Source organism: Ambystoma mexicanum, chromosome 3p (assembly GCF_040938575.1).
Source record: "Ambystoma mexicanum isolate Mex_15411 chromosome 3p, UKY_AmexF1_1, whole genome shotgun sequence".
NCBI classification, from domain to species: Eukaryota; Metazoa; Chordata; class Amphibia; order Caudata; family Ambystomatidae; genus Ambystoma; species Ambystoma mexicanum.
The window spans coordinates 664577374-665154089 of record NC_090925.1 but is presented as its reverse complement, the minus strand read 5'-3'; the positions used below and the strand labels follow the sequence as shown (position 1 = coordinate 665154089).

At 41.5% G+C, this 576716-nt stretch overlaps 1 protein-coding gene across 1 annotated transcript; it reads left to right on the top strand.

The window, feature by feature from the left end:
- The first annotated feature begins 218942 nt into the window (after positions 1-218942).
- LOC138579940 (uncharacterized) lies at positions 218943-475052 on the top strand. Its single transcript, XM_069650158.1, has 45 exons — positions 218943-219035; positions 241593-241633; positions 243043-243108; positions 244061-244126; positions 247880-247933; positions 255145-255186; positions 256409-256483; positions 262637-262702; positions 271312-271344; positions 281095-281127; positions 283783-283803; positions 287412-287444; positions 291981-292031; positions 292324-292356; positions 304697-304747; positions 324025-324054; positions 327057-327089; positions 330052-330102; positions 334430-334480; positions 336907-336957; positions 344098-344130; positions 351100-351129; positions 354132-354164; positions 357123-357173; positions 361767-361817; positions 366676-366726; positions 374353-374385; positions 379423-379452; positions 382344-382376; positions 385355-385405; positions 389733-389783; positions 392210-392260; positions 399416-399448; positions 406436-406465; positions 409352-409384; positions 412399-412449; positions 416918-416968; positions 429407-429439; positions 440915-440938; positions 447022-447054; positions 448806-448838; positions 469178-469198; positions 473073-473102; positions 474912-474944; positions 475038-475052. Exons 1-45 carry the CDS (start codon positions 218987-218989, stop codon positions 475050-475052), a joined length of 1848 nt encoding a protein of 615 aa, XP_069506259.1. The 5' UTR covers positions 218943-218986.
- Positions 475053-576716: the final 101664 nt, after the last annotated feature.

Genomic DNA, 576716 nt, shown 5'->3' with positions numbered 1-576716 from the left:
TGGAAATAGTTCCTCTTAGAAATGCGGCCCCAACGTCCTCTGAGACACTGACAAGCTATGCCTATCACCAAGTAACAGGTGGTCAATGGCAAAAACACCACAGTACCAGTGACTGTATTTCCACCACCGCTATACTTACCCGCAGACGGGCAGAAGACCACACCATCCCACACCTAAAGACAGGAGCCCGCACATGCTACGAGGGCTACCCCAGAAGAAATGGCAACTGAGGCCATACATTGAATGGTATCAAAATAACAAATAGTCTCTACACCAAATAGTGGACCCCATGAAGTGGTTTTGTGTGTGAAAACTGTGTTCTAATTACCACTTCAGGCTGAACTACAAACTATAATATAATTCTCCCTGACTGTGATTCGGCTGTCCGACACACCTGCAGGGGGGTAGACCCCTCACGGGATCAGTCAGTGTTGGTACATCCGTCTGTGGTGCTTACTGATGCAGGGTCATGCTACACACTATTTGCTCCTGTTCCTGGGGCAGATCAGCAACGGAGGAATGCAGACCTGCAGCCACAGGCAGCGCCAGCACAGCAAGGGCCAGGTATCCTTGGGCCCGACAGGTGTGGTGTCTGCCAACGCAGTGGCCGTGTGCCACCCGAGAATACTGTGTCAGAGAATTCCATGTATGCCATTGCACAGCAACATTGGGCATCATGTGAGATGATGGCTCAGGGTGTGGAAAGGGTGGCCAATTCCATTCTCCCCCCCCGAAAGGCAGATGGAGCTCCAGCAGCACGCAGTGTGGTCCACATGCCGCTCGCACAGGCTGGACTTGTTGGACGGCAACAGGGACCGACGGGCTGAACTGGGGGCTCGGCGCACAGCCAGATCTGCACAGGCAGAGGCCCATAGGGATGCCCTGAGGGAAGAGAACAACTCCCTCAGATCTACTCTGGCTGCACTTGAGATGGCCTGCAGTAGACGGGCAGAATAGCAGAAGGAGCAGCTGATGCACAACATCTCAGCTGAACATTGAGCAACCCGGGTGCTCTTGCAGGCAGAACTCCATGCAACACGCGAGGTGCTGCACCTGGACCTCCGTACCATCATTATGCATAATCAGACCTTTCAGGCCTGTATGCTTGCTGCCATTGAGGAGTATACAAGGTCTATGCGTGGTCAGCCTCCCTTACCACGCACACCTTCTAATGTTACACCAGAGGGTGCCGACAGCGGCGAGAGCTCTCCCACTATAGGCTAGCCATGGAGTTTTTTTTAATTCTCAACATCCATGCACCCTGCTCCTGCTCCCTCCTGGGTGCAAACCCTACCATGGGCATTTTTTTAATTATTTAAATGTTTTGTCTATTGTGCATTCATGTTACAGTGTTTTGCTTTGTGTGGCATCCAAAGGCATCCACTGTGTGTTCCAGCTGGGCCTATACATGCTTGTCTAATGTTTGTGTTTGTGGCTTGGGCTCCAGACACATATGCCACTCCTGCTTCCCCTTTCCATGGCTTGCAAGGAGGGCAGCATGTGGCAGTGACTTACACAGAGGCATTGGGCTTCCGTCATTTATGTGGCCAGTCTGAAGTCCAACCTGTGTATACACCCCTAGTGGGGATTCATGATTGTTTGTCCAGTGCATGGTTAGCATGCATTTTGTTTTGTATATTGGTAAATGGGCATTTTTTAATGTTACCCCTTCATGCATTATCTTGCCTGTCTCCATTATTGATACCCTTCATGCTGTATGCGTTGCCATGCCCCCTTTAGCTATCAGAGTCACAATCAAGATGGAAGGGGTCCATGTGGGTGCTTTGTCACATTGAGGCAATTGTGCTATTGTGATTGATCACTGTCTGACACTGTTGGGTCCTGTGTTTATGATTTGTTATGCTGGTAAATGGATGTTCCTGTGTACGGTTTCATTTTGATGTGTCGGAGGAAACTGTTTCTGACCTATTTCCATTTGTCAAAGTGCACTTTGTGACAGTTATGTCACGTGTTGTACATATACTTTTTACATTGCATGCCATGTCGTGGTGTGTCGGCCAGGTGACATGGGTTTTGGGAGGGTTTAGGTGACATACCAGTATTTGGATTGCTGTTTTGAATTGGGTTAGTGGCATACTGCATCTTGAATGTGTGCCTTTTGATCACACAGGATTGTGTTGCTTTAAGTAGCTATGGATGCACACAATGTAGCACTTCCAAGGACACATTCTCAGGGTGGTAAGGTTGTGACAGTTGTTTGTCCCTTTGTCATCATCGATTGTCAACTGGAATGTGCCAGGCCTGCGTGCACTCCGCAGGGGTGGTATTTTAGGTGAAACATTGTGTCACAAGCTGGGTACAGGCAGCCTCGCCAAGTGCCCTTTCCCCTCCCATGTGCAGCAGGCGTGCATGTGGTTAAGGATGTGGGGGCACCATGATGTCCACCGGTACGCCCCGCCATTTTGCAACATTTTGTAGGACACATGCTGCCACTACTGGTGGTGCATATAGTAGCTGTTCACCGGAGTCGTCAAGGGAGCGGAAGCGTGCCTTTAGCACTCCAAATGTGTGCTCCACTATGGCCCTGGTTGCAATATGGGCCGTGTTGTATCTTACCTGGGGTGGTGTGGTGGGGTTCCGTATTAGCATCATCATGTAGGTGCTCAGAGGGTAGGTACTGTCACCTGGGATGGTGATAATGGTTGTCATTAGTTGGATTTGTCTGTCTGTGTGTGACATGCATACATGTGCACAGGCATTTGTACTCACCAATGAGCCATGTGTTGTCATGCCTCCCAGCTTCCAGGTCCCGGTTTAGGGGTGACATTCTGAATATGAAACTATCATGGGTGGACCCTGGATAGTTGGCATAGACAGAAGTAATGATTCCCTTGGCATCACATACAACCTGCATGTTGATGGAATGCCAGTGCTTGTGATAGATGTGCTCAGAGTGCAATCAATGGCACCAATCACTTTGGGAAAGTGTGCCACCCTGTTAAATTCCTGGACCACGGCCAGACTTTCTGCAGGTGTTCTGGGCATGTATATGTGCCTGTGGACTGAAGGGCTTGCAGTCATGATTGCCAACACCTGTTGTAGGCAGAATGACTGGGTGGGCTGTGAGACAACCCAGACTATGGCAGCTGTTCGCTGAAATGACCCAGTGGCCAAAATATGCAGTGCATTGAGCACCTTTTCCAAGGGGCTCAGTGCTGGGAGCAAAGGGTGGCTGATGTGAGGTCATCCTCCCACTCAGTGACCAGGTCTAGGATGATATGAGGTGGAAACCTCTACCTGCCATACACCTGGTCATCAGGCATCCCAAAAAGGCTGGACTTAGGTTAAAAAAATGTGGGGTCTGGCTATCCTCCTCCTCCATCTGCGGTGTCCCACGATCACTGCTGCAAGGATTGGTACATTCATCGTAGCTGTATACGTGCGTTTGTTGTTTGCGCACATTTTATGCATTGGTATTGGTGCGCAGGGGCGCTGACGCCAGCTTTCCCGTGCCGTACGTGTTTTTGGATTGGCACGTCTTTTGCCATGCCCCGGTGAGCCCTGTTCGATTCCATGAATACATGTTCTTAGCACGCATCTGGGCGTTGCGAGGATTTTACTGCGGTGCTTCCCTTGTAACGCCCACATTTTTGTGTGTTGTTCCCCATTCCACGTATTCTGCCTCCTTTATAGGGTGTGTGCTGGACGGTGTGCGCCATCGCTGGGAGTATCGCACAAGGCATTCATGGTGTTGCAGTGACGGGTAGGAACCGCGCAGATTCAATGCAGGTCTCAGGTAAACTACGCACAATGTGTTCCATGAATATATAAACAGGCTCTTGCGCGTGTTTTGCATGCGTGCGTCTCGTTTTTGGCGCATATTTATTCCATGAATCACCATGACAGTCTGAATCTGCGGGCTTCAGAATACATTTGTAAAGAGACGTATTCTGATGCTGTAATTTGTGTGTATCTTTCATCATATCTTTCCCCTTTTCCTTTAACCCTTTAACTGCCATGGGTTTTCCCTCCAGTGCCAAGGCCTTTTTTGGTGATTCCGGTATGTCGCTATTCAATGCCTTGTAACTTTTTTGTTACATGAGATATCTCGGCCAAATTTGGCCCCTTATTATCCCACATGTAGGTGGTTGTAACGCCACCCAGGAATCCTAGGTTGCTGTGGGGGGGTGAGAGAAAATAAGCAAAAAGGGCGAAAATGTTGTGTTTTTTCAAAAAATGGCAATAAAATGATGTACAATGAAGCCTGTGGTTTTTTCCTTGTGAGAGCTAGGAACAAATGGTTTGTTGTGCTGAATTCCCCGATTCCCTGGCTTTCAAGAACAGGTTGAGTGGAAAAATATTTTGATGTGGTTATCAACCGTTTTGTGAGAGGTAGGCGATTTTGGCCATTTTTGCCAATTGGACATGCATGGATGGAATGGGAGAAAAGGGTAGGAAAGCCGAATTGGAGGACAGAAAGGCATACATTTCTGAAAAGTAGATAAAATTCCAAGTTTAAGAAGGGGTGATTTGCGTATGTCGGACAACAACTAGGTAGGGGAAAATGCCATAGATTGGGGGAAAAGCGGTAAAAAGACTGGACCAAAGAGGCACCCTATTCCCCCTAATTCAAACCTTTAAGGGTGTAAAACAGGGATGCCCCTTAGCCGCTATTGTCTTCAACGTTTTTATCTCTGGCATCGGATCATCACTAAATGAGATAGTAGCCTTTCCCCCGAAAATCCATGGGTCACAATGGGCTGGCTCCTATATGCCGACGATTTAATACTCTTGGACGTTACACCTGTCGGATTGCAAAGAAAACTTGATGCCTTGGAAAGATACGTAAATAAAAGTGAGCTTCGTATTAATAAGAAAAAATGTGAAATCTTGATACTACGCAACCTGGCAGCTCGTAAAAGAGGACCTTCCCAATTTGTCTGGCACTTGGAAAAACCAACCTCTCCGCATTTCCCACCATATAAAGTACCTGGGATCCTTGATAAGTGCCAACATAAACAACAATCCCTGGGTTGAGGCAACCAAGAGAAAGTGTCTGCAACTAGCTTGCCAAGCAGCTATTCTAAACAAAAGATTTGGAAAATTTTCCATAAAACCCATGATTGACTTCTACAGACAAAAGGCTATACCAGCCCTCATCTATGGTGCAGAAAACATGTTTGGCTGTCCATCCGAGTTGTGGAGTACACTCGAAAACATTTTTTGGACCAGGGCATTACATCTTCCTAAAGGTTGTCCTACATGTAATATAAGATTCAAACTGGGCTTGTCATCCATCCAAGCGAGGGTGTGTTGGAATGCGCTATTACTACATAGAAAGACCCAGATCTTAAACCCGGTCCCCCAATTAAAAATCTTACACAAGCCAGACAACGACCCGGAATACACAATTCTCTCGAAATGGGATCAAACATGTACAGAAATCCTTGAGGCAAACAACATAAAGATTGTAACTTTACTTGAAAATCCCGATAAGGCAAAATCAAAATGATGTAGCTCGGACTGGCATCAAACCTGCGTCGACAGAACATGTTCTCGACTCATAAAAGATGCACCACCCGAAGCAAAAGAGCTGGACAAATTACAACCATATTTGACACAATCTCCAGACCAGATCTCGAGACTTTTATATTTGCATTTTCGTTTAAACCTCTTTTTGACTAAAGATCGAACAAGCACTTGGGCATCCAAAGAAAGCTCTGATCTTATTTGTCGTTTCTGTGAACATTCAACATTCTATAGAGAACTTAAAACACTTGATCTTGTTTTGCCCAAAGTTCCGCTCACTATGAACAAAATTGTTCGGACCTCTCTTTGAGGCCCGTCAAACTTATTCAGCCAATGATTGGTGGAAAGCTATGTTTGATGGTTCCGATTACAAAGTCTTGTTTGGTCTAGTTCTGTTTTTGAAAGACCTAAAACTCAACTTGGCTGAACCGAATCCCACACCAGTAAGGAACTGTCGAGTTGAACACCAACGATAAGTGGTGTGGGTTCGTATGGAACAATGTAACTGCGATGGTGTAATAATTCTTTTTTCTTGTTTTTCTTTTAAAGGTTTTCTTTTGTAAACCGAATAAAAAAAAATAAAACAAATAAAAAAAGGCATGTGATAGACATGGTTAGCTTGGTACGGCAATGGCTTCTATGAATTTTGAAAAAAGAAATGCTCCGCTACATTCCCCCGACTCTTGCAGTTAGGAAAGCACACATTGTTTGTAGTGTTTTACAAACCAAGCAATACCACAAGCCAAACACTGAGCCATAGTACACAGGAGTTTTATGCTTATGGCCTGAACAGACGCACTTAGCATGTGTAAATCAGGAAAACCAATGTTTGAGGAACGGCAAGCATACATTTTTTGAAAGAGCACAGGCAGACATTTTCAAGGGTAGGTGACTTGTGCTTTCAAGGGTAGGTCACTCTAAGTTACCTGGGGGCAACCAGACGTGGACTCCCTGCTCACTGTGCTTAGAGAGGCACAGCTTCACCTCACTGATGATGCCCAACAAGGCTGAAACACCTGTATGGGGTTGCTGGTGGTACTCTTGTTCAGAGAGGAATTGCCATAGCATTTCGGTGCTGGACTGCCCATGTGGGTGGGACAAAGACTGATATGCAAATGGATATTTCCCATCTGTGAAAGGTACAGTGAGAAAAAAGCGTGTGCAGCAAACTCTCACCTCAGAACAGGTTATCATGCCTTGTTCTTTCTGGAGAGGAGCGCCTGCTACCTTTTTTTGAAATACAAAAGTGTATGGTGCCTAAAGCAGTGATTAAATGTAGGACACATTTGGGAAATTTAAGGGTTGTGTGACAAAGGGCACCAGCAAATGGGTCAAAACGTTATGAAAACCTCACAAACACAACAAATGTTATACCTTTCCGCGTTCCCACACGTGTACCAATGAAAACAGTACCTCACATGTGTGGGTGCATCTACCTAGGTGCCAAGGGGAAAGCTGAACACACCCCTAACCCCAAGTCTTTTTAGACATCTGAATTTCACGATTTTTCCAGACGGGCACACCATACAGATATGGGCCTCGGGTGTCCAAGCCACCAAGGAAAACAGGGAACACTATGAATTTCCAAAAAGAGGACACCCGTGGGAATCTGCAGAGGTATGATTTGCGCAAATCTGACCAGAATTTTCTCACCCAGAAACCCCCACAAAGTCCAAAATGTGAGATAAAAATGCATTTTCCAAACATTTCACTCAGCTCACCCATACAAACACGCCGACAACAACACATGGCCTACCGTCCCGGGTTCCCACAGCTGTCCCGATGAAAACGGTACCTCACATGTGTGGATGCACCTACCTGGGCGCCAAGGGGAAAGCGTAAAACACAGGTAACACCAAGTCTGTTATGACAGCTGAATGTCACACTTTGTCCAGACAGGCACACCATACAGATATGGGCCTCGGGTGTCCAAGCCACCAAGGAAAACAGGGAAGCCCGTGCATTTCCGAAATGGTGATACCCATGGGAATCCACAGAGGTATGATTTGCGCAAATCGGACCACAATGTATTACCCAGACACTCCCGCAAAGTCCGAAATGTGGGAAAGAAAATGGATTTTCTGCACATTTCACTCTGTTCACCCATCGAAACACGCCACCAACAACACATGGCCTACTGTCCTGTGTTTCCACAGGTGTCCCGATGAAAACGGTACCTCACATGTGTGGGTGCACCTACCTGGGCGCCAAGGAGAAAGCCGAAAACACAGGTAACCCCAAGTCTGCTATGAAAGCTGAATTTCACACTTTGTCCAGACGGTCACACCATACAGATATGGGCCTCTAGTGCCAAAGCCACCAAGGAAAACAGGGAACCCCATGCATTTCCTAAAAGCAGACACCCGTTGGAATCCGCAGAGGTATGATTTGCCAAATCGGACCAGAATTTATTACCCATACACCCCCGCAAATTAAGAAATGTGGGAAAAAAGCATCTTCTGCACATTTCACTAGGCTCACCCATTGAAACACGGCGCCAACAAAGCATGGCCTACCGTCTTCCGTTCCCACAGGTGTCCAATGAAAACGGTACCTCACACGTCTGGGTGCACCTACCTGGGCGCCAAGGGGAAGCCTAAAACACGGGTAACCCCAAGTTTGTTATGACAGCTGAATTTCACACTTTGTCTTGATGTGCACACCATAGAGATATGGACCTCGGGTATCCAAGCCACCAAGCAAAACAGGGAACCCCATGCATTTCTAAAAAGAGGACAGACGTGGGAATCCGCGTAGGTATTATTTGCCCAAATCGGCCACAAATGTATTACCCAGACAACCCCGCAAAGTCTGAAATGTGGGAAAAAACACATTTTCTGCACATTTCATTCAGCTCACCCATCGAAACACGCCGCCAACAACACATGGCCTACCGTCCCGTGTTCCCACAGGTGTCCCAATGAAAACGGTACCTCATGTGTGTGGGTGCACCTACCTGGGCGCCACGGGGAAGCCTAAAACATAGGTAACCCCAAGTCTGTTATGACAGCTGAATTTCACACTTTGTCCAGATGGGCACACCATACAGATATGGGCCTCGGGTGTCCAAGTCACCAAGGAAAACAGGGAACCCCATGCATTTACGAAAAAAGGGTACCCGTGGGAATCCTCAGAGGTATGATTTGCACAAATCGGACTAGCATTTATTACCCAGACATTTCACTCGGCTCACCCATCGAAAAACGCCGCCAACAACACATGGCCTACCGTTCCATGTTAAAACAGGTGTCCCAATGAAAACAGTACCTCACATGTGTGGGTCCACCTACCTGGGCGCCAAGGGGAAGCCTAAAACACAGGTAACCCCAAGTTTGTTATGACAGCTTAATTTCACACTTTGTCCAGACGTGCACACCATACAGATATGGGCCTCGGGTGTCCAAGCCACCAAGCAAAACAGGGAACCCCATGCATTTCTGAAAAGAGGACAGCCGTGGGAATCCGCTTAGGTATGATTTGCCCAAATCGGCCAAGAATGTATTACCCAGACACCCCCGCAATGTCCGAAATGTGGGAGAAAACGCATTTTACGCACATTTCATTCAGCTCACCCATCGAAACACGCCACCAACAACACATGGCCTACTGTGCCGTGTTCCCACAGGTGTCCTGATGAAAATGGTAACTCAGGTGTGTGGGTGCACCTACCTGTTCACCACGGGGAAGCCTAAAACACAGGTAACCCCATGTCTGTTATGACAGCTGAATTTCACACTTTGTCCAGATGGGCACACCATACAGATAGGGGCCTCGGGTGTCCAAGCCACAAAGGAAAACAGGGAATTCCATGCATTTCTGAAAAGAGGACACCCGTGGGAATCCGCAGAGGTTTGATTTGCACAAATCGGACCAGAATTTATTACCCAGACACCCCCGCAAAATCAAAAATGTGAGAAAAAAACGCATTTTCCGCACATTTCATTCGGCACACCCATTGAAACACGTCGCCAACAACACATGGCCTACCGTTCTGTGTTCCCACAGGTGTCCCGATGAAAACGGTACCTCACTTGCGTGGGTGGACCTACCTGGGCGCCAAGGGGAAGCCTAAAACACACGTAGCCCCATGTCTGTTATGACAGCTGAATTTCACACTTTTTTCTAGACTTGCACACCATACAGATATGGGCCTCGGTTGTCCAAGCTACCAAGGAAAACAGGGAACCCCATGCATTTCCGAAAAGAGGACACCCGTGGGAATCCGCAGAGGTATGATTTGCGCAAATCGGCCCAGAATTTATTACCCAGACACTTCCGCAAATTCGGAAATGTGTGGGAAAAAAGCATTTTCCGCACATTTCACTCGGCTCACCCATCGAAACACACTACCAACAATACACAGCCTACCGTTCCATGTTTACACAGGTGTCCCGATTAAAACGGTACCTCACATGTGTGGGTGGACCTACCTGGGCGCCAAGGGGAAGCCTAAAACACAGGTAACCCTAAGTCTGTTATGACAGCTGAATTTCACACTTTGTCAAGACGGGCACACCATGAAGATATGGGTGTCGGGTGTCCAAGCCACCAAGGAAAACAGGGAACCCCATGCATTTCCGAAAGGAGGACACCCGTGGGAATCCGTAGAGGTATGATTTGCGCAAATCGGCCCAGAATTTATTTCCCAGACACCCCCGCAAATTGGAAATGTGGGAAAAAAAGCATTTTCTGCATATTTCACTCGGCTAACACATCGATACACACCACCAACAACACATGGCCTAGTGTCCCGCATTCCCACAGGTATCCCAATTAAAACGGTACCTCACATGTGTGGGTGAACCTCCTTGGGCGCCAAGGGGAAAGCCTAAAACACAGGTAACCCCAAGTCTGTTATGAAAGTTGAATTTCACACTTTGTCCAGACGTGCACACCATACAGTTATGGGCCTCGGGTGTCTAAGCCACCAAGGAAAACAGGGAATCCCATGCATTTCCGGAAAGAGGAAACCCCTGGGAATCAGCAGAGGTATGATTGGCGCAAATCGGCCCAGAATTTATTACCCAGACACCCCCGCCAAGTCCGAAATGTGAAGAAAAAAAACGCATTTTAAGCACATTTCACTTGGCTCACCCATCGAAACACGCTGCCAACAACACATGGCCTATCGTCCTGCATTTCCACAGGTGTCCCGATGACAACAGTACCTCACATGTGTGGGTGCACCTACCTGGCCACCAAGGGGAAAGCCTAAAACACAAGTAACCCCAAGTCTGTTATGACAGCTGAATTTGACACTTTGTCCAGGTGGGCGTCCAAGCCACCAAGGAAAACACAGAACCCCATGCATTTCCAAAAAGAGAACACCCGTGGGAATCTGCAGAGGTATGATATGCGCTAATCGGCCCAGAATTTATTACCCAGACACCCATGCGATATCCAAAATGTGGGGAAAAACCGCATTTTCCGCACATTTCACTCAGCTCACCCATCAAAACACGCTGACAACAACACATGGCCTACTATCCCGTGTTCCCACAGGTATCCTGATAAAAATGGTACCTCACATGTGTGGGTGCACCTACCTGGACACCAAGGGGAAAACCAAAAACACAGGTAACCCCAAGTCTGTTCTGACAGCTGAATTTCACACTTCGTCCAGATGGGCACACGATACAGATATGGGCCTCGGGTGTCCAAGCCACCAAGGAAAACAGGGAACCCCATGAATTTCCGAAATGAGAACACTCGTGGGAATCCGTAGAGGTATGATTTGCGCAAATCGCCCAAGAATGTATTAACCAGACACCCCCGCAAAGTCCAAAATGTGGGACAAAACACATTTTCTGCACATTTCACTTGGCTCACCCATCGAAACATGCCGCCAACAACACATGGCCTACCGTCCCGTGTTCCCACAGGTGTCCCGATGAAAACGGTACCTTACTTGTGTGGGTGGACCTACCTGGGCGCCAAGGGGAAGCCTAAAACACAGGTAACCCCAAGTCTGTTATGACTGCTGAATTTCACACTTTGTCCAGACGGGCACACCATACAGATATGGGCCTCGGGTGTCCAAGAAACCAAGGAAAACAGGGAACCCCATCCATTTCGAAAAGAGGACAGCCGCGGGAATCCGCAGAGGTATGATTTGCACAAATCGGCAGAGAATGTGTTACCCAGACACCCCTGCAAATTCGGAAATGTGGGGAAAAAAAGCATTTTCCGCACATTTCACTCGGCTCACACATCGATACACACCACCAACAACACATGGCCTAGCGTCCCGCTTTCCCACAGGTATCCCAATGAAAACGGGACCTCACATGTGTGAGTGCACCTACTTGAGCGCCAAGTGGAAAGCCTAACACACAGGTAACCCCAAGTCTGTCATGACAGCTGAATTTCACACTTTGTCCAGACGGACACACATACAGATATGGGCCTCGGGGGTCCAAGCAACCAAGGAAAACAGGGAACCCCATGCATTTCGAAAAGAGGACAGCCGCGGGAATCCGCAGAGGTATGATTTGCACAAATCGGCGGAGAATGTATTACCCAGACACCCCTGCAAATTCGGAAATGTGGGGAAAAAAAGCATTTTCCGCACATTTCACACGGCTCACCCATCGATACACACCACCAACAACACATGGCCTAGCGTCCCGCTTTCCCACAGGTATCCCAATGAAAACGGGACCTCACATGTGTGAGTGCACCTACTTGAGCGCCAAGGGGAAAGCCTAACACACAGGTAACCCCAAGTCTGCTGTGACAGCTGAATTTCACACTTTGTCCAGACGGGCACACCATACAGATATGGGCCTCGGGTGTCTAAGCCACCAAGGAAAACAGTGAATCCCATGCATTTCCGGAAAGAGGATACCCGCGGCAATCCGCAGAGGTATGATTTTTGTAATTCGGCGAGAATTTATTAACCAGACACCCCTGCAAAGTCTGAAATGTGGGAAATGCATTTTCCGCAAATTTCACTCGGCTCACCCATCAAAATATGCCGCCAACAACACATGGCCTAGTGCCCCACATTCCAACAGGTGTCCCGATGAAATGGGTACCTCACATGTGTGGGTGCACCTACCTGGGCGCCAAGGGAAAAGCCTAAAACACAGGTATCCCCAGGTCTGTTATGACAGCTGAATTTCACACTTTGTTCAGACGGGCACACCATATAGATATGGGCCTCGGGTGTCCAAGCCACCAAGGAAAACAGGGAACCCCAGGCATTTCCGAAAAGAGGACACCCGTGGGAATCTGCAGAGGTATGATTTGCACAAATCGGCCCAGAATGTATTACCCAGACACCCCCGCAAAGTCCAAAATGTGGGATAAAAATGCATTTTTTGCACATTTCACTCAGCTCACCCATCGAAATACGCTGCCAACCACACATGGCCTAACGTCCTTTGTTTCCACAGGTGTCCCGATGAAAACAGTACCTCACATGTGTGGGTGCACCTACCTGGGCGCCCAAGGGGAAAGCCTAACACACAGGTAACCCCAATTCTGTATGACAGCTGAATTTCACACTTTGTCCAGACTGGCACACCATACAAATATGGGCCTCGGGTGTCCAAGACACCAAGGAAAACAGGGAACCCCATGCATTTCCCAAAAGAGGACACCCGTGGGAATCCTCAGAGGTATGATTCGCGCAAATCGGCCGAGAATTTAGTACCTAAACACATCTGCAAAGTCCGAAATGTGGGAAAAAAACACATTTTAAGCACATTTCACTCGGCTCACCCATCGAAACACGCTGCCAACAACACATGGCCTACCGTCTCGCATTTCCACAGGTGTCTGGATGGAAACGGTACCTCACATGTGTGGGTGCACCTATCTGGGCGCCAAGGGGAAACCCTAAAACACAGGGAACCCCAAGTCTGTTATGACAGCTGAATTTGACACTTTGTCCAGATGGGCGTCCAAGCCACCAAGGAAAACACAGAACCCCATGCATTTCTGAAAAGAGGACACCGGTGGGAATCTGCAGAGGTATGATATGCACAAATTGGCCAAGAATATATTACCCAGACACCTACGCACATTTCGAAATGTGGTGAAAAAAACGCATTTTCTGCACATTTCACTCGGCTCACTCATCGAAACACGCAGCCAACAACACATGGCCTTCCGTCTCAAGTTCCCACAGGTGTCCCAATGAAAACGGTACCTCACATGTATGATTGCACCTACCTGGTCACCAGAGGGAAAGCCTAAAACACAGGTAACCCGAAGTCTGTTCTGACAGCTTAATTTCACGCTTTGTCCAGACGGGCACACCATACAGATATGGGACTAGGTTGTCCAAGCCACCAAGGAAACCTCGGAACACCATGCATTTCTGAAAAAAGGACACTCGTGGGAATGCACTGAGGTCTGACTTGTGCGAAGCAGCCCAGAATTTATTAGCCCCAATCCCAGACAAAGTGTGATATTTGGTGTGGAAAAAACACAATTTTCATTTTGTCGGGGATTCTGGGTAATAGATTATGGCCCACTTTGTGCATGTCAGACCTCTGTGTATTCCCACCAGTGTCCTCTTTTCAGAAATGCATGGGGTTCCGAGTTTTCCTTGGTGGCTTGGACACCCTAGGCCCAAATCTGTATGGTGTGCACATTACTCAAAATCCTGCAATCCTGCTGTGCGAAAAGAGTTGGGGTTACCAGTGTTTTAGGCTTTCCCCTTGGCGCCCAGGTAGGTGCACCCACACATGTGAGGTACCGTTTTCATCGGGACACCTGTGGGAACGCCCACATATTGCCCATGTGAACAAAATGTGCTGTGTTTCGAAAGGCTTGGGGTTACCAGTGGGTTACACTTTTCCTTTTGCGCCCCGGTATGCACCCACACATGTGAGGTACCGTTTTCATTGGGACATGCGCGGGGAAGTGGGAAGGTAGGCCATGTCTTGTTGGTGGTGTGTTTCGGTGGGTGACCAGAGTGAAATGTCTGAGAATTGTCTTCATTTCCAGCCAGTTTTAGGGACATTTCCCTGTGTCCACTCACCGAAACACATCGCCAACAACAGATGTCATACCTTCTCGCGTTCCCACAGGTGTCCCGATGAAAACGGTTCCTCACATGTGTGGGTGTACCTACACGAGGAAAGGCCCAAGCTTTTACACTTTTTTCCCATATGCTGATTGGAGATCCTTTGGCTTGACGCATTTGATATGTTTCTAGTGCATCGTCTATGGTGTCTTTGGAGTGCAGTGGGTGAATTGTATACTGGTCTAAAATATTGGATGCCGTAATAGGATCTACAAGTTCAAATTGGCCAGTTGGTGAGGAATCCTGAATTATTTTGGTGGTTTCCCTTAAGTTTTGTTTAATGTTTATATCTTTGTAGCAGTCATTGTTTTCTTTAAGATACTGTAGGGCTTTTCTAACTTTGTTTAATTCTACTAATTATTGCCAAATTCTTTTGTCTTCTGTTGGTACACCATTAACTAGGATAATCAAAGATTGATCTATTGGCTGTTGCACTCCTAGAGTTTCTACATGTTTGTCTTTTAGTCATTCAGAAGGAGGCAGTTTGGCTGTTTTGGGTTGAAGGTGTATTATAGCTTGAAATGGGTGCACTTTTTTGATTATGATGCTCTCATATAAATTAAGCAGTTGGAGAAGTTTTGGATGTAGGAATATTAGTTATTGGTTATAGCCCGTGAAGGCATTTGGTTATTATCAAGCTTTGTATTGCAGTACGTGCAAAGTATTGAGGGGTCAGATATTCTGTATTTATTTTCTATTATAATATATAGAGCTACTTGGAACCATTGGGATTCCATATTGTCTTCTATTTGTAAGTTATATCTACATTTTTGGTGAGCTTTTTATAAAAAGTTGTGTGACAACACTCACATACTTGGTTTGGTACTTCAGCAGATGTGCTTTAAACCGGAGCTATTTCTTTTTTATACATGTTTATTACAAGATTGGCATTTGTAAGGTTTTTGCTACTCCACTATAAAGTTACTGAATTTTCTAAGTGATCTTCACTTCCAAAATAGTTACTTTAGATGTGGTCTATCTGCTGAAGGTGGTTTTTGGCTGTGCCATGTAGGAGAATGTTATTAAAATGTTGCAGTTCTAAAGCAGGACTTTTTGCATAGTACAGTCTCTGGAGAAGATTGCGTATAGTGCAATGGTGTGTTGCTAACATTTTGATGTGGTGGAAGGTGCTTTTGCAAGCAGTTCCTGAAATGAAGGCTAATGAACATTCTCGCAGTCCAGTGTAATTGCACAATGGACAGGGGTCCATGGTTTGCAAAGTTGTTATTCTAATTTTGTTTTTTACTTTCACATAGTGATTGAGGAATTGGCGTAAACATTTGAAGGATTGTTTCTGTATGTTACACATTGCGGTGCAGGGCCATTTGTAGACTGGCCGGATTTGCTCAGTGGAATGAAGAGTGGAATGCAAGTTTGTTGAGGATGTTTTTCAAGGAGGGTTTCTTGTGCCACAATGGTGTTGTCTACCATTTCATAACCGCGGCCAGCGTCTGTGTGTGCCAAAGAATAGTTGTGTGCGAGGTGTTTTTTCAGTCATGTGCGCAACTGGGTGATGCGCTGCCGGACCGGTGGTGGTCGGCGCTGGTGCCCGTGCTGCCATGAGTGAGCAAGTGCTTAGTGATCCAATTCCACAGTGTGCAAGCGACGAATGTGAATTTGCGATACAACAAGCTCTACTTCAAGGGACATTTTGGTGCTCTATTCTCCTCCTAAGACTTTAGCTCATCTCAAATTGTGTTCTTTCACATCTCTAAACATTAGCAAGATCTTTCATTTTATGATGGATTGGTAAAAGAAAAGAATCTGGTTCTTCTAGTGGAACACAGATTCTGCCTCACAAATTAATATCAGTAGCACAACAGTAGCTCCTGCATTCTCAGTTCACTAAATGTATGGAATAGAAAGGAAATGCTTACCATTGGTTTAATGAAATAAGCAATACATGAACATGATTAATGACAAAGACTACTTAAGAGAAGGGGAGTGTAGATGGATACTGGACAGTTAAATACAAAGCACTGGATAATGTAATGTCAGATTGTCCTGGAAGTTAACCCGACAGTCTCAGAAAGTCTGCCAAAAAAAGGGTGACTAGACTACTAGTACAATATCATAAGAGGACTCTCAGTGTTGCTTTGTTTGTTTGTTTATTATTTATAGGGCGCCCTAAACCCTTAAGTAGCTGGGCGCACATCATAACAAGATTACTTATAGCTTGGTTACATTTGCATAGATAGGTATATACAGGTGCATATAAAGTTACAGTTTATATTGTTACAGGTATATACATGTGCATGGGTAGTTACAGTAATAATTACAGTTTGCATAGTTACAGGTATATACATGTGCATGGGTAATAATCGTTACTACATGATTACTGACTGAGAAGAAAAGAGGAGAGAGTGAGCATATGTGGCTATGGTTTATTGGTCTTTGCGACATAGCCAGTTGCGGGTGTTGCGCCTGAAGATGTTATAGGATTGGTCTCTTCTTAACTCGACTGGTAAAGCATTCCATTGCTGAGCTGCTTTTACTGGGAAGCTATTTCCACCTGTTTTTTGTAAGCGGAATCTGGGAATTTGGAGACAGTACGAGTTGACTGTTCTAGTTGGGTGTGTAGAGGGTTTTCTGGTTATTCTTTCATTCGGGTATGGGGGTGTTGCATTCTTTAGGCATTTGAAGGTTAAAGTGACCATTTTCAGGAGAATTTGATCAGTAATTTTTAGCCAATTGTGATTTCTTCTGGCGTTGAAGATATGCTCTCTAGTAGGGAGGTTCAGGGACGTTCTGAGTGCATTGTTTTGCAATGTTGTAGTTTGTTTGTAATATATTTATTAGCGCCTGCATAAAGTTCATTGCAGTAGTCCAACTTAGAGAGGATGAGGGCATTGGCTAGAATGATACAGCTAGCTGGTGAGAAGAAAGGTCTACATGCCTTGATGAGTTTGCCGGTGTAGGCAGTGGATGAGTCCAAGGAGTTTACTTGTTTTTTTAAGCAGAGTGTGGAATCCAGGTAAAAGCCTAAAGTCTTCACTTCTTTGGCAACTGTAATTATATTGCGGCCGATATTGAAGACATTGTAGTTGTCATTAAGTTTTTTTTTAAAATTGTTGGCTGAGCCAAGGATTAGGATCTCCATTTTATCGTCATTCAGGCAGAGGCTGTGGGTTGCCATCCATGCCTGAATGAGGATGTATATTTCATTCAAAATGCCCTTAAGGGGGATCAGGATCTGGGTATCATCTGCATAATTTGTGTAGGTGATACCCAGCCTGACCAATTTATCAAATAAAGGCTTAGTGAAGATATCATACATGGTGGACGAGACACATGAGCGTTGGGGGGCACCACATGTTGTTATGACTGGGTCTGCAGAGGCTGCTGTGGAGAAGACTCTCATGCTTCCATTATCAAGAAATGATTGGACCCAGGCTATAGCTTCACTTGAAAAGTTGGCTGCCGATGCTAGATGTTTGCATAAAACTGTATGGTCCACCAAGTCAAAGGCCACTGACAGATCAAGGAGGAGTACCATAGCTGTGTTTCCTTTATCATTAAGTTCATCAATTTGGGCTTTAAGATCTATTAGGGCTGTCTCCATGCCATGTTGGGGCCTGAACCCCGATTGGCGAGAGCCTATTAGTTGGTTTGTTTCAAGGTATTTTTGAATTTGTAAGTAGGCCACTCTGCCAATTATCTTCATGGGAAAAGGCACAGTGGTGATAGGTATGTAATTTGTTGGAATGGATGGCTCTAAGGTTTGTTCTTTAAGAAGGGGTAAGACCCAGGATTCTTTTAAGCTACTTGGGATGGTGCCTGAGATAAAGGAAGTGTTAATGAGTTTGTTGATAAAGGGAGCCAAATCTCTGGCAGCATCCTTGATTATTTGTGCAGGGCAACTGTCGCCTTTGCAATCTGAAGGCTTTAATGAGGCAATCATTTGTTATGTTTCCTGAATAGATATTTTGGAGAATTTGAATGGTGGTAAATCAGGTTTGTTACTAGGAGGGGGGACAGTAGGGGTTTCCGTGAATGCGGCGTGAGGTTCTTTATAACACAATTTTGGTTTGCAGTGTTTTTATTTTATTTGCTATGGCATTTTGAATGTTGGTACACCATTGTTTATCTTTAGGTAGATTATCCAGTGGAGGTACAGGGGATTCTAGGTCACGTAGAATCGTGAAAAGTTCCTTGGTGTTGGAAGATGCTTTAGAAATCCTTTTGTTATAGACTTCTTTTTTAGTTTGGATGATTTCATTTTTGTATTTAGTGGCAAAGAGTTATTTTAGGTGAGGGGTGAACCAGGTGTTCAGGTGATCTTGTTGTTTACTCTTGCAGTTCTTAAGTGGGGTGATGGAGTCCAAGATCTTAGTCTTAGCTTCATTAAAATGGTCAACCAGCGTGTCTGGGTTAGAGTTTCTTTTTGGGGCATTAATCACTGGAAGGAGACAGTGTAGGATATTATTAGTTGTGATGATTTTTCTTGATCTGATAGGGGGAAGGGGTGCCATTATTGTTTCTTTGTTTACTTCTTTATTGAGTGTTAGGCTAAATTTAATCAAGAAGTGGTCGGTCCAGGTTTGGGGTGTCATTTTCATAATTCTGGTTGGGCAGTTTGAGGTAGCAATCTAGTCAAGGGTCCTCCCTTTGTCATGGGTAGGGGTGAGGACTTTTTGGGAGAGCCCGTGTTCATTGAGCATGGTGGATATAGCTTGTGCTTGTTTGTCGCCTGGGTCATTAAGACCTAGGTTGAGGTCACCAAGGATCATTATCTGAGATGATTCTTTAGTATTGCTAGCTATCAGGCTGGATATATCCTCTTCAAATAAACCTAAGGGCCCTGGTGGCCTGTAAATAAGGTAGATAGTCAGGGTGTAGCATGGGGATATGGGCAACATATTGTTTGTGCAACCAAATCAGAGGTTTAGCAAGAGCCAACACTCTAACAAGGAAGGGTTTAGTTATATTTACTATTTTATTCAACATGAACACTAAATATAAAGATGAAGGAACTTGGAGGGGAGTATGGGATTGGTATAGTAGCAGCTATGTAGCACATTACAAAATAAATTGTTTTACAGGCAATTAAGAAAAGCGCAAATGCAGTCCACCGACCCCCACTAAATAAATAAGGCAGTTGGGTTACAGTATCCCACATTTGAGGACATTGCAGACAGGGGTCAAATCTGATGTGCAATGGATGAGCCTCATGGAGCTCTGCCTTTCTGATTACAGACTCTCCCCTGCCACGTAAGTATGCTTTGCAACTTCGAGCATTAGTGCAGGGGTTGGCCTGTGCTGCTGGAAGCCCCACTAAGCGAGGGAGAGAAGGGATTCACTGATCCAGCCCTTCCCAAATACCATAGCCTCTCTGCATAATACATTCAGGCCTGGCTAGCAGGCAAGCAGCTGCCAGTCGGAAGCACGAGGGCTCGAGCAGGCCTACTGCAGTCTGCACATTCCCACTGACTTCACCCAGTTGGCCCAAATAGGGTCCATAGCTGGTGATTTCAAGAACAACAATGGCACCTGATATCATGGTGGGGAGCACAGGGCCTGCTGTGCAAGTCTGATGATAGGACTAGGAGCCTGAGCACTTGACCGCTCCATGTCCAGTGAATACTATGCACCTGAGCAGCTCAGCATTGGTCCTTTTGTCTACGACAAAAGAAATTCTGCTACAAGGCCAGGGGCTCTGTGTGCAACCAACTTACTTGCTTTCTCTCTCCTTCTCACTCTCACATCACACACACACTTTACTTTTTCTTTCTTTCACCAATAAGTCAGTGAAAAGTGCAAATCCAGTTCCCTGATCCCCACTAACAGAAATAAGGCAGTTGCGTTTAGTTACAGTATCCCACGTCTGAGGCAGGGGTCATATCCAATGTGCAATGGATGAGCCTCATTGAGCACTGCCTTTCTGATTACAGACTCTCTCCCGCCAGGTAAGTGTGCGTTGCAACTGCAAGCGTAAGGGCAGAGGTTGGGCCTATTCTGCTGCAAGCCCCTCTAAGCAAAGGCGAGAAGGGAGGCGCTGACCCAGCCCTTACAGAAGCCGAGGGCCTCTGCATTGTAAATTGGAGCCTGGCTGGCTGGTGGGCTAGCGGCTGCCAGTCGGAAACAGGAGGGCTTGAGCAGGCCTGTTACAGTCTGCCAGGGGCCCATGTGGCCCTGAGCTGTCAGGTTGCCCCACTTAGGAAGAGCTACTCAGGCAGGGTGCCTCCCAGCCGGACATGGTAAATAGCCATTGGCAATACATGCAAGCAGCCTCTGTTTTACCTACCAGTGCCACCAGTACACCCCTGTTGTCCAAGGTAATAGTGCCACTGCCCAGCGTATAGGCCGCAAATGCTGGAAGTGGAACACAAGTCACTCCTCGACTGCACCGAGTGCCTCCAAGCAAGGTGTCTGCTACCACACCTCACGCACGAGGTGAATGTCGGAGTGAGTGGGAGGCGGGTTCCATGTGAGCAACTGTGTTTGACTGACTGTAGCAGTGCAGCATGTGCATCCCAAGCTCTGCTACAGCCAATCGAATTAACAGCATGTGACTGCATCAGTTGTGAGTGGCTGCAGAGATCCATGCAGGCCGTCAACATTGGATGAATAATGTTCAACAACAAAAAAGAAATGATGAAGGGAGGACACATGCAAGGTGCAAACCGTCAACATTGGATGAATAATGTTCAACAAAACAAACACAAAAAATCAATGATGAAGGGAGGGCACATGCGCGGTGCAGCCCTTCAACATTGGATGAATATTGTTCAACAAAAAAATCAATGAAGGGAGGGAGGGTATGTGCGCTGTGTGATAAAATAAACAATATGCACAGCTTCCTAATCAAAGGTGCTCAGCCACACAGGTGTACACCTTAAAGGGAACATTGGATTACTATCTATGGCAATTGGGTTTTGTTTTTCTGCTCTTGTTTATACACCTCTTCATTGAAATATGGTTCTGTGCTGCATGTGTGAATCCATTCACCTGCACAGTAGGTTGCAAAAGTATCTATGTTGACATTGTGCATGTTTAGAAGTACTTTTTCTAGTTTACTGATTCAATTTGTTAGAGGTTTCATTCGGGTTAAAATTGATATAACCAATTTTCTTTTGAGGAGCATTGCGCTGTCAATGAGAGATTCCAGGATTAGTCTTCTACAGTAATTTTTAAGGGTTGAGCATTACTTTTCTGCTATTTGTTTATACGATTTTGAAGTACTCTATTAATTTTTTGGAATGCTTAACTGTGGCTATGTTAACATTGATAGATATAGTGGTAGCGCTATTAGCAATTTTATTTTTCTTTATACATTTGTTTTTCTTTTTAATTTTTGGAAGAGGGACCCATGTTTTTTTACTGCTAGCTGGTTCCGTTTTGTTTACTGGCTGTATTAACAGACTTGTTTGAACATTTGCTGTACATTCTGCTAGAGGTGGGTGAATTTTTTGCATGCTTTTAGTTTTATCTGCTCTATTTTTTGTTGTTTTCTACAGAGTTGCTTTTAGTAGGCATTCTGTTCTGTCTGTTGGAGAAAAAAGGAAAGTAAGGGTTTAAAAGTTGGGGAATGTATTTGATACATTGTGAATGAGCATGTGAATATGAGGGCAGACATAAATAGAGGGCTGTGTGATTGTGCAATGGGCTGTTAGTTCTGGTTCGGAAGGTTGTAAGAGTAGCTGTGTGTGTATATTTCTGAATAGCTTTTGAGGGAGATTGTCGGAAGCGGCCGGCGAAGGAGTGAGAGCAGTAGAGAGACTGTTAGTTAGTTTCTCCTGGTCCATTCCTCTAACTTAGCTGAAGCAGTCCGCGGCAGTAGCAGTGCAGTGCGTGTGTGAGAGCAAGCTGGTCACTGTTAGCTACAGCCCTGTGGTTTTTACTGGGGTGGTGTCGGAGCACTGTTGGAGTGCCTCAGGAAAGAAATTGAGAATAGGTCGCCCAGACCCAGCTGCAGCCGAGGGCTCCATATCAGCATATTGGGACATACTGAGGATGTACTGAGGCCCGATACGGGGAGCTTGTGAAGGGCACATCAAAGTAAAGAGCTAAAACATAGGGCTGTCCCAGCGTGTGGGCGTGTCGTTTGTAAATGCCAGCAGGGACCACACTGCCACTTCGCCGCGGCATTGTGTGCATGTGTCCCTATTATTAATTTTTTTTTTTAAATAAAAATTAAAAATTCTTTTTTGAATTGCTTCGCCGTTACAAGACCGTTACAAGACCTATAAGTGTCATGGTCAAGTAGCAGAGGTAAAGCATGTAAAGCATGTAAGCAAGTCAAACATTACAAGGTAATCAATTGAGCCTGCAAGCCTAAAGTAACGCGCTTGTTTTGCACAAGGTAGCAGCCATACTGTTCTGTTCTAGTTTGCTGCTACAGTAGACAGTAGACAACACAAGCAGCATTTGGAATCGGGAGACTGTTGGGGCTCGGCCCCTTTGATCCTGCCCACTACCGCACAACAAACAAAGTTACTAAGCTAAAAAGAGATTAAAAGAGACAACAGGGTGTGTCGCTTTTAACTTGGAGCCAGGACCAAAAACCAAAAGAAAAAGTATGACTGGCAAGCATCAGGAACAGACTTCCCCACAGTCGACAAGGGGAGCAAAAATTCTGACTGCAAGTCAAGGGGACTCCCTAGAGATAACTGAGCTGAACGAGACAGTCCAACTGCCACATCCCGATGAACCTGCCCAAACTACAAGTCATGATGCGGAGAACAAGTATGAGGGAGCCCTTTGTCCATTTACGATTGACGTAAAGATTGGTAAACGAACGGAGCTGCCCACCACATTAGAAGAGGTATTCCTGCATCCCCTAGAGGAAGAGAGGAACACCAGTATGGCTAACTCCTTAACAGACCCCACTGGCAATAAGCCTTTAAGTGAGCAACCATTAGACCTATAAGTTAGCAATGCTAACATTAAGGGGAAAAAAGGAGTTCCTTTAACAAAGTCAACTGAAGTAGGAGAATGGGATAACACCCTTCACCCAATCTCATCCAGACCATGGCCTAGGGGATCACGACCCAGACATCCCTCACAAGAGGAGTTCATTTACCTACCAGATGACAAAATACCCTGGTTCAGAGACCTAAACATAAGAGGAGTGTGTCCACCACTGCGACAGGCTCAAGCCGACGCCTGCAACATGGACCAGCTGGACTAGAACAACAGCCATAAGTATTCACATCATTAGAGATGTCATGACGACATAGCCAACAGACGAGAACATGCGTGCCACCATGCACACTGGTCACTCACACACCAACCTACACGAAGAACATATTCAGTGCTATGACGTAGGGGACTGACACACCCACTGACGTGCAACATTGTTATTTTTACATAGGCCTTCTACAGCTCTTCAGAAACGCAAGACGCATGAAGAGCTTGCGTACATGCTTGCTGACACTTTCCCCGCCACCCATCCCTATGACGACACCACCATGTATATCTAGTTCTGCTTGTGACACTCTGCCGCCCCGTGACCTCCATACTATGGATCATGTACCACTACCCATAAACTAGGCCCGAGTAGGCCGCAAGCAAGAGTCCCAGACAGGAGCCTCGCCATGAAAATCCTCTCAGCGACAAGAGTACAAGTGCTAACCATGCAGAACGAGCCTCCAACGAGAGCTCACAGGCAAGGCCACAATGTTGCAACTCGCGTGCCGCGAGCCCTGCACCAAGGTTACACCTGCAAGTGCCAAGCCTTCAGAGGCGAAATACAAAAACTAAGGGCCATAATTCTGCTCCAGCTACAGTCTCTCCACACGTGACCAGGCCAAACTGACAAGGTGCCAAGCTCACGAGACAGATAGTCGCTAGGGTCCCACGTTTGGGACACAGGTTGCAACAACGAAGCGGCAAGATGGACACCTACAGCAATGGGAACGACCCGCTTGCAAGCCCATAAGCAGACCTGTCCGTTGTCTGCACAAACACATAGTTGCACATTGTTGCTAACGACAGGTACACCGTGAGCTGGGAACGATGATGGTCCCAGGCTTGGGGGCTCACGGGAGAACCAATCAGAATAGAGGGGGGCCTACTACTGACGCCAGTACTCTTAGCCAATTATCAAGGGTCCTCCTGCAACAATTCTAAAGTAACAACTGTTAGGGACAGCCCAAGTGTACCACCTGATCCGTCCTTACCCACTAACATTTCTTCCCATAGGGACATATACTAACCCTACCATTCGGGGACCCAATCCAGAGTGCCGGTTTTGTGATGATTTTTTCCAGGTGACTCGAGTAATGCGTCATACTGCTGTAAAAAGGGCCTGCGAGCCCCACTAACAATTAGAGTCTCATCGGATGCATACGAGCCGAGACCCATCCCTGCCGTTATTATAATAAACAGCAGTACTCACCTTGCTTCTTGTGTGTGTCTCATACTCCTTTTGGGGACACGGGAGCTGTTGGAGCCTCCCCAGCCAGGAGGTCCGCGGACGGCTCTGCCGGTCCCGGGAGAACCACCCCGACATGTTGGAGGCACTGCTGAGATCGTTTAATGTCCATTGGCCTCGTAGCACAATCCCAAGGCCCCTTGCAGTGAGGCGACCCGGCAGCATGGCCCCCTCTGCCGTTGTCCCCTTTGAGGGCTAGAGGACAATCGTGGAACCGCGAGAAGACCGGACAGCGCAATCCGGATATTGGCCCTCGGGAGCCGATTGAGAAGTATCTCGCCCGCGGTTGGCGAGTGTCCAGACGTGGTCCAGACGGGGGGAGGTGGCGAGCTGCTTTGGAGGGGTGCACGCAGTCAAGCGCCCCCGCCTCAAGAGGACTTGGTGAGTTTGGCATACCCAACAAGCAATGTAATGTTGTGCGGGTGTGGTGTGGAATTGTAGTAAGGTTGGCGGGAGGTGTTTTACAGTGTGTTGTAAAAGATTTGGTTAATAAGTGTTGATAGACGAGTGAGCGGTAGCCGGAGAGGCATGAGGGCCACCTTCTACCACGTCAAGAGCAAGATGGGCAGAGCCAAAAAGGTACCACATGTGGTTGTTCGAAGGCACTGATTTGTCCAGGTCGCAGGCACCTGTAAAGGGGGTGTGTGGCTTTCCTATGAATTGACGTTTTTGATCAATGAATAGACGAGGATCCCTACCGATTGTGTGTTGAAGCTCGTTAGGTAGATGACGTTTTCCCGCAGGAGATAGCTACTTTTGGTCCCAAGTGCGGAAGGCAATTGGCTGGTTAAGTTCCTCTGGAGAAGGGGCGTATCACACACGAGGTGACGCAGCGTGTGCAGTCCGATTGTAATGCGTTAGTTGATTGTTGCATTCTCCACTATTGGTATTGTGGGAAAACAGCTGTGGGGTTAAAGAAGACAAGAGGGGGTTAAGCATATTGCGCGCATTCTGACCTTATGAAAATTCTCTTACTGGTATTAGTCTGCAGCAGTTGGTGACGTCACCCGTAGGGCTTGTATAGGACACTGCGACCATCTCGGGTTGATCAAGGAGTTTCCGGGGATAGGACAAGGGAAGTGTGGGATAGAAGAGGTGAGAGGGCCGCACACAGAGAACGCCGGTCACGCTCAGCAAGGGGTTTGGAAAAAGGGAGGGAGAGGTTTGAAGAAGAAGAAATGGTGGGGCGGCTGTAAAAGCACGCAACACAGGGCACGCAGCCACAGGGGGCTCCGTGCGCCACGGCCGTAGGGGGCCATACTGGTTACATCAAGGGGGACAAACAATAAAGGAAGAGAACTGTATATTTCGCGATTGTATTACCTTTCAGCGGACGGTCGTAAGTCCCCAGTTTTACGGGGCCAGGTAAAGAAGGGTGATATTGTGAAAACAAAGCTGTAACATGGCCTCGTATTACTGGGATGAAGGGGGAACACTCTAACTACACCCCTCCAACACATTTGTATGTCACTATCACCATACAAGGAGAAAATTATAAAGTACAGTATCGACTGGACACAAGGAACAGAAAACAAAATACTGACACCATGGCCGCCTAACGGTAGTTTTTACTCATACACAAAAAACTCGCTCTTAACATATATACACAACACGTACAAGGCAAAGACATAAGCTCACCATATAGAAGTGTTCAAGTTATGGAAGATGTTCCAAGGAGCTAGGCCAGGGGCAATGGGAATGTTTACTATGGAAGGGGCAACAGATGAGAAAAGGTGCCAGGAAATGAAGGTTGTGAAGGAAGAGAAAGACAACGAAGAGAGCATGGGCATGGCGAGCAGCAATGCACTATGCGCAGACGAGGGGAAGAAGGAGAAGGAAGTATTGGGTAAGGTATGAAAAGAGAAGGTGAAGAAGGAAGGGACAGACGATATGCCTCTAGCAAAGGTAGTGAAGAAGGAAGAAGGGGGGTTGTACCCAGTAACGGAATTAAGAGAAGCCGATAGACCACAACTGACGGCTGCCGAGGGGTACTCCAACCCCGCATACACCCGCCACCATATGCCCCTACGGATAGCTACCAGAGGGGGGGAGGAGGTGACCAGCACGACAAACTTAAATTACATACAGACAGAAACGAAGAAGGGGAAAGAAAGTGGAGAACACATCGCAAACATAGGACCAGACAAATGGGTAGCAGCACAGGTGCTCCTGAAACTCCGAGGGACACCTACAGGGGAAGAAGAGGACATAGTGAGAAGAACGGCAAAGGATGAGATGGGTGACACAAAGACAGGGACAGAGGTGAGTAAGACAAGAGAAGGTCAACTGTAACAGGTTGAGTAAAAAATGTTGGAGGAGAGGTTGGCTGAATTAAGAGACGCACAAAGTGCACTGATTAGACAGTTCGACCAAGAAACGCGAGGAAGGAAGAGGGAGAGAAAGGAGAGCAGGGATGAGCAGGAGAGGATGAAGGCAAAAATGGAAGAAAGGAAGAAGGAAGCAGAGCAGATGAAAGCAATAGCAGAAAGGGTGTCACAAGGGGAGCAACGAGACATGAAAAGGAGGGAGGAAGAGAAAGAAAGAGAAATGGAACTGTGGAAAAAGAAAATACTATCTGAAAGTGCCAGGAAATATGAAGAAGGTAAAGTAATAGAGAGCATATTAAAAAGGGAATGGGCAAAGTGAGAAAGGAGGGAAGAGAAAGAGAGGATATTAGCGAAGGTAAGTGCGGAGGTGTTGGAAGAACTAAAGAGGAAAAGAGAGGAGATAGGTGGTGAAATAATAGGGAAAAAGGGTGAGGAGAATTGGGATAAAAGGGTGGAGCATGGGGTAAAAACCTACAAATGCCAGGACTTGGAGATGGCCACAACGTCAACACAAGGGGCAGCTGTTAAAGGAGAAGAGCACAAGTAAACAGACTTAATAGATCTAAAAATGGTGACAATGAGTGGAAAACGCACAAACTGGGGATTATCTTTTCCTGATGGATTTTGTAGCGAGGAGGAAGAATGTTCAGGGAAAAGCAGAGGAGATGGCAACAGAGAAAGTTTAGAGAAACTGTACATCATATGCACCAACGACGAGTCACCATGGTCATGCGAAAGAAGGGAGGAAGATACGAAAGGTAAAGAGAAGGTAAAGGAGATAGCAAGTAGAGCATCACAACTAGTACCACCGACACTGGTAGAAATGCCACGCACTGAAACAGCACGAACTCTAGCACCACACCTACTGACACCCACACCTGCAAACACCCATTATGTTGATAGACTTAGAGACCTCCCAGGACGCTGGCAGGAAGAACGGGAGAGCACGCCCATGGTAAGAGAAGAGGGTAACAGGAAAGGGTGGAAGGATGGAGGGGATGAAAAAACAGTCCACTGTACTATTGATATGATTGAAGAATTACCTGACACACAGGAGGAGGATGAATACACCAACATTACCCCACGGGCACAGAGGGAAATGAGGGGGTACAATTTAATGCCACTCCTAGAAAGGGAAGGGGCCAGACCACAATATGTACCCTGGAAGCATGCCGATAAAGAGAATATCAAATGCAGATTCCCATCGCCAAGTGGAGGGGCAGGGAAGTGGATATATGAGATGGAAAAACACACGGCGGGACAGAAACTAGCAGTGGGAGCATGAAGGGGCTCCTAATATCGATACTGGGGGATGCTGCAATAACATCTGGAAAAGGGCAGGCTTCCCAGGGTTCACAGTAACAGACACGTCACATGATGGAGCGCCATTTGCAAATTGCAGACATGCGCTGTGGCAGACTTTAACGGTTCAGTAACTAGACACGTTTGACATAGAGCAATAACGTCACTCAAGATGCGTGAGAATGAGGATCCTGTTGATTTTATCCAGGAGATTCAGGAGAAGTGGCACTTGGAAACGCGGGAACTGTGTGATAAAACACTAGCAATTTTCTACCATATACTAATACAAGGGCTCCCGGAGCAAGTACAAAGGCATCTGAAGAAAATAGTGGGTATGGAAGTTAAAGCCTGGCTAGAAATACAACTGACTATAGTGCACCACTGCAGGCTGTGGCAGGAAAAGATGAAACAAAAGGAGGAAGATAGGAAGGCCGAAGAGGCAAAACAGGTACAAAAGAAGTTATCCAAATATGCCATGGAAGGAGCACTAATAACAGCACCCGCCCCCACACAGGTCACGGGTACACAAGACACAACACAACAACAGGTAGCACAAGTACAACAGCCAGCACAAGTAATAACACAGCAGATGCCCCCACCCCACCATACACAGCATACACAGGAGGGGGATACATGCAAATGGGAAATGGATACTCTAACAACTACTGGGGGAGGGGTGGTATGATGAGAGGGAGGGGCTATGGTCAAAAGGCACAACAACAAGGAAGGTTCAGAGGCTACTACCAAAACGGACAACAAGGATACCAAGACAACGCAGTGGGTTTCCCATGGCAAGCCAAAGAACCACCACTATGTTGGATCTGTGGGATGGTAGGGCACATGTCACGCATGTGCAGGATGAGGCCTACCCAACCAGGCTGTGGCGAACAAGACCACACTGAAGAAAAACAGGTTTGACAACAACAGGGTATACAACAATGCCCACCACAACAACAAGCGCCACTACAACACCCACCTCCACAGCAACAGGTACAAACATACACACCTCCACAGCGACAGGTACAAACAAACACACCACAACAGTCTCAGACGATAGCAACACTACATCATCAAGTGCAACCAGTACAACAGTTTACACAAGTACAAGACAATGCAGTATCAACAACTAATGAACAACTACAGCATACACGGCTGGGGAAGGTGACGATAATGGGCCACAACCCTTACACAGGGAGCGGTCAATCACTATACCCACAATAGGACAGCCCACAGACGTCCTTGATGTGTCCCATCCTATCGGTAACACTTAACACTGCGGAGGAACCATGCATAGAGGTGGCGATAGGTGACAAAAATGTTTCCTTTCTAGTTGACACCGGGGCCACTAGGTCTTGCATAAGGGAAGGGAAGTTTAAATTGTCAGGTGAAGCCATGTACACTCAAGGATTCTCTGGGGCTCGAGGGTTGGTTTCCTTTGCTGATAACATCTTCTTATCTATAGGAGATCATGACATATCTCTTCCACTTCTGTACACGAAAGCAGTCACCAGTAAACATACTTGGGAGGCACATAATGAGCAGATTAAATATGACAATCTCCTTCATGGAGAACGGCATAATTTGTTCCACACCAGGAATAAACATGCTCACAGCACGACAAATACTGCAAGCTTACTGTGGCCAAACTGTGGCTCGGGCTGAGCCTGTAGATGGAGAGATGTTCCAATATGGAACAGACATGGCATTTGCATGGATGCCTGGAATTGGGGGCAAGATTTGGAGAAGGCCAGCAGCATACTTGTTCAGACCAGAGACCAGCAAGTGAACCAGAGGGGAAGATAATGTCAGTGAGCATAGAGAGCATTGTGGCAACTGCAGATTACATCACAGTACATGCCCAAGACAGGGAGGGGAGGGCCTGGTGAGCAGTAATAGCACTGTCTGATGGGTGCAGGCTCACACAGGTATCTGATGAGGAACTCTTTTCAGACAATAAAGAAGAAGGAGAGATGGTGTTTATGATGAGTGTTGACATCTGGTTGAGAGTGACATACAAGCAAGTGGCACTAAAAATGTCAATGGCACTAGAGGCACCTGCCTCTACACAAGTACCATTTTATGAGGAAAACCTACCTGGCAGCAGTACCAGCATCACTGTGGACCACAAGTCCATATGACGTTGGCTGCATAAAGAGCATTGGAGGAGTGAAAATAAAACTAAAGAAGGGAGCAATATTACCCAGGGTTAAACAGCACCCACTATCAAAAGAGGCAGATGAGGGCATATATGAAACAATAACAGCCCTGATAAACAATGGCATATTAGTACCATCAGAATTACCATGCAACATGGCTGTATAGCCATTGCTCAAAGCGAAAGGAGGGTCTTGGCGTTTCATCCAGGACCTTAGGCCCTTGAATTACACTGTAGAGGGAGAGTACCCCATAGCAGCAAACCCAGCCACCATTCTATGTGGAATACCATTAGAGGCATCACAGTTTACTGTGACTGACCTCAAAAATGCATTTTTCTTGATACCTCTGCACCCAGATTCACAAGGCTTGACAAGCTTCACATACAGGAACACAAAATGGAAACATACCAGGTTGCCTCAAAGGTACTTTGAGTCACCATCCATCTTCAACAGAGTAATACAGATGGATTTGGGAAACATTGAGATGGGGAGCACGGTGCTGCAATATGTTGATGACATCATCATTTGCAGCACCACTGAAGAGAGGTGTAGAAAGGCTCAGTAAAGATACTCACAGTATTAGCTGAGAAGGGGTATAAGGTGGACAAAGAAAAGTTACAATACTGTTAGGAACAGGTACTGTACATTGGCCAACTTATCTCTCAGCATGGAAGGAACATTGTGCCACAAAGAGCACAAGCCATAACCAACACACCACAACCACAGACAGTGAGAGAACTACAGCAATTTCTGGGCCTATGCAACTACTGCAGGGCATGGGTTTTTGACTACAGTTCGTATATAAGAGCCCTACTCGAAGCACTCAGAGAAGCACAAAGAGGGTACAAAAAGTTGGGGTGGGCAAGAGAAATGAAAGAGGCATTTGATGAATCGAAACATGCCATATCTGCAGCACCTGTGCTAGCCACTCCAAACTATGAACACCAATTTTTTCACATTGCGACTAAGCAGTAATGAAGGCAGTACTGATGCAGAAAACAAGCATGGGGCACAAGCCCGTGGCATTCTACAGCGGACAATTGGACCCTGTAATGTTAGGTCACTTACCTTGCGAACAAAGCCTGGCCGCTGCATCTTTTGCGGTGGAAAAATCATCATCGATAACAATGGGGTGCCCTACCACACTATCCGTAGAACATGCCCTCTTTGCCATCTTGAACAAGCCTAAATCCACACTGACCACCCAGAGAGCATCAGGTTATGAAATTATTATCTCCAGGCCAGAGTTGACGATTGTAAGGTGCAGCAATGTAAACCCAGCAAGATTCATAGCTGTGATAATTGAGGAGTGTGACTATGCTCATGACTGCACACAAGCCATTGAACTTTACTCCAGCACAAGAAAAGTTGAGGAAAATGCGCTAGCAGGAGGAGAAATAATGTACCATGATGATCGACCAAAGCTATGGTGATGGGAGGACAGGAGCAGAAGTGGTTAAGTTGACCAAAGACTGGATGTATGTGCCAGTAAAGTGTGTTCAACTACCACTACATTACTCCGCCCAAGCCGCAGAGCTGGTGGCCCTAATTTTGGCATTAAAAGAGAGCTTTGATAAAAGAGTGACAATTAATTCCGACAGTGCATACGTCACGTTAACAGTCCACTCAGGATTAATAAAATGGCAAAGGAGAGGGTTCAGAAGAGCAGATGATACACCAGTACAATATGCCCTACTACTTGCAGAACTAATTGAACTAATTGATGGCCCGAAAGAGATAGCCCTGGTAAAGTGTCATGCCCACACCAACGGGGATGACCCCATCGCAAAAGGTAACAAAACAGCAGACGCACATGCTAAGCATGCTGCGTATTTTGGAGAAATTTGGACCCCCCCAGAAAAAGGAAAAGATGGGGGGAGGGTGGGAGCGAGACAAATGTTGATGAAGGATGGGTACACACACATCCCTGAAATGCAGATACTGGAAATACAGGCAGCAGCACCTATAGCTCAATAGGAGTTATGGGTAAAAAGAGGATGCACAATGTCTCCCACTGATGCATTGTGGCGTCAGAGTAATACAGGAAAGATAGTCATGCCCCTAGCACTGTTGAAAAAAGCCCTAGCTCAGCTACACCATCCAGCATACACAGGGAAGGAAGTGATTGCAGCACGAATTAAGGAGGCCTAGTTCTATCCCGAGCTAAATTGACATGTTGCAACATTTATCAGTAATTGCCTAACATGCCAACAGTTTACAGCAGGTCACACGCTGAAAGTGATAAAAGGTACTATACCCCGGCCAGAAGGACCCTTCCTGCACTTACACATTGACTACGTTGACATGATCAACATATGTCAGGACAAAGATATATGATTGTAGTAGTGTGCCCATTTTCAAGGTGGATTGAGGCTGGACCCTGCTCTCATGCGGACACATTCAGAGCAGCTAAATTCTTGGTGAGGGAAGTTTTCCCAAGGTGGGGAGTGTGAGAAGTGTTGCGGTCAGACAATGACCCACACTTTGCTAATGAAATGTTGGAGCACATAACTGCAATGCTTGGCATTAAACATAAGTGTGCATGCGCATACCACCCGCAGGCCAACGGTACCTGCGATCGCCTTAACGGCCTGCTAAAAGAAGCGATTGCAAAAATACAGCAGACAACTAAGAAAAGCTGGTTGTACTGCCTCCCCTTAAATCTGTTTGAACTGAAGAATAGGCCAGGATCTGACCACCACCTCACTCCCCACAAGGTGGTGACTGAACGTCAGATGTGCCTTCCATTAACACCAGCGTCAAGGGCCTTCACCGACTATGACAGCTCTGCAAATGTTTTTGGTAGTGAAATGTATGACTATGTGTCTTCCTTGATTACTAGTATTGCCTTTATCTCTCAACAGCGCGAGCGCACGCGGGGCGGGTCGAAGATCACCCAACCCGAAGAAACGAACGAGGAACAAGAGCAGCAGAAACAGTGGACTATTGCGGAAGGAGACAACGTTCTTCTCTGCAATTTCAACAGAAAGTGGAACAGCCCCAGGATCACGGGACCCACGTGGTGGAAGCAGTGGCTCCCAGAGCCATTCAACTATCCGACAAGAGAGTTTGGAACCACCTCCATGACGTCAAGCCCTACAAAGGCCAGACCCGCCCTCGTGTTGATGACAGGGCCACCACAACATCAACAGCATCAGCAACACCAACGACAGACAAAGACACAGCAACAACAATAAAGGACAATTGTGACACTGCCCCTGACCTCTCCCCAGCCACAGATACAGCTGACTTGGACAATCATGCATTGCCACCCCATGGTCACGAGATTTCAAAGCAAACAAACCTCTGCCCCGCCCAGCCCTGTCTGTGCCATCACCGAATAAAGGACATTGTCTAACTTGAATGATGCACACACATATAAACACATGTATGCTCTCTTTTTGTCTCGCACATGCAGGTACTGCATATTACTGTGTTGTATAAAAAGTGAAGTAACTAAAGTTGTGTTGTGCCCAGGAGTAAATGCTACCCACAGATGATAACACCCCTGAGGCCCTGTCACACCAATTTGTATACCATATAAAGAGACCAAAGTATCTAAAAAAGAGAAGGGTATGTGCGTACTACAACACGTTCATTTTGGCCATAGAACAATCATTCCCACATCTCCACGAATGCTTACCAGCTCTGAGAGACAGGTCACTTGGATTAGCGTGGGAGCATCTTTTCGCCTGGGCACTGAATGACTATCTGATAAGCAGAGCTTGACTAACAGACGACTAACCAAATAACGCATATTTTCAGAATTTTCAGACAAGCATCTTTAACATCACAAGAATAAGCTGCAGGACAGCAGCAAAGGTAAGAGCAACAATGCCAGTAAGATTAGCTATTGTAATAAAGTTCATAGGTGTGTTGGTTATCACTGGTCTATTGGCTGCCTCTGTCTGGCAGAAGCACTATGCTTTCAACAAGATGGCTGTACCCAAAACTAACTCACCCCTTCCCACGGCTGCAACAGGTACGGTGTCAGGTGGTACAAAAAAAAACAAAAGTAAAGAACATAGGGTTAAACGCAGCACCTATGGAGATTGTAAGGGAATTGACACATACCTCACAGATTCAGCACACGTCTCGAACAACATGTGGTACCAGCACATGACCAAAATTGGTAAGCAGAAAACTGAGGACAACTGCTATGTGTGCTCGTTGATCCCATACGCTATGAGCGCATCAAGAACATTTGTAGCTACTGAAGTACCAGTAAAACAGTGGAATGTCTGATATATTTGGCACTATTCCAAACAAAAGGACGATTTCAAGGGACAGTGGTAACACTTCAATGGAAAACGAGGGACACCTATCCATATGAAAATAATGTCCTCAACACATATCTGATGTACCATAAAAGGAGCCTACATACTGAAGGTTTCAGATACATGAAGGATGGTCCTGAAAAAGGAGAAACTAAGAAAGTAACGTTACACTACCTGCCGTGGGATTGGTATGCCAGCGAAATTGCTGGTGAACAAGGGTGTTGGGAAAGACCTCTAATAACAATAACTGGGAAAATATATACGAATGACAGATGGGTAACAGGAGTGGCTGGGAGCAATATGATAACACGAGAAAAAATTCCTCTATAAAAGAGCACAATGACAGATGTTGGATGATGTGGGCCAAATATGTACCGATGCTGACGTGGCTGGAGAAGGACGAAGATCCAATTAGTATACTAACGCTAACTGCACCCACACTGTGCTATCAACACAACGACAATGTGGATGTGGGATAAAACACCAACTGTGAGAGAACGATAGAGATACCAGAGGGGGGTGCCGGCACAGTAGTTCTAATGGATCACTATTGGGCCTGCGGCGATAAGGCCTACCACACCTTGCCTCCATTATGGAATGGATTATGCACTATGGTACACATCAATGTGCCATCCCTGATTGTGCCTCAGAAACATGTCAACATGGCCAACTTCCCCCAGATGGACGAAGGGAACAAAAGAAGGAAAAGATCTGTACAATCAGAAGAAGGAGACGAGAACAACAACAATAACTTTTTGCCAAGAGTGAAAAGACAAGGTGAACCACTGACGGGAAACTACCTGTGCGGAAGATCGGAAACAGCTCTCACCTCCATTCCACCAGAACACAGGCTATTTAGCAGAGCAGCAATGTTCTTTTCATCAATAATACACCCAGGACTGCAGGCATACGCAAATGCAAAATGGTTACAGATCACCAGATGGGAGCTGATGATGACAATAAATTTGACTGTTAATGGATTCAACGCGATAAAAGAAGAACTGAGAGCAGTTAGAATGGTAGCACTACAAACAGGTATGTGCTAGACCTTCTCACAGCGATGGAAGGAGCAGTTTGTGCAGAAATAGGACAATCATGTTGCACGTTTATCCCTGCTAATGACGCACACAATGGAACACTTACTGAAGCAGTATCACAACTCGGCCTGATGCACTCCAAAATGGTGGAAGAAAGCAAAGGAGTAGAGAAAGATGGCAGCTGGTTTTCATTTCTATGGTCATGGATGCCTTCATGGCTGTCAGATGGCCTGAAGCTAATAGTAGGATGCATAATACTGGTGACAGCTGTGTTGATCGTAATAAAGTTCTGGAAAGCTAGAAAAGCACGTACCTGGGAGAACCAGCCTGACACAACTGAAGAACCTGATAATAATATTCAAGACCTGGAACCATCAAATAGGGGTAATCAGTTGATGGAAGGTGACCCGGATACTCCTTTTATCCCACCAGACTTAAGGTCAACCACATCTACAGAAAGTTTGACCAAGGAAAGTGAACTGAACCAAACTCCTACAGAAAGACCAGTGCCTGAATTAACCGATCTCGGTAAACGGCCTGACAAACTATTACAGGGAAATGCTCCGGCGACAACTGGAAGAACTACGACTCCCAAATCAATCAGAATGGATTTTATTAGATACACGGACTAGGAAAAAAAATATGGAAACCTCGAACATTTTTGGCAGGTGAAGATCAAGACAGAAGTAACTATTTTCTCGGGAAACAGTCCCTCCTCAACTGGGGTAAAGGAGTCAGCAATCCTACGCTGAAAAAGAAGCCTGTCAACAATCCAAAATTAAGTGAAATCCCAGATGCAGTAATGCTGGAAAATTCAACTTTAATAGAAAAAGAAAGAATTACTGCAGAGAAAGCGACACAAACAACTTACGAGAGCACCAAAAACCAATTAACTCAAACTAACCACTGGCAAGAGTTAAACCTGCCAGACTCTTTACCTACAACATAACCTCCCCATATGACTGGGGAGCCTCGTCTTAATCAAGGGACAATAGATAAAAGACCTGAAATAGACCAATTCTTGATGGTCTCTTAAATGGCAGCAATACTGGCCCCTTACATGAAATTACATGAAGATGCTACGGACACCTTAAAGGACCATACCACATTGCTAGCTATGATATGATATGATATGATATGGCATTTGTAACACACCTATACACAAGTGTTTGTGTATAGTTCATTCAAAGACAATCTTCATTGAAGGATTCATAACGTCCATACAAAAAAAAAAACATGCAAAATGTCGAACAAAGAATCGCTACATACCATTTTAGAACCAATAACAAAAGACAAGGAAATGCAGTGGAAAAACTCCAGAAGAGAATCATTAGGAGGTTTTGATAACCTGCCTACAAAATCATTGGAATTAACGAATAAACAAGCAGACATGGAGACAAAATGTCTGGGAGAGACATTAGAAGGTCAATCCCAAAAAATACCTGAATGAACGAACCTAGAAGGGCTAAAAGATTTGATTAAGTCACCTCAAACAATTCTCAAGGAAGTCTCGACCATCGACGCCATTGTCACAAAAGTGTACGGCACTGATAAAAAATGCAAAGAAAATGATCTGACGACAACCCCGCCAAAGGTTTCTCTAGCCCAAGAGCACCAGGAACAAGAGTCTGCATCCAGTAGTCTTACAAAAAGTCCAAGTGTTCGGCTGGACAAAATACCCCAAGAAGAAGAAAAACAAAACAGTAAAATGGAGACACCAGGACAATCAGTAAATTCGGCCCTCCAGCAGGCTGAAAAGGACACTGCTCCACCTAAGGCCGCAAACCCAAAACCTAACATTTGCGAAATCTTTAAAAAACAACAAGGAAACCTGGCGTCGGAGAGCACCTTGGAGCAACCAAAAGCAAAAACTAGCTCCCTGGAACAGAAATCGAGACCATCTAAATTATTACAAGTAGAAAAAAAATAATCTAAAAATCAAACACACCAGAGGCCACGAAAATCGAACAATAGCAAAGCTTTTTTTAAATGCTTCACTATGCTGAAAGACATCACGACATCTAAAGCGAGCCATCGTATTGTCACCCTGAAAAAGGCGAACACGACGGAGGAAATAAATCAAGAGGATGAGGAGCTAATAGTTAGCGACAATTCGGAGCTAGACATGATGAACTTGTCAACATATTCAATTTCGGATGAAGAAGATCTTACTTCTAGTGAGTCGGAAGAAGAAGAAATAGAACAAATGTACAGGGAGGAAATAGAGTCTGAACATACAAACAACCCTGGACTAAAAATAGTGCATGAAAAACAGAAAATACAGGATGAAACGCCCCATCAGCCAGAAATGGCAAAAAAGAATAGCCACCCACAAGATCCCAGAATTGAATACAAACTAGTGGGTACAAATATGGAAGGTAGACAAAAGAAAAAAATCAAAAACAAACAGGGAAGTTGCTCCAGGTCTACCGACGATGACACCACCAGAGGAGGTGGGAGCCCGAAACCAAAATAACTCCCCTCCACTATTGAAGATCAAAGAGTATAATGTAGAGGAGGGGGACCACAATTCCAAAGATGAAAAATTCTCGATAACTCCATTGAGACTGCCGACGAGAAGGTTAAACCCTGAAAAGAAAGGCAGAGGACTCATAATGGAAAGACTAGTACACACAAATGATGGCCTAATTTTAAATCGGGCCAATGTATTGAGATTGTTTCATCACTTCCCAACGTTGAGATTAATGAGCTCAAGTGACATATCCCTAATCGAATTCCCTGACAAAACGCATATGGACAGAAGTGGAACTGGACGGAATAGAACAGGGAATATTATCAAAAAAAGCACAATTTCAAGAGGCTTACGACTTGCACAAAAAAGCAATGAAGCAATCACAAGCGACTCAACTTCAGGATGGAGAACAGGCCAGATGGGAACGGCTAGTGAAGCTAGCAGCGGGTAAAATAAAACCCCAATAATGCTGAAAGGAACATAGGAAGGAAACATGGACCCTCGTAACATGGAACACAGGGGTTTCAACCACTTACTTACTAAAAATGAATTTGCAAAAAATATGCCAGATGTGTTAAGCCCACAAGAAACTTGGTTGAGAGAAACTCCCATAATTGAAGTCTATTTTGTAAGCATAAATCCGGCCAAGAAAGGGCAAAAAAGAAGACCAATGGCTGGCTTACTGATAGCAATAAAAGCGGAATTGAATTGGAACGTGATTGATTCCCTGAACCCGTCACCATACACCCATATCCTAGTTGCGGAAGTAACCAGGAACCAAGGAGACCAACATCAGCATTATGTATTTCTCATTAACATATACTGGATGCCGGGGGCAAAAGCAAGCAAATCACTCCGGAAAGAAGTTGGTAATACAATTGACGATTTAAAAGGCAAATGGCACGACGCCTGGATAATAACGGTAGGCGACCTCAATTGTACCTGTTTGGATTAAAACAATAAAGTAATTCAAGAAGAACCAATAATGGCCACGACTAAACAAAAAAGAGGAATAACTTGGAGGCTCACTCTTCAAGCCCGGGACTGTATAATTCTAAACGGAATAACGCTGGGGGACATTTCTGGGAGACCGACATGGAGAGGTTTGAAATCGGAAGCAATACTCAGCTATGTTACAGTCCCAACTAACCTCTCAACCTTTATTCGTAAATTGGAGGTAGGCTCTACACAGTCAAGTGACCATAACCCGGTCAGATTGACATGTGCATACCTGTCAGTGAAGACAGAGATGCCAATATACCCATTCGACCTGTCAGTCAACGCCGGCAGAAACAGACTCAGAATGAATCCGGCAAAATTGCCGACTTCGAACTGTAACCTGTCAATGATGATGAACGAGCTTCAGTCTCAGGCAACTCTGCAGGTCATTGATTACGTCCCGCTACCTGAAATCTTTAGTCGTACAAGTAAGCCAGGAAGCTCTAAGCCAACAATAACACAGCGATACGTATTTGACCGAATTGTGGTTGAGAAGAAAAGAACTTTAAGGAGACACCTAAAGCAATGGGAGCAATCCAACGAGATGAACAAATCTGCAGAAATACGGAAAATAAAACAAAATTACCACAATTGGTTAAAAATGCACAAGAAATCAATGTTAAATAAGGACTCCCAGGAAATGATATCTATGATTTGCAGAAGAAACACTGCAGAGACCTGGGCCCTGATAATCAGTAAGGAGACACTACAAGACTCTACAAGATGCTTTAACCGCCAATCCAGTTTCAGGGAAACAATGGCTGGCATACTATAAACAAAGACAACGTCCATATGATCCTTTGAATATTAAAGAGATACCAGCTAAAATGGATGAAAGCCTTTTTGACATTGACATTTTGACCATAGAAGAGCGTATTACAAAACTGAAGAATTCAAGAGCACCTGGACCTGACGGCTTGACCAATGAAGCACTAAAAAAGGACCCAGTGGAATGGGCAAAAATCTTACACCAACTATACAAATATATCCTCATATCAGGAAAAATACCGATTTCATGGAAGTCGAGCGTAGTAGTGCCAATATTCAAAAAGGGTTTGAGAATAGACCCGGAAAATTACAGGCCCATCGCCTTGCTAGATGTGACAGGGAAAATCTTCGCAACTATCCTGTTAGGGGCTTTGAACAAATGGGCAACACTAACGGGCCACACAGATGAATGGCAATCAGGTTTCGTAAAGGGACAAGGTACATTGTTAAATATATTCCTTCTAAACCTGTTAAAAGCATGCACCCTCAGAAATAAAGAGGCAACATTTTTTGTGGCTTTTATAGACCTATCTAAGGCCTTTGACTCAGTGGACAGGGTAGAGATGTGGAGAAAACTAAAAAAATGGAACTGTCCGGAAATTCTGTGCCACAATATACAAGAGTTACATACCAACACTTCAATCAAGGGGAGGTTAAATCAAGCTGGCCTCCTGTCTGAGACTATTCCCATGACCATCGGGTTAAAGCAAGGTTCCCCCTTGGCACCAGAACTTTACAATCTCTATTCATCAGACATGGGGGACGCTTTTGCCGACTCAAGAATCTTCCCGGTAAAAATCGCGAATGTAGCGATAGGGAGATTAATTTATGCGGATGATATACAGGGTAATTCATAGAATTTCTCACAAAAGTGGCACACGCAGCTTGCGCACAGTGTGCGTGTGCGAATGTCTGCGCCAGCCGTGTGCGCTAAAATCGATTTCCGCGCACATCGTATTCATGGATTATAGCCTCCAAAACCAGCCATGACGCAGAGTGGCGCAACGACCCTGCAGCAGTTTCAGTTACACCCCCTAGAACGCCCTGGTGCAAGGAAAAGCCATCAAAATTCCCAATTCAGGGCAAAGGGCTGCGCTAACCCTGGACCCGTTCACAGGGCTGCCAAACAGCAAACGCCAAGCAGGGAATGTGTATTACTGGGATGCGCGTGAAGTTTCACAAGCGAAAGGTCCTGTGCGAGTGGGGTACGTGCATTACTGGGGTTCGTGGGAATTTTCACACGCGATTTCAGCAGGGTACGTGTATTACGGGGTTCGCGGGAGGTTTCACACGCAAAAGGGTCTGTGCGAGTGGGGTATGTGTATTACGGGGGTGCGCGGGAAGTTTCACACGCGATTGGGCTGGGTACGTGTATCTCAGGGGTGCGCAGGAAGTTTCACATGCGATTGGGCTTGGTACGTGTATTTCAGGGGTGCGCGGGAAGTTTCACACGCGATTGGGCCTGGGTACGTGTATTTCAGGGGTGCACGGAAGTTTCACAGGCGATTGGGCTTGGTACGTGTATTTCAGGGGTGCGCGGGAAGTTTCACACGCGATTGGCCTGGGTACATGTATTTCAGGGGTGCGCGGAAAGTTTCACACGTGATTGGAGTAGGGTATATGTATTACCGGGCTGCGCATGAAGTTTCACACGCGATTTTGCTGTCAGAGCGGGGAACGCGCATTTCGGGGGTGCGCAGGGATTCCTACACATGAATTGGCAGTGTGGGTCCTCCCAGGTGTCCCCTCAACCCCCTCCATGGCCTCTGCAGGCAGCCCACACCACAGGGGACTATCCCGCACCCCTGGTCAAGTCCCGCAGGCAGCACATCCACCATGGGCATGCCACCCAGCCAAGCCACATGTCACGTTGCAATATGATCACCAACTCATGTCTCTCAGCACCCCCACCCCCCAGCAGTGCAGGGCAACTGCCAGCAGGCCCCCACAAATGTCCCACTCATGTCCCCTTGCACCCCCACCCCCCAGCAATGCAGGGCACCTGCCAGCAGGCCCCCACTCATGTCCCCTTGCACCCCCACCCACCTGCAGTGCAGGGCACCTGCCAGCAGGCCCCCACTCATGTCCCACTCATGTACACTTGCACCCCCAGCAGTGCAGGGCACCTGCCAGCAGGCCCCCACTCATGTCCCACTCATGTCCCCTTGCACACCCTCCCCCTAGCAGTGCAGGGCACCTGCCAGCATGCCCCCACTCATGTCCCCTTGCATACCCACCCCCCAGCAATGCAGGGCACCTGCAAGCAGGCCCCCCACATGTCCACCAGCATGCCCACCTCCCAGCAGTGCAGGGCACCTGCCAGCACGCCCCCACTCGTGTCGCACTCATGTCCCCTTGCACCCCCACCCCCCAGTAGTGCAGGGCACCTGCCAGCAGGCCCCCACTCATGTCCCACTCATTGCCCCTTGCGCACCCTCCCCCCAGCAGTGCATGGCACCTGCCAGCAGGCCCCCACTCATGTCCCACTCATGTCCCCTTGCATACCCACCCCCCAGCAGTGCAGGGCACCTGCCAGCAGGCCCCCACTCATGTCCCACTCATGTCCCCGAGCACCCCCACCCCCCAGCAGTGCAGGGCACCTGCCAGCAGGCCCCCACTCATGTCCCACTAATGTCCCCTTGCACCCCCGCCCCCCAGCAGTGCAGGGCACCTGCCAGCAGGCCCCCACTCATGTCCCACTCATGTCCCCTTGCACACCCTCCCCCCAGCAGTGCAGGGCACCTGCCAGCAGGCCCCCACTCATGTTCCCACTCATGTCCCCTTGCATACCCACCCCCCAGCAGTGCAGGGCACCTGCCAGCAGGCCCCCACACATGTCCACCAGCACCCCCACCCCTCAGCAGTGCAGGGCACCTGCCAGCAGGCCCCCACTCATGTCCCACTCATGTCACCTTGCACACCCTCCCCCCAGCAGTGCAGGGCACCTGCCAGCAGGCCCCCACTCATGTCCCACTCATGTCCCCTTGCATACCCACCCCCCAGCAGTGCAGGGCACCTGCCAGCAGGCTCCCACACATGTCCACCAGGACCCCCACCCCCCAGCAGTGCAGGGCACCTGCCAGCAGCCCCCCACACATGTCCCACTCATGTCCCCTTACACCCACACCCCCCTGCAGTGCAGAGCACCTGCCAGCAGGCCCCCACTCATGTCCCCTTGTATCCCCACCCCCCAGAAGTGCAGGGCACCTGCCAGCAGGCCCCCACACATGCCTCACTCATGTCCCCTTGCACCCCAGCAGTGCAGGGCACCTGCCAGCAGGCCCCCACTCATGTCCCAGTCATGTCCCCTTGCACCCCCACACCCCAGCCGTGCAGGGAACCTGCCACCAGGCCCCCACACATGTTCCACTCATGTCCCCTTGCACACCCACCCCCCTGCAGTGCAGGGCACCTGCCAACAGGCCCCCACTCATGTCCCCTTGCACCCCCACCTCCCAGCAGTGCAGGGGACCTGCCAGCAGGCCCCCACTCATGTCCCACTCATGTCCCCTTGCACCCCCACCCCCCAGCAGTACAGGGCACCTGCCAGCAGGCCCCCACAAATGTCCCCCAGTGCCCCCACCCCCCAGCAGTGCAGGGCACCTGCCAGCAGGCCCCCGCACATGTCCCACTCATGTCCCCTTGCACCCTCACCCCCCAGCAGTACAGGGTACCTGCCAGCAGGCCCCCACTCATGTCCCACTCATGTCCCCTTGCACCCCCACCCCCCAGCAGTACAGGGCACCTGCCAGCAGGCCCCCACTCATGTCCCACTCATGTCCCCTTGCACACCCTCCCCCCAGCAGTGCAGGGCACCTGCCAGCAGGCCCCCACTCATGTCCCACTCATGTTCCCTTGCATACCCACCCCCCAGCAGTGCAGGGCACCTGCCAGCAGGCTCCCACACATGTCCACCAGGACCCCCACCCCCCAGCAGTGCAGGGCACCTGCCAGCAGGCCCCCACACATGTCCCACTCATGTCCCCTTGCACCCCCACCCCCCCAGCAGTGCAGAGCACCTGCCAGCAGGCCCCCACTCATGTCCCCTTGTATCCCCACCCCCCAGCAGTGCAGGGCACCTGCCAGCAGGCCCCCACACATGCCCCACTCATGTCCCCTTGCACTCCCACCCCCCAGCAGTGCAGGGCACCTGCCAGCAGGCCCCCACTCATGTCCCACTCATGTCCCCTTGCACCCCCACACCCCAGCAGTGCATGGAACCTGCCAGAAGGCCCCCACTCATGTTCCACTCATTTCCCCTTGCACACCCACCCCCCAGCAGTGCAGGGCACCTGCCAGCAGGCCCCCACTCATGTCCCCTTGCACCCCCACCTCCCAGCAGTGCAGGGGACCTGCCAGCAGGCCCCCACTCATGTCCCACTCATGTCCCCTTGCACCCCCACCCCCCAGCAGTACAGGGCACCTGCCAGCAGGCCCCCACACATGTCCCCCAGTGCCCCCACCCCCCAGCAGTGCAGGGCACCTGCCAGCAGGCCCCCGCACATGTCCCACTCATGTCCCCTTGCACCCTCACCCCCCAGCAGTACAGGGTACCTGCCAGCAGGCCCCCACTCATGTCCCACTCATGTCCCCTTGCACCCCCACCCTCAGCAGTGCAGGGCACCTGCCAGCGGGCCCCCACACATGTTCCCCAGCACCCCCACCCCCCAGCAGTGCAGGGCACCTGCCAGCAGGCACCCACTCATGTCCCACTCATGTCCCTGAGCACCCCCAGCCCCCAGCAGTCAGGGGCACATGCCAGCAGGCCTCCACACATGTCCCCCAACTCCCCCACTCCCCAGCAGTCAGGGGCACCTGCCAGCAGGCACCCACACATATCCCACACATGTCCCCCTTCACCCCCACCCTCCCATCATTGACAGGCACCTGCCAGCAGGCCTTGACACATGTCCCCCAGCCAACACGTCATCACAATCCAGATCCCTGGCTCTTATGGCCACACAAATCCCACACCACAGCACCTCAGTCCAAACAACCAACCAAGCTTTACATCCACTCCAAATAGAAATCCGCATTACATGATAGATCACAAATAAGCAGTATGCGCATGAGTACAAGTCTTTCCGACCCACACAATGGCAGCACATGACTGAGAAAACCCACATTGTGACATGCATGAAACCAATGAGAGAAGACCACACATTGAAGTAAGAAACAAAAATGAAGTCAAAATGAAGGGAATGAAATAAAAACACACATTAATGCCAATAATAATGAAAATGCAGCATGTCCCAAAAAATGATGAATAAAAAAAAAGAGAATCCAAATTGATCCAAATGAAAATGTGACCAAAGTCACCGTCCAACAAAGCAAATCCAAAGGGAAAGAAAAGCGTAATATCCATTGCTCCATGGTGAAGAAAAATAAAGATGAAGGAGAAAAATCCACTGTAAAACTATGTACAATTAGTAAATCCAGGGTCCATGAGCCCAACGATATAAATGAAACCTACAACAAAACCTACCAAATTACTAACTATATACAAAAATGTGGGACATAGTCCATGCACCCCAAATGCAATAAAAAAGAAATGAAACTTAACACTAATGAACTATATACAATGGCAGCGGGCAAGTCCAACGGCACACTTGTTGATGTCATGGGCCAGGGTATCATCGAACTCCTGTTCAATGTCTTGGAGGCCGGTCTGTTCTCTCTCCCCGAGGTCTTTCAGGGATAATGCCATGTCCACCTCCAACTCCCTGCGAATTCCCTCGAGGCACTCAGCCCGCCTCAGCGCCCTGCGCATGGAGTTCTCCGCCCTGACCATCGTGAGCCATGCCTCCTCCGCCCGCCGCCGCTCCACACCTATCTGCTGGCCCAACCGCTGCCACATGGAAGACTCTCCCATTCCAGGGTCCTCCTGCCCTCCGGCCGATGCCTGTCCCTCTGATGTAGATTGCCCCGAGCCATGATGCCTCCCATGCTGAGCCTGCAGCTGCCTCCGACACAACTGCCTCTGCCAGTACAACGGCATCCAGGCTGATGGAATCCACCGACGCCGTCGTGCACGTGCCCTGCTCGATGATGCCGGCACATCCTCCATCTGCTGGGGTCCAGTTGCTGTGGTGTCCACCCCTGCTGGACCTCCGACTCACGACTGTGGCAGGGATGGGATCCCCACCGAGCTGGCTGCGTTGGTCAGGGCAGGTCCACAGGGAGCACTGGTGGCATCTGGGCCGGAAGACGACATGGAGAACGACTGGCGCATAGTCTCCACAGAGGAGGAGAGGGTTGCCAGAGTGGCCGACACATGTACAAAACTCCAGACCATGGACACTCCCAACTTGGCCACGTTGGCACACTGCTTTTCGTGATGACGTGCGTTCTCCCCCCGGGAAGCACGCACGTCATCACGAATGTCACGCGTGCGCAATGCGACACCAATCAGGACCTTCTCCATATGGCCAGGGGTCCCCTCGTCCGCAGGTAGAGGAGTGTCAGATGACATGGACATCCCCCCTACCTGCGGACGGGCCTGGGATGGGGCATCCATGCTGGTGCATGGTGGTGCAGTCACAGGGTCAGGGACAGCGACATGCACAGGCCCCTCTGCGGTGACCTGTGCTGCCTCCTGCCCCTGGCCCTGGACTGCACCACTTGCACCAGTGGTACCACCCCCACTAGGCCCCATGTGCGGCTCAGTAGCGGCCTCCTCCTCCTCTGTGGAAACCACCAACCTGGATGGCTCCACACCGTCTTCTGTCGTTGCAAGCCCCTGTGGGGGCTCACCCACCCCTTCCGCTGCAGCTGTAGAGGCAGACGCAGCACAAGTCCCCTCAGTCCCGGACAATGGTAAATTCTGAGAGGGTGACTGGGCCTTGCGTCGCCGGTCGGTGGTGGCATCCTGGCCGCTTTGCTCCACAGCGCCGTCTCCGCCCTCTTCATCACTTGCCACTGTGTAGACGGAGACTGTTAGGCAGAAACCTGTGCAGTTCCCTCTGGGACCACTGCAAAAAGTTTGTCTACAGGAGTTAGGAGTAAACCCAATTGGTAGCAGTCTGCACCACCCAGATTTACCTGGTAGCTGTGGCTGAGCAGTCAGACTTCTCTCAAGACGGGTTAGGCCGTATTTGGAGTATACAAGATAGGACAATTTACACAGTAGAACAAGCAGACACTGATCAGAGCTTGGGTGTAAAGATATATAATTATTTATTTAAAAACACATCTATGAAAAACACACTGGCACTAGTATGGCAAACAACTTCAATCACAGTTACTATAAGTATATATCCATCTCATAACAATATTTCGACAAGTCTGGGTTCAACGGCACCACTTATTTGCAGACAGAGGTGAATGCTTTAACCTAGATGGCACTCTAGTATTCGTTAGAAAGGGAGAGAAAAAGGATACAGTACCTTGAGAGTGAAGAGACAGCTCCGGCGGGGGCAGTTGTTCATGGTCGTGGAAGCAAGTCAGGGCTTTGCCAGAAGATGAGATGATCTCGTCGTCAAGGAAAGTTGAGGATCGTTGCACCACAAGGGAAGAGACCAGCCGCAGAGTGCTCAGTCACAAGGCACCACGTTTTGGTCGCAGTACAGTGGTTAGTGGCTATCCGGTTGCCGGGGTGCTCAGCGCGGGCTATTCGACCACTGGACGTCCTGGAAGCGAAGAAAAAGCAAGGGACTGGTTGTTCCCACCAGTCAGGGGAAGAAGACTCTCCAGCAGGGAGATCTCCTCTGTCGTTGGGAAGTGGTGAGTCGGTTCAGCAGGACTCCACCGCAGGTGTCGTCGTTGCAGGTCGGCTCAGCTTTACCCTCGTCAGATTCTTAGGTCCTGTGGCGACTTCTGAAGTTCCAGTCCCAAAAGCCCTGCTTTTATGCAGAAAACCCCCATTCATTCAGCCTAGCTGTCAATCAAACATGCTAAGTGGTGAGCGGGGCGGCTCACCACTAGGGCCAATCACACTAGAGTGCGACTTGAGTTGGCAAGGCAACTCAGTCCAGGGTGCCTAAACCCCCTCCCACACACCCTGTGGTACCCAGACAGAATGGCACCACTCTGGAGGGCTTCTGTGCAGAAGCCCGCCAAAAGTGGAGCAAAAGGCTCAACCTTTGGTTCGGAGTTACAGAGGCGAACACATACGCCATTTTAAAAACCGAGTTCTGGCAGAAAATACCAAACGGTGGATTTATTTAAGACAAATAAACCAACGGTATGTTAGAGACTAATGTGAAAAAGTATAAGCCTCGAACAATGGGAAGAATCGAATAGGAATATATTCACGGTCGAATATAAGAAGTAGTATCCACTGCCACCAGCCAAAACTTGACGAGGGGGGACGGGACAGTGCCCTCCTCGAACAACAGACCCAGGGGTAATCGAATTACCCCTACCAGTACGTCCACAATAGGATGGTTTGTTCTAGTTCTGTTAGTAAATTTAGGTCCATTAAAGCCAATGTTGACTTTACATGCCCTGAGAGACAGTAGTCAGTCCCAGGGTATGGAGTCTATGGTGGGGATCCTCTAGGACACCCCATTGTTACGGCACGGAGGGTGCGGTGTAACACACATAGCAAAACACATGAGGCCCTATGGAGTAAAAGGCCCCATAGCCCATAGAACACATAGACATTCAAAGACATCAACCACAATCATGTCCAAGAGTGCGAGGAAAAGAGTCTCACTTTTGGCAGGATGAAAAAAACAAACTCCAGAAATCCAGCAAAGCTGCTGGGGGACTCACTAGGTTAGGAAATTCAGCCTAAACAGAGAATTCTCCCTAACAGAGACATAGAACACAAGCATCAGGGTACTGTACAATGGTCCCCTAGACAGGAAGCAATAGCAGATGAGTGGCACTGTCAAACATCACTTTCATCATGTCCCTCCACAACACATGGGTCAGTGCAGGCAAAACACATGCAGTAACAGGCATGGCGCATGCTATGAACATTAGCATACATGTCCAAGGGACTCTTCAAACATACAATGCTAGTTTGAAACTCACATGCATCATGGGTCATGCCCTTCACCCTAGTTTCATCCATCTGCCTCGTACTCCCCAGAAACAGTGTATACAAGGATGAGTAGGCTGCATCAGTGAATCTGAACATTGTCACAGACATGTGTCATGCATCCATGGCATTTCCAAGTCACAGACACGCAAGTCAGACACACAGACATGGACACCATACATGTCCATGACAGCAGCACCCATCTCTCACATCCCATCCATGTCCAATAACAGAGACAGCCATGCATTAATGTGTGCATTCCCCATGCTGCTCCGCATGTTGCATTGTAACACATGCATCAACCATGTGGTTCACACATTACTGGTCTCACATGCATGACCATGATGTCCCTGCACACACACATACGTACATGGCCTATGTCACACGTACAGGCAAGTATCAGACAACCAGCACCCTGCAACATGCTCTGTCGCACACAGCAATGCTTGGCCACTTACCGCTCAGCTCCGGATGGGTCTGCCTCCGAAGGATCTGGGCGTGGTGCGCTGGGACTACGCGTTCCAGGACCCTCATCTAGATGGTACTCATGCTGCCCCGGCCCCCCTCCACGAGGCACCGGGCCTTGTTGAGGGTCCTGGACCTGAAGTCCTCCCAGCACTTCTTGACATGATGGAATTCGCGGACTGCCACCCCCTCCGCGTTGATGGCAGTCACGATGTCCCTCCAGATCCTGGTCCATCCTTCCTTATCGGCGCGCGACCTTCCGAAGAGGGCATCATAATGCCCCAGAACATGCTCCACCAGGACATCAACTTCGGTGGCAGTGAAGCTGGTGGCCCTCTGCCTCTCTGGCTGGGAGTTGCCAGTGGTGCCAGATGGAGATGTGCCCGACATGACAACCCCAGAGGCAGGAATGGGTGGGCAACTGGGTCCTGGGGCTGGGCTGTGGAGCGATGGAATCCCAGTCGGGAGTCTTCTGTTCCAGCAGGGGTGGACACAGCAACTGCACCCCTGCAGATGGCTGATGTGCAGGCACCAAATAGCAGGGCACATGGGCGGCAGGCAGGCAGGCAGCAGCAGATGGCTGGTGGGAGCCTGCTCAGGGCTCTTGGGGGCAGGATAATGGCCTTCAGGGCAGGAGCGTAGTCTTCCGTGTGTATGTACGCGTGACCAGCTTGATACGGAGTGATTTGGCAACTGAAAATCTTGCACGTCAGCGTGTAATTCGAGGAAAGGCCCTTAGCGCGTAAGTGCATCAGCACACGTACGCAATATCATTGGACCAAAGGCCCTTCGCGCAGTAGGCGCGTCTGTGACATATTGTGCACGTGCGTTGCCCTTTCGCATGTAAAACTTGCAGCGCACCCCTGAAATACACGTACTCCGCTTGAACAGGGAACTTTCGCGAGTGAAACTTCACGCAAAACCCGTAATACACATACCCTGCTGAAATCGCGGGTGAAACTTCCCGCGAACCCCAGGAATACACGTACCCTGCTGAAATCGCGGGTGAAACTTCCCGCGACCCCCAGGAATACACATACTCCGCTCAAAAGGGGCCCTTTTGCGTGTAAAACTTCACGCTGTACCCCAGAACTACACGTACCCCGCTCGCTCGCACAGGGCCAATATTTCTGGGCTTTGCGGAAAGTTTCACATGCGATTCCAGCAGGGTACGTGTATTTCTGGGGTTTGTGGGAAGTTTCACACGCGATAGGCCCTGTGCGAGTGGGGTACGTGTATTTCTGGGGTGCGTGGGAAGTTTCACACACGATTCCAGCACGGTACGTGTATTTCTGGGGTTCGCGGAAAGTTTCACACGCAATAGGCCCTGTGCGAGTGGGGTATGTGTATTTCGGGGATGCAAGGGTGTCCTACACGTGAATTGGCAATGTGGGTCCTCCCAGGTGTTCCCTCTACACACTCCATGGCCCCTGCAGGCAGCCCACACCACAGAGGACTACCCTGCACCCCTGGTCATGTCCCACAGGCTCCCATCCACCATGGGCATGCCCCCCAGCCAAGCCACATGTCACCTTGCACTAGTGATCACCAACGCGTTACCCCCTTGTACTCCCACCCCCCAGCAGTACAGGGCACCTGCCAGCAGGCCCCCACTCATGTCCCACTCATGTCCCCTTGCACACCCACCCCCCAGCAGTGCAGGGCACCTGCCAGCAGGCCCCCAAACATGTCCCCTTGCACCCCCACCCCCCAGCAGTGCAGGGCACCTGCCAGCAGGCCCCCACTCATGTCCCCTTGCATACCCACCCCCCAGCAGTGCAGGGCACCTGCCAGCAGGCCCCCACTCATGTTCCCTTGCACCCTTACCCCCAGCAGTGCAGGGTACCTGCCAGCAGGCCCCCACTCATGTCCCCTTGCACACCCACCCCCCAGCAGTGCAGGGCACCTGCCAGCAGGCCCCCACTCATGTCCCACTCATGTCCTCTTGCACCCCCAACCCCCAGCAGTGCAGGGCACCTGCCAGCAGGCCCCCACCCATGTCCCCATACACCCCCACCCCCCAGCAGTGGAGGGCACCTGCCAGCAGGCCCCCACTCATGTCCCCTTGCAGCCCCACCCCCCAGCAGTGCAGGGCACCTGCCAGCAGACCCCCACTCATGTCCCCTTGCACACCCACCCCCCAGAAGTGAAGGGCACCTGCCAGCAGGCCCCCACTCATGTCCCACTCATGTCCCCTTGCACCCCCACCCCCAGCAGTGCAGGGCACCTTCCAGCAGGCCCCCACTCATGTCCCCTTGCACACCCATCCCCTAGCAGTGCAGGGAACCTGCCAGCAGGCCCCCACTCATGTCCCCTTGCACACCCACCCACCAGCAATGCAGGGCACCTGCCAGCAGGCCCCCACTCATGCCCCCCTGCCCCCAGGTCATGACGATCCTCAATCATGGCCCTTATAGCCAGCCTCCCCAGCCCAAAGACCCAACCAAGTATTGCATCCACCCACATAGAAAAGGCAATTACATGATACAACCACAATGGCAAGTATGTAAATGAACACATGTCCGTCACACACACACAATGGTTGCAAGTGAATGTGTAAACCCATATCATGACATGCATGAAACCAATGAGATAATACCACACATCGAAGTATGAAGAAAAAAATGTATTAAAAGCAACATGAATGGAATTTAAATCAAACAAACAACAATGAGAATAAAAAAAAGAAAAGCTCCATGTCCATAAAATAATGAAAAACAAGAAATCATAATCCAAAGGAAAGGTGTCCATAGTCACAGTCCAACAAAGCAAATCAAAGGGAAAACCATTGCTCCATGGGGAAATCCAAAAAAAAGAGATGAATCCAATAGTGAACTATATACAGATGAACAATCCAGGGTCCATGATCCCAACTGAAGAAATGAAACCTATCAAAAATACTACCTAATGAAAAACTATATACAGAAACGTGGTGCATTGTCCAAGCGCAATCAAAATAAAGAAAAAACCAAAGGAAACCTAACACTATCTAACTATTTACAAGGGCAGCAGGCTAGTCCGACGGCTCACTTTTGGATGTGCCGGGCCAGGGCATCATCGAACTCCTGCTCAATGTCCCAGAGGCGGTCCTCTTCCATGGCCCCGAGGGTTCGCAGGGACGACAACATGTGCTCCTCCAACTCCCTGCGAATTGCCTCGAGGCACTTGGCCCGCCTCAGGGCCCTCCACATGGAGTTCTCTGCCCTGACCATCGTGAGCCGTGCCTCTTCTGCCCACTGCCGCTCCGCATCTATGGCATGGCCTAACCGCTGCCACACGGAAGACACTTCCTGTCCGGGGTCCTCCTGCCCTCTGGCCGATGCCTGCCCCTCCGATGACGAAGGCCCTGAGACATCATGGCTCCCACCTTGTTGCTGCTGCTGCTGTGCCTCTGCCCGTTCCCTGGCTCTTGCTGCCTGCACATCCTCCTCCGGCTGGGGTGCAATTGTTGAGGTGGCCACCCCTGCTGGAATTCCGACTCCCGACTGTGGCAGGGATGTGTCCTCCACCAGCCTGGCCGCAGGGTCAGAGGCACCTCCACAGGGCACCCAGGTGACACATGGGTGGGAAGATGGCACGGAGTACAACTGGCGCATAGGGGGTTCAGTTGAGGAGGGGGTTGGAACAAGGCCCAGCAAATGGAGGAATCCGGCCCTGGTGACCTGTCCCAGTAAGTCGACGTGGTCAACGAGCCATTCGAGACGACATGCAGTCTCCCCATGAAAAGACTGCATTTCGCCTTGCATGGCCCGTTGACGCAACACCACACCACCCAGGACAGGCTCAACCCGGTCCTGGATAGCCACGTCTGCAGGCAGAGGAAGAACAGTTGTCGTAAGCTCATCCCCTGCCTTAAAACGGGTCTGGACGTAGGTATCCCTGCTGCTGCAAGATGATGCAGTCACAGGATCGGGGACATGATTTCACATAGGCACCTCTGTGGCGGCCTGTGCTGCCTCCTGTCCCTGCCCCTGCACTGCACCACTAGCACCAGTGGAATCCCCACCTCCAGACCCCCTCTCTGTCCCTTGCACGGCCTCCTCCTCCATCAAACCCCCCACCAACCTGGATGACTCCGTGCCATCTTCCTCCGTCGGGCCCTGTAGGGTCTCAGCTGCCCCTTCGGTTGCCGAGGAGTCCAACTCCGACCTCTGCCTCTTGGACCTCCCCTCGGCAGCTGCGACCTGGGACGTGGCACCGGACTCCTCACTCCCCAACGAGATCACAACCTGGGAGGGGAGCCAGGCCTTGCGTCTCCGGCTGGCGGTGCAATCCCTGCCGCTGTGTTCCACAGCACTTTCTCCGCCCTCTTCATCAGTTGACACTGCAGACAGGGAGAGATAGGACACAGGCATCAGGGCACTGTACAATGGACTCATACACACATGACAGTTGCACACGAGTGTCATTGTCAAACTTCAGACATGGCATCACAATCCCCAACACACATGTCATTTCAAATCACACACATGAGCGATTCCACAGCCATATCACAACAGCCAGCACCATCCATACACATACAACAGCATGAGCAGGCAAAGGTGATCGAGACATCACAAGAGACACAGGGAGTGCACTAGACATGCACACACGCCACCACACTTACAAGCATGTGTACACCTCCACCAAGTGTCGCAGTGATGAGATCGGCATCCATGTCACATCTGGCAGTCAGTCCTCTACATATCAGTCTCACATGCATCCATGTTGCATGACAGTTGCACACTTGTCAGATACACATACATGCACATGTACACAGTGCAGATACATGCAGCTGGAACCAACATCCATGTGTGACTCCACAACCTTGACAACTGACATACACAGTCATTCAAACATGTGTGCTCACACATCTGCATTTGGCCTGCATGCTTACCCACAAATACACCATCCATGTGTCTCACACAAGAAAGGACTCGCATGTGTCAGCCTCACGGCCCTGTACATACACATCCATACATGGCCCTACAAAACCACATGTGCAACCTGCACACTACTGGCACACCACCACATGCACAGCTTCCAATCAGTATGCTTGTACACTTACCGCTCGACTCCAGACGGGTCTACCTCTCAAGGACCTGGACGTGGAGCGCTGGGCATACGCATTCCAGGACCCTCATTTGGTCTTCCGACAGGTGGCCCTGGCGCCCCTAAGCATCCGCTGCCTTCAAGAGGCGCTGGGCCTTGTTGAGGGTCCTGGACCTGAAGTCCTCCCAGCGCTTCTTGATATGATGGAATTTGCGGACTGCCACCCCCACTGCGTTGATGGCAGTCACGATGTCCGTCCAGATCCTGGTCCGTCCTTCCTTGTTGGCGAGCAACCTTCCGAATAGGGCATCATACTGCCCCAGGACTTGCTCCACCAGGACACCAACTTCGGTGGCAGTGAAGTTGGTGGCCCTCTGCCTCTCTGGCTGGGGGTTGCCAGTGCCGTCAGATGGTGTAGAGCTGGACATGGCAACCCCAGAGGCAGGAGTGGGTGGGCAACTGAGTCCTGGGTCTGGGCTGTGGAGCGATGGAATCCCAGTCGGGAGTCTTCGGTTCCAGTAGGGGTGGTCACAGCAACAGCACTCCTGGCTGACGTGCAGGCAGCAAATTGCAGGGCACGTAGGCAGCCGGCAATCAGGCAGCAGCAGATGGAAGGTGGGAGCATGCTCGGGGCTCTGGGGAGCAGTAATTCGGCCTTCTGGTCAGGAGCGTGGTCTTCCGTGTGTGAACGCGTGGCCAGCTTCATACAGAGTGATTTGGCATGTGAAAATCTTGCACGTCTGCGTGTAATTCGAGGAAAGGCCCTTAGCGTGTAAGTGCGTCAGCGCACGTACGAGATTTCATTGGACCAAAGGCCATTAGCGTGTAAGCGCGTCTGTGACGTGATGCACGCGGGTGTTTCCCTCATAGCACGTGAATGCAGAGCACACGTGGAAAAGCTGCACGTCCGAGTGTCAGCGCGTGTAATTGGAGGAAAGGGCGCATACACGCGTAAGTTACGTATACGTGCGGGCCGGTTTAAAAGGTACGTGTAGGATGCCATTTCCTTGTACATGCTTTTTGTGGAGAGCGAGTGGGTGGATTCTGTACTTCTTGTCGGTTCACACGCGATTACTTCACAGCGTTTCAAGTTTGTACTCCCTGTTACCTCGGACACCTTTTATTTTTCTACTTTTTTTGGGCCTGTTTCCTCAAACAGTGTTCACTTCTCCTTTTGTCCTGTCTCCTCAGACAGCGTACAATTCTTCTTTTGGTGGGGGTGTTGCCAACGCGCACACGCGTGTTTTTTTCACGTTCTTTTTCCAGGCAGACGGTGAGTTCCAAACGTACTTAGCAACTGTGCTTGCCCCGTGTGTCGCGTACCCCTTCAGAGGTCATTGTAGGCTGCGTGTATCAGGTGTACGCTTATTTTTGTGTTTCTGGGTGCCACAGCGTAGTGCGGGTTCATTTTTCCACTGATTTTTCCTCGTGGTCTACGAGGGTTTGCGTGCACGTTTATTTTTGTTTTTGGGCTGCCTATGCGTTGCGTGACCCATCATCTTCCCCCAGGGGTCACAGACAGCCTTGTTAGAGCACTAGGGTATGATTTCCATCTAGTACCCTACCCCTTTGACCCCCAATTGCCTAGGACAATAGTTTACTGCTCCTCCCATATGCACAACAACATCAGTGCCATGGTTGGGAGACGACCAAGCGGTAAGGGAGGCAATGGTGGCCGACCTTCAAAAGGTGGACGTGGTGGGTGTGGTAGGGGACATGGCCAGGATTTGTAGTGTGCCCCTATACCCCCATGTGTGGAGGGCCAATCAGGGACACCCATGCCCCCCCCATGGTTGAGGGAAACGTGGCTAAGACCATCCCAGCTCAGCCCCTGTTGGACCAGCCCATTGTGGCACCTGACCTGGCACAGGATGACTCCCTGGCTGACTTCCAGGTCAGCAAGTCTAAGCCATGTGTGGCGGTGCAAGTTGTCACCAAGGCACGTGGATCTGGGGCAGCTATGTCATCTGCTGCCCCAAGTATGCAGGGTGGGGAGGCTGCAGGGGCAGCTGCAGCTCCATCCGCCCTAGCTCTGACTCTCCCAGCCAGGACAGTGTCGGTCCTGGTCCATCATACTGATGTTCCCCCTGCCAACATCACACTTCAGACAATGCCTGCACCAAGTCCTATGGTCAATGTGCATTTGCACACTCCAACACCCCAGTCCACTGGTGATTCTGCCCCTACTGACCAGAGCAGCGTTATCCACTCTGGCTCCGCTCCATCTTCTAAAAAGAGGAAGAAGGGTGCTCTGGCATGACAGGCTGAGACCCCAGGCACAGCTACACACTTCGGTACCTCATGGAAGCCTTGCTTCAATGATTCGGAACTTAATGCACTTGTGAGCTATGTGTTGCAAAATAGCCACAAAATGGTGGTGACTGCAGGGTCCAAGACCACACCTGGTCAACGTAAGGCACACTGGCAGACCATCGCCAACCACATAAGTGCCCTTGGATTTGTGAGGCGCTTAGCTGATGATTGCTACAAGCGGTGGAACAACCTGAAACGCAGAGCGAAGGACAAGCTGGCCTCAAGTCATGCCGCTACTCTGGTGACTGGCGGTGGGTCTCCACAAGAGCACAACAAACTCACTGAACATGAGTCTGTTTCTGGGACCTTCGTCAAAGAGGAACAGATCTGAGGTGTGGGAGAACTACCCGATTATGACACATTGTCCGGTGAGTGCCCATGTGTGTGTGTGTAATGCATGTGTATGTTGTTTGGGTGACAGGTTCTGATTGAGTGCCAGGTGAGGGTGTGTGTGACTGAGCAGTATGGGTCACCCATGTGCTTCATACAAAACATTCTGCGGCCTTGAATTTGGGTGTGACACTATCCCTTCTGCCCACAGTATTAATTTAGCGCAACTTTACGGCAGTTGCCCTTGAGGTGGCATCATGTAACAACATTGATTGTATTTTTCATTGTTCTTTCAGGCTGATTGTTTCAATTCTCCCACTTTTGCAACACATGCCTCAGCATTATTGTGACATATGTGACATGCTTCTGTCATTGAAGAACCCCACCTTGGACCACATGTGTCACCTTGGTAGTTGAATGATTTGACCATTCCGGCTGAATGAGTATTGTCCTGATCACATGATGTTTTTGGGCCTGTTTGAATGTGGAACATGCTAGTTGTTTCCTGTCATGTTGAAGTGCACAACCATTGATGTGTACATAGCCCTGCAATCACTCTATTTTTGGACACTGGATGTGTTGCAGTGTGTGGCACATGGCGTATCTTTTCACACTATATGGCATTTTTCATCTCTTCATGTCCATCTCACATGGATGGGTGACAGTACTCATTCACTGACATATGGATGTACTTGTGGAATGTACCATGGCTATGGTACATGCCATCTGTGTGATGGCATGTGTCATTTATGTGTATAGGACATGCCACTCACAGGCAAACGTGTGATGGCAGTGCTACCCAGCATGCAGCAAATGTGTTGCTCTTCCATCTTGGTGTCATCAGTGTCAGACTTTTCCCTCCCCTTCCAACTCTGTGACAGTGCATGCATGGGAGGGTTATAGTCATGTGGGACATGTGTAAATCATGTACTGGTTCTGTAGCTTGTTAGGCCTATTTGTGTGCTATGGTGCTAATGCCTGTTTCCATTTTTTGTCTTTTATGTTTTTGCAGGGGATGACACACTTGATGCTGTTGAGGTTGAGGAGATGGTGCAGAACCAGGAAGAACCTGAGGTACAACCGGCCAAAAGTGGGGGACGTGGTGTGGTGGTGGGTGAGAACCCACTGTTGCTGCAGACGATTCTGTATAGGGGTGTCTCTGGGTGCACCTCCCCAGACCTCTATTCAGGTGTTGATTCGGATGATGAGACCTATGTGGAGTCACAGGTAAGTGTTTCTGGAAGGAGTTCTGTTCTGAGCAACCCACCTGCACCAGGGGTAGAACCCTCTATGGCGATGTCAGTGTTGGTTAGTCAGACTTTGGCGGTTATGGGTGAAAGGTCACACTCCACAACATCTGATCCTGTTCCTGGGCCAGCAGATCAGAGGGGGAATGCAGTCCTGCAGCCTCAGGCAGTGCCGGCACAGCAAGGCGCAGATCGCCTTGCCCCAAACAGGTGTGGTGCCCGCTGACGGGGTGGCCGTACGCCACCAGGCAATACCGCATGGGAACAATCCATGTACGGTATGGCAACCCAACAGGCAGCATCAGTTGAGATGATGGCTCAAGCAATGGAGAGGGTGGGCACTTCCATTGTCCCCCCTGGAAGGAAGATGGAGCTACTACAGCAGGCAACAGACTCCATTTGCCAATCACACAGGGAGGACATGTTGGCGTCCAACAGGGACAGACGGGCGGCACTGGAGACTCTACGCCAATCGATATCAATAGAGTCCCAGGGCCAGAGGGAAGCCCTGAGGGTAGAACTCCATCACCTCAGGGAGACTCTTGTTGACCTTGAGACTTCCACTAACTTGAGGACAGAACAGCAGCTGGAGCGGCTCAGACGTTCACTCTCAGCTGTGATGGAGGCAACTCGGGAGGAGATCTGGGTGTCACGTCAGGTGCTGCATGGGGAAATCCGCACTATAATCCTCCAGAACGAGACCTTCAACACCCGCATGCTTGCTGCCATGGAGGACCATACCAGGGCTTTGTGTGGGCTGCCTCCCATAGCACCACCACCTCCTGTGGCAGCAGCAGAGGTTAATGAGAGCGACAGCAGCAGTTCTCCCGCAGGCCATGAGCCCATGGAGGTGTTTTTTTTTCCCAACATCCACACAGGCGGCTGTTGGTGCGCACCCTGTCCTCGGACCTCCTGGGTGGCCTCTCCCCTCCCCCGGCCCCCACATGGCCATTTTCTATTTTTTATTTTTGCTTTTTTTATTTTTTATTTTTTATTTTTAATTATTTTTTAACAGTGTGTTGCTTGTGTGGCTCCCGTGGGCATCCACTGTATTCCGGCTAGGCACATGCAGGCTTGTCCTGAGTTTGGGTTTGATGCTTGGGTTCGTGAGACACACACCCCTCCTGCTTCCCGTTTCCATGGGCTTGCAAAGGGTGTGACCAAGTGACAGTGATGTACACAGTGATGTTGGGCTCCCATGAGCTGTGTAGGCAGTCTATAGTCAATACTGTGTAGACATTCCTTGTGTATATTGTTGTTGTATTGTACACTGCATTATGGAATTATTTATGCTTCTGCTTCCATGTCTCCCTCTGAATTTGCAGGTTCATTCCTCATGTCTTCACAAGGCCGTCTACTTTGGAGATGGAGTTCATGTTGTATGCAGTACACAGACAAGTTTTGAAGCCTACAGTTGGAAGGGGGCAATGTGGTGGCATATTCAGGTTGTAAGACTACGGCTACTTTAACTTAGTACTGTCATGTTTTAGTTATGTTTGAGCTTGTGTAGCTGAATTGTATTGTTGGTAAGTATTTGGTCATGTGTGTTGTTACTTCAACATTACTGGGAGCATATTGTGTGTGAGCAGTTTCCATTAGGGACATTGTACTTTGTGACACTTGTGTCAGGTTTTCGGGATTGCTTTGTTTGCTCTCACATAGCATGACATGCCATGGTGGTGGTGCTGGGGAGGTGTTTGGTGACATAGCACTGTTCACATGTTGTATTTTGCAAGGGGGTAATGCATTTAGCAGCATATGTGTCTTTTGATGACACAGCATTGGTGGTGTTTCTGTAGGTAGGGATGCACACATTGTGACACTTCCAGGTGACCAATCTCAGGCTGGTATGGTTGTGACAGTTCACTGTCCCTTGTGTCATCATCGATTGTCAGCTGGTATGTGGCAGGGCTGTGTGCACCCCACAGGGGTGTGATTCTAAGTGAAGTAATTAGCCACCAGCTGCGTTCGGGCTGCCTCACCCCATGCCCTTTCCCCTGCCATGCGCAGCGCGCGTGCATGTGGCTGGGGATGTGGGAGCACCACCATGTCCACCGGTAGGCCCCGGCGTGTTGCAACGTTGTGCAGGACACATACTGCCACTATGATCCTGCACACTACTGGGGGAGCGTATAACAGCTGCCCGCCAGAACGGTCAAGGGAGCGAAAGCGTGACTTGAGCACTCCGAATGTGCACTCCACTATGCCCCGGGTTGCAATATGGGCTGTGTTGTATCTTACCTCGGGTGGCGTGGTGGGGTTCCAAATTGGCGTCATCATGTGGGTGCTCAGAGGGTAGGCACTGTCCCCTCGGGAGGTGGTGATGGGTATCATTAGTAGGGTTGTGACATTACTCAGTATCTGGCAAGCATGCATGTGCTGTGGCATTTATCCTCACTGAGCAGACATGTATCGCCATGCCGCCCAGCTTCTAGGTCCCAGTTTAGGGTTGACATTCTGTAAATGAAACTGTCATGGGTGGACCCTGGATAGTTTGCATATACTGAGGTGATGATTCCCTTGGCATCACATACTACCTGGACGTTGATGGAATGCCAGTGCTTGCGGTTTCTATAGATGTGCTCTGATGCCCTGGGGGGACGCAGAGCCACAATGGTGCAATCAATGGCACCTAGGACTTTGGGGAATTGTGCCACCCCGTAGAAATCCAGGACAGCAGCCTACCTTTCTGCAGGTGTTCTGGGCAGGTATATGTGCCTGCGGACTGATGGGCGTGCAGTCATGATGACCAAGACCTGGTGTAGGCAGCGTGACTGCGTGGCCTGTGACACCCCACCCACTATGGCACTTGTCCGCTGTAATGATCCGGTGGCCAAAAAGTGCAGTACATTGAGGACCTTCTCCTGGGGGCTGAGTGCTTGGGAGCAGAGGGTGGGTGATGTGAAGTCATCCTCCCACTCACTGACCAGGTCGAGTATTATGTGAGGTGGAAACCTGTACCTCCCATACACCTGGTCATCAGGCATGCCAAAAAGGCTGGTTCTGGGTGTGAAAATTCTGGGCCTGACTATCCTCCTCCTCCTCCTGCGGTATCCCACGACCACTGCTGCTAGGAACGGTATGTTCATCCCGGCGTCTGAGCTTGCTTGTTGTTTGCGCGCACTTTTATGCTGCGCGGGCCCACATATGCCTGCTTCCTGCTGGCGTACGTGTTTCCGGATTAGCGCGTCTGTTTTGGCGCATGCGTGTGGGCGGTCCGCGCATTTGCCTCCTGTACTTCCCCGCCCACCCCAGTAATACACGTACCCCGCTCGCCCTTGCCCAATCGCATGTAAAACTTTCCGCGAGCCCCTGAAGTACACGTACCCCGTTTGCCCAGGCACAATCGCATGTAAAACTTTCCACGAGCCCCTGAAGTACACATACCCCGCTCGCCCAGGCACAATCGCGTGTGAAACTTCCTGCGCACCCCCGAAATACATGCTATTTTTGACACAGCGGGTGTCTGTGTTTGTCGCGTACCCCTTTGCACGTCATTTGTCCTAGAGGGCCACAGTATGGGACATTGATCAGAGCTGTATATACAGGCTTTTTGTTAGCGCACATTTTTTAATGCGCAGGGACGCTACCGCCTGCCTTCGTGTGGCGGACATGTGTTGATGTACATAGTTGACTTTTGGTTTGTGTCATGAGATCGCCATTTCACTGCTGGGGGGTGGGTGTGCAAGGGGACATGAGTGGGGGCCTGCAGGCAGGTGCCCTGCACTGCTGGGGGGCGGGGGTGCAAGGGGACATGAGTGGGACATGAGTGGGGGCCTGGTGGCAGGTGCCCTGCACTGCTGCACTGCTGGGGGATGGGGTGCAAGGGTTCATGAGTGGGACATGAGTGGGGGCCTGCTGGCAGGTGCCCTGCACTGCTGGGGGGTTGGGGGTTGAGGGGGTCATCCGTTGGTGATCAGTAGTGCAAGGTGACATGTGGCTTGGCTGGGGGGCATGCCCATGGTGTATGGGCTACCTGCAGGACATGACCAGGGGTGCAGGGTAGTCCCCTGTGGTGTGGGCCGTGGAGGGTGTATAGGGAACACCTGGGAGGACCCACACTGCCAATTCACGTGTAGGACTCCCCTGCACCTCAGATATACACGTACCCCACTTGCACAGGGCCTGTTGCGTGTGAAACTTCCCGCGCTCCCCCGAAATACACGTACCCCGCTCGGCCAAGGCCAATCGCATGTGAAACTTCCCACACACCCCAGATTTATACGTACCCAAGCCAATCGCGTGTGAAACTTCACTCGAACCCCAGGAATCCACGCACCCCACTCGCACAGGGCCTATCTCGTGTGAAACTTCCCGCGAACCCCAGATTTACACGCACCCCGCTCGCCCAAGGCCAATCGCATGTGAAACTTCCCGCGCACCCCCGAAATACACGCACATGCTATTTTTGACACAGCGGGTGTTCTTGTTTGTCGCGTACCCCTTTGCACGTCATTTGTCCTAGAGGGCCACAGTATGGGACAATCATCAGAGCTGTATATACGTGCTTTTTGTTAGCGCACATTTTGGTGCACATTTTTTTCATGCGCAGGGACGCTACCGCCTGCTTTCGCGTGGCGGACGTGTTTAGGCCTGTGCGCGTCTTCGCCCATGCGCTGGTTTGCCCTATTCGATTCCATGAATACGTGTTGTAGGCGAGCGTGTGGGCGTTCCGCGCACTTGCCTCCTGTACTTCCCCCATGACGCCCACATTTTCACGCGTTGCTCCCCATTCCACGTGTCACGCCCCGTGTTATGCCTACTTTTGTTATGTGCACCGCGCTATGTGCGCTTTCGCTGTGGCCGTAGCACACGCCATTAGATGATCTGTGCGCCGGCATGCGCCACGCAGATTTTCAGCGCGCATCCCAGATTTTACTCACACACGGGCTTCCATGAATCGATGTGCGCGGGTTTTGCTGCGATTTTCGCACTTGCACTGCGATTCGCACGGTTTCGCACGCTTGCGCAGGAATTTTCAGCGCACATTAATTCCAGGAATCGGCCAGTTTGTCTTAATCGACCAAACCCCGCTTGGCCTCCAAAACCAGCTTAGAGCTCTTGAGTCTTATGTGGCCAAAAACAAAATGACAATTAACCCTGAAAAATCAAGGATTTTGACTTTCGCCAATACAAAAACGGGGAAAAAATCTAAAAAGGTGCAATGGTTCTTAAATAACAAAAAGATTATGGAAGTATCTAGTTTTACGTACCTTGGAGTGTGTGTCAACACTGACAGAAACAATGTTCCTAGGTGTGAGGACCTAAAAAACAAACTAAGAAACCTGATGGGTCAAGCAAATATCTTATTGGCACACTTTTTCGATTCTCATTGAAACCCATGATAGATTTTTATCGAGCAAAAGTGGTGGCAATTCTAACATATGGATCACAAACCTCTCTCCTTTTGGATGGCAACATATGGGCATGGCTAGAAGGTACATTTTGGCGAACAACCCTTGGACTGCCAAAATGTTTTCCAATCCAAATAATCAGAAGAGAACTAGCACTATCATCATTGAAAGTCATCTCAGAGTGGAATATAATGTCTTTCTTCAGGAAATTCCTGGAAGTACAAACAACGGGAGGGTTTGCAGTCCTAAAAAAAGCAATGGACAACAACTCAGAGCCAATATTATCACAATGGTCCAAGACATGTCAGGCAATCCTCAGTAACCTGAAAGAATCAGAAGAGTCATTTCTAGCCAACCCGGACAGGGTGAAAAAAAATGTACACTAGAGATTGGATTGAAACCTTAGACGATCTCTATAAATATCAAGGTTATGAAGATTTTTGGGGAATCCCTCGAAAGTTGAATAGGTTACCGAAATACTTAACCAACTGGTTTTTGAGAACTGGCTTTCTACGTCTCCGCCTCAACCTCTGGCCAAGCAGAACTAACAACTACAGAAACAGAGACAAAAAGGAAGCGAAGGACTGCAGACTATGCCAAAATCCAAAGGCGGTGGAATCCTTGAAACATCTGCTGCTGGAATGCCCGACTGTAAGTGAGGAAAGACAGACCTATCTGGGTCACATCTGGCAGGACTACCGATTCAAAGAAATAGACCTCTGGTGGTCGCACTTGTTGGAAGGGGAAAAGATCTCAAACAATTTGGTGGTAGTAAAGTTTAGGCTGTGTATTTTTGAGAAAATAGAGGGAAAAGCATCAAACATAGGTGTAGGAGAAGTAGATGTGCTAAGGCGGATTCTTCCAGCCACTACTGTAATTTAAAAGACTGGTCCTGGTTGCTGTATTTCTTTAGAGTTTTAAATTCTAACAGTTGTTCTTATTTTTCTCTCTCTTCCTTTCCTTTTCCTTTTTTTTTTAATTTTCTGGATCTAAAATCTTTTTTCCTTTTTTATTTCTTTTTTCTTCTAATGATTGAAGTAGAGCTATTTTAACTGCCAGTTTTTTTGATCTTATTGATTTTCGCTGCATAACAACTAAAGTAGGATTATCTTTGTTTTCTTCTTTTCTATATTTCTTTTTTTTTTATAAGTCAGAATAGCCAAAGGTTTTCCTTTTGTGTAAACCAAAGTGCTAATAAAAAAATAAAAAATAAATAAAAAATGTGGTTAGTGCAAAAGATAGTGTAGTGTGCATGAATAAGTAAAAACATTGCAATGTTTTCACGATAATAGTGGGTGTTATGATAATGGTATTCAGATGAGAATACAAAGAGTGTGCCTAGTGAACTTAGTTTGTGGGATATGAAGAGTAGTTTTCTTCAGGTTGTCGTCTTCTAGGAGGTAGGTTCTTGTCTTTCAGAAAGTTGTTTTTTACTGCAAATGGGAAAAAAGAAAATTAGTGGGTATGTATGTTAATGGCAAAGTAATTTTAGTACAATCAAAAAATAGTCCATAGGCGCCCCTCTGTGAGAACAAACACAGCTAAATGACCTGTTCCTTGGGAAGGTACCCAGTCAAGAGTCCACAGCCACACTTTAGCTCACTTTACCGTTCACAGAAGGGAAATATTCATTTGCATATCAGTCTTTGTCCCGCCCACATGGGCAGTCCAGCACTGAAATGCTATGGCAATTCTCATCTGAACAAGAGTGCCAACAGCAACCCCATACATGTGTTTCAGCCTTGTTGGGCCTCATCAATGAGGTTTTCTTTCCTTTCACAAAAGACATAAACAGTGCTGCTGAAATTGGAAATATGTGTTTTGAAACTGTTATGAAAATGCTCATAAAAAGAAAACTTTCCAAGCACACAGCATTTTAAGTAACTGCCACTTATTGTTAGGAGGTGGAACAAACAAGAAAATAATTATTGAGTTGGTTATGGAGTGCAAGTGGCAGGAACCCTGTTTAAATGCATTTGTAAAAGAGTTGGACATTTACTTTTCAAAATATATGCACACCTGTACTTTGTGTTGATGGATGCCGATGTAGTTGAATCTGCAAATAGAATTCCCTCAGATTTCTATAGTAGTTTTTGATGCAGCTGCTTGGGAGTAACAGGAGACATGTATTCTGAGTGTTTAACAGTACATCTGAAGGATGGCACATGTCACATACAAGTCTTTTGAGGATGCCAGGCATGAAAATGGGACTGTGCAGCCTCGGGGATTGGCGAATAAGGTTCCCTGGGGGTGGTTTGCAAGGGGAAAGTTTGGAAGAAGGTGTGTTTGCTGAGAGGAGTGCAGAAAGCTATGGCTATGGCTATGTCTTTCAGGAGGCAAAGTGTGTGGATTCTGTGGGAGTCGTGGATCAATTGGTTGAAGATGTATACAGAGCAGTGTGGAGTGGACAACAATCTTGGATTTCATGATGTTCATGTGGAATGGTATGGAGTGTGTGTCATGAAGTGGGTGAACCTGCTCCAATTATGTGTCAATTTGGTCATGCTGCAACATCCGGACATTATCATTGTTCATTGTGGAGGGAACAGTTTAGGTTACGTAACTGGAATTTCAAGGAGACATTTGGCAAAATGAAGGAAATGTTCCCGAACTCTCGACTAATTCTTTCTCGCATTGCCCAGACAGATGTAGATGCGCTCCAATTCATTTGGTCCGCAAATGGTGAAAGCAAGGTGCAATGTCAACAGTCTGTGGGTGCATTTTTGGGAGATGTATGAATGATGTCTTTCCATAAATAAAATATTACATTTGACACTACCAATATTTTCCGGATAGATGGAGTACATCTTACTGATGCTAGTAATCAGCTTTTTTTGCAAAATATTCAAAAGGTTTTGATGCACTTTTTGTAAATATAGAAAGCATTTTGCAGTAGGTGAACAGAAATTGTATGCAAGCATGGTGACAACAGAATGCATACTGAAGTCGAAAGAACAAGTTTAGTTCAGTAGAATGTTGCTTAGTTTACTTTAAAACTTGAAAAAAATCTTTAAAAACAAAATTTACAAAAAAGTCTCTTTTCAGAGCCACCACTTTTGCACGCAAAACAGTGCAATGTTTTTGATGCCACCACTGCCCATATTGTTTTAGAAGTCCACAGATATTACAGGCTGCCTAAGGGCCTGCAACTATACTTGCTACTTCTATTTTTGAACTGTGAAAGCTGGCTCTGAAAAGAACATTTTTTTGTTGTTGATTTTTTGTGTTTTATTTTTTGTGGCTTTTTTTCACAGGAGATGCAAGGAGACACAAGTGAGGGTAGGGAAGACGGAGGAGGGAAGGGGCACCAACCACAGGGACAAAGGGGCAGGTGGAGAGAGGAAGATGTTGGGTGGCCTTTAATTAAGTAGGGGACAGTGTTTCTCATGCTCTCAGACTGCAGCCTTGAAAGCACTTTGAACCTGCTCCCCCCTACAGGGCGGTGTGTCACAGTACATACAGAGAACTGTCACCCTTGATAGGTAAGGGTCGACTGCGTAATGTATGGCCTGCAAGGCTTCCGCAGGGATCTTCTGCCCCACAGGAGTCTCTCTTGTTGTGGGGTGGATAATGAGGGTGTGATAGTGGATGTCAACCTACTCGCCCCTTCGAAAGGTACAACCTTTCACACTGCTTCCTTGTAATTCAAACTTAGTTGGTGCTGAATAGAGGTGGTGCCGTAGCTATACAAAACCGGTTTTCCTTGATTGAGTACAATCTTGCACTTGGTTCATCTAACCTTGTCCGCTTGAGCTTTGGGTACCCCCCAATGGTGGTATTGGAAGCTGGTGAGAGGGATGTCCACTATTTCACCCTCTTCCTCCTCTTGATCCACCTGTGTATAACCATATAGGGCTCCAAAAGTTCTAAAAGGTTGCCAGAAAAACTAAAACTTGATATAGGACGTTTGCAAGGGTGACGTTTCAGCTTAAAACACAGTGGGCCTGATTCCAACCCTGCCGGTCCAGTAAAAACAACAGTGCCGGTAGGCTTACTGGCACCGTTGTCACCGGGCCAGACCTGGAGGGCAGAAAGGCACCCACTCACAGACTTTGACAGTAGCACCGGCACCATTGTGAATGGTGCCGGTGCTACCGTCTTCCCCTTTCCCATTGAGTCCTATGTGACTCAAATGGGAATGGGGAGTAACGTTTCCCGATGCCTGGCTTCACAGACTACTGCGGCTGTAATGCCCTGTTGATTCCCCAAAGCCAGGTGCCGGAAAAAATACACAACTCCGGCGGCAGCCTGCCGTTTTTACTGACATGGCTACTGCCGGGGTTGTAATGAGGCCCAGTGTATTGAATCCAGTTTGAAACTGTCCAGGGGTACGGACAGTGTCAACGGATCCTCCCCACACGCAGTGCAGGTGCAGTCACATGATGACATCCCCAGATGACAGCAGACACGACGGCTGTCCTGCCGACACCTAATTCGCATGCGCGATGATGTCAGTATACATATTAATTTTTGGATGTGGTACACATATCTCTTATTGTTTCATGTACATGTTTTTACTTGTGCAGGCTACAAAACTGAAAAGGTAACCCCTGTGCTTTTGGGCAGTGAGAATGCTGCCCACAGTCCGCAGACAGTCGCATAGTCCGTGGACTCTGTGGCTATCATGTTGGAGGCAGCGAGTATAAGTATGACAGTATGATGTAAAAGACATGTATAAAATTAAGGGTATCCTCATAAAATCCCATGAAATTAAGCGAAAAAAACTTTATTAAAGGGATGGGACATTATGATTAAGTTACAATAATAAAACTATAACTAACTATAACTAGAGGATAAACTTTTCTAAAGGGTTATTATGGTTATTATGATTACAAGTAAAATCGAAAAACCCCAGAAATTCACCATGGTAAAGTATGCAACCATATAACTCATGCCACCACTGTACACTGCTAAGACCAACACCCATGACATCAAAGATGACATGATAATTATCACGTACTTACAAAGGGTTCTGTTTATAATGTTGGTAACAAGGTGTTACAGGTGAGTGTGAGATCTTTGCAAAACTACTTATGATATTCATGAATTTACTTATGCAAAGAAAACATATTGAGTGTTCTTCTAAATACACAAAGCTACACATATGTACACATAAGAAACGGGTGCAGCATACACTGTAGAAGTAGAATTTGCCCGGGACATCACAGAGTGAGCCGTAGGACTTGCCCACCGCCATTGTATTTAGTTAGTGTTAGGTTTCCGTTCTGTTTTTTTTTCAGTTGGGGCGCTTGGACAATGCCCCACCTTTTTGTATATAGTTCTTCATTAGGTAGTGTTTTTTGTAGGTTTCATTTCAATGGTTGGGCTCATGGACCATGGATTTGTACTTTGTAAATAGTTCTTCACTGGATTTCACTTCTTATTTTTGAATTTTCCACGGAGCAGTGGTTTTATCTTCTATTTTCATTTTGGATTTGTTTTTCGGACTGACACTGTGGGCACGTGATTTTGGATTGATTTGGATTCTGCTTTCCCACATTTGTTTAAAAATATTTTTGACATGCATCTTTTTAATCATTATTTGTGTTCTTGTATGTTTCATTTAATTCCCTTGCTTTTGTGTTTAATACATTTTTATATCCTACTTCAATGTGTGCTGTTCTCTCTTTGGTTTCATGCATGTCACAATGTGTTTTTTCTCAATCACATGCACCCATTGTGTGGGTGTGACGGAAATATGTCGATGTGCATACTTGCCATTTGGAATGTATCATGTGATGGGGATTTCATTGTGGGATGGATGTAATACCTGGTTGTGTGTTTGGACTGGGGTGGCGTGGGGTGTGATTTTGGTGGCCATAAGGCCCATGATTGTGGATCACCATGAGGTTTTGGGGGGACATGAGTCGGGGCCTGCTGGCAGATGCCTGTCACTGCTGGGTGGGTGAGTCGGTGGGGGGACATGAGTCAGGGCCTGTTGGCAGGTGCCTGTCACTACTGGGTGGGTGAGTGGGTGGGGGGACATGAGTCGGGGCCTGCTGGCAGGTGCCCATCACTGCTGGGTGGGTGAGTGAGTGGGGGGCATGAGTCGGAGCCTGCTGGCAGGTGCCTGTCACTGCTGGGTGGGTGGGGGATCAGGGGGACATCTGTCGGTGCTCACTTGTGCATGGTGACATGTGGGCTGGCTGGGGGGCATGGCCAGGGTGGATGGACTGCCTGTGGGGCATGGCCAGTGGTGCAGGGTAGTTCTCTGTGTTGTGGGCTGCCTGCAGGGCCTGGTGAGGGGGGACAGGGCAAACCTGGGAGGACACACACTGCCAATTCGCATTGAGCACACGAGGAATGCACGTACCCCTCCTCTGGCAGCAAAAACACATGTAAAACTCCCCACCCACCCCCTGAAATACACATACCCCATTCACACAAGGGCTATTGTGTGTGATTCTCCCTGTGCACCCCCGAAATACACATACCCTGCTCGCAAAAGGCCTATTGCGTGTGATTCTCCCTGCGTACCCCGAAATACACATACCCCACTCGCTCAAGGCCTAATGCGTGTGATTCTCCAGCGCACCCCCGAAATACATGTACCCCACTCGCACAAGGTCTATTGCGTGTGATTCTCCACTTGCACCCCCGAAATACACGTACCCCACTCGCACAAGGCCTATCGCATGTGATTCTCAATGCGCACCCCCGAAATACACATACCCCGCTTGCACAAGGCCTATCGTGTGTGATACTTCACGCACACCCCTGAAATACACATACCCCGCTCGCACAAGGCCTATCGCATGTGATTCTCCCTGCACAGCCCCCGGAAATACACGTACCCCGCTCGCACATGGCCTATAGCATGAGATACTTCACGCGTACCCCCAAAATACACATACCCCGCTCGCACAAGGCCTATCGCGTGTGATACTAAATGCGCAACACCGAAATACACATACCCTGCTCACACAAGGCCTATCGTGTGTGATTCTCCCTGCGCATCCCTCGGAATACACGTACCTTTCTCGCACAACGCCTATCGCATGTGAAACTTCCCGCGCACCCCCCAAATGCACTGTCCCGCCCCTGTGAACTGGTTCAGGGTTAGCGCGGCCCTTTGCGCTGCATTGGGGATTTCAATGCCTTATGCTTGCGCAAGGGGTGTTCTTGGGGCCGTAACTGGCGCTGCGGGATGTTCTCTACGCCAGCACTCAAAATGGCTTTGATAGTCCATGAATACACGGTGCACCAGAATGCTGTTTAGCGCACACGGCTGGCGCATGCTGGTGCACGCTAGCTCTCTGCGCTGCTCACGTGCGCTGCCTCTGCGCTGAAATCTATGAATTACCCCGATATTACTTTGCATAATAGACATGTCTGCATTATTTCGACCCTCATATTTAGTAGTTTACAAACCAGTGTAATGTGCAATTTGCTCAGTTTTCGTGTTTGTTGCTTAAATCATTGGGTCTGTGGGAGAAAAAAAATCCATTTTGGATTAAAAATAACCTTTTTTGTTATGGTAGAGTACATTTCTTTCTTTCTTTTCAGTGTTTACTTGTTGTTTATGGCTAATGTTCTATCTGTTGGTTTGTTGCAGATTGTTGGATAACTGTTGTTGAATTGTAACTTGTTATCGTTTTTTATTTATATTCTCAAGTTGTAATCTATCTGTTGGGTTGTTGCAGATTCTTGGGGCAGTTAGATACATGTTGGCATATTCTAACTGTTTATTTCTTGTTATATTTTAGTGGTATTGATTTATCTGTTTGGTTGTTGCAGAATTTTGGGGCAGTTAGATACCTGTTGGCGTATACTAACTGTTTATTTTTCTTATCATTTATTGGTATTGATTTATCTGTTTGGTTGTTGCAGAATTTTGCGGCCGTTAGATACCTGTTGGTGCATTGTAACTGTTTATAGTTTTCTAATTGACGTTGTATTAATGTTTGTGCACAAATTTGTTATTAATGGTATTGATTTATTTGTTCGGTTGTTGCAAAATCTTGGGGCAGTTAGATACCTGTTGGTGTATGCTAACTGTTTACTTGTTGTCATAATTTTGTGGTATTGATTTATTTGGTTGGTTGTTGCAGATTCTTGGGGCAGTTAGATACCTGTTGGCGTATTCTAACTTTTTATAGTTTGAAGTTTTGTTAATGTTTATGTACAGATTACTTATTAAATTTTGCTTTTAAGAAGATTAAATAAGTGTTTATAAGATTTGCTGGTAATCTCTGCTTTAGAGTAATGGTACTATCATTACATTCGATCCATCCACAATTCTTTTTTATATATGCAGTGTAGTGACCTGCATTGGTTGTGGCTCCTGCGTGGTAGATTATACCAATTGTTGTGAAGGTTTTCTTACCAAGTGATACTTGACCATGTGTGAATCCAATCAGTTTGCAGTTGTTTTTTGTACCATCTACATTGTAACACAGAAGCATTTATATTTTGTATTTAATATGTGTTTGAATTTGTAAGGTGGAGCGATTATCTGAATTGCAGGTAATACATAATCTGCCATGGTTTGCATTTTGTACAAGTTGCTGAAATGGAACGGATTCACAGTTAGGTATGGATACATACACAAAGCGTTCTTTAGAGATTTGTGTCTCTGCCATATTGTTGCACAGAGTTCATTGTATGAAATCTGGAAGATTTTATTTATAGGTATGTTTTTGTTTTTCAGTACTTGTAGCAAGTACATTAGAAATTCTTGTGGATCTTCTTGTGAGTTTATAATGAATTTGACCCTTCCAGCACAGTAGTCCAATTCTTGTCTTATTCAATGAACACTGTATGTGTTGTCAGGATTATTGCTTGTATTTTTATGAAGGACTAACATTTGCAAACACAATTGGTCTGTATTGTGTAATTAAATGTTGTCAACAATTGGTGGCAACTGAAATAGAATATCTATTGCTACATTTGAGTAGCAATTTACACCAATTATATTTGAAAATTTGAATGGCTCAGATAGTTCAGTGTCCAAGTCATTTCTTCGGAGTGTGTGTTGCTTCTTTCAAGAAGTACCTGAATTACTTTGAGTAGTAGATTCTTCTTTGGTTGTAGTAATTGATGAAGTATTACCGTCTTTTACTCTCTTTGGAGGATTTGCAGTGAGATCCTATTGCATTTCTTTTTGAAGTCGTTTTCTTTTACAACATTTTGCTTTTTGTGGAACAGGAGAGGTTTTTAGATGGGGGGTCTATATTGAACATAGTCTATTGTATTCGAAAATGCAGGGAATATCAGCATTTACTTTACTTGCATCAAAGTTCATTAGAAATAGACCGTGAAGTGTACATAAGCGTGATAGTGCTACATAGCTCATGCCTTCTTTAAAGACTGTGTTCCCAGTATCTATCAATGTTTTATCTAGGGTAAGAAATTGTGATTTTTGAATGGTGACTGCATATGCTAGAGATAGAGAAAATTGTTCTCTGTGTACATACATGTCTTTGAAAAGAAGGAAACGGGATGTTGAGCGTCCAATTCTTTTTACTTCTGATAGTTTGTCAATATTGACAAACTGGAAGTTGTTGTCATGTGGGTAAAATACCGGTACCGGTAAATCCTTACCCCCTTACTACGAGGTCCCTTTGCGGGTTGGGGGATTTAACGCCTGCTTTTTGCAGGTGTTAAAATTCAACCCGCTAAGGGACCTCGGAGCTAATTACGGCAGCGCAAAATTGCGGTGCCGTAATTAGCGCCTTCCCCATTCCCATAGAGCCCTATGGGGCAGAAATGGGAATGGGGAAGGGCAATGGTGGAAGAGGGATTTACCGCCCCTCCAACCTTGGAATGGGGCGGTAAATCCCCTTTCCGCCAAGGCGGTACCGGTATTTTACCGGCATGAGCCATGGCGCTAATAGCGCCATGGCTCACCGCCTAACGTGTAATGAGGCCCTTCGTCTTGTTGTGGCTTGTTGACACATGGGTAGTGTCATACCATGTACATCCAGTTTGTCTGTGGAGCAAATTTCAATTATTGGTTACATTTCTTTTTTCAACATTGTTTCATTGAATTTGGAACAGCTTGCCTGAGTTGGCATCAAGGACATACAATTGACATTTTTGTGTGCTAATTTTTCCATGACATCAGTAGCACATGAGTTATGGCCATAAAGCGCATGGATGTGCCGGGTTTTAATAATGCTTGTGCTTCTTGAGATAGTACACCAACTCTAATACTTTTTAAAATGTTGGCGTAGGTGAGGTCTGCAGACTGGCGCATGTTTTCTGTTAATTCTCTGTATTGGAAATGTTGCCATAGGTTAACATTTCCTATGCTGCCAACAGTTTTACGGCAGACTTTGTGCCCTAAAGTTTTAAAAATAGGTTCACCTTTCACTGGTGTCAATTGAAGGAGATCTCCGAAAACAATAATGTGTTTTCCTCCAAAGAGGTCTTCGTAGTTTGTTTTGAGTACTTCTTGTAATCTGAGGTGAATCAAAGCTAACATTAGGTTGGAGACCATGCTCACTTCATCTATTAGTATCATTTTCATTTGTATCAAAAACTCTGCATAGTTCCATTGCAGCTTCTGTAGAAAGTTTGTAATATTCTATTTTGTTTTGGTGTTCTACTGGAAGGAGTAGTAATCGGTGTAAAGTGACACCAGCTATGTTGTAGGCAGCTAAACCTGTGGGGGCAGTTACAACAGCTGACAGTTTGTTGTTTGTCAATTGTTGAAGGAACTTGCTGATGATTTTGATTAAGAATGTTTTGCCTGAACCAGCTTGACCACTGACGTATAGTAGTATAGGTTTGTAATTGTGGCAGGTACATTCTTTATTTTCATGTTGTACATCATGTGCAATTTCTTTTGTTAATTCTAGAAAAATGCTACGCTGCTCATTGTTCAGTTTTGATTGCAGTAGAGTTAAGTCTTCTGTATCTTCTTCCTAGTGAGACATGGTGTTTTCTACTTCTGTCTTAGCTAATTCTGCCTCATTTGCTATTATTGGCTGTCCCAGTGGTTCTTGGCTTCCTGTTAAAGAAGGTTGACTACTGTCGGGAGTGTCCTTATCTAGTTGGGTCTGGAGTTCTTCTTCATGTTGCTCTTCATTGTGTTTTGTACTGTGTATTGGTTATAGTGCTTTCATTTGCTTTGAAAGTGTCTTCATAGGAGTCATAGATATCTAGTAACTCTTCTTCTTTTCTCCATGTTTTAAAAAGTTGAGGCAGGGACATGTAATCTAGTTCTTTATGTTGAGGAGTGTTTAATGACAATTTGATATGATTAATTAAGTTTCGTTTGGTAAGTTTCACTAAGCTGCCTTCACAATTTGTCACCATGTATCTACCTTTATTTTCATCAGGTTTTATATTATTTTTTATGTGAAGTTTTGGGCTATGTGGTAGAGACACATGGTTTCCAAAGTGGTACTTCTGTTTGGGTAGTATGTGTCTAGTAAATTGTTTTTCAAACTGTCTTGGCTGTTAGTATCATTTTTGGCTATTGTTTCTATGTTGTTGTATGATTTGAAAACTCTTTTTCTAGATTTAGCAGGACCAAGACATAGCCCTAATATATTTTCAGATTTTCCATACAAAGCAGTGCCGGTTAAACGATCTGCAGCTTCATAGCAGCCACATTCTCTATGAGAGAGCATTTTTATGCCTAAGCTATACAATTTCTGAGACTGTGTTTTGTCAGAGGATAGGTCCTCCCAGAGAGCTTGAAGCTCTGTTTTTTCAGAGTTGGTTAAGTAGGCTGTAACATATCGTACAACTGCAGTGGAATTGTCTGCAATGTACTGCACATCTATGTTTGCATTCCATAAGAGGGCAATGATTGCATTGTGATCATTGATATATTTTGCTTCTTCTGTTCTTTTTATGTAATATGTGTTCTTAGGTGATTTACCTTTAACACTATGTCTAACTGATGACATGAAGTTGTTTACTTGACCTGTTGCTGTAACTGGTCTAGGGAAACCAAAGTGGCATTTGGTGTAGTATTTCCCTTTGTTTTTTGTATTTGCGACAACAATATTTCCCACATTTGTGTCTTTAAAATTGTAAAATTTGTGCTTGAAGATCACTATTTGTTGCTTCTGATGGAATTTCATAAGTGACATATTTTGTGATAAATTGTAAAACAGTGGCATCACTGTCATGACCAAATTTAGGAGCATCTTTAATCCATAAAAGCATGTGTATATGTGGTGCTCCTCTGGCTTGGTGTTCCTTTCTCCAAAATAAGTGTTGCACTTCTCCGAGGGAAGGAACAGTTTTATTACAAATAAAGTGTAGCACAGCAATGACGCGATGATGGAAATATCTTGAAACATTAACTGGATCTAGAGAGCAAAGTTCTCCAGGTGTTGGTACATCTATGTTTATTTTGTTTTTGTTTGCTATGCGTAGGAAATCATGTAAATCTTCCTATGAATATTCTGCATTTAATGTAACAAACCAAGTGTGCGGGCCAAGGTTTCTTAGCATACAACGTACATCTCCGTGAAGTTGGAACCAGTACTCCTTAGTACCACGCATGTTGGAAAACAGATTTGTAATGCTTGATTGTAGAACCTCATCTTTTTCTTGCACTTTTTGTAGTAATTGCGTAGCTAACATATTTTGAAAGTGGGTACCTGATTTCAATGTGTGTGCAACTTCGTAGCATAGAGGTGCTAGTTCACTTTCGAAGAGTAGGTGTCTAAATTTTTGTCTAAATCTGGGATCTTCAAAATACATTCGTAATGAACGGTATTCTGATGCTGTTATTTGAATGGGTCTACCATCGTGCCTTCCTCCTTTCCCAGTAGGAAAGAGTAGAGGAAATGCACATGCTTCTATACTTTTTCCCATATGCTGATTGGTGATCCTTTTGTTTGTCGAATTTGGTATGTTTTTAGTGCATCATCTATGGTGTTATTAGAGTGTAATGGATGAATTGCATAATAGTCAATAATATTGGATACTGTAGCAGGATCTAAAAGCTCAAATTCACCAGTTTCTGCTGATTTATTTCAGTGGTTTCCCTCAAGTTTTCCTCAATATTAATTTCTTTGTAGTATTCATTATTGTCTTTTAGATATTGCAAAGCTGGTCTAACTTTATGTAAGTCTATGAGTTGTTGCCAAATGTTTTTGTCTTTTGTAGGTACACCATTTACTAAGACAATTAAAGATTGCTCTATTGCACGTTGCACTCCCAGAGTGTGCACATTATATTTTAGATCTAATGGTAAATAAACTACTTTGCCACAAATGACTTTCAATAATTCAGATGGAGGTAATTTTGCTGCTTTTGATTGAAGGTGTATTATTGCTTAAAATGGGTGCACTGTTTGAATTATGATGCTCGTATATAAGTTGAGTTGTTGCAGGGGATTAGTTAGTGGTAATAATTCCAGGTTATTTGTTGATAGCACGTGAAGGAGTTTGGTTGTTGTCTAGTTTTGTAGTGCATTAAGTGCAAAGTATTAAGGGGTCAGTTTTTTTTTTTCAGCTGTAGGGTAGTGAGCTAATTCAAACCATTTGGAATCATCTTTGTCTTCTATTTTGTATGTTACGTCTACAGTTTTTGTGTTACTTTTATAAAAAGTTATGTCGCAACACACACACATGGTTTGGTACTTCAGCAGATGTACTTTTTTATGTGTGTAGTAGAAGGTTGCCATCTGTACAACTGTTGCTAGTCTGCTGTAAAGCTATTGGATTTTGTAAGTGGCTTTCATTTCCAAAGTATTTTCTCTGGATATGCTCTATTTCTTCAAGTAGGTCTTTGGCTGTACCATGTAGAATATTGTTATGTAAATTGGCTAGTGCTAAAGCAGGACTTTTTGCATAGTACAGTTTATAGACTAGATTTCTTATAGTTGAATGATGTGTTGAAATTTTTTTTTTTTTTTATTGCTTTGTTACAAACCTTTAAAAAAATTAGCAAAGAATACAGAGGAGAAGGCTAAGAAAGCCACCAAACTAGAAAAATACATAAAAAGGCAGAACCAGACAGTAAGTCCCTCATGTGACATAGAATTGTTGGCACAATGTTCTGGGTTGGTTTTACATTCACCTAAACTTTAAAGCTTCAAAGCTAGGTGTTTACAGGAAAAGGACGGTTCTTCCGCTAATGCTGATTGAACACCCGCCTCTGATAACTTCGACTGTTGTAATTCAAGGTTAGGATCTGCCTTTAGTAGCTTCTCCATCATTGATTCTAAAAAGAAGGTTAGTTCAAATGTTAGGCTGCGATCTGAGCCTTGAAAAAGTGGTGTCCACCATTCTTCAGCGGACAATGAAGGCTTTGCCATTATAAACCTTCCAAGGTGCTTTGTGCGTTCCTGTGTCAGATGACTGCATGCCAGCATCAGATGTTTCAACATTTCAGTATCGTTGTGGAGGTTTGATCCATGCTGTTCTGTATGTTTAGATTTTCTTTGGTTGGAAATTGGTTGAGAAGATATTTCATAAACAATGCTCTACGTTTTTTGTCTGGAAATTTGCGTAAATATGATTGAGTTTTGTTCAAATTTCTCTCTTCATTTGGCATTAGCTTCATTATTCTGTGTTTTTTGCATGTGTCACCCGTATCAATCCAGTCTTGGATCCACAGCAAGGATTTAACCTTATTCGGATTTTCTTGCAGTAGATATTTGTTTGCTCCTATGTCGCTGAGGATTTTTTCACAACGTTGGTGCCACATTGAGAGCACTGAATTATCATGTTCTATAGCTGAGGTTTTTAGGATGTTATATTGGATGATTGGCTTTTCAGCAGATACTTTGCGGAATTCGTTTAGGGTGTTCCACGTTATCCTTCCATTAATAGATCGGAGGCTCAGCTCATATTTTATACAGGCGGTTGGTACGCCTGGGGGTAGACACAAGACTTTCGACCAAAACGAGTGTTCCAAAGAAGCCCATACTTCTGCTGGACAGCCAAAGGCACATTCAGCTCCATGGATCAAGGCCGGGATGACTTTTGTTTTATAGAAAGTTAGAACAGGTGTTAATGAGTGTTTCCCGAATTTTGAGTTTACAATGCAAGCCTGTGCTGTCAATTGTTTACATTTTGACTTGACTTTTCCTACCCATGGGGCATCATTTATATTTGAGCTGAGTAACATACCCAGGTACATCAATTGTTTTTTAGCTCAATTTTGCCATCATCCAGTTTCCACGTGAACTTTTTTTTCCCAATATGATCTTTGTTCTTTTGCAGATCTTGCAGGATTAAAATTTCAGATTTTTGTGTGTTCACATTTAGACCGTTTATCTGGATATATTGCGCTAAAATCTCGAGTTTTCGCTGCAAACCTATTGGCGTCAGGTCCAAGAGAACAAGATCATCTGCATACAGAAGCCAATGAAGATCTTTTCCATTAACTTTTGGAGGAAAAGTGTTAGCACCTTTGTAAGCATCACCCAAGTCTGAGATAAACAGATTAAAGATAACAGAAGCCAGAGGGCACCCTTGTTTTACTCCTCGATATGTTTTTATTGGAGCCGATAGGGTGCCACTTTTGTCTAGCTTTATTTTTATCTCCGTGTTGGTGTGTAATGCTTTTATTACTGAAAGTAGGCTAATTGGGCATTGCCAGTCAAACATTTTTTTCCAAAGTAGCTCTCTATCTATGCTGTCAAAGGCTTGTGATAAGTCCACAAATGCCAAATAGATTTTTTTATTTCTTTTTATTGCATCCATCTTAAGTAGGTTTAGCAGAAAGAGGTTTAGGCCACAGCCTACACATTTAACAAAACCCGCTTGACGGGTGTCCAGATGACTTGTCTCTTGGATCCACTCTTGGAGTTGTTTCTGTATTTGAGTCGCAAATATTTTTCCCACAACGTCCAGCAAGGCAATGGGTCTGTAATTATTAGGTTCAGCTCTATTGCCTTTTTTAAAGATTGGAATGACAATTGCGGTTTTCCAACTGGTTGGGACTTTTGCTTCATTAGCAATTGTGGCAAACAGTTTTGATAGGAAGTTTGCCCACTCTTCAGGATTTTGTTTGAGAATAAAGTTCGTCAGGCCATCTGGTCCCGGTGCCCTGGAGGAGGAGCATCTTTGAATACTCTGTAGTATGTCCTCTTTATCAAAGTGCAAGTCCCATTTTGAGAGCTCAGGGAGCGTCGGGTCGATGGTGGTACTTTTTTTCTCGTATACTGAGTTATAGTGGTTGATCCAATCTTTTTCGTTCACCATATTTGATTGAATTGCATCTTGCGTGCAGTTAATGTTGTTTATTAGTTTCAAAAACTCTGATGAATTTTTGTTGTTGAGGCTGGCAAGCATTGTTTCGCTGTTGTTTTGGTACATGATTGCTTTATGCGAGATTTGCCAGTTTTTGTATTTCAGTTTGCTGATTTTAACCGCCTTCTTTTGTTGTTCAACATTCAGGTTTCTATGTTGTCTCAATTCCTTTCGCAGTTGTTGTTTTCTTTCGCGAACTTCATTATCAAAACGATGTATTGGTTGGAGGGAAGGTCTTCTCAACCCCAAGTCTACCGTCATAAATTGTTGTAGAAGGCAATTATATTCAGCTCTCGATTCTGTTGCACTCAGTACATACTTATCATAGGATTGTGTTAATATCTTAACTTCTTGAGGTTTTATTCTCAGCCGTGATCTGTTAGGTTCAACAGGAATCTTACTGTGCCATTGTTGGGGCTTCTTAATGTTTGACATATTGATTGCCAATTCTGTTGACTGTGATCACTGTTTGAGTTTGCTGTGATGTTGAGAGCAATGACTCGTTGTTGCAGACTATCAGATATAAAAAAAATATTCTATGGTGGAGGACTGCTTCAGGAATCTCCAAGTTTTTTTTGGCGGAATATCTCCCGTGATGTTCCCATTTAAGATGGTGACATTTCTTTCCTCGAGAACATCACACCATTTTTTTGCCAGATTTTGTAACAGGGTTTTAGGTCCAGGCGTCTTTGCCTCATTCACGTAGTCCAGATTAAGGTCACCACAACAGATAATGTTTGGATTATGCTGAGCACTATTTATTCCATCAATTAGATCACACACCATTGTTATGAATTTATATTTTCCTGCATTCTTGTGATGCCAATAGATGTTGATGATGTGAATTTGGGTTCTGTTATTGTTCATCTCATTTTTCGCGGCAATCACAGAGTACTGTATGAAAGGTGATACGTTTATTGCTTTCTCTAAGTTCCAACCAGAGTTCTTCTTTATCATTGTTAAGAGACCAGCGGATGGACGTCCCTTAGCTCTTGTAATAGCCGGGTTTATAGCTAGCTCGTATACATCAGACACAGGACAGCATGTCATCCATGTTTCTTGCAAGCAAATAACGGAATGATCATTGCTCCAGTTTTTTGAATTGTTAAATAGATGTATGAAGCCTCTCGTATTCCAAGAAAGAATGTTTATGGTCGAGCCGACCGGCCCATGTTGGCGTTAGCTCGATTTACTGCCTAGGGCACCTGCTAACCAGTTCCAGTTTGAACTCTTGTTTGGCTTTTCTACATCTTGTGTTACATTGTTTTCATTTGTTGCTGTACTTATGTTTCCTTTTATTGTGATTTTTATTTGTTTGCCGGGTGTAAAGCGTACATGATTTTTATCACTAAACACCTTTTCAATCTGGAGTATTACTGGTCGCTCTGCTGCCTGTTCACTTGTAGATCCTATTTGGGCCATACCAGGTTTTTCAGCATGTCTATCCTGACTTTTGACATCTTCCGGACTTCCACTTTGGGTATCGATGGAGAATGCATCTTCCCGGGACGTGTTTCTTTCTTCATGAATATCGAATCATAGGGACAGCACAAACTGGATTGCGTTCATGAGCAAGTCGCATATTAATCTGGAGTCAATGTGAAGCCGGACTTTGTCATTTCGATGATCACTTACAAATTCGACTGTTTGAATGTCATTTGACTCTATGGAGCGAAGGCCGGGCACATGATGTAATAGGCGTAGTACGTTGTTTCTATTTAACATTAGGCCATCTTTTCTATCTAATATCCGTTCCAAGATCAATACATGCCTCCCAGGCTTTTTGTGTTTTCCATTTTGCAGGCTATTTTTTTGGTTGGCTTGCCTCCCGGTTCCGTCATTCTTGTTGGCGATTGATTCTGTTGTGAGATCCTTTGAGCATGTTTTCAGCAAGGATTTACCTGGTGGAGTATGGCGTCTCGGTGTTCTATCGGCATCCTTCACCTTTATGCTGTCTGTTAAAGTCCAAGTATCATTTCTGTTGTGTGATATTTCAATCAGACAGTTAACAGCTCTTAGCCGTTTTCTTTTCTCATCCATTGTCTCGAACTTGATCTTTTGTTGTACTAGATCTGGAGCTTTTGAGTCTTCAATGGGCAATATTAGTTGACAGATTTTTCCACAGTTTGCCATATTTTGTGTGTGTTTTACCACCTGCTTGTTCTTAGGTTGTGGAACACTTAGGTTCACAAAGTCCTCAACAGTTTGCTCTTCAGTTTCCTCATAGCATGAACCATCCTCATAGGTAGAAAAGTCAAGAAGTTCACTCTGTGCAATTTCTACGCTTTCATCTACGGCAATTGTTTCTTCAACAATAGTTTTTTCGTTTGTTTTAGAATTAGGCAGAGCTTTTTTGAGACTTCCACTCGGCTGTTCTGTGTTTACGAAGACATTCACTGCCTTCAGATTCCTAAGAAATTTTCTTGAGCCGAGATTTTTTTGTTTTCTCTTACATTTTTGATTTTTTGATTTCTTTTCCAATTCTGGATTTGAAATAGATAAGTTCGGTTTCTTAAATATGTCGTAAGTTTTATCCTTACTTAAATATTGACCAGAGATGTTTTCTCCACTTGAACTAGAGTCCTCCACTTCATTTGTCGAACATGCGGATGAAATGTCAGTTTCATTTGGTGTATTGAAAACGCTTACGATCTTTTTCTTTTCACCTGTAGGCTGAGGATTTTGATTAGCATGTAGGACTTGCGAATTAATGTCACCGGACCCTATGATGCCATCGGCATTGGCAGAAGTTGTTGGGCACACTTCTGTTTGGGGGGTAGTGTCCTGGACAGCTGCAATCTTTTCTTTTTCTAATTTATTGCGAATGCTTGGTTGGCACGTTACAGGGTGAAGATTATGAGTAACATTCTCCACATTTGACGATGGGCAGGAAACCTGTGTAGTTTGCATCAACGTGGGACATGTGGTTCCCACGATAAACGGTTCCATACCTTCCATTTCTCCAAGGCGGACTTGTGTTGTTTCTTTGTCTGGATGTTCAGACAGACATGGTAGTGCCGTACTGGTCTGGCTCACCGGTTGATGATTCAGCCCCTCAAAACCTTTCTTTTGGGTAACCACAGACCTCGATGAAGATTGCAGAGATGTCATCGTGTTTAGGTCTACTTCATCCCTTTTCAGTTTTTGACTTTGTTTTAATAACCCCAGTGCCTCTCTGGTCACCTCAGCTAAAACTCTCTTGTCTTCAGTATTATTTCTCTTTTGGTCTGCTAGGTCCTTGATGGACTGATCTATTTTTTGGATGTTTCCCCATATTTTGGCAGTTGTCATAGCTCCTTGGGTATCTGCGAAAGGCAGTTTCGAGTTCATCAATGCAGACAGAGTTGAGAGATCTTTTATGTTCTCGTTAATTTGCTCATACATCTTAAGCATAGGGGCTATCGCTATTGTCAGCGAAGACATGACAAAAGGTCTTAATTCATTTAAAGCCTCCTAGATTAATTTTTGAACGTTTGCATCGTTCTTACTCCGATTTGATGGAGCTCTATTGATCAGACGTTTTGGTTTCGAGTTATGCCTTTGTTCTTCTGGAGGGTATGAAAGAGATTCATCATTGCTGGATGAGGCTAGTTGTTCTTCTGCTGAGAATGATCTTAGGGGAGGAGCATCTCTCTTGATGATTGCCGTTTATGTTTGTAGAAGAAGTATTATCGATTTGCCTGGGTCTATTCTGTGAGCATTCGAACGGAGGTGACAGACTTTCAGCTACCCGTCTTCTTTTTCTTGCACCACCTAACCAATGATTCCGCGGGGTAGATACTTTAACTGGTATCGGTGGTATTTTCTGTTTTCGACATGGTTTACTGTGTATTTCTTCCAGATTGCTTTTTGATTCATTAGCTACAGCTGGTTTTGAGGTTAAAGAGCCATTCAGTTCAGTCAAATCTAACAGCAATTTATTTACAATGGCTAGTGAATTTTGTTTTTTTGCAGGGGATTGCAAACTTTTTTTCTTAATATTGCTCTTTGAACAAACAGGATCAGTATTTTCTTGTAGCGAGGCATTCCCCGCCTCGTCTTAGCAAGAGGCGTCATTGCATCTTTCCGGTTTTTCAAAGGATGGATTATTGATTTTGCAAATTACATCTGTCTCTTCCAACAAGTGGGAGACTTCCATACACTCCTTATCGCAATCTGTATATTTTTCTCGATTCTCCATGGTGCAGTCTGTGTCATTTTTACCTAGCTCAGGTATGAGCGTGGGGTGAGTGATGGGTATATGAAACTTTTGGGCACTCATGAGGACTCCTGGACGGGTTAGCGCGCATTTTAACCAGTCACTTGTGCATTCTGAAGTTAGGCGCCTTTCTCTTGGCATTATGACCACAGACACGGGGTCTGCATCCAGTCCAGCTACTTGCACGGCTTGCAAAGCCAACACTCGCAGCCGCGGCGGCTCAGATAAGAGATTTCCTCCCTCCATGGCCACCAGGGGATCAGGGTCACCTCTCCCTTTCCCCCGGACACACTGCACGCCTTGATCTCTTGGATCACGGCTGATTGACACATTACTCACCGCCGCCTCCTTTTCGGCACACCAGAAGTCGACCGCAGCAGCTGTGCATAAACCGGCAACTGTGCACACTCCGACAGCGCCCAGCATACCTGCCCTCAAAGGAGTTAGCTGATTATGAGGTAAGGTCTCATGATTTTTAGACATGGGGTGAGTCTGGAGTGGGCCATCAAATGTGTGTTCCATATATGTTGCCTCAGTTACAATGTTATTAGCTCTCGTGTTTGTGAATGATTTTCACGCGGCTTAGGTGTTAAGGGGTTTGGGAGAGAGATAATACGAGGGGCCGGGGAAAAAAATCCACATATTTTTCTTACTTGCGCAGTCGCAGAATCCTCCTTATTTAGGCTTGTGGTTTCGGTTGACTTCGAAGGTATTCCTCGCTCAGTTCTGCGCAGCTGTAGACGCGTTAGAAGGTGGTGGATGATTCGCGGTAGCTGTTTTTCGCGGTTCATGTTGGCCACACACTAGATGATAGAAGGTGCCTCGTAAGCCTCGTGAGCCTCCAGAGACTCACGAGACTCTGCACCGACTCCGCGCCGCTCTGCGGTAAGAGGAGGTTTTTAAGTCCACACCCCTCTGGTTAGTAGTAACAATAGAAGAAGGACAGCACTTCTCCAGCAGGAAACTCCAGGTAAGCAGTGGGTCAGAGACTCACGAGACTCTGCACCGACTCTGCGCCGCTCCGCGGTAAGAGGAGGTTTTTAAGTCCACACCCCTCTGGTTAGTAGTAACAATAGAAGAAGGACAGCACTTCTCCAGCAGGAAACTCCAGGTAAGCAGTGGGTCAGAGACTCACGAGACTCTGCACCGACTCCGCGCCGCTCCGCGGTAAGAGGAGGTTTTTAAGTCCACACCCCTCTGGTTAGTAGTAACAATAGAAGAAGGACAGCACTTCTCCAGCAGGAAACTCCAGGTAAGCAGTGGGTCAGAGACTCACAAGACTCTGCACCGACTCCGCCGATATCATTTTGATATGATGCAAGGTGCTTTTCCAAATAGATCCTGAAATGCAGGCTAATGAATGTCCTTGTTGTCCTGGGTGTTTGCGCACTGGACAGGTATCCATATTTTGTAGTAGTTTCATTTTGATTTTGTCTTTGCCTTTCACATACTTATTGAGGAACTGGCGTAAACATTTGAAAGATTTTTTGGCAATGTTACACATTGACATGCACAGCCATTTGTATACTGGATGTTCTTGTTCATTCGAATGGAGAGGTGATACTGACTTTTCTAGGGACATTTTTGTAAGCAGCATTTCTTGTTGCATTATGGTATTATTAAGTTGTTCATACCCTCGTCCACTGCTATGTATGGCAATTGTGTTTGTTTGCTTTTGTTTGTATGCTTCTTCATTGAAATATGGTTCTGTGCTTATGGTGTGACTCCATTCACTTCCACAGATATTTAAGAAGTTATTTTTGTTGACATTACGTTTGTTGAGAAGTCTTTTTTGTAATTTAGTAGTTAGTTTTGTTAGTGGTTTCATTCTGTTTAACACTAAATTAAATAACTTACTTTTGAGAAGCGTTGCACTGTCTATCAAAGCTTGTAAGATTCATTTTCTACGGTAGTTTTTAAGGGTTGTGCATGATTTGTCTTCTGTTTTTATAAGATTCTGAAAGACTCTGTGGCGGAACATTTTTTCTAAAATACTTTTTTTGGTATGTTTACTTGCCACTACATCAATATTTATAGGAGCAGTGTTAGCAGTAGTGGTAGCTGAATTCTTGTTAATCACTTTCTGTTTTGTTTTACATGTTGAAAGAGGAGGGAACATTTTTGTATTGGAAACTTGTTTTATTTCGCTTAATGACTCTATTAGATCTTTTGTTTGAACTTGTTGTACAAATACTGCTAAAGATGTGTGCTTATTTTGGACACTTTTATTTTCATTTGCTCTACTTCTGCGTTGCTTTCTATGGACTTGCTTTTTGGAAGGCATTATTTGGGGTCTGTTGAAAAAAAAGAAGGTATGGGTTCGGCTATTCTGCAATGTATGTGTGCTGTGCTCATGAGTGTCTGAGTATGATGGTAAGGATGTATGTGGTGGTGTGTGATTGTGCATTGGGCAGCTACAAGTAGTTGGGAATGCTATTCTTGTATTTGTGTGTTACTATACTGGGATTCAGATGACAGTACAAAGTAAGCTAGAGGTGAGGAGGAACACTAATACTAAATCTAATGGTATAGAATTAAAACAGTTCTTTGTTCTGCAATACTAACATTCTAGTGGCTGAGTTATGTCATTTGTGCGCCGAAAAACAGGGATTTGTGCACCATTCTGCCTGCAAATCCTTCTTTAACAAATGGGGATTTGTGGGCAGAATGGTGCACAAATCTCTGTTTTTTGGTGCACAAATACCATGAATCAACCCCACAGTGTGTTTGAGTAACATTAACAATGTTATGTTAGTATTGTACTTACTTTTTTTGTTTGGATTGAGCAGGTATCTTCTGAGTTGTTGTTTGTACTTCAGATGCTGCTGCATTTCAGGAGAGTAGTCTTCATTGCAATTGTAAAAGAAATAAGTTAGTGATTTTGTGTGTTTATAGCATTGATGTTAATTTAGATGTTGATTTTCATGTTTTTGTAGTAGTATTCTTGTTTGATAACTGAACATTGTATGTGAATGAAGTTGTTTTTGACTGGGTAATAATGATATACTTATTTTGTATTAAATAAATGGCAGAAAGTGTATAGAAAAGCATGGAATATATGCATTTGTGAAGGTATGGGTAATAAAGCATAAGGATGTGATTTACAGGCAGTGGTGTTATTTCAGCTGGGAGTTTTTCAATGATAGTGTCTATCTGTGTGAGTGTATGAAGATGCATGACCTTATCCTGGCTGTGTATAATTTTATAATAAACTACTAAGTGTTTTTCTCCAATTATACTGTTATTTCTCCCATCTTTTAATATTATTATTTTTTATACAGCTGTGTGTGTAAAAAATGTAACTAGCAGTGAGGTTTGGAAGTGACAGTTGATTATAGCAGATGGGAAAAGTAACAGTAAGTTCATTGTATAGGTTATACAGGTTAAGTGGTAGTTACTCTGTTTATATGCATTCATAAGAGTTGTACATGTCCTGTGCAGAAAATATGCATGCCTGTCATGTGTATTCATGCATGTGGATATGCATGCAGCTGTAACTAGAAATCTTGGAGACTTGTACAACAGTTTTTGTAGTAGGCGCTTTCTAATGATGTGAAACTTGTACTCAGAGTGATCAACAGTACATTTGAAGTGTTGAACACTGATGATGGAGTTAGATGTAGAGGTCTTCGATGTGATTGGTGGATAGTTGTGTGACTTCTTAGCTGTATCCAATGAGGGAATGGCAGAGAGAGTGAAGTGGAAAGGGTAGAAGGGCTGTGCAGGTGTTATGAGGTCCGCAGACACCACGGCTGTCCATGGACAGGGCATGCCACATCCAGGGCTTTCCAGTAAATCCAGCATGGAAAGGGGACTGTAGGGATCAGCCAATCAGGTGTTGAGGTTGTGGATTTGTGTTGAAAGAGACTTTGTGCAGTGAAGATGGCAGAGGTGGAGAAAGCCAGGGTGTTGGTGCCTGGAGATATGTTTGTGCATGGCTTACAGCAGTATACTAAATGTAGACATGTGACAAACAGTTTTGATGTTAAAGGAGTGGAGGTCTTGTGGAACACTGCACCTGATTACAATGTCCAGGGAATTGTACAAGTTTGTGAAGAAATGGGCAGGATGAACAGTCCCCATGTGGTAGATTTGCACTATGATGCTTTCCATTTGGGCTACGTCAGTGCCCCTACTTTGTTGGCAGATTTGGAACACTTGGTTCAAGCAGTAATGAACATCCTTCCAAATGCCAAAATATTTTTTTCTGGATTAATACCTAGGACAATATGGGACAATAGTTCTGTTTTTTGTCCTCAGCAAAACATTGGTAGCTGTGCAATCAACCGAGGCATGTGTGATTTCATGCTTAGAGCTGGTATGTTCTTCTGTAATAATGAGAATATTGATTCCAGTAATGTTGTTTATTTTAGTGAAAATGGTATTTCTTTATCTTTTAATGGAAATCCTATGCTGTTCTGGAATGTAAGGGTTGCTTTGGAGAAGGTAAAGTGAAGATTTTTGGAGTAAAGTAAGAAGAAAGAAAAATAGAAATTAACAGGTGTCTGTCAAGCATCTGCAAACCCCCCCCCCCCCAAAAATGGCTCTTTTCAGGGCCAACCTCAAAGGGGAAATGGGTCACACTTTTTAAATTTAGATACCCCACGCTTAGATTTTCAATATGTCTGCGGACATGGCGGTAGTCCATGGGCATCGCATATTACATACAGAGATTTTGGAGTTGAGAGGCATGCACATGAGGATGAGCAAAGCAATGGATTGGTCAGTAAAGTTTACTGGGTGTGATGTCTAAGGAGAGAGTTAATCAGAAAGTATTTTTCCTCAGAGAAGAACAGATAGCTATGGCTGTGTGTTTCAGAAAGAAGATTATATGGATTTTGGGAGACTTAAGAAACGCTGCTCACAAAAATATCCCCAGAAAACTCAGTATCACCTCTCCATCAGACTGAACCAAAACATCCAGTGTACAAAGGGCCGTGCACGTCAATGAGTAACATTGACAAAAATCTTTCAAATCTTTACGCCAGTGCCTCAATCAATATGTAAAAGGCAAATACAAATTCTACAAAATATGGATACCTGTTCAGTGCGCAAACACACAGGACTACAAGGACATTCATTAGCCTGCATTTCAGGACCTAATTGCAAAAGCACTTCCCATCAGATCAAAATGATATCAACACATCATTCAACTATAAGAAATCTAGTCAAACTGTACTATGCTAAAAGTCCAGCTTTAGCATTAGACAATTTAAATAACTATCTTCTACATGGTACAGCCAAAGACCTACTCGAAGAAATTGAGTTTATCCAGAGAAAATATTTTGGAAGTGAAAGCCACTTACAAAATGCAATAACTTTACAATAGACTAGGAACATTTCTACAAAAGGCAACCTTCTACTACACACATACAAAAAAGAAATACTAAAATTTAAAAGTACATCTGCTGAAGTACCAAACCATGTGTGTGTGTGTTGCCGCCAAACATTTTATAAAAGTAGCACAAAAACTGTAGACATAACATACAAAATAGAAGACGAAGAAGTTTCTAAATGGTTTGAATTAGCTCTCTACCTTATTGTTATGTTTCAGCCTTGGAAGGTCTGGCAGAAATGGACCCTTTCTCGGTGCAGGAGATCGTCCTATGGCTAGATCCGTCTTGAACGGTCTAGTCTTCCTCCAAGATGGCTGCCCATGCGGCGTTTCTATAACAATGCACTGTTGCCTACGCTCAGTGCGTTGTATCGCTCCCATTTCCTGTTAGATGTTCGGATTCTCTGTTCGTTCAGCCTTCTTTTCTCGCCTGTCAACTCCGTCTCGCGGAGGCTCTAACGGCCTCTGCCCCTCCTCTCTTTGAACCTCCTCGTCCGTGCTCCTCCTCTTGCCTTTGTTCCGCTTTCTCTTACTCTCTTTTCCGGGTACGGGTAAGGGTTCCCTCGCTTCTCGCCTCCGGCCCCCTGAACCCTCCATAAGGGCTGCAGGTTTCCTCCCTTTCTCTGTGCCTCTGCACGTTCTAGAGCCCCGCTCGACGTTTCTACCTATTTCTACTTCCGCTACTCTTCCCTAGCTCCTTATTTCCCTACTTTCTTCTCATTGCTACTCCATCTCTGCACCAGAAGTATCCTTCGCACTTGCTGATTCCTCTGCTTACTAGCACTATCCAGTTTTACGGATTCTAGTCTGATCAAGCCCACGTACAGCCGAATTCTTCCAGGGTTTTTTGGTGCCGCAGACGCTTTTTCCCTGAATTTAAGGCGGGCTTACTGGGGGTCTCACTTGGCTGGGAGTTACCCAGTTGCCAAGGTGGCCTCCAGCGGAGCCCGTCCTTACCTCCACGACAAGAAGACAAGGATCAGAAGAACGAAGACCCAGAAGTCAACTCCTAGAGGAAGTAGAGAGACCTCACGGACACAGTGCACGTCATCAGAAACCTCAGGTGAGGAGGGGTCAGGGGAGGCCTCCGTAGCCGGTACCAGTCAGGACACTTATAGAAGAAAAAAATATGAAATAAATGACCCCTTAATACATTGTAGTTACTGCACTGCAAAACTTGACAACAAACAAACTCCTTCATGTGCTATCACAAATAACGTAGAATTATTCCCACTACCAAAACCGTTGCAACAACTCAATTTATATGGCAGCATCATAATTCAAACAATGCATCCATTTCAAGCAATAATACGCCTTCAACCAAAGCAGCAAAATTACCTCCCTCAGAATTAGTGAAAGGCATTCGTGGCAAAGTAGTTTATTTACCATTAGATCTGAAAGAAAATGTACACACTCTAGAAGTGCAACGTCCAATAGAGCAATCTTTAATTGTCTTAGTAAATGGTTTACCTACAAAAGACAAAACAATTGGCGACAACTCGTTGACTTACATAAAGTTAGACAAGGCTTGCAATATCTAAAAGACAAGAATTAATAGTACAAAGAAATGAATATTGAAGAAAACCTAAGGGAATTGACTTAAATAATTGAAGAGTCACCAGAAATTGGTCAATTTGAACTTCTAGATCCTGCTACAGTATCCAATATTTTAGACCATTATACATTTCATCCAATACACTCTAAAGACACCATAGATGATGCACTAGAAACATACCAAATGCGACAAACAAAAGGATCACCAATCAGCATATGGAAAAAAAGAATGGAAGCACATGCTTTTCCTCTACTCTTTCCTACTGGGAAAGGAAGAAGGTACGTTGATAGACCCACTCAGATAACAGCATCACCATACCGCTCGTTATGAATGTATTCTGAAGATCCCAGATTTAGACAAAATGTGGAATACATATTCCACCTACTCTTTGAAAGTGAACTAGCAACTCTATGCTACAGAGTTGCACAAACATTGAAATCAGGTAGCTATTTTCAAAATATGTCAGCTACGCAATTACTACAAAAAATGCAAGAAAAAGATGACGTTTTACAATCAAGCATTACAGATCTGTTAGCAAACATGCGTGGTACTAAAGAGTACTGGTTCCGATGTCACAGAGATGTACGTTGTATGATATGAAACCTTGGCCCACCCACTTGGTTTGTTACATTAAGCTGTGCATAATATGCATGGGAAGATTCACATGATTTCCTACGCATAACAAACAAAAACAAAACAAACATAGATATATTAACACCTGGAGAACTTTGCTCTTTAGATCCTGTTAATGTTTCAAGATATTTCTATCATCGCTTCATTGCTATGCTACACTTTATTTGTAATAAAACTGTTCCTCCCCTCAGAGAAGTGCAACACTTCTTTTGGAGAAACTAATACCAAGCCAGAGGAGCACCACATAGCCACATGCTTCTATGGGTTAAAGATGCTCCTAAATTTGGTCAAGACAGTGATGCCACTGTTTTACAGTTTATCGAAAAATATGTCACTTGTGAAATTCCATCAGAAGCAACAAATAGTGATCTTCATGCACACATTTTACAATTTCAGAGACACAAATGTGGGAAATATTTTTGTCGCAATTACAAAAACAAAGGGAAATACTACACCAAATGCCGCTTTGGTTTCCCTAGACCAGTTACAGCAACAGGTGAAGTAAACAACTTCATGTCTTCAGATAGACATAGGGGCTGATTCATGGAATTGTTGCGCCGAAAAACAGGGATTTGTGTGGCATTCTGCCCGCAAATCCCCATTTTTTAAACAGGGATTTGCGGGCAGAGTGGCCCACAAATCTCTGTTTTTGGCGAAAACAATTCCATGAATCAGCCCCATAGTGTTAAAGGTAAATCACCTAAGAACACATATTACATAAAAAGTACAGAAGAAGCAAAATATTTCAATGATTACAATGCAATCATTGCCCTCTTTTGGAATGCATAGATGTGCAGTACATGGCAGACAATTCCACTGCAGTTGCATGATATGTTACAGCCTAATTAACCAAAGCAGATAAAACAGAGCTTCAAGACCTCTGGGATGACCTATCAATGGACAAAACACTGTCTCAGAAATTGTACAGCTTAGGCACAAAAATGCTCTCTCATAGAGAATGTGGCTGCTATGAAGCTGCAGATCATTTAACTGGTACTGTTTTGTATGGAAAATCTGAAAATATATTATGGCTAAGTCTTGGTCCTACTAAATCTAGAAAAAGAGTTCTCAAATCATACTATGACATAGAAACAATAGCCAAAAATGATCCCAACAACCAAGACATTTTGAAAAACAATTTACTAGACACATACTACCCAAACAGGGGTAGCACTTTGGAAAACATGTGTCTATACCTCATAGCCCAAAACTTCACATCCAAAAATAATATAAAACCAGATGAAAATAAAAGTAAATACAGAGTGACAAATTGTGAAGGCAGCTTAGCGAAACATACCAATTGAAGCTTAATTAATCATATCAAATTGTCATTAAAAACTCCCCTACATAAAGAACTATATTACATGCCCCTGCTACAACTTTTTAAACCTTGGAGAAAAGAAAAAGATTTACTAGATATCTATGACTCCTATGAAGACACTTTCAAAGCAAATGAAAGCACTATAACTGATGTAAACTTTACACAGTACAAAACAATGTTGCACAATGAACAGCAACATGAAGAAGAACTCCAGGCCAAACTAGATAAAGACACTCCGACAATACTCAACCTCTATAACAAGAAGCCAAGAACCACTGGGACAGACACTAATAGCAAATGAGGCAGAATTAGCTATGACAGAAGTAGAAAACATAATATGTCACTATGAAGAAGATACAGAAAAGTTAACTGTACTGCAATCAAATCTGAACAATGAGCAGCATAGCATTTTTCAAGAAGTAACAAAAGAAATTGCACATGGTGTACAACATGAAAATAAAGAATGTACTTGCCAAAATTACAAACCTATGCTACTATACGTCAGGGGGATCAGGCAAAACATTCTTAATCAAAATCATCAGCAAGTTCCTTCAACAGTTAAAGAACAACAAACTGTCAGCTTTTGTAACTGCCCCCACAGGTTTAGCTGCCTACAACATAGGCAGTGTCACTTTACACTGATTACTACTCCTTCCAGTAGAACACCAAAACAAATTAGAATATGACAAACTTTCTACAGAAGCTGCAATGGAACTATGCATAGTGTTACATCAAATGGAAATGCTACTAATAGATGAAGTTAGCATGGTCTCCAACCTAATGTTGGCTTTGATTCACCTCAGATTACAAGAAATACTCAAAACAAACTACCAAGAGCTCTTTGGAGGAAAACACATTATTGTTTTCAGAGATCTTCTTCAAATGACACTGGTGAAAGGTGAACCTATTTTTAAAACCTTAGGACACAATCTCTGCCGTAAAACTGTTGGCAGCATAGGAAATGTCAACCTTTAGCAACATTTTCAATACAGAGAATGAACAGAAAACATGTGCCAGTCTACAGACCTCACATACGCCATCATTTAAAAAAGTATTGAGAGTTGGTGTTCTACCTCAAGAAGCACAATCAATATTAAAAACCTGCACATCCATGCATCGTATGGCTTTAACTCATGTGCTACTGATGTCATGGAAAAATTAGCACACTAAAATGTCAATTGTATGTCCTTGAAGCCAACTCTTACAAGCTGTTCAATATTCAATGAAACAATGTTGAAAAAATAAATGCAACCAATAATTGAAATTTGTTCCACAGACAAACTGGACGTACATGCTATGACACTACCCATGTGTCAACAAGCCACAACAAGACTAAATACCTCAGAAAACGCTATCTCCAACACAGCTGGTTTGGAGAAAATATTCAAATTATCTTTAAACTGTAGAGTGATGCTTAAACATAACTTTGACATGGAGCAAGGACTAATTAATGGAGCACTTGGTACAGTTGTTGGCTTTCAAACATACCCACGCGACAAAAACATTCAGTTTGTCAATATTCTCTTTGACAAACTATCAGAAGTAAAAAGGATAGGACGCTCAACAGCTCAATTCCTTCTTTTCAAAGACATGTATGTACGCAGAGAGCAATTTCCTCTAAAACTAGCATACGCAGTCACCATTCACAAATCACAAGGTCTTGCCCTAGATAAACCATTGATAGATATGTCTTAAGAGAAGGCATAAGCTACATAGCAATATCACACTTACGTACACTTGATGGTCTATTTCTAATCAACTTTGATGCAAGTAAAGTAAACGCTGATATTCCTTGCATTTTAGAATACAATAGACTACGTTCACTGCACACCCCCATCTAAAAACCTATCCTGTTCCACAAAAGCAAAATGTTGTAAAAGAAAACTACTTCAAACAGAAATTCCAGAGAATCTCACTCCAAATCCTCCAAAGAGAGTAAAAGAAGCTAATACTTCATCAATTACTACAACTTATACTACTCAAAGTAACTCAGGTACTTCTTCAAAGAAGCAACACACACTCCGAAGAAATGACTTGGACACAGAACTATCTGGTCCATTCACATTTTCAAATATAACTGGTGTAAATTGCTTCGCAAATGTAGCAATAAATATTCTATTCCAATTGCCACAAATTGTTGACAACATTTACCTACACAATACAGACCAATTGTGTTTGCAAATGTTAGTCATTCATAGAAATGCAAACAACAATACTGACAACACATACAGTGTTCATGGAATAAGACAAGAATTGGACTACTGTGCTGAAATTGTGAAATTCACTATAAACTCACAAGAAGATCCACAAGAAATGCTATTGTACTTACTACAAGTACTGGAAAACAAAAACATACCTATAAATGAAATCTTCCAGATTTCATACATGTGGAAACATACATGCACTCTCTGCAACAATGTGGCACAGGAACAAATCCTTAATGAACTCTTCATGTATGTATCAATACCTAACTGTGAATCCATTCCATTTCAGCCACTTGTACAAAATGCAAACCATGGCAGATTATGTACTACCTGCAATTCAGATACTCGCTCCACCTTACAAATACAAACACATAATAAACATGTAATACTAATGCTTTTATGTTACAATGCAGATGGTACCAAAAACAACTGCAAGTTGACTGGATTCACACATGGTCAAGTATTACTTGGTAAGATAACCTTCACAACAATAGGTATAATCTACCACGCAGAAGCCATAACCAATGCAGGTCACTACACTGCATATATAAAAACACATTGTGGATGGTTCGAATGTAATGATAGTACCATTACTCTAAAGCAGAGATTACCAGCAAATCTTATAAACACTTATGTAATATTCTTAAAACCAAAATTCAATAACTAATCTGTGCATAAACATTAATAAAACTTCAATTAGAAAACTATAAACAATTATAATATGCCAACAGGTATCTAACTGCCCCAAGATTCTGCAACAACCAAACAGATAAATCAATACCACTGAATTACAAGAAGAAATAAACAGTCAGAATACACCAACAGGTATCTAAAAGCCCCAAGATTTTGCAACAACCAAACAGATAAATCAATACAACTAAAATATAACAAGAAATAAACAGTTAGAATACACCAACAGGTATCTAACTACCCCAGAAATCTGCAACAACCCAACAAATAGATGAGTAACTTGAAAATATAAATAAAAAACTATAATCAGTTAGAATACACCAACAGATATCTAACTGCCCCAATATTCTGCAACAACCAAACAGATAAATCAATACCACTAAAATATAAGAAATAAACAGTTAGAATACACCAACAGGTAGCTAACAATCTGCAACAAGCCAACAGATAGATGAGCAACTTGAAAATATAAATAAAAAACTATAACCAGTTAGAATTTGCCAACAGGTATCTAACAATCTGCAGCAAGCCAACAGATAGAACATTAGCCAGAAACAACAAATAAACACCGAAAGCAAAGAAAGAAATATACTGTACCATAACAAAAATAGTTTTTTTTAATCCAACATGGACTCTTTTTTCCCAAAGACCGAATGATTTAAGAAACAAACACAGAAACTGAGGAAATTGCACAGTACACTGGTAAACTACTAAATATGAGGGTCGAAATACTGCAGAAATGTCCATTATGCAATGCAATAACTCTTTACAAACTACCTACACTAACATGATCTTTTCTTTCATCACAGAAATTGTAAAAGAATATCTGCTCCAGTTACCCAAGTCATGAATAAATTATACTGAATCACAAAAAATGAAACCGTAAATATGTCATAATTCATCTCACAAATACTGCTCCATAACACAACCATTGAAGCAAACATCTAACCATACACCACAATCCAAAATGTTTACTTCCATGGATATGTTATACTGCAGTGCCTGTTACCAAACTCTACAATCTTAATGACATGACATAGCCAAAACTTCACATACAAACTATACAAATCAAATGGTACACAAACTGTAGATTTGCAGATATTTGATAGATGTTTGATTCTATGGGTGTGTTATGCTTTGGTGGTTGTGGCCAGGGCCTAGAGTCTTGGGTGCATGACCTATGGCCTAGGGCCTTCGGCCATGCACCCAAGACTCTACCCCCTGGCCACAACCACCGCAGAATATCACACCCATAGAATCAAACATGTTAACTGTGCTATATGGGCTACTGCATTTTTTATGTCCGCAGATGGCTGCAGTGATCGTGGACATGACAAACGCATCAGGGGCGCCTGCCACCTAAACAAATACAGCATTTGACGCATGTCTTACTCCCCCACACTCCCCAAGCACTCTTACACACCAACACACTCCTCAAAGTTTTATTTTTCCCCGTTCGTCGCCGCGCTGTCTGCAGATGTCCACGGATCCAAGATGGTGGGCGCATCAAAACAATACGTCGCACCTCATGCTTCATTCCAGCCAATCAGCAAACACATCATATGTCCGTGTACATGACGCAGGCCGATTAGTCAATCGGTGTCCTGTCCATTGAGCAAACAGGGAAATGTGTCCGCGGACATAGATATCACACATTTTTTGGCACCTACTTTTTGGTTGTTTTAAAAAAAAAACTACTGGACAGATTTCCATCAAATTTACAAAAGCACGCTTTCGGGACCAAGCTGCTGCTCCTGCCACAAATTTGGTGCAAATCCGTCCAGCGGGTTGAGCTGTACATGTGAGCAAAGTTTTTTCCCCGATTCACTCTATGGGGAAAAAAAATAGTTGGGACCCCCTTTATAGCTTTGCCCCCGTGCATCAAACCTCACCAAAAATTCAGAGTGGGCCGTATACTTTTTTGCAAAGTTTGGTGAGAATTCATCCAGGGAGAGCAAAGTTATAAGCCACCCAAAAAGTACTCTTCCTATGGGATTAGCAACTTAACCATAACTAAACGGCACTATTCTCTCAACATAAACAAATTGGCTTTTGATATTACTAGAAAAGGAGTTAAAACGCTTTTTGTTATAAGAAGATTTGCTGACTATAAATGTGCCATTTCTATGGAGGGTAAGGTTCAAAAATATAACAGCTGTCCCATACCAAGTGACCTCTATAGAACAGAGGTGTTCTGTAACGACGAGATTAGAGGTGTAGTTTGTTCAAAAATGTTATTGGTCCAATATATTTGCATTTATTTCTGAGCATACATTGATCGTTGTTTAAAAAATGTCCAATGCAACTTACTCGATTTCTTTTCACTTTAACACATGTGAAAACGTCAGGTCGGGTCTCAAGCTAATCTTATCCGTTGATCTATCACCCTAACTTCAAGTGCCCTTGCAGCACATATCAGATCGCACACCCCTAACTCTGACATCACTAGATGCTCACGCCCCATTTCACAATGCCAATGGACATCTCAGGTCAATGTCCTCTGTGTGCAATTGATTGAAGTGTCTCCAAGGAAATGCCAAGATGCCTCGTTCCTCGACAAATATAAACAAACCCTTTCTGATCACACAACTGTGGAGTTTATTTTTCCTTCATGTCAGTATATTTCATTTTGAGCTTCCCTGACTTGTTTCTGCTCTGATCAGCTATCCTTCAAATACGACATACTGAGAACCGGTCCTTATACTGCTTTAAACAAATTAATTCAGCAGTCATTTTTCCTTACTTATATTATGTATTAAAGTCTCTACTAAACAATATGTAAACATGTGTCCTTGCAAACTTTAAAAATGTGAGCATATTAATCTTGTCTTTTCACAATGTCTTTTTGTAACATGGCTGTCTCTTTGCTTGTCTTTCTTTAACATTCAGTATTAATGGGAAACCTCTTTTCTTTACTGCATACAAACACGTTTTTATTTACTTCACTGTTGATTCTGTGCTTCTTCACTAATCAGGAACTGGCAACCATTCTGCCCTACCTGCACAAGTCTGAATATTCAAATGAGGAAATCCATGAAAGAGAAAAAAGTTGAGACGATGTGGAATGAGAAAAATGTCAACAGGACCAATCGCTGGAGCCTGAACTGGACCACGTTTCCACCCGGTTACAAGCCATCATTGTGAGCTCATGCCTATTCGATGGAGAACAGACAAAACTCTGGCTGCTTGGCCTACATTGCCAAAGAAGACACACCACTGCTATGCCTTAACGAGCTGCATGACTTCAGGGCCGCCTGCCTTACAAGATCTGTGTTGCGAATGATGATGGTCCTTATGCACGAACTTCACCCTACAGTCCACTCTCATAACCCAAGTAACAAGTAAGGTCACTCTATATATGTTGTTTTTTTGCAAACCGAGACAACCAACATATTGGGCCTCATTAGGACCCTGGTGGTGATGGCATGAACGATGCTGGTAAGGCACCGGCACCGTTCATAACGTCCCGCCGCATTACAAGTTCTGCTCGTGGGTTCCTGACAGCCGCCAGGTCTTACCTGGTGGGCTGTGTGGCACCCACGAGCATTGCCATAGAACAAACACGTCAGATAGTCACATACACACCCACTTCTCTAATCCTTTATAAACACTGTTGAAGTTAACAAGAAAGAGATCTACAACAAATATCACCAGCTCTGAACCTTTTACCTTGCTTGCTGAGTCAGCTCATGTGTTCTTCTAAGTAACGGTTAGTCAAATGTTACTATTGTAGTGTCAATGTTCTCTGATAGGCCACTTTGTATTGCTTTATACTCACTATTCAAAATGTCTACACCATTATCAACCATTCCTACGCATTTTTATCTTTGTAAATATTACATAAAATTACAGCGAATTGATTCTAAATATAATCTTTCATAGTGCATGATTTTAATATGTTTTATGTGTCATTTATTTTATAAAGTAATTCTGTTTTATTATGAAATTTATTATCAAAGGAATATGATGTTTGGTTTACTCTCTGTGATACTTTTTAAAAAGTAATATTTATCTATATTTCTAAGCAGGTCGGATAATCCAACAATGCCTTCTTGCATCAATTTGGGTTGCACTAATAACAACCATGCTAATGGTCCGAGTACAGTCCTGCATGTATTTCAAAAGGATTTAAATTTAATTAAAAAATGGCTCTTGAGCTGTAGATGTCCAGTGGCCGAAATTGAAAGCAGAGCCAAGCAGGTCTTGGGTGACGTTAGGGGCAATCGATTCCGCACCTGCAGCATGCACTTCTCAGAAGATATGCATGAACAAACATAGTACACTAAAAAAAGCATCACCCCAGATTTGTTTGCAAATTACTTCCCAATACAATTCCAACTGAATTTCAGCATACACTGACCCAGGTGAATAGTGGACACTGAATTTTTCAATTTATTTTACCATTTTCTAAATTTGCCTGTATAATATATCTTATAAATGATCACTAAATATATTGAAATAGTCTGTCAATATAAAACATAATGAATGGTATTGAATTTTTTGGGGATTATTTCCACTGATATTTTACTACACAAGTTTACTTTGTATCTTTTTTACATTTAAGAAAACCTATTGTGTTGATAATTTGCAATACTCTCAGCGAATTGCAAACACATTAAATCAAAAACCTTGATTTATTTATCGTAGAAACACATGCAATAATTAAAGTAAACCTCAGAAAAATATACTTTGTCACTGAATAACATAGACCCTTTCACCGTATGAATGGTGTATGTTTTTGTTTATAAACTTTTGCTAATTAGTGATAAAAATGATTTTTTTGTAAGAAATTAACATTACAATGCATTAAAGGGGTCACATTTTAATCAAAATGTTTTTCAGGATGATCTCAAAACAAATCCCTGGGACATCTCTGAACGTTATCAGGTACAGTTTTCAAATATGTGTTTTTAAAATGTTAGATGTACACAATGTTCAAGTTTATGCAAATACTAATTTTAATCAGATGATTAACTATATCTTTTTACATAGTTTTACTTATATTGTAAGGTCCTAAATCATTAAATCAAATTTCTCAGGATGTACTTTGTGAGATCAAATATGTTAACATTAAAATGTTTAACACATGTAATCAATGTTTTTTTAATTTGTTATGTACAAGGAATGTACTACAGAAGTGGTTCAAATTAAAGAGACACATGGGCAAGAGATATACATAAGATATTGTAAAATATCAGTTATCAGCCAATTTAACTGTCATGCAATATTTAATATGTATTAATGGCTTCCATCGTTATATTTTGTTATATGTATATATGAATATATAATTAATTAAGTGGAAGAGCAAATGTAAAGATTTATGCAATTCAATAATGCTGTTTGTCAGGTTGGTCTGGTGGTCAGAAAATCCAATATGTCTGTTTCAAGGGAAATTCAGAAAAAAAAGGGTACATAACAGAAAGTTTTTTTTTTTTTTAAATAAGTTGCTGATCAGTTATTTCAACTCAGGTTGTAATTCATATATTCTCTGTGTGCTATAAATTAGGCATGTTGTTTAGAGCCCTAGGAAGAAGAGGAGCATAAAGAGTCAGACAACTGTTATGTTAATGTTAATGTTAAAGGACATTTGTACCATGCACTACTACCACTGTAGTGGTCCCCTGGCACTCTGGCAAATCTGAAAAGGAAATGAGTTGGGGTGGGCATGAGTTAGTACAAATGAGCGGGAAAAGTGCAAGAGAGCACTGTTCACTGAGATTGGGTGTACTTTTTGGTTGGTAGCCAATGTTCTGTTGTGCGAGGCTATGGGCCTCATTACGACCCAGGCGGTAAGTTACCGCCTGGGTCGTACCTTTACCACCATGGCGTAAACTATGTTTACGCCATGGTGGTTGGCGGACTTACCGCCCCATTCCGAGGTTGGCGGGCGGTAAGTCCCCAATCCCCATTTACCCTTCCCCATTCCCATTTTTGCCCCATAGGGCATAATGGGAGTGGGGAAGGCGTTAATTACGCCACCGTAAATTACGGTGGCGTAATTAACATCAAGGTCCCTTAGCGCCATGGATTTTAACACCAGCAGGTGTTAAAACCTCCATGGCGCTAAGGGACCTCGGAATCAGGCGGTATGGGTCGGCGCTGTTTACGCCGCCGTAAACCCCTTACCTCCTGAGTCGTAATGAGGCCCTATGTGTGATTTGTTTTGTTGTTGTGGTTTAATGCAGTTTTTGCAGTTTTCTGTGGTTTAGAGGTGTGGTTGTGTTTGGTTAGAGTTTGAGAGGTGTATGCAGGAAGGTGATATGTTTAATGGGTTGGTTAGTGGCATCGATATCTAGATGTGATGCATGCTAATTTCCAAATTCTTACTAGATGGTATGTGAAATAACTCCAGATTTCTATCTAAATGTGGCACAGGCCAACACTCATGATCCTTTCAGGATGCGATGCAAGGTAACCTTAAAAAATGAATGATGTTGCTTGCCAAACCGTTGTCACTTGGGAACGGCTACATTTTGGGGTTCAGCATGTTCCTCACAAGATTCAGTGTTGTGATGCAGATGTCTAGTGACCGGAATTTGAATTGAATGTCAGCAGTGACCCATGGAAAGTAACCCTGGATCATTGTTACAGCACACAATGTCACCCAGAAAAAATAGACAACACAGAGGATGTTTCATAATTGCTTGCAGAACCGCTCATACAATCCACACCCTCTAAATAAAAGCTATCTAAGAAACAATGTTCCCTGCTTCCCCAATACCTGTGGACAAAATGGAAATATCACACACAGAAATAACCAAATCATATTCGCTACTGATGGACGATTGTGCGCCTGATGTGGACTTCACTTTTTCTAGTATTGAAGACTTATCCAAACCACTATTATTCTGAACAATTGGCCAATAAAGGAACCCGAATACATTGTATTTGACTGCTGCCTGATCAAGATTATGAAAATTATTAAATGTGGTCATAAATTGCATAGGAGGATTTGTGGGAAACCATTGGTGAAGTATGGTCGAAGGCACCAACCTGAAGATCAAGGGTAGCTGTGTACACCACCATAACTCATTTTCATGGTCTGCTCAACCTATACTTGGAAAAGTGCCTGCAGGAAATGTACTTTGTTCATCTGCTTTGTTGTTTAGAGGATCAAAGTACAGTACAATTTTAAGTTTTCCCAATGTTTTGGGACTGGAGTTCCTTTCAAAGACCCAGTGCTACAAATATCAGAAGGATTTTGTGTTCCCTGCTATTAGTCAGGCATGGACACTCGAACAGGTGTCAATGGACAATGCTCTCACTGGCAAAAGGCTCTGGCCTGCTTTTGATGGACACAGTGACAGTCTGGGTTTTTGCGCTAAATACTGCACTTTCAAATTCCAAGACATGGAAACCCAAAAAATAGTGAGTTCAGTATTCTGTTGCCATGGAAAATATGGTTTCATTAAATCTATTCAACTTTTGCAATCTAGAGGAATGCAAATATATCTGATAGCCACTGACAGGCATGTTTCAATAGCCAAGGTCATGCAAGATTAGTTCCAAGATATAAAGCATCAATATGATGTATAGCACATTGCAAACAAAAAAAAATCAATTTCAAACAAAATTCTAGCTGCTGGAAATTAAAGGCTACAGAAAACATTTTAAATTGGTCACAGTCTATCTTTTGAAGGATTTGTAGATATTCTGCCTGAGAAATGGCATTAATTGATGCACCATTGTTGTAACATTCACTCTTGGAAAGAAAACAAACATTTCCATGAATGTGCACATGGACCATTGAGCAAGGAGCAGGAGCGTAAGAAAAGGTGGTTGGTTCCAGGCTTCTCTCCTCACACAGTACTTGAGAAGACTGTATGCAGCAAAATGCTTTCAAGAGACACGAGGGAGCTCTCTGTGTTAATGTTAATGTTAAAGGATATGTACCACGCACTATCACCACTGTAGTGGTCCCCTGGCGCTCTGGCAGTTCTGAAAAAGGGAAGGGGGTGAGTTAGTGGGAATAAGCTGGAAAAGCTCAAGATAGCAGTGATGTGCTGTTGGCAGCCTCAGCCCGGTGGGTCCATTGGCTAGGCTTGGGGTGTTTTACGGTCGGTAGTCGTTGTATGCTGCTGTGCGAGTCTATATGTGGTTTTTTTTGTTGTTGCAGTATAGTGAAGTTTGTGCGGATTGTTGTGTTGTATGCTTGTGGTTGTGTTTGGTTAGAGTTTGAGAGGTGTATGCAGAGGAGTGAAATTGTTAGTGGATTTGTTAATTGGCATTGCTGTCCTTTCAATTATGTCTAGGTGTGATGCTTGCTTTCATTCACTATTCCATCTGAGTTCAGGACTTTCTAATCTTCAATATCCTATCTAGATGTGAGGCAGGCTGGCAATCACAATTCCATCTAAGTGTGGCACTTGGTGACATTCACAGTTTCATTTAAGTGTGGTGCATGCTAACATTCACATTTCTATCTAGATGCAATGCAGGCTAAAGTTAAGAATTCCATCTAAGTGTGGCACATGCTAACATTCATAATTCTATCTAGATGTGATGCACGCTAAAGTTAAAAATTCCATCTAAATGTGGTGTGTGCTACAATTCATAATCCTATCTGTATGTGACACAGGCTAAAGTTAAGAATTCCATCCCAGTGTGGCACATCCTAACATTCACATTTCTATCAAGAAGAGATGCAAGCTAAAGTTAAGATTTCCATCTAAGTGTGTGGCACATGCTAACATTCAGATTTCTATCTGGATGTGACACAGACTAAAGTTAAGAATTCCATCTAAGTGTAGCGTGTGCTAACATTCATAATCCTATCTGGATGTGATGCAGGCTAAAGTTAAGAATTCTATCCAGTGTGGCACATGCTAACATTCACATTTCTATCAAGAAGTGATGCAAGCTAAAGTTAAGATTTTCATCTAAGTTTGTGGCACATGCTAATATTCAGATTTCTATCTAGATGCAACGCAAGCTAAAGTTAAGAATTCCATCTGAGTGTGTGGCACATGCTAACATTCACATTTCTATCTAGATGCAACACAAGCTAAAGTTAAGAATTCCATCTAAGTGTGACGAGCGCTAACATTCATAATCCTATCCAGATGTGACGCAGGCTAAAGTTAAGAATTCCATCCCAATGTGGCACATGCTAACATTCACAATTCTATCTAGATGCGATGCAGGCTAACGTTAAGAATTCCATCTAAGTGTGTGGCAGATGCTAACATTCACAATTCTATCTAGATGTGATGCAGGCTAACGTTAAGAATTCCATCTAAGTGTGTGGCACATGCTAATATTCAGATTTCTATCTAGATGCGACTCAAGCTAAAGTTAAGAATTCCATCTAAGTGTGGCACATGCTAACATTCATAATTCTATCTAGATGTGACGCAGGCTAAAGTTAAGATTTCCATCTAAGTGTGACGAGTGCTAACATTCATAATCCTATCTAGATGTGACGCAGGCTAAAGTTAAGAATTCCACCCCAATGTGGCACATGCTAACATTCACAATTCCATCTAAGATGTGACGCACGCTAAAGTTAAAAATTCCATCTAAATGTGGTGTGTGCTACAATTCATAATCCTATCTGTATGTGACACAGGCTAAAGTTAAGAATTCCATCTAAGTGTGGCACATGCTAACATTCATAATTCTATCTAGATGTGACACAGGCTAAAGTTAAGATTTGCATCTAAGTGTGACGAGTGCTAACATTCATAATCCTATCTAGATGTGACACAGGCTAAAGTTAAGAATTCTATCTAAGTGTGACGAGTGCTAACATTCATAATCCTATCTAGATGTGACACAGGCTAAAGTTAAGAATTCCATCCCAATGTGGCACATGCTAACATTCACAATTCTATCTAGATGTGACACAGGCTAAAGTTAAGAATTCCATCTAAGTGGGGCGAGTGCTAACATTCATAATCCTATCTAGATGTGACGCAGGCTAAAGTTAAGAATTCCATCTAAGTGTGGCACATGCTAACATTCATAATTCTATCTAGATGTGACGCAGGCTAAAGTTAAGATTTCCATCTAAGTGTGACAAGTGCTAACATTCATAATCCTATCTAGATGTGACGCAGGCTAAAGTTAAGAATTCCATCCCAATGTGGCACATGCTAATAATCACAATTCTTTCTAGATGTGATGCAGGCTAAAGTTAAGAATTCCATCTAAGTGTGGTGAGTGCTAACATTCATAATCATATCTAGATGTGACACAGGCTAAAGTTAAGAATTCCATCCCAGTGTGGCACATGCTAACATTCACAATTTTATCTAGATGCGATGCAGGCTAAAGTTAAGAATTCCATCTGAGTGTGTTGCACTTGCTAACATTCACATTTCTATCTAGATGTGACGCAGGCTAAAGTTAAGAGTTCCATCTAAGTGTGGCACATGCTAACATTCACATTTCTATCTAGATGTGACACAGGCTAAAGTTAAGAATTCCATCTAAGTGTGTTGCGCCTGCTAACACCCACAATCCTATCTAGAAGTGACACAGGCCAATCTTCACAGCTCTCTCTAGGTGTGGCACTAATTAACATTGGTAATTATGTTAGTATCTAATGCACGGCAACATTTACAGTCCAGACATAAAAAGATTTAGGCTAGTGGTTACAAATCTCTCTAAGTATGCATGTTGTAAGTCTATGGCAGTCTGCGTTCTGGAAAGGTAAGGTACAGTGGTGGGGGATTTCTGGAGTAGAGTAATTGCTCTACACCCCTCCCATGCCACACTTACAGTTTTTGTTGGTGTCTGTTGTCTGCTGGCTTCATTGGCTTCCCCTGCTGACACTTTCTGTAGCCGCCTCTGTTGGGGCCACCCTTTGCCATGGGGTCCTTAGCCCCAGGGGCTGCCTGCAGAGGGCTGCCCTGGTGAGTTTTGGGATAAGGGGGGAGGAGCCAATCAGGACCTGGAGAGGCCTAGGGAGGCGGGACTACGGAAGGGGAGCTAGGAGAGGGTGTCGGGAAACGCTGTGCCTAGTGAAAAGGCAAGAACAAGTGGCTATGGGGCACAAGAAGGCAAAAAAAAGCTGCTGGGGCCCACCAAAATGGAAGAAGTGCTCACCTGCTGCCTACGATATTAAAAGTGTCACAGGAGCGTTTGAGCAAGGGGTCAGGCCTTTGCTGTTTACACCGGCAGAGAATCCACCAATCAGGGCCTGGGGAGGGCTAGGAAGGTGGGACTGGGGAAGGGGAGCGAGGAGAGGGTGTCAGAAATGCTCCACCAGATGAAAAGGCAAGAACAAGTAGTTATGGGGCACAAGAAGACAAAATAAAGCTGCTGGGGCCCACCAAAATGGAAGAAATGCTCAACTGCTGCCTACGATCTTAAAAGTGGAACAGGAGCATTTCAGCAAGGGGTAAGGCCTTTGATGTTTACACAGGCAGACAATCCACCAATCAGGGCTTGGGGAGCGCCACGGAGGTGGGACTGGGGAAGGGGAGCGAGGAGAGGGTGTTGGGAAATGCAGCGCCGGGTGAAAAGGCAAGAAAAAGTGGCTATGGGTCACTCAGAGGCAAAATAAAGCTGTTGGGGCCCACCAAAATGGAAGAAGTGCTCACCTGCTGCCTGTGATCTTGAAAGTGGCACAGGAGCGTTTCAGCAAGTAGTAAGGCCTTTACTGTTTACACCAGCAGAGAATCCACCAATCAGGGCCTGGGGAGGGGTAGGGAGGCGGGACTGGGGAAGGGGAGCAAGGAGAGGGTGTCGGGAAACTCTGCACCAGTTGAAAAGGCATGAACAAGTGGCTATGGGGAACAAGAAGGCAAAATAAAGCTGCTGGGGCCCACCAAAATGGAAGAAGCGCTCACCTGCTGCCTACGATCTTAAAAATGGCACAGGAGCATTTCAGCAAGGGGTAAGGCCTTTGCTGTTTACACCGGCAGAGAATCCACCAATCAGGGCCTTTTGACATAGACGGTATGGAGGCCATAACAGGATGGGCTGTACTTACACACAATGAGAACGTTGGGAGGGAAAAAGCAAAAACTTCAGGAATTTTCAGGGTGCCTTGTTACAACAAGGGGTTTACCAAACAAAGCTTTGATTCTACTCTCTGTATACCTAAGGCCACACCAGAACTCCAGCCCTGCAATTAGACCATTACGTGCCACCCTTCATATCCTTCTTCTTGTACACACGCACTTACAGGCAAGTACGGGCTTGCCTAGGTGGTATGTGTACACAACCTTGGATAAAAGTCAACCCCTGCACAACGTCAAGATTCAGATCCATAATCTCGTTAGGGTGTGAATTCAGGATTCAAATGATGTGTGGCTTTCTTCACAATGTTTACCAAAATCAGTTTCAAGTTTTTGAACAGTGTTTGGAAACTGTTTTCATTATACAATAAATGGGAGGAATAGTATGTCACTTGACATGTAATTGTTAAATCCTTTATTTTTAATTAATTACTGTTTGTGAAGTGATGTCACTAGATAGGCCTTACACTTTCTATTGTTCTTAGAGGTTTTTATATATTACTGTCAATACAATTGATTTATATTACAACAATACATGTCAGTCTGATTATTTCAAGAATGTGACTCAAATCAAATGTAGAATAGACATTTGAGCTTTAAATGAACAGTTATCAGGAGCTACTTTTTTCTCCCCAGGCAAACTAATGTAACACTATAACCTAGCTCCTTGTTCCTTTGTGGTAGCTCCTGGTGACCTGTTACTGTTGAATAGCCAGGCACTGCTTGTAATTCCTTCTTCTGCAGTCCTAACTTTGAGCCCTGTTTGTAGTGAACTCACACTAGTAGAATCTAAGCAGAACATTGGAGCAGCAGACATACAGAAACTCAATTTCCCCAGAATTCCATTCCTCTCCAGGCTGAACTGCTGCAACAGCCTCTTCCTCAATCTGCCTAAATCCTCCTTTCAACCCCTTCAACTAATCCAGAATTAGACAGCAAGACTCATCCTTGGCCTCAAGCCCATGGCCCACATTGCTCAAGCCACAAAAGATCTCCACTGGCTCCCAGTGGCTGCATTGATCAAGTTCAATACATTCTGCATCATGTAGAGTGTGTTCTGGGGCCAGGGACCCCACAACACCCGACTCTTTCCCTTAATACATCCTTCTTACAGACCTTTGACCATCCAGTTGCAATTTGCTGCAGATCTAATGCTATTCCAAGCAGAGAGTGTGGAGTATATCTAGTTGCTGGGTCACAGCCTCCATCTGCTAATGCCCCCCATTGTTCTCATTTACTGGCTGCCTGGTCCCTTCTGAGCTCCACAGGGCACCAGACATTCCTCGCCCAGTATACTCCAGCACACTGTCTTCCTGTTCCTCCCTCCCCCCACAACCTGGACTTGTCACTCGAGGCCACTTTACACTGACAAGCCTGGTGGGGTGTGAATCCCTACCAAACCTGGTCCACCCCAGGCCTGGCACTTAGCAGGTGGTCCTCACTCCCTGCTACCACTGGCACTTCCCCACCTGGCCTCCCATTAGCACTTGCCTAGCCCCATTGATCCTCTTCTCCCCCCCACACTAGTATACCTCCTCTTGTCCTGTACCTCCCTCCCACCTTGGCATTTTCCCTTCCATCCAACCTACAACTCCGTCCTCCCCACTCCATCCTCTCTCCACTTCTTCCTACTGCACTTACACAATCGGAATGACAAGGACTAGTAGGACTGCTATTGGTTTTTATTCCTTGCCTTCCTTTTTTTTCTTGTGGTACCTTAAAACATCAGTTGTTGTATAGGCACTTTACAAATAACCAATGAATAAATAAAATAAACAATGTCTAACCTCGTTGGAAAGTAGGGATACTAATAAGTGGCTGCAGATTGCAATAGTCCAAAGGTGTATGTGGCACAGTATTAGCCAACATTGAATTAATGGGCAAAGGAATATGTCTTGCCAATATACACTGTGAACATGTGCCTGTGGCCTTTGCACATTTACATCTTAGTGTGGAGAACCACATGTGGAGGACAACTGGGCATGCCTGCAGCAATGCAGAAATCAATATCATTGCTGGAAAAGATGTACCCCAAAGCTAGTAGGCCTTTCCAAAATTCACTCTTTCAAGGCATGCTGGAATTTTAGCAATGCGATTTTTTAAAATTATTTGTGCTCATTGCACGTGTTGTCCTGAGTCCAGCAGTCCACCAAGTCTGGTGTGAAATCGCACCTCAGCCCCCAATACTCTATTCCCGGTACAAGTGTGCTGTCTCTACATATTACCCAACCTCTTTTCATTCATCTATATCAATGAATCTGTATTTCATGATTTAAACCTCTCTATATGTGAAGTAAGATTGATGAAATGAGTGTGTACGATTTTAATCAGCACTGATGATTGGTAGCGAGTATCCCCCTAGCTAACAGCAATACATACTTATCAGGTTTTGGGTACTAGGTGCATGCAGTACTGTTGAAATAGTTTGCATAGTCCTAACAGTGAAATAATTTAATCAATTGACACATTTGCCAAAGTCGTCGTGTTGTGCTCAAGATGCAAAAGCCTGTTTTCTTGATATCTATTTGCATTCTTTATTTCAGAAAAGAAGTGGCCCACTTTGGCCAAAAAAACAGTTCACACTATTAATTTGTTTTTTCCGGGCATTACTCTATTGACATAAAGGGAAATCCAAACCTGTCTGCACCTCGCATTGGGTCAACATTGAAAGAATAAGTAAATGCTGTGTGTACATATTTTCATATGTGGGATACTTGAAATATTTCGTTGTTTTGCACTGCACAGCTTGCCTTTGATATTGTTAATTTTTGTGGCATTTCTTCCCAAAAACAAAACTCACTCTGGCACGCTGTGAATGCTGGATGGAGGGTCTCATTGTTATTTGTCCTTTAATCCAACGCACTAAGAATTTGAAGAACAAAATGTGTCTAATATCCACAAACAATTGATAAGGTTCACTATAGTGAAAGTTTACTTTGGAAAGTTAAGTTCTTATTACTGAGATCTGTCTTTCCAAGCGGTTGGTATTGAATCACTTAGGGAGAATGGAAACTCAAGACACAATATAAGCAAAGTTGTAAATAATATTTATACTATAGAGAATGGAAAGGGTGCTGTATGCCATACGATTAATGTTTTGATGGATGAATGTTCAATTTGACGCCAAGTATAGGCATTGCATGTGTTACTTGGAACTTAAATTGATAGTTAACATGAATATTTACTGTATATATTCAAATGTAAAGTGGTACTGAAATATGTTTTTGCATTCTTGATTTTACATAGTTACCTTACACCGATATGGACCTGTCATGGGTACAGTCTACAGGTTGACAGCTTCTTCAACCATATTTGGATAATAATCATCAACAACAAACACATCTGTGATAATTATCTGGGACTATTGCCAGACGCCAATATGTCCTTTTGTGGTTGTAGCAATAAGGAGCAACATGGCAGTCTACAGGTTGTAAAAAAAAGTTGCATTGGAATTTAGTTTAAGAATGATCGATGTATGCTCAGAAAGACATGCCCGATCGCTTGTGCCAGTACAATTTCTGAATAAACTACCCCTTTAAACCACTCATTTCTTCTCCTCTGTGATGGAACACCAAGTGCAACAATAAAAAATCAGCAATGGTAGATACAACTTTCATTGAAGAATACAAAGACTGGGACCAATCGATCGATGAACTCAATCGGCATTATATAATCAATTGGAAAAAGTTGCCCATGTTTTTGTGGACTTAATTACCTCTTTTCAGTGTTATGTCAAAAATTAAAGTACTTGTTACACTCCTGAGTATGTTGTGGATATGGGTGTTTGTTCCAGGTTCTGCGTTAGATAACATAATGACGTTGGTGATGACAGGGTACGTTTGGCTATGCTACCCACTAATGTCATTGGAATAGGTGGAGCTCAACGTGAGCATTTAGGGATGTCAGCTTTAGGGGCGGGTAATCTGAATTAGTGCTGCAAGGGCACTTGAACTTAGGGCGGTGGATCAACGGATACCATTAGCACAAGATGGCGGTACCCGACAAGTCATTTTTGCATGTGTTAAAGTAAGTTGCATTGGAAACATTTTTAAGAACGATCAATGTATGCTCAGAGGTACATGCCCGATCGATTGGGCCAATAACATTTCTGACCGAACTATTAAGTGGCTTTTGAAATTTGAAAGTAGAATTTGGTGTGCTACCTTGGGCCTTGCCTCCTCGACTCCCATTGAAGCTATTCAATTTGAGCTAGGGTTTATATCTCTTGTCACTTTGAAAAAGGATAGCCTCAAGTATCCTTTTCTAAAGATGGTGGAAGAGAGTACTCAACATACTTTGAAATATCTGTCTACTGTCTTAAACTCAGCACTTGCCACTTTCTGGCGGCACCACCACTTTTGTTGCTGTTTTATTATTTATTTTATTTATTATTAATTATTATGTTCTCCTTTTGCTCTGCACTTGCCATCTCTCCCCCTCCTGGCACTTTTCCCCTCTCCTTCCCCATTGCACTTGCACATTCTCAATGTCACTGGGCCTAGTAAGGTTGTTGTTTTATTCTCCCCTGTTCCTCCCCCTAGCCTTGTCGCGCTCTGAAACGCTTGTGTATGAGCGCAATATAAATAAAATATCAATTCAGTTCAATTCAATATATAACCCTTTTGACAAGTGACTTTATTTAACTATGCAGCACAAGATGTAAAGAAGTGGCTAGAGGACATTACGTTTGTTTTTATATGATTGACTTTGAAACTGAACATCTGATAAATATTGGGGTGGCAGCCAAAGAAAAAAAAAAGACGGCTGGAATTTGGGAAAGAGATTTTATCTTGCGAGATCTGGGAAACAAAATCGACTTTTGTGGATTATGTAAAACAATGTTTTATCACTGATGGACCAGCCAAGTATATTGTTAATATAAGGGATCTAAAGGAGAGAGGATTTATCCTACAGTTGTGAGTAGACGGCTTGGTGCTTGGTTTGCCAGCCTTAGACAAGAAAGACATTGTCAATGATGCCAACTTGAGATAGAGAATTCTAGAAATGTATTAACAGGTTTTTCAAAATTTACGGATATGTTTTGTAAGGTTTATGAAGGTTTCAAGAGTAATAATAACATAAGGGACAATCAAACATGGGCATGTATTTATTCACGCCAAACTATATACTTTAGTAATAATCTTATTATATGTGGCAGCTCATGATTAGGAGAATTGAAAATGTGGATAGCTGATTTTAATCATTTTAAGTTTTTTATATTAGATTACATAAGGTTTTTAGGTATCAGTATAATGAAGTATTAAGAATTAAAGTGCATTGTATTATGTGATGATGCGAATAGCTTGATATTTGTCTGTACTGTCTGATATTATGTAGTGTTTAAGGTTTTTGTCTATTTAACACAAAAACCTTAATAAAACATAGAATAATATACAAGGTGGACACACACAGGGTTTCAATTGGAATGCAGAGGCAACAGAGGATCAGGGATGGGTAGGAGGAGCAGTGGATGGAGGGATCTCTAGAGTGGGAGAAAGTGTTGAGTGTGGCATTGAGTATTTGTTTGAATGTTCTTTGAAGAATAGAGTCTTCATGTCCTCCCTCAAGTGTGGAATGGAGGGTGGTGATCTTACCTACATTGGTAACTTTTTCGTGAGGTAGTATGCATAGCAGAAAATTCCATATTTCCTGTGTCCTGCCTTTTCCCTCTTGCAGTACTTTGTTTTCAGCCTGGCAGTGTTGTGGCTTCTAGTGGAGTGTTGGCCTCTGCAGTGAGATGTTCAGCCAAGTAGAGTGGTGTTTCTGTAGTGACTGCTTTGCCTGTGATGAAGATCTTGGAAATGATGCATACTTGAAGCAGAAGTCAGTGTACCCCTTTTGCGGAAGAGGATCAACAGGTTCAATTCTTGTGATGAGGCATGCAGCAACATGCTGGACAGCTTTCAGAGGGGCCAAGGTGGCACCTGTGTTTCCTGTGCACAGGGTGCAGCCACCGTCCAGGTAGGAGATGGCCAGGGCTTGGACAGCTATTCTTAAACTTGTGGAGGAGTGTAAGCAGTTACCATGCAGCCTTCTTGGTGATTTGTGTTTTGAATAAAAGGTGACAGTAAATAGTAAATTGGAGAGACTTTGCACTACTGAAGAGTTGGGGTGTGAATTCACTGAGTTTCATTTCAGTCAGACAATTCTCGACTTGGGAAATCTTGGTGGGGCTTCCCAGGAGAATTAATTTGCTCTTTGCAGGGTTGCGCTTTAGGTAGTGTCAATAACACCTCTCCCCTGTGTTGCTGAGTGCTTGGATCTGGAGAAGTGTGTGTGAGCATCTGACAAAGGCACCCTGTCTTAATAGACAAACCAGAGAGGTGACTCCCAAAGACAGTAACCCAAGTTCGGGGAAAAACCCTGGATGTTGAATTCTGGTGAGGTCCCAAACAATGGCATTTCAATGGTGGAATATGTCTGTGGAGCTCCAAGTCAGTAAGGTATTAAGAGGCAAACAAAAGAACAACAGAGGGAGAACAAGCATGACAGAGCCCAGAGGGGCATCAGGAGAAATAAAGGAAAAGAACAGAATATGAGGTAAATAGCAGTATGATCACAGTGAAACAAAGCATTAAGGTGCACCGCTGGAACCCCTCACCACAATGATAAAGCTCTGCCCATGCTGTATCAGCTTCAGCAACCCGGAAATGTATCGAGGCTCCATGCAAGTCCGAGTCCCGTCTTGGAAGGGTCATCCCGGCAATTCTCTGCTCCATCAAGAAAAGGGGAGAGGCACATTCCGGTGGTTTGCCCTCAGTGCCAATGTCAGAAAAAGGCTCTCTCAATCCATGACAGGTAGGTGCTTTACATCAATGGTTTGGATGAGGCGCACATAGTGCTTGAATCAATGGAATACTGTTGATGCAGTTTATCTTTAGTTAAAGCTGTGTGTCATCTGCATATTTGTGTATCTTTATGAAGGGGCTGGGGAGGAGTTCACCCAGATGTTCCATGCACAGATTTAGGACTGCAGGGGAACAGATTGAGCTTTTTGAAACTATACAGGTTAATGGGTAATGCTGGGATCTGTTTAGCCTATCTGTTGGAGAGGTATGTGGAGATATATTGCAATACTGTTAGATGAAAGCCCACACATGTGGATAGATGAGAAGGTGTTAATTGTCAATGGTATCAAAGGCTGCAGAGAGATGAAGGAGGATGTGTAAGTAGAAATCAAGTTTGGAGATGGGGAGAATGTCATCTTTGTAGTTAATTGCTTTAAGGGTTGAAATAGTGTTGGTCAGGTATCCTTGAGTAATTGTGCTGAATTTGGTCCATCTCCATTTGTTGCTGGGTGGTATGAGTGGAATATCTGTGATATGTTTGGAATTGTAAACGTATTGCCTGATCTGGGAGTGCGTTGATGCAGTGCTTCATGGCTTGGAAAAAATTCTGCTCTTGTTGAAGCTTTTGCTGAAAGTTGTTGTCTCGTAGTTTACTTTGGCTGAGGAGAAGAGTGTTTAGCATTCTTATTAGAGGCTTCTCAGGGATATGAAGTTTTCTAATTGGTGAGCTCTTCCCCAAAGCTTTTCTTTTCTGCATATTGTGTGCTTTCTGTTGATGACATCCTATGTGTACCAGGTTTGGAGGGATTGTGTTGGTTAAGTTGAAGCTTCTGTGGTGCATGGGTGTTGGTGATTCCAGTTAGTGTGTGGTTGAGTGTGCTGAGCTGGGAGTCCCACAGCACTGGTGTTGAGCTGTGCAATGCTCCTGCTGGGCTCATAGGACTTAACCACAGGCTCTGCCTAGGCCAAAAAGAACACTGGCATTGATTGGAACTGAAACAAAGAAAGCCCCCTGTGTTGGGCTCGCAACTACCAGCACATTATTTTTTTTTAAAAAAACATGTTTTTATTGCTTTTTTAAAGTAACACATTAGAATCAACTGTGGGACTTAACATTGTCACATTTCCCTCCAAACATCCCCCTTAACTCCCCTCCCCCCCACTGGTCATCAAAGGAGAAGCAAGTTTGTCTAGTTCTTAGTGTCCATCGCGTTTGCACCTTCATGTAAACATCCAGGATTCCGATTCTACGGGGGCACCATTGCAGCATAAAATCACTTTGCAGGTATTCTAGCACTGGCCCCATATCTGTGTGAAAGTTTTGTCAGGCCCCTTGCAGGTTATACGTAATGTGCTCCAATGCTATGAAATGCCAGACTCGCTGTAGCCATTCTAACTTATCTGGCAGTGATTTCTGTTTCCATCTTTGGGCTATTGTTAGCCAAGCGGCGATCAGGAGACCCATAAAATTCCTCTTCTGGATCATCGGCAACGTTCTGTCTCAGGGGTCCCAAAATCCTCCAAGCCACACCTCTTCTATTATTAATTCTGCCCCTTTAAACATCTCTTGCATTTGGGTTTTAACTCCGACCAGAAGCTTTTCAGATTCGGGCAGTCTCACCAAATATGTCTCCAGGTGCCCTCCTCATTGCAACCTCGCCAGCATACATTTTGTTTCGAGTTGTACATTCACTGCAGTCTTTCTGGGGTGTAATGTCATTGGATCATTATTTTTGCCCAAGTTTCTCTTTGCTGGATCACTCGAGTCTATTTGGGGATGATTTGCCAGATGTATTCCCATTGGCCTCTCGTGATCTCCCTCCCCAGCGTTTTTTCCCATCTATTCATATATTGCCATTTTGTGTCTTCTGATAGGACATTTATGTGTTTGTATAGAGTTGACACACATTTTTTGTCTCCCGTGTGAGACATTATGTATGATTCAAATGGGGTTAGGTCTCTCGTTGCTGCCTGCCATATCCTTGGTTTAGAGAGCCATTGATGGAGTTGATCATATTGGACTCTTTCTTTTTCTGTGAGGCCGAGTAGTGAGCGGCATTCCATGAAGGATCTTATCTGCTGGTCTTCATACATATCCCCAACTTTAGTGCAGTTTGTGTCAACCCATTTTTTCAACTTTCCTTTTTCTATGCCGGGTTTGATTTCCGGGTTATCAAAAAACGGCATAAAGGGGGCAGGATTAATTGACAGTGTTTCTTTTTTTACCGCTCTATCCCAGTTGTCAAGGGCCACGCTTATGATCTCACTGATCCTGAGGTTTGGGTGTCTGTGTTCAGGGTTGTTCCAAAGTAGTTGGAGGTTTTTCCTTGCCACTTCCCTGTCCTGTACCGCACATATCTTCTGAGATGTGTTGGGAATCCATTCTTTCAAGACCCAACTGTGCCTAGAATACTAAACTACACCACACTAATTACACCTAATGGGGCAGAGGCATGTTGTAAATTATCCCTATTGTTCGCCTTGATCAACCGATAACCTAGAACTGACTATTTTGACACATTTATTCAGGGGAGATTGTCATGTACTTTCAATTCTGCTATGTGTAGATTGGTGAGAGTAAATATGGAGATAAATGCATCCCTTAATGGTCTAGCGATTGTTTCCTGCATCAGGTCCTAAACAGGTCCACTGGGGTGGTTTCTTTGATGACTGGTTAGATAGAATTTCAGTGTAGGGGGGCTGCAAGATATATTTTGGGGTTATATCTAGTACTTTATGGTATTTTTATTGTGGTATTTTGATATGGTAGTATTTGTGGTATGTTTGCTTTACTTTGCTATGGTGATACTTTTGTGGTATTTTTATAGTGGTGAGATTCATTTCAGAATACTGCCTAATAATTATTTTACCACGGTCACTAACAATAAAGACATACTGAACCTAATACACTTTGAATAAATGGCTCATGCTTTCCTGTGATGTTTTATTTTCAACATCACGATGATGCCCTTTTGGCTGTGTTCCAACCAATGTAAATCATGCAATTGAAATACAATGCACTCAGTCAGCCTCTCCAAGCAAAACAATTCACTGCAACTACACACACAGATATAGCATCTCTGAAAGGTTCAACTACCACGAGTAATTTACCTTATGCTTTGCAACATGTCGTAAAATGTGAATTAACGCCTGCGGTAAAATAGGCTTGCCATCTGTTGGACCTCAGTCTATGTGTTAACAATAGTTTGGACACATAATAAAATGCCAGTCGAATTAGATTATCTCTTTTATGGCTTTATAAAATGACCAAACAGTTGTATTCAGCAGTACCCCTTTACAGAGACTTATATTTAAACATGGATAAGATGCATTTCATTAAAGAGCTTGCACACATTAAATAGCTTTTCTAATAATAAGCTTCAGTTACACATTTGTTTTGCTGGTCTGATGTAACCTTGAATGTTTCTCTCATACAATTCTTGGCAGCTGTAATGTTCTTGTCTTAACAAAACTTGCTTCAAAATGGGAATCCATGTAAAATATAGATTGTGAATTACTTTAAGACAACAAACATATTTCTAATATAACCTGGATGCATTTTTCACGTACAATACATGCTCTTCAATTACTGTTACTGTTATATTTACCTATGTTAAGCTGGCAATATCCACAACTCCACTTGGCAGTAACCCAGGATCATTCACAGCTAAGATGACTGGAGACTTTGCAGCTCTGCTAAAGATTGACAACCCAGGAGAGAAACAGCTTCAGACTTCGTCAGCTTGCAATCAGCCCAGCACCAGCCCTCTGCCTCCTTCATCAGACAGTGCCAGAAGAGGAATGCCACTTTACTCTGCCTCAAAACCCTTTTTATGAAACCCTCTATCACTGCAGAAAAACACCTCCCCTTGACCAGGTCATTTCACTGAAATAGCCCATGATTTACTCTGTGCCTTTCTCATTTTGCAAACTGCATTGCTGAAGAGCAAAGTGATACATATTTCTTGCGCTTCCTGCTCTAAGACAAAGTCATGTCTTTAGAAACAGATCTTCACATTTTTCAGCCTGCACGTTTAAAGTAAATGTTTCTTTCCCTTGTTCAGATCATTATGCATTGGCTCAATCTGCATTCAGTTTATTTTATGTACTAATTTGCACTAAATGTTAGTATGGTAATCTGTTACATGTTAAATGGGTTTGTTAAATTAGTAAGTTAGATTCATGTTACTGTTATATTTAGTGAGGCTCAGTTCATTAAAATAGCACCAGGGGGCAAAGTAATAATTTTCTAGCATGTGCTCTGTGCATTGGCATCTATTTAAATCCAGCGTGAGACTCATACTATTGACTCATTAATGAGTCTCTCACCCTTGGCCCTAGTTAAAGTTCCAACCCTCGCTAAAATGTAAATGCTGAAATGGAGAGACTAGGGGCCTCATTACGACCCAGTCGTTAACCATGGCACTATTAGCGCCATGGTTGACCGGTACCTTACCGCTTCCGCCATGGTGAATGGTGGAATTACCACCCCATTCCAAGGTTGGCGGGGCGGTAATTCCCCATTCACCATTGGCCCGTCCCCATTCCCATCTTTGCCCCCATAGGGCTCAATGGAAATGGGGACGGCGGTAATTACTGTACCGCAAATTGCAGTACAGTAACTGCCTCCAATGTCCCTTTGCGGATCCCGTCCTTAACGGCTGGTAAAACCAGCCGTTAACGGAGGACCCACAAAGAGACCTGTAAGGATATTTGGCGTGTTACAGCACAGAGTACAGCACTACTGCACAGGTAGCATTTTTATGCAGCACCACTACATGGGTGTGGTGCATTGCTATATGTGTTGCCAGAGTAACATGGACATGTAAGTAAAGACAGGCTATTCAGTCAAAAACGATTTTTACATATAAGATGCAAATCCATATTTACAGTTAAAAGCACACATCTGAACATTCAAAATGCACACTATTTTTCACCTGAAATGCCTTTGTTGCAAGAGACACATTTGAAAATTAATAATTAACCTTATTAACAACTAACCTGACTAATAAAACTTCATTTAACATAACCCACTAATAAAAATGTGTCTCCACTGCAGAATTAGGCCTACTCTGAAAGTGAACTTTTAAACGCACATTCATTTTTTTCTCTGCTGCTCTGTCCACATAACTACAGGAAGCAAAGAGCTTGAAGGAGCAGGAAATCAGTTTGTTACAATTGCCACTGTAGAAGTGAGCCATTGTGTAGCGAGGGAGGAGATGACATGATTGATTCTGATTGGAGCAGCGTCATAGCAAGTATCATGCTAGAGGCTGTGATTAGAACTTTGCTGGAGAAGCTTGAGAAGAGGGGGAAGAGGGTCGACATCTTGCAGAGCTGGGAGAAGGATCTCTTTCCTGGCTGGGGCATTCCTGCTGCAAAAGCTGAGAGCTCCAGGCAATAACCCCGGTTTGAGAACGGCAGATGCTTGTTTTCACTGGGGTTGATCTTCAAGGGAGCCAAATTCAGAAAGAGAATAGCCGGAGAAAACTCATGCTGAACAGATAAGGTAATTACAGAAGCGAGTGGGAGCTGTACGAAAGTGTGCGAAGCTGTTCAGTCAGTGTATTAGAGGGAGTCTCAGTCACTTATCAGCACATTTAATGTTACCAATTGAATATATTCTCGCAGCTCTCTGTTCATTTTATCACAAATAATGTTGTACCATTTTATTTATTTCTGTAAAAAAAGTTAAACTGTGTTTAAATGAAATTTCTATATTACAAAAATATTTGAAAACAGATAGTTAGCGTGTATCATTTTTCTCTTTCATTTTGCATGAGGAAAGGTTTAAACGTGGGTAGATTTTTAAACAGTGCAATTGTCATTTTAAAGTAGATGTGTGCATGATTCGATTCAGTATGGATAGTTGTGAATGACTGTTTGTAACATAGCCTGTTGGAGGTACATGAGTCAACGGGAAGAGAGACTCTCTGGACATAGTTCCCTACCGTATATGAGGTAGTGGAAATTACCACAAAAATACCACAATTGCCCATGGTGGCACACAACACTAACACTGAAAATGTGGTATCCCTAAAATGTAGGCCTGAGGTCTCTCTAGTGATCAAGAACAATCTAGATAAAAAACAAGGGATGTTGGATATTGGGGCCACAAATAAACCAACCACTATACCAACCAACCACGCAAACTACCGCGCATACCATCTAAATAGGTCTGAATTCTGAAATAATGCAATGTATTATTGTCATGTGTGACCCAATATGAATACAGAGAGTGATTATTGCTAAAGGTATTTTGGTGGTAAGAAAATACTGCAAAGCCCCAAATATCCACAAAATACCCTACAGACCTCGGAATTGGGCAGTAAGGGATTACCGGCACCAGTGCCCTTACCAGTACCAGCAATCCCTTACTGCCCGGGTCGTAATGAGGCCCTAGATGTTGAAATGCGGAGTCTTGATATTGAAATGCGGAGCCTAGATTCCTACTCCTACAAGACTAGCAAAGGAACAGTAGCAAGAGGAGACAAAGGTGGTGTGTGACAGAAAGGTTGTGCAGATTGAAGGATAAGAGAGACTGAGAAATACAGTAAAGAGTTATGCAGTCAGTAAGGTAATGAGGCAAAGACCATGGATAGTTTTGAAGATGAGGAATAGGAAACCGGAAAATAGAGTAATTTTGCATGAGTTGCCACCCGGCATGGTGACAGTATGTAGAGGAAGAAGATGTAGGTAGGCTGTATAAGGCTGTGCATAGCAAAGTTGTGAATTGTGTTTAGGAGAGAGAAGAAGTAACAGCAAATAAAAGCATGTGGGCTCATGCAGAAGTCCAATGTGTTGAATATTAGGATAGAGATTGGATTTTTAGGTAACTGGTTGGTTAGACGAGAATGGATCTTACTTACTCTGAAAAGATTAGTCCTAGCTGCATTGGCATGGCTGTTAGGAAGTAAGCCACGTTAGGTCACTGTAAAGAGACTGTTAAGATGATGAGACTTGTGTGAAAGAGTGAGGAGGCCAAGAGGCATGGAGATGGGAGGTCGGAGACTGGGTTTTTCCCTGGAGGTAGGGAGAACAATTATTTCTGTCTTGATGGAGTACAACTTTATGCAGGAAAGAACCAATTGTTGTGAGGTAGCTGATGGAGTATTAGGATAGCAAGGGTGACGGAGCAAATGGATAAAAAGGATCTGGGTATCATAATCAAAGAGGTTGAAGTGAAAGTCATAGGATGAGATTAATTTGCCAACTAAGGCACTGAAGAGAGTGAAGAGGCCTGGACATTCATGTTTGTGGGACACCTACTGTCAAAGGTAAGGAGGAAGAAGTGTTAGAGTTGCATGAGATGGAGCAGTAGCGTATTTGGACATACATAGCCAAACAATCAATAATGTGTATTTCAAGTCAAGTCAAAGCAAGCAAGGGTTTGTAGGAGAGAGATGATCCACAGTGTTGTAAACTGCAGTAAGATCAACTAAAATAAGGAATGAGGAGAAGTTAGAGTGATGAGCAGCGCTTAGAAAGTTTGGGATGTGGTTGAGAGTGGTGCTAGTGGACTGTTTGCTCCAGAAACCTCAATTAAGGGGTATGCATAGTGTGTAAATCTAAAACTAGTTATGAAATTGTTCATGGTCACAAAAGGGGCTTGTTTTGAATGGTGATTTTGACACTTGTTTGCCTGAAAAGGATACAATAGGGATGACACTGCTAAATATTAAGAATGATGTACAGGATTTTGCATTACAGGAATTTCCAGGATGCACTCATATAACAGGGATCATAAATCTAGAAAATGTATAATTTTCTATCAGACATTTTACAATAGGTAGGAACTGATATCACATGTGTCTGTTTACAGATCATTATTTATTAACTACTCAGATTGTTGTACAGAATATCAGTCTGTCAGGGAAATGCATCTTGAAATGAAAATAAATACAACATTTCTACAAAATGAAAAAGTTGAAATCATTTTAAACAAGCGTATGAGAATATGTGAATTGGATAACTATGCAATGGAAATTGGAAATTATATGTTTTTGTTTAGAATAAAAAAAATGTTTGTTTGGGAGCTGGGAATTGTGAACAAGAACAACATACATGGGCTCATTGTAACATTTTTTCTCAATTTCCGATCAATGCTCTGAGTTTACTCTGTTTATGCGTTTTTTCCAATATGAAGAAAAGGAGGTTTGGAATGAGGCTTGGCTCCAGGGTGTACTGCATGCACATCATGACCTGAATTGTCTTGCAATGAGTGACATCATTCCTGTGAGACACATCACATCCTGCTGATCACTAGCTGGAAGTTCAATTGAAACCGGCATAAAAGAAGAATAGGCAACTAACCTCATTGAGGATTGCCATTTTGCACTTAGTGTCTGAAAGGATGCCACAAAAAGAAAATGATGGAAGATCTGGTTATCTTTGGACGAAGTGTGATACACAAACGATTAACGAATCATGGCATGGTGTCTTCTATTCTTTATTAAAGAGCCTTTGGAAAGGGTGACATGCATTTTTTACCCTATCAAATGTGAACTTTACTAGTAAAGCAGTCTGGAGTATGGGGAAAAAAGAGTGAGAGGAAATATTTTCAGAGATATATCAGGAAAAATAATCTAAATTGGGCTATAACAGCCGAGAAGGGAGATCTCACCTTAAGAAGAAGCGATTAGCTAATGGAGATGAAAGATTAGATTCAACTAGCAAAAATACATCTAGTGAAAATATGTCTAGTGAAAATACATCTTACAAATGAGAATGACAGCAATTGTCCGTCTGATGGTACTGATAATTGTTGCATTGCAATCAAATCTTTGTTGAAGTCCTTTTAGAATGACATTTATTGGCCTAGTGTAAAACTTGCAAAACAACAAAGTTCAGTAATGAAGAAGGATGCAAAGGAGGACTGAGGTATATAAAGAAGGAGAGATGGGGTTTGTACCCTTCTGATGAATGCTCTGAAATCCATTCATCAGTTGAGTTTTGTTGCCATGAGGAAGCATGGGATTTTTATTTTATTTTATTGTATATATTAGGAACAAAGAACAGAGGTTTCTTTGGTCAGTTCTTTCCATAAAGTCTTTGGCCTGAGGATGGGGATGTTATACACTTCGCATTTTACAATGGTAGGAAATTATTATTTCATGATTTATTTCATGGGGTTGAACATGTTTTATGTATGGTTTGGTTTGAACACGGGGTGTTGTCTTTTGTTTGTTATTTAGATTTCTTACGTCTTCTGGTTATAAATAATCGTTTGTTTTTTTAATGTCAGAGCGTACTGACTGTCTTTTGCTAGTAATGGCAACATTATGTTGGGATCTATCTATCTATCTATCTATCTATCTATCTATCTATCTATCTATCGATCTATCTATCTGTCTATCCATCTATCTATTTGAATTGATAAAGTGCTTTTCCAAAAGTGCTGCCCGCACAATTAAACAAAATGTTTAAAAATAAAGTAAATGCAAATGGTACAACAAGCTTCAGAAATCAAAGTAGGAAAGATAAAGTACATTGGTTTGTTGGTCTCAAGAAAGAAGAGGAAAGTGACAAGAGTGAGAGATGAGCATGTCGTTGAACAACATTATTTTATTTTATTTTATTGTGTATTTGGTTTATAGCATTAAACCTGCAACACATACAATAGAAAAGAAATGTAATATGCAATAAAGTTTTTAATTATATACAATTAATCAAAACTTGCTGACAATAAATAATTCAATATGGTAAAAGTTGTACATTCATAAAAACCCACACCAATTACAATAACAAATCATTTTCTCAAACTCTTTCCAGATAAAATGTGCTACGGATGTTACTACCAATGATTCCCTTGAATAGATACAACTCCAGATCTGATCATGTGTAATTTGTTCCAATGTGCTAACAAAGGTTGTATATCCCTTGTAATAAAATGTGTGCAGGGATGAACAAGTCGTTAAAACGTATCTCGAGGTCTCAATAACACTACTGCAAAACCCGCATTTCCGCTAGTCATGGGGAATTTTCGACCACAAGTCAATGTTTTCATAAATACATAACAAATAAAATCTAAGGTGCATAATACAATCTCTTAACGTTCTGTTTTGTGACTTAAGAATGTAACTAAATGGTTTAGGAAAAGGGGAAACTCTGTTTAGAATATACACAGTATTTTACCTTATGTGGCTATTTGTTAATCCCAGGCTCTAACCCATTAATTGCCTTTCTTTTCATAATTTTAATCGGAATTCCAGGGTTTAAAGGAATCTCAACATTAAAAAATTTATGAAAATTAGTGAAGATGTCCCTAAGAGGAGATGGAACAAAAATATATTTGATTCTAGATCTATGGCTGCTATTATGTCAAGTAAAAACAGTCCATATTATCAGAATCAATAGGACTTGAACATTTCATACCTTATCCCCCAGAGAAGGTTGCCCAACAAGAATCAATCTCATGAGAGGGATTAGAATTAATTTTCTCTGTCTCATTTATAGGACAGCATTGGGTGTTTAAGTAGCCAGCGACAATAAATTCATACCTGGGGTAATCATGAAGCCATTTTGTCAGTATTCTATCAACACATTTCTTTTAAGCATATAGCATAAATAAATACAAGCTTTTGCGTTAAGAAAAATAAAAAAAATCATTTTTTTTAATGTCTCAATTACAAGGCCAAACCAACTCCATAAATTTTCCTTTTGTTTCTGGATCAGTTTGTTCCAAGGACTTCTAGTGTTTATTTATTTGTCTGGTCTTCTTCTTCTTTGGTTTGGCCTGAACTTTGACCTAATCCATGAATTATATTTGTTCCATCGTCATGACGTCCTTTTTCATTTATTGGCAGGACGCCTATCTGTCTTCCAATTTAGTCAGCATTGTTTGTAGGAATGTGCCAAGTGCTCTAATAGTTTTCTGGTTCGGATTGTCATACAGAGTTGCCACCACAAATCAGAGTCTAACCCACACATCAGAGTTAGTACTGGATGTAAAAGTGAGTCTCTTGCTGTTCTTAGCTCTGGACAATACATCACTAAATGTTGTAAAGATTTGTCTTCCTGCTCATAAAGCTGGCAATTGATGTCACATACTATGCCATATTTTTTCAGATTTATCTTTGTTCTTAAAATGTTCAATCTAAATCGTAAAATTAGATCACGGTGAGTAGGATTCGCGGCCTTTTTCAGAGAGCCTGGAAGATTTTTAGACGCTATGCTGAGACTTTTTGAGAGGTTGTGAGATTTAGAGGAAGCATGGGCGCTTTCCGTTTGGGCCCAGTCAGCGCACAAAAGCGCAATATTCACCCTCTTAGGATTGATACGTAAAGTTTCTTCAGATATATACAAGTTCTGTAGGAGCTCCCTATATTTATCCTTCCAGACGATCAAAGGCCAGAATACTGCTTTTTCATTTTCTTCCTTTAAAATTGCATATTGTGGTGGGCAATCTTTGGTTAGAATCTTTCTGAATGTTGACAGAGCTTTCCATATGATTGAAACCTGTATAGAATAGAGACCCAGTTCATGTCAAATTATACGCATTGGAACACATTGCGGCAACCTTAGTAGTTTTCTCCAAAAACTGGCTTCTACCTTTTCCCAGGTTTCCCATGGTATTCTAAGGGTGGTGTCTCCAGCATAAGCTATTGATGGAATTACTTTTGCGTTGTAGAAGTCTACTGTTGGTTGGAGCGAGAACTTGCCAAATCTTTGTTTGAGGATAAGTGCTTGTGCCATTAATTGGCTCATTTTGTGTTGTAAATGATCTATCCACGGCTTATCGTTCCAGTCAGCACTTATCATAGCTCCCAAATATTTTACGCTTGATGTTCTCAGAATTGATTTATTACCAACGCACCGTTTGAAAGACTTTTTCTCTCTTGCTCTTGATGTTTTGATTGTTAACATTTCTGATTTGTCAGGATTTATTTCTTGTTTATTTTCTTTAACATAGATTTCAAGGGCTTCAAGTTTTTTCAGCAGACCAATTGGTGTCTTATCCAGGATGATCAAGTCATCTTCGTACAATAAGAGACCTGTTGCGATGGTGCCTATTTTTGGAGAACATCCTCTAGATGTAACAAGCCGATCCTTTATTTTCGAGATGTAAAAGTTGTACAAAATGGCAGCCAAAGGGCACCCTTGCTTTAGGCCTCTTTTGGTTGGAATTGCTCTGGTTAGATTACCCTTTGGATCTAACCGTACTTGTATAGAGGTGTCAGTATGCAAGGCTTTGATTGCAACTACTAGGTCTTTCGGGCATCCTTTTTGCTCCAGCTTTTGCCACAAAATTTGTCTGTCAACTTTATCAAAGGCGGCAGCCATGTCTATGCATGCCAGATAGAGCTTCTGCTTTTCACAGATGGTTTTGGCCTTTAATAGGTTAAATATAAGCAGATTTAAGCCGCAATAAACTTTCTCGACAAACCCTGCTTGCCGGGGATCATAATTTCCTGAGTGTTTGATCCATTCTTTTAATCTCTTCAGGAGGATTCCAGCAAAGATTTTACCTATAACGTCCAACAAAGATATTGGTCGATAGTTCTCAGGGTTGGCTCTGTCTCCCTTTTTATAAATGGGGATGATTATGGCTCTTGTCCATGTTTCCGGTAATTGTTTGATATGGGTAATTTGTGTGAACAAAGCATAGCACATATCAGCCCACACTTCTGGGGCTTGTTTCAATATGGTGTTCGATAGGCCATCGGGCCCCGGTGCCCGAGAGTTGCTGGCTTTGTTAATGAGTATAGTAATTTCAGACTTCTCAAATGATATATTCCACGGAGTCTTTTCCAAATTTCTTTGAGTCCGGGCTTCTTCATACGTATCATGACTGTACATTTCTTGAAAGTATTGAATCCATTTGCATTCATGGATGGGGTTGATCTGTTCCATTCCTTGTGAGACCCTTGTCTGATTCATTAAGGCCCACATGAATTTTTCATTTTTATTGCTAGCCGCTAGCAGCATTTCTTCAGAGTCTCTCTGAAACAATTGGGCTCTGTGAGATTTGGCCCAATTTCGATAAGCTTTTCTTAATATTATCCTTTCTTCAAATGCACATTGAGTGTTCGGTTTTTTTAGTGCTCTTAATTTCGCTGCTAGCTTTGATTTTTTTTCTGCTAATTCAGAGTTATATTTGGGTTGTCAAACAGTTTTTGGCTTTATATTATGGCCTTGCTTTACCCTGAAGATGGTCAAACATGCTTCATATTCTACACCAATGTTCAGTGCTGACTTCCAGCAATCTATTGCTTTTTTCAGAATCGGTGTCATTTTTGGTGCCAGTCGCAGTCTATTAAGGCCATTATTTACTTCGATCTTATAGGGCCACCTTTTTTGATGGACTAGACCACATTCATGTAAGTTAGTCGGAAGTGAACACGTGAGAACGAGTATTTTGTGATCACTTTTTGTTGTTGTAATTATATTCAAGGAAGAGATGATTTTGAAGGTTTCACGATCTACAAAGAAGTAATCCAAGGTCGCGCTTTGGTTAGATGAAGTCCATGTGGCTGCTCCTTTAAGGTCACCAGTCACATTTCCATTCACCTGCAAAAGGTCTCGACTGCTTGTCTCCTTTAGCCAATTTTTCATATGTGCTGTTTGTGGCCTCTTTGTACAACTTGAAGTTTCTTTTTTGTACAATCTATATTGAGATCACCGCATATGATTATTGTGGGATTTTCAAATTCAGCTCTTAACTTGTCGATGTATTGAAACACAGTTCCCATTAATTTGTCACCGTCCTTAGCTTTGGTCTTCCAATAGAGGTTAATTATAATTTTGAATTGCTTCTCGGATTGATGGAAACCTCTGCTATGCTCTTGAATTATGGTTATTTGTTTGAGTGGGGAAGGGGTCATTACACGAAGTATGTCACCTTTATAATAATTTTTTATGACAGTCAACAATCCTGCAGATGGTCAACCTTTTGGACCTTTATATCCTTTATTCAAAAGGCAGGTGGTCCCACTCATGATTGGGGGCTCTAAGAGCCAGCATTCTTGAATGCATATAATGTCTGACTTCAGAAGTTCTTCATTTAGCTGTTCCAGCAGGTGACGATGGCCTTGTGTATTCCATGACGATATTCGTAAATTATTTATGGCGTCGGTCTAATGATTGTTTTTTTGTGGCTAATGTTCCAGCTAGCCAATCCCATGTTTTTTTGTGTCAATTTTTGTCACAAGGACAGGTTCGCAATTAGCTGAGGAGTCCACCACCTTATTTTCGGTGCTTCCTTTTACTCTCATTCTGAGTGCTTTTGGACCTTGCAGAACGGTTGGCGAGAACCTTATTGGTTTAGCATTCTGATCTTCTATCGGGTAAAGAGCCCTTGAAGTGTATATCAGTGGATATAGGGAATTCTGAAGCTGATTTGTTCTTTGATCAGCGTTTTCAGATTCATCTGGTTTAATGTCGAAACCAAGGGATCTAAGTGCATCAGCCGCTATCCAGATTAGATTCATAACTGCCTTTGAAAACAGATGGATGCAGATTCGATCTGTTTCATCTTCTTTAGGAAAGGCCACTATTTTGATGTCTTTTGGCGCTATAACGCGCAATTGTGGTACGTTATGAAATAATTTAATCAAGTTGGATCTATTTAAAATTAGACCATCCTTTGCTTTCAGTACTCGCTCAAGTACGAGTTTATGGCACCCTGCCTCTCCTCTTTTTTCTTTGGTTTTGGGGAAGCCTATTAGCTTGAGATCGAGCACTTGATCCTCTTGTCTCTTTCCTTGTGATATCTCGTTGTAAATCATCTGTTGTTTTAGGATGCTCATAATTACAGTGATCCAACATTGTTTTAAGTAGTCGTTGTTGTCTGATTTCGTTAGAGTTTTTAAGTTCTAGGAAGTCTCTTTTTCCTGTAAAAAAAAGAGGGAGATTGTATCTCTCTTTAATTAAGTTCCTCACAGTAGCCATCTAAATGCTGAATCTCATCAATACCCTCCTGACTGTCAATATCTACTGAGCTATCACAATCATGAATGGAGAGTAGCAATAAGTCATCTTGATCCTCACTGGTGTTGGTTTCATCTTCATCAGTGTATACAGTCACTGTTTCAGTGACAAATTCTCGTTCTTTCTGCTTTTTGTGTCCTTCTTCTGTTTGTGTGTTTGTTGATTGCTTAGGACCTTCGATCTTGTGGGACGCATCTTCGAGAGGTTTCAAATTGCGAATGAAATGACGAGTTCCTTCACATGAAGTATGTTTTGGCAATGGTAAATTTTTTGATTTCTTACTTGATTTCCCAGAATGAATTTCCTGTTGTTTTGTGGATCTCACAGCAATTTGTTTAAGTCTGGCTCCCGTTTCCTTTTCTCTGGGACCTTGAGAGCACTCTGTGGCGAATAGAGGAAACAGTTCTTTATTTTCTTTTGGTTTGGGTGGTTTTTTGACATGTCCTGTCATTGAATTTATTATCACGGCCTGAATGGCTGGTCTTATGTCAAGTCCGCTTTTACCTGAATTCACCACTCTTTCTTTACGATTTGTATTTTGGTGTTCCATTGTCGTCGCCGGGGCCGCTTTATTTATTTGAGAGAGGGTATCGGATGTTTTTCCCAGTGCATCGCAGGCTTTATCCGTGCAGCCAGCAGGGTTTTCAGTTGAGGTTCTTTTTTCTTCAGTTTGAGCTTGATACTTGTTCACCTCTGGTTTCAGAAGAGTTATAGTATCACTGAAACAGTGTAGAAAAGCCTTCTTATCTTCTCGGGCATCTTCCATCAAATTAATAAGGGTTTTGAACATAATATGTTTCGTTTCTTTCTCTCTGGCTCTCTTTTCTTTGATAGCGTCGATGTAGGATTCCACATATATTAGTTTTGATTGAATTAGGGCCAGGAGAGTAGACTGATCTTTATAGTTTTCTTGAAGTGCCTCGTATAATTTAAGAAACGGTGCCATCGTTATTGTCACCATGGATCCCACTGCAGCCTGCATATTAGCACACACTTTTGAATTTGCTTGTAAGATTGCTGGTACAATATTATCATAGACGGTTTTTGCCTGACTCTGTTTTATAGGTAGTTTAATTGGGGACATCTCATTTTCATCATCCAAGCTTTCAATTATAGTTGGGTCCATGTCTGTATTCATTCTTTTCAATTTTACTAGGTGTTTCTGAGAGCCATTTTTTGGTGTGGATGGAGACAAAGGGTCATAATAAGACTGTTTCTTTTGTATTAGCTGCGTGTTTGTGGTTTTAGATTTTTTTTCTGGGGCCATTTTTGAAATGAATAAGCTTATATCCACTTCCCCAATGCAACGTTTGAGTCTAGTTGGGTGGGGAGTGGAAGTTTTTGATGGACTGTTAAACTCCACTATGGCCACAGTTTCGATAATTGAACTGTTTGGCATTTGACCTTTACTAGGGCTTTGCATATTCAAAGATGCAGACTGTATAGGAGCTATTCCGGCCTCAATTGGCTCTTTTTTTAGGGAAGGTGAACTGCATGCAATGTGGTTTTCTATGGTCAGACGTTCTGGCTCCTTGTTATTGAGCATCGGTTGTTTCGTTGCACCCATGATATGTTCACCATTGTCCGTTGCTTCAAGTAATTCTTGATCAGTAACTTCAAGTTCAACTCAGCCGGCATCCATTGTCATTGAATTGTAATCTCCGTTCATATCTTGGGCTGTTTTCAATGCAGGCATGGGTCTTTCTTATTAAAATGCCATCTAATTCATTTTATGTCCGAGAGGGAATTTGCTCTTTCTTTACACTTTTGAGTGAAAGTTTGAGGGTGTATTTTATTTGTTTTGAGACCACTCTTTTTTGCAACTTTTTGACTTGTTGATAAAATATTTTTTGGAGTGATTGGTTTCATTTGTAATTTCAAGCCACCATTTATATTATGTCCATTCTGCAATGTGTACTGTGTAGTTTTCTAATGACCTGGAGCCCTTTGTGTAATACCAGGGTTTTGAGCTTTATTACAATTATAGTTTATCTGTAAGTGGTCAAGTTTGCTCGGAAAATCACCCATTGCGTCCATATATAGAGGAGAATTTACGCTTCCACAAGATTCTTCATTTCTTTTTTTTTTGTGAAGTTTGACGGAAAGTGAAAATTGCCTCCTCTCACGGTGCACAGAAAGCATCCTCTCTTTCTTTCCTTAAGTCACCGGCACTTAGACCGACATTTGACCCTCCCCCTTCACCTCTGATCACAAGGGGAGCAACTTGCTCATTACACGGGACGGCCAAGCGTGGTTGAACACCCTCGGCCCCTCTGGCCACACCCCCGCCTTCGCTTCTCTGCAGGCGGCTTCCATCGGCTCGCAGAGTTGCTGTTCGCAGCTCCATGGGGAGCATGCTCGTGGCCGGTAAGGAGTGGGGGATCGAGGGAGGGGGCACATCGCACGCCATATGGCGAGAGAGACTAGTCATTTGTGCTGAAAAGTGTGACCGAGCACTCCCAGCCCCTCCAGTCACGCCCCCGCTCTCGGTCCACTGTGGGTGACTGGAGTCGGCGGCAAAAGGGGCTTGCTGTTTTTCCCTAGACAGCGGGCCCTCTGCTGATAAGGAGGGGGGCATTGGGGAGGAAGGCGCTTCGGGCATCGTGAGGCCGGGAAGAATAAATGAGTAACACATACCTTGTTTGGCAAAAGTCACAGAGTCTTGAAACGGGCGATTCTCCTGCTGCTGGGGACTCGCTTCAGGAGAGCCTTGTAAAATCACATTTGCAGCATCCCCGCTCTCCTTGTTGAACCCATAATCAGTACATATAAACCCATTACATGAAAGCTCACGGGTATCACCGGGCTTCCGTATGTTGATATTAGCGGGAGATGAAACATTCGGATGCATAGAACAACACTCCTCGTCCACTTCCTTCAAGGCGCTTTGGTTACAGGCGCCAGACATTTTGGTGCGGCTCCGTGTATAGGGAACTTGTTTCTTTGAAGAATTTAATGAAGTTTGTCTTGGGTCCATTGTGCCTTCTGCGCCCTCTCTGCAAACACTCTGCTAGCACTCCGCGGACGCTCCGAGTCTAGTGTGTAGCTTATGTTCCAGCACCACCTCCAGGCACCACATCCAAACAATAGTGGTAGAAGAGTTACTGAGGGTCCAGCAGGGTAGCTTCCAGGTCACAGGCACTAACACTCTGCTAACACTCCACCATTTTAATTTAGATTTGTCTGTGTACCTTCCGGCGGGTGGAATACATGAACTCGAGGCATTTTTAACTGGGGTGAGACAGAAGAGATAGTTACTATAGCTGAGAGTTCATCAGAGTTATTCAAATACGGCAAATATCCAATGATATCAAAACGTGTAGTTGCTCCAGTAATGAGTCCCCCAAAAAGCCTACCTTGCTGGGTTTTTTTCAATGCGGGTCTCTGTTACACTACATAGCCATCAATCCATATCTCTTGCATTAACCAGGTCTCCTGCTGGGCAAATAAATCAGATTACTTGAGTATATTAATGATGCCTGGCTTATGTAAGAAGGAATGTAATACCCTAGCATTCCAAGAAATAAATACAAATGAGTGATCCCCATGATTTGCGGGTTTTGTGGATGCATAAATAGTTTCATCGTTCTTGTTTAATAATGCAGCAGTCAACCAGTCCCAGTTAGATGCATTCTCATTTAACTTGAAATGCTCAATGTGAATGGCCATTTCTTGGACCTAGTTTGTATTTTTATATTTTTAAATTGATCAAGTCAGTGCTCAACCATGACGTGTCTACATCATGTCCTGTGTGAGCAGCAATAAACAATGTAACTTAAAATCCATTTTTGGTGCAGCTTTACTAACCACCTTCTTGTTTTTAATCAATTTGAGCACCCTAGGCTGTTTCCCTCTCACAGTGAATCACAGCTGATATATGTTATTTCTTGATGGCATAATTAATGCTTTAAGTACAATATTTCAGCATTGCATAAAAACAATACCTTGTGGATCTTGAAGTCTTACCTGTATTATTAAATCCCCAATCCTGTCAAGTTGCAAGCCACAGCCAGACAGCACTTAGTCAATGCATTTGAATAATGTGTTCCCAATGCGCGTGATAGCATTGTAAACATCCTCCTTGAATAGAGGGTTGAGTGAAGCACATCAGCCAAGCAGCAACAGGTAAAGTCAGGAGCGCGGGTCTGAAAGCAGCAACCCACACAGCCTCACAGCACTTAGTCAATGCACTTGAACAATGCGCTTGCAATGCCAAGATGACACTTTAAGTATCCTCCTTGAATAGAAGGCAGAGTGAAGAAATCATCAAAGCAGCAACAGGTAAAGTCAGAAGAGCAGGTGCAAAAGCAATGACTCTCACAGCCTGGCAGCACTAAGTCAACACACTTGAAGGAGGAAGTGCATGCTAGAGATACGGGGCTAGCAGAAAAAATGTGATTAGCTCATGGACACCAGGAAACGTTCAGAGATGCTAAGAAGAAGATAGGGGAGAACAGAGGCAGTATAATGGGCAACAAAATAAGGAAGATATGAAGGAGCAAAACATTTAAAAGATTTAATTAATAGATCACAAAAAATGAAGTCACTGAACGAGAGCAAGTGAAGCCGAGATCAGTGGAGTTGCTAGGTCTGGAAAAGACCCGTGGCTATGCTGATGTTGGAACTGTTGGGACTGGGGGCTAGCTAGTCTTTTGGCTGTAGCTCCTGAGATTCTATCCGGGGCTACAAAGATCAGGGGCTATAGCCGCTTTAGCCCCCCCCTAGCAACGCCCCTGGCCGAGATACAGGAGTGAGTGAGATGAAAGGGCGGTATCAGGCAGACTGTTGTTGATAGTTGTCAGGTACGTCAGACAATAGGCCTCAGGTGCAAAAGGAACGTCTTTATTTTCTTCTATTACTGGATTAGGAAAGTACAAGCAGTAGCACAAGACAAACAACCAGAATGGACATCCACTGCTACACCCTCTCACTCAGCTACCCTCTCTTCAACTGTCATACCTAGAAGACTCAGCAGGTCACATGCACAAAACATTCTATGCTTTATGCAAGCAGGGAAGACAGAGCTCAGAGACCACACCTCACAACACATGTGCTCCCTTAGGGAATGACAGAAAACCAATAACACTTACAAGGCACTCACAAAAGAGTCAGGTAGAACAGCACAATACAAAAGGCCCATACACTAACTAACAACCACCAACTAAACCTCTTCACATGAGACCAAAAGTCCCTCGCTCACCTCCACAAGTCTGTGACAGACTTACACCACTCTCACTAGGGGTTTCTGCCACATCACCAGCAATACAAAGCATGCTTCACGAACGTGTGACACACATTTAATGACTGAGACCTTAAAAACATCCTTCAAAGTTGTCCAGAGCTCAAGCTCCATAGGACATTGGGACAACTCTGCACCTTGACAATTCCCAAACCACCAAAGTAAAAAAAGGTAACCTGGTGAGTGTAGCCCACTCAACCAACATAAGAAAGGATTCCACTCTAAGCCATCAATCTATTCGAAACCACCCAGAGCACATTTACCCACTGTCAATAACCAAGTGAAAGACAACATCCACACACACACATACAAAGAGAGTGACAAAACAAAACCACAAGCCCTTATAAGTGTGAACCATCTGCAAGGGGGTGCCTAATTCACCAATATAGGTTCACACATAGCTCAAGACATCAGTATAGCAACAACCCAGACCCACTTGATCCATTTACCAGTTGCAAATCCCTCTGCAGCAGACAGAAGACAAATGGTGTCCAACACCCTGCACACTCCAATAAGCAAGGAAAATGGTGCCAACATATGGCGAGAAAACTATACAATACAATAATTAATGCCAGCCCATCCTGGGCCCTCGCTTGGTAGCCTGTAGTTTCAGTAAATCAATAGCAAGGTAAAATAGTCCTGTAACATGAAGCATGACATACATGGGTATCTGTAACTGAGCATTAATTATCAAAACTAACAAGGTCCACAGTCCGATGCCTTGAGATGTCAGCTGTGGGAGAAAGCATATTAGCAAAACGGACAACATTATAAGCATTAACACTACATTAGAACATACCACTCTACTCACATCACAAATAACATGTTCCTTAACTAAATTGAAAATTATAATGAAAGCATATTTCTATCAAGATCTCAGCAGCACTTCAGCCAAATGATTCTCAGTCACATAGTAAGTAGTGTTCTTCAAAGTATTCTGCAGAGAAATTACATTGCAGGCATGCCCTTGAGAAAGTATTGTATGACTTAATAGGAGCTGTCATGAAAACTGTTCTGATGACAACACATTGTAATGAGTGGTGTGTGAAATACCTGTACAGCGCCATACCCTTGTTGGTAAAGCCCTTAATGTGAAAAATAGTAACACATCACTTACCACCCGATGCATGGCAAGGTCAAGGGTTCCTGGGGAGGGGGGATTTGTTGATGCAGAGTTTCTCACAACAGGAGAAATGTGTATGGGTGCACAGCGATAGTCCGCCCTATGTGCAGTCATTACACACATCACTGCTGCAGAGACATTCTGTGCAATAATGGGGGCACCCATGGTAACAAATTCCCTGGTCATCAACAACCAAGGAGGGAGCAGAGCTCCTCTGGCTCATTCTGTGTTGCTCCACATCAAACAGAAGGCTAGGGATGGGTGCCCTCATAGAAGGACATCAGCAGTTGCAGCCTTGCACTGTACAATCTAGGAGTGACTCAATGACACAAGCGCAGCTTATCAGGGCATAAACCCAAGCAGGGATTTTCAACTAACCTGCATAGATGAGAGACAATTGCTATGGAATTGACTTCAGAGATGGAGGCAGCTCAAGGAGGCCAGCAATCAAAATATATGCAGGTATTAGAAAGCCCTTCAGCAGAAACTGAATTAAGAGTCTTCCCAATGGTAGGACTGAGAAATGGTTCAATACGTTCCCTGGTGAGATTCCTCAGATTTTTACAAACTATCGTTTGCTTGGGCATTTCTTTCACTTTAATAGGATGTTCTAATTGTAACGTAAAGTGTACCAAGAAATGGTTTAAACCAAGGACATGCAAGTACCAAGAAATCTTTGGTAATGTCATTTAGAGTAACAACCCAGTCAAAAGGGTGCCGCTTAATGTGAGTGAGTACAGAGTCCTTTTGCATGAAGTCCAGATTAGAGAGCATACCCTCAAGGTCTGAGGCTCTACTACCAGAGTCCAGCCCCAACCATAAATTAAAATCACCCAATATTAAAAACCTTGATTTAGATTTAAGAAACAGAAGAATAAAATCAGAAAGAACTGAGGTAAAATCATCCATGACTGAAGGTGGTCTATATAAAAACAGGAGATTAACAGTTGCTTCCACTTTAAGGCCAATCTTAACACATTTCCTCTATATACCTTCAATATATTGATGTTTCACTACACAGATAGAGAGATAAGATCTAAAAATAAGTGCAACCCCACCCCCCACTCCCTACCCTCCTATCATGCCTGACCATGCCGTATCCATCGGGAATAGCCAGGTTCAATGATGGAACTGCAACATCGTGGCCCCAGGTTTCTGTGTTCGCACATATATCAACTTTCAGCTCTGTGATATATGCAGCTACTTCGGAAGTATGTTTAATCAGGTACTGGGTATTTAACAAAATGATTTTTAGTTCTGAATTGGATATCATTTTAGCTTCGGTGCTAGAAATCATGTGTGTGATGTCCGGGCAACACAACAATGGATTTAATAGCACTTCTCGCGAAGGTGAGTAATCAGAAGTCTGAGTATCATGACTAATCACTTCTAAAAAACTCTGTAGAGGGCTATTCTCACCCGGTAGAGCAGGAAACAATGTGACTGCCCCACTCGGAATAGATAGAGCATCAGACGTGTAAGCAACAGTGTTCAGACAAGAGAAATCAGGAGTAGTTATCTCAGAGCTGTGAGTGCGGGTTTCCTCAGAACCAACCGGGGCATTTTTTGCTGGAGTTCTTACCTTAGGAAGAGTAACTCCCTCAGCATTGTTCACAAATGTCATTCTGGCTTCAGCTATCACCGCAAGAACCTCCACGATTCACATTGCAGAGGGCTACCAGCTTCCGGTCCTTGACAGACCGACACAGAAATGCAAAGAAATACGGTGCAAGATCACCAAGGCAGTCTGGGTGGTGTAGTTCAAAGCTACTTGAACACACGAGTTACGGCTGCATTAAAACCCGAAAGTGGGATGCAGACCGTGGCTCAGCAAGGAAGTACGACGCTGGTGAGGAGCAAATAAGAGCAGTATTTAAAAAGCAGATTGTAAATTAAAAGTTGCAGTAATAAAATCAAGGTACAATCACAAGAATAAGAGCAGGAGTGGGACCAGAATGAAAATGACAGGAACAACATGATAACAGCTCAAGTATGTAAAATGCAAATGAAAATAAAATAAGGTTGGTAATAAAGTGAAAGCAAGTAAATGGTCACTGAGCTTTACTACAGGCTATTTATATGCTGGCCACAGACCGCTTGTTGGTCTCGCGCCGGTGCACTCATTAAATCCCTTCCCAAAATATTAACTGGTGTCTATCACAAATATAAGAAAGGATCAGTCATGTCACGCTCTCCCACAGAGACTGATTATTCCTCAACAAGAAGGAACTCAACACGTAGCTCCAAAAAACACCTTGTTGCTAATGGCAAATCCCACCATTGGCCACCTTTTCTGCTTGTTTCATGGACGTGCAGTCCCAGTGTCTACTAATAAAGCAAAGGTTTTGCCTTCTACCATCATTTTAACCCTTGGCTCCTCTTGGGGGACTAATAACATTGATCATTCTGAACACATCAATTTGTCCTGTGAGCTGCCCTATTGTGGGTGCATGCATACCCCTGTTCCTGTGAAAGGATTTCCTCCTAACACAGTGGCTCTTCCTATCCTGGTTTTCAATACCGGTCCTGTGTTTGCATATTTCTGAATGTGCCTGGGGGTTTGCTGCAATTGCACCTGCAGTGAATTTATTTGCACTTGCTCTAACCACCTACAGCACTCTCAGCGCTTGCATCTGATAAATGTCTGATCCTGGGTGAATTATTCCCTAGCTTCTGAGCTATATGCTGGAGGATAAGCTGTCCCCCCCTTCTGAGAATTGCCTATTTTATACATATTCTTGGCTGACGCATGTGCACGTCCACATGTTTCCTCATATAGGAGGGTTTCATCTAATTAGCCCTCCTTGATTAAATCCTCCATGCACATTTTGTTTCTCATTCTATCCATTCTGAAACCCACCTTCAGTGTTTTGATATGCACCATTTCTTCTCTTTCCCATTCCTCTGCCTTGTGGAACAAACCCATTCCCACCTTGGCACATCTGGCATGATTATTCGCCTGTGATGTACCCACTGCTTTCTGTATTCCCAGTCCTCTCAACTTGTTAATACTACCCATTCTATGGCATATTTTAACACGTTTTTCTCAACTAAATTGGCTTCCTCATTTTTTCGTAGCATCCTTTTTCTTTTTACCCTTCTCCTTTAACAGCCAACAGTAATGTACTATACTCAACTGTATCTCAGGTTATGGTTTCGCTTCCATTCCAACTTGCTTCTTCAGTGCCTCTGTACCTGCCCGGCAATCCCTAACATTAAATTTGGTAAAATACTGCCACTGTTTTCACATCTGCTTGCTTGCTTCAAGAGTTCAGTGCTCCGGAATGTAAAGTGAAAGCACCCTATATATGTGTGTGTGTCCTTATTGCAATATTGAATTCCTTCTTCTGAATACCTGTGTGGGCCTTTTGTGTGTATTGATCCTGTTATCCATTGATTGCCTGTACTTCCACAAGATCATGTGTGTATGCATGTGTGTGTGTGTATACATGAGTGTGTGTATGTGTGTGTCCATGCATGTGTGTGTGGATGTATGTGTGTGTGTATGCGTGTGTGCATGTGCATATGTGCATGTGTGTGTGTGCTTATTTAAAAATACTTTTTTGAACTAATGTTTTCTCAATACATTTGTTTAAATATATCATGCCCCTTGTCCATATTGTGTGTGAGCTTAGTTCCAGTGTGCTTTGTGAGCATTTCCCCTCCTTGCCCATTGCTTCCTCATTCTAAATACAAATGCTTTCATTAATACATGCCTTCTGAATATATTCCCCAAAAAGGTGGTTTTGATTAATGTATTCTTACTATTCCCCATAAATATTCACTCTGCTTAGCCATGGCTGAATTAATATACTTTTTTCTGTCATTTGCACTCATAATTGCATTTTTACTCTCAGTGTGATGCTTTACATTTTGTGTGATGTTGGATATATTGTTTTCTTTCTTCTTCAAATGCCTCTATATTGCATGGTTGTACTGTTGTAGTGAGGGAAGCACTGGTCCACACTGCTCTGGCTCTGGTATACACACCTGAATTTGCATGTATAACATTTCCATGACTCCACATTATTTAGGGTGCATCTCCCATGCCTTCTCTCTGTCCCCAATTACCAAATATTCTCATTGTGCTTTAATTTGCAATCTGTCTTTCTTTTCATATCACACTAATAACTGCTTACCAAAACATTTCCCTCTTCTTCTCATCTATGCAATTGGCCCATGCATGCCTTATGAACTATATTCTTTTAAAAATGTTCCAACAATCACCAACACAAACACCTATTTGTTCAACATAAAATCAATAAATCAGGGGTGCTCTAAACTGTGCCCAACAAAGACGGCATCCAACATCAAACCCAAAAAATGGAAAGGAACTTATATTACCCTAAACAGTGACTCAATGGGGTCTCCCCAGCTCACACACATACAATAACTGGGAGTAGCTTTCTATTAAAAAAAACCAGTATATTCAAAAATAAAGTTCAACCACATATAATTTTCCTGTCAAAAATCAACAATTCCTTCAAAATATACACCCATGCTTGACTTAAACAATCAGGGGTCTTATTACTCCTCAGAATATCAATCCAATCCAACGCTTCGCTTAGCATTTGGTTTCAACAACCATGTACTAATGCCATGAAAAAAATGCTTTTATTCTAAAACGTACTAATTTGTCAATTACTTAGCGGGTATTAACCAAATCCACCCAAAATTAAGCATCCCAACTATAGAACAGATACCATATATATATATATATATATATATATATATATATATATATATATATATATATATATATATATATATCTCAAACAAATCTCAAAAAAGAACAAATTAATTTAATGAGTGTGGGTTCAACTCTATATTTCCATGGGAGGCGGGATCAGCCCTGGCTCACTTCCAGGCATAATACCAAAAAATGATTTATTTTCAAAATTACACAAAATGAATCACTAAACATTTTCCTTGCATATTTATTCATATACTAGCTTCAGTCCTACTAATGGCTGCTTGTTGCAATCATATTTCTATTATTCTTTATATATTATCATGTTACAATATACATACACAAACATGTTTTCCTCTGCTAGTGAATTATACAAAAATAATTGGCAAACATATTGCAACTTTCTATGTGCAGACTGGTTCAACTGCATTAACTTCACAGAGGTATCCCTGTTTCTAACTGTAAAACAACTCTGTCTCTCCCCCCCACCATTAATCATTCTTTTTGACTGTACCAGGGCTATCTCTAGCCTTGGAAGGAAATTTGGGCTGTTCCCAGCAGCGTAGATTTGGACATATTTTACTTGTGTATGTCAGCGATGGCTTTCCACCAACTGTGCACATTTCATACAAAATTTCTTATCTCTCTGCCTTAATACATTTTTCCAAGATGCTATATATCACTTTACCTTCATTTTCTGCTGGAGAATAGGAAACTGATGTCGGTTTTTGCCTTAAAGACATATTTTTATGACTTTTTCTTGTTTTAACTACACAGTTGTAATCAGCAAAAAATTGATTAATATGCAATTTTCTTTTGTCTTTGCTTCTATTAAGCACTTGGTGTTTTTTATCCTTCAAAGTATTTGGCCCACTAAGAATGTCAACTATGTAGGTATGTAAACATTAACCCTCTAGCTACCATCACCCACCTGCCTCAAGGGTGCAATTAAACACAATTTTGAAGGCATTTATTATTTCTTCTGCTATTTTTTTCTCCATAATATCTCAGAGAGTGTGAATATGAGTACAACCATCAATGTCTTGCTCAAACCTCTACCTTTTTCACGGATCCCTACCTACTTTTGTATTGGTGCAAATCACCTCCCCTAAATGAATAATATAATTTATTGACTTCAACTTTTTATAACTCATTGTCGCTCTTCGACATCTTAATTTTAAAACCGACATATAGAGAGACAGACAGACTAGTCAACACTTTACATTAATCCTCAGTGCTCTCTGCTTTATCTCTGCCCCTAAATATACCCTGTTAAGGGTTTAAGTCATTATTTTACAGGGACCTGATCTCTTCATCTCCTAGGTTTACTTCTTGAAGTGTATAATGACTTCTTTTGAAATCCCTTGGCCCAGACTCTCCGGGCTTCTTAGCTCCTCATCTCTTATTTATATACACAAAAAAAACACCACTCATTATCTTTTCTATGCTGTTTTCTTGGTTCCCTGTTACTTTTTAAACCAATGATTACTTTTTTTTTTTTTTATTTGTGTTTAATCGCTTCAGATTTTTTTACAAAAAGGAACAAATGGTTGATGTTGATGGAGGTTTCAAAGTCAATAACTAAAGTTCAAGTAAATAAGTGTTTCTCCGTGTCGACGCGGGAAAAGAATGGTCGACCAACGTAGTCCGGTGGGAACGACGGGGTCTCAGCAAACGACTCCATGTAGACGAGTTCTCAGATTTTGGCGATGGCGCCAGTTTGGCCCCATATGAAAGCAGTAGGTGGACGGGGATCAAAGTTCAATACTTCTCAAGGAAGTGTCGAATTGATGATGTGTTGCATGATATTAACCGTAGCTAGGGCCCAACCTGGTTTGTCGCCTGCAATCAGCTTGTTCCAACAATTTCCCTCGTCTAACGATGCAAAGTCAGAGATGTTGTTTTCCAGGTAGATGACACGGATGTCACGTGTCTTTGGACAGTTCAAGAGGAGGTGGCGAATCGTCTCTTTTTCTGTAATCGATTTGCAATACCGGTATCGATTTGTTCCCGATAGCCCTCTGATTGCCAGGATTTCGTTTGTCTCCAAAAGATTTAAGCGTATTTTCAAAAAATAGAGACGCGCTGGTCTGCTTGGGAAAAGTTTGAGATAAGTTTGCAGTGAGTCCAGCTTGTTGAAAAAAGGGGGGATTACTTTTTTTAAACTACAAATTACTTGCTGATTACTTTTTGGTGACTTACTTTGATTATTTAGTGATTACTTGTTGATTACTTCTTGATTACTTTAATATATGCATAACATTATTTTTTCCTTCTTTCCCGTTGTCCCCCATATTACATATCAAAATCCAGAGATGTCAAAGTGTGCCATCATATGCTAACAGCCATGGGGAGACTCTCCCTGACAAAATGGTGGCATACTGCAGATACATTTACTTACCCTGTCACCTTCCCCAAGCACATCTCCCCATCTCTGTCAGCATGCCAGCATGAAGTCTGGTTTCATGTCCTTGGAAGACTTTCAGAGTCCCTTTGTGGTCACTATGTGTAAACGGGGGCCCTCTGCATTTTCATCAGCTTTGACATTTGCAGACTCTGGTACTGGAGACTGGACAAAGTAGGAAGCAGATGCCCGGATGCGATTTCACAGGCATCTTTTAATACAGGTTTAAAAAGACATCTTGCCAGGTACCCTGAGCTGCAACAATGAGCTTGCTTTTATATGCTTTTTCCCAATGACACAATGTTTTAATATATGCCATTCTTGTCTTTGATTGATTGGCTTATTTGTCACTCACAAAGCCCACATTAGCTCATTTTGGCAAGTACCGGTTGACTGACACACACACGGAAAAGCTTACTTGAGACCCAGCTGGACCTAATTACTTATCCTTCAATTCCTGCCAAGAACCAGCCCTTATCGGGTTCTCGAGGTCCTGCCAAATCTACTTGGCAGCGAATACCATGAAAAACTCCATGATCTCATTTTATTTGTTGCCAAGTAAGCAGCTGTTCTGTCTAATTGGTAGCATTCCCATGTGCTTATCTGGTTTACTATTATCATGCCTACTTGTCTTGACAACATTCCAAAATATACCATGCCAGACGTGCTTTATCTCACAGTGAGCTGCTACCAAAGAATTATTCACCATCAGCATGCTACAGGCTGTTTGACACCTGCTCATACAATGCCATTTTGTATTTAGCATCAATTTTAGAAACTTTCTTAGTCTGTTCAGCTTATATGTTCAGCTACCAACGGTGAGTTGTTATTTACTTTTGAGCACAACTCATTTTCTATCCAGTTTTCGGATGATATTTGTATATATTCATGATGTGCATGCAATACCAGAGGCACCCTTCATTTCCTGAGTCATTCTGACCCCAGAAATATATGTCACCGTATATGCACTCTTTATCATCAAAAAGCACTATACTTTTGATTTGTTGTATACTGGAGCCATTGATCAGCTTACTATGTTATCTGTATTCAGTTTAAGGGAGGAGGTGTCTAGTACATCTTATTGTCATGATACCTACCCCTGGGCATCCAGACCAAGTCCATCAACCCCGGAAGCAGGCATCATGTTACCTGGAGCAAACCCAGCAACCCCTGTTAGGGGCTATCTGGGTACAGTCCTGGCGCCTATGGCGCCAGGCTCATATGGGACATCAGTCCTGGCGCCATAGGCACCAGGCTCATATGTTTAAACTTACCTGATGCAGACCATGCTGCAAGGGATCCAAGCATCCAAGCCCATGTGAGGCTTGAAGGGTCTATTTTATCTTAGGAACTATTTTGTTACTCGTGTGTGGTTGTGGAGGAATACCTACCTGGCACTACTTTGAAGGCTTGTTAAACCACACCCGAAGAGCAGCACATGCTTCGCGTTATTCTGCATCCACCATGCTCACCATATTCTGCATCCACCACGCTCACCATGTCTGCCGTCAGCATCCAGCATCCTGCCACGCCCGCCTTGAGTCCAGAGCGCCTAGAAAAAAGGGAAAGAAGAAGAAAGGTTAGAACAAGAACTTTTCTGGATTTCTTACCTGATTTCGGATTCAGCACATCTTCGAACCAGAAACAGACTTCATTTTAAACACGTCACATCACCAGCAGCAGCGCCGCGCCATACTCACCGTTCCTCGCAGCATCTCTACGATCCAGTGCTGTCTCCATCACCAGGTTGCCGCATTCCAAGACCTAAGGGGGACAAGAAAACAACAAGGTGAGCCAAGGGAACAAACAAGGACAATCTCTTGCCACCATATGCTTACCTGATTTTACTGCAGGAGGTATTATCCACCAGCACGCCAAATCTTCCTATGCTGCACCTGCAAGAAAAGAGAAAGCAGTGAGTTAAACCTTGGCATCATTTACCGGACAGTGTTACAAAACACAGACTCTTACCTGAACGCTTTCAGCTGCCACAAAACAATCATCTTTTGGGTCTAAGCTGTAAAAGAAACAAGGAATTGGACAAGAGGGATTATTCGGACATTTTGAACTCTTTAGAACTATATACTTACGGCCTTTCGCCTGGAGGTTTGGAGCCAAGATTTGTTCAGAACTCTTCCAATACCCTCAAGCCAGTGAATTAACTGGCCATCAACGCACCCCTGCAATCTTCGCAGGATGGAGAGCTCATCATACTAAACTATAAGGTGAGCTTTGTGAAAGGGAATGTCAGAAGTGATAAGTGGGGATGCAGTGAGGTGTTACTACTCAAATCCACAGGTGGCTAATTCCCTTTCCCTGTCTTTAGGAGACTACTTCTACGGGTCAAGCAGACAAAGCCAGGCGGGCCAGTCCATCTCTGCACTACGCATCACGTTGGTGGAGACTGTGGCTGTCCAGTTCCGCTCGACACCCCTGTGGGAGCCAGGTGAGTGTAACACTTATACACTAGTAGGCTACAATCCTGGGTTCCATGCCACTAATACCCATTATTGTTCTGGGTAACACAGCATATACTACCCTCCTGATAGCTTCCTGGAAATAAAACACACAACAAAAATATGGCTTTTTTACACCCCAGATGGGATGTCTATTCTCAAATCAAACAGGCACGTTATCTACTTGGATTTAATTCAACAATGGTTGCTGCAACCCTGTCAAAACAGTGTAAACTGATTTCCTGTGTAATACTTTGCATACATATTTACAGGTGTCTAATTAGTGAAGCCCTAGAGTAATCAGCATTGACCTCACTACTAATTTAATTTCACAATGTTCTAAGTTCATTTTTAGTTGATAAAGGGGTTGTTATGGAGATGGTGGCCTTGCCTAACACACATTTGTCTTCTTCATGGTGTTGCAGAAACAACCCCAGGGGTGGTCCCTCTGAGCAAGACACTTCTTAAATAAAACAAGAATTGGCAATGCCAATAGTTTTGCTTTTTGCCTCTGATCTTTGTATTTTATTTATAGGCACAAGGTGCATGGAGGAGAGAGCAAAGTTTCGGAGGAGGATGTGATAAGGGGTGCAGGTGTGCAATAGAATGGGCAGGGGAATAGTACAAGGGAGAAAGCCATTGAGAGAGGGTGCCATCAATGATGAACAAGAGAAGATATGAACTAGAAAGGGTGAGAATGAGATGGTAAGAAATACAGCTAGAGTGTAAGAGGAAGGATGAGAGAGGATAGGGACAGGGGTTAAGGTGGGTGGGGTAATAGAGGAGTTGGGTGGGGGAATAAAGGGTGCATTGTGTGTGGAGCTAAAGGGAGAGGGGTGAGTGTCGATTACCGAAAGAGTGGGTAGGAAGGGTGGTGGTAGAGAGGGGGGTAGTGTGGATGAGGTAGAGAGAGAGGGGTGGGTGGGTACGGTTGTGTGGCTTTGTACTGCTCTAACTAGCATATGCTAATATTGAAAACATATAATGGCATGCACTTTACTAATTTTAGAGGGGGGCAAAGATTTTACTTTGGAAGTGCAGGCAGGCACATGACCGAGGGGAGCATTTAACTCAAACCAAGCTTTCTACTTGCGGTAAGGCGTTTGGAAACCTTTATTCAACAAAAAGTCATCAGGTTCAAAACACATCTCAAAATACATTGTGTTAATATAATAATAGAAACCTACACAAATAAACATTAAAAGAACAAATCATTAATATCTCAAGATATTACCTCAAGTTCAATGTTAAAAAAATGTTTAAAATTATAATCTTAACATGCAAGTGCAAATATTGAGTAGACCATCTTCCCCTTCATCCGCATAGGAGAACACATGCTAAGTGTAAAAAAACATTTTTAAAAAGAACATTGTAATTCTTGGAGAACTATAGTCACAGCCTAAAACACTATTAATTACAGAGCAGTACTACAAAATTGGCAAAGGGTGTTGTCACTTTATCAGTGCCCTCCTCTTCAGCAGCCAAGCTCTATGAATGCAATGAGTAGCAGCAAACACTACTAGGAGGGAGACTTTGGGTTAGGAGAAAGAGTGCGGGTCTAAGTGAGTAAATACCTGCCTCCAGCAGGATACATCTCAAATACAGATGTCTTACCCGGAGCGTCCACACACAAAGAAAATGAAAATGTGAGACTTTCTCCTCAACAGCTCCACACATTGGGCCCTTGTCGGAAACAGAGCCCTTCCATACAGACATAAAAATGCAATGGATAAAATGCCCAGCCTAAATCACGTGTACAACGATTACTCCAAAGCTGGCTTGATTAAGTGCAAATAGGCTTTGACACCAATCTCCTGCCCTTGTTCTAGATACTCCATGCCATCTTTAGTTTAGAGGCTACAAGCAAGAGAAGATCCCATGCGCTTTTCTTGGAAAGTTGTATTAGCCTGCTCAGACTTGAAGCACGGATGCTCTGTGGGTTTTCCCAGAACTCACTTACTTTCAAGTTGGTCAGTGCATCCTTCACATGAGAAATTCATTTCAAATGACAGAAAGAGAATGCTTCAGACTGTGCGGCGGGGGGGTGGTAATCAAGACTGTGTCATCTGTATAAAACAGAGCCAGGAGCATACTTGAAGCCAACTTTGGACAGTCCTGGCACCCACTTAATAGTGCATCTATATGCTCCTGAACATACATGTTAAATAAAATTGGGGCCAAGACACAACCTTGCCTGAGCCCACCCCCAAAAAATATCCTGATTGCCTCCCAAACCGTAAAAGACACATGTTTCTGTGTCTGTATTGTTTTTTATTTGCATTTTTAAAGCGTTCACACAGCCCAGGGGCATCGAGGCACTGTTACAGGAATATATTTCGTAATTGCATATTTATAACATGCTTAATAGCTTAATACCCAGAGGTTTCTAAGCGCGGAACTGGGGATCGAACATGTGTTGCTTTGTGTCGTCTTGTTTCCAAGGTGAGCATGTTGGCGCTGAGCTATCCTCCCGGGATGGACAAAGTATTGTTAGTATAAAAAACAGGTACTGGGGAAACATTTGCGCTGCCAATATCTGCCACAAATTTGCACAGGACACAGAATCAAATGCTGTCCTTTTGCATTTCCCATAGTGCTGTATACGTCTGGATTATAAGGGAAAACATAAAGCATTGATCAATTGTTCCACTGCCTTTCTGGAATCCAGCCTGATGATCTCTAATCACCTGGTTATTGTCAGTCCAGAGTTGCAAGAGGCTCAATATAATTTTACCAAACAGCTTACAGGTCCCGTCTAGGAGAGAGATAGGTCTGTAATTGGACTGACTATCCCTTTCATCCATTTTGCACATGGAAACAATTACAGCTTTGCGCCAAGAATCAGGTATCCTCCCATGAGACATTATGGCATTAAAAATCTGACATAACGCTGGGGCCCAGATAGTCATCTCACTTTTAAAGTCGTATGGCAATATTAAATCAAGCCCTGCATCTTTGCTGCTCTTTGCTGAGGTGTTAGGGAGAAATCTACAAAATGGCTAATTTCCCTTACATACTGAGTACTTCAGCAGCTTTGCTAGATTTCTGGGGTTTATTTTTGTTCACCTGGTAAGAGTGGGAGCCTTTTTTCCCACTCTTACATGTGTTTTGCTCTGTGTGTTTAACAATTTTTTGTTCATAGACTGTGGAGCCTCACCTACTCCATAGGCATCATCTTTTACTGTGTCTTACACAGCACCTTCAGTGCAGTGACACAGGATTGTCTTCTTAGACTTCCCAAACTCAGACTCCATTTTCTGGGACTGACTACTGTCTCCCAGTACATGTAAAGTTGCCATTGCTTTATTAGTCTTTTTAATACCAAAGACCCAGTGCAAACTATCTTACATAGAGTACTGGAAAGGGTTAATAGTTATCCCTTTTTGTCTGTCTCTCATGAAACATTGTTTCATTCCCTTTACATTAAGACTTGGCTGGTGGCAGTGGTATCTACCCTATTTTTCTTACCACGGTCATCTTAAATAACCTACGTATTGTTTTAGGCTATCTTGGTAGCCTCACACTTGAACCCGCTAGACCATATATGGTTTATTCGCCATTTCTTTTTGTAAAGGTCTTTCTCGTGTTTTACTCTGCACGCCAAACCAGGTTTGGTCCCTTTGTTCACCAACCTTTGGTGGGCTCCTGCAAAGACGCTCTCCTTAGGCGCATGAAAGTCTGGGTAGGCAGGATATGAGGGAGGGGTTTTAGGACCCCGGCCATGGGTTCCGTTGGTAACCCAAGTCGTACTCCTGTTTGATTGGCTAGGTGACTGTCTTGCCAGGACAGCCACCCTGCTGTGTGGATGACAGCCAGGCAGTGTCAATAGGGAAAACTGCATAAAAAGCAGGTCTCTGGGACTGAGAGGGCAGAGTCACCACTGGATCGAGAGAACCAAAGAGAAGCTGACAGAAGAGGACCTCTACCATGACTGAACCTCCCGGTGAAGCCCTGCTGCGGTTCCGAACTCCAAACTTCGACAACAGGGAAGATCTGCAAGGAATCTTATCCTCTTGAGCTGGTGGGAACAACCAGTTCACCAAACTGCTAGCCAGGCCTCCCTCCTCTGGTTGAATTTGCTGTGCAAAGCTACAGTGAACCGGATAGCCAGGAAGAACGGACCCTGCCTGCATTTTAAGGAGCGCACCTTTTATTCGTCGCTTTGCTCCATTGCTGATTTCTTCTCTGTGCAGTGCAGGACCCTCCAGTCTTCCTCCTTCTTGTCAGTCCGACAGTGCTTCAGGAACCATGAGCCTGCAGGACCTGCCAGGAACATCTGCCACAACTACAGCATTCTTCTGCTTTAAAAGTACTGTGCTAACCCGGTTGTCCATTTTGTCCAGCTGCGGTGAAAGTGTGTGAAATCTTTTGCCAATCCGAGGCTTCTCCTTCTCTATTCTTTAAAGTAACTTTTTGTCCGACCAACTTCGTTCTGAACTCTTGGCAAAGACTTAACAGCAAACTACCCTGAACTGTGTGATCCTCTGCAAAGACTTTGGTCCTTTGACTTTGGCCCTGGCCTCTTGATTTGATTTCCTCACTGTAGTTCCTTTTTCTAGATTGCCCTGCTAACTTACTTGTTGGTGCTGCTCAACTTCTGTCTACCTTTGTCTTTCCCTCCCTCTTAAATCACTGGAGTGCCATTTTGTTCACACTTCATTTTGAGCCTACCTTGTCCAGAATGTATTGGGTGTGGTGTAGTGTATTAGAAACGTGATTTTTCAACTGCTTGATAAAAGTGAAATGTTTAATAATGAATGTGTAAATAAATGTATATTATTTTACTGAGAAACCTTGAATCAGTGTATGTTTGAATCATAGTAATTGCTGTCCTTTGTGTAACCATTGATACTGCTCACTTACTCTTGAGATAGGTCTGGCTGCTCAGCCATCGCTACCACTTTACTGTGTAGTACAGGCTTGTACCAAAGGTGAATTTGAACTGTCAATTGTAATCCTAATTGTGTGTGGTGTTCCCAAAGAGTACTGCATATAATTCTGCCTAACACTGGTAGCAGCGGTGGGATCAAGTATAGTGATTGCACTTAGAGTGCTGCTATTACCTTGGATCAACTAACCACAAGCTTAAATATCACTAAAAAGCAATATTAATCATGTCTGATATGGAAAACTACAGTCAGAAGAACCACCTTAGTTACACTGTGGATTATATGAAAAATGTGTGTAGAGAAAGGAATCTCTCTTAAAGGCAAAACGTCTGAATTAATTGAAAGGTTGTTAGAGAAACAAAGTGTGGAGGGTGGGTCTGAAATACCTAAGCCCTCAGAAAATCTGAAAAATGATGAGGATGATAATGTGTCTATTGTTGATGAGTTAGATGAAACAGGTTTGTCCAACAATGTAGGCCCCACTGCTCCTTTACCTGCTCAGCAACCTCAACCTTTGTCCACTGGGACCCTTACATGTCCTACAGTCAGTCCTGAATTCATTGCTCTAGAAAAGAGGAGGCTTGAATTGTAATTTAAACGTTTAAATGCACAAACTGAACAAAACAATCAAGAATTTACGCTCAGAGAAATGGAGATGATCCATGCCTTAGAAATGAAAAAGTTGTCTTTGGAAATGCTTCCCTCCCAGAGCCTTCTAGGTCTTCCAGTCCAAAGAGACCCTGTATGCCTAAAGATATTGTGGGTATGTATTAGGCTAAGCTTGATATTTTGGATTGGTTGACAATGTTTGAATATAACCATGGGATTCAAGACATTGCAGGGGATCAGTTGCTTCCTTGGCTCTTCTCTAGGCTACCCACTGTTGCATCTGATGTTGTGATGGAGTTGGGGGAGGTGGATAGGATGGATTATGAGTGTGTGAAGCTAGCTTTAATTGCTAAATTTGGGAAAACCCCTTCCCAGTACCTTCAGTGGTTTAGGACCCTCAAAAAGCATGATGGTACTCCTTGGGCTACCTGGGTATGTGAATGTTTGAAGAACTTAGATGGTTGGGTTAAGGATTACAGAGTGAACACTTAGGAAGGTATGAAAAATCTTGGTATGTTGGTATCAATTTATGATGCCTGATCTCCTGTGCTCAGACAGCACTTGGCTAATTCTAAGGAGATATATCCAAAGAGGTTAGCTAAAGCTGCTGACTTGTGGGTTGCCAACAGGGCAACTCAGAAGAATTATGAGGGAAAGCAGCTAAAGAAAGATAACAAGGAGAATTCATATATCTCCAATTCAAAAGACGGCCACAAACAACAAAATAAGGGTAAACCACAAGGGTAACCAAATCAGGCTAGTGCACCATCTGGGCCCAAACTAGATGGAGGTCAGAACAAACCCCCATTCATCAAGACATTTGGGAAATGTTATGTTTGTGGGTCAACTGACCATGTGAAATGGGATCCCAGATGTAAGGGTAAAGTTTCAGGGGTCCACACTGTCTCCTTAGCCTTCTCCCCAGAGGAAGAAGTACCTATGGCAAGTGGAAACTTTCACCTACTGGCTGATGAACCCATGAGAGTCTTCTCAGCTAGTGTTTCTTTAGTGTCCCTGGGCAACAGAATTTAGATGTCTATAATTCCATCCCAGATAATACTAAAGAGTATTATAAAGTTAGTGTTCTTGTGAATGGCCCGAACACTCCTGCTATCAGAGGCACTGGAGCCAGCATAACTATGGTGGATGAATCATTTTTCAAGGTGGTGGATGTTGCTAAGGCACCCAAACGCCTCACCAAGTTAGCTGGAGGCCCTGTGCAAATGCTTCCCCAGTTACCAGCTCTCATCCAGTGTAATGATATGACTTTCAAAATACCTGTTAGTTTGCAGAGTGAAGTGCCTGGGAGAGTCCTGTTGGGTAATGACCTGAAAACTCTTGGAGTTGTGTCAAGTACCCCCAGGCCTCCCAGTAAAAGGAAACAGGAGCTCACTAGGCCTGCAAGGGAAAAGACCTTGAGAGGCTCTCCAGAGGAGTTGATAGAAGAAACTATCACTCCCACCCCCACAGGAGCTGCTTACTGCTATTTCTAGAAATAACGAGGCAAATGGGAAAACCAATATCTCAAGGAAAAAGACAGACAGCACCCCTGTGCTACCAACCAGGACACCCCCAAGATTGTCCAAGGTCACACCTCTGACTCCTCCGCCTGCTGAGGCAGAGTGTGAGGTGCAACCCTGTGTAGTTGATCCATTCTCTGAAGAGTCAGATCTGGAAGAAGACACTGTCTTAGATGGAGATCATGACCCTGTTGACCATCCTGAGCTGCAGTCTTTACTGGCAGAGGGTGGACTTCAGCAGAGGACAGAGGGAGTGTTATACTCTTGAAGGTCTTCGACAACAGACTGTTTCTCAACTTGATGGTCAAGAAGTTGGAAAGCATATGTTGAGCTGGGAAGATGGCCTCTTCTACAGTGAGCTGACTGAGTCTATCCCTGGGGACTGCAGAAGAATTGTAGTGGCCCTAGCAAAAAGACTCCAGTTCCTACAGTTGGCCCATGAGATACCATTGGCTGGTCATTTGAGTTTCAAAAAGACCAAGAAAAGGCTCTCCCTCTACTTCTACTGGCCTAAGATGGGTTAAGAAGTTGACACATTCTGTAGGAGCTGTTACACTTGCCAAACCTCTGGCAAGAGTGGAACCAAGATTGTGGCACCCCTGGTGCCTCTCCCAGTGGTGGGAGTGCCTTTTGAGAGGGTGGACATTGACATTGTTTGTCCCCTTGACCCTTCCACATATTCAGGAAACAGGTTCATCCTGGTTGTAGTAGATCATGCTACTAGGTATCCTGAAGCAATACCTATGAGGACTTTTATGGCTCACACTGTGGCTAAGGCTCTACTTGGTATTTTTAGCAGAGTAGGTTTTCCTAAGGAAGTGATATCCGACAGGGGAATCCAATTTTATGTCCCACTACATGCAAGCCATGTGGAAAAACTGTGGTGTCACTTACAAGTTCTCTACAGCCTACCATCCACAGACAATTGGACTGGTAGAGAGGTTTAATAGTACTATGAAGAGCATGATAAGTGTTTTAGAGGAACTTCTTAAAAGAAAGTGGGACCATCTACTGCCATGCCTTATCTTTGCTTATAGAGAAGTCTCTCAGGAGGGCGTTGGTTACAGTCCCTTTGAACTTCTCTATGGCCATAAAGTCAGAGGTCCATTGGCCCTGATTAAGGATGGGTTGGAGAGTGCTCCTTCCCCCAAGCCAGTCAGAGTGATTGACTATGTGATATGTTTCAGGAGGAGAATGTCACACATGATGGCAGAAGCTAGTGATAACTAAAAAGCAGGTTAGGCTCTGGTCAAACATTGGCAGGACCAGAAGGCCAGCATGGTTGAGTTTACTCAAGACCAGCTTGTATTAGTTATGGTGTCAACAGGCAGAGGGACTTGCAGGACAAATGGATAGGACCCTTCAAGGTTGTGGGCAAACTTGAAAAGGTGAACTATTTGGTGGAATTTGGAGAGGTGAACTATTTGGTGTACTTAGGCAGACCTAAGAAGGCTCCGAGAATCTTTCACAGCAACCGTTTGAAGGCATATGTCTCGAGACCAGAAGTGGAAGCTTTGCTTCTAGCTTCCACTCAAGAGGAGGAGGAGAGTGAAACTCTACCTGACCTCCTTAGAGGCTAACCTTTAGATGGGAACATAGAAGGAGTCACTCTCTCTTCTCAACTGACATCTGAACAACAGGAGAAATGCAAAGTTCCGTTAAATCAGTTTGCCTCACTGTTTTCACTTTCACCAGGCTTAACCCCTTGCGACAGCATGATATTCTCACTGGTGACTGTCTCCCTGTGAAAAGCAGAGGTTACAGAATGTCAGAATATGCGAGATCCTACATCAAAGGAGAGGTCAACAAGAGGCTTGATCTGTGAGTTATAGAGCTCTCTACAAGTCCATGGTCTAGCCCAGTTGTTCGAGTACCAAAGGCAGAATCCAAGGAGTTGAGATTCTGTGTGGACTATAGATCTCTAAATGCAGTCACTAAGACTGATGCCCATCCTTTGCCAAGGACAGATGAACTGGTGTATAGACTTGGTTCATCCAAATACCTCAGTACATTTGATCTGATGTCAGGCTATTGGCAAATATCCCTGACAGACCATGCCAAGGAGAAAACTGCATTCTCAACCCCAGCAGGCCTCTACCAGTTTAAGGTTATGCCTTTTGGACTAAAGAATACACATGCTACATTCCAAAGGATGGTCAATCAGGTTCTGAATGGGATGGAGGACTTCTGCATGGCATACTTGCATGACATTGCAGTGTTCAGCTCTACTTGGAAAGAACATGTTGATCACTTAGGATATGTTTTGCAGGTTCATGAGAAGGCCCATCTAACCATAAAGGCAAGCAAATGTCACATTGGTCAGAGCAAAGTGGTGTACCTTGGTCATGAGGTATGATGAGGTGAAATAAGGCTATTGTCTAGCAAAGTACAAGCTGTACAAAACTGGGCCACCCCTACTACTCAAACCCAAGTGAGAGCCTTCCTAGGTCTCACTGGGTAATACACACATTTCATAGAGAACTATGAGACCATAGCTTCTCCATTGAATGCAATCTCCTCTGCAAAATCCCCTAAAAATGTTAGATAGAATGAGGAGTGCACTCAAGCCTTTGAAACCCTGAAGAAAACTCTTTGTCAAGCTCCAGTCCTAAGAGCTCCTGATTATCACCAACCCTTCATTGTGCAGACAGATGCAACAATACAGGTATAGGTGCAGTCCTTAGTCAACTGGATGAGAAAGGTAGGGAGCACCCCATTTGCTTCATCAGTAGGAAACTGAAGGAACCAGAAACAAGGTGGGCAACCATTGAGTGTGAATGCTTTGCCATTATGTGGTCTTTAAAGACGTTTAGACCATATTTGTATGGATCTACTTTTGTGATTCAAACTGACCACCACCCCTTGAGAGGGTTAATGCAAATGAAAGGGGAGAACCCCAAACTTCTAAGGTGGGCAATATGCCTGCAAAGGTTTGATTTCACCATTGAGCACATGCTGATGGTGTCTCTAGGATGTTTTTAACTGACTAGAGTGAAGAGATTCATCCAGGAGATAATAAAATCCTCCTGTCCCTTAGTCTGGGGGGGCGAGTGTTAGGGAGAATTCTCCAAACTGGCTAATTTCCCTTACCTACTGAGTCTCTCAGCAGCTTTGCTGGATTTCTGGGGTTTATTTTTTTCACTTGGTGAGGGTGTGAGCCTTTTTTCCCCTTCTTACATGTGTTATGCTGTATGTGTTAAACATTTTTATGTTCATAGACTGTGGAGCCTCACCTACTCCATTGGCATCATCTTTTTATTGTGTGTTACACTGCACCTTCAGTGCAGTGACACAGGATTGTCTTCTTAGACTTCCCAAACTCAGACTTCATTTTCTGGGACTGACTACTGTCTCCCAGAACATGTAAAGTTGCTTTTGACTTTATTAGTCTTTTTAAAGCCACAGACCCAGTACAAACTATCTTACATAGAGTACTGTAAATGGTTAATAGTTATCCCTTTATGTCTGTCTCTCATGAAACGTTGTTTTGTTCCCTTTTCATTGAGACTTGGCTGGTGGCAGTGGTATCTACCCTATTGTTCCTACCTCGGTTATCTTAAATAGCATTGGTATTTTTTATGGCTATCTTGGTAGCCTCAAACTTCAACCCGCTAGACCATATATGTTTTTATACCGTTCTGGCTGGGTTTATTCGCTATTTCTTTTTGTAAAATTCTTTCTTGTGTTTTACTCTGTGCTCCAAAACAGGTTTGGTCCCTTTGTTCACCGACGTTTGGCGGGCTTCTGCACGAGGAATGAGCAGCTAAATAATGTGTTCTCAGGTGACAGGCATCCACCAATGCTGGGATGTGCCGGGACAGCATCCACCAATGCTGGGATGTGCCGGGACTGATCTTGGTCATCCCACAGCCCTTCCAAATCCTTAAGTGGTACTAGCTGAACATTAAAACCTCCTAGCACTAGTGTAAGAAACTGTAATGGCAATGGTGAGATGTTATTAGTTATCATAGTTTGGAGACACTCCAGACCATTCAAACTCGATCGCCTATTATAGATGTAAATTCAAGCATACAAAGTCAGCTTTACTGGTATCAATAATAGGCATTTGGATATCTACAGAGTATGTTGTAACTAACTTCACCTCACAGCCCAAGTTCACCTCAGGCCAGACCAGTAATCCACCACCTGTGTTGACCTGTTTGCGGCACACTGTAGGTTTATACCCCAAAGACTGCAGGGTTCCAGTACATGCATATAATAATGAAACAATCGCAAGTGATGCAAATTGGATTAAAGCCCTATTCGAGGCACTATTCCACTTAGATAGTTTTATATGTGTATTGCTGCTGATCGAAGATAGCTGGGCAAAATTGTTCCACATTGCTAAAAGAAAGGTGCGGTTTGAGAATGGACTCTCTGTTTTAGTGGAAAGTTCTCTAAGGTTGCCAACTTCGCAAATAAGAAGTTTTCGTAGGGCTTAAAATGCCCCCTCACAGGTCCTTGTGGCTGCTCCATAGGAACCAAAACATGCGGGTTAGATGGAAAAGTAGCTCCAGATGATTTGATAGCTTTAGTGGATAAGAAGTTACTGCGTCTTTATATGTTGAATTTCGCTCATATGCTGCATGCCGTCTGATGAACTTCCAGATTGCCAATCTTAATGGTGGTTGCATGTTCTTGATGTGGAAATTGGTGATGAGATCACGGACTGTTGCTTATCAGATTGCTGAGTGAAAAGAGTAACAGTAAATCGGTTGGCGAGCAGAAGTGACAAAATGGTTGCTGTTGTACGAAAAGCAATATTGTGCTAGCAATAAATACGGTTAAGTTCTGCAGGAGAATTGCAGCTCTTAACAGTTGTAAATCTTCGGGAGCAAAATGCAGTAATCCAAAAACGTTACTGCAACTATTTTCATTCAAGATTGTAAGGATGGTTTGCTTCCCAGTACATGTTTATTGCACAATGACTGTAGGGGCATGTTCAATGTAAGCAATGCTGGTAGGGGAGGAGCGGGCTGAACAAGCAGCCTCTGACCAAATCCCTACAGCAGATGGGGCTGACCTCACTACAACCAGCAATCATGGCTTCTAGCGCCTTCCTACACCAAAGATGGAAATCCCATTGACCCACTACTCTGGCAGCCTCCCTGATTGACAGATAAAGCAATTCCGGTGCAGAGTCCAGTCTGCCTCCAGTCCTTGCTGTGTTGTGTTGTGCTACATTGAGGAGCTGCACTACGTGTTCAGTCCTCTTTCTTTCTTCACTGGGCTAACTGTTTTAAAAACCCCTCCAGCGCGCGGAGCGCGGCGCGGAGTCCGGTGCAGAGTCCAGTCTGCCTCCAGTCCTTGCTGTGTTGTGTTGTGCTACATTGAGGAGCTGCACTACGTGTTCAGTCCTCTTTCTTTCTTCACTGGGCTAACTGTTTAAAAACCCCTCCAGCGCGCGGAGCGCGGCGCGGAGTCCGGTGCAGAGTCCAGTCTGCCTCCAGTCCGCTTACATCGCTGAGGACGCGCCGAGCTGCAATTTGAGACTGACAATCACCGGTAAGAGATACCATGGTAACTGACATTCGTCCGCAGACGCGGCAATCAACTTTAAATGCTCGGAATCGTGGTGAGTTTTCTTACTCAACCGAACCTGTGCTGCCAGCTGTTGGTGCTGGTGTTTCTACAAATGCGACCGCACCTCTCCCTTTCCCTCCCTCTTCCGCACCCACCCCGTCTTCCTCTTCCCTCCCCCTCATTACAGCTCGTGCTCCTCTTCCACCCCCTTCGTCCCCCCCTTACCTAGATCAAGCTGTGGTTGAAAGCCTTCCCCACAGTTCCACACAACTTCACGCTGACAGCACTAGCGACCTTGAAACAAATCTTGAAACAAAAACATCCCTCGTCTCTGTCAACCATGCTGCAGTGTCTGCGGTCAACGTGAAAGTTGTACATACTCACATAGCGCAATCCCAATCTACTTTCAAGTCCAACGACGAGACCTTAATTCTTGAAAGCGCCGCGGTAAACACAGCGAGTACGCGGTCTGAAAATACTGCGCCACTTGTTTTTGTTTCCGACATTGAAACTCACCTGCCGCCTGTAGCATACGGTGATGAAACTAATAAAATCAAACAAGTTGTGTTGGCTGACAACTCGACACAAGTTCTTCACTCTAACGAGCTAGACAACGTGTGCCAAAACATCATGAAACTGCACACAGTTTTGGCCGAACCTGACTCACTCGCAACGTCAAACATGGTAAATGAGCATCATCCTCCTGAGTCAAACGTGATGATTGAAATCGATACTGCTTCCTTTCTTTCGCCGTTTGACGTAACGGACACAGAACTACTGGCCCTGAAGATACCAAATGGGCCCGAAATTCAAACAAACTTTTCTTTCATTCCGCCTCTAAATAATGATATCTCATGTGACTCTATAGTCAGTAGAACTGTCACTGATTCCACGGCTCCTGCATTCGAATCGGATTTACAAAGACGTGAAATCTCACGTCCATCAAAAACCACAGTACCTCGACCCCTTTTACCTCCCCTGCTTATGTCTACTCATAAAAAAAGTCAAGGAGTGGACTTAGCGGGACGAGAAGCGCGGCTGACGGAGCGGCTGACAGCGGACTATCAAGCCGTAAAAAACAAACTAATTCATAGCTTCTCGATGGCTCTGCAAATCATACCAACAACTACAGTAAAGTCGCCAATTAACAGTGAGAAAGACGCGAAGATCGCTCAAAAGTCAAATGTCATGTTTAAATCCTGCACAAGCACACCTCAGCAAAAAGACGCACTAAGCATCCGTAACATAGGCATCCCTATGACAAGAAAATCACAACCATGTTCCTCAAAGGACTCGATGGAAAACCTGCGTTTTCACCATAATACCAAAGCAGCCTCTCATTCTCCAAGAAATGAAAGGAGCCCTAGCAAAAATGATGAACCTTCAATTTCTGAATCTGAGTCAATTCCTTGCAACAAAGAAAATCTATCTGTTGCAGCCGGGATCCAGATACACAATAATGTTCTGGCGGCCTCATCTTTAGCCTTGATTCCATTTATCAAACTTTTTGAAACATTAAACGAGTCTGTAAAAGATCAAAATGCTTTACTGCATAATCTATTAAACAAAGTCTCATCATTGGAAGAAAATAACACTCATCTAATGACTAGAGTGGAACGTGAAGCGGAGATCTCCTTTCAATGGCAAAACCGACTAGGAGACCTCGCAATGAAGGACCACACAGATAAAAACGACCAAATGGATGCGATCCTAGAAATAATGAAGTGGTGTCGGCACTCTCGCCCCCGGAACAATATAGAATTTGAAGGTCCATTGAAAGAGAGACTTCCTCACCGCGCAGAGAGATCAAACACCATCTCAAGAAGAAATGAAGATCAAGGCGGACCAAATAACATTCCTAATTCCAGTACCGCCTTGGACAAGAGTCCTGGCACACCGCAACTCGACAACGCGAACATCGAATTTGTTGTGTCGTTGGATCCGCAAGTGGCACCCCCTTTGGGTGATCAGCTTGACCGTATTCATTCGAATAAAGTACAATCGAATATAGACGCATTACCACAAAACTCCAACCTGTCTGCGGATGTTGTGGAAGAAGTTCAAACTACACAAAACCCTCCTGTACCACTCTCAAAAGGACCTGTAAACACCTTTGACATTTTCACTGGAGCCGCAAAACTCTTTGTTCCCTCGATTCCATCCAAATCTTGTGCAAAATCCACAAAAACCGCTGCCAACAATCTGATAGTAAATAAGCGGCAAACTAAAACGAGCAATGCTCGAACAAAAACGAAACAGTTTGTGAGAAATCTTTCGACACCACAAAAGCTGGGACTTTTCTCTCGCAATCCATTAAATGTCCATCAGGGTGAGCGAGATGGTGCTCTTTCAAGAAATATTGTGTCGAAAGAAATCTCTAAAATAAAAGCAGCCGAACCATCAAATCCAAATAAAAGACGAAGATGCGAATCTGATTCTGGTTCAAAGAATTCCGATCTAAGTGTCACTGACTTATGCGATCTTTCGATATACTAAGACAAATCGGTCGAATTGATGCAATCAGAACAGGCAGTCGAAACCTCTTGCCCTGTTCTAATTCCTCCCCAAGGTCCGGGAAAAACTCATCAGGCGTTCAGATCCAAAAATGGTGAAACGAAGAAGACCCCTACGCGTGCAAATGCCAGCACCGCTGGTGCAGCCTCACAATCCCAAAATCGAGAACACGAAATGGTTGTTGCACAACATCAAAAAAAATTATCCACTACAAAGCTGAATCCCAGGATGACAGCTGCACAATGGGAAAAGCAAAAGCAACGTCATCCAATAGTAATTGCACCTGTGAAATCTGTACAGGAACAAAAACTCTGGAGATTAAGACTAGAGAATATTTTCTCAGACTCAAACGAGGTCAACCTAAACCGTAGAAATGTGATGCGATTACTACATAATTTTCCATCTTTAAGAACGATAACGTCCGATGATATAACCATTGTGGAATACATCAATGAGGACTCTCTGGATATGGTCTATCTGCATATCACCTCTCAGGCAGTTTAAAATGCCTTGCTTGCAGCAAAAGACGAGCTACTGTCGTATGGCTTCGATTTGACATTAGAAGCCAACCCACAAAGAGAAAGAAGAGGCAATGATGTGCCTCACGATCGAGAGCAAACTCACGAACAACGCCGTGAAGTTTTACGACAACAATTTAATATCAGACAGAGATCAGTCGGACATCAAAATGCCGTCTCCAATCGTGCCTCACAGAATTATTCGAACAGGACTTAGCTATCGCAAAACATTAAGGACGATGTGAATGTCCTTCTATCATGGAACACCAGAGGCTTTCGTCATTTGTTCGAAAATTTTGAACCATCTTTGGAAAAATGTTTTGCACTATGCCTCCAGGAAACTTGGTTGAGGGAGTCGCCGCACAGAGACGGGTATTCCATCGTTCTAAATCCAGCTGGTAAAAACCAGTTTGGTCGACCATTCTCTGGGCTCCTGACCATGATAAATAACGCCTCCGGATGGGAGATTCTGCATTCTTTTTCTCCAAATTTGTTCGTCCAGGGAACAATTCTTCAAAACAGTTGTAGACCAAGTGTAACACTCAAGCATCTTTTGATCATTAACATCTATTGGAACACAGCAATGATTTCCTCATGTCATTTTATTCAATCGATAACAAAACTGATTGATGATTCCATGGAATTGCTGTCCGATCTACAAGTACTAGTATGCGGTGACTTGAACTTTTCGTGGTTTGATGATGCCCTGAAAACGATTGAATTTAAGCAGCAACCACAAACCTCGTGTAGAGGTTATCAATTTCAGTCAGCAATGAATGCTAGGAATTGTTATATGCTCAACGGTCATACAAAAGGAGATTGTCCCCCAAACATTACATGGCAGCGTGATGGAAATGGAACCATTATTGACTATGTTTGGGCATCAAACACCATGTCTCATGACATCGTCCAGTTGTCGGTCTTGAAATCAAAATTGAGCGATCATTATCCGCTCGAATTAACTCTAAGGGCATTTTCATCACGAAATGACAAGCTTTTCATTCAGCCGATTGAAGTAAATCAAAGAGGAAATCGACTAAAAATAAACACAAAGCAATTGAGAAATCTAAATGAAATGATGTCCTCTGAAGAAATAGCTCCACATGACAAATTAAATTACACTGCCTTGTTGGTAGACTATCAAATAAAATGTAATCATTCAAACAGCTGTTCATATTTAAAAAAATATGAATTTAGTCCATTGCTATCTCTCAAAAAAAAACAACTGCAACGTGAATTGAGGAAATTAAAGAAAAACTTAGATCCCAATGCTATGGTGCAAATGAAACATCTAAAGGTGAAGTACCGAAATTGGTTGAAATGTTTCAAAACAATGAGAGATCAAGAACGAGGAGAACGTATCCTGAAGATCATCATCTGTCATCAGACAAAGGACCTATGGAACATCATAAACCACAAAGCAATATTCCATCAAGCAAAGATGCATCATGGTATTTCCAAGGCCAGTTGGGAAATATATTTTGCCAAGGTCTTTGGAACTGCGGTAAATCGGCCCATAGACGAAAGGTGTGAAGTGGTCCAGTCTTGGGATGTAATCGAAACAAGAGAGGACATATCATCTGCAATTAAAAGGTTAAAAAACTCTCGAGCGGCTGGCCCTGATGGCCTTTCCAATGTCACTCTAAAAGCCAACAATGAGCATTGGACAACCTTTATTTACCATTTATTCCGAGCGATAGCTATCACAAAGCTAATCCCTGAAACTTGGAATTCGGCCATCATAGTTCCTATTTTTAAAAAGGGTTGCCGAGACGATCCAGCGAACTATCGCCCAATTGCTCTCTTAGATATCTTGGGTAAGATATTTGCGTCCTTCTTACAACAGAAGCTGGCAAAGTGGGCTATCAGCTCAGGACACTCTGATATAAGACAGTCAGGTTTTACAAAGGGCGTGGGAACTGAGGTAAATCTAACCATACTGAACCTATTGAAATTAACAGCACTTCAACAAGGCAAAAACCTGTATAGTGCATTCATTGACATGAAACAAGCGTTTGATTCTCTGGACCGCACAAAATTGTGGAAAAAACTGATTACCTGGTCGTGTCCGCTTGATTTATTGTACCCCATTATGGCCCTCCATAATGAAACCTCAATCCGAGTGCGAATCAATGAGGCTGGTGAACTCACTGAGAGAATAAGTACGAACAAGGGAGTAAAACAGGGATGCCCCCTTGCTGCCTTACTATTTAAATTATTCATAGCTGATATATCTGAAGCATTCTCTCAAACTCGATGCTTCCCTCCAAACATCGACAGTAACAGTATCAGTTGGACAATTTATGCAGACGATATTGTCCTAATGGACGCAACCCCAATTGGTCTTCAGAGACTCTTATTAGCCCTTGAAAAATATCTGAGTGACAACTCGCTACAAATTAATGTGGAGAAAACCAAGATCATGGCGATTGGAAATTCCTCCAAAAGACAAATTAAAAACTTCAGATGGAAACTCGATGCATTACAGCTACAACTTGTACCATCTGTTCGGTATCTAGGCATCATTTTTAACACCTCAATCAGAGAACATGATTGGATGTCTGATCTCAAACAACGTATGTTGATCTTCGCGCTACAAGGGGCTAAGCTTCATGCTGAATATGGGAAATTTACTCTAAAACCAGTACTAACCTTCTATATTCAAAAGATGATCCCTTCAATCACCTTTGGAGCCGAGGCCGGCTGGAATCTTGACTATCATCTGTGTCCGACCCTTGAAGGCCTATTTTGGAGACGCATCCTTAAGCTTCCAAAGGGCACCTCAATGATTTCTATAAGACATGAACTTGGAATCGAATCAATGTACAACATAGTTGTCTGGAAATCGCTGGCCTTGTTACGGAAAATGTCAATGACAGATCAGGCTCCGGCTTATGAAATCTTTGCAAATGCAACCAAACAGCAATCTTGCAGTATCATGTTATCATGGTGCAGCGATTTAAAAAAGATTCTAGACTCTGCAGATATAAAGTGGGAAACACTAATAGCAACCCCCCAACTCGCGAAACAGAAACTAAGAAAGTGGAACTGGATCCAAATCTTAGAACATAGAAATCTTCTGTCTTCATCGATCGACTTAGGGCCATTAATAAACCGTCTAGATCAATTACCTAGATATCTCCAAAAATTTCCATCAAGAAAACATCGTAATCAATTTATGAGACTACGGTTGAACGTTATTACAACTAAGGAGATCCAATGGCGACGAAGAGCTACCACTACTAATATCGAGAATAACCTCTGTAGGTTCTGTGGAAACTCAGTTGAATCAGTAAAACATCTGATCATTGAGTGCCCCAACATATCACAGCAACGAACTCGCTACCTTGGGCTTTTTGCCCCAGCTGATGAAGATATGGACAGATGGTGGTTTTGGATCCTATCTGGATCAAATGTTTCGCTCACATGTGCAGTATGTGAGTTTGTGGAAAACATTTTGACTGAGGACATGCTTTAACCGGAAAGATGTTGGCAATATGTTGGCAATATTAATTTATTCATTTATTCATTTACTCATCTATTCTCCTATTCATGCGAATTCATGGAACGTGCTGTTTCGCTTTGGTTGTATGGTTGCTTTTACTTCCTGTTTTGTTGTATATTTATGTGAAAATTGGATTTCTTATTGTAATTGAAGTTTATTTATAAACTAATTGTTACAATTAAAATAAAAAAAAATAAAAATAAAGCAATTACCAGCATGGTGACCCCACTGGGTGTATGGTGCAGGCATTGTCACACAGGCCAACTGGGAGGTGAGTTTTACTCATAGGTGGGGGTGAGAGAAGGGACCCTCTCAAGTGGTGAGTGATCCTCACAAAGAAGCCAAATTGTATCAGCACTTATAGAGGTTACAGTGAGAGCAGCAATAGCCGAGGAGGCAGGGATTCCCCTCCAATGGAGGCAGTGGAGAACCCTGGTTGCCCACAATGCGCCAAGTATACTTACCCTTTGAGGAGTTTGCAACTACCCCAGCCAAGATCTCCTCAGGAACCTGTCAAGTTCAGAGTCTACCACAGACAAAAAGTTCCTCAGTGGGCTAGTAAAGTGATGCCTGCCCCTTACCTTAGTGTAAGGGGCCGGGCGCCAACATAGATTAAAGGGACCAGTGAGGAGGCCAGACAGTAAACAGTTATCTACAACATCCCAAATACAACACCATCATCAAATAAAAGTAGCTATCAGTTAAAAAAAAAGGAATGCCTTAACTGGGCCTGACTGCGGCACCACTTCTCGAGAATGCAGGACAGCAAGGTTCACATTTTGATCTGCAGAGCCATAGCTCTGATAACTCTTCCAATGTGGAAATAAAATGGCTACCTTGCCGAAAAAAATCACATACTGCAGAACCAATCACATCCTACTGACATCGCTAACCTACAGCTTATTCAATCAGGTACTACTAAAAGCAGAACACACTAGACAACCACACCCAACATTTTAGATCAAAACATAACTATAACGGTAACTTGGTTATTCTTAATTTAAAATAAATTTAAACATGTAACATAACTTAAACGCTGAAGTAAGTATTTTTAAAAGCATCAATCAATCAAATAACTTTTTTTTAACATTAATATATGGCGCCCAACATTTTGACAGTGAAAATACCCTTCACATTAAGCACAAAATAGAAATGCAGGTAAAGAGTGCAAAAGGGGTGTGGTGGTGCGTTTGGATGGGTGGGAATGGGCGGAAAATCATATAGATTTGACTTTAAGATGGGTGCAAATGGGTGGGACACATAGCTGATAATGAAGTCCCCTAAGTACCCCCAAGGACCTTCCTCCCCAAGGAGGGATTTGTTCCTGTGAGAACCCCACAGCACAGCAATGAAATGAAGAGTCTGGACACCATGTTGATAGACAAACCACGTTTCTTATTGGAGAGAACAGTACAGCAAATATTTTTTAAGTGACACAGCAGTTGTCAGACAGAGCGCTCTGCCGGTGTTGGGTCAGAGCTTTTCTTATGTAGCATGGCAAGTCTCCATGATGTTTGTAGACATTTGGTAATACTAGGAAACCGACCTTTGTGAAGAAGCCTTGCGGCTACATGCAGGGTACAATCTATAGCAAAATCAGTAAGCAACGTTTGCATAAACAGCTGAAAACTCTTTGGGTGGGGTGCAGCTGGTCTGTGATGCAGGCAATACAGAAGAAGCAAATGCAAAGGCTGAGGTACTAGGCTCACCCAGCTTGCCCCCAGACCTCTTGGACTGGAGGATGTATGCACCTATTCTCCAAGTGCACTGTGTTATTGTGACTGCATGATTAAGAACAACATATTTTAATAGCCATACACAGAAGGCAGGTGTAGCAGTGACACTTTGTGATGGTCACTTGCCGAGGGCAAGTCGATGGCTGCTGAACTCTGAAGGTTATACCTGGGATCAGGTATTGGCGTGTCATCCTCTAGGAGCGCTGGATGCAGTGTCACTGAGGGCATGGCAACTGGGGCCCTGGTGGGCTGTTGTAGCAGTGTGTCTTTAACCTGGACCCCTGGTAACAGCAGTTGCATTGGATTATTGATGCTGGTGGATGGCAGGTGGATTAGCCGGTCAAGTGGCACAGCGAGTAGAGCGCTCGCTTTGACATCAGTGCAGAACCTGCGAATGCAGGTTTGAATCCCGGCAGCGCCAAACTCAGCGTTTCATCCTTCCGAGGTCGATAAATGAGCACCACACACCGTGGGTAATAATAAGCAGCGCTCAGATACCTGAGGGTTCGTAGCGCTATATAAATGCCAAATTATTATTTTATTATTTATTATCTCTTTCTTGTGATCTTTCTACTGTTGGACTTCCTCTGGTGGTTGCGCTTTACACGGTGGCTGGCGTGGACCGAGGTTTTATGGCCTCTGCAACGGACTGTGGTGTGGGTTGCCAGCAGGATCTGGTAGGAAGACATTTGCAGATGAACCTTGAGGACCACCCAGTCTTCTGGCAGACTTCAGGTGGACAAGGAAGTTCTTTGTGTATTTGCTGGAATCGATTACTGACAATGAGCATTAGTGCTTTGCAATATGACACACCATGATCATCATTCAGTTAAATATTACATAGTTCTGGAGCTAGTGGAGGAGTCACTAGCATGCTCATGGGTCTGTCCATTAGAAGCTAATGTATTGACAGGCCATATGTTCTGTTAACAGTATCTGAAATGTCCATCAAAATGAGAGGGAGTGTAGCTGGCCAGCTTAGACCTCTTGTATTGCACACCTTGGCAAGGGAGGATTTCAGGTCCCTATTTTGAGCAGTGGAACTTTTGAAGAATACGTAGGGCCTTGCAAATGTTTTGGACAGTCTGTCCTGTGAAATGAGTGCCCCTGGCAGAGGGTATCGATACTTGGAGGCCACCCTTAAGTAGTCTCTTAGCTACAGTGATCTAATCAGCATATTTACAAGGTAGGCCTCAGTCCATCCAGAGAATGTGTCTATGACGACCAGAACCTATTGAAAAGAGGCGCATTTGGGCATTGCGTTAAAGCCAATTTGCAAATTCATGAAGGGCCCATGCCGCGGGTCATGTACCCCAGGAGTGGTCCTGATAGGTTTTCCCGGGTTGAATTTAAGAGACATGATGCAGTGAGCCCAGTGCAAAGATGGGGAACTTGGGAGTGAACCAGAACCAGTATCTATGGACCTCTGCAGTACTTTTCCCCTTACTTGAATGCGACACAGAGTGAGCAACAGGTGCAGCCATGAATGGGGGGCCACTAACCGGCCCATGCTATCACGCCATAGGCGATCAGAGCAACACACACACTCTTTAGTTTCCCAGCTCTGTTTTCTCGTTCTGGAGAGTAGGAACAGCGGCACATAATCAGGAGCCTAAGGGACATGGTGGTCTGTATTTTTGGCATGGTGGTCTGCCAATGCATTTCCCTTCAAAATGCTGCCTGGACACTGAGTATGGACTTTATATTTCATGATTGCCTGCACAGTGGGTAGCAACATAGTGCTAAGCAGTGCTTCAGCATAGGTTGCATTAAGTATAGGTGTACCTTGGCAGTGAGGTAACCTATATGTTTCCAGAGGGTTCCATAATTATGTGATCCGTGTATATAGAGGATGTGCATTGTGTGGATTTGGTGTAGGCCCTGGTGAGGGCAATGAGTTCAGCAAATTGTGCTGATCTTACTAATGGGAGCTGGAAGGCTTCTATGAGCTCAAGGTGGTACAGACTGCAAATCCTCCCTGTACCTTTGGAACAATCGAAGACATGAGACATCAACAAAGTTCTATGTCATCTTCGGGGAGGGGGACATCTTTTATGTTGGGTTGTGGAGAAGAAACTATGTCAACCGCAGCAAGGCAATCGTGCGGGTGACTCTCATGAGGTGTGGGTAAAAGGGAGGCATGATTAAGAGTGGCACATCTGATGAGGGTGATATTGGTGGTGGAGATGAGCAACCTTTTATACGTGTTGAGGCAGGCAGCTGATAGGTGTTGTGTTTTACCTCTGAGGAGTAGGGCCAATACAGAATGAGGCACTGCCACATTTATGTGGTGTGTCAGTGCAATGGTGTCAACTTTGGAGAGCAGGAGTGCAGCAGCAGACAGTGCGCTTAGAGATTTGGTGAAGGCGGAGGCTAGCTGGTCTACCTGAGAGCTGAAGTAGGCAACTGGGCATTGTAGGTCCCTATGCTTCTTTGAGAGTACGGCTAAGGCATACTCCTCTTTCTCATCACAGAACAGAGTGAAGGATTTGGAATAATCCGGGAGGGCCAGGGCAGGGGAAATGGAGAGGGCAGTTTTAATTTTGCCGATGGCAGTGGTGAGCGTGGCAATAGAGGCATAATCCAGAATCTAGGGAGGCAAAAATTGCTAATTCACAAAAAGGAGGGGAGCTGTCTCTTGGTGTAAGGGATATGGCATTGAAGGATGCATGCAACAAGGGATGGTGCAAGGCGCCTGGCGCCATGTGAGATGCCATGCCATGCCCTAGGTAACAGACACTGGGGAGGCAGAGCTGGAGTTTGGACTTATTAATCTTGTGCCCTTTGGCAGCCAAGGCAGTGAGGAGATTATGTGAGTCAGTGCAGCAAGCCTCAAGGGATGGAGACGCTACCAGGAGATCATCTATGTATTGCAGAACAGTGGAGCCTTTTGGGAAGGAGATATCCTGGAGGTCTTCCTGCAGTATTTGGGAGAAGAGGAGGATAGTCAATAAAGCCCATGGCGAGGGATCTGTAGGTGATCTTGCACTGTTTGTATGTGAGGGCAAAGAGGTATTGTGAGTCTTCGTAGATTGGAATAGAAAATAATGCTGATGCCAGATCAATGCATGTAAAGAAGGTGGCATTGGGAGGGAGGCATGAGAGGATAGTGTTAGGATCTGGCACAACTGGGTGAGAAGGGACAACAGCCTTATTAAGAGCTCTTAAGTCATGTGTGAAATGGTACATGTCTGTCCACTCTTTGACCAGTGGGAGCATGAGGGTATTGCATGGGCTGTTGATGTAGTACAAAATACCTTGGTAAAGTAGTGATTGAATGGCAGGCTTGATACCTTCTTATGCTTGGGGTGAGATCCTGTACTATGCTACTCATGGCAGAGGAACCTCAGGATTCAAGGTGAAGTGTACTGGTTTGGCAGAGATGATGTGTCCCACAACATTAACATTGGAAGCCCATAATGAGACAGGGAGCGATTCAAGGAGGTGTTGCAATTGTATGGTTTGGGCGAGGGTAAGAGAGGAAGGACTATCTGGAGAGGTGGGTGGGAGTGACGACTGTTGTAGGAGGAATAACCATTCAGTGTGTTTAGACTGTGGAACATTCAGGTAAACACCACCCATGGAGCAATACATAATACAATTCATTTTGCACAATAAATCAATACCCAACAAGTTAGCAGATAAACATGGGCTAAGGAGAAACGCATATTGGTTAGAAACAGGACCAACTGAAATAGATACATTGTTTGATACTGGGTGTCGCATCGTAGTCCCAGACATTCCAACAGCATTTACAATTTGATCAGAGACATTTACATGAGGAAATTCTGCTGCCCTTAGTGTAGAGCGGCGGGCAAATGTATCAACCAAACAGTGTACTTTTTATCCCTGAATGTTACACTGTAGCTAAGGACCGGCCTTGTCCAGTGGGAGCAAAGAAGCAGCCAGCACGGCAGGGTCCCTCTAGCATTGTCATTGTGGTCCATAGGAGATCAGTATATCCTGGGAAACCCCATTTAGAGGCAATGGAGGAGGAGGCAGCTGGGGTGGTGGATTAAAATTGGAATTGTCTGAGGGAATGAAGTCACTTCTGGGAGCAGTGGGACCATATTACCATGGTCTGGGGCGTTTGGTAGGGCATTGCTGGATGAGGAGGTCAATCTGCTTACAATATCTGCAACACGGTTGCCCAAGTTGAAGTTGCTGGGTTGCCAAAAATAGATCTGCGCAAGTCTGTGGAGTCAGCTGGGCCTGAGCAAAAGGAGTGGTTGGTTAAATGCATTGCTGCAGTGAGAAACCAGGGTATACCCGCTTGCCTGAAGCAGTTTGTTGAGCATGCTGTATTTAGGATGCCATTAGGTGAGTGACACCACCTTACTCTTGTCTTTTTTGCTGGTCATAGAAGTGTTGAGCAGCTTGTAGTGTTTCTTCAGTGGATTGAGCTTGCCACCCAATTTATACATTTTGCAACAAGCACATTTCTAATACATTATATTTGCTTGTGGGTGAAGAGTTTGACCAGGGTGCAAAACATATTTTTCTTGCTGATCTGTCGTCCACTGCTATCGCATTTATCTCTGAATTGAGTTTAACTGCTGACATGTTGATTACTGACCCCTATTATGCAGATAAACTCAAAAGAAAAGCCAGATATTGGGATATGGCCAGTAAAGTTAATAAGCTTTATGGTAATACCAAATTCAATGATTTTTTTAAGATTCGGTTTTCTCATGTATTCCCCGTCTACTTATCTGTTAATGTTTTTTTCTCTTGAACTTAAACATTTTATCCTGCACTTGCCATTGGATCTGCTCCCCACAATGGAGCTACTTGGAGCCTGGAAATAGAACGTCTTTGTCAACTTTTTGATACAGAAATAGAGGCATGTCTAAATGTTTTGACAAACTGCAAATCATTGCACATTTTTTATTGCCGTAGCTACAACAATTACATAACTAGTATTGATGATTGCTCTGGAGACCAATTTTGGTCTAGCATACTGGGTGCATCATCAGTTGTAATCACAGCCACAACTTTTTTTTTATATATGTAGAGAAGCACTGAAGACATTTTAAATTGGTGTGAGTACGTTGTAATCTTAACTGATATGAATTCACTGAATTAACTTGACCTATGACAAACTGAAATGTACAGATGGTGTTGTTTTAATGTGTATTTGTTATGTATTTATTATATCGTATTATATATTTCTATCCCTATTTTATGTGTCTAAAGTTTGTAATAAACTAAGTGCACAATAAAAAGAAAACAATAATAATATTTTGTTAATGTTATTGGAGATTTCCAGCAGGAGGCCATTAACAAAAAGCAATACAAGGGCAGGTTGAGCCTATTCACCAGCATAATCAATGCAAGAGTATTTAGTAAACCAGTATGTCCGTCTAGACAGGCAGTCAGCAATGGATTCAGAATGTTTAGTATTTACACGCTGCAATTTTGCTCCAGTCTGATACAACAGGGTCTTTCTGTTTGATGAGGGCAGTGAGTGCATTCACACTAGCACTAATGGTAGTTGTGGCAGGCCATTGGAGTTTGTCCATAATCTATTTGTATAGAGCTGCTTTGAGTACTGTTCAGAGGAGCTGCTTAAAGTCCTCAATCATGGGATCAACATGCCAGTGAGATAGCTCAGTGAGTTGGGCACTCGCTGCTGCGATCTATGTGTGATCAGCAGGTCGCAGGCCCGAATCCCAGCAAGGCCAACTCAGCCTTTGATCCTTCCGAGGTCGATAAATGAGTACCAACTTCGGTTGGGATGATAAATGTATGTAAATATGTTCTCTGTAATGCGCTTTGGCTTAAGGCCCTATATAAATAACATATCATTATCATTATCATCATAGAACGCAATTACAGTGGTGACATGTTCCATGAATGCAGCTGGGTTGTCAAGCAAAGTGTGGAATGGTTGAGCCACATTCTATAAGCAAGTGGAGCTCCATGGAGTGTGTATCCTCATTGGGGATATGCAACACCTGCTTGGGGATAACTTCCAAAGGGCAGGACGGAAGTGTCAGTGCCATTGGGCCCAGAACCAGGGAGAGCGGTGTCGGTGACATCAGAGCCGGCAACATCAATAGGGAACAGGGAAGGTGGGTCGGTAAGGGAAGCGTGTCACAAGTCACTGTCCCTTCTAGCGAGGTGAGGCCTTGGTGTCAGTGAAAATAATTTCAACATGAAGCCATCAACAAATTAATTTTTTTACAGATAGTCAGACATGCGACTGTAGGACGACGTGGCAGCCGGGTCCATCGTGGGAGCAAGGGAGTGAATGTAGATTGAGATGGAAAGTTACTGAGATGGTAGTGAGTTCTGGGTGGTGAGTCGGGCCAGGTGGGAGGCATTGGGTGTATGTAATTGTTCTACCCTCACGTGCATGGTATGCAAAGCATTTAACTATATAGGGATACTAGTGTGAGTTTAGCAAATGAGGGAGGCAAAGAAAATAGATTGAGGCCAAACTTGGCATATACCACTGTCATAATACAATCCAGTGCAACACGCTTTTGAACACAGTGGCCACCTTTGAAAACACTAGGTGCACCAGGCTAGAGAGGTGATCAAGAGGGAATGCTATTCTCCATTAAGGTGAGCCTGCAGGCAAAACTCAAGAGGAGTCTGGAGTATACAGAGGCAGCATGTGGTAATAGCATACCACTGGAACACCTTGGAGAGCGAGGCAATGACAAGCCGCAGACAGTATTTTACACCACAACTTCACGAGCGACCAAATAAAACCACAGTCCAAATTATGCGCAACAATTCTTCAATGGCAGCATCCTGATAAGGTGATGGATAAATGCAACAGAGTCTTTTATCAAGTTTGGGTGCCATGTGATTAAAACACAGGGGCTGTCTTGAAACCACCCCTCCCCCTGACCCCCAGTGACTTGGCAACACTGTAAACTCTGCTCCTGAGATGGCACTCAAAAAACGATGTTACAATCAATTGAAATATTTACACATGTAAAACCCATCGAGAGCTCACACTGCAACTAGGGCCATAGGCAAGACCCCTTTAAACATTGAAAACCTACTTAAACCATGGACCCTGGGATGTCACCCATGGGCCACTGGCTACAGCGCCCCAGATCACACAACCAGATGACAAATGCTGTGATAAATGCAGTACAAAAATGCAGCGCTTTACTTTCAGACAACTCAGATAAGACAGATGACACCAAATGAACAGATGCAGTACTGTACATGTGATAGAGCAATGAAAACTTTGAAGCTGTGCTTTTATGCGCCAATGATTTCCATTTTAAACACAGTGAAGCTAAATTCATGCATGGTGTGCAAAAAAGGGAAAGTATTTGCCAGTGCTGGCAGCTACAGTTCCTGGTGGAACTGTATAGCGAAAAAGAGGAACTAGCCAACTCCATGCTCTGCAGGGCCTGGCAGAGGAAAAAGGGGAAGTGGTTGTTGCGCAGCTTGAATGCAGTGATAAGTATCTTGGAAGGCACCTCTAGGCACTTTATAAGAGCTAGAGTGTGGGTATTTTACTTTCAAAATGTTGTGCCTTGTAAAATGTGAACATTACCAGTGGATCATCGAACATGTACTCTGCACCCTACTGTTCTCTTGAATGGGGCACTATTCACACAGTTTCCTACAGGATAAGCCTGTGAAAGCTAATATAACTGTGGGCAGCCTCCCAGAGCACAGTCTCTGCACTGAATCCAGGAAACCCAGCAAATGACAATGAGCATCAGGACAATACCAAGTTTGATATGATATGATATGATAGTTTATTTATATAGTGCCTATACACAAGGTGTTTCAAAGCGCTTCAAGGCAGGGGAGGCACCTAGGGAAAATACAATTACATTATTACAGGCCATGAACAGTTAGGATGTGAAATTAACTATCGTACTCGGCCTGATGACATTTCAGATAGTCCAAGAGCTAAGACATAGATAAGGAAGGGTGGGGGAGAGTGGGAAGGAAATGGAAACAGACAGGTGACTACCGTACCGTACTAGGCCTGGTGACATTTCTGGTAGAGCCGGAGAAAACAAAAGGTGAGGAAGAGGGGTGCAGAAAGGGAGGGGAGAAACAAAACAAGTTACTATCGTACTAGGCCGATGACATTTCAGATAGTGCTGGGAGGGGGACAAATAAGGGAAGGGGGGGAGGAGACCGACAAGATTGCTATCCTACTAGGTCCAAGGACAATTCTGATAGAGAAAGTGCATAGAAGAATGTAAGGAGAGGAGGGGAGGAGATAGGAAAAGGGAGAAAGGGAGAGGAGGAGAGACAGGAGGAGAGAACAGAGAGTAAGCAGTCAAAAAGAGAGGAGAAGCAAGGGGGAGAGTGAATACAATTGCACAAGTCAGTAGTAACAGATAATGTTGCAAGCCAGGATACAAGATGAAGATGGGAACAGCATAATTCAGGGCCATCATGAGAAAGGGTGACACACCGTCAATCAATGAAGTTCATTATATCTAGCAGTATGAAGCATTTAGGTATATACTGAAACCAACATAACAGACAATATTATTTCATAGACATGCACATGCATTACAACACAAAACACGTGGTGAGAGGGGTATAAAGAGGTTGAGATGGAAATGAGCAAAAACAATGGCATGTGAATACAGCAAACAGAGAGATACAATGGCATGGAGACAGTGCAAAGAAATACAACAGGTTGGTTTACCCATCAGCAGAGGTCGGAGGAATACGTTGGTTTTTACCGCCACACCCAGTATGCCTGCAGACCATCAGATTAGTGTGTGCATCCTCGGTGGTTCAGAGGCATACCAGGAGGTAAACAGGGTGGAACGGGTCACAGCACCATCTGATAAGGAATTCCCCTAAGTACACCCAAGGACCCCCATTCGGTAAGAACCCCACAGCAAAGTGTCTTATTGGAGAGAACAGTACAGCAAGTATTGTTTTGGAGAATGTTTTGTAAAATGACAAGTGACACAGCAGTTGGCAGTTGGAGCACTCTGGCAAGTTTCCATGACGTTTGCAGATATTTGGTAATACTAGGAAGCAGACCTTTGTGAAGAAGCCTTGCGGTTACATGCAGGGTACACTGTGTAGCAAGATCAGAAAGCAAATTTGGTGTAACCAACTGAATACTCCTTAAAAGGTGGTATTTGTACACAGCTATGGAAAGGTACTGGGAGCTGGTGTCTCATGGGTCCCCGAAGGCAGCATTAGTTTGTGGCCTGCCAAACCAATGCAGGGTGTGGGCATGACAGGAGAGCCGAATGTAGCAAGGGGCCTCAGGCTAAAACAAGGCTAAGACATGGTGAAGGATCTGGGGCCTAAAGCTGGGGAGAGTGATTACTAGGAGGTATAATATCTGAACAATCATGCCACATCAGAGCCAAACAACACAAATCCATCTGCATATGTCATCTGCATTGAAAAGCATTACAGACTCTCATTCAAAGCCGCTGTTTGAAGCTCTCATGTTAAAGATCTTTTAATGACAATAGTTTCAGCGCCACCTAATAGCCACAACTAATAAATCTCTTTGACAGCACCCATCACATGGCTTAAGCAGCCACAAAGGTCTATCCAGAGAGCCTTTCAGTCAGATGAGGTTTCTAACCATACACATATTTTACCACATGACTAAGTAAAGATTGAACAGTGACATCTGCCATCTGTCTCAGAGCTCTTTTGGTGGCCTCACCACAACATTAATTACATTAATGTATGGATCCAATGACACCAGTCCGTGGTTCCCTCATCCAGCACTACAAGCACTCCCTGCTTGTAAAACAGCCCACCACCGTTGGAAAGAAGAGGAATAAAACTCATGCATACTCTTAAACTAAATAAACATCTTGCAAACAACCAGCAGTGTATGCTTGTCTTTTGCTCATTTCACCCCCCAGAGGGTCAGTTCTATTTCAGTCAGTGATTATGCTGCTTCCCCTTTTAGGATCATCTTCAAACCTCATGATGGAATGAGCAGTTACCACCATTTTGCTGGCAAAATATTTCCCCAAGGGTGTTTTACCAGCACTCCTATCTCAGCAGTGCCTTCATTGTCGGTAAGGTTATTTATGCCATGGTCTGGCAACTGTGCCTCTTGCTGCCAGTAAAGGCGGGGGCACCATGTTACATCATTCCCTCTAGACTAGTGTGTAAGATACTATGCTCATTCCATAGCTCCCAAATGGTCAGTAGCCCCCCTATGTGTTTACTTACAGTCCTCTCGACACATAGCATGCAATCTCCTCTGTTATAATGGAGCAAATGCATCACTTAATGTAATTGGAATCAATTTCATATGGAGCAGGGGACCACAGGAAAAGTGGTTTCAGCAAGTTTAATTTCCATGCCTAATGTTAAAATTACACCCAAAATACCTAAACACTGACAGTCATTAATCAGCAGAATTATATGATGTATCCCCAGCCAGAGATTCTAGTTTGCTTTAATAATCATATCCGTATGACACTCTTACCATCTAGCAAAGGGGAAAGCACCATTCGTGTAATGCCAGCTTTATCCTCTAAACATCCACTGGCAATGCATCCTATTCTTTTCTCTATGAAGAGCCTCATGTACATTACAAATCACCTCTGATAACATTGCTCAGCCAGAGTAAACATAAGGAAAAAAAATGAGTGTCTACTTGGTACACTACAGTCAATAAGCTTGCTATGAATGGAAACAATCTCCACAAGTAAAGCCTTACTGTTATGAAAATCTTGAGGGCCTTGGTGCTCCTCTTGTCTCTGTCATACTCCCCCACCCCATGTTGTTCACCCCAGGGACTGCCCACCCCACACTCAGAGACTTTTTATGGGAGGGCAAAAGGGGCACTTGCACAGGGCCCCCACCTCGAAGGGGGCCCCACAAGGCTAGCTGATCTGAAGAAGTAAGATTGCATTGTTCACCAGTCTTAAATAGCACACGTCAGAATATTATACGGGGTGCTGCTGAGGCTCTAAACCCATTGCCATTCTGTTTTGGCAAGTGCATTCTGCCTTGATCAATTCATAATGTATTTCTTTCTGTGTTCGCTGTGGTATACATAGTTTGTGTGTTCCTTATGTCACAACTCTGTAGCATTCTTTCCTTCCTATGGGAATTATGTTGATCATGTGCAATAGGCAATGGTGATAAATTGGTATATTGATAAATTGAGTGTCACAATGGTTCAGAAGTTCGCTCAGTGCGTGAAGCACCCATTGCAGCGATATGTGTTCATATGCAAAATTAGAATATCCCATTCCAGCAGGGCTGGCTGAGCCTTTCCTATGTCTGAAGTTCATAAACCTGCCTGCATAAGTACTTGGTTTTGAAGAACAACATCTGCTATTATCATTAATGTACCTGTACCAGATAGGGGTTGCTATAAAAACTAACATCATCCATATGGTGAAGTTCTTGAAATTGGTTTGTACAGATGGGGTTTTGTAAAGCCTAGGCAATCACCTCCAACAATGGCATAAACTGTTAGTCCAAGAGGTGAATAAGTATCCAAATTCAAGACTATGGAACGACAAGTATATTTTAAGGTCGGCTTATTTGACGCAAACAACGGTTTGCTTTTTGGTAAAAGTCAAAGGTTTTTATGCACGTTTCTGAATGAAAATGTCACAAGCCATTGTTTTGGAAGTATTTAAAGCTTTAAAATACAAAAGACAAACCCAGATTAAATTGGTTAAATCACATCCATTGGAATGCTGGTTCTTATATACTTCCTTTGATGATGGAGAGAATGAAGCTAGAATCATTCCCATTTTGCATATCATCCTTCTATAATATTTTCTTTAAAAATGGTCATGTTTGGTAATGTAATTTGTGTACTTACCAAGTCTGTTTCTTTATAAAATGAGATTGTTTTAGTTCATGGTAAGAACTGAAAAGGAAAGTTTTCAAATGCAGAAATTGCAGAGTTGGCACAAATCCCAGCTTCAACGCTTCACCCCTTAACCAATGTGTGTTCCTGGGCATCTCATTTATTCTTGTATTGCCTAACCTCTCAATATTGCCAGTCCCTAAACCTTTCAAAATTGTCAGCCCTTCCGAGTGATTTCCTTCTCATGGTATGAGCTTTATAAAAGCCTTATTAATTTTTTTCACTGTGTTAATAGTGAGCATATTTATATCGCACACTGCAGCCATTTGTTCCTTTGATATCTAATGGCAACACTATTTGAAAACCAGATCCCACTTCTAATATCAGTCTGTCTGGATAAAGACACCTTCCTGGTAGCTTCTAATCTGCCTCCACTATCCATGCTACAGTGTGTGTAGCCATGAGCGTAATTTTCGGGGGGACAGGGGTGTTTGTCCCCCCCAACATTCATGGCACACCATTTTGTCCCCAATCACTTGGCTGGGGCACCTTTTCTTCAGATGTCATGTCCCCCCCAACATTTTCAGCAAAGTTACTCCACTGTGTGTAGCGTTCTCCTTCCTTCCAAATGGTGGTCTCTATCCATGCATGAGCACTTTTGCATTCTGTGAGCCAGCTAATGTGAGTTATCTGTCTATTATGGGTTGCATGTACCTTTTACATACAGTTCTGCATTAATACTACATCTACCTTCCTGGATGTTATCAATAAAACGTATCCTGTATGTACTAGAACAATAACCCCTTTGTAGACTGCTAATGTTGGTCTTAAAATGCTACTTGTTTATCATTCATTCTGATTAGAGCAAGAATGAAGAGGGCAAGGGGACGTAAAGGGAGTAAACATGCTTATTATGCTGCGAGACAGCATATCAACCTATAGGATGTGAGCGCGATGGGTGGGGGTAAGAGGGCGCGACCAGTATTCTTGATGCCTTAATTGCTTTGGATTGGTGGAGGGGGCCCCAAAGATGTCTGTGCCCAGGTTCCAAAAAGTGCTTAAAATGGCCCTGCCCACACTGCTCTCCTGACAAGCTCTGTTTGGAAGTCACACCATAGCTATGCCACGTTATATACCAAGGCCCTTTCCCCCCATTCGGGCAGGACTCATGCCGCCCGTGTTGTGGAATCCTTGATATGTCCATCTAAATTATCTGCCTGGACTACCAGTCTGTGAGTTCGTGGAAAATGCTAATTTGTCATTATTCCATTGCCTAGTATGTATGGGATGACATCCAATTTAGGCTGTGGTATTCACTTTTCTCTAGGTTCGAAAAATGCATTTTTTTTCCTAAAAATTGAGTTTCAGGAAGGGATTTATGTCATTGTTTGACACATTTATGTTCCTTTGTGTTCTTTTTTCTGCATGATCACTTTAACATAGCTCTTGTTTTAAGATTTCCTTAAATATTATTATTAGCTCTGATGAATAAAGGATAGAAGCATGTCATAGTCATATTTTACTGACATTGATAGTTAATGCTGTCATGAACATGATGGACAATGGAACCCTGCTTAGTTAGCTTATATGAGGATAGTGATACCAATGAGAGCTAGGATGTATGATAGCTAGAGTGATCTATGGTAAACAAATGTTGCCGTGAGGGAATTGGGGAATTTTGGGCCCTAATCCTAGTGTCCAGAAAATAGTTTTTCTGTACTCCAAACATTTAGGATAAGTGTGCAAAATGGATTGTCATTGGGGCAGGAAACCAGCAGGAGATAGACAACTGTCTCGATTCAAAGAAATATGCACTGGAGCAAATCAAGAGATCCACCCTGAGCCTCTCAGAGGTGCTCTTGCAATCTTACACCTTTTCCCCAAAAACTGGAGCAACTATTCAGTTCCCTGGAGTTTCTTTCAGATGTTCACAGGCAGATGTGATTCACATAGATTTGCTCAAGGACATCTGAGAGGTGTCCCAGACCACTTCAAATGGGCTGTCGTTTTAGCCTTTGACAATCTAGTATGAGTTAACATGAACAATGATGAGATGCTCAGGGCATCTCCTGAATTTTCTCACACACACATCTTTATCATTTGGGTCTAAACAATATATGGCTTTGCAGTGTGCACCACTTAAAAGTAAAGTATACAATGTAATGAACTGAATGGTATGATTTATACTAATTACTGGTTCATTTCTATATTGTTATTGTTATTGTTATTTTGCACTTATATAGCGCCTTATATACCATTGGTATGGTCTGAAGGCGCTGGTAGGTTGAACGCCCTTGGGAACCGAAGTTCAGATCAGTAGAGAGAGTAGGGAGAGTCAAAAAGGTGCGTGTGTGCACCGGATATGTGTGCAGCTCGTGCGGTACGCGTGTAATAGCTGATTCTTATCGGTAGGTGTGGTGGTTGAGAGATCAGGAGAATGTGTTCGTTCTGGCAGGATTAATCCGGAACGGATGTGGCTGCGTTAGGCCTGGGGAAAACGCCTGGCTGAGGGTGTGAGACCAGCAGTGTTTACATAGAATGATGTGGAGTAAGCGGCGGATGTTCGTATGAGAACAGTTATACCGAATGGTGTCATAGTATCTCTGTGTTCTAGTTGAGTGGTGATGTAAATGAGAGAGTAAGCGTGGGGTGTGGTATGAATGGTTATATGCTCTTTCAGTGTGCAAACCTCTAAATGCAACTTTCCCAGATAGGGTACTGGGCGAACTTCTAAGTTCTATTTTCCACAGAGAGGCAACTAGGCAAACTTAAGTACAATTTTCCATACAGAGGCTATTGGGAACATTTCTAAATTCAATTTATCAGCGAGGCTACTGGGCACACTTCTAAGTGTAACTCTCGCAGAAGTTATTGGGTACACTTCTAAATGCAATTTTCGCACAGCGTCTACTGGGCACATTTCTAAATTCAATTTTCCAGAGAGGTTATTGGGCGAACTTCTAAATGCAACTTTCCAGAGTGTCTATTGGATACACTTCTATAATCAACTTTCACAGATGCTATTGGTAGCACTTCTAAATGCAGCTTTCACAGCGTGGCTAATGGGCACACTTCAAATGCAGCTTTCACAGAGGATATTGGGCCCATACCTAAATTCAGTTTTCCACAGAGAGGCTACTGGGCGCACTATTAAGATCCATTTTCAGCGAGGCTATTGGGAATACTTCTAAATTCAATTTTCCAGCAAGGCTATTGGGAACACTTCTAAATTCAATTTACCAGGCTATTGGGCACACTTCTAAATGTAACTCTTACAGAGGCTAATGGGTACACTTCTAAATTTCACAGAGGGTTATTGGGCACACTTCTAAATGCAATTTTCACAGAGTGGCTATTGGGCACACTTCTAAATGTAACTCTCACAGAGGCTAATGGGTACACTTCTAAATTTCATAGAGGGGTTATTGGGCACACTTCTAAATGCAACTTTCCAGGGAGTCTATTGGGTACATTTCAAATGCAACTTTCCAGAATGTCTATTGGGCACACTTCTAAATGCAATTTTCACAGAGTGGCTATTGGGCACACTTCTAAATGTAGCTCTCATGGAGGCTAATGGGTACATCTCTAAATTTCACAGAGGGGTTATTGGGCACACTTCTACATGCAACTTTCACAGAGTGGTTATTGGGAACACTACTAAATTCACAGCGAGGTTATTGGGCACACTTCTAAATGCAACTTTCCCGAGTGTTTATTGGGTACATTTCTAAATGCAGCTTTCCAGAGTGTCTATTGGGCACACTTCTAAATGCAATTTTCACAGAGTGGCTATTGGGCACACTTCTAAATGCAACTTTCACAGAGGATCTTGGGCACACTTCTAAATTCAATTTACCAGAGAGGCTATTGGGCACATTTCTAAAATTCACGGAGAGGCTATTGGGCACACTTCTAAATGAAGCTTTCACAGAGGATCTTGGGCACACTTCTAAATTCAATTTACCAGAGAGGCTATTGGGCACATTTCTAAAATTCACGGAGAGGCTATTGCTTGATGGAGAGGCTGTAGGGCACACTTTCTAAATGCAACTTTCACATGCTAACCTTTGCAGTTCCATCTAGATGCGATGCAGGCCAATATTCACAATTCCATCTAAGAGTGGACATGCTTAACTTTCACAATTCCATCCAAGAGTGGACATGCCAACGTTCACAATTCCATCCAAGAGTGGACATGCCAACCTTCACAGTACCATCAAGTGAGGGCATGCTAACATTCACAATTCTATCTAAGAGTGGACATGCCAACCTTCACAGTTCTATTCAAGTATGGGCATGCTAACTTTCACAATTCGGTCTAGGAGTGGACATGCTAACTTTCACAATTCCGTCCAAGAGTGGACATGCTAACCTTCAGAGTTCCATCTAAGGGTGGGCATGCTAACATTCACAATTCCATCCAAGTGTGGGCATGCTAACCTTCATAGTTCCGTCCAAGAGTGGACATGCTAACTTTCACAATTCCATCTAGGAGTGGACATGCTAACCTTCACAATTCCATCCAAGAGTGGACATGCTAACCTTCACATTTCCATCTAAGTGCGAGGCATGCTAACTTTCACAATTCCGTCTAGGGGTGGACACGCCAACCTTCACATTTCCATCTAAGTGTGAGGCATGCTAACTTTCACAATTCTGTCTAGGGGTGGACATGCTAACTTTCACAATTCCGTCTAGGGTTGGACATGCTAACATTCACAATTCCATCTAAGAGTGGACATGCTAACTTTCACAGTTCTATCTAAGGGTGGGCATGCTAACATTCACAATTCCATCTAAGAGTGGACATGCTAACTTTCACAATTCCGTCTAGGGTTGGACATGCTAACATTCACAATTCCATCTAAGAGTGGACATGCTAACTTTCACAGTTCTATCTAAGGGTGGGCATGCTAACTTTCACAGTTCTTTCTAAGAGTGGACATGCTAACATTATGGCAGTCTATGTTATTTGGAGGTAAAATAGAGTGGCATGGGCCTTCTGGAGCGGAGCGACCGCTCCACTCCCCCACCCATACCACACTCACGGTTTTGGTGGTGTCTGTTAGTCGCTGGCTTCACTGGCCTCCCCCGCCGACACCTGCAGACACATCCCGGAGCCGTCTCTGTTGGAGCCGCCCTTGGCCTTGGGGTCCTTAGCCGATGGGGCTGCCGGGCAGGGGCTGCCCTGGGGAGATTGGCTATGAATGGAAGTCCCCTTGATGTGACCAGTGGGAGGGGGTGGGCGGGAGCGGGAGGCGGGGAGGGCCGGGGAATAAGGAAATGGATGCGGGGAGGGAGAGGGAGGCGGATGGGCTATCGAGGGGGCAGGGGGACCACGGAAACCACCAGATGGGTGGAATAGGAGGTTAAATGTAGGCGGTTGCACTCACCTGGCTCTGGGGGGTTAAGGGAGCCGGGGCAGGCACGCGAGTCGTTAGGCTCCGAGCGTGGGTTGGATTGACCAATGGGAGGGGGTGGGCGGGAGGCGGGGAGGGCCGGGGAATAGGGAAAATGGATGCGGGGAGGGAAAGGGAGGCGGATGGGCTATCGAGGGGGCAGGGGGGCCACGGAAACCACCAGATGGGTGGAATAGGAGGTTAAATGTAGGCGGTTGCACTCACCTGGCTCTGGGGGGTTAAGGGAGCCGGGGCAGGCACGCGAGTCGTTAGGCTCCGAGCGTGGGTTGGATTGACCAATGGGAGGGGGTGGGCGGGAGCGGGAGGCGGGGAGGGCCGGGGAATAAGGAAATGGATGCGGGGAGGGAGAGGGAGGCGGATGGGCTATCGAGGGGGCAGGGGGACCACGGAAACCACCAGATGGGTGGAATAGGAGGTTAAATATAGCAAGAAAGAGGGTATTCATTTTCAGAACCCAAGACCTTTGAATACTAAATTGCAGTGTATATGGTTGTGTATCGCATTGTAGTGTTACACTTGATGTTACAAGCTCAATGCTCCGTTGTGCTCAATTCCTTGCATTCAGGCACCCACCGATGGAGCGTGGCCCTGTCTACTTTAATTTATGCTTCACATTGGTTTTGGTGTTGTAATGCAACATGAATTTGTTAATGATGATGGTTGAGTAGAGCTGCAGTACTGAAGATTTCGGAGGTCACATAGCCTTTTATTATGTCGGGCTGATTAGTAAGTTTCACCCCTGTCTGACAATTTGGTATTGACATTTGCATCAGCTACATGCTGCAAATGCTGTCTGTGTAATGGTCACTCAAAGCAAGTTTAATTTGTGTAGCTGTCACTCAATATATTGTTGCAAAGAAATGCACAGTCCACAGTTGCTTGGCATTCGGGCAATCTTGTCTTGTGATGGCTCCTGTTATGTAATCTGGCCCCAAGAGAGTCACTTTGAATATGCTAGACATTGAGGCAACACATGAGAGAGTTTTGAGAAACAACAGCAATGCTACAAGGGAGAACTGGAACAGTTAATTGACAGGGCTCAAGCATTCTAAGTGCAGGCAGGGTGGTTGACCAAAATCACAGCGAAAAAAAGTTTCTTCCGAAAAATGTTACACTAACAATGTTCACTATTCTTTTCTTGAAACCATCTGTTACTGAGAGCTGGCCATAGTGGGTTGGGTAAAAAACGAAATGATTAATGCAGCTTAAATAAAGAGATCACAGTTTTTCAGAACAGAATTTACAACAAACTTTTCTCTGCATTTACATGAATCTCTCTCATGGATTATGTCTCCATTTTGGGCGCTTAATGTGCCCTTGCTCAAGTGATTAGTTTGACGAAGAGCAGGAACAATAGAGTGGTTTAAAGCCAGGCTGGTCAGGTTGTAGTAGGCAGCTAGTAAAGTCAGCTCTGTCTGGGTGGGATATTAGGATTGGCCTGGATTTGGACTGAATTCCTCTTGACACATGGGTCAGATGGCTGCGCTTAGCAAACCATCTTCTTCAGGGGGCTTCGAGTAGGACTTGTTTCAAGGTAGTGGAATGCAGAAGTGGAGTGGAGAATGTTGTTATTTAGAATCTGTGCCTTACACTTGCCACTAGGCATTTTCGATATCTTCTCTATGCCCTCCCATGTTTTAGGGACCCATAGTTTCAGACAGAGGCCCATCTGCACATTTTGAGCTGATCTTCTCTAGAGCTCCCCTCAATGGTTTTGCAGCATGTCTTATAGGAGATCTTTGGGTTATATTTAGTATCTTGTGGTATTTTGGCAATATATTGCGGTACACTTATTGGGGTATTTCTGTAGTGGTGAGACTAATTTCAGAATAATGCCTAATAATTATTTCACCCGAGTCACTAATGGTAAACAAATACTGGACTTAGGAGTTGGTGAATAACATCAGTTAGTGCACTCTAACCCGTTTTATCAGTTACTATTGTCTAATTGGTTTCATGACTAATCCCAACTTTATGGGGGTCAGGTGCTGCAAGGCTACATAGGAACCGGTATTCACCGACTAGTCTGTAAAAGAAGATTAGGGGTTTGAGTTTCTATGTTAGCTAATGCGCATTACAAGTATGCAAAAATGTTTGGGCACAACTTCTTTTACACAACTGTAGTAAATCACAGATGAAAATACTCTGAAATAGTTATATTAAAACTAACCAGCCTGTTATCACTAGCTAGTGTCCTTTTGTAAATTATTTATGTAAAATTGCATGCAACTTTTTTGCATACTTGTAATGCACATGGGCTAACATAGAAACTCAAACCCCTGAAAACTGTAATTAGTACACTCTAAATAACTGGCGCAAGCTCCCCTGTTATATTTTATCTACAATATCACTCTCATGCCCTTTGGCTGTGTTTCAAAATACATTAAACATGCAAATGAAATACAAAGCATTCATCCAGCCTCTCAAAGTAAAACAATTGCTTTGAGAGTTTTCTCACCACACATTTTACCTCTCTATGCATGCCAACTCAATGAGACTGAACGCAGAAGAAATACACTCAGACTAAATTACCTTTTTGAATTACTGTTCTTTATCATAAACTAGAAATATGCAAGTTACACAGAATAACATGTGCGCCCACATTGTAAATTCAGACATAAACACAGGTTTTCCTGCAATGGATTTCAACGTTCTAGCTATGATAATGTGCATAGCCTTGCCTTGAAGTTTTCAACAAAGCTGGCAGAGCCTAAATCACTCTGAATAATAGCACCACTTGGAGAAATATAACAACAATATGACATGCATGTTTAAATTCTTCTATTTAATGCAGCGTCTAAAAATGAACTGGGTTATTTTACCAATGCTACATAGTTTCAAACATCAACTTCACACGCCCCTCAATTAACAGCATAATTACCTTCGGTCTGTTGGCGATATTCCCTGAATCAGCTTGGCAGTGACCCAGGGTCATTCACAGGTAAGGTTGCTCGAGACTGCAGCTTTTCTAAGGACTGCTAACCTAGGTGAGAGACAGCCTCAGCCCTGAAGACTCAGTCTGCCTAGGAACCAGCCCTCTCTTCCTTCTAGCACTTTTGCCTCCTTCATCAGTGAGTGAACAGAATGCCCAGCCCTCTCTGCCTCAAACCTTTTTCACAAAATCCTGTTTCACTCAAAAAGCACCTCCCCTTGACAACTCGTCCCATTAAAATAGCACATGATTTCCTTTGTGCCTTTTGCCCGATATACAAACTGCATCAATGAAAAGAACTGGTTAGATCCCTCCGGCGTTTCCTGCTCGAGACAATGCCATGTCTTTGGCAGAACGGATCTTACATTCCACACATTAAAACAGTGCATATCTTCAAGCCTGCCCGTTTGAATTATTTTCCTTTTCCATTTCCAGAGCATCATGCATTTCCTTCAGTCTGCAGACAGTTTATAGCATGGACTGGTTTGCACAAAATATTATTATGGGAATCTGTTGCATGTAACATGGGTGGGGTAAATTAGTAGATTAGTTTAATGTTAGTATTTTTATTTTCAGTGCAAATCCATTAAAATAGCATCATGGAGCAAAGTGATCATTGTCTAGCATGTGTTCTGTGCATTGGCATCTATTTAGATTCTGCCTGAGTCTCATACCCTTGAGTCACATATATGAGTCTCACAACTTTGGCCCTAGTTCAAATTTAAACCTTCACTAAAATGTGAATGATGAAATGCAGAGCTTACATTCTTGCAGCCTCCTGCAAGGTGTTTCTGCCCTTAATTAGTAATGATTGATGAGCACCTGTGGAAATGCACAATTGAAATAGCAACCTCAGAATGGGCATATTCACCTTACCTTTCTTAAAATTCTTGATAGAGCAGGTCATGACAAACCTGAACCCACATTTTCAAATTACATTTCCTTATCCATACACATTTGGAATAAATAGTAAAATGCCACAAGTAATTAACAGCACTGGAACTCTTGTTTATTGCATAATATGCCACCATCACCCCCCAAACACAGCAGGGAGATTTTGTCCTGTTGTAACAAAAAGACTAGAATTCACCACCAGCCAAGTAGCATCTGAAATATTCCACACACCCCTAACAAGGCCTCCACAATTCAGACAAAAATAAATAGCTGGCCATCCGAGGAACGTTTGGCCATAGGATCCAACCACCACAGCTTTCCAACGCAAAACACTGAGAAAAAAGGGAGCTTTTAGTTTCCTTTCTTATTTACTCTCTGAACAAGAGTTCTTCTCCGCTGATATTGGCATCAAATAAATACTTCCTCAGAGGTGAAAATATTCGCTTAACACACGTGATGAAACAGGTAGACCCTCAGAAACGGAGGTACCCAGTATGAATCATGTGTTTTATTTATTGTATTCCCACCATCAGCAGTGTTGTAATGCTGGCAGGTGAAATGTACCTAACCTGTCCCAATACTCGGTCCCAGACAGAAACCTGCTTGGCCTTTCTCTTGTTCCGATTTCGGGACACTCAAAGAACAGGCTGGATATTTACAGCCCCGTCTCCCAAACATGTCTGCCCATAGTTATGCTGACTGCAGTATACGCAGCACTGCAAGGAAATATGAGAGCCACTTTACTGGTGGGGGAGGGGGGTGCAGCCAAACAGACTTTATCCTTAGTCCAAATGCTATGTTACCCAGATAGGCTAAAAAAAAACTCTGTGCCCGAAAAAAACAACTTTCCCCACTGGTTAATGATAGGGATAACCCCTGTTATGTATAGAGAGAGGGTTTGCATGTTTAATTTTACCTGAAATGAAGCCTGGATGACTTCTCAGACTGTTGTAAGGGACCAAAACTGTAACGCCTGAATACCTGAGACACCAACCCGATAAAAATCCAGCGGGGGGGCACCTTAAACAGCACCTGAATGCCAGTCACTGCTGAACATAAGGTGTGGGGCTGGCCAAGCACCACCCTGTCAACCTGCATAGCACCAATGGTGCTTCGCTCGGCAACAGTGCCAACTTCTAATCGGAGGGATAAAAGCTAGGCAAGTTCTCCCCTTACTAATGTATGATTTACAAGCCGTGGCTTGAATATATCACAGCCTGTTATTTTCTTTACTCCACACCCCTTGACTCATTTGGTTTATACTGCACAGCCAGTCGCAAGCTAACCTAACCGCTAACCGTTGTGTAAAAAAACGTCTCCTAGTCAGTTTGTTTCATAGATGTTTGCTTTGTATCTTAATTTAATGCTGCTTTAAGAACAACCTGGCTCTCCCTCAGTTTGGGGCTGTGATGAGCATTGCGAAGGGCCAACGGCCCGTCCACTCGTTAATTGAAACCTTTTTCCTACCTCTTGGTTGGCGGAGAATACAAAGGAAAATCCCTTCACGGCATTGGTAGATACTTAGCTGAAACTTCTGCACATGCCGTGACCCAGGTAATGGTACGTGGTCCAGCAGCGCACAGCGCCACCAAAATGCCACTGCATTAAAGTAGAGTTCCCCTGAGGATAAAGGGAGAAAATAGGACACCGAATGCCCAACCACAAACCAAAATGGCTTGCGTGCGGATGACATGACATAAACTAGGGATACGAAAACCGTCTGCCTAACGGCTCTTCCTAGATGACTCTCTCCGTGCGTAGCATGGAAACTATATTTCTTCACGGGAACTCCCACCTGCATTACTCCACAGGGAGCTCCATACACAACTCAGGTGAAAACACCATACATGCCAACCAGTTCCCCCTGTCAGTGGCTGAAAAAGCACCCACCAATTTTGGCACATAAGAGCCCGGGTCCCAGTAACCCAAAAGGGTTATTTTGACGCTGCACAGGCCAACTAGGTGGCCATGTGCAGAGCATCCTTGGGGGTATTTAAGGGTCAGGGAAGATTTGGGAAGCAGCCGACGGTTGGGGACATTGGATTGAGAAGTCCTGTCGCCTGCTCCCGAGCCTTCCCTGATAGTTGGGGCTTTCGGTGCTGGGGTGAGAATTGTTTGAGGTAGATTAGTGAGTTTTAGCAGAGGAGTTAGGGGACGATAAAAAAAAGAAAAAAATTATTAATAGCCGGGGGTACCGTATATAATGTAACCCCCCCTTACCATGTGCTGCATTATTGGTAGGTGGTGTCTGTGTTTGGGGTGCGTTTATTTTTTTCGTGCAGCATTTTTCTTTCCGCTCTTTTTTATATAGCCCTCTGCATCTGTCGGTAGCTTGCTCTCTCCTCATGTTTCTCTGTCAGCGTTGAACTGCTTTATTAACGCAGTTTTTGCTTCGCTGTCCCTGTGTGTTATCATTGTGGGTTTCTGCTCCAGTGCGCGGGTTTGTGTGTAGTTAAGGACTTCATTTCCGTCCCTCTTCTCTCCCCGTGTGTGTTGATGCGGTCTTCGGCTCCAGTGTTCCCATTCGTATAACGTTATGGGGCATGCTTTATTTTCTTAAAGGGACAGTAACGATATGTATCTATTCAATGTGGTTTCATCTGCTCGTTAGGGGGCAGTGTGTTTTCCCTTTGTTTTGCCAACTAGGAATGTCATCTTGTGCTTTTGTTTTATTTTATTGTTCTTTTTTCAAATTTTTCTGCCTTTTCTAAGTGTTTACAGGACAAGGGCATTTGGTGGGGTTTTTTTTAAAAAAAGAATCATATATTAATTATAATTGGGTCAATATTTTATTTGAGGAACTCAAGTTAATTCAAATAGGGGGGAATGTTGAGAGCAAATTAATGATCTTTCTTAATATCTTCTTTTCATCTCAATTTTCTTTTCCTTTTCTTTTCAGGGGCCATTTTTCAACAGTTAGGTTCTGGCTCGGGAGTTTAGGGTAGATGGTATAGATTTATTGGGCATTTAGTTAGTGCACAGACAGAGTTTAGTGCAAGATGGTGGGTATGGATGCCACTCTTTTGACATCCGAAAGACTAGAGGAAATATTTCTCTAGACCACATGTGAACAGCCCTCTACACTATGGTACAATACAATATATTCACAGGGTCACCTGTTTCCCTTGTACCATTTGTGTCTATTCACTTGTATATGTTTATTTTACATAGAATCATCACATAATCTTTGTTATATATCAAACATATCTTTTTGTTAGTTTCGCTCTAAAACATAGAATCTTAAAAAACAGTGCATACACTCTTATTCTATCTGAACTGTGCATACATCAATCTAAAACAGACAATACATATTCACATCATAACACTATATTATAACAATATTCTGTGATCACTTCATATCTCAATATTTATGATTTTCATATTCAATGAATTCACACCATGGATCAATAATTTGAAACCCTCTCCAAATTAGACGGTCCACCTTAGTCCATACCACTTTAACCTATCAGTGCTCACTCCACTCATTCAACTCATTCACACGGCATTCTACCATGCTCCCAACATGTTCCTTTCCTTTAGCATTGATAATAATTGCATCGGAAATTCATCAGGGGTAAAAGAACCACATTCAATTGTCATATACAATGGTCTGTTTTCTTCTTGGGACCAATGGGGGATCCACACTTAGTCCTTTCCTTTGTTCCTCTCATCAAGTGAATACACCGAATGGATGTCCAAGTAACCAATATTCCATTGATTGGTTTCTGCTTTGCTACTTTTGAAAATCTTAGTTCTCACGAGTTCTCGTCTTCTTCTAGTTATTGCACTTTTTCAACCTTCTTGGGGCATCTTTGGAAACATTCCCAGGGCTGATGGTGTTCTCTACATATCACTGGGTTATGGGTTGTCGTTCCTCCTTTAAGTCGGTGGCTTCATATGTCCCAATTGTAGCCAACCCAACTACAATAACTGAGCACTGTTTTATCTTGCAGCATCCTCAAACTGTCAGCGTTCCTTCGGTGCTGCGCTCTCTTGAATGGGTATGGATGCCAGCAAGAAGGGTTTAGTGGATGCCAGAGCTTTTAGGGAAGCCCTGGAGATTATTAGCAGGGCATCTAAAGCCCAACTAGAAGGGGCGGTGGGGAAGGTTACAGGAGAAGTGGAGGTAGGTGTTGGTACACCACAGCACAGAGCAGCAGCAGATGGGGCTCTAGCTTGCACCCCTGCGGCTGGTACAGGGGAGGTATGGGAATCCAGGGGCAGAAAGTTGAGGAGGGAGATGATAGGAGAGATTCCAGGGGGGAATTGGATTTAAGTGAGGAACCTGTTAGGGTTGGAGTTCATATTGACCAGGAAGAGGTGGAGGATATGAGGAGTGTTCAAGAAGGGGCAGGAAAAGAGATCCAAGTCAGTGGGGGTGGTGGGGCACAGGGCAGGGCATCCGGACAGAGGGGCAAGGGTGGAAAATACCTGAAGAGTGTAGGTGGGAGAAGGAGAGAGAGGTCCCATCATTAAGTGAGGTTAGGGAGGGGCGGGGAACGGCCCCACCGAAAGGTAGGACGGGTAGCGGAGGGCGCTGCGCAGCCTACGTTGTTCGAGAGGATGAATATGGAGAGGGTTTAGGTACTGCCCCTCCTCGGTCAGCGTGAGGACAGTCTAGAGGGCGCAGCACGGCCCCTAGCAATGAGGATCACAGGGAGGAGGGGAGCACACCTTGCCCGAGAGAAGAGGACTAGGAAGGGGTTTCTGCGGCCCCGCCGAGAAGATGTCAAAGAGTGACGGGCGGATGCCCCGGGCTCACAAGAAAATGATCCACGCAACCCACGCTTGAGCTTGCATCAGCAATGGTATTTCATGGGTGATGAAGTTGGGATTGAGGAATATGTGAGGCAGTGGGAGGATGAAGGTTATAGAGCAACAAGGAGAGGAAGTAATGAGAGAAGGGGTACTAGGTGGGTTCGGGAAAGACAGGAGGAAGGGGTTTGGGGAGCAAGCGGTCGGGGAGCAATTGGTTGGGTGAGACGGCTGACATGTTTTGTCCCCGCAGTAGGAGTCCAGTAAGAAAAGAAATGAGGAGCATTGGAGTGGAGGCCAGACCGCAGAAAGGCGATAGCAGGTCAGAAAGAGGTTAGCGGGAAAGGGTTTGGTCATCTGCATGGCAGAGGCGGGATATGAGAACGGGGGCAGGAATTGAAGGGCCTGGTCTGCAAGGGTCAAGGAGAGAGATTGGTGTACAGGCTATTGGAGCCTTGGTGAGTGACAAGGGAAATTGCTCGGTGGAAGTACAAATGGACAAACTGGTTGAGCCATTGGCGCTCGAGGTACAGGTTTCGAAAGAGAAAGAAGATGAGGTGAAAGGAAAGGAGAAAAAGCTACCTTACATGGGCATCACAAAACCTTTGGGGGCACACTTGATGGCAGCGACTAAGGATAAGATTCAGACAGGGGAATTTGTGGACGTGTTTAATCTGCTTCATAGGGAATTGAGAGCAAACAAGGCTTCTACGGAAGAGGAGAGAGAGAGTTGGCCATGCGCTCCAAGAGTACCGGCGATAATTGAAAATTGGACATCAGCGTTTATTATTTATACAAGTGTATATTGTGAGAAATTTCTGGAGCGGTGCGTGGCTCTGTTAAAATATATGGAAGTGATCAGGAAAGCATTTACAAGTTTCAGAGGTTTCGCGTGGGTGCGTTATGATGAGGATCTCAGAGCGAGAATGGCTGAGGATAGGCAGGTGGTTTGGGGGGAGATAGACATGGATTTATGGCTGCAATGGATGGTGCCAATGAGGCCTGCCCCGACTATGCACACAGCAAGTGGGCTGCCTGTGCCTTTCCGGCCCTTTCTTGGTCACCCCGCCCAGGAAGGGGTGGGGGAGGAGGCATAGGGCAGTCCTCAGCAGTTTGTTGGGCATTTAACAAGGACGGCTGCTCAAGGAATTTCTGTAGGTTCAGACATGAATGTAGCAAACGTGCAGGGAAACACTCTTTCACTCAGTGTTTCCAACAAGGAGACAGACGGAGGGGGAGAGGAGCTGGCAGCGGGGTTTTGGGGAAAGGCTCTTACGCCAGTTAAGTTGGATGTGCTGGTGAAGTGGTTAGATTTTTATCTGGACAGGGAAGGGGCTAAGATTTTGAGTGAGGGTTTTTTTCATGGTTTCAGGCTGGGTTATCAGGGACCTAGGGTGCGCCGGTGGGCGGAAAATTTGAAGTCAGCCAAAGAAAATGTACAGGTGGTAAGACAAAAATTGGGAAAGTAAATAGCGGCACAAAGGATAGTAGGGCCATTTCATGATCTGCCGGGTGATTTAGTGATATCTCCGCTCAGTGTTGTGCCGAGGGCATGTCTGTCAATGATTTCATTTCCCCAGAGGAATGCGGGGTTGTATATGCAAGTGTGGACCAGGCAGTGGATTTGGTGAGGAAAGCGGGGTGTGGGGCCTTCATGGCCAAGTGTGACATAAGGCGGCTTTCAGGTTGTTGCCGGTTCACCTGGAGGATTTTTGGCTGTTGGGTCTGCAATTCGAGGACAGGATATACATCGACAAAGCATTGCTAATGGGGTGTGCAGTTTCTTGCACCTTGTTCGAGTGTTCAGTTCCTTCCTACAGTGGGTTTTTTCATACAGTTCCGGTTGTCAAAGTGTGCTGCATTACCTAGATGATTTTCTGTTTTTTAACGGGGCGGATGGAGAAAGAGAGTGCGCAGAGATGCTAAAGTTTTTCCAAGATTTGATGGGGGATCTGGGTGTGCCTCTAGTGGAAGACAAAACAGAAGGGCCTGCAGTGGTGTTGACATTTCTAGGGATTGAACTGGATTCAGTAGCAATGACCTGACGCTTGCCGCACGACAAGGTGAGCAAATTGGTAGGATTGCTGGAAAAAGCGGTGGGGGCCAAGATTTTGATGCTAGTGGAAATGCAGAGTTTGTTGGGGCATTTGAATTTTGCATGCAAGGTGGTGGCCCCAGGGCAGACTTTTTGCAGAAACATGGCGCGGTCTACGGCAGGAGCAAATTACCCACATCATCGGATAAGAGTACCAGGTGCAGTGCGGGAAGATTGTAGAATCTGGCTGCGTTTTTTGGAGAGCTTTAACGGAGTGTCCATGTGGTTGCAGGGAGATCCGCTGTCTTGGGAAGTTCTGATTTTTTTCAGATGCAGCAGGTGCAGGAGGTTTTGGAGTGTTTTAGAGAGGAAAATGGTGCACGGAGAAATGGCCATCGCTTTGGTTGAAAGAGGGAAGGAGCATTGCATTTCTGGAATTCTTTCCTTTGTTGGTTGCATTGGAGTTGTGGGGGAAGGAGTTGAAAAACAAGAAAGTGAATTTCAACATTGACAATGAATGTGTGGTTCAAGTAGTGGATCGGCAGTCAGCAACGGATCAGAGGGTGGCGGGGTTGATGAGAGAGTTTGTTTTGCGTTGCATGAATTATCTCGTTTTCAATGGCAGAGATTCCGTGGATTGGCTCCAGAGGCGGATCAGGAGGGGCAGGGGATTCCGGAGGAGCTGTGGAAAATAGGAGGCTGAGAGTGCTTGCATTGGTGGAGGGTTCCCTTGCTCCGGTATCTAGAGAGGCATACAGGAGGGCTTGGGAGGATTTTATAGAAGGGGGAGCTTGTAGTTGGAAAGGTTAGGGTATGCGGAAGAGCGAAGAACGGACGATGTCACTAATTTCCTATTGAGGTGCATGGATAGGAGCTGGTCTAGAGCAACTATAACGGGGAAAAGGGCAGGGATTGCTTCCTATGGGAAGTGGTTTTGGGATTTTTAACCTAGCGGGGAGAAATGTCAAGCAGGATGCTTGAAGGTTGGGCAAGGGAAAATAAGATGGAAAAAGATAAGAGGAGACCGATATAAGCCGAATTGCTAGTCAAGCTGTGTCAGGCTGTAGGGGGGATTTGTTGGTTGGCCTGGGAATGTGAATTATTTGCAACTTGTTTTACTTGGCTATTCTTTGGGGCTTTTAGGGTTTCTGAGTTGGTGGGGGGAAAAGGGGAATTGGTGGGCTGCAATGGGAAGATGTTCAGTTGACTGAGTTAGGGTTAGACATCAAGATCAGGAGGTCTATAATGGATAAGAAAGGAAAGGGCTCTTGGGTTTTGCTGGGTCGAGGGAGTAAGGATTTATGCCTGGTTCGGACAGGTTTGGCATGGAAGGAACGTTGTGGAGGTAGGTTAGGTTTGGTTTGCCAGCATGAGAAGGGGGAGCCTCTATCAGCGCAACAAGTTCTGGGTATTCTAAGGAAAACTCTGGTAGCGGTGGGTGAGAAAGCAGAGGATTTTGGAACTCATTCATCTAGGATGGGGGCAGCATCTGAAGGTAGCAGGTTGGGCTATTCTGAAGAAAAGGTGAACATTTTGGGGCGTTGGAAGTCAGGGAGATACAAAGGGTATGTCAGGGAGTTGGGTAAACGGGTTGTTTCAAGGAATATTTTCAGAAGTTCAGGAGTGTTGTATTGAGCACAATGTTGGTGATTTGTAAGGCCGGGGCAGATGTCACAAATGTGGATAGTGGGTCATTCTATTGTTAAGTGGGCAGGGGAAAAAAGCTGAGAAAAGAGTTTTTGGCAGGCAATTGGGTTGCAGCTATAAAGATGTTTTGGTAAGGTGGTCAGGTTTAGGGGGGCTCCGCTGGGATCAGTTACTCCCAATGTTGGCTGGGTTGAGGGAATGTCACGGGACTCCAAATGGGCTGATTATTCATGCTGGGGAAAATGACCTGGTAAGGGCTACTGGTGTGGCTATTATTAGAAAAATGAAAAGGGATTTGTTATGGGTCCGACAAATGTGGCCACAAGCATCTGTAGTTTGGACCAAGTTGTTGCCTAGGAGAGTCTGGAGGGGAGCGAGAAGTGAAGGAGCGTATACAGCGAGCAAGGAAGAGGCTAAACAGAGAGATGGTAACATTTTGTGTCTCGGCAGCAGTGCAGGTTTTAGTCCATAAAGATATCGTTTATGAAGGATTTGTGATATTTAGAGAGGATGGTGTACACTTTTCAAGGATTGGTAATACTTATTATCTGTCGGAATTGATCTGATTGGTGCGCGATATGTTAAAGAGTTGTGAGTAGGAAGGATTGGGGGGGTGGGGCAGAAAGAACACCTCGGGGGAGTGTTTTTTTCTGGTGGCAGGGGCATGGCCCCTTTATATGTGGGGGGAGGGAAGCACAATGGGGGAATGGCGCAGGAAAGAATGGGGGTGGTGCTGTTTGCACAAATGGGCTACCCTGGGGGAGCAGGTACTGAACCTGAAGGGGCATGGCCCCAGGGGAAAAACGGGACGCCTTGAGAAGTGTTAAGGATACTGTTGGGATCAAGGGATGTTTAGGGAGGAAGTTGATTTATTTATTTATTTAATTATTTAATTGTTGAGAAAATTAAAAGTTTTAATTGTTAATTGGTTGGGCGCACCCATGTAAAGCCCTGTTAAGTCCCGCTTTGCCGCGGGTTGCTTTCCAGCGTTCCTTTTGTGGATTGATTGCTGCTGCTACTAAAGACTACAAGCTCCAACAGGTGAAGAACCAAGCAAAGACTTTCTTAAAAGTGCTTGTTTGTGGAGACTTGATTACTGATACGTTTTTTATTATTATTTAGGCTTTCCTGCACTGACCTCTGGGCGGAGCTATATAAACACAGTCACCCGTGTAAAGCCCCGTTAAGTCCCGCTTTGCCGCTTAGCCGCGCTTGACGCGGTGAGTGGTGAGGGTTTAGTTTTTGGGCTTACTTTATACTTTTTTGGCAGTCCTATATTCAATTCCATTATGAAGCGAGGTATTACTACACTACCTTAAAATCGGGTATGCCCGCAGTAACTGCCTTGCATTGTACTAACGGCGTAAGTCTTCCACATAACTCACCACTTTCTTCAACTAAAAAACCCCGATTAAGCTCTACTCCTCGTATGGGCATTATGAAACCTAAACCAAAAAGTAAAGCCTAACTCTTACTGGGGAAGGACATTCGACCTTTCTGCCGAGATGAAAGTCACGTGGACTCTTTTGATTTGAACAATGGAAATTCTCCAACTGCATTACCTGACTGTGTTGAAAAAACAGCTGCAGCGATAAAAAAAGACTCTTCATACAGACAATCTGGCAAGTATGACTCCGCAGTTGATGGAACAACTGGCGGGAAAAAAATGCATGCGCCATCGACCGTTTCCATGGTCACTTTTGCAAAGGAAAATGTGTCCCTAACAGATAGCATTTTGTTAAATAATGTGCTAACTGGTCCTGCTGCATCATCCGCTAAAGTACCTGATATGTCTGCTTCGTCTGCAAATGATATCTCCAACTCTAAACTGTCCACAATATCCATTTCTGGAGATATGCCGGTAATTGACCTTGATACAAATGCTTCATGTTTCTCAGCACACACCGTTTCTGAAAATGTATCTAAATCCTCAATTTTATTCACAAATATCAGTTTTGCCCACTCAGTGGAAAAACTGTCATTTATTGCTATAACACCTCGGAAACTTGGGGGCAATTGTTCTCCCGAGGTTGGTTTGGTTGAAACCCAAAATGTAAATATTAGTATTGCTCTGACCTCAAAGAACACTGCTATTCTTGCCTTGGCCAAATTGTTTGAAGTATTAGCTAATAAGGCAGATGTACATTCTAATCAACGTAATCAGTTACTATCTGGCCAATTTACGATCTCTAACAAACTTTCAGTGGACCTGTCATCTTGCCCTCTTTTAAAAAGTCAGTAGAATCTCAGACTTCGTTCCAATCTGATGTCCCTTCGCAGTGCTATCAGAGCATTCCGTTCATTTTAAATCCCATTATTGATCTGGCAAGTGTTGTAAATGAAGCCGTAGATGACCATGAAAAAACCTAACTATTCTCTTTTTGGTGGTATAAATACATATCCTTTTGATGCATCGTGAAGTTGGGGCCCAATAAAGGTGCCCTTCCCAAAAAATCAAAAAAACATCAAATCTGTGGCTAGACGAGCACCCCAAACCAAATGTTTTGTTAAAAATCTTTCAACTCCTGCAACAACTACTACAATTGCTTCAAAGGCCATAGCAAACAAATATCTGCTTCAGTCGCAGGCAAAGAGAGCTAAGATTTTGCCAGCATCAAGCTCCTCTGCTATAGCTTATAGTCCTTTGAATGAGTTGATAAGTGCTGCTGTTGATATGTCTCGAGATGCTCCGAAAAGTCAAACATCAAATGGTTTTTGTTTCAAAACATCTTTGGCCCCAGGAGTTGTGAGCTCACTAGATTGTTGCAAAGAAATAATGCATGCTGTGGATGAGTATATGGCTTCCAAATCTGCTTTGAAGAAAGAAGTTTTCTTTTGCGCCATGTGAAACGGTAAATATGTACGAGCCTAATGCCTCTGTTGCACAGAAAGTGTAAATAACACGGTCACAAGTTACTGACAATACTGTTTTAACACAATCTGTGGCTCAGGCCCAATTACAGAATAAGATGAATGTTCCTGCATCTAATATTGTAACATCTAGTGATATGGAAAAATGGATTCAATCCACACTAACAAACTTTTTTGAGGCCTCTGCCTCCTCTCAAAGTAATGAGTCTGGTGTCAAGCATCTAACATCTAATGTTCATTCTAATTCATCAAAACAAAAACCTTTGACTGTGTGTGATAAGCGTCCTGCAGTTCATTCATTGACTATGAGATCGAGGCCTGTGCCTGCTACGCAATATAACCTGAACCGAGCCTCAGTTATGTCTATATTCAGTGTAATCCCCGAGCTCGATGACATTGATACCATTGACATTGAGTAAGTGGAGTTTATTGACCATTTAAAACGGTCTTCTGTGAATCTTTGGATAAACTCGAGGGTCGTAGTTAATGCAATTTGGGCTGTTAAGTCCCAGCTTTATGAACTTGGCTTTATTCTTCTGCAAAGCTCTGTTTCTTCAGATGGCTCACTAATGAAATCAGTGGACAAATTTTCAAAGCAACACACTAATAAAAATCAAGGCATTTCTCCGCATATATGCAATTGTAACCCTAAAAATAACCAATGCTAGCAGTCTAATTTCGTAGAAACTCCTGTAACCATGATTAGTTGGAATTCTTGAAGACATAGGCATCTATTGAACAATCAGGCCATGCATCTGTTAGACCATGATGTCATCTTGATACAAGAATCTTGGTTTACCAGTATTCCATCATGGAATAACTATGATGTCCTCTTGACACGTGCAGTCAAGGGTTATTCTGGGCATCCGGCCTCTGGCCTTTTAACTGCTGTTAAGCAGACTTCAACCTTAAAGGTGGAACCTTGGTTCTCTCCAAATGCCTTTCTTCAAATGACTAGACTTGTTGGATCACGTTTTCCATGTGCTGTTATTAATGTTTATTGGAACCCTCTGGGCATCTCTGATGACAGGTTTCTGGAATCTGTGAACAAAGCCATCGATCTTATAATACTCGATGGACATTAGGACTCCATTATTTTAGCGGGTGATCTGAATCTTCACTGTTGGGCCCAAATTCTAAATCAGAAACACATCGTCTTGCCAAGTGGACAAGCTTTGTAGAATCCAGAAGCCTGTTTATACTAAATGGTTCCTTCCCTCAGGAAATCCCACCTAGACCCACCTGGCATCGAGCTCATAGTCAGGGAATTATTGTTTACATTTATGTCAATGCGGGTATGCTGAATAAAATAACATCATTTCAAGTAATTGCTACAGAAGCGAGCGATCACAATGCGTTAAAGGAATTTTTGGCTCCTTAAATCTAACACGGCACAAGAGAAACCCTGTCATATTAAGGGTTCCTATGAAGTAAATTCAGCTAGAAATAGACTGACGTGGACCGAGCCATCCTTGGAAGCTTTTAGGTCATGCTATGACGCTGAACTGAAGTGCAAAGCTGCCAGGAAACATAATCCCGAGGTAGTTTACTATGATTTAATGCAGCTATTTCGACCAGCTTCAATTTCTCATAAACAAAAACAAACTCTGCATTTACATATTTTTGATCATGGAATTAGAATTAGGAAATCCGCGGTTCGGGCTGAAAAGAGGGAAGCATGCAAGCTCCCCGCTGATACACTATCAACAACTTTAACTCTTATCAAAACCAGATATAGGAATTGGTTAAGAGGGATGCAGGCTAAATTATATCAAAGTGATGGAAGCAATATGCTTAAACTTTTAGCGTCTAAACACTCTGCACAGTCATGGAACATCATCAATCAGGCAACTGCTGGACATCAGGTTGCTGTTCAAACTAATGATGTCACTGAAGAGATGTGGGTCCAATATTATTCTAAACTATTTGCTGAACCCCCCGTTAGATCCAAGTATACACAAGTCTGAGTTTTCACTTAATTTCCATCTATTTTTTGATAAAGACAACATTTTGTATTTCATCAAACAAGCAAGTCAGTCTAGAGAACCTGGCCCGGATGGGTTGTCGAATGCACAAATGAAGCAATTTCCGGACATTTGGGCAGATATATTGTATCTTATTTTTGAGGATATTAATTTATCTCAAAAAATACCAATGTCCTGGAAACTATCCATCATTATCCCTATTTATAAGAAGGGAAATCGGGCTGATCCTGCTAGTTACAGGGCCATCTCTTTGCTTGATATGCCTGGAAAGATCTTTTGTCGTCTAATTCTGCGAGCCTTGAATATTTGGACCAAAAACTGCTTTAAGAGTGATCCTCTTCAATCTGGATTTGTCAGCGGTCTTGGCACCCTTCCTAACATCATTACTATTAATATGCTTAAGTCTCAATATGCTTGCCGGAAACAATCTTTATATTTTGCATTGATTGATTGCCTGTCAGCGTTTGATTCAATAAACCGTGACCTTTTATTTCAAAAGTTAAAGTTGCTTGGTTGTCCATCATCACTCTTGAATTTGGTCATCCAGCTACACACGGAGACCTCTATGCGTGTTAGATTATCTTTAGAAGGTCTCCTGTCTTCTTCCTTTGCCACTTGTTTGGGCCTTAAGCAGGGGTGCATTTTAGCTTCAATACTGTTTAACTTATTCATTTTTGATATGGGCAACTCTTTTCTCTGTATTGTTTCTGATGCTCCTGAATTGGGAGGCCAGCGAATACCTTGGTTGTTCTACGCTGATGATTTAGTCCTAATATCACAAACTCCCAAGGGACTCCAGAATTTACTATCCGTTCTTTCGGAATATGTTGAAACAAATCAGCTTATAGTAAATTTGAGTAAATCACAGATTTTGTTTTGTAGACCTCAAGGGAAATCCAGAGTCAAGAGTGGAACCTGGTCTATCCAACAGGAATGTATGGAATTGGTTTTGGAATACAAATATTTGGGGCTTTCATACAAAACACTGTTAGTGATAATAAATATTTGATCACTCTACAGTCGAAACTCTCGACTTTGATCTCACAGGCCAGAATTCTTCTTTATAAGTATGGGAAATTCACTTTGAAACACCTTTTAATGTTCTATGAGAAAAAAGTAATTCCTGTTCTTCTTTATGGTGTTGAATCAAAGCTGTACACAAATGACAAAATGTGGAATACTTTGAAGGCGGGTTTTTGGAAAAGGGCCTTACATCTACCGAACTGCTCACCCATGCCTATTTTATGATTTGAATTAGGTTTGAACTCACTAGCAAGTAGAGTTAAGTGGAGAATGTGTTTTTTTCGTAAGTGTTTGCTAGGCGTGGAAAATAATAATATCTTGAGCACGGTTGCGCTTCATTTGTCCTCCTCAAACCATGCATTTCCATTGAAATGGCGGAATTTAATACTGAATACATTGGTAGATGCTGACATATCGTTACAGCTTCTAATTGAAAATCCAGACCGCGCCAAGACAAAGTATTATCAATGGGATTGGATACAAAACTATGATTACTGTCTAAAATACAAAGATTTTAATAGCAATCTTTTTGGAGTTAAGCGGATGGGTCAAGCAGCAGTGTATTGGCTGAAATGTCCTTCTGGGAATGTACGGAATACATTTTTGCGTCTTAGACTCAATTTATGGACAACTAGGGAAGTATTGGTGAGACGCAAATCATTTCTCCTGACTTAAATTTTTGTTGGTTTTGTGAATCTAATACTGTGAGGGAAACCTTGCAGCATTTGATAGTATCCTGTCCCAATTAGAAGGAGCAGCGTGTTAAATTGTTTACAAATCTGCTGAGATTTCATGAGGATTTGGATGTAAATCAGTTATGGAGTATTTTATTTAATAGTATGAAATTCTCGGTGATAAAAGCTTTAGTGCAATTTTTGGAAGTTATTTTGCCTTGGAAATGTAAATACTATTTGTAAATATTCAAAGCTTTGCTGTGCACTTGAGAAATGTAATGAAATGTGAAAGGTTTTAGCTTTCTATCGTTTTTAGCAATTGCTCATTATCTGATTTATCTGATTTATCTGTTTTATCTGTTTTCCTCGTTGCTATTATTTTATTATTACTTTATTATTGAATGAAACTGGAAAATGTTTATTTGTTTTATAATTTTGAAAAGTTGATTTATTCAGCTATATCAAAATAAAATAAAAAATAATAAATAAAAAAAAATAGTTTGTTAGTTTGTAAGGCCAGGGAGCCAGGTAAGCGGTTATTTGTAAGCTTTGATCTGTCACATTAAAGCAACCTTTTCCACTCTTAACAAGTCTGGTTTTTGGTGCAGTAAGTCAAAATGGATGAATACAAGAGACAATATCCGACATAGAATGCGTACACCATTACGCGGCACGTGCAAAACCCAATAACAAACACAGGTACTTACAGGACACACAACCCGATTTATTTTGCGAGGCCTATCGACACATAACTCGCAACATGACCCCCACTGTACAACTCCGGGAATTTTACTACAACAGCAAAAAAACTATACATTTTAAAACAGCACAGTTTTCATCGTTTTTTTTTTCCACATGAAATTACAATTTGCAATGGTCTTTGCGGAAACCCAGCATTAAATGAAGGGTTACACTCTTCTTCATGTAATCGGGCATATGTAGGGCTGCTCAGCTTGTGTCCAGGACCTTGAAGGAAAAAAGCGTTGCAGAGCTTCCGCAGCTCATGCCAGGGCTTTGGAGTTACAGCACGCCCTTAGAGGCCTCCATCTTTCTGTGTTCTTTAGCTGGGATTAAAGGCATCCTCTAGCTACCCACCAGGGCTCAAGTCCTAATTAAAAAGATGGGGGGACTCACTAACATACCAGTGGCGTGTGACGTCACCAGAAATTAGCATATCAAGGTGAAATATGCACATTTCGTTCAATTGGCTTTGCACAACCATACAAATTTCACAGGACGAATGGCATTTGATTTCATAAAATCAACAATACACAGAAAACCAAGAGAGGATATTTTCTTTGAATAGTGTTTAGAAAATGTTAAAAAGTGTGAATGTTTTAAACTCCAAGAACCAATGCCAATGTTTTGCCTGGAACATGCAGTCCCGAAATGTGACATTTCACCATTAGGTCTCTGCTGGATTTCATCAGGTTATGTGTTGAAGTGGTTAAGTCCCTGGCCTGTGAAGTTCGAGTCCCGAGGTCAGTGTAAAAAAGACAGTCAATGTTTTTCATTTTACACATGTCTCTCAGATACCTGGGGGGACTGCGTCCACCCTCTGAAAAAGGTGGGGGGACTCCGTCCACCCACGTGTACCCTCGACTTGAGCCCTGCTACCAATTGACTACCTGGCAATACTTCGCATCTGTGCAGGACCTGGCAGAACTCTTGGGTGCTGGAGCTTAAGCACAGCTCTCTGCTTTATATCAAAGTTGCCAGGCGAATGCTTTGTGCATGAGGTTGTTCATAGTGTCACCTGGCTCCACCTGGTCCCAATCCACACCCAGCTAAAAATGGGTATTGTGCAAGAGTGATATGGCGGCACGGACACTTGTGGATCCTTTTGCCCAGGGCAAGTTCTGACCGTTTCTAACATAAGGAGGAACACCTTACAATATTTTACTGGTCCACTGATGTTTTCTTGTTTAACACTGGATTCTCGTGCAGCATTCATGAGCACTGACTGAAGGTCATCAAACTCCTGAGAGCTTTTCGGTGATCTCTCTGAAGTGCTTATGTGTTCTTGGTTCAGTGTTTGGCTTGTTCAAATGTACCTCAAAGTAGGTCTAACAATGGCATGCTACCTTCAGCTCACTCAAGCCAGGATAACATTAGAGACGATCTTAATCAGACCATCCAATTTATAGAGATTTTGCGATCCTGCAAAATGCTGCGAATACGTCTTTTAAAAAACACCTGCGAAAACTGAAATTTTTCCAGAAACAACCATAAAAAAAAGACACACGTGGCAATATTCTTCAAACTTTTTCTGACGCAAAAAATGGAATGCCAAAGCACATCTGATCGCTAGCGCCACAAAAAGAGCAGCCCAATCCACTTGTAAAGACTGGAAGGGGGTCTGCACTTCCGCTCTCTATATGGTAGAGGGGAGGCACAGAGACCACTGCCAAGATTCTCTATTATGGTAACGTAGTCGAACAATCAAGGCCTGCCTTCTCAGGAGGTGATGTGAGCTGGTTCTTAAGTACAGTGTAGTCCCCAAGCACCCACGAAGGAATGTCCACACACTGTATCGGTTAAAACACAGTCTTTATATAATTAATATTGAAGGTCATATACACAATCACGATAACTCACTTTGTACTCCGAAAATCAACAATGGTAAATATATACAATTCTAAAGTGGTACCACTAACGCTATAAGATCTCCTTAAAGCATACGGCCAGAATGACACACAGATCAAAATAAAGAGGAAACCAGCAGTAGAGAGAGGAAATAAAGCAAGATGGTTGAGCAATAGGCAGAATACTGGTAACTACCATTAAACACAGCTCTGTCTAGAGGTCCCCCCACCTGGACAACCTGTAGAAGAAAGATACGAGCCCAGTCCATATATTGTTCCCACTAGACTTTCCAATAGTTCTGCAACCCCAAAGTATCATGGCGTTGTAGCGTTCCGCGTCTGGGAAATCGACAACCCTTAGCACTTTCAAGTGTCCTCCATTTCAGGCACAAGTCACGGGTCGTCGAACGTCTGACGGAGAACAGGTCGAGCTATGACGGGGAGGTGGCTGCGGCGATCCTAGAGGTGCTCGTTGACGGGGAAGCGTAAAAGTCCTGCAAGGAAGAGGCGTGCGGGACACCTCGGTGTCGATAGTTCTGGACCGCAAAGAGTTGAAGAACTGTGGCCCAGCAAGGGCGTTGAGTCGTTGGCATCTCTATGGTCTTTGGGTGGTGGGAAACCCATTGGTGGATGCTCCTTGTGTGTCGACGGTCAGGCCTTCTCCAGCAGGATACGGCGGCGACGATGCGGACAAGGGCGCCTTACCAGGTCTTCTCTGGGTCAGTTCTTGAAGCACGGCAGCTTTCAAATTGCAAAGGAGAGCAACAGCAATTCTTCCCATCCAGCAGGGCTCAAGGTTAAGCTTCACTCCAGTTACTCGTCGTAGTGGACTTCAGCGTCTGAACACGATTCCTAGCAGTGAGAGGTTCCCAGATATACTGTTGATCTCCCATTCATTCCGCTGGGTCATACTCAAGCATCCAATCATGACTATGGGCATTCATGCAGGCAGGCAGCCAATCAGGCACACAAGGTATTCAGGCCATTCACTTCTCTCCAGACACTCACAACAAGTTATGTGTATTGGGACAAGTACTGAGCCATTCAACACTCCAAGCTGCATTCATACCGGTTTCGGCCAGGGCTGTCTCAACCATTGTGTCAACCACCAGATACGAGCAGTTTCAACATAGAATGTATATTCGTCACACACTCCATTCACCCAGGTCTCACCCACAGGTGTACCCACAACATACGGTCATTGAGAAGGCTCCAGCCAGTCTGGTCGACACTTCCCCACACTACCATAAACGGAACTTCCACTCAACAGCCAGTCAGGGGGAAGGGACAGAGGCAGGGCTTCCTGGGACATCGGGAAGATCAAGGTAACAGGTGATGGAAGGCAAGAGGCCATGGGGACCATTTTGTCTTCATCAGGAATCTACTGATTCCAATGACAGGGCCTGGGCATCCCAAAACGGAGGACGCTCAGGGCACCAGTCATTTCAGCACGGAGCTGCCACCAGCCCGTACCATGGTCTGTGGGACACACATAGGTGCCCAAAAAACATACACTAAGGGCGCAGGGTTGCACCCCTACCCAAGGGTGCCATAGGGGTATCCCATGGGTCGGTTCACCAAACCAAAAGAGAAAGAGCTGCACCGCCAGGAGTCCCACATGAACTCCTGTGCGGAAAACACGACAGAACACACGATAAAAAGCAGTAAAGGACAAGGATACGGAGGCCCTGTCCCTCCGATGCATTTCCAGCATCACACCACTCTGTCTTCTTAATGGGCGCATATAAGATGCGCCCATTCAGATGGACTTTTTCACCCCTTTGCACAAACCAGGGTCTGTATCTGCACATTTAAAATCGCATCCCAAATGTACAAAAAAGGTACCCTTCTAAATGTCTAGAAATTGTAGGGAACCCTATGCGCCTGCTTCGAGTAGGCACACAGTGGGAGCCACTGCATGATAGGGTCTTACTGACTGATCTGGTCATAATTTTATTATTTTGTGACAGCAAAATTATTAACTACTGTTATCTCACTTGCATTTCTGTTCCTCAAATAGGTTAGAAATGTGCTTTTTGGGTCAGATTTTACAAGGGCAGGCTTTACAAGGCCCCTTAAAAGCCCATCATGGAGACATGCGCTGGGAGCCAGTAGATCGTTGTCGGGAGAGCGTTTTCGACACAAACGTATTTAAGGTGGCTGGCCAGCGGCCAATATATCATTTGTGGCACAGCTCAGCCCTGTCTAAATACGCAGGTCACCTTTGAGAATAAGGTGACCTGCTCATTTCCAAAAAATACGTTAGCTAAACATTGCATATCCTCTGTTCTTTTTTTATATGCCCCATTTATTGAAGATCTGTGCCTAAATTTACATTTTTTAAATGTTTTAAAATGGTGACAATATGAGAGGGACATGAGAGGGGGGTGATGGGTGAGATGTGCTGTGGTAGGGGGTATCCGAGGGCAAGAGAGCAGAGAGGAAGCAGTGGGCTGGTGGGCCAGACATCAGAGAGGGAGCAGCAGGCCAGAAATCGGAGAGGGAGCAGAGGTACAGAAACTAGAGGTGCGTGTGTGGGTGCAGGGGGAACAGTAGGCCAAAAAGCAGAGAGGGAGCGGTTAGCCCGAAAGAGGCAGTGAGGTGCAGATTCGGAGAGAGGATGAGGGAAGAGTGCAATAATATGAGAGAAAGAATGCAAGATGCAGAAGTAGCATACAAAAATTGTGAGAAACCTGAAGTTGTCTCAGTCACTAGTCCCCGGTGATCTATCATCCAGGTGGCAAGGACATGGCCGTCGCTATTGTATCCAGCTCCTGGCAGTTGACCAGTGCGGGAGGATCACCTGGATTAGGGGTCTTCGGGGAGTGGGACACTGTATCGCCTTCCTTGTGACACCTTTTCCCCATCCTACCCCGTAGTATATTTAGAAACTCTACCCCCCGTGTTCCAACACAACCGGGTAATCACTTGACATGAAGATTATTAGAAGGAACATTTGTTTTGTTTCTGCATATCAGGCTCTCTGAAGCAAGAGACTTTGCATGAGAACAGATTTGGGCACAGAAGGCCCTGATATAGAGAAAAAGAACTGTAGGTTTGTGCCAAGGAAGCCCAGAAGTTTGCTGTGCTCAACAGTCCCTCCTTGTGCCATGCTAAAAACGTTTAAAAGGGAGACCCAGGCCATAACATCTTGACTTATCATTGTGTGAACAATTCTTTCTTTACTTGTGAACATTATCCACACTATTTTGTAGCATAGCGGTAAGGATTGGCAATAGTTTTTTTTTTAGTATAGGCCTTTTTTATTTGACTAGATTCTACTAGGATTGTCTTATCATTTGATCGTCGTAGCTTGCTGCCATCTTAGTTTTAGATTAGGTGTTTATTTCACCCATTTGCAGTTTAATAAACACTCTTGAACTGTGATCACTTGTGTCTGTCTTACTTTAATACCATGCCTTCCTTACAAAATGAAGCACTGTATGCTGCAGGAGGATTTGGGGAGTGTAAGGTGTGAGTTGGGAGTATGATTTGGAATGTGGCAGGGAGTGGGGAGTGCAAATTGTGACTTGGCATTGTGACAGAGCACATGAGTATATGTATGACAGTGAGAGGTTCGGGAATGCAAGAGTGGCATTTAATATTGGTATTTCTTTTTATTTTACTCCACATTATGTGCTCCTGATGCAGTAGAGGGACATTAAATGTCGGCAATGTATGTGCAGAGGTATTTCTTTTCCTGCATTTAGACGTAGAGTAATGTTTTATGTACGGGATGTAGAAGGGTCAAGCATTTCTCTTGAGGAAGAGTACACGAGTTGATATGAGGAATGTATGTGAAGGTTTGAGTTTACCATATATGTCTTATTGTGATGTGTGAGAGTGCTAAGTAGACATTGTTTGAGTATGTCTGTATATCAGTTTTGTAGGATTTAAGGTATATTGTTATTGCACAACTTTATCTAATTTTAAGGATTTGCAGGGATGGGACTAAGCGAACAGTTTCAAAATGTCTAGACTTCTAAGTCCGAAGTAAAGTTTATGATGATGCGACGATTCAAGTGTGGAGCTTATTTGAGTGAATGAGCTAGATGAACACGTTGAGGAATTTCAGGCATTAGGAGTAGTGCCCATTCAGGCCATGGACTTTTAGGCTCACAAAAGTGTAGGTTCAGGAGTTTTGCTTTACTTTCAACAGGATATGCTTATGGCATTTCATTGTAAAAATGCAGATGTTTCATTGTTGTTTTTCCTTGATTACAGCAAGACATGCGGTTACGACATTCAATGGTTTCGGAATGCATGTTAGCAATCTTATTCTGATGACATTGTATATAATATGCAATTTTTGTGTCAGGATGGAGAGAGTCAGTAGAAGACTGTTAATGGTTTGCACTCATAGTGAGCATGGATTATGCGTGTGTTTTTTATTTTAGATGTGCAAGGTAATCCATGGGTAATGAGTGATTGGTGTGGTTTGGGAAATGTACTGTGTGAGTGTGAGAGGTAGTTGTGGCCTACTGTTGGGTTATGGGTCTGGTATGGAATTTGTCTTAGTTGGTAAAAGTGGAACAGCCATGCGGCGGTTCTAGAGTGAGATAGTGCCTCGTCTCTTTTATTACAAGGAGGTGTGGATTTTATAACTCATGTTTAGGTATTGGTTTGGTTAATGGAGTTTATCTGAGTTAGGTAAAGATAGAACAGCAATGCATTTGTTCTAAGGGAAGGTAGCACCTCCTCTAGGGTTAGTTACTCTTCTCATTACGGTGGACTGTATGTAGCTGGAGGCAAGGGGTTGCATGGCTGGGGATGCCCGGTAATGACCCACTGGAATGCGGTGTGATGGTGTCCTGAGATGATGAGAAACCTCTTTTATATGTTACTTGTGCTGTTGAGTGTGGACTTTGTTTAATGCTATGGGCTCTTAGTCTGACTGTTGTGAGGATGGTATTTTAGTGGATAGGAGCATTTAGTCACCAGTAGATGTTGATGGCATTGGGAGTGTGTGGCCACCGTTCCCAATGTGTTTGGTAGGTTTGTACATCGTGGTCTGGTGGAATGTGCATGGTTTGTCGAGTTCATGGGTGTTTGTGAACTTAGTGATGTGTGTTTCTACTATGTGAGTTCCTTCTTGGTGTGAGGTTGTGGTTGTTTTTTTGGGGGGCTTTGAGGCCCGACTGTTTTCTACTGTGGCAGTCTAGAGGCCTGCTGGAGTTCCAGGGTGGCAGCCCGGACACCCGCTATATTTGAGGCAGGGGCGGGTGGTAGGTGGCGAAGAAGTTTGGTGGTGGTGTCAGAAGGTAGGTGAAGTTGCCCAGTCCTGGGCGGGTTTCGTCCTGGGGTGAGAGCCCAGTTGTCTGTGGCGGGAACAGGCAGAGGGAGTATTGTTGTCTTGGTGAAGGGTTTTTGTAATTGTAGGATGTTTTGGTTTGTTGTGCTGATGGTTGGGAATTTGTTGTGCAAGTGTCGGTCTAGTTGTGCTGTGTCGCTGTGCATGTGTTTTGGAAGAAGGGAGGTGTGTTGTGTAGTGCCAGTTTGTGAAGTACTCTCTGTATGTATGGTTGGGTAAAGGAGGGAGGTGTGTTGTGTAGTGCTTGTCAGATGTGAGGTAGCCTGTGATGTCACATGTAATGTTGGTGAGTGAATGATGGAATGTTCTGAGTGAGAGTTCTGTGTAGTGGCAGTTACAGCTGGCCTGCCGGGGTGATGGGAGCCGGTGTTGTCCTAGCTAATGTCCTGAGTATTCTTTATATGTTCTGAATATGTAACTGTAACTAAGAAGCTGGAATAAATCTACTTGAAGTAATCCTAAAGGGTCGGGAGACACCATCTTTTCACATAGTTTACTACAGACCGTCAGAGTAACTGGAAGAGATGTTAAGGCTGACCCTTGTGTGGCAATAGAACTATTATACACATCTTCCTACATTTTATCAAACAGTTGTTCTAATGAGCTTCCAAAATGGAGAATCCAAGATCACATAGAAAACATGTAGATAAAAAAAGGTGTGCCGACTGCAAAGAAACCATGGATTCCTACATGATCATAATGGTACACTTACTCTTCAACCTTAGTTTCAACACTCACTGTTGTCCTCATCTTACTTGATCTCTCTTCTGCCTTTGACACGGTCAACAATGCCATCCTGCTCAACCGTCTCTGTGATACCCTGGGTATCACCGACCAGGGCCTGGCTTGTCTGACCTCCTTCCTCTTTCGATCGACCCTCCCAGGTCCAACTTGTGTCCTTCCTCTCCTCTATCTCAATCTCTACCTGTGGTGCTCCACAGTGGTCCAACCTCTCTCCCTGGCTGTTCAGCCAATACCTGGCACTTCTTGCCCACCACATTGTCGCTCTCTGCCCAAACATTCAGTGCCATGCGGATGCCACTCAACTCATTTTCAGGCTTCCTTCCGACCACCTCTTTTCCTTCTCTCATCTCTGACTATATGTCCGGTATCCAAGAGTGGTGTGCCGCCAGTGATCTCTGCCTTAATGCCAGTAAGACTGAGATTCTCCTCATCGGCACACCTGCACCCTCCTTTCCTGCAGCTCTCTGGCCAGCCTTTCTTGGCCCTCTTCCTGCTCCCACCTGTGAGGCTAAAAACCTTGGGGTCATCTTCAACTCCACACTTTCCTTTTCTCCTCAAATCTCTGAAGTCTCTAAGAAATTTCACTACCAGCTGCACCTCCTCAGAGGTATTCTTCCTTTCCTCTCCTTCCCCCAGAAGCTCACTGTCTCCAGAGCTCTGGTTCTCTCTAGGTTGGACTACTGCAACAGCCTCCTTCTAAATCTGCCTGCCTCTACTCTCCGCCCTCTGCAACTCATCCAAAACAGGACTGCGAGACTTGTCCTTGGCCTCAAGCTCAGGGGTCGTAACTCTCCAGGACTGAAATCTCTGCACTGGTTCACAGTGGCAGCGAGGATTAAGTTCAAAACCCTCTACATGGACCATAAGGCCTTCTGGGGCCTGGGCCCTCAATACCTTCAACTCTCTCTTCCTAAATATCTTCCTTCTCAAGCTCTTTGCTCATCTGCCTCCAACTCCCTCAGGGTCAGTCGCTTCTCCAAGCAGCGAGTTGGTGGTAGATCTCTTTCTTTGGCCTGGGCCTCCCTATGAAACAGCCTCCCTGCCTCTCTGAAACTTGAGGAGAACCATCTCCGGTTCTGGAAGCACCTCAAGACCTTCCTCTTTGCTTCTGCTTTCTCTCCTCCTCTAACTTGTTGATCTCCTGGCTGAATCAGAATCTGCACTAGTTACCTGGATACCCTCTGTTCTCGGGCCCCGGTCCCCTCCCTGCCAGTTGCACACCTGCACTGCCCCCCGGGCAACCCTTGCACTCGGGGACTGTTTCTGTATCCCTAAAGCCCCTACTAGCACTTGCCCTCTGATGTCTGCATTTACCCTTGCACTTGCCAACAGCTGGCCGCACTTTAATTTGTCTTATTTATTTTACTGTTATCCTATGTACTGCACTACCCCCTCTCCTGCATTTTTGCAATCTCAATGTCACCTGGCCTAGTTGGATTGTTGTGTGTCTTCCCCCTGTTTCCCCTCCCTTGTCTCGTCGTGCCTTGAAACACTTGTGTATAGGCGAGTTATAAATGCCATATCACGTCATATCATATAGGCAATTTAAACATAGGGAGCGCATATAAGTAGACGCCATTTTAAAGTCATGGTCCAAGTCTAGGGCCTGCATGGACAAATAGTGTTCAGCGTGTTAAACACAGGCTGCAAGCCTGAATAGAGAATCTGAAAAGGCCCAAGAGTCGATGAGAGAGGCCCACACTGCTACTAACTTTTACAGAAATCCTCCTTTGTTCTCGAAGTGTTGCCAATATGTTGCTCTAAGAAAGAATGTGCTCCAAAAAACACTAGCGTAACAGGGGCCCCCGCAGCCCCCGCGGTACGGGCAGCCTCACGACCACATGTCCTGGGAGGGGGCCCCACTTGGAGTAAAAAAAAAAAAAACATTTTCTATTTGCATTCACTCTGCATTTATAAAGAAATTATTTCTGTAACAGAAATTAATTATACCTTTATGAAGGCAGAGGTAATACAAAAAGAAACTTTCTTTTTGAAGTCCGGGGGCTACCCCCACCCCATGACATGAAGATCCTAGGCTGGAGGCCTCCATGCCATGGGGTGGGGGAAGCCCTATGACTTCAAAAATAAATAGTTTATTTTTGTAGTCACTCGGCCTTCATAAAGAAGATATTTCCGTTATGGTTCAGTCCTTAATGGAAAGAATTGTTAGGTCAGAGTGACTTCAAAAAGAAACAATGTATTTTAAGTATTATGGCTCCCCTCAACCCCATGACGTGTACGTGTGTGAATGTATGGTGAAATGGTGCACACAAATGTATGGGTGACTGGGTATGCGTGTGTGCGTGTACAGTGAAAGGATGCACACTTAAATGTGTGGGTGGCTGCCTGGGTGTGCCTGTATGGTGAAAGTGTGCACACTTAAATGTATAGGTGACTGTGTGTGAGAGTGTATGGAGAAAGGGTGCACACTTAAATGTATAGGTGGCTGCCTTTGTGAGTGTATGGTGAAAGGGTGCACACAAATGTATGGGTGGCTGGGTGTGAATGTACGGTGAAAGGATGCACACTTAAATGTATGGGTGGGTGCCTGTGTGTGTGTGCCTGTATGTTGAAAGGTTGCACACTTAAATGTAAGGGTGGCTGCCAGGGTGTTCCTGTATGGTGAAAGGGTGCACACTTAAATGTATGGGCGGTGGCCTGGGTGTGCCTGTATGGTGAAAGAGTGCACACTTAAATATATGGATGGCTGGGTGTGTGGGTATATATATGGTGAATGGTGTGTGTGTTTGTGTTCGGGGCGCAACAAAACCTACATTTCTGGGGGGCTAACCCTTCAAATGTTGGGAGAGCCGCTAACTTTACATGGGGTGGGGAGGAGCAAACTTATTTGTGTGGGGGCATCTAACTTTTTTATGCATTTTAATGAGACTATTCTAGTGCAGCTTCAATGTTAGAAGCATTTAACTCTCTCCTTTAAGTCTGAAAGCACCCACTTACGGACTGCTGTGAGAATAACTGGTCTCCTGTTCCCTCTCTACCCTTCCAATCACTCCCCTGGCATGCAAGTACTAAACCCATATCACAATATCAATTGCTTAAATCATTTGGCATTTGAATGCAGGTAATAACAGTGAAATGCTGTACATTAGTAATTGCTGGGCCGGGCCCTTGTTAACAGCGGAACCCAGGTGCTGTTTAACGTCTGTGTCCTTTTCTGTCCGGCAAATGCTCTGTAGGTCAGCCAGGTCAGGTCAACATAGCCCATAATTTCAGGAGCGGGGGTGCTTAAGCCCAGTCAGCTCAATGGTGTTGCACCACTACTTGTGTTTAATGCCTTGATTACTTATTGGTAATCTTCATTACTCTTAGCCCTATTCTTCCTCATCCCAGTACTTGTGTATGAGGCATCCCAGTACTCATGTATGAGGGTAGGGGATGGGAGGGAGAGGGGATGTGTGGGGGGGTTGGTGATTGTGCAATAAATCATAATTATCGTCCATGTCCATGCTAAGCAAGCATGATATGTGGTATTAGTGGCTAGAGTGGCATTTTGGTGCAGCCAGTCTAGTCATTCCTCGGTTTGGTATTGCTTTTTTTAACTGGGCATTTCTGATAAAGCAGTCCTGCTAAGTGTAATTACCTGGCTAGACTGGCATTTGGGTTCTGCCAGTCTAGCCGTTTCTTACTGCGGCACTGTTTATTTTTCTGGGCATCTGTGATAAAATGATATGATATGATATAAGTCATATATAACGCACCTCTACACACGTGTTTTTAGGTACAACAAGACAAGGGAAGGAAAACAAAGGGAGGACAAGACAAATGATCTTACTAAGCCTTGTTTCATTCAGATTGTGCAAGTGCGAGAATGAGAAGTGCAAGGGGAAAGGGAGGGGGAAGTGCAAGGGAGAGGGGCGGGGAAAACAAGGCAGCAATGCTCTGAGTAAGTGCAGCCAGGGCAGCGTGGTTCTGGATAGTGCAAGGAGAACAAGGGACTGTAGGGTTACAGTTACAGCCCCTAACTGTGTGGTAGTCCCGGAAGCAGTGTAAGGGTGACTGATCAAGAAAGAGTCTGGACTCAGTGAGTCTGAGGGTAGTCAAGCAACCAGTTGGTACAGCAGACAGGTAGGTCAGTTAGGTCAGCAGGGGAGGGAGAGAGAGCAAGCAGAGAGAGAAAGCAGAGGCGAAGAGGAACGTTTTGAGCTGCTTCTGGAACTTCAGCTGGTCCGGCTCAAGTTTGGGAGGGGCAGGGAGGATGTAGTACGGATCCCAGCCCCGGAAAGCCTTGTGGACAATGCAAAGGGTCTTGGACTTGATCCTTGCAGCCACCGAGAGACAGCGGAGAGATTCCATGGCTGGAGAGATATGGTCCCTGGGCTTGAGACCAAGGATAAGTATTGTAGTCCTGTTCTGGACTAGTTACAGAGGGCGAAGAGTAGAGGAAGGCAGATTGAGAAAGTGTCTGTTGCAGTAGTCCAGCCTACAGAGAACCAGAGCTCCGGAGACAGTGAGCTTCTGGGGGAAAGTGAGAAAGCGAAGAGTCCCTTTGAGGAGGTGCTGGTAGTGGGACTTCTTGGCGACGTCCGAGATGTGAGTAGAGAAAGAGAGAGTGGAGTTGAAGATGGCACCAGGAATGAGCAAGAGAGGAGAGTGGGCTGATGGGAGCCTGGTGGAAACTTGAGTGTCATCTGCATAACACTGAAAGTTAGAGGAGAAGGTAGAGGTCAGGTGGGCCAAAGGGGCCAAGTAGAGGTTGAAAAGCCAGGGTGAGAGGATAGAGCCCTGGAGAATGCCACAGGTAGAGATAGGTGGCGGGGTGAAAGGGACCAAGTTGGACCGGGGAGGGGCGGTCCAAGAGGAAGGAGGTCATCCACTCCAGGGCCTGATCCATGATGCCCAGGTTCACATGGAGTCAATTAATCAGGATGGCTTGGTTGACTGTGTGGAAAGCAGAGGAAAGTTCAAGGAGGATGGGGACAGAAGGAATGCTGGAATGAAAGTTAGAGATCAGATCTTCACAGGTGTTCAGGAGAGCAGTTTCCATGCCTCTGGCAGATCTTAAGCCAGACTGATGGTCATGGAGACAACCAACAGATTCAGTGTGCAGAGTAAGTTGGCCAGCTTTTCCAAGAGTTTGGGAGAGGGGAAAGTTCCAATGGAAAATTAATGATTACAGAAATCGGCCAAGGCTGGATCAAGGGTGTCAATGTGGTCCTTGATGGTTTTGGAGGAGCAGGCGAGCAACTGTTTCAACGACACTTTCATAGATGGGACTTGTCTAGAAACCTCGTCAGGTGTTAGCGAGAAAGAGGAGAAAGGAGGAGGAGAGGGATAGATGGCCAAAGGGGGTCGAGAAAGGAAGTGGGAGAGAAAGAGGAGATAGAGGACAGGATGCCCTGAGTTTTAGCAGAGAAGCGAGAGGCCAAAGTCGTACAGAGGGCCTGTTGAGGGAACAGTAGAGGTAGAGACCGCAACAGGATTGGCCAGGTCTTTGGAGATTTTAAAGTGTTTGGCTGTGTTGTTAGAGGCCTCAGAGACGCAGGCTTGAATGTGTGCTTTCTTCTTGATGAGACGTATTGCTTCGACTGGCATTTGGTGCAACCAGTCTAAGTATGTCTTAATGTGGCCTCGCATGCTTTACTGTAATGTTATTATGTGTCTACACTGGTCTACATTGTGCAGCCAGTTGGACATGTTTTCATTGTGGCATGGCATTTTTAATAGCAAAGCATTAATGTTCATGTGCACTGTTGGTGACTTGCATGTACTGGATTTTGGTTACCCTACACAACAATAGCAAACACTGTGGCTTCTTTTTAGCCATGTTTTCTCAGAAAGTGTGCTGTATATTGCATTAAAACACATATTTGTATCTTTCTACTAGTGCAGTGTGTGCCATACCCCTTCAGCAGCACGTTTGTGCATATTGCACAAGCGTGGTAATCTATGCCGGCCCAGAGTGTGGAGTGACTCGTGATTTGTTGCTGTGTTGGGAGGGTGCCCCCTCAGCACAGCTTGCAGGGAGGCCCCCAGATCTTGTGTTACGCCACTGCCCGCAAGACCACAAGACAGTGCTGTGCCCCTTGTTGTACCTGTTATCACGAACAGGCCAAAGCAGGCCTCTTACCCTACCCTGCCAACCACAAGTTATTTCCCCAGCTTATTTCCCAATCCTAAAACCCCTGAATTCCAAGATACTAGTCTACCCCAGACCACTGACCATTAACCTATCAACCATAAAAAATTGAGAACGTGGGTGTCTCACTTTTATCCTACAATGGCATGATTTGTAATGCAAGGTACAGGTAGGGATACATTACAGTTCAAAAGTGAGGGTGAAAGCCTTGGAAGCCCAGAGATGCGATCGGAATGAGTGAAATGTGTGCGTGTGTGAATTTGCGTGACCTAGAAACTCCCACTGTGCTTGGGTTCGAGCCTGCCAAGTGCACTGTGCAGTGATAAAGTAACCTTGGCTCCTTGGAGATGATGAGCTCAGCAGACCACACGTGATAGAAGACTGGGCTGGGGCCAATGGCCTGGCATCTCATATGGACTAGGCAGACCATGTAAAGGGTCACACCAACCAGCCATGTGGACTTTTCCTGTATATGAATGGCATTGCCCCCTTTACAGTCTTTGTTTGACCCCTCTTGTCTCAGAATGTTCTTGGCAGCAGAGTTATTTGCTGGTGCACCTACTTTTTGTAAAAATAAAAATTGTTATTGTTGCAAGAGTTTCTTGGGCCTTTTTCCCTAGCGGGTTGTATTTTGTCTGGTGTGAGCGTCTAGTGGTGTGTCTTCACTTGTCCTTCACATACAGCTGTACTGCTCTTCACAAGTTAAGATACATGGCCGACTCAGCCTTTCATCCTTCTGAAGTTGACGAATCGAGTACGGTTAAAGGGGTTAATAACCCCTGTTCATAAGCAAATAGAAGCGAGAATAATCCAGCATGAAATGCAATATAAAAACACAAATTATTGTGAAACTCTGAAAGTCAACTAGGAGAGAGGCAATTGAAAAATCTCTTCCATAAATGACAAAGTTGTGTGGTATGTGGAGAGCAGACTAACACAGACTAAGCAGATTTAAACTCTATTCACATGTGTCATCAACAACCTTGGTGGTATTCATCAGCATGGCAAAGCACTGCACTTGGATGAATACTGCGCAAAACTTTTTTCAAGCCCATTGGTAGGGTATTCCCGCAAAGATATTACAGTCACAAGGACTCATCTGACACTGCCATAGTCATAGGATTTATTAAACAGTAGTCTCCATTCAAGGGCGACTACCACAGAGTGTAACCGGCTAGGGCATACCCCTCCTGCCCCCTCCCCAATTTTCCCACCTCTACAAGCACTCAGCCCCACAATACTCGGCCAAGTTGAGTGCTGTCCATAGTCTCCACCCTTCCTCTATTTACTGTACCTTTATTGAGTCAATGCTAAGAATGCTGACTCTGCTAATGCAGGAAAATCATGATGAAATGATAAATATTGTTGCAAATGCTAAACGCATTTTGCATGCTTAAGCAGCTGTAGGGATGGGGTAGGGGTGTTCATCGCGAAGGGGAGCATGTGGCAAGCAAACGACTCTTCTGCCCAGGATATGCATCCTGAAAAATGTTGACTTTTCGTTTGTGACGCCACGCACGGTGTGTGAAACTCTTACAGGACTTGTTCCCATGCCAGTGGGGAGAATCAATTTTCCCACACATTGCATGTTTTTTTTTTTTGGATAGGTGGTCTGACACGATGGCGCCTGATGTGAAACGTCACACTGGGGATGCGACATCAAGAACTGCTTTTGGTATAAGAACAGGCTCTGCACGCCAAACATTTTGTCAGAACCTTGAACCCGGTGTTGCGGCGTAAGGAAGATACACGCCGCTCTGTCAGCCATGAAGGCTGCCATCACCTTTGTGCTGGTGGCTCTCTGCTGCTCCCTTGGTAAGTAGCCTTTTCACTCCCTCAACCTGAACTTACACATTCAGGACAGTGCAGGACGCAGCATTGCATATGGCTATTGCCAACAACCAATTGCAGGTCATATTTCCAGAAACCATTTAGTCCATCAAGTCTCAAGGGGGTCACCGTCTGCAGAGTAAACAGCCTTGAACATATGCTCATTTGCGATGATCTGGGCTCGGCGGGTGAGGGCTTCCCCGCCTTATATTCCCATGACACCAAGATCAGGAGAGTCACACACATCTGTCAGCCCATTAGTCATTGGATGGTGGAGTCAAGGCATTTATCAATGCACAATTGTCCAGTCACTTAAATCAGCATAATTGATTTTAGTCTTAAAAAGGTCACTTTAAGTTCATTAAGAGTCTCTATATAGTGGAATTCATTTTTTTGTATGTGTATTGGTTCAACTTATTCACACAAGATAAACAAATAAGCCAGTGGCATTCATTAAAAGGAACCCGACAGAACAAGGATCAGTGCCTTAAGTGGCCGTAGAAAATAAGCCTGCGGTCATCAAGGAGGCGTGGCCGAAGGGGGGAATCACATGCCCCCACCTTAGAAGATTCCCTGCTTAACAGGCCCGGCTTAATGGGTTACAGACACCCCCAGACCCCCGCTCACCAGGCAGCCCTTTGCAGTGATCAGCACCTTGCGAGGGACAGCGCCACCATTAAAGCTGAAACTGTGAGGGTGCTGGAAAAGAAGGTCCTTTTTCATAAAGCCTGAATTTACACCAAAAATGAGCAGGAGCTTCAGGCTTTAGAAAAAAAAAAAGCCTCGGTTTCCAGCGGCCTCACCTTTTCTTCATAATGGTGGCACCAGCACACGGTCATCTCCGATGCCGTTGCCACCATTATGCAAAGCCGGAAGCACTCCCACGTGAGCGAGAAATTCAGGTTTTAGAAAAAAAGCATTGGGCTATAGTGGATTTGGCTGCCAGGGGACAAGAGGGAGCCCTGGCAGGGCCCCGTCTCAAAGCCATATTTCTGAGCCTGGAGGGGCTCTGCCCTGGCTAGTCCCAGCTCACTTAAATCCCTGACAAGGAGTGTTTCACTGGCAGGTTAACATGCAATCAACTCTCTAGGTATAAATGGGTGCTTTCTGTAATGACAGGCATCAGTCTGGGAAAACAGAAATTGCACACAGAGTTAGAAAAAAACAATGTATGGACCTCTGTATTGATGTATTTCAACACGTAGCTGGTAGTTGTGTCCAATTCTCCTAGTCCAATATGCTTTAAAATGCAACATTTTGAACACAGAAACCACCCAGTATGTCATAAAATAAAAGTCGCACACAATGAATGTGGGCCTCGCCTTTTTTATGCCCTGAATTATTTTTTCACCCTGCATTATTTTTTGTCCCTGTCTGATCAAGCTTCTACCTGGTCTTCCTGTGACAGACACGCCACAAGGGACAACACAATGCTGGTCAGAGTGTAAAGAAAAGCTGGGCAACGCCGATTTGCATTAAACACATATACTCATTCTCTACATGGCATTTTCATATTTTCACTTTTCAAACAGAGGGGGAAATATAGTACATTAATTTGTATTGATGGACTCTTTAAGGGCCATCACTGTGAATGCGCACACTGAGGCCATGTGTGTTCAATGAGAACATGTATACTCAAATGTCCATAATGCGCCTGGCTCTTCTCTATTCATAGAGTGGTTGACTGGATGTGGGTGATTTGCAGTCATTGCTAGCCTCACTTCCACCTAGCAAGTGCAATATGTGAATGGAGAGCTTCAAGCCGAGAGTGAGAACACCATGTCAACACGGCACCTACATATCTTGGGATTCGGCCCTTGCCCACTTATATTACCGATAAGGGGAAGGTATGTGACTTACATGCCACAGCTAAGAGGGGACGCCTAGGCAGGTTTCATGTGTTCCCATGATGGAAAGGGAAATCACGCCATTAGCATCTCCTCCGGTGCTTTATGTTGACCCTTATTTTTAGAAATGAGCGTCAATGTGAGGAAGAAAACATTCAAGTATGGACAGCAAGCAACTGCCACTTGGTGGCCAGTCTGTCTTTGACTTTGCCGTTGGGAGAGAAGTATCCAGGAGACATCAAGGGGGTAATTCATGGATTATTTGCGCCGAAAAAAAACGGGATTTGTGCGCCATTCTGCCCGCAAATCCCTGTTTATCAAATGGGGATTTGCAAGCAGAATGGCACACAAATCCCGTTTTTTTCGGCGCAAATAATCCATGAATTATGTCACAAATCTGGGCAAAAAAGGAGTTGCCCAAGTATGATTCAGTGTTGAGGGAATTGGGGTTTGTGGGGGTAAGGGAGAGACAGGAAAGCAAACAGAGCGGGAGGGACCCAGAGCGGCATGTGCAATCTTGATAGTATGTCTAGGCCAAATGATTTGTTCAAATCCTGAATCACGTTACTGTTTAGCTCTTTCAGGCTCGTCTGAACGCACTGGACTTTTAAGAGATTCTGGTAATCGGGATTGGGCAGGCATATTTGCCTGGCTATATGTACAGGGAGGCCTGCTGGAGCTCTTCAGCAGTCACTGGACACCATTCAGAGTGGGAGGGGTGTGGTGTGTACTGCTGTCTGTAGCAGTCTGAGGGGTGGACCATTGAACTGTCTTTTCTATGTAGGGCTTTTTGGGTTTGCGTATTAAATCTATTCATGAGGAGAGATCAGAGAACATGTAAGGAAGCTTGAGGTGTCTGATGCTGTTTGATAGCTGGACCCTTTTACTTTTACTTTTTAGGTAGTGCTTTTTGGGATTTGAATCAAAATTTCATTGTATATTGTGCATTTAATACCTTATGGCAGACATTGGGCACAGTGATATTAGGCAGTGCTAAACAGAATACCATTTTATTTTCAACTTTTGCAAGCGGCGCTTAAATGGAATGTGCATTTCACAGAAAGGCATGCTGGACTTTATTTTGAAAGACTTCACTTTCTCTGTCAGGCAACTCAACAATTTACTGTGCACTGGGGCTGCCTGATTGAGAAGGCACCCACACACAAACAGGAGAAATACATGTATTTGCCACAACTATGGGGGAACAGAAAAAAAATGGACGTGCTGTTAAACTTGTTGTGATCACTGGTAGCAGGCATTTGTGCTCATCTGATTGGCTGTTGATTTGTAAGGGGAGGTTTCATTTTTTTATGTCAGAAACATCAACAATTTACTTTGTATATATGAACTGGATCTGCTTGATTAAACACACACAAGAAGTTGGAGGCGGTAGTGGTTAATTGGTAGAATGTTGCTTGGCTGTGTCACGCCATGCACCACCTGCACTCTTAGCATAAGGCTGAAGCAATCATTTGTACAGGGCCAGCTTGTATGAATGGGCGCACTCACATACAAAATAAGCAGTTCAATTCTTTTTGGGAAAGAGTACATTTTGGGAGTATTGGAAAAACATGTTGGACGTGGTGGTGGCTGTTAGTGCAGGCTAATGGACTGTGTGACATAACCCACCACCTATTAAGCACACTGTGAGCAGTAGGCCAGAGAGTCATGTGTGCTAGGCCAATTTATTTGAACAGGCACCCTCACACGCATAACGAGCAGTTAAATAGTTGTGTGAAAAGAGAAAATGTTAGTGTCTTGGGGAACATTGGTGGAGGTGGTGGTGGGCATACAGTGGCAGGTTGATTCGTTGTTTGATTCAGCACAATACCCGTGTAAGCACACTCTGAGCATTAAGTGTAGAATTTGCGCTGGACCAGCTTGTTTGAACAGGCACATTCACAGATAAAACAAGCAGTTGAATTGTTGTGGCGGAAGATAAAATGTTGGGGGTGCTGAAAAAATTGATGGCGGAAGTGGTGGTGGTGGTAGATGAGCTGAGCATACAGCACTACTCCCTTTTGGAATAGGGACTGCCGGTCCTGTTGTGGATGAGGTAAAATTAACATCAGCTGAGATGTTCTCACAGCCAAATAATAAATGTGGGAGAGGACAGAGGAAGGCACTATATACATGTTGCATGCTTCACTCAGTGGTCGAAGTGAGGGGGAGCGGTCGGGAGCGGTGCTCCTCTACTTTTTAAAATTACCTTTTACAGCTCCTATACTTTTATTTTAAAAAGAAACCGTTCCGGAATGGTTTCGTTTTAAAATTAAAGTGTAGGAAGCAGTTGAAACTTGCCCTTTCAGTGCACTGCACTGAACGTTCCCTTAAACAGCAGGTGCAACTCATTGGGGTGTGTATTGTGTGTGGGAGGGGACGTGATAATGGGGTTTGTGAGGAGTGGGTGCAGGCCAGCAGGGAACATAATTCCACTACTTCTTTTCGTACACTTCGATCACTGCCTTCACTGATGAATTAGAAGCTTCTGAAATTGCTGGAGATACACTAATCTTGAGTAGGAGAGTAGTACTATACTAGTTAATAACACACATCCACCACATCTACAATCAGTTCTGCAAGCAATCAAACCCTGGTTTTGGGGTGGCAAACAGTCCTAACATTGTCATCTCTTGTTAAGCGGTTTCTGCCATTTGAGTGCAGTCAGCCCAAACCACACGTTCCCTAACATCAGATTCTGGCACACCTGGGGATACATCCTCTGCTCCCTGTTAGAAACTGACTAGCCTGCACAACCAGGTTCTGCAGGGGTTTTTTGAAGAGCCAGTTAAAGGGAGTGCCAGCAAATCTTTGGCAGAAGGAGCAGACTTTCTTGAGGGTGGTTTGGATATGCATCTCTCACCACTAGGTCTGGGCAGAAGAGTCATGTTCGAAGGCCAATGTTCGAGGCAAAGGATGTTTCTCAGTTTAGCACACCCACTGCACTCATTTGTCCTGTTATTTTGATGATGACTAAGGTGGGGATGATGATGATGAAGGTAATGATGATCAGGACATTGACTAGACCGCCTCTTCTCATAAAAGAACACAGAGGTGTTATTGCTACAAACACATATTCTATGTCCAACCACAGCTGTGGCCCAGTTTGTGGGTTGGAGTATCACACACATTCTGAAAAAGCACTTACAATGACTATGACTACAACACCTTCACAGACTCAGAGTGTAACAATACCACCACACTACATTCATCCTGTCTAGATTCTCTTTACAGCACCTTAGAGAATTAGAGGTGGCAATGGTGTATGTCAATCAGCGACAAAACCTACCAGACCATCATAGCAACCAGTGTCACCTCTTTCAGCTGCGTGCCTTGCAGAGCTCCATGTTCCCTCTTCTTCTGCCACTGATCAACAGTCAATGACACATACTGTGAGTCCACAGGGTATATCTAAGTGTGGGATTTATTATTACCGGGTCAATATCAGCCCAGCCCCTTAAGTCTGTGCAGAAATGTGTCATGTGGAATAGCCGGGATACATCTAGGCATGCCATTATTGCTGGGGTATATAAAGTGTTACCACCCACACAAGTGGGAACAACATATTAAATAGCGTACCCATTGCAGTCAACAACACATAGCAGCATGCTGTCACTTGGCCAAATGTTGAACCAAGAACAGGGAGGTGTGTCAGTCGTGCAACAACGTAGCGTATCTGCCAGGTGCAACAACCTCACCCGGGTGGCAAATAGCGGTAGATAAAAAATGTCGGTGCCAGCCCAGCTTCAGCAAGTCATTTGAGAACATTGGAGAATACCAATGTAACCATCCACAAATGCAGTTGTTCAGTTCTCAGTAAGAGACAATGCTGGAGGTATACATGTTTACATATGCCTTGTTGAAAACAAAGGATTCGGAGACATGATGGCAAAGCTTGATCTCTGCTGACAAATTCCCAGCTACACATTTCATACAAAGTTGTCTCTGCATTTTATGATGCAATTATTCATATGGTAATCATTTGAGAAAGTCCACTTCACTTAGAGGAACACACTAATTATAAGGCTGTATCAGCACATTGGGTCAATTTCCTCTCTAGTGATGAACACATAAAGGCATTCAAGTAGTTGCATGCTGTCCACCAGCAAGCCACTTTGTGTATATAAGTGGGTGATTGTAGGAGCCACACAGGAGCAGTCATATGAGACAAAGTAGAGCAGGAGGTGGCAGAGTGCCTTACTCTGTGCCAACAAGATTCGGGCCTTGTCATGGCAGACAGTGGAATCAACGGTATTGCTGCTCTAAGGCTCAGGCACACAATACATGTGCCATCATTTGTACATGTTTTCCACCTTGTAGGGACACGTTGTGTTAGCGATTGCTCCGATGTCAATGATATTCTTGCTGTGGCACACGATATCTGCTCTCACCTCGGTCAGTCTTACAGTGCTACAAATACTTTGAGTGTGCTGCAGGTGTAACACCAACTCCCACGCCACCAGCTAAAAATGCCAGTTCCAAACCACTGAAATTCAACATTGCATATGTTTGACAGGCTGTTTGACAAAGCAATGCTGTGAGTTATTACAGCTACAGTCACAGCCAAGCATTGGATGGGGCCTTTTTCACCCACACTCAGTACTACTATTGATCTACTTAATCAAAATGAACGTATACACAAGATCAATGGGACATGATAACAGGGGTGAGTCATACACTGACCCATTCATAAGAGAACCCCTGGTAATCTTTCAGAATGACTTGTATATAAAACAAACAAAATAACACAGTCTATGGGCCTCATTACGACCCAGGCGGTAAGTTACCGCCTGGGTCGTACCTTTACCACCATGGCGTAAACTACGTTTACGCCATGGTGGTTGGCGGACTTACCACCCCATTCCGACGTTGGCGGGGCGGTAAGTCCCCAATCCCCATTTACCCTTCCCCATTCCCATTTTTGCCCCATAGGGCATAATGGGAGTGGGGAAGGCGTTAATTACGCCACCGTAAATTACGGTGGCGTAATTAACAACAAGGTCCCTTAGCGCCATGGATTTTAACACCTGCTAAAAGCAGGTGTTAAATCCTCCATGGCGCTAAGGGACCTCGGAATCAGGCGGTAAGGGTCGGCGCTGTTTACGCCGCCGTAAACCCCTTACCGCCTGGGTCCTAATGAGGCCCTATATCTTTTGGAATCATTTGAAGACCCCCATTTGATGTTTAGCGATTTACATTTTAGACTGTGAATAGTAGGACAACATATAAATGCTGAAACTCTTCAGCAGTCACTGGGAATCATTCTGAGACGGACTGGTGTGTATTTATATATTAAGTAGTTAGAATGTTATAGACAATATCCTTAGAAGGTTCAGATTGCACTCTAGTGGCCTTTGCAAGATCACTTGATTACAGTGGTGAGGATTGAAGGACAGGCACAACTAACAATAACAACACAAAGTGAGCTGTTACATTCGTTCGTCCTGCTCCCCCCGAGACTAGTGCAAATCCAGCTCCCACACACCATCTCAGGCATTCCACATACTCTGCACTCAGACATAAATAATAAACAAAGACAGAAGTTTGGGTGTAAACGTCCTGTAATGTTAACACACACACCAGGCTCTGGAGGGCTGCAATCACTCTGCCCCCTCCCAGACCTGGCTCATCCTTAAGTACAAATGGCAAAAACAGAGAGAGAGAGAAACCTATTTCGTAAACATCAGATTGTCTCTGCAATGCAGGCTCTTATAGACCTTGGGGCTTCAGCCCCATGTACATTCTCTAAGAGGGAGGGCTATGGATGCCCAGCTCTGAGGCCTGGATGGCATTCCACAGCTCAGCTGGTTGTGCTCTCTTTGCGCTCTGCAACATCTGCTTTCATGGCTGTTAGATGTTTTGGCCAGTCGTTATGCCAAATCATTAGGCCAGTCTTCCTGCTTCAGATGTGATATACCTCAAACCAAAAGAAAGTGCAAATCAGAAATGGACCAGGTAACATGAGCAACCCCATCAAAAGGTGAGAAGCCTGCCTTCATCTGGTAGGGCCCTCTTTACTGCAAATGGATCAGGTGCAAGGGAAGCCCATATGGAGTGTTCAACTCTCACACATAACCCTCTGTGGGACTCACTTCAAGATTGTGCACCTTTTAATGCATCTGAGCCTCGGAGAGCAACAGGTATTGATAGAGGACTTACAACTATAGAGATGGTGGATGTATATTTGAGCAACCCATGTCAGCTTGACAACCATGAAGAGCAATTGCAGTGTTGTTGCTCCCCATTTTTTATTTGGCCAGCAGCACTTGTATGTGCAGCTATTGATATTTTATCATCTTATCTTAAGCTACCGCCAGCTAGTCTGCAGCCAGGCTTTTGATACTCTTGTCTTTGATCACAGGTGAAGCCTTTCTGTTAGTCATGCAGAACAATTTATGGCCATTAAAAGGAATAATCATCATATCCCAGTCAACTATGGTAGGATATTGTTGCTTTTTCTAACACAGTGACAGGAACTTCAAATCTAGCCGCGGAACATAGTTTAGAAAGAATACCCATTGCTGTGTTCCAGTAGTCACTACTAGCTCAGGCGCTGGAGATTAAGTTGCATTGTTTGATGGATGGTGGTAACCACGGAGATTATGAGCAACAATGTTGATGATTCATCTGCCCAGAGTGTTAAGTTTCAAGTGTGATGTCTTTTGTGTGTCTAGTATCAGTAAACATAACACAGGCATGAATAATCAACCTACTGTAGATGTTCAAGTGATCGCACAGATTCATTCACATACTTAATGGTATTTCTGTTATGTCGTCCAGGGGTGGGGGCATAGCCTGATTCTTCACATTGGGCCTCATTACGACCCTGGCGGAAAGGGGTTTACGCCAGCGCTAACAGCGCCGACCCTTTCCGCCTTACTACGAGGTCCCTTAGCGCCATGGTGATTTTAACGCCTGCTTTTTGCAGGCGTTAAAATCCATGGCGCTAAGGGACCTGATGTTAATTACGCCACCGTAATTTACGGTGGCGTAATTAACGCCTTCCCCACTCCCATTATGCCCTATGGGGCAAAAATGGGAATGGGGAAGGGTAAATGGGGATTGGGGACTTACCGCCCCGCCAAGGTCGGAATGGGGCGGTAAGTCCGCCAACCACCATGGCGTAAACGCAGTTTACGCCATGGTGGTAAAGTCACGGCCCTGGCGGAAACTTTCCGCCAGGGTCGTAATGAGGCCCATAGTCTATATCTCACTGGGATGAGGGCAGACCCTTGATTTGCAAATCTCTACTGAACCTAAGTGGAGGAGGGCACAAACAATGTGTTCAACTTTCCTGTCCTGCCTGGGGAAGGCTACACACTCAATTGTCAAAGCTGTATAGTCTTACAGGGATGAATGCATATCTTGAATATTTACAATCTCCTGTCTGATGGGAGTGGTGATACAACATCACATTTAATATTTCTCTGGACTTGCAGTGATGAAGGCACACACTGAAGGCACACACTCAATTTTTACATCTCTCCTGATTTACAGGTATGAGGGTACACACTCACATTTTATTTCCTTCCTGTACCCATGGGGAGGGGGGCCAGAATGAATTTGTACATCTCCCTAAGGAGACATTAGCCCAAATACAGTGAGGCTGACAATACACCACTCTACATTTTGAGCTGAGTAGCATCACATGGTGGGACTTGTTGCAAAATATCATTAACAAATTACATTAAGGCACACAACACTGTTGTCACAGGGTAGATTCTCAAGAAGTATCCTGAATTATTACTGGCTATTATGTTAGGAAAGATAGCTGTTAGCATTTACAGGCTCTCTCCATAGATAAATAAATCGTGCACCGTCTGTCAAAAACAGGAGAGACTAAAACCTTGGCGATTCCTGTCTTATTCCAAAAATTCCACACTGAATCCTTTAAGAGCTTGTTCCTGTGAAATATGCTTCCAGCCACCACATGGTTTCTGGGAGCCAGTTGTACCGACACTAATTTTTACAAGGGGCTGTACAGAAAATCCTTGAATTACTGCTAGGCCCCTAATAAAATTGAAAGGTCACCACTGAGAATAAGGCAACATGCACATTTCTAACAGTAGCACACATGAAATGAGCACATTCTCTACTATCCTCTCGTATGTGCTACTTTTTGAGACTCTGGCCCACTGTCTTTATTTGTTGTACAATGTTTTCCATGACACTGCCCTACGGGACATTGGCCCCATCCCCTTACAATTCTCTGGAATGAAAAACAGTATTGCCCTGGCCCTTCTGTGGGTTTGTATCAACCTGTCACGGAGTTAGCAGGACCCGATCATTGCTGGGGCAAGCCTGCACTTTTGACTACCGCGTTACAATTCCCCTGTGCCCTCCTGCAAGGTCTCTGCTGCAGCCTTATTGTCATCACTAGTATATGATTGGGGTGGGTGAAACTTAATTACATCCCAGTGCCAACCCCACAGGTGGTTCAGGAGGTCTGTGGTACTCAGTAGATGTGTTTCAGAAATATTTACCTTCCCAATGGTTGTTGACACTGGCCACATGGTGCACTCCACAGATTCAGCCTCTGATGCTGAACCACATCACGCACCTTGAAGTAATCCCAGGCCCAATAGGAGGGTGGGACATAAGAAGTTTTCTTCCTGTCCTCTCTGTACATTTGGAGGAACGCCTGGGCTTTCTTGAACAATAACTGGTCTTCATGCCTCCTCCTGACCATTGTGGTACAGGCTGCCATCCAGACCTTTGTGGTACTGACTCTCCTTCTGACCACTACTCTATTGGCTTTACCACTGGCTCAGGTGCCTTCTGTGCGTCGGTTTCAGTATTGCACTGTTTTCACAATCACCCCCAATAGCATCCTGCACAATCAACAATCCTAACAACAACTTTGGCAGCGGCAACGGCTGCTGGATGGATCACTGCTGATTGACTGGGGAGTGTGGAAGCATTGCTTCCTTGCTTTCCTGCAAGCAGGACTGCATTCTCATCTGCAGCAGGCCTGTGCAAGTGAGTCCTGCTGTGCCTGTCCTGTATCAGGGGAGTGCCCACTCATCACCCTCATTTCTCCCACTCTGTATTCCTTGTTTCCCTTCTTATCCCTTCCCGTTCATTCCTGCTGCCTCTAGATGCCTCTGCTTCCGATTGGCTGGGGAATGTCGAAGCTGTCCCCTTAACAGTGGGACCCATGGCACCTTAGAAAGGGCAGTGATCGGCTAAGGGATAGAGGCAAAGTGCAGCTACAAGCCCTGTCTGCCCCTGTTCACTAATGGATGCCAAAAGGAGCACCCTGCAACGACAACAAAGGTATGGTTGGTATGGGTAGTGAGCACAGGCATTACTGTGCTTAATTAAAACCCTGCCACTCCATCCTACCTTACCAACATCATATTTAAACACTGGGTAGATTACCTGCTGCACCCCCAGATAGTCCGATAGACGTACTTGGACTTATCGGTATATTGAATTTAGCTGTATTTTGTGAGTAGGAAATGCATTGCACTTAGCTGTACTTTGGGGGTTGGAAATCAGTCACACTTAGATGGATTTTGGGGGTAGGAAATGTATTGCACTTAACTGTATTTTTGGGGATAGGAAATATGCCACCCTTAGATGGAGCTTTGGGAGTAGGAAAGGTGCCACAAGTAGCAGTGTTTTGTGAGTAGGAAAGGTGACACACTTAGATGGGTATCGGGGGTAGGAATTGTATCCCACTTAACTGTACTTTGGGGTAGGAAAGGTGCTGCACGTAGCTGTATTTTGTGAGTAGGAAAGGTCCCACTCTTAGATCTATTTTGGAGGTAGGAAATGTGTTGCCCTTAGATGAACTTTTGGAGAGTAGGAGAGGTGCCTCACTCAGATGGATTTGGGGGTAAGAAATGTATTGCACTCTGATGGATTTGGGAGTAAGAAAGGCGTCACACTTAGATAGATTCGGGTGTAGAAGATATTGGGTAGGTTAACTCAAATGTTGCGCTTAGACGAAATTGTGTAGATTAGCAGATTCACTGCATATGAATAACTGTGAAGGCTAGCACATGCATTGCTGATAGAATCAAACTGGATATGTTAGCTTATAAGTAACTGTGAAAGGTAGCACGTATATTACACTTAGAAGAAATTGCATAGGCTGGCAGATGTATTACATTTGAAGAGCTGTGAAGGCTAGCACATGTACTTGTCTAGAAGAAATTGGGTAGTTAGCACATATCTAGCACACAGAAGATCTGTGATGGCTAGACAGATTTGAGGGTGGGCAGTGTGCTGCACATAGATGGACCTGGGAGTGGGCAGTAGCGTTGCACTTTATAATGTTGGCCTGTCCATTGTGCCCAACGATATAGGACAGCAACCGTTACATGGCACTTAGAAGATATATAAGATGCAAGTGTAACACACAAAGATATATGTGAGCATCCTTGATGTTAAACATAAACAATGGCTGAAGCTAGCCCATTATAGAACTTAGAAGATATAGAGTAATTGTGTTAAGAGCATCCTATGGCCCCTAGTCTTAAAGCGGCCTATCTGTCACGCCTAGATTTACTAAATTTACTAAGTTAGCCGTTCTAGTGTGCTTAGAGGACTTTGAGGGTAGCCTGTTCAGAGTACCTATAAGAGCCTTGGATGGTACCTTCTCTTTATCCTTTTGCACATACGTTCTGAACATTTAGCTAGATCAAAGATAAGCTCCATCTGAGCTTAAGGTGCATGTAACACACCACTTCGGTGGATATCTGCTGCAGGCACGGCTATCCATCCACACACATTAGAATGCAACTACGACTATGACAAATTCAGTCTAGATGGACACTTATGTCTTAGTCTTCTTACACTAGACTTGCATCAACACCTCTGCCATTAAAACACAGTGACAACCTACAACAAATTTGGTCTAGCTGGAATCATAACAAGTCTCTTCTTGCAATAGCGCTCTGTCGTGACCTCCTTCAGCACCCATCCACATGCCTGAACTCTTGGGTTGCTTACTGGAGCCTAGTCAGCCCGCCCAATATCTAATCATGGTCAAATGCACACACACAATCTAAGCATTTTATAAGAATGTTCCCATACCTCGGACTTGGGCCCCTGAGGGCGTTCCTACCACAAAATGTGTTGAGGCCATTCAAATGGGGAAAGGTGCTATATAAACGACAACTACAATGCAATACAATACAGTACTGAAGAAAACAAAAATCCTGACTAACACCTCAAAAATGTCTTACTTTCTCCAACTCCTGGTATGGTTCAGCCTGGCCTCGCCTTCCTGCTTTCAAACAAAATGCACAAACGAAATAGGAAGTTTCTGGTTCTTTAGATAAGCACCCACATTTGTTTTTTTCGGAGAGCTTGTCAAAATCCACGCGGGAACACCCATATCAAATGTCACTATGGTGTTTATTGTCGACTCCTTCCTTGATGCGCAAATCCGCTTCAGTGGGATCCTGCAAATTCACTGGATCATTGATTGAGCGTCTAAGGATTGACAGGGGGCTGTGAGGAGATTCAATCAGGCGTATTTAAAAGCCATCAGGATGCCTGGCCCTACTGAAAATAGTATGCAGAACACTTTGATCCTGATAGTTTCCCAGGATTCAGACGTCACATATCTTACTTAACACATTTTTTTTTCAGTACAGTTTATTTATTTTTTTATTTATTGAGCATTTGTTAGGCCCCTATACAACAACATGGTGTTCCAAGGCGCCACAAGGCAAATTGGGAGGGAACAATGGGATTGAATGTCAGTGGCCAAAAAACAGCAAATATACAGTCACCGTCCTACTAGGCCTTGTGACATTCGGATGTGGAAGTGAAGTGAAGAGCAGTGCAGGAGATAGGGATGGGTGGGGGGGAAGTGAGGGGTGGACAAGTGCTGGTGGGGGCTTGGGCGGCAAGTGCCAGGGGATCAGGATAAATGCTACGGTATATGAATCCCAGGATGGGATGCACATCCAACAGGTTGGGGTGCGGGCTCAAAGGCAGTGTTGAGGGGGGAGGGTGCTGGTGATGACTGGGTAGAAGGCCTGGTATCTTGTGAGATTCATAAGGACCATGCCACCAGTCTCAGCACAGAGGGGTGATTAACAAGGAATGGGAAGAGGGAAAGAGGCATCGTTTTGAGAGGTTTCCAGAATATAAGGAGGTCCAGCTCAAGTCTGAGAGGGGCAGGAAGGCTGTTCGACATGGAGACACTGGCTGAAGAGAGAGACCTTCCCCTCATTCTCTGCTTGGAGAAGCATTTGACAATCAGATAGTTGAAGTTAGAGGAGTGGAGGGCTCTAGAAAGGGAGGATTTAGGGAAGGAAAGTTGAAGATTGCATGGTCCCAGGTCCCAGAAAGCCTTGTGCATTGTGCAGAGGGTCTTGAATTTGACTTCACTGCCGCCAGGAGTCAGTGGATAGATTGTAGGGCTTTAGATATGGTCCCTGGGCCAAGGATAAGTCTTGCAACCCAATTTTGGATTAGCTGAAGGGGGCGTAGTGTGGAAAGTGGGAGATTGAGGACAAAGATGTTGCAGTAGTCCAGTCTAGAGAATACCAGAGCTCTGGAGACATTGAACTCTGGGGGAAGGCGAGGAAAGGGAGAATGCCTGTAAGGAGGTGAAGCTGGAAGTGCACCTTCTTGGCAAGGTCCAGGATGTGAGGGGTGAAGGAGAGAGTTGAGTTGAAGATGACCACAAGGTTTTTGGCCTCACAAGATGGCGAGGGTAGAGGGCCCAAGAAGGGTGGCAGAGGGTAGGAGAAAAGCAGGGTGCAGGTGTCCCAATGAGCAGGATCTCTGTCTTACTGGCATTAAGAAATAGATTGTTCACTGCACACCATGTCTTTTTGCCGGTCCGGCAGTAAAGGATGAGAGAGGAGGAAGGGGAGATGGTAGAGGGAAGTTTGCAGAAAAGCTGTGTGTCATCAACACTAGAAATGAGGCGAGACACAAGAAATTAGGTGCAGAAGGTTGAGATAGATATTGAGGAGCCACGGTGACAGGATAGAGCCCTAGTGGATGCCACAGGTAGAGAGTGAGGTAGTAGATAAGATAGGGCTGAGTTGTGACTGGGAGGGGTGGTTATTGAGGAAAGAGGTTAGCCATTCCAGTGCTGTTCCATGATGCCAAGAGCATCACCATGTCATTTTATCAAGATAGACAGGTTCACCTTGTCAAACGCAGAGGAGAGGTGGAGGAGAATGAGAACAGAAGGAGATTTAGTTTCAAGATTTGCGAGCATGTCTTTGCCGGTGTACAGGAGGGCAGTTTCCATGCCTCTGGATACCCACAATCCAAATTGATGTCATGGAGGCAACAAACCAGTTCAGTGTGGTGGCTAAGTTTGGGGAGATCCAGCTTATGCAACAGTTTACCCAGAAAGGGGGCAATGGAGATGGGGTGATAGCTGGGCAGAAGGGTTCAGCAGACGGGAGTGCTTATGGGATAAACGGAAAGAGCCAGTGGAAAATGAGTGGTTACACAAGTCAGCAAGAGCCCAGTCGAAGGAGCAGATGTTGTCCTTAATGGTTCTATAAGAGCAGGAGAGCACCTGTTTGGAGGAGACCTTCTTAGAACAGACATCTATAGAGACCTCATCAGGTGCTATGGGCATAAGGGAGGAAAGTGTGGGGTGGACGGAGGGGGGCCAAGAGAGGCATGAGAACAAGGGTGGGGGTGGTGGGGGGTGAGGACAGGATGTCCTGGGTTTTAGATGTGAAATGGTATGCCAAAGCAGTGCAGAGAGCCTGAGAAGCAAGGAGAGAGGTGGAAAATGCAGTTAGATTGGTGAGTTACTTGCAGATTTTGAAAAGTTCAGCCGTGTTGTTGGTGGCTCCAGAGATGCAGGCTTGTATATAAGCCCTCTTCTTGGAGTGGACAGAAAAATGAAACTGCCCTTGGAGCAGACGACATACCAGTTTGTCAGACGATGAACCCAAAGTCTGTCACTTCCGTTCAGCAACTCTGCACTTGCCTTTCGGGGATTCTAGATCAGCATCATAATAGCGATGGTGCTTGGAGGTAGGCTTCAGGTGGATTTTCATGACAGGGGCAAGGATGTCGAGGGTGTTGGAGATGGAGAGGTGAAGGTTAGCAAGGACAGAGGCAGCAGGGGATTTAGGGGCAAGTTTCGGCGTGGGCTGAAAGTGGGAGCAAAAGCAGTGACTGGCAGTTACTTTTTCGGTCCAATGATGGTGAAGGAGGCTGGCAGTGTGGAGGGGACTCAAACAGAACAACAAGGGGCACCATGCGGGAGGAGAGGAGAGAGTGTCCAGTCAAGGCGAGCGGGGTTGTGACCAGGTTAGAGATAGGGATGTCTCCAGATATGAGAGCATCCAGAGTGAGTCCATTTGAGTGGGTCGGGCAGGAAGGAAGAATAGTGAGAGAGAGGGAGTCACAGATGCCAAGGAACAGTGAAGTGGCTGATGCAGGGGAGTCAAGGTGGATATTGAAGTCACCAAGGAGGAGTAGTTTGGAGGAAGAGGACAAGAGGCAGGTAGTAAGGTTGGCCCATTCAAAGATTAAAAGGGGGATAGGGGCAGGGGGCCTGTAGCTAGTGGCCAGGGTGAGTGAGCGAGAGGGAGAGACCCCAATCCTACAGACGAGTCATTCAAAGGAGGAGTAAGGTTGAATAGGAATGATAGAGGTAGGGACACACTCAGGGAAAATCAGGGCCTCTCCCCCTCCAGGCCTGGGTTTGGAGAGGGGCTTGTAGCCCTCAGGAAGTAGAGCATCAAGAGCAGTAACTGAGGTGGCATTGAACCACATCTCGGTAACGGCGTAGGTGTTGGGATCAAAGTCTGCAGAAGGGGACAGATGTCAGTGGAGTGTTTGACAGCTGGTTTGTGCAAAGGGGTGAAAAAGGCCATCTGATTGGGAGCATTTTATATGCACCATTCAGATGCCAGAGTGGATTGTGCTACTATTCTTTTGGCACAAGCAATGAGATGTCATTTCTTGAGTCAAAAAAAGTTTTGAGAATCTTGCACCCATGTGTATTTTTTTAATGGTCGTTTTTGAGCTTTTTTTTTTAAATGACATTTTCGCAGCATTTTGAGGGATCACAAAATCAATATAAACTGGAGGCTCTGATTTAGTTGTAAAGTTATCCTCATATCAATTGTGATCTTATTTATAGGGTTACTCTAAATGTGATTTAAAACTTTTTTTATGAACAATAGATTTCTGTAAAACTGCATTCAAGCTTATCTTGAGGTGATAATGACTCCGTGTGTGTGCTCTCTCTGCTGGTAGTGTCTTGCAACAGTATTTTGAGACCTGATTGAAGTGAGGGTATTTAGCACGAGATATGCTCATGCAGGCCCTTTAAACATGGTGTTTTTTTCCAGGAATTACATTTTACATTTTTCCTCAAGGGCACTTCTGAAATAATCACTCAGGGGTTGCCAAGGATAGAGGACAGGTGTGTCCCATTCAAGAATAGACTTTGTGATAGGTGGAAGCTGTTAACGTTTGGAGCTACTGGCAGTGGTAATTCCTGCAAATGGAAATACAATTACCACTAGTGGTAGATGTGGAATTTCCACGAGTTTATTAGTTCTGATTCGTCCCATTGCGAGGTATCATGTGACTTATTTGGGGAATGGAGTGTTTACCTATATATGAAATTCCATGGACATTCCTCCATTTATTGGAAGTAATATCTCCTTGCATATGCTGGAGTATTAACTCCTTAAAGTTTTGCAATCCATAAGCAGGTGGACATAAATTGTGTTACCTCCAACTTGTCATGAGTCTCAAAGTAACTTAAAATGCATGTGGACTACATGGGAATACTGTGAACGTATGTAACTCAGTCCTCAGTCTTTTTTTCCTCAAGGCCACCGAACTCCTCAGGTTCTTGCAATAGCCATATAACATACAGTTAGTGGTTCCTCATACCATATTTGTATTTTTATTTTGGATTTATAGAGAAGCTGGTGTTTTGCGCAAAGGCGAATATATCAGGCTGCGCAGTCCTGCAGGCAGGTCCCTCACAAGAGAATATACAAGACATGGATAGTTGGGAGCGACATATCAATCATGAATGCTCAGGGCGGGGTGGAATAGCACAGTCCTGGAAGGGATCCTTGCTTTGGAGGTTATGATTTTAGAGAGTGTGTGTACTCCTTCAAGGTGAAGTCCAAGGACATCGAGCTTTAGCAATTATTTGAATGAGCAATTATGTGTGGTATTTTTGATGCCCTAAGGAAGCAAAATCCAGTGAAGGGGTAGAGATGAAAAGGTGAGGGGGAGCAACATCAAGAGAAAGCACATTGCATCAAGAGGCCGACCGATTTATGATTTTTCATTTTTCAGTGCATAGGGAGGAGATTAGTTGGAGATGGCGTGTTCCAGGTTTGGGGACACACTTGTGAATAGATGTGAAGAAAAGAGAAAGACACTTGTACACGGCCCATCGTGCATAAATATCCAGCCAACATGGAGGTGGTGGGAGATGTGGAAGAGGAGCGGAGGCATTGTACCGACTGATTGTGGCAAATTTGAGGATCTTGTCAAGCAGGGGAATAAAGTAGTAAGTGAGGTCTAGTAAGAAGCTCAAGCAGTCATTATGGTAACTGAGAACTAGGGCGGAGATGATAGATTTAACGGAATGGTAAGTGAGAAGGGGAGGATCTTGGGAATGGTAAGGTGATTTGTATTGTCAGCAGTAGCTCTAGGGTTGAATACATTATGCTGTTTTACATTGCCGTTAAGGAGAGGCCTAAGGCTAGGTGCCTTGTGGAAGGAGTGGTATGGTCAAGAGGAAATATAATAGAGGAGGTGGGAATGGAAGGGGCGTTTTACTTTGGTCTTCAGGGATTTTTGCTTATGAGAACAAAGTGCTATCCAGTGATGGATGGCAGAGAGGCCGTTAGAGATCTTCTGTGAACGGTCAGGCTTGAACGAGGGAAAAGTGAAGAGGATTTGGGTTTCAGCCTCAACGTTGTGGTATTAGAATCTAAAGAAAGGGATAAGGGTGCAGAGAGAAGGGGTGTAGAGTTTGAAGAGCACTGGGCCCAGTTGAGTAGGATCAGTGTTCCAAGATATAGAGAATGAATGGGCAATGTGGTAAGGGGCAATGGTGGGGAGAGCAGTGTCACTGGATTGCAAGGTGAGAGAGGATTAGCTGGAGAGAAGGCGGTGACTGCTTCGAGAGCGGTGGATAGATACTGTGGGATTAAGATGGAGGGAGAGCTCAGCAAATTGAACAGGGGAGGGAAAGTCAAGATGTGGATCAGATTTGTTTTTTGTGAAATAATGGCTGCTGAATCTAAAGTGAAGTGGGTCACAGAGATCATTAGTGTTGAAGTAACTTAGGACCCTATTGAACACCACCCACTGTAGGATCTACTAATAGTGGGTTGAGGAGAAAGTCAGGGCAGTAGTTGGAATAGCAACAAATGGTTAGATAGTCATGGATCAGTAGTGAAGTTAGATGGGATGCCATGGGAGTTTATCCTAGTTTCTGTTATTTTCATAACTGCGATTTTTGGATTGTGGGATTCAAAGTGGTACACAAGTCAGTATCCGTTCCTTCAGAATGGTGGTGGATTTTTTAGTCTAAGTGTTTTAGTATTGTTAAGGAATGCAAAGGAAGAGCATAGAGTGCTTCATGAGAGCTGAGAGGGATAGACGAGGTCAGAGATGGATACCCAGCCTAGTAGCCTGCAGTGTTAAATGGTGGAATAGGTGGTGACGGTAGAGAAGAGGGGGACAAGGAGGGTGGGTGCTGTTAAAAAGGAATAGATGCAATCACTGGAACACTCAAAGAAAAATGTAATGAACATCATTGTTGTAAGGCAGAGAGAGCAGTGAAACGGTGGCAACCAACAAAACAACATTTTAAATTTCCACGGTAGCAACATACAGAAGAAACTATACATAAGTGTATTGGAACCAGAATCACTCCCGGTGTCGCCATTCTTCATTCCCTTGGAAAGTGGGGAGTGATGTTAATGGGGTAGTGTGTGACAACGAGGCATGGGCATGTGGGTGGTGCCCTGCTAGGTTCGTGAGCAGCATTGTGAAGTCAAAGCGTCGGCCCTAGCCCTTTCAGTCCAAAACAATGACCAAACAAAAAACACCCCTTGCTTTGGTGGCCTTTGCTGGACATGCCCATCGGTGAGATGCTTTGGGCCTGAGTTTAAGGGTGGGCATGTGACCCCTAGGACCATAGCCTGGCTGCCTGCTGTCTGTAAAACAATCAGACGTGACAGATATTACTTCGGTGGTGTTCTCTGCGCAGTGATCTGGGACTTTTGTTTGTAATGTCCATGGATTTGTTGCAGTAATGGAGTTATGTGAATGCATAGATCTTTCACTGAGTGCCTGACCTGAAGAAGGCCATCATTCTAGACAAGGTCAGGCGTCAGAGGGCTAGAACCGGTGGTTATGTGTGGTTATGTGTGGTTACATTATATTTTTAGTCTATTGTTATTGCACATGACTCATATAAAATACGGATTGCATACGGATATTTGTGTCCATATGAAATAGAACATACTTCTCAGGGAACCTGTTTATTATGGTCAATTTACGGCATATTTCTGCTTTGTCACATTCACAAAACATTCAACATTTAGCCTTGTGGCTTACATGTCACCAGAACGTCTTGGTGCTTTTACAGGAATGTAATACAGCATGGAATATTTACAGCCAATTTCTGAATCATGGGAACTAACCAAATACTGTAGTGTTGAATCTCTTAACATCGGCTGTATTTAGTCCTCCTGGTAGTCCTCATGAACAATGTTTTTAACCGTTAAGAGGATTAAAGATGTAAACAGTTGTAGCTTCTGATCTGAAGTCTGTCATTACCCTCATGTTGACCCACCACCTTCTCTGAATGGGACAAAGTACTCCAGGTGCTGGCTCACCACTGATGATACGATATGATATGGCATTTATAACGACTATAACGATGCATACTGTGTTTGTGTTATCAATGTATCAATGTTTTTATGTGACTTACTTTTTATGTTCACATGACCAACCTCCACATGCGTCTGTGGTGAGGGTTTCCTAATCTCCTCTTCCTTCCCAATCACCTGGATCCCGGGCTGCCTTGCTCACCCCTCCACTTGATACCCAGTGCTGTTAGAGGAAGGCTTGCAGTTGCCAACTCAGCCCATGCCCAACATTTACTGCTTCATTGATCTCATATGTTTTATCTATGTACACCCTGGCAAACTGGCCATGAGTCCCCATGTTATGCTCATCCCAGCCATAAACTTTACTCCACAGCCTCTCCTCTAACTCCAACTTCTCCTTTAAAATGGCCGCAGCTTGAGAGACCCTGTCCATCGTATCCCCCTCCACTGCTCCTACACCACACTACCCCCACCACCATCCTTTCCTCTCTAGATCACTTCCCTCCCACTCCTTGGCAAAAACTTTTGTAATCTGGCCATTTAATGGCTAAAGCTGGCAGGCTGCGTGACCACCTGGGCATATACAGATGTCAATATCTTATGAATGGCGTGGGTGGCATTGTGCAGTCTGGGACAGAAATCAAGGCGTGGTTGCTTGAGTAACCAAACTAGTATCACAAGATGGGCTAGCAAGATCACTAAGGACTACCCCAGAGTAAGTGAGGGCAGAACGCTGTAAGGCAACATCATTCTGCATAAAAGCAAAACCGCCTCCACCAGAGCAAAATAAGGCAATCCCTATGAATATGCTCAAAAATCAACAATAGAAAATTGTTATAGACAACAAGAATCCTGTTCTCTTCTTACCCAAATTAGGGTGCATATTAAATGTTTGATTAAAATAACTGGTGCGTACAATGACTATCAATGCGGACATCTCTGGGTGGAGGTCATACATAAAATGAAACAATTCTAAGGAGATTGCTTTTCCAAACCCTCACTCTAATGACAGGTAGGAGTAATATGAATTGTCTGCGGTTGTGGGCTTTTTTTCTGAAGCATTTTGTTTATGTCACAACATGGAGGATCATAACATCAGGTGTTCAACTGCAAACATTAAACGTGCATTTTTGAGAAACACCGGTGTATAAATTTAAAACAAAAAAACTAAAAAAAACTTTGCTTATAGACTATTATTTGCCTAACAGAATTACTAATTACCTGTCAGCCAGTATGAATGAATGCACATATACTAGGATAACTAGGATTGCACACATAACGTTGCACTCGAATGATGATACTTGCAATCACACTCACACATTTTTGGATATTGGCAGTTGTTTAGTCTGGAGCTCTTTTTGCTCCTAGTCAGAATTTGAGAGCAGAGACCTGGTACGTTTGCACTGAGGCAGAGCCAGGTCCCCGCCATCAGGCTTTCATCATTAACACTGCGGGGTGCAAATTTAAGGGGCATAAGGCAGCATACAAACGTGTACATCACATTTTGCCATTTACATTTGCACTCTGCATGCCAGGTAGCGTTTGCTTTTAATTGTGAGCGAGGCAAGCAGTGCTCACAATTACAAATAATTGTGAGCGAGGCAAGCAATGCTCACAATTACAAATAATGCTCGCATCTCGGACAGTGTTTGATGTTCATTGTGAAAACTGCTTAGCATGTGCACATGTTAGCCATTGTTCACAATGAAGAATAAACAGCGTTTATTTGTAATTGTAAACACTTCCTGCCATGTGAGGTGGCAGGCAGCATTTACAATTATTTGTCATCATATATTTTTGTACAGGGTTTATAGAAAGAACCTTGTTGAATATAAAAAATGTACAATGAATATATCATTTTTTTTCAGCTATTTCTTCTGATAGTCCTGTTCAAGAGAAGTCAGTTGCTGTAAGTATGAAAGCAGTTACTGTGTGTGCGCATATGGGTGTTTGTGAGGGACAGTGGTCATTTCTGTAAGGGTGTCTATATGTCTGTCCATTTACTCTTGTGTCCGTCTGTATATGTGTTTTTGTATATGTATATACATGCCTTCAGGTACACTTTTATTTATATGGGGAATGTGTTTATAAATTATGTTCTGATGGGCAAATTATGGTTATTAATTGAGGTCAATATGCACTAATTCCTTGCTGTAAGAAGGAGCTGAGGGCCTAATTTACAAAAGCGTTCAAGGGTAAAATACCATTGGAAAATGCTTTGTAAAACAGGCCCTGAGTCTTTCATACAGAGCAGCAGAGTGCAGTGTCATGAGGCAGAGCGGATGCCCATTTAGCATGGTCTTTTGAAGGGATGTCTAGCAGAGTGGTGTGCCCTTGTGCCCCGCCACAGATGTTTGTTTTGGTTGGTCTGGAAATTCCCGCTGCACATGCAAACCAATGCACCCATTTGTTTTCCGCATAATTATGTGGTGTTCCATATTATCCAGTTTGCTAATGAAATGTGTCTGATGGCTTTTGGGGACACTACGTGTATGAACCCGCCCAGGTGTGGTTGCATTGGGCAGCTTAGAGTTCTTCACACGAAACATTTCTGGTGAATTATTTAGTGTCAGAGCTTGCGATTCTACTACATTGTGAATCATTACAAGTTTGGTGGTCTGGGAAAAAAAAAACAAGTAGAAATCATTTTGTTGCTACCACTTTTTTTGTGAGGTAACGGAATTACCTCAATTTTGACCACAATGTGCTGGAAATAAATCATCTGCATTACCTTCAAATTCAGGGGTATAACTGAGCAGTAATTCCGCAGTGGTAACTCCAAAAATGGGGAAATTACACCCCCATATTGCCACTTGTAATCATGTGGTAGACCCACAGGACCAGGTGGCTGTATCGGAAAAACATGTTGCCAGGCATTCTGCAGAATTACCACCAAACCTGTAATAAGGCTCGTTCTGATGAAGAGGGGGCGACTTCAGGCATCTATATACATGTTTAGGCGTGGGGGGGGCGAGAGGATAGTGTCCAGTTTGCTCCCTAGGGCACCTCTGTATTATTTGCTCGAAAGGAAACAGCCCCATAGTTTTGACACATCTAGGAAATGTGGAGGTCGGCTGCAGTTGTTAACATATGGCAGTGTTACAAGGGATTTGTACTCTTTTAGTGGGGTGTCACCTGGTTGTACTGCAGCTCAGCTTTGTGAGCAGGGAACCCACAATGAACGCCCACAGCGCTTCACATCAGAGTCAGACGATAAGCAATGAGAGCTGTATCTGCGTACACACAGTTATGCCTTCAGTCACATGTTTGCTTGCACGGCTTTTGGAGCAAATCACTCATTCTTAAACTTTCTTGCAGAGGGGAGAAGCCGAGATGTTCACAATGCTTTTTCAGGGGAGCATGTGCCTTTACAACGCAGTTCGGGTAAGTGTCACTGCATCTCTTCGTTGGTGAGCAGCCTTTCTTGGCTATAGACACAGAAATAGGACAATCCCATGAACCAATGATGGAGGAAACACGGTGGGAAATGTTTTAGCAAATGATACGGTTATGCCTAGCGTTTAATGCAGTACGGTCTCCTTTACTTTTCTAAACTAGGCAATACACCCGTGGAACTCCTGGTACACTCGGTGTGCTGTGCCAGCATGCCTTCCTGCAGCATCTGCTTCAATTGCTAGTTTGTGGGCTTGCATTCTGCATCGCTAAATGCTAAGCCGACAAGGTGCAACATGGAGGGCGGCATTTAAAACGAGGGCAGTCCTGAAATGCCCGCAGTCATGTATTTCGGGCAGGTTTTACTAATTTTGTCATTATTAAAGGCAGTGTGGACATTCGTGGTAATTGCATGGTCGTGTTGTTTTACCACATTCTCACATACTCTAAGGGAATTGCCACCAGGGATTCTGACATGCCCCAAAAGACGCAGCTTCCATCTGGAGGGAAGGGTGGTGTGAAACAGAAACATGTTTGGAATGCGATAAAAGCCCTTGGAAGAAAACTGTATGACCACATTGTGCTATTTTTGCAGTTTGGTTAAAAAAAAAAAAAAAAACATTCTGTGAGTCAGGCCCACATAGAAGCAATAACATGGCGCTTGTCACCAGGCGCACAGTATAGAAACTTACAATGTAAGGGCACTCATTCCCATTAAAGGGATGCATTCCGGCTGGTAAAGGGGGTCAAAGGGCATGTTCATTGTAGTGGGGGTATTGGAGTGCCTTTCCTTCATCTTCCGTCAACAGATACACTCCTGCATTTCTCATCAACATGACAGAAACTGTATCACACCTCGTGCCCCCTCCTCCTTCTCTCCCCTTCCCACCCCCCGCCCCCCCCCCCTTTCCCGGCTGAACTGACTGACTGTTCTTTGTTTCAGAATGGACCACGTGAGAAGAAAGCGGCAGGGTACAAGTTTGTTGTGAAAAATTGCGTCAGATTTGTGGTAAGAATTAAAATGTGATAGCGCTATATGGGCGATATTGTGGCTCAGTGTGTTGAGTACGAGCTGCAGTGATCAGTGCTTACCTACAGGCCACCTGTTCTTAGCAGAGATAATTAAGCCATTCACCCTAATGAGGCTTCTGAAACGTGTAATAATGACTCCTTACAGACTGAGGAAAGGGATAATGACACACCTGCAAGTTGTTGCTTGAGGCGAAGTCAAGGGCTATAAATTGGGGAAAGGTCATGAACCTCTACCCCTCCCCCGATCTCCAAGGCTATTAGCAGATGAAGTTGTGCAACTAACAAAGAAAGGGAATGACTGCAATCTGCTACTCAGATCAGAATGTTTGGGTGGAAAGAGGTGCATACCAACACTTATAGATTGCATTCCGAGCATTGTGATTGGCTGAGATTAGATCTAACATGGAATCCATGTGATAATAACACCAATTAACAAGGGGCAGAGAGGAAATGGCATGCGATGCGTAGAAGGCGCTCTTAAAACGAGAGTCTAGCTCGGAAGCAACAGAGGCTCGTATGTAAGGGATACACCAGGGGCAGTGCTTTAAGTGGGGTAAGAAATTGAGGGGGGGCCCTCGTTTGGGGGCGTGGCTTGCATTGTGGGCGTGGCCTAAAAGTGCACAAATCATAGTAAGGTGCGCAAACAAATATATAAATGTATGTGAGCATTTATATGTTTGTATGCGTACTACTATGGTGTGTGTACTTTTCAAGCCATATTTTATAAACATAGCAATGTTACATATTTCTATGTTTATAAAAGGTGGTTTGAAAAGTGCACAAACCATAGTAAGTTATGCACACTTGTGTGCTTACCTTACTATGGTTTGTGTACGTTTCAAGCCACCTTTTATAAACATAGATATTTGTAACATGTTTCTATGTTTCTAAAAGATGGCTTGACACGTAAACAATTCAAGGCATGACGGACAAAACAAACTGCAAGGTGACTTTGTCCATCGACAAAGCTTTATAAAAGATGCCTTGAATTGTGCACGTTTCAAGCCGTCTTTTATAAACATAGAAATAAAAGATGGCTTGAAACGTACACAGTTCAAGGCATATTTTATAAAGCTTTGCCGACGGAGAAAGGCACCTCGGGCTCTGTGATCTATCTGCTATCACTGAGCCCTAGGTGTCTTTCACCCTCTGCGAACCCGCGGGCTCCATGATTTAATCTGCATATTAGATCACGGAGCCCGCGGGGGTCAGTGACCTGGGGAGGGAAAACAAAGGGACAGTAACTTCCTCTGATGACCCTGATGAGGGGTCATCAGAGGGAGTTACACTAACTGACAGAAGTGCCGCCAGCCTCAGCATCGCTGTGGCTGGCTGGCACTTCTGTCAGCTTGGCCAACATAATGACGGGCGCATCTCCCGTCGCGGCTGCGGCCGCGGCGGGATAATGCATCCCGCAATGTTGTGTGGGACGGGGGGCCCCGGCTGGGCCCCGGCTCAGCCCCACTTTCTGGAGACTGCCGGGGCCCCCGGCCCACTTAAAGTACTGACCAGGGGTGTCCAAGTGGGATGTGGGGCTAGAAGAAGAGGTGGCATGAATGGGGCGGCTGGGGACAATTTCCTTTGGGCTGTGTGCTACAATATCGACATGATCAATAATATTAACACATAATCAACATCGTATGCATGCACACTCCTAGTTCACAATATTAACCAGCCAGAACTTTTAGGGACTCGGTGGGTGGCCATTGGTGGAGGCAGGCAGAGTACAGAGGGGGAGGTGACACGGTTAGGGATGGTCGATTTCAGTGCACTGACATATGATGTAAAGGAGTAGAGATGGAGTACCATAAGGTGAATGAGCAGTAATCCATCCTACCAGGGGCAAACATGTCCACAAGAGTCTTGGTAAAGTCAAAGGTTAGAGAGTGGTCGAGTTTACAGATGCCTAGGAGGTTAAAACTTGCAGCCAAAGTGTAGGTAACACACTTTTGCAATTTCACATCACTGCCAAAGAGATTCCCGATCTTACAATCCAATGGGGTTTGGGTAAAGGGGAATGGACCAAAGGATAACATGTAGGGGTGTCGTGTTGAAGCTGGGAAGCAGATCACCTCCGTTTTGAAGGAATTAGGCATCAGTCGGCATTGCAACATATAGACGTGAAGGACAGCCAGGACTTTTGCAATTCAGGAAAATAGGTTCAGGTTGAAGCAGGGGAAGGTCTGACAATGTGCGGGTGGGTCATTAGCTAAGAGAGGATACCTGAACCCAAGGAGGACATGATCTTGCAAGGTCAAGGTGTGGAGACTGAAAGAGAAGGTACCAGGGTGAAGTTTGAGAATACCCCACTTGGCAGCGGGTGGCCTAGGGTGTTCCACCATTCCAGCAGAGAGAAAAGCAGCAACCATCTAGGTAGGAGACAATCCAGACAAGGCAAGTGCTCTGGATAGTTGAGGAGCGAGAGTCGGGAGGTGAGATCAGTGGTTGACACTATTGAAAGCGGAAGGGAGACCAACGAGAATGAGGAAGGTGGCTTTACGGGAGTGATGGGCAATAGTGACTATGTTAGAGACATGGGTGAGTGCCTGTTCCATGGAGTGACAGCTGCAAAATCACACGGGAAGTGTGTCACTGAATCTACACAGTTTAAAGCAGTCGCTGAAGCCTTTCAACACCATGTGCCTGAGGATTTTAGAGCAATGAGGTGGAGAAGGGAATCAGGTCAATCGGTTATAGAAGTGTTTGCCTCTGGTACACTTTCTTCAAGACGTGGATGATGGTGACGACTTGAAGGCTGGTAAGATCCAGGAGGACAGGGATAGGCTGAGGCACGGGGTCATGCTAGGACCTTGCGAGTTGAAACTAAAGTGTGTCTTCAAGCCTTCCCTCCAGATCAGAGATATGGCTATGACAAGGAGTGAGCGATGAGAGGGCGGATGGTGAATCTTGGCAGACGTCAGTGTCCATACCTCCTTTCTAAGGATCTAGATTATGATATGTGCTAAGGGCATTTGTGAAAGGCAGAGCTGGGCGCACACGACACACGACACATTCATCATCATGGGCATTACACCTCAACAAACCCATTATAATGAGGCATGCAATCCACTGTAATGCACTGTGCCTTTACCACCATGAACATACTGCTCCCAAACACCCAACACGCTGTGACAGAAACATGTCATTGTAGCTCTGTGTTAATGATGACATCTATGCATGACTTTCTCACCAGCTGGTAGAACAGATGACAGAGCAGTGAATGTGTGTTGCCAGCGTTGCTGACCGAGACCCAAGAGAAACGGGCAGCAACTTTGTGCTGCAAATATGTGTATAAAGGGATTATGTTTGTGCATCGCCACATTGGAGTCATTAATACCCATAGCTCGGCTGAGAGAAACTCAACATCTAGGCAGGGCTAGACTGGCCAATAGGAAACTCTAGGGATTTCCTGGTGGGCCTCTGCACCCCGGGCCTCTTTTATGTGGTATTTCCAAATGTTCTCATAGGAAAAGCGTTGAGCTTGATGAAAATATGTAATATGGAGCCACTTTGATCATTATTTCCAGGGCCTCTTTTGGTTCTCACTCCACCCCTGCAGCTGGGCCTCTCTGTGGTGGATGTGCCAGTAAATGATCAGATAATTACAGGGCTAATCAAGATGTCCAGGGAGGCAGGACTAATAGATTCATGTGCGCATGAACATGCAAGTAGCTCTAAAGTTGCCCAGCACTGTGCTTACTGCAATCCATCTGCTTCTGTTTTCTCTTAGAATACCTATTGCTCCAGCCGTGGACTGAGTGCAGCACAATTGTTCAGTAACCCGGTAAGAGAAGTTGTACCAAATGTGTGGAGCAGTGGCACATGTTATCTAAGGGCATGTTAGGCCTTGTAGAAACATTCAGGCAAAAACAAAAGTCGTGAGCGAGAAGAGTAAAGGGAATTAAAAAGAGTGTGTGGGGTAGAGAAAGGGTATGGCAAGGACCGAGGATTTTACATTTGAGGACGTGCGAAAACGGGACTGAAAGGCAGATATGAGATATACACACGACGGGCCTGATTTACAAAGCGATTTCCAATGAGGTTACGCCATTGTAAAACTCTTGTGCAAATCAGGCCCTCATTGTGTTAAAACAAGGGCCCTCATTCCGAGGTTGGTGCTAGTTGGTGCTAATAGTGCCATGACTAGCACCAATACCGGTACCGCCACCGATGTGGTGGTATGGTGATTTACCGGTCCATTCTGCCCTTTGCGGGACCGGTAAGTTCCCATTTGAGCCCCCATAGGGTTCAATGGGAAGGGGAAGGCTGCAATAATGGTACCGCAAATTGCGGTACCATTATTGACCCCAGTATCCCTTTGCGGGTCCCGTCCTTAACGCCTGCTAAAACCAGGCGTTAAGGGAAAGACCCGCAAAGGGACCTCGGAATAGGGCGAAAAGGGATTGCCCACACCGGTGTCATTACCGGTGCCCGGTATACCTTTGCGCCTGGGTTGTAATGACCCCCAAGGTGTGTGTGTGTGTGTGTGCGTGTGTACGTGTGTGCATGTGTGTGTGAGAGAGAGAGAGAGCAAGATGCATGCTAACTGTGTTAACACATCTTTGGTGTGTGAGAGAGAGGGAGCAAGATGCAAACACATCGTTGGTGTGTGTGAGAGAGAGAGCAAGATGCATGCTAACTGTGTTAACACATCTTTGGTGTGTGAGAGAGAGCAAGATGCATGCTAACTGTGTTAACACATCGTTGGTGTGTGAGAGAGAGAGCATGATGCATGCTAACTGTGTTAACACATCATTGGTGTGTGTGAGAGAGAGAGCAAAATGCATGCTAACTGTGTTAACACATTGTTGGTGTGTGTGAGAGAGAGCAAGATGCATGCTAACTGTGTTAACAGATCTTTGGTGTGTGAGAGAGAGAGCAAGATGCATGCTAACTGTGTTAACACATCGTTGGCGTGTGTGTGAGAGAGCAAGATGCATGATAACTGTGTTAACACATCGTTGGTGTGTGTGTGAGAGAGAGCAAGATGCATGCTAACTGTGTTAACACATCTTTGGGGTGTGTGCCTGCGTGCGTGTGAGTGCCTACCCATGCCCATTGTTAAGGAACATGCTGCTATGAACCATATCAACTATTCATATTGAAGACATACAAATATACATTCAAAGCAGCCTTGTGATCTTGTATGCTTGCCAAAGCATGGGGGAAATTCTCCCTCGTTACTCTAATACACATGGACTGATGTTGATAGAACTTCTCCCAGTTGTCTGATTGCCCCAATTGCGTCACATTGTACTCTAGTGGTTGGCATTTGGGGTCAATTACCTAAAAACCTGCTGATCGCAAGCCATTACCATCCAGGATAATGCCTGTGTTGTAAAGAATTCCCTCTTTTAGAGGGTGAGATTAGGTTAACCACATCTTGAAGCCTTCCTGCTGTGGTGTGAGGCACCTTGTGTAAAATAATATTGTTCTGTGTGGCTCATTTAGGTAGTCATCAGCAACAATCTTCTTTTCAAAATGCCTATCCTCACCTCTGATGTCAGAGGCGAGAATTTTGGAGTGTATAAACATCTATGATGCAACAGCAGGGGGACATTGCATTTTCTCTTCTCCCCTGGGTGTCCTCACAATTGCACACTTTTAACTTTCAACTATGGCATGTATTCCACCTCGGGGATCTCAGTGACATCACAGACTGCTCGTGCTTTGCTCCCCCCTTTTTAACCGGATCTCCTTCAGAACGCCTCAGTGGACATTAACTCTATATTCTGCAATGAAGTCAATGAAACGGCATAATCTCCAAACTAGAGGTGTAACTGCAGAATGCGAGAGTTACAGCAAAGTAGCAGGGAAGCTAATGCAGGATAACGGCACACAGGCAATAATGGCACATGATAAAGCAATGGCAGTTTACACTTCCAATGGCAATACCTTTTAGAGGAGAGGGGGTAGGCTTTGAGCATGAGGCAAACAAGAAATGGTGACATTAAGGAGATTCAAATGAACATTTGCAACTTGGCGCCCCTTACATGTCGCTTGATCATTAACGTACCATGCACATGTTTTTATTTGCTCATTAAGGTGTTTTATATAGCACTTTAGTGTTGCATTAAAATCACGTCAATGTGCTTGCATAAATAGATGGGGGCGGAGAGGGGCGTTTAGCCTCATGTTTAAAATGCGCCACTACACACATTGCAGAAGAATTTGGGTGGGAGCACCGGAAACTCCGTCTGCGCTCAATAAATACCATAATTATTGTATTTATTGCATTCAAATTGTAAAACATTTGTTTGCAATGACATTCGATTGTAAACTGTGACGAAAACAAAACAGAAAGAAGGAGAGAGAAAAATAGAAAAAGAGAAAAGAAAAAAGAGTAAAACATAGAAATAGAAATACCATAATGCAAATAATAGTAGGTATGCAGAGCGCTGAAGTAGCAGGGAAGCAAGCAGCCAGAGGCTGGGGCCCACAGGGAAGTGCAGCAGGGTATGGGAGAGGGTGGACGGGACGGAGGGTGCCATGTAGCGGCTTGGCATTCATGGGGGCTCGGGGGCTCTCCGACAAGGACCAGGAGAGGGCCAGGCGCAACAGCTTGTACCAGCGGAATGTGGCCTTTTGTGTTGCAATGCGCATGTGCAAACTTTTCTGTGTGACCAATGGACATTGAGCGTAGTGACGACATAATGATCATGTTCATAACAATAATAGTGATGCAAGGCATCAGGGCGTAAAGAGGTAGGAGAGGGTGAAAGAGATGTAGAATTGCATTTATTTATTTATGTTTCCATGTGCTTAGCACCCTAAGCCCATGGGCATCAAGGTGCTGTTAGATAAACCTGCCCCCACTCGAAGTCTCCGTCTTTTTGATTCACCCTATGTGCCAGGAACTGTCTTTGGACTTAGCTTTTTCATACCTATATGCTATCATCATATTTACAGTGGATCAGTCCATCAATCTCTACAACGTGCAACAACAAAAACATTCAGACTCTTTCTCAACTGTGTCATACTGCTCTCTAATCCCCCTTCTCATACCACAATCTCTAATGCATTTTCAGAATTTGGCAATAATTGCTTTATGTCCGCGCCATAATCAAGTCACAAATCACAGTCTCTATCCTACTCCCAATGGCTGCTGGTCGCTGGTTCTCCATCATGCCAGTGGTGCTATACATGTACTGTCGGTACACCCCTTTGGCATCTAGCACCCACCACCACATCACTGATATAGTATACAATGATTGCACGCTCTCCCAAGATTTTTGATGAAGCACATGCTCAGTCTGTCCCAAATCATCTGGAAGCCACAATTCTTTTCTTCTAGCTCCTAAATGATTAACCCTGCTTCAACTCACTATTCTATTTCTAATTTCATAGGTGGCACTTTAGCTCCACACATATGAGCCAAACTTAATGGCATAGAATGTGGACTGTGGAGGAGAAACCTGTGCATTGCCTGTGACCCTGCCAGGTATATTGCCCATCTTTTCTCTCTGTACTCGTGCCGCACAGCCATTGGTGACACACATTCAATTATGATGCAGGCGGTACCTGCAATTGGCCCTTTTGTGCTGATAGGTGGATCTTAGTGGTATGAAATCCTGAATTCGGCATGTGGCAGGTGCAGTCATTACTGACTTTGGAGTGGCTTTATTTCCATCAAGAAACAAGACCATCTGGTTTCAGTAAAGATGACCTCTGCCCTCACTATATGCTGCATTTGCGTATATAACGGCTGCATTTACCTGTGAACAAGTACTTAACATAGCCATTATTTTTCAGATAGGGTTGGTGATTTAAAATTACACCGTCTGGGGCAATATTTAGAACTCTTCTGCTGTCATAAATGTATGACATCAGAGGCCAGTAGGAGGTGGAGAGATGAGGTCAGAGTCGGACTGGGACATGAAATAGGCCGTCACCCAAATAAAAGTGGCCCACCCCTTGCATCAAAAAAGTGGCCCACCTCTCACCTCACAACCCTTGACCTCTGATGACATCACCTGAAGTGATGTCATCTGACCCCACCCCAAAGTGACATCCCAGGAAGCGATGAAACACGACCTTTCACCCCTTGACAAAACAGGAAGTGGCATCAAATAGCATTGGTCCTAAGTAGACTAAATTACTGGGAATCTAAGCAGACGTCCATGGCCAAATGATAATATGTTATTGTATAGCACTTACCCTTAAGCTCTTTTTTATAGAACAAATATGCATACAATATCACCCAACCTGCGTTGGTACTCATTTATGGACCTACGAAGGATAAAAGGATTTAAAAAAAAAAAAAAAAGAAACCGGCCCCCACTCACCAGGGACGATTTTGGCCCGGACATGGGCCGAAAGGCACAGGCGCCAATCCGACCCTGGTCATAGTTACCTGTGCCCTTGACCATAGCGGCATGTCTGAAGTGCTGAGCTCACTCAGAGCAAACTATGGGGATCAGCATGCCCCGCAGCATGATGTATCACAGCCGCTATGCATGCTGGGGCTATTCCGCGGAAGCCCAGCAAGAGAGCGACGATGCTAGCACTCTGTCATCCAGTCTCAGGCAGTGAACGTGAGCCGGAAGCAATCCGAAGAACAGATGACTGAGGCCACTTGCTGTTAGGATCTTGCATCAGAGATGGACCTTAGAAAAGAGGATCAGCACACTTAGATATGGACACGGTCTTATGGGGAATGGCAAATGGAGGTGCAGGTCATGGTGGAAGAACAGCTCTTTAGTAAGGGACACAGCATCGGGAATTGGAGAGCTGCCCTGCGTCCAAGTATCGCGAGTACTAGGTTTCAATCTAGTACAGAGTTACAGAGAGGTAGATAAAGGAGCCGAGCACTCTGACTAAGAGTGCAGGAGGAGCTAAAACAAGTGAATGCTTGGGGAAAGGATATGCACCTGGTGCAAAAACAGAAATAAACTCCTTACGTACGGCAATGGCAAAGATTAAAAAAAAAAAAAGAAAAACACGAAGTTACTCAATTCTAAACTCACTGGAGGTCATCTAAAATTAATAAGTGAATTGTGCCGCAGCGATCCATTACGTTTACAGTTATGAGCAAAGCAAATAGTTCTAAATGTGCACTATGAAGTGCCAAGAAAAGGTTCAAAAACAGCAACTTTTGCCTTTACATCTTCTGTTTACACTTTGTTTTGCCAACAGTGCGGTGCCACCGCCTTGTATGTATCAGATATGCACATATGTACGTAGCTCACTTGAATGACATGAGCGAATAAAGGTAAACACATATTCCATCCCATTCAGGTGTGCATTTTCATCATGGAGTGGATGCTATCCTTGCAATCGCGCCCTGCCTACTGCAAGGCTAGGTTTTTCCATGCTAGACCAGGCAAACATCGACAGAAGTCGAGACATCGCGCCAGGATTACGCTTCATGTTAGTTATAACATATGTGGTAGGGGGAACATAAGTGGGCAGCACAGGCAAGCTGGTTGAAGCACTAAGGGAGCAACACACGGATCCCTGTCTCCCCTTCAGATAATGGAGGAGGTTAAGAACAGACGCAATTTTAAGGTTTTTCCCCAATTCATAAGATTATGTTCTTCAACGGCTCCTCCAATGCCTCTTTCAACCATTGAGTAGGGGTAGGGGCTGCCAATGTATCGGATGAGTCATACCCCATCATTGCCAGTGCAGCACAACCACCAGTGGTTGGGGGGAGTAAAAGGGAAAGGTGAGGGGGTGCCTGTTCTTGATAGTAGATACGACCGCAGACAAGTAAATGGGAGAGAGTTGAATATACAAACAAAAGCCCAAAAAGTTGCCTTTCACATGCTTTATTTGTATGTATTTTTTCAACGTCAAGGTGCACCTTCTCTCTCTTACCGGCTCATCCGTTCTACGATCACTATTTCTAAAACACACACTTTTGCTTACGAACTGATGGTAACTTGTGATATTTACCATATTCGACTTGTGGATTTTTTTATAGGTCTCTTCGAAAGAGCCATGCAACATCTTCTGAGGAACTAAGTAGAAACAAAGAACACATGTTTCCTTTCTGCCAATGTGATTCTCTCATGTGAGTTCCACCATGTGGCAAGGGCAGGGTTTTCAGTTAGCAGCTGTACTGGATCCTGAGTCTTCTTCAGGGTACCTTATTCTTGTGCCTGCTCATAGTTTGCCAGTGGTTCCTGTATTTGCCAGATGTTAAAGTGAAAAAAAGTTGAAGCCATTGGTTAGGCTCAGTCAGAACTACCGGGACTCTTCTCTGATGTGCACAAGCCAGTGATCAGTGGAGCTGAATAGACTGTACAGAAGAGGATAACCAACAATGCGCACATGTCTAATTCTCTGTAGCCTTCACCTGCTCTTCTACCTCCGGATGTACTCTGTAGTACAGGTCGAAAGACCCTTCTTCTCTGTGCCATCAGAGAAGACATGGTGTCCCACCTCTGCTTTGGATAGAGGGCGAGATGTTCATGGCTATTGGTGCGGGGAGTGCGAGTGTGCATTGGGTGCTCGAGGTTGTGCAGACATAGGCTGAGAGTGAGCAGCAAAGCTGGAGGCATGTGGAACATCTCGGATTAATTGCAGTGAGTGCCTGAGTGTGTGTTGAGTGTGACAGCAGGCGTGTAGAGTGTGATTGAGAGTGTGCAGGATGACTTTTGGTTTCGGATTCAGAGAGCAAATTTCCGAAACCGCTCCAAGACACAGGACTCCCTTTTCGATTAAATGATAAGGCAGTCTTCTTTAAATTACTGGGATATCTAAGAAATAAGGTGTATGGTTATTGTTAGTCTGCCAGCAAGCACTTTTATATTTCTAACCCTGTACTTGAAAGCCAGGTCTACTAAATGGTCTCGCGCTGCATTTCACGCTCCGGCCCCTGATTAGGAATGTTCTTTGTGGCTCATGGATCAGCCCATTGTGCTGGTTTTCAGATGGCGTGTCAGGGCTTGGGTTATGATCCCCATCTCATGGGAGGACGGCCACCAGCATGCCAGAAATAGCATTCCTTATATCTTCTTTAACTACTTCTAACGTGTTTTGTTTTTATAGAAAGACCTACATTTCTTCCTGGAACTACAGAAAATTGACCAGGTAATAATAATAATAATAATAATAATAATAATAATAATAATAATAATAATAATAATAATAATACGTGTAGCATATTGTATTTTGTTGTATTTGATCAGTTCAGAAATATTGGTTGTATTGTGTGGATGGGTGGGTGGGGAAGAGAGGAACTGCATGTGCTTTACCGCAATTGCAATGATTGAATACATTGCACATGTGAGAGTTGAGATATTTCTTCAGTTATAATTGTGGATTTTGCAAAATCACGCTCTCACTCTTGCTTTCTGGTAATTGTTGTCACTACATTTCTATTTTATGTCCCTCGCACACACGCACGTATGTGCTCTCACAGGCACACACACACACACGCACGCGTGCGCGCGCGCACGCGCTCTCTCTCTCTCTCTGGAAAAGCATTAATCTGGGCGTCTAGGTTTTCCCGTATTACCCCAAATAAAGAGAGATGTTCCAAAGTGCACGATTCTAGGATGATTTAAAGTATAGCAAATCTTTTGAAATGTTAAAAAAGAAATCTAGGAAAACAGTGGGTTTGAAAAGTCGAGATTATGGAATTGGAGACATCTCTCAATAAAGGCAGTTGAAGACCATCACGCTTGTGTAAGGGTACGTCAGGGGGCAGTCCAATCCTCCATTCACAGGCCATGGATTTGCTTGCAGTCCAGAAGAGCTGCAGCCATTGAGTAACCAAACTCCAGCACGCGACTCAGGCATTGTTATGGGAGCTCCCATCCGCTACCACGGGTAGCCATTTTGGCAGAGAAGATTGTCCAAAACCACAAAGGTCCTTATGACAGAACCACAGCATGAAATCGATCCAGTCACAGAATTGGCAGGAGAGCATTTAAACATATGCAGAAGCAAGTTGTGGTTACCAGTACACTCGGTGTTCCGGAGGAACCACCAGCAAGTGTTGCACACCGGAGGAAGGCATACTTCAGATGTGTGGCCAAGTGTTTCATAACTCCTTTAGGCTAATTTCAGTTTGTCCCTGACCCACTTAAAGTGTTAACATTCAAGGGCAGCCAGCTGTGAGCGATGCAATGGATTCCACGACACCCAATCTCACCCACTTCCCCCTGAAAGTATTCTTACACTACTCATTCATGTAGATTATTGTTCACTATTGTTTTTTTGTTATTGTATGTTTGCCTCTTTTTGAACAATGCAACAACTTCGACTTAAAGTATGTCGCTAAAAATACGTATTCTAACATTTCCTTTAGACTGGCCAGTATGGAAATATTGATCATGTTGAACATACTTGCGATGGGTTCTTCCTTGTCTTGGGAAATGCTATGGTGAGTTATATTGGATAATTACGATATGTTTCTTGAGCAAATGTTTACTTTAAAACAATTACAATATGTCTTCTGAAATGCTGAAGTTTCACCCACAGGTGGCACTGTCAATAATGATTGTTATTGGCCCGAGGTTTTGTGTCGCAAGGGCTCAGAAACCTATGTGGGGTTCGAGTTCTCTTTTATAGTATACATAACTTGTGGTAGCAGCAGTGCTTAATAGGGTAGTCTATTAGGAATGAAAATGCTGTTATAATGCTTCCTCGTTGTATCAATGACTTAGAAATCCCAATCAATTGTTTCCAAATTGTTGCACATAACTGTTTTGTGGACGCACTACACATCTTTGGGGCTCTTTAGTCCTTGCATAAGACTTCCTTTCAAGACACGAACATTACATTAAACCTCCCATGTACAAGTAATGTAAACGGTAAGACATAGTGCAAGTTTCCCCACTCTGCCAATAAATCTCACATCAACTTCGGAGGACCGACCACAGCTGGAAGGTGAGTGGCCCCATTATTAGTATGAGCTTCTAGGTGGTGCTTGCGAGTACAGATAGGGAGAAATGGCATATGAGGAGGGACACACAAGTTGTAGGTGTTGCTTTCAATGTGGTCTATGTGGCTAGATTGCTTACAATGGTGAGAAAAACACTTTACATCTGCAATTGAATTTAGTGCTACAGGACTTAATAACAGGTTAGTAATACATTGTGTACTTGAATTGGACTGAATTTGATTCATTCAGAGACTACATTTGTTGCATTCTTTGTATGATAAGGTTTCTCCATGAAGGGGGTGTCCTTCCCAAGTTGGTCCAGTGATATGTTAAGTTAAAGTTGACCCACTTAGGGTTATCTGTCTTAAGTTAAAGCAGATGTGTATCTGCTGTTATTAATTACTGTACCCTTTTGAGTATTTTTGATAGTGTCCTCTCTGGTCTCCTTGTATTGAGTTGCCGATAGTCTTTTGTAGCCCTCTATGCCCTTTGAAGGTGGAAGGGCCGTGGCCTAGTCCCAGCTGCTACAAAGGTCCTCCTGCACCAGAGGCTCTCACACAACTACTGTGCCGGTGGTCCCATGGAAATGATATGGGTTAGTAACTCTACTGGCTTCTCATATCAGGTGGCTCCTACTCAGACTACCCCCAAAAGTTGCAAACTACGTTGTTTCAGTGTCACAGGAAGACAATTGGCCCATGCTACATCTTATACCACCTCACAAATGGAGCTTCTGGATTGGCTAGAGCAGGTCCACCCTGGCCTGAGAACCTTTCTGGTCACAGAATCAGTGTACCCTTTCAAGGTGATGGGAAAGTCTATAGAGGGCTGTGTGTTCCATATTGTTGCTAATGGTCTGAACACCTAGCCTGAGAGAGTGCCTGCAGGTTGCAGTTTTGGTGGGAAAAACGTGTACCTTTCCACTCTGCCTGGCTAGGAACAACTTCTCTTCCCACCACGTGTAAATTGGCATTGTCCTACTCTGCTGGACCAAGTGTGAAGGGACCGCAAAAAGGAGTCTTTCTGTCTGCAATTATGAGGTTTATATTTTGAATTCTTGCAGGTGGCTTGCTGCCTCGGGAACCAGGAATTTTCCACCCACCCTTATCCTTGGTTGCGAACACTAGATCTGCACCTCATGATGCAGGGACAGTGCCTGCCCTTCCATGTATCTGAGGCCTGTCTTTCTAGTCTCATTCACTTCACTCACACTATAGGTTCCCTATCTGTTTTCATGGCTTTTCATGTTTTTTTTAAAATACATTTTCATTAATTTTACAACATACAAAACATAACCAACACACCCGACATTTCCGGTTACTTGTTACATCGCAATCAATTACATGTCAGTTGTTACTGTCATGGCCCCTCCATCCCCTTTAACTCGAGCTTCTGCCTCAGTTCCACAGATATCTATTCTCAGGGGGCTAGTCTCCTTCACCGTTCCCAGAGATATTGCATTTGCTGGATTCGACAAGGGAGGATCCCGACAGTGTGGCAACCATTTGTCTCTATGCCATAAGTGGTCCCACTTCTTCCCCCTCCCTACTAGCTGCCTCATACCACCCTATGGTCTCAGCATCTGCCCATTTGAAAAGGTCATTCCACCATATCTCCAATCTGGGTCTGTGAACTGCTTTCCATCCCATGGCTATTCTCCTTTTGGCCAGAATATAGACCGGTTCCTTAAGTTTACAGACATGTTTTAAGTTGCGTGGTCTGGTAAAGACCCCCATCATGCACGCCCATACAGATTCCACATCCAGCTTAATTCCCTTCTCAGATAGTCGTAGCTTGACTTCTCCCAAGAATTTTCCCACCCCAGAACATATGTATCATCCCAGCATTCACCTCCCCGCACTTGGGACATTTTTTTTACCTCTGTGCTCCCATACCTGGCGATCCTTAGGGTAGGTCATATATGCCCTGTGGGTGACATATAGCTGCATCTGCTGCAGCCAGGCATTCCTGGACTCCTTTTATGATATCCCTGGGCTCTTTCCCACTTTCCATCTTGCATGGGTTCTCCTGCTTCCTCCTCCCACTCTCTTCTCAATTGGAGCAACTCTTACTCACTTTGGGCATCACTAGTTCGTAGATCCGATATATTTCGGTCCCTCCCTCCGAAATATCATACATCGCCTCTATGGTAGCATCAGGTTGTTCTGCTAGTGCAGCCTCGGACCATGTCTCCTTTACCCATTTACGTATTTTAGTGTACGTAATGTATTGCCCACTATGTATCCCGGTATCCTCCAGTAGCTTTTGAAAGTCCAGTGACTTACCCTCTTGCCATATACCTGCCAGGGTCACCAGGCCTACCGGTTCAAAGTATTTGTGGATCCCTTTCCGTAGTTGTTCATCCTCCCAGCACAAGTGGCACCTGCGGGAGCTTGGAGCCGGGTTTCCCACCGCCTGGCACACTTTGCGCCATGTCTTCCAGCCCAGTACCAGCAATCCCGAGCACCCCTGCAGCTCTGATTTGGGTAGCCATATCAATTCTTTTAAGAAATAGGGATCTCATTCACCCCTTAGTAATCTAGTTTCTGCTGTCTCGTCTTCTGACTGCCACCTAGCAACATATTGTAGCAGTACTGCCAGGTGGTATATCTCAAAGTTTGGCAGATTAATGCCCCCTCTGTCATATTTATTCTGCAATTTCCATAAGGCTATTCTGTTTCTGGAGTTGTGCCATAGGAAACACCTGCATAGGCTCTGGAGTTTAGTAAAGAAGTGTTTGGGCAACATGTACGGGATGTTTGAAAAGAAGTGTAGTAGCCTAGGCAGGACCACCAACTTGAGCAAGGCCGCCTTCCTTACCATGGCTAAGGGGAGCGTTGCCCAGAACTCCATACTTCGCCTGATACCTTCCACTGCCCTCTCTGTGTTATGTTTGTGCTCGTCCGTGATCAAATGGTATATGTTCCTCCCCAGGTATCTGAATGTTCTGGTCTGCCAGGGTATCTGCAAGATAGGTAAATCCTCCTGTGGGACCCCTGTGTACCTCCCTAAGGGGAACATGCACGACATTTTGGGGTTCACTGCTTTGCCCGAGAGGGTGGTGTAGTGCTGCATCACCTCCAGGACATATTGCAAGTTTTCCTTTGGGAAACGTAGGTATAGCAGCATATAATCCGCATAAAATGATATCAGGTGAGGTCCCCCTTTAGCATGTACCCCTATTTCTTCGTACTTCTGTCATAGACAGATCGTTAGTGGTTCTAGTGCCAGGATATACAACATTGGGGACCATGGGCATCCCTGTCTCGTGCCTCTGCTGAGCTGCCATTTATCTGAAATGATTGCCCCCATTTTAACCCTGGCTATTGGGGAGCTGTACAACATTTTCACCCATTGCAGGTACCCTCATCCCATCCCATACTCTTTCAGGACCACCAGCATCCAAGGAAACCTTACTGAGTCGAAGGCTTTCACTGTGTCTACCGAGACTATCGCTATTTCGCTCGAGTCCCCCTTTGCCTGTTCTATGATATGATGTAGCCTCTGTGGTTGTTTGTTATGCTTATGCCCGGGACGTAACCGGTTTGACCAGGGTGTATGAGTTTGTTTATTACCCTTTTCAATTGGTTTGCTAACACTGTTGTTAGAATTTTACTATCCTGGTTTAACATGGATAGGGGTCTGTACGACCCACACTCTTGGCTTTTCATGGTTAGTTGCAATAAAGCATATGAAAGCGTAGTCCATGTATACTCTGCATATGTTTCCGCTTTGCCAAAAGAAAGGAAAGGTTCTTAGCATTATGTATATGTATTTGTCCTCTACCTACAAGAGTTACAACCATGTTTTTCATGTTTACAGGCAATAAACTAGTGTATGTCTGTGCAACTTCATGCATGAGTGCAGATTTGTTTCATGACTAGCGCAGCTATGCTGTGATGTCTCTAATTACGTCCGTGATGCTTAGCTTTGCTGTCAGTTGACCTGGTCCTTTGATGAGACCGCTGTCTGCTTCAAACCATCAACTGGATATGGTTTAAATGGCTGTCTGAGACAATGGGCCTCATTATGAGTTTGGAGGTAGCCATGCCGTTTTTAATGGCATGGCTACCCCCAAAACGGGTACCATGTCCGGGTCCCAAACATAGGGAATTACCGGGCCATTCTGACCTTGGAGGGCCTTGGTATTCCCTTTCGCGGAACCCCCGGTACGTCCCCATTCCCATTGAGCCCCAATAGGGCTCAATGGGGAGGATGCTAACAACGGGCCCGTAGTTAACATCCTGGACTGCTAGCGGGTCCCGCTCTGCACGTCTGGTCTGGCCAGGCATACAGAGAGGGCCCACTGAAAAACTCGTAATGAGGCAGCCCGGAATTAACGGTGCCGGTCCCTTACCGTCACCGTTCATTCCGCGGCTGCCTTCCTCGTAATGAGGCCCAATATCTCTTGTCATATCTGTGATACATTGGTGCAGCCGCTGACTGGCCAAACAGCAAGTTATACCTTTCATTTTTCATTCAGCATGTTGATAGTTGCATAGGGGACATAAGGGCCATTCCCAGGACCCCTTCTTAAGTTGGTGTGGGTCAGCCATAGTCTGGTGATATTCCATGGACTGGTAATGGTAAATCATGGTTTTACTGTCTTTGACAACAATTGTTGGGGTGGTTGACCATGGTTGAGGGCAGTTGTCCATAGTTTGATCATGATTACGCGATGGTCGATGGCCTGGTAATTATGTACCCAGGTCTGGTGATGCTTGACCATGGTTGGAGATGGTGTGAATAGGTTGGTGATGGCCACCCTTGATTGATAAAAACTGACCATGACTAGGGATGTTTGACAATGATCCAGCAATGGTCAACCGTTGTCAACCATGGTCAGCAATGGTTTACCATGGTTTCTCTATGATGGACGATTGTCTGGCAAATTTGATCAAGATATAGTGATAGTCAACCATATTTGGTGATGATGGACGACCCTGGTTGGTGATGATCTGCAAAGGTTGGAAATGGTTTGCAATGATCAGCAATAGTCAACTATGCTTATCTAAGGTGGACTGTGCTTGTTGGTGGATCCAGCAGAGCGCATGTCCACTGTTATAACACCTCTACCACTTAGAATACTACCAAACACCTTACCCTAAAATGGATGTAAAGCAAGCCATAAGGTTATGCATTCAAACAACACCCAGACATTATATCTGCCTCCCATATGTATATATATATATATATATATATATATATATATATATATATATATATATATATATATATGTATATACCTAATTTCTCCATATCTCTTTCATTAAATATGGGTTCCATATAGCTGGCCCTAAAGTGACAACAATTGGTCAACCTTTAAAATCAAATCACCATGAGCCACCCATGGTGTCCCCTGGAAGCTTACTTATGATGCTAACACAAATATGGTCACAATGAATACATGATTGAACAATATCTCAATATTTGGACAATCAAGGCTTTAGAGGTTAATTTGCAAAAGAGCTGGTAAAAGAATCAGAGCTGGTTAGTCAGCCTGTTCATTGTCCATTGCTATTGGTGAACTTATGTTCTGGAGTCAGTTTATGTGTGCTAAAAAGATCCTTAATACCTGAATGGATATTTTTGTGGTGTCGTATCACTTATTGAATGGGATGTTATATTTTCCTGTCTTTTGGTTTCCTTTAGGGTGGAATTTTGAAAGGTCTTGGAATAGCAGTTAATGACATTCTCTTCTTCGTGTCTGGTGTATTGGTAAGTCATGTGTTTATTATACTACTCTGATAGCAGCTGCAATTACAACATTGAAAGAGCACATTAATAGATGACAAGGGTATCCCTGGAAACTCCCAATTAGTGGCTGTAAAAAAACACTTGGAGATTTCACCTTACATCCAAGTTTCTCACCTCACTCAAATGGAAGAGCATTAAGTATGTTTACTATGGGGCTTCTCCTCCCTAATTAAAAGTATCAGAAGGCCCATAGATAACCAATATTGTGCCCAACCTTAGAAAACATGAACCATGTACCACATCTGCAGAATTCTATCGTTCTTCACCACAGGTTGAACAATAAGATTCAAACACATCACCAATGCATTACATTGGATCACTCTCGTTTGCAATGGCAAAGTCTTCCCCCATTTCAACAGTTTAAAGGCCTGGTCTCATCAGGGTAGGCCAACAGATCTGAGAGGCACGGAAAAGAACAGGCACTGAGTGTTACCTGAGGGCACAAGCAAGTGACATCGCTAATCTGACCTTCACTGGGACTGATCCTCAAATATTGGTACTACTCTGCTCTGCCCACCACTGCATTAAGTCAATTCCTCTTGGTCCTCTGAAAGTCATTCATAGCAAAACAGCATCAAACCCACAAAGAAAACACCTGTATCCAGTTCATCACAATGAGCAACCCAGAAAGTCAAGACCTATAGGTGTGTTGTCTCTGTTCATGTGGAAGTCACATCAACAGGCCAACAGTGATAATTATGTTTCCTTAATAGAAGAGGAGTTATGCTCTCCTCCCACAGGTGCCATCAAGATGTCAAACCCCAATATGGACAAAACATAAAAAAGGCCCCATATGAATCCTACAAACTCCCGGAGCGTGACCCTTATAAAGGGGATCAAACTACTACATATCTACGTAAAGACCCACAAAGCCCTCTAGTACCCCCAACACAGTCAAGCACAAACATTTACACCGGTCAGATATATGAAATTCATTAAAAATATCATCAACAACAGCCGTCAACCACAACCATGTGTGATCTTATTTATCAGGCATGCTGCTTAGCAAATTACTATTACTAACCAAAGCCTTCAAATTACTTTGTACACACATAGCGCTTACAAGAGAGATGGGGTAGTTTTAGCACTGCACTCATCATGTACACATTGTTCTCGGAACAAACGTGTCCACATTTGTACATGCAGCAATTGTATGAATTTACTGGTGTCATTCCTTGTAGTAGTCCATTAAGGCCCCTCATGTCATGTGGTTAGCTTTCTTTGGCAAACCTTAGCCTGCATATAACACCTTCAAGCATTCACCTGTAAAGCATTGGTCAGGTGATGGTCAGGTGATTCCAATCTGGGAGCACAAAAGAAATAAAACAGCAACTCAAGACCTGAAGGTTAACCATAATGTTCTCTTATTTATTTATTCGTATTTGTATGGCGCGCAGCAGCCCAAAGACATTGTGGCACTTGTTACAGAAAGTCTCTGACAGCAGGCACATCGGTTAAACATCATCCACAAAGATGAGTACATATTGAACCGTGAATAACAAAGTGCTAGTGGCTACGAAACTGAAAATTGCCAAGACTCAGATCTACCAGCTCTCAGCTAAGACTTACATTAAATGAACACAAACATAACTGCACAACTAGGGGGCAGACCCATTTATTTTGCACACCACCAAATGTGGGGAATAACTATTCCTAACAAAATAGGCAGTGCTCGATATTCAAGTTTTTATAATGGTTAGCAACACATTCACCAATCCACAGGACTTGCTGCCAATGCTGTCATGCACTATCCTGCACACTATCCTGAAAAATGTGAAATTACTTTCACACACCAGGGTGCACTCTTCGATTGGGCGATGATCTCCTAGTGGCCATTCCTAGGTTTCATCGTCTGAGAACTGGGGGGCATGCTTTCTCCGTCGCCATGGCAAAATTCTGGAATGGTCTGCCCACTCCTCTTAGACCTTTCGTCATCTTCTAAAAACCTGGCTTTTTTAGGCCCCCTAGTGGCACTGATACTTTGTGTTTTCTGGCGCCATGATGCCCTCATTCGACCGACCACGCACGTTACAAACATAACATAACTTAACATAACACCATGAGTCAAAAACATGGAATATGCTGTAACAAAACCACTTAAAAAGTCTGCACATATTATTTCTTTTTTTATTTTTAAATAGAGAGATCCTATGGACCTTCCTTCAAAAACTCTGAACCAGAAGATTGCAATCTGCCTGCAAACCAGTTTGTGGAGAAAGTGATGCGAATGAAACTTACACACTATAGTCCATACATATTCAAGCTATTCACTACATTCTAAATACCAATCCACTCTAGATCTGCATATAATATGTGCAGACATTCAGACTTCAGGCAGCCGTTCTCACTTTTAACTCGACTGTGCCGATGATGCAGTGCCCGTGTGGCTGAGTGTGAAATCCCTGCAGAGTTATATGTACGTGTGCCCTCCATCTCCATGCATAAGAGACACCTCGCAATACACATGTTCCAACATTAAACAATGATTGAACGGAAGCATATCCACTCTCAGCACACATGTTTTTCTTAATGATGGGAAGGCACTACATGCTAGAATGCTAGATAGTGCATGCATGTGCAGCTCGTCTCACCGATAATGCATCCTGGATTCCCCACATTAATTAGGGGCCGTGTTTATCAACAGTCAAATGGGGCAATATTTACTTTTTGCTCAGCATTCTTTTAGGGAAACCTATTCTACTCCGTATTGAAGGGTGCACAGCCAAGGATGTGAATGCAGCCACCTATGTGGCATGATATGGTGATCTTTGAAATACAACAAATCATAACATGTGGAGACTCTTATATAGAAGAATAGTGGGAGTACCTTGTCCCACACCTGCGCTTGCACTTCTTCGTGACTTGGACATGTTTTGTGACCCCATTTTGCCGTGGATTGTTGTCTGGCAGAATGGCAGTGCTGCTCTGGTTAAGCCCAATATCTCTTATATACTGGTTTGGGTGCTCATCTAGAGAATCCCTCAGAAAGTGGATGTCATAAAATCATGGGAAAAGGTAGGAATAAAAACAAAGAGGGGATGGATGGAATCTTTAGAATCACACTTAAACCTCTGGTAATTGCTCCCGGCAAACATTCTTCACCTGCCATAACAGAAAGGGGAAAGACTATGTGCAAATCGGGCTTGTCCCCACACCCAAAGTGGCAGTCCAGCCCGAACTGCTTGGTCACATCCCTTCGGCACTAGACCACAATCATCCCCAGACATATTACACCTTCATTGGGCATCCTCAGTGAGGAGCATCTTGGGTCTCTAGACCCATCAGGTACGAGACCCACATCTGGGCATAGCCGTCCCACTCGGGGTAACAAAGCAAAATCAAACAAGTGATGGCTGGAAGGTTTAGAATTAATCTTACACTGCTGGCAATTGCTTTGGCCAAACCTACAGACAATCGTTCTGGTAGGAGCAGACAGCAGTACAAGCAATGTTAAAGCAGAGGGCAAACACACCTTGAAAGAATGCTTTAAAGTTAAAAGAGAAACTCATAAAATCCAGAAGGCTTCTTTGAAGGCCTACAGAATGTGACCACGTGGAGACATGTGGGGCTGATTCACAGAAAGGTTAATGGTAGTAACTCTGACATTGACTGTCTTGACTTACCACTTGAGTGAGGCCATTTTTATTCACAAATAAGTTACCAGGAGTACCTCTGACTTGACTCAATTTAGTGAAGCTTAAATCGTGAATGTGTCAAGAGTTATTCCAAGTAACATATTCGTGAATCAGGCCCACTGTGTCTGAGCTGTCACAGGGATATTGCATATGATCTTTTACTCTGCTTATGTTAGGAACAAGCCCATAGAATACCATGTAAAAATACAGTCCACCTCAGACACGTATATATTGAATGACAGGCATAACCACTATAGACTTACATGAAAAGGAAATGCTTATGCTAGCACACATACATGCAAAAACAGGCTGCAGTCTACCTGCAACCTCAGTCTTGTCCACGCCTAAAAGCATCCAAGAACTGGCACTACCTACATCCATATATCTGCCAAGTGAGGAAACCATCTCACGCACTTTAGATCGACATTCATGTGGTCCAGAACGACTCTATGCATTAACAAACCCAGTCAAGCGCACACATGCAGCAACATGCATAAACATATAACACACAGATTCACTTTTACACATAAACACACCATTTTAATACATAAGCATACACAAGGTGGCTTACACCCATTGACCAACACTAAGAAGAAGTTACAGAACAATATTATCACGTGTTAATAGGAAATTGCGTACTATTACAATAGATTAAAGTATAGAGCAAAGTATACGCCTGCATGCCCAAGGAGTCCCACGACTTCACTAAACGTATTAATTCATGCCACACTGCGCCCAATACAGGGAACTCCCCTACACACTTACAACACAAAGTAGAATTTCTCCTGTACCCTTATCTGAACAAATTAACCACCTGCTACATAAATGTACAGGACTTACACAAAGAAGAAACACCCCTGCATAGTTATGTGTAAAGCAATGGCGGATAAATGGAAAACAGAAACCACCAACTAATACCTTTTTGTGAACAATGTAAAAAAAAAAAGCGTGTGCGCCAACCATTGAAGAAAGGACCTCCCATCAAAGATATATATTTTAAAAGCACTGGCCATGCATCGGAATACCCTAAACTGTTGTATTTTAGAACTATACTGCCTAGCCCACCTGCCAACTAGCCTCCAACATGCATGAGCTGGAAGCAAACCATATCAACCCACGTGCATAAATGGGAGCCAGTCTGAATCAGAAACGCCGGATCCCCATTCACCCACGTGCTTGCAAGTAAAGGGCCACTTTGCAAACACACCTGCAGTGCAATGAGCATCCAACAGACATACATTCACAGTCAGGTCAAGTCTAGATTATGGTGGGGTTTTCTGCCATGAAGGGTGGTGGGGGTTACCTGTTGTATCCATGTTCTGAGCAATTTGACAGATAGCATGTAGCCCTTAGAAACCTGATGTAGAACAGAATATCTATCTACATGCTTCAGAAATCTCGTACTGCAGGTGTATTAATAATGCATAATGCATTACCTGCATCAAAATACACAATCTAAAAATAGGGCGTTCGGCCTATGCACAGACAAATGCGCAAACTTATACAACATCAGAACCAGTCTAGTTATTGTTTATTTCAGATGTTTTAATATGATATGAGAACATGTGAAAGTGCACGTGACTACAGTTAAAACATGATCTAATAGGCGACGCTTTGAAACTGTCTGTCGGTTGGGATTTTATTAGCAACAGACTGTTTAAGGCTAGTATAGCATACATTGATTTAATTAGTCCAGCCTATGCAAAATCCTTTTAGTTCCATTTTGGATTAGGGAAGCTGGCTGTAGCGAGCCTTACAAACATCTGGAAATGCCAGGCGTCTGATGTAACGCACGTCATGCTGATTTGCCACGAGTCCTTGACATTACGACATAGATATCTAAGACTGATATTAATCAGTGCAGGGATTTGTAATGCATGCAAGCCACACAGTGTTAGCGTCACATGCACAGAGCATGGTTATCAAGGGTAAGACCAATCGGTGCATGCATGGGGTGAAACTAGCTTTAGAATGTGTCGCTCTCCCTCGGTAAAGCTAGGCGTAATTGAGGTGGTTTCCTTTTTGCTATTGAAGTTGCGAGCTGCGTTCTCCTTATGATATGTTTTTATAACATGCTGATGCTTTTATTATATCTTTTATCAATAGCGTTTGTTAATATTGTTTAAAATAGTATTGTACATTGTTTTCAATTGCTTTTATGGTTTAGTGACTGAAATAAAGATTTGCAAACTGAAAGTGAATATACAAGATCAGAACCAGTCTAGTTAATGTGTATTTAGGGTGTTTCATTATGAAATTGAGACCATATGAACGTGCACCTGAATACTCATCTAAAAGTAGCGCATTCTGTCTCAATACAAGCACATATACATAGCCCCATACTCTCAAAGTGGAGGTCTGTTGGAAATGTGTAATGGGAAATACAAACATATGGATAGACAGAGAGATAGATTGGTAGCTCCACTAGTCAGGATCCAATCACAATCACATAGTGAGGGGCACACTCCAGTTAAACAGTATAGGGCACTCTTCAGAGCCTTCCCCAACCCCTAGTTGATCAGCCAAGAGCAGCCACATTAAGTATAACACTCCCCAACAGAAAGAGAGACTGAGGTTTCGTTTAAGCAGACCCAAACTCAAAACAAGGTGAAAGAAGCATGTTCCTTTAGTTTAATTGATGTAGTGTTAGCAGTCTTAGTTCTGATACTCGTATAGTTTGACACGCTCTGACAGATAAGTCATTATAGGGTTCTGTCACAAGTGTTTGATACCTTGATACCGTGCTCGGATCTACTATGTTTCTTCTAAAACATTTGTCTGAGGCGCATTTTCTTGCATTTATTATTTCTTTTACACATGCTGCCTAAAATAAATCCACCTTACTAAATACCTAAACCTAACCCCTTACCTATATTTGTGGCAAAATGTGAAAAAAAAAAACAAATGGGCCTCGCATAAATGGGCCTTCAATGAAATGAACTAGCTGTATTGTATTGATTGTATTGTAGAAGTAATGTATATAGCACCTTTTCTCATTTGAATGGCCTCAAAGCGCTTGGTGGTAGGAACGCACCCGGGGACCGAATTCCCAGTGTGGGAAAGTTCTTAGAGGAGGCGTAAGATGTGTGTGTACATGTGGCTAAGGACATAGAAGGTCTGGCTGGGCTCCAGTAAGTAACCCAAGAGGTCAGGCATGTGGACGGTTGTTGAGGGAGTTCACGACAGAGCGCTAGTGCGCTAGTGCAGGAAAAATCAATATGTACCCAGCTAGACCGACATTTGTCGTATGTTGTCGCTGTATTCTAATGGCAGAGGTGTTGTGGAAAGTCTAGTGTTTCAGTGGCAAGCTATCCTGACAGATGTTTGAGCACTGAAGCAGCAATCCTGATACATCTTCTTGGGGCAATGAATAATCTGTCCTCACGCTCTTCAGGTGCATTGGGCTTGTTCTCTTTATGATCGTCAGAGTGCTGGGATATCATCATAAAACATATGCAGAAATGGACATGCTAGTGAGAGAGTGCTACACCATTTCTACCTGCCTAATATCCATTGAATGTGTGAAATTTCCTACTCCCAAAATCGATCCCAGTGCATCACATTCCGTACCCCCAAAATCTATCCAAGTGTGCAACATTTCCTAGGTGTGACATATTTCCTACCCCCAACAATCCAACTAGGTGTGCACATTTCCTACCCCCAACAATCCATCAAATTGAACATTCTGAGCATTTTTTGGCAATCCCATTAGATTTTGACATGAGATGGGGTAACAGTATGGGTCCTCTAGCTGTGCAGCCAAGGCGGTTGTACGGAGGAATGCTGTGCATATTTAATGTCCTGATCAGCTGTCCTGAAACTTTTCATAGGTAACGTACTAGCTACCATTAGACTGTCAGTTGTTGTATACCGGTAGCCCGAGCACACCAGTCACAGCGAAAGAAGGCCCGAGGGTCTGATGTGTGATCGTGTGCAAAGAGTGGTTTGGGGTTGAGCTAGCAGGGCGGGCCACTGCGACAACAGCCAACGTCCACCTTGGAGGTTGTAGGGAATCGATGTGTGTAAGGTAAGCTGCCTTGACAACAACCAGCATTCCCTGCAAACATGACTTGTTGGTGTTTCGATGAGAGCGAGGCTGGTGCTTTTGTATTGTGCTATGGTGGTGGAAATGAGGAGGGGAAGAAGATTTCATGTTATAGTATGGAGTAGCTACGTTTTTACAGCCTTTCTGAATGTGAAGTGGTTATCAACGGGGTGGATGTGGAGAGGAAGCGAGTTCAAAATGTAAGGGGCTTGGATGGAGAAAGAGGATCCTCCCAATCTGGCGGAGTTGTAATGGGGAATAACGAGGTGAAGAGCAAAGCCAGAACTGTCCCCCATATTATAGATTTGTGTGTTTCTGACTGTGGGTCGCGCTGCGTATAAGCACTGGAGATGTCAGCTTGAAACAACGTTGCAAGCTTGTGGTTTCCTTACTCCAAATTTAACAGAGTGTGATACATAAGTAACTATATATTGTCTCCTGGAAGACAAAGATACCTTTGACGTTTCAAGTTTTTTGCAAATGAACATTCTTTCAATATTCAGAGGGGTTGACATCTTACCAATAGTAATTCTAGCACCTGATTCGCACGTTGTGGGAACATCTGGCTTCTGCTCAGTCAGCAATAGAGTCTGGCGGAAAGGGGAAAACACAGTTTAAGATGGCAGACAGGCCAGATAAAGACATATGCTGTCCCTCTAAGCCCAAAATTAAGCCAAGATCACGCACAAGCAGCAGACACCGCAACACCTTCCACAATTGCAAGCCTTATAGTGTTGATTGTCATACATTGGCATGCAAACACATGGACTGTCCCCATACAGCCGCATGCAACTATTACAATATCCTAAACTTCACCTCTTTACACATCTTGAGAATTAGCCATTTCAAATTTCTCTTGTTCTAAACATCAGTGCTCATCTCTCTTACAGGGTGGTGTCTCAAATGCTGTTGGCAGCCTGGCGGTGAGTGGTTCTTTAAGTTATTTTGATTCTTTTTATATAGTCAATAGCTGATTTAAATTGCCTAGGAAGACTGGAAAGCAGAGTCACTGATTAATTGAATTGCTGATCATGCTTAACTAGCCCCACAGAAGACACCCAACCTATAAAACAAGTAAAACGAAAGGAGAGCCTGCATTGGAAGAAAGCTGGATATAGATGCACATCTTCCTATCCCAGACAGAACGACTTAACCTAGAAACAAGGTATCTCCATATACCCAACCGCATAGCTGAGAAAGACAGTGAACATAGGGGTGGGGCAGAGGCAGGGCTAAGCTAGGGTTCTGACCTGGTTCCAAGGGCTGAAGACAAGCCAAGCCACAAACTGGCCTCATGGTGGGAGCTAGGTGGGGGGAGATAAAGGAGGAAGGTGGGTTTGGATTAATACCAGTGAGTCTTTTTGTTTTTTATGTTTTAGAAAAGGGGATTGTTGCTCTGGGGGAGAAGATAAGGATGGCTCCAGTGTTTTTTTTGTTTTTTTTTTAGTAAGGGGAGGGATGCTGGTGGCAGAGAACAGGTGAAAGGGTATTGTGGTCTGGGGTCCCAGGTGTGGATGATCTAGGTGGCATTCTTGGTTTGGGCAGGAGCAGAGTGGGTGTTTTTGGGTTGGGGCATGATAAAGAGTATGGTTGTGCTTTGGGGGGCAGCACTGTTGTGTCCGGGATTTTGCAGGGGCCTGAAACAGGGAAACGAGGAAGGTAATGCTTGGGAAGGGGCAGAGACAGGGCCTGTGCTTCTTAAATAGTGCTGGGAAGATAGGTTCCAGGGGAGCAAGCACTGGAGGTGCCCAAAGAGTGGGCAGCAGGCAGCACTTGAGTTACCATAAATTCACCACTGCCTACTGAATTCCCTCCCCGGAAACTGCCCCTATCCAAGTCCCAGCCAATCAGAGTTGCTGAGAAGGGACCGTAAGTAAGGTGGCAGGAACAGGAAGTCAGGCAGCTGCACTCCTGTATGGGCTGCCAGTGCCAACATTTATGTTCCAATGATATAAGGGCAGCCAGCAATTTTGACCAGACCAGCCACACTGAACCACACCTCACAACAACATAGTGAAGAAGGGAAGTTGATTTGCAGTCAAGAAAAAGCTGTCTACAAGCTAGGCTTAAAAATACAATGATTTCAAATTACATACAAAACATATGTTTTTGCACAGAGGTGAAATGGGCAGCACTAGGTGTTCTATTAGTAGCACTACTGAGGTGCATTTTGGTGCAATAATTCTGTGACTTCCTTGTGGAGCATAAAAAAAAACCTCAGGCATCACCAGAACATCGGGGGCCATATTAAAGAACCCAGCACCAGTGCAATTAGCAAGTGCTAAAATCCACCTGTGGTAATACTGCTGAAAAGCCTCAGAGTCCTATGGAATCATAATAAATTGGTACTAACAGCGCCACCGCAACTCGGCATCGAAAGCAAATTGTGCAGGACGGAGTTGCAGTAACGATAATAGCATTGGGCAGTATGCCTGCACAATTACCACCAGGGTACCACCCAACTCGCGATGAGACCTGCAAGAGATTTTGTGGGTGTTATATTTGGTATCTCAAGGAATTTTGAGGTATTTCCTGGCAATATATTGTGGTAAACCTATTGTGGTATTTCTATAGTGGTGAGTCTAATTTCAAAACACTGCCTAATAATTATTTCACCATGGTCACTAACGGTAAACAAATACTGGATTTAGTGCAGTCTGAATAAATGGCCCATGCTCTTCTTGTGCCCTTTTGGCTGTGTTTTAAAATACATAAAGCATACAAATGAAATACAAAACATTCTTTCAACCTCTCCAAATTACTGTGACTAACTTTGCTTTGAGATTTTTTATACTGCACCTTTTATCTCTCTATGAATGCACCATCAATGAGACTGAATGCAGAATAAATACCCTGAGACTAAATTACCTTTTCAAATTAATATTCTTTAACATAAACTAGAGATAAGCACGTTACACAACATGACACATGCTCCCACGTTGTAATTCACACATAAACAAAGATTTATCTGAGATAAAGTGCAGAGCTCTGCCTGTGGTCGCCCTTCAATTCACAACAAATATGGCGGAATAAATACACTTTGAACAACCGCAACATTTAGAGAAATATAAACACATTTTTACATGCATATTTAAATTCATATTACTAATGCAGCGCCTAAAAATGAACCAAACTATTTACCCTATGCTACAGAGTATCAACATTCACTCAACACACCCCTGAATTAACAACATAATTACCTAGGTCTGTTGGCGATATTCCAGGACTCAGCTTGGCAGTTACCCAGGGTCATTCACAGATAAGGTCGCTCGAGATTTCCCAGCTCTGGTATTGCCAACCCAGGAGAGACACAGCCTCAGCCCTGAAGACAGACTGCCCATGAACCAGCCCTCTCTTCCTTTCAGCACTTGTGCTTCCTTTGTTAGTGAGTGGATGGAATGCCCAGCCCTCTCAACCTCAAACCTTTTTCACAAAACCCTCTGTCACTCAAAAAGCACCTCTCCTTGACAAGATTATCCCACTAAAAATAGCACGTGATTTCCTCTGTGCCTTTACCCGAAACACAAACTGCATTGCTGAAGGGAAAATGATACATCTCTCCTGCGCTTCCTTCCCCAAGACAATGCAATGTCTTCAGCAGAACAGATTTTCACATTCCTCATCTTGAAACACAGCACAACTTCAAGCCTGCACATTGAAAGATTTCCATTTCAAGAGCATCATGCATTTCCATTAACCTGCATCCAGTTTATATAATGGAACTATTTGCACTAAATGTTATTATGGGAACATGTTACATGTTGCATGTGACATGGGTAGGATAAATTAATATATTAGTTTCATGTCACGTTAGTTTTATTTTTCAGTGCAACTCTGTCCATTCAAATAGCATCATGGAACAAAGTGATCATTTTCTAGCATGTGTTCTTTGCATTGGCATCTATTTAGATTGAGCCTAAATCTCATACTCTTGAGTCTCACACCATTGAACATAGTTAAAAAATAGACTGGCCAGAATTATAGGGGAATTAGTACATGAGGACCAATGCGGATTCATACCTGCCCGAAACACAACCATGAATTTGCGCCGAGTGCAACATGTCATCGCCCAAACTGGGGATGGCACAGAAGCGTTCGCATTGTTATCCCTAGACGCCATCAAGGCGTTCGATTCAATCTTTTGGGAATGGCTATTGGCGGTTCTGGAGGGGTTTGGTTTTGGCCCTAGGTTCATAAGGTGGATCAAGATACTCTACACGAAGCCTAGAGCCAGAGTAAAAACTGGGAAGCATGTATCGGAGGTCTGGAACATATGCAGAGGGACCAGACAGGGCTGCCCCCTTTCCCCCATGCTCTACGTACTGGGCCTGGAACCCATTGCAATCTATTTTCGAAAGCAATTTTTTGATGCTGGGATCCGACTGGGAGACACTGACCACATCATTTCTCTCTATGCGGATGATGTCCTATTATTTGTCAAGGACCCATATTATAATGTGCCCACGATGCTGGAGGTCCTAGATAATTTTGCGAAGGTCTCTGGAATAAAATTCAGCAGAGCCAAATCCTGCCTCTTCCCCCTGGCAAGTCTTAAGGGAAAAGAACCATCGGAGCTTCCTTTGGTGGGAATAAGGTGGGAACACACCTCGTTCAAATACTTGGGCATACACATAATGCATTCCCCGGAACAAATGCATGAGCGCAACACTAAAGCTGCTCTCCCGGCCCTGAGGAAATCCATGGCCTTCTGGGCGAAACTCCCCCTATCCATGATGGGCAGGGCCTCCATAACTAAAATGATTGTCCTTCCCAGATTCCTGTACGGATTTCAAAACGTACACTTCTACATCAAAGCGCCCTTCTTTCGCCTATTGGAAACTATCCTGAGAGACTTCCTGTGGGGGAAGGGAAGACGAAAGATAGCGCTTGCCACGTTGTCACTACCGTACACTCAAGGGGGAATCCAACTTCCAAACTTCGAAAAGTACTTCCTAGCAGCGCAGCTTGGCTTTGTCACCAAGTGGCTAGCAGACGATGCCACATCGGAGACGCCACTCCTGCAGCCGCTGGTCTCCCCGTTATACTTGAAAGAACTTCCCTGGGCCCCCACCCATTTGATAAGAAATTCCCCCCTATTGGTCTCGCTTGGATGCAAAATCTGGCATAGGGCAGAATCCCTCGCACACGTCAGACACCAGTACTCCCCAAACATACCGCTTATCTCAGACCTATGCAATTCTCCTGCAGATCTGCAACACCTCAGGCACTGGGAACAGAAGGGGATTTACTCATGGGGGGACTTGTACATGGAGGGGGAATTCATGGAATTCGAAACACTTCAAGAACAAAATGATGTCCACACTGGCCAGTTTCTATGGTACCAGAAACTTAGATCCACGGCACGCGCCAGATGGTCGACATGGCCGGAGGAACCGGACACGAACCCCCTGATCACATTGCTATACGAACTAGGAGAGGGAGGGAGACCAGTGTCACAGATCTACAGCCACTTAAACGACACCCCCAATCCACGCAGTGCTGGGCTAAAATCCAAATGGGAAGCAGACATAGGTCGAGAGTTAACAGACTGTGAATGGGAAAGGGCCCTCATATTTCCTAAAACAGTATCCAGAAACCATAGATTTAGGCAAATACAATTGAACCTTCTACATCGTACATACCTAACCCCATTCAGGCTTGCCAAGCTCCATAATACTCAGAGCTCCAGATGCCCCTGGTGCGAAATGGACAATGCGGACCTGTTCCACATGTTCTGGCGGTGTGCCAAGACACACTCACTGTGGTCCTTCATACAGCAGACAAGCGAAACTCTGGGGCTGACCAGATATGAATGGACTCCTAAGGAGTGCCTACTCGGCACATACCCCAGACCAGCAAAACTAAAACACCTCATTAGATTAATGGACATTATGAGCATTCTGGCTAAGAGGACAATTGCAATGTCCTGGAAGAAACCATCGGGACCACAACCAAAAATCTGGCACAGAGAACTGAAACGATGGGTGCGAGCTGAAACGAAAGCTTGGGAAGAAAGTGTAGCCAGATCCACGGATGCATCGAGTATGACCCTAGATGCCTGGAGAGGGCTTACAGACCCCCTGTTTTACCCCTCTGATGATAAGCCCCCATGAATCACCACAAGCATGCAGTAGAAGGCCCCGAGGACAGGAGCAGAGTCCTCGAGAAAGTCCAGCCATACCTTCATGTGAACCCTCCTAAAGGAAGTCCCCTCACCTCCTGTAAATCCTGACCCTCCCTGAGCCCCACTTGGTACCGACCCCTCAAGAAGCAGACACCTGGAGATAGTTAAAGTTTCTATGTTAAGTTGTTAAGTTATAAATGTTAATAACCTGAGCCGCAATCTGATTTACTGCTTGATAACAGATTTGACAATTTTTCTGTGCTTGTAACAAATAACAAATGCCAATAAACAGATTTAAAAATAAAATTGAACATAGTTAAAATTCAAGCCTTTGCTAAAATGTGGAAGCTGAAATGTGGAGCCTACATTCTTCCTACAGGCCCGGTTTTTAGTAACAGTGAAAGTATTTGCCCTAGTTCTAATTGCACATGAATCCGTGGACCACACAGGAATCTATGTATTATGGACTCCTTTTCGAAAAGTAAACATGCAGAACCTATCCCTTTTTTAGAGCATGCACTAAAAAACCCATACAGTGTGCCAGATAGCCTCTTGTTTAGACACTGAAAAGCTGGACTAGCCACAGAAAAGAAAAAAGGCAAAAAACCATGACAATTCTTTAAACCAAGGTCACAACATTTATTTACAGTGACTTTACAAAACTATGGCCCATTTAATAGTGATAGTTCAACAGACATTACTGGGCAGACTTTTTTACTATCATGGTGTATTTAGGTAGCTAACCAAAGAGCCTTCACTAGCCATCGGTTCTGGGAGTAGTGATTCAAAATTGAGTTTGATATCTAGAATTTTGCGGTGCTTCCTCAGCATATATTATTTTGAAGTACGGGGCAGCATGCCAATGCGTATCGAATTGGTGAATGTGTCTCAACAGTCCCAGCAGTTTGGCCCTAGGCAGAGATGATAATCTACGGCATAAGGTTGAGGTAGGGTGATGGGAGAGCAAACACAAACACGTGTTGGCCTTGCAATCACTGCCATGTTGAACAATAACCAACAACGCAACAGAATAACTTCAATTCGCAATTATTCACAGTGCTTAAAAGTAACAGATTTGGCATGAATTAGGGAGCACTGCATAAACCATTTCGATGTGAACTGTAAATAAAGAAGAGAATACTCTTTGAGTGGTAGTTAAGTGACACCCAACACTAAAGTGCTTTCCCTGGCCCAGTGGCTAAGCCTCGTTGGATCCCATTGATGGTGTACCAAAGATAGTTGCTGCTGATGGTGTGAAAACTAGTCATGGCCCGCTGGGTTTCAATTAACATGTACATGTTTGTGGACGTTCATTGAGCAGGTTGACATTTGCAAGGGTTTACATTTGCAGCATAAGCCGAAAACATTGGGTGAATGAATGTTCAGTCTGGAATAACCAACAGAAGGCTTTGGGGACAAGGGTGGTTAACTGGAAAAACTGCAGCTTTGAGGTTGAGGTGAAAGAAATCTAAAATACGCAACTCATGGGATGTTTCTTCCAGCCACCAGGAATCACTCTAGAAAACGTTCTGAAATTGAACTTTTTCTTTGACCTGGACAGAGCAATATGCTTTGCTCTGGATTCAAACAAAAAAAAAAACTGTGAAACATAGCGTCAGATTCAACCATCAAACAATGGGAGTTAACCAAATGTGTATTCAGGTTTCCCTGAATAATCCCTTTGATCAGTTACTTTTCTTCAGTGACTAGATCCTGAACCTTTCTTAATGAGGATGGTGTTAAAATGGATTTCCGAACTCTGTCCTGGAGGGGCAGAGGTTCAGAAGGCCAGCCTAGTTTCTTGGAACAGGCTAACCTCTGGACAAGCCAGACCAATCAGGGTAGCGATGGCGGCGGTCAAAACTAGGTCTCAATAGGGTTGAGGGTGACTGAAAGCCTGCAATGAGCACACAAAGCAAGGACGCTTACAAATTACTCCAGACAGGTGTTATATTAAAAATATAGACACATTTATTACAAGGCCTTTGTAACATCGACCATAGTAAAGAATCACGGTAAAACACCAGTAAACCAACACATCACAATCTATACAACATATATACAAGACCGAGGGGTCTAAAGAGTTAGAAGCACAAACTATGCAGAGCACCTAGATGGGGAGGAAAACAGGCAGTGGAAGTAATCGTTAGACCTAGTTCGACATCAGAGGCCACCTAACTAGAAGGAAGTCCGAGCCCTACGAAGAGTGGAGCCTTGTGCTCAAAAGTACCTGCACACACGGGTGCCAACGGGCAAAGGAGAGTCTCTTCAGGGAAATCAGGCAGTTCAGAAGGTTGGACGAAATGATGGTGAAAAAAGCCCCGTGACTCAGGCAAAGCCTCCACTTGGGGGCAGAAGCAGGGCGTGAGTGCGGGAAAGGGTTTGCTGTTTACAACAGCGATGGAAAGCCACAGGCTCCTGCGGGAGGGTGACTGGTTAGGGTATTGACTACTCACTGGTCCCCGATGCAGGCAGACCCAGGCTTCTCCGGTTCAGTTTCGGTACTGGCAGGTTCAGATGCGATCAGAGGGACGTCTCGACGCCGTGTAGATTCCGCGACAGCAGGAGTCAGGGTCGAGGGTGTCCCAGATGCAGCGAACATGCACAGGTTTGTTACCACAGCAGGGCAACTTGGCAACCGCCTGTATTCCGGTCCAAAGCACACGTCTCACTTCAGACCTTGGAACGCCAAGTGTACGAATCGTGTGGCACAGGATTAGCAGTAAGCCAGACGGCGGTGACAGAGCAAGATTCCTGTGTAGGCTGGTCAGTCCACTGGATGGCCCAGGGAAGCTTCCGAAGGCTGACGTACAGGATTTGGTGAAGATGCCGAAAATAGTTGTTCCCACTATTCAAAGGGTCGAAGCGCCTTTGCAGACCTTTTCGTACATTCAGAGGCAATGTGGTCTCACAGGACGACAGCAGTGCAGGGTGCCAAACATTCAGCGGGTCACCAGCGATTCCTCGATTCGGCTTCTTAGTTGCAGGATACTTGGCTCCTGATCCTTTGTTCGTGAGAACTCAGGAGATCGACATGGTTGTGGTGTTTTCAGCCTCCTCTTATCCAAAGTTCCCTTTGCGCAAAAACAGAGAGGGCCCAATGGGAGATCCGCTCACAAACACTCACACCATACGTGGACCTATCACGGACCATGGTGGTCCCAGGCATTTAGGACACTCTAGACTCTCTGGCACACAGGATGTGTATTGGGAACAGACATCCCAGCCCACATCCTGGAGGCACATACAAGGCATGCAGAAGCCCGCAAAAGCGTTGTGTTTCGCGGGAAAGTGCATGACCAAATAAGGACTGCCCCGGGTCGGCTCGACCTGGGTGAAGGTGAAGGGGCAAGACGGTCAGCGGACAGGACAAAGAACCTCGTGGCATGGCCATTTTGGAGGCCAGGTCACCCATTTTGGCCAAACGCGGGAAGCGCGGTTAACATGGCAAAAAGGGGTTCTTTTCAGAAAGAAACAATAGCTGCCACCAGTCCCATCCGTGACACACTTGCACATTTCAGACCCAAGAGCGCGGTAATGTAAGTTACGGTGCACTCTTGATTCATGTTGCTCAAAAGCTGCAACATGAGGAAATGACTAAGGGAAACAAAGTCTCCCAGTACTGACTGTCTTAAGGGCATGTCATTTTCCCCAGAAGAATTGAGCGAAAGCCCAGAGGAGTACGGCGGAAGGCTGCGCTTCTCTGGCAAAGTCTAGATCAGGGTGTAAAACAACAGCAAAAAGTTTGGGGGTTGCCACATGGAAGGAAAATTACCTACAATTATGAAAGCTTTCCTAACAGATGGCCTGTGCATCGGTAAGTCATTTCCCAGGGGCACACACTGGTGCCCCATAAATAGTTTTCTCTAATTTGTACCACTATTTCTTTACCTCAAAGATATGGATGTTAAGTGCGGGTAAGTTATATAGAAGGGGATGATTGGGGAGTACGTTGGTCACAGGGGTCTCCCCCCTGTTTTCTGTGGTTAAAAAAAGCAGTAGAACATAAACAAAAAAAATTAAATTGCCACAATTGCCATTCTGCCCGGAAAAAGTGAGGAATCTATGTGGAAGACTTTATCCCCATGAAATTTCTGCTGTGTGCTGGTGGCCATACCATTGCTGTCAATGGTCTATAATAAAAGAGCCTAATAGGACTTGGTTTTCACGAAACCCCAAATCCCAGCCCTCATATGTTCTGTAAGTGTTGACCATCCATTACATTTAAGGCAACAACATAGTAAGGCTCACAACATTCTCTACTAAACACCAATGGGACATTTGAACCCAAAAATATATGAACCCTATAAAAGATGTACTCAATAATTTTTTGTGGAATGTATGTCTATTGTGAAATGTGTTAGAAAAATTAAGATGCCAAGATCTATTTTACGCATGACACTGGCACTTTCTTTTCACAATCATTGATAAACACTGGTCTATTCTTATTTGTGTAAACAATTTCAAAATTTAATGTGTGAAAGTCAAGATAGATTAGGCTATATTTCATGTTGGTACTCCCTAAATACTCTTTCTGTCTCTCTTGCAGGGAAGTCTTGTGAAGACGGTTGGTGACACTCTGGTACGCAATTATTCAGATTTATTTCTGAAAGGTTTCTGCTATTTTTTCTATATAGAAAACACAAGAGGTTTTAGTCCTACCATGCAATGAGCAGCGAGTTTTCAACAAAATCCTGAAGGAGAGTGGTGTGAAGATGATGCTTGTATAACATCTCATACAATAGGGATTTTAATACTAATTTACAATGAACATATAGAAAGCTTAAATGATCTTATACAGGTAGATCACTGGAAGTGCCATACAAATCCTATGGGCAAAATATGTTAAGATCTCTGCCCAAAGGAACCTTGACAACTTTGAAAGCATGCAGATGGCGTGAAAAGCATTGTAGCTATATGAATGTCCATTGCCCTAATGCTATTCAGGAGTAGTGTCAAGCATATGCCATAATCCCTTGCAGGCCATGTAAATAATATTGCAATGTTGCACTCCACTTAGAGGGTAATGTTAGCATGCTAAAGTAGGAGAGGCTGAGCATGATATTTGCCTACTCAAAAACCTTAGACAGCAAATACATTTTTATTTGAGTTTTCTAATTTGTTAACATGCAAGGGTACTGCTTCAAAGCACCTGAGGGACATATGTACACATTATAGGAAGTATAGGAAAGTATAGGAAGTAGCCTGGTTACTTACAGTTAGTATATGATATTTGAGCTTACAGTTGGGTTACAGAGTGTGGGTGACACTTCTGACAAAGGACAATGGGCCTCATTTCGACCCTGGCTTTAACCAAGGCGCTATTAGCGCCTTGGTTGACGCCGTTATCTTTCCGACTCCGCCATGGTGAATGGCGGAATTACCGCCCCATTCCAAGGTTGGCGGGGTCGGTAATTCCCCATTCACCAAGGGCCCTTCCCCATTCCCATTTTTGCTCCATAGGGATCAACGGGAATGGGGAAGGCGTAATTAGCTCCTAGGTCCCTTTGCGGGTTGGTTTTTTAACGCCTGCAAAAAGCAGGCGTTAAGTACCAACCCGCAAAGGGAACTCGGAGTAGGGCGGTAAGGGTTTAACGGCACCGGTCTCGTTAACGGTGACCGTTAGCCCTTACCGCCCGACTCGGAATGACCCCCAATGACTAAGAGAGATTACGGAGCGTGAATTGTGTTTATATTACAACAAACGTAAAACAAATGGACAGAGGTAAAATCCTGGTAATATTTCGCACAGCCAAGGAAGGCAGATTCAAGGCTGTCTGTTAACAGCTGAATGTATCCTGCGGCAGAAAGTTGAGTAATAAAGTATATATGCTGTACAGTCAAGAATAGAAGTCATTTGTGGGGTGGCAAATCTTAGTTAGATCTTAGAATTTCAGTTCTTGGAGCCAAATGTTCATATTTGTTTTAACCCCTAGAGGCTATCTTCTGTTTTAGGGTTTGTAGGTATATAAGATCATGCTTGCACAATATTGTAATATAAGTAGGCTAGACCACAATATTGTAACTAGTTAGTATAATTTAGCATTAAGAAGAGAGAAAGCAAACGTCAGTCAACTGCTGCGACTTGTGCATTATTAATTCTTGGAAAGGTGGGAATTGTCTGTGTGCGATGCCTGAACACCTCAGAGCAGTACCCAGGGGGAATCTTGCCAAGTGCAGCTGCACACAGCTTAGAATGAACATTGGCCCTGTTCCAGCACTATGGCTCAAACTAATCCTAATAGCATTCGCCTATTTTCTTTTCACTTGCTGCTCCTTTTCTTTCCGAAAGGCAAGTTCCAATGGATGATTACTTCTAAAGATTTACCATAATGCTTGCATCAGACTGGAAGATTCACAAGTTATGGACAGTGTATATCTTTGATGAGGAATTTTGGCATGGAAGCCTTGTGAGAACCTACACACTCTTGCCATGAGAAAGAGTGCCTTCCACACACAAAGAACGTGTCAATGTAATTAAGTGATTAGGCAACTGTCATTGAGAGATGTTCCAACCTACTGATTTGTGTCTCAATGTAGGGTGGCCCGTCAGAAAGGACATCTCTGAGATCATCAAACCCATGATTAGTGTGCCATACTGTCCATGAAGCTTAGACTTTGCCAACACACAATACGAAAAACTCACTATTCCACTAGCCATGGTTGCAGGACTTCAAACAGACTGCCATATTTCTGTATTCAGAGAATTCGGCAACCAAACAATAGAGACTGCCTGATAGTCCCTCATGTACAGAAAGTCATAATCATTAAAATCATTGACATCATTAAACTCCACAGTGAAACTGTAGAGCAGATTCACAGCTGCAACCAGGACCTTATGGGACAGTGTGTCTGCCACCCCATCAAATGAGTGTGAGTAGGCATCAGAGCACAGGTCTGCAACACAACCCTGGATTAGTTCCTAACATGCATAGGCCATAAACAGGTGTAGCATAGAAAAACCTGAGGAAATAGTTCCTGAAAAGGGAGCTCTGAATGCTACAATCCTGTTATGAAGAATTCCATCCAAAAGTAGGACAATCACTGACATCTGACATCTACACATATGTTGAAATAAATCTGCTAGCCTACGAGTTATTGGTGAAAATGTTTCAGCATATGTTAAAAATATCTGTTGGGAAAGGCAGTGTTATGCTGAACAGTGGCACATTGTCTTATTGGATGGTGTATTGTAATTCAATATATGTATTCATAACATGTGCTTTGTTTCCTGTAGGGCATTGCAGGCAACCTTCTGGTAAAGTTAACATATTATTTTTGCACGATTTCAAAATATCATTGCCTTATAAACAGTGTTGTTATATACTCATTAAATAAGCATGCATTCACACTTTTCATGTTGGAGCGCAGTCTATGCATAGTTTAGAAAACACAAATCAACAATCACGCCTCACATTGTTCTTTTTTAATTGATGTAGACCTTGGTCCCACAACTATGTTAGAGGAGTTGGGATGCGGAACACCACACTGCATGCCATTTGTTTTCATTTACACAATATCTGGTAGGTCAGCAGGAGTCGCGTCAGGTAATTCATTTTGAGGTGTAAGAACTTTCATTTATTCGTATAGTTGGAGAGAGGAGCTTCCTTATTGTTTTACTTTTCAATGTTGTTTGTTAGCACGATTCAAAACTGGGCATGGATTAGAGGGCGGATCAGGACTCCATCTTGAAAAGTCTCTTTTCTTGAATGCTTTTTCAAGGATGGCGTTTTGCAATCAGAGAGGAATGGAAATGATACACACATTTTCTTTTCTTTCATTGCATTCTCCCCAGCTCATCATAACACTGTTTCCTCTTGTCTACTGACCAGCAAATCCTGGAAAGCTACTCATTCCATTCACCTCAATCCCTAGAAAACGGAGGAACTTTTCGTTCCCCTTGTCCCCCCTCTCCTTCTCCTACGACTTTTTTTCTCACCTTCCATCCTTCTTTTCTCTTCCTCTGCTCGTAATCTTGGGGTAATTTTTGACCCCTCTCTTTCATTCTCTCTTCACATTTCTATTACTGCCGTCCATTTCCATCTTTATAATCTCTGCAATGCCCACCATTTCCTTTCATTCTTGGCTGCCAAACATGATCTACGTTCTCACCTTTTCTCGGCTTAAATACTGCTCTGCCCTTCTCCTCAGCCTTCTATGTCACATCTTAGTCCTGTACACTCCATTTTCAACTCAGCTATCCTCCTCCATTTGCCACCTCGCTCCCCTGTTACTCCCTTGCTTCGTTCTGCTTACCTTCATTGTTTGACCTATCTTCTTTTTCACTTCCTTTGCTTTGTCTATAAAGACCTCTACAGTCTTGCCCATTGTTATATTTTTCTGTCTTGTTTCCTTGTATACCGCAACATCTAGTGCACACAATTAAAAAACACCTTTTTCTGTCTCTTTCTTTTCTGTCTCTTTCTTCCTCTAAAACGTCTGTTGAACTTGCACCCCTTCCATCATTTCCTTTTAAAAATGGTACTGTTGTAATGGTCCTCTTGTCAAGTGCTTTTGGTGAAAGCGCTCTACAAATCCAGCAACTACAAATACAAACATAAAAACAGACAGACAGCACAAATACAGCAGGAGACCCCACAACAAAGGCAAACCAGACAATACATTGATGCGGCTTGTTTTTACACCAGATCAATGTAAAAAAATACCCCCAAGTATAAGGGCCAGGCAAGCTGAGGTAATCTCTGCCTAGGTAGATCTGAATACATGTTGTCTTTTTTGTAAATCAGAATGATAATGGCCGATTGAAGTGATTTATGTCAGTAGATGAGATATTTGATTTGACAGGATAATAGAACAGATTTGTCAATAATGAACTGATAATGAATAATCATTTTAGAACGTTGATTGCAGCTGCATATGGTCAGGGAAATGCCCATTTGCATAGGCTTCGCACATATGATAATGTGCCATTTATCTATCGGAAATACCTCAAGCCACTCGAGACTCACACATTTTAAATCATACATCTTTTGTGAACATCAAATTAAACCTAGTAGCAACCATAGGAAGGATCTCATTTCAAGTTAATATCTTACAGTTATAGGAGCCAATATACAACATGTGGGGAAGTGGAATTGTGTATTATGGCACAAAACATTGAGTTGGTTAAACATAAAGATCTACTCTCAGCTCCAAGAAGCCACTCTTGGAGTAAAGGTGTGTGCCATAAATGCACCTGTCACATTAATATTATGGTATTATGCTGAAGAACATCATTTCTGTTCAGTCTGACAAGAGTTATGGTAGGTAGACAGATTGAGGAGGCCGCACAATTGATTGTTACCAGTTAGCCATGTATCAATGATCACATTGATGGCACGATTTTATGGCACGCAGCCCCAATTCATTAAAGCAGACCTGGGGCACCCATATGAAAAACAAATATACAACATTCCTCGGGAGAGCCTGCAACAAGTCTTTTAGAGTAGATCTCAGTATTTACAGTTGCCACAGTTAGTGTGGTGGGACTCAGAAATAGACAATAAAAGACTTAAAGACTCTAAAATGGTGAAGATTGAAATGATTTCTGAGTTGCGATCCAAAGTGAACAGGGTATTTGATCTCAAGGAACAGCTCATTACAGAGTCACACTCAAAACCTAGCCTCTCTGAAAAAAAACGAACATCTATAGAAAACCATGTTCCAGCACTATGGCTCGAACTAATCCTAATAGCATTTTATCGTTTTGTGGTCACCTGCTGCTGCTTTTCTTTCTGGAAGTTGGCTTCCAATGCTTTCATCAGACTGGAAGATTCACAAGTTATAGACAATTTATATATTTTGTGAGGACTTTTGGCATTGAAGCCTTATTATAACATGCACTGGCATAAGAAAGAGAGCTTTCCAAACATCGCAAAAACATTTCAATAAATTAAGTGATGGAGCAACTGAGATGTCATGGACAGATGTTCCACATGACTGCTTTGTGTCTCAATGTAGGGTGGCCCGTCGGACAGGGCAACATCTCTATTTTGTGGTCACCTGCTGCTCCTTTCCTTTATGCAAGTCTAGTTTCAATGGATGACCGTTTCCAAATCCTTAAACATAATGCTTGCATCAGACTGGAAGATTCATAGGTTATAGAAAATGTATATCTTTAATGAGGACTTTCGGCATCAAAGCCTTATGACACCTAACACGTTGCTGGCATGAGAAAAGATAGCCTTACGCTCATCAAAGAACATTTCAATGTAATTAAGTAATGTGGCAACTGAGATGTCATCGAGAGATGTTCCAGCTGACTACTTTGTGTCTCAATGTAGGGTGACCCTGCAGACAGGACAACATCTCAGAGATGATCAAAACCATGATTAGTGTGCCATAATCCCCATGGCGCTTAGACTAAGCACACTTAAAATGAGAAAACACACTCTTCTGTTAGCCCTGGTTGCAGGACTTCAGACTACCTTTCTTCAGCCACATAGTAGAGACTGCCCGATATTTCCTCCTGTCCAGACAGTCACAATCATAAAAATCCTAAGGTCTTAATGGAATATTTTGTCTACCAACCCATCAAATGTGTGTGATGAGGCACCAGAGCACAGGTCTATAACACAACCTTGCAGTAGCTCCTAACATTCATAGACCATAAACAGGAGAAATACAGATAGACCCAAGGGAACATTTACTAAAAACGAGTACAACATTCTACAATCCAATATAAAAATATTGCAAGACTAGTGTGCCAGGTCAATCACTGACATATGCTATCTACACACAAGTTGAAGTTAATCTGCTAGCCTACGAGCTATTGAGCTATTGGTGAGAATTTTGAGCCATTATATAACTGGATGGTGTATTGTCCATAAACACATTTCTTCATAAAACATTCGTTGTTTCCTGTAGGGTGGTGGTGGCAGACGTGGTGGTGGCCTTCTGGTAAATTTAACATATTATTGTTGCATGATTTCAAAATATTGTTGCCTTATAATCAACAGTTTAATTGTATTAACATGAATTGCATATGCGCTTAGAAAGTGCATCATGCATTACATAGGAACACATTCACACTATTCATTGTGCACCTCTCACTATGCACAGTTTAGAGAAAACAAATCAACAATCGCATTTTGCATCATTCTTTTTACTACAAATCGTTTGGGAAGTGAACCACCACTCTAAATGCAATGTTTTTCATTAACACAATATCTGGTTGATGGGCGAGAGTAGAGGCAGGTACATCATTTTGAGGTATGAGAACTTTCATTTATGCATATAGTTAGAGAGATGAGCTTCCATTTTATCTTACTTTTATGTTGTTATTGAGTGTTTGATTTTTTGTTATCATGATACAAGGTGGGACATTGGTTGTAGGGAGGATTGGGAATCTGTCCTGAACATTCTTTCTTCTTGAATATGTTTTCAAGAATGGAGGTTTGCACTTAAAGTTCAATGGGAATAGAAGTTGGCAAGGGATAAGCTAGGTTTAAAGAGGAGACTGCAGTGGTAATGTTTCTATGATCCTTCCTATCTGTGTATTTGGTAGGCATGGAACATGTAGAAAGAGTGGGCCAGGTGATACACATACTGATGTTAGAAGATTAGGTCACATATTTTTTCATTGAATGTTGATCCTATCGTTTTCATGGGTAAATGCAAATGTGGCTTTCTTAAGCTTAACAGGCATTAGAGGGAGGTCTCTACAGAGGGAATAGTCAACTGCAGGTGTTTTATTCAGGTTCTAACTCTTAAATCACTGTTGCATTCTACCTCTACAGAGTTAGACAATGCAACCTCAAAATATAATCATCATTGAAGGGCCGCTCATGTTTAAAATGGAGTTTGGCCGCAGTTCCATGTGGAACAGGAGTGAAAAGAGTAGATTTTCAAAAGAACTGTACCCAAATGGATCCCAAACTAAACACAATTATTCTGATGATTTAACTACACATATAAGCAATTTGGATGGACATACCCATTTTATAATGGCACCTAGAATATAGTGGGTGGGATTGAGAAGTAAAGCCACAATTGGCCAGTGCGCCATTTTAAGTACTTAAGTAGTAGTCAGCCAGGGTTAGTACTCAATGCCTGGTTTAGCCATCATTCCGCATTAAGGAAGACAACTGGCAATGACCATATTAAAGGCCATAAATCTACATAACTACCAAGTGCACCTGAATAAATGCAACTGAAAGTTGGATAGATGATTACTTTATAAGAATGTAATAAATCAACTTCCGGGGCACCAGGGGTCCAGGGATGAATATCGGTATTTAAACAATCAATCAACCCCACGCCTCTAGCACACCAGAAGAGATTCGAACAGATTGGAATGCAAGTGAATTATAAGACCTCCTTGTCCAATTGTTTTGTAACGTGGACAGAACGGCAGGCTTATCTCCTAAAGGTCATTGATCGTTGGTTAGTTGCAACACAGCAAAAATACAATTATACCCAATAATAATAGGCAATGTCCAGTCAAGGATGTATAAAACTATCTACTTTATTAATAGTACAACAGACAGTTCTAGCACACTAAAATTACCATTCACACTGTAAAGGAACACAGAGGACAGACAGTTTCATGAAGGAAAGGGATTCCCTCTGGAATCTGACAGGAGGGTATTTGGTAAAGTAATCCGTCTTACAGTTCAAGATTATTTGGTTTCAGCACCAAAGGGCAAAGCGTCGTAATTGTCTCTAGGGGCCTTCAAAGAAGGACCAGAGGGGCAGAACCACAATGCACCTGGTGCTGAAGAAATTCTTGTTGCTCAACGGCATCAAGGCAGTTACAGGGCGCTTCACAGCCCTTGAGACAGATCTAGTGGTGGGAGACAACTGCAGGTACGAGGCGGCAGGAAGTTTGGTAAGTGAGGCTGGATGGACGTCTGCAGGCTGTCCAGCATGTTGGCTCAGGGTCAATAATTGTTGTCACTGTGCTAGTTGGCGGATCTGGAATGCTGGTTGAGGTGTCTCGGATGGCTCTGGTCACTGCAGCGTGACAACAGTCAGCGTTGCAGCTGGATGCGTTTCGAAGACTTGATTGTCTCAAAATTGTCCTTGTGAAGATGGACGCTGGATGATGCTTGTGTGGGACTCCTACGTTCTTTGCAGGGCTTGTATCCTTTCAAGACGGACGGCCCAAAGATCAGGAGGGTGTTAGCAGGCAACGGCTTTGTCCTTTGTCCAGAGACTATCCGGCACTTCCCACCTAGGAAGCTTGCTGTCAGAACCTAGCAGGGCATGCTGTGTGCTGGCTGGGTACCAGTTCTTGAGCTGCTGGATGGGTGCTCTGAGTATAGTATCTCCCTCTGTTCCCAGTGTGATGTTTAGGGGAGGGATATTGCTTCCCTCTTGGAACTCCTGGCCTTCCTTCACTTGCCAAAGATGTAAGGTAGACTGTACCCTCAGCTCGGATCCAAAGTTTTCAGATGATCTGCTAAGTGAGGGGTTCAGCCCTCTTTTAAAGCCAAATGGGCCCCAGTGCTTGGTGTACACTAAGCCTACCTTAATGAACAAATCCTGGGTCCCAACCAACAATCCTCTGTTATGCAAGAGGTCAGGACCAGAGTGCTCTGCAACAGGACAGACAAGGGGGTGACACATATACCTAAGTCTCACCCATCTTCCTATCTGTTGTAGATCAAAGTGTCTCCCTGGTTAACTGAGCCCTTTGTGACTCTTGATTAAAGCACAGGTTTTCCCTTGAATTAGGTTCTGGGAGCAGACTTCCAATCTTCTGCAAACCACATACTTCTCCCCTCTGAAAGGGATCAGCTCTGCAGGGGTTTGCCTATGGTAATTAGTGGACCCAGACATGCATTTCACTGCTTTTCATACGGAGGGGTGGGAACTAACTTCAAGTTGACACATTGCACACCAAAGGGGTGTTAGTCCCGCCTTCCTGTTGTCTCTCCTGCAACCAAGCGCACTCAGCAGGCTTGCCTCAATTATCTCTCATTAGTATGCACTTCCACCAGCTGGAGAATAAAGGAATGCAGAATCATGAAGCCTTTGATATTTTAATTAGGCTGCTCATGGCTGGAGGAAAGTGTGCCTTCCCCCTTCTTGGAATGCTTTGATGTACCCAGGGCTGTCACATTCCATGTGAATATGAAGGGGAAGACGGCATCTGTAGGCTGTGTCTTCCCATAGTACAGGTGACTTATGTGTTTGGTGTGGGAAGCAGATTAAATGGGTGCGGAATGGCTGCACTCATTTCTCGGAGGTTGGTCTCCCATCATGCCTTTTCCTTTAACAGAAAATCAAAAAATCCCAGGTGAGCGCACTCACCCTAGATGGTCAAATTCCTCACAGATAAGTCATGTATATTGGCACCTGACACTCTTCTTGGACAGAGAAAATAGTCAACATAAGCCCGTGCTGCTCACCTGTTGTTGGGAGATATACCTTAAAATGACTAAACATGTGAAGATATTGAGCTTGGAACAAAAGCATGTTTTTCTCTAAGCAACAATAATCAGAAAGTGCAAAGATGTGTGTGCCCTCTGCCTGAATCCAAAAAACCAGACATAGGACTCCCTTATGAAAAGCAGTTGCACAATATACATTGGCTGGGTCTGATTTTATGGTTAACAAGTAGATAGCTGAATTACCAGCTGCCACAAGCAATCTGAACTGAAAATACAAACGATAATCATATTGTTAAGCTATATTGAGTGTCGACTCCTGAGAAAACAGGCAGAAGGTATTTGATCTCAAGGAACAGGTGTCTACAGGGCCAGTTTCCGTCATCCCAAAATCTCACATTTATGGTAACATTTAAAAGTCCAAGAAAACCCAACAACTTAGACATGGCCACCTCAAACGGAGAATACATGGGAGAAAAGTAAGGTATCCACTTGTAGGAGGTACTTGGGCCCTTTTACAAACCATCAATTAAACATTGGCCCACGTATAATTCCTCTGCCGCCCCATGATCACAGCACTTTTAGCAGAGTGCCTACACACTTTTGTCTAAAAATGCATCAGTTGTATGACTGTCCTACATCCCCTCCTGTCCAGACGCAACAAACAGGCATATTCACAGCGGAAATGCACGGGAACCTTTCAATGAATAGCAGGTCCTGACCAAACCATGTCTCTATCACCTCAATAAATGTGTATAAGGAGGCATTGGAATGAAGGTCTGGAGCACAACTCGCAGGTAGCTCCTAACATCCGTGCACTGGAAGCAGCAAAATCCAGAGCAACGCACCGTTGGCCAAGCAAACTGAGGCTCCAAAGTCAGTAAACCCATGATGAAAGATGCTGATCGCTGACATCTGACATTATACACACAAGTAGAAGCAAAGCCTGAGGATGATGGCTGATTACTGAGAGGATGCATTATACAACAAAGAACCTGGTTGGGGAAGGACATTGCTATGTTCAGCCTGTGACATTTTCTTACTGTGTGGTTTATTGTAAATGGCCCTATTTATTCATGTACATTTCGTTTATTTCCTTTAGGGACTTGGTGGCAATGCCGGTGGTGGTGGCAGTGCTGGTGGTGGCTTCCTGGTAAGAGTAACACCGCATTTTTATATGATTGCAATATGTTATATTCGTACAATGGACGATTTTCATGTCTGATCATTGATTGGACATTCCCTCAGACATACCACCAGGCATCACAAACAAATGCATTTAACACTGTATACATTGTAAACCCTCGATGCCAGGATACAGTTTAGTGAACCCAGACCCACAATCCACTCTCCTATCTATCTCTTCACCTTGTCCCGTTTTCTTTCTGTGTGATTTATTGTAAGTGGTCCTATTTAATCATGAACATTTTGTCTATTTCCTTTAGGGCATTGGTGGAAATGCTGGTGGCGGCTCTCTGGTAAGATTAACACTGCATTGTTCTATGATTGAAATATGTTATATCCGTATAATGGACACTTTTCATGTCTGATAATTGATTGGACATTCCCTCAGACATACCACCAGGCATAACAAACAAATGCATTTAACACTGTATACATTGTAAACCCTGGATGCCAGGATACAGTTTAGTGAACCCAGACCCACAATCCACTCTCCCATCTATCTTTTTTCAAAATCGTAATTCCTACTGACGTTCAATGTGGGATTAGGTGGGATTGAGCAGCAGAGATGCTGGCTTTTATTTTACACCTCCTGATGTCAAAATATGTTCATAGTTGTAATGTTTCAATCCGCACAGCATGCATGGATATTCCATCAACCTTTGAATGTCAGACTAAGTTAAGGGTAACGTTGATCAGCATGGGCATGCCAACTAATCTTGTGGAATCAATGATCGTGCTTTACACAGAACACATGTTGCAAGTACAAGACGGTGACATGGAGTTTCTTTTACACTGATTTCCTGTTAAATATGGACTGCAGCATGGGTGCCTATTGCCACCTGTTCGAATTAATATATCAATAATTATCCTCAGGTTTGGAATCTGGGAGCACTGAAATTTGTAGCATAGAACATACGTCAATTCCGGTGCAGGCAGACAATGCTGTGCTAAAGGTGACAACCCACCCTTCAGAAAATGATGAAATGGCTATCTCCATTTGTTGGCTATCTCCATTTGTTTATCTCAATTTTTTTTCTAGAAAAGGGTCTTACTCTTAACAGGTATGTCGTTGTGGTTGAGAATTTTAATTACGGACAGAAATATCAGCACATCATCTGCTAATAGTCACACAATCCCGGGATGCGAATAAGGGTCCAGGTTAAATGTTAGGGATTTATGACATGAAAGCCCACCTAACCACTCTACATGGGGCTGGTCTTTGGCATGGCACCCAGCTAGACAATATATATCAGGATGACAATGCCTTATTGCATTGTCCACTGTCGGTACCACCATCAGCATCAACTTCTCTTGTGCCAATGGAGCAGAAACTGCCATATGAACCAGACCTAATTAAAAGTAGACTCTTAGATCTCTGTTCTTACCTTTGGCCAGTGAAACTCTAGACTGAATATATTGGATTTTATCGGGTAAACATTTACTATTCAGGGAATCAGTAGACTATAGTGGGGCTCAATTGGTTCCATAATTAAACAATTAGAATGAACCTGAAGTCAAGATTGCTGACTTTGCGACAACTACAAGGGAGAACACTGGAAGGGTGCTTTCTTACTGGTAACAGTAACATCTATGGGTAGCTTGTTCTACATAACCATCCTAAGAGAAGCTCTCTATTACATGTCATTGGGGCTGTCCCCCCCTTGCATTTAGTGACTGCCTGGTGGGGGACAGCGGTTGATGCTGAGAGGATGTACATGTGTAGCATAACCATAGTTAGGATGATATCGAATTGTATGTTGTTCTCTCTATTGTAAAACAAATCATGCATCGTTTTCTATAGCACTTTGTTAGGGGAAAGAGGTTTTTTCAGATGTGAAAGACCTTTACTTAATGTTGTGTTAAGGTTAGATACATTTGCATGAAAAAAGGACTGCAGCATTTTTTATTTATTTGAAGTTCGTGCTTCTTTGTGAATATATCATATATCAGTGCCACGGCTCGGAATTTAGGGCAGTACCATTGAAAGGGTCTGAACTTAGTAAGAGATTGGTTTTCCTGGGGATTCCCTAGCCCCATAATACCTGCATGACCAGCTCCCCTGAAATATATATACAAAATTAACTGTAAGAACTATAGTTAGAGGGACGTTATGTTTGGAGAGAGAAATATCAAATTATCACACATTCCTGAAATGTTTTTCCTAAAACAAATAAACCTCAACTACCATCATGCATTGCTCATGCGTCTTGACTTCGGGCTATTTGCGTCGAGAAATTGTGCTTCAAAATGATCCTTACTGTCCATTTGAAGTCTGTCATCAGATGTCATTAACCGTGTGCATACCTCGTCTGAGGAGCTACTGAGGAGCTACTCTTTTTACTCAGCTAATTTTGTTACATATCTCTATTGCTACGTGAATATTGCTCCGTGAATGTATTAATTCAAACTTCAACCACCCTAATGTCAGGTACTTAGAAAGGTTTGAACAAATGTTGAATTTATGAAAAGTCTGAACCAAAAATGTGTACCTGTTGGCTATATGAGGAGCCATATGGTTGAACTTCATGCAGTGTTGGGCAGCTTTGAAAGAAGCAGGAGCTTTTTGTGGAGAAAGGCCCTGGACATTTTTAGAAAATGATAAAACAGTTACAGTAGTGGAGTGGAAGGAAGATTTGGGAGATGTGGTGATGGCGTGTGGGAGGAAAGAGTGTGTCTTAAAGTGCTTGACTTGTTTGTAGATCAACCACATTAAATAAATGTCTTGATTCAGATCAACTCAGTCAAGTCACAATCGACCTGCTGAGGCTCAAGCTGATTTGCAAAATGATGATTCAACTCGACCATACATCAAATTGCCTCAATCATCAAAAACGTGATGTGTGTCATCCAGTGAATAGAGTGGTCGAAGTGTACGAAAAGAATAAGTGGAGCTATGTTCCCTGCTGGCCTGTTCCCGCTCCCCGCTCCCCACAAACCCCACCCCCACAACCCCTCTCACGCACCGTACAAACCCTTAAACAAATGTGCCTGCTATTTAAAGGAACGTTCAGTGCAGTGCACTGAATTGCAAGTTTCATCTTCTTCCTACACTTTTATTTTAAAACGAAACCATTCCAGAACAGTTTATTTTTAAAATAAAAGTATAGGAACAGTAAAACTTAATTAAAGGAAGTAGATAAGCACCGCTCCCAACCGATCCATTCCACTTCGGTTATTGAGTGAAAATAATTTGTGAGCCGATACTACAGTCTTTGAGCCAGTAGTCACCAACTAGATTGAATTGGCTCAAGCTAATGAAGTACTTTCTCACATTACAATATCTCAACCTCAATTGCCTTGATCCAATTGGCATAACTTGGCTTGAATCATATTGAGTTGACTCGATCCCATAATGGTTTTTATTTTGTTATTTTGTCTTCAGTGAAAGCACACAATTTGAGCTAATTGATACCTACACTGGTGTAACGGGGGCTCCCCCTTCCCCTAAGGTGCGGAGGCGACCGCCACCACATGTCCTGGGAGGGAAGCCCTCTTGGACTAAAAAAATAAATGAAAACACATTCTTTTTTTTAGTCACTCTACCTTCATAAAGTAATGATTTCTGTTACAGTGTCACAGAAATAATTTCTTTATGACGGCAGAGTGATTACAAAAAGAAACTATTTCTTTTTTTAAGTCTGATGGATGCCCCAACCCCATGACATGGAAGCCTCTAGGCTGGAGGCCTCCATGTCATGGGGTGGGGGAGCTCAATGACTTCAAAACGAAATTTTTATTTTTGAAGTCACTCTGCCTTCATAAGTAAATAATTTCCATTATGGTTTGGTCCTTAATGGAAAAAATGACTTTATGAAGTTGAAGTGACTTCAAAATGAACCCATTTCTTTTTGAAGTAATAGGCAACCCCATGACATAGGTGACTGCCTGTGTGTCTGAATGATGAAAGGGTGCACACCTAAATGTATGGGTGGCTGTGTGTGCATGTGTGTGTGTATGGTGAATGGTGTGTTCATGTGTTCAGGGGCACAACAAAACCCACATTTCGGGGTGGTGCTAACCCTTCAAATGTTGGGAGAAATGCTAACTTCATGGACGATGGGGGAGGGGACAACTTAAATGTATGGGTGGCTGTGTGTGCATGTGTGTGTGTATGGTGAATGGTGTGTTCATGTGTTCAGGGGCACAACAAAACCCACATTTCGGGGTGGTGCTATCCCTTCAGATGTTGGGAGAGATGCTAACTTCACGGACGATGGGGGAGGGGACAACGTATTTGTGTGGGGCATCTAACTTTGTTATGCATTCTAATGAGACTTTTCTAGTGCAGCTTCAATGTTACAAGCAGTTAACTTTCTCTTTTAAGTCTGAACGCACCCACTTATGGACTGCTGTGAGAATAAGCGGTCTCCTGTCCCCTCTCTACCCTTCCAATCACTTCCCTGGCATGCAAATACTAAACAAACAACACGATTTCAATTGCCTTAATAATTAGGCATTTGAATGCAGGTACTAACAGTGAAATGCTTCACGTTAATAATTGATCAGCCTTTGTTATCAGTGAAACCCTAATGCTGTTTAACATCTGTGTCCTGTTCTGTCAGCCAATGGCTCTATACGTCAGCCAGGTCGAGTCAACATAGCCCAAAATTTCAAGGGTGTTTTGGGGGAGGGCTGAAGCCCAGTCAGCTCATTGCTGTTGCACCACTACTTGTGTTTAATTCCTTGGTTACTTATTGGTAATCTTCATTACGCATAGCCCTATTCTTCCTCGTCCCAATACTTGTTTATGAGGCACTTTGATTCATACACAAGTACTGGGATGAAGTAGAGGGACATGGCGGTAATGCCTGGCTAAGTTACCTGTAATCATCATTACTCCTGGTCCCACTGTTCCTCATCCCAGTACTTACCTATGAAGCAAGGAACCTCATACGCAAGCACTCGGACAAGGAAAAGGGATGTGGAGGTGAATCTGGGTGTAGAAGCTGATTTTGGGTGTTGGGGCAGGGAGTAGGAGGGAGAGGGGGTGTGTGGGGGTGGTACAGGGATTGTGCGATAAATTGTAATGGTCATCCATGTCCAGGCTAAGCAGGCATGATATGTGGTATTAGTGGCTAGAGAGGCATTTTGGTGCAGCCAGTCTAGTCATTTCTTAGTTTGGCCTGCCTTTTTTTTAACTAGGCATCCCTGATAAAGCAATCCTTCTAAATGTAATTACCTGGCTAGACTGGCATTTGGATGCTGTCAGTCTAGCCGTTTCTTACTGCAGCATTGTATATTTTTCTGGGCATCTATGATAAAAATAACCATGGTAGGTGTTATTGATTTGATTGGCATGTTGGTGCAACCAGTCTAGGTATGGCTACATGTGACCATGCATGCTTTTCTGTAATATGTTATTACGTGTCTAGACTTCTCTACAGTGTGCAGCCATTTGGACATGTTTACATTGTGACATGGCATTTTTAATAACAAATCATTATATTAATTAAAGCATTATTGTTCCTGTGTACTGTTGGTGACTTGCATGTATTGGATTTCTGGATTGGTGTTACTCAAACGCTCCGACCTTTAGCCCATTTTTCTCAGAAAGTGGGCTGTATAATGCATTAAAACACACATTTATATCTTTCTACTAGTGCAGTGTGCATTGTATCCCTGCAGCAGCATGTTCATGCGTATTGCACAGATGTGGTAATCTAGGCCGGCCCAGAGTGTGGCGCGACCCATGATTTGCTGCTGTGTTGGGTGGGTGGGGCTCAGCATGGCTTGCACGGGGGCCCTCACATTTTGTGTTACGCCCCCGGATACCTACTGGCTTGAAGCATGCTTGAGGTTTTAAAGTCACTAAAAGACATAATTGCTGTTTTTCTGTGGGTGTGTATGAGAGTTGAGAGAGGAAGAAGGAGTGGGTGCTGGTTGCTGGAGACAGGGAGAGAAACAGGAAGAGACATGGGTAGCAGGAGTGTGAGGCAGTGGGGATACATAGAAAGGAGATGGAATGGAGTTAACGAGAGAGCAGGAGAAGGGGTCAGAACTTTTACGATTAAGAGGGGAAACATACCCAGGAGCAGGCCCACGGAAAAGGGCAACAGCCCAAAGCAATGTGGGCAGTGCAGGGGCGGCAGCCCTAACCAGTGGCACCAGCCCAGTTTGCACCTCAAGAGAAGACACCTGCCATGGCAGAGTATGAGAGTCCAATGGGCTTGGCCCAAAACAAACAATCAGAGGCACAACAACATGTTGCTGCTTCGTCAGGGGATCCTGCTGCAGACAAATAAAAGACATGTCAGGTCCAGTGCACCATTTGTGGGGACATGTTGTGAAGAGGGCCCCGCTTCACGACCATGAGAATGCAAAGGCACCACCTAAGAGAAAACACACACCATAGTTTTCTCTTCAGGCAACGCTGCAGCAGGGCCATTCTCTAGCCCTGTCAGTGGCAAGATCGGTCTGCAGCCTGGAAGGAACACTGTGCAGCGATCAGCTGTAGGCCCGCAACCTTAGGGAAGGACAAGAATTTAAGAGTTGGATGCAATTTGACTCCAAAAATTAAAAATAAACACATTTCTATGAGAACCATGGAAAAAAGGCTCGAGTCATTTCATTTTTATGTCCATATTGTACATTTCTGTAGAACATATTGACCTTACACATGGTCAGGGAGGAAGCCAGATGGCTGCAATATGGCTCTTATGAAAAGTAGTAAAGCTCAGGGAAAACAGAACCCTGTAAACATCTAAGCGCTTTTCTTTTGATTATCCAATCAGGGAGCCCTTTATACAAATGTGCAGAGCATGCCTGGGTCGCGGCTCGCAAAATGGCAGTAAAGGCCATCCATAAACAGCCATATGTGTCCATAAATGGGCCCCTGAGCTGTGCTTTTTCTAAATTGAAAAATAATTTATGGGTGAATTTAAAAAAACAAATGTTGATGAATTTTCATCAAACCAATAAAAGTACAATTTTGTCAACAAATGCTCAGTTCTTGCAAGTGTTTGGAGCAAATATGTGCAGCAGTTTTGGCTGTAGGTGCGAGCACATTTGCCATGTTTGAAACCTCATGGGACCTGAACATTTTACCTCAATTGTTTACTGTTGGATGGATGTACATAACTTTTGGAAGATTTCTTGCCGATTAATTTCACAACTCTAAAGTTATAAGCATATGAAAACGTGCCCTTTTTATAGTTAGTCCAACTTAACCATAAGCACAATGACAATCAATAAACTTTATGCAACTTGAGTGCCATAACAGTTACAAACATTAACTAGCACAGTAGTCAATTATCAAAACAGCAGTAAATTAAAACAAGACCAAATAGGAGTTCATTACACAGATACAAGTACTCACAGTTTAAAGTGCAAAGTGCATAGTAACAATCAAAATAAAAATGATAATCTCAAGTAGGAGTCCAGTGAGGAGAGTATACTCAGTCTCCCAGGATCCTAATGGCATCGGTATACAGTGTCTGTACAATTATCCACAATGGTGTGTGTATTTAAGGTCCGCCTCCTGGGAGAAGGGAAGAGAGACTCCAACAAGGCAAGGGAGACCAATGAAAGCCTCCTGCTGCAGCAAAACCCAAAACACACTGCGCGCACTGAGTGCTCTGCCGTGGTGTGTGTATTTACTGTCTGCTTCAAGTCAAAAGGGAAGAGAGACTCCTAAAGGGTAAGGGAGAGCAATGGAATCCTCCTGCTGCACCAAACACCAAAACAAACTGTGCACAACTGGGTTTCAATCATATGTACTGTGGTTGAATGATTGATTGAAAATCACCCTTGAGAAATCCTGCTATAAAGTGTTGAATGTGGACTCTAGCATGACCTTATTGACTGTCAATTGTTCAGAGTCCCAGACTATGAAGTTAAAGCTATTAGCACCTTGAGCCTACATCTGGGGTTTTAATTTATTTATTGTAATGTGATACAGTTTAAAAAAAAATTAAAACTTTACACATTTAACACATAATCTCAGCAAAGAACACTACTTACTTAATAATCGATACATCAATTGGTCAGTTGTCAAATAATCAACTCAGCAACCTTTCTCGTATAGCTATAAAATACTAAATGAATGCATTGATAAATAGAGAAAAAGACACATTAATCAACAGATCACCCAAACAGAAGGTATGTAAGAGGGAAGAAATATCCCGAGTTAACCAACCAAGCCTAAAACAGATCGGTAGGCTCAGAGAGAGGTAGAATACCTCCTACTGGTCACAACTGCTCATTTGTTTTCCTGCAATGGACCAGATATTAAACAGTGCAATATGGAGCCTAGAATTAAGTGTGTTAATACAATAGTGCCAGAACTCATTAGATCCCAAATGGTCCATTTTGTAAACATAAATTCCAAGATATTTGGAATAATACTGGGTCATTAATGGGCACTGTGTTAACACATGTCTTGCGGTTTCAAGATTAGTTACAATACCACATATTCTGCAATTTCTTATAGAATCTCGAGACGCACCATCCCAAGGTCTGTTTGCTAAAGTGGGTAAACAATTAATGCGCATCAGCAGAATCAAACATCTCAGTGCAGAAGAGGGACATAGATTGAGGTACAGTTGGCTCTTCTTAAAAGTATAGAAGACATAAATCACAAAACTATAACTTCTTAAAGTATCCAAGTGCCCGTAGTTCTCATGCCATTCCCAAAGCGAGATAGACTTCTAGAGATGATAAAACATCTTTTGGTTATCTTGGCCCCAACATGGGGACCAACCGTTTACCTCACTAAGTGTCAACATATCTTTCTCCAGTTTAGACTGTTTACTGCCTCTCATGGCATCTTTTACACATTTCAGTAGAGGATTAGTAGGATTGTTCTTAATCTTAATGTATAACTCGGCTCTCTTGCGTAATACTATAGATTTAAGGGAGAGAAGCCCCAATTCTAGTCGCAATATTGCCATAGGAATACATTGGGGGAGGCCTAGTATACGTCTCATAAATTTCCCCTCCAGAAGCTGAAGCCAGTCTAGAGTCATGTTAATCAATGATTCGAGGCCATAAATGACCATAGGTCTAAAGCACTGCACATAAAGTTGTCTTGCACCCCAGATAGAAAGCCACTCTGCTCCTGGGTAAACCTACATATCAAAGCTGTAAATTGGACTGCTTTTACCTTTCTTGCCTGGATGCAGAGTGTATAATGCCCCCTACTGTCAAACTCTACTCCTAGATATTTGTAGGAGTGTGTGTAATTCATTTCAAGGATACCTACACACATAGAGGGGCAAGCTACTTTACCTGCTGTAAACAGGAGTACTTCGGTTTTATTTTGATTAATGGTCAATTCATTTGCCTCTGCGTACTGCCATAACCTTGCAGCTGACCTCTGAAGTCTGCTGAATGTTTGATCGAATATCACAACGTCATCGGCGTACACCAGGATCGTACACCGAGTCTTACCCACTTTGGGGGGACAATTCCATATACCCCGAAAATATTCGGGTATGTCTGAGACGAAGAGGTTGTAAAGCAGGGGAGCAGTAACGCAACCCTGTTTAACACCCCTTTGCTGTATAACTGGAGATGTTAGATTGCCCGTATTATCAAGACGTAGCTGTACCATGGTGTTTGTGTGAAGCAACTCTAGACAGTAGATAAGAGAAGAAGGACAGGACCAACTTTTAAGTTTATGCCACAGTAAAGCTCTATTAACTGTGTCGAAAGCTGCCCTAAAGTCAACATAGAGAGCATAAAGAGGTGGATTATTGGGGAGCAATGCTTGGTTCCTAAATGAATCCATGACTAACAAGTTATGTGCCGTTGAATAACCTCGCCTAAAGCCACTCTGAAAGTGGTCTAAAATCTCAGTTTTTTCCACCCATGCTTGCAGAATTTTTAGTAGGAAAGAGGCGGACAATTTTCCAGTACTGTCAAGCATTGAAAGGAGTCGGTAATTGGTAGGGTCCAGTCTGTTACCCTTTTTTTAAAAACTGGTATCAAAATGGCCATTTGCCACGTGGTTGGAATTCTACCGTCTGCTATCACTTTTTCAAACAGTATCTTCATTAAGTTCGCCCAGAATAAAGGATTACTCTTTATGACTGCATTGGAGAGCCCGTTAGGGCTCAGTGCTCGAGACGCTTTTAGGTTCTTGATATTACTAAGTAAGTCATTAATAGTGGATGTAAAGGGGGAGGGTATAAGGGAGATATGACCAGGTGTCTCTTCAAATCTAGCACCACTATTGTTACGATTTTCAAGGAAGGAAACCCATTCCTGAGCACCTATTGGGTTCAGCATTGGGGTTCTCCCATTACTCTTTGCTCCACCTAGGATAGCCCAGATATTACGGGAATTCCTGGAGCAAAGTACACTCACTGTTTTAAACCAATTGCCCAATTTAAGATTTGTTTTATAGAATTTTAGCCAAGTATGATATTTGTCTTTTAATTTTCTGATGTTTAGGGCAATTACATTCAGAGAGTGATTAGTAGTTCTGAGTAGTTCTGAGTTTCCATATATCTCCCCTGAATTTTTGTTTCGCATTGCAAATTATCTTATCAAATGGGGGTGAGAGGACTTATCTTTCAGTGCCAGAGGGCATCTGCACATAGCGTGCTCACTTGAGAAACTGACTATCCAATTTTCAATTTCCTCGGCCGACATGGAACTGAGTTTTGATTCGATTCCTAGGTTCCACTGGCCAGTTACCCTAAGAGCCTTAAGAATATTATTATCAGACCGGATGATTCTATTAGCTGGATAATTTACAGTTAAATCTCCACTATAGATATTCTCAAGGGTGGGGAGAAAAGCATCTATGGTATAAACGATTGTACTCTGGTACAGTCCCTGATGCCAAGTACTCTTTCCTGGTCTGTCACTATGGGTTCGACCATTCATAATTTCCAAGTCCCAGCATTTGAAGAATAATCGCCAGCATTCGCCCTCAACGTCCTCTTTTACGGTCTCCATTCTGTTGCATTGGTGTAGACGATTATTGTTAGCTGTTCCCCCATCACCAGCGATGTGGCAGTTCAGATCACCGGCAAAGATAATGAAGTTAGAGCCGATGGCCCTTCTCCATATGCCGATTAAATCATGCAGTGCTTCTTGAATCAGTTCTCGGTGTTTAGCACCAGGGGGGGTTATAAACATTGATTATAAGCACTTTTATCGATGCAGCACCCGTCCCTACTACCGCTTTGATTGCGCAGATGCAGTCCTCATAGGTTGTGCTTATCCTTGAACTGGTCATGGTATTCTTCACTCCAATAAATAGTCCACCATAGGGGCGCCCCCTGGGTCTTTTCTTGGTTAAACAGTGGTGTGTAGTATAGCTCTCCATAAGAAGGGGTGACGTAAGACAAGTCTCCTGAAGTAGAAAGAAATCTTGAGTATCAATAAGCAGAAGAGAGCCCTGGGAGGTAAGAAGATGAGTAAAACCTCAGGTATTCCAAGACAGAAAAGAGCAAGTTCATTGCTTCTGAAGAACCATAGGGAGTGAGTCAGCCAGCCATTTCAGGGTGTTCTGAATATCGCTCAGTTGTGCCTTATTACCAGTAGGAAGATTAGGTATTGTGGTCTGACTGAGCTTCCTGGTCTTATCTGCGTTTGGGATTAATGGATCCTCATCTTCTTTATTTACATCGACCCCCAGACCCACTTGTAATAGGCTAGATTTGTGAGCGCGAATTAGATCAATTGGATCCTGAACTTCACAGTGTAATGCAGTAACAGTAGGGTTAGGTACTTTCAGAGGTTGCACAAAGGGAAAATCTTCAGACTGTATAATCCGCAATTGTGGGATTAAGTGAAGTTTGGCCAGTACTTGAGATCTAGTCAGCCATTTGTGTGCGTTCCTTTGGTTCAGATTTTTGATGAAGCATATTTTCGATTGAGTGCAGTTTGGTTTGTCATTTTGTTTCAAGGCTGATGAAGATTGTCCATTGTATTGTGGGAAGCCAGCTACAGATGTCTCTTGCATATAGGGCAATATCACTGAGTTGATCTGCTCCATACTCAGTGCACCATACTAGCCATGAGGCAAGGACATGGTCAACTCCAAACTGGAAAATACATGGGAGGAATCTAAGGCATCCAATGACAGCAGACATCTGACCCGTTGACGAATTGTGCATTATTAAATGGCTCACATAGTTGTGTGCTGCTCATGATCACAGCACTTCATGTAGAATGCCTCCTTTCTGTAGTCTGAAAATGCAGGAGCCAGATGTTTGTGACTACCATGCATTTGCCTCTTCCAAAGCAAAACAATCAACCACATGCATAGTGATGATGTGCTACAACTTCCAAAAGACTCCTGGGATCTGGCCAATTAATGTACCTATCACACGACTAAAGGTGTAGCAGGAGGCATCAGACAACAGACCTGAATGACTACCCTCAGGTAAATCCCAACATCCATTCACACAAAACAGCACAGACATGGCCAATGTTAACCGGTGCAGGGGAAGAAGCTCCAAAATCCCTAAAAACATTTTGAAGAATGCCATCAATTACAGCTTTAAACAAGTACAAGTAAAGCCAGACAGTTTATGTGTGATTATTGAGAGTTTGCATTGTACATTGTACAATAAGAGACCTGGTTGGAAATGGAAAGTGCTATGTGGCACATTTGTAAATTGTGTTACATTGTTGTGGCTTTATTTAATCTTGAACTTATGCTCTATTTGTTTCCTTTAGGGCGGTGGTGTCAGAGGTGGAGCTGGTGGCAGTGCTGGCAAAGGCATTCCCGTAAGAATACTATATCTTTTTCTTTTCTTTTAAAAAAAAATGTAAATGTTTTCCGTACACAAGGTACTTTAACATACTATTCAAATACAAAACATTGACAACGTAATATCAAAACTGCAATTCATTTTTTGCTACAATTTAAAGGCAAAAGCAAATCATCATTCTAAATTATCGCACAATTTGTACAGCCTTTCTTTACAAAAGAAACACCAATGCTTTCAATGTTAGCATCTAGACGTAAACGGATCAACCATCCAATTCATACTTCCCTTTCCTAAAATGGGGGCATAGCACAGTTTTTTCAGAATGTGCTACTCGGTACCCACTAGTTCCTCTAGCTCTAGGTGAGCTCCTACCATCAAATCATCCAGTCTGGTGAAGATAGTAATCAGAATCGTTACCAGACCCAGAGTGAGTGACAGGTGGGCAGTTGTCTTAAGTCTGTGCCATAGGCCAGGTGCTATAAGACCTGTAGGGAAATTGATGAGGGCAGTAAAAGTTACAATCCTCTCCTTCAATACCTTGGGTCAATACATCACCAAATGTTGCAGCAACTCAAATTCCCCTCAGAACAGTCTGCTGAATCTTAGCTCTGTGGGGACCTCCAAATTTGCCCCACCGCATCTAGGGTCGACAAACAGTGCAGTCTAAATTTATAATAACCCAGTGATTTACGGCTGCATAGACAATTGCCATTATTACATTTCCCTTTTTTTGCCTGAGGTGTAAGGCTGTGCCCTTTCAGAGATTTAACAGAACTCTGAGTACGTTTCCCAATCCTGATTGCTTCACTAAGAAGCATACACTTTTTTTTAAGAAGGCATTTTGAAGCAGATAGACAATCAATTACAGGTATATGTAAGTCTGGTGTCTCTATTTCCAGATTAGTATAGTCCAAAGAAGTAGTGTCAAGTAGGCAATTCTAGGTCCCAGAATGTTACAGGGACTGAGAGATCAGCCCTTGAAAGCAAGCTCGTTCGGACCAACCCCGAACAACTGCTAACTCAAACACCAAAACACACTGCACCTACCGCGGGTTCCGCGATGGTTGTGCATTTAAGGTCAACCTCCCGGCAAAAGGTAAGAGAGACTTGAACAAGGTAAGGGAGACCAATGAAAGCCTTCTCCTGTACCAAACACCAAAACACACAGTGCACACCATGCGCTCCGTAGTGGTGTGTGTGTATTTACGGTCTACTTCAAGGCAAAAGGGAAGAGAGACTCCAACAAGGTAAGGGAGACCAATGAAAGCCTCCTGCTGCACCAAACACCAAAACACACTGCGCATAACTGACTTTCAATCATATGTACTGTTGTAATGATTGATTGAAAATCATCCTTGATAAATCCAGCAATGAAGTAATGAATGTGCACTGTATTATGGCTTTCTTGACTGTAAATTTGCAGGGAAAATTAAATGTGAAGCTCAGGGACAACAATTCATGCTCTCAGGCTCAGGTTTTATTATGATGTGGTTTGGCTGACTTAAGATTATATAAGTAGAGTCTTCAACTGGATGGTAGACATGATGTAGGCAACTTACACAGGCTTTTTTTTTCTCCAAAAAAGGTCAAGTTCATAAATGAGTTTAGGAAGGTTAGCAGAAATATAGAGGGGATTTCCCAAAGTTAAATGTCTTCTGGTATACACTGTAGCATTAAGTACTGTGGTCTGGGGTGGGTACTGTGATAACAGCCCAGCAGCCCAAAATATTTTAGGCCCAATCAATGTAAGGGACACACCAATGAGGCCGGGAGCTCCTTACGCATATGCTCTACTGGCGGCACATTTTAAACAAGGAAAATCACAATAAAATAATGTCCAAGAACAGATTGTGACAACAGAAGAACAAGTCTGACAAAGACCTGCATGGGTACAGCACACACCCTATCCACTACAAAATACAAAAAAACAGACAATCACTGTGCGTCTTCGCACAACAACCACAATATGTCTGCTTCCCACAGAACGTTCTTCATCCCAAATTCTCCTTACACTCTTCATAGCCAAAATCAACACTTATATACACAATGGCTTATTTTTCCTCCTCTTGCCCCTTACCTCGGGACGGAGCGATAGATACAATCATCTCCACTAAATGACTTCTCACTTCTTTTCTCTAAGCAGCATTTCTCTCTCAAGGGACTCTTCACTTCAATATCTCATTACTACTACTACTGTGATGTCACCGCTCCGCTATATGGTAGCCCTCTTCTTTATTCTTACTCAAAAAAGGAAATGAATATACGACACATGGTCCACTCCTTTGCACACTCCTCTCTCATTCCCGTACTCACACTCTCTTTTGTTGGTCCTGCTACAGGAGCTCTCGCTTTTTGTATGTTTATCCGAGGACCCTTTGATGTTGTCTCTTCCCTCAAAAGGCCTGCACATCTAGCGCTGCGCAAGACCTCCAGCAATCAGGAAAGCCTTTAAATAACAGCGGCGCTTGAAGCTCCTCTCATTGTGTGCTCAGTTTTTGCTCTCTGTAGGTAGGTGCCACTTTCCCAGGAAAATGTGGTGTAGGATTAAATGGTGGCATTTATAGGAATGAGTGACATCATGTCTGTGACTATGTTACAAGATGCATGTAATTTCACATTCACTGATTGGACAGTGACCGCTGTCCCATATAGAAATCTTCGAAATACCAAGCCCTATTGCACTATCCGGTTCCTCGTGACTGATCTGATGACGTCCCTTGAACAATGACCTAACCATCATGCTGTCCAGCCTCCTTGCTTTGCATTGGTTATGACACAATCTTATATTTCGATACATGCACATCATCTCACCATTAGCCATCCCACCCTTGAGTGTTCCATGGTGGGTGTCTTCCCTGTTCAATGACCCATCATTTAGTGAGGTGTAGACAGTGTGGCAACAAGAAAGAATAAACCATCACTTTCTCATCAGACCAAATGTTGGCATCACCTGACCGTTCTCAGCCATGTGACTTTAAAAATGACAGCTAATATTGTGACTTCCTCTCCCATGGAGGGACTACTTGACTTCATGAGGCTTTTGCCTTGGCCTTTTGTTCCAGGACCATAAACACATTTGGACAGCACATTTATGTGCGGAGGTGTGTGTTTGTGTGTCTGGATCATTTTGGTTTCATGCATCTAATTGTTTGTGGAACATGAGGGTTGCTTCTTCCCCCACCTCCCCCCACCCTTCTACAAGGATCTACTTTTTTTGCCCAGGTATCTCTTTGTTTTCTGTCTCACTGTTCCTCTCTCCCTATTATTCTCAATTAGACTACCCTTATTGCTTGCTACCTGTGACTTCATTCTAAGTGATTATTCTTTGACAGGGGGCAGTGTGTTTCCTTGCTGTGATTGTCAATTATTCAGCATACTACCTCGTTTTCACCAACATGGTGAACTTTGTTGTAAAACTTCTAATCCATTGTATAAGAACACTATTTGTTATATTTTCTCTGATATGGCGCTTGGGAACCTGCTTCTCCCTAACCCGCTGACCATTGACTGCGTAGCTTTTCACCTCTCCTTGCACCATGTCTCTTGCAGGGTATGTGACATGTCAAAATGAAGTGTGTCTTCACCAAACTAAACTTTTTCATACATTTCTTTCATTTTGCATGGACACACGCTTCAGTTTCTAGTACTATTCTACCAGCAGTAGATTATATGTGTTCCCTTATTGTGTTATATGACCAATCTCCCTTGCATTTTCATGATCAACTGGTTTGCTACAGGGAGTGCCATGTGCCACTCCCTACGAGTATATCCTACTTCTAATCTATTGCTACATACTGGTCATCTCTGTTATGTTTCTATAGTGTGTTAAATGCTTTGAGGCTCTACTCTACATCTCGTCATTCAATACTCTCATATGGTATATCCTTCCCTCGGCTGCTTTCTCTATAACGTAAATGGCCTGTCTAGTGTGTAATGACTGATCTCTTACATGAACCCTACTCCTATGCATAAGAGGGACTTTCTCAATGTGTACTTCCACTCATGTTAATGTGTAGGATCTACATCCAAATACATACAAGCAGAAGCCTCTAGCCTCAGCAGTGGTCGGGAGCGTTCTCCTCTACTTTTTTAAATTACGTTTTACAGCTCCTATACTTTTATTTTAAAAAGAAACCGCTGCAGAATGTTTTGTTTTAAAATAAAAGTGTAGGAAGACTGTAGGGTATTTTGTGGAGATTTGGGGCCTGACGGTATTTTATTACCGCCGAAAAATAACTTAGCAATAATCACTCTTTGTATTCAGATTTGGCCATGTGCAACAATAATACAATGGACATGCATTATTTCAGCACCCAGACCTGCATATTTGGTATACGTGGTTGGTGGTATTTTGGTGAGCATAATTCCATTGTTTTATTTGTGGCCCCAATGTCCAGAATCCCTTATCTTCGCTTAGATTTTTCGTGTGATCACTAGAGAGACCTCAGACCTGCATTCTAGGGATACCACAATTTCCAGTGATAGTGTTGGTGCGCCACCATGGGCAAACTCACTGACTTATTTACGACAGAGAGCTATATGTGGTAGTCTTGTGGTAATTTCCACTACCTTATATACGGTAGGGAGCTATGTTCAGAGAGTCTCTCTTCCCGTTGGCTCATGTACCTCCAACAAGTTATGCTACAGTTACTCACAATTATTCATACTGATTCTGACATACACACATCTGTCTTAAAATGACCATTGCACTGTTTAAAAATCTCCCCACATCATTGGCATTGTAATGGTAAATAGAAAATAAACCACCCGTCTGTTTTCAAATATTTTCTGTATTATAAAAGTTGCATTTAGACATGATCTCATTCTTTACAGCAATAAAATGGAACAATCAAAGCATTTTCTATGACACACTGCAATTATAGTGGCGGAGAACAGAACTTAAATTGCAACATTAGCACTTGATTAAGACACGCACGGGACTTTCATTTTTCTACACTGACTGCATATTTCCGTGCACACACACAGCTCCCCCAGTTAGGTAATTACCTTATCTGTTCAGAGGCTTCTCTCTGTGAATGTGGCTCTCTTGGATTAACTCCAGCAAAAAGGAACGCTTGCCTTCTCAAGCCGGGGTCATTGCCTGGAATTCTCAGCTTTTTCAGATAGGACTGCCTCAGCCAGTGGATAGGTTTTTCTTTCTGCTCTCCCCAATGTCGACTGCAGCAGGACACCGGAATTTGCATTCAGTCAGGACCCCACAGCCAGGTCTTCTCCCCAGTAGTGCAGAAAGATGTCTCCCTGTCTTTTTCCCTGCTACTGCCCACTAAAACTTTCCTCTCAGCCCTCTTTATGACGTGTCCCAATGAAATCCATCATCTCTCATCCTCCTACTCTTCAACAATAGCTTCGCTTATACATTTGCAATTGTTGCAAATCTGACTTCCTCCTTCCTGCCGTTACTGTGCACAACAACACGGATAATCAGGCAGAGAAGAGAAGAAAAAAAATCTGCACACTCATTTAACTGGTTTTCAGAGTATGCCTAATTCTGCAGTAGAGAACACATTTTATTAGTGGGTTATATTAAAATAAGGTTTTATTAGTCAGGTTAATGGTTAATAGGTTAGCTGTTAATTTTCAAATGTGTCTCTAGCAATATAGGCATTTCAGGTGAAAAATAGTGTGCATTTTTAAATGAACACGTGTGCTTTTAACTGCAAAAATAGATTTGCATCTTATATGTTAAAATCGTTTTTTACTGAATAGTCTGTCTTTCCTTGTTAATCTGCTAACCCATATAGCAATGCACCGCACCCTTGTGGTGGTGGTGCTGCAAAAAAATTGTGCTACTTGTGCAGTATTGCTGTACTGTGTACTGTAACACGCCAAATATCCTTACATATACCCTCCTTTTTTTTTTAGAACTTGGCTATAATCCAAGCCAATTCCTAAAAACAACTTGTTCTTTCTTTTTCTCTTAAAATGCATGTGTATTGGGATATCTTTCTCTTCCTGACGTAGTCAGTAAAATCAGTAACATTTTCATTTTTACTGATAGCACAATCAACCATCCACCCATGATTAGCACCAGGATAGCCAAACCCACTATTGAGCGTTCCCCCCAGGTTCCCCAATTAAATCTTTCCACTTCGATTATGCCCAGATTACTAATTGTAATATTGTTTTTTCGCAAATTCATTTTCATAACATGTCTTTCTTTATGATTCAATAAATATTCCACATCTGGATCTATTGGAAAAGTATCCCTTTGAAAAAAATCGATATTTTCCACTTGGCTTTCCCAAACATCATTTGTTACATGGAACAATGTTAATCCCCCAATTGACACAATTGCATCCTTTGGAACCTGTAAATAAAAAACATTATATTTTACCTGTTTAACCACGTATGTTCCATGGTTTAAATGTACTACCGTCATGTTCTTTAAACAGGTGCTGACCAACCATTTACCTCTGACCATCTTAGCCTGTGCCATTTCTTCACTCCCCATATTACTAATAATCACTTCACATCCCTCTGATATACTTGGGTCAGATTTCAATCCACAAATAGCATCTGTGGCATCAGGAACAAACGGTTTACCTGGACACATATAATTTTGTTCTTTAAATGTTACACATGTTTCCAGGTTTGGTATTAAATAAACTTCAGGTTCCCATGACTGAAATGCCACCACTTCTGGAGTCTTAATCTTAATGAATTTGTCCTCTTGCCAAAATCCCACGTTGTGTACCCACTTCGTTTGATAAATAAGTTCAGGGGCTACAAATGGGATGCATAGCAAAAATCCGATCTCTAGTCTTTCCAAGTCCACATATAACGGCATTGCATTCCCCATTTCGAATGCAATTTTTATCTGTATAAGGTCAATTTCCCTCCTGGTCAATCTTTCTATCATTTGACGAATGATATCCTGCGAAACAAAATACAATGGAATATGTCCTTGAATCAATTGTGAAACTGCAGTTTGAACTTCTCTCATATAATTCGTTAATAGTCTATCAACAGGACTCATTATGTTCAATATTTCATTTAAAGTTCTGTCATGCTTAAGTATTATTTTAGTCGCCCGTTGCATCACATCCGCTTGTTCATTTAGAATGATTGCAGTTTCATTTATGAATCTTACTTGTTCATCCAGTCCCCCTCTAATTCCATCTAATGTCTTTTGTATTATTTCTAGGTCAATACTCAGTTGTTGTGCTTTAGTACTCAGTGTTCCTACCGAAATAGAATTGGCTGTTGATATTGTAGTACCTATTATTGCTCCAATTATAGACATTACCATTGATATCGCGAGCATCACCGCACCTCTCTTTCCTCTCTTCTTCTTAATGTCTGCTGAATTCACGAATGTTTTTTCCAATTGCATTAATATATCTCTTATTGACTGCTTAGTGTCCTCTTTTCTTATTTCCAGCCACTCTTTAGTCTGTTCAATCTTAATTCCGGTATTGTTCAAGTGTTTTTCAATCAAAATCTCAGGATTTAATGGAATGTATATATTTTGGAAAATCATCCTTCTATCACTCATGATGAATCCTGGTGCCTCTTCCACCGCGATACCAGATGCTGGTCCAGGTTCAATGACAACCTGTGCTTCTGAATTCTTGAAGATCCCTCCAAATATCATCATCGTTAAACATGTCATCGGTATCATCTTCAATGCTGATCGCTTTGTAGCCTTGGTCTTCACCCCTCTTTGGGGCTTTCCCGGAATCCGTCCTCGCGGGCTCCAGGACTCCATCGTCTCCCGTGGCCTCTGGTCCCAGAACCTCCGACCAAATAATGTTAATTGTCTAAATCAAAATAGAAAATAAACAGATTAAGTACATAGCACAATACTAACTTCATCCTTTTGCCAAAAATAAAACATGCTTGGTAAAAATACTTCGTTTTTTTTTTTTTTTTCTTTTTTCTGAAATTAAACACAAGTTAAAAGAAAACAAACACATATAAAACAGCATTCAATATTTAATACACTTTCTCTCTGCACACCAACCACGAGCTTCCGTTATATGTGCATTTATTTATTTATTTATTTATTTATTTATTTATTTATTTATATTATATATTTTCACATATATTACAGTGTATTTATTTTCTCAAGGGACTCTATCCGTTTCCACATGCTCAAGCTGCCTGATCTCATGTCTGGGATGGCATGGTTTGATTTGATTTACATGGACAAACTGCTCTATTGCTGTTTCGCCTTCATTTTTCAAAATTTTATACACTACAGGAGAGACTTTATCTATAATTCGAAATGGCCCCTGCCAGGCTGCCAGAAATTTAGAATTTTTCTGTTTACTTTTTCCAAAATGAAACTTGTACACCTGATCCCCTACATTGTATTCCTTTACTGATGTCTTTTTGTCATAATATGACTTAGCACTGTCAGCAGCTCTTTCCAGATTTCTCTGCACAAAAGCAAATGCATGTTGCAAATGCCTCCTCAGTTCATCAATATATTCATGAACTGTGGATGCACTCACTAGAGTTTGCTCATGTGTTCTGTATAGTAGGTGTTGTGGTAACACCATTTTCCTACCTGTTAAGACCTCATGGGGGCTAACACCTGTTGCTTTGGCAGGAGTCGACCTGATTGCCATCAAAACCAATGGTAAACGCAAATCCCAGCTGGAACCTGCTTCTGCCACAAATTTCTTTAAAATATCCACAACAGACCTATTGCTTCTTTCAACTGTACCTGAAGACGCCGCCCGATATGCGATATGTAGTTTCCTTTTCACACCTAGTATTTGCCATACCTTACTCATTAGAGTACTTGTGAAATGACTTCCTCTGTCTGACTCAATTCTTTGTGGCAACCCAAACCTTGAGAACACATGGTTCACCAGCAATGTGGCTGCTGTTTGCGCACTACAATCTGGTGCGGGAATGCACTCAATCCACTTTGACATCAAACATACCACACTCAAAATATAGCGGTGTCCCCTGCTCGACCTTTTTAAAGGACCTACATAGTCTATTTGCAAATCTGACCATGGGAGAGTTAGGCCTCTTTTCATCAATGGTGCTCTATGCATTGGTGAAGCAGGTTTAAATTGAGCGCATACTAGACATCCTCTAGTATATAATTCCACATCTTGGGACATATGTGGCCAGTAAGCATAATCTTTTAGTATTTCTAATGTCTTTTGTGAACCTCTATGGCCTGCAGTTATGGCATCATGTGCATGGTGTAGCATTAGTCCTCTGAATGAAAGGGGTACTACCCACTGTATTTGCCCTGTTATGGACTCTCTAATCATGAGCCCATCCTGTAATCTAATTCGTGTTTTGTTCTTTAATAACACCCTCAACTCTTCTTTTCCCATACAATCATTTTCTGTTAAAGGATTTTGTTCAGGATCTATCAAATGATTATAATAGATTCCCAAAATTTGATCATTCTTTTGTGCCTCAATCAAATCTTGGTCTGGCGTGTCATGACTCCACTGCACCACCGGTTGATCTACCTCCTTTGGTGCTTTAGAACGTGTGACTGCATCAATTTGTATTTCACCCATTAAATAATCAATAGGTAGCAATTCTCCCATCACAGCCCCAATCTTAGCCAGATGGTCTGCCTTATCATTTCCCTCCTTATCCTCTCCTGGTGTTTTTAAATGCCCACGAATTTTTCTCCAGTATATTGTTAAATTATTTTCTGACACCAATTTGTCTATGGCTTGTATCATTTTTCCATGTTTAAGTGGCTTTTTGTTGTATGTAACCATGCCTCTTGCTTTCCAACCAGGCAAATACTCCACAAAGCTATTCCGTGCATAGTCAGAATCAGTCACCAGGACAATTTCACTGAACTTTTTATCAACTGCAGTAGCAATTGCTTTATAGATGGCTGCCAATTCCGCCACCTGACTGCTCCTATCTCCAATCCTCATCCCTATACTAGGAACGCCTTCACATTTCAACCAGACATTTCCTATTCCTGCCACTAATTGTTTATCACTGTCATTTTCAATGTGAAAAGCACAACCATCCACATATACAGTTGGCAAATCCTTGCATGTTTTTTCATCAAAAGCTTTGTGTGGTGATTGTTCAAATTCCTGTAAACTAGCTTCCACATCCATTTCATTTGTTATTTGTTCAGCTGCACAGTCATGTAAGTCAGCTAACCCTTGAGCAATTGGGCTCTTTTTATTTTGTCCATATCTTACTTCTACGGGAAAACCTTGTAATGCCAGTGTCCATGAAGTGATTCTGGATTGCGCTAGATTGCCTGATCTAATTCTTTTACTCTCTAAAAATTGCAAAGGTTGATGATTTGTTTCAATAATCACCTTTTCTCCCTGAACAATGGGGCGGAAATGTTGTAGCGCCCACACAGTGGTTAATAGGGCCTTTTCGCATTCATTAAATTTCATTTCAACTTGGGAAAATGCCTTACTTGCATATGCAATGGTTTTGTGATTCAAATCGTGTTTTTGTGATAACACTGCTGACATACAATGTTCAGAAAAGCCTATTTCTATAAAGAAATCCCTGTCCTTTATGGGGTATGCTAAACATGGTGCCTTTACAAGACATTCCTTCAATCTAGCCACTGCATCAGACTGCTCTCTTTCCCATCTCCAGGGAGTGTTTAGTTTAAGCAGTTTAGTCAATGGTTGAGTGATTTCTGCATAATTCTCAATGAACTTTCTGTTATAGCCTGTCATCCCTAATAAACTTTTTACTCCTTTCTCATTTTTAGGATCTTTTAATCTTTGTATGGCCTCTATTTTCTTCCTTTGTGGATTTAGCCCATGTTCAGTCACTTCATGCCCTAGAAAGTTCACTTTTTTCTTGCACCATTGTGCTTTTTGCAAAGATACTTTGGCGCCTGCTTTCTGCAATTGGCCAAGCACATGTCTTATTTCATCAAAATGGCTTTTAAGGTTTTCATTTTTTATCAAGACATCATCTACATAAACTATTGTTCCTCTTTCCGCTGCATCTGGCATGGCCTTTCTCAAAAATATGCCAAATTCACTCCCACTATTGATGTACCCGAACGGAGCTCTAAGCCAGGCATATTGAGTCCTGTCAAATGTAAAGGAAAATAGGTGTTGTATCTCCTCTGCCAATGGCACACACCAATATCCAGATGTGAGATCTAACGTGGTAAATACATTTGAACCATGTATCTGAGCTAGGCCCTGATCAATGAATGGTAGTGGCCATCTAGATACTGGTACTCTTTTATTTAACTCTCTTAAGTCTGCACACAGCCGCCATTGACCATTCGGCTTTAACACACCTAAAATAGGCGTATTGGATGTGCTATGAATGGGCCTAATTATTCCCCGTGATTCCAAATTTTTAATAATCTCTGCCAATGATTCTAAACATGCCAGCGGTAGTCTATACTGGCGTACAAACACTGGATTTCTGCTACAACCTTCTGGTAGTGTGGCCACATGTAAATCAGTTAAACCACAATCATAAGCATCTTTTGCAAATACATCCTTAAACTCCATAAATATTTCCCTCAGATTGCGTCGATCCTCATCGCTGTCACATGCATCCGCTAAGGAGATCTGCTCTTCTACCATTCTGGAAAATTCTGGAAACTCTTCTGGTAAAGGAATCTCAGCGCTTTCCTCTAACTGTGTGGCTGTGTCTTTTTGTAGAGCTGCCACTTTCAAATATTTTGGCATATCAGCTTCCACTTCAATGGGCTGATTTCCTGTTTCATTTTCATTTAAATTAAATATTATGCAATCCTCTTGATGGCAGCACACTGTCTCATTTGAATCATAAGGATACACAGAATGAATTTTAAATATTCCTTTGGGCTGAGAGTCCAGGTGTTCTGGCAACTCGCCCTTGGCATCTACATATTTTTCAGGAATATTCCCAATCACCATGTTATTTAAATCTGCCGTATAATGTGATTTTTGTATGGCCATTCCTAATGGGGAGTTTTCCTCTAAATGAATATCCTGACAACCTTTATTATTTACCATGATTTTTACAGATCCCTCACCAATGTCTACCAATGGAATGTATTCATAATCCAGGCCTTGCTGTTTTATGGATTCATTCAGGCATACAAATGCATCAGAGCCTTTCATCTGCTGTCCATTTTTGCATTTCAGTGTTATTGCAAACTGTTTTGTAAATGCAGGAACAATAGTATTTTTCCTCATCTGTAATTCGACTGCATAAGGAACTAGTTGTGCACAATGATAAGCCCTTCTTTTGTCTTCAAATTCAGGCGCCGGCCCACCTAGGCGTGACCATATTTTTTGATTAAGGAAATCTAACACCATACACATTCTGTGCATGATGTCATTGCCCATGTAAAATTCATTTTGTGCTCCACTCACTATCCATACATTATGGTAAATTGTTTTCTGCCCAATGCTAATTTTAAGCATGCATCTGCCTGTAATTCGGTTTTCAAAGTCTGGACTGTCCAACCCAGAAACATATTGGTTTTTAATCCTAAATTTCGGGATTTCTTCCCTCTCCATAATTTTTTGCAACAATTTCTCATTAATGAAACTCCTTTCATGTTCAAGCGCTAAAGTGGCTTTTATTGTTTTAAGATAATCATTTATACCAACGTGAACCCATGGTTGCTCATCTTCCATGTGTATCTCTGCCAGAGTGGTAATGTGTTTTTCTGAATCTGTTTTAGGAACAATATTCTGTTTGCATGTATTCTCTTTTAAGTAAAAACGTAATGTGTGCTCATCTATAGCAGTCTGCCAATCTTTCCTTGGGTCCAAGTATATTTGTACAGGTAGTTTTTCATTGTCGCTCTGATCTTTGTCTTGACACATTAATATAACAGTGACACTAGGTATGCAGCTATTCTGGAGATATACCTCCACAGCATCATTTGTTTTGGCAACGGTGTGACATTCTTTTATATTGCTGTTTTGTGATTTTAGTTTCTTAGGCCTCAATGGTTTTTTGGTTAAGGACCACAGCACTCCATTCACCCCATCTATGAGAGGAGACAATCTTTTCAGGCAATCTGTCCCCATCAGAAATGGAATTTCACAAATAGATGTGATCAATACCTCTTGTTTCATTCTGTGCTTTCCTATTTTTATGTCAACCTCAGTTACACCTATGATGGGCACCTCCTCCCCATTAAAGTTATGCACTGGGCCTTGATTTGCCTTCACTGTGATCTGACTCTGTGGAGGCCTCCCTTCATTGATACTCTTTACCAGCTCCTCTGACATAATTGTGGCCTGTGCGCCAGTGTCAATCATAGCAAAGGTGTGGCATTTTTCTTCTACAGCGATGGGTGCATAATATCTGTCCTCAACTTCCTCTAATACACATAAGAAATGTGAATTCTTACTGATTTCAGGGCTCACCTTTCTCAGGTCTTTTTCACTTTTGGTTAAGCACATTGGTAAATGAAAAGACATTTTTCCCTCCTTTTTACCCATTTCTGTGCGAGATATTTTATTCATTTCTCCATGTTCAAAGGTTTTTTGGAGCGTGGCCACCGTTCGCCCATCCATCTGGGTAACATCAGAGACCACATTACAACCTTCCAACTGAACATGTGTAACAACATCATTCAGCAATTCGTCATTTTTTAATTCTGTGCATTTGTGATCATTTAGTGTAATACCAGCCCTTTCAGCCTCTTCAAAAATATGTGGCTCAAAGAATTTTTCAGGTGATTGACTTGTACCCTCCTTGTGAGTATTTCCTTTTTCTGTCTGTGTTTGGTCATTGTTTTGCTTGCCCAGGGAAGGAGCTATGGCATCCCCACTTACTCCCTGTTCACTGGTATTCCCCATGCATGAGTCATTTTTCTTAAATCTGTCCCTTTGTTCTTTTGGAATTCCTAATGTTTCTTTTTCATTTGTGCAAATCTTTACTGTTTTATTTAGCTCTAAGTTAAACCGTACCTCTTTTTTAGAAGTATTTACACTTTCTATCACAATTTCATTTACTGGTACTTTCATTTTTAATCCATTAGTCATCTCAGAGTCGTTATGCAAAGTTATATCAGAGCAATCTGTCATTTTGGCACTGCAGTTATCATGAGTACTTAGTCACTTTTCGGAAGCCCCCCGGTCATTGCTATGGCCATCAGCCCCCTCTTTGGAAGGTTGTTTTTGCGCTGTATAGAGCTTTCCTATTTGCTCAGCTAACATTTTCACTTGGGCCTCAAGGCATTGGAACCTTTCCACCTCTCTAGGATCCTCTTTCTGTGGCCTAGGTCGATATTGGTTGTTTTCCCCCTGATTGGATCTATTCTGATACCTCTCAGGTGATTGATACCGGTTGGGATGGTTTCTGAACTCTTGATTCATTTGTGGAGGGGAGCGGGTTGCACCCATCCTTTGATTATAGTCCCCTGGTGGGGAATCATTGTACTGGCGTGGACTGTAGTTCACGTTTTGCCTCATGTCCTGTCTCTCAGATTGTGGGTACTGGCCCCTATATTGATTTCCATTATCAGTAAATCGATCCACATATCGGGGCCTATCCTGATTACCATATATCATGGTGCTGGGATCAAATCTGCTCTGTGTCCCCAATGACTGGTAGGGACCATCATTTCTTTGATCTTGATTTTGTCTCTGGTTATTGTTCATACCTGCCATATCAGACCGGTATCTTACCCGGGGTCTATCTCCTAAATATCTAGGGCTGATGTAGCTCTCTCTATTACTAGGATCATGTGATTGGAACATTGGTACAGGAAATGGCGATCTTTGTTGATTACCCCTTTGTTCAGGTGTCACATTATTTTTACCTTGGCTTTGAGCAGACTCAAGGGACATTTTGGCTGACCTGATTTCCATTACTGTGGCTGAGGGTTCTTTAGATTTAGGCCTAGTATCTTTCATTTTATCACTTTCTCTACCCTGACAATAGAGTACCTCATATAGCTTTGTGCTTTGATGTACAATCCATTCAAGGGACTTGTCACGGTCAAATTCACGGACCAATTGGGATATGATGTCTTTCTGTAGCCCATAGAAGTATGCGGTTTTAAACTCATTGGAATTTGAGTCAAAAGATACATCAAAGCGAGAGAATGCTCTTTTTAAGTCTTGTAAAAATTGGCGAGGGGATGTATTAGGTCCAGCAGTAATAGTGTACGCGACTTTCTTTGCCTCCTGCAATGACTGAAAAGGAGAAAAATGACGCCTAATTTCTTTTTCAAACTCCAGCCATGTCATATTCTGCTGTTCATTTAATCCCCTTATGATGCTGGCCGTCGGGGCATCTAAAGTTAAATGAAAATATTGTCTGTACTGTTCCTTAGGTATCTGGAGTGCTTTAAAAATGTCATACACCGCTTCTAAGTGATCCTCAATGCAGCATTCACCTCCCTTTTTAAATGGTTTGATCAGGGCTTTAATGGATTTCATTATTTTTATGGGGCTACTTGTTGCAATGCATGGAATTGCACTATTTTGTGAGTCAATCCTGTTTTCAGGTGTATGAGATTGGTGGCTGCCCCCAATGGGAGTATCAAATCCCCCAAGGGCACTGCAACCAAGTTCAGTCACCGGTCCTGTCACTGGGGCACTAGCTCTTTGGGCAGAGCTAGAATTCACCTCCACTCCATTGAATGTGGTACCCTGCCGCCTCTCCTGGGACCTGGGAATGCACATTTGCTGTTCTAAGTCCCTACACTTTTTAAGGAGTCTGTTGGCTTCATCATGCAAATAATTATTTTCATCACTCATTTTATTAATTGCCTCCTGCATATCGCACATTTGCATTTGGCATTCATTGAACTCTTTATTTCTCTTGTCTCTTTCTTGGATCATTTTAATCATTTCTTGTTCTGCACTCTGGAGATCACCTTCTTTTTCGCAATGTTCTTTTTGTAAAATCTGCATTTCTGAAACAACCTCATCTTTATCCTGCCTAATGTGATCCACTAAGGCTTTTAAGTGTGTCAATTCTTGCTCACTATCTTCAAATTGTTTCTTGCTTTTGGATAACTGAGTATCAAAGTCTCTGCATTTTAATTGCATGTCTTTTTGGCATACATCCAATTCTGCTCTCAACATTTCCTGATTTTTACTTGCCCCGTCTAATTCAGTCTTTAACCTGTTAATTAGCTGAGTATCATTCTCTTGCATTCGCAGTGACTTGTTTAAAATAAACCATATTTTGCCGCATAGCCGTATTAAACAGTCTTTCTCTGCACTTTTATCGGCTGCATTCAATAATCTTGTAAGGCAGACCTGAATTATGCTGCCTTCTGCAAAAATATTGTCTAGTTTTTCTTTCTGCACCTCACCCTGAATGCGGTTACTCCATTCTAAGGTACTGTTCGAAGACCAATTTCCATGTGCAAATAACTTTGCCTCTAAATATTGCACTAGATCTGAGAATGTGGTTTCCCTTTGTGACATTCTGAAATTCGTTTTTAGTGGCACACTGCTATTATAAAATGGGTTCCCTTTAATGTGCAAATGGCAGTGTGAGACACACTTGCCACGCCCAGTAGGTACTCTGTGATCACTTTCCCGGCCTGCAACGCACCATAAATATGTAGGGTATTTTGTGGAGATTTGGGGCCTGACGGTATTTTATTACCGCCGAAAAATAACTTAGCAATAATCACTCTTTGTATTCAGATTTGGCCATGTGCAACAATAATACAATGGACATGCATTATTTCAGCACCCAGACCTGCATATTTGGTATACGTGGTTGGTGGTATTTTGGTGAGCATAATTCCATTGTTTTATTTGTGGCCCCAATGTCCAGAATCCCTTATCTTCGCTTAGATTTTTCGTGTGATCACTAGAGAGACCTCAGACCTGCATTCTAGGGATACCACAATTTCCAGTGATAGTGTTGGTGCGCCACCATGGGCAAACTCACTGACTTATTTACGACAGAGAGCTATATGTGGTAGTCTTGTGGTAATTTCCACTACCTTATATACGGTAGGGAGCTATGTTCAGAGAGTCTCTCTTCCCGTTGGCTCATGTACCTCCAACAAGTTATGCTACAGTTACTCACAATTATTCATACTGATTCTGACATACACACATCTGTCTTAAAATGACCATTGCACTGTTTAAAAATCTCCCCACATCATTGGCATTGTAATGGTAAATAGAAAATAAACCACCCGTCTGTTTTCAAATATTTTCTGTATTATAAAAGTTGCATTTAGACATGATCTCATTCTTTACAGCAATAAAATGGAACAATCAAAGCATTTTCTATGACACACTGCAATTATAGTGGCGGAGAACAGAACTTAAATTGCAACATTAGCACTTGATTAAGACACGCACGGGACTTTCATTTTTCTACACTGACTGCATATTTCCGTGCACACACACAGCTCCCCCAGTTAGGTAATTACCTTATCTGTTCAGAGGCTTCTCTCTGTGAATGTGGCTCTCTTGGATTAACTCCAGCAAAAAGGAACGCTTGCCTTCTCAAGCCGGGGTCATTGCCTGGAATTCTCAGCTTTTTCAGATAGGACTGCCTCAGCCAGTGGATAGGTTTTTCTTTCTGCTCTCCCCAATGTCGACTGCAGCAGGACACCGGAATTTGCATTCAGTCAGGACCCCACAGCCAGGTCTTCTCCCCAGTAGTGCAGAAAGATGTCTCCCTGTCTTTTTCCCTGCTACTGCCCACTAAAACTTTCCTCTCAGCCCTCTTTATGACGTGTCCCAATGAAATCCATCATCTCTCATCCTCCTACTCTTCAACAATAGCTTCGCTTATACATTTGCAATTGTTGCAAATCTGACTTCCTCCTTCCTGCCGTTACTGTGCACAACAACACGGATAATCAGGCAGAGAAGAGAAGAAAAAAAATCTGCACACTCATTTAACTGGTTTTCAGAGTATGCCTAATTCTGCAGTAGAGAACACATTTTATTAGTGGGTTATATTAAAATAAGGTTTTATTAGTCAGGTTAATGGTTAATAGGTTAGCTGTTAATTTTCAAATGTGTCTCTAGCAATATAGGCATTTCAGGTGAAAAATAGTGTGCATTTTTAAATGAACACGTGTGCTTTTAACTGCAAAAATAGATTTGCATCTTATATGTTAAAATCGTTTTTTACTGAATAGTCTGTCTTTCCTTGTTAATCTGCTAACCCATATAGCAATGCACCGCACCCTTGTGGTGGTGGTGCTGCAAAAAAATTGTGCTACTTGTGCAGTATTGCTGTACTGTGTACTGTAACACGCCAAATATCCTTACAAGACGTTGCAGCTTGCACTTTCGGTGCACTGCACTGAATGTTCCTTCAAACAGCAGGTGCAAGAGTTTGGGGGTTTGTATTGTGTGTGGGAGGGGGCATGGTGATGGGGCTTGTGGCGAGTGGGTGCAGCCCAGCAGGGAACATAGTTCCACTATTTCTTTTTGGACACTTCAAACACTGAGCCTCAGTCTCTTGAAACAGTTTGTTGACCTTCAGATGGGCTGCCAACTCAGTATGTGAGAAGGTGTGAGATAAAACTGAATTAGCAAGAGAAGTTTACCAAGTTCAAGATGAGTCTGTAACTGACAGGACACCACCCTCTCGATTTTGACCAAAAGTGTCTTAAAATGGTCAGTAGTTTCTAACAACTGTGCTTAATGAGTTTGTTTGAGTCCTTGTTTAAATCCAACTTGGGGTTTGCAGATGTTCCTGAAAAATATACTTTTCTCAAAAAGCACATATCTAATTTGATAGTCTCTATTCCTTGGCAGATCAAAGCCCCATTTGGCGGTAGGTGTTGTGAGCTATTTCCGAGAGAGTTGCACCATCTTTTCTTCATATTCAATATAGGTCTGAAACCTTTGGTTCTCCAGATGCTTTGGAATACAGGAGAATAAAAAATGCAGTATCATTGTAGAGGCAGTTTGAATGATCTGGAGAAGCATGACCCCAGCCATTCTATTTTGGTCAGGAGCAGGCTAATTTTATTAAACACATTTCTTAATATTTTGTATGCACATGGTTTAGTATATAAACATTATTTTGAAAGGCCCACCATTTTATTTATATTCAGTTTTTCAAATGTATCCAAAATCCATGCCTCCTTGCCTTTCTTTATGGAAGGAAGTACCAATTTAGCTGCACAGTTTTATTTGACTCATTCATGAACTTAACTATCATATATTAATGCATACCTTACCCACTGCTAGATTATACCTCTCAGTTTTGTTACTACTAATGTTAAAAGTCCATTAAGTATTGGCCAGGAGGCATTTGTGGGTTTTAACTCGATGTGGGAGAGATCCAATGAGAGACCTGTACATCTAATTATCTTTTCAAAGTTTGTATTTAACCTTCATCAACACTGAAATTGAAATACATGCATATTGTCTTTTGTAGGGTGTTGGTGGCAAATCTTGGTGTGGAGTAGTAAGTGGAGCCAATTGTTTACTCACTTATTCAATATTTGTGTAACGTTGAACAGTTTTGACATATATGGGCTTCATTCTGAGGTTGGAGGTAGCCATGGTGCTATTAGCACCATGGCTACCTCCTTACCGCATACCGGGTCCGGGTTCCTTGAATAGGGAATTACCCAGCCATTCCATTCTTGGAGGACCCGGTATTTCCCTGTTCAGGGAACCCATCCCCACCCCAATTCTAGCCCCCATAGGGCTCAATTGGAATGGGGACCATGCTAACAACAGGCCTGTTAATAACGGGCCTGTTGTTAGCATGCTGGTCCATTAGCGGCTCCCACTAAGGGTGCCTGGAAAATCCAGCTGCCCTTAGCGGGACCCGCTAAAGGACCTCGTAATGTGGCGTTGAAGGGTTAACCGCACCAGCACCCTTACCGGTGCCGTTAACCCCTTACCGCCAGGGTCGTAATGAGGGCCATAGTCACTTTAATGATCAGGCCCTGGAATGTATGTATGGGAATTTCAGAGTAAGTCATTTCACTCTGCACATGATTGTCCGTTCATAGATGGTCTTACACGGAAAATGGAAGGCATCAATATGCTAGATCTATTTTTTAAAAAAAAATGTTGCAAACATCACTGCACAGTATTGTTAACTAACTGAACATGTCTTGATTAGGTGTTATTAATGGAGGAGAGACAACTTGGGCTAGTCACGAAAATTGAAAACAGTGAAAATTTGAGTTAGGTGCAGCATGAAATAAATCATGACTACTATCGAGATTCATGTAAAACCTTTTGTTCAGTCTATTAATTCACACATTGAATTGCCATGCACAGTCCAAAGTATTGTGGCCCATTATCACTCAGTAATGCTGCAAGTAAGTGATCACATAGCAGTAAAGAGTAGGATAGATCAGTGATTGTACACCACAATGGAACTAACCGCAGTGATACTGTCATGCACTCTATGCTGTCCTAACTGCTTTGGTTTTGGTAAAATGAGTTGCTCTCAGTCAGTGTGAGAGCGCACTCACAGAGGCAATTGCCAATTGTAAATTCACTCAGTGATTTGAGTTGCTCAGTCCCTTCGGGTTCTCACATGGCCATTAAAATAAGAAGTTTCTAGGTGCTTATTTTATGTCCTCCAAATCCAGGGATGCGCATACAAACACACACGCACACACACATGGAATTATTGTTTGTTAGTTTGTTTTCATCAGAAATCAAGATGACCAAAAATCAGTGTCCCATGTGCTCACATGACGTTACATGATGCTTTTTATGTAACAAACCTTCATGAAGGTATGACTGAAAATTCAGTTTCCATGAATGCCACAATACAGTAGAGACATATTGGCCATTTTTATCATACCAGAGCACCAAAGAAACGGACATTATTAACTTCCACTTTTCATGGAGTGCAATCTGCGGTGCTTCTGTGCCAAAAATAACCACATGCCATGAATACACCTATATGTTTCACTAAAAGATAATAATTTCAGAATTTAAAGCAAACACAACAAATGACCATAAATTATCTGTCAAAAGTTGTCCATCTGCATTTAGTGTCTGAGGGTACAACAACTATTTATATGTAATCAAGTTAACATGACTTCAATATAGTAAGGTCTGTTTATTGAATATTGGAGGAGGCAGCATAACACACACACAGAAACACGCACACACATACACAATCACACAACACGAATACCCCCATACGCATAGACACACACACACACACACACACGCACGCACAAAACAAACCTCATGTTTTATTCATACACATAATGGCAAAGGAAAGTAGTTGTTCCTCTTGTTATCTTTATCATCCGCATCTAAATGACAGAATAGGCCCCTAATGAAGGTGTGCTCATAAGGGCATTGAGTGACACGTGTGAAATTTTACAAAGATTAATGTTAGCCTCTTTTGTAATACCAAGTAAAGCCTGCAGTTTAAAAATTGGCCCTAATTGCCATTGTGTTCGAGTGCTATTAAGCTGATATGCCAAATATAAGCAAGCATGCTTTATGTAGAAAGATGGAAAAATACATGGAAATGCTGAACATTTGAAAAAAAAAAGCCTAGAAGTCAATGAAATGTCTGCTAGCGTGTAGGTGTGTGTATTAACAACAAATACATCCTTTAAAATATCAGTACATTTAAATCTTGTATATCCATTTAAATTGTTTGTTCCTGAACACTAAAATCCATGCTTCTTGCCTTATGTAGGTTATGGTGGTAAAGTTGATGAAGGACATATTTTAAGTAAAACATATGATTGTTGTACGATTTCACAATGCTTTTACCTGCTGAATAGCAATGTCATCTACTCAATTGAATTAGTGTGCCCTTAGACCTATGTCAGAACATTTCTCATCAATGCATCTCACATTGTACCTCAAAGTACCATCCCTTCCATCATCTTGATTGCCAGGTTAGAGATAGTTTGGACAGATTAAGGAAGGTATCAAAAAAACATTCTTGATTTAAAATAGAACATTGGCATACAGCACTGTACACTATTGTTAAAGACCACACTGATTTATTTTAAGTAGTAATAATGGAAGAGTGATAATTTAGAGGTGAGAAAGTTAAATTGAAACAAAGTGAAATGTTGGCTTAATTGCAGAATCAAGTGCATCCTCACTATTAATGAGATTCACTTAAAACATTGGCTGGGCCTAGTGAATCGCACATAGACTGTGCCATGCACCACCAAGAGGGTCCTTGCCCAATATCATTCATTAATACTGCACCTAACAGCTCATTCAGCAACACATAATAGGAGCAATCAGTGAACATGCAAAACATTAGCTTTGTCCTCCACAAAATGGTCAAGTAATCTCTCCATGCCTGACCGTTTTGCCTAGGTCAATTCGAGTTCTCCTCTGCATGCAATAAAATGGTGGGGTTTAGATGTTTTGAGAGACCTGTGCATAGAATTACCATTTAAAAATTCTAATTGACATTTTCCAAAATATGTAATACATGATTATTGTTTCCTGTAGCGCGATAATGGTAGAATTGGTGATCAACAAAAAGTAAGTAATACATATTACATTTGGACAATGTTAAGATGATGTCATCACCTGAATATTTTTGATATGTAATCACTTTCATGAATGTGCCTCTGTATTTATGTCTGGTGAATTCACCATAATTTGTCTCACAATGTTCCTGGCGTACAGTCGTCTTCTAATCCTCTGATTGTCAGGTTAGAGATGGTTTTGGAAGGATTATGAAAGGCTTCAAAACCCACCACTAATTTAAAATGTGAACCATAGAACAAAACACAGCACACAAATACTGATAGTCACATTTATTCTTGACTGGCAGATAGTAATCAATGATAGAAAACACTTTAAATGAAATTAGTCGAAATGAGCTAAGTTCAGCATCAAATGTATCCTCACTAGTATTGAGAGTGATTGAAAACCATTTGTTGTGCAGGGTGAAAAGTATATAGAATGTGCAATGTCAGCTCTGAGTATGTTGGCCCATTATCAATCGATAATGCTGCACCTAAGCACTCGCAATTCAATACAGATACCTGAAAGATCAATGAACATGCAACCTGATAGCTTTGTCCCTCAGACAAATGTTCAGTTAGTCAGTTGTTCTGCTAGTGTTTCTTAGGTTAATTTCAGTGCCTCTCTTACAGTGAGGGCACACTCCCAAGGGTAGTTGCCAATTGAAATTTGCCTTTGTTATTGTAAGTGCTGGGTACATTGGATTATTTAATGAGTGTTCAGATAAGCAGTTTCCGGGTGTTCATTGTGTAAGTGTTTGTGTATTGTATTTTCCCAGCGAGGGTAGTGAACCCCCCACACACACATACACAGAAATATGGCTTACATTTTTGGGATCTTAATTCTATTACAATCCTTGATCACTCAAAACCTCTGCCCCCTAATTGCATTGTACATTACCTATTTCAAATTAGGTAAATCCCCTCAAGAAGGCATGAATGGAAAAACGAGTGTGTGTGCATTCAGCTATATTGAAGCAATCATGGGGTAGCATCTATAATAAAAAAGAGCACTCAACAATTTGGAAAAGGGCAATCGATAATTACACATTGAGTGCCTTCTAGAGTGCATTTTGCAACAGTCATCCACATTTCATGTATACCCTTAAATGTGACAATAAATGTATATAATTACAGTTTGTATAACAAATGAGTTATATGCCAATCACATACCGGTCTGGAGGCAGCTGCTTGCATTTAAAATCTGAGAGGATAAGTTTAAACTTCTCTTAATTGTTAGCATACTAAATGGACCATCAAAATAGAAATGTTTCTTTTTGAATCAATAGATCATTGGTAGAGATTTGGTGAACATAAGTTGAATACATTCTTTTGGGCATTATTACAAAACATGACAACCATTACATTTAAATACATAAGCTTATATTTTGTACAATCGCAGATGGGACGCACACACACACACACACACACACACACACACACTCAGCTCATGGAATAATAATAATAATAATAATAATAATAATGGGAATGCTGTGCCCCTCATTTTCTTATAGTATACTCACACCCAAATGTGAGACAGGTAGTCTTAGGAAGGTGTACTGACAAAAATATTGAACACATATAAAATATAAAGGAATAAGCATCTGAGATGTGTGTGGTGTATGTTCTTTAGCTTATGTGCCAGAGAAACACAAAGTTGATTTATGAAGAAAAATGGTAAAACACTATAAATGATTGCCATCTTTTAAAACATAACCTAAAAGTCTATGAAGTATCTTCCCCGGAGGCATTTGTGGGTTGTAAAACAATGTGGGAGAGATCCAATGAGAGACCCGTACATTTAGTTATCTTTTCAAAGTTTTTATTTAGTCTTGATGAACACCGAAATTGAAATACATGCATATTGTCTTCTGTAGGGTGTTGGTGGCAAAGCTTGTGGTGGAATAGTACGTGGAACAAACTGTTTACTCACGTATTCAATGTTTGTTTAATGTTGAATATTATTGACATCTAATCACTTTAAAGGACCAAGAAAACCCAGCACAAAAATGTTTTTTTCAAACTCACACTAATACCACTGGCTAAGTATCTGCTTTCTTTCTGTTCCTCTTTACTATGGTAACACAATTGACTGAAAAAGAGGTGGACCCCACATGAGACATTTAATAGTACCTCCCGCAAACAAAAGAGAATATCAGTGTGGTTAGATATAGTGGTTAGACTATCTAGAATGCCATCTAAGGATTTTCCACTGTGTCATGATTTTCTCATTATTGAGTGAACCAACATGTAGGGCAATATCACTGAGTTGATCTGCTCCATAATCAGTGAACCATACTAGCCATGAGGCAAGGACATGGTCAACTCCAAACTAGAAAATACATGGGAGGGAGCTAAGGCATCTAATGACAGCAGAATTCTGACCCGTTGACAAACTGTGCATTATTAAAGGGCTCACAAAGTTGTGTGCTGCTCATAATCTCAGCACTTCATGCAGCATGGCTACTTTCTATAGGTTGAACATGCAGGAGCCAGAGTTTTGTGACCCCCGTACATTTGCCCCTTCCAAAGCAAAAACAATCAACCACATGCATATTGATGATGTGCAGCAATTTCCCAAAGACTACTGGTATCTGGCTGAATAATTTCCTTATCATACGACTAAAGGTGTAGGAGGAGGCATCAGACAATAGGCCTGAATGACAACCGTCAGGTAGATCCCAACATCCAAGCACACAAAACAGCACAGACATGGCCAATTTTAGCTGTGCTAACAGGTGCAGGGGAAGAAGCTCCAAAATCCATAAACACATTTTGAAGAATGCCATCAATGACATCTACTAACAAGTACAAGTAAAGCCAGACTGCTGATGTGTGATTATTGAGAGTGTACAATAAAAGACCTTTTGGAAATGGACAGTGCTATGTTGCATGTTTATATATTGTGTTACATTGTTGTGTTGTGTACATGGCTTTATTTAATCTTGAACTTATCCTCTATTTGTTTCCTTTAGGGCGGTGGTGTCAGAGGTGGAGCTGGTGGCAGTGCTGCCGGAGGCATTCTCGTAAGAATCCTATATCTTGTTATTTTCTTTTTCTTTAATAAAAATGTTTTCAATACACAAGGTACTTTTACAAAATATTCAAATACAAAACATTGACAATGTAATATCAAAAATGCAATATATTTTTTGTTATAATTTAACGGCGTAAGGAAATCATCATTCTAAATTATTGCAAAATTAGTACAGCCTTTCTCTACAAAATAAACACCAGTGCTTTCAATGTTAGCATCTAGACGTTAATGCCTCAACCATCCAATTCATACTTCCTTCTACTAAAATGGGGCATAGCACAGTTTCTTTCATAATGTCCTACCAGGTACCCATCAGTTCCTCTACTGCTAGGTGAGCTCCTACCATCACCTCATCCAGTCTGACGATGATAGTAATCAAAAACTTTACCAGACCCAGTGAGTGAGTGACATGTGGCCAGTTTTCTTAGGTTTGTGCCATAGGTCAGATGCTATAAAACCTGTAGGAGAATTGATGAAGGGAGAAAAAGTTCCAATTCTCTCCTTCAATACCTTGCGTCAATACTTCACCAAATGTTGCAGCAACTCAAATCCCCCTCAACACAGTCTGCTGAGTCTTAGCTCTGCGGGGATCTCCAATTTAGGCCCCACCACATCTAGGCTCAGCAAACAGTGCAGTCTGAATTTTAATAACCCTGTTATGTTAGGCTGCATAGACAATTGCCATTATCCAATTAGCCTTTCTTTGCCCGAGGCACATGTCTTTGCCTGTTCAGAGATGTTACAGAGATCTGCGTATGTTTCCCAATCCTGATGCTTCACTAAGAAGCATACACTTTTTCTAAGAAGGCATTTTGAAGCACAAAGACAATCAATTACAGATATGTGTAAATCTGATGTCTCTTTTTCCAGATTAGTATAGTCCAAAGCAGTAGTGGCTAGTAGGCAATTCTAGGTCCTGGAATGTTACATGGTCTGAGAGATCGGCCCTTGATAGCAAGCTTGGTCGACCCAACCCTTCACCCCTACTCACCCAAACCCCAAAACATACTGCACATACCGTGCTTGCCACATTGATGTGTGTATTTGAGGTCCACCACCAGGTAAATGGGAAGAGAGAGACTCGAACAAGGTAAGGGAGACCTATGAAAGCCTCCTGCTGCACCAAACACCATAACACACTGCGTGCTCCACAGTGGTGTGTGTATTTACGGTCTGCCTGAAGGCAAAAGGGAAGAGAGACTCGAACAAGGTAAGGAAGACAAATGAAAGCCTCCTGCTGCACCAAACACAAAAAAACACTGTGCATAGCTGGCTTTCAATCATATGGACTGTGGTTGAATTTTTAATGAAAATCGCCCTTGATAAATCCAGCAATGAAGTGATGAATGTGCACTCTAATATGACCTTATTATAGGAAATTAAATGTGAAACTGAGGAACAACAATTCATGCTCTCAGGTTCAGGTTTTATTTTGATCAGAGTGGGAGAGGAAATTAAATGTGAAACTGAGGAACAACAATTCATGCTTTCAGGCTCAGGTTTCATTTTAAAGTGGTTCTGCTGACTTAAGATAGTACAAGTAGAGACTTCAATTGAATGGTAGACCTGATGCAGGCAACTTACACAGGCTTTTTTTTCTCCATAAAATGTCAGGTTCATGAATGTGTTTAGGAAGGTTAGAAGAAATATAGAGGGGATTTACAAAACTTTAAATATCTCCTGGTATATACTGTAACATTAAGTAAAGTGGTCCCGGGTGGGTGATGTGATAACAGCCTACCAGCCGAAAACATTGTGGGCCCAATCAATGTAAGGGAAATACCAATGATGTAGGGCCATTACTACTGAAACCTGTCCCAGACTATAAAGTTAAAGCTATTAGCACCTTGAGCCTACATATGGATTCTTAATTGTGCATTGTATTGTGGGAAGCCAGCTTCAGATGTGTCTTGCATACAAATTTCCCCTAGAAATCTCCAAACAAAAATGCCTGCTCAGTAAAACAGAAATGGGACATTGTCCCTATTCTATGTTCATTGCTTCCAACAGATGGGCTGTCTAATCCGAATGTGAGACAGCAATGTGTAGATATTTGGGTTAAAGGCAATGATAGGGAAAAGGTGGGCGGCGTTATAGGTTGTAGAGAGGCAGGGGATCACAGGGCAAAGGGGAAAACTATGGGCCTGGAGCACAGTCCTGGAGGATGGAAAAGAATGGGAGCTTATACAGATGGAAATAGCCTGTTCCTCTTGACTCCAGAAGGGCTGACACAACTCGCTCATGTGCTGAGGAAGGTTCCTACATCATAACTTGAGTGCTCTACCAAGAAAGCAAGTTCTTAGTGTAGCCTTATCATAACAGATGATTTCTAGGTTTGGGCTAATCCAATTTTTAGGAGTAGGACATAGCAATACAATTCTAAGATTTGTGCGTATTGCCATCTCTGCTGCTAAATATATTTCTAGGAACTGTGTATCGCAAATTCTGAAAATATGTCTCAAATTCCTGAATTCCTGGGAACGTTTTAATATCTTTTAAACTCCACACCTTGCAGGATATTACAAATCTCTCTGTTCCTACCCAACCCAATTACACAGCTCTCATATTTCTTGAAAGTGAGCACTATACAAAAAAAAATCAAATTAATTTACAACATAGTTAATTATGGCAAGGGAAATGGTCAAAATTGACATCAATGGCTTGTAAGCATTGTGCTAAGAGTGTAACATACATAAAGCAGCACTGAGGGCACATCAACTAAAATATTTGTTCAATATTAGATGTTGAGTTTTAAATTCTTCTCAGAAATCTGGGGCACTGCAGCATTGTATGTTCTCATAGTGGTGACAATGTACTTCTATCACTCAAAATCCAGAATTACTATTTAGTTACCAATTTGTTTCAGCATTGTTTCAGCTCAAGAATCATCTCACTGTATATTTTAAATGGTGACACCTGAACATGCTGGAATTCCAAGCTGCATGCATGTTGGCAATATGGCAGAGAGTCATCAATATACACAAAAAGCTGGCATACTAGCCAGTTGTTCATTTGATATAATGTGATCCATGTATGACCAAACCATACATTTACACAACTTCCTCATTAGATCCCACTGGGAACTGGTGGCATAGCTGGTGCTAACAATTTGGTAAAACATAGTTCTTATTTCAGTGAGATTTAATATTAATCATATTCAACACAGTTAATCACTTCAGGATTCCTGCAACATTGCATAAAGCTACTAGAGATTTCAGTTTTGGGACTAACACTGTAAATCATACTTCTTCTGTGAGCAATAGATTCTGACTGATGGCAACCAACCTAAGATCTCATATAACATTAACTATTTGTAAGGAATGTAGCACACTGATCCAATCCTACTATGTGAATGCTCACTTATATATTATGCTGACACATTATAGTAAACAGAGTTGTATCTGCTCATTCTGCATAGGTTATGGTTGGAAGATGGTTTCAGGAGGGGACACAATAATGAGGCTGCTGAGCTAGGCAAAGTACTACATAGCCAAGGTATTTGATTTCAAGAAGCATCTGTTTACAAGACAAATGTATGACACTCCAAAATCTCACCTTCCTGAACAAAGTAAAGGACCAAGAAAACCCAGCGCAAATATTGTTGTTCAAACTCACTCTAATACCACTGGCTAAGTATTTGGTTTCTTTCTGTTCCTCTTTTCTCATTTAACCAAACTGACTGAAAAAGAGGTGGACCGCACATGAGACATTTAATAGTATCTCCCTCAAACAAAAGAAAATATCAGTGTGAATAGTGTATCGACTATCTAGGATGCCACCTAAGGATGCAGCGTGGCTACTTTCTATAGGCTGAACATGCAGGAGCCAGAGTTTTATGACCGCCCTACATTTGCCCCTTCCAAAGCAAAAACAATCAAACACATGCATATTGATGATGTGCAGCAACTTCCCAAAGACTAGTGGTATCTGGCCAAATAATGTCCCTATCATACGACTAAAGGTGTAGGAGGAAGCATTAGGCAATAGCCCTGAATGACTACCGTCAAGTAGATCCCAACTTCCATGCACACAAAACAGTACAGCACAGACATGGCCAATGCGCCGTGCTAACAAGTGCAGTGGAAGAAACTCCAAAATGCGGAAACACATTTTGAAGAATGCCATCAATGACATCTACTAACAAGTAAAAATCAAGCCAGACACCTGATGTGTGATTATTGAGAGTGCATTGTACAATAAGAGACCTTTTGGAAATGGACAGTGCTATGTTGCCCGTTTATAAATTGTGTTACTGTGTTGTGGTGTGTGCATGGCTTTGTTTAATCTTGAACTTGTCCTCAATTTGAATCCTTTAGGGCGGTGGTGTAAGAGTTGGAGCTGGTGGCAGTGCTGGTGGAGGCATTCTCGTAAGAATACTAAATCTTTTTCTTTTTTTTTTAAATCAAAATGTTTTCAGTACACAAGGTACTTTTACATGATATTGAAATGCAAAACATTGACAACGTAATATCAAAAATGCTATTCATTTTTTGTTACAATTTAAAGGCGCACGGACACCATTCTAAATAATCCCACAATTAGTACAGTCTTTCTCTACAAAATAAACACCAATGCTTTCAATGTTAGCTGCTAGATGTTAACGCCTCAACCATCCAATTCATACTTCCCTCTCCTAAAATGGGGGCATAGCACACATTTTCTCAGAATGTCCTACCCAGTACCCATCAGTTCCTTAACCTCTAGGTGAGCTCCTACCTTCACCTCATCCAGTCTGGCGAATATAGTAATCAAAAACTTTACCAGACCCACAGTGAGTGACAGGTGGCCAGTTGTCTTAAATCTGTGCCATAGGTCAGATGTTATAAGACCTGAAGGGTAATTTATGAAGGGAGTATAATGTACAATCCGCTCCTTCAATACATTGGGTCAATACACCAAATGTTGCACCAACTCAAACTCCCCGCAGCACAGTCTGCTGCATCTTAGCTCTCGGGGACCTCCAATTTAGGCCCCACCACATCTAGGGTCGGCAAACAGTGCAGTCTAAATTTTAATAACCCAGTAATTTTAGGCTGCATAGACAATAGCCATTATTCAATTTGCCTTTTTTTCCCATTCAGAGATTTTACCGAGCTCCAAGTACATTTTCCAATCCTGATTGCTACACTAAGAAGCATACACTTTTTCTAAGAAAGCATTTTGAAGCAGAAAGACAATCAATGACAGGTATATTTAAGTCTGGTGTATCTTTTTCCTGATTAGTATAGTCTGAAGCAGTAGTAGCTAGTAGGCAATTCTAGGTCCAAGAATGTTACAGGGTCTGAGAGACCGGCCCTTGATAGCAAGCTCTGTCAAACCAACCCTGCACCCCTGCTCAAGCAAACACCAAAATACACTGTGCATACTGCGCATTGCGCAATGGTTTGTGTATTTAAGGTCCACCTCCAGGCGAACGGGAAGATAGATTCGAACAAGGTAAGGGAGACCAATGAAAGACTCCTGCTGTACCAAACAACAAAACATACTGCACACACCAGGCGTTCCTTAATGGTGTGTGTATTTAAGATTTGTCTCCAGGGAAAAGGGAAGAGAGACTCCAACAAGGTAAGGGAGACCAATGAAAGCCTCCTGCTGCACCAAATACCAAAACACACTGCACGCTCTGCTTTGCTGTGTGTATTTACTGTCTGCCTCAAGGCAATAGGGAAGAGACACTCCAACAGGGTAAGGGAGACCAATGAAAACCTCCTGCTGCACCAAACACCAAAACACACTGAGCACAACTGGCTTTCAATCATATGTACTGTGGTTGAATGATTTATTGAAAATCACCCATGAGAAATCCAGCTATGAAGTGATGAATGTGCACTCAAGTATGGCCTTATTGACTGTCAATATTTCAGAGTGGGAGAGGAAATTAAATGTGAAACTGAGGAACAACAATCCATGCTCTCAGGCTCAGGTTTTATTTTGATGTGGTTCTGCTGACTTATGATTGTAGAAGTAGAGTCTTCAATTGGATGGTAGAAAAGCAACTTACACAGGTTTTTTTTTCTCCAAAATAGGTGCAGTTCATAAATGTCTTTAGGAAGGTTAGCAGAAATATAGAAGGGATTTCACAAAGTTTAAATGTCTCCTGGTATATAGTGTAGCATTAAGTAATGTGGTCTGGGGTGGTACTTTGATAACAGCCCACCATCCCAAAACAGTGTAGGCCCAATGAATGTAAGGGACGCACCAATGATTTAGGGCCATTACTACTGAAGCCTGTCCCATACTATGAAGTTAAAGCTATTAGCACCTTGAGCCTACATCTTGGGTTTTAATTGTGCTGAACATGCAGGAGCCAGAGTTTTATGACCGCCCTACATTTGCCCCTTCCAAAGCAAAAACAATCAACCACATGCATATTGATGATGTGCAGCAACTTCCCAAAGACTACTGGTATCTGGCCAAATAATGTCCCTATCATACGACTAAAGGTGTAGGAGGAAGCATCAGGCAATAGCCCTGAATGACTACCGTCAGGTAGATCCCAACATCCATGCACACAAAACAGTACAGCACAGACATGGCCAATGCGCCGTGCTAACAAGTGTAGTGGAAGAAACTCCAAAATCCATAAACACATTTTGAAGAATGCCATCAATGACATCTACTAACAAGTACAAGTAAAGCCAGACTGCTGATGTGTGATTATTGAGAGTGTACAATAAAAGACCTTTTGGAAATGGACAGTGCTATGTTGCATGTTTATATATTGTGTTACATTGTTGTGTTGTGTACATGGCTTTATTTAATCTTGAACTTATCCTCTATTTGTTTCCTTTAGGGCGGTGGTGTCAGAGGTGGAGCTGGTGGCAGTGCTGCCGGAGGCATTCTCGTAAGAATCCTATATCTTGTTATTTTCTTTTTCTTTAATAAAAATGTTTTCAATACACAAGGTACTTTTACAAAATATTCAAATACAAAAACATTGACAATGTAATATCAAAAATGCAATATATTTTTTGTTACAATTTAACGGCGCAAGGAAATCATCATTCTAAATTATTGCAAAATTAGTTGGCATCTAGACGTTAATGCCTCAACCATCCAATTCATACTTCCTTCTCCTAAAATGGGGCATAGCACAGTTTCTTTCATAATGTCCTACCAGGTACCCATCAGTTCCTCTACTGCTAGGTGAGCTCCTACCATCACCTCATCCAGTCTGACGATGATAGTAATCAAAAACTTTACCAGACCCAGTGAGTGAGTGACATGTGGCCAGTTTTCTTAAGTTTGTGCCATAGGTCAGATGCTATAAGACCTGTAGGAGAATTGATGAAGGGAGAAAAAGTTCCAATTCTCTCCTTCAATACCTTGGGTCAATACTTCACCAAATGTTGCAGCAACTCAAATCCCCCTCAACACAGTCTGCTGAGTCTTAGCTCTGCGGGGATCTCCAATTTAGGCCCCACCACATCTAGGCTCAGCAAACAGTGCAGTCTGAATTTTAATAACCCTGTTATGTTAGGCTGCATAGACAATTGCCTTTATCCAATTAGCCTTTCTTTGCCCGAGGCACATGTCTTTGCCTGTTCAGAGATGTTACAGAGATCTGCGTATGTTTCCCAATCCTGATGCTTCACTAAGAAGCATACACTTTTTCTAAGAAGGCATTTTGAAGCACAAAGACAATCAATTACAGATATGTGTAAATCTGATGTCTCTTTTTCCAGATTAGTATAGTCCAAAGCAGTAATGGCTAGTAGGCAATTCTAGGTCCTGGAATGTTACAGGGTCTGAGAGATCGGCCCTTGATAGCAAGCTTGGTCGACCCAACCCTTCACCCCTACTCACCCAAACCCCAAAACATACTGCACATACCACGCTTGCCACATTGATGTGTGTATTTGAGGTCCACCACCAGGTAAATGGGAAGAGAGAGACTCAAACAAGGTAAGGGAGACCTATGAAAGCCTCCTGCTGCACCAAACACCATAACGCACTGCGTGCTCCACAGTGGTGTGTGTATTTACGGTCTGCCTGAAGGCAAAAGGGAAGAGAGACTCCAACAAGGTAAGGAAGACAAATGAAAGCCTCCTGCTGCACCAAACACAAAAAAACACTGTGCATAGCTGGCTTTCAATCATATGGACTGTGGTTGAATTTTTAATGAAAATCGCCCTTGATAAATCCAGCAATGAAGTGATGAATGTGCACTCTAATATGAGCTTATTATAGGAAATTAAATGTGAAACTGAGGAACAACAATTCATGCTCTCAGGTTCAGGTTTTATTTTGATCAGAGTGGGAGAGGAAATTAAATGTGAAACTGAGGAACAACAATTCATGCTTTCAGGCTCAGGTTTCATTTTAAAGTGGTTCTGCTGACTTAAGATAGTACAAGTAGAGACTTCAATTGAATTGTAGGCCTGATGCAGGCAATTTACACAGGCTTTTTTTCTCCATAAAAGGTCAGGTTCATGAATGTGTTTAGGAAGGTTAGAAGAAATATAGAGGGGATTTACAAAACTTTAAATATCTCCTGGTATATACTGTAACATTAAGTAAAGTGGTCCCGGGTGGGTGATGTGATAACAGCCTACCAGCCGAAAACATTGTGGGCCCAATCAAGGTAAGGGACACACCAATGATGTAGGGTCCTGACTACTGAAGCCTGTACCAGACTATAAAGTTAAAGCTATTAGCACCTTGAGCCTACATAGGGATTCTTAATTGTGCATTGTATTGTGGTAAGCCAGCTTCAGATGTCTCTTGTTTACACATTTCCCCTGCTACCCTATTGTATGGAATTTTTTCCTCTCAGGAGTGTTTACAACCACAGCTCAGCTAAAACATATTTGTAGACCCTCCTGAGTGGAAGAAATTCCATAGAACAGGGTATCTGACCCATGTTGGTTCTCAGGAAGGGGCTCCTTACCTAAATAGTTTTGATTTCTAATCCTGCATGAACGTTCACCTGTAGATAACCCCCGGTGGACATCTATATTGCATCTCACAGTATTCATTTTTAATCACATTTTTTTGGGGAATATTCAAATTCATGTTTTGGAAATTATGGCAGAATGTACATTTGGCATGTCCTCATGACTCAAATTCTTTCCAATACATTTTGCCATTTCTCAAGACATATTCAGATATGATACATATTTTAACTAGGTTTTAACAATTTGATTTAAACATGACTCATTCCATCAATGCTAAAGATGCTGTGGAATGAAATGCCATGCACTCTTCTTGATGTTCATAATTATATTTCCATTTGTGACAGCAATGGAAGAGGGAAGGCCTAGATGAACAAATCCTGTCATGGAGCAAGGGAAATGCTGAGTTAAGAGCAGCAACACAACCACTACCCTCACTAATACAAACACCTCTGTGTGTGTTTGAAACATTTAAAGAAATATAAAGCAGATGAAAGGACAAAAAAAAAAAACACTTAAAAATCCAAAGTATAATTCTGCACTGGAAGTCCCTATAGCCTTGCCAGCCGATTCCAGATAACAATTAATGAGTAGTATTCTGGATAGGAAGTCACTACCATATGTGCACTTGGTGATTTACAAGTGTAGCAGTTTCACAAGGGCTTTTGCTATTACTGAAACACCAACTGAAAATGCCACCTTCTTTTTTTACAGTCATTTAAGGTATTTAATATGTTTTCAATGTCTCAGGATTAAGCTTTAAATAGATAGTCACTCATCTGCTTAATATACGGTTCAAAGTGCATCAAAGTTCCATATTTTAAAGAACCATGCTCTATGTGCGATCCTTCACAGTATCCTTATATGATATGATGTGATGTGGCATTTATAACACATGTACAGAAGTGTTTCTAGGTGCAACAAGACAAGGAGGGGGAAACAAGTGAGGACAAAATGACAATCTTACTAGGGCTTGTGTCAATCAGATAGTGAAAGTGCAGGGGGGAGAGGATTAGGGAAGTGAAGTTAACTCACAAGTGCAGCAAGAAGGGACTGTAGGGTTACAGATACAGACCCTTAAGTGCTGGAGAGACTGAAGGCAGTGCAAGGACAACCGGGCCAGAGAGCGACCAGTGCATGGAGCAGTCAGGTGCATCAGCAGGGGAGAGAAAGAGAGAACGTGGAAGCGGAAAGGAAGGTCTTGAGTTGCTCCAAGAACCACAGGTGGTTTTGCTCAAGTTTGAGAGAGGCAAGGAGGCTTTTCCAGAGGGAGGCCCCAGCCGAGGGGATAGCTCTGCCCTCAACTCTTTACTTGGAGAAGCGTCTGAGCCTAAGAGAGTTGGAGGTGGATGAGCCGAGAGCTTGAGAAGGAAGCTGTTTTGGCAGTCCCAGGCCCCAGAAAGCCTTGTGAACAATGCAGAGGGTCTTGAACTTGATCCTTGCAGCTGCGGTGGACAAGTGAAGAGATTTTAGAGCTCGAGAGATATAATCCCTGTGCTTGAGGCCAAGGACAAGTCTTGCAGTCCTGTTCTGGATAAATTGAAAAGGTCAAAGAGTAGAGGCAGTAAGAGTTACAAAGAGGCTGTTGCAATAGTCCATTCTAGAGTGTTGGAGGAGCAAGAGGATGGGCAGAAGAGGAAGGAAGAGAAGGCAGGGTAGTCAGAGATGGAGAAGAGAGAGCCAGAGTGGTGGCAGAGGAGGAAAGCAACAAGGTGGCCAGTGAAGGATCAGTGGGTGTCAAAGAGGTGGCATAGGAAGGAGGCAGCAGAGGAGCCAGAGAGGGGTAAGAAAGGATAGCAGGCGAGGAAAGGAAGTTGATAAGGTGTGCAAAACATCTATCAAAGAGGAGGAGATTGGCTTGAAGGCCCTGGACCAAAATATTAATGATGGTCTTAGAGGAGGGGAAGGGGGCCAAAGGGCCTGAAACACAAACCACCATTAATGGATGGAAGAAGAGGAAAAAAGAGAAAGAACAGAGACCATGTGGGCGGTCCAAAGGCCTGAAGAGGGAACGACAAAGAAAATGTTGGCAAGGGTCTGTCTGGAGGAAGCACTGAGCACTGATATAGGTATCAGCGATAGGGAGGACTGGGTTGGAGACCAAAATGTCCCTTTTTACCTTTTTCCTACCAGACCTAGTAAGAGGGATAGGATAGTCAATAGAAAAACAGTTAGAAAAGATAGGTGAGACATAGAGCGCCATAGGGTTGTAGGGAGGAAAGATGGGGGGAGAGAGAGGGAAGCGCAGGCAGGGAAGGGGGTAGGGGAGGTCACACATGGGTGTGGATACGAGGGAGGCACTGGGGGGACAAGAAAGGGAGGAGGCACAGCAAAGAACACGAACAGTGGACCTACAAATCAGATGCAGTACAGAACCATCAGAAAAAAAGAGCACAACATGGAACCTAGAAGTAGAAAATGCAGATGTACTACAGAACCAGGGAAATCACAAATCACAACAGGGAACCTGGAAGTAAAGCAAACAGATGCAATACAGGAGGAAAAGCAAAACAAAGAGGTCAGCAGTGAATCTAGAAGTGAAGAATGCAGGCAATTGCACAAACCGTGAATAACAACACAATATCAAGAAGCGTAGAGAGCAAACACCAAGTCAATGCAATCAACAATACAGTCAACAAGGTACAGAACACAACAGGACCCTATAAAAAAAATGCTGGCAATGCAAAGTAATTCCAGAAAAAGTGTGGAGCGCGGGACAATGTAAGAATTTTACACAATAGGTTGAAGAGGGAAGGGCTGAGAAGTCAGGGAAGCAAGGGAAATGCAGGGGGGGACGGAACAGGATGCAGGAATAAGTATTTGAGCATGGCACAATACAACACACACAAACTCGACATACCTGATCAGTCGCAGGAGGTAGACAACATTGGAGCTGTCCTTAGCCTCTGGTCCTTGGTCGAGGGGGCTGCCATGGCAGGGGGGTGACTTGGTTGTCTGACTTAAAGGGCCTGCCAACCACTGGGAGCACGGTGGGTTGGAGGGAGGGGCAACAAACAAGGAAGCACCAGGGACAAAGGGAGATGGGAGTGGGCACACACATGCTGCGGCACCAGAATACAACTTTTACAAATGCACAACTTACTGTGCCATGGAACACCCCATCACCGAAGAAGTTGACAGAAGTTGAGGGAGAAAACTCATGTTGGTGCATGCTTACCTGCTATCTGGGGAGGGGTTCGGGCCCTGGGTCCTCTTGGTCCAAACAGGAATTGCCCTTTTCTTCATCTGCCCTTTGCTTCAGACGCCTGGGCGAGAGACACCCTTGATCTAAGAGTTAAGAGCAGAAAGGAAGAGGCAGAACTAAGAAGGTGGGCGGGGCAGATCAGGTGACAAGATACGCTTGCACCTGCTCTGCATTTTCAGAATCGGTTATTCAGCCTGCCAAATATGCAAGGGAGAAAGTCAAACCTACAAGCGCCAAACATAGTTGCCAGGAGTGGTTGGCACATATTACAAAGGATGTTCCTTGGGGATGTGTACATATAATGCTACCATCACATACAATATGCCATAAGATGTTATGATGCAATGTCGTACAAAGCTCAGTATTTGTCATATCAATATTTAACATGAGGCAATGCCTAATGACTCAAATGTTAAGGAATACTGGTTGATACTGGTTGATGCTTCTTGAAACAGAATGTTAAGGAATACTGGTTGATGCTTCTTGAAACAGATTCATAAATCATACATTTCAATATATTTGAAAAACTACGTTTTCACGTTCCACAGTAACTATCTTGATTTAAACATGACTTGTTAATTATAATTATAATTTATTGTAATACAACATTTATGTCAAAGGATGATAAAAGCGAATGCATATAAGCTTAATTAAATTCAGTTAAATACTCAAAACCTGTATTGCAAGATAATTACAAGTCACAGATCAAAACATCTCAAGTCATGGATTCAGATATAACTGCACATCACAGTAGCTAGCCATGAATGAATGACTGATCATTTCTCATTCATCTTTATATAATTCAAATCTAAAAATGAAACCCACTGTAACCCCTCTTTCAAACATTCCATTAAATAGTTTCATCTAGTTCCCAATTTAAGATGCATATTAGTTGTAGCAGCATCCTGAACAATACACTCATATGTTTTTAGGGTTTTGGACTTGACCGCAAAAGTGACCACAAATTAGTTCCCATTTTGACCACGGCAATACAGTGCTCCTTTATGTATGCTCAGATTATGATTCAATATGATATGATATGTTATTTATAACAAGCTTAATACTTAGAGGTTTCTAAGCACGGGAATCAAACCTGTGTTGCTCCATGTCGTCTTGCTTCCAAGACGAGCATGTTGCCCCTGTGCTATCCTCTTAAGACGATGACAGTACCAGAAGATAGATGGATTAAATGTGGGACATTTGAAATGAAAATAGCGAGAAATGGAGTCCAGAAAAATGGCCAACACACTCCCTACACAAATGCAAGCACTTATTAACATTGAGAAATTATTCTGAAATACAGAGCAGATGTAAGTAAGAGAGCAAGTTACTCACAATAAACAATGATTTTTTAGAACTACACAGAAATCCTAATTTTCACGTTGATCAATTACAGACATCAATTAATGAACTGTAGTTTGGATAGGAAGTCACCACAGACCCAATTAACATATGTTGGAATTAGAAGTGGATTTCTCTTGGAGCTGAGTGCTGGTCTATTAAGAGAACATCAATTGAAAAATTTCCCCCTCTATTTATAGCAAATAAGGTCTTTGAAATTCTGCCCAGAATTATTTTTGTATTCATCCTGACTCGTCTTCCTAATGCATGTTTCAATGTACAGAGGTGCTGGGCATCTTGAAGCTACCATTTCCTGTGTATGACCCTTCACATTATTCTGCACCTTAAGAACCATGAACTTTGCTTGCCAAATACAACAATCCAACCAACATGTTCATGACATGTTGCCAGTAAAGGAGGGTGGAGAGTGCATATTTAAAAGCTTGTGGCTTTCCTTTGATGACATGTGTACATGTCATTACAAAGTAAAGCATTCTGCATGACTCTATCTCATTATTGAAATATGCACTTTGTTCTTCTAAAGGGAGATGGTCGTGGAATGTCTGGTGGCAAAGGGGTGAGTACAAGATTTCATTCATGAATGGTTTCAAGGCAATTCCTTCATAGAAATGAGTTCTAATCTTATCAATAATCTTTCCTAAGAAGAAACACTGTGCTTTCCATAGATATAATTATAAACATGTAATTTAAATGTCAAACCTTAAAATGCAAATTGTAGAAATAGTCTAAATTTGGCGCTTGCTCAAAATTGAAAATGTAAGAATAACTTCTTGATATGTCTCATGAAGATTCATGTATAATCCGTTCCAATAAAGGTCATTCAAATTTTCAAAAACACATTCAATATATATATACTTGAAAAATATGTTTTGTATTTTTCTTTCAATGGGGCATCTCCTCTGCACTATCCTGCATTGTCTCCCACGTCGTCGCTGCTATAATATGTGTATATTTATATATATATATATATATATATATATATATATATATATATATATATATATATATATATATATATATATATATAAATATATTACATGGGCTGTGGTAGCGGACATGTAGTTATGGTTAAGTTGCTCATCTCATAGGAAGAACACTTTTTGGGCGGCTAATAACTTTGCTCCTGTAGGGTATTTTGTGGAGATTTGGGGCCTGACAGTATTTTCTTACCGCCGAAAAATAACTTATCAACAATCTCTCCTTGTATTCAGATTGGGCCATGTACAACAATAATATAGTGGACATGCATTATTTCAGCACACAGACATGCGTATTTGGTATGCGTGGTTGGTATGCTTGGTTGGTGGTATTTTGGTGAGCATAATTCCCTTGTTTTATTTGTGGCCCCAATATCCAGAACCCCTTATTTTTGCTTAGATTTTTCGTGTAATCACTAGAGAGACCTCAGGCTTGCATTTCAGGAACACCACATTTTCATTTTTAGTGTGACACCATGGGCAATTTCTCTCTGTCTTATCTACGGCAGCGAGCTATCATGTGGTATTTTCACTATCTTATATACGGTAGTGAACTATGTCCCGGGCCTCCCTTTTTGCCGACTCATAGACCTCCGACAAACTACAACACACACAGTTAGTTAGAATTGCTCATACTGAATTACATTGTGCACACGGCTGCAGCAAATTTGACGTTTAGCTACCTTAAAAATGACAATTGCACTGTCTAAACATCTCCCCACATCATCAGCACTGTATTGGTAAATATAAAACACACCACCCGTCAGCTTTCAAATATTTTTGTGTATTATAAAAGTTGCATTTAAACACGATCTCACTCTTTACAGAAATAAATAAAATAGCACAGTAACAGCATTGTCTGTGATACACTGAAAAGAGAGTGGCGGAGACAAGAACTCAATTTGCAACATTAAACATGTGATTAAAGCACAGGAATCTCCATTCCTACACTGACTGAATATTCTCGTACACACTCAGCCCCCACACTTCTGTAATTACCTTATCTGTTCAGCATGAGTTTTCTTCAGCTGCTCTCTTTCTGAATTTGACTCCCTTGAAGATTAACCCCAGTGAAAACAAGCGTCTTTCATTCTCAAACCGGGGTTATTGCCTGGAATTCTCAGCTTTTGCAGCAGGAATGCTTCAGCCAGGAAACAGTTCCTTCTCCCAGTTCTGCCAAATCCCGACTGTCCTCCCCCTCTCTTCAAGCTTCCCCAGCAAAACTCTCATCACTGCCTCTATCATGATACTTGCTATGACGCTGCTCCAATCAGAAATCAATCATGCCATCTCCTCCCTCACTACACAATGGCTCATTTCTACAGTAATTATTTGTAACCTACTGATTTCCTGTTCCTTCAAGCCCTTTTGCTTCCTGTAGTTATGTGGACAGAGCAGCATTGAAAAAGAAAAAAATGAATGTGCGTTTAAAAGTTCACTTTCAGAGTAGGCCTAATTCTGCAGTGGAGACACATTTTTATTAGTGGGTTATGTTAAATGCAGTTTTATTAGTCAGGTTATTTATTAATAATGTTAGTTATTAATTTTCAAATGTGTCTCTTGCACCATAGGCATTTCAGGTGAAAAATAGTGTGCATTTTTGAATGTGCACGTGTGCTTTTAACTGTAAAAATAGATTTGCATCTTATATGTTAAAATCGTTTTTGACTGAATAGCCTGTCTTTACTTATATGTCCATGTTAATCTGGCAACACATATAGAAATGCACCACACCCATGTGGTGGTGCTGCATCAAAAAAATTGCTACCTGTGCAGTAGTGCTGTACTCTGTGCTGTAACACGCCAAATATCCTTACATATACCCTCCTTTTGTTTTTAGAACTTGGCTACAATCCAAGCCAATTCCTAAAAACAACTTGTTCTTTTTTTTCTTTTAAATGCATGTGTATTGGGATATCTTTCTCTTCCTGACGTAGCTAGTAAAATCAGTAACATTTTCATTTTTACTGATAGCACAATCAACCATCCACCCTTGATTATCACCAGGACAGCCAAACCCACTATTGAGCGTTCCCCCCAGGTTCCCCAATTAAATCTCTCCACTTCTATTATCCCCAGATTACTAATTGTAATATTGTTTTTTCTCAAATTCATTTTTATAACATGTCTTTCTTTGTGATTCAATAAATATTCCACATCCGGATCTATTGGAAAAGTATCCATTTGGAAAAAATTGATATTTTCCACTTGGCTTTCCCAAACATCATTTGTTACATGAAACAATGTTAACCCCCCAATTGACACAATTGTATCCTTTGGAACCTGTAAATAAAAAACATTATATTTCACCTGTTTAACCACGTATGTTCCATGGTTTAAATGTACTACCGTCATGTTCTTTAAACAGGTGCTGACCAAACATTTACCTCTGACCATCTTAGCCTGTGCCATTTCTTCACTCCCCATATTGCTAATAATCACTTCACATCCCTCTGATATACTTGGGTCAGATTTCAAACCACAAATAGCATCTGTGGCATCAGGAACAAACGGTTTACCTGGACACATATAATTTTGTTCTTTAAATTTTACCCATGTTTCCAGGTTTGGTATTAAATAAACTTCAGGTTCCCATGACTGAAATGCCACCACTTCTGGAGTCTTAATCTTAATAAATGTGTCCTCTTGCCAAAATCCCACGTTGTGTACCCACTTCGTTTGGTAAATAAGTTCAGGGGCTACATATGGGATGCATAGCAAAAATCCGATCTCTAGTCTTTCCAAGTCCACATATAACGGCATTGCATTACCCATTTTGAATGCAATTTTTACCTGTATTATATCAATTTCCCTCCTGGTCAATCTTTCTATCATTTGACGAATAATATCCTGCGAAATCAAAATACAAGGGGATATGTCCTTGAATCAATTGTGAAACTGCCGTTTGAACTTCTCTCATATAATTTGTTAATAGTCTATCAACAGGACTCATTATGTTCAATATTTCATTTAAAGTTCTGTCATGCTTAAGTATTATTTTAGTCGCCCGTTGCATTACATCCGCTTGTTCATTTAGAATGATTGCAGTTTCATTTATGAATCTTACTTGTTCATCCAGTCCCCCTCTAATTCCATCTAATGTTTTTTGTATTATTGTGACAGATTGTGACAACAAAAGAACAAGTCTGACAAAGACCTGCATGGGTACAGCACACCCCCTATCCACTACAAAATACAAAAAAACAGACAATCACTGTGCGTCTTCGCACAACAACCACAATATGTCTGCTTCCCACAGAACGTTCTTCATCCCAAATTCTCCTTACACTCTTCATAGCCAAAATCAACACTTATCCTCCTCTTGCCCCTTACCTCGGGACGGAGCGATAGATACAATCATCTCCACTAAATGACTTCTCACTTCTTTTCTCTAAGCAGCATTTCTCTCTCAAGGGACTCTTCACTTCAATATCTCATTACTACTACTACTGTGATGTCACCACTCCGCTATATGGTAGCCCTCTTCTTTATTCTTACTCAAAAAAGGAAATGAATATACGACACATGGTCCACTCCTTTGCACACTCCTCTCTCATTCCCGTACTCACACTCTCTTTTGTTGGTCCTGGTACAGGAGCTCTCGCTTTTTGTATGTTTATCCGAGGACCCTTTGATGTTGTCTCTTCCCTCAAAAGGCCTGCACATCTAGCGCTGCGCAAGACCTCCAGCAATCAGGAAAGCCTTTACATAACAGCGGCGCTTGAAGCTCCTCTCATTGTGTGCTCAGTTTTCGCTCTCTGTAGGTAGGTGCCACTTTTCCAGGAAAATGTGGTGTAGGATTAAATGGTGGCATTTATAGGAATGAGTGACATCATGTCTGTGACTATGTTACAAGATGCATGTAATTTCACATTCACTGATTGGACAGTGACCGCTGTCCCATATAGAAATCTTCGAAATACCTAGCCCTATTGCACTATCCGGTTCCTCGTGACTGATCTGATGACGTCCCTTGAACAATGACCTAACCATCATGCTGTCCAGCCTCCTTGCTTTGCGTTGGTTATGACACAATCTTATATTTCGATACATGCAAATCATCTCACCATTGGCCATCCCACCCTCGAGTGTTCCATGGTGGGTGTCTTCCCTGTTCATTGACCCATCATTTTGTGAGGTGTAGACAGTGTGGCAACAAGAAAGAATAAACCATCACTTTCTCATAAGACCAAATGTTGGCATCACCTCACCGTTCTCAGCCATGTGACTTTAAAAATGACAGCTAATATTGTGACTTCCTCTCCCATGGAGGGACTACTTGACTTCATGAGGCTTTTGCCTTGGCCTTTTGTTCCAGGACCATATACACATTTGGACAGCACATATATGTGCGGAGGTGTGTGTGTGTTTGTGTGTCTGGATCATTTTGGTTTCATGCATCTAATTGTTTGTGGGACATGAGGGTTGCTTCTTCCCCCACCTCCCCCCACCCTTCTACAAGGATCTACTTTTTTGCCCAGGTATCTTTGTTTTCTGTCTCACTGTTCCTCTCTCCCTATTATTCTCAATTAGACTACCCTTGTTGCTTGCTACCTGTGACTTCATTCTAAGTGATTATTCTTTGACAGGGGGCAGTGTGTTTCCTTGCTGTGATTGTCAATTATTCAGCATACTACCTCGTTTTCACCAACATGGTGAACTTTGTTGTAAAACTTCTAATCCATTGTATGAGAACACTATTTGTTATATTTTCTCTGATATGGCGCTTGGGAACCTGCTTCTCCCTAACCCGCTGTCCATTGACTGCGTAGCTTTTCACTCTCCTTGCACCATGTCTCTTGCAGGGTATGTGACATGTCAAAATGAAGTGTGTCTTCACCGAACTAAACTTTTTCATACATTTCTTTCATTTTGCATGGACACAAGCTTCAGTTTCTAGTACTATTCTACCAGCAGTAGATTATATGTGTTCCCTTATTGTGTTATATGACCAATCTCCCTTGCATTTTCATGACCAACTGGTTTGCTACAGGGAGTGCCATGTGCCACTCCCTATGAGTATATCCTACTTCTAATCTATTGCTACATACTGGTCATCTCTGTTATGTTTCTATAGTGTGTTAAATGTTTTGAGGCTCTACTCTACATCTCGTCATTCAATACTCTCATATGGTATATCCTTCCCTCGGCTGCTTTCTCTACAACGTAACTGGCCTGTCTAGTGTGTAATGACTGATCTCTTACATGAACCCTACTCCTATGCATAAGAGGGACTTTCGCAATGTGTACTTCCACTCATGTTAATGTGTAGGATCTACATCCAAATACATACAAGCAGAAGCCTCTAGCCTCAGCAGTGGTCGGGAGCGTTCTCCTCTACTTTTTTAAATTACGTTTTACAGCTCCTATACTTTTATTTTAAAAAGAAACCGCTGCAGAATGTTTTGTTTTAAAATAAAAGTGTAGGAAGACGTTGCAGCTTGCACTTTCAGTGCACTGCACTGAATGTTCCTTCAAACAGCAGGTGCAAGAGTTTGGGGGTTTGTATTGTGTGTGGGAGGGGGCATGGTGATGGGGCTTGTGGGGAGTGGGTGCAGGCCAGCAGGGAACATAGTTCCACTATTTCTTTTTGGACACTTCAAACACTGAGCCTCAGTCTCTTGAAACAGTTTGTTGACCTTCAGATGGGCTGCCAACTCAGTATGTGAGAAGGTGTGAGATAAAACTGAATTAGCAAGAGAAGTTTACCAAGTACAAGATGAGTCTGTAACTGACAGGACACCACCCTCTCGATTTTGACCAAAAGTGTCTTAAAATGGTCAGTAGTTTCTAACAACTGTGCTTAATGAGTTTGTTTGAGTCCTTGTTTAAATCCAACTTGGGGTTTGCAGATGTTCCTGAAAAATATACTTTTCTCAAAAAGCACATATCTAATTTGATAGTCTCTATTCCTTGGCAGATCAAAGCCCCATTTGGCGGTAGGTGTTGTGAGCTATTTCCGAGAGAGTTGCACCATCTTTTCTTCATATTCAATATAGGTCTGAAACCTTTGGTTCTCCAGATGCTTTGGAATACAGGAGAATAAAAAATGCAGTATCATTGTAGAGGCAGTTTGAATGATCTGGAGAAGCATGACCCCAGCCATTCTATTTTGGTCAGGAGCAGGCTAATTTTATTAAACACATTTCTTAATATTTTGTATGCACATGGTTTAGTATATAAACATTATTTTGAAAGGCCCACCATTTTATTTATATTCAGTTTTTCAAATGTATCCAAAATCCATGCCTCCTTGCCTTTCTTTATGGAAGGAAGTACCAATTTAGCTGCACAGTTTTATTTGACTCATTCATGAACTTAACTATCATATATTAATGCATACCTTACCCACTGCTAGATTATACCTCTCAGTTTTGTTACTACTAATGTTAAAAGTCCATTAAGTATTGGCCAGGAGGCATTTGTGGGTTTTAACTCGATGTGGGAGAGATCCAATGAGAGACCTGTACATCTAATTATCTTTTCAAAGTTTGTATTTAACCTTCATCAACACTGAAATTGAAATACATGCATATTGTCTTTTGTAGGGTGTTGGTGGCAAATCTTGGTGTGGAGTAGTAAGTGGAGCCAATTGTTTACTCACTTATTCAATATTTGTGTAACGTTGAACAGTTTTGACATATATGGGCTTCATTCTGAGGTTGGAGGTAGCCATGGTGCTATTAGCACCATGGCTACCTCCTTACCGCATACCGGGTCCGGGTTCCTTGAATAGGGAATTACCCAGCCATTCCATTCTTGGAGGACCCGGTATTTCCCTGTTCAGGGAACCCATCCCCACCCCAATTCTAGCCCCCATAGGGCTCAATTGGAATGGGGACCATGCTAACAACAGGCCTGTTAATAACGGGCCTGTTGTTAGCATGCTGGTCCATTAGCGGCTCCCACTAAGGGTGCCTGGAAAATCCAGCTGCCCTTAGCGGGACCCGCTAAAGGACCTCGTAATGTGGCGTTGAAGGGTTAACCGCACCAGCACCCTTACCGGTGCCGTTAACCCCTTACCGCCAGGGTCGTAATGAGGGCCATAGTCACTTTAATGATCAGGCCCTGGAATGTATGTATGGGAATTTCAGAGTAAGTCATTTCACTCTGCACATGATTGTCCGTTCATAGATGGTCTTACACGGAAAATGGAAGGCATCAATATGCTAGATCTATTTTTTAAAAAAAAATGTTGCAAACATCACTGCACAGTATTGTTAACTAACTGAACATGTCTTGATTAGGTGTTATTAATGGAGGAGAGACAACTTGGGCTAGTCACGAAAATTGAAAACAGTGAAAATTTGAGTTAGGTGCAGCATGAAATAAATCATGACTACTATCGAGATTCATGTAAAACCTTTTGTTCAGTCTATTAATTCACACATTGAATTGCCATGCACAGTCCAAAGTATTGTGGCCCATTATCACTCAGTAATGCTGCAAGTAAGTGATCACATAGCAGTAAAGAGTAGGATAGATCAGTGATTGTACACCACAATGGAACTAACCGCAGTGATACTGTCATGCACTCTATGCTGTCCTAACTGCTTTGGTTTTGGTAAAATGAGTTGCTCTCAGTCAGTGTGAGAGCGCACTCACAGAGGCAATTGCCAATTGTAAATTCACTCAGTGATTTGAGTTGCTCAGTCCCTTCGGGTTCTCACATGGCCATTAAAATAAGAAGTTTCTAGGTGCTTATTTTATGTCCTCCAAATCCAGGGATGCGCACACAAACACACACGCACACACACATGGAATTATTGTTTGTTAGTTTGTTTTCATCAGAAATCAAGATGACCAAAAATCAGTGTCCCATGTGCTCACATGACGGTACATGATGCTTTTTATGTAACAAACCTTCATGAAGGTATGACTGAAAATTCAGTTTCCATGAATGCCACAATACAGTAGAGACATATTGGCCATTTTTATCATACCAGAGCACCAAAGAAACGGACATTATTAACTTCCACTTTTCATGGAGTGCAATCTGCGGTGCTTCTGTGCCAAAAATAACCACATGCCATGAATACACCTATATGTTTCACTAAAAGATAATAATTTCAGAATTTAAAGCAAACACAACAAATGACCATAAATTATCTGTCAAAAGTTGTCCATCTGCATTTAGTGTCTGAGGGTACAACAACTATTTATATGTAATCAAGTTAACATGACTTCAATATAGTAAGGTCTGTTTATTGAATATTGGAGGAGGCAGCATAACACACACACAGAAACACGCACACACATACACAATCACACAACACGAATACCCCCATACGCATAGACACACACACACACACACACACGCACGCACAAAACAAACCTCATGTTTTATTCATACACATAATGGCAAAGGAAAGTAGTTGTTCCTCTTGTTATCTTTATCATCCGCATCTAAATGACAGAATAGGCCCCTAATGAAGGTGTGCTCATAAGGGCATTGAGTGACACGTGTGAAATTTTACAAAGATTAATGTTAGCCTCTTTTGTAATACCAAGTAAAGCCTGCAGTTTAAAAATTGGCCCTAATTGCCATTGTGTTCGAGTGCTATTAAGCTGATATGCCAAATATAAGCAAGCATGCTTTATGTAGAAAGATGGAAAAATACATGGAAATGCTGAACATTTGAAAAAAAAAAGCCTAGAAGTCAATGAAATGTCTGCTAGCGTGTAGGTGTGTGTATTAACAACAAATACATCCTTTAAAATATCAGTACATTTAAATCTTGTATATCCATTTAAATTGTTTGTTCCTGAACACTAAAATCCATGCTTCTTGCCTTATGTAGGTTATGGTGGTAAAGTTGATGAAGGACATATTTTAAGTAAAACATATGATTGTTGTACGATTTCACAATGCTTTTACCTGCTGAATAGCAATGTCATCTACTCAATTGAATTAGTGTGCCCTTAGACCTATGTCAGAACATTTCTCATCAATGCATCTCACATTGTACCTCAAAGTACCATCCCTTCCATCATCTTGATTGCCAGGTTAGAGATAGTTTGGACAGATTAAGGAAGGTATCAAAAAAACATTCTTGATTTAAAATAGAACATTGGCATACAGCACTGTACACTATTGTTAAAGACCACACTGATTTATTTTAAGTAGTAATAATGGAAGAGTGATAATTTAGAGGTGAGAAAGTTAAATTGAAACAAAGTGAAATGTTGGCTTAATTGCAGAATCAAGTGCATCCTCACTATTAATGAGATTCACTTAAAACATTGGCTGGGCCTAGTGAATCGCACATAGACTGTGCCATGCACCACCAAGAGGGTCCTTGCCCAATATCATTCATTAATACTGCACCTAACAGCTCATTCAGCAACACATAATAGGAGCAATCAGTGAACATGCAAAACATTAGCTTTGTCCTCCACAAAATGGTCAAGTAATCTCTCCATGCCTGACCGTTTTGCCTAGGTCAATTCGAGTTCTCCTCTGCATGCAATAAAATGGTGGGGTTTAGATGTTTTGAGAGACCTGTGCATAGAATTACCATTTAAAAATTCTAATTGACATTTTCCAAAATATGTAATACATGATTATTGTTTCCTGTAGCGCGATAATGGTAGAATTGGTGATCAACAAAAAGTAAGTAATACATATTACATTTGGACAATGTTAAGATGATGTCATCACCTGAATATTTTTGATATGTAATCACTTTCATGAATGTGCCTCTGTATTTATGTCTGGTGAATTCACCATAATTTGTCTCACAATGTTCCTGGCGTACAGTCGTCTTCTAATCCTCTGATTGTCAGGTTAGAGATGGTTTTGGAAGGATTATGAAAGGCTTCAAAACCCACCACTAATTTAAAATGTGAACCATAGAACAAAACACAGCACACAAATACTGATAGTCACATTTATTCTTGACTGGCAGATAGTAATCAATGATAGAAAACACTTTAAATGAAATTAGTCGAAATGAGCTAAGTTCAGCATCAAATGTATCCTCACTAGTATTGAGAGTGATTGAAAACCATTTGTTGTGCAGGGTGAAAAGTATATAGAATGTGCAATGTCAGCTCTGAGTATGTTGGCCCATTATCAATCGATAATGCTGCACCTAAGCACTCGCAATTCAATACAGATACCTGAAAGATCAATGAACATGCAACCTGATAGCTTTGTCCCTCAGACAAATGTTCAGTTAGTCAGTTGTTCTGCTAGTGTTTCTTAGGTTAATTTCAGTGCCTCTCTTACAGTGAGGTCACACTCCCAAGGGTAGTTGCCAATTGAAATTTGCCTTTGTTATTGGAAGTGCTGGGTACATTGGATTATTTAATGAGTGTTCAGATAAGCAGTTTCCGGGTGTTCATTGTGTAAGTGTTTGTGTATTGTATTTTCCCAGCGAGGGTAGTGAACCCCCCACACACACATACACAGAAATATGGCTTACATTTTTGGGATCTTAATTCTATTACAATCCTTGATCACTCAAAACCTCTGCCCCCTAATTGCATTGTACATTACCTATTTCAAATTAGGTAAATCCCCTCAAGAAGGCATGAATGGAAAAACGAGTGTGTGTGCATTCAGCTATATTGAAGCAATCATGGGGTAGCATCTATAATAAAAAAGAGCACTCAACAATTTGGAAAAGGGCAATCGATAATTACACATTGAGTGCCTTCTAGAGTGCATTTTGCAACAGTCATCCACATTTCATGTATACCCTTAAATGTGACAATAAATGTATATAATTACAGTTTGTATAACAAATGAGTTATATGCCAATCACATACCGGTCTGGAGGCAGCTGCTTGCATTTAAAATCTGAGAGGATAAGTTTAAACTTCTCTTAATTGTTAGCATACTAAATGGACCATCAAAATAGAAATGTTTCTTTTTGAATCAATAGATCATTGGTAGAGATTTGGTGAACATAAGTTGAATACATTCTTTTGGGCATTATTACAAAACATGACAACCATTACATTTAAATACATAAGCTTATATTTTGTACAATCGCAGATGGGACGCACACACACACACACACACACACACTCAGCTCATGGAATAATAATAATAATAATAATAATAATAATGGGAATGCTGTGCCCCTCATTTTCTTATAGTATACTCACACCCAAATGTGAGACAGGTAGCCTTAGGAAGGTGTACTGACAAAAATATTGAACACATATAAAATATAAAGGAATAAGCATCTGAGATGTGTGTGGTGTATGTTCTTTAGCTTATGTGCCAGAGAAACACAAAGTTGATTTATGAAGAAAAATGGTAAAACACTATAAATGATTGCCATCTTTTAAAACATAACCTAAAAGTCTATGAAGTATCTTCCCCGGAGGCATTTGTGGGTTGTAAAACAATGTGGGAGAGATCCAATGAGAGACCCGTACATTTAGTTATCTTTTCAAAGTTTTTATTTAGTCTTGATGAACACCGAAATTGAAATACATGCATATTGTCTTCTGTAGGGTGTTGGTGGCAAAGCTTGTGGTGGAATAGTACGTGGAACAAACTGTTTACTCACTTATTCAATGTTTGTTTAATGTTGAATATTATTGACATCTAATCACTTTAAAGGAAGAACCAAGAAAACCCAGCACAAAAATATTTTTTTCAAACTCACTCTAATACCACTGGCTAAGTATCTGCTTTCTTTCTGTTCCTCTTTACTATGGTAACACAATTGACTGAAAAAGAGGTGGACCCCACATGAGACATTTAATAGTACCTCCCGCAAACAAAAGAGAATATCAGTGTGGTTAGGTATAGTGGTTAGACTTTCTAGAATGCCATCTAAGGATTTTCCACTGTGTCATGATTTTCTCATTATTGAGTGAACCAACATGTAGGGCAATATCACTGAGTTGATCTGCTCCATAATCAGTGCACCATACTAGCCATGAGGCAAGGACATGGTCAACTCCAAACTAGAAAATACATGGGAGGGAGCTAAGGCATCTAATGACAGCAGAATTCTGACCCGTTGACAAACTGTGCATTATTAAAGGGCTCACAAAGTTGTGTGCTGCTCATAATCTCAGCACTTCATGCAGCGTGGCTACTTTCTATAGGCTGAACATGCAGGAGCCAGAGTTTTGTGACCCCCCTACATTTGCCCCTTCCAAAGCAAAAACAATCAACCACATGCATATTGATGATGTGCAGCAATTTCCCAAAGACTACTGGTATCTGGCCGAATAATGTCCTTATCATACGACTAAAGGCGTAGGAGGAGGCATCAGACAATAGGCCTGAATGACAACCGTCAGGTAGATCCCAACATCCAAGCACACAAAACAGCAAAGACATGGCCAATTTTAGCTGTGCTAACAGGTGCAGGGGAAGAAGCTCCAAAATCCATAAACACATTTTGAAGAATGCCATCAATGACACCTACTAACAAGTACAAGTAAAGCCAGACTGCTGATGTGTGATTATTGAGAGTGTACAATAAAATACCTTTTGGAAATGGACAGTGCTATGTTGCATGTTTATATATTGTGTTACATTGTTGTGTTGTGTACATGGCTTTATTTAATCTTGAACTTATCCTCTATTTGTTTCCTTTAGGGCGGTGGTGTCAGAGGTGGAGCTGGTGGCAGTGCTGACGGAGGCATTCTCGTAAGAATCCTATATCTTGTTATTTTCTTTTTCTTTAATAAAAATGTTTTCAATACAGAAGGTACTTTTACAAAATATTCAAATACAAAACATTGACAATGTAATATCAAAAATGCAATATATTTTTTGTTACAATTTAAAGGCGCAAGGAAATCATCATTCTAAATTATTGCAAAATTAGTACAGCCTTTCTCTACAAAATAAACACCAGTGCTTTCAATGTTAGCATCTAGACGTTAATGCCTCAACCATCCAATTAATACTTCCTTCTCCTAAAATGGGGCATAGCACAGTTTCTTTCATAATGTCCTACCAGGTACCTATCAGTTCCTCTACTGCTAGGTGAGCTCCTACCATCACCTCATCCAGTCTGACGATGATAGTAATCAAAAACTTTACCAGACCCAGAGTGAGTGACATGTGGCCAGTTGTCTTAAGTTTGTGCCATAGGTCAGATGCTATAAGACCTGTAGGAGAATTGATGAAGGGAGAAAAAGTTCCAATTCTCTCCTTCAATACCTTGGGTCAATACTTCACCAAATGTTGCAGCAACTCAAATCCCCCTCATCACAGTCTGCTGAGTCTTAGCTCTGCGGGGATCTCCAATTTAGGCCCCACCACATCTAGGCTCAGCAAATAGTGCAGTCTGAATTTTAATAACCCTGTTATGTTAGGCTGCATAGACAATTGCCATTATCCAATTTGCCTTTCTTTGCCCGAGGCTCATGTCTTTGCCTGTTCAGAGATGTTACAGAGATCTGCGTATGTTTCCCAATCCTGATGCTTCACTAAGAAGCATACACTTTTTCTAAGAAGGCATTTTGAAGCACAAAGACAATCAATTACAGATATGTGTAAATCTGATGTCTCTTTTTCCAGATTAGTATAGTCCAAAGCAGTAGTGGCTAGTAGGCAATTCTATGTCCTGGAATGTTACAGGGTCTGAGAGATCGGCCCTTGATAGCAAGCTCGGTCGACCCAACCCTTCACCCCTACTCACCCAAACCCCAAAACATACTGCACATACCGCGCTTGCCACATTGATGTGTGTATTTGAGGTCCACCACCAGGTAAATGGGAAGAGAGAGACTCGAACAAGGTAAGGGAGACCTATGAAAGCCTCCTGCTGCACCAAACACCATAACACACTGCGCACACTGCGTGCTCCACAGTGGTGTGTGTATTTACGGTCTGCCTCAAGGCAAAAGGGAAGAGAGACTCCAACAAGGTAAGGAAGCAAATGAAAGCCTCCTGCTGCACCAAACGCAAAAAAACACTGTGCATAGCTGGCTTTCAATCATATGGACTGTGGTTGAATTTTTAATGAAAATCGCCCTTGATAAATCCAGCAATGAAGTGATGAATGTGCACTCTAATATGGTCTTATTATCCCCCAGAGTGGGATAGGAAATTAAATGTGAAACTGAGGAACAACAATTCATGCTCTCAGGTTCAGGTTTTATTTTGATCAGAGTGGGAGAGGAAATTAAATGTGAAACTGAGGAACAACAATTCATGCTTTCAGGCTCAGGTTTTATTTTAAAGTGGTTCTGCTGACTTAAGATAGTACAAGTAGAGTCTTCAATTGAATGGTAGACCTGATGCAGGCAACTTACACAGGCTTTTTTTTCTCCATAAAAGGTCAGGTTCATGAATGTGTTTAGGAAGGTTAGAAGAAATATAGAGGGGATTTACAAAACTTTAAATGTCTCCTGGTATATACTGTAACATTAAGTAAAGTGGTCCCGGGTGGGTGATGTGATAACAGCCTACCAGCCGAAAACATTGTGGGCCCAATTAATGTAAGGGACACACCAATGATGTAGGGCCATTACTACTGAAACCTGTCCCAGACTATAAAGTTAAAGCTATTAGCACCTTGAGCCTACATATGGATTCTTAATTGTGCATTGTATTGTGGGAAGCCAGCTTCAGATGTGTCTTGCATACAAATTTCCCCTAGAAATCTCCAAACAAAAATGCCTGCTCAGTAAAACAGAAATGGGACATTGTCCCTATTCTATGTTCATTGCTTCCAACAGATGGGCTGTCTAATCCGAATGTGAGACAGCAATGTGTAGATATTTGGGTTAAAGCCAATGATAGGGAAAAGGTGGGCAGCGTTATAGGTTGCGGAGAGGCAGGGGATCACAGGGCAAAGAGGAAAACTATGGGCCTGGAGCACAGACCTGGAGGATGGAAAAGAATGGGAGCTTATACAGATGGAAATAGCCTGTTCCTCTTGACTCCAGAAGGGCTGACACAACTCGCTCATGTGCTGAGGAAGGTTCCTACATCATAACTTGAGTGCTCTACCAAGAAAGCAAGTTCTTAGTGTAGCCTTATCATAACAGATGATGTCTAGGTTTGGGCTAATCCAATTTTTAGGAGTAGGACATAGCAATACAATTCTATGATTTGTGCGTATTGCCATCTCTGCTGCTAAATATATTTCTAGGAACTGTGTATCGCAAATTCTGAAAATATGTCTCAAATTCCTGAATTCCTGGGAACGTTTTAATATCTTTTAAACTCCACACCTTGCAGGATATTACAAATCTCTCTGTTCCTACCCAACCCAATTACACAGCTCTCATATTTCTTAACAGTGAGCACTATACAAAAATAAAATCAAATTAATTTACAACATAGTTAATTATGGCAAGGGAAATGGTCAAAATTGACATCAATGGCTTGTAAGCATTGTGCTAAGAGTGTAACATACATAAAGCAGCACTGAGGGCACATCAACTAAAATATTTGTTCAATATTGGATGTTGAGTTTTAAATTCTTCTCAAAGGTCTGGGGCACTGCAGCATTGTATGTTGTCATAGTAGTGACAATGTACTCCTATCACTCAAAATCCAGAATTACTATTTAGTTACCAATTTGTTTCAGCATTGTTTCAGCTCAAGAATCATCTCACTGTATATTTTAAATGATGACACCTGAACATGCTGGAATTCCAAGCTGCATGCATGTTGGCAATATGGCAGAGAGTCATCAATATACACAAAAAGCTGGCATACTAGCCAGTTGTTCATTTGATATAATGTGATCCATGTATGACCAAACCATACATTTACACAACTTCCTCATTACATCCCACTGGGAATTGGTGGCATAGCTGGTGCTAACAATTTGGTAAAACATAGTTCTTATTTCAGTGAGATTTAATATTAATCATATTCAACACAGATAATCACTTCAGGATTCCTGCAACATTGCATAAAGCTACTAGAGATTTCAGTTTTGGGACTAACAATGTAAATCATACTACTTCTGTGAGCAATAGATTCTGACTGATGGCAACCAACCTAAGATCTCATATAACATTAACTATTTGTAAGGAATGTAGCACACTGATCCAATCCTACTATGTGAATGCTCACTTATATATTATGCTGACACATTATAGTAAACAGAGTTGTATCTGCTCATTCTGCATAGGTTATGGTTGGAAGATGGTTTCAGGAGGGGACACAATAATGAGGCCGCTGAGCTAGGAAAAGTACTACATACACAAGGTATTTGATTTCAAGAAGCATCTGTTTAAAAGACAAATGTATGACACTCCAAAATCTCACCTTCCTGAACAAAGTAAAGGACCAAGAAAACCCAGCGCAAATATTGTTGTTCAAACTCACTCTAATACCACTGGCTAAGTATTTGGTTTCTTTCTGTTCCTCTTTTCTCATTTAACAAAACTGACTGAAAAAGAGGTGGACCGCACATGAGAGATTTAATAGTACCTCCCTCAAACAAAAGAAAATATCAGTGTGAATAGTGTATCGACTATCTAGGATGCCACCTAAGGATTTTTCACAGTCTCAATGATTTTCTCATTATTGAGTGACCCAATAGGGCAATGTCAATGAGTTGATCTGCTCCATACTCAGTGAACCATGTTAGTCATGAGGCAAGGACATGGTCAGCTCCAAACTGGAAAATACATGGGAGGAAGCTAAAACATCCAATGACAGCAGAATTCTGATCCGTTGACAAATTGTGCATTATTAATGGCTCACAAAGTTGTGTGCTGCTCATGATCACAGCACTTCATGCAGAGTGTCTACTTTCTGTAGGCTGAACATGCAGGAGCCAGAGTTTTATGACCGCCCTACATTTGCCCCTTCCAAAGCAAAAACAATCAACCACATGCATATTGATGATGTGCAGCAACTTCCCAAAGACTACTGGTATCTGGCCAAATAATGTCCCTATCATACGACTAAAGGTGTAGGAGGAGGCATCAGGCAATAGCCCTGAATGACTACCGTCAGGTAGATCCCAACATCCATGCACACAAAACAGTACAGCACAGACATGGCCAATGCGCCGTGCTAACAAGTGCAGTGGAAGAAACTCCAAAATCCGGAAACACATTTTGAAGAATGCCATCAATGACATCTACTAACAAGTAAAAATCAAGCCAGACACCTGATGTGTGATTATTGAGAGTGCATTGTACAATAAGAGACCTTTTGGAAATGGACAGTGCTATGTTGCACGTTTATAAATTGTGTTACAGTGTTGTGGTGTGTGCATGGCTTTGTTTAATCTTGAACTTGTCCTCTATTTGTTTCCTTTAGGGCGGTGGTGTAAGAGTTGGAGCTGGTGGCAGTGCTGGTGGAGGCATTCTCGTAAGAATACTAAATCTTTTTCTTTTTTTTTTAAAATCAAAATGTTTTCAGTACACAAGGTACTTTTACATGATGTTCAAATGCAAAACATTGACAACGTAATATCAAAAATGCTATTAATTTTCTGTTACAATTTAAAGGCGCACAGACACCATTCTAAATAATCTCACAATTAGTACAGTCTTTCTCTACAAAATAAACACCAATGCTTTCAATGTTAGCTGCTAGACGTTAACGCCTCAACCATCCAATTCATACTTCCCTCTCCTAAAATGGGGGCATAGCACACATTTTCTCAGAATGTCCTACCCAGTACCCATCAGTTCCTTAACCTCTAGGTGAGCTCCTACCTTCACCTCATCCAGTCTGGCGAATATAGTAATCAAAAACTTTACCAGACCCAGAGTGAGTGACAGGTGGCCAGTTGTCTTAAATCTGTGCCATAGGTCAGATGTTATAAGACCTGTAGGGTAATTTATGAAGGGAGTAAAATGTACAATCCTCTCCTTCAATACCTTGGGTCAATACACCAAATGTTGCACCAACTCAAACTCCCCGCAGCACAGTCTGCTGCATCTTAGCTCTCGGGGACCTCCAATTTAGGCCCCACCACATCTAGGGTCAGCAAACAGTGCAGTCTAAATTTTAATAACCCAGTAATTTTAGGCTGCATAGACAATTGCCATTATTCAATTTGCCTTTTTTTTCCCATTCAGAGATTTTACCGAGCTCCAAGTACATTTTCCAATCCTGATTGCTTCACTAAGAAGCTTACACTTTTTCTAAGGAGGCATTTTGAAGCAGAAAGACAATCAAATACAGGTATATTTAAGTCTGGTGTATCTTTTTCCTGATTAGTATAGTCTGAAGCAGTAGTAGCTAGTAGGCAATTCTAGGTCCAAGAATGTTACAGGGTCTGAGAGACCGGCCCTTGATAGCAAGCTCTGTCAAACCAACCCTGCACCCCTGCTCACGCAAACACCAAAATACACTGTGCATACTGCGCAATGCGCAATGGTTTGTGCATTTAAGGTCCACCTCCAGGCGAACGGGAAGATAGATTCGAACAAGGTAAGGGAGACCAATGAAAGACTCCTGCTGTACCAAACAACAAAACATACTGCACACACCAGGCGTTCCTTAATGGTGTGTGTATTTAAGATTTGTCTCCAGGGAAAAGGGAAGAGAAACTCCAACAAGGTAAGGGAGACCAATGAAAGCCTCCTGCTGCACCAAATACCAAAACACACTGCACGCTCTGCTTTGGTGTGTGTATTTACTGTCTGCCTCAAGGCAATAGGGAAGAGACACTCCAACAGGGTAAGGGAGACCAATGAAAACCTCCTGCTGCACCAAACACCAAAACACACTGAGCACAACTGGCTTTCAATCATATGTACTGTGGTTGAATGATTTATTGAAAATCACCCATGCGAAATCCAGCTATGAAGTGATGAATGTGCACTCAAGTATGGCCTTATTGACTGTCAATATTTCAGAGTGGGAGAGGAAATTAAATGTGAAACTGAGGAACAACAATTCATGCTCTCAGGCTCAGGTTTTATTTTGATGTGGTTCTGCTGACTTATGATTGTAGAAGTAGAGTCTTCAATTGGATGGTAGACAAGCAACTTACACAGGTTTTTTTTCTCCAAAATAGGTGCAGTTCATAAATGTCTTTAGGAAGGTTAGCAGAAATATAGAAGGGATTTCACAAAGTTTAAATGTCTCCTGGTAGATAGTGTAGCATTAAGTAATGTGGTCTGGGGTGGTACTTTGATAACAGCCCACCATCCCAAAACAGTGTAGGCCCAATGAATGTAAGGGACACACCAATGATTTAGGGCCATTACTACTGAAGCCTGTCCCATACTATGAAGTTAAAGCTATTAGCACCTTGAGCCTACATCTTGGGTTTTAATTGTGCATTGTATTGTGGGAAGCCAGCTTCAGATGTCTATTGCATACACATTTCCCCTAAAAATCTCCAAACAAAAATGTCTGCACAGTAAAGCAGAAACATGACATTGTCCCTTTTCTATGTTCATTGCTTCCAGCAGCTGGGCTGTGTAATCCAAATGTGAGGCAGCAGTGTGTAGGTATTTGGGTTAAAGGCAATGATAGGGAAAATATGGGAAGCGTTATAGTTTGAAAGAAGGCACAGGATCACAGGGCAATGGGGTCAAATGAGCTTGGAGCACAGACCTGGAGGCTGGAATAGAATGGGAGCTTTTAGAGATGGAAAAAGCCTGCACCCCTTGACTCCAGAATGGAAGACACAATTCTCCCATGTGCTGAGGAAGGTTCCTACATCATAATTCGAGTGTTCTACCAAGAAAGCAAGTTCCTAGTGTAGCCTTATCATAACAGATGATTGGCCTCATTACGACCCAGGCGGTAAGTTACCGCATGGGCCGTGACTTTACCACCATGGCATAAACTAAGTTTACGCCATGGTGGTTGGCGGATTTACCGCCCCATTCCAACCTTGGCGGGGCGGTAAATCCCCATTTTCCCATTTTCCCTTCCCCATTCCCATTTTGCCCCATAGGGCATAATGGGAGTGGGGAAGGCGTTAATTACGTCACCGTAAATTACGGTGGCGTAATTAACATCAAGGTCCCTTGGCGCCATGGATTTTAACACCTGCTAAAAGCAGGTGTTAAAACCTCCATGGCGCTAAGGGACCTCGGAATCAGGCGGTAAGGGTCGGCGCTGTTTACGCCGCCGTAAAACCCTTACCGCCTGAGTCGTAATGAGGCCCGATGTCTAGGTTTGGGCTAATCCAATTTTTAGGGGAGGACATAACATCACAATTCTAAGATTCTTGTGTATTGAACTCTCTGCTCTTAAATGTATTTCCAGGAACTGTGTATAGCAAATTCTGAAAATATGTCTCAAATACCTGAATTTCTGAGAATGTTTTAATATATTTTAAACTCCACACCATGCAGGATATTGCAAACGACTCCCTTCCTACCCAACCCAATTACAAGGCTCTGATATATCTTAACAGGGAGCACTACATAAAAATTAAATAAAATTTACTTGCAACGTGTTGCAGTTAATAATGACAAGGAAAATGGTCAAAATTAACATCAATGGCTTGTAAGCATATTTGTAAGAGGGTAACATGTGTAAAGCAGCACTGAGGGCTCATCACCTAAAATGTGTGTTCCAATATTGGATGTTGAGTATGTTAATTCCTCTCAAAGGTCTAGGGCACTGCAGCATTGTATGTTCTCATAGTGCTGACAATGTTCTCCTATCACGCAAAACAAGAACTACTATATAGTTACCAGTTTGTTTAAGCATTGTTTCACCTCAAAAATCATCTCATTGTATATTTTTAAATTTGACACCTGAACATGCCGGAAATCCAAGCTTCATGCATGTTGGCAATATGGCAGAGAGTCATCAGTATACACAAAAAGCTGGCATAATAGTCAGTTGTGCATTTGTTATAATGTGATCCATGTATGACCAAACCATAAATTTACTCAACGTCCTCATTACATCCCACTGGAAATTAGTGGCATAGCTGGTGCTAACATTTGAGTAAAACATATTTATTACTTCAGTAAGATTTAATATTAATCATATTCAACCCAGTTAATCACTTTAGGATTCCTGCAACATCCATAAAGCACCAGGGATTTCAGGTTTGAGTCCAACACTGTAAATCATACTACTTCCATGAACAATAGAGTCTGACTGATGGCAACCAACCAAAGGTCTCATATAACATTAACTATTTGAAAGGAGTGTAGCAGACTGATCCAGCCCTACTATGTGAATGCTCACTTATACATTATGCTGACACATAACGGTAAACAGAGTTGTATCTGCTCATTCTGCATATGTTATGGTTGGAAGAAGGTTTCGGGAGGGGAACCAATCAGATATTAAAACGTACATAATGAGGATGCTGGGCTAGGAAAAGTAAACCATACACAAGGTATTTGATTTCAAGGAACATCTATTTACAAGACAAACATAAGCCACTCCAAAATATCACCTTTCTGAAAAAAGTAAAGGACCAAGAAAACCCAGCACAAATATGTTTATTCAAACTCACTCTAATACCACTGGCTAAGTATATTGTTTCTTTCTGTTCCACTTTTCACTGGTAACAAAATTGACTGAAAAAGAGGTGGACCCCACATATAGCATTTAATGGTACCTCCCTCAAACAAAAGAGTATATCAGTGTTGTTAGCTGATGGACTATCTAGAATGCCACCTAAGGATTTTACACTGTGTCAATGATTTTCTCATTATTGAGTGACCCAACATATAGGGAAATATCACTGATTTGATCTGCTCCATACTCAGTGCAACATACTAGCCATGAGACAAGGACATGGTTAACTCCAAACTGGAAAATACATGGGAGGAAGTTAAGTCATCCAATGACAGCAAATTCCTGACCCGTTGTCAAATTGCACATTATTAAATGGCTCTCAATGTTGTGTGCTACAAATAATGTCCCACGACTAAAGGTGTAAGAGGAGGCATCAGACAATAGCCCTGAATGAGTACCGTCAGGTAGATCCAAACATCCATGCACACAAAACAGTACAGCACAGACGTGGCCAATGCGCCGTGCTAGCAAGTGCAGTGGAAGAAGCTCCAAAATCCGTAAACACATTTTGAAGAATGCCATACATGGCATCTACTAACAAGTAAAAGTAAAGGCAGACAGCTGATGTGTGATTATTGAGAGTGTGCATTGTACAATAAGAAACCTTTTGGAAATGGACAGTGCTATGTTGCACATTTATAAATTGTGTTACGGTGTTGTGGTGTGTACATGGCTTTATTTAATCTTAAACATATCCTCTATTTGTTACCCTTAGGGTGGTGGTGTAAGAGTTGGAACTGGTGGCAGTGCTGGCAGAGGCATCCTCGTAAGAATACTATATCTTTTTCGTTTCTTTTTTTTAAAAATAAAAATGTTTTCAGTACACAAGGTACTTTTACATGATATTCAAATGCAAAACATTGACAACATAATATCAAAAATGCTATTCATTTTTTTTTTACAATTTAAAGGCAAAAGAAAATCATCATTCTAAATTATCGCACACTTCGTACAGCCTTTCATTACAAAATAAACACCAATGCTTTCAATGTTAGTATCTAGACGTAAAAGGATCAACCATCCAATTCATACTTCCCTCTCCTAAAATGGGGGCATAGCACAGTTTTTTCAGAATGTGCTACTCGGTACCCACCAGTTCCTCTACCTCTAGGTGAGCTCCTACCATCACCTCATCCAGTCTGGCTAAGATAGTAATCAAAAACTTTACCAGACCCAGAGTGAGTGACAGGTGGGCAGTTGTCTTAAGTCTGTGCCATAGGTCAGATGCTATAAGACTTGTAGGGGAATTGATGAGGGCAGAAAAAAGTTACAATCCTCTCCTTCAATACCTTGAGTCAATACATCACCAACTGTTGCAGCAATTTAAATTCCCCTCAAAACAGTCTTCTGCGTCTTAGCTCTGTGGGGATCTCCAATTTAGGCCCTTCCACATCTAGGGTCGGCAAACAGTGCAGTCTAAATTTGTAATAACCCAGTTGTTTTAGGCTGCATAGACAATTGCCATTATCCAGTTTCCATTTTTTCCCCGAGGTGCAAGGCTTTGCCCTTTCAGAGATTTAACAGAACTCTGAGTACGTTTCCCAATCCTGATTGCTTCACCAAGAAGCATACACTTTTTCTAATAAGGCATTTTGTAGTAGAAAGACAATCAATTACAGGTATATGTAAGTCTGGTGTCTCTCTTTCCAGATTAGTATAGTCCAAAGCAGTAGTGGCAAGTAAGCAATTCTAGGTCCCAAAATGTTACAGGGACTGACAGATCGTCCCTTGATAGCAAGCTCATTCGAACCAACCCCGAACACCCGCCAACTCAGACACCAAAACACACTGCGCATACCGCGCGCTCCGCGATGGTGTGTGTATTTAAGGTCCACCTCCCGGCAAAAGGGAAGAGAGACTTGAACAAAGTAAGGGAGACCAATGAAAGCCTTCTCCTGTGCCAAACACCAAAACACACTGTGCACACCACGCGCGCTGCAATGGTGTGTGTACTTAAGGTCCACCTCCTTGCAAAAGGGAAGAGAGACTCCATCAAAGTAAGGGAGACCAATGAAAGCCTCCGGCTGCACCAAACACCAAAACACACTGCACATACTGCGTGCTCCGCAGTGGTGTGTGTGTGCTTTTACGGTCTGCCTCATGGCAAAAGGGAAGAGAGACTCCAACAATGTAAGGGAGACCAATGAAAGCCTCCTGCTGCACCAAACACCAAAACACACTGCGCAAAACAGACTTTCAATCATATGTACTGTTGTAATGATTGATTGAAAATCACCCTTGATAAATTCAGCAATGAAGTAATAAATGTTCATTGTAGTATGGCTTTATAGACTGTAAATTTTTCAGAGTGGCAGGGAAAATTAAATGTGAAACTCAGGAACCACAATTCATGCTCTCGGGCTCAGGCTTTATTATGATGTGGTTCGGCTTATTTAAGATTATATAAGTGGAGTCTTCAACTGGATGGTAGACATGATGCAGGCAATTTACACAGGCTTTTTGTTCCAAAAAAGGTCAAGTTCATAAATATGTTTAGGAAGGTTAGCAGAAATATAGAGGGGATTTCCCAAAGTTTAAATGTCTCCTGGTATACACTGTAGCATTAAGGGCCTCATCACGACTATCTGCCCTACCGCCGAACTCCCCGGCGCTAATAGCGCCGGATCACGAGTTTGGCGGTAATGTTAATCCCCATTCCCCATTGAGCCCATTCAGGAATGCCCCATTCCCCACTGGGCTCAATGGGGAAATTTTGCCCTTATACCGCCGGCGGATTTCCCGCCGGCGGTATGAGCGCACATTTTCGGTGGATTTCCCCCCAGCTCAGAGCTGGGGCGAAATCCGCCGAAGTCCTGATTTGGCGGACCCTTAAATCCGGCAGTAATAGCGCTACCGCCGGATTTAAGGGTTACCGCCAAAGTCGTGATGAGGCCCTAAGTATTGTCCCTGGGGTGGGTACTGTGATAACAGTCGACCAGCCCAAAATATTGTAGGCCCAATCAATGTAAGGTACACACCAATGATGTAGGGCCATTACTACTGAAGCCTGTCCCAGACTATGAAGTTAAAACTATTAGCACCGTGATCCTCCAGCTGGGGTTTTAATTGTGCATTGTATTGTGGTAAGCCAGCTTCAGATGTCTCTTGTATACACATTTCCCCTGATACCCTGTTGTATGGAATTTTTTCCTCTCAGGAGTGTCTACAACCCCAGCTCAGCTAAAACGTATTTGTAGACCATCCTGAGTGGAAGAAATTCCATAGAACAGGGTATCTGACCCATGTTGGTTCTCAGGAAGGGGCTCCCACACTAGATTACGATTACCTAAATAGTTTTGATTTCTAATCCTGCATGAACGTTCACCTGTAGATAACCCCCGGTGGACATCTATATTGCATCTCACAGTATTCATTTTTAATCACATTTATTTTTGGGGAATATTCAAATTCATGTTTTGGAAATTATGGCAAAATGTACATTTGGCATGTCCTCATGACTCAAATTCTTTCCAATACGTTTTGCCATTTCTCAAGACAGATTCAGATATGATACATACTTTAACTAGGTTTTAACAATTTGATTTAAACATGACTCATTCCATCAATGCTAAAGATGCTGTGGAATGAAATGCCATGCACTCTTCTTGATGTTCATAATTATATTTCCATTTGTGACAGCAATGGAAGAGGGAAGGCCTAGATGAACAAATCCTGTCATGGAGCAAGGGAAATGCTGAGTTAAGAGCAGCAACACAACCACTACCCTCACTAATACAAACACCTCTGTGTGTGTTTGAAACATTTAAAGAAATATAAAGCAGATGAAAGGACGAAAATAAAAAAAACACTTAAAAATCCAAAGTATAATTCTGCACTGGAAGTCCCTATAGCTTTGCCAACCGATTCCATATAACAATTAATGAGCAGTATTCTGGATAGGAAGTCACTACCATATGTGCACTTGGTGATTTACAAGTGTAGTAGTTACACAAGGGCTTTTCCTATTACTGAAACACCAACTGAAAATGCCACCCTCTTTTTTTACAGTCATTTAAGGTATTTCATATGTTTTGAATGTCTCAGGATTAAGCTTTAAATAGATAGTCACTCATCTGCTTAATATACGGTTCAAAGTGCATCAAAGTTCCATATTTTAAAGAACCATGCTCTATGTGCGATCCTTCACAGTATCCTTATATGATATGATATGATGTGGCATTTATAACGGACATGTACAGAAGTGTTTCTAGGTGCAACAAGACAAGGAGGGGGAAACATGTGAGGACAAAATAACAATCTTACTAGGGCTTGTGTCAATCAGATAGTGAAAGTGCAGGGGGGAGAGGATTAGGGAAGTGAAATTAACTAACAAGTGCAGCAAGAAGGTACTGTAGGGTTACAGATACAGACCCTTAAGTGCTGGAGAGACTGAAGGCAGTGCAAGGACAACCAGGCCAGAGTTCAGAGAGTGACCAGTGCATGGAGCAGTCAGGTGCATCAGCAGGGGAGAGAAAGAGAGAAAGTGGAAGCGGAAAGGAAGGTCTTGAGTTGCTCCAAGAACCACAGGTGGTTTTGCTCAAGTTTGAGAGAGGCAAGGAGGCTTTTCCAGAGGGAGGCCCCAGCCGAGGAGATAGCTCTGCCCTCAACTCTCTACTTGGAGAAGCGTCTGAGCCTAAGAGAGTTGGATGAGCCGAGAGTTTGAGAAGGAAGCTGTTTTGGAAGAGAAAGTTAGAGATAGTGCAGTCCCAGGCCCCAGAAAGCCTTGTGAACAATGCAGAGGGTCTTAAACCTGATCCTTGCAGCTGCGGTGGACAAGTGAAGAGATTTTAGAGCTCGAGAGATATAATCCCTGTGCTTGAGGCCAAGGACAAGTCTTGCAGTCCTGTTCTGGATAAGTTGAAAAGGTCAAAGAGTAGAGGCAGTAAGAGTTAGAAAGAGGCTGTTGCAATAGTCCATTCTAGAGTGTTGGAGGAGCAAGAGGATGGGCAGAAGAGGAAGCAAGAGAAGGCAGGGTAGTCAGAGATGGAGAAGAGAGAGCCAGAGTGGTGGCAGAGGAGGAAAGCAACAAGGTGGCCAGTGAATGATCAGTGGGTGTCAAAGAGGTGGCATAGGAAGGAGGCAGCAGAGGAGCCAGAGAGGGCTAAGAAAGGATAGCAGGCGAGGAAAGGAAGTTGATAAGGCGTGCAACACATCTATCAAAGAGGAGGAGATTGGCTTGAAGGCCCTGGACCAAAATATTAATGATGGTCTTAGAGGAGGGGAAGGGGGCCAAAGGGCCTGAAACACAAACCACCATTAATGGATGGAAGAAGAGGAAAAAAGAGAAAGAACAGAGACCATGTGGGCGGTCCAAAGGCCTGAAGAGGGAACGACAAAGAAAATGTCGGTAAGGGTCTGTCTGGAGGAAGCACTGAGCACTGATATAGGTATCAGCGATAGGGAGGACTGGGTTGGAGACCAGAATGTCCCTTTTTACCTTTTTCCTACCAGACCTAGTAAGAGGGATAGGATAGTCAATAGAAAAACAGTTAGAAAAGATAGGTGAGACAGAGAGCACCATAGGGGTGTAGGGAGGAAAGATGGGGGGAGAGAGAGGGAAGCGCAGGCAGGCAAGGGGGTAGGGGAGGTCACACATGGGTGTGGATACGAGGGAGGCACCGGGGGGACAAGAAAGGGAGGAGGCACAGCAAAGAACACAAACAGTGGACCTACAAATCAGATGCAGTACAGAACCATCAGAAAAAAAGAGCACAACATGGAACCTAGAAGTAGAAAATGCAGATGTACTACAGAACCAGGGAAATCACAAATCACAACAGGGAACCTGGAAGTAAAGCAAACCGATGCAATACAGGAGCAAAAGCAAAACAAAGAGGTCAGCAGGGAATCTAGAAGTGAAGAATGCAGGCAATTGCACAAACCGTGAATAGCAACACAATATCAAGAAGCGTAGAGAGCAAACACCAAGTCAATGCAATCAACAATACAGTCAACAAGGTACAGAACACAACAGGATCCTAGAAAAAGAATGCAGGCAATGCAAAGTAATTCCAGAAAAAGTGTGGAGCGCGGGACAATGTAAGAATTTTACTCAATAGGTTGAAGAGGGAAGGGCTGAGATGTGAGCGAAGGAAGGGAAATGCAGGGGGGGACGGAACAGGATGCAGGAATAAGTATTTGAGCATGGCACAATACAACACACACAAACTCGACATACCTGATCAGTCGCAGGAGGTAGACAACATTGGAGCTGTCCTTAGCCTCTGGTCCTTGGTCGAGGGGGCTGCCATGGCAGTGGGGTGACTTGGTTGTCTGACTTAAAGGGCCTGCCAAGCACTGGGAGCACGGTGGGTTGGAGGGAGGGGCAACAAACAAGGAAGCACCATTGACAAAGGGAGATGGGAGTGGGCACACACACGCTGCGGCACCAGAATACAACTTTTACAAATGCACAACTTACTGTGCCACGGAACACCTGTCCTCACCCCATCACCGAAGAAGTTGACAGAAGTTGAGGGAGAAAACTCATGTTGGTGCATGCTTACCTGCTATCTGGGGAGGGGTTCGGGCCCTGGGTCCTCTTGGTCCAAACAGGAATTGCCCTTTTCTTCATCTGCCCTTTGCTTCAGACGCCTGGGCGAGAGACACCCTTGATCTAAGAGTAAAGAGCAGAAAGGAAGAGGCAGAACTAAGAAGGTGGGCGGGGCAGATCAGGTGACAAGATACGCTTGCACCTGCTCTGCATTTTCAGAATCGGTTATTCGGCCTGCCAAATATGCAAGGGAGGAAGTCAAACCTACAAGCGCCAAACATAGTTGCCAGGAGTGGTTGGCACATATTACAAAGGATGTTCCTTGGGGATGTGTACATATAATGCTACCATCACATACAATATGCCATAAGATATTATGATGCAATGTCGTACAAAGCTCAGTGTATGTCATATCAATATTTAACATGAGGCAATGCCTAATGACTCAAATGTTAAGGAATACTGGTTGATGCTTCTTGAAACAGAATGTTAAGGAATACTGGTTGATGCTTCTTGAAACAGATTCATAAATCATACATTTCAATATATTTGAAAAACTATGTTTTCACGTTCCACAGTAACTATCTTGATTTAAACATGACTTGTTAATTATAATTATAATTTATTGTAATACAACATTGATGTCAAAGGATGATAAAACCGAATGCATATAAGCTTAATTAAATTCAGTTAAATACTCAAAACCTGTATTGCAAGATAATTACAAGTCACAGCTCAAAACATCTCAAGTCATGGATTCAGATATAACTGCACATCACAGTAGCTAGCCATGAATGAATGACTGATCATTTCTCATTCATCTTTATATAATTCAAATCTAAAAATGAAACCCACTGTAACCCCTCTTTCAAACATTCCATTAAAAAGTTTCAGCTAGTTCCCAATTTAAGATGCACATTAGTTGTAGCAGCATCCTGAACAATACACTCATATGTTTTTAGGGTTTTGGACTTGACCGCAAAAGTGACCACAAATTAGTTCCCATTTTGACCACGGCAATACAGTGCTCCTTTATGTATGCTCAGATTATGATTCAATATGATACGATATGTTATTTATAACAAGCTTAATACTTAGAGGTTTCTAAGCACGGGAATCAAACCTGTGTTGCTCCATGTCGTCTTGCTTCCAAGACGAGCATGTTGCCCCTGTGCTATCCTCTTAAGACAATGACAGTACCAGAAGATAGATGGATTAAATGTGGGACATTTGAAATGAAAATAGCGAGAAATGGAGTCCAGAAAAATGGCCAACACACTCCCTACACAAATGCAAGCACTTATTAACATTGAGAAATTATTCTGAAATACAGAGCAGATGTAAGTAAGAGAGCAAGTTACTCACAATAAACAATGATTTTTTAGAACTACACAGAAACCCTAATTTTCCCGTTGATCAATTACAGACATCAATTAATGAACTGTAGTTTGGATAGGAAGTCACCACAGACCCAATTAGAAGTGGATTTCTCTTGGAGCTGAGTGCTGGTCTATTACGAGAACATCAATTGAAAAATGTCCCCCTCTATTTATAGCAAATAAGGTCTTTGAAATTCTGCCCAGAATTATTTTTGTATTCATCCTGACTCGTCTTCCTAATGCATGTTTCAATGTACAGAGGTGCTGGGCATCTTGAAGCTACCATTTCCTGTGTATGACCCTTCACATTATTCTGCACCTTAAGAACCATGAACTTTGCTTGCCAAATACAACAATCCAACCAAGATGTTCATGATATGTTGCCAGGAAAGGAGGGTAGAGAGTGCATATTTAAAAGCTTGTGGCTTTCCTTTGATGACATGTGTACATTTCATTACAAAGTAAAGCATTCTGCATGACTCTATCTCATTATTGAAATATGCACTTTGTTCTTCTAAAGGGAGATGGTCGTGGAATGTCTGGTGGCAAAGGGGTGAGTACAAGATTTCATTCATGAATGGTTTCAAGGCAATTCCTTCATAGAAATGATTTCTAATCTTATCAATAATCTTTCCTAAGAAGAAACACTGTGCTTTCCATAGATATAATTATAAACATGTACTTTAAATGTCAAACCTTAAAATGCAAATTGTAGAAATAGTCTAAATTTGGCACTTGCTCAAAATTGAAAATGTAAGAATAACTTCTTGACATGTCTCATGAAGATTCATGTATAATCCGTTCCAATAAAGGTCATTCAAATTTTCAAAAACACATTCAATATATATATACTTGAAAAATATGTTTTGTATTTTTCTTTCAATGGGGCATCTCCTCTGCACTATCCTGCATTGTCTCCCACGTCGTCGCTGCTATACTATATAAATATATTACATGGGCTGTGGTAACGGACATGTAGTTATGGTTAAGTTGCTCATCTCATAGGAAGAACACTTTTTGGGCAGCTTATAACTTTGCTCCCCCTGGACGAATCCACACCAAACATTGCAAAAAAAGTATATGGCCCACACTGCATTTTCTGCAGAGTTTGGTAAGGCTTGGTCAAGATGGAGCAAAATTAGAGGGGGGTGCCAAAATATTGTAAATGCTTATAAATGTGGTGCCATTGTCTTAGCAGTGCACGGTGGTCGCACAATTTATGGTTGTTTAGCTGACCATAACTGGCACATTTCTGGGGGTTTTCGATTTTACTTGAAACCATAACGACCCTTTAACAAAGTTTATTCTTTGAATATATATATATAGTACACTATGTTTTGTTGGCACTTTTTCACTTCCAATTTATTTATTTTTTTGCTGTGGCATGGTGTTCCAATTGGATCATAGATTTCATCGGAGAGGTTGTGCATAATTTTGTAAGATTGATTTTCAGGAAATGGAATATATCCCTATACACACATATCAGGCAAGTGACTCTAGAAAGCTGACAGATTTGCTGGGGTGAATGGGGTAAATATAAGATGTTATTCATTCATGATTTGTAGGAGATATTTTACATGTCTTCTAATCCTCTCATTAGTCAGTTCTTAGGGGAATTACTGGCTATTCCACAAGATTTCATCTCAGAGGATACATTTTTAAACATGCAACGTTTAAGCATTTAGTAGTTAACCTTATTCAAATCGTAGAAACGTTAAATGTTTGGAAAATAACGCATGATTACAAAGTTAAGAAATACTATTGACATTTCTCGTGAACATTCATTGATCATTCATTTCAATATATTGTAATCAAATTTTTCTGAATGTCTTTCAAACTGTTTTAAAAATGATTATTTTTCATATGATCATTTTATCCATTATTGTAATGGGGTTTGGGATTTCTCCTCCTCAATATCCCCCATTACCTGCCACATCCCACCCTTAACAACCTACGGTAACCTATACTGACCTTGTTTCACATCCAAATTTTTGGGGGGCGGTCAAATTGAATCAGAAATTGCATTTTCATAATCATTGATATTGTGCTTAATTTTATAAGTGTGATTTTCATTAAAAAAGGTATATAGTCATATACACAAAGTCCTGCTTTCTGCTTCACCAACCTTTGTTGTGGTATTTACTGCCACTGAAGGTCATTAATATTTTCTGATCTTCGGATTTAAATAGATCTTGACTTGTCTGGTTAATGTATAATTCAATGTACATCAAGGCTGCATGTGTTATTACCATTTTCCATTTACGATCCGTCACACGATCCGTCACACCATACTGCATTTTCAAAATTGGTGACCCAGCCTGCCGAATATTCAAAGGATGAAAGTCAAACTTACAATCACATAACATAGCTGACTGGATTAAAAAGTGTGTGTTCATTCCTTGAGGACATTTGCACATTTAGAAACCACAAAAACATTTTTCATTATTTTAACTCATTATTGATTTATATGATTCTTATATTCTTTTGAGCTCTGGTGGGGGAGTTGGTGTCGGCCAATTGGTAAACATAAGATTTTATTGTTGCATGACTTCAAGATGATGTTCTCACCTTAATAATGTGAACCTCTAAATTGCATCTCCCAGTTTGCATTTTTAATTATAAAATCTGTCGGTACACTGTAGATGCTGCTATAGTTGTACATTATAGCACCATTTAATGTTTGGCATGTGCTCATGGTTCAAATGTTCGTTAATATTTGTTGATACTTCTCACTTTTCAAAAAGCATGTTAGGAAACATTTTCTTTTTGCTGCTTTCTTTCCATACGCATCTATGGAGCCCTCAAATGTCTGCTGTTGTGTTGGAGCTCTCCTGATTTTTGTTTTGGATACAAGCAAAGCCTTTGTTCTTCACTTGCTATGCTAAACTCATCTATGGGTGGGCAATGATCAGTCCATACCCTAGAGTTATCAGTGCAGGAGAACTCTGTTCTACACTGTGAAATGCTGCTAATGTTTAACTTAATGATCTACAAGTGTAATGGAGGGGTGACACACTATATCTTTGATTGTAATGGATGGGCTAACATTAGAAGGTTCAGCACAGGATGTCTACTCCTAGATTCATCTAATGACTCATACTGCCAACCCTGTGATCCGTTCAACTATTACAGCCCTTATAAGTGCAATCAAGTGCCAGCCTTCAAAGTTCAAGTGCAATAGATGTGGCCATTTTACAGAATGTATTCTAAAATCAGTGCATGAGCTGACCTTCACAATTATTTTAGGAACAGCACAGGTGTTATATTTTACAGTTCTACATGAGTAAAGTGTGTGTCAACCCAGCCCAGCCCAGCCAAAATTTAAATGGGTAAAAACTGGAGGCTCTAGTTTCCTGGTCATTGTGGTCAAACATTGGAACCTCCTCCTGCCTACCTTGTATGCTGAACACTCTAATTGGACATTCCAGAGGGCTCTAAAAACATTGATGTCCACCTACTATGAAGCGCTAAGTATCTACTCCATTCTAGGGGGAATTGCAAAACTGTCAAAATGAGATCTCAGACTTACACTGTCTGTAATATCATGCCTGTACTATCATTCTAGTAGCTGGTCATACAACCGTGCTTGATGCCTCAGGGCTTAGTATGCTATATAAATGTAAACATAAATAAATAAACCTACCCAATTCCCTCTAAGTGCAATACAGGTGCCAGCCCACACAATCACTTTTAGGGGCAACCCAATTTCTTCTACTTCTAATCCATTGTATGAGAACACTATTTGTTATATTTTCTCTGATATGGCGCTTGGGAACCTGCTTCTCCCTAACCCGCTGACCATTGACTGCGTAGCTTTTCACCTCTCCTTGCACCATGTCTCTTGCAGGGTATGTGACATGTCAAAATGAAGTGTGTCTTCACCGAACTAAACCTTTTCATACATTTCTTTCATTTTGCATGGACACAAGCTTCAGTTTCTAGTACTATTCTACCAGCAGTAGATTATATGTGTTCCCTTATTGTGTTATATGACCAATCTCCCTTGCATTTTCATGACCAACTGGTTTGCTACAGGGAGTGCCATGTGCCACTCCCTACGAGTATATCCTACTTCTAATCTATTGCTACATACTGGTTATCTCTGTTATGTTTCTATAGTGTGTTAAATTCTTTGAGGCTCTACTCTACATCTCGTCATTCAATACTCTCATATGGTATATCCTTCCCTCGGCTGCTTTCTCTATAACGTAAATGGCCTGTCTAGTGTGTAATGACTGATCTCTTACATGAACCCTACTCCTATGCATAAGAGGGACTTTCGCAATGTGTACTTCCACTCATGTTAATGTGTAGGATCTACATCCAAATACATACAAGCAGAAGCCTCTAGCCTCAGCAGTGGTCGGGAGCGTTCTCCTCTACTTTTTTAAATTACGTTTTACAGCTCCTATACTTTTATTTCAAAAAGAAACCGCTGCAGAATGTTTTGTTTTAAAATAAAAGTGTAGGAAGACGTTGCAGCTTGCACTTTCAGTGCACTGCACTGAATGTTCCTTCAAACAGCAGGTGCAAGGGTTTGGGGGTTTGTATTGTGTGTGGGAGGGGGCATGGTGATGGGGCTTGTGGGGAGTGGGTGCAGGCCAGCAGGGAACATAGTTCCACTATTTCTTTTTGGACACTTCGAACACTGAGCCTCAGTCTCTTGAAACAGTTTGTTGACCTTCAGATGGGCTGCCAACTCAGTATGTGAGAAGGTGTGAGATAAAACTGAATTAGCAAGAGAAGTTTACCAAGTTCAAGATGAGTCTGTAACTGACAGGACACCACCCTCTCGATTTTGACCAAAAGTGTCTTAAAATGGTCAGTAGTTTCTAACAACTGTGCTTAATGAGTTTGTTTGAGTCCTTGTTTAAATCCAACTTGGGGTTTGCAGATGTTCCTGAAAAATATACTTTTCTCAAAAAGCACATATCTAATTTGATAGTCTCTATTCCTTGGCAGATCAAAGCCCCATTTGGCGGTAGGTGTTGTGAGCTATTTCCGAGAGAGTTGCACCATCTTTTCTTCATATTCAATATAGGTCTGAAACCTTTGGTTCTCCAGATGCTTTGGAATACAGGAGAATAAAAAATGCAGTATCATTGTAGAGGCAGTTTGAATGATCTGGAGAAGCATGACCCCAGCCATTCTATTTTGGTCAGGAGCAGGCTAATTTTATTAAACACATTTCTTAATATTTTGTATGCACATGGTTTAGTATATAAACATTATTTTGAAAGGCCCACCATTTTATTTATATTCAGTTTTTCAAATGTATCCAAAATCCATGCCTCCTTGCCTTTCTTTATGGAAGGAAGTACCAATTTAGCTGCACAGTTTTATTTGACTCATTCATGAACTTAACTATCATATATTAATGCATACCTTACCCACTGCTATATTATACCTCTCAGTTTTGTTACTACTAATGTTAAAAGTCCATTAAGTATTGGCCAGGAGGCATTTGTGGGTTTTAACTCGATGTGGGAGAGATCCAATGAGAGACCTGTACATCTAATTATCTTTTCAAAGTTTGTATTTAACCTTCATCAACACTGAAATTGAAATACATGCATATTGTCTTTTGTAGGGTGTTGTTGGCAAATCTTGGTGTGGAGTAGTAAGTGGAGCCAATTGTTTACTCACTTATTCAATATTTGTGTAACGTTGAATAGTTTTGACATATATGGGCTTCATTCTGAGGTTGGAGGTAGCCATGGTGCTATTAGCACCATGGCTACCTCCTTACCGCATACCGGGTCCGGGTTCCTTGAATAGGGAATTACCCAGCCATTCCATTCTTGGAGGACCCGGTATTTCCCTGTTCAGGGAACCCATCCCCACCCCAATTCTAGCCCCCATAGGGCTCAATTGGAATGGGGACCATGCTAACAACAGGCCTGTTAATAACGGGCCTGTTGTTAGCATGCTGGTCCATTAGCGGCTCCCACTAAGGGTGCCTGGAAAATCCAGCTGCCCTTAGCGGGACCCGCTAAAGGACCTCGTAATGTGGCGTTGAAGGGTTAACCGCACCAGCACCCTTACCGGTGCCGTTAACCCCTTACCTCCAGGGTCGTAATGAGGGCCATAGTCACTTTAATGATCAGGCCCTGGAATGTATGTATGGGAATTTCAGAGTAAGTCATTTCACTCTGCACATGATTGTCCGTTCATAGATGGTCTTACACGGAAAATGGAAGGCATCAATATGCTAGATCTATTTTTAAAAACAAAAATGTTGCAAACATCACTGCACAGTATTGTTAACTAACTGAACATGTCTTGATTAGGTGTTATTAATGGAGGAGAGACAACTTGGGCTAGTCACGAAAATTGAAAACAGTGAAAATTTGAGTTAGGTGCAGCATGAAATAAATCATGACTACTAATGAGATTCATGTAAAACCTTTTGTTCAGTCTATTAATTCACACATTGAATTGCCATGCACAGTCCAAAGTATTGTGGCCCATTATCACTCAGTAATGCTGCAAGTAAGTGATCACATAGCAGTAAAGAGTAGGATAGATCAGTGATTGTACACCACAATGGAACTAACCGCAGTGATACTGTCATGCACTCTATGCTGTCCTAACTGCTTTGGTTTTGGTAAAATGAGTTGCTCTCAGTCAGTGTGAGAGCGCACTCACAGAGGCAATTGCCAATTGTAAATTCACTCAGTGATTTGAGTTGCTCAGTCCCTTCGGGTTCTCACATGGCCATTAAAATAAGAAGTTTCTAGGTGCTTATTTTATGTCCTCCAAATCCAGGGATGCGCACACAAACACACACGCACACACACATGGAATTATTGTTTGTTAGTTTGTTTTCATCAGAAATCAAGATGACCAAAAATCAGTGTCCCATGTGCTCACATGACGTTACATGATGCTTTTTATGTAACAAACCTTCATGAAGGTATGACTGAAAATTCAGTTTCCATGAATGCCACAATACAGTAGAGACATATTGGCCATTTTTATCATGCCAGAGCACCAAAGAAATGGACATTATTAACTTCCACTTTTCATGGAGTGCAATCTGCGGTGCTACTGTGCCAAAAATAACCACATGCCATGAGTACACCTATATGTTTCACTAAAAGATAATAATTTCAGAATTTAAAGCAAACACAACAAATGACCATAAATTATCTGTCAAAAGTTGTCCATCTGCATTTAGTGTCTGAGGGTACAACAACTATTTATATGTAATCAAGTTAACATGACTTCAATATAGTAAGGTCTATTTATTGAATATTGGAGGAGGCAGCATAACACACACACACAGAAACACGCACACACATACACAATCACACAACACGAATACCCCCATACGCATAGACACACACACACACACGCACGCACAAAACAAACCTCATGTTTTATTCATACACATAATGGCAAAGGAAAGTAGTTGTTCCTCTTGTTATCTTTATCATCCGCATCTAAATGACAGAATAGGCCCCTAATGAAGGTGTGCTCATAAGGGCATTGAGTGACACGTGTGAAATTTTACAAAGATTAATGTTAGCCTCTTTTGTAATACCAAGTAAAGCCTGCAGTTTAAAAATTGGCCTTAATTGCCTAGAAGTCAATGAAATGTCTGCTAGCGTGTAGGTGTGTGTATTAACAACAAATACATCCTTTAAGATATCAGTACATTTAAATCTTGTATATCCATTTAAATTGTTTGTTCCTGAACACTAAAATCCATGCTTCTTGCCTTATGTAGGTTATGGTGGTAAAGTTGATGAAGGACATATTTTAAGTAAAACATATGATTGTTGTACGATTTCACAATGCTTTTACCTGCTGAATAGCAATGTCATCTACTCAATTGAATTAGTGTGCCCTTAGACCTATGTCAGAACATTTCTCATCAATGCATCTCACATTGTACCTCAAAGTACCATCCCTTCCATCATCTTGATTGCCAGGTTAGAGATAGTTTGGACAGATTAAGGAAGGTATCAAAAAAACATTCTTGATTTAAAATAGAACATTGGCATACAGCACTGTACACTATTGTTGAAGAACACAATGATTTATTTTAAGTAGTAATAATGGAAGAGTGATAATTTAGAGGTGAGAAAGTTAAATTGAAACAAAGTGAAATGTTGGCTTAATTGCAGAATCAAGTGCATCCTCACTATTAATGAGATTCACTTAAAACATTGGCTGGGCCTAGTGAATCGCACGTAGACTGTGCCATGCACCACCAATAGGGTCCTTGCCCAATATCATTCATTAATACTGCACCTAACAGCTCATTCAGCAACACATAATAGGAGCAATCAGTGAACATGCAAAACATTAGCTTTGTCCTCCACAAAATGGTCAAGTAATCTCTCCATGCCTGACCGTTTTGCCTAGGTCAATTCGGGTTCTCCTCTGCATGCAATAAAATGGTGGGGTTTAGATGTTTTGAGAGATCTGTGCATAGAATTACCATTTAAAAATTCTAATTGACATTTTCCAAAATTTGTAATACATGATTATTGTTTCCTGTAGCGCGATAATGGTAGAATTGGTGATCAACAAAAAGTAAGTAATACATATTACATTTGGACAATGTTAAGATGATGTCATCACCTGAATATTTTTGATATGTAATCACTTTCATGAATGTGCCTCTGTATTTATGTCTGGTGAATTCACCATAATTTGTCTCACAATGTTCCTGGCGTACAGTCGTCTTCTAACCCTGTGATTGTCAGGTTAGAGATGGTTTTGGAAGGATTATGAAATTCTTCAAAACCCACCACTAATTTAAAATGTGAACCATAGAACAAAACACAGCACACAAATACTGATAGTCACATGTATTCTTGACTGGCAGATAGTAATCAATGATAGAAAACACTTTAAATGAAATTAGTCGAAATGAGTTAAGTTCAGCATCAAATGTATCCTCACTAGTATTGAGAGTGATTGAAAACCATTTGTTGTGCAGGGTGAAAAGTATATAGAATGTGCAATGTCAGCTCTGAGTATGTTGGCCCATTATCAATCGATAATGCTGCACCTAAGCACTCGCAATTCAATACAGATACCTGAAAGATCAATGAACATGCAACCTGATAGCTTTGTCCCTCAGACAAATGTTCAGTTAGTCAGTTGTTCTGCTAGTGTTTCTTAGGTTAATTTCAGTGCCTCTCTTACAGTGAGGGCACACTCCCAAGGGTAGTTGGCAATTGAAATTTGCCTTTGTTATTGGAAGTGCTGGGTACATTGGATTATTTAATGAGTGTTCAGATAAGCAGTTTCTGGGTGTTCATTGTGTAAGTGTTTGTGTATTGGATTTTCCCAGCGAGGGTAGTGAACCCCCCACACACACAAACACAGAAATATGGCTTACATTTTTGGGATCTTAATTGTATTACAATCCTTGATCACTCAAAACCTCTGCCCCCTAATTGCATTGTACATTACCTATTTCAAATTAGGTAAATCCCCTCAAGAAGGCATGAATGGAAAAACGAGTGTGTGTGCATTCAGCTATATTGAAGCAATCATGGGGTAGCATCTATAATAAAAAAGAGCACCCAACAATTTGGAAAAGGGCAATCGATAATTACACATTGAGTGCCTTCTAGAGTGCATTTTGCAACAGTCATCCACATTTCATGTATACCCTTAAATGTGACAATAAATGTATATAATTACAGTTTGTATAACAAATGAGTTATATGCCAATCACATACCGGTCTGGAGGCAGCTGCTTGCATTTAAAATCTGAGAGGATAAGTTTAAACTTCTCTTAATTGTTAGCATACTAAATGGACCATCAAAATAGAAATGTTTCTTTTTGAATCAATAGATCATTGGTAGAGATTTGGTGAACATAAGTTGAATACATTCTTTTGGGCATTATTACAAAACATGACAACCATTACATTTAAATACATAAGCTTATATTTTGTACAATCGCAGATGGGACGCACACACACACACACACACACTCAGCTCATGGAATAATAATAATAATAATAATAATAATAATAATAATAATAATAATAATATTAATGGGAATGCTGTGCCCCTCATTTTCTTATAGTATACTCACACCCAAATGTGAGACAGGTAGCCTTAGGAAGGTGTACTGACAAAAATATTGAACACATATAAAATATAAAGGAATAAGCATCTGAGATTTGTGTGGTGTATGTTCTTTAGCTTATGTGCCAGAGAAACACAAAGTTGATTTATGAAGAAAAATGGTAAAACACTATAAATGATTGCCATCTTTTAAAACATAACCTAAAAGTCTATGAAGTATCTTCCCCGGAGGCATTTGTGGGTTGTAAAACAATGTGGGAGATTTCCAATGAGAGACCCGTACATTTAGTTATCTTTTCAAAGTTTTTATTTAGTCTTGATCAACACCGAAATTGAAATACATGCATATTGTCTTCTGTAGGGTGTTGGTGGCAAAGCTTGTGGTGGAATAGTACCTGGAACAAACTGTTTACTCACGTATTCAATGTTTGTTTAATGTTGAATATTATTGACATCTAATCACTTTAAAGGAAGAACCAAGAAAACCCAGCACAAAAATGTTTTTTTCAAACTCACACTAATACCACTGGCTAAGTATCTGCTTTCTTTCTGTTCCTCTTTACTATGGTAACACAATTGACTGAAAAAGAGGTGGACCCCACATGAGACATTTAATAGTACCTCCCGCAAACAAAAGAGAATATCAGTGTGGTTAGGTATAGTGGTTAGACTATCTAGAATGCCATCTAAGGATTTTCCACTGTGTCATGATTTTCTCATTATTGAGTGAACCAACATGTAGGGCAATATCACTGAGTTGATCTGCTCCATAATCAGTGAACCATACTAGCCATGAGGCAAGGACATGGTGAACTCCAAACTAGAAAATACATGGGAGGGAGCTAAGGCATCTAATGACAGCAGAATTCTGACCCGTTGACAAACTGTGCATTATTAAAGGGCTCACAAAGTTGTGTGCTGCTCATAATCTCAGCACTTCATGCAGCGTGGCTACTTTCTATAGGCTGAACATGCAGGAGCCAGAGTTTTGTGACCCCCCTACATTTGCCCCTTCCAAAGCAAAAACAATCAACCACATGCATATTGATGATGTGCAGCAATTTCCCAAAGACTACTGGTATCTGGCTGAATAATTTCCTTATCATACGACTAAAGGTGTAGGAGGGGGCATCAGACAATAGGCCTGAATGACAACCGTCAGGTAGATCCCAACATCCAAGCACACAAAACAGCACAGACATGGCCAATTTTAGCTGTGCTAACAGGTGCAGGGGAAGAAGCTCCAAAATCCATAAACACATTTTGAAGAATGCCATCAATGACATCTACTAACAAGTACAAGTAAAGCCAGACTGCTGATGTGTGATTATTGAGAGTGTACAATAAAAGACCTTTTGGAAATGGACAGTGCTATGTTGCATGTTTATATATTGTGTTACATTGTTGTGTTGTGTACATGGCTTTATTTAATCTTGAACTTATCCTCTATTTGTTTCCTTTAGGGCGGTGGTGTCAGAGGTGGAGCTGGTGGCAGTGCTGCCGGAGGCATTCTCGTAAGAATCCTATATCTTGTTATTTTCTTTTTCTTTAATAAAAATGTTTTCAATACACAAGGTACTTTTACAAAATATTCAAATACAAAACATTGACAATGTAATATCAAAAATGCAATATATTTTTTGTTATAATTTAACGGCGCAAGGAAATCATCATTCTAAATTATTGCAAAATTAGTACAGCCTTTCTCTACAAAATAAACACCAGTGCTTTCAATGTTAGCATCTAGACGTTAATGCCTCAACCATCCAATTCATACTTCCTTCTCGTAAAATGGGGCATAGCACAGTTTCTTTCATAATGTCCTACCAGGTACCCATCAGTTCCTCTACTGCTAGGTGAGCTCCTACCATCACCTCATCCAGTCTGACGATGATAGTAATCAAAAACTTTACCAGACCCAGTGAGTGAGTGACATGTGGCCAGTTTTCTTAAGTTTGTGCCATAGGTCAGATGCTATAAGACCTGTAGGAGAATTGATGAAGGGAGAAAAAGTTCCAATTCTCTCCTTCAATACCTTGGGTCAATACTTCACCAAATGTTGCAGCAACTCAAATCCCCCTCAACACAGTCTGCTGAGTCTTAGCTCTGCGGGGATCTCCAATTTAGGCCCCACCACATCTAGGCTCAGCAAACAGTGCAGTCTGAATTTTAATAACCCTGTTATGTTAGGCTGCATAGACAATTGCCATTATCCAATTAGCCTTTCTTTGCCCGAGGCACATGTCTTTGCCTGTTCAGAGATGTTACAGAGATCTGCGTATGTTTCCCAATCCTGATGCTTCACTAAGAAGCATACACTTTTTCTAAGAAGGCATTTTGAAGCACAAAGACAATCAATTACAGATATGTGTAAATCTGATGTCTCTTTTTCCAGATTAGTATAGTCCAAAGCAGTAGTGGCTAGTAGGCAATTCTAGGTCCTGGAATGTTACAGGGTCTGAGAGATCGGCCCTTGATAGCAAGCTTGGTCGACCCAACCCTTCACCCCTACTCACCCAAACCCCAAAACATACTGCACATACCGCGCTTGCCACATTGATGTGTGTATTTGAGGTCCACCACCAGGTAAATGGGAAGAGAGAGACTCGAACAAGGTAAGGGAGACCTATGAAAGCCTCCTGCTGCACCAAACACCATAACACACTGCGTGCTCCACAGTGGTGTGTGTATTTACGGTCTGCCTGAAGGCAAAAGGGAAGAGAGACTCCAACAAGGTAAGGAAGACAAATGAAAGCCTCCTGCCGCAGCAAACACAAAAAAACACTGTGCATAGCTGGCTTTCAATCATATGGACTGTGGTTGAATTTTTAATGAAAATCGCCCTTGATAAATCCAGCAATGAAGTGATGAATGTGCACTCTAATATGAGCTTATTATAGGAAATTAAATGTGAAACTGAGGAACAACAATTCATGCTCTCAGGTTCAGGTTTTATTTTGATCAGAGTGGAAGAGGAAATTAAATGTGAAACTGAGGAACAACAATTCATGCTTTCAGGCTCAGGTTTCATTTTAAAGTGGTTCTGCTGATTTAAGATAGTACAAGTAGAGACTTCAATTGAATGGTAGACCTGATGCAGGCAACTTACACAGGCTTTTTTTTCTCCATAAAAGGTCAGGTTCATGAATGTGTTTAGGAAGGTTAGAAGAAATATAGAGGGGATTTACAAAACTTTAAATGTCTCCTGGTATATACTGTAACATTAAGTAAAGTGGTCCCGGGTGGGTGATGTGATAACAGCCTACCAGCCGGAAACATTGTGGGCCCAATCGATGTAAGGGACACACCAATGATGTAGGGCCATTACTACTGAAACCTGTCCCAGACTATAAAGTTAAAGCTATTAGCACCTTGAGCCTACATATGAATTCTTAATTGTGCATTGTATTGTGGGAAGCCAGCTTCAGATGTGTCTTGCATACAAATTTCCCCTAGAAATCTCCAAACAAAAATGCCTGCTCAGTAAAACAGAAATGGGACATTGTCCCTATTCTATGTTCATTGCTTCCAACAGATGGGCTGTCTAATCCGAATGTGAGACAGCAATGTGTAGATATTTGGGTTAAAGGCAATGATAGGGAAAAGGTGGGCAGCGTTATAGGTTGCAGAGAGGCAGGGGATCACAGGGCAAAGGGGAAAACTATGGGCCTGGAGCACAGTCCTGGAGGATGGAAAAGAATGGGAGCTTATACAGATGGAAATAGCCTGTTCCTCTTGACTCCAGAAGGGCTGACACAACTCGCTCATGTGCTGAGGAAGGTTCCTACATCATAACTTGAGTGCTCTACCAAGAAAGCAAGTTCTTAGTGTAGCCTTATCATAACAGATGATTTCTAGGTTTGGGCTAATCCAATTTTTAGGAGTAGGACATAGCAATACAATTCTAAGATTTGTGCGTATTGCCATCTCTGCTGCTAAATATATTTCTAGGAACTGTGTATCGCAAATTCTGAAAATATGTCTCAAATTCCTGAATTCCTAGGAACGTTTTAATATCTTTTAAACTCCACACCTTGCAGGATATTACAAATCTCTCTGTTCCTACCCAACCCAATTACACAGCTCTCATATTTCTTAACAGTGAGCACTATACAAAAAAAAATCAAATTAATTTACAAAATAGTTAATTATGGCAAGGGAAATGGTCAAAATTGACATCAATGGCTTGTAAGCATTGTGCTAAGAGTGTAACATACATAAAGCAGCACTGAGGGCACATCAACTAAAATATTTGTTCAATATTAGATGTTGAGTTTTAAATTCTTCTCAAAAATCTGGGGCACTGCAGCATTGTATGTTCTCATAGTGGTGACAATGTACTCCTATCACTCAAAATCCAGAATTACTATTTAGTTACCAATTTGTTTCAGCATTGTTTCAGCTCAAGAATCATCTCACTGTATATTTTAAATGGTGACACCTGAACATGCTGGAATTCCAAGCTGCATGCATGTTGGCAATATGGCAGAGAGTCATCAATATACACAAAAATCTGGCATACTAGCCAGTTGTTCATTTGATATAATGTGATCCATGTATGACCAAACCATACATTTACACAACTTCCTCATTACATCCCACTGGGAACTGGTGGCATAGCTGGTGCTAACAATTTGGTAAAACATAGTTCTTATTTCAGTGAGATTTAATATTAATCATATTCAACACAGTTAATCACTTCAGGATTCCTGCAACATTGCATAAAGCTACTAGAGATTTCAGTTTTGGGACTAACACTGTAAATCATACTTCTTCTGTGAGCAATAGATTCTGACTGATGGCAACCAACCTAAGATCTCATATAACATTAACTATTTGTAAGGAATGTAGCACACTAATCCAATCCTACTATGTGAATGCTCACTTATATATTATGCTGACACATTATAGTAAACAGAGTTGTATCTGCTCATTCTGCATAGGTTATGGTTGGAAGATGGTTTCAGGAGGGGACACAATAATGAGGCTGCTGAGCTAGGCAAAGTACTACATACACAAGGTATTTGATTTCAAGAAGCATCTGTTTACAAGACAAATGTATGACACTCCAAAATCTCACCTTCCTGAACAAAGTAAAGGACCAAGAAAACCCAGCGCAAATATTGTTGTTCAAACTCACTCTAATACCACTGGCTAAGTATTTGGTTTCTTTCTGTTCCTCTTTTCTCATTTAACCAAACTGACTGAAAAAGAGGTGGACCGCACATGAGACATTTAATAGTATCTCCCTCAAACAAAAGAAAATATCAGTGTGAATAGTGTATCGACTATCTAGGATGCCACCTAAGGATGCAGCGTGGCTACTTTCTATAGGCTGAACATGCAGGAGCCAGAGTTTTATGACCGCCCTAGATTTGCCCCTTCCAAAGCAAAAACAATCAACCACATGCATATTGATGATGTGCAGCAACTTCCCAAAGACTACTGGTATCTGGCCAAATAATGTCCCTATCATACGACTAAAGGTGTAGGAGGAAGCATTAGGCAATAGCCCTGAATGACTACCGTCAGGTAGATCCCAACTTCCATGCACACAAAACAGTACAGCACAGACATGGCCAATGCGCCGTGCTAACAAGTGCAGTGGAAGAAACTCCAAAATCCGGAAACACATTTTGAAGAATGCCATCAATGACATCTACTAACAAGTAAAAATCAAGCCAGACACCTGATGTGTGATTATTGAGAGTGCATTGTACAATAAGAGACCTTTTGGAAATGGACAGTGCTATGTTGCCCGTTTATAAATTGTGTTACTGTGTTGTGGTGTGTGCATGGCTTTGTTTAATCTTGAACTTGTCCTCAATTTGTTTCCTTTAGGGCGGTGGTGTAAGAGTTGGAGCTGGTGGCAGTGCTGGTGGAGGCATTCTCGTAAGAATACTAAATCTTTTTCTTTTTTTTTTTAAATCAAAATGTTTTCAGTACACAAGGTACTTTTACATGATATTCAAATGCAAAACATTGACAACGTAATATCAAAAATGCTATTCATTTTTTGTTACAATTTAAAGGCGCACGGACACCATTCTAAATAATCCCACAATTAGTACAGTCTTTCTCTACAAAATAAACACCAATGCTTTCAATGTTAGCTGCTAGACGTTAACGCCTCAACCATCCAATTCATACTTCCCTCTCCTAAAATGGGGGCATAGCACACATTTTCTCAGAATGTCCTACCCAGTACCCATCAGTCCCTTAACCTCTAGGTGAGCTCCTACCTTCACCTCATCCAGTCTGGCGAATATAGTAATCAAAAGCTTTACCAGACCCAGAGTGAGTAACAGGTGGCCAGTTGTCTTAAATCTAGCCATAGGTCAGATGTTATAAGACCTGTAGGGTAATTTATGAAGGGAGTAAAATGTACAATCCTCTCTTTCAATACCTTGGGTCAATACACCAAATGTTGCACCAACTCAAACTCCCCGCAGCACAGTCTGCTGCATTTTAGCTCTCGGGGACCTCCAATTTAGGCCCCACCACATCTAGGGTCGGCAAACAGTGCAGTCTAAATTTTAATAACCCAGTAATTTTAGGCTGCATAGACAATTGCCATTATTCAATTTGCCTTTTTTTCCCATTCAGAGATTTTACCGAGCTCCAAGTACATTTTCCAATCCTGATTGCTACACTAAGAAGCATACACTTTTTCTAAGAAAGCATTTTGAAGCAGAAAGACAATCAATTACAGGTATATTTAAGTTTGGTGTATCTTTTTCCTGATTAGTATAGTCTGAAGCGGTAGTAGCTACTAGGCAATTCTAGGTCCAAGAATGTTACAGGGTCTGAGAGACCGGCCCTTGATAGCAAGCTCTGTCAAACCAACCCTGCACCCCTGCTTACGCAAACACCAAAATACACTGTGCATACTGCGCATTGCGCAATGGTTTGTGTATTTAAGGTCTACCTCCAGGCGAACGGGAAGATAGATTCGAACAAGGTAAGGGAGACCAATGAAAGACTCCTGCTGTACCAAACAACAAAACATACTGCACACACCAGGCGTTCCTTAATGGTGTGTGTATTTAAGATTTGTCTCCAGGGAAAAGGGAAGAGAGACTCCAACAAGGTAAGGGAGACCAATGAAAGCCTCCTGCTGCACCAAATACCAAAACACACTGCACGCTCTGCTTTGCTGTGTGTATTTACTGTCTGCCTCAAGGCAATAGGGAAGAGACACTCCAACAGGGTAAGGGAGACAAATGAAAACCTCATGCTGCACCAAACACCAAAACACATTGAGCACAACTGGCTTTCAGTCATATGTACTGTGGTTGAATGATTTATTGAAAATCACCCATGAGAAATCCAGCTATGAAGTGATGAATGTGCACTCAAGTATGGCCTTATTGACTGTCAATATTTCAGAGTGGGAGAGGAAATTAAATGTGAAACTGAGGAACAACAATCCATGCTCTCAGGCTCAGGTTTTATTTTGATGTGGTTCTGCTGACTTATGATTGTAGAAGTAGAGTCTTCAATTGGATGGTAGACAAGCAACTTACACAGGTTTTTTTTTCTCCAAAATAGGTGCAGTTCATAAATGTCTTTAGGAAGGTTAGCAGAAATATAGAAGGGATTTCACAAAGTTTAAATGTCTCCTGGTATATAGTGTAGCATTAAGTAATGTGGTCTGGGGTGGTACTTTGATAACAGCCCACCATCCCAAAACAGTGTAGGCCCAATGAATGTAAGGGACGCACCAATGATTTAGGGCCATTACTACTGAAGCCTGTCCCATACTATGAAGTTAAAGCTATTAGCACCTTGAGCCTACATCTTGGGTTTTAATTGTGCTGAACATGCAGGAGCCAGAGTTTTATGACCGCCCTACATTTGCCCCTTCCAAAGCAAAAACAATCCACCACATGCATATTGATGAAGTGCAGCAACTTCCCAAAGACTACTGGTATCTGGCCAAATAATGTCCCTATCATACGACTAAAGGTGTAGGAGGAAGCATCAGGCAATAGCCCTGAATGACTACCGTCAGGTAGATCCCAACATCCATGCACACAAAACAGTACAGCACAGACATGGCCAATGCGCCGTGCTAACAAGTGCAGTGGAAGAAACTCCAAAATCCATAAACACATTTTGAAGAATGCCATCAATGACATCTACTAACAAGTACAAGTAAAGCCAGACTGCTGATGTGTGATTATTGAGAGTGTACAATAAAAGACCTTTTGGAAATGGACAGTGCTATGTTGCATGTTTATATATTGTGTTACATTGTTGTGTTGTGTACATGGCTTTATTTAATCTTGAACTTATCCTCTATTTGTTTCCTTTAGGGCGGTGGTGTCAGAGGTGGAGCTGGTGGCAGTGCTGCCGGAGGCATTCTCGTAAGAATCCTATATCTTGTTATTTTCTTTTTCTTTAATAAAAATGTTTTCAATACACAAGGTACTTTTACAAAATATTCAAATACAAAAACATTGACAATGTAATATCAAAAATGCAATATATTTTTTGTTACAATTTAACGGCGCAAGGAAATCATCATTCTAAATTATTGCAAAATTAGTTAGCATCTAGACGTTAATGCCTCAACCATCCAATTCATACTTCCTTCTCCTAAAATGGGGCATAGCACAGTTTCTTTCATAATGTCCTACCAGGTACCCATCAGTTCCTCTACTGCTAGGTGAGCTCCTACCATCACCTCATCCAGTCTGACGATGATAGTAATCAAAAACTTTACCAGACCCAGTGAGTGAGTGACATGTGGCCAGTTTTCTTAAGTTTGTGCCATAGGTCAGATGCTATAAGACCTGTAGGAGAATTGATGAAGGGAGAAAAAGTTCCAATTCTCTCCTTCAATACCTTGGGTCAATACTTCACCAAATGTTGCAGCAACTCAAATCCCCCTCAACACAGTCTGCTGAGTCTTAGCTCTGCGGGGATCTCCAATTTAGGCCCCACCACATCTAGGCTCAGCAAACAGTGCAGTCTGAATTTTAATAACCCTGTTATGTTAGGCTGCATAGACAATTGCCATTATCCAATTAGCCTTTCTTTGCCCGAGGCGCATGTCTTTGCCTGTTCAGAGATGTTACAGAGATCTGCGTATGTTTCCCAATCCTGATGCTTCACTAAGAAGCATACACTTTTTCTAAGAAGGCATTTTGAAGCACAAAGACAATCAATTACAGATATGTGTAAATCTGATATCTCTTTTTCCAGATTAGTATAGTCCAAAGCAGTAGTGGCTAGTAGGCAATTCTAGGTCCTGGAATGTTACAGGGTCTGAGAGATCGGCCCTTGATAGCAAGCTTGGTCGACCCAACCCTTCACCCCTACTCACCCAAACCCCAAAACATACTGCACATACCGCGCTTGCCACATTGATGTGTGTATTTGAGGTCCACCACCAGGTAAATGGGAAGAGAGAGACTCGAACAAGGTAAGGGAGACCTATGAAAGCCTCCTGCTGCACCAAACACCACAACACACTGCGTGCTCCACAGTGGTGTGTGTATTTACGGTCTGCCTGAAGGCAAAAGGGAAGAGAGACTCCAACAAGGTAAGGAAGACAAATGAAAGCCTCCTGCTGCACCAAACACAAAAAAACACTGTGCATAGCTGGCTTTCAATCATATGGACTGTGGTTGAATTTTTAATGAAAATCGCCCTTGATAAATCCAGCAATGAAGTGATGAATGTGCACTCTAATATGACCTTATTATTGGAAATTAAATGTGAAACTGAGGAACACAACAATTCATGCTCTCAGGTTCAGGTTTTATTTTGATCAGAGTGGGAGAGGAAATTAAATGTGAAACTGAGGAACAACAATTCATGCTTTCAGGCTCAGGTTTCATTTTAAAGTGGTTCTGCTGACTTAAGATAGTACAAGTAGAGACTTCAATTGAATTGTAGACCTGATGCAGGCAACTTACACAGGCTTTTTTTCTCCATAAAAGGTCAGGTTCATGAATGTGTTTAGGAAGGTTAGAAGAAATATAGAGGGGATTTACAAAACTTTAAATGTCTCCTGGTATATACTGTAACATTAAGTAAAGTGGTCCCGGGTGGGTGATGTGATAACAGCCTACCAGCCGAAAACATTGTGGGCCCAATCAATGTAAGGGACACACCAATGATGTAGGGTCCTGACTACTGAAGCCTGTACCAGACTATAAAGTTAAAACTATTAGCACCGTGATCCTCCAGCTGGGGTTTTAATTGTGCATTGTATTGTGGTAAGCCAGCTTCAGATGTCTCTTGTATACACATTTCCCCTGCTACCCTATTGTATGGAATTTTTTCCTCTCAGGAGTGTCTACAACCACAGCTCAGCTAAAACGTATTTGTAGACCCTCCTGAGTGGAAGAAATTCCATAGAAAAGGGTATCTGACCCATGTTGGTTCTCAGGAAGGGGCTCCCACACTAGATTACGATTACCTAAATAGTTTTGATTTCTAATCCTGCATGAACGTTCACCTGTAGGTAACCCCCGGTGGACATCTATATTGCATCTCACAGTATTCATTTTTAATCACATTTTTTTGGGGAATATTCAAATTCATGTTTTGGAAATTATGGCAAAATGTACATTTGGCATGTCCTCATGACTCAAATTCTTTCCAATACATTTTGCCATTTCTCAAGACAGATTCAGATATGATACATATTTTAACTAGGTTTTAACAATTTGATTTAAACATGACTCATTCAATCAATGCTAAAGATGCTGTGGAATGAAATGCCATGCACTCTTCTTGATGTTCATAATTATATTTCCATTTGTGACAGCAATGGAAGAGGGAAGGCCTAGATGAACAAATCCTGTCATGGAGCAAGGGAAATGCTGAGTTAAGAGCAGCAACACAACCACTACCCTCACTAATACAAACACCTCTGTGTGTGTTTGAAACATTTAAAGAAATATAAAGCAGATGAAAGGACGAAAATAAAAAAAAAACACTTAAAAATCCAAAGTATAATTCTGCACTGGAAGTCCCTATAGCCTTGTCAACCGATTCCAGATAACAATTAATGAGTAGTATTCTGGATAGGAAGTCACTACCATATGTGCACTTGGTGATTTACAAGTGTAGCAGTTAAACAAGGGCTTTTGCTATTACTGAAACACCAACTGAAAATGCCACCTTCTTTTTTTACAGTCATTTAAGGTATTTAATATGTTTTCAATGTCTCAGGATTAAGCTTTAAATAGATAGTCACTCATCTGCTTAATATACGGTTCAAAGTGCATCAAAGTTCCATATTTTAAAGAACCATGCTCTATGTGCGATCCTTCACAGTATCCTTATATGATAAGATGTGATGTGGCATTTATAACACACATGTACAGAAGTGTTTCTAGGTGCAACAAGACAAGGAGGGGGAAACAAGTGAGGACAAAATAACAATCTTACTAGTGCTTGTGTCAATCAGATGTGAAAGTGCAGGGGGGAGAGGATTAGGGAAGTGAAGTTAACTCACAAGAGCAGCAAGAAGGGACTGTAGGGTTACAGATACAGACCCTTAAGTGCTGGAGAGACTGAAGGCAGTGCAAGGACAACCGGGCCAGAGAGTGACCAGTGCATGGAGCAGTCAGGTGCATCAGCAGGGGAGAGAAAGAGAGAACGTGGAAGCGGAAAGGAAGGTCTTGAGTTGCTCGAAGAACCACAGGTGGTTTTGATCAAGTTTGAGAGAGGCAAGGAGGCTTTTCCAGAGGGAGGCCCCAGCCGAGGAGATAGCTCTGCCCTCAACTCTTTACATGGAGAAGCGTCTGAGCCTAAGAGAGTTGGAGGTGGATGAGCCGAGAGCTTGAGAAGGAAGCTGTTTTGGCAGTCCCAGGCCCCAGAAAGCCTTGTGAACAATGCATAGGGTCTTGAACTTGATCCTTGCAGCTGCAGTGGACAAGTGAAGAGATTTTAGAGCTCGAGAGATATAATCCCTGTGCTTGAGGCCAAGGACAAGTCTTGCAGTCCTGTTCTGGATAAATTGAAAAGGTCAAAGAGTAGAGGCAGTAAGAGTTACAAAGAGGCTGTTGCAATAGTCCATTCTAGAGTGTTGGAGGAGCAAGAGGATGGGCAGAAGAGGAAGGAAGAGAAGGCAGGGTAGTCAGAGATGGAGAAGAGAGAGCCAGAGTGGTGGCAGAGGAGGAAAGCAACAAGGTGGCCAGTGAAGGATCAGTGGGTGTCAAAGAGGTGGCATAGGAAGGAGGCAGCAGAGGAGCCAGAGAGGGGTAAGAAAGGATAGCAGGCGAGGAAAGGAAGTTGATAAGGCGTGCAAAACATCTATCAAAGAGGAGGAGATTGGCTTGAAGGCCCTGGACCAAAATATTAATGATGGTCTTAGAGGAGGGGAAGGGGGCCAAAGGGCCTGAAACACAAACCACCATTAATGGATGGAAGAAGAGGAAAAAAGAGAAAGAACAGAGACCATGTGGGCGGTCCAAAGGCCTGAAGAGGGAACGACAAAGAAAATGTCGGCAAGGGTCTGTCTGGAGGAAGCACTGAGCACTGATATAGGTATCAGCGATAGGGAGGACTGGGTTGGAGACCAGAATGTCCCTTTTTACCTTTTTCCTACCAGACCTAGTAAGAGGGATAGGATAGTCAATAGAAAAACAGTTAGAAAAGATAGGTGAGACAGAGAGCACCATAGGGTTGTAGGGAGGAAAGATGGGGGGAGAGAGAGGGAAGCGCAGGCAGGGAAGGGGGTAGGGGAGGTCACACATGGGTGTGGATACGAGGGAGGCACCGGGGGGACAAGAAAGGGAGGAGGCACAGCAAAGAACACGAACAGTGGACCTACAAATCAGATGCAGTACAGAACCATCAGAAAAAAAGAGCACAACATGGAACCTAGAAGTAGAAAATGCAGATGTACTACAGAACCAGGGAAATCACAAATCACAACAGGGAACCTGGAAGTAAAGCAAACAGATGCAATACAGGAGCAATAGCAAAACAAAGAGGTCAGCAGTGAATCTAGAAGTGAAGAATGCAGGCAATTGCACAAACCGTGAATAGCAACACAATATCAAGAAGCGTAGAGAGCAAACACCAAGTCAATGCAATCAACAATACAGTCAACAAGGTACAGAACACAACAGGACCCTAGAAAAAGAATGCAGGCAATGCAAAGTAATGCCAGAAAAAGTGTGGAGCGGGGGCCAATGTAAGAATTTTACACAATAGGTTGAAGAGGGAAGGGCTGAGATGTGAGGGAAGGAAGGGAAATGCAGGGGGGACGGAACAGGATGCAGGAATAAGTATTTGAGCATGGCACAATACAACACACACAAACTCGACATACCTGATCAGTCGCAGGAGGTAGACAACATTGGAGCTGTCCTTAGCCTCTGGTCCTTGGTCGAGGGGGCTGCCATGGCAGGGGGGTGACTTGGTTGTCTGACTTAAAGGGCCTGCCAACCACTGGGAGCACGGTGGGTTGGAGGGAGGGGCAACAAACAAGGAAGCACCAGGGACAAAGGGAGATGGGAGTGGGCACACACATGCTGCGGCACCAGAATACAACTTTTACAAATGCACAACTTACTGTGCCATGGAACACCCCATCACCGAAGAAGTTGACAGAAGTTGAGGGAGAAAACTCATGTTGGTGCATGCTTACCTGCTATCTGGGGAGGGGTTCGGGCCCTGGGTCCTCTTGGTCCAAACAGGAATTGCCCTTTTCTTCATCTGCCCTTTGCTTCAGACGCCTGGGCGAGAGACACCCTCGATCTAAGAGTTAAGAGCAGAAAGGAAGAGGCAGAACTAAGAAGGTGGGCGGGGCAGATCAGGTGACAAGATACGCTTGCACCTGCTCTGCATTTTCAGAATCGGTTATTCAGCCTGCCAAATATGCAAGGGAGAAAGTCAAACCTACAAGCGCCAAACATAGTTGCCAGGAGTGGTTGGCACATATTACAAAGGATGTTCCTTGGGGATGTGTACATATAATGCTACCATCACAAACAATATGCCATAAGATGTTATGATGCAATGTCGTACAAAGCTCAGTGTTTGTCATATCAATATTTAACATGAGGCAATGCCTAATGACTCAAATGTTAAGGAATACTGGTTGATACTGGTTGATGCTTCTTGAAACAGAATGTTAAGGAATACTGGTTGATGCTTCTTGAAACAGATTCATAAATCATGCATTTCAATATATTTGAAAAACTACGTTTTCACGTTCCACAGTAACTATCTTGATTTAAACATGACTTGTTAATTATAATTATAATTTATTGTAATACAACATTGATGTCAAAGGATGATAAAAGCGAATGCATATAAGCTTAATTAAATTCAGTTAAATACTCAAAACCTGTATTGCAAGATAATTACAAGTCACAGCTCAAAACATCTCAAGTCATGGATTCAGATATAACTGCACATCACAGTAGCTAGCCATGAATGAATGACTGATCATTTCTCATTCATCTTTATATAATTCAAATCTAAAAATGAAACCCACTGTAACCCCTCTTTCAAAATTCCATTAAAAAGTTTCAGCTAGTTCCCAATTTAAGATGCACATTAGTTGTAGCAGCATCCTGAACAATACACTCATATGTTTTTAGGGTTTTGGACTTGACCGCAAAAGTGACCACAAATTAGTTCCCATTTTGACCACGGCAATACAGTGCTCCTTTATGTATGCTCAGATTATGATTCAATATGATATGTTATTTATAACAAGCTTAATACTTAGAGGTTTCTAAGCACGGGAATCAAACCTGTGTTGCTCCATGTCGTCTTGCTTCCAAGACGAGCATGTTGCCCCTGTGCTATCCTCTTAAGACAATGACACTACCAGAAGATAGATGGATTAAATGTGGGACATTTGAAATGAAAATAGCGAGAAATGGAGTCCAGAAAAATGGCCAACACACTCCCTACACAAATGCAAGCACTTATTAACATTGAGAAATTATTCTGAAATACAGAGCAGATGTAAGTAAGAGAGCAAGTTACTCACAATAAACAATGATTTTTTAGAACTACACAGAAATCCTAATTTTCCCGTTGATCAATAACAGACATCAATTAATGAACTGTAGTTTGGATAGGAAGTCACCACAGACCCAATTAACATATGTTGGAATTAGAAGTGGATTTCTCTTGGAGCTGAGTGCTGGTCTATTAAGAGAACATCAATTGAAAAATTTCCCCCTCTATTTATAGCAAATAAGGTCTTTGAAATTCTGCCCAGAATTATTTTTGTATTCATCCTGACTCGTCTTCCTAATGCATGTTTCAATGTACAGAGGTGCTGGGCATCTTGAAGCTACCATTTCCTGTGTATGACCCTTCACATTATTCTGCACCTTAAGAACCATGAACTTTGCTTGCCAAATACAACAATCCAACCAACATGTTCATGACATGTTGCCAGGAAAGGAGGGTGGAGAGTGCATATTTAAAAGCTTGTGGCTTTCCTTTGATGACATGTGTACATGTCATTACAAAGTAAAGCATTCTGCATGACTCTATATCATTATTGAAATATGCACTTTGTTCTTCTAAAGGGAGATGGTCGTGGAATGTCTGGTGGCAAAGGGGTGAGTACAAGATTTCATTCATGAATGGTTTCAAGGCAATTCCTTCATAGAAATGATTTCTAATCTTATCAATAATCTTTCCTAAGAAGAAACACTGTGCTTCCCATAGATATAATTATAAACATGTATTTTAAATGTCAAACCTTAAAATGCAAATTGTAGAAATAGTCTAAATTTGGCGCTTGCTCAAAATTGAAAATGTAAGAATAACTTCTTGATATGTCTCATGAAGATTCATGTATAATCCGTTCCAATAAAGGTCATTCAAATTTTCAAAAACACATTCAATATATATATACTTGAAAAATATGTTTTGTATTTTTCTTTCAATGGGGCATCTCCTCTGCACTATCCTGCATTGTCTCCCACGTCGTCGCTGCTATACTATGTGTATATATATATATATATATATATATATATATATATATATATATAAATATATTACATGGGCTGTGGTAGTGGACATGTAGTTATGGTTAAGTTGCTCATCTCATAGGAAGAACACTTTTTGGGCGGCTTATAACTTTGCTCCTGTAGGGTATTTTGTGGAGATTTGGGGCCTGACAGTATTTTCTTACCGCCGAAAAATAACTTAGCAACAATCTCTCCTTGTATTCAGATTGGGCCATGTACAACAATAATATAGTGGACATGCATTATTTCAGCACACAGACATGCGTATTTGGTATGCGTGGTTGGTATGCTTGGTTGGTGGTATTTTGGTGAGCATAATTCCCTTGTTTTATTTGTGGCCCCAATATCCAGAACCCCTTATTTTTGCTTAGATTTTTCGTGTAATCACTAGAGAGACCTCAGGCTTGCATTTTAGGAACACCACATTTTCATTTTTAGTGTGCCACCATGGGCAATTTCTCTCTGTCTTATCTATGGCAGCGAGCTATCATGTGGTATTTTCACTATCTTATATACGGTAGTGAACTATGTCCCGGGCCTCCCTTTTTGCCGACTCATAGACCTCCGACAAACTACAACACACACACCTAGTTAGAATTGCTCATACTGAATTACATTGTGCACACGGCTGCAGCAAATTTGACGTTTAGCTACCTTGAAAATGACAATTGCACTGTCTAAACATCTCCCCACATCATCAGCACTGTATTGGTAAATATAAAACACACCACCCGTCTGCTTTCAAATATTTTTGTGTATTATAAAAGTTGCATTTAAACACGATCTCACTCTTTACAGAAATAAATAAAATAGCACAGTAACAGCATTGTCTGTGATACACTGAAAAGAGAGTGGCGGAGACAAGAACTCAATTTGCAACATTAAACATGTGATTAAAGCACAGGAATCTCCTTTCCTACACTGACTGAATATTCTCATACACACTCAGCCCCCACACTTCTGTAATTACCTTATCTGTTCAGCATGAGTTTTCTTCAGCTGTTCTCTTTCTGAATTTGGCTCCCTTGAAGATTAACCCCAGTGAAAACAAGCGTCTTTCGTTCTCAAACCGGGGTTATTGCCTGGAATTCTCAGCTTTTGCAGCAGGAATGCTTCAGCCAGGAAACAGGTCCTTCTCCCAGTTCTGCCAAATCCTGACTGTCCTCCCCCTCTCTTCAAGCTCCCCCAGCAAAACTCTCATCACTGCCTCTATCATGATACTTGCTATGATGCTGCTCCAATCAGAAATCAATCATGCCATCTCCTCCCTCACTACACAATGGCTCATTTCTACAGTAATTATTTGTAACCTACTGATTTCCTGTTCCTTCGAGTCCTTTTGCTTCCTGTAGTTATGTGGACAGAGCAGCAGAGAAAAAGAAAAAAATGAATGTGCGTTTAAAAGTTCACTTTCAGAGTAGGCCTAATTCTGCAGTGGAGACACATTTTTATTAGTGGGTTATGTTAAATGCAGTTTTATTAGTCAGGTTATTTATTAATAATGTTAGTTATTAATTTTCAAATGTGTCTCTTGCACCATAGGCATTTCAGGTGAAAAATAGTGTGCATTTTTGAATGTGCACGTGTGCTTTTAACTGTAAAAATAGATTTGCATCTTATATGTTAAAATCGTTTTTGACTGAATAGCCTGTCTTTACTTATATGTCCATGTTAATCTGGCAACACATATAGCAATGCACCACACCCATGTGGTGGTGCTGCATCAAAAAAATTGCTACCTGTGCAGTAGTGCTGTACTCTGTGCTGTAACACGCCAAATATCCTTACATATACCCTCCTTTTGTTTTTAGAACTTGGCAACAATCCAAGCCAATTCCTAAAAACAACTTGTTCTTTTTTTTCTTTTAAATGCATGTGTATTGGGATATCTTTCTCTTCCTGACGTAGCTAGTAAAATCAGTAACATTTTCATTTTTACTGATAGCAAAATCAACCATCCACCCTTGATTATCACCAGGACAGCCAAACCCACTATTGAGCGTTCCCCCCAGGTTCCCCAATTAAATCTCTCCACTTCTATTATCCCCAGATTACTAATTGTAATATTGTTTTTTCTCAAATTCATTTTTATAACATGTCTTTCTTTGTGATTCAATAAATATTCCACATCCGGATCTATTGGAAAAGTATCCCTTTGAAAAAAATCGTTATTTTCCACTTGGCTTTCCCAAACATCATTTGTTACATGAAACAATGTTAACCCCCCAATTGACACAATTGTATCCTTTGGAACCTGTAAATAAAAAACATTATATTTCACCTGTTTAACCACGTATGTTCCATGGTTTAAATGTACTACCGTCATGTTCTTTAAACAGGTGCTGACCAACCATTTACCTCTGACCATCTTAGCCTGTGCCCTTTCTTCACTCCCCATATTGCTAATAATCACTTCACATCCCTCTGATATACTTGGGTCGGATTTCAAACCACAAATAGCATCTGTGGCATCAGGAACAAACGGTTTACCTGGACACATATAATTTTGTTCTTTAAATTTTACACATGTTTCCAGGTTTGGTATTAAATAAACTTCAGGTTACCATGACTGAAATGCCACCACTTCTGGAGTCTTAATCTTAATAAATTTGTCCTCTTGCCAAAATCCCACGTTGTGTACCCACTTCGTTTGGTAAATAAGTTCAGGGGCTACATATGGGATGCATAGCAAAAATCCGATCTCTAGTCTTTCCAAGTCCACATATAACGGCATTGCATTACCCATTTTGAATGCAATTTTTACCTGTATTATATCAATTTCCCTCCTGGTCAATCTTTCTATCATTTGACGAATAATATCCTGCGAAATCAAAATACAAGGGGATATGTCCTTGAATCAATTGTGAAACTGCCGTTTGAACTTCTCTCATATAATTCGTTAATAGTCTATCAACAGGACTCATTATGTTCAATATTTCATTTAAAGTTCTGTCATGCTTAAGTATTATTTTAGTCGCCCGTTGCATTACATCCGCTTGTTCATTTAGAATGATTGCAGTTTCATTTATGAATCTTACTTGTTCATCCAGTCCCCCTCTAATTCCATAATTCCATCTAATGTTTTTTGTATTATTGTGACAGATTGTGACAACAAAAGAACAAGTCTGACAAAGACCTGCATGGGTACAGCACACCCCCTATCCACTACAAAATACAAAAAAACAGACAATCACTGTGCGTCTTCGCACAACAACCACAATATGTCTGCTTCCCACAGAACGTTCTTCATCCCAAATTCTCCTTACACTCTTCTTAGCCAAAATCAACACTTATCCTCCTCTTGCCCCTTACCTCGGGACGGAGCGATAGATACAATCATCTCCACTAAATGACTTCTCACTTCTTTTCTCTAAGCAGCATTTCTCTCTCAAGGGACTCTTCACTTCAATATCTCATTACTACTACTACTGTGATGTCACCACTCCGCTATATGGTAGCCCTCTTCTTTATTCTTACTCAAAAAAGGAAATGAATATACGACACATGTCGACTCCTTTGCACACTCCTCTCTCATTCCCGTACTCACACTCTCTTTTGTTGGTCCTGGTACAGGAGCTCTCGCTTTTTGTATGTTTATCCGAGGACCCTTTGATGTTGTCTCTTCCCTCAAAAGGCCTGCACATCTAGCGCTGCACAAGACCTCCAGCAATCAGGAAAGCCTTTACATAACAGCGGCGCTTGAAGCTCCTCTCATTGTGTGCTCAGTTTTTGCTCTCTGTAGGTAGGTGCCACTTTCCCAGGAAAATGTGGTGTAGGATTAAATGGTGGCATTTATAGGAATGAGTGACATCATGTCTGTGACTATGTTACAAGATGCATGTAATTTCACATTCACTGATTGGACAGTGACCGCTGTCCCATATAGAAATCTTCGAAATACCTAGCCCTATTGCACTATCCGGTTCCTCGTGACTGATCTGATGACGTCCCTTGAACAATGACCTAACCATCATGCTGTCCAGCCTCCTTGCTTTGCGTTGGTTATGACACAATCTTATATTTCGATACATGCAAATCATCTCACCATTGGCCATCCCACCCTCGAGTGTTCCATGGTGGGTGTCTTCCCTGTTCATTGACCCATCATTTTGTGAGGTGTAGACAGTGTGGCAACAAGAAAGAATAAATCATCACTTTCTCATGAGACCAAATGTTGGCATCACCTGACCGTTCTCAGCCATGTGACTTTAAAAATGACAGCTAATATTGTGACTTCTCTTCGGAAACATATTTCACCTTTTGCTACATTTCCTTCCTCTCCCATGGAGGGACTACTTGACTTCATGAGGCTTTTGCCTTGGCCTTTTGTTCCAGGACCATATACACATTTGGACAGCACATATATGTGCGGAGGTGTGTGTGTGTGTGTTTGTGTGTCTGGATCATTTTGGTTTCATGCATCTAATTGTTTGTGGAACATGAGGGTTGCTTCTTCCCCCACCTCCCCCCACCCTTCTACAAGGATCTACTTTTTTTGCCCAGGTATCTCTTTGTTTTCTGTCTCACTGTTCCTCTCTCCCTATTATTCTCAATTAGACTACCCTTGTTGCTTGCTACCTGTGACTTCATTCTAAGTGATTATTCTTTGACAGGGGGCAGTGTGTTTCCTTGCTGTGATTGTCAATTATTCAGCATACTACCTCGTTTTCACCAACATGGTGAACTTTGTTGTAAAACTTCTAATCCATTGTATGAGAACACTATTTGTTATATTTTCTCTGATATGGCGCTTGGGAACCTGCTTCTCCCTAACCCGCTGACCATTGACTGCGTAGCTTTTCACCTCTCCTTGCACCATGTCTCTTGCAGGGTATGTGACATGTCAAAATGAAGTGTGTCTTCACCGAACTAAACTTTTTCATACATTTCTTTCATTTTGCATGGACACAAGCTTCAGTTTCTAGTACTATTCTACCAGCAGTAGATTATATGTGTTCCCTTATTGTGTTATATGACCAATCTCCCTTGCATTTTCATGACCAACTGGTTTGCTACAGGGAGTGCCATGTGCCACTCCCTATGAGTATATCCTACTTCTAATCTATTGCTACATACTGGTCATCTCTGTTATGTTTCTATAGTGTGTTAAATGCTTTGAGGCTCTACTCTACATCTCGTCATTCAATACTCTCATATGGTATATCCTTCCCTCGGCTGCTTTCTCTATAACGTAAATGGCCTGTCTAGTGTGTAATGACTGATCTCTTACATGAACCCTACTCCTATACATAAGATGGACTTTCTCATTGTGTACTTCCACTCATGTTAATGTGTTGGATCTACATCCAAATACATACAAGCAGAAGCCTCTAGCCTCAGCAGTGGTCGGGAGCGTTCTCCTCTACTTTTTTAAATTACGTTTTACAGCTCCTATACTTTTATTTTAAAAAGAAACCGCTGCAGAATGTTTTGTTTTAAAATAAAAGTGTAGGAAGACGTTGCAGCTTGCACTTTCAGTGCACTGCACTGAATGTTCCTTCAAACAGCAGGTGCAAGAGTTTGGGGGTTTGTATTGTGTGTGGGAGGGGGCATGGTGATGGGGCTTGTGGGGAGTGGGTGCAGGCCAGCAGGGAACATAGTTCCACTATTTCTTTTTGGACACTTCAAACACTGAGCCTCAGTCTCTTGAAACAGTTTGTTGACCTTCAGATGGGCTGCCAACTCAGTATGTGAGAAGGTGTGAGATAAAACTGAATTAGCAAGAGAAGTTTACCAAGTTCAAGATGAGTCTGTAACTGACAGGACACCACCCTCTCGATTTTGACCAAAAGTGTCTTAAAATGGTCAGTAGTTTCTAACAACTGTGCTTAATGAGTTTGTTTGAGTCCTTGTTTAAATCCAACTTGGGGTTTGCAGATGTTCCTGAAAAATATACTTTTCTCAAAAAGCACATATCTAATTTGATAGTCTATATTCCTTGGCAGATCAAAGCCCCATTTGGCGGTAGGTGTTGTGAGCTATTTCCGAGAGAGTTGCACCATCTTTTCTTCATATTCAATATAGGTCTGAAACCTTTGGTTCTCCAGATGCTTTGGAATACAGGAGAATAAAAAATGCAGTATCATTGTAGAGGCAGTTTGAATGATCTGGAGAAGCATGACCCCAGCCATTCTATTTTGGTCAGGAGCAGGCTAATTTTATTAAACACATTTCTTAATATTTTGTATGCACATGGTTTAGTATATAAACATTATTTTGAAAGGCCCACCATTTTATTTATATTCAGTTTTTCAAATGTATCCAAAATCCATGCCTCCTTGCCTTTCTTTATAGAAGGAAGTACCAATTTAGCTGCACAGTTTTATTTGACTCATTCATGAACTTAACTATCATATATTAATGCATACCTTACCCACTGCTATATTATACCTCTCAGTTTTGTTACTACTAATGTTAAAAGTCCATTAAGTATTGGCCAGGAGGCATTTGTGGGTTTTAACTCGATGTGGGAGAGATCCAATGAGAGACCTGTACATCTAATTATCTTTTCAAAGTTTGTATTTAACCTTCATCAACACTGAAATTGAAATACATGCATATTGTCTTTTGTAGGGTGTTGGTGGCAAATCTTGGTGTGGAGTAGTAAGTGGAGCCAATTGTTTACTCACTTATTCAATATTTGTGTAACGTTGAATAGTTTTGACATATATGGGCTTCATTCTGAGGTTGGAGGTAGCCATGGTGCTATTAGCACCATGGCTACCTCCTTACCGCATACCGGGTCCGGGTTCCTTGAATAGGGAATTACCCAGCCATTCCATTCTTGGAGAACCCGGTATTTCCCTGTTCAGGGAACCCATCCCTACCCCAATTCTAGCCCCCATAGGGCTCAATTGGAATGGGGACCATGCTAACAACAGGCCTGTTAATAACGGGCCTGTTGTTAGCATGCTGGTCCATTAGCGGCTCCCACTAAGGGTGCCTAGAAAATCCAGCTGCCCTTAGCGGGACCTGCTAAAGGACCTCGTAATGTGGCGTTGAAGGGTTAACCGCACCAGCACCCTTACCGGTGCCGTTAACCCCTTACCGCCAGGGTCGTAATGAGGGCCATAGTCACTTTAATGATCAGGCCCTGGAATGTATGTATGGGAATTTCAGAGTAAGTCATTTCACTCTGCACATGATTGTCCGTTCATAGATGGTCTTACACGGAAAATGGAAGGCATCAATATGATAGATCTATTTTTAAAAAAAAAAATGTTGCAAACATCACTGCACAGTATTGTTAACTAACTGAACATGTCTTGATTAGGTGTTATTAATGGAGGAGAGACAACTTGGGCTAGTCACGAAAATTGAAAACAGTGAAAATTTGAGTTAGGTGCAGCATGAAATAAATCATGACTACTAATGAGATTCATGTAAAACCTTTTGTTCAGTCTATTAATTCACACATTGAATTGCCATGCACAGTCCAAAGTATTGTGGCCCATTATCACTCAGTAATGCTGCAAGTAAGTGATCACATAGCAGTAAAGAGTAGGATAGATCAGTGATTGTACACCACAATGGAACTAACCGCAGTGATACTGTCATGCACTCTATGCTGTCCTAACTGCTTTGGTTTTGGTAAAATGAGTTGCTCTCAGTCAGTGTGAGAGCGCACTCACAGAGGCAATTGCCAATTGTAAATTCACTCAGTGATTTGCTCAGTCCCTTCGGGTTCTCACATGGCCATTAAAATAAGAAGTTTCTAGGTGCTTATTTTATGTCCTCCAAATCCAGGGATGCGCACACAAACACACACGCACACACACATGGAATTATTGTTTGTTAGTTTGTTTTCATCAGAAATCAAGATGACCAAAAATCAGTGTCCCATGTGCTCACATGACGTTACATGATGCTTTTTATGTAACAAACCTTCATGAAGGTATGACTGAAAATTCAGTTTCCATGAATGCCACAATACAGTAGAGACATATTGGCCATTTTTATCATGCCAGAGCACCAAAGAAATGGACATTATTAACTTCCACTTTTCATGGAGTGCAATCTGCGGTGCTACTGTGCCAAAAATAACCACATGCCATGAGTACACCTATATGTTTCACTAAAAGATAATAATTTCAGAATTTAAAGCAAACACAACAAATGACCATAAATTATCTGTCAAAAGTTGTCCATCTGCATTTAGTGTCTGAGGGTACAACAACTATTTATATGTAATCAAGTTAACATGACTTCAATATAGTAAGGTCTGTTTATTGAATATTGGAGGAGGCAGCATAACACACACACACAGAAACACGCACACACATACACAATCACACAACACGAATACCCCCATACGCATAGACACACACACACACACACACGCACAAAACAAACCTCATGTTTTATTTATACACATAATGGCAAAGGAAAGTAGTTGTTCCTCTTGTTATCTTTATCATCCGCATCTAAATGACAGAATAGGCCCCTAATGAAGGTGTGCTCATAAGGGCATTGAGTGACACGTGTGAAATTTTACAAAGATTAATGTTAGCCTCTTTTGTAATACCAAGTAAAGCCTGCAGTTTAAAAATTGGCCTTAATTGCCTAGAAGTCAATGAAATGTCTGCTAGCGTGTAGGTGTGTGTATTAACAACAAATACATCCTTTAAGATATCAGTACATTTAAATCTTGTATATCCATTTAAATTGTTTGTTCCTGAACACTAAAATCCATGCTTCTTGCCTTATGTAGGTTATGGTGGTAAAGTTGATGAAGGACATATTTTAAGTAAAACATATGATTGTTGTACGATTTCACAATGCTTTTACCTGCTGAATAGCAATTTCATCTACTCAATTGAATTAGTGTGCCCTTAGACCTATGTCAGAACATTTCTCATCAATGCATCTCACATTGTACCTCAAAGTACCATCCCTTCCATCATCTTGATTGCCAGGTTAAAGATAGTTTGGACAGATTAAGGAAGGTATCAAAAAAACATTCTTGATTTAAAATAGAACATTGGCATACAGCACTGTACACTATTGTTGAAGAACACAATGATTTATTTTAAGTAGTAATAATGGAAGAGTGATAATTTAGAGGTGAGAAAGTTAAATTGAAAAAAAGTGAAATGTTGGCTTAATTGCAGAATCAAGTGCATCCTCACTATTAATGAGATTCACTTAAAACATTGGCTGGGCCTAGTGAATCGCACGTAGACTGTGCCATGCACCACCAATAGGGTCCTTGCCCAATATCATTCATTAATACTGCACCTAACAGCTCATTCAGCAACACATAATAGGAGCAATCAGTGAACATGCAAAACATTAGCTTTGTCCTCCACAAAATGGTCAAGTAATCTCTCCATGCCTGACCGTTTTGCCTAGGTCAATTCGGGTTCTCCTCTGCATGCAATAAAATGGTGGGGTTTAGATGTTTTGAGAGATCTGTGCATAGAATTACCATTTAAAAATTCTAATTGACATTTTCCAAAATTTGTAATACATGATTATTGTTTCCTGTAGCGCGATAATGGTAGAATTGGTGATCAACAAAAAGTAAGCAATAAATATTACATTTGGACAATGTTAAGATGATGTCATCACCTGAATATTTTTGATATGTAATCACTTTCATGAATGTGCCTCTGTATTTATGTCTGGTGAATTCACCATAATTTGTCTCACAATGTTCCTGGCGTACAGTCGTCTTCTAACCCTCTGATTGTCAGGTTAGAGATGGTTTTGGAAGGATTATGAAAGGCTTCAAAACCCACCACTAATTTAAAATGTGAACCATAGAACAAAACACAGCACACAAATACTGATAGTCACATTTATTCTTGACTAGCAGATAGTAATCAATGATAGAAAACACTTTAAATGAAATTAGTCGAAATGAGTTAAGTTCAGCATCAAATGTATCCTCACTAGTATTGAGAGTGATTGAAAACCATTTGTTGTGCAGGGAGAAAAGTATATAGAATGTGCAATGTCAGCTCTGAGTATGTTGGCCCATTATCAATCGATAATGCTGCACCTAAACACTCACAATTCAATACAGATACCTGAAAGATCAATGAACATGCAACCTGATAGATTTGTCCCTCAGACAAATGTTCAGTTAGTCAGTTGTTCTGCTAGTGTTTATTAGGTTAATTTCAGTGCCTCTCTTACAGTGAGGGCACACTACCAAGGGTAGTTGCAAATTGAAATTTGCCTTTGTTATTGGAAGTGCTGGGTACATTGGATTATTTAATGAGTGTTCAGATAAGCAGTTTCTGGGTGTTCATTGTGTAAGTGTTTGTGTATTGTATTTTCTCAGCGAGGGTAGTGAACCCCCCACACACACATACACAGAAATATGGCTTACATTTTTGGGATCTTAATTGTATTACAATCCTTGATCACTCAAAACCTCTGCCCCCTAATTGCATTGTACATTACCTATTTCAAATTAGGTAAATCCCCTCAAGAAGGCATGAATGGAAAAACGAGTGTGTGTGCATTCAGCTATATTGAAGCAATCATGGGGTAGCGTCTATAATAACAAAGAGCACTCAACAATTTGGAAAAGGGTAATCGATAATTACACATTGAGTGCATTCTAGAGTGCATTTTGCAACAGTCATCCACATTTCATGTATACCCTTAAATGTGACAATAAATGTATATAATTACAGTTTGTATAACAAATGAGTTATATGCCAATCACATACCGGTCTGGAGGCAGCTGCTTGCATTTAAAATCTGAGAGGATAAGTTTAAACTTCTCTTAATTGTTAGCATACTAAACGGACCATCAAAATAGAAATGTTTCTTTTTGAATCAATAGATCATTGGTAGAGATTTGGTGAACATAAGTTGAATACATTCTTTTGGGCATTATTACAAAACATGACAACCATCACATTTAAATACATAAGCTTATATTTTGTACAATCGCAGATGGGACGCACACACACACACACACACACACACTCAGCTCATATAATAATAATAATAATAATAATAATAATAATAATAATAATAATAATAATAATAATAATAATAATAATAATAATAATAATAACGGGAATGCTGTGCCCCTCATTTTCTTATAGTATACTCACACCCAAATGTGAGACAGGTAGCCTTAGGAAGGTGTACTGACAAAAATATTGAACACATATAAAATATAAAGGAATAAGCAACTGAGATTTGTGTGGTGGATGTTCTTTAGCTTATGTGCCAGAGAAACACAAAGTTGATTTATGAAGAAAAATGGTAAACCACTATAAATGATTGCCATCTTTTAAAACATAACCTAAAAGTCTATGAAGTATCTTCCCGGAGGCATTTGTGGGTTGTAAAACAATGTGGGAGAGATCCAATGAGAGACCCGTACATTTAGTTATCTTTTCAAAGTTTTTATTTAGTCTTGATGAACACCGAAATTGAAAAATACATGCATATTGTCTTCTGTAGGGTGTTGGTGGCAAAGCTTGTGGTGGAATAGTACGTGGAACAAACTGTTTACTCACTTATTCAATGTTTGTTTAATGTTGAATATTATTGACATCTAATCACTTTAAAGGACCAAGAAAACCCAGCACAAACATATTTTTTTCAAACTCACTCTAATACCACTGGCTAAGTATCTGCTTTCTTTCTGTTCCTCTTTACTATGGTAACACAATTGACTGAAAAAGAGGTGGACCCCACATGAGACATTTAATAGTACCTCCCGCAAACAAAAGAGAATATCAGTGTGGTTAGGTATAGTGGTTAGACTTTCTAGAATGCCATCTAAGGATTTTCCACTGTGTCATGATTTTCTCATTATTGAGTGAACCAACATGTAGGGCAATATCACTGAGTTCATCTGCTCCATAATCAGTGCACCATACTAGCCATGAGGCAAGGACATGGTCAACTCCAAACTAGAAAATACATGGGAGGGAGCTAAGGCATCTAATGACAGCAGAATTCTGACCCGTTGACAAGCTGTGCATTATTAAAGGGCTCACAAAGTTGTGTGCTGCTCATAATCTCAGCACTTCATGCAGCGTGGCTACTTTCTACAGACTGAACATGCAGGAGCCAGAGTTTTGTGACCCCCCTACATTTGCCCCTTCCAAAGCAAAAACAATCAACCACATGCATATTGATGATGTGCAGCAATTTCCCAAAGACTACTGGTATCTGGCCGAATAATGTCCCTATCATACGACTAAAGGTGTAGGAGGAGGCATCAGGCAATAGCCCTGAATGACTACCGTCAGGTAGATCCCAACATCCATGCACACAAAACAGTACAGCACAGACATGGCCAATGCGCCGTGCTAACAAGTGCAGTGGAAGAAACTCCAAAATCCGGAAACATATTTTGAAGAATGCCATCAATGACATCTACTAACAAGTAAAAATCAAGCCAGACACCAGATGTGTGATTATTGAGAGTGCATTGTACAATAAGAGACCTTTTGGAAATGGACAGTGCTATGTTGCACGTTTATAAATTGTGTTACAGTGTTGTGGTGTGTGCATGGCTTTGTTTAATCTTGAACTTGTCCTCTATTTGTTTCCTTTAGGGCGGTGGTGTAAGAGTTGGAGCTGGTGGCAGTGCTGGTGGAGGCATTCTCGTAAGAATACTAAATCTTTTTCTTTTTTTTTTTTAAATCAAAATTTTTTCAGTACACAAGGTACTTTTACATGATATTCAAATGCAAAACATTGACAACGTAATATCAAAAATGCTATTAATTTTTTGTTACAATTTAAAGGCGCACGGACACCATTCTAAATAATCTCACAATTAGTACAGTCTTTCTCTACAAAATAAACACCAATGCTTTCAATGTTAGCTGCTAGACGTTAACGCCTCAACCATCCAATTCATACTTCCCTCTCCTAAAATGGGGGCATGCACACATTTTCTCAGAATGTCCTACCCAGTACCCATCAGTTCCTTAACCTCTAGGTGAGCTCCTACCTTCACCTCATCCAGTCTGGCGAATATAGTAATCAAAAACTTTACCAGACCCAGAGTGAGTGACAGGTGGCCAGTTGTCTTAAATCTGTGCCATAGGTCAGATGTTATAAGACCTGTAGGGTAATTTATGAAGGGAGTAAAATGTACAATCCTCTCCTTCAATACCTTGGGTCAATACAACAAATGTTGCACCAACTCAAACTCCCCGCAGCACAGTCTGCTGCATCTTAGCTCTCGGGGACCTCCAATTTAGGCCCCACCACATCTAGGGTCAGCAAACAGTGCAGTCTAAATTTTAATAACCCAGTAATTTTAGGCTGCATAGACAATTGCCATTATTCAATTTGCCTTTTTTTTCCCATTCAGAGATTTTACCGAGCTCCAAGTACATTTTCCAATCCTGATTGCTTCACTAAGAAGCTTACACTTTTTCTAAGGAGGCATTTTGAAGCAGAAAGACAATCAAATACAGGTATATTTAAGTCTGGTGTATCTTTTTCCTGATAAGTATAGTCTGAAGCAGTAGTAGCTAGTAGGCAATTCTAGGTCCAAGAATGTTACAGGGTCTGAGAGACCGGCCCTTGATAGCAAGCTCTGTCAAACCAACCCTGCACCCCTGCTCACGCAAACACCAAAATACACTGTGCATACTGCGCATTGCGCAATGGTTTGTGTATTTAAGGTCCACCTCCAGGCGAACGGGAAGATAGATTCGAACAAGGTAAGGGAGACCAATGAAAGACTCCTGCTGTACCAAACAACAAAACATACTGCACACACCAGGCGTTCCTTAATGGTGTGTGTATTTAAGATTTGTCTCCAGGGAAAAGGGAAGAGAGACTCCAACAAGGTAAGGGAGACCAATGAAAGCCTCCTGCTGCACCAAATACCAAAACACACTGCACGCTCTGCTTTGGTGTGTGTATTTACTGTCTGCCTCAAGGCAATAGGGAAGAGACACTCCAACAGGGTAAGGGAGACCAATGAAAACCTCCTGCTGCACCAAACACCAAAACACACTGAGCACAACTGGCTTTCAATCATATGTACTGTGGTTGAATGATTTATTGAAAATCACCCATGAGAAATCCAGCTATGAAGTGATGAATGTGCACTCAAGTATGGCCTTATTGACTGTCAATATTTCAGAGTGGGAGAGGAAATTAAATGTGAAACTGAGGAACAACAATCCATGCTCTCAGGCTCAGGTTTTATTTTGATGTGGTTCTGCTGACTTATGATTGTAGAAGTAGAGTCTTCAATTGGATGGTAGATAAGCAACTTACACAGGTTTTTTTTTTCTCCAAAATAGGTGCAGTTCATAAATGTCTTTAGGAAGGTTAGCAGAAATATAGAAGGGATTTCACAAAGTTTAAATGTCTCCTGGTATATAGTGTAGCATTAAGTAATGTGGTCTGGGGTGGTACTTTGATAACAGCCCACCATCCCAAAACAGTGTAGGCCCACTGAATGTAAGGGACACACCAATGATTTAGGGCCATTACTACTGAAGCCTGTCCCATACTATGAAGTTAAAGCTATTAGCACCTTGAGCCTACATCTTGGGTTTTAATTGTGCATTGTATTGTGGGAAGCCAGCTTCAGATGTCTCTTGCATACACATTTCCCCTAAAAATCTCCAAACAAAAATGTCTGCACAGTAAAGCAGAAACAGGACATTGTCCCTTTTCTATGTTCATTGCTTCCAGCAGTTGGGCTGTGTAATCCGAATGTGAGGCAGCAATGTGTAGATATTTGGGTTAAAGGCAATGATAGGGAAAATATGGGAAGCGTTATAGGTTGAAAGAAGGCACAGTATCACAGGGCAATGGGGTCAAATGAGCTTGGAGCACAGACCTGGAGGCTGGAATAGAATGGGAGCTTTTAGAGATGGAAAAAGCCTGCACCCCTTGACTCCAGAATGGAAGACACAACTCTCCCATGTGCTGAGGAAGGTTCCTACATCATAATTCGAGTGTTTTACCAAGAAAGCAAGTTCCTAGTGTAGCCTTATCATAACAGATGATGTCTAGGTTTGGGCTAATCCAATTTTTAGGGGAGGACATAACATCACAATTCTAAGATTCTTGTGTATTGAACTCTCTGCTCTTAAATGTATTTCCAGGAACTGTGTATAGCAAATTCTGATAATATGTCTCAAATTCCTGAATTTCTGAGAATGTTTTAATATATTTTAAACTCCACACCATGCAGGATATTGCAAACGACTCCCTTCCTACCCAACCCAATTACAAGGCTCTGATATATCTTAACAGGGAGCACTACATAAAAATTAAATAAAATTTACTTGCAACGTGTTGCAGTTAATAATGACAAGGAAAATGGTCAAAATTAACATCAATGGCTTGTAAGCATATTTGTAAGAGGGTAACATGTGTAAAGCAGCACCGAGGGCTCATCACCTAAAATGTGTGTTCCAATATTGGATGTTGAGTATGTTAATTCCTCTCAAAGGTCTAGGGCACTGCAGCATTGTATGTTCTCATAGTGCTGACAATGTTCTCCTATCACGCAAAACAAGAACTACTATATAGTTACCAGTTTGTTTAAGCATTGTTTCACCTCAAAAATCATCTCACTGTATATTTTTAAATTTGACACCTGAACATGCTGGAAATCCAAGCTTCATGCATGTTGGCAATATGGCAGAGAGTCATCAGTATACACAAAAAGCTGGCATAATAGTCAGTTGTGCATTTGTTATAATGTGATCCATGTATGAACAAACCATACATTTACTCAACGTCCTCATTACATCCCACTGGAAATTAGTGGCATAGCTGGTGCTAACATTTCAGTAAAACATATTTTTTACTTCAGTAAGATTTAATATTAATCATATTCAACCCAGTTAATCACTTTAGGATTCCTGCAACATCAATAAAGCACCATGGATTTCAGGTTTGAGTCCAACACTGTAAATCATACTACTTCCATGAACAATAGAGTCTGACTGATGGCAACCAACCAAAGGTCTCATATAATATTAACTATTTGAAATGAGTGTAGCAGACTGATCCAGCCCTACTATGTGAATGCTCACTTATACATTATGCTGACACATAACGGTAAACAGAATTGTATCTGCTCATTCTGCATAGGTTATGGTTGGAAGAAGGTTTCGGGAGGGGAACCAATCAGATATTAAAACTTACATAATGAGGATGCTGGGCTAGGAAAAGTAAACCATACACAAGGTATTTGATTTCAAGGAACATCTATTTACAAGACAAACATAAGCCACTCCAAAATATCACCTTTCTGAAAAAAGTAAAGGACCAAGAAAACCCAGCACAAATATGTTTATTCAAACTCACTCTAATACCACTGGCTAAGTATATTGTTTCTTTCTGTTCCACTTTTCACTGGTAACAAAATTGACTGAAAAAGAGGTGGACCCCACATATAGCATTTAATGGTACCTCCCTCAAACAAAAGAGTATATCAGTGTGGTTAGCTGATGGACTATCTAGAATGCCACCTAAGGATTTTACACTGTGTCAATGATTTTCTCATTATTGAGTGACCCAACATATAGGGAAATATCACTGATTTGATATGCTCCATACTCAGTGCAACATACTAGCCATGAGACAAGGACATGGTTAACTCCAAACTGGAAAATACATGGGAGGACGTTAAGTCATCCAATGACAGCAAATTTCGGACCCGTTGACAAATTGCACATTATTAAATGGCTCTCAATGTTGTGTCCTACAAATAATGTCCCACGACTAAAGGTGTAGGAGGAGGCATCAGGCAATAGCCTTGAATGAGTACCGTCAGGTAGATCCAAACATCCATGCACACAAAACAGTACAGCACAGACGTGGCCAATGCGCCGTGCTAGCAAGTGCAGTGGAAGAAGCTCCAAAATCCGTAAACACATTTTGAAGAATGCCATACATGGCATCTACTAACAAGTAAAAGTAAAGGCAGACAGCTGATGTGTGATTATTGAGAGTGTGCATTGTACAATAAGAAACCTTTTGGAAATGGACAGTGCTATGTTGCACATTTATAAATTGTGTTACGGTGTTGTGGTGTGTACATGGCTTTATTTAATCTTGAACATATCCTCTATTTGTTACCTTTAGGGCGGTGGTGTAACAGTTGGAACTGGTGGCAGTGCTGGCAGAGGCACCCTCGTAAGAATACTATATCTTTTTCGTTTCTTTTTTTTAAAAATAAAAATGTTTTCAGTACACAAGGTGCTTTTACATGATATTCAAATGCAAAACATTGACAACATAATATCAAAAATGCTATTCATTTTTTTTTTTACAATTTAAAGGCAAAGAAAATCATCATTCTAAATTATCGCACACTTCGTACAGCCTTTCATTACAAAATAAACACCAATGCTTTCAATGTTAGTATCTAGACGTAAAAGGATCAACCATGCAATTCATACTTCCCTCTCCTAAAATGGGGCCATAGCACAGTTTTTTCAGAATGTGCTACTCGGTACCCACCAGTTCCTCTACCTATAGGTGAGCTCTTACCATCACCTCATCCAGTCTGGCTAAGATAGTAATCAAAAACTTTACCAGACCCAGAGTGAGTGACATGTGGGCAGTTGTCTTAAGTCTGTGGCATAGGTCAGATGCTATAAGACTTGTAGGGGAATTGATGAGGGCAGAAAAAAGTTACAATCCTCTCCTTCAATACCTTGAGTCAATACATCAGCAACTGTTGCAGCAATTTAAATTCCCCTCAAAACAGTCTTCTGCGTCTTAGCTCTGTAGGGATCTCCAATTTAGGCCCTTCCACATCTAGGGTCGGCAAACAGTGCAGTCTAAATTTGTAATAACCCAGTTGTTTTAGGCTGCATAGACAATTGCCATTATCCAGTTTCCATTTTTTCCCCGAGGTGCAAGGCTTTGCCCTTTCAGAGATTTCTGAGTACGTTTCCCAATCCTGATTGCTACACCAAGAAGCATACACTTTTTCTAATAAGGCATTTTGTAGTAGAAAGACAATCAATTACAGGTATATGTAAGTCTGGTGTCTCTCTTTCCAGATTAGTATAGTCCGAAGCAGTAGTGGCAAGTAAGCAATTCTAGGTCCCAAAATGTTACAGGGACTGACAGATTGTCCCTTGATAGCAAGCTCATTCGAACCAACCCCGAACAACCGCTAACTCAGACACCAAAACACACTGCGCATACCGCGCGCTCCGCAATGGTGTGTGTATTTAAGGTCCACCTCCCGGCAAAAGGGAAGAGAGACTTGAACAAAGTAAGGGAGACCAATGAAAGCCTTCTCCTGTACCAAACACCAAAACACACTGTGCACACCACGCGCGCTGCAATGGTGTGTACTTAAGGTCCACCTCCTTGCAAAAGGGAAGAGAGACTCCATCAAAGTAAGGGAGACCAATGAAAGCCTCCGGCTGCACCAAACACCAAAACACACTGCACATACTGCGTGCTCCGCAGTGGTGTGTGTGTGCATTTACGGTCTGCCTCATGGCAAAAGGGAAGAGAGACTCCAACAATGTAAGGGAGACCAATGAAAGCCTCCTGCTGCACCAAACACCAAAACACACTACGCAAAACAGACTTTCAAACATATGTACTGTTGTAATGATTGATTGAAAATCACCCTTTATAAATTCAGCAATGAAGTAATAAATGTTCATTGTAGTATGGCTTTATAGACTGTCAATTTTTCAGAGTGGCAGGGAAAATTAAATGTGAAACTCAGGAACCACAATTCATGCTCTCAGGCTCAGGCTTTATTATGATGTCGTTCGGCTTATTTAAGATTATATAAGTGGAGTCTTCAACTGGATGGTAGACATGATGCAGGCAATTTACACAGGCTTTTTGTTCCAAAAAAGGTCAAGTTCATAAATATGTTTAGGAAGGTTAGCAGAAATATAGAGGGGATTTCCCAAAGTTTAAATGTCTCCTGGTATACACTGTAGCATTAAGGGCCTCATCACGACTATCTGCCCTACCGCCGAACTCCCCGGCGCTAATAGCGCCGGATCACGAGTTTGGCGGTAATGTTAATCCCCATTCCCCATTGAGCCCATTCAGGAATGCCCCATTCCCCACTGGGTTCAATGGGGAAATTTTGCGCTAATACCGCCGGCGGATTTCCCGCCGGCGGTATGAGCGCACATTTTCGGTGGATTTCCCCCCAGCTCAGAGCTGGGGCGAAATCGGCCGAAGTCCTGATTTGGCGGACCCTTAAATCCGGCAGTAATAGCGCTACCGCCGGATTTAAGGGTACCGCCAAAGTCGTGATGAGGCCCTAAGTATTGTCGCTGGGGTGGGTACTGTGATAACAGTCGACCAGCCCAAAATATTGTAGCCCCAATCAATGTATGGGACACACCAATGATGTAGGGCCATTACTACTGAAGCCTGTCCCAGACTATGAAGTTAAAACTATTAGCACCGTGATCCTCCAGCTGGGGTTTTAATTGTGCATTGTATTGTGGTAAGCCAGCATCAGATGTCTCTTGTATACACATTTCCCCTGATACCCTGTTGTATGGAATTTTTTCCTCTCAGGAGTGTCTACAACCACATCTCAGCTAAAACGTATTTGTAGACCCTCCTGAGTGGAAGAAATTCCATAGAACAGGGTATCTGACCCATGTTGGTTCTCAGGAAGGGGCTCCCACACTAGATTACGATTACCTAAATAGTTTTGATTTCTAATCCTGCATGAACGTGCAACTATAAATAACCCTTGGTGGACATATATATTGCATCTCACAGTATTCATTTGTAATCAGATGAGAAGGGACTTTATGGTTACAGATACAGACCCTTAAGTGCTGGGAGGCTGAAGGCAGTGCAAGGACAAATCCAGCTGCCCTTAGCGGGACCCGCTAAAGGACCTCGTAATGTGGCAGTAAAGGGTTAACCGCACCAGCACCCTTGCCGGTTCCGTTATCCCCTTACCACCAGGGTCGTAATGAGGCTCATAGTCACTTTAATGAGCAGGCCCTGGAAGGTATGTATGGGAATTTCAGAGTAAGTCATTTCACTCTGCACATGAAGGTTACATCAAAGCTTACCTCTCGACTATCCGTTTATAGATGGTCTTACACGGAAAATGGAAGGAATCAATATGCTATATCTACTTTTAAAAACAAAAATGCTGCAAACATTACTGCACACTATTGTTAACTAACTGAACATGTCTTGATTAGTTGTTATTAATGGAAGAGAGACAACTTAGGCTAGTCACGAAAATTGAAAACAGTGAAAATTTGAGTTAGGTGCAGCATGAAATAAATCATGACTACTAATGAGATTAATATACCACCTTTTGTTCAGTCTATTGATTCACACATTGAATCGCCATGCACAGTCCAAAGTATTGTGGCCCATTATCACTCAGTAATGCTGGAAGAAAGTGATCACATAGCAGTAAAAAGTAGGATAGATCAGTGATTGTACACCACAATGGATCTAACCACAGTGATACTGTCATGCACTCTATGCTGTCCTAACTGCTTTGGTTTTGGTAAAATGAGTTGCTCTCAGTCAGTGTGAGAGCGCACTCACAGAGGCAATTGCCAATTGTAAATTCACTCAGTGATTTGAGTTGCTCAGTCCCTTCGGATTCTCACATGGCCATTAAAATGAGAAGTTTCTAGGTGCTTTTTTTATGTCCTCCAAATCCAGGGATGCACACACAAACACACACACACACACACACACACAAATTGAATCATTGTTTGTTAGTATGTTTTCATCAGAAATCAAGATGAAAAATCAGTGTCCCATGTGCTCACATGACGTTATATGATGCTTTTTATGTAACAAACCCTCATGAAGGTATGACTGAAAATTCAGTTTCCATGAATGCCACAATACAGTATAGACATATTGGCCATTTTTATCATACCAGAATACCAAAGAAATGGTAATTATTAACTTCCACTTTTCATGGAGTGCAATCTGCGGTGCTACTGTGCCAAAAATAACCACATGTCATGAAAACACCTATATGTTTCACTAAAAGATAATAATTTCAGAATTTAAAGCAAACACAACAAATGCCCATAAAATATCTGTCAAAAGTTGTCCATCTGCATTTAGAGTCTGAGGGTACAACAGCTCTTTATATGTAAACAAGTTAACATGACTTCAATATAGTAAGGTCTGTTTTAATCCCACGGAATATTGGAGGAGTCTCTGCTGAACATAAGGTAATTATGTCCTCTTGGGCACTACAACCGAACACTACGATCATATGATAAATAAAACAGCATATTTGTCATTCCAATACAGGGCAGCATAACACACACACAGAAACACGCACACACATAGACAATCACACAACACAAATACACACATACGCATAGACACACACACACACACAAAAGAAACCTCATGTTTTATTCATACAAATAATGGCAAAGGAAATTAGTTGTTCCTCTTTTTAGCTGTCTCATCCACATCTAAATAACAGAATAGGCCCCTAATGAAGGTGTGCCCATTAGGCACATGTGAAAATTTACAAAGATTAATGTTAGCCTCTTTTGTAATACCAAGCAAAACCTGCAGTTTAAACATTGGCCCTAGCTGCCATTGTGTCCGAGTGCTATTAAACTGATATGCCAAATATAAGCAAGCATGATTTATATAGAAAGATGGAAACATACATGGAAATGCTGAAAATTTGAAAATAAAAAAACCTAGAAGTCAATGCAATGTCTGCCAGCGTGTAGGTGTGTGTATTAAAAACAAATACCTCCTTTAAGATATCAGTAGATTTAAATCTTGTATACCCATTTAAATTTTTTTTTTTTTTATTGTAAAACTTCAACATGATATAATATATCATGTTTTTGTTACATTTCGTTAAGACAGACGAAAGAATAAAATGCTCATTTCTTTCGCACGTTTCATTTTAACATTTAGACTTTGCCAATACTATGGTTAATAATTCCACTTTAAAGTCAAACGATTATCCCGTTGCCTAGGTCATCTGACATGTGGGCGCTGAATTTAAAATTTCATCGAAAAAATTAATTAAATTACAGGACAACTTGATGTTGTGTCCTGCCACAGCATAGTCCCCCCAGTCATCTTCATCTTTAGTTAGTGATTTGAAATCCTTTAGATGTATTTCGCGTAGGTTGGTTAGCGAGGGACATACTACTGCTAAATGTTTTAAGGACTCGATTGCTGATGTGTTACAGAAGCGGCATTTATTATCGAGTGAGTCTTTGTTCCTACGCATCCAGAGCATCTCATTGGTATGTAGAGCATTTAGACGGAGCTTCAGAAATTGTGCCCTATGATGACGCGAAGGGCAGTGAGTGAGAAATTTTGGTTGACAATGAAGCTTGACTATGCTTCTCGAAGGGGGTAGCGTGGATTTAAGAGCAGAACGGTTATTGCAGGTTATAATCCAATCCCAAATTGCTAGTTTCTTTTTGGCATATTGGGGACGTTGAATTAGCTCTTCCTCAGATGTGCCTACTTCAATTATGATTCGATTTAACTTGCTCCTCCATGCATTAATTAGCACATTTTCTGTCGCATCTTTGCTTGATTGAAGTATATTATAGGCAGAAGTAGAAGTAGAGGCGCCAAGATGTATCTTACGCAAAAGTGTTAAGGATTTCCAAACTATTGACATGTAGATAGAGTTTAAAGCTAGTTCATATCTTAATGCTGATATTGGAATATAGTTTGGAAGATTCAATGCCCGTCTCCAAAACTTTCCTTCCAGTCGACTCCAGACATCATAGTTGATGTTCAACGCAGCTTCACTCCCAAAGGTGATTGTTGGGACGACTTTTTGTAAATAAAACATTATGACCGGGATGATGGAGAATTTCCCGTAGTCGGCATTGATTTTGGCCGCTGGAAGGCTTAAGATCTTTATTTTGGCTATCAGGTCTTCAATCCAAGCAGTCTCTGAAAGTGAGTCATTGACCATGACGCCTAAGTAACGGATCGACTGAACGACCTCAAGTACTTTTCCATCTATGTGCCATCGGAATGCTTTGTCTTTTTTCGTCATGGATCGACCAATACACAAGATTTTTGTTTTCTCAGTATTTATCGTCAACTCATTTGCAGATAGATACTCTTTCAGGCGAGAAAGAAGATGTTGAAGGCCAATTTGTGTCTGGTCTACCAGCACTATATCATCAGCGTACACCAGATGGTTTATGATCTGACCATTGAGTTTCGGGGGAAAGCAGTGGGCAGATTTTAACCAATCAGGAAGATCAGCAATAAAGAGTTTAAAGAGGTCTGCTGCAAGTGGGCATCCTTGCTTGACGCCTCTAAACGTTCTTATTGAGTCTGTGAGGTCCCCTTGGGAGTTGATTCTGATTTGAATTGAAGTGTTCGAGTGCAGGGCGATGATGGGTTCTAGCAGATGGTTCGGGCACTCCCACAGATGTAATTTTTCCCACAATTTAGCCCGATTGATAACGTCAAAGGCTTGACGGAGATCGATAAATGCGAAAAAGATTTTTTTTTTCGCCTCCATTGCTGACAGTTTCAGGAGCGACAGAAGTGTGAGATTTACATCAGTTCCCACGTTTTTGGTGAAACCTGTTTGACGAAGGTCAAATTTGCCAGATGAGATAGCCCAATTTACCAGGTGTTGGCGCAGAAAGGATCCGAAGATCTTGCCAATTGTGTCCAGAAGGGCGATCGGGCGATAGTTCACCGGATCAGCCCGACAGCCCTTCTTGTAAATTGGGACCACTATGGCCTTGGTCCATGAAGAAGGGATCTTCTTACAGAGTGCAATCTGAGAAAAGAGTTCATGAATGAATACGGCCCAGTGTTTTCTGTGCTTTTTAAGCGTCAAGTTTGAGATTTGATCTGGGCCAGCAGCTCTGGAGTTATTGAGCTTAGAAATTGCGAGCTCAATCTCATCGCATGAAGGTATAATATTCCAACTGGAGATAGATGTAGTAGAAGGTATAGAGAATTCTGATACAGAGTCTACATATATTGTAGTAAAATGGTCCTGCCATTTTTTGCTTGATATTTCATTAAAAATTGCTGAGTTAGATTTCGAGCGACCTTTATTTAAGATAGCCCAGATGTCACGGATATTTTTCTGAGCCAGTAGTTTTAACATGGTTTCCGCTCGTCCTTGATCGATTATTATAAGGTGTGATCTTAGCCAATTGAGGTAGACTTGCCGTCGCCTCTTTACCTCTGTAACCTTGGAGGTTTGATCACATTGTGTTCTTTTAATCAACTTGACGTCTCTTCTCAGTAATTTTTTTGCCTCTGCTATTTCTGGACTATATAGATGTTTCGGGGTTGTTCCGACAACTCTTGAGTTAAGATTTATCTGGATAAAGTCTGTCATGAGTGGAGTATATTCTACTGTCTGAAGTGTATGCAAATTCAGGCTTAAGTGGCTGATCTTTGGACCACTTACTCTCAATCTATTTCCTGCAGCATTTAATTGAAGTGGAACAGGATGTTTTTCTAGAGAGTTGCCCAGGTCCTCCCACCAGGCTAGTCGCAACAAGTCGTGATCACTTAATGTCGTTGGCAGCACATTTAGGTAGTTTACTTTTTCGAGTACATCAAACGAGGCCCAGATGTAATCCAACGTGTTTTTCCGATTCATACTGTGCCATGTGGGGTTTGCAGGAGAGTCGCCCCGAATTGATCCATTTAACATGTAACAGTTACGATCTAGAAGATCTTTCGCCCATTGTTGTCCCCTTGAAATGACATCAGAATCTGGCAGCCGAACATTTAGTTTAGAAGATGGATCGAATTTAAACCAGCTGCAGTTTAGATCCCCACATATTATAACTGAAACATTTTCATACTTTAAAAAAGTATGATCAATTTCGTTCAGAACAGACTGAATGAAGGCTGTCGATGAAATCATAGCGGGATTCCAATATCCATTTATGATCAAAAGATTAGGGATTGTGGTTTTTAATGAGAATTTGATTAGAGTGCTTTGCACAAACGGGTTGGGGTTCGTGGATTTGACCAGCGTCCACTGATTCCCGATTTTCAAAAGAGTTATTAAACCTGCAAATGGTCTTCCTTTAGAATTCTTTTTAGCTGGGTTTATTAGGGTGACAAAGCCGTCGCAGGTAGGTGGATCGCGTAGCCACGTTTCTTGTAAGCATATAATAAAGACTTTTTCCAGGGATTCCTGGAATGTGTTAAATAGATGTTTAAATCCTTTGGTATTCCATGACAGTAAGATTAGCTCCTGCTTGGTAGTTTGTTGTCGTTGTTATTTACGTGGGCCTTGTGGGTATCTTTTGGAGTTGGTAGCTCTTCTTTCAAAAGACTGATGCATGGCAGCGTCTAAAATGTCAGGAGAGGAGACTAACGACTGACGTAGGGCTGCACACGCAGCAGCTCCGCATTTTACCTCATGGGCCAACTTAGTAGCAGATGACGAAGTTGTATCCAGGGCAGATGGTTCAAGAGTGAGGTCAAAGCCGTACACCAAAAGGTCTTCATTTGCTTGAAGTAACATATTTTTTACTGCTGCAGAGCCCATGTGCAGCAGAACTTGATCAGAAGCTGTTTCAGATACATATTCCACAATTTTGATGTCATCAGATGAAATGGCACGCAACGGTGGAATGCATGCAAGCAGTTTTAAAATGTTTCTTCGGTTTAAATTGACTTCGTTTCCATCTGAGTGAACATTTTGGAGACGGAGTTTCCACTTATATTTTCCGGATTCAGAGTTTCCAGGGCCTGAGCTTCGTTTAGTTGGAAGTAAGTGCAGTTTTGATTGATTTGATGTTTGTTTGGGATTTAGCCTTGCACTTAACGATTGTTGCTGGGCCTTTTTTGGAGCAGAGGTTAGATGATTAAAAACTGAATTTGCTTGTGGTGGTTTTGAGCATTTGTCTACCTCTTTAACTTTCCTTAAGAGGTCTTCAGATGATTTGGCAATTTGGTCTTCTTCAGAAGTGAAGATAGAATTTACACGATCTTCTGAGTAAGTTGATAAGTTACATAGGTCAATTAAGGAGGATGAGGAGCCAGTTTCAGAGGACGAAAGACTCAAGTCAAGCCGCCTACGTTTTACTGCGAACTTTGGCTGGCTAAGTTTAGTACCTGATGAAGTTTGTTGATTGTTGTCACCAGTGCTTTTGGCAGGTACAGTTGAAGATGGTCTTGAAAACAGGCTTAACTTCTTTGGAGTAGTAAGATTTCTTACAAACTTATTCTTCTTTTGTTGTGATTGTTTTGATAGAGTACTTTTGATTTTATTTGGTGGCTGTACTTGTTTTCTGATTGGCTTTTTCAGTTTACTTTCTGTCGTAGTGGTAATAGTTTTTGTTGGACCCTTAAAGATGTTAAATGAGTTTACTGCGATAGCAGTTTGAGCTGAGTCTATTTTGCCTGTTGAAATTACTGGTGGTACGATGTTATTCGCATTCAGACCTGGGTCCTGAATAGTCGAAGTTGACTTTAGAGCATCGTGAGTGGATGCTGGCAAAGTCGATACAGGGCCTGATTGGATAGGTTCAATTGAAGCTGTCACTGAAGCTCTGGTTGGAATAGAATGAACAGTTTCGGGTGACATGTGTCGAGTCACTGAGGGATCAGGAACTTGGGTGGGTGCAATCTTCCGCATCCACTTCACTGAATCTAAAAGGCCCTCCATTAGAGCGTTGTTTTGGCAATGATGCCTAGCAGCAAGATCACTCAGCCTATCCTGCCATCTCGTGGCAGTTTCGGCATTAATTGTCATTTGGTCTTGAAGAAAACTCGAAAAGTGTTCTAGCTTGTCAATTTTAGACATAAGGTTGGATATAGCAGTACCTTGGTCGCAAATTGTTCCAATGAGGGATTCGAAGATTTTTGTGAATGGAGCTAGAGCAATGGCTGAAGCAGCCTGTACATTGTTGTGAATCTGGGTAAGGGCTTCAGATGATATCCCAGGTGCTTGTGGTTCGAATTCATGAAAAGATGAAGAACAAGGTTGTATTGTGGTTTGGTTAATCCACATTTTTTCACAGGGTTCAAAGAGTGGGCTTCCTCGCAAGGGTGGATATTCGTTGAATGCGGAGTACTTACATTCTGAGTGGAGTGTCCCGGTAGAGGAAGTTTGATGTGAATGCTTTTCTTCTTTAGTTCAGCTACTCTTTGTAAGCGACTGGCACGCGCAACTGCACTCCGCTCTAAATGTGTGGATAGTGGGTTGAGAGGCTGTTCTGAAGGATGAAAGGTATTTTCAATGGTTTTTCCATGTTGTTGATCGTTATTAATTAGCGTGGAAGAAAGGCTGGCCTCCGGTGCTTGGCAGGCTAAACCACTGATGTTCTCAAAATCTGGACAATCAAGAGTGATTCCTGAAGACTGAGGATAAATTGACTTAACTTTCAGACCGCTAAGGATATTTTCCTGATGTGGAGGAGTTGTGACAGATACATTTAAAGTTTGTGCATTTATGGGTGTTTGTGATGATTTATTGCCCACAGCATGATTTGAAAGCAAGATTTTTGTTGATGGATGTTCCAAGTCTGTATTAGAGATTTTTAGCAATTCCTCATCGGACACCAGATTCGAAAGGGGTTCTTTATCATTCCAAGGGTCAGCGTCGTTCATTGATTTGCCAGACTTGAGTGATGAGAGGGTCGCCGAAACCCTTGTCATCGGTTGAGAAGAAGGTGTAGAACTTGTGTCTGACAGAGAGGCCGAAATAGTAGATGCAGTATGAGCTGATTGTGATTGATTGTCTTTTGTTATTTTGAATACAAAAGCGGCAGGGGTGCTAACATGCTCGCAGTCACATGAGACATCAATAGGAGGTGGATTGCCAGTGGGTTTAGAAGCATAGGAGCAGGTTAACACTTGATTGACTTGTGAGGATTGAAGGGCATCTAATTGAATATCAGACTGCCCTAACAAATTTGGCGCATCTTCAGATGTGAATGGCTCGTCAGAGCACGAAAATGTGGAGGCTAATGATGATTTACTGGCCCCAGTCATTATTGGACTTGCTAGTGTTTGTGATTTGTTTATAGACAGTAGCACATGTCCTGTTGATTTGCTTACCTTGGTCCCAGCAGCACTTTTCATCATCGACCAGGGATTTGTCGAAAGGCGTTGTAGTATAGTTTTCTTTCGAGTTTGCGGACCTTCTGCTCGTAGAGTCATTGTTTGTGTCACTCCAACAGAAGCAGCAGTAAAGCAGCAAACAGCCAAACAGCAGAATTTTAGCAGTCGCCCTTTACGCAGCCGGGCTTCACGCCGCAAGGGTCGCTGGGATTCCTTTTTCAATCCTCACTTCCTGGAGTGGGCGGTACCGAAAAGTGGGCGGGGCTTCAGCCCGCGTCACAGCGTTGCAGCGGTTCTCTCACATGCTCGTAACCAGCCTCTCACCTCTCACAAGGCGGGGGGTGCGAGGGGGGAACTCACTGAGATGGATTCAGGTCTGATGAGGTAGAAATGAAGAGTAAAGTTGCTTGGCGCAGCACAGCCAAACAGCAGAATTTTAGCAGTCGCCCTTTACGCAGCCGGGCTTCACGCCGCAAGGGTCGCTGGGATTCCTTTTTCAATCCTCACTTCCTGGAGTGGGCGGTACCGAAAAGTGGGCGGGGCTTCAGCCCGCGTCACAGCGTTGCAGCGGTTCTCTCACACGCTCGTAACCAGCCTCTCACCTCTCACAAGGCGGGGGGTGCGAGGGGGGAACTCACTGAGATGGATTCAGGTCTGATGAGGTAGAAATGAAGAGTAAAGTTGCTTGGCGCAGCACAGCCAAACAGCAGAATTTTAGCAGTCGCCCTTTACGCAGCCGGGCTTCACCAAATTGTTTGTTCCTGAACACTAAAATCCATGCTTCTTGCCTTCTGCAGTGAGTTGGTAGCAAAGTTGGTGAAGGACATATTTTAAGTAAAACGTATGATTGTTGTACGATTTCACAATGCTGCTACCTGCTGAATAGCAATGTCATCTACTCAATTGAATTAGTGTGCCCTTAAACTTATGTCAGAACATTTCTCATCAATGCATCTCAGAATGTACCTCAAAGTACCATCCCTTCCGTCCTCTTGATTGCCAGGAGATAGTTTTGGAAGGATTAAGGAAGCTATAAAAAATATTTTTGTTTTAAAAAAACAGAAAATTGGCATACAGCACTGTACACTATTGTTGAAGAACACAATGATTTATTTTAAGTAGCAATAATGGAAGAGTGATAACTTAGAGGTGAGAAAGTTAAATTGAAAAAAGTGAAATGTTGGCTTAATTGAAGGATCAAGTGCATCCTCACTATTAATGAGATTCACTTAAAACATTGGGCTTGGCCTAGTGAATTGCACATAGACTGTGCCATGCACCACCAAGAGGGTCCTTGCCCAATATCATTCATTAAGGCTGCACCTAACAGCTCATTCAGCAACACATAATAGGAACAATCAGTGAACATGCAAAACATTAGCTTTGTCCTCCAAAAAATGGTCAAGTAATCTCTCCATGCCTGACCGTTTTGCCTAGGTCAATTCGAGTTCTCCTCTGCATGCAATAACATGGTGGGGTTTAGATGTTTTGAGAGATCTGTGCATAGAATTACCATTTAAAAATTCGAATTGACATTTTCCCAACATTTTTATACATGATTATTGTTTCCTGTAGCGCGATGATGGTAGAATTGGTGATCAACTTAAAGTAAGTAATACATATTATATTTGGACAATGTTAAGATGATGTCATCACCTGAATATTTTTGATATGTAATCACTTTCATGAATGTGCCTCTGTATTTATGCCTGGTGAATTCACCATAATTTGTCTCACAATGTTCCTGGCGTAGGTCGACTTCTAACCCTCTGATTGTCAGGTTACAGATGGTTTTGGAAGGATTGTGAAAGGCATCAAAATCCACCACTAATTTAAAATGTGAGCCATAGAACAAAACACAGCACACAAATACTGAGAGTCACATTTATTCTTGACTAGCAGATAGTAATCAAAGAAAAAAAACACTTTAAATGAAACGAGTGGAAATGAGTTAAGTTCAGCATCCAATGTATCCTCACTAGTATTCAGAGTGATTGAAAACCATTTGTTGTGCAGGATGCAATGTATATAGAATATGCAATGTCAGCTCTGAGTATGTTGGAACATTATCAATCAATAATGCTGCACCTGAGCACTCACAATTCAATACAGATACAGAACCATCAATGAACATGCAAACTGATAGCTTTGTCCCCCAGAAAAATGTTCAGTTAGTCAGCAGTTCTGGTAGCGTTCCTTCGGTTAATTTCGGTGGCTCTCTGATAATGAGGGCCCACTACCAAAGGGAGTTGCCAATTGCAAATTGACTCTGCCATTAGAAGTGGTGGGTACCTTGGATTTTCTAATGAGCGTTCGTATAAGTTTCTGGATGTTCAGTGTAAGTGTTTGTGTGATTTATTTCCCCAGCGAGGGTAGTTCACCCCTCCACACACAAACACAAAGAAATATGGCTTAAATGTTTGTGATCATAATTGTATTACAATCCACGATCACTCAAAACCTCTGCCCCCTTCTTGCATTGTACAATACCTAATTCAAATTAGGTAAATCCCCTCAAGAAGGCATGAATAAAAAAGGAGTGTGTATGCATTCAACAATATGGAAGCAATCATGTGGCAGCTTCTATAATAACAAAGAGCACCAAACCATTTGAAAAAGGGCATAGACTGTGCCATGCACCAACGAGAGTGTTCTTGCCCAATATCATTCATTAAGGCTGCACCTAACAGCTCATTCAGCAACACATAGTAGGAACAATCAGTGAACATGAAAAACATTAGCTTTGTCCTCCAGAAAATAGTCAAGTAATCTCTCCTTGCCTGACTGTTTTGACTAGACCAATTTGAGTTGTCCTCTACGTGCAATAAAATGGTGGAATGTAGCTGTTTTGTGAGATCTGTACATAGAATTGAAATTAAAAAATTCTAATTGACATTTTCCTAACATTGAAATACCTGATTATTGTTTCCTGTAGGATTTACGTGGTGTAATTAGTTGGACAATGTTAAGATTATGTCATCCCCTGAATATTATTGACATATAATCACTTTCATGAATATGCCTTTAGTTTTATATGTGGTGAATTCACCATAATTTATCTCACAATGTTCCTGGCATACAGTCACTTTCTAACCCTCTGATTGTCAGGTTACAGGTGGTTTTGGAAGGATTATGAAAGGCTTCAAAATCTTATGACTAATTTTAAATGTGTACCATGGAATAAAACACGCCACACACATACTGATAGTCAGTTTATTCTTGACTAGCAGATAGTAGTCGGAGATAGAAAACTGAGAGGTGATACACTTTAAATGAAATGAGGGGAAACAAGTTAATTTCAGCATCAAATGTATCCTCGATAGTAATGAGAGTCAATGAAAACCATGTGTTGTGCGGCGGTGCATAGTATGTGGAATGTGCAATGTCAGCTCTGAGAATTTTGGGCCATTATCAATCGATAATGCTGTACCTAAGCACTCACAATTCAATACAGATACCTGAAAGATCAATGAACATGCAACCTGATAGCAAATGTTAGACAAATGTTCAGTTAGTCAGCTTTTCTGCTAGTGTTTCTTGGGTTAATTTTAGTGCCTCTCTTACAGTGAGGGAACACTCCCAAGGGTAGTTGCCAATTGTAAATTGCCTCTGCTATTGGAAGTGCTGGGTACCTTGTATTCTTTTATGAGAGTTCAGATAAGAAGTTTCTGGGTGTTCATTGTGTAAGTGTTTGTGTGATGTATTTTCCCAGCGAGGGTAGTGAACCCCCCACACACACATACACAGAAATATGGCTTACATTTTTGGGATCATAATTGTATTACAATCTGTGATCACTCAAAACCTCTGCCCCCTAATTGCATTGTACATTACCTATTTCAAATTAGGTAAATCCCCTCAAGAAGGCATGAATGGAAAAACCAGTGTGTATGCATTCAGCTATATTGAAGCAATCATGGGGTAGCATCTATAATAGCAAAGAGCACCCCACAATTTGGAAAAGGGTAATCTATAATTTTACATTAAGTGCATTCTAGAGTGCATTTTGCAACAGTCATCCACATTTCATGTATACCCTTAAATGTGGCAATAAATGTATATAATTACAGTTTGTATATCAAATGAGTTGCATGCCGATCACATACCGGATGCCGTAAATTAGGGTCACCGCAAAATAACGGAACCGGAAATTTCGTCATCGCACAGGAATGGGAAGGAGCGAGGCGGCCATCTTTACACAATCCATTGCCATCCTCTTCAGGCAGCACCCTTGGGAGAAATCCGAAGTTTGGTAAAGGACCACACACCCAGGACCAATGCCTAAAGCCTCAAAGAAGTCTGAGGACCGGCTCTGCAAGAATCGGTTCAGCCCAGAAGAGCTGCAGGCCATAGTGGACAATCTGGTGGAGCACGCTGACGTCGTGTTGAGCACCAACATACAGTGAGAGGCAATAATCAGGAAGAAAAACATCTGGGCACAAACTGCCCAAAGGGTGAGCGCAGTCGGCACCCCCCCCCGCACCATCAAGGACTGCCGCAAGCGGTGGGATAAATTGCGGGTGCGGAGCCTCCTCTCCACCAACCGGAGTCAGGCACTGCAGACCAGAGGGGGCGCAAGTTCTCCAATAAGACTGGAGCCATGGGAGGAGACATGTGCATCATTGATCGAGACAGAATCGATAGAGGGCATCAGCGATATGGAGTTCAGGGCCACGTCGTCTGCCGATGGAGGTGAGTGTCCAAAGTCAACACTGCCAATGGCATTTACATGATGTATACTCCCCCAAGGGCCGTCAAAGGCACCTTGTCATGCTGCCTTCCCCCCATCCAAATAATGCAGAGCCAACTGCCACGCAATCAAGGGCCAATCCCATTATGCACACTGTGCAGCAGGTTCGGCAGTGTGCGAGCCAGACTGCACATTACCAGGGCAGGCTGAGTTACTCCGACACCTGCATACATACCATACACATGCATATGTACTAAAGCTGTTGCAACGCCCAAAAGCCACAAACCCCAAATGACTGAAATGTGAATGCAGCCATCAATGTAATTAGCGCCTCAAACAACCACTCATGTCGTCCCTCTCTTCCACCCCCACAGGCACTGAGCATGAGAGCGGGGACCCCCAGACGAGCCATCCAACCACCTCTATGGGCAGAGGCAGGGTCCGCCGCATACCAGCCCAGACAAAAACACCAACCCCGGCTCCACAAAGGTCAGAGGAGGATGCACCACCCCAATCCCTCCCTGCATCAGCGCCTGCCACAATGGCCACCCCAAGGTCGGAGGAGTCTAGCATTGCTGGGGAGGTGGCAGCTACGGGCCCCCAGGAGAATGTTGACAGCCCCTTGTCCATCTGTGGGGCATCCGAGGAGGAGTTCTACCCCGCAGTCCACAACCCCGAGCCCAGCAATGTCCCCCTGGTGACATGCAGTGACTCTGGGGAGCCTGAAACACCTGGCCGTAGTGTACCTGCCGATACACATGGAGACGCCGATCCTGACCCCAGTTCCCCAGTCGAGGCCATGCCAGAGCATGTAGGCCCAACACCCTCCAGGGATGAACAACCATCAAGGGATGCACTTCGTGCAACACAGCTGACTGCCCTCATCACTGGGTTGATGGAGGACAACCACCAGGCCAGGGTGGAGTGGCTAGATGAACTCAGGGAATTGCATCATGCGCTCACAGAGAGCACCAACAGGTTGTGTGACGTCCTAGGATGCATCGCAGATGCCCTTGAGTCTGCGCATACCAACCAGCAGCCTCAGCAGGAGGACACACCCTCATCAAGTCGATCCACCCCGGCAAGCCCACCGCGACACACTCTGCGTTCTACGCGGCGCCGGGACATGCCTCCCCCGGGAGCATGGATTAAACGGCATTGCTGCCACATGTGGCTTTAATGGACTACATGGGACTACTGTTGTGGAGTTGGGGGAGAGGGGGAAGGGGGTGAGGGTTTGTTGTTGTGGAGTTGGGGGGGAGGTGGGTGAGGGTTTGTTGTGGAGTTGGGGGGGAGGTGGGCGGGGGTGAGGGTTTGTTGTGGAGTTGGGGGGAGGTGGGGGGTGGATGGAATGTGTATTATGATGTCTGGCAGGGCATGGTCTACAAATATACACACACCCAGTGCCCTGTGTGCCCATGTAATGCCGCCCTCTGCAGACATGTGTTTTGGTTATTATGTCCAATCATTGTTTGCCACACGACTTGTCCCTCCTCTGCACTGCCTCCATGATGCTGTCTTGCCCCTTCCTCCTCCTCCTTCACTCCATCTTCATCTGCTGCTAGCAGTCCCATGTCAGGGGACAGAGCCACATTCCAAGGGATGCACATTCTGTTCATCTTTACACATGACATGGGGCTCTTGGACACCACATTGCAGTAGTTGGGTCCCCCACCAGTCCAGCTTCGGCAAGTCATATGTGCCTTATGCGAGCCAGGTGACTGCTTCATCTCCACGCATGCACGGGTATGGCCAGTATTTTAGGGCTCCCTGGGCCTGTCATGTGGGTTACTGACAGGGATCCCGTACCATGGTGTCAAGGGACAGCCACCAACACCTGCATATCTAGCCAATTAAGGTAAGTGTTTGGACTGTCATGGTGGAGAACTGAACTTGTCTGACATAGCAGTAGGTAATTGATGCCCATACACACATGTCCATGGATGCATTTAGCCCATTCATGGCCATAATATGTGTCCAGTGCAATGGAATGCTGTAGGGTGGCGCGTCTACAAGATGGTCCATGAAAATGGCATGGACATCTCGTGGTACGTGCTTCGTTGATGCATGCAACAGTCTTGATGTTGGATCCATGAAGTGCTGTGTGAATCCGTAGTTGGGTGTGTTGGCTGTAGTCAGTGGCTCATATTCATCAAACTGCTCTGATCCATACTACGGTGAATTCCACCACTCCTATGGGTGTGCCAAACCGGTGATGTGGTGTGGGATCCCTGCTGCCCTCAGTTCAATCCACTCACAGGGATGACTCTCCGGTGTGGTGACATGCTGGAGGCAGCCACATTCTGCATATGCAGTGTGTCTTCCTATATGCCCTTACGGTTGTGGGGGCCACCAATGAGTGGTGAATTTGTTGTGGGATTTGGTCTTGTCAGATGTTGGTAATGTTGTGTTTGTTGTGTGCCTTACTCCATCGATGTGGGAATCTGTACTCATGTGCCATTACACTGGTTCTGTGGCACAGTGTTTGGTGGGCTTCATCATTTCGACCCAGTTTGTTTATGCAGGCACCCACCTCATGGCACCAATGAACTGGCAAGACACAGTCAGACGACTCACCAAGCAATCGGGCACATCATCCTGCATGTCACCCCATGCGGCACGGTAGCGTGGAGTTCAGCTGGCCCATTGAGTCATGAGTTGTTCCTGGATGTCGGGCCCACCCATGTGTGATGTTCTTGCTTGCTTTGCATTCCGTCTGCATGTTGGGGGAGTGATATTGCTTGAGGTTGTGATTCACCACCTGTATGCCATGCAGGTCCACCTAATCCACGTGGGTGCTGTCAGGGGCACCCATGTCATTTGGCATGCCTGCCAATGCATGGGGGCCAACATTTGTGTCGTATATCTCCTGGGTAGTCCATGTTAGGAATTTGGAGCCCCTTGTGAGCTTGCAGAGGTGATCCATCACTTGGTTCTGCGTCCGTGTAATGGACGGTTGTGACATGCCATGCATGGGCCCCACTGTGTGCTGGTAGGTGCCTGTGGCATGGGTTTGAGGCACAGGCACCACCTTCAGTTGTGCTGGGAGAACGGTGTGTATTTGTATGCTGCTCGCTTATCTGGCAATTTCTCGGCCCAACTATGGTGGTGATGGTGTCACATTCAAGCTGGTAGGGGGTGTGTATCTGCTCAGGGGTTTCCTTGAGGGATCAGACCTACTGCGTGAGAATGGGGGCTGCTGGGGTGGTGACGGAGGCTGCACTGGTGCTGCATGATGGGCCTGTTTCCCCCTCCTCTCTCCCAGTGTCTCCTCAGTGGGGGGGCCTGGTGTTGTTGGTGTAGTTCATGTGGTTGTGCCCTTGCTGGCAGGGCCTCCTGCTTCAAGTACTGCTACCACTATTGGTCTCATCTTGGTGTGGGAGGGGGTGTGGTGTGTAGGTGTGATCCTTTTCTGCTGTGGCAGACTCCATTGCCTACACCTTTGCTGATTGTGTGGACCTGTGGCTCTGGGAACCACTGCTCAGGGTTCTTTACTCCTTCTCTGAGATGCCTGTATGTACTCCATGCCAGTAAGGTACTTTATGGCCTTAAGGAGGCAGTTATTCACATGTGCTCCTTACTTGTGACCAGCTCAGGTTTACGCCATGCCGCTAATTTCAGCATGGTGGGGCGCGCGCGCCACCTAAGACCGATAATTACAGCATCGTAGTTTACGGTGCCGTAAATAGCGGTCTGACAGGTCAGAATAGCCTGTAGCGGTAAGTGATTCCGGTATTCCTTTACCGGCATCGTTCTTCCCTTACCTCTAACCTCGGAATGAGGGCCAATGTCTCATTCTGTGTCGTATGGTTGAATCTTTCATCAGCCTTTGATTTTGTTGAAATAACTAAGTTAGGAGATATGTTGTTCACTCTGACCATTCTGACAGATCTTTTGTAACCAATAATCAGGCTTTACACAGAATACATGCTGAAAGTATAGAACAATAACATGTCTTCTTACACATTTCCTGTTAATGATGACTCCTGCAAGGGTGCTAACTGCTATTTAATTCATATGTCAATGATTCATCCTCTGTCTTGAAATCGGGTGATATTTGATGTCTATATCGTGGCATTTTCTGCAATTGTGCTCCATGCAGACAGTGCAGTGATAATGGCAACAACACAACCCACTCTTAAGAGAATGATAGATGGATACATATTTCTTTTTCGTTTCTGGTAAAAGTTCTTAAGATAAATATGTGTAAGTCCGGGAGATACATTTTCATTGCTGACGAACATTTAGTATAATGTCTTCGGCTAATGGTCTCCCAGTACTGAGATGCAAACATTATATTGCTGTGCACCTCAGTATAGTGGAAAAAGCTTTACAGAGTGGCCGTGTGGCAAGACACATATCAAGTATGTCCAGGATTATTTCACTGCCATTATATTTTCTTTCCATCCAGAACCATAGTTTACATTGAAGAGATATATCATATGTAAATAATCTCACAGTCTCTGCATGGTTCTGACATTTAGGGAGACGTGTATAGAATATCTTTGTGTATTGTCTACTGGAGGTAGATTGAATACCTTGGATTGTATCTGTTAAACATTCAGTGTTCAATATAGTCCATGGTGGGGCTTCCCTGGTTGCGCTAAAACCATTACTAGGAACATTATGCCAAGATTGCTAGTCCTGCTACATCTATAGAGGCAGGAGCTGGGAAATTGCTGCCTCACTGCAAATCATACTGCCCTCTAGCAGCAAACTTGGATTTACTATTGAATACATTATAAGTAAGCATCATAAGAGACACCCTGTTAGATTTCATATCGGTTGTCTCCCCTAGCATGCTTTGATTGGCAGCTGGGGATAATGGGCTATTCTGACAGGATGAGCATGAGTTGCACAACCAGAGTTGAGAGGGTTTCCCATTTTAATTTCTGATGCCATTTGTAAAGCAAACCTAGAACACGTTTTACACGCTTTGTTAAGATTAAGAGATTGTTGGCAGTTTCAACAAACTTTACTTCATATTTTCTGAAGCAATATCATTGGACAAATGAAAAGAATTACAGTTGTATTTCTGTATTCTTTATGATTTGTTTCATATTAAGTGTGTGTCTCCTTGTGAAGTTCTTCCATATGTTTATTTTTTATTTTTTGCACTTATAAAGGAATTTATATGTGGCCTGATTTGCAAAGTGTTTTTGAATGGGACTTTCCCATTTAAAAAAAAAATACATCAAATCAGGCCCGTTATGTGTTAAGAAAATGTAGGCTTTGCAAATAACGGCCTTGGCACGCGTCTGGCTGTTATTTGCGCCCTTCCCATTGAGCCCTATGGGGTCTCAAATGGGAATGGGGATTGCCATTTTCAATGGGGACTTACCGGTCCCGCAAAGGTCGGAATAGACCGGTCAGTCCCCATTGAACCAGGGCGGACTCTTAAAAACCAACCTGCAAAGGGACCAGTGGAGCTAATTACGTTACCGCAATTTGCGGTACCGTAATTAGCGCCTTCCCCATTCCCATAGATCCCTATGGGGCAAAAATGGGAATGGTGAAGGGCAATGGTGGACAGGGGGAATTACCGCCCGGCCAACCTTGGAATGGGGCGGTAATACCTCTTTAATACCCCAGTATTTTACCACCATGAACCATGGCGCTAATAGCACCATGGTTCACCGCCTTCCATGTAATGAGGCCGAAATTCTTTAACATCTCTCACAACACATTCACATATCACACATCTCCATATGTTGAAATCAGATTTTCTCAAAGTCTTTCAAATCTATTTTAAAAAGTATTGTTTTAAAAAGAAAATGTTGACTCTACTTTTAATGCGAGTACTATACATTGTCCCAAACTTCCCACCCTCTACAACCTAAACTACACTAACCCTGATTTAATTCATACTTTCTTTGGGTGGGGGCATTGAATCGTATTGCACATTGCATTTTCTTGATCAGGGAGATTGTGCTCCATTGTCTAAGCATGTTTTCCTTAAAAAAGGTACATCTTCAAATAAACTGAGGTCAGTGTTCTGCTGCATCAATATGTTTCTTGTATTTTACAGCACTTACAGTCTTGGATATCTTTTGAATTCCCCACGTTTAAGTCTGCTTAATGTACGGTCCAATATGCAGAAAGTCTGGGTACTTATAGCTACCACTTTCTGCACATGATTCTTAACACTATCTTGTAACTTCAGAATCAAGTGCCGTGCCTTTCAAATAAACAAGGAGGAAAGTCAACCCAAAAGCTCATAACACAGCTGCAAGGAGGGGATTGTTCACCTTAAAGAGGAGGGGAGTGTTTCTTGGGGGCACACGTACTTTTAATAACCATGTAACAAATTTGACATGATTTTTTTTTCTTCATCGTATTGAAATACATGCTTTTCGTCTTCCCCAGAGCATTGGTGGCACAGTTGGTGGCAACCAATGACTAGACATGAGATAGTATTGTTGCGTAATTTCAATAGGATGTTTTAGGCTGAATAGTATTGACTTCTCATCATTTACTGAATGTGCCCCTTCAACGCTTTCCATTCCACATGATTGCATCTGAAAGTGTTTAAATTATTTAATCATAGATTTTGCGGTATATTTTGGGTGATGTTATATTCTAAATAATAGCAAAGCGTAATATTTAGCATTGACTCAATTGCATTGGATTCAAACATTACAAATATTGGTTGACACATAATAAAACAGATTAAGGGTCATTTGAAATTTTGCTAAATCAGGATTAAAGTCATTTGTGGCTTGCTAGACCGCTCTGTAGTTGTTGGTAACATTTTGCAGGGTTATAATTCTAAATTGCCTGTAAAACCTCTTGAATTTCCGCCAGCAAGACATTTGCACGCTGGTGTAAATTCATATGTAATCCGTCTACAATTAGCACCTACTAAAAGCAAGCAGATTCCTTAAGAATTAAGAATCCATTAGAAAAGGCCTTTTGCACGGCAGAATTTGCATGAAACATTTACCTTTGACAAGACGCATGTTAAAAGTGAAGCATAAAGGTGGTTCTACTCTACAACATTGCACTCTGCCTGGTAAATGTTGAAAATTGAATTGCATACAGGTGATCTAAAAGCATGGAAGCAATATCGTCGGTGGTACCATCCATGCAATTAGCTTTTTATTGTAATGATCTTAATTCTTCTGTCCTGTATTGCAATACATTCTAACTATGTGTTCTAGTGTTTCAAAGACATTTATTTCATTTTAGACTGTATTGTGGTAAAAGGTCCAAATAAATCCAGGGACGGAATACATATAACATCAATCAAATACAATACCATACAAAAACACATATTGCAAGATGATTACAATTTACAAACCAAATCAAGTAATTACATTATAAAATCTGGGATACAAATACAAATATAATTTCATATGATAATTGCTAGCCAGGAATTAATTACTGATCTTTACTCCTTCATTTTAATATTGTTCTTAAAGAGCATATATAACTAACAATAACTCTTGGTTTCCGAATTCCTATGAAAAACGGTCCATATATTTTCCAACGTTATGTGCAAATTCACAATAACTACATCTGAAACAATATACTCATAAGATACAAGGACTTTTGAAAATACCTCCAGATTTACCACACATTAATGTCCATCATTGCCATTATAATACAGTGCACTACTGTTGTGGTTCACAATTGTGCTTCAACATTTAACAGCAATGAAGAGAGATGGCTTGGATGTGAAACACTTTGATTTAAGATAGTGAGAAGCATAATCAATAACAGCAACACGTGCACTCCCTCTAAAATCTAAACTCTTTGGCATGTTCAGGATATATTCTAAGAAATATAGAGCAGATGGTTACTCGGAGTATAGGTTACTCACCATTGTAAAGTCAACGTTTGGTACTGCTACGCAAGACCAACCACCATGGATACCATTTACAGATATCAATTAATGAGCACAACCCTGTATATGAACTATACAGGGTTCTGCTCATTAATTGGAGTCCCACATTACAGGTGTTGAGAGAGGGTATTTCTTAGGGATGAATGCTAATCCACTCCTGGGGCACCAAATGAAAATGCTGCCTTCTTTTTGCAGCAAGGTAAGGTCTTTGATATTTGCTGAATTACTTAGGTTTACTCTTTAAATAGTGCTGGGTATGTCTTCCTAATGTATGGTTCAAAATACATTGAGGCACATCATCTGAAATCAACCATTTTCTGTGTATGATATATCACACTATAATGCTCTGTTTGAGCTGGTGACCTTCCCTGCCAAATAATCAAGAGGGAAGGTCAAGCCTACATGTTCATAACATGGCTGCTAGGAGGGGGCCATGCATACTGAAAACATAGAGCTTTTCCTTGTGGACATATGCATTTCTAAAACTATGTAAACCATGTTTTCATATTATAACTCATTGAAATATGTGTTTTTTTGTTCTCTATAGGGTGCTGGTGGTGGACACCAATGGGTAAATATAAGATATTACGGTTGCATGATTTCAATATGTTTTCACCTTAATAGTGTTGACTTCTAAACCTGTAATGAATATGCCTCTATCAAAAACACATTCAGCTTTCCACAATATTTTGTCTCACAGTATACCTTTTTTAATTATACTTTTTTGCCATATTGTTGTCGATGTTATAGCGTGAATCACAGTGCAATTGAACATTTGGCATGTGATCATGCTTCAAATGTTCTCAAATACTGTTTGACACGTCTCAAGCCACTGCCATGAATCCAACAAATCAATATAGTTCCGCTAGGTTTTCTCAAAGCTTTCCATTCACCCACTAAATAAGCCATTATTACAATACAGTGCACTCTACTTAAGGGTCATGATTATGCGTCCATATGTGACAGCAATGGCAGAGGGTTGTCCTAGATGTGAGACAATTGAATTGAAGGTTTTTAGAAGGGTGAAGAACAGTGCAAAACACACGTTTTCCAAAAATGCAAGCACCTCTACATTAACAAATTCATCTTTTATAACACACTTCAAACCAGAGACCGGTCTGTAAGCACAGGACCAAGATTCAAACCTGTGTTTCTCTGCATTGTTTTACTCCAAAGAAAAATGTGTTGCCCCTGACCTATCCTCCCAGCCCAAAACATGTTTCTGAAACATTCTAAGATTCTAAGATCAAAAAAAGCAGATGAAAAGAAGAAGACCATTTACTCACCTTTAAAAGTGAATGTCAAGTTGTGCACAGGAAGCACCTTACCCCTGAAAATGCTTTTTAGATATCCAGATATTCTGATAATATTGAGAATTACTCTGGATCGGAAGTCACAACTGTATGTGCAATTAGAGGCACACATTACTAGTTTTGGAATTACAAGGCTAAAGATAAAACCTACAAGTCCATTACTAGCTTGCAGGACAGATGCATGCATATTAAAAAGGATGGGGTTGTCCCTTGGGGGTATGTGTATATTTAAATTGCAACCAGAAGGTGACATCAAATAGTGTGAGCTCCAATGAACACACCAACATCGGAACTCAGGAACAGAGTAATCACTAACAGTGAAGTAAACAAATTGACACCTGAGTACATTATGCACACTGAACACAGGGGTTAGTCTGCTCTGGGATGCGGGCACAAGACCGGGCATTGATGGCAGGAAAGCAAGTTGGGCACACCCACTGTAAGGTTGGCCAAAGATTTTTGGGGTAACCTTGGATGCAGTGGAGGGAAAAGAAGACCAAGGGAGGAGTGGAAGGGCATGGGAGTGAAAGTACAAGTATGGGAGCTGATGGGAAGGATGAAAGAGACCAAGAGTGGCTGGGGAAAGAGGAGACAGAGTGAATAATGTCCAACTGGGGAGCAGAGAGAGAGAGTGCAGGAGTGGGGAGTAAGGAGAAGTTCTCTTGTTGGTGAGCTGAAGGGGGAGAAGGGGTCTGGTAGAGTGGGTGAGGGCTGAGAGAAGGGGGAGAGAAGGAGACAGAGATAGAAGGAGAGGAAAAGAAGGACACAAGGTCAGAGAGGCCAGTAGGCACATTGATGGAAAAGTAGTACAGGATGGACAATAGGGGGAGAGGGTGAAGGGCAGACTGGGAAAGAAAAGCCACCTGCTAAAGGGGCCTACTCAGCTTTACATACTCAAACCCACATGGTTAACTCACAATGGCGTGCAACCCAGAAAGAGACCCAGGTCCTCAATCCCCATGCATATAAGTCTCTGGCACCCCCACTCTAGACTCCAAACTACCAACCTACCCCCCAGCTGGACACAATAGTCCAAGCAAAGGTGGTGGGGGATACTTCAGCGGCTGTGGCTCAGGGTCCTGACATACAGGGGCCATCAAAGGCCAAAGACTCTCTGGAGTCATCACGGTTGATGGAGGTGGAAGTGGAGGAGGAGGTGATTGTAGGCCATTCCACGGGGTCAGGTAGGGGCATCCAGGAATGTGTTCAGGCTGCACAACTGCGCCAAGAGACATGAGGATGTGCAGTCCACCGTGGCGGGTTCTGCACAATCTCCTGTCCCTTGGCCATCTGCTGCAGCAGTGACCACGTTTGTGGATGCCTCCTGTGAAGGCATCATGAAGTAAGACACAGACAACAGACCTAAAGTTCAAACAAAAGATATATATTAACTCAAATGTCAGGATGGTATAAGGCCTAACTTGCCCTATGCTATGGTGGCTACACTCTTTCACAGTTGCTCCTTTTCCTGCAGTTTGTTTGCACATGGGCACTTTGGCTGTCCTCCAATATTTGTTTTGCCCATAAAGTTTTATTGAATTCAGCATTCAATATGTCTAGTTTGAAGGTTTCATTCTGTTCTGTAATCATTATGCATCTGTTATACTTAATTATACATTTCGATTCAGTTCTGTATGTACGATGCCTTTGTAATAGTTAATGAAAAATGTCCCTTCAGTTCGATATGAACAATGCATTCATAATCCTTAATTTTAAATGTCCATACAGTATGGGATTTAAGATATATTTGTTATGCTTAATTGTAGGTTTCTGTGCAATTCGATATTCAATATATATTCGCTGAACTTGCTTTCAAGGATTGTTGCTTAGTTATGGTCTGCTTGCAGCGCCCCAGTGTTCAAGTGCTCTCCCTGATACTCACCGGCTCTCTGTGTCTTCCTGTTATGGCCCCTGCCGCTTCCCCTTTGCTTGTGAGGCCGGCTGGTCCTCTGTTGCGAGTCCTGCTTGCCTGCCAGGTACTTTTCTCTTTAAATGAATAGAACTCTCTCCAGACGCGAATGGTGTCCTCTCTCTCCATGGTACACCCGATGGTGATAGCACAGCCCACTTGTCTTGGGCCCCACAAGTGCCCTGGGGTATCTCCAGGGATCCTGACACCTACTCCAGTCCCACCACGGCTGACTCCACACATAAAAGGTCCTCGGCTGGTCTCTCCCATGTAGGCCTCCCTGTTGCTCTCCTCGTGCTGTTCTCTGACCATCATTTTATACACCACCTGCAACCTCTCAACTCATTGCAGGAGTGGACCCTTACATAGGTTTGCCTGACTATGATTAAGAGGACATATCTGACTTTCATCACACTCTGCAGGCATCTTCTTCATCTCAATACTACAGTGGTAAAATGTATGTGTATTGTTCATCACTCTTGGTCTCCTCTTTCTCCTCCCTGACTTTTAAATGTTAAATGTGGGTAAATGAGGGGAGTCGTCTTGCAGTAGCCCATGAAAGTCAGGGGAGGGTTAGGTTGGTCATTAACAGGGAAAGGGGATACCATGTCTCGCCTGTGTGTACCCCACTCCCAATCTCCGAGGACCCTCCACCCAGGTGATCCTCCCTCGCTTCTCCACCCACAGTGTCGGGATCCAAGAGTCATGGCCTTTCACTGGGCACCTGAGAAGAGGATCCAGGGGGTTTAGGAGTGAGAATTCCCCCAGGTTTCTCACGCTCCACCCAGACCAAGGCCTCCCTTGAGATTCAGCTGGACATCTGAGATGTGGTGCATCCCCCCGGCTTGTCTTGTGCGGTGGACTGCATCTCTTTGTGATGCTGTTTCAGCTTCTAATGAGGAGCCGGTTCAGCATCACAAGCAGGTGAGCCACTTCCTGGGCCAGCTGGCAAATGCACTGCTCTGGGTTGGTCTCTGAGCGCTGATGCATGCAATTGCCGCCCCCCCTCCACTTCTTTCTCTGTGCCCCATTCATCCTGCAGGGAGGCTTCTGTGCCAACTATCACCATGGCACCCTGTGCACTAGTCCCACCAACACCATCCAGTCTCGGTGTGCCTGGGGTGGAAGTCCCAAGAATGCCATATTAGGTGTACACCTTGCATGCCCAGGTGCTGATACAGGAACAGGCAGTGGAGGGACAGCTGATACATCAGGGCAGTGCAGGTGCTGTGCAACCCTGACAATTGTCATCCAGTCAGAGGGGGTACCTTCGCAGCTTACTCTCTACCAGCCAGCAGCAGTTGAGGAGTGTGAGGGGGCAGTTGATGCAATGCCATTCCACCCTAAGTAGGACAATTAGGTGAGAAATGGCAGGAGGAAAGGAGGTTGCTGAGGGAGATGGTGTGCATCCAGGGAGAATATGAGAGGTAGCTGATGGTGGAAAGGCAGCAGAAAGAGAGGCAACCGTTGCCAGGACCAGAGCTTAGGTGGAAGGGAGGTGGGCAAGGAGGCGGGCATCATTCCTGGAGGATGCTTGTAAGGATTTTGAGGTAGAACAGCGGTGTATGATTGAGGGTCTGCAAGCCATTTGAGCCTGCTGCCAGTGTATATAGTTCTATAGTGTTAGGTTTCATTTTGGACTTTTGTTTTGTTTTCATCTCTGGGCATTGTTACTGCTCCCTATATTTTATTATTGTAGCGTACATATTTTTAATTTCAATCTAGATACCAAGCTTCTTGCAATTGCTTGCAATGGCACATGGGCACAGCTATATGCAAAGTTGCACTCCATGTATTACTATATCACAAGTACATGGAGTGGTCAAAGAGTAGCTGGTGCTACATTATGCTGTCCTATTCATGCGCAACTGAGTGTGTTGCATCAGGGAGTCCAATAAGGAGCTAAATACATGGATTCAACAGCAGTGCTCCCAGGTATTCATGTTGGAGTAGAATATATGGCAAGTGTACTTCATGTTGAAGGTACAGCAGAGGAGTTCAGGTAGGTTGTTCATCAACATTGGACTGGTAGTGGTGCAGCCTGGGGTCGTGGGCGGAGGTGAGTGGGCGTGGTGGGTGGTGTGAGCACTTGAGGGGGCAGCCCATGGTTAGTGGCAGAGGTGAGCGGGGGTAGTGTTAGAACTTGAGGGGTCAACCTGGAGTGGGTGGCGCAGGTGAGTCCGAGTGGTGGATGTTCTGAGCACTTGAGGGGGCAGCCTGAGGTGGGTGACAGAGGTAAGGGGAGGAGGTGGGAGGTGTGAGTAATTGGGGGGGGCAATCTGGGGTTGATGGCGTAGAGGAGTGGGGCTGGTGGGTGGTGTGAACACTTGATGGGGAAGCCTGGGGTGTGAGGCGGAGGTGAATGTGGCTTGTTGTGAGAGATGGGATCACGTTATGGGGCAGCTTGGAGTAGTGAGCCAAGGTGAGTGGGGGTAGTGGGAAGTGTCAGGACATGAGGAGGCGGCTATGATTTATGGGTGACAGGCCACAGTTTCACCAGGATGCTACTTGAACTTAGGGGCGATGGTATATAGTTTGAGTGCTGCTTGAACTGAGGGATGATGGTACATAGTTTGCATGCTGCTTGAACTTAGGGATGGTGGTGCGTAGTTTGGGTGCTTCTTAAAGTTAGGGGTGACGGTACATAGTTTGGGTGCTGCATTGAGTTATGGGGGACGGTCTGCAATTTCGCTGGGGTGCTGCCTTGGGTTACGGGTGACGGTTCGCAATTTCACAGGTGTGCTGCTTTGAGTTACGGGTAACATCTCAGTCTTTTACTAGAGTGGTGGATGGTGGTGCAAAGGCAGGCACAAGGGATTTTTGTTGGTGCTAGTTTTTGTTTGTGTGGGTGTGTGTTGTGGGCATTCCGTGCACAACTCAATGTTGTTTGCGCTGAGGGTTACTTTGCACATTAGAATTCACAGGCAGCAGAAAACTTTTCGCATCCGCAAGTCAGCACAATGTTGATCATCAGGTTACACATTGCATTCATGTGATCAGTGAGATAGCATATTTTTCATAAAAAAGGCTATATGTTAAAATACACCAAGGCATATGTTCTGCTGCATTCATCTGAGATTTTCTTTTACAACTAATTAGGAGTTTCAATGTTTTCCAGGTTTCATCTTTAAATAGTTATTGGCCTGTCTACTTGATGTATATTTCAATATGCAGCAAGGATGGATATTTAATAGTAGCCATGTTGTGCTTATTATCTTTCACATTATACTGTACACTCAGAATTGGCGACCAGGCCTGAAAAAAAAAAGAAGGAAGGAGAAGGTGAAATCTACAAGCCTTTAACATAGTTGTTATGACGGGATCAAGCCTGTTAAAGGAGATGGGTCTTTCCTTTGGCGTATTTGTACAGTAAATAATCATATCATACATTGTTACCTCATCCTTCAAATATGTGTTTTTGCTCTTCTATAGGTCATTGGTGACAGAGCTGGTGGCAGTCAAGGGGTAAATAGAATATATTTGTGCACGGCTTCAAGATGTCATGGTTTTCATAGTATTGACATCTAATTAGTTGATGAGTGTGGCCCTATGTGGAACTCTCTGCATTAAATAATATTGCATCGTAGAGTATACATTTGTAATCAGAATTCTTTTGGTATATTGTGTTTGATGGTATTTTTGTAACTCACAGATAGATGTAACAGTTGTCAATGGTTCACATTTCCAAAGTTACGAAATACTGGATGACAATTACAAGGCAGATTCATATATCATACATTTCAATATATTTTAAACAGGTTGTCTCATGTTTTACAATAATTCCCTTGATTTAATCTTGACACTTTCCATCAATGCTAAGAAACATATATAACATGATGCATTATTTTATTGTAATACTATATTGAGGTCAGAAGACCATAAAAGCAAATAAATATAAAGTAGATAAAATCAATACAATATTCAAAACATGTGTGCCAATATTATAACATTTCACAACCCAAATCACATAATTACTTTGCATTTTAAATATATGGATGCACATATAACTGTGTATCATGGTTCTATGTGAGTCCATCATTCACAGATAGGGTACGATGTTGTTTTCTAGTTCAAACCTTGAATGTCGACAATTTGTATTGGGGAAGGGGTCCTCTCCCATTCCCTCTCCCATCGCCTACCCCAACCCTTCGGCCATACTACCTATACACATATATACATATACACACAAACACACACACAACATATTGATATTCAATTATCGAACTAGAAGACTATACATTAACTGTGGCCATTCGAAAAATTGCAAATGGGGTATCACAGATAGCCAGCGATTCATTATTTACTCATTCATCTTGATATGTTTCAAAACAGCATATAAACCCACCTCCCATTTATAGTTCCAACTTTAGGTTGCAAGTTCCAAGAGATGCATCCTGAAACATATGCTCAGAGGTGATGAGGATGATAGACTTGACCTACAGATTCACCATTGTGATCACTTAAATACATGGTACTACTGTGGAGGTTCGTAATTACACTTCATAAATCAACAACTTAACAGTAATGGAACAGAGATACCCAAGACAGAAGACAATTGAATTCAAAATTCTGAGAAATGAAGTCAAAACAGTGACGCATTGCTTCCAAAATGACAACACTTCTGTTTAGTTTGGAAATATGATATTAAGTATAGAGCAGATGAAGGGATACCTTTACTAATGTTGTGCAGAAAACCCCAGGTCTTTCAGATATCACTTAATGAGCAGTACTCTGGATAGGAAATAACCAAAGTATGTGTACTTGGAAACCCAAACTATATTTGTTATCAATCAAATAGGATATTTCTTGTAGCTGAATGCTGACATAGTGCAGAAACACCAACAGAAAAAGGCTACCCTCTACTTTGTAGCCTTCTAACGTTGCGATATATGTCAAATTGCCTTGGTTTCAATTTTCTGTTCATCTTGACTCCTCTTCTTTATGAATGTTTCAAAATACAGCAGGGCAGTTATCTTTAAGCTACCAAATCCTGTATATGATTCTTCACACTATACTGCACTGGTGACCTAGTCTGCCAAATACACAAGGGAGAAAGTCAAACCTACATTATCGTTACACTGCTGTCAGATGGGGATTGCCCATTTTAAAAAGCATGCTGCCTTTTCTTGACGACAGTTGTCCATTTATTAACCATGTAAAACATTTTGTCATGATTTTACCTCATTACTGAAATATATGCTTTTTATCTTCTGTAGGGTGTTAGTGGTGGAAATGCTGGTGTCAGAGGGGTAACTATAAGACATTATTCACAAATGATTTCAAGATAATGTTATCAGTCTTATGGAATTGACTTTGTAGTATTTCATCAGCTGGATACATTTTTAAACATGCACTTTTACAGTATACTGTATCTAAATGTATAATGATTTTTGTATCAAGATGCAAAACTGCCTCTTGTTTATGATTAACATGCAAACAATTACCGATTGACACATCTCAAGAAGATTCCTTTTTAAATCAAAATATTTTGTGTTCCCGTCTTTGAATGGGTGTTTCTCCGCTGCAATACCCCCACATTATTTCACACATCCAGACTCCTAAAACCTAGAGTAATATAAACAAACTCTGTTTCCCTTCCTATTTTTTGAGTGAGGTGTTAGAATTGAACCACACATTGAATTTCCGTGATCAATGAAATAGTGCTCCATTTTTGTAAGCATGCTTTTGTTAAAAATATGTATATTCCAATACACAAAGGCTAGTGTTCTGGGACGTCCATGTTTCTTTTATTGTTAACAACTACTTAGGCGGTTTGATATTTTCCAAAATACCCAGGTTTCATGTTTAAATCATTCTTGACTTGACTGATAAACATGCTTTTCAATAAGCATCTGGGCTAGATATTTTATAGCTGCCATTTTCTGCATACTATATCAGGTGTTGCATCCAAACTCACCAATACAAATTACAAAAGTAATCAAAAAGGACTGTACGCAAGCAAGAATAAACATAGGTTTATTTCAGGGCACAGACACAGCTGGGACTGCTGTATTCAGAAGGATCGTGAAACAGAACTGCATGAAAAGGCTTTGTCAAAAAAAGTCCCTAAATCTGAGACTTTTATCATAATCGAACTAGTTAACATTAGTAACTTTTGCAACATGAAAAAATCTCCCCACACGGAGCTGATTGGTGCTCGCACATCAGACCATTATAGAAAAACATACATTAAGTTCTGTAATTGGGTCCACAAACCTTCCCACACCACCTTAATTTTTAATATATGATGTCACAATCCAAATCCCAGTTCACACATTATAAATACAATTCATTGAAACATTTGAGATGACCAGCAGAACTTTATTCTTATGCACCAATCATCTTAAGTTCTTGTGAGAAGCGCTCCCTACCATCACACCACCAGAGCCTTGAACCATGGATGTACTGCTAAACAAATATTCCATATTAAATACTATTCAACCTTCTTCCCAGGCGGAATGTGCTAAGGGGCAATTTGTAACCGCTATGGTTCTCATGACTCCATCTAAAAATCATGTTTTGCAAATCAGTTTGAATTATTAAATGGTTTTGCTCTCCATGCCTGTTGGCGGGACCCATGTGTTTTAATCTGTGACCTCGAAAAATAACAACCGTTGTTTTGCTTCTTAACATACCAGCCTGGGATCATGGGTCCAGCGTTGTGTTACCAGCCACTACAGTGTTGTTGCAGATTAATAAAAAACTAACACATGTTGGCTGCAAATGCATGCTACAAGGCCTATTTATTGCTTTGTGGCCTACATCTAGATTTGGTTATACATACCTGTGCCCCTACAATTCTTTTATTTGTAAATTCCTTTGGGTTTAACTTATGTACCCGATAAAACGAGCTCCATCCCTTTTACAGTGCTACTCTCGTAATTGATACGTGTGCACCTTTTCTCGGTGAAGAACTTGCATTTCCATTACATTATTCCCCCTTCCCCCTTGTACTGATCTATCAATAACTTACTCTTTTTGTGCCCCCAGGTCCCTTTCTACTACTTTATCTTTGTGAATACACATTTTTCCAAGTTTGTCATGTCTCCCCCAATCTCATCCCAACCATCCATGCATGCTCCACGTATAAAATTACGGGCACCCCATAGTTACTGTGGAATCCTTCTCAATTGCAAATGTAGCAACAGCAAGTGCCCGCTCACATGTGAATTGTCCCTGCGTCACTGCATATAGGGATCCACTACAATATGCAGATGGTCTGTGTCCCTGTCCTTTTTTCTGTGTCAGCACAACTGTCATATGTTTGCCATGTGAATGGGAAAATAAATGACACTTCTCTTTATAATTTGGTGTAGCCAGCACTGGTGCATGTGCTAACTCATGTTTTAGTTCATCAAAGCTCTTGTCCATTTTAGTTGTCCATTTTATGTTTGTTCTGTGTTTCTGAGCCTGTTTTAATGCTTGCAGCAATGACCTTGTGTAGGTGGAGTCATCCAAAACCCATGCCTTGCAGTAGTTGCATAGGCTCAAGAACTGCTGCATCTCTTTCACTGTTTTTGGTTGTGGAGTTTTATTTATGGCCTCTACTTGTTCTGGTGCTATTTTTCTCCCATCTGCTGACACAATCTGACCCAGGAAGACCACTTCTTTTTGACAGGAATGCAATATCTATTTGTCCACTTTGTATCCCATGTCAGCTTGTAAAGTCAGTAGTGTCACTGAGTTATTTCTACATTCATCTTCTGTTGGGCTGCACACCAATAAGTTGTCAATGTACTGTATCACTGTAATTGCAACCTGTAAATTATTCAAATCCATTTGTATAACTCTGTTAAACATGTGAGGTCCCTCACAGTACCCTTGTGGCATTCCACAGTGCTTGAATTTGGTCCTGCAATAAGTAAATGCAGTCAGACACATGGAGTCTTTGTGTAGTGCAATGGAGAAAAATGCATTTTTCATATCTACCACAGTAAAATAATGTGCCTCTGCTGCAATGCTACAAAAAATTGTCCCGAGATTTGGGACTGTTAGGGAAAATTCTAATTTCTGTGTTAATTCCCTTCAACCTCAGAGACCCTGAGCTCTTTTGCTGGACTTTTATGTCTTTCTATTTTTAACCCTGGATGAGTGAGAGCGTTTTCTCACTCTCTCATTTGTTTTGACCTGATTTGGATTTGGTGTTTTAACAGTTTGAACAGTTTTTGTAGTCTGACAAACTCCATAGCCATCTACTTTAGATTTCTCATAAGGTTTAAATACCTTTTATTGGGTGAACAACAGTTTCCAAGAACAGTGAAGTGAAAATGACTTTACTTACCTTTTCTCTTTGTAGGTCCAGCACACACCATCTTATGTGGAGTTCTAGGGGGTTACCTAGTAGCCACTTATCTTAAATTCTCATGTAACATTTTTATGTTACTCTCACTACTTTAACCCCTTAAGTGCCAAGGCTGAGGTATCTCGTCCTTGGGATTACCTCCATGTTGCCAAGGACGAGATACCTTGTCCTTGGCACTTAAGGGGTTATTGTAACAGAAAACATTAGAAGGCATTGAATGGCGAAATACCAAAATCACCAAAAAAGGCCTTAGCACGGGGGGAGAGGGGGAACCCATGGCAGTTAAAAGGCTGGTGGCAGTGGTTTAATTTTTCCTAACATTGTGATTTTTTACTGCAGACTGTTCCCTCAGCTGCAGTACAGCACCCATGGGTGACCATTTTGTCAAAATGGCCCCTGTCTTCTTTTTTTGCCATGTTCTGTTTGTGAGGCCTTTCTTGGGTTTTACTCTGTGCATCGAAACAGATTTTAGCCCTTTGTCTTGCCTTTGGCTCCAGTGTGTCTGGAAGGGCAGGATGTGAGGGAGGTTCCCGCAACTCCCCTGTCCTTTGTCTCTAGGAATTCCTGAATACAACCAGTCCTGATTTGCTGGATGTTGCTGTTGTGTGATTGTGAGCGTATGCTGTGCATGAATGGGTGAAACCTACTTAAAATGCGAGGGTTTTGAGAATAGAGACAGAGTCGACCACTGGGAGAAAGACCCGATGAAGAAACCATGAACAAAGCTTGCTACATCCTCCGGATCTTTGAATTGCCAGTGAAGCCCTGCTGCTGTGCTGAAACTCCTTTTTCAATTCGACAGAGAAGCTACGGAAGGGAAGACTTCTCCCCTTGGGTTAGTGGGACCAACTAACCCCGGGATGAACGCCACTAGATCATCTTCCCGGAATGGCTGTACTTCTTCACTGCTGCAAGAACCAACTGCCAAGGGTCGAGTAATCCATAGTCAATTGCAACATCTGAAATGCAGCTAGAAGCTCCAGGATCCTCCTAAGGACCCTCCAGAAGCAGGATGACCAGAGCTTCAGTCCCCTCACCAGAGTGCAGGATGCAAGGAGTGAACAAGGCCCAAACGGTATCCGAGATCACGACGGTGCTGTTTGCTAAGTGCTGAAACCGCAAAGTGCTGCTGAACCGAAAAGAGCCTATAACAGCCGTCGACCTCCCAAGTACCGCTGCAGGAGCCCTCCAGATGTATTCCCTCTTGTCTCCATGACTGAGGCTCAGGAACACGGGGTCTGTACCGCTGTAGCAGGACAGAATCCAGCTGGACCACTCTTCTTCAAACCAGAGGTACTGTTTAGGCTTGGGGTACTTACCTCATTGTCTTTTAGCTGTTCTTTTCTAAGTTGGGAATTGCAGTGACTTACCTTTAGATTTGATTCCAACTCTCTTTTCACAGGCTTAACAGCTTGTGACCCTACAATTGATTTTTTAACAAACTCTCTAACTTTGTGCAAGACTTTGATTCTAAGAAGTGCTTCAGCTCCATGGACTGTTTCAAATTGAGTTTGGCTGTCCTTTCTCCCTGCAGAATCTTCTAGCCCATTGCCTTTGATGTTGTTTGTCCCTCATAGGTGGTAACTGTTTTAGATTGCTACTGCTGGGAAAGGCTTATCTGGATTTCAGTGGAAGATTTGAGTGTCCTCACATATACTGAGAACCTGTTCAACCTTTTCCTTCCTTAAACCTTTCCTTTCTGCAACCTTAGAATCTGCAAAGTATAATTAGTTGATATATAAATGCCATTACTGTCCTTGTGATTGAAGTCCCCTCAGGGTGTAGGAATTGTGTAAGAAGCATATCCAAAGATTATCCACTAACCGGTTCTGATTCTGATTAGTCATTTTAAAGTGTATTTACCTTGTTACATGATTTGCCTTTTTAAAGAATGCTTATTTAAAAATTGATGTTAAATAATTAACTATTTATAACAGAAACCTTGAGTGTAAGTGCTACTTAGCTACATGTATTTCTGGATTTCATTTGTACAGCTCTACAGCTCACATTTACTCCTCTCTGGCTGCTCAGTCATACAACCAACTTGTGTAGTACTGAACTATACCAAAGGAGGGATTCTTCCCCCTTCTCTGAGAAAATGCTTTGAGTAATGGGTTAAAATGGAGCATTATACAAAATGGGTACAGTTTGCATTCAGGTTTGTGGGGTGACTAATGAAAAAATACACACGATGCAAGCCATCAAAAGTGCACTGGAGAATTTCCCGCTGCATTTTCATACCTTTCACCACAAGGTATGTTTTCCCATACATGTCCATGCTGGAACACCACCATAGGCCAGTATTCACATATAAGAACATACTCATATTTGCTTTGTGCATAATGCCAGTTATGATACTATAAAAAAAAAATGTCAAAGCTGGCTCTGCCATTGTATGCCATTACCCCTATGTAAGAACATACTCCTGCTGCATTGGACATTAAAATGTCATGCCACAATAAGAAAACATGTTAAAAGTGGTTCTAATATAGACCAGTCTAGACACACAGGAACATTTATCACTCTTGCTTTATAATAGATGTTCAGTTAATAGGCAATTATGATACAGTAAGCAATAGCTAGGCCGCTGTACCAACATGCCAGTCTATCAATGTAATACCACTTATTATGCTTGCTTTATCAAAGATGCCTGTAATAAATGTCATGCCACAGTAAGCAATGGCTAGACTGCCTGCACTAAAATGGCAGTGTAGCCACATAATAGCACACATGAAGTTGGTGTTGTCCAAAAGAAAAACAGTAAAATATGTCATGTCACTTAGGAATGTGTCAAAAATGCTCTAGACATCCCGACCTCGCAAGGACTTCCACACACAATCACGTTCATCCTATTTCACCCACCAGTCACTCACCCATACATCTTCTCTCACATTCACCCACACTACATTCTCCACATTGGCACCCACCCACCCAGAACATTCTCACATACACACACACACACACACACACACGCATGCAAACGCGCACTCACATTCCTATTTATTCACCCATCATTCACTCACACATAAATCTTCTATTGCATCCACTCACATTGAGTTCTCCACACAGGTACGCACCCATACACCAAGAACAGTCAAACACACACAGTATCACATTCATAACCATGCTCATATCAGTCACTTACTCATACACATTCTCAACCCACTCACACTGCATTGTCCACACAGACATGCACCAACCCACCCAGAACATTAATACACACACTATCACATTCATAACCATTCACATACCAGTCACTCAGTCATGCCACTTTCTTCACATCCACTCAAATTGCATTCTCCACACAGGCACCCACCTACCCAGAACATTCAAAAACATGCATATTCATATCCATTCATCCACCAGTCAAACTCACTCATACACCTTCTCTAACATCTATTTGCACTGCATTCTCCACAAAGGACGGCACACACCGACCCAGAACATTTAAACACATGCTATCACATTAATACCCATCCACCCACTAGTCAGTCACTCATACACCTTCCCTCACATCCACTCACATTGCATTCTCCACACAGGCATTCACCCACAAAGAACAGCCACATGCATACTCACAACTCACTCACACATCCATTTTTGACCCATACCACATAGATACAACAGACACATATCTCACACATGCAAAACACACATACATATTTTTGCTTTGTTTCCTGCTTGAGCTGCCTTTCGTTCATCACTCCAGGCCTCCCGGCTCCTCAGCGCGGCTCACAAATAGGAACCAGGAAGCTTAGAGGGATTCCTGGTTCCTGTATATGAGCCGCAAGGAAGCTGGAGGAGAAGGGGTTGGAGCTGAATGTGGCATGGACATGTGTCACATGTCACATTCGGCTCCTACCACTTCTGAACCAGATCATCTCCTAGTCCCGCTATGAGCCCAGCGGTGTCTGTAAGTAGATCACCACAGTGTACTCCAAACAAATATATGTATGATATTCTATGCAGTCCCAGAAGCTCTATGGAGGATACTGACTGGTGCCCCTGAATCCAACGTGTGCCTCAGTGCAGCCCACTCTGTGATATGCCATGCACGACAGCAGAACATTGTGTGATACTCCCAATAACCTGTCATGATACTCCATGGAGGACCACCAGGTCACAGGGGGATACTGCCTTCAGACTCGCAGAAGCTCTCTGTCTGTATGATACTTCATGCACCCCAGCAGCTCAAGGGGGATGCTGTCTGGCACTCCCAGATCCCATGCATGCCTCTTTGGAGGTAAGGGGTTAAGAAGTTGGGGGTCGGCTCGATTGAATTAGTTTAACAGACAAGTTTGTGTTGTAAGGCTCTGGCTTCAGGTGATGGCATTCCTTTAAAACTCGGAACATCTTTATCTGTGATTACACTGCCTCCGCTCATTGTTATATGATCTTTAAATAATTTGAATCCCTCATAAATGGAATAATTTCTCAATGCCTACTTCAAAGACTCAATAGCAAAGATGAAAAGCCGCAGATCTAGCGGACACCATTGTTTCATTACCTCCCAAAATCTTAAAACTGACTGATGGGATGCTGTCAGCCATTCACTTCACACATTCACTTCACACATAAGCCCTAAAATAGACTAGTGGCACTTTACATAAACGTATTTACAGATCACATTTCCTGAAATATATACCACAAATAATGCAATTTTATGTTATCAAACGCTTTCTTGGGCCATACCGATAACAGCAAGTCCGATGTTCGTAATTTTGTTCTGCTATGCTCAATAGTACATTATAAAATCTAGCATTATTGTATGTACTTTTTCCAATGATGACGCCTGATTGCTCTCATAAACAAACTTCTGAATACGTTTCTGCAGCCTCATTGTCCATGAAATGAAATTTGTCAGTAGCCATTTCAAATCTCAAAATCAGTGTCATATAGATATTCTGGAAAAACTGTTAACATTGTTCGTTGCTTAAGTATCATTTAAGTACCTAAGCAACGAACAGCCACAAACATCTTTACAAGCATAATTCTAGCAGATACATTGTGGAACAGGGTTTTTACCCGTGTTCCTACATGTTACAGCTATTGTCAGTCCCCTTAATTTAATGTGTCTGTTCATATTTTCGAACTAGTCTTCTTTTAAAGGGGGCACAGTAATCTTCATTATGAAGGCTTGCATTGTTAATTATTCCACTTTTATGCTTTGGATTGCCTCAAGAATGTTAATAGAATTGGTTAATGATTTTCCATAATGATTGTTTTAATACTACAACTTGGTTAGACACCAGCAACTGAGTAACTGCATTAGCTCATACACAACCACGTTTGTCAACATTGTCCCAGTATTTTTGCATTACTCCGAGCAAGGCCAGATGCATCTGTGTGTGAACTATATTAATTTGATTGTAACACATGACTGCTTCCTTTCCAAATACAGATCTTTTTTAATCCTTTAAAGCAGAACGTTTCTTTCTCTAGACATTTAAGCTGAGCATCCTTATTTAATTTAACAATGCAAGAATACAATGGATGCATTTACAAAAAAGAACCTGGAAGCAAAGAACATATTTTGTAAGAATAGGTTGTGAGCAATAAACGGCTTGGGTGCATACAGGAACATAATCCACATTCACAATTTATATGACTTCACCTAAACATGATAACACCTGTTTTGAATACAGGGGAATTGGTGTTGTTATTGGTGGGGGTCATATGATTAATATTACATATCAACAATGCAACATTCAAGTCGGATGGTGTACCCTGAATTGTCCTGACTTCTAATTCTGAAATACATATGCCTCAGTGGTATCAATGGACATTCCACAGTAAATCATCTCATAGAATATATGATGTGCCATTCCCTCACACACTGGAGTTGTTAGGTTACAGAACAGTGTTGCAAGGATTATGGAATGCATCCACAGAACATGGCTACTGTGGAAAGGTGGAACTCTTTAGAATAATACAGTGCATATCACCAAAATCTTCAACTATGCCTGATTACATGATAGTGAAGGTAGTAAGAAAGCTTTGGTGGTTGAATCTTAATTGGAAAACAGTGCAAAATATCACCTTTTAAAAGAAGCATTCCAATACATTTTTACAGTTTTCCAAGAAGCAGAATAATACTAAGTAATGCTAATAATTTAGTGTAATGTACAAAAAGGTATCGCTTTAACTGATGCATGTATTCGCTATGCACTAATGTACACACTTCATGTATGTTAATAAAGTAATCTCGGAAACATGGAACCAACTAAAGGAAGCAGACAAGTTACTCACCCATACAAAGGTAATCTAATGCTATTCGGGGGCTCCCACAACCAAGCCTAACCATTCCAGGTACCAATTAGGTAGTTGGAGGACCAAATTAGATGTGCTGGAAAGACATGGGGCTATTTTGGGGTAATGGATCATGATTGATTGCCAACACCACAACCATGAAATGGAGCCCCCATTTATACAGTCTTTGAGATTTCTATTTCTCATAGACTATGCACTATTCTCTTCATCTGAGATTTTCCTTACCACACCTGTTTTTGGTGCCAGGTGGGTGCTGAACATGCCCCCTTATTTCACAGCAAACCTCTGCTGTTCATCGTTTGTCTGCTTTCAATTACAGTGAGTTGTGATGCTGAGCCTGACACACTCAGGTCCGAATTTTCGGATTTCACCTTTAAATAGATTTGGACTCGTGTGCTTAATGTATCAGGTATCAGTCAACATTCAGCAAGGTTAGGTGTATGTTAGCTACTGTTGTATGTATATGATCTTCTCTGTAAACCAGTGGTCTTCAAGCTGTGGGGCTGACCACCCATGAGGGCTCAAAGAATGTCCGGTAGGGGCACACGGATCTTCAAAAAGGGAGTATGGTGACTGCTTTCAATAGAAAATATCAGCAGATATGTTGTCTGGGGACCCCTTCAACAATATGTTTACTCAGGAGGGGTTCACAACAATGTTTTAATCAAGGGGGAGGGAGCTCAGCATCAGAAAGGAACATTTGAATACCACTACAGTATTGTAGCACCAATATCAGTGATCTGGCCCACCAACTACTCAAGGGGGAAAGTTAAATCAATAAGCACTTAAACATAGCAAGCAAGGAGGTGCTGGCCACCTTTTGAAGGATGGGTTGTACCTTTGGGACAGGTGTACATTCAATAACCATGTAAACAGCTTGTAAATTGCAAGATTAAACCTCATTAATACAAAGTGTGCTTTTCTGCCTTCTACACGGTACTGAAGGCGGAGTTAGTGGTGGTCATTGGGTAGGTATAAGGTACTAGTGTTGCACGAATTGAAGATTCAGTTATCCCGTGCTTAGTGTTGACTTTTAATGCTGTTGTGAATGCAGCCTCAGAAGAAACAGCTATCTATTCAATGGCATTTCATCATAACAATACATTTTAAACATTACATTTTCAAGTATGCTGTAGGTTTTATTATGGTATAAATTGCAGCAAGATTGAAAAATTAACCATTGCTTATGATTTAACATTCAAAAGTACTAGCTGAACTTTTATTGAAGACATATTCATGAATCATACCTTTTAATATATATTACACAAGTGTTTCCAATGTCATCCAACTGCTATTTTGATCTAATCATGAATTTCTCCATCAATTTTCCACTTGAAAAGACGTTGGGCCTCATTACGAGGTAGGAGGTGGCCATGGAGCTATTAGCTCCATGGCTGCCTCCAAAACCCTTCCGACTCCGCCCTGGTGAATGGTGCAATTACTGGTCCATATCCAGGTCGGAGGGACCGGTAATTTCCCATTTACCAGGGCCATTCCCCATTCCCATTTGAGCCCCCATAGGGATCAATGGGAATGGGGAAGGCGCTAATAATGCGGTACCGTTATTAGCTCTAGAGTCCCTTTGCGGGTCCCGTCCTTAACGCCTGCAAAAACCAGGCATTAAGGAAGGACCTGCAAAGGGAACTCGTAATAGGGAGGTAAGGGATTACCGGCACCGGTGCCCTTACCGGTGCCGGTAATCCCTTACCTCCCACCTCGTAATGAGGCCCTTTGTTTTAAATCTATTTGAATCGTGTTTTACATATGCACAATGCATCTGCAGGAGGATAGCTCAGAAATTAAATATCATTAATGATTTTGAAAACAGAATAACTTCCCTAAAATACACTGCTACATCGGTAGGCGTGGCCTATAACAGGTTTAAAACAAGCTGTAAATCTCAAAGTATACACAATTTGAAAGGGATTGTATAAATCAATAAATGTGAATGATCCCAAATGTGTGCTGAAAAAGGCAACCATTTCAGAAATGGCTAAGCATAGTATCTGACAGAGGACACAGCAGTGATGCATTGTATCTTTACGTGTAGTCAGTATGTGTTATCCTACATTTATCCTTTCCTCAATTTTAATTGAACTCTTTGGGCCTGATTCACAGGGCATTTTCCTATGGGATTACGTCATTATAAAACACTTCTGTGAATCAGGTCCTTTTCTTACAATACATTTTATTTCCCATCATTGTGCGCGGGTACAATTTACAAACATTCATAAGTTAATTTATTTTGTGAATAAACAATGCACAAAAAAGTACAGTAGAGCATCTGTACATTAGTGACAATGGCCCTCGTTACAAGGTGGGCGCAAAGGGATACCGGGCACCAGTAATGACACCGGTGCCGGTAATCCCTTTATGCCCTATTCCGAGGTCCCTTTGCGGGCCCTTCCCTTAACGCCTGGTTTTACCAGGCGTTAAGGACGGGACCCGCAAAGGGATACTGGGGTCAAAAACGGTACCGCAATTTGCGGTACCGTTATTGACACATTCCCCCTTCCCATTGAGCCCTATGGAGGCTCAAATGGGAATGAGGAATGGCTTTTCAAATGGGGACTTACCGGTCCCGCCAAGGTCGGACTGGACCGGTAAGCCCCCATACCTCCAAGTCGGTGACGGTACCGGTATTGGTGCTAGTCATGGCGCGAATAGCGCCATGACTAGTACCAACCTCGGAATGAGGGCCAATAGCTGAAATATTACCGATCTGCTACCAGAGGCGACTGGGGATTTATTTAAGTGGACAGCCTACATCTTTCCAAATTTGCCCTAGCGACTGGGTACAGCGATGGAGCACGAACCTGTCAATGGTGGTTTGGGGGGTTTCTCACATAAAGACAAACTCATGATTGCTTTGCACATAATGCCAGTAGGTATACTATCAGAATTATGTCTATGCTTTTTCTGTCAATGTATATGACAGTATCCCTACATACTCCAGTTGGCTTTACCATTACAAAATGCATGCCATAGCATGAAAACATGTCCAAACTGGCTGCAACAGAATGTCATTTCAGCCACGTAATAACACTGGTCATGCTTGCTTTATCAAAGATGCCAATGCAAAATGTCATGCCACAGTAAGGAATAGCTAGATGGGTTGCACCAAAATGCCAGTCCAGCCATGTAATAACACTTATCATGCTTGATTCATCTAAGATGCCCAGTAAAACATGTCATGCATGCGCCTTTGTGCATCAGTGTCTCGTATTCACACATAATCACATTCATTATTTGAGGAACTAATTGTCTAGGGGGCAGATTATGTGTGTGAGGTGTGGGGTCCCAGGGGACAGACATGAAATATGTTTTAGTATGCCCAGTAAAAAATACTATGGTCTTAGGGCCTCCAGTGCCATGCATACATGCGTTATCATTTGTGTGTGTGCAAGGCACTGAGGGGCCAGGCCTGGCATTTCTTACTGGGCATTTATCATAGATACCCATTAAAACATGGTATGCCTTCCCCCAGCATTTCACATGTGCAGATAATCAATTGTGTGTGCATTCAAAGTGCTGGGGGCCTCAGAAGTCAGCCATGAAATTGCATGCCAGGCACTGGAAATCCCAGGGGACTTACATGGCATTCTTTACTGTGTGTGATTATGTGTGCAATTGAGGAACTTGAGGTCCCAGGGGTCAGGCATGGCATTTTTTACTAGGCATCTATCATAGATGCTTAATAAAAAATATGACATGCCTGTCCCCTGTGCCCCCAGTGCCTCACACTCACACACACAATAAATGTGTGTATGTGTGTATGCAAGGCACTGTTGGACCCGGAGGGCAGGCATGATATTTTTTTACTAGCCATCTATCAAAGATGACAGTAAAAAATACATGCCTGCCCCCTGAGCCACTCAGCACCTAGCACAAACAATCACTGTGATTAGGTGTGTATGTGATGCACTGGGGGGCCAGTGGAGGATGCATAGTATTTGTTCCTAGACATTTATCATAGATGCCCAGTAAAAAATGAAAACATGCCATGCCTGCCTCTGGGCCCCCAGCTCCTCACACACACACACACACACACACACACACACTCACACAATAATACAATCACGTTATATGTGGGGCACTGCGGGCACAAGGGACAGGCACAGTATTTTTTACTAGACATCTATCATAGATATCCAGTAAATATCCAGCACTTTATACACACACACAAGGAATGTGATTATGTGTGCATGTTAAATGCTGATGGACACATCGGGCAGGCATGGTATTTTCTACTAGACATCTATCATAGATGCTCAGTGAACAATACCATGTCTGCCCCTTTCAAGCCCCCTAGCTCCTCATACACACAACCAATGTGATTAGTTGTGTATACAAGGTGCTGGGGGATCAGGGGGAAGACATGGTATATTTTACTAGGCATCTATCATAGATGCCCAGTACCAAATACCATGCCTGAACCCTCTGCCCCCAACGCCTCACATACACACATAATTACTGATGTATGTCTGCATTTGAGGTGCTGGTGGGCCTGGAAGGCAGGTATGGTATTTTCTACTAGACATCTTTCGTAGAAGCCCAGTAAAGAAAATAACATCACTGTCCACTGGCCTCTCCAATGCCTGCAAATGGGAGCTGATTATGGCCATTGGGGAGGGGGGCTATGCAATAAAGGCATTTTTTTAAAATTCTACTGTTATAAAACCCCCACTTACCAAAATCAGCTCCCTGGCCCAGCAAAAACACACACACAATCCCATTTACACAGCATTCACATGCTGAATGCACTTGCTCATTCACCCAGGTGCACCCTTAATCATACAGTTACTCAAAACACAAGCATACACGCATCCATACGGATATTTAAATTATCATAAATCTACTTTCTGCCCCATTCCTGAAGTTTCCTCCCAACACTCCAGCTCCCACATTGGACAAACAGCTTGCAGGCATACATGCATGAGCTGGAGTGTTTGTAAGGAAGCACCCTGCTCTGTCTGTATGTGCAAGGAGGCGCAGGAGCACCCCCTTGCACATACAGGCATGCAGTTCCCCAGCCAGCATTGCCAATTGGGCTAGGAAATGCTAGGGAAGTAAAACGCCCCAGCCTTGCATGACTCATTGAGCATGCATGATTGGGGAACAGACCTGTCAAGGGGAAACCACTTTTCCTTTTGACAGTACCATCAGCCAGCCCAGGAGCACTCCATGAGCTGCAAAAATCTGTTGAGGGAGCGTTCAGTGTTTACACCGGGCTAGCTCGCTCTTCCTCTGTGATGGGTGGGGTGCCAGTGGGTGCCACCACACCACCCGTTCTGGAGGAGCTGCCACTGTCTGTTACATAGAATCTTAGTGTATACAGTTGAACCTTTCTGCCAGGGAGCAAAAAAGGGCCATGGAGGTGCTGTTAAGGCTAAATGTAGATTAACCCAGCCTTCTTTTGGGTGTTTGTGTTCATATCTCTCAGGATCCCTAGGAGCAAGGCTTTAGAGCACCCCAATTTTGCCATATATGCAGGGTGATCCCTAGCAAAGATACCCATATAAGTAAATATGATGTATCAACAGAAATGGCAAAATAAAATAATATTGGAAGTAAACTAGATCCCCATAAAATATCTGCCAGGAGGAGGCTCAGTGTATTAAAATGTTTGTATTGGGCAGTTACACTAGGGAAATTACCCCTTTAATTGCCATTTACATGATTTAATTGACTGTACTTCAACATGGAGATATGTGATTTGTGTCTGCTATAGGGCATTGGTGGAAATGTTGGTGGTGGTCATTTGGTAAGTATAGCATACTACATTTGTATTGTTATTCCGTAAATAGTGCCAATTTATGATCCTGTAAACAATATATTTGGAGGGGTAACATTGGGCATTTCAAAGAGATGTATCTCAAAATATGCCTGATGTAAGAACACCTCTCACACTATTATGGTCAGTGAGTGGATGAAATTGGAAGGTTTTTGTAAGGCATCCACATTTTAATTCTAATGTTGGTATGTGAAGCATAACACTGTAAAAATTGACACGGTCCACGGTTATGTTCTAGTAATGCATGAAAGACGGGAGACAGTTACATTCAAATGTTGAGCAAGGGGTGCCAGTATTGCCAATGCAGTCACATGTACCTGCCTCTCCATCCAGGTATCAATTACAAGGTAGTCCTTTGGATAGTTCTGTTCTTCATAAAAATATATAATAGTTTAGCATTTCTTCATACATTTTTGTCATTCTTTGGTGAAATTAACTTTAGCAAGTGTTGCATAGATAGCTTAAACATCTAGATGCCACATCTTATTTATGGTTCTATTAATTTCAGGTGACAATGTTAGAAGTATACTCTTTTGACAATTGATATATTTAAACAGTGCCAGTTTCTTCCAGAAGAAGTATTCCTTCTTTTGCCTGGTTTTCCCCGAAGAACATTGCTTTGTAATCTAATTCAAATAGTTTAGAAACCTTGTAATTTGACATATTTTTGAAGGTGTTCAACAAATCTGAATAGCCAAGTTGAATACAAGATGGAGACAGTAGACATCCTTGTTTGGTACCCCTCTGAATCTCTAAATATCAACATTGTATGATTCTATGACACCCACCTCCACATCACTACTTTAGAATAGGTCCTTCAAGCAGTATCACTCAAAATCTCATTATCTCCAAAACGTACAGAACAAATGCCATATCATGCCATCGAAGGCTCTTTCTAAGACCAGGGATTACACCATGCTTGCCATTTTGTCCATCTTTAATAAAACATAGACATGTCCAATGTGCACTTTTGTTAATAATGTGAGCTTCCCCACTGTTACGAACGTACCCAAGTTAAACCACTCAGGAGGAGAAGAAGACTTTCTCCCAATCCCACTATCATAGGGAGATCAGGGAACAAAAAATAAACAAGCAATTTGTTGAAAAGGTCAGAGGAACTATCAGAACAGCCTCCCAATGTTTCAATAAAAGCAAATAAACAAGAAATATGTAAATAGATAAAATAGAAGACCTCCTATCTTCTCCCTGGAACCCTTTGTAGTGGTGTATCTACCTGAAGGAATGTGGGTCCCAAAGGGTATCCAAGAAGTAGGGATTTTAGATACACCCACAATCCCTATGCTAAAAGACTGCGTAGCAAATAGGAGGAACATTCTGGATGACTCAAGCACAATGATCACTAAGTCCATGGGACCTGTACCAACAACACGAGGGATCAATCTAAAGAAGACAGAACCTCAATAAGAATAGCATGTCAGGCACCAGAAATAGACATCACATTGTAGAAAATAGTGGCAAACGAGCATCAAACCTGGGCAACTTACTGTTGTTGAGAAGCAAGACACATTCCTCCCAAATGCTCTTGTTTCCAGGTGCTCAGTCTCATTGTGGGATTGAGTGTACCAGATTGACCACAAGCATGTTGGCTTATGGCTCAAGTGAAGATCTTTGAATCCCAGGGGATGTGGTCAAGAATGCCAAGAATGGTACACAGATGTTGGAAGGACACACAACAAGCATCTCATGGCACCTTTCTGTGTCTGATAACCCTGCTATGAAACACTCATTATGAACATATTTCCTAGTCACTTTTCATGGGCCTATTGTCCATACTCTAATTAGCAGCTCATTGCCAAAATGAATTGAATGGTATCTCTCAAGATCTTTACTATTATTAAATGTCACAGTTACATTTGATGGCTTAAAAACCTTGTTGAAAATATACTTTGCTTATAGGTATTTAAGCACCTGGACAATGAATGGCAACATAGCATTTTGGAAATTCTGGTATAGTTCCACACGGAAAATAATAGGGCAATTTCTGTAACACTACGGTTTCCAAATTTGCAGACAATAATGTCGGATTCTCCTTCTTTTAAGGCCAACAGTGCAATCTTTGATGATTACCCTTCCATTTATAGTTCTTCTGCCCATTTGTACTGGTAGAATGTGTTATATATCCTGAATTCCTCAGATTTTTCAATGTGATAGGTTAATGACTTCTACTCTTATTTTATTGAAATGATGTGGTTTGACACTAACCATGTTCTAACTCTACAAGCTGATCACCTTCCACATGTGACACCATTGTCCCAGTTATTTTCTTTTTTTTGCAAGGAACGTTCTCACCACTTTTTGTAAAATGTATTTATTTTTCACTCAGAAATTACAACTTTCAGTTTAAATACAGTTTAAAGTATATATATTTATAACTATGGTAACAATATTATGTCTCTAGATGCAGTAATATATTGGTTTGATTGACTGTTGGGAGCAAACATATGTGCTGCTCCCACTTAAAAGCCATAAGAGTGGAAGGCACCCTCAGATGGAGGGTAAGCTTTTCAAGAGTTATTGATTATGGAACGTTCAGACTGCCATTGGTTTTGTGTTTTCTCTGCTACGGATACCACTACGAATAGGCAAACTGTGCTCAAAGAAACCTGGTTTTCGCCCAACATAGTTTGTTTTTTAAGCCAAATATGTTGACTCTTGTTGTCAAACTACCTAGGCAGCGTAGTTTGACAGCAATGCACAATTCAAATTGAAGGCAGTGCAAGGAAGCCAGCATTGAAGTCCAACGGAACAGTTTCCTTCAATGAATTTGGTGGCAGGTTATGAAGTTGATTTTGGAGGATTTAGCATACTTTGTGAAACCTCAGCCAACATCGCATTACCATCTTCAATATACAGCATTACAAGGGATTGTGTGGTGGTTGTATCCTGGGAATGAAGAGCTTGATCTGAACCAGCAGAGAGACCTGCAAAATGACAAGTTTAGGCTGCTTTGCAACAAGGCATCTTAGGTAAAGGTCACCACCCCAAAAAGTACCTATTGTTCAAAAGTAATTTCTCTTGCAATACCTTCATAACGACTCTACAAGTGTTCTTCTTTCCTGTACTGATATCCATTTGAATGACAGCACTCACCAGATCATAGTCAGAAATGTGTGCATCTCAATGCTAGATTCACAAACATTCATATTTCGAAAATGTACATTCCAAATATATCGATGTCTAAAATAAACATGTGTGTGCATACAACATATATCATCCCCCGTAAGATTAGAAAAATTCCAAAAATTGCACACATTCAATGTCCATGTATACTGGTAATGAGGTTGGCTGCATTGCATATCTTTCACCTTGGAAGTTCTGCTTCTATCTAGCAAAATGTCTGGACTGAGGGTACATATGCTATCTACAATTATGTTACTTGTTTGGTCCTCAGAAACCTTGTTCCATTGTTCTTAAATGAGCTGTGCTCAATTGATGTTTGATAGGATTTATCATCATTCTCTATTTACCCGCTTGTGAACTGATGCGCTCAAACATTTGATCTTGGACTATAGGAATCATACAATTCCGCTCAAACCCAGGCACTTTTCTGTTTGCATTATTCAATATCAGACAAAAAGTTTCCAGAAGACACACAACCTCCATTTTATCTTGCATTAGCTCATCTTATTGGACCATAAAGGCCATTCTCTAATAAGGCATTTTTAAACATTTAATTTCCATTGTCATTGTTTTTCATCATGTTGTGCAAAAGTTGAATTTCTTTTGCATGCTAACCTCCTAGATCCACCATTATAGATATTAATTATTGCAATGAAGCAAATTAACTTTCCCTGACAGCTCTAAGAAGGCACTTGCCTCTTGGACAGTCGGTCAATTCTACCCTATCTCAGTCTAGGTCCACTTTCCAAATCTCTTCCCCCCACACTAGAGAATTCAGGTTTCAATGGCTTTTTCTATGTTTCACACCACACAACAGCAGCAGATGTATTGATTGCTATCTCAATCTATAAACGCAGAAGAATTCTCTAATCTCACACACCTTTCATGTCGGGGCAAACAGACCTATAATGTTTGTAAATGAGCAAGTATCTCAAGATGCCAATATGGGTTAACAAATGCTGGACACATCTTGGACTGCCTGACAGGTAACTGATTTGTCCCCTGCCCTACTGACCTACAAAAGGCAGATCGCCTTTTGGGAAGTCTTGCTATTTCCAAACATACTCCCCTGCCAGTAAACCAATCGAGTGTAGCTGTCTGACTTTATTTCATTTAAACAGAGCCATCCCACCTATCTTGTCCCTCTATACTCACTCTGACTGACAGGCCAATTGAAGAACTGGAGCGATTTCCCACCATGAAGTTCTTCTTTATAGCCTTTTTTGCTGGGGCACTTTGCCTGACATATAACTGATTACCAAAGATCAACATTTTACACTGCCTACTGTGAATTATTAAAGTTTTCCCAAAAGGTAATTCCCAATGGAACACACAATGCTCACCTCTCCTCTCCAATAGACAGAAATATGCATTTTAGTCTGATATTTTTTCAATAAATGACATTTTCTTCATCAATCCACACTCCATATTTGCCACTCTGACCATTTTCATTGCATTCATATGAGAAGACAGAGAGCTACTTGGCTAAAACCAAATACAAAAATATATATTTTTTTCCACTGGAATTTGGTGCACTACTTACTGAAAGCCGAAGTTCAGTAAACCCCCTGGAGTATAGTTGAGTTATAATCCTCAATGAATGTGCTCTCAGAAGATAAATGGGCATTCCATGGTATTGCATTCCCCAGTTTAACTTTTCATAATCAACTTTTAGTGGGTAAAGCAGGCAAAACATGATCCCTATAACATTGGAATATGGAAAATAAATAGTATACTAATATTCCAGGAACAACTAAATCATGAACTAATTTAAACACCTACACCTTCCACCATCGGATTGCAATTTTACGTAACAGGGGCAACAACAAAGCACACACAATAGAAGGGAAGAAATAGCACAAGACAAGGGGACAAGAAAAGGTACTAAAATACAAATTTTGAAGCATTTTGAAGGTAACAGTACAGTCTGAGTCCCTTGCGATATTTTAAAAGTGCCATATACACATGATTAAAATGTTAACCATTACTGGTCAACACTTCGCAGCACAGAATGATAGATTCAATCAGTCAATATGTCAATTATGGTTTCTCAAATTCTTCATGCTTTTTGTCTCCCGTAGGGAGTTGGTGAAGGAAATATAGTAAGTAAAACATATGATTTTTGCACAATTTCACAGTCATGATATCTGTTGAATTGCATTGACATCTGCTCAATTTAATTAGTAATCCGTCAGACATTTGCCAGAACAACTATTAGGAACCATTAGTGAAAGCGTAACCCATCAACTCAGACATCTACAAAATGGTCAGGTAAACTCTGCTGTGCTGACTGTTTTGATTAGGTCAATTGAAGAGATCCTCTTTGAGCAATACAATGGTGAGGTGCAGATGTTCTGTGATATCTGTAGATTGTATTGTCATTTAAAGATTCCAATTAACATGTTCCCAACATTGTAATACATGGTTATTTGTTCATGTTGGGCTTTAGTGGTGAAGTTGGTGGTGATGCTGAAGTAGCTGAAGTAAGTTTTGTGATGGTGTCTTCCCCTGAATATTATTGACTTCTAATCACTTTCATGAATATACATATGTAGGTATTTCTAGACATTTCACTAACATGTATCTCACAATGTTCCTGGAGGTTCAATGCCTTCCTGTCCCTTGATTCTCAGGTTATAGATAGTTTAGGAAGGATTATGGAAGGCATCCATCCTATGTTTAATTTAAAATGTGAACCATGGAACAAAACACTGTATACAGATAGTGAGAGAAACATTTATTCTTGATTAGCAGATATTATTCAAAGGTAGAAAACTGAGTGGTGAGACACTTGAATTGAAAACAGTGGAAAAGTTGAGTCAAGTCATGCATCAAATGTATCCTCAATACTAATGAGATTAATTTAAAACCACTTATTGTGCAAGGTGCATCCTATAAAAAAGGTGCAATTTCAGCCTTGAGTATTTAAGCCCTTTATCAATCGTTAATTCTGCACCTATTGAACTCCAAGTCAATACAGAGTATGAAAGATGAATGAACATGCAACCAAGCCTCTTTTCCCCCCACTAAATGTTACATTAGTCTCTGATGTTCTGCTAGCTTTGTGTAGGTTAATTGGAGTATCTCTTTAACAGATAGAGGACCCACTCGCAAGGGGAATAGCAAATAGTAAATTCACTCTTTCATTGGAGGTGCTGGGTCCCTTAGATTCTTTCTTGACTGTTCATATAAGAACTTTCTGGATGTGCAGTGTTTAAGTGTGTGTGTGCGTGTGTGTATTTGAATTCCCTATCCAGCTAAGTAGTGGACACACACACACACACACACCAATATGGGTTGATTGTTTGTGATCATGTTTTTATTACAATCCATGATACCTCACAAGCTCTGTACATGCATTGTACATTACATAATTTAAATGAGGTAAATCCCCTTATGAATATATGCATGAAAATGGAGTGTGTTTGAATATCAGATAGCACTCTACAAGTTGGAAAAGTGCAAACTATCATTTTGCGTGGAGTGCAGTGCAATCTGGAAAGCACTGAGTCACGGGCAACCACATTTCTTTTATATCCTTAAATGTTACACTAAATGTACATGCATACAATCTTCAAAGCAAATAAGCTGCATGCCCATCAAATATCGGTTTGGAGGCAGCTGCTTGCATTTAGAATTTGATGGGAGAAGTGCACATTTCTGTTTACACATAGACTGTGCCATGCACCACTGAGAATATTCTCGCCCAATATCATTCATTAATGCTGCACCTAACAGCCCATTCAACATTGCATGGAAGGACCATAGGTTTTGCCTAGGTCAATTGGAGTGTTCCTCTGTGTGTAATTAAATGGTGAGGTGTAGATGTTGCGAGAGATCTGTAGATAGAATTTTCATTTAAACATGGTAATTGAAATTTTCCCAACAATTGTAATACATGGGTATTGGTTCATGTAGGGCGATGGGGGTACAGTTGGTGGTGGATATGAAGTAAGTAATATATAATATCCCCTGAATTTAATTGACATATAATCACTTCATGAATATGCCTTTGGATTTATGTCTGGTGAATTCACCATAATTCATCTCACAATGTTCCTGGTGTACAGTCACCTTCTAACCCTCTGATTGTCAGGTTACAAATGGTTTTGGAAGGAGTATGAAAGGCTTCAAAATGCAATGTCTAATTAAAAATGTGTACCGTGGAAACAAACACGGCACACACATACTGAAAGTCACATTTATTCTTGACTAGCAGATAGTAGTCGACGATAGAAAACTGGGAAGTGATACACTTTAAATGAAATGAGTGGAACAAGTTAATTTCAGCATCAAATGTATGCTCGCTAGAAATGATAGTCATTGAAATTGAATTGTGTTGTGCAGGTTGCATAGTAAATGGAATGTGTAATATCAGCTCTGAGTATTTTGGCCCATTATCATTCCATAATGCTGCACCTAAGCACTCACAATTCAATACAGATACAAAACAATAAATGAACATATAGCTTTGTCCACCAGAAAAACGTTCAGTTAGTCAGCATTTCTGGTAGCGTTCCTTTGGTTAATTTCAGTGGCTCTCTGACAGTGAGGGACCACTACCAAAGGAGTTGCCAATTGTAAATTGGCTCTGTCATCTAAAGTGCTGGGTCCCTCGTATTATCTAATGAGTGTTCATATAAGAAGTTTCTGGATGTTATGATATGATATAATAGGTTATTTATAATGCGCTTAATACCCAGAGGTTTCTAAGCGCGGACCCGGGGATCGAACCTGTATTGCTCCGTGTGGTCTTGCTTCCAAGGCGACCACGTTAGTGTAAGTGTTTGTGTGATTTATTTCCCAGGCCAGGGTTGTACAACCCACCCCCCCACACACAAACACAAAAAGAAATGTGGCTTAAATGTCTGTGATCATAATTGTATTACAATCCTTGATCACTCAAAACCTCTGCCCCCTTTTTTCATTGTACATACCTAATTCAAATTAGGTAAATCTCCTCAAGAAGGCATGAATAAATAAGGAGTGTATATGCATTCAACAATAGGGAAGCAATCATGTGACAGCTTCTATAATAACAAAGAGCACCCAACAATTTGCAAAAAGGGCCAACTATAATTTTACATTGAGAGTATTGTAGAGTGCATTTAGGTACAGTCAACCACATTTCATGTAAGCCCTTAAATGTGACAATAAATGTATATAATTTTAGTTTTGAAAACAAATAAGTTACATGCCCATCACATATCGGTCTGGATGCAGCTGCTTTCATTTAAAATATGAGGGGAGAAGTTCAAACTTCTCTTAATATGTTAGCATACCAAAGTGACTTCAAAATAGAAATATATGTTTTTTGAATCAATAGAGAATTGCTAGAGAATTTGGTGAACATAAGTTGAATACATCCTTTTGGGCATTATTACAAAACACTACAACCATCAATACATCAGCATATATTTTGTACAATCCCAGATGGGACACACACACACAGCTCATGGGTTAAAAATGTAAATAATAATAATAATAATAATAATAATAATAATAATAATAATAATAATAATAATAATATTGGGAATGCTGTGTCCCCATTTTCATATAGCATACCCACACCCAAATGAGAGAAAGGCAGTTTTATAAAGGTGTACTGACAAAAATATTGAACGCATATACAATATTACAGAATAAAAATGTTGGCTCCTTCTGCATTACTAAGGATTACTTACAGAAGCACAATTGGTGAACTCAGATTTGTGTAGAGGATGTTCTTTAGTTCATGTGGCCGAGAAACTCAAAGTTGATTTCTGAAGAAAAAATGTAAAACACTATACATTATTGCTATCTTTTAAAACAAATAACCTAAAAGTCTATTAAGTATCTGCCAGGAAGAATTTGTGGGTTCTAAAATGATGTGGGAGAGATCCAATCAGACACCTGTACATGTAATTGTCTTTTCAAAGTTTGTATTTACTATTCATCCACATTGAAATTAAAATACATGCATATTGTCTTCTGTAGGGTGTTGGTGGCAAAGCTGGTGGTGGAATAGTAAGTGGGGAAAATTGTTTACTCACTTATTCAATATTTGTTTAACGTTGAATAGTATTGATTTCTAGATAGATTAATGAGTATGCCCTGGAAGGTATGTATGGGGATTTCAAGGTAAGTCATTTCACTCTGCACATTAAGGCTACATCAATGCTTACCTCTAGATTTTGAGTTTATAGAAGGTCTTAAAAGGGTAATGGAAGGCATCAAAATGCTCTATCCATTTTTAAAAACAGTAATGTTGCATTCATCACTGTGCAATGTCTTGATTAGGTGATAGTAATGGAAGAGAGATAACTTGATGAATCACACTTGAATTGAAAGTCAAAAGTTGTCCATTTACATTTAGAAGCTGACGGTACAACATCTCTTAATATGTAAACAAGTTAACATGATTTCAATATAGAAAGGTCTGTTTTCATCCCACGGAGCCTTCAAGGAGTCTGTGCTGAACATAAGGTAAATATGTCCTCTTGTGGACTATGACAGAACACTACGATCATACGATAAATACAATGGCAAATATGTATTACCATCCAAGGCAGTATAAACGCACACACATAAACACGCACACACATACACCATCACACAACAAAAATACACTCATACACATACACACACGCATACACACACACACACACACACAGCTCATGGGTTAAAAATTTAAATAATAATAATAATAATAATACTAATTATAATAATAATAATAATAATAATAATAATAATAATAATAATAATAATAATAATAATAATAATAATGATGGGAATGCTGTGTCCCCCATTTTCGTATAGCATACCCACACCCAAATGTGAGAAAGGCAGCTTTGGAAAGGTGTATTGACAAAAATATTGAACGCATTTAAAATATTACAGAATAAAAATGTTGGCTCATTCTGGATTACCAAGGATTACTTACAGAAGCTCAATCGGTGGACTCAGATTTGTGTACAGGATGTTCTTTAGCTCATGTGGCCCATTTTAATTATTTGTTCCTGAACACTAAAATCCATGCTTCTTGCCTTCTGCAGTGAGTTGGTGGTAAAGTTGATGAAGGACATATTTTAAGTAAAACATATGATTGTTGTACGATTTCACAATGCTGTTACCTGCTGAATAGCAATGTCATCTACTCAATTGAATTAGTGTGCCCTTAGACTTATGTCAGAACATTTCTCATCAATGCATCTCACAATGTACCTCAAAGTTCCATCCCGTCCATCATCTTGATTGCCAGGTTAGAGATAGTTTGGACAGATTAAGGAAGGTATCAAAAAAAACATTCTTGATTTAAAATAGAACAGTGGCATACAACACTGTACACTATTTTTGAAGTACACAGTGATACTTTTTTAGGTAATAATAATGGAAGGGTGATAACTCAGAGGTGAGAAAATTAAATTTAAAAAAAGTCAATGTTGGCTTTAGTGGAGAATCAAGTGCATCCCCACTATTAATGAGATTCACTTAAAACACTGGGTTGGGCCTAGTGAATCACACATAGACTGTGCATGCACCAACGAGAGTGTTCTTGCCCAATATCATTCATTAAGGCTGCACCTAACAGCTCATTCAGCAAGACATAGTAGGAACAATCAGTGAAAATGCACAACATTAGCTTTGTCCTCCACAAAATAGTCAAATAATCTCTGCTTGCCTGACTGTTTTGACTAGGTCAATTCGAGTTGTCCTCTGCGTGCAATAAAATGGTGGACTTGAGCTGTTTTGTGAGCTCTGTACATAGAATTGATATTTAAAAATTCTAATTGACATTTTCCCAAAATTGTAATACATGATTATTGTTTCCTCTAGAGCTTTGGTGGCGGAATTGGTGGTGGACATGAAGTAAGTAATACATATTATATTTGGACAATGTTAAGATGATGTCATCCCCTGAATACTATTGACATATAACCACTTTCATGAATATGCCTTTAGTTTTATGTCTGGTGAATTCACCATAATTTATCTCACAATGTTCCTGGGGTACAGTCACTTTCTAATCCTCTGATTGTCAGGTTACAGATGGTTTTGGAAGGGTTATGAAAGGCTTCAAAATGTCATGACTAATTTTAAATTTGTACCGTGGAACAAAACACGCCACACACATACTGATAGTTTATTCTTGACTAGCAGATAGTAGTCGGAGATAGAAAACTGAGAGGTGATACACCTTAAATGAAATGAGGGGAAAGAAGTTAATTTCAGCATCAAATGTATCCTCAATAGTAATGAGAGTCAACGAAAATCATGTGTTGTGCAGCGATGCATAGTATGTGGAATGTACAATGTCAGCTCTGACAATTTTGGGCCATTATCAATCAATAATGCTGCACCTAAGCACTCACAATTCAATACAGATACAGAACAATCAATGAACATGCAAACTGATAGCTTTGTCCCCCAGAAAAATGTTCAGTTAGTCAGCAGTTCTGGTAGCATTCCTTTGGTTAATTTCAGTGGCTCTCTGACAGTGAGGGCCCACTACCAAATGGAGTTGCCAATATAAAATTGACTCTGTCTTTAGAAGTGGTGGGACCCTTTGATTCTCTAATGAGCGTTCATATACGTTTCTGGATGTTCAGTTTAAGTGTTTGTGTGATTTATTTCCCCAGCGAGGGTAGTTCACCCACCACACACAAACACAAAGCAATATGGCTTAAATGTTTGTGATCATAATTGTATTACAATCCATGATCACTCAAAACCTCTGCCCCCTTCTTGCATTGTACATTACCTAATTCAAATTAGGTAAATCCCCTCAAGAAGGCATGAATAAAAAAAGAGTGTGTATGAATTCAACAATAGGGAAGCAATCATGTGTCAGCTTCTATAATAACAAAGAGCACCCAACAATTTGCAAAAGAGCAATCGATAATTACACATTGAGTGCATTCTAGAGTGCATTTAGGTACAGTCAAACACATTTCATGTATACCCTTAAATGTGACAATAAATGTATATCATTTCAGTTTTTGAAGCAAAGAAGTTACATGCCCATCACATATCGGTCAGGAGGCTGCTGCTTTCATTTAAAATCTGAGGGGAGAAGTTAAAACTTCTCTTAATATGTTAGCATACTAATGTGACTTCAAAATAGAAATATATGTTTTTTGTTCAATAGAGCATTGGTAGAGAATTTGGTGAACATAAGTTGAATACATCCTTTTGGGCATTATTACAAAACACGACAACCATCAATACATCAGCATATATTTTGTACAATCCCAGATGGGACACACACATACAGCTCATGGGTTAAAAATTTAAATAACAATAATAACAATAATAATAATAATAATAATATTAGGGATGCTGTGTCCCTCATTTTTGTATAGCATACCCACACCCAAATGTGAGAAAGGCAGCTTTAGAAAGGTGTACTGACAAAAATATTGGACGTATATAAAATATTACAGAATAAACATTTTGGCTCCTTCTGGATTACTAAGGATTACTTACAGAAGCACAATTGGTGGACTCAAATTTGTGTAGAGGATGTTCTTTAGCTAATGTGGCAGAGAAACTCAAAGTTGATTTCTGAAGAAAAAATGTAAAACACTATACATTATTGCTATCTTTTAAAACAAATAACCTAAAAGTCTATTAAGTATCTGCCAGGAAGAATTTGTGGGTTCTAAAATGATGTGGGAGAGATCCAATCAGACACCTGTACATGTAATTGTCTTTTCAAAGTTTGTATTTACTATTCATCCACATTGAAATTAAAATACATGCATATTGTCTTCTGTAGGGTGTTGGTGGCAAAGCTGGTGGTGGAATAGTAAGTGGGGAAAATTGTTTACTCACTTATTCAATATTTGTTTAACGTTGAATAGTATTGATTTCTAGATAGATTAATGAGTATGCCCTGGAAGGTATGTATGGGGATTTTAAAGTAAGTCATTTCACTCTGCACATTAAGGCTACATCAACGCTTACCTCTAGATTTTGAGTTTATAGAAGGTCTTCAAAGGGTAATGGAAGGCATCAAAATGCTCTATCCATTTTTAAAAACAGTAATGTTGCATTCATCACTGTGCAATGTCTTGATTAGGTGATAGTAATGGAAGAGAGATAACTTGATGAATCACACTTGAATTGAAAGTCAAAAGTTGTCCATTTACATTTAGAAGCTGACGGTACAGCATCTCTTAATATGTAAACAAGTTAACATGACTTCAATATAGAAAGGTCTGTTTTCATCCCACGGAGCCTTCAAGGAGTCTGTGCTGAACGTAAGGTAAATATGTCCTCTTGTGGACTATGACAGAACACTAAGATCATACGATACATAAAATGGCATATATGTATTACCATCCAAGGCAGCATAAACGCACACACAAAAACACGCACACACATACACCATCACACAACAAAAATACACTCATACACATACACACACACATACACACACACACACACACAGCTCATGGGTTAACAATTTAAATAATAATAATAATAATAATAATTATAATTATAATTATAATAATAATAATGATGGGAATGCTGTGTCCCCAATTTTTGTATAGCATACCCACACCCAAATGTGAGAAAGGCAGCTTTAGAAAGGTGTATTGACAAAAATATTGAACGCATATAAAATATTACAGAATAAAAATCTTGGCTCATTCTGGATACTAAGGATTACTTACAGAAGCACAATCGGTGGACTCAGATTTGTGTACAGGATGTTCTTTAGCTCATGTGGCCCATTTTAATTATTTGTTCCTGAACACTAAAATCCATGCTTCTTGCCTTCTGCAGTGAGTTGGTGGTAAAGTTGATGAAGGACATATTTTAAGTAAAACATATGATTGTTGTACGATTTCACAATGCTGTTACCTGCTGAATAGCAATGTCATCTACTCAATTGAATTAGCGTCCCCTTAGACTTATGTCAGAACATTTCTCATCAATGCATCTCACAATGTACCTCAAAGTACCATCCCTTCCATCATCTTGATTGCCAGGTTAGAGATAGTTTGGACAGATTAAGGAAGGTATCACAACATTCTTGATTTAAAATAGAACAGTGGCATAGAACACTGTACACTATTGTTGAAGTACACAGTGATTCTTTTTTAGGTAATAATAATGGAAGGGTGATAACTTAGAGGTGAGAAAATTAAATTTAAAAAAGTCAATGTTGGCTTTAGTGGAGAATCAAGTGCATCCTCACTATTAATGAGATTCACTTAAAACACTGGGTTGGGCCTAGTGAATCACACATAGACTGTGCATGCACCAACGAGAGTGTTATTGCCCAATATCATTCATTAAGACTGCACCTAACAGCTCATTCAGCAAGACATAGTAGGAACAATCAGTGAACATGCACAACATTAGCTTTGTCCTCCACAAAATGGTCAAGTAATCTCTCCTTGCCTGACTGTTTTGACTAGGTCAATTCGAGTTGTCCTCTGCGTGCAATAAAATGGTGGAATTTAGCTGTTTTGTGAGCTCTGTACATAGAATTGATATTTAAAAATTCTAATTAACATTTTCCCAACATTGTAATAAATGATTATTGTTTCCTGTAGAGCTTTGGTGGTGGACATGAAGTAAGTAATACATATTATATTTGGACAATGTTAAGATGATGTCATCCCCTGAATAATATTGACATATAACCACTTTCATGAATATGCCTTTAGTTTTATGTCTGGTGAATTCACCATAATTTATCTCACAATGTTCCTGGGGTACAGTCACTTTCTAATCCTCTGATTGTCAGGTTACAGATGGTTTTGGAAGGGTTATGAAAGGCTTCAAAATGTCATGACTAATTTTAAATTTGTACCGTGGAACAAAACACGCCACACACATTCTGATAGTTTATTCTTGACTAGCAGATAGTAGTCGGAGATAGAAAACTGAGAGGTGATACACCTTAAATGAAATGAGGGGAAACAAGTTAATTTCAGCATCAAATGTATCCTCAATAGTAATGAGAGTCAACGAAAATCATGTGTTGTGCAGTGATGCATAGTATGTGGAATGTACAATGTCAGCTCTGACAATTTTGGGCCATTATCAATCAATAATGCTGCACCTAAGCACTCACAATTCAATACAGATACAGAACAATCAATGAACATGCAAACTGATAGCTTTGTCCCCCAGAAAAATGTTCAGTTAGTCAGCAGTTCTGGTAGCATTCCTTTGGTTAATTTCAGTGGCTCTCTGACAGTGAGGGCCCACTACCAAAGGGAGTTGCCAATTGCAAATTGACTCTGTCATTAGAAGTTTTGGGTACCTTGGATTCTCTAATGAGCGTTCATATAAGTTTCTGGATGTTCAGTTTAAGTGTTTGTGTGATTTATTTCTCCAGCGAGGGTAGTTCGCCCCCCACACACAGACACAAAGCAATATGGCTTAAATGTGTCTGATCATAATTGTATTACAATCCATGATCACTCAAAACCTCTGCCCCCTTCTTGCATTGTACATTACCTAATTCAAATTAGGTAAATCCCCTCAAGAAGGCATGAATAAAAAGAGAGTGTGTATGCATTCAACAATAGGGAGGCAATCATGTGGCAGCTTCTATAATAACAAAGAGCACCCAACAATTTGCAAAAGGGCAATTGATAATTACACATTGAGCGCATTCTAGAGTGCATTTAGGTACAGTCAACCACTTTTCATGTATACCCTTAAATGTGACAATAAATGTATATCATTTCAGTTTTTGAAGCAAAGAAGTTACATGCCCATCACATATCGGTCAGGAGGCATCTGCTTTCATTTAAAATCTGAGGGGAGAAGTTCAAACTTCTCTTAATATATTAGCATACTAAAGTGACTTCCAAATAGAAATATGTGTTTTTTGAATCAATAGAGAATTGGTAGAGAATTTGATGAACATAAGTTGAATACATCCTTTTGGGCATTATTACAAAACATGACAACCATCAATACATCAGCACATATTTTGTACAATCCCAGATCGGACACACACACACAGCTCATGGGTTAAACATTAGCATACTAATAATAATAATAATAATAATAATAATAATAATAATAATAATAATAATAGCATAAATAAACACTTGTGTATAGGCACGTTACAAATGCCATATGATATCATATCATATATCATATCATATAATAATAATAATAATAATAATAATAACAATCATCATAATAATAATAATGGGAATGCTGTGTCCCTCATTTTCTTATAGCATACCCACACCCAAATGTGAAACAGGCAGCTTTAGAAAGGTGTACTGACAAACATATTGAACGCATATAAAATATTAAAGAATACAAATGTTGGCCCCTTCTGGATTACTAAGGAGTACTTGCAGAAGCACAATTGGTGGACTCTGAGATTTGTGTAGGGGATGTTCTTTAGTTTATGTACCAGAGAAACTCAAAGTTGATTTCTGAAGAAAAATTGTAAAACACTATACATTATTGCCATCTTTTAAAACAAATAACCTATAAGTCCATTAAGTATCTGCCAGGATGAATTTGTGGGTTCTAAAATGATGTGGGAGAGATCCAATGAGAGACCTGCACATTTACTTGTCTTTTCAAAGTTTGTATTTACTATTCATCCACATTGAAATTAAAATACATGCATATTGTCTTCTGTAGGGTGCTGGTGGCAAAGGTGGTGGTGGAATAGTAAGTGGGGACTTTTTTTTACTCACTTATTCAGTATTTCTTTAACGTTGAATAGTATTGATTTCTAGATAGATTAATGAGTATGCCCTGGAAGGTATGTATGGGGATTTCAAAGTAAGTCATTTCAATCTGCACATGAAGGTTACATCAACGCTTACCTCCAGATTGTGAGTTTATAGAAGGTCTTTAAAGGGTAATGGAAGGCATCATAATGCTTTATCCATTTTTAAGAACAGTAATGTTGGATTCATCACTGCGCAAATGACATGATTAGGTGATAGTAATGGAAGAGAGATAACTTAGACGAGTCACACTTGAATTGAAAACATTGAAAATTTGAGATAGGTGCAGCATGAAATATATCTTCACTACTAATGAGATTCATATAAAACCCTTTGTTCGCCTATTAATTCACAAATAGAATCGCCATGCACAGTCCAAAATAGTGCGGCACATTATCACTGAATAATGCTGAAAGTAAGTGATCACATAGCATTGAAGAGTCCGATAGATCAGTGATATGATAAGATGTGATTGGTTATTTATAACACGCTTAATACCCAGAGGTTTCTAATCGCAGACCCAGGGATTGAACCTGTGTTGCTCCGTGTTTCCTTGCATCCAAGGCGAGCACATTGCCCCTGGGCTATCCTCCCGAGACAGAGGAATGTACACCACAGAGGATTTAACCACAGCAACACTGTCATGCAGTCTATGCTGCGCTAACTGCTTTGGTTTGGTTAAAATGAGTTGCTCTCAGTCAGTGTGAAAGTCCACTCTCATAAGCAGTTGCCAATTGTAAATTCACTGAATCATTTGGGTTGCTCACTCCCGTCGGATTCTCACATGGACATTCAAATAAGAAGTTTCTAAGTACTTATTTTATGTCCTCCAAATCTAGGGACGCACACACGAAAACGCACACACATATGGAATTATTGTTTGTGATTATGTTTTTATCAGAAATCAAGATCACCAAATATCGGTGTCCCATGTGTTCAAGTGACTTTACCTGATGTAATTTATGTAACAAATCCTTATGAAGATATGACTTCAAATGCCGTTTCCATGAATACAACAATACAGTAGAGACCTATTGACCATTTGTATCATACCAGAGCACCATAGAAATGGAAATTGTGAACAAATTCCACTTTTCATGGAGTGTAATCTGCGGTGCTACTGTGCCAAAGATAACCACATGTCATGAATAAGTCTATATGTTTCACTAAATTACAATAATTTCAGAATTTAAAGCAAACACAATAAATGCCCATAAAATATCTGTCAAAAGTTGTCCATTTACATTTAGACGCTGATGGTACAACATCTCTTAATATGTAAACAAGTTAACATGACTTCAATATAGAAAGGTCTGTTTTCATCCCACAGAGCCTTAAAGGAGTCTGTGCTGAACATAAGGTAAATATGTCCTCTTGTGGACTATGACAGAACACTACGATCATACGATAAATAAAATGGCATATATGTATTACCATCCAAGGCAGCATAAACGCACATACAAAAACACGCACACACATACACCATCACACAACAAAAATACACTCTACACGTACACATACACACACACATACACACACACACACACACACACAGCTCATGGGTTAACAATTTAAATAATAATAATAATTATAATAATTATAATTATAATTATAATTATAATAATGATGGGAATGCTGTGTCCCCCATTTTCGTATAGCATACCCACACTCAAATGTGAGAAAGGCAGCTTTGGAAAGGTGTATTGACAAAAATATTGAACGCATTTAAATTTTACAGAATAAAATTGTTGGCTCATTCTGGTTTACCAAGGATTACTTACAGAAGCACAATCGGTGGACTCAGATTTGTGTACAGGATGTTCTTTAGCTCATGTGGCCCATTTTAATTATTTGTTCCTGAACACTAAAATCCATGCTTCTTGCCTTATGTGGGGAGTTGGTGGTAAAGTTGATGAAGGACATATTTTAAGTAAAACATATGATTGTTGTACGATTTCACAATGCTGTTACCTGCTGAATAGCAATGTCATCTACTCAATTGAATTAGTGTGTCCTTAGACTTATGTCAGAACATTTCTCATCAATGCATCTCACAATGTACCTCAAAGTACCATCCCTTCCATCATCTTGATTGCCAGGTTAGAGATAGTTTGGACAGATTAAGGAAGGTATCACAACATTCTTGATTTAAAATAGAACAGTGGCAGACAGCACTGTACACTATTGTTGAAGTACACAGTGATTCTTTTTTAGGTAATAACAATGGAAGGGTGATAACTTAGAGGTGAGAAAATTAAATTTAAAAAAAGTCAAATGTTGGCTTAAGTTGAGAATCAAGTGCATCCTCATTATTAATGAGATTCACTTAAAACACTGGGTTGGGCCTGGTCAATCGCACACAGACTGTGCATGCACCAACAAGAGTGTTCTTGCCCAATATCATTCATTAAGGCTGCACCTAACAGCTCATTCAGCAACACATAGGTGGAACAATCTGTGAACATGCAAAACATTAGCTTTGTCCTCCACAAAATGGTCAAGTAATCTCTTCTTGCCTGACCGTTTTGACTAGGCCAATTCGAGTTGTCCTCTGCGTGCAATAGAATGGTGGAATTTAGCTGTTTTGTGAGTTCTCTACATTGAATTGACATGTAAAATTCTAGTTGACATTTTCCCAACATTGTAATACATGATTATTATTTCCTGTAGGGCATTGGTGGCGGAATTGGTGGTGGACATGGAGTAAGTAATACATATTATATTTGGACAATGTTAAGATGATGTCATCCCCTGAATATTATTGACATATAATAACTTTCATGAATATGCCTTTAGGTTTATGTCCGGTGAATTCACCATAATTTATCTCACAATTTTCCTGGCGTACGGTCACTTTCTAACCCTCTGATTGTCAGGTTACAGATGGTTTTGGAAGGCTTATGAAAGGCTTTGAAATCTCGTGACTAATTTTAAATTTGTACCGTGGAACAAAACACGCCACAAACACACCACACACATACTGATAGTCAGTTAATTCTTGACTAGCAGATAGTAGTCAGAGATAGAAAACTGAGAGGTGATACCCTTTTAATGAAATGAGGGGAAACAAGTTAGTTTCAGCATCAAATGTATCCTCAATAGTAATGAGAGTCAATGAAAACCATGTGTTGTGCAGCGGTGCATAGTATGTGGAATGTGCAATGTCAGCTCTGAGAATGTTGGGCCATTATCAATCAATAATGCTGTACCACTCACAATTCAATACAGATACAGAACGATCAATGAACATGCAAACTGATAGCTTTGTCCCCCAGAAAAATGTTCAGTTAGTCAGCAGCAGTTTAGTGAACACTAAAATCCATGCTTCTTGCCTTATGTAGGGAGTTGGTGGTAAAGTTGATGAAGGACATATTTTAAGTAAAACATATGATTGTTGTACGATTTCACAATGCTGTTACCTGCTGAATAGCAATGTCATCTAGTCAATTGAATTAGTGTGCCCTTAGACTTATGTCAGAACATTTCTCATCAATGCATCTCACAATGTACCTCAAAGTACCATCCCTTCCATTATCTTGATTGCCAGGTTAGAGATAGTTTGGACAGATTAAGGAAGGTATCAAAACAACATTCTTGATTTAAAATAGAACAGTGGCATACAGCACTGTACACTATTGTTGAAGTACACAGTGATTATTTTTTAGGTAATAATAATGGAAAGGTGATAACTTAGAGGTGAGAAAATTAAATTTAAAAAAGTCAATGTTGGCTTTAGTGGAGAATCAAGTGCATCCCCACTATTAATGAGATTCACTTAAAACACTGGGTTGGGCCTAGTGAATCACACATAGACTGTGCATGCACCAACGAGAGTGTTATTGCCCAATATCATTCATTAAGACTGCACCTAACAGCTCATTCAGCAAGACATAGTAGGAACAATCAGTGAACATGCACAACATTAGCTTTGTCCTCCACAAAATGGTCAAGTAATCTCTCCTTGCCTGACTGTTTTGACTAGGTCAATTCGAGTTGTCCTCTGCGTGCAATAAAATGGTGGAATTTAGCTGTTTTGTGAGCTCTGTACATAGAATTGATATTTAAAAATTCTAATTAACATTTTCCCAACATTGTAATAAATGATTATTGCTTCCTGTAGAGCTTTGGTGGTGGAATTGGTGGTGGACATGAAGTAAGTAATACATATTATATTTGGACAATGTTAAGATGATGTCATCCCCTTAATAATATTGACATATAACCACTTTCATGAATATGCATTTAGTTTTATGTCTGGTGAATTCACCATAATTTATCTCACAATGTTCCTGGGGTACAGTCACTTTCTAATCCTCTGATTGTCAGGTTACAGATGGTTTTGGAAGGGTTATGAAAGGCTTCAAAATGTCATGACTAATTTTAAATTTGTACCGTGGAACAAAACACGCCACACACATTCTGATAGTTTATTCTTGACTAGCAGATAGTAGTCGGAGATAGAAAACTGAGAGGTGATACACCTTAAATGAAATGAGGGGATACAAGTTAATTTCAGCATCAAATGTATCCTCAATAGTAATGAGAGTCAACGAAAATCATGTGTTGTGCAGCGATGCATAGTATGTGGAATGTACAATGTCAGCTCTGACAATTTTGGGCCATTATCAATCAATAATGCTGCACCTAAGCACTCACAATTCAATACAGATACAGAACAATCAATGAACATGCAAACTGATAGCTTTGTCCCCCAGAAAAATGTTCAGTTAGTCAGCAGTTCTGGTAGCATTCCTTTGGTTAATTTCAGTGGCTCTCTGACAGTGAGGGCCCACTACCAAAGGGAGTTGCCAATTGCAAATTGACTCTGTCATTAGAAGTTTTGGGTACCTTGGATTCTCTAATGAGCGTTCATATAAGTTTCTGGATGTTCAGTTTAAGTGTTTGTGTGATTTATTTCTCCAGCGAGGGTAGTTCGCCCCCCACACACAGACACAAAGCAATATGGCTTAAATGTTTCTCATCATAATTGTATTACAATCCATGATCACTCAAAACCTCTGCCCCCTTCTTGCATTGTACATTACCTAATTCAAATTAGGTAAATCCCCTCAAGAAGGCATGAATAAAAAGAGAGTGTGTATGCATTCAACAATAGGGAAGCAATCATGTGGCAGCTTCTATAATAACAAAGAGCACCCAACAATTTGCAAAAGGGCAATTGATAATTACACATTGAGTGCATTCTAGAGTGCATTTAGGTACAGTCAACCACTTTTCATGTATACCGTTAAATGTGACAATAAATGTATATCATTTCAGTTTTTGAAACAAAGAAGTTACATGCCCATCACATATCGGTCAGGAGGCATCTGCTTTCATTTAAAATCTGAGGGGAGAAGTTCAAACTTCTCTTAATATATTAGCATACTAAAGTGACTTCCAAATAGAAATATGTGTTTTTTGAATCAATAGAGAATTGGTAGAGAATTTGATGAACATAAGTTGAATACATCCTTTTGGGCATTATTACAAAACATGACAACCATCAATACATCAGCGCATATTTTGTACAATCCCAGATCGGACACACACACACAGCTCATGGGTTAAACATTATCATACTAATAATAATAATAATAATAATAATAATAATAATAATAATAATAATAATAATAATAATAGCATAAATAAACACTTGTGTATAGGCGCGTTACAAATGCCATATGATATCATATCATATATCATATCATATAATAATAATAATAATAATAATAATAATAATAATAATAATAATAATAATAACAATCATCATAATAATAATAATGGGAATGCTGTGTCCCTCATTTTCTTATAGCATACCCACACCCAAATGTGAAACAGGCAGCTTCAGAAAGGTGTACTGACAAACATATTGAACGCATATAAAATATTAAAGAATACAAATGTTGGCCCCTTCTGGATTACTAAGGAGTACTTGCAGAAGCACAATTGGTGGACTCTGAGATTTGTGTAGGGGATGTTCTTTAGTTTATGTACCAGAGAAACTCAAAGTTGATTTCTGAAGAAAAATTGTAAAACACTATACATTATTGCCATCTTTCAAAACAAATAACCTATAAGTCCATTAAGTATCTGCCAGGATGAATTTGTGGGTTCTAAAATGATGTGGGAGAGATCCAATGAGAGACCTGCACATTTACTTGTCTTTTCAAAGTTTGTATTTACTATTCATCCACATTGAAATTAAAATACATGCATATTGTCTTCTGTAGGGTGCTGGTGGCAAAGGTGGTGGTGGAATAGTAAGTGGGGACTTTTTTTTACTCACTTATTCAGTATTTGTTTAACGTTGAATAGCATTGATTTCTAGATAGATTAATGAGTATGCCCTGGAAGGTATGTATGGGGATTTCAAAGTAAGTCATTTCAATCTGCACATGAAGGTTACATCAACGCTTACCTCCAGATTGTGAGTTCATAGAAGGTCTTTAAAGGGTAATGGAAGGCATCATAATGCTTTATCCATTTTTAAGAACAGTAATGTTGGATTCATCACTGCGCAAATGACATGATTAGGTGATAGTAATGGAAGAGAGATAACTTAGACGAGTCACACTTGAATTGAAAACATTGAAAATTTGAGATAGGTGCAGCATGAAATATATCTTCACTACTAATGAGATTCATATAAAACCCTTTGTTTGCCTATTAAATCACAAATAGAATCGCCATGCACAGTCCAAAATAGTGCGGCACATTATCACTGAATAATGCTGAAAGTAAGTGATCACATAGCATTGAAGAGTCCGATAGATCAGTGATATGATAAGATGTGATTGGTTATATATAACACGCTTAATACCCAGAGGTTTCTAATCGCAGACCCAGGGATTGAACCTGTGTTGCTCCGTGTTTCCTTGCATCCAAGGCGAGCACATTGCCCCTGGGCTATCCTCCCGAGACAGAGGAATGTACACCACAGAGGATTTAACCACAGCAACACTGTCATGCAGTCTATGCTGCGCTAACTGCTTTGGTTTGGTTAAAATGAGTTGCTCTCAGTCAGTGTGAAAGTCCACTCTCATAAGCAGTTGCCAATTGTAAATTCACTGAATCATTTGGGTTGCTCACTCCCGTCGGATTCTCACATGGACATTCAAATAAGAAGTTTCTAAGTACTTATTTTATGTCCTCCAAATCTAGGGACGCACACACGAAAACGCACACACATATGGAATTATTGTTTGTGATTATGTTTTTATCAGAAATCAAGATCACCAAATATCGGTGTCCCATGTGTTCAAGTGACTTTACCTGATGTAATTTATGTAACAAATCCTTATGAAGATATGACTTCAAATGCCGTTTCCATGAATACAACAATACAGTTGAGACCTATTGACCATTTGTATCATACCAGAGCACTATAGAAATGGAAATTGTGAACAAATTCCACTTTTCATGGAGTGTAATCTGCGGTGCTACTGTGCCAAAGATAACCACATGTCATGAATAAGTCTATATGTTTCACTAAATTACAATAATTTCAGAATTTAAAGCAAACACAATAAATGCCCATAAAGTATCTGTCAAAAGTTGTCCATTTACATTTAGACGCTGATGGTACAACATCTCTTAATATGTAAACAAGTTAACATGACTTCAATATAGAAAGGTCTGTTTTCATCCCACAGAGCCTTAAAGGAGTCTGTGCTGAACATAAGGTAAATATGTCCTCTTGTGGACTATGACAGAACACTACGATCATACGATTAATAAAATGGCATATATGTATTACCATCCAAGGCAGCATAAACGCACATACAAAAACACGCACACACATACACCATCACACAACAAAAATACACTCATACACATACACATACACACACACATACACACACACACACACACACAGCTCATGGGTTAACAATTTAAATAATAATAATAATTATAATAATTATAATTATAATTATAATTATAATAATGATGGGAATGCTGTGTCCCCCATTTTCGTATAGCATACCCACACCCAAATGTGAGAAAGGCAGCTTTGGAAAGGTGTATTGACAAAAATATTGAACGCATTTAAATTTTACAGAATAAAATTGTTGGCTCATTCTGGATTACCAAGGATTACTTACAGAAGCACAATCGGTGGACTCAGATTTGTGTACAGGATGTTCTTTAGCTCATGTGGCCCATTTTAATTATTTGTTCCTGAACACTAAAATCCATGCTTCTTGCCTTATGTGGGGAGTTGGTGGTAAAGTTGATGAAGGACATATTTTAAGTAAAACATATGATTGTTGTACGATTTCACAATGCTGTTACCTGCTGAATAGCAATGTCATCTACTCAATTGAATTAGTGTGTCCTTAGACTTATGTCAGAACATTTCTCATCAATGCATCTCACAATGTACCTCAAAGTACCATCCCTTCCATCATCTTGATTGCCAGGTTAGAGATAGTTTGGACAGATTAAGGAAGGTATCACAACATTCTTGATTTAAAATAGAACAGTGGCAGACAGCACTGTACACTATTGTTGAAGTACACAGTGATTCTTTTTTAGGTAATAACAATGGAAGGGTGATAACTTAGAGGTGAGAAAATTAAATTTAAAAAAAGTCAAATGTTGGCTTAAGTTGAGAATCAAGTGCATCCTCATTATTAATGAGATTCACTTAAAACACTGGGTTGGGCCTGGTCAATCGCACACAGACTGTGCATGCACCAACAAGAGTGTTCTTGCCCAATATCATTCATTAAGGCTGCACCTAACAGCTCATTCAGCAACACATAGGTGGAACAATCTGTGAACATGCAAAACATTAGCTTTGTCCTCCACAAAATGGTCAAGTAATCTCTTCTTGCCTGACCGTTTTGACTAGGCCAATTCGAGTTGTCCTCTGCGTGCAATAGAATGGTGGAATTTAGCTGTTTTGTGAGTTCTCTACATTGAATTGACATGTAAAATTCTAGTTGACATTTTCCCAACATTGTAATACATGATTATTATTTCCTGTAGGGCATTGGTGGCGGAATTGGTGGTGGACATGGAGTAAGTAATACATATTATATTTGGACAATGTTAAGATGATGTCATCCCCTGAATATTATTGACATATAATAACTTTCATGAATATGCCTTTAGGTTTATGTCCGGTGAATTCACCATAATTTATCTCACAATTTTCCTGGCGTACGGTCACTTTCTAACCCTCTGATTGTCAGGTTACAGATGGTTTTGGAAGGCTTATGAAAGGCTTTGAAATCTCGTGACTAATTTTAAATTTGTACCGTGGAACAAAACACGCCACAAACACACCACACACATACTGATAGTCAGTTAATTCTTGACTAGCAGATAGTAGTCAGAGATAGAAAACTGAGAGGTGATACCCTTTTAATGAAATGAGGGGAAACAAGTTAGTTTCAGCATCAAATGTATCCTCAATAGTAATGAGAGTCAATGAAAACCATGTGTTGTGCAGCGGTGCATAGTATGTGGAATGTGCAATGTCAGCTCTGAGAATGTTGGGCCATTATCAATCAATAATGCTGTACCACTCACAATTCAATACAGATACAGAACGATCAATGAACATGCAAACTGATAGCTTTGTCCCCCAGAAAAATGTTCAGTTAGTCAGCAGCAGTTTAGTGAACACTAAAATCCATGCTTCTTGCCTTATGTAGGGAGTTGGTGGTAAAGTTGATGAAGGACATATTTTAAGTAAAACATATGATTGTTGTACGATTTCACAATGCTGTTACCTGCTGAATAGCAATGTCATCTAGTCAATTGAATTAGTGTGCCCTTAGACTTATGTCAGAACATTTCTCATCAATGCATCTCACAATGTACCTCAAAGTACCATCCCTTCCATTATCTTGATTGCCAGGTTAGAGATAGTTTGGACAGATTAAGGAAGGTATCAAAACAACATTCTTGATTTAAAATAGAACAGTGGCATACAGCACTGTACACTATTGTTGAAGTACACAGTGATTATTTTTTAGGTAATAATAATGGAAAGGTGATAACTTAGAGGTGAGAAAATTAAATTTAAAAAAGTCAATGTTGGCTTTAGTGGAGAATCAAGTGCATCCCCACTATTAATGAGATTCACTTAAAACACTGGGTTGGGCCTAGTGAATCACACATAGACTGTGCATGCACCAACGAGAGTGTTATTGCCCAATATCATTCATTAAGACTGCACCTAACAGCTCATTCAGCAAGACATAGTAGGAACAATCAGTGAACATGCACAACATTAGCTTTGTCCTCCACAAAATGGTCAAGTAATCTCTCCTTGCCTGACTGTTTTGACTAGGTCAATTCGAGTTGTCCTCTGCGTGCAATAAAATGGTGGAATTTAGCTGTTTTGTGAGCTCTGTACATAGAATTGATATTTAAAAATTCTAATTAACATTTTCCCAACATTGTAATAAATGATTATTGCTTCCTGTAGAGCTTTGGTGGTGGAATTGGTGGTGGACATGAAGTAAGTAATACATATTATATTTGGACAATGTTAAGATGATGTCATCCCCTTAATAATATTGACATATAACCACTTTCATGAATATGCATTTAGTTTTATGTCTGGTGAATTCACCATAATTTATCTCACAATGTTCCTGGGGTACAGTCACTTTCTAATCCTCTGATTGTCAGGTTACAGATGGTTTTGGAAGGGTTATGAAAGGCTTCAAAATGTCATGACTAATTTTAAATTTGTACCGTGGAACAAAACACGCCACACACATTCTGATAGTTTATTCTTGACTAGCAGATAGTAGTCGGAGATAGAAAACTGAGAGGTGATACACCTTAAATGAAATGAGGGGATACAAGTTAATTTCAGCATCAAATGTATCCTCAATAGTAATGAGAGTCAACGAAAATCATGTGTTGTGCAGCGATGCATAGTATGTGGAATGTACAATGTCAGCTCTGACAATTTTGGGCCATTATCAATCAATAATGCTGCACCTAAGCACTCACAATTCAATACAGATACAGAACAATCAATGAACATGCAAACTGATAGCTTTGTCCCCCAGAAAAATGTTCAGTTAGTCAGCAGTTCTGGTAGCATTCCTTTGGTTAATTTCAGTGGCTCTCTGACAGTGAGGGCCCACTACCAAAGGGAGTTGCCAATTGCAAATTGACTCTGTCATTAGAAGTTTTGGGTACCTTGGATTCTCTAATGAGCGTTCATATAAGTTTCTGGATGTTCAGTTTAAGTGTTTGTGTGATTTATTTCTCCAGCGAGGGTAGTTCGCCCCCCACACACAGACACAAAGCAATATGGCTTAAATGTTTCTCATCATAATTGTATTACAATCCATGATCACTCAAAACCTCTGCCCCCTTCTTGCATTGTACATTACCTAATTCAAATTAGGTAAATCCCCTCAAGAAGGCATGAATAAAAAGAGAGTGTGTATGCATTCAACAATAGGGAAGCAATCATGTGGCAGCTTCTATAATAACAAAGAGCACCCAACAATTTGCAAAAGGGCAATTGATAATTACACATTGAGTGCATTCTAGAGTGCATTTAGGTACAGTCAACCACTTTTCATGTATACCGTTAAATGTGACAATAAATGTATATCATTTCAGTTTTTGAAACAAAGAAGTTACATGCCCATCACATATCGGTCAGGAGGCATCTGCTTTCATTTAAAATCTGAGGGGAGAAGTTCAAACTTCTCTTAATATATTAGCATACTAAAGTGACTTCCAAATAGAAATATGTGTTTTTTGAATCAATAGAGAATTGGTAGAGAATTTGATGAACATAAGTTGAATACATCCTTTTGGGCATTATTACAAAACATGACAACCATCAATACATCAGCGCATATTTTGTACAATCCCAGATCGGACACACACACACAGCTCATGGGTTAAACATTATCATACTAATAATAATAATAATAATAATAATAATAATAATAATAATAATAATAATAATAATAATAGCATAAATAAACACTTGTGTATAGGCGCGTTACAAATGCCATATGATATCATATCATATATCATATCATATAATAATAATAATAATAATAATAATAATAATAATAATAATAATAATAATAACAATCATCATAATAATAATAATGGGAATGCTGTGTCCCTCATTTTCTTATAGCATACCCACACCCAAATGTGAAACAGGCAGCTTCAGAAAGGTGTACTGACAAACATATTGAACGCATATAAAATATTAAAGAATACAAATGTTGGCCCCTTCTGGATTACTAAGGAGTACTTGCAGAAGCACAATTGGTGGACTCTGAGATTTGTGTAGGGGATGTTCTTTAGTTTATGTACCAGAGAAACTCAAAGTTGATTTCTGAAGAAAAATTGTAAAACACTATACATTATTGCCATCTTTCAAAACAAATAACCTATAAGTCCATTAAGTATCTGCCAGGATGAATTTGTGGGTTCTAAAATGATGTGGGAGAGATCCAATGAGAGACCTGCACATTTACTTGTCTTTTCAAAGTTTGTATTTACTATTCATCCACATTGAAATTAAAATACATGCATATTGTCTTCTGTAGGGTGCTGGTGGCAAAGGTGGTGGTGGAATAGTAAGTGGGGACTTTTTTTTACTCACTTATTCAGTATTTGTTTAACGTTGAATAGCATTGATTTCTAGATAGATTAATGAGTATGCCCTGGAAGGTATGTATGGGGATTTCAAAGTAAGTCATTTCAATCTGCACATGAAGGTTACATCAACGCTTACCTCCAGATTGTGAGTTCATAGAAGGTCTTTAAAGGGTAATGGAAGGCATCATAATGCTTTATCCATTTTTAAGAACAGTAATGTTGGATTCATCACTGCGCAAATGACATGATTAGGTGATAGTAATGGAAGAGAGATAACTTAGACGAGTCACACTTGAATTGAAAACATTGAAAATTTGAGATAGGTGCAGCATGAAATATATCTTCACTACTAATGAGATTCATATAAAACCCTTTGTTTGCCTATTAAATCACAAATAGAATCGCCATGCACAGTCCAAAATAGTGCGGCACATTATCACTGAATAATGCTGAAAGTAAGTGATCACATAGCATTGAAGAGTCCGATAGATCAGTGATATGATAAGATGTGATTGGTTATATATAACACGCTTAATACCCAGAGGTTTCTAATCGCAGACCCAGGGATTGAACCTGTGTTGCTCCGTGTTTCCTTGCATCCAAGGCGAGCACATTGCCCCTGGGCTATCCTCCCGAGACAGAGGAATGTACACCACAGAGGATTTAACCACAGCAACACTGTCATGCAGTCTATGCTGCGCTAACTGCTTTGGTTTGGTTAAAATGAGTTGCTCTCAGTCAGTGTGAAAGTCCACTCTCATAAGCAGTTGCCAATTGTAAATTCACTGAATCATTTGGGTTGCTCACTCCCGTCGGATTCTCACATGGACATTCAAATAAGAAGTTTCTAAGTACTTATTTTATGTCCTCCAAATCTAGGGACGCACACACGAAAACGCACACACATATGGAATTATTGTTTGTGATTATGTTTTTATCAGAAATCAAGATCACCAAATATCGGTGTCCCATGTGTTCAAGTGACTTTACCTGATGTAATTTATGTAACAAATCCTTATGAAGATATGACTTCAAATGCCGTTTCCATGAATACAACAATACAGTTGAGACCTATTGACCATTTGTATCATACCAGAGCACTATAGAAATGGAAATTGTGAACAAATTCCACTTTTCATGGAGTGTAATCTGCGGTGCTACTGTGCCAAAGATAACCACATGTCATGAATAAGTCTATATGTTTCACTAAATTACAATAATTTCAGAATTTAAAGCAAACACAATAAATGCCCATAAAGTATCTGTCAAAAGTTGTCCATTTACATTTAGACGCTGATGGTACAACATCTCTTAATATGTAAACAAGTTAACATGACTTCAATATAGAAAGGTCTGTTTTCATCCCACAGAGCCTTAAAGGAGTCTGTGCTGAACATAAGGTAAATATGTCCTCTTGTGGACTATGACAGAACACTACGATCATACGATTAATAAAATGGCATATATGTATTACCATCCAAGGCAGCATAAACGCACATACAAAAACACGCACACACATACACCATCACACAACAAAAATACACTCATACACATACACATACACACACACATACACACACACACACACACACAGCTCATGGGTTAACAATTTAAATAATAATAATAATTATAATAATTATAATTATAATTATAATTATAATAATGATGGGAATGCTGTGTCCCCCATTTTCGTATAGCATACCCACACCCAAATGTGAGAAAGGCAGCTTTGGAAAGGTGTATTGACAAAAATATTGAACGCATTTAAATTTTACAGAATAAAATTGTTGGCTCATTCTGGATTACCAAGGATTACTTACAGAAGCACAATCGGTGGACTCAGATTTGTGTACAGGATGTTCTTTAGCTCATGTGGCCCATTTTAATTATTTGTTCCTGAACACTAAAATCCATGCTTCTTGCCTTATGTGGGGAGTTGGTGGTAAAGTTGATGAAGGACATATTTTAAGTAAAACATATGATTGTTGTACGATTTCACAATGCTGTTACCTGCTGAATAGCAATGTCATCTAGTCAATTGAATTAGTGTGCCCTTAGACTTATGTCAGAACATTTCTCATCAATGCATCTCACAATGTACCTCAAAGTACCATCCCTTCCATCATCTTGATTGCCAGGTTAGAGATAGTTTGGACAGATTAAGGAAGGTATCACAACATTCTTGATTTAAAATAGAACAGTGGCAGACAGCACTGTACACTATTGTTGAAGTACACAGTGATTCTTTTTTAGGTAATAACAATGGAAGGGTGATAACTTAGAGGTGAGAAAATTAAATTTAAAAAAAGTCAAATGTTGGCTTAAGTTGAGAATCAAGTGCATCCTCATTATTAATGAGATTCACTTAAAACACTGGGTTGGACCTAGTCAATCGCACACAGACTGTGCATGCACCAACAAGAGTGTTCTTGCCCAATATCATTCATTAAGGCTGCACCTAACAGCTCATTCAGCAACACATAGGTGGAACAATCAGTGAACATGCAAAACATTAGCTTTGTCCTCCACAAAATGGTCAAGTAATCTCTTCTTGCCTGACCGTTTTGACTAGGCCAATTCGAGTTGTCCTCTGCGTGCAATAGAATGGTGGAATTTAGCTGTTTTGTGAGTTCTGTACATTGAATTGACATGTAAAATTCTAGTTGACATTTTCCCAACATTGTAATACATGATTATTATTTCCTGTAGGGCATTGGTGGCGGAATTGGTGGTGGACATGGAGTAAGTAATACATATTATATTTGGACAATGTTAAGATGATGTCATCCCCTGAATATTATTGACATATAATAACTTTCATGAATATGCCTTTAGGTTTATGTCCGGTGAAATCACCATAATTTATCTCACAATTTTCCTGGCGTACGGTCACTTTCTAACCCTCTGATTGTCAGGTTACAGATGGTTTTGGAAGGCTTATGAAAGGCTTCGAAATCTCGTGACTAATTTTAAATTTGTACCGTGGAACAAAACACGCCACAAACACACCACACACATACTGATAGTCAGTTAATTCTTGACTAGCAGATAGCAGTCAGAGATAGAAAACTGAGAGGTGATACCCTTTTAATGAAATGAGGGGAAACAAGTTAGTTTCAGCATCAAATGTATCCTCAATAGTAATGAGAGTCAATGAAAACCATGTGTTGTGCAGCGGTGCATAGTATGTGGAATGTGCAATGTCAGCTCTGAGAATGTTGGGCCATTATCAATCAATAATGCTGTACCACTCACAATTCAATACAGATACAGAACGATCAGTGAACATGCAAACTGATAGCTTTGTCCCCCAGAAAAATGTTCAGTTAGTCAGCAGCAGTTTAGTGAACACTAAAATCCATGCTTCTTGCCTTATGTAGGGAGTTGGTGGTAAAGTTGATGAAGGACATATTTTAAGTAAAACATATGATTGTTGTACGATTTCACAATGCTGTTACCTGCTGAATAGCAATGTCATCTAGTCAATTGAATTAGTGTGCCCTTAGACTTATATCAGGACATTTCTCATCAATGCATCTCACAATGTACCTCAAAGTACCATCCCTTCCATTATCTTGATTGCCAGGTTAGAGATAGTTTGGACAGATTAAGGAAGGTATCAAAACAACATTCTTGATTTAAAATAGAACAGTGGCATACAGCACTGTACACTATTGTTGGAGTACACAGTGATTATTTTTTAGGTAATAATAATGGAAGGGTGATAACTTAGAGGTGAGAAAATTAAATTTAAAAAAGTCAAAGTTGGCTTTAGTGGAGAATCAAGTGCATCCCCACTATTAATGAGATTCACTTAAAACACTGGGTTGGGCCTAGTGAATCACACATAGACTGTGCATGCACCAACGAGAGTGTTATTGCCCAATATCATTCATTAAGACTGCACCTAACAGCTCATTCAGCAAGACATAGTAGGAACAATCAGTGAACATGCACAACATTAGCTTTGTCCTCCACAAAATGGTCGAGTAATCTCTCCTTGCCTGACTGTTTTGACTAGGTCAATTCGAGTTGTCCTCTGCGTGCAATAAAATGGTGGAATTTAGCTGTTTTGTGAGCTCTGTACATAGAATTGATATTTAAAAATTCTAATTAACATTTTCCCAACATTGTAATAAATGATTATTGTTTCCTGTAGAGCTTTGGTGGTGGAATTGGTGGTGGACATGAAGTAAGTAATACATATTATATTTGGACAATGTTAAGATGATGTCATCCCCTGAATAATATTGACATATAACCACTTTCATGAATATGCCTTTAGTTTTATGTCTGGTGAATTCACCATAATTTATCTCACAATGTTCCTGGGGTACAGTCACTTTCTAATCCTCTGATTGTCAGGTTACAGATGGTTTTGGAAGGGTTATGAAAGGCTTCAAAATGTCATGACTAATTTTAAATTTGTACCGTGGAACAAAACACGCCACACACATTCTGATAGTTTATTCTTGACTAGCAGATAGTAGTCGGAGATAGAAAACTGAGAGGTGATACACCTTAAATGAAATGAGGGGAAACAAGTTAATTTCAGCATCAAATGTATCCTAAATAGTAATGAGAGTCAACGAAAATCATGTGTTGTGCAGCGATGCATAGTATGTGGAATGTACAATGTCAGCTCTGACAATTTTGGGCCATTATCAATCAATAATGCTGCACCTAAGCACTCACAATTCAATCCAGATACAGAACAATCAATGAACATGCAAACTGATAGCTTTGTCCCCCAGAAAAATGTTCAGTTAGTCAGCAGTTCTGGTAGCATTCCTTTGGTTAATTTCAGTGGCTCTCTGACAGTGAGGGCCCACTACCAAAGGGAGTTGCCAATTGCAAATTGACTCTGTCATTAGAAGTTTTGGGTACCTTGGATTCTCTAATGAGCGTTCATATAAGTTTCTGGATGTTCAGTTTAAGTGTTTGTGTGATTTATTTCTCCAGCGAGGGTAGTTCGCCCCCCACACACAGACACAAAGCAATATGGCTTAAATGTTTCTGATCATAATTGTATTACAATCCATGATCACTCAAAACCTCTGCCCCCTTCTTGCATTGTACATTACCTAATTCAAATTAGGTAAATCCCCTCAAGAAGGCATGAATAAAAAGAGAGTGTGTATGCATTCAACAATATGGAAGCAATCATGTGGCAGCTTCTATAATAACAAAGAGCACCCAACAATTTGCAAAAGGGCAATTGATAATTACATATTGAGTGCATTCTAGAGTGCATTTAGGTACAGTCAACCACTTTTCATGTATACCGTTAAATGTGACAATAAATGTATATCATTTCAGTTTTTGAAGCAAAGAAGTTACATGCCCATCACATATCGGTCAGGAGGCATCTGCTTTCATTTAAAATCTGAGGGGAGAAGTTCAAACTTCTCTTAATATATTAGCATACTAAAGTGACTTCCAAATAGAAATATGTGTTTTTTGAATCAATAGAGAATTGGTAGAGAATTTGATGAACATAAGTTCAATACATCCTTTTGGGCATTATTACAAAACATGACAACCATCAATACATCAGCACATATTTTGTACAATCCCAGATCGGACACACACACACAGCTCATGGGTTAAACATTATCATACTAATAATAATAATAATAATAATAATAATAATAATAATAATAGCATAAATAAACACTTGCGTATAGGCGCGTTACAAATGCCATATGATATCATATCATATATCATATCATATAATAATAATAATAATAATAATAATAATAATAATAATAATAATAATAATAATAATAATAACAATCATCATAATAATAATAATGGGAATGCTGTGTCCCTCATTTTCTTATAGCATACCCACACCCAAATGTGAAACAGGCAGCTTTAGAAAGGTGTACTGACAAACATATTGAACGCATATAAAATATTAAAGAATACAAATGTTGGCCCCTTCTGGATTACTAAGGAGTACTTGCAGAAGCACAATTGGTGGACTCTGAGATTTGTGTAGGGGATGTTCTTTAGTTTATGTACCAGAGAAACTCAAAGTTGATTTCTGAAGAAAAATTGTAAAACACTATACATTATTGCCATCTTTTAAAACAAATAACCTATAAGTCCATTAAGTATCTGCCAGGAGGAATTTGTGGGTTCTAAAATGATGTGGGAGAGATCCAATGAGAGACCTGCACATTTACTTGTCTTTTCAAAGTTTGTATTTACTATTCATCCACATTGAAATTAAAATACATGCATATTGTCTTCTGTAGGGTGCTGGTGGCAAAGGTGGTGGTGGAATAGTAAGTGGGGACTTTTTTTTACTCACTTATTCAGTATTTGTTTAACGTTGAATAGTATTGATTTCTAGATAGATTAATGAGTATGCCCTGGAAGGTATGTATGGGAATTTCAAAGTAAGTCATTTCAATCTGCACATGAAGGTTACATCAACGCTTACCTCCAGATTGTGAGTTTATAGAAGGTCTTTAAAGGGTAATGGAAGGCATCATAATGCTTTATCCATTTTTAAGAACAGTAATGTTGGATTCATCACTGCGCAAATGACATGATTAGGTGATAGTAATGGAAGAGAGATAACTTAGACGAGTCACACTTGAATTGAAAACATTGAAAATTTGAGATAGGTGCAGCATGAAATATATCGTCACTACTAATGAGATTCATATAAAACCCTTTGTTCGCCTATTAATTCACAAATAGAATCGCCATGCACAGTCCAAAATAGTGCGGCACATTATCACTGAATAATGCTGAAAGTAAGTGATCACATAGCATTGAAGAGTCCGATAGATCAGTGATATGATAAGATGTGATTGGTTATTTATAACACGCTTAATACCCAGAGGTTTCTAATCGCAGACCCAGGGATTGAACCTGTGTTGCTCCGTGTTTCCTTGCATCCAAGGCGAGCACATTGCCCCTGGGCTATCCTCCCGAGACAGAGGAATGTACACCACAGAGGATTTAACCACAGCAACACTGTCATGAGGGTCTATGCTGCGCTAACTGCTTTGGTTTGGTTAAAATGAGTTGCTCTCAGTCAGTGTGAAAGTCCACTCTCATAAGCAGTTGCCAATTGTAAATTCACTGAATCATTTGGGTTGCTCACTCCCGTCGGATTCTCACATGGACATTCAAATAAGAAGTTTCTAAGTACTTATTTTATGTCCTCCAAATCTAGGGACGCACACACGAAAACGCACACACATATGGAATTATTGTTTGTGATTATGTTTTTATCAGAAATCAAGATCACCAAATATCGGTGTCCCATGTGTTCAAGTGACTTTACCTGATGTAATTTATGTAACAAATCCTTATGAAGATATGACTTCAAATGCCGTTTCCATGAATACAACAATACAGTTGAGACCTATTGACCATTTGTATCATACCAGAGCACTATAGAAATGGAAATTGTGAACAAATTCCACTTTTCATGGAGTGTAATCTGCGGTGCTACTGTGCCAAAGATAACCACATGTCATGAATAAGTCTATATGTTTCACTAAATTACAATAATTTCAGAATTTAAAGCAAACACAATAAATGCCCATAAAGTATCTGTCAAAAGTTGTCCATTTACATTTAGACGCTGATGGTACAACATCTCTTAATATGTAAACAAGTTAACATGACTTCAATATAGAAAGGTCTGTTTTCATCCCACAGAGCCTTAAAGGAGTCTGTGCTGAACATAAGGTAAATATGTCCTCTTGTGGACTATGACAGAACACTACGATCATACGATTAATAAAATGGCATATATGTATTACCATCCAAGGCAGCATAAACGCACATACAAAAACACGCACACACATACACCATCACACAACAAAAATACACTCATACACATACACATACACACACACATACACACACACACACACACACAGCTCATGGGTTAACAATTTAAATAATAATAATAATTATAATAATTATAATTATAATTATAATTATAATAATGATGGGAATGCTGTGTCCCCCATTTTCGTATAGCATACCCACACCCAAATGTGAGAAAGGCAGCTTTGGAAAGGTGTATTGACAAAAATATTGAACGCATTTAAATTTTACAGAATAAAATTGTTGGCTCATTCTGGATTACCAAGGATTACTTACAGAAGCACAATCGGTGGACTCAGATTTGTGTACAGGATGTTCTTTAGTTCATGTGGCCCATTTTAATTATTTGTTCCTGAACACTAAAATCCATGCTTCTTGCCTTATGTGGGGAGTTGGTGGTAAAGTTGATGAAGGACATATTTTAAGTAAAACATATGATTGTTGTACGATTTCACAATGCTGTTACCTGCTGAATAGCAATGTCATCTAGTCAATTGAATTAGTGTGCCCTTAGACTTATGTCAGAACATTTCTCATCAATGCATCTCACAATGTACCTCAAAGTACCATCCCTTCCATCATCTTGATTGCCAGGTTAGAGATAGTTTGGACAGATTAAGGAAGGTATCACAACATTCTTGATTTAAAATAGAACAGTGGCAGACAGCACTGTACACTATTGTTGAAGTACACAGTGATTCTTTTTTAGGTAATAACAATGGAAGGGTGATAACTTAGAGGTGAGAAAATTAAATTTAAAAAAAGTCAAATGTTGGCTTAAGTTGAGAATCAAGTGCATCCTCATTATTAATGAGATTCACTTAAAACACTGGGTTGGACCTAGTCAATCGCACACAGACTGTGCATGCACCAACAAGAGTGTTCTTGCCCAATATCATTCATTAAGGCTGCACCTAACAGCTCATTCAGCAACACATAGGTGGAACAATCAGTGAACATGCAAAACATTAGCTTTGTCCTCCACAAAATGGTCAAGTAATCTCTTCTTGCCTGACCGTTTTGACTAGGCCAATTCGAGTTGTCCTCTGCGTGCAATAGAATGGTGGAATTTAGCTGTTTTGTGAGTTCTGTACATTGAATTGACATGTAAAATTCTAGTTGACATTTTCCCAACATTGTAATACATGATTATTATTTCCTGTAGGGCATTGGTGGCGGAATTGGTGGTGGACATGGAGTAAGTAATACATATTATATTTGGACAATGTTAAGTTGATGTCATCCCCTGAATATTATTGACATATAATAACTTTCATGAATATGCCTTTAGGTTTATGTCCGGTGAATTCACCATAATTTATCTCACAATTTTCCTGGCGTACGGTCACTTTCTAACCCTCTGATTGTCAGGTTACAGATGGTTTTGGAAGGCTTATGAAAGGCTTCGAAATCTCGTGACTAATTTTAAATTTGTACCGTGGAACAAAACACGCCACAAACACACCACACACATACTGATAGTCAGTTAATTCTTGACTAGCAGATAGTAGTCAGAGATAGAAAACTGAGAGGTGATACCCTTTTAATGAAATGAGGGGAAACAAGTTAGTTTCAGCATCAAATGTATCCTCAATAGTAATGAGAGTCAATGAAAACCATGTGTTGTGCAGCGGTGCATAGTATGTGGAATGTGCAATGTCAGCTCTGAGAATGTTGGGCCATTATCAATCAATAATGCTGTACCACTCACAATTCAATACAGATACAGAACGATCAGTGAACATGCAAACTGATAGCTTTGTCCCCCAGAAAAATGTTCAGTTAGTCAGCAGCAGTTTAGTGAACACTAAAATCCATGCTTCTTGCCTTATGTAGGGAGTTGGTGGTAAAGTTGATGAAGGACATATTTTAAGTAAAACATATGATTGTTGTACGATTTCACAATGCTGTTACCTGCTGAATAGCAATGTCATCTAGTCAATTGAATTAGTGTGCCCTTAGACTTATATCAGAACATTTCTCATCAATGCATCTCACAATGTACCTCAAAGTACCATCCCTTCCATTATCTTGATTGCCAGGTTAGAGATAGTTTGGACAGATTAAGGAAGGTATCAAAACAACATTCTTGATTTAAAATAGAACAGTGGCATACAGCACTGTACACTATTGTTGGAGTACACAGTGATTATTTTTTAGGTAATAATAATGGAAGGGTGATAACTTAGAGGTGAGAAAATTAAATTTAAAAAAGTCAAAGTTGGCTTTAGTGGAGAATCAAGTGCATCCCCACTATTAATGAGATTCACTTAAAACACTGGGTTGGGCCTAGTGAATCACACATAGACTGTGCATGCACCAACAAGAGTGTTATTGCCCAATATCATTCATTAAGACTGCACCTAACAGCTCATTCAGCAAGACATAGTAGGAACAATCAGTGAACATGCACAACATTAGCTTTGTCCTCCACAAAATGGTCAAGTAATCTCTCCTTGCCTGACTGTTTTGACTAGGTCAATTCGAGTTGTCCTCTGCGTGCAATAAAATGGTGGAATTTAGCTGTTTTGTGAGCTCTGTACATAGAATTGATATTTAAAAATTCTAATTAACATTTTCCCAACATTGTAATAAATGATTATTGTTTCCTGTAGAGCTTTGGTGGTGGAATTGGTGGTGGACATGAAGTAAGTAATACATATTATATTTGGACAATGTTAAGATGATGTCATCCCCTGAATAATATTGACATATAACCACTTTCATGAATATGCCTTTAGTTTTATGTCTGGTGAATTCACCATAATTTATCTCACAATGTTCCTGGGGTACAGTCACTTTCTAATCCTCTGATTGTCAGGTTACAGATGGTTTTGGAAGGGTTATGAAAGGCTTCAAAATGTCATGACTAATTTTAAATTTGTACCGTGGAACAAAACACGCCACACACATTCTGATAGTTTATTCTTGACTAGCAGATAGTAGTCGGAGATAGAAAACTGAGAGGTGATACACCTTAAATGAAATGAGGGGAAACAAGTTAATTTCAGCATCAAATGTATCCTAAATAGTAATGAGAGTCAACGAAAATCATGTGTTGTGCAGCGATGCATAGTATGTGGAATGTACAATGTCAGCTCTGACAATTTTGGGCCATTATCAATCAATAATGCTGCACCTAAGCACTCACAATTCAATCCAGATACAGAACAATCAATGAACATGCAAACTGATAGCTTTGTCCCCCAGAAAAATGTTCAGTTAGTCAGCAGTTCTGGTAGCATTCCTTTGGTTAATTTCAGTGGCTCTCTGACAGTGAGGGCCCACTACCAAAGGGAGTTGCCAATTGCAAATTGACTCTGTCATTAGAAGTTTTGGGTACCTTGGATTCTCTAATGAGCGTTCATATAAGTTTCTGGATGTTCAGTTTAAGTGTTTGTGTGATTTATTTCTCCAGCGAGGGTAGTTCGCCCCCCACACACAGACACAAAGCAATATGGCTTAAATGTTTCTGATCATAATTGTATTACAATCCATGATCACTCAAAACCTCTGCCCCCTTCTTGCATTGTACATTACCTAATTCAAATTAGGTAAATCCCCTCAAGAAGGCATGAATAAAAAGAGAGTGTGTATGCATTCAACAATATGGAAGCAATCATGTGGCAGCTTCTATAATAACAAAGAGCACCCAACAATTTGCAAAAGGGCAATTGATAATTACACATTGAGTGCATTCTAGAGTGCATTTAGGTACAGTCAACCACTTTTCATGTATACCGTTAAATGTGACAATAAATGTATATCATTTCAGTTTTTGAAGCAAAGAAGTTACATGCCCATCACATATCGGTCAGGAGGCATCTGCTTTCATTTAAAATCTGAGGGGAGAAGTTCAAACTTCTCTTAATATATTAGCATACTAAAGTGACTTCCAAATAGAAATATGTGTTTTTTGAATCAATAGAGAATTGGTAGAGAATTTGATGAACATAAGTTGAATACATCCTTTTGGGCATTATTACAAAACATGACAACCATCAATACATCAGCACATATTTTGTACAATCCCAGATCGGACACACACACACAGCTCATGGGTTAAACATTATCATACTAATAATAATAATAATAATAATAATAATAATAATAATAGCATAAATAAACACTTGTGTATAGGCGCGTTACAAATGCCATATGATATCATATCATATATCATATCATATAATAATAATAATAATAATAATAATAATAATAATAATAATAATAATAATAATAATAATAATAATAATAATAATAATCATCATAATAATAATAATGGGAATGCTGTGTCCCTCATTTTCTTATAGCATACCCACACCCAAATGTGAAACAGGCAGCTTTAGAAAGGTGTACTGACAAACATATTGAACGCATATAAAATATTAAAGAATACAAATGTTGGCCCCTTCTGGATTACTAAGGAGTACTTGCAGAAGCACAATTGGTGGACTCTGAGATTTGTGTAGGGGATGTTCTTTAGTTTATGTACCAGAGAAACTCAAAGTTGATTTCTGAAGAAAAATTGTAAAACACTATACATTATTGCCATCTTTTAAAACAAATAACCTACAAGTCCATTAAGTATCTGCCAGGAGGAATTTGTGGGTTCTAAAATGATGTGGGAGAGATCCAATGAGAGACCTGCACATTTACTTGTCTTTTCAAAGTTTGTATTTACTATTCATCCACATTGAAATTAAAATACATGCATATTGTCTTCTGTAGGGTGCTGGTGGCAAAGGTGGTGGTGGAATAGTAAGTGGGGACTTTTTTTTACTCACTTATTCAGTATTTGTTTAACGTTGAATAGTATTGATTTCTAGATAGATTAATGAGTATGCCCTGGAAGGTATGTATGGGAATTTCAAAGTAAGTCATTTCAATCTGCACATGAAGGTTACATCAACGCTTACCTCCAGATTGTGAGTTTATAGAAGGTCTTTAAAGGGTAATGGAAGGCATCATAATGCTTTATCCATTTTTAAGAATAGTAATGTTGGATTCATCACTGCGCAAATGACATGATTAGGTGATAGTAATGGAAGAGAGATAACTTAGACGAGTCACACTTGAATTGAAAACATTGAAAATTTGAGATAGGTGCAGCATGAAATATATCTTCACTACTAATGAGATTCATATAAAACCCTTTGTTCGCCTATTAATTCACAAATAGAATCGCCATGCACAGTCCAAAATAGTGCGGCACATTATCACTGAATAATGCTGAAAGTAAGTGATCACATAGCATTGAAGAGTCCGATAGATCAGTGATATGATAAGATGTGATTGGTTATTTATAACACGCTTAATACCCAGAGGTTTCTAATCGCAGACCCAGGGATTGAACCTGTGTTGCTCCGTGTTTCCTTGCATCCAAGGCGAGCACATTGCCCCTGGGCTATCCTCCCGAGACAGAGGAATGTACACCACAGAGGATTTAACCACAGCAACACTGTCATGCAGTCTATGCTGCGCTAACTGCTTTGGTTTGGTTAAAATGAGTTGCTCTCAGTCAGTGTGAAAGTCCACTCTCATAAGCAGTTGCCAATTGTAAATTCACTGAATCATTTGGGTTGCTCACTCCCGTCGGATTCTCACATGGACATTCAAATAAGAAGTTTCTAAGTACTTATTTTATGTCCTCCAAATCTAGGGACGCACACACGAAAACGCACACACATATGGAATTATTGTTTGTGATTATGTTTTTATCAGAAATCAAGATCACCAAATATCGGTGTCCCATGTGTTCAAGTGACTTTACCTGATGTAATTTATGTAACAAATCCTTATGAAGATATGACTTCAAATGCCGTTTCCATGAATACAACAATACAGTTGAGACCTATTGACCATTTGTATCATACCAGAGCACTATAGAAATGGAAATTGTGAACAAATTCCACTTTTCATGGAGTGTAATCTGCGGTGCTACTGTGCCAAAGATAACCACATGTCATGAATAAGTCTATATGTTTCACTAAATTACAATAATTTCAGAATTTAAAGCAAACACAATAAATGCCCATAAAGTATCTGTCAAAAGTTGTCCATTTACATTTAGACGCTGATGGTACAACATCTCTTAATACAAGTTAACATGACTTCAATATAGAAAGGTCTGTTTTCATCCCACAGAGCCTTAAAGGAGTCTGTGCTGAACATAAGGTAAATATGTCCTCTTGTGGACTATGACAGAACACTACGATCATACGATTAATAAAATGGCATATATGTATTACCATCCAAGGCAGCATAAACGCACATACAAAAACACGCACACACATACACCATCACACAACAAAAATACACTCATACACATACACATACACACACACATACACACACACACACACACACAGCTCATGGGTTAACAATTTAAATAATAATAATAATTATAATAATTATAATTATAATTATAATTATAATTATAATTATAATAATGATGGGAATGCTGTGTCCCCCATTTTCGTATAGCATACCCACACCCAAATGTGAGAAAGGCAGCTTTGGAAAGGTGTATTGACAAAAATATTGAACGCATTTAAATTTTACAGAATAAAATTGTTGGCTCATTCTGGATTACCAAGGATTACTTACAGAAGCACAATCGGTGGACTCAGATTTGTGTACAGGATGTTCTTTAGTTCATGTGGCCCATTTTAATTATTTGTTCCTGAACACTAAAATCCATGCTTCTTGCCTTATGTGGGGAGTTGGTGGTAAAGTTGATGAAGGACATATTTTAAGTAAAACATATGATTGTTGTACGATTTCACAATGCTGTTACCTGCTGAATAGCAATGTCATCTAGTCAATTGAATTAGTGTGCCCTTAGACGTATGTCAGAACATTTCTCATCAATGCATCTCACAATGTACCTCAAAGTACCATCCCTTCCATCATCTTGATTGCCAGGTTAGAGATAGTTTGGACAGATTAAGGAAGGTATCACAACATTCTTGATTTAAAATAGAACAGTGGCAGACAGCACTGTACACTATTGTTGAAGTACACAGTGATTCTTTTTTAGGTAATAACAATGGAAGGGTGATAACTTAGAGGTGAGAAAATTAAATTTAAAAAAAGTCAAATGTTGGCTTAAGTTGAGAATCAAGTGCATCCTCATTATTAATGAGATTCACTTAAAACACTGGGTTGGACCTAGTCAATCGCACACAGACTGTGCATGCACCAACAAGAGTGTTCTTGCCCAATATCATTCATTAAGGCTGCACCTAACAGCTCATTCAGCAACACATAGGTGGAACAATCAGTGAACATGCAAAACATTAGCTTTGTCCTCCACAAAATGGTCAAGTAATCTCTTCTTGCCTGACCGTTTTGACTAGGCCAATTCGAATTGTCCTCTGCGTGCAATAGAATGGTGGAATTTAGCTGTTTTGTGAGTTCTGTACATTGAATTGACATGTAAAATTCTAGTTGACATTTTCCCAACATTGTAATACATGATTATTATTTCCTGTAGGGCATTGGTGGCGGAATTGGTGGTGGACATGGAGTAAGTAATACATATTATATTTGGACAATGTTAAGATGATGTCATCCCCTGAATATTATTGACATATAATAACTTTCATGAATATGCCTTTAGGTTTATGTCCGGTGAATTCACCATAATTTATCTCACAATTTTCCTGGCGTACGGTCACTTTCTAACCCTCTGATTGTCAGGTTACAGATGGTTTTGGAAGGCTTATGAAAGGCTTCGAAATCTCGTGACTAATTTTAAATTTGTACCGTGGAACAAAACACGCCACAAACACACCACACACATACTGATAGTCAGTTAATTCTTGACTAGCAGATAGTAGTCAGAGATAGAAAACTGAGAGGTGATACCCTTTTAATGAAATGAGGGGAAACAAGTTAGTTTCAGCATCAAATGTATCCTCAATAGTAATGAGAGTCAATGAAAACCATGTGTTGTGCAGCGGTGCATAGTATGTGGAATGTGCAATGTCAGCTCTGAGAATGTTGGGCCATTATCAATCAATAATGCTGTACCACTCACAATTCAATACAGATACAGAACGATCAGTGAACATGCAAACTGATAGCTTTGTCCCCCAGAAAAATGTTCAGTTAGTCAGCAGCAGTTTAGTGAACACTAAAATCCATGCTTCTTGCCTTATGTAGGGAGTTGGTGGTAAAGTTGATGAAGGACATATTTTAAGTAAAACATATGATTGTTGTACGATTTCACAATGCTGTTACCTGCTGAATAGCAATGTCATCTAGTCAATTGAATTAGTGTGCCCTTAGACTTATATCAGAACATTTCTCATCAATGCATCTCACAATGTACCTCAAAGTACCATCCCTTCCATTATCTTGATTGCCAGGTTAGAGATAGTTTGGACAGATTAAGGAAGGTATCAAAACAACATTCTTGATTTAAAATAGAACAGTGGCATACAGCACTGTACACTATTGTTGGAGTACACAGTGATTATTTTTTAGGTAATAATAATGGAAGGGTGATAACTTAGAGGTGAGAAAATTAAATTTAAAAAAGTCAAAGTTGGCTTTAGTGGAGAATCAAGTGCATCCCCACTATTAATGAGATTCACTTAAAACACTGGGTTGGGCCTAGTGAATCACACATAGACTGTGCATGCACCAACGAGAGTGTTATTGCCCAATATCATTCATTAAGACTGCACCTAACAGCTCATTCAGCAAGACATAGTAGGAACAATCAGTGAACATGCACAACATTAGCTTTGTCCTCCACAAAATGGTCAAGTAATCTCTCCTTGCCTGACTGTTTTGACTAGGTCAATTCGAGTTGTCCTCTGCGTGCAATAAAATGGTGGAATTTAGCTGTTTTGTGAGCTCTGTACATAGAATTGATATTTAAAAATTCTAATTAACATTTTCCCAACATTGTAATAAATGATTATTGTTTCCTGTAGAGCTTTGGTGGTGGAATTGGTGGTGGACATGAAGTAAGTAATACATATTATATTTGGACAATGTTAAGATGATGTCATCCCCTGAATAATATTGACATATAACCACTTTCATGAATATGCCTTTAGTTTTATGTCTGGTGAATTCACCATAATTTATCTCACAATGTTCCTGGGGTACAGTCACTTTCTAATCCTCTGATTGTCAGGTTACAGATGGTTTTGGAAGGGTTATGAAAGGCTTCAAAATGTCATGACTAATTTTAAATTTGTACCGTGGAACAAAACACGCCACACACATTCTGATAGTTTATTCTTGACTAGCAGATAGTAGTCGGAGATAGAAAACTGAGAGGTGATACACCTTAAATGAAATGAGGGGAAACAAGTTAATTTCAGCATCAAATGTATCCTAAATAGTAATGAGAGTCAACGAAAATCATGTGTTGTGCAGCGATGCATAGTATGTGGAATGTACAATGTCAGCTCTGACAATTTTGGGCCATTATCAATCAATAATGCTGCACCTAAGCACTCACAATTCAATCCAGATACAGAACAATCAATGAACATGCAAACTGATAGCTTTGTCCCCCAGAAAAATGTTCAGTTAGTCAGCAGTTCTGGTAGCATTCCTTTGGTTAATTTCAGTGGCTCTCTGACAGTGAGGGCCCACTACCAAAGGGAGTTGCCAATTGCAAATTGACTCTGTCATTAGAAGTTTTGGGTACCTTGGATTCTCTAATGAGCGTTCATATAAGTTTCTGGATGTTCAGTTTAAGTGTTTGTGTGATTTATTTCTCCAGCGAGGGTAGTTCGCCCCCCACACACAGACACAAAGCAATATGGCTTAAATGTTTCTGATCATAATTGTATTACAATCCATGATCACTCAAAACCTCTGCCCCCTTCTTGCATTGTACATTACCTAATTCAAATTAGGTAAATCCCCTCAAGAAGGCATGAATAAAAAGAGAGTGTGTATGCATTCAACAATATGGAAGCAATCATGTGGCAGCTTCTATAATAACAAAGAGCACCCAACAATTTGCAAAAGGGCAATTGATAATTACACATTGAGCGCATTCTAGAGTGCATTTAGGTACAGTCAACCACTTTTCATGTATACCGTTAAATGTGACAATAAATGTATATCATTTCAGTTTTTGAAGCAAAGAAGTTACATGCCCATCACATATCGGTCAGGAGGCATCTGCTTTCATTTAAAATCTGAGGGGAGAAGTTCAAACTTCTCTTAATATATTAGCATACTAAAGTGACTTCCAAATAGAAATATGTGTTTTTTGAATCAATAGAGAATTGGTAGAGAATTTGATGAACATAAGTTGAATACATCCTTTTGGGCATTATTACAAAACATGACATTCATCAATACATCAGCACATATTTTGTACAATCCCAGATCGGACACACACACACAGCTCATGGGTTAAACATTATCATACTAATAATAATAATAATAATAATAATAATAATAATAATAATAATAATAATAATAATAATAATAATAATAATAATAATAATAGCATAAATAAACACTTGTGTATAGGCGCGTTACAAATGCCATATGATATCATATCATATATCATATCATATAATAATAATAATAATAATAATAATAATAATAATAATAACAATCATCATAATAATAATAATGGGAATGCTGTGTCCCTCATTTTCTTATAGCATACCCACACCCAAATGTGAAACAGGCAGCTTTAGAAAGGTGTACTGACAAACATATTGAACGCATATAAAATATTAAAGAATACAAAGGTTGGCCCCTTCTGGATTACTAAGGAGTACTTGCAGAAGCACAATTGGTGGACTCTGAGATTTGTGTAGGGGATGTTCTTTAGTTTATGTACCAGAGAAACTCAAAGTTGATTTCTGAAGAAAAATTGTAAAACACTATACATTATTGCCATCTTTTAAAACAAATAACCTATAAGTCCATTAAGTATCTGCCAGGAGGAATTTGTGGGTTCTAAAATGATGTGGGAGAGATCCAATGAGAGACCTGCACATTTACTTGTCTTTTCAAAGTTTGTATTTACTATTCATCCACATTGAAATTAAAATACATGCATATTGTCTTCTGTAGGGTGCTGGTGGCAAAGGTGGTGTTGGAATAGTAAGTGGGGACTTTTTTTTACTCACTTATTCAGTATTTGTTTACCGTTGAATAGTATTGATTTCTAGATAGATTAATGAGTATGCCCTGGAAGGTATGTATGGGAATTTCAAAGTAAGTCATTTCAATCTGCACATGAAGGTTACATCAACGCTTACCTCCAGATTGTGAGTTTATAGAAGGTCTTTAAAGGGTAATGGAAGGCATCATAATGCTTTATCCATTTTTAAGAACAGTAATGTTGGATTCATCACTGCGCAAATGACATGATTAGGTGATAGTAATGGAAGAGAGATAACTTAGACGAGTCACACTTGAATTGAAAACATTGAAAATTTGAGATAGGTGCAGCATGAAATATATCTTCACTACTAATGAGATTCATATAAAACCCTTTGTTCGCCTATTAACTCACAAATAGAATCGCCATGCACAGTCCAAAATAGTGCGGCACATTATCACTGAATAATGCTGAAAGTAAGTGATCACATAGCATTGAAGAGTCCGATAGATCAGTGATATGATAAGATGTGATTGGTTATTTATAACACGCTTAATACCCAGAGGTTTCTAATCGCAGACCCAGGGATTGAACCTGTGTTGCTCCGTGTTTCCTTGCATCCAAGGCGAGCACATTGCCCCTGGGCTATCCTCCCGAGACAGAGGAATGTACACCACAGAGGATTTAACCACAGCAACACTGTCATGCAGTCTATGCTGCGCTAACTGCTTTGGTTTGGTTAAAATGAGTTGCTCTCAGTCAGTGTGAAAGTCCACTCTCATAAGCAGTTGCCAATTGTAAATTCACTGAATCATTTGGGTTGCTCACTCCCGTCGGATTCTCACATGGACATTCAAATAAGAAGTTTCTAAGTACTTATTTTATGTCCTCCAAATCTAGGGACGCACACACGAAAACGCACACACATATGGAATTATTGTTTGTGATTATGTTTTTATCAGAAATCAAGATCACCAAATATCGGTGTCCCATGTGTTCAAGTGACTTTACCTGATGTAATTTATGTAACAAATCCTTATGAAGATATGACTTCAAATGCCGTTTCCATGAATACAACAATACAGTTGAGACCTATTGACCATTTGTATCATACCAGAGCACTATAGAAATGGAAATTGTGAACAAATTCCACTTTTCATGGAGTGTAATCTGCGGTGCTACTGTGCCAAAGATAACCACATGTCATGAATAAGTCTATATGTTTCACTAAATTACAATAATTTCAGAATTTAAAGCAAACACAATAAATGCCCATAAAGTATCTGTCAAAAGTTGTCCATTTACATTTAGACGCTGATGGTACAACATCTCTTAATATGTAAACAAGTTAACATGACTTCAATATAGAAAGGTCTGTTTTCATCCCACAGAGCCTTAAAGGAGTCTGTGCTGAACATAAGGTAAATATGTCCTCTTGTGGACTATGACAGAACACTACGATCATACGATTAATAAAATGGCATATATGTATTACCATCCAAGGCAGCATAAACGCACATACAAAAACACGCACACACATACACCATCACACAACAAAAATACACTCATACACATACACATACACACACACATACACACACACACACACACACAGCTCATGGGTTAACAATTTAAATAATAATAATAATTATAATAATTATAATTATAATTATAATTATAATTATAATAATGATGGGAATGCTGTGTCCCCCATTTTCGTATAGCATACCCACACCCAAATGTGAGAAAGGCAGCTTTGGAAAGGTGTATTGACAAAAATATTGAACGCATTTAAATTTTACAGAATAAAATTGTTGGCTCATTCTGGATTACCAAGGATTACTTACAGAAGCACAATCGGTGGACTCAGATTTGTGTACAGGATGTTCTTTAGCTCATGTGGCCCATTTTAATTATTTGTTCCTGAACACTAAAATCCATGCTTCTTGTCTTATGTGGGGAGTTGGTGGTAAAGTTGATGAAGGACATATTTTAAGTAAAACATATGATTGTTGTACGATTTCACAATGCTGTTACCTGCTGAATAGCAATGTCATCTAGTCAATTGAATTAGTGTGCCCTTAGACTTATGTCAGAACATTTCTCATCAATGCATCTCACAATGTACCTCAAAGTACCATCCCTTCCATCATCTTGATTGCCAGGTTAGAGATAGTTTGGACAGATTAAGGAAGGTATCACAACATTCTTGATTTAAAATAGAACAGTGGCAGACAGCACTGTACACTATTGTTGAAGTACACAGTGATTCTTTTTTAGGTAATAACAATGGAAGGGTGATAACTTAGAGGTGAGAAAATTAAATTTAAAAAAAGTCAAATGTTGGCTTAAGTTGAGAATCAAGTGCATCCTCATTATTAATGAGATTCACTTAAAACACTGGGTTGGACCTAGTCAATCGCACACAGACTGTGCATGCACCAACAAGAGTGTTCTTGCCCAATATCATTCATTAAGGCTGCACCTAACAGCTCATTCAGCAACACATAGGTGGAACAATCAGTGAACATGCAAAACATTAGCTTTGTCCTCCACAAAATGGTCAAGTAATCTCTTCTTGCCTGACCGTTTTGACTAGGCCAATTCGAGTTGTCCTCTGCGTGCAATAGAATGGTGGAATTTAGCTGTTTTGTGAGTTCTGTACATTGAATTGACATGTAAAATTCTAGTTGACATTTTCCCAACATTGTAATACATGATTATTATTTCCTGTAGGGCATTGGTGGCGGAATTGGTGGTGGACATGGAGTAAGTAATACATATTATATTTGGACAATGTTAAGATGATGTCATCCCCTGAATATTATTGACATATAATAACTTTCATGAATATGCCTTTAGGTTTATGTCCGGTGAAATCACCATAATTTATCTCACAATTTTCCTGGCGTACGGTCACTTTCTAACCCTCTGATTGTCAGGTTACAGATGGTTTTGGAAGGCTTATGAAAGGCTTCGAAATCTCGTGACTAATTTTAAATTTGTACCGTGGAACAAAACACGCCACAAACACACCACACACATACTGATAGTCAGTTAATTCTTGACTAGCAGATAGCAGTCAGAGATAGAAAACTGAGAGGTGATACCCTTTTAATGAAATGAGGGGAAACAAGTTAGTTTCAGCATCAAATGTATCCTCAATAGTAATGAGAGTCAATGAAAACCATGTGTTGTGCAGCGGTGCATAGTATGTGGAATGTGCAATGTCAGCTCTGAGAATGTTGTGCCATTATCAATCAATAATGCTGTACCACTCACAATTCAATACAGATACAGAACGATCAGTGAACATGCAAACTGATAGCTTTGTCCCCCAGAAAAATGTTCAGTTAGTCAGCAGCAGTTTAGTGAACACTAAAATCCATGCTTCTTGCCTTATGTAGGGAGTTGGTGGTAAAGTTGATGAAGGACATATTTTAAGTAAAACATATGATTGTTGTACGATTTCACAATGCTGTTACCTGCTGAATAGCAATGTCATCTAGTCAATTGAATTAGTGTGCCCTTAGACTTATATCAGGACATTTCTCATCAATGCATCTCACAATGTACCTCAAAGTACCATCCCTTCCATTATCTTGATTGCCAGGTTAGAGATAGTTTGGACAGATTAAGGAAGGTATCAAAACAACATTCTTGATTTAAAATAGAACAGTGGCATACAGCACTGTACACTATTGTTGGAGTACACAGTGATTATTTTTTAGGTAATAATAATGGAAGGGTGATAACTTAGAGGTGAGAAAATTAAATTTAAAAAAGTCAAAGTTGGCTTTAGTGGAGAATCAAGTGCATCCCCACTATTAATGAGATTCACTTAAAACACTGGGTTGGGCCTAGTGAATCACACATAGACTGTGCATGCACCAACGAGAGTGTTATTGCCCAATATCATTCATTAAGACTGCACCTAACAGCTCATTCAGCAAGACATAGTAGGAACAATCAGTGAACATGCACAACATTAGCTTTGTCCTCCACAAAATGGTCGAGTAATCTCTCCTTGCCTGACTGTTTTGACTAGGTCAATTCGAGTTGTCCTCTGCGTGCAATAAAATGGTGGAATTTAGCTGTTTTGTGAGCTCTGTACATAGAATTGATATTTAAAAATTCTAATTAACATTTTCCCAACATTGTAATAAATGATTATTGTTTCCTGTAGAGCTTTGGTGGTGGAATTGGTGGTGGACATGAAGTAAGTAATACATATTATATTTGGACAATGTTAAGATGATGTCATCCCCTGAATAATATTGACATATAACCACTTTCATGAATATGCCTTTAGTTTTATGTCTGGTGAATTCACCATAATTTATCTCACAATGTTCCTGGGGTACAGTCACTTTCTAATCCTCTGATTGTCAGGTTACAGATGGTTTTGGAAGGGTTATGAAAGGCTTCAAAATGTCATGACTAATTTTAAATTTGTACCGTGGAACAAAACACGCCACACACATTCTGATAGTTTATTCTTGACTAGCAGATAGTAGTCGGAGATAGAAAACTGAGAGGTGATACACCTTAAATGAAATGAGGGGAAACAAGTTAATTTCAGCATCAAATGTATCCTAAATAGTAATGAGAGTCAACGAAAATCATGTGTTGTGCAGCGATGCATAGTATGTGGAATGTACAATGTCAGCTCTGACAATTTTGGGCCATTATCAATCAATAATGCTGCACCTAAGCACTCACAATTCAATCCAGATACAGAACAATCAATGAACATGCAAACTGATAGCTTTGTCCCCCAGAAAAATGTTCAGTTAGTCAGCAGTTCTGGTAGCATTCCTTTGGTTAATTTCAGTGGCTCTCTGACAGTGAGGGCCCACTACCAAAGGGAGTTGCCAATTGCAAATTGACTCTGTCATTAGAAGTTTTGGGTACCTTGGATTCTCTAATGAGCGTTCATATACGTTTCTGGATGTTCAGTTTAAGTGTTTGTGTGATTTATTTCTCCAGCGAGGGTAGTTCGCCCCCCACACACAGACACAAAGCAATATGGCTTAAATGTTTCTGATCATAATTGTATTACAATCCATGATCACTCAAAACCTCTGCCCCCTTCTTGCATTGTACATTACCTAATTCAAATTAGGTAAATCCCCTCAAGAAGGCATGAATAAAAAGAGAGTGTGTATGCATTCAACAATATGGAAGCAATCATGTGGCAGCTTCTATAATAACAAAGAGCACCCAACAATTTGCAAAAGGGCAATTGATAATTACACATTGAGTGCATTCTAGAGTGCATTTAGGTACAGTCAACCACTTTTCATGTATACCGTTAAATGTGACAATAAATGTATATCATTTCAGTTTTTGAAGCAAAGAAGTTACATGCCCATCACATATCGGTCAGGAGGCATCTGCTTTCATTTAAAATCTGAGGGGAGAAGTTCAAACTTCTCTTAATATATTAGCATACTAAAGTGACTTCCAAATAGAAATATGTGTTTTTTGAATCAATAGAGAATTGGTAGAGAATTTGATGAACATAAGTTCAATACATCCTTTTGGGCATTATTACAAAACATGACAACCATCAATACATCAGCACATATTTTGTACAATCCCAGATCGGACACACACACACAGCTCATGGGTTAAACATTATCATACTAATAATAATAATAATAATAATAATAATAATAATAATAATAATAATAATAATAGCATAAATAAACACTTGTGTATAGGCGCGTTACAAATGCCATATGATATCATATCATATATCATATCATATAATAATAATAATAATAATAATAATAATAATAATAATAATAATAATAATAATAATAACAATCATCATAATAATAATAATGGGAATGCTGTGTCCCTCATTTTCTTATAGCATACCCACACCCAAATGTGAAACAGGCAGCTTTAGAAAGGTGTACTGACAAACATATTGAACGCATATAAAATATTAAAGAATACAAATGTTGGCCCCTTCTGGATTACTAAGGAGTACTTGCAGAAGCACAATTGGTGGACTCTGAGATTTGTGTAGGGGATGTTCTTTAGTTTATGTACCAGAGAAACTCAAAGTTGATTTCTGAAGAAAAATTGTAAAACACTATACATTATTGCCATCTTTTAAAACAAATAACCTATAAGTCCATTAAGTATCTGCCAGGAGGAATTTGTGGGTTCTAAAATGATGTGGGAGAGATCCAATGAGAGACCTGCACATTTACTTGTCTTTTCAAAGTTTGTATTTACTATTCATCCACATTGAAATTAAAATACATGCATATTGTCTTCTGTAGGGTGCTGGTGGCAAAGGTGGTGGTGGAATAGTAAGTGGGGACTTTTTTTTACTCACTTATTCAGTATTTGTTTAACGTTGAATAGTATTGATTTCTAGATAGATTAATGAGTATGCCCTGGAAGGTATGTATGGGAATTTCAAAGTAAGTCATTTCAATCTGCACATGAAGGTTACATCAACGCTTACCTCCAGATTGTGAGTTTATAGAAGGTCTTTAAAGGGTAATGGAAGGCATCATAATGCTTTATCCATTTTTAAGAACAGTAATGTTGGATTCATCACTGCGCAAATGACATGATTAGGTGATAGTAATGGAAGAGAGATAACTTAGACGAGTCACACTTGAATTGAAAACATTGAAAATTTGAGATAGGTGCAGCATGAAATATATCGTCACTACTAATGAGATTCATATAAAACCCTTTGTTCGCCTATTAATTCACAAATAGAATCGCCATGCACAGTCCAAAATAGTGCGGCACATTATCACTGAATAATGCTGAAAGTAAGTGATCACATAGCATTGAAGAGTCCGATAGATCAGTGATATGATAAGATGTGATTGGTTATTTATAACACGCTTAATACCCAGAGGTTTCTAATCGCAGACCCAGGGATTGAACCTGTGTTGCTCCATGTTTCCTTGCATCCAAGGCGAGCACATTGCCCCTGGGCTATCCTCCCGAGACAGAGGAATGTACACCACAGAGGATTTAACCACAGCAACACTGTCATGCAGTCTATGCTGCGCTAACTGCTTTGGTTTGGTTAAAATGAGTTGCTCTCAGTCAGTGTGAAAGTCCACTCTCATAAGCAGTTGCCAATTGTAAATTCACTGAATCATTTGGGTTGCTCACTCCCGTCGGATTCTCACATGGACATTCAAATAAGAAGTTTCTAAGTACTTATTTTATGTCCTCCAAATCTAGGGACGCACACACGAAAACGCACACACATATGGAATTATTGTTTGTGATTATGTTTTTATCAGAAATCAAGATCACCAAATATCGGTGTCCCATGTGTTCAAGTGACTTTACCTGATGTAATTTATGTAACAAATCCTTATGAAGATATGACTTCAAATGCCGTTTCCATGAATACAACAATACAGTTGAGACCTATTGACCATTTGTATCATACCAGAGCACTATAGAAATGGAAATTGTGAACAAATTCCACTTTTCATGGAGTGTAATCTGCGGTGCTACTGTGCCAAAGATAACCACATGTCATGAATAAGTCTATATGTTTCACTAAATTACAATAATTTCAGAATTTAAAGCAAACACAATAAATGCCCATAAAGTATCTGTCAAAAGTTGTCCATTTACATTTAGACGCTGATGGTACAACATCTCTTAATATGTAAACAAGTTAACATGACTTCAATATAGAAAGGTCTGTTTTCATCCCACAGAGCCTTAAAGGAGTCTGTGCTGAACATAAGGTAAATATGTCCTCTTGTGGACTATGACAGAACACTACGATCATACGATTAATAAAATGGCATATATGTATTACCATCCAAGGCAGCATAAACGCACATACAAAAACACGCACACACATACACCATCACACAACAAAAATACACTCATACACATACACATACACACACACATACACACACACACACACACACAGCTCATGGGTTAACAATTTAAATAATAATAATAATTATAATAATTATAATTATAATTATAATTATAATAATGATGGGAATGCTGTGTCCCCCATTTTCGTATAGCATACCCACACCCAAATGTGAGAAAGGCAGCTTTGGAAAGGTGTATTGACAAAAATATTGAACGCATTTAAATTTTACAGAATAAAATTGTTGGCTCATTCTGGATTACCAAGGATTACTTACAGAAGCACAATCGGTGGACTCAGATTTGTGTACAGGATGTTCTTTAGTTCATGTGGCCCATTTTAATTATTTGTTCCTGAACACTAAAATCCATGCTTCTTGCCTTATGTGGGGAGTTGGTGGTAAAGTTGATGAAGGACATATTTTAAGTAAAACATATGATTGTTGTACGATTTCACAATGCTGTTACCTGCTGAATAGCAATGTCATCTAGTCAATTGAATTAGTGTGCCCTTAGACTTATGTCAGAACATTTCTCATCAATGCATCTCACAATGTACCTCAAAGTACCATCCCTTCCATCATCTTGATTGCCAGGTTAGAGATAGTTTGGACAGATTAAGGAAGGTATCACAACATTCTTGATTTAAAATAGAACAGTGGCAGACAGCACTGTACACTATTGTTGAAGTACACAGTGATTCTTTTTTAGGTAATAACAATGGAAGGGTGATAACTTAGAGGTGAGAAAATTAAATTTAAAAAAAGTCAAATGTTGGCTTAAGTTGAGAATCAAGTGCATCCTCATTATTAATGAGATTCACTTAAAACACTGGGTTGGACCTAGTCAATCGCACACAGACTGTGCATGCACCAACAAGAGTGTTCTTGCCCAATATCATTCATTAAGGCTGCACCTAACAGCTCATTCAGCAACACATAGGTGGAACAATCAGTGAACATGCAAAACATTAGCTTTGTCCTCCACAAAATGGTCAAGTAATCTCTTCTTGCCTGACCGTTTTGACTAGGCCAATTCGAGTTGTCCTCTGCGTGCAATAGAATGGTGGAATTTAGCTGTTTTGTGAGTTCTGTACATTGAATTGACATGTAAAATTCTAGTTGACATTTTCCCAACATTGTAATACATGATTATTATTTCCTGTAGGGCATTGGTGGCGGAATTGGTGGTGGACATGGAGTAAGTAATACATATTATATTTGGACAATGTCAAGATGATGTCATCCCCTGAATATTATTGACATATAATAACTTTCATGAATATGCCTTTAGGTTTATGTCCGGTGAATTCACCATAATTTATCTCACAATTTTCCTGGCGTACGTCACTTTCTAACCCTCTGATTGTCAGGTTACAGATGGTTTTGGAAGGCTTATGAAAGGCTTCGAAATCTCGTGACTAATTTTAAATTTGTACCGTGGAACAAAACACGCCACAAACACACCACACACATACTGATAGTCAGTTAATTCTTGACTAGCAGATAGTAGTCAGAGATAGAAAACTGAGAGGTGATACCCTTTTAATGAAATGAGGGGAAACAAGTTAGTTTCAGCATCAAATGTATCCTCAATAGTAATGAGAGTCAATGAAAACCATGTGTTGTGCAGCGGTGCATAGTATGTGGAATGTGCAATGTCAGCTCTGAGAATGTTGGGCCATTATCAATCAATAATGCTGTACCACTCACAATTCAATACAGATACAGAACGATCAGTGAACATGCAAACTGATAGCTTTGTCCCCCAGAAAAATGTTCAGTTAGTCAGCAGCAGTTTAGTGAACACTAAAATCCATGCTTCTTGCCTTATGTAGGGAGTTGGTGGTAAAGTTGATGAAGGACATATTTTAAGTAAAACATATGATTGTTGTACGATTTCACAATGCTGTTACCTGCTGAATAGCAATGTCATCTAGTCAATTGAATTAGTGTGCCCTTAGACTTATATCAGAACATTTCTCATCAATGCATCTCACAATGTACCTCAAAGTACCATCCCTTCCATTATCTTGATTGCCAGGTTAGAGATAGTTTGGACAGATTAAGGAAGGTATCAAAACAACATTCTTGATTTAAAATAGAACAGTGGCATACAGCACTGTACACTATTGTTGGAGTACACAGTGATTATTTTTTAGGTAATAATAATGGAAGGGTGATAACTTAGAGGTGAGAAAATTAAATTTAAAAAAGTCAAAGTTGGCTTTAGTGGAGAATCAAGTGCATCCCCACTATTAATGAGATTCACTTAAAACACTGGGTTGGGCCTAGTGAATCACACATAGACTGTGCATGCACCAACGAGAGTGTTATTGCCCAATATCATTCATTAAGACTGCACCTAACAGCTCATTCAGCAAGACATAGTAGGAACAATCAGTGAACATGCACAACATTAGCTTTGTCCTCCACAAAATGGTCAAGTAATCTCTCCTTGCCTGACTGTTTTGACTAGGTCAATTCGAGTTGTCCTCTGCGTGCAATAAAATGGTGGAATTTAGCTGTTTTGTGAGCTCTGTACATAGAATTGATATTTAAAAATTCTAATTAACATTTTCCCAACATTGTAATAAATGATTATTGTTTCCTGTAGAGCTTTGGTGGTGGAATTGGTGGTGGACATGAAGTAAGTAATACATATTATATTTGGACAATGTTAAGATGATGTCATCCCCTGAATAATATTGACATATAACCACTTTCATGAATATGCCTTTAGTTTTATGTCTGGTGAATTCACCATAATTTATCTCACAATGTTCCTGGGGTACAGTCACTTTCTAATCCTCTGATTGTCAGGTTACAGATGGTTTTGGAAGGGTTATGAAAGGCTTCAAAATGTCATGACTAATTTTAAATTTGTACCGTGGAACAAAACACGCCACACACATTCTGATAGTTTATTCTTGACTAGCAGATAGTAGTCGGAGATAGAAAACTGAGAGGTGATACACCTTAAATGAAATGAGGGGAAACAAGTTAATTTCAGCATCAAATGTATCCTAAATAGTAATGAGAGTCAACGAAAATCATGTGTTGTGCAGCGATGCATAGTATGTGGAATGTACAATGTCAGCTCTGACAATTTTGGGCCATTATCAATCAATAATGCTGCACCTAAGCACTCACAATTCAATCCAGATACAGAACAATCAATGAACATGCAAACTGATAGCTTTGTCCCCCAGAAAAATGTTCAGTTAGTCAGCAGTTCTGGTAGCATTCCTTTGGTTAATTTCAGTGGCTCTCTGACAGTGAGGGCCCACTACCAAAGGGAGTTGCCAATTGCAAATTGACTCTGTCATTAGAAGTTTTGGGTACCTTGGATTCTCTAATGAGCGTTCATATAAGTTTCTGGATGTTCAGTTTAAGTGTTTGTGTGATTTATTTCTCCAGCGAGGGTAGTTCGCCCCCCACACACAGACACAAAGCAATATGGCTTAAATGTTTCTGATCATAATTGTATTACAATCCATGATCACTCAAAACCTCTGCCCCCTTCTTGCATTGTACATTACCTAATTCAAATTAGGTAAATCCCCTCAAGAAGGCATGAATAAAAAGAGAGTGTGTATGCATTCAACAATATGGAAGCAATCATGTGGCAGCTTCTATAATAACAAAGAGCACCCAACAATTTGCAAAAGGGCAATTGATAATTACACATTGAGCGCATTCTAGAGTGCATTTAGGTACAGTCAACCACTTTTCATGTATACCGTTAAATGTGACAATAAATGTATATCATTTCAGTTTTTGAAGCAAAGAAGTTACATGCCCATCACATATCGGTCAGGAGGCATCTGCTTTCATTTAAAATCTGAGGGGAGAAGTTCAAACTTCTCTTAATATATTAGCATACTAAAGTGACTTCCAAATAGAAATATGTGTTTTTTGAATCAATAGAGAATTGGTAGAGAATTTGATGAACATAAGTTGAATACATCCTTTTGGGCATTATTACAAAACATGACAACCATCAATACATCAGCACATATTTTGTACAATCCCAGATCGGACACACACACACAGCTCATGGGTTAAACATTATCATACTAATAATAATAATAATAATAATAATAATAATAATAATAATAATAATAATAATAATAATAGCATAAATAAACACTTGTGTATAGGCGCGTTACAGATGCCATATGATATCATATCATATATCATATCATATAATAATAATAATAATAATAATAATAATAATAATAATAATAATAATAATAACAATCATCATAATAATAATAATGGGAATGCTGTGTCCCTCATTTTCTTATAGCATACCCACACCCAAATGTGAAACAGGCAGCTTTAGAAAGGTGTACTGACAAACATATTGAACGCATATAAAATATTAAAGAATACAAAGGTTGGCCCCTTCTGGATTACTAAGGAGTACTTGCAGAAGCACAATTGGTGGACTCTGAGATTTGTGTAGGGGATGTTCTTTAGTTTATGTACCAGAGAAACTCAAAGTTGATTTCTGAAGAAAAATTGTAAAACACTATACATTATTGCCATCTTTTAAAACAAATAACCTATAAGTCCATTAAGTATCTGCCAGGAGGAATTTGTGGGTTCTAAAATGATGTGGGAGAGATCCAATGAGAGACCTGCACATTTACTTGTCTTTTCAAAGTTTGTATTTACTATTCATCCACATTGAAATTAAAATACATGCATATTGTCTTCTGTAGGGTGCTGGTGGCAAAGGTGGTGGTGGAATAGTAAGTGGGGACTTTTTTTTACTCACTTATTCAGTATTTGTTTAACGTTGAATAGTATTGATTTCTAGATAGATTAATGAGTATGCCCTGGAAGGTATGTATGGGAATTTCAAAGTAAGTCATTTCAATCTGCACATGAAGGTTACATCAACGCTTACCTCCAGATTGTGAGTTTATAGAAGGTCTTTAAAGGGTAATGGAAGGCATCATAATGCTTTATCCATTTTTAAGAACAGTAATGTTGGATTCATCACTGCGCAAATGACATGATTAGGTGATAGTAATGGAAGAGAGATAACTTAGACGAGTCACACTTGAATTGAAAACATTGAAAATTTGAGATAGGTGCAGCATGAAATATATCTTCACTACTAATGAGATTCATATAAAACCCTTTGTTCGCCTATTAATTCACAAATAGAATCGCCATGCACAGTCCAAAATAGTGCGGCACATTATCACTGAATAATGCTGAAAGTAAGTGATCACATAGCATTGAAGAGTCCGATAGATCAGTGATATGATAAGATGTGATTGGTTATTTATAACACGCTTAATACCCAGAGGTTTCTAATCGCAGACCCAGGGATTGAACCTGTGTTGCTCCGTGTTTCCTTGCATCCAAGGCGAGCACATTGCCCCTGGGCTATCCTCCCGAGACAGAGGAATGTACACCACAGAGGATTTAACCACAGCAACACTGTCATGCAGTCTATGCTGCGCTAACTGCTTTGGTTTGGTTAAAATGAGTTGCTCTCAGTCAGTGTGAAAGTCCACTCTCATAAGCAGTTGCCAATTGTAAATTCACTGAATCATTTGGGTTGCTCACTCCCGTCGGATTCTCACATGGACATTCAAATAAGAAGTTTCTAAGTACTTATTTTATGTCCTCCAAATCTAGGGACGCACACACGAAAACACACACACATATGGAATTATTGTTTGTGATTATGTTTTTATCAGAAATCAAGATCACCAAATATCGGTGTCCCATGTGTTCAAGTGACTTTACCTGATGTAATTTATGTAACAAATCCTTATGAAGATATGACTTCAAATGCCGTTTCCATGAATACAACAATACAGTTGAGACCTATTGACCATTTGTATCATACCAGAGCACTATAGAAATGGAAATTGTGAACAAATTCCACTTTTCATGGAGTGTAATCTGCGGTGCTACTGTGCCAAAGATAACCACATGTCATGAATAAGTCTATATGTTTCACTAAATTACAATAATTTCAGAATTTAAAGCAAACACAATAAATGCCCATAAAGTATCTGTCAAAAGTTGTCCATTTACATTTAGACGCTGATGGTACAACATCTCTTAATATGTAAACAAGTTAACATGACTTCAATATAGAAAGGTCTGTTTTCATCCCACAGAGCCTTAAAGGAGTCTGTGCTGAACATAAGGTAAATATGTCCTCTTGTGGACTATGACAGAACACTACGATCATACGATTAATAAAATGGCATATATGTATTACCATCCAAGGCAGCATAAACGCACATACAAAAACACGCACACACATACACCATCACACAACAAAAATACACTCATACACATACACATACACACACACATACACACACACACACACACACAGCTCATGGGTTAACAATTTAAATAATAATAATAATTATAATAATTATAATTATAATTATAATTATAATTATAATAATGATGGGAATGCTGTGTCCCCCATTTTCGTATAGCATACCCACACCCAAATGTGAGAAAGGCAGCTTTGGAAAGGTGTATTGACAAAAATATTGAACGCATTTAAATTTTACAGAATAAAATTGTTGGCTCATTCTGGATTACCAAGGATTACTTACAGAAGCACAATCGGTGGACTCAGATTTGTGTACAGGATGTTCTTTAGCTCATGTGGCCCATTTTAATTATTTGTTCCTGAACACTAAAATCCATGCTTCTTGCCTTATGTGGGGAGTTGGTGGTAAAGTTGATGAAGGACATATTTTAAGTAAAACATATGATTGTTGTACGATTTCACAATGCTGTTACCTGCTGAATAGCAATGTCATCTAGTCAATTGAATTAGTGTGCCCTTAGACTTATGTCAGAACATTTCTCATCAATGCATCTCACAATGTACCTCAAAGTACCATCCCTTCCATCATCTTGATTGCCAGGTTAGAGATAGTTTGGACAGATTAAGGAAGGTATCACAACATTCTTGATTTAAAATAGAACAGTGGCAGACAGCACTGTACACTATTGTTGAAGTACACAGTGATTCTTTTTTAGGTAATAACAATGGAAGGGTGATAACTTAGAGGTGAGAAAATTAAATTTAAAAAAAGTCAAATGTTGGCTTAAGTTGAGAATCAAGTGCATCCTCATTATTAATGAGATTCACTTAAAACACTGGGTTGGACCTAGTCAATCGCACACAGACTGTGCATGCACCAACAAGAGTGTTCTTGCCCAATATCATTCATTAAGGCTGCACCTAACAGCTCATTCAGCAACACATAGGTGGAACAATCAGTGAACATGCAAAACATTAGCTTTGTCCTCCACAAAATGGTCAAGTAATCTCTTCTTGCCTGACCGTTTTGACTAGGCCAATTCGAGTTGTCCTCTGCGTGCAATAGAATGGTGGAATTTAGCTGTTTTGTGAGTTCTGTACATTGAATTGACATGTAAAATTCTAGTTGACATTTTCCCAACATTGTAATACATGATTATTATTTCCTGTAGGGCATTGGTGGCGGAATTGGTGGTGGACATGGAGTAAGTAATACATATTATATTTGGACAATGTTAAGATGATGTCATCCCCTGAATATTATTGACATATAATAACTTTCATGAATATGCCTTTAGGTTTATGTCCGGTGAATTCACCATAATTTATCTCACAATTTTCCTGGCGTACGGTCACTTTCTAACCCTCTGATTGTCAGGTTACAGATGGTTTTGGAAGGCTTATGAAAGGCTTCGAAATCTCGTGACTAATTTTAAATTTGTACCGTGGAACAAAACACGCCACAAACACACCACACACATACTGATAGTCAGTTAATTCTTGACTAGCAGATAGTAGTCAGAGATAGAAAACTGAGAGGTGATACCCTTTTAATGAAATGAGGGGAAACAAGTTAGTTTCAGCATCAAATGTATCCTCAATAGTAATGAGAGTCAATGAAAACCATGTGTTGTGCAGCGGTGCATAGTATGTGGAATGTGCAATGTCAGCTCTGAGAATGTTGGGCCATTATCAATCAATAATGCTGTACCACTCACAATTCAATACAGATACAGAACGATCAGTGAACATGCAAACTGATAGCTTTGTCCCCCAGAAAAATGTTCAGTTAGTCAGCAGCAGTTTAGTGAACACTAAAATCCATGCTTCTTGCCTTATGTAGGGAGTTGGTGGTAAAGTTGATGAAGGACATATTTTAAGTAAAACATATGATTGTTGTACGATTTCACAATGCTGTTACCTGCTGAATAGCAATGTCATCTAGTCAATTGAATTAGTGTGCCCTTAGACGTATATCAGGACATTTCTCATCAATGCATCTCACAATGTACCTCAAAGTACCATCCCTTCCATTATCTTGATTGCCAGGTTAGAGATAGTTTGGACAGATTAAGGAAGGTATCAAAACAACATTCTTGATTTAAAATAGAACAGTGGCATACAGCACTGTACACTATTGTTGGAGTACACAGTGATTATTTTTTAGGTAATAATAATGGAAGGGTGATAACTTAGAGGTGAGAAAATTAAATTTAAAAAAGTCAAAGTTGGCTTTAGTGGAGAATCAAGTGCATCCCCACTATTAATGAGATTCACTTAAAACACTGGGTTGGGCCTAGTGAATCACACATAGACTGTGCATGCACCAACGAGAGTGTTATTGCCCAATATCATTCATTAAGACTGCACCTAACAGCTCATTCAGCAAGACATAGTAGGAACAATCAGTGAACATGCACAACATTAGCTTTGTCCTCCACAAAATGGTCAAGTAATCTCTCCTTGCCTGACTGTTTTGACTAGGTCAATTCGAGTTGTCCTCTGCGTGCAATAAAATGGTGGAATTTAGCTGTTTTGTGAGCTCTGTACATAGAATTGATATTTAAAAATTCTAATTAACATTTTCCCAACATTGTAATAAATGATTATTGTTTCCTGTAGAGCTTTGGTGGTGGAATTGGTGGTGGACATGAAGTAAGTAATACATATTATATTTGGACAATGTTAAGATGATGTCATCCCCTGAATAATATTGACATATAACCACTTTCATGAATATGCCTTTAGTTTTATGTCTGGTGAATTCACCATAATTTATCTCACAATGTTCCTGGGGTACAGTCACTTTCTAATCCTCTGATTGTCAGGTTACAGATGGTTTTGGAAGGGTTATGAAAGGCTTCAAAATGTCATGACTAATTTTAAATTTGTACCGTGGAACAAAACACGCCACACACATTCTGATAGTTTATTCTTGACTAGCAGATAGTAGTCGGAGATAGAAAACTGAGAGGTGATACACCTTAAATGAAATGAGGGGAAACAAGTTAATTTCAGCATCAAATGTATCCTAAATAGTAATGAGAGTCAACGAAAATCATGTGTTGTGCAGCGATGCATAGTATGTGGAATGTACAATGTCAGCTCTGACAATTTTGGGCCATTATCAATCAATAATGCTGCACCTAAGCACTCACAATTCAATCCAGATACAGAACAATCAATGAACATGCAAACTGATAGCTTTGTCCCCCAGAAAAATGTTCAGTTAGTCAGCAGTTCTGGTAGCATTCCTTTGGTTAATTTCAGTGGCTCTCTGACAGTGAGGGCCCACTACCAAAGGGAGTTGCCAATTGCAAATTGACTCTGTCATTAGAAGTTTTGGGTACCTTGGATTCTCTAATGAGCGTTCATATAAGTTTCTGGATGTTCAGTTTAAGTGTTTGTGTGATTTATTTCTCCAGCGAGGGTAGTTCGCCCCCCACACACAGACACAAAGCAATATGGCTTAAATGTTTCTGATCATAATTGTATTACAATCCATGATCACTCAAAACCTCTGCCCCCTTCTTGCATTGTACATTACCTAATTCAAATTAGGTAAATCCCCTCAAGAAGGCATGAATAAAAAGACAGTGTGTATGCATTCAACAATATGGAAGCAATCATGTGGCAGCTTCTATAATAACAAAGAGCACCCAACAATTTGCAAAAGGGCAATTGATAATTACACATTGAGTGCATTCTAGAGTGCATTTAGGTACAGTCAACCACTTTTCATGTATACCGTTAAATGTGACAATAAATGTATATCATTTCAGTTTTTGAAGCAAAGAAGTTACATGCCCATCACATATCGGTCAGGAGGCATCTGCTTTCATTTAAAATCTGAGGGGAGAAGTTCAAACTTCTCTTAATATATTAGCATACTAAAGTGACTTCCAAATAGAAATATGTGTTTTTTGAATCAATAGAGAATTGGTAGAGAATTTGATGAACATAAGTTGAATACATCCTTTTGGGCATTATTACAAAACATGACAACCATCAATACATCAGCACATATTTTGTACAATCCCAGATCGGACACACACACACAGCTCATGGGTTAAACATTATCATACTAATAATAATAATAATAATAATAATAATAATAATAATAATAATAATAATAATAATAATAATAATAGCATAAATAAACACTTGTGTATAGGCGCGTTACAAATGCCATATGATATCATATCATATATCATATCATATAATAATAATAATAATAATAATAATAATAATAATAATAATAATAATAACAATCATCATAATAATAATAATGGGAATGCTGTGTCCCTCATTTTCTTATAGCATACCCACACCCAAATGTGAAACAGGCAGCTTTAGAAAGGTGTACTGACAAACATATTGAACGCATATAAAATATTAAAGAATACAAAGGTTGGCCCCTTCTGGATTACTAAGGAGTACTTGCAGAAGCACAATTGGTGGACTCTGAGATTTGTGTAGGGGATGTTCTTTAGTTTATGTACCAGAGAAACTCAAAGTTGATTTCTGAAGAAAAATTGTAAAACACTATACATTATTGCCATCTTTTAAAACAAATAACCTATAAGTCCATTAAGTATCTGCCAGGAGGAATTTGTGGGTTCTAAAATGATGTGGGAGAGATCCAATGAGAGACCTGCACATTTACTTGTCTTTTCAAAGTTTGTATTTACTATTCATCCACATTGAAATTAAAATACATGCATATTGTTTTCTGTAGGGTGCTGGTGGCAAAGGTGGTGGTGGAATAGTAAGTGGGGACTTTTTTTTACTCACTTATTCAGTATTTGTTTAACGTTGAATAGTATTGATTTCTAGATAGATTAATGAGTATGCCCTGGAAGGTATGTATGGGAATTTCAAAGTAAGTCATTTCAATCTGCACATGAAGGTTACATCAACGCTTACCTCCAGATTGTGAGTTTATAGAAGGTCTTTAAAGGGTAATGGAAGGCATCATAATGCTTTATCCATTTTTAAGAACAGTAATGTTGGATTCATCACTGCGCAAATGACATGATTAGGTGATAGTAATGGAAGAGAGATAACTTAGACGAGTCACACTTGAATTGAAAACATTGAAAATTTGAGATAGGTGCAGCATGAAATATATCTTCACTACTAATGAGATTCATATAAAACCCTTTGTTCGCCTATTAATTCACAAATAGAATCGCCATGCACAGTCCAAAATAGTGCGGCACATTATCACTGAATAATGCTGAAAGTAAGTGATCACATAGCATTGAAGAGTCCGATAGATCATTGATATGATAAGATGTGATTGGTTATTTATAACACGCTTAATACCCAGAGGTTTCTAATCGCAGACCCAGGGATTGAACCTGTGTTGCTCCGTGTTTCCTTGCATCCAAGGCGAGCACATTGCCCCTGGGCTATCCTCCCAAGACAGAGGAATGTACACCACAGAGGATTTAACCACAGCAACACTGTCATGCAGTCTATGCTGCGCTAACTGCTTTGGTTTGGTTAAAATGAGTTGCTCTCAGTCAGTGTGAAAGTCCACTCTCATAAGCAGTTGCCAATTGTAAATTCACTGAATCATTTGGGTTGCTCACTCCGGTCGGATTCTCACATGGACATTCAAATAAGAAGTTTCTAAGTACTTATTTTATGTCCTCCAAATCTAGGGACGCACACACGAAAACGCACACACATATGGAATTATTGTTTGTGATTATGTTTTTATCAGAAATCAAGATCACCAAATATCGGTGTCCCATGTGTTCAAGTGACTTTACCTGATGTAATTTATGTAACAAATCCTTATGAAGATATGACTTCAAATGCCATTTCCATGAATACAACAATACAGTTGAGACCTATTGACCATTTGTATCATACCAGAGCACTATAGAAATGGAAATTGTGAACAAATTCCACTTTTCATGGAGTGTAATCTGCGGTGCTACTGTGCCAAAGATAACCACATGTCATGAATAAGTCTATATGTTTCACTAAATTACAATAATTTCAGAATTTAAAGCAAACACAATAAATGCCCATAAAATATCTGTCAAAAGTTGTCCATTTACATTTAGACGCTGATGGTACAACATCTCTTAATATGTAAACAAGTTAACATGACTTCAATATAGAAAGGTCTGTTTTCATCCCACAGAGCCTTAAAGGAGTCTGTGCTGAACATAAGGTAAATATGTCCTCTTGTGGACTATGACAGAACACTACGATCATACGATTAATAAAATGGCATATATGTATTACCATCCAAGGCAGCATAAACGCACATACAAAAACACGCACACACATACACCATCACACAACAAAAATACACTCATACACATACACATACACACACACATACACACACACACACACACACAGCTCATGGGTTAACAATTTAAATAATAATAATAATTATAATAATTATAATTATAATTATAATTATAATTATAATTATAATAATGATGGGAATGCTGTGTCCCCGATTTTCGTATAGCATACCCACACCCAAATGTGAGAAAGGCAGCTTTGGAAAGGTGTATTGACAAAAATATTGAACGCATTTAAATTTTACAGAATAAAAATGTTGGCTCATTCTGGATTACCAAGGATTACTTACAGAAGCACAATCGGTGGACTCAGATTTGTGTACAGGATGTTCTTTAGCTCATGTGGCCCATTTTAATTATTTGTTCCTGAACACTAAAATCCATGCTTCTTGCCTTATGTGGGGAGTTGGTGGTAAAGTTGATGAAGGACATATTTTAAGTAAAACATATGATTGTTGTATGATTTCACAATGCTGTTACCTGCTGAATAGCAATGTCATCTACTCAATTGAATTAGTGTGCCCTTAGACTTATGTCAGAACATTTCTCATCAATGCATCTCACAATGTACCTCAAAGTACCATCCCTTCCATCATCTTGATTGCCAGGTTAGAGATAGTTTGGACAGATTAAGGAAGGTATCACAACATTCTTGATTTAAAATAGAACAGTGGCAGACAGCACTGTACACTATTGTTGAAGTACACAGTGATTCTTTTTTAGGTAATAACCATGGAAGGGTGATAACTTAGAGGTGAGAAAATTAAATTTAAAAAAAGTCAAATGTTGGCTTAAATTGAGAATCAAGTGCATCCTCATTATTAATGAGATTCACTTAAAACACTGGGTTGGACCTAGTCAATCGCACACAGACTGTGCATGCACCAACAAGAGTGTTCTTGCCCAATATCATTCATTAAGGCTGCACCTAACAGCTCATTCAGCAACACATAGGTGGAACAATCAGTGAACATGCAAAACATTAGCTTTGTCCTCCACAAAATGGTCAAGTAATCTCTTCTTGCCTGACCGTTTTGACTAGGCCAATTCGAGTTGTCCTCTGCGTGCAATAGAATGGTGGAATCTAGCTGTTTTGTGAGTTCTGTACATTGAATTGACATGTAAAATTCTAGTTGACATTTTCCCAACATTGTAATACATGATTATTATTTCCTGTAGGGCATTGGTGGCGGAATTGGTGGTGGACATGGAGTAAGTAATACATATTATATTTGGACAATGTTAAGATGATGTCATCCCCTGAATATTATTGACATATAATAACTTTCATGAATATGCCTTTAGGTTTATGTCCGGTGAATTCACCATAATTTATCTCACAATTTTCCTGGCGTACGGTCACTTTCTAACCCTCTGATTGTCAGGTTACAGATGGTTTTGGAAGGCTTATGAAAGGCTTCGAAATCTCGTGACTAATTTTAAATTTGTACCGTGGAACAAAACACGCCACAAGCACACCACACACATACTGATAGTCAGTTAATTCTTGACTAGCAGATAGTAGTCAGAGATAGAAAACTGAGAGGTGATACCCTTTTAATGAAATGAGGGGAAACAAGTTAGTTTCAGCATCAAATGTATCCTCAATAGTAATGAGAGTCAATGAAAACCATGTGTTGTGCAGCGGTGCATAGTATGTGGAATGTGCTGCAATGTCAGCTCTGAGAATTTTGGGCCATTATCAATCAATAATGCAGCACCACTCACAATTCAATACAGATACAGAACAATCAATGAACATGCAAACTGATAGCTTTGCCCTCCAGAAAAATGTTCAGTTAGTCAGCAGTTCTGGTAGCGTTCCTTTGGTTAATTTCAGTGGATCTCTGACAGTGAGGGCCCACTACCAAATGGAGTTGCCAATATAAAATTGACTCTGTCTTTAGAAGTGGTGGGACCCTTTGATTCTCTAATGAGCGTTCATATAAGTTTCTGGATGTTCAGTTTAAGTGTTTGTGTGATTTATTTCTCCAGCGAGGGTAGTTTGCCCCCCACACTCAAACACAAAGCAATATGGCTTAAATGTTTGTGATCATAATTGTATTACAATCCATGATCACTCAAAACCTCTGCCCCCTTCTTGCATTGTACAATACCTAATTCAAATTAGGTAAATCCCCTCAAGAAGGCATGAACAAAAAAGGAGTGTGTATGAATTCAACAATAGGGAAGCAATCATGTGTCAGCTTCTATAATAACAAAGAGCACCCAACAATTTGCAAAAGAGCAATCGATAATTATACATTGAGTGCATTCTAGAGTGCATTTAGGTACAGTCAACCACATTTCATGTATACCCTTAAATGTGACAATAAATGTATATCATTTCAGTTTTTGAAGCAAAGACGTTACATGCCCATCACATATCCGTCAGGAGGCTGCTGCTTTCATTTAAAATCTGAGGGGAGAAGTTAAAACTTCTCTTAATATGTTAGCATACTAATGTGACTTCAAAATAGAAATATGTGTTTTTTGAATCAATAGAGAATTGGTAGAGAATTTGATGAACATAAGTTGAATACATCCTTTTGGGCATTATTACAAAACATGACAACCATCAATACATCAGCACATATTTTGTACAATCCCAGATCGGACACACACACACAGCTCATGGGTTAAACATTATCATACTAATAATAATAATAATAATAATAATAATAATAATAATAATAATAATAATAATAGCATAAATAAACACTTGTGTATAGGCGCGTTACAGATGCCATATGATATCATATCATATATCATATCATATAATAATAATAATAATAATAATAATAATAATAATAACAATCATCATAATAATAATAATGGGAATGCTGTGTCCCTCATTTTCTTATAGCATACCCACACCCAAATGTGAAACAGGCAGCTTTAGAAAGGTGTACTGACAAACATATTGAACGCATATAAAATATTAAAGAATACAAAGGTTGGCCCCTTCTGGATTACTAAGGAGTACTTGCAGAAGCACAATTGGTGGACTCTGAGATTTGTGTAGGGGATGTTCTTTAGTTTATGTACCAGAGAAACTCAAAGTTGATTTCTGAAGAAAAATTGTAAAACACTATACATTATTGCCATCTTTTAAAACAAATAACCTATAAGTCCATTAAGTATCTGCCAGGAGGAATTTGTGGGTTCTAAAATGATGTGGGAGAGATCCAATGAGAGACCTGCACATTTACTTGTCTTTTCAAAGTTTGTATTTACTATTCATCCACATTGAAATTAAAATACATGCATATTGTCTTCTGTAGGGTGCTGGTGGCAAAGGTGGTGGTGGAATAGTAAGTGGGGACTTTTTTTTACTCACTTATTCAGTATTTGTTTAACGTTGAATAGTATTGATTTCTAGATAGATTAATGAGTATGCCCTGGAAGGTATGTATGGGAATTTCAAAGTAAGTCATTTCAATCTGCACATGAAGGTTACATCAACGCTTACCTCCAGATTGTGAGTTTATAGAAGGTCTTTAAAGGGTAATGGAAGGCATCATAATGCTTTATCCATTTTTAAGAACAGTAATGTTGGATTCATCACTGCGCAAATGACATGATTAGGTGATAGTAATGGAAGAGAGATAACTTAGACGAGTCACACTTGAATTGAAAACATTGAAAATTTGAGATAGGTGCAGCATGAAATATATCTTCACTACTAATGAGATTCATATAAAACCCTTTGTTCGCCTATTAATTCACAAATAGAATCGCCATGCACAGTCCAAAATAGTGCGGCACATTATCACTGAATAATGCTGAAAGTAAGTGATCACATAGCATTGAAGAGTCCGATAGATCAGTGATATGATAAGATGTGATTGGTTATTTATAACACGCTTAATACCCAGAGGTTTCTAATCGCAGACCCAGGGATTGAACCTGTGTTGCTCCGTGTTTCCTTGCATCCAAGGCGAGCACATTGCCCCTGGGCTATCCTCCCGAGACAGAGGAATGTACACCACAGAGGATTTAACCACAGCAACACTGTCATGCAGTCTATGCTGCGCTAACTGCTTTGGTTTGGTTAAAATGAGTTGCTCTCAGTCAGTGTGAAAGTCCACTCTCATAAGCAGTTGCCAATTGTAAATTCACTGAATCATTTGGGTTGCTCACTCCCGTCGGATTCTCACATGGACATTCAAATAAGAAGTTTCTAAGTACTTATTTTATGTCCTCCAAATCTAGGGACGCACACACGAAAACGCACACACATATGGAATTATTGTTTGTGATTATGTTTTTATCAGAAATCAAGATCACCAAATATCGGTGTCCCATGTGTTCAAGTGACTTTACCTGATGTAATTTATGTAACAAATCCTTATGAAGATATGACTTCAAATGCCGTTTCCATGAATACAACAATACAGTTGAGACCTATTGACCATTTGTATCATACCAGAGCACTATAGAAATGGAAATTGTGAACAAATTCCACTTTTCATGGAGTGTAATCTGCGGTGCTACTGTGCCAAAGATAACCACATGTCATGAATAAGTCTATATGTTTCACTAAATTACAATAATTTCAGAATTTAAAGCAAACACAATAAATGCCCATAAAGTATCTGTCAAAAGTTGTCCATTTACATTTAGACGCTGATGGTACAACATCTCTTAATATGTAAACAAGTTAACATGACTTCAATATAGAAAGGTCTGTTTTCATCCCACAGAGCCTTAAAGGAGTCTGTGCTGAACATAAGGTAAATATGTCCTCTTGTGGACTATGACAGAACACTACGATCATACGATTAATAAAATGGCATATATGTATTACCATCCAAGGCAGCATAAACGCACATACAAAAACACGCACACACATACACCATCACACAACAAAAATACACTCATACACATACACATACACACACACATACACACACACACACACACACAGCTCATGGGTTAACAATTTAAATAATAATAATAATTATAATAATTATAATTATAATTATAATTATAATTATAATAATGATGGGAATGCTGTGTCCCCCATTTTCGTATAGCATACCCACACCCAAATGTGAGAAAGGCAGCTTTGGAAAGGTGTATTGACAAAAATATTGAACGCATTTAAATTTTACAGAATAAAATTGTTGGCTCATTCTGGATTACCAAGGATTACTTACAGAAGCACAATCGGTGGACTCAGATTTGTGTACAGGATGTTCTTTAGCTCATGTGGCCCATTTTAATTATTTGTTCCTGAACACTAAAATCCATGCTTCTTGCCTTATGTGGGGAGTTGGTGGTAAAGTTGATGAAGGACATATTTTAAGTAAAACATATGATTGTTGTACGATTTCACAATGCTGTTACCTGCTGAATAGCAATGTCATCTAGTCAATTGAATTAGTGTGCCCTTAGACTTATGTCAGAACATTTCTCATCAATGCATCTCACAATGTACCTCAAAGTACCATCCCTTCCATCATCTTGATTGCCAGGTTAGAGATAGTTTGGACAGATTAAGGAAGGTATCACAAGATTCTTGATTTAAAATAGAACAGTGGCAGACAGCACTGTACACTATTGTTGAAGTACACAGTGATTCTTTTTTAGGTAATAACAATGGAAGGGTGATAACTTAGAGGTGAGAAAATTAAATTTAAAAAAAGTCAAATGTTGGCTTAAGTTGAGAATCAAGTGCATCCTCATTATTAATGAGATTCACTTAAAACACTGGGTTGGACCTAGTCAATCGCACACAGACTGTGCATGCACCAACAAGAGTGTTCTTGCCCAATATCATTCATTAAGGCTGCACCTAACAGCTCATTCAGCAACACATAGGTGGAACAATCAGTGAACATGCAAAACATTAGCTTTGTCCTCCACAAAATGGTCAAGTAATCTCTTCTTGCCTGACCGTTTTGACTAGGCCAATTCGAGTTGTCCTCTGCGTGCAATAGAATGGTGGAATTTAGCTGTTTTGTGAGTTCTGTACATTGAATTGACATGTAAAATTCTAGTTGACATTTTCCCAACATTGTAATACATGATTATTATTTCCTGTAGGGCATTGGTGGCGGAATTGGTGGTGGACATGGAGTAAGTAATACATATTATATTTGGACAATGTTAAGATGATGTCATCCCCTGAATATTATTGACATATAATAACTTTCATGAATATGCCTTTAGGTTTATGTCCGGTGAATTCACCATAATTTATCTCACAATTTTCCTGGCGTACGGTCACTTTCTAACCCTCTGATTGTCAGGTTACAGATGGTTTTGGAAGGCTTATGAAAGGCTTCGAAATCTCGTGACTAATTTTAAATTTGTACCGTGGAACAAAACACGCCACAAACACACCACACACATACTGATAGTCAGTTAATTCTTGACTAGCAGATAGTAGTCAGAGATAGAAAACTGAGAGGTGATACCCTTTTAATGAAATGAGGGGAAACAAGTTAGTTTCAGCATCAAATGTATCCTCAATAGTAATGAGAGTCAATGAAAACCATGTGTTGTGCAGCGGTGCATAGTATGTGGAATGTGCAATGTCAGCTCTGAGAATGTTGGGCCATTATCAATCAATAATGCTGTACCACTCACAATTCAATACAGATACAGAACGATCAGTGAACATGCAAACTGATAGCTTTGTCCCCCAGAGAAATGTTCAGTTAGTCAGCAGCAGTTTAGTGAACACTAAAATCCATGCTTCTTGCCTTATGTAGGGAGTTGGTGGTAAAGTTGATGAAGGACATATTTTAAGTAAAACATATGATTGTTGTACGATTTCACAATGCTGTTACCTGCTGAATAGCAATGTCATCTAGTCAATTGAATTAGTGTGCCCTTAGACTTATATCAGGACATTTCTCATCAATGCATCTCACAATGTACCTCAAAGTACCATCCCTTCCATTATCTTGATTGCCAGGTTAGAGATAGTTTGGACAGATTAAGGAAGGTATCAAAACAACATTCTTGATTTAAAATAGAACAGTGGCATACAGCACTGTACACTATTGTTGGAGTACACAGTGATTATTTTTTAGGTAATAATAATGGAAGGGTGATAACTTAGAGGTGAGAAAATTAAATTTAAAAAAGTCAAAGTTGGCTTTAGTGGAGAATCAAGTGCATCCCCACTATTAATGAGATTCACTTAAAACACTGGGTTGGGCCTAGTGAATCACACATAGACTGTGCATGCACCAACGAGAGTGTTATTGCCCAATATCATTCATTAAGACTGCACCTAACAGCTCATTCAGCAAGACATAGTAGGAACAATCAGTGAACATGCACAACATTAGCTTTGTCCTCCACAAAATGGTCAAGTAATCTCTCCTTGCCTGACTGTTTTGACTAGGTCAATTCGAGTTGTCCTCTGCGTGCAATAAAATGGTGGAATTTAGCTGTTTTGTGAGCTCTGTACATAGAATTGATATTTAAAAATTCTAATTAACATTTTCCCAACATTGTAATAAATGATTATTGTTTCCTGTAGAGCTTTGGTGGTGGAATTGGTGGTGGACATGAAGTAAGTAATACATATTATATTTGGACAATGTTAAGATGATGTCATCCCCTGAATAATATTGACATATAACCACTTTCATGAATATGCCTTTAGTTTTATGTCTGGTGAATTCACCATAATTTATCTCACAATGTTCCTGGGGTACAGTCACTTTCTAATCCTCTGATTGTCAGGTTACAGATGGTTTTGGAAGGGTTATGAAAGGCTTCAAAATGTCATGACTAATTTTAAATTTGTACCGTGGAACAAAACACGCCACACACATTCTGATAGTTTATTCTTGACTAGCAGATAGTAGTCGGAGATAGAAAACTGAGAGGTGATACACCTTAAATGAAATGAGGGGAAACAAGTTAATTTCAGCATCAAATGTATCCTAAATAGTAATGAGAGTCAACGAAAATCATGTGTTGTGCAGCGATGCATAGTATGTGGAATGTACAATGTCAGCTCTGACAATTTTGGGCCATTATCAATCAATAATGCTGCACCTAAGCACTCACAATTCAATCCAGATACAGAACAATCAATGAACATGCAAACTGATAGCTTTGTCCCCCAGAAAAATGTTCAGTTAGTCAGCAGTTCTGGTAGCATTCCTTTGGTTAATTTCAGTGGCTCTCTGACAGTGAGGGCCCACTACCAAAGGGAGTTGCCAATTGCAAATTGACTCTGTCATTAGAAGTTTTGGGTACCTTGGATTCTCTAATGAGCGTTCATATAAGTTTCTGGATGTTCAGTTTAAGTGTTTGTGTGATTTATTTCTCCAGCGAGGGTAGTTCGCCCCCCACACACAGACACAAAGCAATATGGCTTAAATGTTTCTGATCATAATTGTATTACAATCCATGATCACTCAAAACCTCTGCCCCCTTCTTGCATTGTACATTACCTAATTCAAATTAGGTAAATCCCCTCAAGAAGGCATGAATAAAAAGAGAGTGTGTATGCATTCAACAATATGGAAGCAATCATGTGGCAGCTTCTATAATAACAAAGAGCACCCAACAATTTGCAAAAGGGCAATTGATAATTACACATTGAGCGCATTCTAGAGTGCATTTAGGTACAGTCAACCACTTTTCATGTATACCGTTAAATGTGACAATAAATGTATATCATTTCAGTTTTTGAAGCAAAGAAGTTACATGCCCATCACATATCGGTCAGGAGGCATCTGCTTTCATTTAAAATCTGAGGGGAGAAGTTCAAACTTCTCTTAATATATTAGCATACTAAAGTGACTTCCAAATAGAAATATGTGTTTTTTGAATCAATAGAGAATTGGTAGAGAATTTGATGAACATAAGTTGAATACATCCTTTTGGGCATTATTACAAAACATGACAACCATCAATACATCAGCACATATTTTGTACAATCCCAGATCGGACACACACACACAGCTCATGGGTTAAACATTATCATACTAATAATAATAATAATAATAATAATAATAATAATAATAATAATAATAATAATAATAATAATAATAGCATAAATAAACACTTGTGTATAGGCGCGTTACAGATGCCATATGATATCATATCATATATCATATCATATAATAATAATAATAATAATAATAATAATAACAATCATCATAATAATAATAATGGGAATGCTGTGTCCCTCATTTTCTTATAGCATACCCACACCCAAATGTGAAACAGGCAGCTTTAGAAAGGTGTACTGACAAACATATTGAACGCATATAAAATATTAAAGAATACAAAGGTTGGCCCCTTCTGGATTACTAAGGAGTACTTGCAGAAGCACAATTGGTGGACTCTGAGATTTGTGTAGGGGATGTTCTTTAGTTTATGTACCAGAGAAACTCAAAGTTGATTTCTGAAGAAAAATTGTAAAACACTATACATTATTGCCATCTTTTAAAACAAATAACCTATAAGTCCATTAAGTATCTGCCAGGAGGAATTTGTGGGTTCTAAAATGATGTGGGAGAGATCCAATGAGAGACCTGCACATTTACTTGTCTTTTCAAAGTTTGTATTTACTATTCATCCACATTGAAATTAAAATACATGCATATTGTCTTCTGTAGGGTGCTGGTGGCAAAGGTGGTGGTGGAATAGTAAGTGGGGACTTTTTTTTACTCACTTATTCAGTATTTGTTTAACGTTGAATAGTATTGATTTCTAGATAGATTAATGAGTATGCCCTGGAAGGTATGTATGGGAATTTCAAAGTAAGTCATTTCAATCTGCACATGAAGGTTACATCAACGCTTACCTCCAGATTGTGAGTTTATAGAAGGTCTTTAAAGGGTAATGGAAGGCATCATAATGCTTTATCCATTTTTAAGAACAGTAATGTTGGATTCATCACTGCGCAAATGACATGATTAGGTGATAGTAATGGAAGAGAGATAACTTAGACGAGTCACACTTGAATTGAAAACATTGAAAATTTGAGATAGGTGCAGCATGAAATATATCTTCACTACTAATGAGATTCATATAAAACCCTTTGTTCGCCTATTAATTCACAAATAGAATCGCCATGCACAGTCCAAAATAGTGCGGCACATTATCACTGAATAATGCTGAAAGTAAGTGATCACATAGCATTGAAGAGTCCGATAGATCAGTGATATGATAAGATGTGATTGGTTATTTATAACACGCTTAATACCCAGAGGTTTCTAATCGCAGACCCAGGGATTGAACCTGTGTTGCTCCGTGTTTCCTTGCATCCAAGGCGAGCACATTGCCCCTGGGCTATCCTCCCGAGACAGAGGAATGTACACCACAGAGGATTTAACCACAGCAACACTGTCATGCAGTCTATGCTGCGCTAACTGCTTTGGTTTGGTTAAAATGAGTTGCTCTCAGTCAGTGTGAAAGTCCACTCTCATAAGCAGTTGCCAATTGTAAATTCACTGAATCATTTGGGTTGCTCACTCCCGTCGGATTCTCACATGGACATTCAAATAAGAAGTTTCTAAGTACTTATTTTATGTCCTCCAAATCTAGGGACGCACACACGAAAACGCACACACATATGGAATTATTGTTTGTGATTATGTTTTTATCAGAAATCAAGATCACCAAATATCGGTGTCCCATGTGTTCAAGTGACTTTACCTGATGTAATTTATGTAACAAATCCTTATGAAGATATGACTTCAAATGCCGTTTCCATGAATACAACAATACAGTTGAGACCTATTGACCATTTGTATCATACCAGAGCACTATAGAAATGGAAATTGTGAACAAATTCCACTTTTCATGGAGTGTAATCTGCGGTGCTACTGTGCCAAAGATAACCACATGTCATGAATAAGTCTATATGTTTCACTAAATTACAATAATTTCAGAATTTAAAGCAAACACAATAAATGCCCATAAAGTATCTGTCAAAAGTTGTCCATTTACATTTAGACGCTGATGGTACAACATCTCTTAATATGTAAACAAGTTAACATGACTTCAATATAGAAAGGTCTGTTTTCATCCCACAGAGCCTTAAAGGAGTCTGTGCTGAACATAAGGTAAATATGTCCTCTTGTGGACTATGACAGAACACTACGATCATACGATTAATAAAATGGCATATATGTATTACCATCCAAGGCAGCATAAACGCACATACAAAAACACGCACACACATACACCATCACACAACAAAAATACACTCATACACATACACATACACACACACATACACACACACACACACACACAGCTCATGGGTTAACAATTTAAATAATAATAATAATTATAATAATTATAATTATAATTATAATTATAATTATAATAATGATGGGAATGCTGTGTCCCCCATTTTCGTATAGCATACCCACACCCAAATGTGAGAAAGGCAGCTTTGGAAAGGTGTATTGACAAAAATATTGAACGCATTTAAATTTTACAGAATAAAATTGTTGGCTCATTCTGGATTACCAAGGATTACTTACAGAAGCACAATCGGTGGACTCAGATTTGTGTACAGGATGTTCTTTAGCTCATGTGGCCCATTTTAATTATTTGTTCCTGAACACTAAAATCCATGCTTCTTGCCTTATGTGGGGAGTTGGTGGTAAAGTTGATGAAGGACATATTTTAAGTAAAACATATGATTGTTGTACGATTTCACAATGCTGTTACCTGCTGAATAGCAATGTCATCTAGTCAATTGAATTAGTGTGCCCTTAGACTTATGTCAGAACATTTCTCATCAATGCATCTCACAATGTACCTCAAAGTACCATCCCTTCCATCATCTTGATTGCCAGGTTAGAGATAGTTTGGACAGATTAAGGAAGGTATCACAAGATTCTTGATTTAAAATAGAACAGTGGCAGACAGCACTGTACACTATTGTTGAAGTACACAGTGATTCTTTTTTAGGTAATAACAATGGAAGGGTGATAACTTAGAGGTGAGAAAATTAAATTTAAAAAAAGTCAAATGTTGGCTTAAGTTGAGAATCAAGTGCATCCTCATTATTAATGAGATTCACTTAAAACACTGGGTTGGACCTAGTCAATCGCACACAGACTGTGCATGCACCAACAAGAGTGTTCTTGCCCAATATCATTCATTAAGGCTGCACCTAACAGCTCATTCAGCAACACATAGGTGGAACAATCAGTGAACATGCAAAACATTAGCTTTGTCCTCCACAAAATGGTCAAGTAATCTCTTCTTGCCTGACCGTTTTGACTAGGCCAATTCGAGTTGTCCTCTGCGTGCAATAGAATGGTGGAATTTAGCTGTTTTGTGAGTTCTGTACATTGAATTGACATGTAAAATTCTAGTTGACATTTTCCCAACATTGTAATACATGATTATTATTTCCTGTAGGGCATTGGTGGCGGAATTGGTGGTGGACATGGAGTAAGTAATACATATTATATTTGGACAATGTTAAGATGATGTCATCCCCTGAATATTATTGACATATAATAACTTTCATGAATATGCCTTTAGGTTTATGTCCGGTGAATTCACCATAATTTATCTCACAATTTTCCTGGCGTACGGTCACTTTCTAACCCTCTGATTGTCAGGTTACAGATGGTTTTGGAAGGCTTATGAAAGGCTTCGAAATCTCGTGACTAATTTTAAATTTGTACCGTGGAACAAAACACGCCACAAACACACCACACACATACTGATAGTCAGTTAATTCTTGACTAGCAGATAGTAGTCAGAGATAGAAAACTGAGAGGTGATACCCTTTTAATGAAATGAGGGGAAACAAGTTAGTTTCAGCATCAAATGTATCCTCAATAGTAATGAGAGTCAATGAAAACCATGTGTTGTGCAGCGGTGCATAGTATGTGGAATGTGCAATGTCAGCTCTGAGAATGTTGGGCCATTATCAATCAATAATGCTGTACCACTCACAATTCAATACAGATACAGAACGATCAGTGAACATGCAAACTGATAGCTTTGTCCCCCAGAGAAATGTTCAGTTAGTCAGCAGCAGTTTAGTGAACACTAAAATCCATGCTTCTTGCCTTATGTAGGGAGTTGGTGGTAAAGTTGATGAAGGACATATTTTAAGTAAAACATATGATTGTTGTACGATTTCACAATGCTGTTACCTGCTGAATAGCAATGTCATCTAGTCAATTGAATTAGTGTGCCCTTAGACTTATATCAGGACATTTCTCATCAATGCATCTCACAATGTACCTCAAAGTACCATCCCTTCCATTATCTTGATTGCCAGGTTAGAGATAGTTTGGACAGATTAAGGAAGGTATCAAAACAACATTCTTGATTTAAAATAGAACAGTGGCATACAGCACTGTACACTATTGTTGGAGTACACAGTGATTATTTTTTAGGTAATAATAATGGAAGGGTGATAACTTAGAGGTGAGAAAATTAAATTTAAAAAAGTCAAAGTTGGCTTTAGTGGAGAATCAAGTGCATCCCCACTATTAATGAGATTCACTTAAAACACTGGGTTGGGCCTAGTGAATCACACATAGACTGTGCATGCACCAACGAGAGTGTTATTGCCCAATATCATTCATTAAGACTGCACCTAACAGCTCATTCAGCAAGACATAGTAGGAACAATCAGTGAACATGCACAACATTAGCTTTGTCCTCCACAAAATGGTCAAGTAATCTCTCCTTGCCTGACTGTTTTGACTAGGTCAATTCGAGTTGTCCTCTGCGTGCAATAAAATGGTGGAATTTAGCTGTTTTGTGAGCTCTGTACATAGAATTGATATTTAAAAATTCTAATTAACATTTTCCCAACATTGTAATAAATGATTATTGTTTCCTGTAGAGCTTTGGTGGTGGAATTGGTGGTGGACATGAAGTAAGTAATACATATTATATTTGGACAATGTTAAGATGATGTCATCCCCTGAATAATATTGACATATAACCACTTTCATGAATATGCCTTTAGTTTTATGTCTGGTGAATTCACCATAATTTATCTCACAATGTTCCTGGGGTACAGTCACTTTCTAATCCTCTGATTGTCAGGTTACAGATGGTTTTGGAAGGGTTATGAAAGGCTTCAAAATGTCATGACTAATTTTAAATTTGTACCGTGGAACAAAACACGCCACACACATTCTGATAGTTTATTCTTGACTAGCAGATAGTAGTCGGAGATAGAAAACTGAGAGGTGATACACCTTAAATGAAATGAGGGGAAACAAGTTAATTTCAGCATCAAATGTATCCTAAATAGTAATGAGAGTCAACGAAAATCATGTGTTGTGCAGCGATGCATAGTATGTGGAATGTACAATGTCAGCTCTGACAATTTTGGGCCATTATCAATCAATAATGCTGCACCTAAGCACTCACAATTCAATCCAGATACAGAACAATCAATGAACATGCAAACTGATAGCTTTGTCCCCCAGAAAAATGTTCAGTTAGTCAGCAGTTCTGGTAGCATTCCTTTGGTTAATTTCAGTGGCTCTCTGACAGTGAGGGCCCACTACCAAAGGGAGTTGCCAATTGCAAATTGACTCTGTCATTAGAAGTTTTGGGTACCTTGGATTCTCTAATGAGCGTTCATATAAGTTTCTGGATGTTCAGTTTAAGTGTTTGTGTGATTTATTTCTCCAGCGAGGGTAGTTCGCCCCCCACACACAGACACAAAGCAATATGGCTTAAATGTTTCTGATCATAATTGTATTACAATCCATGATCACTCAAAACCTCTGCCCCCTTCTTGCATTGTACATTACCTAATTCAAATTAGGTAAATCCCCTCAAGAAGGCATGAATAAAAAGAGAGTGTGTATGCATTCAACAATATGGAAGCAATCATGTGGCAGCTTCTATAATAACAAAGAGCACCCAACAATTTGCAAAAGGGCAATTGATAATTACACATTGAGCGCATTCTAGAGTGCATTTAGGTACAGTCAACCACTTTTCATGTATACCGTTAAATGTGACAATAAATGTATATCATTTCAGTTTTTGAAGCAAAGAAGTTACATGCCCATCACATATCGGTCAGGAGGCATCTGCTTTCATTTAAAATCTGAGGGGAGAAGTTCAAACTTCTCTTAATATATTAGCATACTAAAGTGACTTCCAAATAGAAATATGTGTTTTTTGAATCAATAGAGAATTGGTAGAGAATTTGATGAACATAAGTTGAATACATCCTTTTGGGCATTATTACAAAACATGACATTCATCAATACATCAGCACATATTTTGTACAATCCCAGATCGGACACACACACACAGCTCATGGGTTAAACATTATCATACTAATAATAATAATAATAATAATAATAATAATAATAATAATAATAATAATAATAATAATAATAATAATAATAGCATAAATAAACACTTGTGTATAGGCGCGTTACAAATGCCATATGATATCATATCATATATCATATCATATAATAATAATAATAATAATAATAATAATAATAACAATCATCATAATAATAATAATGGGAATGCTGTGTCCCTCATTTTCTTATAGCATACCCACACCCAAATGTGAAACAGGCAGCTTTAGAAAGGTGTACTGACAAACATATTGAACGCATATAAAATATTAAAGAATACAAAGGTTGGCCCCTTCTGGATTACTAAGGAGTACTTGCAGAAGCACAATTGGTGGACTCTGAGATTTGTGTAGGGGATGTTCTTTAGTTTATGTACCAGAGAAACTCAAAGTTGATTTCTGAAGAAAAATTGTAAAACACTATACATTATTGCCATCTTTTAAAACAAATAACCTATAAGTCCATTAAGTATCTGCCAGGAGGAATTTGTGGGTTCTAAAATGATGTGGGAGAGATCCAATGAGAGACCTGCACATTTACTTGTCTTTTCAAAGTTTGTATTTACTATTCATCCACATTGAAATTAAAATACATGCATATTGTCTTCTGTAGGGTGCTGGTGGCAAAGGTGGTGTTGGAATAGTAAGTGGGGACTTTTTTTTACTCACTTATTCAGTATTTGTTTACCGTTGAATAGTATTGATTTCTAGATAGATTAATGAGTATGCCCTGGAAGGTATGTATGGGAATTTCAAAGTAAGTCATTTCAATCTGCACATGAAGGTTACATCAACGCTTACCTCCAGATTGTGAGTTTATAGAAGGTCTTTAAAGGGTAATGGAAGGCATCATAATGCTTTATCCATTTTTAAGAACAGTAATGTTGGATTCATCACTGCGCAAATGACATGATTAGGTGATAGTAATGGAAGAGAGATAACTTAGACGAGTCAACTTGAATTGAAAACATTGAAAATTTGAGATAGGTGCAGCATGAAATATATCTTCACTACTAATGAGATTCATATAAAACCCTTTGTTCGCCTATTAACTCACAAATAGAATCGCCATGCACAGTCCAAAATAGTGCGGCACATTATCACTGAATAATGCTGAAAGTAAGTGATCACATAGCATTGAAGAGTCCGATAGATCAGTGATATGATAAGATGTGATTGGTTATTTATAACACGCTTAATACCCAGAGGTTTCTAATCGCAGACCCAGGGATTGAACCTGTGTTGCTCCGTGTTTCCTTGCATCCAAGGCGAGCACATTGCCCCTGGGCTATCCTCCCGAGACAGAGGAATGTACACCACAGAGGATTTAACCACAGCAACACTGTCATGCAGTCTATGCTGCGCTAACTGCTTTGGTTTGGTTAAAATGAGTTGCTCTCAGTCAGTGTGAAAGTCCACTCTCATAAGCAGTTGCCAATTGTAAATTCACTGAATCATTTGGGTTGCTCACTCCCGTCGGATTCTCACATGGACATTCAAATAAGAAGTTTCTAAGTACTTATTTTATGTCCTCCAAATCTAGGGACGCACACACGAAAACGCACACACATATGGAATTATTGTTTGTGATTATGTTTTTATCAGAAATCAAGATCACCAAATATCGGTGTCCCATGTGTTCAAGTGACTTTACCTGATGTAATTTATGTAACAAATCCTTATGAAGATATGACTTCAAATGCCGTTTCCATGAATACAACAATACAGTTGAGACCTATTGACCATTTGTATCATACCAGAGCACTATAGAAATGGAAATTGTGAACAAATTCCACTTTTCATGGAGTGTAATCTGCGGTGCTACTGTGCCAAAGATAACCACATGTCATGAATAAGTCTATATGTTTCACTAAATTACAATAATTTCAGAATTTAAAGCAAACACAATAAATGCCCATAAAGTATCTGTCAAAAGTTGTCCATTTACATTTAGACGCTGATGGTACAACATCTCTTAATATGTAAACAAGTTAACATGACTTCAATATAGAAAGGTCTGTTTTCATCCCACAGAGCCTTAAAGGAGTCTGTGCTGAACATAAGGTAAATATGTCCTCTTGTGGACTATGACAGAACACTACGATCATACGATTAATAAAATGGCATATATGTATTACCATCCAAGGCAGCATAAACGCACATACAAAAACACGCACACACATACACCATCACACAACAAAAATACACTCATACACATACACATACACACACACATACACACACACACACACACACAGCTCATGGGTTAACAATTTAAATAATAATAATAATTATAATAATTATAATTATAATTATAATTATAATTATAATAATGATGGGAATGCTGTGTCCCCCATTTTCGTATAGCATACCCACACCCAAATGTGAGAAAGGCAGCTTTGGAAAGGTGTATTGACAAAAATATTGAACGCATTTAAATTTTACAGAATAAAATTGTTGGCTCATTCTGGATTACCAAGGATTACTTACAGAAGCACAATCGGTGGACTCAGATTTGTGTACAGGATGTTCTTTAGCTCATGTGGCCCATTTTAATTATTTGTTCCTGAACACTAAAATCCATGCTTCTTGTCTTATGTGGGGAGTTGGTGGTAAAGTTGATGAAGGACATATTTTAAGTAAAACATATGATTGTTGTACGATTTCACAATGCTGTTACCTGCTGAATAGCAATGTCATCTAGTCAATTGAATTAGTGTGCCCTTAGACTTATGTCAGAACATTTCTCATCAATGCATCTCACAATGTACCTCAAAGTACCATCCCTTCCATCATCTTGATTGCCAGGTTAGAGATAGTTTGGACAGATTAAGGAAGGTATCACAACATTCTTGATTTAAAATAGAACAGTGGCAGACAGCACTGTACACTATTGTTGAAGTACACAGTGATTCTTTTTTAGGTAATAACAATGGAAGGGTGATAACTTAGAGGTGAGAAAATTAAATTTAAAAAAAGTCAAATGTTGGCTTAAGTTGAGAATCAAGTGCATCCTCATTATTAATGAGATTCACTTAAAACACTGGGTTGGACCTAGTCAATCGCACACAGACTGTGCATGCACCAACAAGAGTGTTCTTGCCCAATATCATTCATTAAGGCTGCACCTAACAGCTCATTCAGCAACACATAGGTGGAACAATCAGTGAACATGCAAAACATTAGCTTTGTCCTCCACAAAATGGTCAAGTAATCTCTTCTTGCCTGACCGTTTTGACTAGGCCAATTCGAGTTGTCCTCTGCGTGCAATAGAATGGTGGAATTTAGCTGTTTTGTGAGTTCTGTACATTGAATTGACATGTAAAATTCTAGTTGACATTTTCCCAACATTGTAATACATGATTATTATTTCCTGTAGGGCATTGGTGGCGGAATTGGTGGTGGACATGGAGTAAGTAATACATATTATATTTGGACAATGTTAAGATGATGTCATCCCCTGAATATTATTGACATATAATAACTTTCATGAATATGCCTTTAGGTTTATGTCCGGTGAAATCACCATAATTTATCTCACAATTTTCCTGGCGTACGGTCACTTTCTAACCCTCTGATTGTCAGGTTACAGATGGTTTTGGAAGGCTTATGAAAGGCTTCGAAATCTCGTGACTAATTTTAAATTTGTACCGTGGAACAAAACACGCCACAAACACACCACACACATACTGATAGTCAGTTAATTCTTGACTAGCAGATAGCAGTCAGAGATAGAAAACTGAGAGGTGATACCCTTTTAATGAAATGAGGGGAAACAAGTTAGTTTCAGCATCAAATGTATCCTCAATAGTAATGAGAGTCAATGAAAACCATGTGTTGTGCAGCGGTGCATAGTATGTGGAATGTGCAATGTCAGCTCTGAGAATGTTGGGCCATTATCAATCAATAATGCTGTACCACTCACAATTCAATACAGATACAGAACGATCAGTGAACATGCAAACTGATAGCTTTGTCCCCCAGAAAAATGTTCAGTTAGTCAGCAGCAGTTTAGTGAACACTAAAATCCATGCTTCTTGCCTTATGTAGGGAGTTGGTGGTAAAGTTGATGAAGGACATATTTTAAGTAAAACATATGATTGTTGTACGATTTCACAATGCTGTTACCTGCTGAATAGCAATGTCATCTAGTCAATTGAATTAGTGTGCCCTTAGACTTATATCAGGACATTTCTCATCAATGCATCTCACAATGTACCTCAAAGTACCATCCCTTCCATTATCTTGATTGCCAGGTTAGAGATAGTTTGGACAGATTAAGGAAGGTATCAAAACAACATTCTTGATTTAAAATAGAACAGTGGCATACAGCACTGTACACTATTGTTGGAGTACACAGTGATTATTTTTTAGGTAATAATAATGGAAGGGTGATAACTTAGAGGTGAGAAAATTAAATTTAAAAAAGTCAAAGTTGGCTTTAGTGGAGAATCAAGTGCATCCCCACTATTAATGAGATTCACTTAAAACACTGGGTTGGGCCTAGTGAATCACACATAGACTGTGCATGCACCAACAAGAGTGTTATTGCCCAATATCATTCATTAAGACTGCACCTAACAGCTCATTCAGCAAGACATAGTAGGAACAATCAGTGAACATGCACAACATTAGCTTTGTCCTCCACAAAATGGTCGAGTAATCTCTCCTTGCCTGACTGTTTTGACTAGGTCAATTCGAGTTGTCCTCTGCGTGCAATAAAATGGTGGAATTTAGCTGTTTTGTGAGCTCTGTACATAGAATTGATATTTAAAAATTCTAATTAACATTTTCCCAACATTGTAATAAATGATTATTGTTTCCTGTAGAGCTTTGGTGGTGGAATTGGTGGTGGACATGAAGTAAGTAATACATATTATATTTGGACAATGTTAAGATGATGTCATCCCCTGAATAATATTGACATATAACCACTTTCATGAATATGCCTTTAGTTTTATGTCTGGTGAATTCACCATAATTTATCTCACAATGTTCCTGGGGTACAGTCACTTTCTAATCCTCTGATTGTCAGGTTACAGATGGTTTTGGAAGGGTTATGAAAGGCTTCAAAATGTCATGACTAATTTTAAATTTGTACCGTGGAACAAAACACGCCACACACATTCTGATAGTTTATTCTTGACTAGCAGATAGTAGTCGGAGATAGAAAACTGAGAGGTGATACACCTTAAATGAAATGAGGGGAAACAAGTTAATTTCAGCATCAAATGTATCCTAAATAGTAATGAGAGTCAACGAAAATCATGTGTTGTGCAGCGATGCATAGTATGTGGAATGTACAATGTCAGCTCTGACAATTTTGGGCCATTATCAATCAATAATGCTGCACCTAAGCACTCACAATTCAATCCAGATACAGAACAATCAATGAACATGCAAACTGATAGCTTTGTCCCCCAGAAAAATGTTCAGTTAGTCAGCAGTTCTGGTAGCATTCCTTTGGTTAATTTCAGTGGCTCTCTGACAGTGAGGGCCCACTACCAAAGGGAGTTGCCAATTGCAAATTGACTCTGTCATTAGAAGTTTTGGGTACCTTGGATTCTCTAATGAGCGTTCATATAAGTTTCTGGATGTTCAGTTTAAGTGTTTGTGTGATTTATTTCTCCAGCGAGGGTAGTTCGCCCCCCACACACAGACACAAAGCAATATGGCTTAAATGTTTCTGATCATAATTGTATTACAATCCATGATCACTCAAAACCTCTGCCCCCTTCTTGCATTGTACATTACCTAATTCAAATTAGGTAAATCCCCTCAAGAAGGCATGAATAAAAAGAGAGTGTGTATGCATTCAACAATATGGAAGCAATCATGTGGCAGCTTCTATAATAACAAAGAGCACCCAACAATTTGCAAAAGGGCAATTGATAATTACACATTGAGTGCATTCTAGAGTGCATTTAGGTACAGTCAACCACTTTTCATGTATACCGTTAAATGTGACAATAAATGTATATCATTTCAGTTTTTGAAGCAAAGAAGTTACATGCCCATCACATATCGGTCAGGAGGCATCTGCTTTCATTTAAAATCTGAGGGGAGAAGTTCAAACTTCTCTTAATATATTAGCATACTAAAGTGACTTCCAAATAGAAATATGTGTTTTTTGAATCAATAGAGAATTGGTAGAGAATTTGATGAACATAAGTTCAATACATCCTTTTGGGCATTATTACAAAACATGACAACCATCAATACATCAGCACATATTTTGTACAATCCCAGATCGGACACACACACACAGCTCATGGGTTAAACATTATCATACTAATAATAATAATAATAATAATAATAATAATAATAATAATAATAATAATAATAATAGCATAAATAAACACTTGTGTATAGGCGCGTTACAAATGCCATATGATATCATATCATATATCATATCATATAATAATAATAATAATAATAATAATAATAATAATAATAATAATAATAATAATAATAATAATAACAATCATCATAATAATAATAATGGGAATGCTGTGTCCCTCATTTTCTTATAGCATACCCACACCCAAATGTGAAACAGGCAGCTTTAGAAAGGTGTACTGACAAACATATTGAACGCATATAAAATATTAAAGAATACAAATGTTGGCCCCTTCTGGATTACTAAGGAGTACTTGCAGAAGCACAATTGGTGGACTCTGAGATTTGTGTAGGGGATGTTCTTTAGTTTATGTACCAGAGAAACTCAAAGTTGATTTCTGAAGAAAAATTGTAAAACACTATACATTATTGCCATCTTTTAAAACAAATAACCTATAAGTCCATTAAGTATCTGCCAGGAGGAATTTGTGGGTTCTAAAATGATGTGGGAGAGATCCAATGAGAGACCTGCACATTTACTTGTCTTTTCAAAGTTTGTATTTACTATTCATCCACATTGAAATTAAAATACATGCATATTGTCTTCTGTAGGGTGCTGGTGGCAAAGGTGGTGGTGGAATAGTAAGTGGGGACTTTTTTTTACTCACTTATTCAGTATTTGTTTAACGTTGAATAGTATTGATTTCTAGATAGATTAATGAGTATGCCCTGGAAGGTATGTATGGGAATTTCAAAGTAAGTCATTTCAATCTGCACATGAAGGTTACATCAACGCTTACCTCCAGATTGTGAGTTTATAGAAGGTCTTTAAAGGGTAATGGAAGGCATCATAATGCTTTATCCATTTTTAAGAACAGTAATGTTGGATTCATCACTGCGCAAATGACATGATTAGGTGATAGTAATGGAAGAGAGATAACTTAGACGAGTCACACTTGAATTGAAAACATTGAAAATTTGAGATAGGTGCAGCATGAAATATATCGTCACTACTAATGAGATTCATATAAAACCCTTTGTTCGCCTATTAATTCACAAATAGAATCGCCATGCACAGTCCAAAATAGTGCGGCACATTATCACTGAATAATGCTGAAAGTAAGTGATCACATAGCATTGAAGAGTCCGATAGATCAGTGATATGATAAGATGTGATTGGTTATTTATAACACGCTTAATACCCAGAGGTTTCTAATCGCAGACCCAGGGATTGAACCTGTGTTGCTCCATGTTTCCTTGCATCCAAGGCGAGCACATTGCCCCTGGGCTATCCTCCCGAGACAGAGGAATGTACACCACAGAGGATTTAACCACAGCAACACTGTCATGCAGTCTATGCTGCGCTAACTGCTTTGGTTTGGTTAAAATGAGTTGCTCTCAGTCAGTGTGAAAGTCCACTCTCATAAGCAGTTGCCAATTGTAAATTCACTGAATCATTTGGGTTGCTCACTCCCGTCGGATTCTCACATGGACATTCAAATAAGAAGTTTCTAAGTACTTATTTTATGTCCTCCAAATCTAGGGACGCACACACGAAAACGCACACACATATGGAATTATTGTTTGTGATTATGTTTTTATCAGAAATCAAGATCACCAAATATCGGTGTCCCATGTGTTCAAGTGACTTTACCTGATGTAATTTATGTAACAAATCCTTATGAAGATATGACTTCAAATGCCGTTTCCATGAATACAACAATACAGTTGAGACCTATTGACCATTTGTATCATACCAGAGCACTATAGAAATGGAAATTGTGAACAAATTCCACTTTTCATGGAGTGTAATCTGCGGTGCTACTGTGCCAATGATAACCACATGTCATGAATAAGTCTATATGTTTCACTAAATTACAATAATTTCAGAATTTAAAGCAAACACAATAAATGCCCATAAAGTATCTGTCAAAAGTTGTCCATTTACATTTAGACGCTGATGGTACAACATCTCTTAATATGTAAACAAGTTAACATGACTTCAATATAGAAAGGTCTGTTTTCATCCCACAGAGCCTTAAAGGAGTCTGTGCTGAACATAAGGTAAATATGTCCTCTTGTGGACTATGACAGAACACTACGATCATACGATTAATAAAATGGCATATATGTATTACCATCCAAGGCAGCATAAACGCACATACAAAAACACGCACACACATACACCATCACACAACAAAAATACACTCATACACATACACATACACACACACATACACACACACACACACACACAGCTCATGGGTTAACAATTTAAATAATAATAATAATTATAATAATTATAATTATAATTATAATTATAATAATGATGGGAATGCTGTGTCCCCCATTTTCGTATAGCATACCCACACCCAAATGTGAGAAAGGCAGCTTTGGAAAGGTGTATTGACAAAAATATTGAACGCATTTAAATTTTACAGAATAAAATTGTTGGCTCATTCTGGATTACCAAGGATTACTTACAGAAGCACAATCGGTGGACTCAGATTTGTGTACAGGATGTTCTTTAGTTCATGTGGCCCATTTTAATTATTTGTTCCTGAACACTAAAATCCATGCTTCTTGCCTTATGTGGGGAGTTGGTGGTAAAGTTGATGAAGGACATATTTTAAGTAAAACATATGATTGTTGTACGATTTCACAATGCTGTTACCTGCTGAATAGCAATGTCATCTAGTCAATTGAATTAGTGTGCCCTTAGACTTATGTCAGAACATTTCTCATCAATGCATCTCACAATGTACCTCAAAGTACCATCCCTTCCATCATCTTGATTGCCAGGTTAGAGATAGTTTGGACAGATTAAGGAAGGTATCACAACATTCTTGATTTAAAATAGAACAGTGGCAGACAGCACTGTACACTATTGTTGAAGTACACAGTGATTCTTTTTTAGGTAATAACAATGGAAGGGTGATAACTTAGAGGTGAGAAAATTAAATTTAAAAAAAGTCAAATGTTGGCTTAAGTTGAGAATCAAGTGCATCCTCATTATTAATGAGATTCACTTAAAACACTGGGTTGGACCTAGTCAATCGCACACAGACTGTGCATGCACCAACAAGAGTGTTCTTGCCCAATATCATTCATTAAGGCTGCACCTAACAGCTCATTCAGCAACACATAGGTGGAACAATCAGTGAACATGCAAAACATTAGCTTTGTCCTCCACAAAATGGTCAAGTAATCTCTTCTTGCCTGACCGTTTTGACTAGGCCAATTCGAGTTGTCCTCTGCGTGCAATAGAATGGTGGAATTTAGCTGTTTTGTGAGTTCTGTACATTGAATTGACATGTAAAATTCTAGTTGACATTTTCCCAACATTGTAATACATGATTATTATTTCCTGTAGGGCATTGGTGGCGGAATTGGTGGTGGACATGGAGTAAGTAATACATATTATATTTGGACAATGTCAAGATGATGTCATCCCCTGAATATTATTGACATATAATAACTTTCATGAATATGCCTTTAGGTTTATGTCCGGTGAATTCACCATAATTTATCTCACAATTTTCCTGGCGTACGTCACTTTCTAACCCTCTGATTGTCAGGTTACAGATGGTTTTGGAAGGCTTATGAAAGGCTTCGAAATCTCGTGACTAATTTTAAATTTGTACCGTGGAACAAAACACGCCACAAACACACCACACACATACTGATAGTCAGTTAATTCTTGACTAGCAGATAGTAGTCAGAGATAGAAAACTGAGAGGTGATACCCTTTTAATGAAATGAGGGGAAACAAGTTAGTTTCAGCATCAAATGTATCCTCAATAGTAATGAGAGTCAATGAAAACCATGTGTTGTGCAGCGGTGCATAGTATGTGGAATGTGCAATGTCAGCTCTGAGAATGTTGGGCCATTATCAATCAATAATGCTGTACCACTCACAATTCAATACAGATACAGAACGATCAGTGAACATGCAAACTGATAGCTTTGTCCCCCAGAAAAATGTTCAGTTAGTCAGCAGCAGTTTAGTGAACACTAAAATCCATGCTTCTTGCCTTATGTAGGGAGTTGGTGGTAAAGTTGATGAAGGACATATTTTAAGTAAAACATATGATTGTTGTACGATTTCACAATGCTGTTACCTGCTGAATAGCAATGTCATCTAGTCAATTGAATTAGTGTGCCCTTAGACTTATATCAGAACATTTCTCATCAATGCATCTCACAATGTACCTCAAAGTACCATCCCTTCCATTATCTTGATTGCCAGGTTAGAGATAGTTTGGACAGATTAAGGAAGGTATCAAAACAACATTCTTGATTTAAAATAGAACAGTGGCATACAGCACTGTACACTATTGTTGGAGTACACAGTGATTATTTTTTAGGTAATAATAATGGAAGGGTGATAACTTAGAGGTGAGAAAATTAAATTTAAAAAAGTCAAAGTTGGCTTTAGTGGAGAATCAAGTGCATCCCCACTATTAATGAGATTCACTTAAAACACTGGGTTGGGCCTAGTGAATCACACATAGACTGTGCATGCACCAACGAGAGTGTTATTGCCCAATATCATTCATTAAGACTGCACCTAACAGCTCATTCAGCAAGACATAGTAGGAACAATCAGTGAACATGCACAACATTAGCTTTGTCCTCCACAAAATGGTCAAGTAATCTCTCCTTGCCTGACTGTTTTGACTAGGTCAATTCGAGTTGTCCTCTGCGTGCAATAAAATGGTGGAATTTAGCTGTTTTGTGAGCTCTGTACATAGAATTGATATTTAAAAATTCTAATTAACATTTTCCCAACATTGTAATAAATGATTATTGTTTCCTGTAGAGCTTTGGTGGTGGAATTGGTGGTGGACATGAAGTAAGTAATACATATTATATTTGGACAATGTTAAGATGATGTCATCCCCTGAATAATATTGACATATAACCACTTTCATGAATATGCCTTTAGTTTTATGTCTGGTGAATTCACCATAATTTATCTCACAATGTTCCTGGGGTACAGTCACTTTCTAATCCTCTGATTGTCAGGTTACAGATGGTTTTGGAAGGGTTATGAAAGGCTTCAAAATGTCATGACTAATTTTAAATTTGTACCGTGGAACAAAACACGCCACACACATTCTGATAGTTTATTCTTGACTAGCAGATAGTAGTCGGAGATAGAAAACTGAGAGGTGATACACCTTAAATGAAATGAGGGGAAACAAGTTAATTTCAGCATCAAATGTATCCTAAATAGTAATGAGAGTCAACGAAAATCATGTGTTGTGCAGCGATGCATAGTATGTGGAATGTACAATGTCAGCTCTGACAATTTTGGGCCATTATCAATCAATAATGCTGCACCTAAGCACTCACAATTCAATCCAGATACAGAACAATCAATGAACATGCAAACTGATAGCTTTGTCCCCCAGAAAAATGTTCAGTTAGTCAGCAGTTCTGGTAGCATTCCTTTGGTTAATTTCAGTGGCTCTCTGACAGTGAGGGCCCACTACCAAAGGGAGTTGCCAATTGCAAATTGACTCTGTCATTAGAAGTTTTGGGTACCTTGGATTCTCTAATGAGCGTTCATATAAGTTTCTGGATGTTCAGTTTAAGTGTTTGTGTGATTTATTTCTCCAGCGAGGGTAGTTCGCCCCCCACACACAGACACAAAGCAATATGGCTTAAATGTTTCTGATCATAATTGTATTACAATCCATGATCACTCAAAACCTCTGCCCCCTTCTTGCATTGTACATTACCTAATTCAAATTAGGTAAATCCCCTCAAGAAGGCATGAATAAAAAGAGAGTGTGTATGCATTCAACAATATGGAAGCAATCATGTGGCAGCTTCTATAATAACAAAGAGCACCCAACAATTTGCAAAAGGGCAATTGATAATTACACATTGAGCGCATTCTAGAGTGCATTTAGGTACAGTCAACCACTTTTCATGTATACCGTTAAATGTGACAATAAATGTATATCATTTCAGTTTTTGAAGCAAAGAAGTTACATGCCCATCACATATCGGTCAGGAGGCATCTGCTTTCATTTAAAATCTGAGGGGAGAAGTTCAAACTTCTCTTAATATATTAGCATACTAAAGTGACTTCCAAATAGAAATATGTGTTTTTTGAATCAATAGAGAATTGGTAGAGAATTTGATGAACATAAGTTGAATACATCCTTTTGGGCATTATTACAAAACATGACAACCATCAATACATCAGCACATATTTTGTACAATCCCAGATCGGACACACACACACAGCTCATGGGTTAAACATTATCATACTAATAATAATAATAATAATAATAATAATAATAATAATAATAATAATAATAATAATAATAATAGCATAAATAAACACTTGTGTATAGGCGCGTTACAGATGCCATATGATATCATATCATATATCATATCATATAATAATAATAATAATAATAATAATAATAATAATAATAATAATAACAATCATCATAATAATAATAATGGGAATGCTGTGTCCCTCATTTTCTTATAGCATACCCACACCCAAATGTGAAACAGGCAGCTTTAGAAAGGTGTACTGACAAACATATTGAACGCATATAAAATATTAAAGAATACAAAGGTTGGCCCCTTCTGGATTACTAAGGAGTACTTGCAGAAGCACAATTGGTGGACTCTGAGATTTGTGTAGGGGATGTTCTTTAGTTTATGTACCAGAGAAACTCAAAGTTGATTTCTGAAGAAAAATTGTAAAACACTATACATTATTGCCATCTTTTAAAACAAATAACCTATAAGTCCATTAAGTATCTGCCAGGAGGAATTTGTGGGTTCTAAAATGATGTGGGAGAGATCCAATGAGAGACCTGCACATTTACTTGTCTTTTCAAAGTTTGTATTTACTATTCATCCACATTGAAATTAAAATACATGCATATTGTCTTCTGTAGGGTGCTGGTGGCAAAGGTGGTGGTGGAATAGTAAGTGGGGACTTTTTTTTACTCACTTATTCAGTATTTGTTTAACGTTGAATAGTATTGATTTCTAGATAGATTAATGAGTATGCCCTGGAAGGTATGTATGGGAATTTCAAAGTAAGTCATTTCAATCTGCACATGAAGGTTACATCAACGCTTACCTCCAGATTGTGAGTTTATAGAAGGTCTTTAAAGGGTAATGGAAGGCATCATAATGCTTTATCCATTTTTAAGAACAGTAATGTTGGATTCATCACTGCGCAAATGACATGATTAGGTGATAGTAATGGAAGAGAGATAACTTAGACGAGTCACACTTGAATTGAAAACATTGAAAATTTGAGATAGGTGCAGCATGAAATATATCTTCACTACTAATGAGATTCATATAAAACCCTTTGTTCGCCTATTAATTCACAAATAGAATCGCCATGCACAGTCCAAAATAGTGCGGCACATTATCACTGAATAATGCTGAAAGTAAGTGATCACATAGCATTGAAGAGTCCGATAGATCAGTGATATGATAAGATGTGATTGGTTATTTATAACACGCTTAATACCCAGAGGTTTCTAATCGCAGACCCAGGGATTGAACCTGTGTTGCTCCGTGTTTCCTTGCATCCAAGGCGAGCACATTGCCCCTGGGCTATCCTCCCGAGACAGAGGAATGTACACCACAGAGGATTTAACCACAGCAACACTGTCATGCAGTCTATGCTGCGCTAACTGCTTTGGTTTGGTTAAAATGAGTTGCTCTCAGTCAGTGTGAAAGTCCACTCTCATAAGCAGTTGCCAATTGTAAATTCACTGAATCATTTGGGTTGCTCACTCCCGTCGGATTCTCACATGGACATTCAAATAAGAAGTTTCTAAGTACTTATTTTATGTCCTCCAAATCTAGGGACGCACACACGAAAACACACACACATATGGAATTATTGTTTGTGATTATGTTTTTATCAGAAATCAAGATCACCAAATATCGGTGTCCCATGTGTTCAAGTGACTTTACCTGATGTAATTTATGTAACAAATCCTTATGAAGATATGACTTCAAATGCCGTTTCCATGAATACAACAATACAGTTGAGACCTATTGACCATTTGTATCATACCAGAGCACTATAGAAATGGAAATTGTGAACAAATTCCACTTTTCATGGAGTGTAATCTGCGGTGCTACTGTGCCAAAGATAACCACATGTCATGAATAAGTCTATATGTTTCACTAAATTACAATAATTTCAGAATTTAAAGCAAACACAATAAATGCCCATAAAGTATCTGTCAAAAGTTGTCCATTTACATTTAGACGCTGATGGTACAACATCTCTTAATATGTAAACAAGTTAACATGACTTCAATATAGAAAGGTCTGTTTTCATCCCACAGAGCCTTAAAGGAGTCTGTGCTGAACATAAGGTAAATATGTCCTCTTGTGGACTATGACAGAACACTACGATCATACGATTAATAAAATGGCATATATGTATTACCATCCAAGGCAGCATAAACGCACATACAAAAACACGCACACACATACACCATCACACAACAAAAATACACTCATACACATACACATACACACACACATACACACACACACACACACACAGCTCATGGGTTAACAATTTAAATAATAATAATAATTATAATAATTATAATTATAATTATAATTATAATTATAATTATAATTATAATAATGATGGGAATGCTGTGTCCCCCATTTTCGTATAGCATACCCACACCCAAATGTGAGAAAGGCAGCTTTGGAAAGGTGTATTGACAAAAATATTGAACGCATTTAAATTTTACAGAATAAAATTGTTGGCTCATTCTGGATTACCAAGGATTACTTACAGAAGCACAATCGGTGGACTCAGATTTGTGTACAGGATGTTCTTTAGCTCATGTGGCCCATTTTAATTATTTGTTCCTGAACACTAAAATCCATGCTTCTTGCCTTATGTGGGGAGTTGGTGGTAAAGTTGATGAAGGACATATTTTAAGTAAAACATATGATTGTTGTACGATTTCACAATGCTGTTACCTGCTGAATAGCAATGTCATCTAGTCAATTGAATTAGTGTGCCCTTAGACTTATGTCAGAACATTTCTCATCAATGCATCTCACAATGTACCTCAAAGTACCATCCCTTCCATCATCTTGATTGCCAGGTTAGAGATAGTTTGGACAGATTAAGGAAGGTATCACAACATTCTTGATTTAAAATAGAACAGTGGCAGACAGCACTGTACACTATTGTTGAAGTACACAGTGATTCTTTTTTAGGTAATAACAATGGAAGGGTGATAACTTAGAGGTGAGAAAATTAAATTTAAAAAAAGTCAAATGTTGGCTTAAGTTGAGAATCAAGTGCATCCTCATTATTAATGAGATTCACTTAAAACACTGGGTTGGACCTAGTCAATCGCACACAGACTGTGCATGCACCAACAAGAGTGTTCTTGCCCAATATCATTCATTAAGGCTGCACCTAACAGCTCATTCAGCAACACATAGGTGGAACAATCAGTGAACATGCAAAACATTAGCTTTGTCCTCCACAAAATGGTCAAGTAATCTCTTCTTGCCTGACCGTTTTGACTAGGCCAATTCGAGTTGTCCTCTGCGTGCAATAGAATGGTGGAATTTAGCTGTTTTGTGAGTTCTGTACATTGAATTGACATGTAAAATTCTAGTTGACATTTTCCCAACATTGTAATACATGATTATTATTTCCTGTAGGGCATTGGTGGCGGAATTGGTGGTGGACATGGAGTAAGTAATACATATTATATTTGGACAATGTTAAGATGATGTCATCCCCTGAATATTATTGACATATAATAACTTTCATGAATATGCCTTTAGGTTTATGTCCGGTGAATTCACCATAATTTATCTCACAATTTTCCTGGCGTACGGTCACTTTCTAACCCTCTGATTGTCAGGTTACAGATGGTTTTGGAAGGCTTATGAAAGGCTTCGAAATCTCGTGACTAATTTTAAATTTGTACCGTGGAACAAAACACGCCACAAACACACCACACACATACTGATAGTCAGTTAATTCTTGAGTAGCAGATAGTAGTCAGAGATAGAAAACTGAGAGGTGATACCCTTTTAATGAAATGAGGGGAAACAAGTTAGTTTCAGCATCAAATGTATCCTCAATAGTAATGAGAGTCAATGAAAACCATGTGTTGTGCAGCGGTGCATAGTATGTGGAATGTGCAATGTCAGCTCTGAGAATGTTGGGCCATTATCAATCAATAATGCTGTACCACTCACAATTCAATACAGATACAGAACGATCAGTGAACATGCAAACTGATAGCTTTGTCCCCCAGAAAAATGTTCAGTTAGTCAGCAGCAGTTTAGTGAACACTAAAATCCATGCTTCTTGCCTTATGTAGGGAGTTGGTGGTAAAGTTGATGAAGGACATATTTTAAGTAAAACATATGATTGTTGTACGATTTCACAATGCTGTTACCTGCTGAATAGCAATGTCATCTAGTCAATTGAATTAGTGTGCCCTTAGACGTATATCAGGACATTTCTCATCAATGCATCTCACAATGTACCTCAAAGTACCATCCCTTCCATTATCTTGATTGCCAGGTTAGAGATAGTTTGGACAGATTAAGGAAGGTATCAAAACAACATTCTTGATTTAAAATAGAACAGTGGCATACAGCACTGTACACTATTGTTGGAGTACACAGTGATTATTTTTTAGGTAATAATAATGGAAGGGTGATAACTTAGAGGTGAGAAAATTAAATTTAAAAAAGTCAAAGTTGGCTTTAGTGGAGAATCAAGTGCATCCCCACTATTAATGAGATTCACTTAAAACACTGGGTTGGGCCTAGTGAATCACACATAGACTGTGCATGCACCAACGAGAGTGTTATTGCCCAATATCATTCATTAAGACTGCACCTAACAGCTCATTCAGCAAGACATAGTAGGAACAATCAGTGAACATGCACAACATTAGCTTTGTCCTCCACAAAATGGTCAAGTAATCTCTCCTTGCCTGACTGTTTTGACTAGGTCAATTCGAGTTGTCCTCTGCGTGCAATAAAATGGTGGAATTTAGCTGTTTTGTGAGCTCTGTACATAGAATTGATATTTAAAAATTCTAATTAACATTTTCCCAACATTGTAATAAATGATTATTGTTTCCTGTAGAGCTTTGGTGGTGGAATTGGTGGTGGACATGAAGTAAGTAATACATATTATATTTGGACAATGTTAAGATGATGTCATCCCCTGAATAATATTGACATATAACCACTTTCATGAATATGCCTTTAGTTTTATGTCTGGTGAATTCACCATAATTTATCTCACAATGTTCCTGGGGTACAGTCACTTTCTAATCCTCTGATTGTCAGGTTACAGATGGTTTTGGAAGGGTTATGAAAGGCTTCAAAATGTCATGACTAATTTTAAATTTGTACCGTGGAACAAAACACGCCACACACATTCTGATAGTTTATTCTTGACTAGCAGATAGTAGTCGGAGATAGAAAACTGAGAGGTGATACACCTTAAATGAAATGAGGGGAAACAAGTTAATTTCAGCATCAAATGTATCCTAAATAGTAATGAGAGTCAACGAAAATCATGTGTTGTGCAGCGATGCATAGTATGTGGAATGTACAATGTCAGCTCTGACAATTTTGGGCCATTATCAATCAATAATGCTGCACCTAAGCACTCACAATTCAATCCAGATACAGAACAATCAATGAACATGCAAACTGATAGCTTTGTCCCCCAGAAAAATGTTCAGTTAGTCAGCAGTTCTGGTAGCATTCCTTTGGTTAATTTCAGTGGCTCTCTGACAGTGAGGGCCCACTACCAAAGGGAGTTGCCAATTGCAAATTGACTCTGTCATTAGAAGTTTTGGGTACCTTGGATTCTCTAATGAGCGTTCATATAAGTTTCTGGATGTTCAGTTTAAGTGTTTGTGTGATTTATTTCTCCAGCGAGGGTAGTTCGCCCCCCACACACAGACACAAAGCAATATGGCTTAAATGTTTCTGATCATAATTGTATTACAATCCATGATCACTCAAAACCTCTGCCCCCTTCTTGCATTGTACATTACCTAATTCAAATTAGGTAAATCCCCTCAAGAAGGCATGAATAAAAAGACAGTGTGTATGCATTCAACAATATGGAAGCAATCATGTGGCAGCTTCTATAATAACAAAGAGCACCCAACAATTTGCAAAAGGGCAATTGATAATTACACATTGAGTGCATTCTAGAGTGCATTTAGGTACAGTCAACCACTTTTCATGTATACCGTTAAATGTGACAATAAATGTATATCATTTCAGTTTTTGAAGCAAAGAAGTTACATGCCCATCACATATCGGTCAGGAGGCATCTGCTTTCATTTAAAATCTGAGGGGAGAAGTTCAAACTTCTCTTAATATATTAGCATACTAAAGTGACTTCCAAATAGAAATATGTGTTTTTTGAATCAATAGAGAATTGGTAGAGAATTTGATGAACATAAGTTGAATACATCCTTTTGGGCATTATTACAAAACATGACAACCATCAATACATCAGCACATATTTTGTACAATCCCAGATCGGACACACACACACAGCTCATGGGTTAAACATTATCATACTAATAATAATAATAATAATTATAATAATAATAATAATAATAATAATAATAATAATAATAATAATAGCATAAATAAACACTTGTGTATAGGCGCGTTACAAATGCCATATGATATCATATCATATATCATATCATATAATAATAATAATAATAATAATAATAATAATAATAATAACAATCATCATAATAATAATAATGGGAATGCTGTGTCCCTCATTTTCTTATAGCATACCCACACCCAAATGTGAAACAGGCAGCTTTAGAAAGGTGTACTGACAAACATATTGAACGCATATAAAATATTAAAGAATACAAAGGTTGGCCCCTTCTGGATTACTAAGGAGTACTTGCAGAAGCACAATTGGTGGACTCTGAGATTTGTGTAGGGGATGTTCTTTAGTTTATGTACCAGAGAAACTCAAAGTTGATTTCTGAAGAAAAATTGTAAAACACTATACATTATTGCCATCTTTTAAAACAAATAACCTATAAGTCCATTAAGTATCTGCCAGGAGGAATTTGTGGGTTCTAAAATGATGTGGGAGAGATCCAATGAGAGACCTGCACATTTACTTGTCTTTTCAAAGTTTGTATTTACTATTCATCCACATTGAAATTAAAATACATGCATATTGTTTTCTGTAGGGTGCTGGTGGCAAAGGTGGTGGTGGAATAGTAAGTGGGGACTTTTTTTTACTCACTTATTCAGTATTTGTTTAACGTTGAATAGTATTGATTTCTAGATAGATTAATGAGTATGCCCTGGAAGGTATGTATGGGAATTTCAAAGTAAGTCATTTCAATCTGCACATGAAGGTTACATCAACGCTTACCTCCAGATTGTGAGTTTATAGAAGGTCTTTAAAGGGTAATGGAAGGCATCATAATGCTTTATCCATTTTTAAGAACAGTAATGTTGGATTCATCACTGCGCAAATGACATGATTAGGTGATAGTAATGGAAGAGAGATAACTTAGACGAGTCACACTTGAATTGAAAACATTGAAAATTTGAGATAGGTGCAGCATGAAATATATCTTCACTACTAATGAGATTCATATAAAACCCTTTGTTCGCCTATTAATTCACAAATAGAATCGCCATGCACAGTCCAAAATAGTGCGGCACATTATCACTGAATAATGCTGAAAGTAAGTGATCACATAGCATTGAAGAGTCCGATAGATCATTGATATGATAAGATGTGATTGGTTATTTATAACACGCTTAATACCCAGAGGTTTCTAATCGCAGACCCAGGGATTGAACCTGTGTTGCTCCGTGTTTCCTTGCATCCAAGGCGAGCACATTGCCCCTGGGCTATCCTCCCAAGACAGAGGAATGTACACCACAGAGGATTTAACCACAGCAACACTGTCATGCAGTCTATGCTGCGCTAACTGCTTTGGTTTGGTTAAAATGAGTTGCTCTCAGTCAGTGTGAAAGTCCACTCTCATAAGCAGTTGCCAATTGTAAATTCACTGAATCATTTGGGTTGCTCACTCCGGTCGGATTCTCACATGGACATTCAAATAAGAAGTTTCTAAGTACTTATTTTATGTCCTCCAAATCTAGGGACGCACACACGAAAACGCACACACATATGGAATTATTGTTTGTGATTATGTTTTTATCAGAAATCAAGATCACCAAATATCGGTGTCCCATGTGTTCAAGTGACTTTACCTGATGTAATTTATGTAACAAATCCTTATGAAGATATGACTTCAAATGCCATTTCCATGAATACAACAATACAGTTGAGACCTATTGACCATTTGTATCATACCAGAGCACTATAGAAATGGAAATTGTGAACAAATTCCACTTTTCATGGAGTGTAATCTGCGGTGCTACTGTGCCAAAGATAACCACATGTCATGAATAAGTCTATATGTTTCACTAAATTACAATAATTTCAGAATTTAAAGCAAACACAATAAATGCCCATAAAATATCTGTCAAAAGTTGTCCATTTACATTTAGACGCTGATGGTACAACATCTCTTAATATGTAAACAAGTTAACATGACTTCAATATAGAAAGGTCTGTTTTCATCCCACAGAGCCTTAAAGGAGTCTGTGCTGAACATAAGGTAAATATGTCCTCTTGTGGACTATGACAGAACACTACGATCATACGATTAATAAAATGGCATATATGTATTACCATCCAAGGCAGCATAAACGCACATACAAAAACACGCACACACATACACCATCACACAACAAAAATACACTCATACACATACACATACACACACACATACACACACACACACACACACAGCTCATGGGTTAACAATTTAAATAATAATAATAATTATAATAATTATAATTATAATTATAATTATAATTATAATAATGATGGGAATGCTGTGTCCCCGATTTTCGTATAGCATACCCACACCCAAATGTGAGAAAGGCAGCTTTGGAAAGGTGTATTGACAAAAATATTGAACGCATTTAAATTTTACAGAATAAAAATGTTGGCTCATTCTGGATTACCAAGGATTACTTACAGAAGCACAATCGGTGGACTCAGATTTGTGTACAGGATGTTCTTTAGCTCATGTGGCCCATTTTAATTATTTGTTCCTGAACACTAAAATCCATGCTTCTTGCCTTATGTGGGGAGTTGGTGGTAAAGTTGATGAAGGACATATTTTAAGTAAAACATATGATTGTTGTATGATTTCACAATGCTGTTACCTGCTGAATAGCAATGTCATCTACTCAATTGAATTAGTGTGCCCTTAGACTTATGTCAGAACATTTCTCATCAATGCATCTCACAATGTACCTCAAAGTACCATCCCTTCCATCATCTTGATTGCCAGGTTAGAGATAGTTTGGACAGATTAAGGAAGGTATCACAACATTCTTGATTTAAAATAGAACAGTGGCAGACAGCACTGTACACTATTGTTGAAGTACACAGTGATTCTTTTTTAGGTAATAACCATGGAAGGGTGATAACTTAGAGGTGAGAAAATTAAATTTAAAAAAAGTCAAATGTTGGCTTAAATTGAGAATCAAGTGCATCCTCATTATTAATGAGATTCACTTAAAACACTGGGTTGGACCTAGTCAATCGCACACAGACTGTGCATGCACCAACAAGAGTGTTCTTGCCCAATATCATTCATTAAGGCTGCACCTAACAGCTCATTCAGCAACACATAGGTGGAACAATCAGTGAACATGCAAAACATTAGCTTTGTCCTCCACAAAATGGTCAAGTAATCTCTTCTTGCCTGACCGTTTTGACTAGGCCAATTCGAGTTGTCCTCTGCGTGCAATAGAATGGTGGAATCTAGCTGTTTTGTGAGTTCTGTACATTGAATTGACATGTAAAATTCTAGTTGACATTTTCCCAACATTGTAATACATGATTATTATTTCCTGTAGGGCATTGGTGGCGGAATTGGTGGTGGACATGGAGTAAGTAATACATATTATATTTGGACAATGTTAAGATGATGTCATCCCCTGAATATTATTGACATATAATAACTTTCATGAATATGCCTTTAGGTTTATGTCCGGTGAATTCACCATAATTTATCTCACAATTTTCCTGGCGTACGGTCACTTTCTAACCCTCTGATTGTCAGGTTACAGATGGTTTTGGAAGGCTTATGAAAGGCTTCGAAATCTCGTGACTAATTTTAAATTTGTACCGTGGAACAAAACACGCCACAAACACACCACACACATACTGATAGTCAGTTAATTCTTGACTAGCAGATAGTAGTCAGAGATAGAAAACTGAGAGGTGATACCCTTTTAATGAAATGAGGGGAAACAAGTTAGTTTCAGCATCAAATGTATCCTCAATAGTAATGAGAGTCAATGAAAACCATGTGTTGTGCAGCGGTGCATAGTATGTGGAATGTGCTGCAATGTCAGCTCTGAGAATTTTGGGCCATTATCAATCAATAATGCAGCACCACTCACAATTCAATACAGATACAGAACAATCAATGAACATGCAAACTGATAGCTTTGCCCTCCAGAAAAATGTTCAGTTAGTCAGCAGTTCTGGTAGCGTTCCTTTGGTTAATTTCAGTGGATCTCTGACAGTGAGGGCCCACTACCAAATGGAGTTGCCAATATAAAATTGACTCTGTCTTTAGAAGTGGTGGGACCCTTTGATTCTCTAATGAGCGTTCATATAAGTTTCTGGATGTTCAGTTTAAGTGTTTGTGTGATTTATTTCTCCAGCGAGGGTAGTTTGCCCCCCACACACAAACACAAAGCAATATGGCTTAAATGTTTGTGATCATAATTGTATTACAATCCATGATCACTCAAAACCTCTGCCCCCTTCTTGCATTGTACAATACCTAATTCAAATTAGGTAAATCCCCTCAAGAAGGCATGAACAAAAAAGGAGTGTGTATGAATTCAACAATAGGGAAGCAATCATGTGTCAGCTTCTATAATAACAAAGAGCACCCAACAATTTGCAAAAGAGCAATCGATAATTATACATTGAGTGCATTCTAGAGTGCATTTAGGTACAGTCAACCACATTTCATGTATACCCTTAAATGTGACAATAAATGTATATCATTTCAGTTTTTGAAGCAAAGACGTTACATGCCCATCACATATCCGTCAGGAGGCTGCTGCTTTCATTTAAAATCTGAGGGGAGAAGTTAAAACTTCTCTTAATATGTTAGCATACTAATGTGACTTCAAAATAGAAATATGTGTTTTTTGAATCAATAGAGAATTGGTAGAGAATTTGATGAACATAAGTTGAATACATCCTTTTGGGCATTATTACAAAACATGACAACCATCAATACATCAGCACATATTTTGTACAATCCCAGATCGGACACACACACACAGCTCATGGGTTAAACATTATCATAATAATAATAATAATAATAATAATAATAATAATAATAATAATAATAATAATAATAATAATAATAGCATAAATAAACACTTGTGTATAGGCGCGTTACAGATGCCATATGATATCATATCATATATCATATCATATAATAATAATAATAATAATAATAATAATAATAACAATCATCATAATAATAATAATGGGAATGCTGTGTCCCTCATTTTCTTATAGCATACCCACACCCAAATGTGAAACAGGCAGCTTTAGAAAGGTGTACTGACAAACATATTGAACGCATATAAAATATTAAAGAATACAAAGGTTGGCCCCTTCTGGATTACTAAGGAGTACTTGCAGAAGCACAATTGGTGGACTCTGAGATTTGTGTAGGGGATGTTCTTTAGTTTATGTACCAGAGAAACTCAAAGTTGATTTCTGAAGAAAAATTGTAAAACACTATACATTATTGCCATCTTTTAAAACAAATAACCTATAAGTCCATTAAGTATCTGCCAGGAGGAATTTGTGGGTTCTAAAATGATGTGGGAGAGATCCAATGAGAGACCTGCACATTTACTTGTCTTTTCAAAGTTTGTATTTACTATTCATCCACATTGAAATTAAAATACATGCATATTGTCTTCTGTAGGGTGCTGGTGGCAAAGGTGGTGGTGGAATAGTAAGTGGGGACTTTTTTTTACTCACTTATTCAGTATTTGTTTAACGTTGAATAGTATTGATTTCTAGATAGATTAATGAGTATGCCCTGGAAGGTATGTATGGGAATTTCAAAGTAAGTCATTTCAATCTGCACATGAAGGTTACATCAACGCTTACCTCCAGATTGTGAGTTTATAGAAGGTCTTTAAAGGGTAATGGAAGGCATCATAATGCTTTATCCATTTTTAAGAACAGTAATGTTGGATTCATCACTGCGCAAATGACATGATTAGGTGATAGTAATGGAAGAGAGATAACTTAGACGAGTCACACTTGAATTGAAAACATTGAAAATTTGAGATAGGTGCAGCATGAAATATATCTTCACTACTAATGAGATTCATATAAAACCCTTTGTTCGCCTATTAATTCACAAATAGAATCGCCATGCACAGTCCAAAATAGTGCGGCACATTATCACTGAATAATGCTGAAAGTAAGTGATCACATAGCATTGAAGAGTCCGATAGATCAGTGATATGATAAGATGTGATTGGTTATTTATAACACGCTTAATACCCAGAGGTTTCTAATCGCAGACCCAGGGATTGAACCTGTGTTGCTCCGTGTTTCCTTGCATCCAAGGCGAGCACATTGCCCCTGGGCTATCCTCCCGAGACAGAGGAATGTACACCACAGAGGATTTAACCACAGCAACACTGTCATGCAGTCTATGCTGCGCTAACTGCTTTGGTTTGGTTAAAATGAGTTGCTCTCAGTCAGTGTGAAAGTCCACTCTCATAAGCAGTTGCCAATTGTAAATTCACTGAATCATTTGGGTTGCTCACTCCCGTCGGATTCTCACATGGACATTCAAATAAGAAGTTTCTAAGTACTTATTTTATGTCCTCCAAATCTAGGGACGCACACACGAAAACGCACACACATATGGAATTATTGTTTGTGATTATGTTTTTATCAGAAATCAAGATCACCAAATATCGGTGTCCCATGTGTTCAAGTGACTTTACCTGATGTAATTTATGTAACAAATCCTTATGAAGATATGACTTCAAATGCCGTTTCCATGAATACAACAATACAGTTGAGACCTATTGACCATTTGTATCATACCAGAGCACTATAGAAATGGAAATTGTGAACAAATTCCACTTTTCATGGAGTGTAATCTGCGGTGCTACTGTGCCAAAGATAACCACATGTCATGAATAAGTCTATATGTTTCACTAAATTACAATAATTTCAGAATTTAAAGCAAACACAATAAATGCCCATAAAGTATCTGTCAAAAGTTGTCCATTTACATTTAGACGCTGATGGTACAACATCTCTTAATATGTAAACAAGTTAACATGACTTCAATATAGAAAGGTCTGTTTTCATCCCACAGAGCCTTAAAGGAGTCTGTGCTGAACATAAGGTAAATATGTCCTCTTGTGGACTATGACAGAACACTACGATCATACGATTAATAAAATGGCATATATGTATTACCATCCAAGGCAGCATAAACGCACATACAAAAACACGCACACACATACACCATCACACAACAAAAATACACTCATACACATACACATACACACACACATACACACACACACACACACACAGCTCATGGGTTAACAATTTAAATAATAATAATAATTATAATAATTATAATTATAATTATAATTATAATTATAATAATGATGGGAATGCTGTGTCCCCCATTTTCGTATAGCATACCCACACCCAAATGTGAGAAAGGCAGCTTTGGAAAGGTGTATTGACAAAAATATTGAACGCATTTAAATTTTACAGAATAAAATTGTTGGCTCATTCTGGATTACCAAGGATTACTTACAGAAGCACAATCGGTGGACTCAGATTTGTGTACAGGATGTTCTTTAGCTCATGTGGCCCATTTTAATTATTTGTTCCTGAACACTAAAATCCATGCTTCTTGCCTTATGTGGGGAGTTGGTGGTAAAGTTGATGAAGGACATATTTTAAGTAAAACATATGATTGTTGTACGATTTCACAATGCTGTTACCTGCTGAATAGCAATGTCATCTAGTCAATTGAATTAGTGTGCCCTTAGACTTATGTCAGAACATTTCTCATCAATGCATCTCACAATGTACCTCAAAGTACCATCCCTTCCATCATCTTGATTGCCAGGTTAGAGATAGTTTGGACAGATTAAGGAAGGTATCACAAGATTCTTGATTTAAAATAGAACAGTGGCAGACAGCACTGTACACTATTGTTGAAGTACACAGTGATTCTTTTTTAGGTAATAACAATGGAAGGGTGATAACTTAGAGGTGAGAAAATTAAATTTAAAAAAAGTCAAATGTTGGCTTAAGTTGAGAATCAAGTGCATCCTCATTATTAATGAGATTCACTTAAAACACTGGGTTGGACCTAGTCAATCGCACACAGACTGTGCATGCACCAACAAGAGTGTTCTTGCCCAATATCATTCATTAAGGCTGCACCTAACAGCTCATTCAGCAACACATAGGTGGAACAATCAGTGAACATGCAAAACATTAGCTTTGTCCTCCACAAAATGGTCAAGTAATCTCTTCTTGCCTGACCGTTTTGACTAGGCCAATTCGAGTTGTCCTCTGCGTGCAATAGAATGGTGGAATTTAGCTGTTTTGTGAGTTCTGTACATTGAATTGACATGTAAAATTCTAGTTGACATTTTCCCAACATTGTAATACATGATTATTATTTCCTGTAGGGCATTGGTGGCGGAATTGGTGGTGGACATGGAGTAAGTAATACATATTATATTTGGACAATGTTAAGATGATGTCATCCCCTGAATATTATTGACATATAATAACTTTCATGAATATGCCTTTAGGTTTATGTCCGGTGAATTCACCATAATTTATCTCACAATTTTCCTGGCGTACGGTCACTTTCTAACCCTCTGATTGTCAGGTTACAGATGGTTTTGGAAGGCTTATGAAAGGCTTCGAAATCTCGTGACTAATTTTAAATTTGTACCGTGGAACAAAACACGCCACAAACACACCACACACATACTGATAGTCAGTTAATTCTTGACTAGCAGATAGTAGTCAGAGATAGAAAACTGAGAGGTGATACCCTTTTAATGAAATGAGGGGAAACAAGTTAGTTTCAGCATCAAATGTATCCTCAATAGTAATGAGAGTCAATGAAAACCATGTGTTGTGCAGCGGTGCATAGTATGTGGAATGTGCAATGTCAGCTCTGAGAATGTTGGGCCATTATCAATCAATAATGCTGTACCACTCACAATTCAATACAGATACAGAACGATCAGTGAACATGCAAACTGATAGCTTTGTCCCCCAGAGAAATGTTCAGTTAGTCAGCAGCAGTTTAGTGAACACTAAAATCCATGCTTCTTGCCTTATGTAGGGAGTTGGTGGTAAAGTTGATGAAGGACATATTTTAAGTAAAACATATGATTGTTGTACGATTTCACAATGCTGTTACCTGCTGAATAGCAATGTCATCTAGTCAATTGAATTAGTGTGCCCTTAGACTTATATCAGGACATTTCTCATCAATGCATCTCACAATGTACCTCAAAGTACCATCCCTTCCATTATCTTGATTGCCAGGTTAGAGATAGTTTGGACAGATTAAGGAAGGTATCAAAACAACATTCTTGATTTAAAATAGAACAGTGGCATACAGCACTGTACACTATTGTTGGAGTACACAGTGATTATTTTTTAGGTAATAATAATGGAAGGGTGATAACTTAGAGGTGAGAAAATTAAATTTAAAAAAGTCAAAGTTGGCTTTAGTGGAGAATCAAGTGCATCCCCACTATTAATGAGATTCACTTAAAACACTGGGTTGGGCCTAGTGAATCACACATAGACTGTGCATGCACCAACGAGAGTGTTATTGCCCAATATCATTCATTAAGACTGCACCTAACAGCTCATTCAGCAAGACATAGTAGGAACAATCA

What these genes read in the sequence shown, in the direction of transcription:
- LOC138579940 (XM_069650158.1), top strand. Translation starts at nt 218,987, where the DNA reads ATGAAGGCTGCCATCACCTTTGTGCTGGTGGCTCTCTGCTGCTCCCTT. An exon ending in CACAATTGTTCAGTAACCCG is followed by an intron (nt 247,934 to 255,144) that starts GTAAGAGAAGTT and finishes TTGTTTTTATAG; the next exon opens with AAAGACCTACATTTCTTCCT. An exon ending in GCAAATCTTGGTGTGGAGTA is followed by an intron (nt 351,130 to 354,131) that starts GTAAGTGGAGCC and finishes TGTTTCCTGTAG; the next exon opens with CGCGATAATGGTAGAATTGG.